Source organism: Dromiciops gliroides, chromosome 6 (assembly GCF_019393635.1).
Source record: "Dromiciops gliroides isolate mDroGli1 chromosome 6, mDroGli1.pri, whole genome shotgun sequence".
Taxonomy (NCBI): Eukaryota; Metazoa; Chordata; class Mammalia; order Microbiotheria; family Microbiotheriidae; genus Dromiciops; species Dromiciops gliroides.
The window spans coordinates 276051622-276560549 of NC_057866.1; the positions used below are offsets into that span (position 1 = coordinate 276051622).

Below are 508928 nucleotides of genomic sequence, written 5' to 3' on the forward strand. Positions count from 1 at the left end.
GCAAGGGAGGGGGAGGGGAGAGAAGTGGAGAAGGCCTGGAGTGCGTGGAGTTGTGTGGGGCCCAGAGAGTCCAGAGGCAACACATAGGCACAGTGTCACGAATCCTTGAGCCTAGACGGAACAGACTTAAACAAAAAATTAAAACTGACCAGAGCAAAAGGAAAAGGGACTTTATCAGATCAGGAGTCAAGTGGGACCTTTTTGCAGGACAGGGTGTGGCCTGCTTTACAGGAGGGAGTTCAAGCCTAATTCTGTGATAGGCAGTGTCTGTCTACATTAAGGGTCCTTTTATCCCATCCCCACTTTGTGCCTTGATTGTATGCTAGGACCTGAACCAGAGAGTAAGACAGAGGTCGCCCCAAAACCATTCCTAGGCTTGCCTCCTATATCCAGCTTGGCCATAGGCCTGACACGATGCTGGTCAGGAGAGCAAGCTGCAGAGCCCTGGATTTTTGCTAAGCCGATCTCTCGGGTGCTGCCCTGGGGACAAAGAGGTAGGAGAGCTGACCTCACCTTCGTGCGGCGTCCCCCACTTCTGTGTTCCGGTTTACTGCAGCTGCCAGAATCTCGGCCAGCCAGAGTTCTGCTGGTAGCAGATGTGGTGATGGCTGCTGCTATTATATGAGCTTGGTCTATGGAGCGGGCACGAGCCATCTTTTCTCTCTCTTTGGCTACGGCAAGGTCCCTGTTATTAAAAATCTTAAAAGCAATGTCAAGGAGTTGTGAGGATGGGATCCGGGGACTCCAGTCTAACTTCTGGAGCTCTCTCCTAATGTCAGGAGCAGACTGGCTGATAAAATGAATATTGAGGACAGTAATTCCTACATCTCTTTGGGGGTCTAGGTTAGTATATTTCTTCAGAGAGTCTGCTAAGCGGCTCATGAAGACAGCAGGATTTTCATCAGACCCCTGTGTTATCTCCCTCACCTTTCCATAATTGACCTGTTTCTTAACCCCCCTTCTCATTCCCTCAACTAGGCAGGTGATCATGTGATTTCTACGAGCTCTGTCTTCCCTGTTATCATAGTTCCATCTCGGTTCTATGACCGGGACAGCTGTAAAACCAGGGACCCCAACCCAATTTCCAACCTGCGAGTGTTCATCCCCAACTTGTACCGCCAGGTCCCAAATCTGTTTTTTCTCATCAGGGGTACAACAGCTGGCAAGAATAATTTGCAAATCAGTCCAGGAAAGGTCGAACTCCAGTGTCACAGACTTAAAGCCATCTATGAACTTTGTGGGGTTCTCTGAGTAGCTCCCCAATTTCTCTTTAATCTGAGATAACCTGCTTATAGAAAAAGGGGCATGCCTTACTGTTGTGCCCTTCCCAATGGGAAATTCCCTTAATGGAAGCAGGGAAGTAGTGGGAGACGCTGGTAAGGACCTGGGTTGGGGAGATAGCTCAGGTGGAGACAGAGGATTGGGCGCAGGGCCCAGTGGGGGAGGGGTGACAGCCTTTGGCTGTGGAGTAGGTGGGGGAGGGGAAACAGTCTTTGGCTGCAGCATGGGTGGAGATGGGGAAAGGGAGATAGCCGTAGGTAACTGCAGATTAGGTAAAGCAGATGGGGTTGGCTGAATGGAAAAAACAGGAGAAATGGGAACATATTGGAGTTCCCCCCGATTGTAAATGGGGTAGAGCAGGATAGAAGGAGACTGATATCCACTCCCCGTGTGGCACAGGGAATTGGTTCTGAGATCAGCCGGTGGGCAAGGAGAGGTCTCAGTCATAGAGTGATATGACTGTGGTTGACCCATAGGTACGGAAGCAGGCGGAGAAGGAGTGGAATGAGAAACAGGTAGGGAATGAGTTTGAGGAGGAGGGGAGGCTGAGGTCTCAGAGTAGGTGCCCAAAGAGTTAGCGAATTGCTTGGGCTTGTGGTGATTCTCAACCGGCAAGGGGACCTCATCCTTTCCCTTTGACTTCTGGCTCAAACTCATAAAAGCCGATATGTATGGAATCTCTGTCCATCTCCCTTCACGCTTGCAAAACCTGTCCAATTGCAAGATGGTATTATAATTAAGGGTGCCGTGTACAGGCCAATTTCCTTCACTTCCTAGAGGATAATGTGGCCATAAATTGTTACAAAAATGTATCATGCACCTCTTTCTCAGGTTTTTAAGTTCCAATTTAGTCCAACCTCTTAGAATGCACCCCAGAGGTGAATTTTTCGGAACACTCCCTTTCTGTCCCATAACTACTGTCTAAGGAGAATAGTCTGAACCAAGAGCAGAGAGCTGGTAAGGGATAGACACATAAGCATAAATGTTCTTACCCAGAAACGTGTAGTCTGAGAGTCCGAGCGTGGTTCGGACATCTAGGAGTCCCAGGCTGCTCTCTGCTGTCGTGCAGACGCCGACCGTCTCTACCTCTCTGTGACTCAAACGGGAGGTTGAGTCAGGCGGGAGAGGGAGAAAGGAAACCCAGAAGGGAGGTTCCCACCCCCCAGTTTGTGTGCTAAGAGGAAAGAGGAAAATCCCACGTCCCTTCGTGGTCGCCAGATGATATAGTGGGAAACCACGTCCCTACAACGTTCGGGCGCCAGATGATATAGTGGAAATTGGGTACGGGTTGGGGTTGGGGTTCTTGGGAATTCCTCTTTAAAGAATTACACCCTCTTGCACACAAAACTTAGTTAGAACAAGGTGATAGTTTATTTAGGAGCAAGGGAAGGGAAGGGTGGGGGGAGGGAAACCATGAAAGAAATCCTTAGACTTTTCATGGGGAGATTTGGCATAAAGCACATGGCTCAGAGGTACCAAATCTCCTCGAACAGGAGACCGGAAGGTACTTTTATAGAGGACTGATGGGGGTGGACCATCTGCCCATGAAAAGTTCCTTTAGTGAGAGAGGACCATCCCCCACTGGTGGTAGCTGGGGGAATTGGGTGAGCAGTGGAGGACCATCCCCCACTGGTAGTGACTAAAGGAATTGGGTGAGGGGTGGCTACGGATCCCTCTTCAGGACACAAAGGCCGAAGCCACACCCAAACTTATCTCCCCAGGATAAGGGAGACCGGAATGAAGGGTAGGAATCCCAAGCTAGCTCAGTCCGATTTGGTTCCTCTAGGCCTTATCGGTCCTCTGGTTTAGTTTCTCAAGGAGAAGATTCCTCGGTGTGCCCCAGAGAAATTCTGGGGTGCTCTGCGCCCCATGACATTTAGAAGCAGCCAAGGGGCATCTTCTTGTCAGCAAGCCCACTGTCTGTGGCCAGGGCTGACCACCTCACCCCGAAGGCCCCGGTGCCTGGCGTGCCCAGCTACAGCATCCGGGTCCCTGGCTGGCCCCTTCCCTCTGATGGGTGGCATGTTCCAGAGCCTGGGAGCAGACCCATCCTCCCTGGCCTGTCCGTTTCAAGGGCTGTTCTCTGGGAGTTAGTGACTCTGTCTCTGCTGGCTCGGCCCGTTGCTCCCTTGTCCGTCTGCCGCCTGTCACTAAGCACACACGTCTTCCTTCACCCAGGGGGTGCTCCTTGCAGATGCACAATGGGCACCTCCCAAAATGATTCAGCATAAGGATGCTGCCCAGAGGAGGTGTAGACAGGGCCCCTCAATGCTCACTTCTCTTAACCGACCCAGACTCTGAGAAGCCCCAGTGGTGAGTCCTGACCTCTAGGGTCCTCAGGGATCCTGTGACACACCCGACCGAGTTAGGCTGCTAAGAAGCCTGGGGCAAAGCCCCCTCGCCCCGTTTGGTCTGTGAGTTGGGTTCTCTCTGGCTCGGGAGTGGCCAGGGCCCTGGTCCAGAAGGGAGACTCCTCAGGCCTCCGGGGCCTTGGAGAAGCCCGTGCCCGTCAGAGGCCCACTTTGAGAGTGTCTCACTGTGTGCCCTCCCCCCCATCAGGGACTGGAGGGCAATTAGGGAGAATCACTGGTAAAAGTTTTGTGCAGATGGAAGAGTACTTATTCCCCATCCCCTCATTGAGAGTTTGGGCTCCGAGGTCCCTTGAAACTCGGGGAGCACCCTGATGATTGCTAATCAGCCATTATGCCTCGGATTTTCCCTGATGTCTTTGGAAAGTCTCAGAGCCCTAATAGATTCACTGGGCATCTTTCCCGGGCCCTTTTCCAATCCCTAGACTCCCGTATTCTGTCTGCAGACTCAGGGGCTGTGGATGTTGGCCCACGGCCTCTCTATCATCTAGTGGGGAATTACAGAACCCTGGGGTAGAGGGGGCTGAACAGAAGCCCCCTCATCTTCCAGCCTTTGGGGTTTTGGGGGGGTTTTGTTTGCTTTTTGCTGGGCAGTGAGGGTTAAGTGACTTGCCCAGGGTCACACATCTAGTAAGTGTCAGGTGTCTGAGGCTTCATTTGAACTCAGGTCCTCCTGAATCCAGGGCCGGTGGTCTATCCACTGTACCACCTAGCTGCCCCCATCTTTTTGTGAGGTGACCTCCAGGGAGGGCAAGGGGAGAGAGAGCTCCACCTCCAGGGTCAGCCTGTTCCACTTAGGGACAGGCCTCCTGGTTATGTGAAGCCTTAACCCTCCTGTTGGCATCTTCTGTCTAACCTACCAGCTCTTCTGTCTTCATCCTGCGCTCAGCAGCCACAAGTCTCCGGGCCACTCCCCTGCTCAGCAAACTGCAGTGGCTCCCTGGTGCCCTCTGTTTGGCATTGAATGCTCTGTCCCCCCTCCAGGCTTTTCCCCCTCTGCTGTCCCACATACAAGGCGTCTGCACTGACCTCTTTAAAGCCCCAGAGTGACAGATTCCCATCTCCCATCTCCACACCTTTGTACCAGCTGTTCCCCACACCTGGAATGCCCTCCCCCCTCACGTTCCCATCCTCGGCAGGAGGCCTTTCTAGGTGTCCCCAGATCCTAGGCCTTCTTGCCATCTACCACCGTGTGTATCTCCTATAGACAGAGCTCTTGGTCTGTTGTCTCCCCATTACACTGAGATCTGTATCACAGGTGCTTTGCAGAGTGCTCGGCATACAGTAGGTGCCTAATCAATGGTCTTCCTTTTGGGGTAAACAGGCATTCAAAGGCCCAGTCTAGGTGGCCCACTCCTGGCTGCCTCCTCCAGACGACCCCCAGCATTTAAGGGTCCCTCCTAATATGGGATGGAATGTTGATGTCGTCCAGCCAGGGGGACAGTGGTGGCCGCTTTGAAGCCTCTTTTGGCTGGGGGGAGCCCCTCTAAGGATTGACTCCCTCACAATTCATCTGAAGATCGCGCCGCTTAAGTGTCTGAGACTGGATTTGAACTCAGGTACTCCTGAATCCTGGGCTGGTGCTTTATCCACTGTGGCACCTAGCTGCCCCTCCCATCATGGACTTTTGAAGGTGGTTTTCAGCAGTTATTTTTTACTAGCTCTATAAAGGAATCCTTGATAGATGGATTGATGTGGCACTGAATAAATAAATCAATTTAGGTAGTATTGTCATTTCGTTATACTGGTCCAGCCTATCCATGAGCAATGACTGTTTCCCCAATTATTGACCCCCCTCTTCTTTTCTGTACAGAGTATTCTGTAATTCTCTCCATATAGTTTGTGTGTGTGTGTGTTGGCAGATAGAATTTCTCTTTCTATCTTGTGATATTTTTCTAATTTCAATTGAAGGACTTTATGTTTATCCCTCTTAAATTTTGTTTTTCTCAGCCCTTCATTCATTCTAGCCTCTTGGGGCCTTTTAAGAGACTGACCGTGTCCTCTGAGGGGGTGGCCGTCCCTCTAGCTGGGTGTCGTCCTACAGCTGGACAAGTATTCTAATAAGGCCCATATGTGGTATGGCCAGTAGAGGGATAGACTTGTGTACTACAGGCACATCTACCTTTAGAGAGACTCACTCACTCCATACGCCTTGAAGCACTATAGAAATGTTCCTTACTGTTCTTGTTTTCCTGCCGCCTCTTTCTTTCTAGAAGGTCCCACCCCAGGGCCTCTAGAGGCACAAGAGGCCTGTGAGGTTTCCTGTCCAGCTTAACAGGCTGAGGACCTGGAGACAGAACAAAAACTAAGGGGGCGAGGCCCCTGTCTCTCAGCCTTGGTGTCTTCATTGTAGCACCCCCTTCCCAGGGTTGGTGAATATCCAGTGTATTGATTGATCAATTGGGCTGATTTTTTCCCTCTTTTTCTTTTGTCTTTCAAAACTCTTTGTTATATGGGATGACTCCTCTGGAAGGGATGAGGGGAGGGACACTGGGGAAAACCACAAGGGTGTAGGGAATGAAAGATGCCAAAGAAAACGGATCCATGTGATCCCTCCGCGGCCTCAGATGGGAAGGTGGGGCCGGGCCCTCGGGCAGAGCCCAAGTCCTCTTGGTCTGTTGTGGGCACCGGGCCTGGTGGCACTCACCTTGACCCTGGGGCAGACCAGGCTTTCGGATGAATGCCGGCCACGGCCTCGCTTGGCTGTGTCAGGTCAGGCTCTGTGACTGTGATGCCACCCCTGGGCACGGTGGTCATTGATCCAGGGCTCAGAGTCTCCAGAATGGCAGTGGGAGGGGCTGGCCTTCGGTGTATAGCCTATGTATGTAGATTATATAGTACATATTTAATGTATAATCCCATCAGTCTGTGGGCTTCAGAGCTCTCCTGCTCTGGGCTCCTCTGGCTTTCTCCAGCCACCTTTTCATGGGTTTCCGAGAATGATCATAACAAGGAGGGGGCAGAGGATCATGGTGAGCATGGCGATTGTGATGGTGGCACTGAGTATGACGATTGTGATGGTGGCACTGAGCACGGCGATTGTGATGGCGGCACTGAGGATGGCGATTGTGATGGCGGCACTGAGCATGGCGATTGTGACTCAGATGGCGATTGTGATGGCGGCACCGAGCATGGCGATTGTGACTCAGATGGCGATTGTGATGGCGGCACCGAGCATGGCGATTGTGACTCAGATGGCGATTGTGATGGCGGCACCGAGCATGGCGATTGTGACTCAGATGGCGATTGTGATGGCGGCACCGAGCATGGCGATTGTGACTCAGATGGCGATTGTGATGGCGGCACCGAGCATGGCGATTGTGACTCAGATGGTGATTGTGATGGAGGCACCGAGCATGGCGATTGTGACTCAGATGGTGATTGTGATGGCGGCACTGAGCACGGCGATTGTGATGGCGGCACTGAGCATGGCGATTGTGACTCAGATGGTGATTGTGATGGCGGCACTGAGCACGGCAATTGTGATGGCGGCACTGAGCATGGCGATTGTGACTCAGATGGTGATTGTGATGGCGGCACCGAGCATGGCGATTGTGACTCAGATGGTGATTGTGATGGCGGCACTGAGCACGGCGATTGTGATGGCGGCACTGAGCATGGCGATTGTGACTCAGATGGTGATTGTGATGGCGACACTGAGCATGGCGATTGTGATGGCGGCACCGAGCATGGCGATTGTGACTCAGATGGCGATTGTGATGGCGGCACCGAGCATGGCGATTGTGACTCAGATGGTGATTGTGATGGCGGCACTGAGCATGGTGATTGTGACTCAGATGGCGATTGTGATGGTGGCACTGAGCATGGCGATTGTGACTCAGATGGCGATTGTGATGGCGGCACTAAGCATGGCGATTGTGACTCAGATGGCGATTGTGATGGCGGTGTTTGTGATGGTGGCGATGATAAGGCAACCAGCAGCTATTAAGGGTGCTGAGTGGTAGGGGATACAAAGAAAGGCCAAACCCTGGTCTCTGCCTTCAGGCCCCCCCAGACCAGGGCTGGCAGCATGCAGATGCTCAGGCCGGCAGAGACAGGTAGGGAATGATGGGAGTTGGTTCACGAGCAGCAGGCAGTGTGGCAGAGGGGGAGCGTTCCGGCGAGTGCTGAGGGGCAGTCAGGGCCAAGGCCCGGAGGTTGGAGATGTGTGGAGAGCTTGGAGGGCAGCAGGAGAAAGCGGAGCCCATCCCCTAGCACAGCCTGGCAGAGCCGGGGAGGCAGAGCCTCCCAGGGGGTTCAAGGCCAATCTGGCTGCCCCTGGGCTCTGGCCTTAGCTTTGGGAAAGAAGGCCTGCCTGGGAGACCCCTGGGAAGAGAGAAATGGGTAGATGGGGAGAGTTGGGGGGCAGAGGGGGAGGGGCAAGGAAATACGGGAGTGTGGGGAGGTAGGCCTCGATGGGGTGGAGGACAGCGGCTGTTTGGCCATAGGTCTGGCCTCTGTGATATTCTTGGCAGGCTCCTGCTCCCTGCCTCCTCTCCCTGCTCACTGAGGAGGTACACTTGTTACCCGTGGTGATGAGAAAGTCACTGCCCATGATGGGCTCAAATGCCTTGCCAGGCCCACCGGGCCTCAGGTGCCCCAGGCCCTACAGGGCTGGCACGGGTGTGCCCACCAGGCATTTTGAGACCTTGAGGGACCCCTGCTCTGGGGGGGCCTCATGCCAGGGGCTTGTGGCCAGGCTCATAGACCTATGCTTGGGGGATCAGGTACGGGGTTCTGGGCCTAGAGCCAGAGAGATACCTCGGGCTGCTCTCAGCTGTGTGACCCTGAGCAAGTCATTTCACCTCTGACTCAGTTTTCTTGGCTGTAAAAGGAGGATATAAAAAGCACCAGCCTCTGAAAGGGTTTATTGATCATCGTCATTATCATTAGTATTCCTCAGCCAAGCACCGACCAGGCCTGCCCCTAGAGGCAGCTGGGGAGCCCGAGCACCAGAGCTGGGGCCTGTGGAGTCCTGTCTGTGGCCTCTGGGCCTTCTTAGGGCCATGGGGCGGGAGGGGCAGAGCCCCAGACCATCGGCATCTGCCTGCCCCCCTCCCTGGACTGCCCTCTCCAGCCCTTCCCTTCTCTAAGACAGCTCCCTGGTTTTCTCCGTTGGACAGGGGGCCCCCCAAAGCCCCATCACTGCGCCCATCACATGGTCTTGCGCCTTGCTGCCGTCTAGCTTGGGGTCTTATCCATTTGTCCAGTGCCACCCTGGCAGAGCCTCTCAAAGGTCATCCCTTGGGGGGGGTCATCCAGCACAGACCGGAAGAACGCCCACCCTTTGGAAGCAGGGATGGGGCTGCTTCTGGTCCCTCTAAGAGTCCTCCCAGGCCTATCCTAGGGGTTTAATAAAGGCTTCTTGATTCGTTGAGCCTGGGGCAAGAGGAGCATCAAATGTTGCCTGGGCTGCTCTGCTGCCCCTCGTTGGTGGGTCTTCTGTATGGGAGCCCCCTCCTCCTCATGCTGAGTGAGTGGCTCCACCTGGGTTGGAGGCTGGGAGAAAGGCAGAGGGGCCGAGTCTGGGGGCAGGGCCTTCTCACAAAGCCAGGCTCCTTGCTCCTTCATCCCGTGGCCTAATGAGGCCAGCACGAGTCCTCCCAGCTCCCAGGGAGGCTCCTGGGACTCTTGTGTGTCTCCCCCGCCCCCCCCCCCCCGGGGCCTTCTTAAAGAACTGTTAATTGAGCCTTTTGGAAAAACAGGCTTCATTTCCCAGTGACTCTCCTGTAATAGGAGCCACCCCACACCTGTGGCCTACCACTTCTCAGCTGAGATGGGGAGGGAGGGAGGGAGAGAATAGAGCTCTAGACTTAAAATGAGGACGACCTGCATGCAGACCCTGCCTGGGTCACCTCTTGGCTGTGCCACCTTGGGCAGTCCCTTCCTGTCCCTGAGCCTCAGTTTACTTTTCTGTTAAATAGCAATAACAATAGTCCTCACCTCACAGGGTCCTTGGGAAGGTCACCCAAGAATACGAGCTATTATTGACCATTGGCAGCCCTCTGAGGTCAGTTAGTCCACAAGAGCACTGGGCCTGGAGTCAGTTCAAATTCTGCCCCACATACGTATTAGCTGTGTGACCCTGGACAAGCCACTTGACCTTTGTCTGCCTCAGTTTCCTCACTTCTCCATCGGGAACAATCATAGCATTGACCGCCAAGGATAGAACAGCTGAGAGCCTCCTGTGCCTACCCTTGAGGCCCACACTAACTCACAGATTGTCTGAGTGGGGAAGAGGACCTTAGACGTCCCCCTCTTCAGAAAAGGAAACTGAGGCACAGCGACCAGATGACTAACCCATGGGCCATAGGGTCAGTAACTAGGGCAGCCAGGATTTGTACCCAAAGCCTGGTCCCTCACCCTTTCTCCCCCTTCTTCTTTCTCTACTCCCTTTTCCTTTCCATTGGCTACAGCAGGGGAAAAAGACCCCCCCAAGTGCTTTTGGGGCCTAGCCCCTCCCCCCAAAAAAACTCCAGCCAACAAAACCATGGCTGGCTCTTCCTGCTACTTCACGGATGCCTGCGTCAGAGCAGATTCCTGGGGCAGCTGAAGTCTGGGGTGGGGGGGCAGGGGGAGGCCGGCAGTGATGATGAGGTTTGGCCCCATTTTTTAGAATGAGATTATTTAGTTTCCAATTCATTTTCAGTCTGTCTTTCCATGGCTCTTTATTACATATAATTTTATTGCATCACGATCTGAGGAGGATGCATTTACTATTTCTGCCTTTCTACATTTAACTATGAGGTTTTTGTTCCCTAATACGTGGTCAGTTTTTGTGTATATGCCATGTACCGCTGAGGAAAAGGTATATTCCTTTCCCCATTCTCCAGAGGTCTATCATATCTAATTTTTCTCAAATTCTATTCACCTCTTTAACTTCTTATTTATTTGAGGCAGTTGGGGTTAAGTGACTTGCCCAGGGTCACACAGCTAGTAAGTGTTAAGTGTCTGAGGCCGGATTTGAACTCAGGTATGCCTGACTCCAGGGCTGGTGCTCTATCCACTGTGCCACCTAGCTGCCCCACTTCTTATTTATTTTGTGGTTAGATTTATCTAGTTCTGAGAGGGGAAGGTTAAGATTCCCTCCCTAGTATAGTTTTGCTGTTTCTTTTTTTAACTCATTTAACTTCTCCTCTAAGAATCTGGATGCTATACCACTTGGTGCATATATGTTTAGTATTGATATTACTTCATTGTCTATGGAACCTTTTAGCAAGATTTAGTTTCCTTTCTTATCCCTTCTAATTAGATCTATTTTTGCCTTTGCTTTGTCTGAGATAAGGATCGCCACCCCTGCTTTTCTGACTTCAACTGAAGCATAATATATTCTATTCCAACCTTTTACTTTTACTCTGTGTGTATCTCATTGCTTCAAATGTGTTTGTTGTAAACAGCATATTGTAGGATTCTGGTTTTTAATCCACTCTGCTATTTGCTTCTGTGTTTTGTGTTTTTTTTTAATTTTTGCAGGGCAATGAGGGTTAAGTGACTTGTCCAGGGTCACACAGCTAGTAAGTGTCAAGTGTCTGAGTCTGGATTTGAACTCATGTCCTCCTGAATCCAGGGCCAGCACTTTATCCACTGTGCTACCTAGCTGCCCCCATTTGCTTCTGTTTTATGGGAGAGTTCATCCCATTCACATTCACAGTTATGATTACTAACTGTCTAATTCCCTCCATTCTATTCTCCCCTTTGTTTGTACTTTTTTTCCTTCTTTCACCCTATTTTTCCTCACTAGCATTTTGCTTCTGATCCCTGCTCCCCCAATTTGCCCTCCCTTTTATCAGACCCCCTCCCTTTTCTTTACCTTTTCCTCCCCTGCTTCTGCCCTCCCTTTTCCCCTTACCCTTTTACTTCCCTAAAGGGTAAGCTAAATTTCTTTATCCAAATGAGTGTATGTGTTATTCCCTCTTTAGACCAAATCTGATGAGAATAAGGTTGAAACAATGCTCACCCCTCCCTTCTTTCCTTCTATTATAATAGTTTTTTTGTGCCTCTTTATATGATGTAATTAACCCAATTCTACCTCCCCTTTCCTCTTCTCCCTGTATACTCCTTTTTTTCTACCCCTTAATTTTCTTTATATTGTTAGAAACACAGCTAACCCCTCAAATAGTGTCGTACAACTCTAGTGTTAGCAGGCCTAGCGTTGCAGCTCAAGTGTTGGCAGCTCTAGTGTTGCTAGCAGGTCGCTGCTCAAAGAATCCAAGCAGGCAGTAGTCAGTGGGTGAAGGCTTCTTTATTCATCTTCAGGAAGATGGGCACTCTTCTGAATGTGCTGGAGAGTGCACCGAACTGAGGTCCTTTACCTCTATTTATACCCCTCAAGGGTCCCTCTGGACCAATCACATTACAGTTTCCATTTCCATACAGCATTACAAAAACAACCAATCACAGCATATAGTACCAACCTCCCATATATGGTAACTAAGGACCAATCAGATTGTATCAGTTGACCAATCACACTGCCTCATTAACAGTCAATCAGATTGTACCAGTTGACCAATCAGATTATGGCACTAGGCTATAACCTTATTCTGGGCAAGAATGTCCCCATTCCTCCCTAGAACAGTGCTGTGTTAACACATATAACCAAACATAACTTGTCAAGAAACAAAACTTAAGTCAGGGTTACATGGGGATCACCTCGGGTGCCTCAAGGTGAACTCCCAGCTTAGCTTGGCTCCCACAAAACACAGGCCTCAGCCTTGCTTGGGCCTAAGGCCCAGGAGCTTTGGGTCCTCAGAGCCTCCTGTGCCAGGTGGCCCCCTGCTGGGAGATTTGAGCAACAAAATGGTAGGGCCTGAACCCAGACTCAGTATCTGCCTTTAGGGCTCTGAGAAGAGTCCAGATATAGTCTTTTCTCTCAATAGCATCACATCAAAGACAATTTATACCTATACCCTCTATGTATACTCCTTCTATCTGCCGAAACAGAGATATGGTTCTCAAGAGTTATAAATATCATCTTCCCATGTAGGGATGAGCAGTTTAATCTCATTGAATAACTTTCCTTTTCCTGTTTACCTTTTTTTTTTTTTTTTTTTTTTTTTTTTTTAGTGAGGCAATTGGGGTTAAATGACTTGCCCAGGGTCACACAGCTAGTTAAGTGTCAAGTGTCTGAGGCCGGATTTGAACTCGGGTCCTCCTGAATCCAGGGCCAGTGCTCTATCCACTGCGCCACCTAGCTGCCTCCTGTTTACCTTTTTATACTTCTCTCTCTTTTTTTTAATAACTCTTTTTTTTTTTTTAAAGTGAGGCAATTGGGGTTAAGTGACTTGCCCAGGGTCACACAGCTAGTAAGTGTTAAGTGTCTGAGGCCGGATTTGAACTCAGGTATGCCTGACTCCAGGGCCGGTGCTCTATCCACTGTGCCACCTAGCTGCCCTTTTATACTTCTCTTGAGTCTTGTATTTGAAGATCAGATTTTTACTTCAGTTCTGGTCTTTTTATCAAGAAACCTTGAAAGTCTCCTATTTCATTGAATGTCCATCCTTCCTTCCAGAATATCATATTCCAAACCTTCAGATACTGTAAAATGTTGAAGCTGCCACATCCTGTGCACTCCTGACTGTGGCTCCATGATATTTATTTATTCATTTACTCATTCATTTGTTTATTTTTTGCAGGATAATGAGGGTTAAGTGATTTGCCCAGGGTCACACAGCTAATAAGTGTCAAGTGTCTGAGGCTGGATTATAACTCAGTTCCTCCTGAATCTAGGGCGGGTGTTTTATCCACTGTGCCACCTAGCTGCCCCCCGCTACAATATTTCTTGGAATTTTCCTTTTGGGGTCTCTTTCAGGAGGTTATAGGTGGAATCTTTCAATGACTGTTTTATCCTCTGAGTCGCCTTGATAATTTCTTAGAATATGGTGTCTAGACTCCTTCTGATCATGGCTTGCAGGTAGTCCGATAATTCTCAAATTGTCTCTCCTGAATCTATTTTCCAAGTCAGTTGTCTTTCTGATGAAGTATTTCACATTTTCTTCTATTTTTTCATTCTTTTGATTCTGTTTGACTGATTTCTGTCTCATGGAGTCATTAGCTTCCATATGCTCAATTCTAATTTTTAAGGCATTATTGTCTTCGGTAAGCTTTTGTACCTCCTTTTCCATTTGACCAATTATTTTCCCCATTTGGCCAGTTGTATTTTTTAAGGAATTGTTTTCTTCAGGCAATTTTTCTGCTTCCTTTTCCAAGCTGTTGATTTTTTTTTTTCATAATTTTCTTGCGTACCTTTCATTTCTCTCATTTCTTTTCCCATTTTTTCTTCTACCTCTCTCATTTGATTTTTTTTTTTAAGTGAGGCAATTGGGGTTAAGTGACTTGCCCAGGGTCACACAGCTAATAAGTGTTAAGTGTCTGAGGCTGGATTTGAACTCAGGTCCTCCTGAATCCAGGGCCGGTGCTCTATTCACTACACCACCTAGCTGCCTCGTCTCATTTGATTTTTAAAATCCTTTTTCAGCTCTTCTAAGAAGGCTTTTTGGTCTTGGGACCAATTCATCTTCTACCTCAAGGCTTCACATGTAGGCATTTTGAGGGTATTGTCCTCATTGGAGTTTGTGTTTTAGTCTTCCCTGTCGCCATAGAAACTGTCATTGGTAAGGGCCCTTTTCTGTTTCTTACTCTTTTGTGGCTTATATTTTTTTACCTTTAAAGTTGAGGTCTCCTGGGGCATAGGGGCCCCTGTGCAAGCTTCTTGTGCTGGGGGATCGGGCCTTGGTCGCTGGCTTTCTGCTCGGAGGCCTCTGGGGCTTGTGGATTCCTTGCCTCCCTGTGTTTGCTCGCTGCACTGGGGTGGCTTGGCCTAGTTATGCCTGTACTGTGGGTGGTTTTCTAGCTGGCAGTTTGCCCTCTCAGCCAATGCCGGCAGGTCTCACCACTGGCCTGCTGAGCCAGGACTGAGGGGCCTCAGGGGCTGATCTGTGCTGTGGTCAGCCTCCCGCTGACTTGCCACACCCCCTCCATGAAGCGCTGAGCTGGGCTGCGCTCCCCCTTCGCCCAAGTGAGACTGACCTTTCCTGAAGTCTTCTAAATTATCTCCAGTTGGCAGATTGTGTCCCTCTGTCTTTTTGTCAGGTCTGTTGTTCCAGAATCCGTTCAGAGGCTTGATTTAATGTTGTTTTGAGGGAAACTCGGGAGAGCTCAGGCAGCTTCCTGGCTTCTCTCTGCCATCTTGGCTCGGCCCAGTAAGTGTTAAAGAAAGGAGAGATTGAGCATTTATGAAGCACCTGCTGTATACCAGGCATTGTGCAAATCACTGGAGATACAAAGAGGCACAGACAGCTCCTGCCCTCGGGGAGCTCCCAGGCTCATGGGGCAGCAGCAAGCAGATCCATCTAGACAAGGTGTGGAGTGTGGAGTGGGAGGTGATGTCAGGGGGAGGCACAGGAAGGGGGGAGGGGGGAGGAAAGGTCTCTGGGGAGGGGCCTGAGTGAGTCAGAGGAGGCCACAGCTGGTCTGGGTCCCCGGTGGGGCCCGTATTCTGCCCTCCTGATAACCCCCCAGATAACTGACCAGTACGGTCAGAGCCATTGTGCCCTTGGCTTTGAGAGGGAAAGATGCTGGGCAGAGTGACAGGAAGACCACATGTTTCTGAAGACCCCCGGGGAGGCGGTGGCCCAGAGATGGTGGCCAGAGGTCCTTGGAGCCCCCGGGAAGCCAGCCAGCCTCACCCATGGGATGATGGAGGGGGAGCCTGTGGAGACCAGGAGAGGGTCCCTGGACGTGGCCGGGCTCTGGGGCGCCCCTCCCCCACTGTAGCCCAGGGGCACAGCGTAAACAGCTTGGTGAATTTAGGTGGCCAGATTCTTTGGCTCTTCCCCGGAGGCTGGAAGGGGACTTCTCTGGAGGCCGGTGTTGTGGGTCTGCAGGCCTGGGACCATGGGGGCCCGGAAGGAAAGGCTGCCCAATGTGGGACCCCATAGGGCCTCCCCCAGGACTGTGCGGCTGCCTGGGAGGGCCCAGAGCCCCAGAAGAGGGACTTGGATTGTTTGGTCTTGCAGTGCCTTGGGTGGGGCCCCTTTCCGTTTGTTGGGAGTTTTTGAGGCACTTCAGCGGAGCCTCCCCCCATTTGGTGGCTGACGCCCATATCCTGATGCTCCCAGGGGAGATCCTGCCCAGGGTTTGGACCAGAGAAGGCGACGTTTGGGGTGCTGCCCTCCAGGGTGCACCCGGGGCCTGTCTCCCCACTCTCCCAGGGCCCTGCCTCCTGCTGAGTTGTGCTTCTCCTCCTTCCCGGATCCAGGCTGGCATCACTGGCATCTGACCCATCTTTCCCGCTCTGATCCCTGGGCTCCTGTCTTCTGGGGGCCCACCTTGTGTCACAAACCCAGCACTAGCCTGGCTGTCCACAGGAGCCCTCCTCCACGCCCTCTGGCCCGCCAGTGTAAAATTGGGTCGAACCGATGGGCCTGAGCCTCAGACCCGAGGCATAACCGGGCTCCCCTGTGCCCTGTGCCGTGTGCCCCATGCAGGGCTTTTTCTGAAAAATGCAGCTGTGCTTGGCTAAAGCCTCTCGTTCCTTGCACCCGGGGGTCCCCAGAGGCCTGGGATGTGGGAGCAGGAGACTGGCCCAATCCTCAATGTGCAGAGGCCTAGGGGTCATGACCTTGTTCAAGGTCACCCAGGGAAAGGGGCACAGAGCTGAGATTCAAATCCAGATCACCTGATTCAGAACCCAGATCACCTGATTCAGAATCCAGGTGTTACAAACTGCTGCCTCCTCCCAGGTGAAGAAAGTGTTAAAGTTGGAGGGGAGGGGCGGTGAGAAACATCACTATGAAAGCCTCCAGGTATGAAGTGCATCAGAGACAAACAGGTGGTATGAAGGAGGGAGAACTACATCTGGAGTCAGGAAGACCTGAGTTCAAATCCTGCTTCACACATCTCCCCGCTGGGTGAGTCACTTAACCTCCCCCTTACTCAGTTTCGTAGTGTGTAAGGCAGGGCTAACAGAACCACCCTCCCAAGGTTGTGGTGAGGATCAAGTGAGATATTTGAAGGGTGATTCAGACAACGCATAGTAGGTGCTTAATCCAGGCTTCCTTCCACTGACAAACATTTATCACCCATCTTATATTCTACCTCACTGGCCTGTGTGCCTGGTTCCTCTGTGAGGATGTGAGCAGGAAGCCTTCTGGGGGGATGACGGCCTTCCTGCAGCCGCCCCCTTCACTGCCTCCCCGTCTCCAGAGTCTGGGTCGCGTGGGTCTTCCGCTGCTCCCCGACAACTGGGCCCTGAAAGGAGCCTCCCTGCTCACAGTCTCTGCCTGGCAGGAGGACTCTCGTCATTTAGCCGGGCTGCATCTGCCATCTTGTACCCCTGAACCAAACTTGGCAGGAACAGGAGAGACCCCAGGGGCCAAGGGCCAGGCCCAAAGAGCCGGGATGGGGGGAGGCGGTCTGTGTGCCCCATCAGATTGGGGATCTCCTCGATGCCGGCATTCCTTCCAGTGACGCAGGTAGCCACACCTCCCAGGCCTGCCCATCTAGTGGGATGCTTGCCCTTGGCTTCCCACGCGTCCATCACGGAGTCCACCCAGTGCATCTTCTTCTCCCCTTTATGATGTCATAGTGGGGCTTTATGATGGTCCTTGTGAGCTCTGTGACCCATCTCATTTTTGTAGCATACATTTTTTTCTTTTGAATATGTTTATTTTGTTAAATATTTCCTAATTATATATAAAAGTTTTTCACATTCATCTTTTAAAAGTTTGAGTTCCGAATTCTCTCCCTCCTGCCTGCACCTCCCTGCTGTGAGAAGGCAATTTGATATCAATTATACGTGTGAAGTCACACAAAATACATTTCCATATTTACCATGTTAAAAAAGAAAACAGACCAAAAAACCCGAGGAAAACAAAGCTATAGGGATTAAGACTGTCCAAGCTACAATAAAAGAGACTGAGGCAGAGCTCTGAGCCAGTGGCACTTTATTAAAGGGTTCATGGCCCCCTCTGATGAAGTGGACCCTATATCTTCCTCATGATCTGAGATCCGCCCCTTCTTCCAGGGCCTTATTTTTATAGGGTTTGATACCCATATATGCAAAAGAAGTGTGGTGAAATGCAGAATCTCATGGTTGATAGATCTTTCTCTTGAGGGACAAAAATGACATTTTAGCAGGGGTATCTCAGGTTGGGCAAAGCATGGGGCATCTCCACTGACTGAGTGGTCATGAGATGGTCACCTGCTCATATTGGATGAGAGAGAGAGATCTAGAGGCACAAAATTAAGTTGAGGGACTTTCCAAAGCATCAGGGCATCCCACCCGCTCTGGGTTTGGACATAGAGTTTGAGCAAAACAGGATAGAGAGATCTCTGTTGGCATTCTTGTGGTTGGCAAGCTAGCCTCCTAACTTGGTAAGCCAGTAGTGGGCATCTCATTAAAGTCTGAGGCCTCTCTATCCCTCGATTTATGTAGAACATCAGACTGATTCATGCTGATTGGAATAGAGTAGGGGTCCAAATGCAGTATTTTCCCCTTTGATCCACAGAAGGACCCAGTCTTTCTTTGGATGGGTATGATATAAATGCACAGAGGGCAAGCCTCCTTGGGCACCACAAAACCAGAAAGGGAATTCCATCCCCTTACTGAGATGCAGAGGTGACATGAGGGAAATGGGCCCAACTTATAGCATCCTGAGGATGTTCCATTTGATTAAACATTAGGTCACACTGTGTTGAATGTCTGCGGTGACTCTCTCTCTAACCAGGAACCACGGGGGATGGTTAGGTCTTAGTAAAACGTGCCCTACAGCATGTGTGAGTCGGGGCACCAGCAGGCATGGTCAGTTTGCCCTACACACGGGTTCTGGAAATCTTTTGAATTTATGAAAACGATTCAGGCAGTTTTGAGAACCAGCCACCCTGTTGCGGTGATGAGAGGCAACCTCCCTTCGGATGACACAAACAGCCCTAGATGTCTGTAACATGGGGGTGGAGGGGAATAGGGGATAGGCCGAGTTCCATGATCAAAAGACTCATCAGTGATTGCTGTGGGTGATGAGCAAAAAGCCCAAGTGGGAGACTGGAAAGGTAGGTCCAAGTCCCAAGTTCAGGGACAGGAGCAGAAGACAGGATGGTAGAGGGTTGGAGTCAAGAACTCATTAACATTTCATGACACTGCAGAAGGTGCATGCCCGGAGGTTGGCACTTTTTCAGCTGATATGCAGCCCAACTGAGGAGAGTAGCAAGAGTTATCGTTGAAGCAGGGGCTGTGTGACTTCCTTGAAGCACTCTTTTTTGGGGGGGGGATGTTTATTTTTTAATTTTTTGGTTTTTAGGTTTTTGGTTTTTTTTTTTAGTGAGGCAATTGGGGTTAAGTGACTTGCCCAAGGTCACACAGCTAGTAAGTGTTAAGTGTCTGAGGCCGGATTTGAACTCAGGTACTCCTGACTCCAGGGCCGGTGTTCTATCCACTGTGCCACCTAGCTGCCCCTATTTTTTAATTTTTAAAAAAATTATACAAGTATTTTATTATTTTCCACTTACATGTAGAGATAGTTTTCAACATTTGTTTTTATAAGATTTCTAGTTTCACATTTTTTCCCTCCCTCCCCCCTCCCCAAGACAGCAAGCAATCTGATGTAGGTTATATATGTACAATAACATTAAACATATTTCTGCATTAGTCATGTTATAAGAGAAGAATCAGAGCAAAAAGGAAAAACCTCAAAAAAGAAAAACGACAGCATCAAAACTAAAAGAAATAGCATGGTTCAATCCACATCCATCTTCCACAGTTTGTTTTTTTTCTGGATTTGGAGCCTTTTCCATCATGAGTCCTTTGGAACCATCTTGTATTGCTGAGAAGAATCACATCTGTCACAGCCGATCAACACTCAATGTTGATGATCCTGTGTACAATGTTCTCCTGGTTCTGCTCATCTCACTCAGCATCAGTTCATGCGAGTCCTTCCAGGTTTCTCTGAACTCCTCCTGCTCATCTTTTCTTACAGCACGATAGAATTCCATTCCATTCATGTACCACAACTTGTTTAGGCATTCCCCGATGGATGGGCATTCCTTTGATTTCCAATTCTTAGCCACCACAAAAAGAGCTGCTAGAAATATTTTTGTACAAATAGGTCTTTTTCTCTTTTTTGGTGTGTCAGAGTTGTTTTAATTTGCATTTCTCTAACAGTGATTTAGAACATTTTTTCATATGATAAGCCAATTTTGTTGGCTTAAAAGGTGAGATATTTTCCATGTAGGAGGAAATGTAATGTTGGGGAAATCAAGTCAGGAGAGGTCTACCTCAGGCTATTCCAGGAGTCATTCTCCCAGCTTTCCCCATGAGAACTCCACATGTAATTCATGGATATTGACCCCATAGGGTTACTGGCCTGGTAAGATTCCTTGATGACCATCCCTGGAATCAGATTCAGAATAATACCAACTATAGTCGGGTGAGATCTAACAGCAAGTTTCAGTAATCATAGCTTCAGGTGCATTCAATTGTTAAGAATCACATTTCCTTGGGGGCAGCTAGGTGGCGCAGTGGATAAAGCACCGGCCCTGGATTCAGGAGGACCTGAGTTCAAATCCGGCCTCAGACACTGGACACTTACTAGCTGTGTGACCCTGGGCAAGTCACTTAACCCCCATTGCCCTACAAAAAACAAAAAAACAAAAACAAGAATCACATTTCCTTGATGTGGATAAAAAAAGTCCATGATTTTATATCTCTAGAACAAGCCACCTTCTTAGGTCAGCTTTAAAGAAGCTTCTTCCTTCTAGATCTGGTTTCATAACACAAACACCGTATAAAATAGAGCTATGAGAAAAATCATGATTCACACGAAACCTGAGAGAATTTCAGCTGTTGAATCTTCAGGCCTTGGAAAATGAGTCTTTGTCTCTCAGTATCATTAGACAGATGGTTCAAACAGTTTTTGTAAGTAAAATCTTACTCTAATTTTATAAGTAAAATTCTTAATCCAATTTTGAAAATTGTGTCACATTTTTCACTAAGTGGCATCTCCCACTCATTGTATTATCACAGTGAAAGAATTTGGGGGGGGGGAGCAAAGAGAGTTAAATAACTTGCCCAGGGTCATACAGCTAGTGAATATTAAGTGTCTGAGGTCGGATTTGAACTCAGGTCCTCTTGAATCCAGGACTGATGCTTTAATCCACTGTGCCACCTAGCTGCCCTTCAGTGAAAGAATGTTTGAGGGTGATTTTTATAAACTGAAGAACTGAGGGGCAGCTAGGTGGTACAGTGGCATAGTCACTTAACCCCTATTGCCCTGCAAAAAAAAAAAAGGAACCCACCAGTTGTAATGTTTGATGGTCTCTATTATTTATGATTCAAATGATGATTCAGAATGATCCCTCACTATACTGGCTTGTATAACTTAATCAAAAATCACCGATAGGGGGGCAGCTAGGTGGCGCAGTGGGTAAAGCACCAGCCCTGGAGTCAGGAGGACCTGAGTTCAAATCCGACCTCAGACACTTGACACTTACTAGCTGTGTGACCCTGGGCAAGTCACTTAACACCCATTGCCCTGCAAAAAAAAAAAAAATCCCAATAGGGCTCATCTTCTTTTTTTGTACACTTCCCCTTATCAATGGAATTTGCCACGAGAGGAGAAAGCCAGGGACCGCACACCATTGGCTCTATCTGATTCCAGGTATAGGCCACCAGTTGTAAGACAGGATGTCACAGCCAGGCCTGGGTGGGAAACGATCTCGTTTGCCAAGATGGGGATCAGCCAAGGAAACACTCCCTTCACTTCGCAAGGTCATTCTCTCAGCGTTCCCAGGGACAGACACCTGTGGCAGCCCTCAGGCTTCAGGAACGCATGGCGTTTCCTTGTGAATGAGGGATCAGCAGCTTTAAGAGGCGTCAGACCCTTCCACCTGTATTCAAGACTTAGGCTCGCAGCAAGTTAACATCCCCAGAGACTCTTCCTCAAAAAGCAAAATTTACTCATTTCAGCTTTAGGGCTAGATAAGTGTTATTTTTCTCCTATATTAGAATTTTTTAACTATTCACAAATTTCATCTATTCACAACCGTCACCCCCCTCCTTAGTCTGCCAAAGGGAGAGCATCAGACCATTTCTAGAATACAGTGAGATGAGCCACCCATCAGAGTCCATGAAGACAAGCGGGTCCTATCTGCGCAGTTTCCTTGGTGGAAGCTACAGTATTACAGAGAGCCTTGGCTTAAGAACTGGGGAATACTTCAGCCCTGGTCAAGGACTGACTTGAGCACAGTAAACCATCTTTTTCTGTAAGTGCTCCAAGAGGGGTGGGAGCCAGTGGATGTGACAAGCTGATTAAAAGCTACACAAGTGGCCAAGTGTGACTCAGGCAAGCTGCTACTGGGGTGGTATCCGGAGTGACCCACTCTCGCTCAGCTAAATCAATTATCTATTATGTGCCACGGCGACCGCCCTGCCCCCATGAACTGCAAAAGTCTACCTGGGGAGACGCAGCTTCCCTGCCTCAGTCACCCGTGCCCAAGAGCCCTGCTGAGCCTTGCGCTGCCGTTTTCTCTTCTTCACCACAAGTTCAGATCCTGTAAATAGTCAGTTCAAAGAACAGCATTAAAAGATACAATGGCATGAGTTTCCAAATGACACCTACTCATTACTCAGAAGTTTCATTTCTGAACTTTGGGTGGAGTTCTTCAAACACAGTGATGCAGTTTCACGGTACCTTGCCAGTGGGGCTTCTCCCAAGGAAACTTAGACAAAGCTCTCCCAAGAGGATTTTACCATGCCTCTCTCCCAACAGTAAGGCATTATTATTATCATTATTATTTTCTAGTTTTTTAAAAGAAAATATACTCTAATAATCATATATAAGATATATTTACAGTGTAACAATATTCAAATCGAAAAGAAGAAAAAAACTTGCATTGACAGCTTTTCTTAGCCTTTCTGTATTTAAAACAATCACCAGTCAGGGGATACCTTAAATTCCTTTCAAACATCACTTCACAGAAAGTCATTTATCTTATTACGCCTGGTATCTTCATGCTAATCAAAGGAGTTCATGTAGTACCAGCCACAGGCCAGGCTTTTTCTTTGTCTTGAAAATTGCTTAAGCCTGTTTTTAGTCCTACTTTAAAATGTCTAGTCTATAATTTCTCAGCTTGTTAACATTCCATGCCAGTTAGCAAAAGTACCTGTCAATGGAATAGCATTTTGTTCAGTTGTATTCTTACAAGGTCCAAATGCTATAGTGCTCATCCCTTGCACAAGCCAGGCACTTTACAATTATGCATTTCTCCCAACAACTCTGGGAGACAGGTGTAAATATTATCTCCTTTGTACATATGAGGACTGATTAGATTATCTAATATACTACCATTACAATATTTTCAACTCAGTCAGTTTCAATTTATAATGACTAGTAGCAAGAACTAAACTTATATTTTGCACAGGGTTTATTATTATTATTATTATTGAGGTAATTGGGGTTAAGTGACTTGCCAGGGTCACACAGCTAGTAAGTGTCAAGTGTCTGAGGCTGGATTTGAACTCAGGTCCTCCTGACTTCAAGGCCGGTACTCTATCCACTGCACCACCTAGCTGCCCCAGGGCTCCATTATTTTTAGTTGACTTATATTTTTAAAAAATCACAGTGACAGTCCCAACTTCCCATTGCTTCTTCTTTACTTCTTTGAGTTACCCAAAGAGTCAAACCATTTCCTTTAAATTTTCCAAATTACTCATCTTTTAGCATAACTATTTAAACCAGAGCACAGAGATAATCCTTTCTCTATCGATCAATTAATCACTGTGCATTTTATGAAACTTACTTTGTATTCTTACATAGACTGGGGAAGGAAGACAAGCAGCAACTGTCAGAGGGCCATTGCCTTAAAAAAAATTCCTAAATCTTTTCTATTTCAGTGGGATTAAGGCTCTCTCTGAAATCTCCTTTTCAAAATTCTAAAACCCTTTTCCTTTCAAAGCCTGAATTTAGTCAGTGCAAACAGACTCCATCTTTTTATACACTTCTACTCATTGTTCACTTTTCTTATTTCCTTTTGCAACACTTCTCTCTCTCTCTCTCTCTCCCTCTCTCTCTCCCTCTCTCTCTCTCTCTCTCTCTCTCTCTCTCTCTCTCTCTCTCTCTCTCTCTCTCTCTCTCTCTCTCTCTCTCTCTCTCTCTCTCTCTCTCTCTCCTCCATACCTCCCTCCCTTCCTTTCTGTCTTCTACTTAATTCCTCTAGTCAACCCCTCTGTGGTTCTTCAGTGATTATAGATGCACAGTTAATACTGATTTCTTTCAGGGCTTTTGGATGGTCAGAATTAGTTACAATCACATCATTTTTTGTAAGTGATAGGTAGATAGACTCAAGAACTACTCAGCACAAGTTCATCATTTTAGGGTGTCAGATTTCAGTGAGCAGGATGACTTTAGAGAAGAAACCATTTTTAATGCCAGAAAAGCATTCATCCAGCTATTTTGGCTGTGCCCAAGGGGATTGGCCAAAGCCCAGCTGTTTCACAGGAATGGCACAGATGTTGGTTGGCACCCTAAAAGGTTCTCTGCTGTTCTCATGATAGTTACTATTGTTACTCTTCTTTATTATTTACTCTTATTGAAACAGTGGTTTTCTCAATGGCAGCTTCCCTTTTGTGCTTGTTGAGTTTCCTGATCCCTAATTGCTTCTTTCTTTTAAAGTTTTGATCATTTCCCAAACTGTAGTTTCCATGTTAGGAATGTTATGTTTGCCTCTCATCAAAAGAGAAGCTAATTTCCTGATGCTTACAAATGAACAGAAATCCTTATTGCACTAATTTAACTGAATTCACCTAAATGAAATATATATAGTTCAATAATTTGAAAATAGTAATTTCCACAAAGGACATCAAATGCCAAGATTTCAAATTTCCAGGTCCAATATTATCAATATGTTCCTGCTTTAATATATATTTGACAATGATTTGGATTAGAAAGATCCTTTTATTTGAAGTATAACAATTTCTTGATTTAAGGTTTCTTTTTTATCAAAATCATTTTGACTTTATATAGAGTTAACAGAAATTACACTACTTAAAACTATCTGGTTGAAATTGTACTTTTCTGAAGGGTATAACTTTTTCCCTATTTCCAAATTAAGTCTATTTTGTTTTGTTTTGTTTTTTAACCTTATTGTTAGGTATCATTTAGTAGAGATTCCAAATTACTCTTTTATGACTTTTCAAGCTTCCAACTGGTAAGAATTTCTTTTATATTGTGAGTTTTCTTATTTCATCCTACAAAATGTTTATTCTGAAATATTCTGCAAGTTCTTCTTTTCCCTCTCAAAATTTCATTATTTTATAGTTTTATAAGGCATATGCTCATTTCAATTTGATCTCTTGTAATGTGATCACTTTTGATCACTTATAGCTTTCAAAACCGCTATCATTGTGGGCTGTTAAAATGACCTTGGTGTGGCTGTAATCAGCCCCAGTAGCATGAAAGCTATTAGGACCTGTCTGTCCTTTTAAAGGGTTACTGGGCTCCACCACCAGCCCCACTCACTGCAGCTGGAACGCAGTTCCCTGCTCCTCCAGTCACAGGTGTGGCTCAGCAGCATTGCCCTTTCCTCTTTTCCTTTCTTTATGTAAACTAAATCCTTCCCTATATTTTTAGAGTTTGGGAAATGGGGGTCCCTTTCCTGAAGAGTCACATGGTTCAATCCCCTTCAGCCTTTAAGAGAGGCTTCCAGAGAGTGAGTCCCAGACTTGGTGTCCAGGCTCCCAAGACCAAGAGACCCCCAAAGAGGCCCTAACTGGTGGTACCCTCTCTTAGATGTGCATGCACTTCATTTATTCCTGTATCTTTTTTATATTCCTGTTTAATTCTATGTTTTGGGGGGGTTTTTTTGCAGGGCAATGAGGGTCAAGTGACTTGCCCAGGGTCACACAGCTAGTAAATGTCAAGTGTCTGAGGCCGAATTTGAATTCAGGTCCTCCTGACTCCAGGGCTGGTGCTCTATCCACTGCGCCACCTAGCTGCCCCTGTTTAATTCTGTCTTCAGTAATTCTTTCCCTAACTCATTATAGCCTTATTTATACAATTTGCATTTATTTCACTAATGAGTTGATTTCAACACAAGTTTTACTGTTTCTAATTTACCTAAACAATTGATTTAAACTGTAGTAGTATAATTGAATTTCACTTACCTTCGGTTGCTTTCTGATTTCAAAACACTTTGGGATTCACCTTCAGTCAGGAGTCACAATCAGGATTTGCTTAGTGCCCTCAGCTTGGTTGTTTAAAAGCAGTAAACAACAGAAGGGTAAATGCATTCAAATTCTGCCCACTTTTATTCTTTTCTAGAGATGGTCTAAGATTTCTTTGTTCTGCCTCCTAATAACAAAAATTCCTTCTTGTGATATCCCACCTTTAAGTATGCTGCAGAAAAATTAAAACCTGTTTCACAGATTGATACCCCCAAACTTCAGACTTAGAGATTGGCTAGCTGAAACTTCTTTAGGCTTATTAGCAAATGTATTTCCTTTAAAAATTCTGAGTTGTGGAATTATTTAAGCTCAGAAGAGTTTTGTTTATTTATTAATTTATTTACTTAGTTTTGTTTATTTGTTTAATTTTTTTTGCCTGGCAATGAGGGTTGAGTGACTTGCCCAGGGTCACACAGCTAGGAAGTGTCAAGTGTCTGAGGCTGGATTTGAACTCAGGTCCTCCTGAATCCAGGGCCTGTGTTTTATCCACTGTGCCATCTAGCTGCCCCTCTCCTGTCTCTTTTCAGTGCTTCAGTGATGCCCTTCCTTCCCTGCTAACAACCAACCCTAATTTCCAGTGGCAGTGAGCCGGTTGAGGGTCCTTTGACCACACCTACTTACCACCTTACCCTATGACTGAGGTCAGATCCCTGACAAAGCTTGGGGTATAAAACAAGGTAGAACCTCATCCTGCTGTACATCTTTTCTCTCTTTTGGGGGTAGGGGGAGGGAGCTAGATAAAAGTGCAAGAAAATCACAGATATTTTATGCACTGATAGAATGTTGTGTAAAGGTGATGTTACAATTAATTTTTGTAGTTTATCAGCTAAGGAAACATGGGGGTGGTTCATGTTGTGTTTTTATTTCACTTCGTTTATTTTCTGGAGAGTGAAAGAGGAAGTTTGATGTCAAAGATCATGAGTCTCTCCTACCCAAAGCCACACCCATCAGGTGACTTCCTCCACAACTTCCTGGCATTTCTTTGAGAGGCCTGTTTATCGGCTCTGTGGCTGGCTTACCTCCTTGCCTAAACATTTGTTTTCAGTAAGATAATTTAGGGGCAGCCAGGTGGCGCAGTGGACCTGAGTTCAAATCCAGCCTCAGACACTTGACACTTACCAGCTGTGTGATCCTGGGCAAATCACTTAACCCTCATTGCCCCACAAAAACAAACAAAACAGACAAAAAATTGAGGCTGATAAAGCACTGGTCCTGGATTCAGGAGGACCTGAGTTCAAATGTGGCCTCAGACACTTGACACTTAGTAGCTGTGTGACCCTGGGCAAATCACTTAACCCAATTGCCTCACCAAAAAAAATTTAAAAATAAGATAATTCTGAAAATTCTTATGTTGACACCAAATAAAATGAGCATTTCCCCAGATGTAGCAGAATGGGAAAAGAGGGAAGTGTGTGAAACTGTGAATCTGTTCTGTACAACTCTCTTAAAGAAATTAAATATTTAACCTTCAGAGCTATTCTGTTTGTCTGTTACTCTTTCTGGCCTTCCTTTTGGTCTCTTCTGTACATTTGAAAACACTTAGGTGATTTTTTTTTGACTAAGTACTTTGTAGTTCCCCCTCCACGCCTCCCAGTGGGAAAAAAGCAAAACTTCTGTAACAAATATACATAGTGAAACTGCCCCCTACACACACACACACATTGACTGCATCTAAAAATGGAGGTCTTACTCTGCCTCTGTAAGCAGGTAGGGAGCGTGCGCCCTCATCTGGAATCACTGGTGGTCAGTGGTTTGCTCATAGGGCTTGTCTTTACAATAGTGTTGCTTTTAGGGGGGAGGAAGTTGGGGTTAAATGACTTGCCCAGGGTCACACAGCTAGTAAATGTTAAGTGTCTGAGGCCAGATTTGAACTCAGGTCTTCCTGACTCCAGGGTCCGTGCTCTATCCACTGCACCACCCAGCTGCCCTTATTCTTCTCTGGGTTCTGCTCACTTCCCCCTGCATCAGTCCATACAAATCTTCCCAGGCTCCTCTGAAACTTGTCACTTTTGTCATTTCTTACGGAATAATGTTCTCCTTTATCCATATGCAGAACTGCTCCAGCCATTCCCCAGTTGATGGGCACTGCCTTACGCTCCAGTTCTTTGCTACTGCCAAAGCTATTGCTGTAGTTTGGTAGATATGGGGTCTTTCTCCTCCTTCTGTGCTGTCTTTGGATTACAGACTCTGTACTGGTCAGATTTTATACACTACCGGGGGCCTTTCTGGGGGACACTATTCCGAATGGCCTTCCAGAGCAACAGTGCCTCAGTGTGCCCGTTTTGCCCTTTCTGTATTTGTGATTTCCCCTTTTTGGTGGGGGTCATCTTTGCGAATCTGACAAGGGTCAGGAAGAACCTCAGAGTTGTTTCATCTTTCATTTCTCTAATTATCAGTGATTCGGAGCAATTTTTCATGTGGTTGTTGATGGCTTGTATTTTTTTTCCTTTCAAGATTGCCTGTGTGTATCTTTTGAATATTTCACTCCTAGGGAATGACTCTTGTTCTTAAACATTTGAATCAGTCCCTTATACATCTTGGATATGAGACTTTTCTCAAAGGAACTTGGCTACAAAGACTTTTTCTTCCCAGTTAACTGTGTCCTTCTCAATTGCACTGGTTTTAGTTTCTGCAGAAAACTTCGATTTATGTCGTCAAAATTGTTTATTTTATCTCCTGTGTTTCTCTCCATCCTGTTTGGACTTAAGCCCTTTCTCTATCCACAGTTGTGAAAGATGTGCTCTTCCCCGTCCCTCTAACTTGTCGGCAACGTGACCTTTTGTCTCTTCAGTCCTATCCCTATTTGGGTCTCATCTTGGTACATGGTGTGAGGTGCCGCTCTAAACCTAATTTCTTCCATATTTCTATCCAGAAGTTTGGGTAGGGAGCCACTGGGCTCGTTGCCTCTATTATATCGTCTTCGTGATGTGTTCCACTGATAGACCTTTTCTTAATCAGCATCAAATAGTCTTGATCCTAATTGCAAATCATGGGACAAAACAATATTCTGTAAGGTCTTCAGGGAAGATAGGTGAAACCCAGGAGACAGGGGAGGGAAGGAAGCATGAACTTCTGTGAACCTCAGGAAATAACCGGATTTCTGGAAAGACAGAAAAAAGGGGGGGAGCTTTTATTGAGGATGAACAATGGTTTGTCATTGGTTTCAGAACCCAGGGACCCGAGCTCGAAGAGTCAGCAGATTGCTGCTTATGTAGTCCATTATCTTTGGGGGGGGGTGCGGTGGATGCTGTGATCCCAGGGTGCATGCTGGTGTAGCCAGGCCAGTGCTGAGCCCCTTTGCGCTTGGGTAGGCTAGCCTCAGACCCCTCATACATCCAGCGGCGGTCACTGGGCCTGAGCTGCTGAAGCTCTGTCCATCAAGCTCTGAGAACGAGAATCCTCAGCTCCTCCCTCTCATGCAGGGTGGTCCTTGCCGTGCCCAGGAAGCACACCGGAACAAATTGTCTGAAAGCGAAAAAGACCTGTCCCCTTTTCAGGTGGGACCATCACTCCCTCCAGCAGCCAGCCTGTTTGCTAGAGGTGGCTCAGAATCTGAGGGTTTGGGGCAGACGTCAGCCGGCCTCCGTTCCAGCTCCCTCCCAGAGTGGAAGGGCTGTCTTGGGACATGGCCAACCTCTCCTATTGAGGCGGAAGGACATGCTGTTGGGCACCACTGGTGGGGGCTCCTTTTAGGAGGAGAGAGTTGAATTTTGGGGGTTTTTTGGGTTTTTTTGCAAGGCAGTGAGGGTTAAGTGACTTTCCCAGGGTCACACAGCTAGTAAGTGTCAAGTGTCTGAGGCTGTATTTGAACTCAGGTCCTCCTGAATCCAGGGCCGGTGCTTTATCCACTGTGCCACCTAGCTGCCCCCGAGAGTTGAATTTTGATCATGACCAAGGCCAGGCACACTGTTTCACGAATTGACCCTGCAGGCCACTAACCTGCTTGCAGATCTTATTTTTGTATGAACTGGTGTCTCTGTGCCTTCCCACCATGTGGTCACCTGATGATGAGGAAGGCAGATGAGCAAGGAGTTATTGTGATGACCTTAAGTCAGATGTTTCTCTTTGCCTACAGTCCAAGCAGTGACTTGGACTTGGGTCCTCATTCTCCTGCATTTCACGCCATTGACCTAGAGAGAATCTCTGTGGGGGAATGGGAATTTCATCCATTCCTGTCTTCTTTTAAAATGGTGGAAATAGGGGGCAGCTAGGTAGCACAGTGGATAAAGCACCAGCCCTGGATTCAGGAGGCCCTGAGTTCAAATCTGGCCTTAGACACTTGACACTTACTAGCTGTGTGACCTTGGGCAAGTTACTTAACCCTCATTGCCCTGCAAAAAAAAATCTCTAGCAACATTTTTTGAAGTGGCAAAGCATAGAATCCGAAGGGTGCCCATCGCTTGGGGAATGGCTGAACAAGTTATGGTCTAAATGTGACGAGCCACTTTTGTGGAGAAGGTTGCAGACAAACTTGGGAAGTTGTGTATGAGTGGATTCAAAGGGAAACAAGCAGAAGCCATTTACACGAAGACAACAATGTGATAGAGGCAAACAATTTTGAAATGTGTAGAACCGTGATCACCGCAGTGCCCCGCCGCGACTCCGAGGACCAAAGACGAAACAGGCTGTCCACCTTCTGAGATGTGAGGGCCTTCACGCAGAGTGGGACAAAAACAATTTGGACGTGGCCAGTGGGAACGTTTGTTTCGGTGGATGACACCCGTGGCTACTGGGTTTTGTTTTCCTTTCGTTCTCAGTGGGTGCTGAGGCTGAGGGCGGGAGAGGATGAGGAGGTGGGTTTTTGCTGAGTGAAGTAAATGCAGTCCAATTTAAGATGATGGGAAATTGTTTTCTTTGCCCACCCCAGTTTCCACGGAAATAGCCAAGGACTGTTGTCGGTCACCGGGCTCCCTGGAGGGAATTTCAGTTGCTGGGTTCTAGTTCTACCTTCCGTTTCCATGGGAATAGCCCCTGGACCAGCACAGGTAAGTGTTTTGAAATCCTATTTCTTGTCAAATGTCCTCTTGCCATCAAATGGAGAGCTTTGGTTGGGGTGGAGAGCAGTTACCTGAGGGGATGGGATGCTGCTCCTAGAAGCGGGCAAAGACAAAAGGGATGCTGGAAGTTGGTGGGCATAAAAGCTGGTGTAGGATGCCTTTAGGATGGGCACTGCCCAGCAGTGCCTTGGGTCTGCGATGAGAATGACCCTGGAGAAGAGAACAATGACAGGCAATGTCCTCTGTTGGGCCTTCCATCTGGTGACGGTGTGACCTCTTTTTCCCATATGGGCCATCACTGAGATGATGCTGGCACACAGGTGCTCTGTCTTATGCCAGCCTCTGGGGACTGTGGCTCTCTGGGGGCTGTTTCTGTGCAGTTCAGCTGGAACAAATCACCTCTTTACACGTCTAGCGCCAAGTCAAAGCACTCTGGGTCTACCTGGGCTGGCGGCCCAAAACTCACTTCTTTCCCCGAGTTTGTAGACTCAGAGTTGGAGGGCACTGACCTTAGGAGGCCTCTGGTCCAGCCTGTCTCTGAACAGGAATTCTCTGTCCAGACCTCTGGGTGTTGCTGGACACTCTGACAGGCTCTGCTGAGGCCTCTTTGGCACTCCTTACCTCCCTATATATAGCCAGTCTGTACCAAATGCCATCCTTCTGCTTTCACAGTGGGCCACCTCCCTGGTGAAGGCCCTCATCACTTCACACATGGATTGGGTTTTTTAAATGTTTAATTAAATTTTATAGTTTGCAATCATGGAAAATCTGCCTTCTCTCCTCCCCACCCTCACCCCCATCCATTAAGAAATAAAAGTAAAACCCGTTACAAACATGTATAGTCAAGTAAAGTAGATTCTCACATTGGCCATGTCCACACCCATCCACCCATCTATCTCTGTCTACCCATCCCTGCATCTGTCTCTTATCTACCCATCTATCCACCCCTCCATCTTTATCTATTTATTCATCCATCTGACTCCATCTATCCATCCTTATCTACCTATGCCTGCATCCATCTTTCTTGATCTCCCTATCTGTCCGTCCATTCTTATCTGTCTCTCTCTCTCCATCTCTCTCACATAAACGCTCATCCTTATCTGTCAGGAGTCCTGAGCTTCCTAAAGTGCAGGTCGAAGCCTTCCCCCCTCCCCCATTTTCCCTCCCCTCCGCCCGCCAGCATAAACTCCTGATCCCCCTCCCATGCAATAACAGCCCCCTGGTTCAAAGCCCTTCCTACCTTGCCTTCACTCTCCCTTTGCAGTCTTTGCACCGTCTCCTTCCCCACCCTCCTCCAGCTCAGCCGGCTGTTCTTCACACAGGACCATCTCCAGACTCCCAGCTTTGCTCCGGCCATGCCCCGTGCCTGGGGCACTGAGCCTTCCCGTCTCCTCCTGCTGTCCCTCCTGGCTCCTTGCAGGTCCCAGCTCCCCACCCCCGCTTCTGGGGTCCTCCCTGAGGCCCCGCCCATCTCTACTGTAATCCCCTTGTGTGCACCTGGTTGTTCCCCTGTTGTCTCCCCCCATTCGACTGTGAGATCCTTGAGGGCTGTGACTGGTTTTTGCCTCTCTTTGTATCCCTGGCCCTTAACAGGGCACCAGACACTCTCTTCCCTCCTTCCTCCCCCTCCTTTCTTCTTTCCTTTCCTCCTTCCCTCCTTCCGTCCTCCATCCCTCCCTTCATTCCACACCCGCACTGGGGGCCGGTACCAGTCCCCCTACCGGGTCTCTGAAAGGTCTCTTTCTGCCCCTCCCCGAGGGCCGTGCACACCCAGCCCCGCTTGATGTGCGGGTGACACAACTTCTGCAGAGCCACCGTGTCCTGTCGGGGCTCAGCCTCCGAGCAATCTGGACCGTGACATCTCCCGGCCCAGCCAGGGGGGTGAGGCCCGTGTGTGCTCGGCTGTACCAGGTTTCAGCCGCAGTCACCGTGTGAACCCTGCCTCTGTGAGCACTGTGAGATCATAGAAGGCTGGGTCGGCCGTGCCAGCCACTCCAGAGTGGGCTTGCAAAGCCAGGGTGCTCTTGCGGTCAGTCATAGTCGTCCCAGCCAGGCAGGTCTCCACCTCCACAGCAGATCAAAGGACAGAGTCAGCCTCTTGTCCCATCTGCCTGGGGAGGAGGGGCCCTTGCTCTGCTGCACACGAGGTCAGAGGCCTATGGCTGAGAATGGCCCTGCCTGGGCTAGAGGCCTCCTGCATATCCAGCCATTGCCTCTCTAGGGGTCCCTCACCCCACACTCCTGACTGCTTCCTGCCTCCCGGGCCAAGCAGAGCAGAGCTAGCCCCCTCCCACCCAGTTGGTTTTTTGTTTTTTGTTTTTGTTTTTGTGGGGCAATGGGGGTTAAGTGACTTGCCCAGGGTCACACAGCTAGTAAGTGTCAAGTGTCTGAGGCTGGATTTGAACTCAGGTCCTCCTGAATCCAGGGCCGGTGCTTATCCACTGCACCACCTAGCTGCCCCCCCAGTTGGCTTTTTCAAGTAAACCTTCCCACCACCCCCTCCCATGCCCTCCTGCCACACCACATATTGCCAACTCCCCCACAGTGCAGTTGTAGCCTCCCAAACCCAACCTCCAGAGACTGCCCTGGCTGCCCAGATCTGCCATCCCAGGCTCATCCAACCTCCTCGCCACCTGCCCGTTTGCCCCATTTTCTTCCGTGCTTTGTACACCAGCCCCTCCCCAGCAACACGGCCACTGACTGGCCGGGGCTTGCCAGGGCTTGCCAGTGACTGCCCTTGGATCTGTTGAAGATAAAGTCCTTGAGGGTGGGACCGAGTCTCCATTCGGTGCCTGGCACACAGTGGTGCTTAATGGATACCTTTGATGTTCCTTCACTGTGCTTGTCCTATTTGTCCAGATGACCTCTATTAACATTTGGTTTGGGGGTCAGCGGCCTCTTTGGACCCCGCTCACTGGACAAGGAAGCTAAGGGCTCTCTGACTTAGAGAGAGGATGGGCCCGTTCTGGGCTGAAGCTGATTAATGCCTTTGCCGGCTCCAGAATGGAGTGTAGCCCCTCTGCTGGGGGTTCAGGCGCCTGCGGCATTATTCAGGCCCAAAGTCTCAGTGATTGGAGCCGTCCCTGGCCCTGGACACAGGGTGCCCCAGGAAGGGAGGGCAGGGCTCTTCCTGCCACTGGCCCAGCCTCCTTCTCTCTTACATCAGTCACTTAGATTGACCATAGCCAGGTTCCAGTCTCACCTTCCTCAGCTCCTATAGTCCTGCTCCTGGCTGGGGGTCCCACACTTAGAGGGGTGTAGTGAGGAGAGGGCATGTGTCTGCCAAGCTCCATCAGGGATGAGCGGGGCAATCCCTCTGCTCCATTTCCCCCTTACAGTCTATCCCAGAGAGAGTGTGGGCTCTCCTTGGCACACAAATGACACATGGCAGGCCATTGTCACTAGGCTCAATTCAGAAGCACCTACTAAGTGTTGGGGATACACGGAAAGGCAAAAGACAATCTTTGCTCTCAAGGATCTCGCAGGGGAAAACAACATGCAAACAGCTATAGACAGACAGGATGTACTGGGGGAGGGGGGACTGTGACGGAATGACAGAGGGGAGGCGCTAGGAATTAAGGGGGCTCACGGAAGGTTTCCTAGTGAAGGAGGGAATTTAGCTGAGAACTGAAGGGAGTCGGGGAAGCCGGAGGCAGAGGGGAGGAGGGGGAGCGCTCCAGGCAGGGGCACGGCTGGAGGAAATGCCCTGAGTCTGAAGGGGACTGCAAGGATCCCTGAGTGAAGGGGAGGCTGTGGGTAGGAGGGGGCTGGATTATGAAAGGCCCTGAATGCCAGAGGGAGGATAGCCTGGAATGGGGACCCGCTCCTCCTGCCCTGGTCCAGGTCAGAGATGATAAGGCTTGCCCAGGGGGTGGGGGCTGTAAAAATTATTTTTACTGACTTGGGGGGACTAATCTATGGATGACTGACTGGCTGTCTGACTGCTATTAATTTAATATGGGCCAGTTAAAAATTCTCCACACTTGCTCGCTCCCAAGTTGATAAGCAAAAGATTAAGAAGCCTCTTCATTAATCAAAGCAGAATTTATTTATAAAAATCAATGTAAACGATAAAGGTGAAGAAATGCAAATTATACAATCTGCTTTTAATATGATAAGGGCCTGTGCGCCTCTTGCCTTAGGGCACGCTCAGGCTTTCTCCAACTTTCACTCTTTTTCTCCTTCACGCCATCTTTCACTTTATCCACCCCCCCCCAACTTTCACTTTATCCACCCCCCCCAGCTGAAGCGGAGGGGGAGGGCCCCAGCTCCTCTTACACAGAAAAAACCCCTGAGGGCCTAAGGCTTTTTCATCTCAGTCCAAAGGCAGGGTCCCCAAATCAAAATCCATTTCCACAAGGCACTGGCAGAGGAGAATGCCACAGAGGCCACATTGCGACAGAGAGAGGGAGGAGTGCCCAGTGAGTCCCTGATGACCCTCTTATTGGGAGCCTGAGGCACAGGGAGGCGGGTGGTAAGTTAGGAAGAGGGCAGGGTTTAGGGGGCAAGAGAAGGAGTTCGGTTTTGCACCCGTTGGGTTGAAGATGTCCGCCCGTCATGCTGTTCTAGGTGCCCAGTTGTCCATTGGAGACGGGAGGCTGGAGGAGAGAGGTTAGGCTGGACAAGGTGTTCTAGGACTCATCTCCATAGAGACAACAATTGAAACCAAGGGAACGGATGAGATCACCCAGTACACAGGGAGGACAGGAGGGGGCCTGGGCAGAGCCCCGGCGACACCCCTCACACCCCCAAGAGCACCGTGGGTGTCACCAGTATTCAGTCTTTATTGCCAGCATGGAAAGATTAGCACAGTGTAGTGGACAGAGCCTGCCTGGGCATCCCAAAGCCCTGGGCTCGTGTCTCCCCCTTCCCAGACTGGCTGTGGCACCAAGGCAAGTGATGCGCCCTCTCCGTCCCTCCGGAGCCATTTGGAGAAGGCGGACAAGCCATGCGGTCAAGGTCCTTGGCATCAGGGAGTGACATTTGCTCATGGGTGCTGTCTATCAAGGCTACCAGCCAATCAACTTGAGGAGCCTCCCATTTCTGGGAGGAGGACACGAAGTAGGAGGTGGACGCCGGCAGAGGGTTTTTTCCTCTTTTGGTTCCTGACCTCACCATGGTGGGTCGGATGATGGGGTCTCTTAGAAACAGTTAGATTTTTACCTTTCTCTCTGATCCTAATGCTCTTTAATAAATACTTAAACACTTAAATACTCTTGCTAAAGCTTATAATTTATTGGCGACCACTCATTAGATTTTAGATAGCAGAGCTAGAATTTTAGCCCCCTACACTGTCTTGGTGGGACCCTCGCCTTAGGTTCACATCCTCAGATGTGGACCGGGCGGGCCTTTGGCAGAACAGGATTCCAACAGGGAAGACTCCCTTCTCTTTTCCCTGAGGGTCCCCTGGAGCAGGGTGTTCTTGTACTAACAACACCCCCCCTCCCCGGGCAGCCACTGTGCTGGGCTCCGGGGACACTCATGCGGAGGGTGACACATTGCCCTTCCTTCTAGAAGGGGACAAAGCAAGGACAAGACGACGCTGTCCAGCATGAACAAGGAGGGAATAAATGCACATAGAGAGATGTTAGCCGCCAAGGGGAAGGGGAGGAACTAGCATTTAGATATTCTGAGGGTCTTCATAAACCTTCAAGTGCTAGATAACTGCTAGCTGTTAACAGTATATTCTGCTGGGGACAGGGCGCAAAAAGCACTTGTTAATCACCTTCTGTGTACCCGGCACTGAGCTGAGTTCTTTACAGTCATCTCGTTTAAGCCTCACAATATTATCCCCATTTTACAGACAAGGAAACTGAGGCAGGCGGAGGTTAAGTGCCTTCAATTTCCATTTAAAGAGGAACTGAAGGAGCACTGGAGCTGGGTGTCCCTGACTCTTAAGCCTAGCGGTCTGTCCGCTGAGGGGATCGGAACATGCTTTTTACAGATGGGGAAACTGAGGCAAGCAGAAGTTAGATGACTGTCCCAGGAAGTGTCTGAGGCTGGATTTGAACGCAGGCCTTGTTGACACACTGCCCGTGGCCTCCAGAATAGTCTTTCTCTGTTTGGTCCTGGGGTATCCCATAATGCCTCCTCAGGGGCGGGCATTCATACTTGGGCTTAACATTCGAGGCCACTGCTCTCCCTTCCCAAACTGATGTTCCTCCCCTTTTCACCTTGGCTGAGCCGGACTCCCCTCTGCTTCCCAAATATTCATCATTCTACTGCAGGCACTGGACCTTCGGTCACATCTGCACTGTGTCTGCCTCCCTCCATCTCGGTTCACTCGATTCACCCACTTCCTTCCGGGCCCGGCACAGTTTCCCCCCTCCTCCAGGAAGCCCCCCCTGATTGCCAGGTTCTAACCTCCTCCTCTCTGGGTTGGTCCTCTGGCCTCGGGACACTGCCTCAGCTGCTCTATGCACATGAAAAGTGCCCAGGCATTGGCTATGGAGTCCCTTGGCGGGTTCTTGGCCAGAATTCCTCCAAATGCCCACTGGAAGGGTCCCAGCAGGTCTTGGGTCTAGGGGTGGGCATTAAAGAGGCAACTCTCGGGGGCAGCTAGGTGGCGCAGTGGATAGAGCACTGGCCTGGGAGTCAGGAGTACCTGAGTTCAAATCCAGCCTCAGACACTTAACACTTACTAGCTGTGTGACCTTGGGCAAGTCACTTAACCCTAATTGCCTCACTAAATAAAAAAAATTTAAAAAAAAAAAAAAAAAAAAAAGAGGCAACTCTCAGGGACCCAGATGAGCGCCAAGGCACCAGGGCGCCCAAGTTCACCGAATCCTTTATTTAGAAAAGCCAGATTTCACCTCTTGGCTTCCTGTCTGGGCAACCCCTTCTCTGTACAAAGAAATGCATGTTTGCTGGCATTTGTCAAGGTCAGAATTTCAAAAGATAAAATTAAATGAACCTCACTCAAACAGAGATAGGGGGAAGGAGGAGAGAGAAAAGAAGGGGAGGGAGAGGGAAGAGAGAGGAAAGGGGGAGAGAGAATGAGGAAAGGGGAGCTGGGATACAGGAAGGAAAGTGAGGGAGAAAGAAGGAAGGGGAAGAGATAAAGGAGAGGAAAAGGGGTAGGGGGAGAGAAGAAATGGGAAGAGGGAAACAGGAAGGAAATATAGGGGGAGAGAGGGAAGAAGGGAGAGAAAGGAGAGAAAAGAAAGGGGAAGAGAGAAGAAGGGGATGGGTGAGGGAGAAAGAGGAGGGAGGCAGGAAGAGGAGAGAGGGAAAGAGAGGAAAGAAGAGAAGGGGGAGGGGGAGAAAGAATGGGGAGGGGAAAAGAAAGAAGAAAGGAGAAAAAATGAGTAGAGAGAGAGGGGAGAAAGCCTTGCTCGAGGGGCACCTGCCTTCCCCCTGGGGTCCTCCTGTGTCTGCTGGGAGCCCCTGCCTGATCCCAGAGTTCTGGTGACTGCTAGGTAGCGCACCTTTCACTCCCTAGCTCACACAGGAGGGTGCTTATGATATCATAGGCATGGAGAACATACCAGTTGGGAGGGTCAGCTCGGGTCATGAGTGACTGTGTGTCAGAAGGAAGAACTCTAGGGGATTGAGTCAGACCCTCTCATTCTGAGGGTGAGGAGGCTGCTGAGAGTGTGAGAGGGGACAGACCTGTCCAGGGTCCCCCAGATCTCAGATATCCCTCACTCTGTTTACCCTATCTTGCCCCATCCCAGTGAGGGGCTGGCATTGCATGTGACTGGGAAGGAGTGTTATTAAATTTGTTTTCTCTTCAGTTTAATCAACCGATATTAGGCACCTGTTGTATACCATTACGCACTGTGATAGGATGGGACTAGGAGGCAGTGGCCATATGGTTGGTGAAGTATGGGAGAGATGGCAGGAGGGAAACAGAGGGATGATGGGGCCAGAGAGAATGCTGGCAGCTGACCATTCTTTCTCTTCCTAGGGGTGAGTGGGGTTCTCCGAGCCAGGCCACCAGACAAGACCAGGCAGGTAAGCTGTTTCCTTATGTCATGTCCTTGATTCATATAGAGTCGTGTGGATTCCCTGCTCTTTTGTTCTCTAACCAGAACACAGGGACTTTAATGGGCCAGTGTTCCCTGGGCAGTGCCCTGGCTGACCCTCGTTCTGGGCTGAAGCCCAAGTGGGCTGTCTGCCCAGGTGAGGTGAAGGGTCAGGATGAGCTTCCTGCAGAAGTGGTCTTTCCTGCTCTTTTCTCCCAGGCTTTCAGAGGGTACATAATAATAACAATAGAATTAATGACATCATTTTAATTGAAGTAACATTTTATTAGTTCTATTAGTATAATAGTTAGCCTTTCCTTTAAGGCTTATAAAGTGCTTTACAAATATCTCACCTACCTTCTCTCCCCTTTTCTGAGGCCTCAGAGACTGACTTTCTCTGCTTAGCCAAGACCCCACCCCCACCCCCCAGCAGGGGGTGCCATCTTTGACTGAAAAAGTACAGTCTCTGTTTTTTCAGTTTTACTCTGGACTTCGAGATGGCTTTTCAAAGAAAATTCAAAAGAAAGTCTCAATTCCATCAACAATGAATGTGCACTGATGTTAACAATGTGTCTCATTGTTTTTCCTGCTTTTTGAAAGTTTGATGATGTGTTGTACCCCAGTGCCATTTTAATTCGCATCCCTTTGATTAGCAATGATTAAAATGCATTTGCCCTCTGTTGTACATAGTGTGTACACTTGTCCTCTGGAAACTGGATATAAATTTTAATGTATTCTTTATATTTTTAAGGTTGTTTTCTTATCTGCCCTGTTTGCCCAGAATGGATATACCAACACAGACATAGATGTAGATATAGATACAGACATAGACATAGAAAAAGATATAGACATAGATAAAAGACACAGATGTAGACATAGATATAGACATAGACACAGATGCAGATGCAGACACACAGACATAGAATAGACACACTAGACCTAGACACACACAGACATAGACATAGACTAGACCTAGATCTAGACCAGGACGTAGACATAGACCAAGATGTAGACACAGACACAGACATGACAGACATAGACATAGACACACATAGACACAGAAACAGGCGTAGACACACACAGACATAGACTAGACCTAGACACAGACACAGACAGATATAGACGTACACATACACATACACATACACATACACACAGACCAGGACATAGACATAGACATAGACCTAGACACAGATGTAGACCAAGACACAGACATAGACATAGACATAGACTAGACCTAGACACAGACAGATATAGACACAGACACAAACAGAAAGAGATGTAGACACACATAGACATAGAAATAGATATACACATAGACATAGATATAGACACAGACATAGACATAGATTAGACCTAGATCTAGACCAAGGTCTAGGTCTAGACGTAGACCAAGATGTAGACACAGACATAGCCATAGACATAGACACATAGACTAGACCAAGACAGAGACATTGACACACACAGACACAGAAAAAGACGTAGACACACTCAGATATAGACGTACACATACACATACACATACACATACACATACACATACACATACACATACACATACACATACACATACACATACACATACACATACACATACACATACACATACACATACACACAGACCAGGACATAGACATAGACATAGACCTAGACACAGATGTAGACCAAGACACAGACGTAGACATAGACATAGACTAGACCTAGACACAGACACAGAAATAAACAGAAACAGAAGTAGACACAGACATAGACACACACACACACAGACCGAGATGGAGACATACACATAGACATAAATATACACAGACATAGACTAGACCTAGACACAGACACAGACACAAAAAGAAACAGAAACAGACGTAGCCACACACACAGAGAGACAGAGATGGAGACATACACATAGACAAAGATATACACAGACATAGATTAGACCTAGACCTAGATCAACACATAGACATAGACCAAGACACAGACACAGACTAGACCAAGACACAGACATAGGCGCACACACACACACACACACACACACACACACACACACAGACCCAGACTCAGACACAGTCACAGACACAGAAACAGACGTTGACACAGATGTAGACACACAGAGAGACTTAGACATGTAGACATAGATATAGACTCAGACATAGACAGAGATTAGACCTAGACCAACACCTAGACATAGACCAAGACACAGCCATAGAAACAGACACAGACTAGACCAAGACACAGACACAGACACAGACACAGACATAGATCAAGACCTAGACCTAGACTTAGACACAGACACAGACACAGACACAGACACAGACACAGACAGAGATCAAGACCTAGACCTAGACCTAGACACAGACACAGACACAGACACAGACACAGGCACACACAAATAGACTAGACACACACACACACAGACATATACACAGGCACACACAAATAGACTAGACACACACACAGACATGACTAGACATAGACATTTCTCAGTGTTTGTTACTGTTTTCCTCTATTAAATTGTTCATGGCCATTGATTCTCTGTTGCGTTATCCGAAGGTTCTACATAGATGCCGCTCAATGTGCTGTCCAGTGCACTTGGGCCCAATGTTTATTAAGCACACACCACCTGAGAGGCACTAAGCTAGGTGTGGGGGATACAGAGATAAAAATCAAAAACAGGCCTGGCTCTTGTAGGTTTTTCATTCTGCCAGGAGACCGAACCTTTGGACAGATGGGAACTTAGAGGATAATTTCTAGTAGACAGAGGGAGCATTCATGCTGGGGGCTTCCCATGGGATGCGTGACATGAGCAGAGCCTCGGAGGGGCCCAGGAATTCTGAGCGGTGGTGGTGTGTCAAGGAGAGGCATTCCAGACCAGTTGAAAGGGCTGGAAATTGGACGGAATGCCCCGTAAAGGACATTCCGGCCAGTAGGGTCAGTGAGGCTGGAACAGAGGTGACCTCACAGGGCATAGTCTGGTGAAAGAGCTGCATGGGTCAACTGGTGAAGGGCTTCAGTAGCCCAACTGAAGGGTTTTCTTTGGTCCTAGAGGCAAAGGGGGCTTGTGAAGCTGAGTATTGACATAGTCACACTTGGGTTCTCATCACATACGGGATGGCAATGACCAGCTAGGGATGACTGTTTTCAGTCTTTTTGGGGGGGGCGGGGTTTAGCTCCTCTTATTTCCCAGGGCATCCCTCCTCCTTCTTCCTCCCCCTTTCTAAAACGTTTGATGATTATGGGGTGGGAGAAGGCAGTGTTTGGCACCTTGGTGGGTTGCTGCAGCCCGCCCTAAGCCAGGAATGCCTGAGCCCTTCATCTCCCATGTCCCAGAATGCCAGAATCCCACAGGTCAGTAGAAACACTGTTGGAGAGATCTACTGAAGCAGGCGGAGGTGACGTGACCTACCCAGGGTCCCACAGCTCGGAAGTGCCGTGGCTGGACTTGGCCTCAGGTCTCTGACTGCAGAGCTCTGTCCACTGCCTCGCCCCCAGCTGCCTCAGGCCAGGCATCCCTCACTGGCCATTGATGAGCAAGAGCATCACTAGAAGACCGATGCCATTTCTTAAAAGTGTCACTTGAAGGAACCAAGCGAGGTGGAAGGTGAGGGCCCCGGCCCGGGACGCCACAGTGGACAGAGTGTCTGGCTGTGAGTCAGGAAGCCATGAGTTCAGATACTGCCTCATACACTGAGTGACCCTAGGCAAGTCCCAAGAGCGCCTCCCTCCCAGGCCGTTGTGAGGATGTGTGAAATAATAGGTGTCTAGTGCTTCCTGAACCATCAGACTCTCACTATTCCCCGCGAGTCGTGGACTTTGGGATTGGGGACAGTGGGGCTCTGCAGGCAGCAGGCGTGCCCTCTGCCCTCTGCCCTCGTGTCACCTTCCTAGAATGAGTGCAACGACACTGACCACTTCAGAGCGCTTTACTGCAGCGTCTCCCTTGATCCTCACCTGGGCCCTGGGAGGGGGCTGCCGGTGGGATCCCATTTTACAGGGCAGGAAATGGAGGCTCACTGAGGTTCAGTGACCTATCCAGGATCCCGCAGCTACTACTCGGGTCTTCCCAGGTCACTCCCTCAGTGATGCTGCCCCGAGTCAGCTCTCGGTGGCCTTGGTTTCCCCTGAGCTCAGCGTCGTGCCTGGCTTACAGGAGGTGCTTAATAAATGCTTGCTGATAAATATCCACGAGCTGATTGTGCTCCTGTGGTCCCCTCCACAGCATTCACGAGTCTTCTCCCTTTGATTCTCTTGCCCATTCCCGCAAGATGACTTCACTGGCAGTCTAGAACTTCCCCTTCCTCCTTTCTCCTTTCCTCCTTTCCTCTTTCCTTCCTTCCCTCCCTTCCTCCCTCCTCCCTCCCTCCCTTCTTCCCTCCCTTCCTCCTTCCCTCTCTCCTTCCTTCCCTTCTCCCCTCCCTTTCCTCATCTCTCTCTCCTTTCCTCCCTCCCTTCTTCCTTCTCTCCTGTCCTCCCTCCCTTCCTCCTCCCTCCCTTTCCTCATCCCTCTTTCCTTCCCTCCCTTCCTCCCTCCCTCCCTCTTTTCTTCCTTCTCTCCTTCCTTCCCTTCCTCCCTGCTTCCTTCCTTCTTCAGCTCCAGTGCCAGACCCCCACACACCTTCAGCCTCTCCTGGTTGCCGGTAAAGTGGACAAGGCTTTTCAATATTATCCCATTGATCTTCACAAATACCCCAGGAGGCAGATCCCATTATTATCATTCCCCTTTTATAGATGAGACAGCTGAGGTGGAGAGGTTATTAGTGACTTGCCCAGGGTCACCCAGTTGGTCAGTGTCCGGCACAGGATTTGAACTCGGGTCTCCCTGTCTCCAAAGCCGGCACTCGCCATTGCACCCCCAAGCTGGGGCATGCTTTGTCGTGTGACCGTAGCCATGAGAACCTGCTGCTCCTTGCTGTCCAGCCCCAGGATTTAACCCGGACTCTCTCGTGTGGCTCTTTCCGAGGAGGGCTGGTTGTCAGCGGGCTCTTCTCACTGCCCCTTAGGTCAGCACCAGAATGGAAGCCAAAGAAAGCAAGCGCGGCAAGTCTGTGAGCCATCGCGGTGCCCCCTGCCGCGACTCTGTGGCCCCTCGGTCCAGCTCTGGCCTCGAGGCCCACTCTCTGAAGAACTTTACCATCCCCAAGATCCGAAGGACAGCTGAGAAAGGTAGTGGCCCGTCCGTCCTCTTGCCCCACCTCGTCCCCAGTCTTATTCTCCCCCATTCAATCTCTAAGTTCAGACTCGAGAGATGGGGCCGGCTCCCCGGCCTCCCTGGTCCCCAGGGCCCGGCCCACCTATGACACCTCTGAGCTATCACCTTTGTTTGCTCGTGGCTGGCCAGCCAGTAAGGGGGCAGGAGGGGCCTTTTCCCACCAGAAGGCCCGGGCCCACTGGCTTATCATGGCTCCTGGCCATGGCTGTCTCACCCCAGTCCCTGGGCTGGCCGCTCTAGACATGCAGAGCAGAATCTCTGGGGAGCTTCCCATCTGCCAGGATGGATGGCCCAGGCACCGGACTTTCCCTCAGCCCACACTGTCCCTCATCTGCCAGGGTGCCCAAAGCCCCCTTCTCAGAGGAGTGTCCCAGCAGGATGGTACGTAGTGCCTCCCCATCCTTCTGGACACACAGTGCTCTGCTGGGCCTCAGCCTCCCCCGGCCAAGTGGCACGGGCCCCGTAAGTGGGTGCTTGGTGTTGTAGGGGAACCTGGGTGACTCCCAAGAGCAGGCGTCGAGGGGAGCGCCCCTGGAGCCCAGTCCCAACTTAGATGGGCCTGCTGGCCATGTCTACACCTGATGGTGCCCCCTGAGTGACTTTGCCAAACTGGTCCCTTCCCCCTTCTCTGGTGGGGCTTGGCAATTCCAGGGGGCCTTTCTTGCTCTCAAGCCTGTGGCGCTGGGACCTTTTGGACTTGGGGATCTCAAGCCATAGGCCCAGGTCTCAGAGCTGGAGGGAGGCTCAGAAGCCACCCAGCTGAACCCACCTCTGGCTTAGCCAAGGCTTTGCCTGAAGGCTCCCTGCCTCCCCGGGCAGCCCAGGCTGCTTCAAGTTCTTAGGAAGGTTGTTTTTACATCACGCTGAAGGCATGAAGGAGTGAGTGGAAGGCATGAAGGAGTGAAGGAGTGATGGAAGGAAAGGAGGGAGGGAAGAAGGAAGGAAGGAGCAAATAAGTGAAGGAGTGAATGAAGGAGTGAGTGAAGGAGTGATGGAAGGAAGGGAGGGAAGAAGGAAGGAAGGAGTGAAGGAGTGATGGAAGGAAGGGAGGGAGGGAAGAAGGAAGGAAGGAGCAAATAAGTGAAGGAGTGAATGAAGGAGTGAGTGAAGGAGTGATGGAAGGAAGGGAGGGAAGAAGGAAGGAAGGAGTGAATAAGTGAAAGAATGAGTGAATGAATGAGTAGAGTGAATAAAGAAGTGAAGGAGTAAGTGAATGATTGAAGGAGTGAGTGAAGAAGTAAATGAAGGAGTGAATGAAGAAGTGATAAAGGAAGGAAGGAGTGAAGGAGTGAGTGAAGGAGTGATGGAAGGAAGGGAGGGAGGGAAGAAGGAAGGAAGGAACAAATAAGTGAAGGAGTGAATGAAGGAGTGAGTGAAGGAGTGATGGAAGGAAGGGAGGAAGGAAGGAGTGAAGGAGTGAATAAGTGAAAGAGTGAGTGAATGAATGAGTAGAGTGAATAAAGAAGTGAAGGAGTAAGTGAATGATTGAAGGAGTGAGTGAAGAAGTAAATGAAGGAGTGAATGAAGAAGTGATAAAGGAAGGAAGGAGTGAAGGAGTGAGTGAAGGAGTGATGGAAGGAAGGGAGGGAGGGAAGAAGGAAGGAAGGAGCAAATAAGTGAAGGAGTGAATGAAGGAGTGAGTGAAGGAGTGATGGAAGGAAGGGAGGAAGGAAGGAGTGAAGGAGTGAATAAGTGAAAGAGTGAGTGAATGAATGAGTAGAGTGAATAAAGAAGTGAAGGAGTAAGTGAATGATTGAAGGAGTGAGTGAAGAAGTAAATGAAGGAGTGAATGAAGAAGTGAAGGAGTGAGTGAATGAAGGAAGCAGTGATTGATTAAGTGAAGCTGAATTGTGATAGCTGTTTCTGTGCTCAGAGAGAGCACTGAGCTCTAAGGTGAGGAAGGGAAGGCCTAGTTTGTGACCTCATAGAGCTCACAATTGAGTCGAGCAGGGAGACTGTTCCATGAATGACTCTTGGCTAGCAGGGGCTGCGAGGAGCCGTCTCGGTGGCTCACGGCTCTCCTCCGTTTCTCTCTGGCTTGCGCAGTGTACTTGTCATCTTGCCACACCAATCAGAGGGAGTACAGTTCCATCAGCCATACCCTTTCCCAGTGCAGACTTGACCTGAGCTGTGAGCTGCCGTCATCCTGGCAATTTGGGGAAACAAAATTGATTCACAATGAATATCTGGAGAAGAAGTTTGCTTCCAAGAGGTGAGTTCCATCAACGTGAGGAGTGGGCTTTTGAGACACGGCTGAGCCGTCACAGGTCACCACTGTCTCCACGCTGGCCTGTTTCTGCCACTGGGACTGTGGGTGACCTTGCACATGGTCTTTTCTAAGGCACCTGTCACTGGGTTGATCTTTCAGAGGCCCTGGCCTTGGCAGACATCTAACATCCCCGTCCCCGCTAAGCCCGGCGAGCTGTTATCGAGAGGCCTGATTCTCCCAAGGATGGCACATCCTCGGTGACCTTGGGCCATAGGGCCTAGTCTCAGATGAGGCAGCCCAGCCATTCTACACGCTAACAGTGGCTTCTGAGAATGACCTTGGAACAAGCCGTCTCCTTCCCTTTTTTGTAACTCGGCAAACGTGGAAATTTGCCAATAGTAGCATTTAGGCAGTGCTCGGAGACACAGGCTGTCTTCTTACAGAAGCTGGGAAAGGAACGAGAAATTGTGACCCTTTAATGGGCCAGTGTGAGCACTCCAAAGAAGGCCCACACCGTGTCCTAGACTTACCAGACCTGATCACTTCCCCCTCTGCGCCAGTGAGGTGGGTGGGCCACGAGAGGGGCTGGCCAGTGCAGTGACTGCCCCAGACAAAGTCCTAGGAAAAAGCTGGGAATGACCATCAGAGAGGGGGTTCTTCAGAAAATAACCCCCCATACAACCCACTCTCAGGAGATCCTCCCTTTGTTTTCATCTGTGAAAAACCTTTGGACCCCATCCGGGAGGAAAAGGAAACACAAATGATGCTCCCCCGTTTGTAAAATGCTTTGCAGACCTTGAGATGCTGCGGAAATGCTGGCTATTGAAAATAATGACATGTACCTGTAGTCATTGATGACTAGCATTTCTGGAGCCCCTTTGAGGAAATGAATTCCCATACTTCCTGGCTCTTGCCGGCTGCAGGCCCAGCCTCCTAGCAGGGCCCCTGCTGGTGCCCAGAGCCTTCCGGCCTGCCCTGACTCACCTCGGTGCTGGGCCGCCGGCGATCCCAGAGCTCTCCGGAGGTTGTCCATTTAGCGGGGGTGCTGCTGGTGCTGTCACTCTCCTCCCCTTGCAGGCTCAGCAGCTGTCCCATGCCCTCCGGGGCCTCCTCTGTCTCCACATCACATTGTGTACATTTTCCATTTCCTTTTATCTGTGAACATGCTGTTCCCCCTAGAAAGTGTAACGCTGGGCGGTCACTCTGGTACAGCTGGTGACCGCGTCCCCTCCTCCTCCCCTTGCCAAGGCTCAGGGGGTGAAGTGGGGCGTGGGGGTGCCAGCGGGTCAGCCCCGAGAGTCAGGCTGGGGAATCTTAGAGAGGGAGAGGTTGCCCAATCCCCCTTTGAAGTTGTATGTGCAAGGAAACGGGGGTCAGTGGTTCATGATACCAGCCCCTGGTTAGAAGAGCTGAGACCCACCCGCTGCCATGCACGGACGTCTGCCATCCGATTGCCTCTCTTTCTTCAAGATGGCCAGTGGCCTCCCTGCTCAGGTCTCAGGCCTGCCCTCTCCTCCTCCTCCTCTTGAACCCCAACCCTGTCACCCCAGAGCTCCCCAGGACCCTGTCTGCCTCCCGGTGGGCCGCCTTCCTGTTTTGTTTCTGCCTCTCCCTTGGGCCCTTTGCAGGATTTCCCTTCTCCCTTGTGTGGAGTATCCCTGAGAGGATCTTTGAATCCCCGCCTGCCTTGGCTTGGGGTGTCCACCTCCACCCAGTGGGTCTCCAGGCCTGACTTCTCACCTGTTTTGGGCTTATGGACCATCTTTACCCGCAGCCCTGCCTGTGGGCCCAGATTAGTTGCTCTGAGACATTGGCAGATTTCATCTCTCGGTCAGGGACCATGAAGGAGACTGATGGAGTGCTTGCTACCTGATGGGGGCCAATGGGTCTGACCCCTTCATTTTATAAGGGAGGGGGCTGAGGCCCTGGAGCAGAGGAGGCTGAGGGTCCTGGGGCCCTCTGGGCCACCCTCGAGGACCAGAGGAGTCTAGTGAGAGGCCGGATGAACGTGCCAGAGTGGGAATGGGGGTGGTGGGCATTCTCTGGTTGTGGGCTTCCTGGTTCCTGGCCTGGCCAGGGCTCCTCCGAGATTTGCCATCTGCCCCCAAGGCCAGCGGCCCGGCTCCCACTGACCCTCACCCTCGGCGGTTCCTTGCAGATCGGAGATGCGGGAATGCGGCCGGCGAGGCCGCGAGCTGGAGGAACGTTACTGTTTCTTGGCCGTGTCCCAAAGCGCCGGGTCCCGGATGTACCAGAATGGGGTGTGCGTCCGGGAGTCCACCCTGAAGGCGCTCGGCAACCCCCTGCTGGGTGTCTACTTGTTCAGGCACGCTGACGTCGCCTTGAGCTATGCACGCAGTCGGAAGCGCCATGTGGACAACCTCGTGATCTTTAAGGTGAGCACGCAGGTGGCCGTGCCAGCATTTATTGAGCACCTTCTGAGTACCGGGCACCCGACGACAGGGCAGGGGGCGGGGGAGGGTTGTTGCCCTCAGAGAGCTTCCATGCCAAAAGTTGACAGAATAAATCATGAATTCTCCAGGTGGGGAGGTGCACTCCAGGTGCACTAAGCACTGGGGGCATCAGGAAAGCCCTCATGGAGGGGGGAGGGGAGAGGGTGCATACACGTGTGGAGGGGAGAGCCCCCAGGGGAGGGAGCACAGCACCTGCAGTGGACCCTCACCACCAGCCCTCCTCCAGGAGTCTGCCAGGCCCAGTCACTGGGTGTGGTCGCTCCTGCCATGACAGTCATGCCCTTCCCTGCCCATAGCTGTGGTCCTGGTGCTTGGGCAGGGGCCACCATCTGACGCTTTCTCTCTCCCTCCTTCAGGTTCTCTATGGGAAGGTGAAGAAGATCCAGCCCATGGTGGACAAGAACAAAGAGGGCCTGGACCCTTCCCCCAACTTCGACTGCCACATGTCGCGCCTCGTCCCCAGCCCCAGAGACCCCATTGAGCAGCAGGCCAGCGGCTCTGCCGTACGTGCTCCTTTTCCTCTCCTTCCCTTGCTTGTCAGGGTCTGGGGCTGCTTCCGGGGTAGGGTCACCTCATCAGCCGTGACGGTAGCCACAACAATAAATAACCGTTCACACGGAGAGGATCCTGCGCCTTAAAGTTGGCCATGCCTCATACACATATCCTCAGTCTGATGCCCACAACACCCCTCCTTTAAAGAGGAGGAAACTGAGGCAGAGTGTGGAGCTTGCTAGGAAGTGTCCGAGGCTGAATTTGAATTCGAGACCTCCTGACTCCAAGGCCTGAGCTGTGTTCACCTCTACCAAGAGGCTTTGATTTACTTGAATTATTCCCACTGAAGTCAGAGGTGGGACAGCTGGGGAGGCCAGTTCAGTACAGCCTGTCATTTTACCTAATTTAAACAAAACAAAACAAAACAAAAAAAAACTAATGAACTGTAAAGTAGGGAAACTGAGGCCCCCAAAGGGAAGAGGGCACCCCAGCACACAGAGTGCTGGGCCTGGAATCACAAGTTCAAATCCAGCCTCAGACACTTCCTAGCTGGGGCCCCTAGTCCTTCCCCCCAGTCTGCCTCAGTTTCCTCCTCTGTAGAACGGGGATTGTAACAGTCGCCCCTCCTCACAGAGTTGTGGTGAGGTTCCCGATGGCACCTAACAAATGTCAGTGGTCATCATCCTTTTTAATCCCTTGCCAATGCTCCGACAACTAGTGAAAACCAGAGCTAGAATGCCCAGCTCTGGGGCAGAGCCCGGGGTCGGTCACAGAAGCTTCGGGTTCGAGCTGGGCCTCTCCTGACCCCGCTCTTCAGAACTCCCTCCTGGTTCTCCAAGCCCAGGGATTTTAATTGAGGTTTGAGAGACCACATCCCGCGTGTCCTGTGGAACAAAAAGCGTGGCCGCCTCTTTCCTCCCTTCAGCCGGCTTGCTGGAAATGGGCCTGTAAGGACAGAGACCCTGGTTCTGTGGATTCTGCCTGACCACAGGCTCTGTGGGCTTGCTCGTGGCCTGGCAGCCTCTGACCTGGAGGCCCACAGCACGTAGGCTTGTGAAACGGTCAGGGCTTCCGTGATTCAGATTGTTGGCGATTGTAGAGGTCCGCCCCCTCCCAACTGCCCCTCGCTTGGCTGGCTCTAGGCTATTCTGATCTCTGGCCTGGGGAAAACACCGGCTGTCCTTGGTGAGCAAGGACAGAGATGCGTCTTTGCCCTGCCTGGTCTTTGGCTTGCGAGATCCTCTAGGACTCCTTTCTGAAATGTAGTCTGATAGAGGAGGGTGGCGTGTGGTGAGGAGGAAATACAGCTAGGCCGGGAGCATTCAAATCTGGCCCCTCCTACACAGTGGCTGTGCACCCCTGGTCGAGTCACCAGACCTCTCTGCGAGCCTGGAAACTCGGGGACTGAGTCGTGCACAAGCTGCCACTGTGCCTCGATAGGAGGGAATGTGCGTGCTGGGAGACTTTACTCTAATGAAGAAAAAGCCTCGTCCGAGCAGACCTGGACTCCACCCCCTTGTTGGATCAGCAAGCATAGATGAAGCCCCTACTGTGTGCTGGGGATACAAAGATAGTGTCTGCCCCCAGGAGTTGCTGTTCTAACGGGGAAGCCCTACAAGCCGGGGGTGTTGGCAGTGGGCACATTCCCAGCTTCATTGGTTAGGCAGCAGCGCACACCGGGAGGTCTGAAGGTCAATGGACACTCTTGGCTTCACTAACCAAAGCGCCGCGCCTCTGTTTTCTCGGCTTCGTGGATTTGCTCTTCTCCTGTCCTGGGCTGCAGGGATGAAGATATTCTCATGCTCTGCCTGCTGTCTGTCTCATGCTCTGCCTGTGTGAGCTGCACATAGCAGTGTGGTCACATTTACCTTGTCCCATCTTGGTCCCCCGATACATGCTGAACAGTGCTCCCCCAACAATGGCTCCCTGCGAGGATTCCTAAGTGTTCTCAGCGAGGGTACGATAGACCCCTGTTCGAAGAGAACTTTCAGCACTTCCACAGGATCCGCAGATAATGGATCTATGGGCACCCGGCTCTCCCAGAATGTTTCATTCATCGTGGGACAGTTAATATGTGGCTTGCTGCAGCGTATTGTTTGAGAAAGCTTGCTTGCTTCCTGTTGGGATCTTCAAGGACACCTTTGATGTTTATGTCGACATCAGTGACTCTGTTTGTCTCTGTGCTGTCTTTCTCTATAGGTGGGTGGCTGATGGATGCATGGATGGGTGCGTGGGTAGATGGATGGATGGATAAATGATGAGCTCTATCACAGACAGATGAATGAGCACTCTGTGCGTGTGCATGTGTGTGCTGCTATCACGTTTTAGGAAGGGTGTTGAGTTGAGAGCATTCAGAAGAGAGAAATGAGGATGTTACAAGGCCTCCAGATGATGCTATATGCGAATCATTTAGAGGAAGCTGGAGCCCTGCAAGAGAAGACTGGCAGGCAGGGGGTCGCCGTGTCTCTTTGCTCGTTCTCGAAGAGCCATCCCATGGAAGAAGGATTCAGTTTGTATTTCGTGGCCCACGTGGGCAGAGCCTGAAAAAGGGGAAGGACTAGAAAAAAGGAGACGACTCAGGAGGCCACTGTGGTCATTGCGCAGGAAATGTCAGCGTCAGTGTCAGCGTCAGCTGGGGCCTTTATGAAGTTGGAGCTGAGAGATGACAAGCACATGGTCAAAAGCCAGGACATTGGTCATGTCCTAGACAGACCACAGTAACCAGGACAGGGAGCGCCATTAGAATGTGTCCGTGGGGGCAGCTAGGTGGCGCAGTGGATAGAGCACCGGCCCTGGAGTCAGGAGGACCTGAGTTCAAATCCGGCCTCAGACACTTAACGCTTACTAGCTGTGTGACCCTGGGCAAGTCACTTAACTCTAATTGCCTCACTGAAAAAAAAAAAAAAAGAATGTGTCCAAGTCATTGGAGACCTCAGCAGGGCCCCTGGAATGTGGGGAATCAGAGAAAGAAGGACAGATGGTCTGGGAGAGAGGACTCAAGGAGTGAGGTGACGTCCCTGACCCCGTGGGATGCAGCTGCAGCTCTTCTCAAGGGGAGCATTCTTTCTCTGCAGATATGCATGGACAAATCTTAGCATGTAGGTTTTTTTCTTTTTAAGAATTATTTTGTTTTGTTAAATATTTCCCAATTACATGTAAAAAATTAGAAATCTTTTTAAAATTTTTGTGTCTCCCTCCTTCCTACCCCCGCCCCCCCTTTAGAAGGCCAGCAGTTTGATTTTGATTATACGTGTGTGTTCAGACCATGTAGTCTTAACAGCCAGAAAGCAACTGATCAGCCCAAAAGGACCAAGAAAAGGGAATTGTGAATATTCAAGAAACCCTAGATGAAGTGGAAAATGAGAAGATGTTAGGACTTACTCAGAAGCCTCCCAGCTGCATCTTTGAAGGCTGCCAACACTGAGGAACATCAAGCTCATCGGCTCCCCAAAATAGGGTGGAAATCACAGGACCAATAGGGAATGGAGCAGGCACTATCACCACGTGGGAGGCGTCAGAAGCATCATGATGACCGGCTCTCCAGCACCAGACATGGAGTCACCAGAAGCCTGCATTCAAATCCTACCACCTCGGTTGTGGACTGAGTGAGTGGCCCTCACCTGTTTCATCAGCATCCTCACAAAGCGTTTTGCAAACCTTCAAAGTCTTATAGAAATGCATGTTCTTATTGTTGTTAAGCCAGCAGTCATGTAAACTTTCAATTGTTTTTGACTCTTTGTGACCTCATTTAGGGGCTTTCTTGGCCTAAGATACTAGAGTGGTTTGCCATTTCCTTTTCTAGCTCATTTTACAGATGAGGAATTTGAAGCAGACAGGGTTAATTTGGCCACAGTCACACAGCTAGTGTCTGAGACTGGATTTGAACTCAGGTCCTCCTGATTCCAGATGTAGCGCTGCCCCATTAGCCTGCAAAACCAAGAAAACTAATCCTCCATTTTTTTTTCATTAGCCAGAAATCCAAGAATTAAAGTGGAAGATTATTTACAAAAATCATTTTAGATGCCAATTAATATGAAATGGAGACTTTCTAAAGAGTTTTATTCAGGAAGTGACATTTTGGTATAAAAGTCGGACAGAGCAAGAGGATTAATTGTGCGTGAGATGGCATGTCTCTGCTTGTGCAGGCTGGTTGGTCCTTTTAAGGAGAGAATCGGCCTGAGGTTTTGAGAGGCTCCTGCTTGTCAGGGATTCCTTTGGCCCTTGATTCTCTTCTCTGCATTAGAAAAAGGAAGGTATCAGTGCCCCCTTTCCTTTGAGCATGCTCCCAATAGCCATGTTCCCACCCGCCCTGGGAACAGACAGACATCATCAAGCAAAGCAGATCCCTGCGTTGGACATGCTGAGCGGTGTCTCGTTCTGGTGCCCAGGCCCATCACAGCTCTGTTAGGAGAGGGGCAGCCTGCTCCGTCAGGGGACTCCCCGCTGGTCTGGTGGTGATCTCTCTCGTCCAGCAGCAAAACAGGACCTCAGCCTTCTCCAGGTCAGTCCTGGCTGGGGCTGGTGAAGCAGTGGGTTTCTCAGTGCCTGGAATAGATACAGAGGAGTGAGAATGAAGCCCGTTACTCTGCATAATAAAAACAGCAGATTCAGGCCCCCCTCACCCCAGCTGAAGGAGCCGTTGGGGGAAAAACTCATCCAGACCAATCAATGGGTGAATTCTGTGAAGTGTTTAAAGCTGGACAGAAGTCCAAACGAGGGGTGGAAATGGGGCAGCGTCTGTGTGCAGGAGGAGACTGGAGTGGATGCTCGAGATGGGCACACACATACATTTGTGTGTGCATAGATACATACATACATACATACCTATGTGTGTGTATGGGGGGAGTTATAGCTGTGCCCCCTGTGCAGCCTCTCTCTAGCCACAGAGAGCAGCCCAGAGCCCAGGGAAGTGAGACATGAGGGGCCAGAGACCCCGTGCTCCAAGACCCGGATGTGCTTTGCTCCCCACTGCCTCCGGGCATCTCCCACAGGTGGTGTTCTCTGTGGCCGCCTGCGTCAGGAGCAGGCAAGGCACCGTCATTTCCTAGGTAACCAGAAGCAGGCCGAGTGAAACCTCTGCAGGGGCTCTGTCGACCGTCTCCTTTCGGCATCCGCCGATGCTGTGGCTGACATTAGGGAGACATAAATGAGACAGCAACGAGGCCTAACGAGGACACTGGTGTATGTGGAAGGGGTCCTAGAAGCTTCGAGGTTTTTTAAATTGGGGGTTGAAGTGGGGATCTGGGGAGGCAACGAAGCAGATGCTACTTGAGAGTCTACACAGGGAAAGAGGGAAGGAAGATGGTTGGTTCAGCGGATAATGGAATGGTGGTCCTGGCATCGGCAAGATCTGAGTTCAGATCTTACCCAACACGGACTGACTGGCTGTGTGGCTCTGGGCACATCACTCTCCCTCAGTTTCCTCACCCAGAAAAGGGGGATAATGATGGCCCCTCCCTCTCTTTGTCAAGGGCTTTGCCAACCTTAAAGCTGCAGAGCGCTGCTTTTTATTCTTGTGGATCCCGGCGGGTGGGAGGAGGCTTGGGCACCAGCCTTCATTTTTCTCTGCTTGTCTCTTGCAGGTTTATCTCTACGAATACAACACACTCTCCAAGCCTGTGGACCGACCCCGGCAGTGTCTTCCATTTGCCACCCTGACAGTCAGATTCCTCGGTCAGAAAGCAGAAAGCGGGCCGACTATCACATCCTTGCGGTTTCTCTCCGCGGGATTTCCCAAGTGGCCTGGTAAGCACGGGGACTCACTGCTTGGCTTTCCCCTCTCCGTGGCTTGTTGGGAGACTGAGGGGCAGGAGCGCAAAGGAGGCATTCTTCCTGAGTCAGATCCTGTTTAAAAATAACAAAATATGTAAAGCCGGGGATCTCATCTCTACTAAGCCCAGTGGTGTGCTGGTAAAATGTCTAACATCCGGGTCTGGGGCAGGGGGAGGGGGCTACTCCCATGATGCACTTTGAGGTTCATTCTGCATCATTGGTGGTCTTCCATCACTTTGGGAAGTCCTGACAATCAACAGGACATAAGTGCCGGCTTGACTTGTGGCCCGTGCCCGTTTCCAGGGTTTGAGCTGCCTCCAGGCCTGCCTGAGCCTGAGTTGGTTGGGGTACAGTCTTCCCAGGGCCTCCGAGGAGTCAGGGTAGCGCATCCTGTAAAGGCTTTGGAGGGAGGAGATTGGGATCCCTGGGTCCATCCTGCCCTCTCTTTGTGGAGCACCTTGGGGCTGCCTCCGGGGGTCCTTCTCAGGTTGCTCACTCCAGGATACCTATTTCTCCCAGAGCGGTCTTTAGTTATTGAGGTAAAGGAAAGAACCCCAACCTTGAGCGCCTGGCCCTGACTCCTTCCCCGGCCTGAGCCTCACAGCGTGTCCTCAGGCAGTGTCTGTTTAGCACCGCCCCCCCCCCTCCCCAGATCCCGCCTGGGACCGAGAGCTTGACCATGGGCAAGTCACTTCAGCTCCACAAGCCTGCGTCCTCATCCTTGACCTGACAGGCTCATCGGCGCTGCTGCTGGGTCGGTCCAACACGTGCCTGTCCCCTGGAGCGTCACTTTTACTTCCCTCCCACGTTGCCTTGGATAGGGAAGTGGCCGCCGGGCCTTTGTGCCCCCTGCCCGACCTGCCCTCCCTCTTCTTCCTTTTGGAATCTCTCGCTCCCTTTGAGGCTCAGCTTGGAGGGACGTCTGGTTCCCCCACCATAGTGGCCTTTCTCCCCTACTGATCACTCCGTCCTTCTCTATTTTTCACTCTGTCATTGGCATACACCTTGATCTCCCTTAAGGGTGGGGCCTCTTTTTGTCTCTGTGTCTGCAGTGCCTGGCACTGTGAACGGATGTTTGTCGATTGACTGATTGATTCCTCAGGAGCTCATTTAGACCTTGGGTTGGGGGGTGGGGTGGGAAGAGGCGCTTCTTCCCTCCTGGGCATTTACTGCTTTGACTCTTCCTCAGTGGCACCATTTGAAAGCAGGGGAGGCCTCTTCAGGCCTAATCCAACCACTCCCCACAAGGAATCTCCAATGTGATAGAGCTGATAGACGGGGTTCTTGCAGCCTCTGCTGGAGCCGGCCACAGAGGGAGGAGCCCATCCCCTCTCCCGGGGGCCTGAGAGGAGGTGGAGAGGGGGGAATCTGTATCCAAACAGGACCAGTGGAGTCTCTTCTGGGGCTTGACCACAGCTCACATGTTCTCCCTGAGGCTGAACAAGCCCTGTTCCTTCCACTGAGCCTCCTGTGGTTTGGACCCGGGAACTTCCCCACTCTGCTTGCCCTCCTTTCAGGAACTCTCTTGTTTTCCAGTGTCCTCCTTAAACTGGGGTGCCCAGGATGGGGCCAGGACTCTGGATGGAGTCTCACTGGGGTAGAGGACAGTGGAACAGCCTTTCTTGGTGGCCACACTGCCCACTGCTGCTGAGCTTGCAGTCCCCTAAGAACCCCTGATCCTTTTCTGACCAGCCATCATCTAATTATGTCTCCCACCCTTTAAGACTTTGAAATTGATTTTTTGTAGCTAAATGTAAGACTTTACATTTGTCACTATTGAATATCAGCTTCAAAGTTTCAGCCCCATGTTCTAGCCTGTCTCCCTCTTCCTGCTTCTTGAGTCTGTCCCCTGCTTGTTGGCTGCCCCTTCCTGCTGTGTCCCTCGCAGATTTGATGAACATACAATCTGTGCCTTTCTGGAAGTCCTTGGTCCAAGGGTTTGGTAACCCAAGGCCACGCACAGATCCCCGGGGTGCTCCACTGGAGACCTGCTGGCTCACCAACAAGGAACCACTCAAAGCTGCTCTGAGGCTTGCCATCCCACTTGATCTGAATCTGTCTGGCATGTGGCCCCCTGGCACCCCATCTTGGTAGCATCACCGTACTCTTTAAGAAGCTTTAGTCAAAGAGAACGTTAGCCTGAAGCCCTCCCACCCAGGGAAGTTATGTTAGCCTGGCATGACCTGTTATGGATAAGGCCAGGTTGACTCCCCATGACCCTGTGTGGGTTTTTTGGGCAAAGACACTGGAGTGGTTCACCATTGCCTTCTCCAGTGGATTAAGGCTAACAGAGGTTAAGTGACTTGCCCAGGGTCACACAGCCAGTGGGTATTTGAGGGCAGATTTGAACTCAGGTTTTCCAGTGCTCTACCCACTGAGTCACCTCACTACCATGAGGCCAGGTTAGCTCTTTGTAATCCCTGATTGACTTTTCAGGTGAACACTCTATCTCTTTAATGAGAGTACCAAGCTTTGCAGGTAGGTAGGTGGAATCAATTCACTCCTCAAACCTTCAGGCAACTCCACACACGGGGATATGGGTATAGGGAACGTCTGGTGGGAACACTCCTTCCTCCTGCCAATGCAGAGCAGTGGCTTACCATCTTAGAAAGTTTCCAAGGACGGTGACAGGCCAGGTAACTTGCCCAGAGTCACACAGGTAGTCTGTGTGAAATGTGGGACTTGAACCCAGATCTTCCTGTTTTTGAGGGTCACTCATTAACCACTGGCTCAGGCATCTCTACGCTTATCATCTCTCCTCAGGGGTATGTCATCCCTACCCAAGAGACCACCCTTGCTGAACTGCAAGCCAAAGCTTCTAATTGTACATTCTTAATATTCATGATACTACATCAGGCACACTTTTGTGTGTATATCATCCTTTTCCCCCTGGCCTTGCTGCGCTAGAAAATCACTTAAAGTTTCTCTACAATATCCTTCACCACTTAAGATTTAACACTGGACATTCAGTCAGTACTCCTTCATCAAGCACTAACTTCGCCCCAGGCATTGTGTACAAGAAAAGCAAAAAGATACTTCCCTGTTTTCAGAGTTCCCATTCTGAAGAGTGCCAGCAATATATATATATATATATATATATATATATATATACACATATATATATATACACATATATATACACATACACACACACACACATACATACACATATATATATATAATATTTGCAAGTATATGTATATATTCAGACACATACAGAGAGAAAAGATAAAGAGTTGATGGAAGGTATTCTCAGAGTGAAGTCTCTAGCAGGTGGGAGGAAGGGAAAAGGTGCCCCCTTCAATAGGAGGAGGTTTTTGAAATGAGTCTTGAATGTCGCTAGGGGCAAGCTAGGTGGCTCAGTGGATAAAGCACTGGCTCTGGAGTCATACAGGAGGACCTGGGTTCAAATCTCACCTCAGACACTTACTAGCTGTGTGACCCTGGGCAAGTCACTTAGTTCCACTTGCCTTAAACATTCGAGGCCATTTCTGATGTTTAAGTTGCCACTGGGCCCAAATGGCTCTGGAGGAGTGACCTTACACAGCCCTCCCTCACTCATATGCAATTCACTGCAAGGCATGACATCACCTCTCGGTATCATGGACAGACCACAACCAAATGTCACTAGGGGGAGCTAAGAGCTAGAGATGAGGAGCAAGAAGATTCTAGGCCTAGGGAGACGGCTAGTGGAAGTGCCTAGAGCTAAGAGAGTTGTATGGGAAGGGTCGAATGAGAAACTGTCAGATAAAATATCACGTCATCTCTAACCGCGAGGGGTTGGAGTAGATGACTGCCGCGATTCTTTCCAGCCTTCAGAACTTGCTTTCGTTCTCAGATCTCCTCCTGATTTCATGCCTATCAGTTATAGGGAGACCATTTTCACCCACATGTTCTTTTTTCTAACTCTTGACAGAAAAAAGAGGCTCCTTGAATAACTGCACCATTGCCAAAAGAATCGGGAAGGGGAAAGATGCTACTGTCATCTATGAGCATTTCCCGAAGCCTGCAGAGTCCTCAGCCCCGGACAGCTGCTCCTGTAACGCAGAGATGAATCCCGTGGCCCCTGATGTGGCCTCTCCCTGTGGAAGTGCTCAGAGTACCAGCTTCTTTTCCGTAGGCACCGTTGATGGCCAGACAGAGCGTAATTTAGCAGACAGCCACAACCTATCTCAAGCACAAACCACTGAGGCTAACCCACCCCTCCCACCTGGTGTGGATGCTGCTCAGAATGTGAATGATGACCTGTTGCTGAGCTTTAATTACCTTGAAAAATTCCTCAGCACCCTTTCCGCTGCAATTGCTCTTCCTAACAACACTGGTATCAGCACTGTGACGACCTCCAGGCTTATCAAGGACCCTCGGCTGTTGAGAAGAGGAGGATCCTGTGACCAAGCCAGCCCCGAGACAGGCTGCGCAGAGACTTTGCCGATGGAGAGCAGGGAAGAATACCCTGATTCAGAAGTGAATGCCTCACCATCCATGCCCACGGATGCTGCCCAACTCTCCGGAGCTGTCCCTAGTGAGCCCATGGTGCTCAATCAAGACCCCCCTTGTCCCGAGGGTCTGCCCAGTGACACTGCTTTGAAAGGCGTGTTGTATCAGAATGGTGACTATGGAGCCACCCATAAAGTAACCATGGATGATACAAAAGAAGGCCAACATCATGCTGATTTTCAGGTTGTTTTTTCATATGCTTCCAAAGAAGCCGTTGCAGAACATGAGAACAAGGAATGTGGTGATAAAGAAATGCAAGGCTCAAGCCTGAAGGACAGGATCCTTCTTCCAATTAAAAAACAATTCAGGAGAAAGTACATCTCGGAGGCGACTCACTTTCCGAGAAAGGGCATGTCAGTGGATGCCAGTCCAGAGGGTAACCCTACAACCCAAGAATTACAGCCTGCTGACTTCAAAATTGTACGTGAAGAACTTCAGCCTCCTTCTCCTCCAGAACCTCTTCAGGCTCAGCGAGAAACCAGAAATAAATTCATTCCAGACACTCAACATGTGAAAAATCTGAACACCAACACAGATAACCATTCCAAAAAAGCAAAAAATAAACACCCCAAGAAAAAAGATAGTCATGACTCTACTCGTGGAGAAAAGAAGAGTAGCTCAAGAGATTTTTATCATCCCCACAAAAAGTACGAGACTTTGATTTTATCCCACCAAAATGGTCATGATCATAAGAAGCCTCAGAACCAGGGGTCGGCCATTCCGGTGCAACCTTTCCCATCACCTCCAGAGCAAGGAGGAAAGTCAAACCCCAAATACGTACCTTGTACGTCAGAAGATAGTTACCCTCCGGTAAGTGCACACGAGTCTTCCAATAATTACCTGAAAGAGTGGCTGAGATATGAAAGAATGTGCATTGAAGAATATTTGGCCAAATTTCCTGAAGTAACAGAATTGAAAAGGGAAAGTCTGCACCTGATACCCACTGGTAGAAAGCCCGACGCTTCCCAGGAAATGGAAGTCATTGTTCAGACCAAAGAAAAGCCTAATGATTCGATTAATTTGCCACTTGACGCTAAAGTGCCCCATTTCAAGGTGATCCGAGATGGGAGCGGGAACTACCCAGGTGTTCATGGGGAAAATGGAAATGGGCCAATGTCCCCAGCTGTTGCACATAAAGATGGTAGATTGAATGCTTGTCTTGCTGGAGAGGGAGACAGAAGTCAGGATTGCTCTAAGTTCTGTGACCCAATGTCTGGGGCCGATGATACCTCTCTTCCTGCTGTAAATGTTCATTTTCAAGAAGAGGAATGTAGGAGTGAAGAAACTGATGACCCACATCCTGAAAGTGAAGGTAGACAAAGTCCTTCTGGGGAAGAAAATAGAATGGACGATATTTATGTAGATGAGAAGCAAGCCGTTTATATGAACAAAAACCACACCGTGATTGTCAGTGACGAGAGAGAGATTAAGAACTTGGGCAGGTCAGAAGTGATGTACTCTGAAAAGTTTTCTTCTACTTTTAACTTAGCCTGGAAGAAAAGCCGCCTGTCTATAGATACTACCTTGGCTGAAAACAAAAGTGGAGTTGCCCCTGGGAATCAAGGGGGGACACTTGTCAGTGGTGAAAGGAAGCTGGTGCTGCTGGCTTCCACAGCCATGCCACCAGAAGACACGGCTTCCTGCGCAGTCCATGCGCACAACAGCTGTGGCACCAACACGCCCATCCCTGATGCTCTGATGCCAGGGGTCAGTGGCGAGTATGAAGACAAGCAAGGGAACTTCCTAGATAGAGCGCAGGCTGTCCAGAGCCCCAGTTTTGGAGCATGGGGGAGAAATGTATTTGGGGAGCATGAAGATGATATGGACTACAGCAGACCCAGTGAAGCCTGTGAGGATCTGAAGATCCTATTTCCTCAGGACCTGCACTATGACAATGAGATAGAAGTGGAATTTGAGCCATGTGAAGACTCTTTGCTGCAACAAGACACAGCTCTCCTTGGAAATCTGCCTGCTGATGACATGAGCTCTGTGTACCAGCTCCTGGAATCTCGTATAGACTGGGAAGGTCTCTTTGGCAGCAGTGCTTGGAAGCCCTCAGAAGGTGCCACAAGCACTTTACCACAGGAGGATGAAAGCCAGTGCTTCCTGAGGGAGAAAAGTTGTATTTATTCTCATACTCAGAAGACCCACGGAGACCTCCTGAGTCCAGTGGTGGTTCCCGATTTACAAATTCAAATCACAAATGTCATTCACTCGGAATTTGCCCTTTCTCAGGAGTCAGTGGTGATGCCAGACGAGGTGCCGATGTGTGTCCCACCGGAGCCTGCCGAGGTAGAAATGAGCGACGTGTGGCAAGAGTTAGAACCTGTGACCAGTGATTCCCATTTTACCTGTGAAAGCAGAGACCCTTCTGATAAAGATGAGCTTGGTCTGAAGGTGTGTCCAGAGGCATCAGAACTGATGAGCAATTTGTTCATGACCCCACCTCCCACCTCATCAGTTCACAAGGCAGTCGAATACCCCCTGGCCCTGTGTCCTCAACCTGCTGCTACTTCCCCAACCACGAAGGATGAGAGTAGCTGCCCGTCGACAAAGCCGAGAGATGCCCATAGCAAATCTCCAAGGGTAAAGGACACAGAATCTAAAAATGGCAAAGGGAAGCAACCAGCCTCCTTCAAGAACAGAATCATGCCAAGTAGGAACTTCAGGGATCCCAGCCCTTGTGGAATGACCAGAAAGACGGCTCGGCACCAGTCGTCTGAACAGTTTTCTTCTTTATCTGAGGGACGTATCAAGACCTTCTCACAGTCGGAAAGGCACATCAGAAATGTCCTGAATGCCCTCTACAGTGAAGCGTCCTTGTGCAAGAGCAAACGTCTGTCCAGAAAACTGGACCGGGCTGTTCTTCATTTAAAGAAAGCTCACAGGGGAGTGCATCGATCCTTGCAGCTGATCACTAAAGTAGGGGAGAAGAGGAGAAATGGCCCCTTGCCCAAGTCCTATGAGGTCATACGCAACAGCTTATGGGAATGTTGTGACTTGGAAGGTTATAACTTTCTGACGGAAAGAAGGTGTTACTCGAGGCATTATTGGCAGAAGAGAAAAGATGACAAACGGGATGAGAAGAGAGCTTCAGGAATGCAAGTGGTCAGGTCTCGGACCCCTGCCCCACACCACCAGGGTTGTGGCGGTGGCAGCAGCAGGGACCAGGGTTTCCAGAGGCCACTCTCCATAGAAGGTCCATCCATTGAGGCCTCTGTAAGTCACGTGAGCATCCCAAAGAGCCCCAGTCCTGACGGACCGCATCACTCTGAGTCTCAGGGCTTAGCACCGAGCAGGGGCAATGTGAAAGATCCAAGAGGAAGGGCTGACCACCAGGACCCTGATGAACAGCCAAAAGCTTTCCCCTCTCATCACTCCGAAGGAGAAAGGGGTTTGGACTTTATCCTCTTGTCTAGCATTCACACTGAAGAAGGAAGGGAGAGGCCCTCGAGTGATGTCAACTCTAAGAAGGCTTCCTCAGCTCCAGCTAGAATGGAAAGAAATGGGAAGTTTTTCAGTGGCCTTGGGGAAAACAGCCTTCCCCTAGATACCAGTAAACCAAATGTAGAAGATGACAGTGAGACTACCTCCAGAGAGAATCCTGACATTGTCATTTCTGTCTTAAAGTCAAGCACAGGACACTTTTCCAATGCTGACGTCTCTCAAACAGATCTGAAGATACCTAGAGATACCCCCAAATTGGAAGGTCGTCTTCCTGCGGAAAAGTCCCTACAACTCACAGTGAGCTCAAGACCAAACACTGGGTCAGAACACTTAGTTATCGACTCAGGTGGCGTGGCTCCCTGGACAAGCCAAGAGGGAGAGAATGAGCTTCAGAATTCGTCCAGCATCTCTGTTAAAAATAATGTGACTGAATGGGAGACACCCCACGCTGAGAGTCTGCCAGCTGTTGGGAGTCTTGCAACCCACACTTCATCTCTACAGCAGGAGAAGCCGCAGCTTCAAAATGAGGGAGAGGATGCTGTGGATGCAATCTGGGGACCTTGCAAAACCTCCCCTCAGGGAGGGGAGAGGAAGGAAGGAAGTGGTCCAGACAGTGCCCCGGTGGGGCCTGCACCACTTAAGAAAAATAAAAATGGTCAGAAAAATGCTGTTGAGGCCCTTCTTTTGAGTACCTCTCTGGGAAAGACCAGGAGTTCTTCATCACAAAAATCCAGACTAAAGAAAAAAGACAAAAAAAGACAGAGAAGACCAGTTGAAAGGAAACAATTGTCAGAAAAGCCCCTAGGAGAATCAAGGGAGAAGGCTCCTATTCAGAGAAAAGGCCAAGGTAAACAGGGTCAGGTCTTGGACACTTCTTCTGTGGTGGCTGCCCCTTGGAGTAAAAAGACTCCCAGTCACCTGGCTAGGAGCAAGGAAGAGGAGGGCAGAATGGAAGTGGAGGATGTGCTGACCCTCTGCTCCAGTGCACCTCCAGCTGCAATGATGGGCGATCCTGCCCCCAGGAGGAAAGAAGTCCCCCCGACATGTGCTGTGCCAATGCACTTGAGGATGCCTGAGGGCAACCCTGCCCAGAAGCCCACTCCCACAAGTGAATTAGAGGAGGGCCAACCTTCAGAGGACCCTACGACACTCGTTGTGAAACTCTCAAAAATTCTGCAAAAGGCAGACACAGCATCCACTATGAAGAGTTTACAGGAACAGATCAAAATGTGTCAAAGCTTCCTTCCTTTATTTATTGAAGCTTTTGAAAGAAAGCAGAAATGTTCCTTTAAACATGTGCTGATTTCCCGGCAGCTGCTGGTGGAAGGGAACATGTGGAGTAACTGCAGGCACCGCCTGCGCCCGAGGGCTGTGGATTCTCTAGTAGAACTCCAGATGATGATGGAAACCATGCAGTTCATTGAGAACAAGAAGGGTCTCTTGGGCAGCAAGCCCACGTTCCGCAGCTTTCTGTGGTATGATGCTTCACTGTATGGTGAGCTACTCCGGGGGAATAGAGGCTACCAGCAGCAGGCCTGTCTCTACCCGGCTTTCCAAGACCGACTCAGGTATAATGCCTTCAGTGAACTACAGCACTACCACCGTCAGTTAGTCAGACTGTTAGAAGAAGCCAGGAAGAAGAACAAATCCTACTATGCCATCTTGAAATACAAGCGGCAGATCGAGGAGTGCAAAGACATCATGAAACACTGCTCCGATTGCTTTGATTTTACCCTTTCGGCACCGCTCACCTGTGGGGTTAATTTTGGAGATAATTTAGAAGACCTAGAAAGGTTAAGAAAAAGCACTTTGGAGCTGATCAGTAACCAGGACCATTTCCCTAAAATTCAGTCTTGTCCTGAAAAAGAAGACCATCTCTGGATCATCATGGAAATGGTCTCTTCCAAGATGCACTTCATAAAGAACTCTGAATCAATTAGCATGAAGATATCCCTCTACGGCCTGGAACACATCTTCTTCGATGCCGCTAAAAGTCTCGTTTGGAAAGAGAGAGGCCTGTCCAGCAAAAACCACTCCCCCGAGAAGACAGACAAAGAGCTAATCAGATTTAACCGATGCGCCTTTAAGAAGCTTCAGCAGATCTATGAGACTCTGGAGGCTTGCGGGAAAGCGGAATGTGCTTCCAAGGGTTGGCTTGAGGACACTGTTGGAAATCCTCCCAGTAAGTGCTGCAACTATTTAAAGAGAGAGGGGCTTAGCAGGGGAAGCTGCAGGTTGAGTGATACTTTCTTCTCTCTCCCAGATATCTGCTGTGTTGGAGAAATAATAGACCAAGCAGAATCTGCTGACCTAAGACAATTGGAGGAGCTTAGAGAGAAATGCACAGACCACCTGGAGACCCTAAAGAAGTGTTTCCAGATTCTGCAGGAGGCCCCCGTGGACAGTCTTTTGATCACAGAAGAGAATGTGCTGGACGTGGTCAAGAAGCATAGCCATCAGGGGGTCATCCTGAAGCCGGAAGCTGTGGAAATGTACATTGAAATGGTCATGCTTACCGAAACAATTCACTTCCTAAAAAACGTCACGGCCAAAAAACTGGACAAACCGAGGTTTCGGGGCATGCTGTGGTTTGATTTGTCTCTCCTCCCGGAGCTGATAGAAAACCAAGAAAAAATCGCTTGCTTCTTGCTTCCCAAAGAGGACACAGAAGCCTGCCTGTGGGAGACGGTGGAAAAGGCCATCTTACAACTGAAGGGCGAGGCTGCCGTCACCTCTGAGTACCCCGAAGGGGTCAACTCCTCCTATGCGCTCCAGCTGCTGTCCAGAGAACTCGCAGAACTCTCCGAAATAAGGACACTCCTTGAAAAGGCCGCCCCGCCTCTCACCACCTATGCGGACCTGGTGCCTTACACCATGTCCGTAAATTATGGCACGACCCTTTCTGAGCTGGAACACAATTACAACCAGTTTGCTGCATTGTTGAAAAACCTAACTCTGGCTTCCCAGAAAGACCTGGGGAAGATGGCCCAGGTCATGAAAATCATGAAGACCATAGAGCACCTCAAGGCTTCCTGTGCCAAAGCGGGAAGCCACGGTGGCTCCCTTCTCACCTGTCAGATGCTGTGCAATGCGGAGAAGGCCCACCGGCAGGAGAGGCAGACCAGGGCCATCCGTAAGACGAAACCCAGAATGGCTGGCAGGAAACTGGGGTCCTCCTGCAGGGAGTCACCCCACAGAGATCCGGCTGTCTCCAAGAAAAGACCCTTCACCTCAACTCCTTGTGAAAGCAGCCACGAGCAGCCTCAGAGCCCTGCTCTGCCAAGTTGCAAGAAACCGAAGGTAAGGATAGCTTAATGTCTCAAGAGGCGCCTGCCGTCCTCACCTCCCCCGAAGTTCCTGCCTCTGCCCCTCCTTGCTTTTGCTGGGTCTCTCCTTTGCACCCCCCTCTCGCTGTCCCTCGTCTCTCCATCATTTAGGTTCCCCTCTCTCCCCGATGTTAGAGCAACACCTGCCTGTTTGCCTGGTTTTGAAGTGCCCAGCCCAAGATCATGTGCTGAAGCGCTTCATTGGCAGCTGCTGTAAATTGAAAATGCCATCTGGCTGTCATTCTTTTTCACCCTCTCAGTAAAGTTCCCCTTTAAGTGAAGTTAGTGCTGGCTGCCTCCTGCTGCTGCCCCAGAGCCTAAGGAGGATGGGGGAGGGGGAGCTCTTGGCTTTTGCTTGAAAAAACCGAATTACTGGTCCCGCCGGCTAATGCTTCCTGGATCTGAAGTCACCCCTCTCATTTGTCTAAGAGCCAGGGTGATATTCTGGGAACCATAAAAAATGAGGTCAAAGGACCAGGCTCGCGGTTCCGCCGGGTGACCTTAGTGACCTTAGTCAAGTCCCTTGTCATCCCTGCACCTCCCTGTCATCAAATGTGAGATGAGGAACTTGGCCTTGATGCCTTCTCTTCAAGTTAAATCTGTGATGCCGTCACAGATGTGCAGCCGTGTCCACTGTGGCATCACATCAGCTGCTTCATAAGCATCAGAGTGACACAAAATAGAAATGATTAAAGTGTGTGTTTTTTTTTTTTAGTGAGGCAATTGGGGTTAAGTGACTTGCCCAGGGTCACACGGCTAGTAAGTGTTATGTGTCCGAGGCCGCATTTGAACTCAGGTCCTCCTGACTCCAGGGCCGGTGCTCTATCCACTGTGCCACCTAGCCGCCCCCTAAAGTGTTTTAAAAAAGGAAGTAACCCCCAAACTCGGTGCCTGTCAGACAGGGTGACTGATGGGGCCGCAGAGAGTGACACGGAGATCAGAGAAGTTCCTGGCTTGGATGGTCAGGCCCTAAGCTTCCCATAAGCGCCACACAAGTTGAATTAGAGTTGGTGGCGGGTTATCCCCATGTCTGTAACCGTGTTCCTATGGGAAAGTGTGCCCGCTGCGGGCCATTGGCCAAGAAGCGTGCATAGGCAAAGTGACCGGTCCTCCCACAGGGGCTTACCACTGATAACAGGAGCCTGGGCTGCTCTGCTAGGCCACAAGGTGCCAGGGAGGCTTCCCAGGAAGGATGTGTTCCTGCCAGAGAGATGGCGTGAGGCGAAGGTAGCTAGTGAGGGGCTGGTGTGTGCCTGCAGCACAAGTGTTGAGGCTTGATTCTGCTGTGACCAGAGATGGTGGTTTAGGATGGCCCTAGAATTCAAGCCAGAAGCGATCCCAGGGGCCCTTCAGAGTCTTAGTCGGGGATGTTGTGTTTCTAGAATGAGTTTTCTTTGTAGTCCTCTCTATCGTGTTTTGTGCATTTAAGACCGTGACTCTGAGGAGGGGTCCATACCATTGGCTTCACCAGACTTAGTGGGAGGGAGGTGGTGACCCCGTCAGTCAGCAGACTTGTATTTAGTGCCAGGCACTGCGCTGAGTGCTGGGGGCAGGGCGGTGCAAAGAATAGCCCTGCCCTCAAGAAATCTGTTTTGTGAGAGGGAGCCATGAATATTTGGGATGTACAAAAGACACATCAGAGTAGATGTTGGTGATGAGGACAGGAAGGGTGGCCTGAGTCTTGGTGGAAGCCAGGAAGCCGTGAGGTGGAGGGGATGCTGGTGCAGGGCGGGGCAAAGGCCTGGTGACAGGAGATGGAGGGCCATATGCCATGCTCAGGAAGCTGCCGTTAGACTGGAGTACACAGAGGGAATCGAGTTTCACAACCAAGAATGTTGGAGCCACCCGGGGGAGAGGTTCGGTGGGCAAAGAGAAGAATTTGGTTTTGATGCTGGAGTTGATAGAGACCCCTGGACCTCCTCAAGTGCTCCAGATGAGTCACTATGGTGGCCGAGTGAGAACAGACTGCAGGGGAGAGAGGTGACTGAGTGGAGGCCAGAGATCACCAGGCTCCAGCTCAGGGGGCAGGGGTGCCCTTGTGTGGGAGACAGTAGGGAGGTGAGAATGACAAGGCAGCCCTCTCCATGCCGGGGTGATGGGTGCGGGGAGGGAACCGCTGGTGGGCACAAATCTGTGTACAGGGGCAGCGGGATGCAGGGGTGTCATCGGCTGATAGGAAAACAGCGGTTGCCAAAAGGTCTTGGACATTGTAATCAGGTTTGGTTTGGCCGGTCTCCCCACAGATGGACGATCTTCTCATGACAGAGGTCAAGAAAACCCGGGAGCCAAAGGGGCCCCTCCAGGATGAAAGGTATGCACGTAAAAGCAGACTTTTCTAAAGACGACGCACCCCAGACTTTCTCAGATCTGAGTGTCCAAGGGACCCCCAGGGTCTTCTAATCCAGCTTCCCTTTGCCATGCCTGCAAGAGTGGGTATGTCTCTACCCATCCTAGAAGCCAGAGGTACCACGTTCCCCGTGGCTATCTTGGGCTATAGTGCCCCACTGGCTTAAATGACAGTTATGTAACGTGCTTTCAAATGCTCCTTGGCATTCTTGCCTCCCCCGGGGAACGGATTCTCATTTGTGTCTGCCTAAAGCGTGCCACCCAGAGCTGTGCCCATTCCTGTGGAAGAGGTTTTGGATTTGATGTTGGGGGCCTGGGGTCAGCACCTGGGTCTCCTCCATTCTTTTGTGGGGGCATCTGGGGAAGTCACATCAGCCCCCTTTACCCCAGTTTCCTCATTTGTAACCACCCTAACTGTGCCATCCCCACTGGTGACCAGTAGAGCAGATGTCACAGCCCTTTGCATTTGGGGTGACATGGGTTTTGTAGGCATGGGACAGGCTGCACCCTCCACTCTCAGTCACATTACGGGATATGTCTTCAGACCCACCCCTCCTCCAGACTGGCGAGGAATCCCCCAGGTGCTCAGCATGTGTGTGTGTGTGTGTGGGGGGGGTTATGTGTGTGAAGGGGTGTGGTGTGTGTGTAGGGTGACACCTGGTGAATCCAAGGAATCCCTGTGCTTCCAGTCCCCCAGGCTCTCAGTTGTGTGGGGGTGGGGGGTGTCGTGTGGGGGTGGATGTGTATGGTATGCGTATATAGCATAAGTATATGGTGTATATGTATACATTGTACACAGTATGTGTGTATAGCATGAGTATATATATAGTGTATATGTGTACATATGGGGGTGCATAGTGTGAGTATACAGTGTATGCATATCCATGTGTACATAGTGTGTGTGGGGGTGTATAGCATGAGTGTATAGTGTATGCGCATGTATGTGTACATAGTGTGTGTGTGTGGGGGTGTATAGCATGAGTGTATAGTGTATGCGTATGTATGTGTACATAGTGCGTGTGTGTGCCGGGGCGTATAGCATGAGTGTATAGTGTATGCGTATGTATGTGTACATAGTGCGTGTGGGGGGGGTGTATAGCATGAGTGTATAGTGTATGCGCATGTATGTGTACATAGTGTGTGTGTGTGTGCGGGGGTGTATAGCATGAGTGTATAGTGTATGCATATGTATGTGTACATAGTGTGTGGGGGGGGTGTATAGCATGAGTGTATAGTGTATGCGCATGTATGTGTACATAATGTGTGTGTGTGTGTGTGTGTGCGGGGGCGTATAGCATGAGTGTATAGTGTATGCATATGTATGTGTACATAGTATGTTTGGGGGGTGTATAGCATGAGTGTATAGTGTATGCGTATGTATGTGTACATAGTGCGTGTGTGTGGGGGTATAGCATGAGTGTATAGTGTATGCGCATGTATGTGTACATAGTGCGTGTGTGTGTGCAGGGGCGTATAGCATGAGTGTATAGTGTATGCGTATGTATGTGTACATAGTGTGTGTGTGTGGGGGGTGTATAGCATGAGTGTATAGTGTATGCGTATGTATGTGTACATAGTGCGTGCGTGTGTGGGGGGGTGTATAGCATGAGTGTATAGTGTATGCGTATGTATGTGTACATAGTGCGTGTGTGTGTGGGGGGAGTGTATAGCATGAGTGTATAGTGTATGCGTATGTATGTGTACATAGTGCGTGTGTGTGTGGGGGAGTGTATAGCATGAGTGTATAGTGTATGCGTATGTATGTGTACATAGTGCGTGTGTGTGTGTGCAGGGGTGTATAGCATGAGTGTATAGTGTATGCGTATGTATGTGTACATAGTGTGTGTGTGTGTGTGCAGGGGTGTATAGCATGAGTGTATAGTGTATGCGTATGTATGTGTACATAGTGCGTGTGTGTGTGTGTGTGTGTGTGCAGGGGTGTATAGCATGAGTGTATGGTGTATGCGTATGCATGTGTACATAGTGTGTGTGGGGGGGAGTGTATAGCATGAGTATATAGTGTATGCGTATGTATGTGTACATAGTGCGTGCATGTGTGTGTGTGTGGGTGTATAGCATGAGTGTATAGTGTATGCGTATGTATGTGTACATAGTGCGTGTGTGGGGGGGGGGAGTGTATAGCATGAGTGTATAGTGTATGCGTATGTATGTGTACATAGTGCATGTGGGGGGGGGAGTGTATAGCATGAGTGTATAGTGTATGCGTATGTATGTGTACATAGTGCCTGTGTGTGTGCGGGGGCGTATAGCATGAGTGTATAGTGTATGCGCATGTATGTGTACATAGTGTGTATGTGTGTGTGTGTGTGCAGGGGCGTATAGCATGAGTGTATAGTGTATGCGCATGTATGTGTACATAGTGCGTGTGTGTGTGTGTGTGTGTGCAGGGGTGTATAGCATGAGTATATAGTGTATGCGTATGCATGTGTACATAGTGTGTGTGGGGGGGAGTGTATAGCATGAGTGTATAGTGTATGCGCATGTATGTGTACATAGTGTGTGTGTGTGTGTGTGTGTGCAGGGGCGTATAGCGTGAGTGTATAGTGTATGCGCATGTATGTGTACATAGTGTGTGTGTGTGTGTGCAGGGGCGTATAGCATGAGTGTATAGTGTATGCGCATGTATGTGTACATAGTGTGTGTATGTGTGTGTGCAGGGGCGTATAGCATGAGTGTATAGTGTATGCGCATGTATGTGTGTATGGGGGGCGTATAGCGTGAGTATATACTGTATGTGTATGCGTGTGTACACAGTGTGTCGTATGCGTGTATGGGTGTCTGTGTGTAGGGTGACGCCCGGTGAGTCCCTGTGGCTCAGTCTCCCTCTCCTCTGCCCAGGGAGAAGATGGCGGATGCGGGAAGCGCCCCGGCAATCATCCCCGCTCCCTGTCCGAACCAGAGCAGGACAAGGTCTCCAGATGTTTCTGGGCAGGGGTCTTCCGGGCCCAGCTGCCTGTCCCTGTGGCAGGGTCCCACCAAGGACAGCCCCGCAGCTGCCAAAGGCCCGCTCAGGAGCCTGAGGAAGAGAAGCCGGTCGGAGGGGACCCTCCCTGGTAGTCCAGGCCTCGCTTCCCAGAACCCGAAAGCCTCTCTGGCTTCCCCCCTGAGGCCAGGAGCAGACGCACTTCGGGCCACTCCCTGTGCGGTAGGTGCCGCCTTCCATAGTGAAGCTGACCTCCACTCTGCTTCCACCACAGCAGAGGACTTGACCGCCATCTGTCCAGACCACGAGATGCCCTCAGAGGGCACTGAGGGCATCCAGCTCCTGACCACGACCCCGCCGGCCCACGTGGCTCTTGTCATCCATCCCGGTTGCCCCGGCACCTCTGAGCTGCTAACCACCCCCAGCAGAGCTCCCGGCCCCCCGGGGCCCCTCCAGCCAGGTCAAAGGCCTGAGCCCCCAAACCAGCTGGCCTCTGGGCCCCCCGGGGTGTGCCCCTTCTCGCAGCAGCAGCCGCAGCAGCAGCCTGAGAACATGCCGGGGGGCTCCGTGCAAGGCTGCTGGAGTAAGCACCCCCAGAGCGCTCCCCAGGCTTGGAGCCACTCTTGCAGTTGCTTCTACCCTTACTACTCGTGGTGTGTCTACCACTACTGCAGCAGCAATGGCAGCTCCGTCACCCAGACCTACCAGGGGATAATGTCCTACGAGGGCCAGCCCCCCCCCACTTTGGCCCCCATCTACCACGGGCCCGTGAATCTGCTCAGCTGCCCCGGCCCTGGCTGTGTTCAGCCTCTGCTGCCGGTGCAGGGACTCTGCGCCTCTCACGGCCCCCTCCCATGTCTCACTCCAGGACCACCCATCGCCGCCAGCCCCTGTGCGTCCGGCCAGGCTCCGCCCCACGTGCCCTACCCCTGCCCTCCTTGCCCAGGCATGTTTCCAGGAGTGACCGCATGTGGTGAGTACTGTGCCGGGCGGGGCTCAGGACTCTCCTTGGGGCTTGGCCAGCCAGGCTCCATCTCCGTGAGCAGAGGGATTGTGGGGGGCGTTCGGGGAATGTTCCCCGGGAGCATCCTCTTTGCCACTGGGTAGATGCACATTGGCCAGCCCCAGCGCGGGCTTCTGTCCCAAAGTCCTCGTTCAGGACCAGGGCTGGGGCGAGTTGAAAGGCAGAACTAACAGGACCAAGGCCTTCTTCTTGCCCCCGGGCCTAGACCAGGAAGACCTGCGTTTGTGTGACCCTCACCCCCACCTGTCCCCATTTCCTCATCTTTAAAATGGGTATAATAATGGGGGGGGTGTAGGGACAAAAGAAGAGGTGACATACACGTGTATGCATGTCAGCCCGCCCGGGGGCCACTCCAGAGCAGATGGGGGGTGGCAGACGGACCCCAGCACGGCCTCTCAGAGCCTCTGGCTTGTTGGTTTTCTTTGTCATTTGCCTCTGTTCTTTTAGGCCTTTTTAAAAATGTCTCCTTTTCACATCCTGGGAACCCTCTCCCTTCCCCCCCCACCATTGAAGGAAGAAAGAACAGGCTCTGTTATTGGATAAGCACAGACCAGACTGCCCCCGCCCACATCTGCCAGCTCCCCTGCACTTTGGGTCAGAAGGTGACCGTGTGGCCGCCCTTACATCCATCCGTAGGTCAGCCCTGTCGCTGGCTTTGTAGAAATGCTGCCACCCCCTTCTGCAGGGGTCCGGTCATCACAGTCTCCCCAAGTAGGTCTGAGATCACTGCCCCTCTTGTCCTCTCTTACGGCACACAAGAGGACTCCGCCCCAATCATACGGCACCTGTGGTCGGCCGTCCCTCTGATGGGCACCCCTCGGTGTCCGGCTCTTTGCCATCACGAAAACACCAGCTGGGCTTTTAAAAACCAGTCACCAGGGGACAGCTAGGTGGCGCAGTGGATAAAAGCACCAGCCCTGGATTCAGGAGTACCTGAGTTCAAATCTGACCTCAGACACTTGACATTTACGAGCCGTGTGACCCTGGACAGGTCACTTAACCCCCATAGCCCTGCAAACAAAAAACAAAAACCAGTCACCAGCTTTGTGGTGCTTGTTGTCCTCTCAGCCAGCCTGACTCGGGACCTCCCTTGGCTCTGAGAGAAGTCGAGGGGATCTTAGGGGAGTGGCACGTCCTGGGGAGCACTCAGTAGGATGGGACGGGACCCACGCCAGCAACAAGACTGTATCAGTGACACCTTCTACATAAAGCATAGGTGACAAACACGGCGGCCATCTCAGAGCATGCAATCTCAAGATGATGCACATCTGCATAGGAAGCCACGGACCGGCCGGGGAGACTTGGCAGGGAGCCTTGTGTCAGGGCAGAGAGAGGAACGGAAGGTGGGGGAGTATCAGCCTGTGTGGTCACGTGGAAGGAACCGATGGTGCCATCCTTCCTCCTCTGGGCAGCAAGGTCCCCAAAGAGGCACATTGACATCAGCCGTCAAGCCTGCTCTCCTCCATCTCTCTTTCTGCCTCTCCCTCTTCTCATCCCCCTCCTCTTTTCCTCTCTTCTCTCGCCTCTCCTCCCTTCCCCTCCCCTCCCCTTTTCTCTCCCCTTCTCTCTCCCCTCTGTCCCCTCTCCCTCCTCCTCCTCCTCTCTCCATCTCTGTATCTGTCCCTCTTTCTCTCCTGTCTCCACCTTTGTCTCTCCTACCTTTCTCTTTCTCCCTCTTTCTCTGTCTCTCCTTTTCTGTCTCTCCCTCCTCTCTGTATTTGTCTTTCTCTCTCTCCTCTGTCTTTGTCTCTCTCCCTCTTTCTCCCTCCCTGTCTCTCAGTGTGTCTCTTTTTCTATCTTTCTGTCACTGTCTTCATTTCTCCTCTTCTCACTCTTTCTCTCTCTGTCTCCGTCTCTTTCTCTGTCAGTTTCTGGCTCTCTGTTCCTGTCTGACCCACGTGTGTGTGTGTGTGTGTGTGTGTCTCACTGTCTGCCCGTCTGTGTCTCTCCTCAATTTTTTATTTCCCTTGCTGATACTCTAAAGAAGGCAGAGGATACCCCTCATCCCTGATTCTAGCCTTAAGAACTAGTGTATAGGGGCAGCTAGGTGGCACAGTGGATAGAGCACCGGCCCTGGAGTCAGGAGTACCTGAGTTCAAATCCAACACTCAGACACTTGACACTTACTAGCTGTGTGACCCTGGGCAAGTCACTTAACCCCAATTGCCTCACTAAAAAAAAAAGGACTAGTGGATAGGGGCAGCTAGGTGGCGCAGTGGATGAAGCACTAGCCCTGGATTCAGGAGGACCTGAGTTCAAATCCAACACTCAGACACTTGACACTTACTAGCTGTGTGACCCTGGGCAAGTCACTTAACCCTCGTTGCCGTGCAAAAAAAAAGAAAAGAAAAGAACTAGTGGATAAAGTGGAAGCTGTGGGAACCCTGGGAAACTGACCACACCCTGTGGGAAGAGTTTCGTGAAGGTAAATACATGGGTGTCAGGCAGGAGGGCAGATAGCAATAGGCCCAAGCTGAAGGCAGAACATCTCATGCTTCTGAGGGTTAAAAAGCTCAAAGATTCCGTTCCTGCTGTTATGTTTGAGTCCACTGAAGGACAAAAGGAAAAGGCAGTTGTGGAGGCTGGTGTGGCTATGAAAGGATCGCCCAGCTCTTGGGGCAGATGCCCCTGTGCTGGTCACATGGACAGTGGTGCACAGCTCTCTGGTGATTTGAGATTTACAAGCGATTTGCCATCTACACCTGTGATGGCAGCACTAGCGTGATTATCATTATTGTGATTACCCCTCCTGCTTTTTCAGAGGACCTCTTTGAAGCTCAGAGAGGGTGTGATTAGCCCATAGTCACACAGAAAGTGTATGCAAAAGGTGGGATTTAAAACCAGGGTCCTGACACCCAAATTCAATTTTCTTCTCTGTACTGTGGCTTTTGTCATCATTGGCAGCAATCCTTAAACCCCTAGAAAGTTGAGGGTACTGAAACCTTAAATATGTGAAGAGATGGTAAACAAGTTCCTGGCTGCTCTTGATGATTTTAACACTGGATGACACCCGTCCTTGAAAGAACAGCAGAATTTGCTCCTGAGCCGTCTTCACTTACGTTTGAGAAATTATGGAGGACACCACAGTTGGCATAAGACCAGAGCCGATACTATCATCTCAACTGTCGAGAGAGGGATGGAGGTGGATTCTCTACTCGGGTGGCCTCGTGGCCGTTCCTGACCTCCTCCTATAACAAATCACTACAAACCTGTTATGAGTGTTCAGAAGATGCCACACTTGGTCACTGCGTTTCCTGTTGAACAGCCTTCCCCTATTAAAGCATTGTTGGCAGTGTATTACTCCATTCCTAGCCCCCCCATCCATCTTTGTAGATGAGATGGAAAGGTGTGGACTGGACCTAGAACTGAATGAATAAGCACACCCAATGATCTGTTCTGGGCGGACTAGTTATGGAGCGTGTCTGGCAGAGTGCCTGACTATCTGGTGCTGGGTCTGGGGCGCTTAACCCTATCATCCGTGGGCTTGGAGATAAAGGCAAAGTAACCAACTCCATACACTGAACGATTCCAGAACTGCGGCTAATACTTGCCAGACGCCATTCAGGCAAGCCCTGCCCTTGATTGCTGCTCAGCGGCCTCGCATAAGGGAGCGTTGCTGTCTTCTGCCCTCCGGGTCATACCTGCCTGCGGCAGAGGATCCATTTCTAGCCCACCATGACAAGCTAGATAATTTTCCAAAGGAAGATGAGGAAGGAGACCTGAGGTGGTCTCCGGGACCCTCCCAACTGTGGGATTCTGTGATTTTCTGCAGATTGCCGCTCCCTCGGGGGGTGCCTCGAGTCATTAGGGATAAACTGGGGCAAGAGAGAGGACCCGGTGACTTTGTAATAATGCCTGGGTCAGTTGTGCCACTGCCCATGTCAGACTTACCTGGAGAAGCCCTTATTTCTGGGCAGGGGCGTCGCTGATGCTGTGTGACATCCCTGCCATGATGACTGGCCACCCTGTACCCAGGCTGCTGGCTGACCTGAGGCTCCTGCTGATGCTCAGTGCCCTCCTCTATACGATGAGGGGGTTGGGACAAGATAACCCCGGGGGTCCCTCCCCACCTTGGACCTAAGATGACACTGATACTGATCTGGCTTGCAGGGAGGGAAACACAGTTAGGCTCAACCCCCCCTCTTTATTCCGGCAGAACTCGACTAACTGGAGACCTTAACTGACAGTAACAGAATCTCAGGGCCCACCGCCTGCTGGCCGCCTGCCTCTGGGACTGGATCAAAGGTGTGGGTGGGTGGAATCTTCTCAAGTCCACACATGACCCCCAGCTGGGGGAGACCCAGAGTCAGGCTTCAAAAGTGTCTGCTCTGCCCAAAGCAGCAGTTCCCAAGGTGTGTGCCCGGCTCCCCACGGCTCTCTCAGGTCTATGCAAAGTCAAAACTTTTCATCCTAATTTCTAATATCGTCATTATCGATAGCCGTGACCTCCAGCAGCTCGTTGTGAGTGTCGGGGGGTCCTGAGACACAAGAGATTGAAAATTGCTGGGCTAGAGTGACCAGTCAACATTGATTAAGCACCTACTCTGTGCCAGGCACTGGGCATCGGGCTGAAGATAAGACAGCATTCAGTAGGAATAAAGGTTCAAATATGAGGTTTGTCTGGAAAAAAGCCTGAGGCAGCCTGTGTGGGCTTTGAACACTCTGGATGAGTGACTGGCGTGAGATAGGACCCACCGCAGCCTACAGGACCAGGAGATGGCGGCCCCCTGCACTAGGCACTGGGCATGTCCCCTCCGCAGGGCAGGGCTCACTTTGGGAAACGCATTGGTCTGTGAGGTAGAGAAAACCCCGAGGAAGGCAGCCGAGGTGACCCTCTGTCGAAGGAGCTGAGGTTGTCTGTCCCAGAGGAGAGAAGACCCTGGGAGGAGGTGAAGACTGTCTTCAAGAACATGGAGAGGGGTGCCATGGACTGAATCTGCTCTGTTTGGTGGCAGGGTCAGGAGCTGTGGGCAAGGCTTGAAGGCAGGAGAAGGGCTCGATGACAATCAAACCTCATCATAAATAACATGGGTTGGGGGGGCAGCTAGGTGGCTGAGTGGATAGAACACAGGCCCTGGATTCTGGAGGACCTGAGTTCAAATCTAGCCTCAGACACTTGACACTTACTAGCTCTGTGACCCTGGGCAAGTCACTTAACCCTCACTGCCCTGCAAAAAAATTAAAATAAATGACACGGGTGGTGTTAGGAGGCCTTGAGGCAAAGGCTGGCTAGCCCCTTGTCGCGGGTCCTGCCGTATGGCGAGGTTCTTTTCCAGGTAACGGTTGGATGAAGTGGTTGCTGAGGTTCCTTTCAACTCTGAAGTTTTATGGTTCTGTGAATGGGAGGGTTATTCCTTGTACATGGATAGGACAACCCAATTTCATAAAGGTGGCAGTATTCCCTAAATTCAGACTCAGTGCATCATTGATCAAAATGTGAAGTGACTCGTTTTACAGAGGAGGGAGGGGAGAACAAGAGGGAGGAGAAGCCTCTTGCCCTGGCTTGCTCACATCTCACATTTTGTTTTCTTGTTTCTGTTTCTTTTTCCCCCCTTAGCTCCCTGGCGATCAGGATCTTTTCAGAATGGACACTGAAAATCCTCCGTGGTCTGTCCACAGGAACAGAGGAGACTTCATACAGGGTTTGGGGGCTGGGGGGCGGGGGTATGGTGGGGCTGTTGGCCAGTTTGTTTTGTCTTTGATTGAATGACTCAATGTGTTTTTCAATTTATGTCAGTTTGGTTTTAAATTTAGAAGCCATACATAGAGCACTTTAAGTCCAAGAATTTCACCCATTAAGCAGGAAGAAAATCCATTTTCTTGAACATCTCCCAAAGCCAAGTTCCCTTCCATGTACCTTTTCCACTGAACTTGATCAGGCTGTCTCATTTGTGAGCCCCTGTAGCTAAGGGGGAGGGGGCGGCTTCATTTTTGTAAATGGTTCTTAGTCACATAAAAACATTCTTGCTTCCATTCTGTCAGGCAAGAGAAAAGCCAGTGCACTCTTTCGGTATGATTCGGAGTCTCTTCCATAGTCTTGCTTTATTCCCCTTCATATTCAAAAAAGGGGGGTTGCTTTCTGTTTTCAGAACAAATGCCAAAAAGGGTCCGGTGGGCTCTTCCTGAATCTTCACATTGTTTTTCCATCAAGGTCATCAAAACTTTGAAAGTTTCTTACATGCCTGGGTCACCAAATAGGTATTTTTGTATTCACCGTCCCTGGCCTTGACTGTTTTCTTTGATTATAAGACCACCTTGGGTCTTTATACTTATGACATGTTTAAATGTTATTCTAGAGACCCTGATTTGTGTGTTTTCAATATTTCTAGGAGCAGAGATTTATTTTTATAACTTTGTAGGTTTGAAGCATTTTCTACTGCTCTCATTTTTCTAAAGACAAGCCCTGGCTTTTCCAGGGCAAACTGACTCAATGCGCTATTTCTCAGTCATTGATTTGGGGCCTTTTGACAACTTTTATAGCAAATACTAGAGAAAAAAAGGAGAGAAAAGAGTTACAGTTAAGGGCAAGGGAAGGCATTTCCACAACATTACCCCTTGCCGGAGCCATGTTTATCCACTGGATGCTATTTTCAGTTTCAGAAACATCTTTTTTACAGTTTTAAAGATCACAAGCCATCAAAGCCTGCCTGCCCTCTCCTTGTAATGATAGTCTGTGTGGCTATTCTGGTCATTGAGCCCTCAGAGGGCCTCTCCCTTCTCTCCTAGCCCAGGTCATCCCCATTTCCTCATAATGGAACAAATGGGGTCATCCCCTACTTCCAAAATTCATAAAGTATAGCAGGAACCTGTCCCTTTTTTCCCCTTTGCCTGAACCTATCCTGTGCTTTCATAGCAGGGTAGCTAGGAGCCTTTCCTTGCCCCGCTCCTTTGCTTGAACCTGACCCCGTGCTCTCATAGCTTCAAGTGCATCCTCACAGTCACATTTTGGCATCTTTTGTGCCATAAGAGAAAACTAGTCCTGAGAGCTGGTGAGGAAGGGGACTCTGTTTAGAAGTCCTGGCCCCTCCTCCCCCAGCGTCTGTTCCCAGCAGATTCACATCTGAAGGGAAGCCGTACCTTCCAGGACAAAACAGTAATGAAACATTAAAGCGGGGTCAGGCTCCTTGGTTAGAATAATTAATCATTGAATAGCCACTTCCCAGACTATGAGCTAGTCAGGGAAACAGGGACAAAATGGTTTTATAAGCTGACCTCTTAAGAGGCCATAGAAAACCCTTTTTGCCTAATGTTTTACAAAACGGACTCCATTTCCCAATGGCTGTTTTATTGAGATTTATCGGGCCTGTGATTTGTAACACCTCTTCAGCCCAGAGAAAGGAGCCTGAGCAGGCCTTTCCACTCCATAAAGGTGCGTGGTGATGTTAACCATCTGAGTCACATAAAAATGTGCTGGCTTCCATTTGATTGTGTGATAAAGACATGGAGGTCACAGGTCAGTGTGTGACTGAGAATACAGAGTCTCCTGATTTTTGGTTATTTTTCCCCCTTCAGAATCAAAAGAGGGTTTTGCTTCTCTATGTTTTTAGAACAAACACGCCCTCATAAAACAATTTGAAGGGGCATGCCCAGAGTCAGGTGGTTCGTGTGCGGCTGGATGGATAGTGGCACATGCGCTCTCTTCTATTCCTTGGGAGGAAGAACTCTCCCATCAAGCTTCCCCTCCCATCAGAGGCTCTGCCAAGAGTCCCATGCTTTCGTATTCTCATCTCATTTGTCTTATTTTTGTCATTGCCCTGATTCAGATGCATGGTGTGCGACTTAGAGTCCCTCTGTCCAAGTTAAGTGTGTGATGTCTGTTCTCTTCCCCATCCACTTCATGCTTCTCGTTCTACAGAGTGAAAATAAAACAAAATTAAGTTTGGCTGGAAAGTGTAATGAGCAAGAGAAAATGCCCATTGGGAAACACTTTAGAATCCAGGGGAAAAAAAGAAACAAAAAAACAATAAACTGGAGGAAACTTGTCTGTCTGTGGTTCTTTGTCTGCTTTCTGGAGTCCTTGGAAGGCAGTGAGGGTTCCTTGCCGGCCTGCTTGCTTCCCTTCCCCTTCCTCCTCCTCCCCCTCCACTCCAGCTCCCCTGCATTGCCCCCACCAGCCTCAGACCCACTGGTCCTTCTTCGTCTGGGCCATTGTCCCCTCCATGATCCCCTGGGAGGACTTCATTACGGGAGCTGTAAAGGCTAAAATTCTGGCTAGTCTGTCTAAAATCTCATGAGTGGTCACCAATAAATTAGAAGCTTTAGCAAGAGTTAGACTTTTAAGCATTTATTAAGGAGAATAAGAATTTGGTAAAGAGAGAAAGGCCTAGATTCCTCTATCTATTAAAGGGAGAGAACATTCCTAGCTCCGCTCTCCACCAGAGTCCACAGGAAAGAGAGCGAGTCAGAGCCCCAGCCTCCCCCTTCTTCCTCCCACAAGCAAACGTCACTTCCTGACACCAGAGAAAAGACCCATGGTCTTGCCCTCAGAGACCTTCACCTCATGGCGGAGCTTTTCTACAGTAAGTCTCCAGCAGGTGGCTCATTCCAATCATTACAGAGCCAAGCCTGGGGGCAGGATCCCAAGCTGAAAGAGTCCATCGAGCTGATTCCCTTCTTTGACAAAGAAGGAAATAGAGGTCCAGAAAGGGTCATTGCCTGGCCCAAGGTTTTAGAGGGGTTACTGGTGCTCGAACTCAGCAGTCTCTCACTGATTGTCCTGTTTTCTATTGGAACATTTTCACCTTTATCATTTTGTTGGTTGTCTAGACTTACGAAAGAAAAGGTTATGGGTGCAGATAAAACTGTCGTGTGCCCATTTTCTGGAGAGCTGGTTGTTAAACATTTACTAGGACACCCTTGGTTATAAAGCTAGTAAGGGTCTGAGGTAGGACTTGAACCAAGGCCTTCCTGAGTCCAGGTCTGGCCCCCTAGCATTGCACCTCACCCTCCTGTACCCTTTCTGCCCCCTGGCTACAGAGGCAGTATGGCTCCCCATCATGACTTCTGCTTCTCCTGCTTGGGTTCTTAGGCATCTCTTTCCTGCTGGCTTCATCCTTGAAGCTCCCTCTCACCCCCAAAGCTTTATTCCCTCAATCCGGATGACTCCCAAGTCTCCGACTCCAGGCTCCAAAGGCAAATCCAACTCAGCTTGCCCAAAACTAACTCAGCCCCCACCAAGTCCACCCCTTCCCAGTTCAGCCCCTCCACTTCCCAAGTACTTGGGTACATTCTCTCCACACACACCCCATCCAAATTCTTTGGTCTCTGGCCTCAGCCCTCATTCTAATGAGGAATGACAACCTTTAGAGGGAAGCAGGATGGTAGGACTGGCGTGAGGAGAGAGAGGTCAGCCCTGTTCTGGATAAAATAAGGTGAAAGATCAGCTATCAGAGCCAGGGGACTCAGGAGATTCTATAGTACCTATAGGGAAGGAGTAGGGAGGATCATTGCTGACAGCAGACTTTGGAGATGGCTGGCCAGTGTCATGGGGAATTAGGTTGAGAGAAAGCCAAGTACAGCAGAGAAAGGATTGATTAGGGAGCTTCATGCTATGTGATGGGGCAAGCCACTTGAACCTCTTTGTGCCTCAGTTTCCTCAACTTTAAAATGTGGATAATAACAGTACCTGCTTCCCAGAGTCATTATTAGGGTCAAGTGAGATCATCTATGTGAAGGGCCTGGCATTACAGTAGGCATTTAAGAAATGCTCAGGGCAGCTAGGTGGCGCAGTGGATAGAGCACTGGCCCTGGATTCAGGAGGACCTGAGTTCAAATCCGGCCTCAGACACTTAACACTTACTAGCTGTGTGACCCTGAGCAAGTCACTCAACCCCAATTGCCTCACCAAAAAGAAAAGAAAAGAAAAGAAAAGAAATGCTCAGTTTACTTTTTATGACCTCAACATGTAAACAATTGATATCCTATTGCTTGCCTTCTCAAGGGCTGGAGAAGGGGTGAGAGGGGAGGAGAATTTGGAATCAAAATTTAAAAAAATGAATGTCGAAAATGTTCACGTGTATTTGGGAAGTATTTAACAAAATAAAAATATATGGAGTTATCCTGTTCCACCACCACCAAAAATACCTATTTCCTTCCTTCCTCCACTGACTCAAAAGTGTTCAGTGCTTTGCAGTTATCTGGAATAAAGACAAGGGAAATGCACATTAAAACTATTCAGAGGTACTACCTCACACCTATCCAATTGGCTAATACGACAAAAAAAGGAAAATAATAAATGTTGGAGAAGCTGCGGAAAAACTGGAACACTAATGCATTGCTGGTGGAGTTGTGAACTGATCCAACTATTCTGGAGAGCAATTTGGTACCATGCCCGAAGGGCTATAAAACTGTGCATACCTTTTGACCCAACAATACCACTACTAGGTCTATAGGTCTATGGGTTTTATGATCTAAAAAGGGAAATGGACCCACATGTACAAAAATATTTATAGCATCTCTCTTTGTGGTGACAAAGAATTGGAAATTGAGGGGATGCCCATCAATTGGGGAATGGCTGAACAAGTTATGGTATATGAATGAAATGGAGTACTATAGTGCTGTAAGAAATGATGAACAAACAGGCAGATTTCAGAAAAACCTGGAAAGACTTAAGTGGACTGATGCTGAATGAAGTGAGCAGAACCAGGAGAACATTGTACACAGTAACAGCACATTATGTGATGATCAACTGTGATAGACTTAGCTCTTCTCAGCAATAGAATGATCCAAGAAAATTCCAAAAGAATCATGATCTAAAATGCTCTCCACATTCATAAAAAACCATAGAGTCTGAATGCAAATCAAAACATACTATTTTTACTTTTGTTGTTGTTCTTTTTATTTTGTTTCTTCTCTCATGGTTTTTCCCTTTTGTTCTGTTTCTTTCTCTAATGACTAATGTGAAAATATGTTTAACATAATTGTAATGTACAACCTATATCAGATTGTTTTCAGGCTTTGGAACTCAAAATATTTTTAAAAATGAATATTGAAAAGTATCTTTACGGGGCAGCTAGGTGGCACAGTGGATAAAGCACCGGCCCTGGAGTCAGGAGTACCTGAGTTCAAATCCGGCCTCAGACACTTAACACACACTTACTAGCTGTGTGACCCTGGGCAAGTCACTTAACCCCAATTGCCTCACTAAAAAAAAAAAAAAAGAAAAGAAAAGTATCTTTACATGTAATTGGAAAAAATAAAATACTATTAACAAGCAACAACAACAAAAAAGTTGAATAGTAAATTTGACTTTCAAATACAAGACTTAAGAGAAGCATAAAAAGGTAAACAGGAAAAGGAATTCCTAAGGAATGTAATAAGGTTAAATTTTTTACATTCCTACATGGGACGATGATACTTGTAATTCTTTAACTTTTTTTTGGGGGGGCGGGGAGGGGATATTTGTAATTCTTAAGAACTTTCTCATTGTTAGGGCAGTTGAAAGGAATATGTGTAGACAGAAGGCACAGATGTGAGTTGAATATGAAGGGATGATATCTAAAAAAAGTAAAATTAAGGGGTGAGCAAGGAATGCACAGGGAGAAAGGGAGAGGTAGAGTGGGGGTAAATTATTACATAAAGAGGGAAGAAAAACTTATACAGTGGAAGAGTAGATGGAAAAGGTGAAGGAGAATGAGTGAACCTTACTCTCATCAGAATTGACTCAAAGAGGGAATAACGTGCACATGCCATTGGGTGTAGAAATCTATCTTACCTTGGAGAAAGGTAGGAGGGGAAAGGGATAAGAGAAGCGGGGGGTGGGGGGGTGGGGGGGTGGGGGGGGTGATAGAAGGGAAGGACACATTGAGGAGGGAGTAGTCAGAAGCAAAACACATTTGAGGAGGGACTGGATGAAAGGAGAGAGAAAATAGAATAAATGGGTGGGGAATAGGATGGAGGGAAATATAGTTAGCAATAGTAACTGAAAAAAAAATTGAAGCAAGTTTCTCTAATAAAGACCTTATTTCTCAAACATATGACTGAACAAATGTGATTATGATGGAATACTATTGTGCTATAAGACATATTAAACAGGATGCTCTCAGAAAAACCTGGAAAGACTTACATGAGTGAAATGTACTGTGTACAAAGTAACAGCAATATTGTAAGATGATCATTTGTGAATGTCTTTGCTATTCTCAGCAATACAGTAATCTAAGAAGGATTTATGATGAAAAATGCTACCCATCTCCAGAAAAAGAACTGATGGTTTCTGAATACAGATTGAAACATACTTTTTGAGGGTTTTTTTTTTGGTCTGTTTTCTTTCACTACATGGCTAATACAGAAATGTTTTGCATGACTACACATGTATGACCTATATTGAATTGCTTGCCTACTCAATGGGGGTGGGGGGGAGAGGAAGGGAGAGAATTTGGAACTCAAAGTTTTTTAAATGAATATTTTAAATCATTTTTTACATGTAACTGGGGAAAGATAAATGACTAAATTTTTTTAAAAAGAAAGCTGAGAAAATAAAATAGCAATCTTTCTATGGGGTGGGGGTATGGAGCAATCTAGCAGAGGCAAGCTCTAAGTTAAACCCCTGAAAGGGGATTGCTCTTGGAAGGGGGGGAGAAAAAAACAAAAACCACTCTCTCTTCTGATTGACTATGTCATCAGAGGACCAGCAGCATCTAGTATCTCTAGCTAGAGGGACTATCTGAGATCAGTAGGAAATAGCACTTCCCATAGAAGACTGATAGATAAAGGACAAATGGATATTGAAAGACAATTACCTAAGGAGGGAACCAGCTTAAAGGAGTGTGACCCGTTGTATCAAATAGAAAGGTCTTTTAGGCTATAAAGCACCAGAAGGGTGAGTTAGTTGTGACTACCATTGTGATCTAAGTTTGAGCCCACCCTTCCCTGGTTGTATTTATGGGAGAATGTTCCTTCCCCAGGCTTTTGAGCATGGGAGACAATATATTTTGCTGGCCTTTCTTACTGTACCCTTTGAGTACATACCTGTTAAAAGTTAACTAAGTCTGGGGCAGCTAGGTGGCGCAGTGGATAAAGCACCAGCCCAGGAGTCAGGAGGACCTGAGTTCAAATCCAGCCTCAGACACTTAACACTTACTAGCTGTGTGACCCTGGGCAAGTCACTTAACCCCAATTGCCTCACCAAAAAAAAAAAAAAGTTAACTAAGTCTATTGGTTGATTGTTAAAGGAAAGCACACTACTGGAGACTTGTGAGTGGCACTGTTAGAAGCACAGCCTCTTGGGGTTACTTTTAGATTCTTGAGAGTAGTAGTAGCTACCCTCATACGTACTGATCTATTTAATTCAATTCAACTCAACAAATATTTTTCAAGCACCTACCATGTGCCAGTTTGCCAAGAAAAACTCATGGACGGTATTAGCGTACTGCAGTCCACAGGGTCATAAAGCGTTGGACACCAATGAATGACTGTGTGCCAGGCATTGTCCCAGACAGTAGAGATTCAAAGATAAAAATGAAATAGTTGGGGCAGCTAGGTGGCGCAGTGGATAGAGCACTGGCCCTGGAGTCAGGAGTACCTGGGTTCAAATCCAGCCTCAGACACTTAACACTTACTAGCTGTGTGACCCTGGGCAAGTCACTTAACCCCAATTGCCTCACTAAAAAAAAAAAAAAAGTCTCTGCTCTAAAGGAACTTACATTCTACATTTTATGGGGGAAGGCTTAGACTCTACAGATAAGATTTTGTACATGTGTGTGTATATATGTATATATACATATTGTTCTATGTATATACATATAAAATTATATAATAAAAAGGAACTTTCAGGTGTGAACAGTAACCTCTCCCCAAAAGTACAAGGAAGGGCTCCTAAGGGAGGTAGCTCCTGAGATGTGCTTTGAAATACACTTAGAATTTTATATGGGAAATATCAGAATTCTTGGTATGCATCGGACAGCCTGTGCAAAGACATGGAGGGAAGAGATCAAATGGTCTGTAGGGGAAACAACAAGGAGGACAATTTGGCTGGAGCACAGACTTTGTATAGGGGAATATCAGTCTCAAAAGAAAGCTTGGGCAGTTTTCAGAAAAAGAAATCCAAATTATCTAGTGTGTTGTTTAAAATCTATATTGTGTGTTCTAATCTGTCCCCCATCCAGTCTTGAGGGGAAGCTGGCTAAAATCACTGATAAATTCAGCAAGAGTTTAGGCTTTTAAAGATTTATTAAAATATACATTATAAGTTAGTGAAGAGAGAGAGATTGAGAAGAGATTCCTTATAGCATGGAAATCCTAGCTCAGATCTAATTCTGTATAGCTAGAGAGAAAGCAGTTTCCTTTCCTAGCAGCCCATGTGAAATCTCTCACCACCAAGCCGGTGTCAGAACAACTAAGAGGGCCCTGCCCTATTCTCCATCTGCCCACTGGTTCCTCCTCACCAAAAAGTTCTATGAGTGAGCGTCCACTTCCTAGTTCCTCTCTCCCCTCCTCAAAGGGGAGGTCCTTCAAGCTGGTTGGTTGAGAGTGGTCTCTTGCTAACATCAGTAGTACTAAGCCAGATGTGGCCTCCATCCAATCATCCTTAAGTATGTACTTAGTTTCTCCTTCTCACCCAATTCAAACAATACTAAATCAATTAGGTGGGGCCCCTGGGCAGTCTGCCAAATTCCATTATTTTATCACATTCCCTACCCCCCCCACCCCCTTCGTTAAGAAACAATTGTTTCCTTATTGAAGCAATAACATTAGATACTTATGACTAACAAAGTAAAGGGAATGAAAAGAGAGACAATAAATTTGAATGACAAAGGCTAAAGGGGGCACTCCCCATTAGCAGGTAGACATCACAAACAGAAAAACTAGAGGGGGCACTCCCTTTTAGTAAGTGGACATTATAAACAGTGTATACAATGTGGAAAAGGAAACAGGAAAATGTCCATTTAAGTCTTTGGAAGACTTTTCTCAGATGATTCTTGAGATGTCCTCTGGGTGTAGTCCTGGAATGGAAGTCTTTTCAGGTATTTCAAATGTGTAGATGCTAGTGATCAGCAAGGAAAATTTCCTACAAAATTGAGCTTAACAAAACTTTAAATAGTTTTGCTAATAATCAAATCAAACATTGAGAGTTCTCAAAAATATGTCTAAGGAAATACAGAATCTTAGTTGTTACTCATGAAACATAGTAAGAACAACAAAAAAAATTGAAACATTTTCTAAAACTTAATAGTACTACACTCTCCCCTGTGGAGGATAAATTGAAAAGACAATTGCGATATTAAGAAAAAAAATGTTTTAATCTTCATTTCATCACTTTTTTGTATCATCTGTCTAATTATCCTCATGCCATTATGAGACATTAAAGAATCTAATATAACTGGTAACCAATATCAAGGGCAAATCCAACACTGTGTCCATCATGACATCTGAGATAATTATGGGGGTTACCATAAAAGAATAGAGAAGTGGGGCAGCTAGGTGGCACAGTGGATAGAGCCCAAGCCCTGGAGTCAGGAGGACCTGAGTTCAAATCTGGCCTCAGACACTTGACACTTACTAGCTGTGCGACCTTGGCCAAGTCACTTAACCCCAATTGCCTCACCAAAAAAAATAAAATAAAATAGAGAAGTCATGATAGATGTGCATCCCCACACTTGAGCAATATATACAGCCCATGTACCATGCCAGGCTTGAAATAGATGGATGGGATATATGTCCATGCCACCCAACATATTGGAGGAAACTGAGTCAGGCTTAATCAGATGCATCGAATTGAGACATCCATGGCATCAGGCATATTGGAGGGGAAATAGAAGCCAGGTGTAGAATGAGATGGGTGGGATGAAAACTTCCAGCCATCTGTACAATACTGTGGGGAAATGGAGCCAAAAGAAGCCAACCTCAGCTCTTGCCAATAGCCATTCTCTCCGCCTTTCCCAAGTGAGTGCAGTACCTGGACTTCATGTGTGCCTCCCCTTCTGTAAAACATGCTCTAAATCACCAATAATTAGAGAAATACAAATTAAATCAACTTTAAGGACATTCCACCTCTTACTTTTCAGTATCCCTTTGTCAGTGTGGTAAAATTTAGAGGCAGGTAGGTGGGGTAGTGACAGTGGGGATCTTGGAGTCAGGAAAAGCTCAGTTCAAATCTGTCCTCAGATGGTTACTAGTCATATACTCTACCCTGGGAAAAAATCACTTCACCTTTATGCTTGTTTCCTTATCTGTAAAATGGGGAGAATAACACCTACCTTCAGGGTTGTTTGTGAGGATCAAGTGAGATAATCTATGTACTGTGACTTATAGATCTTAAAGCACTATATACATGTTAGCTATCAGCTATTATTCTTTGGGGGGGGGGGGAGGTAAGGCATGATTTGCCCAGGGTCACACAGCTAGTAAGTGTTAAGGGTCTGAGACCAGATTTGAACTCAGGTACTCCTGACTCCAGGGCAGGTGCTCTATCCACTGTGGCCACCTAGCTGCACCTATCAGCTATTATTCATAATAAATTTGGGGGTTTGAAAATCACTAAACATTCTGAATTTGTATGTGTGTGCCTATGTAAGCACTTGGTCACATCACTACTGCACCATTTGAAAGGTGTCTTTTGATTGCTAAATATAATGCTAGCTTGTCTGGAACCCACTTTAATGAATTTCTCATTTTTACTATCACGTTTTGAACTGTCCGGCAGAAAATGAGTCAGGTCCTCTGAATAATTACTAATTCAGCAGTGATGGCACAAATTCTCTGGATGTTTCTGTGTTGTTTTGAGAGAGAGAGAGAGAGAGAGAGAGAATGAATGAGAATGAATCTGCAGGTGTATTCTAAAAGCATAAGCAGGAGTACCCACTTTCCATGTCAGAATGTATGCGTGTATGTGTGTGGTGTAAATTTTGCTGCTGTATACTCCAATGCACACATCAGGAGAACCTCCTTCTACTGATCAAAGGACCCTGATGAACGTCTATACACCTGAAATATATCAGAAAAACTGAAGCATCAGACTAGCGAGGAACTTGACACATAAATTCCAACTCTTCATACTCTCCTCTCTTTAAAAAAACAAACAAACAGTGGAGAGGAAAACCAAGGGCACAGGAAGCTTGACCAGACCACGGTATCCCTAGTCTCTGGATGCAGCTGCTTCTCACTCTTTCCAGGTCGACAGTAGTTCTGGGGTCATAGTCTGGTTGATTCAGCTCCCATTAAGAGTCTTTCACCACGTCAAACCTTAATTCTAATTCTGTCTCTAAGGCTGAATTCAAAGACTGATGAGAAGGAGGGAACTGAACCCGCTATTATCCACTCTCCCACCAGGTCCCCTCCACAGGAGTGGTCCAGAGCATGCTCATCTCAGCTCCTAGTTGACCAGTGTCCCAAGAGAGTAAAGCCATGCGGGAGAATGCCCTGCTCAGTCACTGCTTCCGGGCATGGGCTGGGCGGTCCCTGGGTGGACTCTGGGGGTCTTTGAACCAGGATGGGCACAAACTGATCTATTTATTTTCGCCGAACCTCGACCTACAAATGAGCATTTTTTTTAAGTGAGGCAATTGGGGTTAAGTGACTTGCCCAGGGTCACACAGCTAGTAAGTGTTAAGTGTCTGAGTCCGGATTTGAACTCAGGTCCTCCTGACTCCAGGGCCAGTGCTCTATCCACTGCGCCATCTAGCTGCCCCGAGCATTTGCTTTTAACGTGAGTGTAGACGGACGAGCTGGGTGGAGACGTCTCAGGACTTTGTCCAAGTGCGGGAGGTTCTGCGGACCCACGAGACGTCCATGAAGAGGAAAGGGGGCGCCTGGCACAGCATGGAGGGAAAGCGGATGAGCTGTTGGGGGAAGGGCCAGGAGATGAGAGAGGCTCGCGGAGGAGGTTCCTGGCACCCCGGACGTGACCCTCTCGTCCCACGGGCGCTGGCCTGGAAGTGGGGGGCCCGGTCTGCGCCGCCACCCGCCCCCACGGGCCTGGCGTGCGCCAGAGCAGCAGCATGCAGTTAACTGCTCGCCCGGCTCCCTTCCTGCCGGCAGCCGCACCGGCCCCGACGGCCAACTGGCTGGCCTGGCCTCACTCCGGCCCTCTTGACCGCCACTCCGGTCACCTATGTGTGCTGGGGGAGGGGTGACTGGGCCTTGACTGGTTCTGGAGAACCAGCAGCTAGTTGCTCCCTATTTCAGAGAGGCAGACCCTGAGGCACGCGCACACAACTATAGAGCCGGGGCAGGGCTCCTCTTGTGGGGCTGCAATTCCTCCGGGCCAGCAGGCGGCGCTGCCGCACCTAGGGCAAGTCAACACCGGCCGCGACGTGAGAGGGCAACGTTGAGGCCTAAGAGTCACGGCGGAGACGTGAAGGGGCGGCGCGGCGGCGCGGGTGCAAGGGGCAGGTCACGCGGTGACGTAAGGGGTCAGAGCTAGCAAAGGGGTGGAAAGGGGAGGGGCTTCATCGCCGCCACCGCCTCCTCCTCTTCCCGGCCACGCGGTGGTGCTGTGGCGCGGGGGCACCTCCTCGTACTCTTCCTCCTCCTCCGCTCACCGCCCCCCACCCCGACTCCTTCCGGCGGAAGTGCCCCGTGATGACGGGCCCCGACGGGCAGGGAACGTGAGGAGGGTTGCGGGCGAGGGCGGAGTCGGCCCGGGCGGACATCAGCGAGGCAGGCAGGCAGGCGGCCCGGCGGCGCCGGTAGGCCCCCCCCCCCCCTCCAGCTCGGCCGCCGCCGCCGCCCTCGGCCCCGCCCGGAGGCCCCCGGGAGCGGCTGTGCGCGCCGCGGAGGGGGCGGGGCGACGCGCGCGCGCGCAGGAGGGGTTGGTGGCCGGCGGGCGCGTCCCCGCGGGCCAGTGCGCGGCCCCGTTGCCGCTTCTCGCCCGGGCACGTCTGCGCGCCCGCGCCGTCCCGGCTCGCGCCCCTCTGAGGGCGGGGCGGGGGCGGGGCCTGCGTGGCGGGGCGGAGCTCGACGGCGGGCGGGACCGGCGCCGGGGCGGGGCGGGGGCGGGGCCAGGGCCCGGGCCCGGCGGGTCCAGCACGATCCCCCTCGGCCGCCGCCGCCGCCGCTGCCGCCGCCACAGCCGCCGCCATCATGGAGGACAAGGTGTTCACCAAGGAGCTGGATCAGTGGGTGGAGCAGCTGAACGAGTGCAAGCAGCTGAACGAGAACCAAGTGCGCACGCTCTGCGAGAAGGTGCGGCCCGGGGGGAAACTGAGGCAGGGCGGGGGCGGGGAAGGGAGCGGGGGCGCGCTCTGCCGCCCGGGCCTCTCCTTCCGCGCCGCGCGTGGGCGGGACGCCGGCCCCTCCCCCCGGGAGCCCCGCCCGGACCGCCGCCGGCGGCGGGGCGGCCTCTCCTGGCTCCCGGGAGAGCGGGCGGCGGGGCGGGGCGGGGCGGGGCGGAGGCCGGCCCTCCGGGGGTGCGGGGCCGAAGCGCGGCCCGGTGGGGCCGGCCCGGACCCGGGCTCGTGGCGCCCCGGGGGCCTTAAGCGCCAGCCCCGCCGCCGCTGGGCAGGAGGCCTTTCCCGGCCCGGCCCGAGCCGCCCTGGCCCCTCCCCGGCTGGGTTACGGGCCCCGCTCCGGGCCGGGAAAGGACCCTCGGGGGGCGGGGCCGGACCGCCCGCTCAGCCCCCCCTTGGCGGCCCCCCGCTGGGGCCCGGCGCCCCGTGTGACCTGCAGCGCCGGCGGGTGGGCAGCCCCGCCCCCGGCCCCCCAATGCCCCTGGCCCCCTTGGCTCCCACGCGGGTCTTTCGCGTGGAGGAATGGAGCGCGATCAGAGCGGAGCACCTGCTGCCTCGGAGACCCTCTGGGGAGCCCCGATGGGGGGCAGGGAGAGACCCCCGAGCAGAGAGAGCATAGTTGGCATCGGGAGGCAGGATCACAGACCCAGGTGCCGGCAGGGTCCCAGCTCCGGATGGGTTTGGGTCACGCCGACTCGGGGACCCGGACTGCCCCCCTGGGGAGCCCGGGGCCTCCATACCGGTGAAAGCAGAGGAAAGCCCGGGCAGGGGGCAGGGACTCCGGCCGCCCAGAGCAGGCGTCCCTTGGGCTCCCGGGCGAGCTCTGCCCGGTGCTTGCTTGGCCGCCAGCTTGAGATGCTGCCCGGCTTCTTCGGGGCCAGGGAAGTTTACCGAAAGGCCGATTGGGCCCGAGCCCGACGGCCGCCCGGCCTTGAGGGGCCGTTTTGTCATGTGGCCACCTCGGCCGCCCCTGCAGCGCCCCCTTTCAGTGCCGTCTCCTTGGGTTCAGCCTAGCGTTTTAGCCCGTTTGAGAGCGGACTGCACCCTGACTGTCACTGAGGCATGATGGGAGCTCTCCCAGCGTCCTGTCACGTGCAGATTGGATAACCTTGGCGGAAATGTTGCACTGAACCCTCTTTTAATGATCTCAAAATTCTGGGATCAAGTTTTGTTTGTTTCCATTTGAAATTGCTGATACAAAAACTAAAACCACCGTCTAACACTTTGTCCACAGGTTTCTTTTGTCCTCCAGTTTTTACTAGTCTTTTCCCATTAAATGTAAATGGGCAGGGGCAGCCAGGTGGTGCAGTGGATAGAGCGCTGGCCCTGGATTCAGGAGGACCTGACACTTAGTAGCTGTGTGACCCTGGGCAAGTCACTTAACCCTCATTGCCCTGCAAAAAAAAAATGTAAATGGTCAGTTGAGAAGAACAGCTGTGAGACCATCCTTCACAGCTGATGGAGACTTGGGAGGCAGGCAGTGTACCGAATATTCAGCGAGTTTTCTGGGCAGCTTGTGTGACCATGGCCCCTCTAGTGGCTGCCCCGTCCGCCTCCTTGATGTGGCCAGCTGCAGGCAGGCTCTGTTTCATACCAGGAACGCCACAACCGCCCAGAGGATAATGTGAGAAGCTCTCCACTCCCCTCACTTGCCTGGGACCATGCCAACGGTGGCAGCGTCGCCGGCTCTCAGGAGGGTAGGGCTGGACCAGCTTCCAGCTTCTCACCAGAGTGAATGTCAGACTGTCCTTCAGGCCGACAGAGTGGAGAGCAGTGAGGCCTTCCTGAACAGGTGCGCAGCCAGCCAGCCAGCCTGGGGGTGGAACCAGAGGCGGCCCATCCATTGGCCCCGTTACTGTGGGGCAGACGTCTTTGCCACGATGATCTGATAGCTGTAATTGGCCAGAATTGGAATGACCCCCGAGGCCTTCTTGCTCTGAACTTCTAGTGCATTTATTTCCTCAGACTTTGTTCTGCTGTGAGGGCCCCTGGAGCAGACATCATCTCCCCCCCACCCACCCACCCCATTTGGTTTCAGAACATTAGCACTTACACGGCCTGTTGGTACACTACCAGCTTCACCAGTCCTGTGTCAAATGTCTTGGCAGGGTCGACCAGGTGCTTGTGGGTTGGACGAGCTGGTGACGAGATGCAGTCTGAAGCAGAAGCGTGCCTTTAGCATTGCCTTCCTTCAGGATAACTTCCCCTCCTTTGAATGAGGCTCTTTGAGCCTGAGTCAATCGTGCTGTCCCTGTTCTAACCCAAAACTGGCACAAAAGCTCCTGGGCCCGGGGGTGGGGGGGGGCATCTAAGTACCGCCTTCCTTGACCATTTCTCCCTGTAGCTTGTCGTTACAGCACAGTGGATCCATTTTGTTGACACCAGCAATCAATTGTTTCACACTCAGGGTGTAGACTAGGTGGGAGGCTTGGGAATCTGCCCCTTCTTTGAGATACAACTTGAGGTCCACTGACACCCCCAGCTCAGTCATCAGAGACAGGCCTGTAATCATGTTCTTGATCAAGTCCCAGTGCCACAGGGCATGAATGGGAGGCCTCTCCTAGCCAATTTTGTTTAGGTTTGGCCATGTTTTCACCATACTTGTGATCTGCCCACAATGCCAAGCAGAAGTTGCTATACTGCATGCCCTTTGACCCAGCAATACCACTACTGGGCCCATCCATACCAAAAGGAAATCAAACTGGAAAAGGACCCACATGTACAAAATGTGTATGTGTCTATATCCTTATACTGTATGTGTAGATGGAGAGAGAGAGAAAGCAGGTCTTTTTTCCATAGCCAAGAAATGGAAACTAAAGGGGTGCCCATCAACTGGGAAATGGCTAAACAAAAATATGGCATATGAATGCAAGAGAACATTGTTGTGTTGCAAGGAATGACAGAAAGGATAGCTCAGAGAATCCTGGGAATACTTGTAGAAACTCGTGTCAGTTGAAGTGAGCAACCACCTTGTGAAGTCAGACCACTGTGAAAGAGGTTTAAGAATTCCCATCAGGGTGGTGACCCACTGTGATTCTAGAGAAGTGATGATAAAGCCTATGGCTCAGCACCTGATGGAGGTGACTTCATGATCACTTACAGTAGTAAGACTCTTTTGGACCTAGCCATTGTAGGGGTTTTTGCTTTTGATTCTCCCATTTATATTTATTGATAAAATTATTTTTTTTACTCAGCAAAACTCTACCTTTCCCCTCCATTAAGAACAAAAGAAAAACAAAAACTCTTATAAATGTGTAATGTCAAGGAAAGCAAATTTCCATATTGGTCATGGAGTGTTTTTTTTTTTTAAAGCTTGTCTTGGGGCAGCTAGGTGGCGCTATAGTAGAGCACTGGCCCTGGATTCAGGAGGACCTGAGTTCATATTCCGCCTCAGACACTTGAAACTAGCTGTGTGACCCTGGGCAAGTCACTAAACCCCAACTGCCTAACTGCCCCCACCTCCCCCTCCCCCCAAAAAAAGTATGTCTCATTCTGTGCTCTGATAGCCTTGACCTCTCTGTAAGGACATGGACAAGCTGTTTCATAATTAACCCTCTGGAATTGTGGTCAAACATCACAGTGATCAGAGTTCCTAAATATTTAGAAGTTATATTTACTGTTTTGTTGTCATTGTATAAAATGTTCTCCTGATGCTGTTCACTTTATTCTGCAACACTTCATACAAGTTTTCCCAGGTCTCTGAAACCATCCCCTTCATTTCTTTTTCTTTTTTCTTTTTTTTCTTTCTTTTTTTTGTGGGGCAATGGGGGTTAAGTGACTTGCCCAGGGTCACACAGCTAGCAAGTATCAAGTGTCTGAGGTTAGATTTGAACTCAGGTCCTCCTGACTCCAAGTCCAGTGCTTTATCCACTGCACCACCTAGCTGCCCCCCTTCATTTCTTTACAGCACAATACTTTCTATCACAGTTTTGTGCTGTAGCCTGTTAAACATTCCCCAATTTATGGGCATCCCCTCAGATTCCCAACCTTTGCCATGTCATAAACAGCTGCCATAAATATTTGTGTACATGTGTAGCTAAGGCTTATTTTATATGTAATATAAGGCTTGTTTTGCTCAGGACTAATCACTTCCTTAACCTGGCTTCCTTTAATTCCTCCTTCCCTTTCATCTTCCCATTTCTTTACATTTTGGGTGAAATCTATTTCTCTATTCAGAGGGTGTGTGTGTGTGTGTGTGTGTGTGTGTGTGTGTGTAGGTAGGTAGGTGGGGGAAGGTTCAAGTATCAGCTGCTCTCCCTACCCCCTTGCCTTCTAGATTTGTATACCCCAATTACATATGGTAATTTTCTCTAACCTTCCTTTCCCTTTCCCTTATGGTATGTTCCCCTCTTTCCATTCTACTTTTAAAATCACCAAGACACAACTCAACCACTCTGAGGACTCTAGTCCAATGAGATGACCTCTGATAATGACAGGCATCAGAGGGAACCCATGTATCATTTCATATTTGAATTTAAGCAGTTTATCCTTGTTTAGTCCCTTATAATTGTTTCTTTGTGGTTACCTTTTTGTTTCTCTTCACTCATGTGTTTGAACTTCAGTTTCTATGTAGCGCTGGTCTTTTTATTAGGAATGCTTGCAGGTCTTCTATTTCATCAAAGATCCATTTCCCCCCTGTAGGATTATATTCAGTTTTGCTGGGCAAGTTATGCTTGGCTGTAAGCCCATATTGATTTCCTTCTGGAATATCCTATGCTCAGCTCTCTGCTCCTTTATTATTAGTACTTGAATTCTGTCTTTTTGGTTACTTAGAGTATTTTTTCTTTGCCCTGGGAAGCTCTAAATTTTGGCTGAAACATTCCTAGAAGTTTTCTTTTTGGGGTTTCTCTTAGAAGGTGACTAGTGGATTCTTCCTCTTTCTACTTTGTCCTGTGGTGAGTCTTAAGTCTTTCCAAACTGTTTGTCTCTACCATATTGTTGTGCTAGAATGCTATACCCCCTTGTCGGTGTCCTCAGACTTCTCTGTCTCTCGTGCCAACCTGGCCTGGAAAAGTGATTCACTTTGACTTTTTTTTTTTAATTTCCCCGTTAGGATTCGGTCTGATGTGTTCGGAGTAATGGGGAGGGAGAGCCTGGTGGACTTCCTGATGCTCCATCATGTGGGTTCAGGTCTCTACCCTAATTTTTTTTACAAGAATTTTCTTTTTTTCTTTTTTTTTTCTTAAGGGCAGGGAGGGAAGGGTAGGAGTATCAGGGAGATTAGAGCTAGGATAGTCCCCCAAAAACAAAGAAAAAAGAGCCACTGAGGCATTTAAAATGTACAGAAGATAACAAAAGGGTTCCACTGTAGTAAGAGCAATGACCAAGACATCTGTGAAAGATGCATGTTGAATTTGTTGTATATTTTAAAAGAAAATTAAGCTATATTTCTTAGTCAGCCCTCTTTTTGTGTTCCACTTTGAACTGCTCGTTTTATTTGGTGTTTTTTAAGTTCAGAATTCTTTTAAAAACCACACACATACATTTAAAAAGTAAATATGAAATAACCCTGGACCAAGGACCAGGTCCCTAAGGCATTCCACCAAGGACCTTCTTTATTGACCCTTTAAATGGCTCCTTCGGGGATCTGGTCATTCAAGTCTAACTGCTGTCTCCCACCCTGCATCTCTTCTTCATCTTGTCCACAAGGATAGGATGAGAGCATTTTGTTAAATGCTCTGCAGAAATCCAGGTGAACTCTATTTGAACTGAACATTTCCCTGTCAAACAAGAGGGAAAGGATAGTCTGGTATGACCTACTTACACTGCCTTTCAGTCATCATTTTTTCCTTTTCAGAAACCATCCCCTTAAAAATACAGGCTCAGGGGGCAGCTAGGTGGCGTAGTGGATAAAACACTGGCCCTGGATTCAGGAGTACCTGAGTTCAAATCCAGCCTCAGACACTTGACACTTGCTAGCTCTGTGACCCTGGGCAAGTCACTTAACCCCCACTGCCCCACAAAAAAAACCCCCAAAAAACCCCCCAAAAAACCAAAAATACAGGCTCAAATTTTGCCAGGAACTTAAGTGAAGTTTATTGGCACACAGTAACAGAATCATACAAATCTTTGAGTTGTCAGAAGCATAGAAGGCAAGTGACTGGAAAATATGTTAGGTGTCCACAGCCCAGACTTTCCATTGAAAATCCTAAGCCACACTTTTCAGTTCAATAGAAACAGAGGTGGCAGGTTCATTAAGGATAGGGTGCCCTATAGCAGAGTGCCCTAGTCTAGGCAGACGTGAAACAGCATCAAGCAGCATGGAGCTCCTCCCCACTTTGGTCAGAGCCACGCTTCAGGATGGCAATCCTTGTCCTTTCCGGGCCAGCATTGTCAAAAAGAGCACTCGGCCTTGCTTTGTTTGCAATGAACCCTATTGAAATTAAACTAATGGTGACCTCATCTTTGGGGAAGGGAGGGTCTTTTCTTAAGCTTTAGATGAGTGTGGCTGGGGTGGAAGTGGTGTTATTCTGATGAGCACTTGAAGAAATGTGGTGTCATTCTGAAAGAATTGAATTTTTCCAAATGCCGCTTTTGAAACAAATATAGCAACTGCTTATTAATCAGCCAGTGACTCACCCCTCCTATATACTCTGTTGTCAGATTTCGTCATTTCTGCCTTCATAACATGCCATGTAAGCCTCCTCTCTCTTCACAACACAGCTACCCCCTTAATATAGGTCCTCACTGAGGGCAGCTAGGTGGCACAGTGGATAAAGTGTCGGCCTGGGATTCAGGAGGACCTGAGTTCAAATCCAGCCTCAGACACTTGACACTTATTAGCAGTGTGACCCTGGGCAAGTTACTTAACCCCCATTGCCTCAGCAAAAAAAAAAAAAGAAAGAAAGAAATACCCATGTTAAAAAAAAAAGAAAAAAGAATTACCCAAGTGTAGAAGTTGAAAGTTTCCTGTTTTTATGTTGCAAAATCATGGCACATTTATTTATTTATTTTGTGATGAGCATTTTTATTTAAAGTTTTGAGTTCCAAATGCTATCCCTCCTTCATGGTACTTTTAAAGCTGCAAAGGAAGCCACAAGATCTTGTGTTCATTCATTTTACTGGGGAAGAAACTAAGGCCCAGAGAAAGGGAATGATGTGTCAGGCCCTTGTGAGCTCCAGAGTTCTGTGGTTCAGCCCTCTTCCCACAGCCACCAAGGTGGACCACAGCACCCCCTCTCCTTTGTACTAACATTCTGCTGCCTTTTCTGCTGGTCTTCACCGTCATGCTTTTTGGGGAAGACTTGTTTATATTCCCTCCAGCTGTGTGATAGAGGAGGGAGAAGAGTGGTGTTAGAGCATCAAAGCATTGTCTTCCAGTCACTTAGGCTAGGTTTATAGTCCATCCTTCACCAAAGCTGTGAGGAAGATGTGGCTGGCCACTTGCTTGGGAGCTGAGGAGCTTTCTCTACCACTTTCCTTTTCTCCTAGAGAGAGAAGCCTGGGGACTTGTGGCTGTCACCCTGTGCTGGGCATTCCCTGTCACAGCCTCCACTGAGGTCAACAGCCCTGCGGGTTGCCTTCCAGGAGTGTCCTGGACTTGACCCTCTTGCCTTAAGCTTTCAGTCTCTTTTTTTCTGCATTCCAAGCTCTTGTAGACAGCCTTCCATTGGAGGTGATAATGGGCAGCTTCCTTTAGGGGCACAGAAAAATGTGCTGGATGCAGGGTCCCAGCATCTGACTTCCTTTCTGCCCTTGGAGCAGTCATTTCACTTCTGGGCCTCCATCTCTGCTTTTGAAGAACAAGGGCACTGGACTGGATGACTGGACATGGGCTTCTTCCACTTTAAGTCATTGATTCCATGATTCTTGGGATAAGGCAGCTTCCCCATAAGCCTCTGCACACTCTAAACTTCTTCTCTAAGGTCAGAAGAAACCCTTAACTGGGGTTCAGATTCTATTCAATAAGCCAAGACAATGATAGCAAAGAACTCGGAAGGGACCCTGTAGAAATATGGGTTGATACCGACAATTCCCATGGCCACCACCTTTGTCTAGACCCTCACTTGTATTACTTGTAGGAGTCTCCTCCCTGGTTTCCCTGCTTTCAGTATCCCTTTTCCCCTCTCCAGTCAGAGACTTGAGTAAGTCCTGTGACTTCCATATAGTTTCTTCATCTGTAAAATGAGCAGGATAGAGCTTGATTTCACGGGTCTCTTCCAGCTCAGGCTCTATGCTGTAGCACTCTAGAGCTCCTCCCATGTCCTTCCCATAGATCAAAGGTCCTAGCCACAGATGTGGGAGCTTTAGAGCTGAAAGGAGTCAGTCGCCTCATTTTCTAAATGAAGAAGCTGAGATTCAGAAGCAAATTGATTCCCCAGTGTCTCACAGTGACTGTGTGACAGAGATGAAGCCAGACAGGTCTTCTGCCTCTCACCCTACTCCACCCTACTTCTCTAGGCCCATTCATGAAAGCAGGCCCAAGAAAGAGCTGGGAGATTATAGAGAAGTTGGAGAATTTAGTACTCACCTGACCATCAGTGTGTCATCTGTGCCTTAGATATTAATTTGAATGATTATTTCCAGGAAACATCTTGAGTTTTACTTTGCTTTTGTAGGTAAATGTGTGAGAAAGAAGGTCGTCTAGCAGTACCCGATCTTAAACTGTATTTTAAAGCGGCAATTATCAAAATAGTCTGGGACTGGCTAAGAAGTAGAGAGGTGGATCAGTGGAATAGAATAGGTACACATGACACTATAGTAAATAACTGTAGTAATCTGGCATATGATAAACTCAAAGAGCCAAGCTTTTGGAACAAAAGCTCATCATTGGACAAAAAACTGCTGGGAAAAGTGGAAAGCGGTATGGCAGAAACTAAGTAGGGAACCATGCCCAGAGAAACCGGCCCTCTACTGTCCAGCAGATGCAGCATTTCCCTGCTGGTTTTGACCCAGTGCTGTTGAGAATGGTTTTCAGTTGAAAGGACTCCTGAAATCATCCATTGGACTGTGCCAGTGTTGGTGCCGTGGCATAGGGCGGGCCAGGCTGGCATCTGGAGTCCAGGGCAGGCTGTCTCTTCCCCTGGTGACTTTGAGCCGAGTTGCCTAACCTTTGGGGCCCACAGTTTTTTCATCAGCAAAATTAGGGACTTAATTGGATTTTTTGATTTGGCCCAGACTAAGGATTTCACTGCTGTGGGGACCTGCAAGTGAGGAAACACAATTATTGGCAGTTCTTAGTTTGCGGGTGGTCCCTGGGGCATTGAGGCTTGCATACTTAACCTTCGAAGAATGTTAGGCTTGGAAGGAACCTTCTGTAGACTCACTTTGGGAGAGGAATCCCAGCTGTAACACACCTGACCCAGATAGCCATGCAGCCTCTTCCATTCTGGGCTAGCTGTGTCCTTCTAGCCAGCCTACATTGGCGTCTTTCCAGCTCTTCTGAGACTTGAACCCAGCTGCTTTGTTCCCTGCTCTTCTCCAGGCTAAATATATTTACTTCCTTCAGCTGGCCCTCATGGCATTGGCTCCAAGCCCTTGGCCCTCCTGTGAAGGCTCTCTACTTAATCAGTGCCTTTGCCAGGGCACTCCCGCCTTCCCATTCTCTTCTGGACTTGCAGTGAGCAGGCAGTTCACTAAGACCCCCCAGATCTTTTTCTGAAGACCCTGCCATTTTCCCACGCCCACCCACTCCATCTCGTACTGACCAAGTCTAATAAGGCTGTCTATCCCTACTGAATTTCATCTCACCAGATTCAACCCAAGTTTTCAGCCTCAGCGACTTCATGATACATGATAACTTCCAGGTTGCTTCAGCTGGTCTTCTATGCCTTGATCCCAGCAGCCGATGTGAAATGGTACACGGGACAGACCAAGGACAAGTCCCTGGGGCCTGCCACTGGTGCCTTCTTGACAAGCTGACACTGAATCTTGAGTCCATTCAGGGGTTACAAAGCCAGTTTGTGGGGTAGGACCTGAACCCAGACCTTCCTGATTCCAGGCTCAGCTCTCCCTTTATCAGACTACCCTGCCTAAATGTGGGCTTCATTTGTCCCTCTAAACTGACCATTGCATAAAGTCACTGGTTACTAGAGTTATTGCCTGAATGGAGAGGCTGTAGTTTGCTGCTGAGCTGATGTAGGGATTATCTGGAGAACGTTGGCTGAGATTCCCTGGAAAATGGGCTTTTTGATGCTAGGTTTTTGTTTGTTTGTTTTTGCCATTCCTGTGTCTGCCCAAGAACTACTCCCCTCCCTCCCCATAGAACCTTCCCTTGTGACAAGAACAGATCACTACATACAAAATATATACAATGTTAATTTCAAATAATTTTTGAGTGAGAGCACAAATAACCAGGGGAACCCAGAAAGGCCCCATGCTAGGAGGGAGCTGGCAGAGATGTCTGGTGTCTTTGTTTCTCTGGAGTCCAGATTGGGCCTTGCAGTAAATCTGAATCCTGAGGTCTCTTAGGATGGTTTTTATTTACATCGATGCATCTTGTTCTCTTGGTAAGCTTCCTTCTGCATCCTCAGATTACGTTTTTTTTTTTTTAAGTGAGGCAATTGGGGTTAAGTGACTTGCCCAGGGTCACACAGCTAGTAAGTGTCTGAGGCTGGATTTGAACTCAGGTACTCCTGACTCCAGGGCCGGTGCTCTATCCACTGTGCCACTGAGCTGCCCCTCAGATTACATTTTAAAAGAAAAATAAAAGAATGTTTTCCTTCCCTGGCAATATTCGCCAGTCTGACTTTCCTGAATGTTATTGAGATCATGTGATAGTTACATTGGCAGATTTCCTGAATTCAGGGAAACAGAGAAATACATTTTAATTTCTCCAGGGTATATTGTTTTATTTTCGGCTTTTAAGTGACCTGGGTTGACTTAGACCGAAATAGAAATGCAAATGTATAGAGTTTCTTATCTGACATGTTTTGTGTTTGAAACCATATCTCAAAGTGAATAAAAAGAGGTTGTGGAAAACTTGATGTTTTTATGAGCTTGTCTGAAATTTATAATCTAAAACCTCAGATATATAGAACCCTAGAGGTCGAGTCCTGAAGTTTCTTAACCTGTGGACCTGAGGACTTTTTATTAAAAAGATTCTGATCATTAAAAAAAAAAGATCTTGATAACTGAATTTCAATATAATTTATTTCCTTTGTAATCGCTAGAGGAGGGGTCCGTCACACTCTGTCTCACTCACACACACACACACACACAGAGTTAAAAATCTCCGATCTAATCCAAGCCCCATGTTTCTCAGATGGGGAAATGAGACCCTCTACTCAGTGACTTGTCTAGGGTTGTTTAGGGTTGTCTGGGTAACAAGTGACGACGGGATTCAAATCCAGGTCCTCTTATGCCAAATATAGTGTGCGACCTTGGTAATACCAAGCCAGGGAATGAGTTTTTCTGGATAGTTGAAGGCTTTTCCACAGAAAACTTGCTACATTTGAATAGTTTGGGATGGAAGTCTTCAAAATTCGTTTACATAAATGTGTGTATGTATGTTTAGTGGTTTCAGTTGTGTCCTACTCCTTGGTGACCTCATTTGGGGTTTTCTTGGCAAAGATACTGGAGTGGCTTGCCATTTCCTTCTCCAGCTCATTTTATAGATGAGGAAACTGAGGCAAACAGAGTTAAGTGATTTGCCCAGGGTCACACAGCTAATAAGTGTCTTAAGCCCCTGGGGCTTTATCCATTGCACCAATTAGCTGCCCTTTACATAAATAAATAAGTTAGTTAAATAAAACTATATTTCAAAGACAAACAATTAGCACATTGTATCTTTAATAAAAAGATCATATTTAATCTTATTACTTTTAAAATAACTCATGGTCACTGTCATGAATACTAATTATTTTAATAAACATTTTTTATTTAACGTTTTGAATTCTAAATTCTATCTTTCCCTCCCCTTCTACCTCCTTGAGTCAGTAAGCAATCAGATACAGGTTACACATGTGAAGTTCTGTAGAACATTACTATGTTAGCAATTTTGTATAAGGAGACTTGAATAAAAAAAAAGTTGAAAGAAAGGTGAAAAATAGCTTCAGTCTGTGTCCAATCAATATCAGTTCTTTCTTTGGAGGCGGATAGCCTGCTTCATCATTAGTTCTTTGGGATTGTCTCGGATCACTGCATTGCTGAAAATAGTTAAGTCATTCCCAGTTCTTCATTAAACAATGTAGCTGTCAGTGTGTACAGCGTTTTCCTGGTTCAGCTCACTTCACTCTACATCAGTTTATATAAGTCTTTCCAGGTCTTTTATTTGTTATTTCATAGAACACCATCATAGTTCATCACCATCATACACCACAGCTTGTCTCGCCAGTCCCCAGTGATGGGCATGCCTTTGATTTCCAGTTCTTAGCCACCACAAAGAGAGCTGCTATAGATGTTTTTGTACAAACAGGTCTTTTTCTCTCTTTGGGGATGTCTGGGATATAAGCCTAGCAGTGGTATCGCTGGGCCAAAGAGCATACGCGGTTCTATAGCCCTTTGGGCATAAATGGACGTTAATCATTGACCAGCTGCAGACTTTTTGGATGTGACCAGTGTGACCATTTGTTTTGCATATTTATATATGTATATTTGTTGCAAGAGTTTTCTTTTTCTTCTCCAGGGGCGGGAAGGAAAATGGGAGGAAAAGAACATAAATGCTTTTTAATTGAAAAAAATGGTTCTGTTGTATTGTCTGACTTGGTGCTTTTTTTTTTTTTTTTAGTGAGGCAATTGGGGCTAAGTGACTTGCCCAGGGTCACACAGCTAATAAGTGTTAAGTGTCTGAGGCCGGATTTGAACTCAGGTCCTCCTGAATCCAGGGCTGGTGCTCTATCCACTGCGCCACCTAGCTGCCCCATTGACCCAATTCTTTCTTTTTTTTTTTTTTTTTGCAGGCAATGGGGGTTAAGTGACTTGCCCAGGGTCACACAGCTAGTAAGTGTCAAGTGTCTGAGGCCGGATTTGAACTCAGGTTCTCCTGAATCCAGGACCGGTGCTCTATCCATTGTGCCACCTAGCTGCCCCTGACTTGCTTTTTGAGTTGAGATTTCTATATATGCTCCTTCTTCTAGTGATTTTTCCAAGTCAGACAGACTGTGTGAGAGTGGAAAGAATATTGGACTTCCGATTTGGAAACTTGGGTTCAAATCCCTGTTCTGCCATTTACTTTGTGTGGCCTCAGTTCTTTCATTTTTAAAATGTGGGAGTGGGACTAGGTGCGTCAGAACCTGTGATCCAGTGGACTGTTCTTTAGTCAGCGTGCCTGCAGCTGTCTCCCCCACTTCCTTTTCCCAATTGTTGGTCTTGGTCTTTTCCTAGGGAAACCTGCTAAGTCCTGTGGCCTTTTGCATAAAAGGAGACCCCATGGGGTTCTAAGTGGGGGCCTTGCTGAGGGCTCCTTGTGAGCTTTGATGGGGGAGGGGTGGATGTTCTGACACAGGAGGTGATATTGACTTGGAATAAGACTGTGCATTTAGTTCATCTCCATTGAATTTGTGAAACAGTTACAGAAATTCATTGAATAAAGATGAAAGGCAGCCCAAGACTCATGAAGTAGAGTGATAATTGGAACAGAGAGGTGGAAGGCGGCAACTTTAAGAAGTATTACTCTGAAGAGGGGCCTGTCACCACACGTGCAGGATTAGCAAGCATTTATTAAGTGCTTACTGTATGCCAGGAATTGTGCTGAGTACCAGGGACGCTGTCCATTTCCATCCAGTTTTGTTATGTTTTGGAAGAGCCTGTTCCCAGGGCCCCTCTCCTCTCCCTCCTCCACCATAGTCAAGTGTTTGGAGAATCCCCAAATTGCCTTTTGGTGGGAGAGGGCTGGCGCCCCTTCTGGCTAAGAAGGCTTTTCTCTTGGATGATGCTTTGCATTTTTCTAACAGGCTAAGGAGATCCTCACAAAAGAATCCAACGTGCAAGAGGTTCGATGCCCCGTCACTGTCTGCGGTGATGTCCACGGCCAATTTCATGACCTGATGGAACTCTTTAGAATCGGCGGGAAGTCGCCAGACACAAACTATCTGTTTATGGGCGACTATGTGGACAGAGGTTATTACTCAGTGGAGACCGTGACCCTTCTTGTATCATTAAAGGTACAGTGTTTTTTATTTTTATTTTAACTAATGGAAAGTCATTGCACTTTTTTCTTATCTTAATTGAATGTTAAGTCAAGGAAAACGTTGATGAGTTTGCTGTTATATTCAGGATAATGTTGCGTTTTATGGTCCACTCAGGCCAACCGGAGTCCTGGCTCTGTTTTGACCTGCCCCTTTTTTTCAATCCCCTGCCTCCAGTCTGTCACCTAGTCTCTGTTTTCTATGAAATCCCTCCCCCATCTGTCCCTTTGCATTCTCTTCCATGCCAGTTGTAGCCCAGAACCTCTTGACAGCCCCTGAATTACTGCTCTAGCTTCCTAGTGAATTACTCTGCTCATGGCTCACCTTCCTTGATCCGTCCTTTCCATCAGCCGCAGGTTAGACACCGTCAGTGATTTCTACCTCCAGAGGAGAATTCAAACTCGATTGTCCTGGCGTTTTGGAAAGAACATTCAATTAGGAGCCAAAGGGCTTGGGTTCAAATTCTGCCTCTCTGCTTACTTCCTTTGTGACCTTGGGTAAGACGCTTCCCTTGGGTCACACTCTCATCCTCCTTGTTTGAACTCAGCTATTTCTGAGATGCTTTCAGGCTTACAGTTTAGGGCCCTTGTCCTGTTGTTTCAGACCCTTTCTGGGTTGTTCTGCACTCTCTTGTCACCCCAGTCTTTATCACTATCCACTCCTTGTCCCTCTGCTCACTTCCACCTCCAGGCCTTCCCTCTGACTGCCATCCTCCTCCCAGTGTTTGTGGGCCCTGAACGAGAAGTGAAAACTGTCCCTTTCTCACCACGTGCCAGAGTGTGAGCAGTGACCCCTTCAGAGAAGGAGCGCGTCTCAGTGGTTTGGTAGAGCCATAAGCCCGTGAGCAGTGAACCGTTCTACACAGGGCAGCGACGGCTTTAACTGCAATCCCAAGGCAGTCCCAGAGTCATTTATTGGGGCATCAGGACATGGGTGTTTGCGGGGTCTGGTCGCATTACCTGAGCGCACACAATTAAACACGTGCTTGGTGGGCATTTAACTAACTATGGTGGAGTCTTCACAGTTTAGCTCCCTGAGAGAGACATTTCCCTTCCTATTCAGTAAATGTGTGCGAGGCGAGCAGGAGATGGAAGGGCACAACCTCCCTTATTTTAGTCTCCAAGAAAAGGAGGGGAGAAGCCCCTTGACTGAGAGCCTGCTCTATGCCAGGCCCTGGGGCTAAGCCCTTTACAAATGTTATCTCACTTGATCCTCCCAGCAACCACCAATGGTGCTGTGACCCCCTTTTTACAGTTAAGGAAACTGAGGCAGGTAGAGTCACTCAGCCAGTAAGTATGTAAAGGCTGGATTTGAACTGGGGTCTTACTGACTGTGGACTGGGAGGTGCTCTCTTCATTGAGGCACCTCAGCTCCCAGGAGCATCTGGTCACATCTTGTCATGTGAAACAGGGTGAGTCTAGAACCTCTTCCTCTTCCTCAGAAGAAATGAGATGCCCCTCTGCATTGTGGTTAGAGTCTGTACTCTTCCCCCCCATCTCCATCTTTCCGTCTCCCTCCCTCCCTCCCTCCCTCTTTTCTGGCTGTTTCTGTCTCTCTGTCTCTTCTTTTTCTCTGTTCTCTGTCTTTGTACCTCTCTCTGTCTCTGTCTCTCCTCCCTTCCTTAAAAGTAATTTCTTTTTTCTTTCTTTCCTTTTTTTTTGGGGGGGAGCAGGGCATTGAGGGTTAAGTGACTTGCCCAGGGTCACACAGCTAGCAAGTATCAAGTGTCTGAGGTCTGATTTGAACTCAGGTCCTCCTGAATCCAGAGCCGGTGCTTTATCCACTGCGCCACCTAGCTGCCCCCTAAAAGTAATTTCTAACTCACATTTATAGTAATTGTGAAACAAAGGATGGAGAAATTCTACAACAATGCAAAAAAGTACAGAAATCTGCATTTCTCAGTTTGGGTTTTATAATATTTGACAAAAGCAAAATGAGAGGGTCCTGACAGAATCAGAGGAAAAACCTGGTGTGTTTCATGCTGAGGGAGCACTTTTGGGAATATCTGATTCATAATGCTGGTCCTTCTGGAGACCCAGGCCCGCCTCCAGCCTTGCCCTTGTTCTAGCCCTCTCCTCCCCTCCTCGGGAGGCCTCAGACAGGGTGAGGGGCCAGCCGATCTTGGTGCCCTGAGAGTGAGCCCAGGGCCCCTCGCTCTGGAGTCTCCATCTGTGGCCCTTCTCCTGGCAGGGGTCTTAGAGGTGCTCCAGGCCAATCCCTCATCTTCAGAAGCACGGGGTCTCAGGTCAGACTGCCGCATCACTCAGTGGCAGGACTCTTGACTGTAGTTGGTTCGATATAAAGAGGCAGGACAGGGTGTTGTACTTCAGTAAAGCAGATGCCGTGAAAACATCCAGTAGAATGACCCCCCTTTTCCCATTGTCAGCATGGTAAACAAGTGGAGATGGGGCCAAGGCCTTGTCTTGGGGGGAGGGAGGGCAGGCCCCTCAAACACGTTTCTTTGAAGTCGGCCTTGTAGTGCCCGGAAAGCCGTCTGGGCTCAGGGTGGTCCAGCTAAAGGGTGTCAGAGGCTTAAAAGTGGCTTTCCTCCCCTGCTCAGTGTAGGGATTCTAAATGGACATTGAATGTTTTGTACAGAGGGCACAGAACTTGGCCTTTGACCTGTAATAACTCTCACGCAAAGAGGGCCCTTCCCGTTCCTTGTCCAGTCCAACACAACTTATCGCGCTCCCTTGGAGCAAATCACTGAAAAGAGACAAAGTCATGCCGGTCATGAAGCTGGCCCGGTGCCTGGCAGCACGTGGCTGCTGGGCGGGCTCCTCGCCCACGGGGCCTGCGTTGGGCCTCCCCCCTTTGGTTTCTGGAGCTCAGAGCCAGCACGTGTCTTGGAGCCACTCTGTTCAGGGGGCCAGCATTTGCTCAGCATCTCGCTTTCTTGGGGGCACAGTGGGTGGGCTGCTGCTTCCCTGCCCTTAAATTGTGCTGCCTCTGGCCCAAGGAGGCAGCTAGCTTTAGTTTCTCCCTTTCCCATCGACTCCGGCTTTCTTGCCCATTCATACTGTTTGTGTTCATTCAACTGATGGTCCTGCCGTGTCTACACATGTGGTCCATGGGACCCAAATGGTGACCACTTCCTTGCATGGGCATGACTGGTATTGAATACCGATGTCCCTGCCTTGCTAAGGGCCCATCAGGGGTGAAACGGTCTGATTTTGAGGCACAGCCTCCCATTTTGCCACATAAGTCATTGTCCTCATTTGACTTCTTACTTAAGAACCTGTGACTTTCCGGTGCCTTCTCATCTTCCTTTCTTTTAGATGCTCAGACAGGACAGCTAGAACTAACTGTACTCTGGCACAGTTTGTTAAACACTTAAATTCAGCGCCATGATTCAGACTGGATCACGTGGGCAAGCAGAATTCTCCCCATTAAAAACCAACTATTTATTCCCTTTCCCCAGCTTTCCAAAGTTGGAAGAGGACAAAGAAAAGTGAACAGGACAGGTGCCCTGGGGCCACTCTTCTAAACACAGAGTCTAAGGCCTCTCTGTTCCTGGAAACAGAAGCCGCTCTGGTTTCCAGACTTTTATCTCTTCTAAGCAGCAGCCAAACAACTTTAAAAACTCAGAGTGAAGATCAGCTGTTAGCTGGTGATTGGAATGAACTGTGAACTGGTTAACTTTAACATCTTCCAGTGAGGGGGCAGCTAGGTGGCGCAGTGGATAGAGCACTGGCCCTGGATTCAGGAGGACCTGAGTTCAAATCCGGCCTCAGACACTTGACACTTACTAGCTGTGTGGCCCTGGGCAAGTCGCTTAACCCTCATTGCCCCACAAAAAAAACCCAAAACAAAACAAAAAACCCTTCTAGTGAGAAATCATACTTTAAACACTGATTTGCTATTCAGGTAAAACAAGGCAGTACAATAATGTGGTTTTTGAGCCTAGTCCACAGAAAGCGGAGACCCACTGAAGACACACCTGCATGAATGCATTCCCCTCTCACAGGAGCCTAGGCAGGTTGGGAGAGAATCTGAGGGAACCCCTATACCCCGACAATCTCTGTCCCTGTGATTATTGTTGGGGGAGGGGAGAGGAGGGAAGAAGGCTGCTTGGTAAGGGTTAAATCGCTTAATGATCAGTTTAACAACCTATGGGCGCTGAAAGGTCAAGGCTAATGGTGCTTCTAGCACTATGTGCAAATGGTTGCACCTGATGGTGGCTTTTTGTGTTGTTTCTTGAGGAAGGCTTGTCCCTTCTGCACTTGTCTTTGTTGTTGCTGTTCTTCACCCCTAGGTGGTCAGACCAAGAGGAGAGAGGAAGGAAGCGGGGGTGGGAGTGGGGAAGAAGGGAGGATTTATTAAGCACCCACTAATATAGATAGAAAAGGCAGACAGCCTCTTCTCTCCCAGAGCTGGCTCTTCCTTCCTCTATCCTCCCTCCCTCCCTCCCTCCCTCCTTCTTTTTTTTTTTTTTTTTTGGGTGGGGCAATTCGGGTTAAATGACTTGCCCAGGGTCACACAGCTAGTAAGTGTCAAGTGTCTGAGGCCGGATTTGAACTCAGGTCCTCCTGAATCCAGGGTGATGCTTTATCCACTTTGCCACTTAGCTGCCCTACCCCCCTTTCTTTTTAAAAGTATTTTATCTTTCCCAATTACATGTAAAGACAATTTTTGATATTCATATAAAAATTGTTGAGTTGCCAATTTTCTCCCTCCCTCCCCCCCTCAGAAAGGCGGGAATTTTAATTAGAGCACATACATGCAATTGTGTAAAACCTATTCAGGAGCTCACTTTCTAGTGGGGAAACAACCCATGGAAAGCTTTCGGCTGCAGGTCAGCTCCAGTCAGATAATTCGGGGAGGCTCCTTTGCTGAAGCAAACAAAAACAGAACCCTGTTTCTTTTCTTTTCCAAGTGCCCCCAATCTGGTCAGAGGCTATTCTCCCCGCTTCACTGAACAGATGAACACAAAGGAGATCCAAGAGAAAGATCCCCCAGCCACAGCGCCGGCTTCTCCACCCACCAGAACCAGACAGCTTGTAACTGCTGGCTCTCTGCAGTGGACACGGCTCCTGCTCCAGAGTGGAGCTCCCTTTTCCTGGAGGGAGGCCCAGGGAAGGGAGGCTCAGCCAGGGCAAGGGACTAGCCCAAGGTCACATAGGTCATAAGCCTGAGAGCTAGGATTTGAACCCTCATCCTTTGAGTCAGTGTGCCGTGCTGTCTCCCCTAAACTTAGACCTTTCTCTTATGCTGGAGGTACCACTGAATTTTGATTCAGCTTAAACACTGATTAATCAGAGGATACAAAAACAGGCCTTGCCCTCTTTGAGCTTACAATCTAACAGGGGAGACAGCCTGCAGACCAGTGTTTGTATAGGACACTTGTGGTTCAAGGAAGTGACCTGGAGGTGATCCAGCCAAGGAGACAGAGAAGGAGCTGTCAGATGGGTGGGAGAACGAGGAGAGAAGGGAGGATCCAGGAGGAGTGATGAACAGTGTCCAAGGCTGCAGAGTGAGGGCAGAGAAAAGGCCACTGGGTTTGGTAGCCAAGGGACCATTGGTCATTTTGGAGCCAGTTGGTGAGTGACTAAGGAGAGAGTGGAGGCACTGACTGTAGAAGGCCTCTTTCAGGACTTGAGTGACAAGAGGTGGAAGAGACTGAGAAAGGTCAAGTGAGGGTGTTTTGTTTTGCAGGATGAGGGAGACAAGGGCCTGTTTATAGGCAGGAGGGAAGGAGCCAGCAGACGGGGAGAGATTGAAAAGAGGTGAGGGACAGGGGGCTGAGAACACGTTCTCTGCACACTAACAAACCACCAGCAAACTGTAGGGGATGGAGAATGCCAGGTTTGCTGGGTGGGAACCCTGGACAGAGACCGCCTGACCTTTAGAATCCTTGGAAGAACTGTTTGCAGCCACGCATTTGAGGTCACATCTGCACCCAGTGTTAGGGGCACGTGGAGAGTTTCTGTTACTGTTCTTGGGGCATCTCCACAGAGGGCAACTGAAGATAGCATAGTCCCAGATATGGTTGGTCAGTGACTTAAAGATGTCGGAGAAAGGCTTGTACTGGTGGCTTGGCTCGCCTGCCTGGGAGAAGTCAGACCCTTGGAGGTTTCAGTGTCCCACACAAGGGGGACTCCAGGCAAGGACACACCCCCACGTGCACCAGAAGAACCCCTCGCTGTGTTGGACAGCTTGAGTCGTCACGTGGCGAGAGCCCTAGCAAAGAGCCAAGCCCTTGTCCAGAGGTCTCCAAAGATCAAAGTTCCTGATTAACAGCTTGTCTGGGGGCTTTGATAAAAGAAGATCAGCATTGCATTGTTTCCGTAGTGACCATCTCAGATCTGCCTCTTTTCTCTGGGGCTGCCTCCTTTAAAGTTATCTGGGAGTTTTTCTAGCCACAGTCATCTCGGGACAGGACACTGTACTTGATGTGCCTTTTCTGGGCTTTTCCGGAGTCATTGTGACCAGAGAGATTTGCCGCCTGCTTTCCACCGACGTGGCCTCGGCTTGTTCCTTAAACACTTAGGAGTCGGTCTTCAGGAATTGCTGATGTCCAAACCCTCCGCTCAGCCCATGACCTTCCTGCTGCCCAGCTCTCCTGCCCGGAGTTTGGCTGGCCCTAGATGAGACATCCAGACCATTCCTTGTTTTCCTCCTCAAAGCTGGAAAGGTCACTGCTTAGTAACGCTTGTCAGAGACTGACCCCTGCTGGCACGGCTTGTGGGTGACTCAGGGGTCCCTGCAGCACCACCAACCCCAGAGGGCATTGGAGACGGGAAGATCACTGCACACAGTCCCTGCCCTCCGAGACGTCTGTTCTCCTGGGGGGTGGAGCTGGGGGAGCACCCCTGGAGAAGACCCGCACTGACTGCTTGGTTGTGTCAGGCAACATTCAGGAAAAGAGAACCCTTAAGGAAGCCGTTTCCCTCCCTTGTTTTGTGCCTGCACACATGTGTGACTCTTGATGAGAGCCTTTGAGCCTTCCCTGAAACTTGACAGCTGTGAAGTTTGTGGATTTATTCAGAAGGTGTCTCTTCTGGCCTGGCACCCTCCCCATACATGGTGTGCTTGGCAGCTGCCCTTCTGTAGAACTGGTCAGGTGTGTCCTTGGGAAGCCTTTTGTCACAGCCTGCCCACATTCAGAAATGCCACTTTCCACGTGCCACTCACCTGCCTCTGACTCTTAGGTAGAAGTCTCCGTTGTGCTGGAACACTTCCTGCAGAAAAGTCCAGGTCACTTCACTGAACAGTTCTTAGCTGCCTGGCATGAGTGCTGGCCTGTGTTGGCAATGGCCCACACGCTGCTGCTCTTTAAGAGCTCACTGTCTAGGCCATGCCCAAGCTGTAGAGAGGAGAATGGGGTCGGAGCCTTGAGGAAAGTTCGAAGTGTCAAAAGAGTAGAGGAAGCAGGAGGGGGTGCACAGGAGACCCAGAAGAGACCCAGGAGAGTGTCATGGGCACAGCTTTCCAGGAGGACACAGAGGTCAGCAGGCAACTTCCTCAGGCTGTCAGGCAAAGGAAAATTGAGAGCTGTTTCATTGGAGTGTGATGACCGAAAGAAGATTGGGCTCCAGGAGTGAGATGGGAAGAAGAGGCCATGGCAAGTAGAGGCAACAATGAGTAGAAACGTGGGGACGGCAAGAAATAAAATGGCAGCGTGGGCCAGGACCGCAGGGTCAAGGAAAGGTGTGTTCTTTTAGGATAAGAGTCAGTTGAGATGGGGGGAGATGCACTAGTGGAGTCAGGAAGGTTGGCAAGTAGACAGATGGGCCAGGGGCCAGAGGTATTAGAGGCCATGCTGGGCGGGGTCTGTGCTGGCTGGGGTCAGTCTCCCAAAAGTAGAAGGAGGTGGTGGCTTTTGCTTAACTTGACTTCTTTGTTGGGGTTGGGGGAGATGATTGGAAAATGGCAGCAATTTGTAAAATACCAGTTAAACTTGCTTAAAGAAGAGGTTTAGAACAGCCACCAAGAATGGGAGTGAATCCACAATGGAGGATTAAAAAGATGGTGTTAGCCCGGAGGGCATGATGTGAGGTTGTCCCTGCATCCAGCTCAGTCTTGGTGCCTGCCTCGCTATGGATTAGCACACTTTGCTAGGACCCAACAAGTGCTGAGAGACATGGGTTGGATTGGGCTGAAGTGCACATTTGCCAGCTGCTGCTGTTGCTGTTTGGTTTTGTTTTTAAATCAGTCCTGGATCTGACCTGTTCCTGGGTGTTTCTGTTCGTACACCTCTGATTCACTGAATGGTAAAGTGGTTCTCATCTCCTTAGAAGCAGATAAAAGTAACAGTGACCATTAGTAGGTTTTCCATTCATCAATCCACCATTCTTTGTCGAGGTGTTCTAACAGATATAGTTTTTCAGCAAATATTGATTGAGAGCCAGTTCTGGTAGGGGAGTAGAAAAGAGAAGTTCTCACAAGTTGGAACTTGGAATATAAAGATGCAAAACTAGGACCTTGATCCTTTGGGGTTTGGGGGCAAAATGATGGAAGTGATGTTTAAGAAAGGTGGAGAGGCTCTCGGCCTTGTGAGTGACAGACTGGTGGGCGACAAGGCCTGGAAGGGGTATTTTTGTAGCCCTTGAGTAGTAGGGTGATGAGGGCCCTGAGCCAGGGCTAGTAGTGCTTGCTATGTGAAGGGTAAACACAAACCCAAGAGATATTCTGAAGCTAGAATTGTTGGGATTTTGAAAAAGATTGTATACAGGAAATGAGATTTTCTTGACTCTCATAAAATAAGTTGAGAGAAAAACAGTGACTGAAAGAATTGGCCTGGAAGTCGATCTGTTCGATAATCTAAATCCTTCTTCTAGGTGCGCTATCCCGAGCGGATCACGATCCTGAGAGGAAACCACGAGAGCCGGCAGATCACACAAGTGTACGGCTTTTACGACGAATGCCTGCGGAAGTACGGCAATGCCAATGTTTGGAAGTACTTCACTGACCTGTTTGATTATCTCCCACTCACAGCTTTAGTAGATGGACAGGTGTGTACGGACACTGGCGAGGGTAGCTTCTGTGTGTTAGTTGGGAGGGAAGCACAGCTCTGTCACAGAGCTCTGTCTGTCCTTCTGCAGAGCTGGCACCTGGAACAATAAGGGAGAGATGGAGCATTTCCATAGAGCCTACTATGCGCCAGGTGCTACGCTAAGAGCTTTCCAGTGTCACCTCATTTAATCATCACAACAACCCTGGGAGATAGATACTTTTATCCCTATTTTGCAGATAAGGAAACTCAGACCCAGAAGAGTTAAGTGACTTGCCCAGGGTCACTCACCTAGGAAGTGTTTGAGGCTGGATGTGAACTCGGGTCTTCCTTACTCCAGGCCCCACTGTACCATCTAACTGCCTCAGGAACTAAAAGGCAAATAGTATTCACCATCCTAACAATAACTGGCACTTAAAGGGAGAGGGAGAAGGACTGGATCTGGGACTTCATTGGTCCAGGGACCTCTCAGGTAAGGCAGCTTGGCCCCTTCTCTGCAGCTCAGAGACTTGGCGAGCTGCCTGGGACCCTGAGTGGTCAAAGGGGTCCCTCCAGGGTCACTGGCTCAGAGGCAGGCTTAGACACTGGCCTCAGTCAACCCTCCATCCCGCTCTGTGCTGCCTCTCTCCTCTAGCGTCTGAACACTGGCTAGATGCTCAGCATGTATCATCTGCTTTGTACCCTGGGATGATGCTGTGAGTTAGGGAGCAGCTCCCCATTTCACAGGTCAGGAAACTGAAGCTCTGGGTCAGGTGGGATCAGGCCACTGTCACCGCACTGGGCCCTGCCTTCAGGCAGCTTCTGTTCCTTGGGTTGGGAACAAGGAAAGAGTATTGTTGAGCAGCACCCAGCTGTCCCACATGTGCACGGTCCCTCCCCTGCTAGGTGCTTCACTCCTCTGGGAGCCCTGAGCTCCAAGAAGTGAAAGGAAGAGCTCGCCAATTGGCCGAAGGGCATCATGGTGGGGGAAGCATGTCTCCCCAGGTGCTGCTTCTGGCCCATCCCTGCCTCCTGTAGACACAGGCCAGTAACAGGGAGGGAAGCCTAAAGGCAGTGCCAGCCACCCCATCCTTGGATTATGGAGAGCATGGGTGGAGCTGTGCCAACCCTTTACCAGCATCGGTGTGCTCTCTGGGCAGCTCCACACATTCCAGGCCGCTTACAAAAAATGGTCTGGTAAAACAGTAGAAACAAAGTCAGCATTGTTGTAGCAGTCCTTAAAGGCTTGCAGAGCACTTCCCATAGATCACCAACCTGATGAGGCAGGTGCTCTCTTTCCCATTTTTCAGATGAAGTAACTGAGGCACAGAGAGGGTAAGAGAATTCCAGGGTCATACAGCTAGGGGTTGTCCTACACAAGATCTGAACTCATCCTGACTCCGAGTCCTGCATTCTAGCCACTGTATCACCTGGCTGCCTGGTGATTGAACACTAATTAGTCTTTATGTAAATGAGAATTTTAAAAGTCAGTGACACAAGTTTGCCAAAGCAAATCTATAAGAAATTAATTTTACTTAGATTTAACTTGAAAAAAGAATTGATGGAATTAAATAGTTTATACTTAGTCATTAAATAAATTTATTTTCTTGTAGATTAGATTTTTGGAAATCAGAAAATTTTGAATTGATTTAAAAGGTGAAAACTGATGGTCGTACACCTTGTTTCAATGATTTTGGTACTTTTTATCAGATTTTGGCAAAAAATGAGCTAAAAAATTGTGCATCTCCCTCTCCCCTCACCCCTCCCTTTTTTAAAGATATTTTGCCTCCATGGTGGCCTTTCTCCATCCATTGATACACTGGATCATATCCGAGCCCTTGATCGTCTGCAAGAAGTTCCACACGAGGTAAAGTTAGTTTTCCCCAGAGGTGGGAGGGTGGAGGTGGGAGGGGCTTTCCACCCATGTCATGTACTCTGCCATGAAAGCAGGCAAGTTCTCTTTCTCTAGACCCAGAGCCCCCATGCCCTTGGGTGGAGGCCCCAAATCACTGTGCAGCCACCAGAGGATTGGTCTGGCCTGTCTGAGCCAGGAATCCCTCCAGCCTCACTTTTTGAGGTCATCAGGAGCAGGTTCCTTTGTCAGGCTCAAAAACTGAAGCTCATTCTCCTTCCCCTTCGCTGGTATCTTGGGCTTCAGCCCAGACAAACTCTCCAAAGGGGATTGAGCTTAGCAGGCTGGAGCCAAAAGAGCTGAGTTCTGACCTGATTACATGTCTTTGTGAAGGTGGGTTTAGGAGAGGAAGCCTGTTTAAGTCAAGGAGCCCTCTGAGATGAAGTCAGAAAGCTTCTAGTTACTTGCAGACTAATCATGTATTTGCACAGACCACCAAGGGACGTTAGTAACAGCTTTCCAGTTCGGAGACCCCTGAGAAGACCCAAAGGCAGGTAGCCACAGTCAGTCTCAGGAGGCCCTTTCTCTGCTGCTTCCACCACCATTTGTCATTAACCTCTCACGCAGGGTCAGAGTTAGTTGCTCTTGGCTTCCCTGGTTGGTTACAAGGGAAGATCCTTTGGGGGGAATCCTTGGGAAGTGACAGAGAGATTCAAAAAGGAACAGAAAAGTGAGCACTACAACAGGTTAGAAAATAGAATAAAGGAGGAGTCTTGTTTTGGGGGAGAGCTCTCCAGCTTCCAAGAAAGGCTCCGTGCTCCCTACCAGCTCCCATCCAGGGCCCTGCAGTCCTCAAGGATAACTGTGGAGGGCTTGAATAAATGTTGTTCATTTACTACATAGTCAGCAGAAGAGCTTAGAAATTGTAGCAGCGCTGTACTCCTCACTCATTCCTGGCATCAGCGATAGTGTGGCCCCTCACGCACTGTGGCATCGTTGTTTTTCCTTGACAGGGCCCGATGTGTGACCTGTTGTGGTCCGATCCCGATGACCGTGGTGGATGGGGTATTTCTCCACGAGGGGCTGGTTACACATTTGGACAAGACATTTCTGAAACATTTAACCACGCCAATGGCCTCACCCTGGTTTCCCGTGCTCACCAACTTGTGATGGAGGTATGCAGATTTGTACACAGGGTGCTTTCTTCCCCCTCAGTGGGTGATGGGCCCTGGCATGTTCTCTGGCACTAGAGTAGTCCTCTGTGTTAGCTGAGAGAGTGGAGAGAGCCACTAGTGTGCTCTGGTAAAATGGATTACGTTGAAGGATGTGTTGCTTTGGAGCGCTTTAGTCCGATGTGTTTACAGGGGATAGAATTAATAATAATAAGAGATTTTACATCTGCTCTAAGTCAGAAAGAAACAACACGTTTGTGATTCAGCTCTCCCTTGGGTGGAGGAGGAACCCACCCTGCTGGTTCTGGGAGTTGAGTGTGTCAAAGTCAGCAGAACCATCCGCTCCAACACGTATCACATCTTTTTGATAGATTGGTTGGTGTTTGGTTTGACAAACTTCCTGACAAATCCCCTAGAAAGTACCTTTCTGGAGGAAGTTCCCTTGTAGGTCGCTGGCCACAAGAAGGCACGGTTTACTGGGCCCTTCAGTCTTGACCTCATTTGGGCGATGGTGGTCCCTGAGCACCCTGTTCTTTCGGCTCCACGTCTTCAGCCTTTCCAGGCTCCTCCTCCATCTTTGCCTACACTCTTATGGCAATGCTGCCAGTTCCCACGGACCCAGCCACCCCTCCTGGGGAGAGAGCTTCATTCCTGCATCGCCCATTCTTGTGTCTGATGGCTTGTGGCACAGGGGTCTGTCTCAAAGGTAGTTTTCATAGCTTACTCTGGACTTGGGAATACAGAGTCACCAAGACGCTTACACTCTTGTTTGGTTCTATTAGAACCTCCTTTTTAGTTATTTTTTGCTTGATTCTTTTTTTGTTTTGCTTTGGTTTTTTGGTTTGTTTATTTGGTTTTTTTAGTGAGGCAATTGGGGTTAAGTGACTTGCCCAGGGTCACACAGCTAGTAAGTGTTAAGTGTCTGAGGCCGGATTTGAACTCAGGTACTCCTGACTGCAGGGCCGGTGCTCTATCCACTGTGCCACCTAGCCACCGCCTGCTTGATTCTTTTTTAAAAATGAGATGGCATTGATGGCTTCTCTTTTTCACATCATCCTGGCTTTCCCCGGTAGCACTCCCAGAAGATCATCTCATACAACAAGCAGTGTTTTTTTAAGTAGTATTTTTTAAAGACCAAAAAAAAAGGAAGAAAAAGAGGATAAAAAGTCAGCACGGCTGACCCACTTGTTGAGAAAGCCCCAGCCCTGGGGCATGTGTCACCGTAATGGGTCTCCCACATCTCTGGTTTGGGGGGAGGGGGTGGCGGCTGTGGGCTGTCCTCTGATCCCTCTTCATTTGTGTCCTGCTGGGTCCTTATCACTTTGTTACATTCTCTTTGTATCTTTCTATCGTTGCAGTCATTGTGGCTTGTTTTCTTGACTCTCCTGACTTCACTTTGTATCTGGTCCTGTAGACATTTCTGGGTCATTTGTTTTTGCTGTGATACTTTACATTTTCTTCTATTTTTTTTTTTTTTTTGCCTTTTGACTCTGTTTTAATATTTCTTGTTGTTTTATGGCATTGTTGGCTTCTATTTGGTCCACTCTAATTTCCAGACAGTTTGTTGCTTGGGCAGGTTTTGTACCCCTTGTGCTAAGTTCTCTGTTCCTTTTTCAGACAGTCTTCTGGGTCTAGAAGCCTCCCTTTTCAAGAATCTCTGCCTGTCTCAGCATCCTTATCTTGTTCAAGGATCAGCCCCAGGGAAACCTTTGCTTGACCCATGCCCTCCCCTTCTCAGGTTACCTTGTGTGAATAAGAGGTAGCTGTTATCATGGGCAGTGACAGACTTTGTGTCCAGGGCACTGGGTGTAGCTGGGTGGGCATGACCCAGCCCCAGTTTCTCCGTCTGTCAAATGGACATAATGATTACCCTGGCTTCCCACAACCCTTGTAAGGCGCCATTCAGATCACATATATGACGCTTTCCACAGACCCTAAAGGGTCATTGATGTTGTTTTGTCATATCCTTTGTCCAATAGAATGTTAGCCCCTTGAGGTCACAGTAGCCAGTGACAGCAGCAGGATTTAAACCCAGGCCTTGCTGACTCCAGGATTCTCTTGTCTGGTCAGTTCACACACTCAAGTGAGCCTTCTGAGACATAGGTTTCTGAGTGTGGCACCCATATCACATGGGAAGCCTCTTCCCTTTCCCTTGATGACCCAGGATGCTGGTGCATCTCTCTGGCTATCTTTTTGTCACCTCTGCCTGACCGGTCCACCATGGTAAAAGCAATTTGTGAGGATCTTTGCAGATCAATTCCATTTTCTGTTTGTTTTCCTTCCATTTTTGTTCTTAAATTACTTTGAGATGGCTTTCCTTCCTTGGGTCTTTATTGGTCTTTCATTAGGCTGGTTTTACCCTCCATTCTTCTCTGCCTTATGAGACAACCCTCCCTTCCTGCCCCCACCCCTTCTCCTCCTCCATTGTCCTTCACAACAATTTTCAAATGACTTCATAGGCTAAACATGTCTCATCCTTGGTCACCCTTTCTATGCCTCACAAATAAAGCAAATATTTGCCAATTGATGCATTGTCAGGACTTCTTTGGTCTTCCTGTGGCAGTTGTCTTTCCTTGGTCATACGATGCCACTTCTGTCATCCATTTCTCATTATTAATTACTTGATTAAATAGTTCAGCATTAAGTTATACCATTTGTATTCCATTTATTTTCTCATTATACTTTCAGTTGGCTTTTTATTCATTCCTATCTTTGTTCCGACAAGTAACTTCTACATACACAGTGAACCTTTTCTTGAATGTTAAAATACAACTATTTTCGGGGCGGCTAGGTGGCGCAGTGGATAAAGCACCGGCCCTGGATTCAGGAGTTCCTGAGTTCAAATCCGGCCTCAGACACTTGACACTTACTAGCTGTGTGACCCTGGGCAAGTCACTTAACCCCCATTGCCCTGCAAAAAAAAACCAAAAAAACCAAAAAAAACAACTATTTTCATTTGACAGGGATAAGTTAAATATGTTCTTTCCAGGAAACTGCTTGGTATGTCAGGAGAACACCATTATCTTTAGGAATTAAATGTAGATCTCTTATCAAGGGACTTCTACAAGTTAATTTGGTTTGCCATAAGATTGAAATAAGATGTAGATCTTCACACTTTGAAACACAGCCGTGTCATTTAAAACTGCTTCTGGGAGCTTGCCTTGGTGAATTGTGGACTCTGGTCTGACATCTTCCAGGCTCCTGGCCTCAGGGGCTCCCAGCACCTCCCTTCCTCTCATTTTCCTTTTGTGTTATTCAAAGAATTCATGACAATAACCCAGATGCTGTTTGTTAAATGTTCCAGGGGTACAACTGGTGTCATGATCGGAACGTGGTGACCATTTTCAGCGCACCCAATTACTGCTACCGTTGTGGGAACCAGGCTGCTATCATGGAACTAGATGACACTTTGAAATATTCCTTGTAAGTGTTGTGTAATTTATAAAGAAGATAGTGATGGAGATACAAGAATTAAGAGTCACACAGGGGGCAGCTAGGTGGTGCAGTGGATAAAGCACCAGCCCTGGATTCAGGAGGACCTGAGTTCAAATCCATCCTCAGACACTTGACACTTACTAGCTGTGTGACCCTGGGCAAGTCACTTAACTCTCATTGCCCCACAAAAAAAAACCAAAAAAAGAAAAGAAGAGAGTCACATATTAGAACAGAAGTTAATGTTTTCACATTTCTTTCACATGTGAAAAGGGAAAAAAGGCAAAAGAAATTTACACTTACTTTTTAATTCAGTTTAATAAACATTTCTTGAATTGATGTAGTTGAATATATTTTTTGGCCGATGTGATTGCTTTGAAAGAACCTAGAGAGGTAGAATTAGCGACCAAAGACTAGAGGAAGGCAGGTGTTGCCCTGATTTTCAGTCGATGGAAAAGAATAGAAAGTGCAAACTGTAGGCCAGTGAACCTAACTTGCTTCCTGGGAAATCCCAGATTCCATCCTTAAAGAGATGGTCAGTGACTATCTAGCAAAATAGCTGTGCTTTCAAAGAGCCAGTCAGTTTCCATCCAGAGTGGGGCGTTCCAGACTAACTTGTGGCTAGTGAAATCTCTGACCCACTGTCTGGTCAAGGGAATGCTGTATAGATTTCAGATATAGGTTGGGGGAGACTTTGGTTTGGTTTGAAGAAATGTGGTTTTAGTGCTCCGTGAGCTTCCAGCGAGCTGGTGCTGTCATGTCAGTCAAAAAGGCTAATGCAGTGCGAAGCTCTCTTAAGTAAGAAGAGGCTTCTGGGAGCAGAGGTGTTTGTCCTGCTGTGCTCTGCTCCCCTCAGACCAGATCCACGTTTTAGGAAGGACATAGATAAGCTAGAGACCCAGCAGCACTGGGCTACCAGATTCCCTCGGCTCATGAACTCTGAGGATCCACGGAGGGATGTGCAGAAGAGCAGGTGCTCACTGTCTCCACGTGATTGGCGAGCCATCACGTGGAAGGGTCCCGGGGCCAGGAGGAGGAGAAGATTTTGGCAAACTCTTCACTATTAGACGTGGCCAGTTACATTCAAGAAAACAGTTGGAAATACAGTGAAAGGCTCCCCCTGCATCTTGGAGAAATGGTGGCAAGGACCAAACACAGTGTGGCTGCGGGATGGCCCCTGAGGCTCTCCTTCATTAGTCATGATGACAGAGTGGATCAAAACCCTGGGGTTCCACACCTAAGTAGATCCTGATAACACTGTCCATGGATGGGAAGATTGTTGTGCAGGCGCTCTGTTCTGTTCAGGACAATTGAGAAGGGGCCTGATAGCTAGTGGTACTCCTTAGCTCTTACTTGGGGTGTTCAAGTGATTGTAATGTTATGAAAACACATACCTTTCTTCCCTACCCCATTGATGCCATGCCCCTAAGGAAAGTATCCGACCTTGGGGCCAGGGCCTGCTGCTGAGTTGTCCCCTTTCTTTGTCAGCTTGTCCACTCCATCTGTTTTCTAAAGGGGTGGGAGGTAGGGAAACTCAATGAGCCCATTGTTTTCTTCAGATTCTGTTTCTGGTAGTAACAGTGATGCTTGTAAGGACATCCCCCTGAGTCATTTTTTGGATTTCTCTTTGTGCAGCTTGCAGTTTGACCCTGCACCTCGTCGTGGAGAGCCCCATGTCACGCGGCGCACCCCAGACTACTTCCTATAAACAGCTTTGGAGAAAACCTATGAAAAATACCTGGAAGTATACCTGGCATCTTTTTTACAAAGTGATGAGAATAGATGTGTTTGTGTAACAAATTGGGATCTGTGTCTGCATCAGTGCCCATCATGGACCAAACTGTGCCGTAGTGCGCTCAGCACCGAGCAAGCCCACTGAGGGTGAAACCCACCCCCACCCCTGTCTTAGGTCGATCAGTCAGTCAGTCAGCCTGCCTGCCATATTTGGAGTCCCTGTTTTCTTCTGGACTGTTCAAACAGAAAAGGTAACTAATACCTCCATCTCCTTTTGCGCTTATTAATATGTAAATTTTAGTTTTAGTGTTTTAACTGGCATGGATTATAGAATTTGGAGTTTATTTTTGAAGAAAATGCACAAACTAACTTTGACATAACTCATCACCCTTTATTTTATTAAAATGTATGATTAACTTAACTGGAGAAAGGTGAAGATTCCCTTTGGGAGTGCGTTGTCATAACATTTAGAGAGATTTCCCTTCATTTAAGCTAAATGACTGTTCTGTGTTGATCTCCTTTTTTTCTGTATATTTGTCACAGAAGTGCTTGCATCTTCTTGGGTGTATTGGAACAATAAACTTTGAGTTGTAAACCATACTGTCCTGAATTGCCGTGGGGTACATGAGTAGGAAATTTCTTGTGGGGAATGCCTGCTGTGGGGGTCATCACTTGGCCCAGACAGAAGCTGGAAATGAACTCATTTAAAATGATGACTTTTATTTGATCTATTATATAGAAAATATAAGAGACACTCGCTGACAGTTAATCAGAGCAAGACAAGAACATGGCCATTTTTCGTTTTGATTTTCGTAGGTGACCTGTATTAAAGTAATGCAGAATATTTGCATTTAATGTGCAATTTTTAAAGTTGGGTTGTAAGCCAAAATAGAGGATGAACAAATGAATTCCAAAGAACCACAGTAATGTGCAGTCAAGACAGCTTTTAAAAAAATTTTTTTTTAAAGTGTGTCCTGGGATGGTATATGTTATGTCCATCTCAGCTTTATTAAGAGTTCTGAGTCAAGAGACTTGGAATCATTTGGTTTTTCTAGTCCCATAATTACGTAGGATTCATGGGCAAATGTTGAAGTAATGTATTCCTTCATGGAAGTGTGATTCGGACATTTGGGATGGAAAAAAACATCACTGTTGAATGAATATGGCAAATTCTACCTGTCTACTGAGATAGATTGATTTAGACAATAAAGATTCCAGCTTTTCACATCTTTAAAAACTTTCACTGCCCAATATGGCCTCCTTTGCTACAATTATTTGTCCTCCATGACAAATCACAAGATTTTCACATGCAACCTTTAATTCTCCTTGAAGCCACCCTTCTGTTAAGCACGCCTTTGATGATCTGTCCATTTTTCCAAGTCTCACCTCACCTTGATTTGAGCCCTTTGGTTTTTAGTGGTATGTAAGTCTGGCCTTAAAACATACTTCTCTCTATTTCGGAGAACAGTTTCTTAATTTTTCAGGATATGAGGGATAGTGCAAGACGATATTGCAATATCCTATCTCCATTTGGAAATCTGTGTCCTTCCAGTACACTTCTGCCCTTCAGGATATAAATGTATTTATCAGGGTTCTTCATTCAGTGGGGACAAGACTGCCAGGTTCACTGAAAGTAAAAAAGGGATCCCCAAACTATCCTTCCCCAGCCCTCCCCTCCCCTCCTCCTCCCTTTCCCCTTACTCTCAGGGGAGGGCATTTCCACCCTTCCAGTGCCTCAGGCTCCCAAGCTGGATGGAATCATCCTCGCTTCCTCACTCTTGCTCCCTCCCCCCATTCAGTAGAGCACCAAGGCCCGTCCATTTCTCTTGTCAGTTACCTCCAGTCTCTCCTCTGACCCTGCCCCCAGCCTAGCGCAGGTGCTCATCACATCCTGTGTGGACTGTTGGAATCCCTGCTGGGAGGTCTGCCTGCCTCAGGTCTCTCCCTGCTCCAGTTAGCCATCAGGCGCGCAGGATCTACGATGTCAGGCCCCTACTCAGGAGCCTCCTGTAGCTCCCTATCGCCTCCAGGATCAGATACAAAATGCAGCTTTTGGCAGCCCTTCATGACCTCTTCACTCATCCCTTTCCAGTCTCCTTACCCCTTACTCCCTGACAACCCAGTGACATTGGCCTCCTGGCTGTTCCTTCCACAAGACCCTCCTGCTTTCAGCTCTCGCCACTCGCCCAGCTGGTCTGCAATGTCGTCCCTCCTCTGCTCAGACTCCTGACCTTCCTGGCTTCTTCTAAGTCCCAACTAAAATCCTACCTTCTATAGGAAGCTTTCCCCAACCCCTCCTGATCTAGTGCCTTCCCTCTCCCAATTACTTCTTATTTGTCCTCTCCATTACCTGTTTTGTCCATATTAGTTTGCATGTTGTCTTTTCCATTAGACGGCAAGGACCTTGAGGGCAGGGACCGTGTTTTTACCTTCCTTTGTGTCCCCAGTACTTCACTAAGTGCCAGGCACATAGTAGGCATTTAATAAAAGTTTATTGACTAAATGTTTTACAGTCTGATGATGATGCCCATTCCACTTGACAGTGGTTTTTGATAAAGCCTTGAATATGAACATTTCTTTAGTTAAAACTACCTTTTTTCCCAATTTTTAGTATTTCAGTCTTTGTATTGTCTTGCCTGTGGCAAACATTTTTTCTTCATAGCAGAGGTTAGTATGTTGTTTATTTATTTATTTATTTTAGTGAGGCAATTGGGGTTAAGTGAGTTGCCCAGGGTCACACAGCTAGTAAGTGTTAAGTGTCTGAGGCCGGATTTGAACTCAGGTACTCCTGACTCCAGGGCCAGTGCTTTATCCACTGTGCCACCTAGCTGCCCAGTATGTTGTTTTATTAATGACCATAGAGGAATCAAGAACGACCCTTCCAGTCGCCAGGGCCTTCTGAAGGTCTTTGCTTTCAGAGGATTAATTAAGCCTATCTCGTTGTGAGCTTGAGTGATCCCTGAAATGCTTGACTTCCCACCCCAGCCACTGCTTTGTCTTTGACAAGTCATCTGAGGTGTGCCCGAGAGCTACAACTTAGGTGTGTTTCCTTAGAGCAGAGGTTCTTTCTCTGTGTTGTGCCTGTCAGCCTGGTGAAACCAGTGGCACCTCTTCTCAGAATGATGTTTTTAAATGCAAAAAAAGGCATTGAATTACAAAGGAAGCCAAAGATTAGTAAAAATAAAGAGGCAGTTCTTTGCTCTTCCTTGCAGGCCTGTGAACCCCAGGTTGGGAATCCCTCACTGCTATAATACCCATTCTTGAAAGCCACAGAATTAAAACTACAACAAGAGAAATGTGTGTGGTATAAAGGGGAAGGGGAACTAGCTCTAGCCTGGGTTCTTGGAATCAGCCTCGCTGGGGTCAGCCGGGGCAGATCCCTGACCCCTTGCATGTTCTTACAGAACGAGAGCCGTCACTTGCCTGCCGAGTCACTCAGCACCGCACCTCCCACTTTGCAAGGGAAAATTCAGGCCATCATTCAGGACCATACGGCTCTCTCTTCCTCTACACCACTCACTGTCTGTCCTTTCTCTTCCTGTTGGTCTCCAAAGAAGACTTGCCTGGAGCTTCTGCTTACCCACATGGACCCTGCTTTCTGGAATCCCCCGCCACCACAGTCTTGCTTTGCCACTTAGCCTATTTCTCCCATAGAGATTCCTGAAGAACAAAAACTGACTCAGCGTTGACCCTGCCAGCCTCACAGCCAACTTCTCTGCCCTTCCTTTCATGGCCAGACTTCTAGAAATAGCAACCTGCCCACTCGGCCAGGGCATTGCACTCTCAGCGTCAAGCATCTCTGCAATGCTTGTCCCTCTCATCTTTGCCGGCAGGCGCCCCCTCCTCCTCCCATTCCTTCTTCCTCCCCCTCCTCCCTCTCCTCCCCTTCTTCCCTGTCCTCCCCCTCTTCTCCCTCCTCCCTCTCCCCCTTCTGAATCCTCTTCTCGGCCCTTGGGTGATCTTGTCCGGCCCTGTGTCTTCTAGCCTTACCTCTCTGCCTCCAATCCCGATTGTCCCGAGAATCGTCCCGAGAATCCCAGGCCACCCGCATGCTCTGGCCTCCTTGACGTTACCACCTGATCAATTCCGCTTACCCCAAAGAATTCCTTTTTCCCCTCAGCCCACTCTTCCTCTTCATGTTACTGCTCCTTTTGGTGGCCACATCGCCGTCCCTTCTGTTCCTCCAGGTTTTCTAACTGTAAGAGTTCCTTTTGACCTTGGTCCTTCACCCCAGCGTCGCATCAGGTCAGCACCAGCTTTCACATCCTGCCCTCCTTTTCACTCATACTGATCTACCTCAGAAAGGACCCAGGTTCAAACCCTGCCTCAGACACTTAGTAGCCATGAAGAGCTCAGGGCCATGGAGGGAAAACGGTACCAAAAGGACGGGGTTCAGGGTGGCGAGATCAAGACCTGGTGGGTCGAGGAAACCACTACAGGGGGAAACAGTGGGGAGTGAGGTGCCAAAGGGAGTCCAGAATTTACCCAGGAGGTGGCTGGCTGGGAGCACCCCAGGGGAGCAAGCCACATGGTCACAGTTACGTCCCTGGCAGCCGTGGAGAGGAGGAGGCGGGCAGGAATGAGGGCACGGGGAAGTGTGGAAGAGGGGTGACCTTGAGGAGAAGGCGGAGGGGCTGTTGGGGAAGGCCCAGGACAGCCAATCAGAAACGTCTCAGTCACCACGCAGCATTCATTAAGGGCTTAGCAGGGCCCTCTGCGGTGCTAGACTGGTCCCAAAGAGCTACGCTCTATAAATAAGTACATACAAAATAAGGAGGGGGAAGAAGGGCACGTTTATCTGGTGCCCCCAGTGCCAGGCACCAGAGCACAATGCACTCCCTTGTGGGGAGGCGCTACTGTATCCCCATCTTACAGTCAAGGAAACTGAGGCAAAGGGAATCGAAGTGACCTGCCCAGGGTTACACAGCTAGTACGCATATGAGGCTGGATTTGAACTCGGTGAGCCACCAGCTGCCTCAAGGTAATTTGGGGAGGGAGGACGCTGCTCACTGGGGGTTGGGCATTGGGATGGAGTCAAGCACAGGCTTCATTAGCAGATGAGTCTTGACAGAAATGGGATCCTCAGAGAGCATTCGATGCACGGGAGAAAGGAGATGGAGCAGTCCTGGGTGAGAAGTCAGCCTGGCTGCAGCGTTGCACTTGTGAAAGGGCGTGATGAAGGCCTGAAGGCGGCTGGGCCCCTGCCGCCCTCCCTTGTGGTCGGGCAAGTCATGAGTACAGAAGGGACATGGTCGCTTCTGTAGCAGAGGATGAAATGGAGAGGGGAGAGACTCGAGTGGGGAGAACAACGAGGAGACCCCAGTGGTTATCACAGCAGCGCTGAGGGCCTGTGCCAGGGGCATGCCAGGCAAAAGTGGGCAAGAAGTGAGAGAGGAAGAAGCGGAGGCTGCTTGGGCAGCCTCCTTTTTCAAGGTGTCTAGAGCCATGGACTCTAGAGTAGAACCCGTGGGACAAGCCCAGAGTCACAGGGTGGGATGTGGCTTCTGAGCCAACAAAGCCCAGAGCAGCGAGTGTCAACATTTTACCTGGTTCAGTAACAACCGAAGGGATCTGAAGCACACACCATGCTGGTAGAGACACGGAGCCCAACCCATACTTTTCTCAGGTCTCCCTTGTGGCCGGCCTAGAACAGCATCATTGGGTCATCACAACCATGCGTGGATTTGTTTCCCTCCCAAGACTCCTTGTCTGAGAGAGGACGCCCCCCCCCCCCAGGGGAGTGTTAGCTTCAGTCCATAAATAACAAACTTCCAGGCCTTCAGCTGATGAGACTTCAAGAAGAATGGGGGCTGGGAAGGCTGCCCATGGGCTAGGAGCTAGAAACCGGGAAGAATTGTTCTTTAAAAGAAGGCAGAAGGGGCAGCTAGGTGGCGCAGTGGATAGAGCACCGGCCCTGGAGTCAGGAGTACCTGAGTTCAAATCCGGCCTCAGACACTTAACACTTACTAGCTGTGTGACCTTGGGCAAGTCACTTAACCCCCATTGCCTCACTAAAAAAAAAAAAAAGAAGGCAGAGCCTCTGCCGCTCCGACAGACGGTGGAGCCCTGAACCCCCAAACCTCCATGGACCCATTTCCCAGGGGGATCTCCTTAACCAGCCCGTGGCCCTTCCTTTGGACTGTTGGACTTCTCCATCAGGTCCCTCCCCCTCACTGGCAGCCGGCTCTGTCTTCTCCCAGGGATCCTGGAGGGCAGGGACCGTCTTTTTCTCATGTTTTTGTCGCCAGTGCTTACACACTTCCTGGCACACAGTGAGTGCCTAGTAAATGTTTACAGACTGAAAATAACCCTGATAGAACATCTACACGGTGCTTTTACTATCTGATTGCTCTAAGTTTTGTGAAGCACTTTACAAACATCTGACACAACCACTGTGACAAGTAGGTGCTGTCATTATTCCCATTTTACAGGTGAGGAAACTGAGGCAGAAAGGTGACTGACTTGGCCCGGGGGCACAGCTAGCAAGTGTCTGGGGCTGGATTTGATTCCAGACACGGCCTTTATCCACTGGGCCAGTCAGCTGATAAGATATGATAAGACCTAAGGTAACTAGGTGCCAGCTGGGGATTGGCTAAACAGACTGTGGTGCTGTAAGAAGTGATGAGTACAGAGAAGTGTGGGGAGATCTACATGAACTGAGGCCAAGTGAAGTCAGCAGAGCCAAGAAACCAACGTGCAAATAACCACGATTGTAAAGTACGGCCGGCTGATGTAACAAAACTACAAAGACCCAGCGGGACGTGAAGGAGGAGAGATGAGAAGCCACCCCCAACAGCCCCGTGGGCCCACGGGCAGTCCACCCAGCATGTTCTCAATGTATCCATCGGCTGGGCTTGGGTTTTTCCTCCTCTCTAAAAATACTCTTTGTCGCGTGCAGTGGCTCTTGGGGAGGGGAAGGGGGAAGGCTCTCCAACATACTGTGATGCTGGAAGAAACAAAGTATCAAAAACATTTTGAAATTTTGAAATAAGAGATCGGGTTGGAAAAGTATAGGCTGCCTAAGGGTTGACAGTTGAGGCAGAATTTTGGAGCCCAGCCCAACCCCCCAAAGAATGCCTTTGACAGACAACCTTGCTGACAAGTGACGGGGAGCTCCTCGGCTCTCCAGGCAGCCCACTGCCCTTTGGGTCAGCTCTCCAGGCAGCCCTCCCTAACAGAAGCGAACTCTGCCTCGGAAACCTCGACTTGGCTTGGGGCCCCATCCCGTCTCCCCTTCTGCAGGCTGACCGTGCCTGGCTCTGCCAGTCCGCAGAGACTCCAAGCCCTTTGACATCCCAGAGTGGCCTTGAGCATGCTCCCCGGCGTATCAGCTCCTGCCCAGCTGGCCCCCAGTGGGGGCTGACATAGCACCAGCGCTTTGAACTCCCTAACAAGACAATGGGAGCTGCCTTCAGCAGAGCAGTGTGCGCCATCCTTGCAGGGGTGTCACTGAGCGCCCTGAGGATGCTGCATTCCCGCTCACACCAAGGCCATCCTGCGTGCAGTGAAGGGGAAGTGGTGACACTAACACTACTGGGGCGGCTCTCTGGAGCAGCTGCCGTGCAGCTCTGTGACTACAGAGGGGCAGAAAGCCCAAGCAGGCAGCCCAAATCCCGCCTTCCACAGGAGGCCGCAGTTCCTGCCTTCACACTCCATAAATAATCTTGCACGTGGTCTTCCTCATTTAGCGTGAGCCCCTGGAGAGCCTCCATTTGTGTCTTTCTCCACATCCCCACAGTGAACAGTGGCTTGATGGTGAGGTGGGTCCCATGGAACCACCCCAGGTTTGGGCCACTCCCTTCAAGCTCAGCACCAGCTGACCATCCAAAGAGCGAGCCTTCCGGTGAGGTGAGGTCGAGCCTGTTCCTGGGAGGGGCCAGGGCCTGGGATGTGGATTTTGTGAGCACAGAAAATGCCCCCTGAATGACCATAGGAGGCAGTGAATCATTTATTCTCGAGGTCCCCACTTGACCAGTGGATCCATTTATAAACAAGGGCATCAACCTCGGGCAACGTGTTTGCCTGTGAAAAAAAGGCCCATTTACCATTTAGCTTGATTGTTGCGTGAAGCCCCATGCTGCTTACAGCCAGGGCTTGTCGATCATCTTCTGATTGGTCCCCCAGTCCCCACTTCATGGTGAGGGGCAGGGCTCTTTCTCTTCCACATTCAGCACAGTGTCCGTGGTCAGGCCAGTGTCTTCTAGCGTCTGGTCTTCTCCCACTTCCAAAGGTCTTCTGGGATAGGAATTGGAGAGGGTGTAGATGGAGCTGTGATACCCCACCTTCATCATCCAGTCCAACAATACCTAGAAGACAAAGAGACTGGTGACCACCAGTCACTAATGGAATCCTCTGGCTCCCTAGGATGTCTTAGTTGTACTGCCGAGTCCTCAGGAAAACACAAAGAATCATCTTTCAGAGAACCCAGTGGGCTTCCAGAAATCACCAGTGGGGCGAGCCAGAAGCCAACTAAGAGACCCTCTGGCCTAGGGACTCAAGCTGGAGTCCATGAACTTGTTCCTTAAATCTTTCAATAACATTTTCAATAGAATCCTAAGTATTTTATTGGCTGAATTTACCACTATCAACCCACTGGCTGCCTAAAGGGGATATGGCACAAACAAGGTGAAGAACCCCTGGTATCATCCCACCTGCCTGTCAGTCTATCCTGTGGGCAACCACACAAGCTGAGAAGAAGCTAGGGCAGTTTTTATTCTCCAGCAGACCTGGGGACCAGTGGTCCCTAATACTGATCGACAATTATGCAGACCCCCAGGGGACAAGTTAAAAATGAAGCCTGGGGGGCAGCTAGATGATGCAGTGGATAGAGCACCAGGACCTGAGTTCAAATTTGGCCTCGGACACTTAACACTTACTGGCTGTGTGACCCTGGGCAAGTCACTTAACCCCAATTGCCTCACCAAAAAAAAAAAAAGAAGCCTGGCACACCCATGGGGGGTGTGGGGGTGTAAGGAGGAGGGTGAGGGCTGGCTGGCCCTTGGGGGCCAAGCTGGGACTGAGAGAAGGCAGAAGTACTGGTCCCATCCCATCTCCCACAATCCCTAGCAATAACCACAGGCGTTATTAACAAGAACGGTGTTCATGTTGCTTGTGCCCATTTCGCCAAGAAGCCTATATAAGGAGGCAGCTAGGTGGCAAAGTGGATGAAGCACCGGCCCTCGATTCAGGAGGCCCTGAGTTCAAATCCGACCTCAGACACTTGACACTTAGTAGCTGTGTGACCCTGGGCAAGTCACTTAACCTCCATAGCCCTGTCCCCCCCCCAAAAAAAAAGCCTATATAAGCCGCGTGTGGCCCTCTGGGTCTTAGAGATGGGAGCCAGGGGTGGGAGGGGGCTGCACCCCCCAGGCGCGTGGGGCTCGGCCAGGGGCAACTCTCTCCCCTCCCTGCGACCGGCAGTGTGTCTGTAGGGTCTGTCCTCACCCGCTCTAAAAGCCTGGTCGGACTCACCTGGGCGCTACACGATTTGTAAAACCTCCTTCGGAACATTCGTCCGTCAGGACAGCGGAGAGCGACCGCCACCACCTGAGGAGGAGAAAGAACGGGTCACCCAGTCGCCGAGCCTTTGGACCCCTTCTCGGCCCTCCCTCCTCACCTCGGCCGGCCTCTCAGCCCGCTTCACCTCCTGCGCAGCCTTCGCCCAATCCCCCGCAAGGCGAGGGTGCGTGTCCCCGAAATCCTGCGGGACGGTCTGGAATCCTCCGTGCGGCTGATGTCCCCCCCTCCCCCCGCGGAATGTCAGCGCCCGAGGCCAAAGGAAGCGGGATGTCAGCCTCCCTGCCTCCAGCACCGGGAAGGCCGCTAAGTAAAGGCTCGGTCCTCTGGCCCGCAAGGAACGTTAGTTTACCAGCCAAACGGCGGGCTTGGGGAGAGCTTTCTGCTAGCAAGAACTACGCGGGCCCTGTGCCCGTGAGGCAAGCAGGAGCCCTGTGGCCTCCCAGGGGAGCGGGGCTCACCTCCCTAGCGCCCGGCGTCCCTGCCCCCCTTCCGGTGCCAGACGCCTCTTCTCTCCCCGCCCGATCCCGGATCCCGGCGGTGGAGGCTCACGCCCGGCTCCCCCAGCCTCTCCAGGCCCTCCCTCTGCGCCGTCCCTCTCCTGCGGAGGGTCATTCTATGCAGACCCGTCCTCTGATCCTGAGCCCCTGAGCGCCGCGCGGCATTCTCCTTCCTCCCTCAAGGCTAGTGCCTGGCTCAGTCTCTCTCCTGTCCTCGGACCAGAGGACTCCATATTAAGCGCCTCTTCTGTGCCAGGCACTACACTAGGCACTTATTAAGCACTATGTGCCAGTCATCGTGCCAAAGGGCTGCAAGGATCCGAGAGCTCCTGTTCCACCAGTGCGCGGGCAGAATACAGACACTGAATAGGAGGTAAGGCAGGGAGAGAGAGCAGGCACACCAGCGGAGGAGGAGGGGGACGCCCCAGGCCTAGGTGACTGTATAAGAATGCATACAGAGCAGCGCCAGGCTTCCAGCCCCAGCCCCCGGGGAGATGCAGCCCCGCCACTGGCCCCACAGGAGCTGCGGACACAGCTACCGGAGACCCCAAAGGAGAGTTCTGGCTACCAGCACCCTCACCGTCAAGGCCGTCAAGTGGTTCGCCTCAGTCACAGGACAGGACTTTATCAGTGTTGTGAGGCAGGACCAGCTCATTGCTCCTCAAGGAAAGGGTGGGGGTGGGGGGTTCCCATCTGACTCACAGCTGAAACCTTGCCTCGCTGTTGTCTCTCCTCCATTGGAATAGGGGCTTCCTGGAGCTCCGACTGTCTGACTTTTAGGTTTGTACCCCCAGGGATTTGTAAATGCTTAATAAAGTCTCCATCTGTCCATCTATCCATCTATTCATGTAGAAAGTGGCACTTGAGTTTGGAAAGAAACAGGGGATTCTAGAAGGTGGAAATGAGGAAGAGTGTACCAGGCAGAGGGGGCAGCCAGTGCAAATGCTTGGAGATGGGAGATGGAGGATTGTGTGTGAGGAACAGCAAGGTCAGTTTGGCTGGAGTACTCTACACAAAGGTGAGGTGTTGAAGGGATGTGGTGACACACAGGAGTTTCTGACTGACTGAGGAGGCAACAAGGGACTATTGGAAGTTGCTGAGTGTGTGAGTGTGTGTTTGTGGTCAGACCTGTGCTTTGTGTGGAGGACCAAAAGAGGGCAGATGTATTCAGAGATGACTGCAGTGGGCCCAGCCTGAACCAGAGTGGCTACATGAGTGAAGAGGAAGGTAGGATGTGCGAGATGCAGACGTCTGAATGCCAGGTCTTGGCACAGGTGGGATGAACAGTGGGAGAGAAACCAAAGGACTGAGAAGGGCCCTGTGGAGTTGGGCCTGGGTGACTGTGCATGGGGATGTCCTCGACACTAGGAGGCTCAGAAAAGGGGTCTCCACCCTCCCCTCTTCTCTTAGGCCCCTGCCCCAGCAATTGGGGGGATGGGGCTACACCCCAGGGCAGGAGCTGCTGGATAAGACTCCAACCCGCCCCCCCCCCCCCGCTTTGTTTTCACTGCCACTGAGTGTCACTAGATGGGCAAGTGTGGATGAGGTCTGCTCTGCATCACAGATCTCGTGATGTCACCTTCTTCCCTAAACCCACGTGTATGTGCATGCGAGTGTATGCTTGAGCATGTGCGAGCGAGCGCGGCGCACACACACACACACACACACACACACACACACACACACACACACACCCCTTCCCCACTGCTAGAGAGGGGACCACCATCCTCCCCTCCCAGTCCCTCATTCTCCACTTTTCACTCTCTCACCCCTCCCCCATCCAAGATGGCGCCAAGGCCTGTCCAGTTCACCTTTGCAGCATCTTTCCTCTGATCCTGCCCCCAGCTGGGTGAAGACCCTCCTCACCTCCCGCCAGGGCTACTTTGATAGCTGCTGGTGGGTCTGCCTGCCAAGCCTCTCCCCTCTTGTACTTCCTCCATTCACTGATTTCCCTAAAGTTCATATCTGACCCTGTCACTGTCCTTCTCAAAGGTCAGTTGCTAACCAGGCTGCCTGCCCCTGAGGCCAGCCTCCTTGCCCCTGGGATCCTTCCTCCCTCCCTTCCCTTTCTAGTTCCCGCTTCCCTCTTTAGAAAGTAAGCTATTTAGGGGGGCAGCTAGGTGGCGAAGTAGATAGAGCACCGGCCCTGGATTCAGGAGTACCTGAGTTCAAATCCGGCCTCAGACACTAGACACTTACTAGCTGTGTGACCTTGGGCAAGTCACTTAACCCCCATTGCCCCGCAAAAAAAAAAAAAAAAAAGTAAGCTATTTGAGGGCAGGGGGCTGTCTTGCTCTCTTGTGTCCCAAGCACTAAGTACATGAAGGAATGAATGAGCCAATGAAAGCATGCATTTAGTGTACGGTGGTGGCGCCCTAATTATTATCTGAGCTTTATCTCCTTCTTCACTTGTTTCCATACCAGTACTGTGGGGCGTGCCTATCATTTGTTTGTTTGTTTGTTTGTTTGTTTTTTGGTAAGGGAATTGGGGTTAAGTGACTTGCCCAGGGTCACACAGGTAGTAAGTGTCAAGGGTCTGAAGCCGGATTTGAACTCAGGTTCTCTTGAATCCAAGGCCGGTGCTCTATCCACTGCGCCACATAGCTGCCCCGTGCCTATCATTTTTAAGTAAGTACACACAGGTCAGGTGTACACAATCAGCAGGTTGTTCTGCTGAGACATGGCGCCAGTAATTCTGCTGACACTGGCCCAGAGAACCAGGCCTCTACACCCACTTCAGAGAAGGAAATACAAAGCTTACTTCTGCAGCTGTCTCAGGAGGTTCTTCAGGTAAAGCCAGGACCTACGGGAAGAAGAAAGGATTCTGTTTCTTTTTTTTTTTTAGTGAGGCAATTGGGGTTAAGTGACTTGCCCAGGGTCACACAGCTAGTAAGTGTTAAGTGTCTGAGGCCGGATTTGAACTCAGGTACTCCTGATTCCAGGGCCGGTGCTCTATCCACTGCGCCACCTAGCTGCCCCAAGGATTCTGTTTCAAAGGAGAACATGACGCTCCACCAGGCGTCCCCACAGCCCCCCTCAGCTGCGTCCTGCCTTCCATCCGGAGACTCTCCAACCAGGAGGACAGGGATGTGCTAAGGCAGGGCCAGAGTCACTCCAGAAGCTCAGTAAGCTACGGTACACAATGATGTGTTGGGAAAAGGCCGCCTTGGGCCGGTTCCCTGCTCACTCAGGTTGGGTACAGGGGCTAAAGGAATCAGCACAGAAGGCTCAGCTCGCACAGGGACAGATGACGTGGAGGAGGGGGTCACTGGCCGCCCCGGGAAGGGCCTGCTCAGGCTCTCAGACTCAGGACGATGCCAGTCACCACAGCTTTAGTCCTGGGAGCCTTGGGCCTCCCAGCTCTGAACAGGGCCTGTCCCCTTCCTCCCTGTGACCACAGCAAGGCCCTGGCCTTCTCTGGGCGGCTTTGGCTTCCTGCGCCAAAGGAGGTGGGCTTCACTGTTGCTAGACAACACGCAAGGTCAAGGGACCGGTTTTCTTGGGGTGGAAAAGACCCGGCCACATCTAGGCAGAAATGAAGGGCCTTCAGAGGCAGCCCAGGCTCCGTGAGAGGACGAGGATGGATGCCCCGAAGACAGTGGGAGGGAAGAGAGAAGGGGAGAAACGGAGCACTTGGGCTCCTTCCTCCACTTCAGCCCACCTCCCAGGCCTCCAGGGTGCCTTCCCTTCAAAGGCAATGGAACAGGGGCTTTCATAGTGATTGACAGGCCTTCTGACTGGCTAGAGAGAAGGAACCTCGGACATGACATCACTTGGACCTCTCCTTCTGAAACCCCCTTCACCATAAACAAGACCAAAGGGATTCTGGGAATGGGGGAACAGCTACAACAGCTGTTTGAGGCCACTAGGTGGCGCTGCACATAGAGCACTGGCCCTGGAGTCAGGAAGACCTGTGTTCAGATCTGCCCTGACTCGCTGTGTGACCCTGGGTGAGTCACCTAACCTCTGTTTGCCTTAATTCACTAGAAAAGAAAATGACAAACTGCTGCTGTATCTTGGGCAAGTAAACCCATGGCCCGCACTGGTGTGCTGTGGCCCACAGGGTCATGAAGAGTTGGGCAGAACTGAAGAACACTGCCTTTGAATCAGCTCAACAATGAGGTTTTCTCTGGAATGTGGGTGGTGGGTGAAGTCACACGGCTGGAGGTACAAATCAAGATAAGGGTGGAGGGGCAAGAGCTGAAGGTAACCTGGATCGTGGGAACAGACGATCCCAACAGCCTGGTCCACAGAGGGGCCAGGAGGAGTGGCGGGGCCACAGAGAAGAGGGAAAAAGGGCCGCTCTGCCTTCACTGCAGAGGCGGGGGGCCTGGGGCCCGGAGCACGGCGTGTCTGCCAGGCACAATCCCTGCAGTGTTGGCCCCACTGAGCCACTGCTTTGTCTACTTTCTTTTCTAGTCTTTGATACCGGGCAGAGGGAGGGATCGCTCAGTAAATGATGTGAGAGCAAGTCAGGTGAAATCTGCAGACCTTCAGTGGGGCAAGGACCCAACAGGCACGGGAAAGGGGTGGGAAGCCGAGGGTCCAGGGCCCACTGCCGGGTCAGGGAAGAACCCACGTGGTTAGGCCAGTGAGGGAATTAGGCCCAAGACCCCTCCTCAGAGGTACTGAGAAGACAAACAATGCTTCGAGGCTGTTGGGGATCTGGAGCCAGGCTGATGGCTGGACCAGATCCTTTTCCCCTAGGGAGCCCTCCTTGGTCCTCTTTCAGTGCAGGGTCACTTTGTTAATATAATACAGTGTGGGTCTGGGATGTCAGTCTGGAGGGCCCTGGCTGCCTCCCCTTCCCCATTCCCCACCCAGGGCTGATGCATGACCTGAGATCCTTTACATTCTGTGAGTCCCTATGATCCTAATAAATCAATTTAAATTGCCACTTAAGATTTAGGTCAGTGTTCAGCATGCTGGGGCAAAGCTTGGCCTACCGGACTACCCCAGCCTCCCTGCTGGACTGCTGTAGTCGTGATACCCTCACCCTGCTTTGCTTCTCAGCTGGAATCTCCTCTCTGTCCAAGTTGAATGCTTTCTCCCTGGAATCCTGCTCTGCTGCCCTCACTGGCCAAGGATGCCTGGGTGGCCCTGCTGCTCCTGCAGTGCCAGGAGGAGGCTGGGCAGCCGTCACCAAGGCTTGGGGCGCCTCTCACTGTTGGCCTGAGCACCATTCTAACAGGGACTCCTGGGGGACACCCTGCTTCTGTCCTTGCCTGGCTATTCCCTGTGTCTGTCTGGGGTGTGGGCCAATCCTGGTCACAGGAGGTGGCGGGGAGCTCTCCCATGCTGGGAGGGAGGCTGCCCCAGGGCTCTCCCCACGGAGGTTCCCCAAAGCATTTCCATTTAGGCTCAGGAGCCTTCTGCCAAGCCTGGCAAATGAGGGGCCCGATGCTTCCGGCTCTCAGACCCGGCCCTCGGCAGCCCCAGGAACACTACCTTCTTTGCTCGAGGCTGCTCAGGAGATGCTGAAACACGGCTCGCGGGTTCGGGCAGCTTCCGTCTCCTGGAGGCCTTTCTGCTCGGGGTGTCCCCGGGCGCTCCATCTTCACCCGCAAGCCCTGGCTCTTCAGGGCCCTGGTCGGGGAAACAGAGAATGATGAAGAGAGCGCTTCTTCCACACTGTTCTCTGTCTTTCATCCCCCGGGAGCTCTCTCTTCCTTTTCTGCCTGTCCCCAGCTTCAGCAGTCCTGAAGCACTGAATTTTATTCATTCACTCATTTGTTCATTGGTCCATCCGTCTGTCCATCCATCCATCCATTCACTCACTCAGTCATTCCATCCATGCGAGGAGCTCCAATATAAAATGTAGAGGAGGGGGCAGCTAGGTGGTACAGTGGATAGAGCACCAGCCCTAGATTCAAGAGGACCTGAGTTCAAATCTGGCCTCAGACACTTGACACTTACTAGCTGTGTGACCTTGGGCAAGTCACTTAACCCTCATTGCCCTACCAAAAAAAAAAAAAAGAAAAAGAAAGAAAGAAAGAAAAATGTAGAGGAGGCCTTCTGAGAAAAAGGAGAATATAGCCCTGGGCTGAAGGCCCAGGCTCCCTTCTACCAGCCCACAGCCACATAGGGGGTTACTTGTGTGTCTAAAGGGGCACTGAGTAGGGTGGCAGTTACAGCCCACCCTCTACTTCAGAGCCAAGGTTCCCTTGTCACCTCCACACAAAAGCCTCACTGGTATCCCCCAGTGTAGAAGTACTGCACTGAGCAGAGGCTCCCTTCTCCCTCTCTAAGCATTAAATCCTTTTTTGGCGATGCGCCTCCCACTAACCCCCCCAGCGGAAGCCAGAGCCTAACTGGGGGGGAAGGCACAGACACAGCAGCTACTGGTGCCACGGGCCGGCCCAAATCTGCCACCCACTGGCCGGGGCCTTCCCAGGAGGAGCTGTGCCCCTTCTCAAGCCTTCGGGATCCCCTGGTGGCTCTGCTCCCACTCTGAGATCCCCCGGCTCCTCAGCTAGTCTAGACGGGGCTCCAGCATTGCGGGCCTGGGTTCCAGGCACTTGTCACCAGCCCAGGGGGTCAAAGCAGCCTCGTATTTTTGTTTTGTTTTTTTGTTTTTTGCAGGCAATTGGGGCTAAGTGACTTGCCCAGGGTCACACAGCTAGTAAGTGTCAAGTGTCTGAGGCTGGATTTGAACTCAGGTACTCCTGAATCCAGGGCCGGTGCTCTATCCACTGCGCCATATAGCTGCCCCAGCCTCACATTTTTCATTCGTTCATTCATTCATTTCTCCCTTCCTTCTCTTTCTTTCCTTCCTTCCTTCCTTCCTTCCCTCCCTCCCTTCCTTCCCTCCCTCCCTCAGCCACTCATCCACGGGGCTACGGAGTACACTGAATTGGTGCCTGAAGGGTTAGGGAAGGCTCAGCAGGAAGAGCTTTGCCAGGCTGTTTGCAGCCTGGGCCCAAGGAATGGGCTTGGACATTCTGACAGGAATTTTTACTTAGCAATCAAGGCTCTGATCTGGCCACTCCCTAGGCAGCCTGACTGAAGGGCCTGATGGCAGGTGGTGCTGTGCGGACCTGCTCCAGGTGTGACCACTGATCCACCTGCATGTTCTAAAAGGTATTAATGACAATAATATAATAACAAAAGAAACAATTTGTGACCCTATTGATGAAGCAACTGAATTTATGGTTTTTTTTTTGTTTGTTTTTTGCACGGTACAATGGGGGTTAAGTGACTTGCCCAGGGTCACACAGCTAGTAAGTGTCAAGTGTCTGAGACCGAATTTGAACTCAGGTCCTCCTGACTCCAGGGTCGGTGCGTTATCCACTGTGCCACCAAGCTGCCCCGAAGCAACTGAATTTAAAAGAAACCAAGTTACAAAAAAAGAATTAAATAGAAAAACAACAACCATGGACAATTTCAACTCCCCACCAACAGAACAAGATGGGGGAGAGGAATAACATGCAAACAGGTATGTCAAAAGCAACTTAGAGATAGAATAAATAGAAAATAATGAACAAAGGGAAGGTGGCACTAGAATTAAGAGGTGGTAGAGAAGGCTTCTTGCAGAGGGTGGGATTTTAGTTGGGACTTAGAGGAAGCGGGGGGGGGGGGGGCACAGTCAGACTGAAGAAGGGGGACAGTGAGAGGACACACCATGAGCCAAGAGATGGAGGGTCTTGGGAGCACAGCCAGGAAGCCAGTGTCCCTGGGTCAGAGGATGTGTTGGGGATAAGGTGTCAGAAGGCAGGAAAGGGAAGAGGGGGCAGTGATGACAGCATTCTGATCTTGGAGGCTACTGAACAGGCGAATGATGTGGTCAAACTTGTGTTTTAGGAAAATCCCTTTGGTAGTCGATGCATGGAGAAGGGACTGGAGGCTGGCAGATTCACCAGTGGCTACTGAAATAGGCCAGGTGGGAGGTGATGAGGGTCTGCACCAGGGTGGGGGCAGGGTCGGAGGAGAGGAGAGGGGATATCGGGAGATGTCCTTGGATATGGGGATGAGAGATGCTGAGGAGTGAAGGATGACTCCTCAGTAGTAAGCCTAGGGCACTGGGAGGGTGGTGTTGGCCCCTAGAATAATAGGTAAGGTGGGAGGTAGGGAGAGTTTAGAGGGAAAAATGATGAGCTCTATTTTAGACAAACTGAATTTCAGATGCCAACTGGTCATCCAGTATGAGACGTCCGAAAGGCAGTTGGAGATGAGAGATTGGAGGTCAGCAGAGAGACTGAAGCAAGAAAAGTAGATTTGAGAATCAAATGGTCATTAAAACTGTGGTATATAGGACAGCCAGATGGCGCAGTGGATAGAGCACTGGCCCTGGAGTCAGGAGGACCTGAGTTCAAATCCAGCCTCAAACATTTGACACTTACTAGCTGTGTGACCCTGGGCAAGTCACTTAACCCCAATTGCCTCAAAAAACAAAACAAACAAACAAACAAAAAAACCCCTGTGGTACAGAAGGAGAAAAGGGCCTAGGACAGAACCCCAAGGGACACCCACAGTTATAGGGTGTGTGTGATGTGGGGGAGGGTCCAACAAAGGAGACAGAGAAGGTCAGAGGAGAAGGAGGGGGACCCGGAGAAAACCCCGAGAGATCATCCCAGAGGAGTGTGATCAGCAGCGTCCAAGGCTGCAGAGAGTCAAGGAGGGTGAGGGCTGAGAAAAAGACCACTGGATTTGGTAACTTTGGAGAGAGCAGTTTTTGTGGAATGCTGACATCCCAAGGCGGATGGGAAAGGGATAAGGAGAGAGTGGGAGGAAAGCGGAGGCACCTACTGTAGACGACCTCTTCAGGGGCAGAGGAGACACAGGGATGGGAGGGTGGGAGGTTTCCAGGGTGGGGGAGGCATGGAGGAAATGAATAGAGTGAAAGAATGGTGTTGGCAGAGGGGGCAATCTGCTAGGGGACGGGATGGAATGGGACCCTTTGAACAAGCAGAGGGCTTGGCTTTGGGAAGGAGCAAGGCCACCTCATCGTGTGAGATAAGGGTGAAGGAGGAGAGGGGATGACAGGCAGCTCGTGACTGGCCTGAACTTCTCCTGTAAAAGACGGGGCAGGGAGCCAGGGGAGGCTGGAGGAGGGATGAGGTCTGAAAGAGCCCTGGTGAAGAGCGGAACATAAGCTGATAAGGGAGGTGCAGGTGGCGTGCCCAGCAGAGCTTGGGCAACATACATTTGTGAGGTAAGTGGGTGGTGCAATGGGCAGAGCGCCGGGCCTGGAGTCAGGGAGACTCCTCTTCCCGATTTCAAATCTCGCCTCAGACACTTCCTAGCTGAGTGACCCTGAGCAAGTCACCTAACCCTGTTGGCCTGTTTCCTCATATGTCAAATGAGAAAGAAATGGCCAACCCCTCCATTGTCTTTGCCAGGAAAACCCCAAACGGGGTCACAGAGAGTCTGACACGGCTGAAACAACAAATCACAAGAAACGTGAATCGGTCGTGGCCCCAGTTGGGATGGCTGCCTCCACCTTCATTCAGCAATGAGCGGTGGCAGTGTCCAAGGCTGAGACTTGGCCAGGTATAATGGGTGATATCGTATGATTTCATATGACCAGGGGGCTGAGATTTGAGAGAAGAGCAGTGTGGAGGTGAACGGGTTCACCAAGGAGTCAAGATGGGGAGAAGATGAGGGAGTGGCCAACGCAGGGGAGATGGTCAGGGAGAGGGCTGAGGGGTCAAGGGGCTGGAGGTCACATTGTGGATGAAGATGGCGGCCGGACAAGGGGATTGCAGAGTTCCTGAACATGGACATGGTGCATCTGTGGGTGATGCAAGGTTCAGGGCATGCCCATCCTTGTGTGTGGCTGAGGTGGGGGTACAGATCATGGGAGGTGAGGATGCTGAGGAGCTGAGTGGTCAGGCCGTTTGAGAGTCAGTGGATGTGTTCAAGTCCCCCAGGATGAGGGCAGGAGTTGGGGATGAGAGGAAGTCTGCACCTCCCCATTGTACCTAACTCACTGAGGAAGGAAGGGCAGGGGCCCGGGGTCCACAGACAACAGCTCTGAGGACTGTGACTGCGGGTAGAGATGATAGCATGGAGCTCCAATGAGGAGAGGTCCCCGAGTGACCGACAGTGGGCAAGGACCTACTAAGAGCCAGCAGCTGTCTAGGGATGGCCACGGGGACACGCAGAAGAGACGAGCTCAGGCCTCACGGGCGAGGAGCGGCAGAGCCCAAATGCGCAAAGGAGGGCGTTCTCTCACCCCAAGCTTGCAGCCCTCAAGTAATCTCCAGGATTCGCCCGTCATTCGGCAGAAACGTTCTTCCTGTTTTCTCAGTTTCATTTCCTGCCGAGGTTTCAACACATTCTCCAGGTATCCACTGCTCTGTTCGTAAAAAGCAATGACGGGGGGTGAGCCCAGCCTGGTGTTCCTGGACCCGCAGGCCCTCCACGGGGTCTCCCCGACTCCTTACTCAGGACAACGGCTCCGTGCCCAGGGAGGCTGGGGCTTTCTGCATGTTCCACTGTGCTCCATGTTCACCTGACCCTCCTGGGCAGAGAGAAGCCTTGACTTGCCTTCTCCCCTGGCACCTGCGCTCGGGACAGTGGGAAGGCTCTGCTTAGTGGGTGACCCGCAGGCCAGGGGGTTGGAGGAGCGAGACAACAGGGCGGCTTACTCGGGATTACAGAGGGGCAGGGTTAGAGATGTACCTGGGGGCTTCATGGGGGTCATTTGGCCCATTCCTGAAACCTCGTCCTCCTCCTTTCCCAGGCCCATAAGCAACAGTAACACGGGGGCCAAGGACAGAGTCGGAGGACGAAGAATGGGGCCCCAAGCTGTTGGTTTAAGCATTTTTTTTTTTTGGAGGGCAATGAGGCTTAAGTGACTTGCCCAGGGTCACGCAGCTAATAAGTGTCAAGTGGCTGAGGCCGAATTTGAACTCAGGTCCTCCTGAATCCAGGGCCGGTGCTCTATCCACTGCACCACCCAGCTGCCCGCCCCCCCCCCCCCCAACTGTAAGAAGGAAGAGAACGGGAAGTGTGAGGCCCTCACTGTGGGAAGGGCCCAGTGCCGAGTGAGGCACAAATCCAGCACAGAGAACACCAGTCCAGGCCTCTGAGCAGTCAATGTTCTAATGCAGGAACCCAGGGCCCAAGAGGGCGCTGGAGAGCAAGGGGTGGGCATGGGGGGATGAGCATGGGGGGCCTGCACCAGGGCCCAACTTTGGTCTGGAAGTCAGGAATAGGAGGGCAATGAAGGCCGTGGCCCACACAGGAGCCTCGCCCATTGAGGACACTCAACATAAGGGGGTTTTCAGCAAAATGAACAGATGAGGGACATTAAACCGACTTTATCCCATTTTCTCCTCTTTTAAAATGAAAACTATTCCCCAAAGAAGCAAGTTTGGTGAGTGTCTGTGATGGGCCCAAAGTACCCCAGAAGTTTTCTGGGGTAAATCAAAAGAACCTTCTCCTTGAGAAACTAAACCAAAGGACAGACACACCTAAAGAGATAAGTGGAACCAGACTGGACTGAGCTAACGGGACCCCCACCCTTCATTCCAGTCTCCCCCACCCCTTGGGGAGATAATTTTGGGTGTGGCTGCTGCCTTTGTGGCCTGAGGAGCAGAGAGATGGCTTGAGAGATCCGCAGCCACCCCTCACCCAACTCTCCCAGCCACCACCAGTAGGGGATGGTCTTCCCCAACAAGGGAACTTTCCACAGTCAGATGATCACCCCATCAGACCACCACCATCTTCCTTCTATAAAAGTACCTGCCTGTCTCCTGCTCAGGGAGATAGGTATCTCAGAGCCACGCTCTGTGCCATGCCTTCTCCCCATGAGAAGAAGTCCAAGGATTTCTCTCTTGGTTTCCTTTCCCTAGCACCCTAAATAAACTATGATTTTATTATAATTGGATTTGTGTGCAAGAGGGTGTAATTCTTTAAAGAGGAATTCCTAAGAACCCCTATTCCAAACCCCCCACCTATTTCCCTATAACAGTGTCCAAAACATGGAGGGCCCTTTGATTGCTCTGTGGAAAGACTGCCGATTGTCCCCACACAGGGTCTTAGGGAGGGGTGGCTATCTGGCAGATGAACTGCCTGAGGGCAGGGACTCTCCAGGTGAGCTGTGTTCACTGGGCTCTCGCCCCTGTGTGCCATCCCATGCCCGGGAGCATCCCCCAAAGTGAGGGGCAGGCCTGCCTCTTAGGGGAAGGAGGGCTTACCTTGCTGCTCAAGGTCTCCTGCTGCTCTTCTCTTACCCGTTTCTGCCTTCTTTTGTTCTCATCCTCGGTTACTAAGACAAAATGCAGGAGGGTCTTTTTATTCCCTAACTGCCTAGTGAGAAATCCAGCCCCCGAAAGACATCCCCCACCCCAAAAGCAGGGAGCCTGTGGCCTCGGCTTTGAATTCCTTCTCAGTCAGCAAAGCCAGGTCACAGTGCAGGGGTGAGCCTTCCCCACTTCCACCAGGAGCGCAGGGATCCTCCTGGAGGCCCCATTTCGGTGAGCCTGCGTCTGCTGGGCTGGTCCCAGGACATGTCAGACGCAAGGGACCTCACAGACGCCCAGCCCAGCCCCCACACTACAGAATAAATGGGCGTCAGGAGAAATAACTTGTCCAAGGTCACATCATTACCAAGTGGTGAGACTGGGCACTGGGATCTGCCCGGGGCTTCGGGCACTACGGCCCTGCCCCAGGGGAGTTTTTCCCTTATCCCGAAGGGGCCCACCCAGGAGTCCAGCCCACTTCCCCCTCCCTGCCCACCCTCATTCCCCCCATTCTAGGCACAAACTTGAAGATCTCCAAGAGAACTGAACGAGTAAGCAGGAAGGCCAGAAAGCTTGGGGGGCCGGGAGGGGTAAGGAGCTGAGAGAGGATAACAGCTGGGCATGCCAGCAGCAGCCAAGGGGGATGGAGCCCGTCTGGATGCAGCCAAGGGGAGCTCAGCCTTCCTGCCCCCCTCATCTGCTCCTCCCTCGGCCTTCCTGTACCAGTCTGCTTTCCCCAGGGGGCTTCCCTCCTGGGAGGAGGTGGAACAGACCCAGAGTGCCCAGATGGACAAGGGCTCTGGGGTCTGGCATCCTAGGGCCCATTCCCCTCACTATGGAGACCCCAATCCCACAGCTCCAAAGCAACAAGCGGGCAGCTGGGCTCACAGGATGGAGATGAAGGCTGAGGAAGCAACAGGTCCCGAGTTCTAATCCGCCCCTAATCCCAGTGGGCCGAGTGAGAGGCAAGGCCAAGCAAGGCACTTTATTTCTCTAGTTCCAAAGCAGGTGGGGCAGTGAGGCCATGATGGAGCAGAGGAAGGGGAGAGCCTAAGGCTAAGAGGGCCACTGCACAGCTGTGATGAAAGGGACCAGGCCAGGGGCAGCTAGGTGGCGCAGTGGAGTCAGGAGGACCTAAGTTCAAGTCTGGCCTCAGACACTTAACACTTGCTAGCTGTGTGACCCTGGGCAAGTCACTTAACCCCAATTGCCTCACTAAAAAAAAAAAAAAAAAGGGACCAGGCCAAAAGCCCGGCAGCCCGGAACGCCTTCTGCTGGCTAAGCAAAGAGCAGGGGGTTCTGGAGTCCCCTTGACTTTATTTCTGTACATTTCTCATGTTTATTCAGAACCTCCACACCAAGTAAAACAGAACAGAAAACTATGGATCCCTGCTGGGCGCCGGGAATCTTCCACGGTTGGGTGACATCTCAATCACCTATTGCTGGCAACAAAAGGAGTGCGTCTGGTTTCTGAAAGCTGGGTGTGCTTGGCACTTCTCTGGAGGGCCCTGGGGCCAATGTCAAGCTGGCGCTGGTTAGCTGCCAATGGAATGGAATGGGGCCACTCCTTGGGCATAGAGCACGCTGCCTGACGACCAGGAAAGCATCGTACCTGAAGGGTGTGGTGTAGTAGGAGTTCCGCTGGACCTGGAGCCTGTGGTCCTGGGGTCACATCTTCTCTCTGCCAGGTGCGGCACCTGTGCAGCAGCAGGAAGAAGGAATGATGGGTGACCACAGTCTGAGGCTAGGTGTGGCTGTGTTGGAGCCAGGCCAAGGGCCTCCACTTTGGAGACAACTGCACCACTGGATCCTTCCCAGCTGGGGGTTATGGGCCAGATATGTGTGCTTCTATCCAAGTCACAGATGAAAATGCTTGGGCCACCAGCAGGCTCCTGGGCCCCTCTAACTGAGACCTCCCACCATTTTGGCACTGAGTCATTCATTACTGACCACTCTGAATCTGGTCAATTGGTTACTTCCTAATCCATCATTATCTGGTCCACATCCCCAACTCTTCCACTAGAACAGAATGAGATTCTGCATCCAAGAATGCTTTGTAGAAGGAAGGTCAGAAGCGCAGGGGGCAGGAAAGCTCTGCAAATGATCAACTAATTGATTACAGATGCGAAAAGAAGCCCCATGCTATACAGATGGAGACCCACAGTTTTATGTACAATTCTCTTTTTCTGCTTTATTTACATGGAAATGCCAGTTTTATTGGGTGTTTGAGTAGAAAATAATGTAAATTCAAATAAATAAACCCCTGCAAACTTTGTCCATAGCATTTCTTGCACGCTCTACCTTAGTAAGCCAGAAATAAGGTGAGTATAGCACGACAAGGTCTTGAAGAAGCCCTAGTGACTTTCCAAAATGATAACTAACTCTGACGGCCATACTCTCCGACGTTCCCGGAATCAAAGACAAGTGTAGTGGCCCATGGTTTTCAGGCTTTGTTCCTTTCCTCCACGGTTATGGCCTCTCCCGTTTCCTGTCAAGGACAGTGGCCCTCCACTCCACCTGCCCACCCATTCAAGTGTGAGGGCTGTCATTCCCAAGCCAGAGGCTCTCTGACTATATTGTCTCTGGCATTTTCATTCTTCCACGCACGCCCAGTCCAAAGACCATTCTCCTTGGCCGAGAAAACCAAAGGGAAATAAGGATGGAGCAGCCGTTGAGCTTCTCTTTCTGTCGGCAGAGCTGAAGGGACCCCCTCAGCTCCTCCTGTCTCAGCATCCCTGACACCATGCTTACAGGGCCGTCTGCCCAGGCCTCAAGCATCTCTTTCCTTTGAAATCTAAGCTAGTTACCTAGCATCTTAGAAAAGTGGTCAGTTAATCAGCATTTGGGGAGGGTCCTGTTGTTTATTTTTCCTTGTGAACTTAACCAAGACCTTCACAAACATTTTAATATACAAACAACAAAGAAAAAGAGGTTTTAAAAAGAGATTAGCCCCTTTTGGCAACCAACAAGTACAAACAAACAAGGTCTCATGTCAGCTCAGCAACTGCTCTTTGCTACCAAAAAGGAGGCACTCAAAATAGCTGAAATTTCATTTCAGAAGGAAAGCAGCCCCCACCTCTCAAGGGCTGACTTCCTCCCACAGAATTTTAGTCCATGGGATCCCTCTAAACAAGCCCCTGGCATCTTCAATAGGAAATCGTAAAGACATGGCTGACTATGCCAGCCTTCCTCTGCCACTGACTCCCACTCCAGTGGGAGTGGGTGGGGGGAGACAGAGAGAGAGGGAGAGGGGGAGAGACAAAGAGAGAATCAATCCAGCAGCAGAGGTCTGGATAACTGAAGTTTCTCTTCACAACCACATTGACTCCAAATCAGACTCATGACCTCTGTCCTGAACTCATCTGCTTCTTTCTGTCCATGCAGTTGCAATACTTGCCGGTGTTGACATTGTTTCTGTTTCTTCGTGTTCCCCGCTCTGGGTCCTGAATCTCCTTACAGGAGCAGCTTCCCTCCTTCCCCTACAATTGGGCACTGCAGACCTGGTAGGGACAGCTCAGGCACATTTCTGCCCCACGCTGGTCTCCACAAGGCCAGACTCGCCCCCTCAGCAGTAGACCCTCTAGGTCTTGCGCGCTGTTTAAACTTTGAGCGTCTGGGTGCAGACGCTTGAAGTCAAGGTCTGGCTCTTGGCACCATTTTTGGCTTTTGTATCCAGCGGACCTCCAGGTGTTCTGACCACTCTCCTTTGCTGTTATCGTTATGCTGGTTTAGGCCACAGAGTGGGGCTGCCATTTTTCATCTCCCCAGCACTCAGCACAAGTGCCTTGCATACAGCAGGTGCTTAATCAATGCTTGCTGACTTCTCTTGACTTCATCGATTCCCTGTGACACCTGGCTTAGCCGTCTTCTCCTCCACTCTCTTCTTTTTGGTTTCAAGGCCTTCTCATGACACTGTCCAGACAACAGCCAACACATTCTCCCCTGCCCTGGATAAGGGCCTTCTTTCCCTGACCAGGAGTTGGTCATCCCTGCACTTTAGGCGAGGTCCAGAAGCAAATCCCCTTCTCAGACACCACTTTCTCAACACCGGTTACTTCCCGAATCCATGTTCCTCTTCTGCATTACTTGCCCTCCACCGGCAACAGTGAGGAAACACAACCTGTTCTGTTCCTCCCCTGCCCCTGAGATTTCATCTTCATTTTCTTGCCCAAGACTTCACAACCATTGACCATACCCTAAAGACGCCTTCTTAGTCACATGAGCCCAGATGAATCACCAGAAGTGGACAGCAGTCACCTGCCAGGCTCAGGAAGAGGCTTTGCTGGGTTTTCTATACCTTCCCTAGGAAGTAGGTAATCATCCCCACTCACCCACTTCCCTCTGATCCTCAGGGAGTCACTGGGGCTCTTTGGAGGACATGCCACCAGCAAGACGCAAGTCTCCAGGGACACTCAAGCCCAATCCTTTCCTGTGTTTTCCCTATTCCAAGCCCTTGTTCCTTTAATGCAGGCGCTGCTAAATCTTGTGTTACCTTGGCTGTGGCTCCAGGATGCTTGAACTGTTTCTTTCTGGCTGCTTGCAATGCTCTTTCCTTGACCTGGAACGCTGGAATTAAGCTATATGTATCACCAGGAGGTTTCACTTGGGGATATCTTTCAGGAGGTGAGTGACAGATTCTTTCAATGTCTATTTCACCCTCTGGTTGCAGAATATCAGGGCAGTTTTCCTTGATAATTCCTAGAAAGATAATGGCTAGGCTCTTTTTTTTTTTTGATCTTGGCTTTCAAGCAGTCCGATAATCTCTAAATTATCTCTCCTGGATCTATTTTCCATGTCAGTTGTTTTTCCAATGAGGCATTTCACATTGTCTTCTATTTTTTTCCTGTCCTTGCCAGCAGACTGCACCTGCTATTTCTCTCTGCCTCTCTAATTCGAGATTATTAAACTAGGATCTGTGAATTTGCTTTTACATTCTGATCACTGTAGTTCAATAAAATTGGTTTCCTTGAAATCCTTTGTATTTTACTTCACACATTTAAAAACATAATCCTGAGAAGGGTTCCTAGGCTTCATCAGATGAGGACACAAAAACAGTGAAGAGCCTTTCCTTTCTTGCAAGCTTCCAACATATATGAGTTTCCTGCATCCTAAAAAAACCCCACTTCATCAAACCCTGCCTTTACTATCAGCTGTTGTCCTGTATATCTGCTCAAGAGAATCCATGGGAAAAGCCACCTATAAAACACCACTGAAAGACTTACCATGTCTGATCAACACAATGACCCACAATTCAGGAAGACAACAATGAAGGAGGACACCTGCCTCCTGACAGGGCTGGCTGATGGACTCAGGGGAAACAAGTACACATTTTTGGGGGGACCATCACCAAGGGGGAGAATTTGTTTCAAGCATCTTCAAAAATATTTCATTGTCTCCACTTGCCCTCAGCCCATGGACTTCTGCACCCTCTGTCATCTGGCTTCTGAGCTCATCATCCCACAGAACCTGCTCTCAGCATCTCTTAATCACCTGATCCAGCGACTTCTCAGGGCCCTCTTGGTGCATGGCCCGTGATGGGCCACGGCTAAGCCCACCCAGAGACACACGCTCCACTCAGTGCTTCCTCCTGACTGCTGGACCATCCTCATCAAAGTCCTGCTTCTTCACAAACGTGGGGGTGCTTCAAGGCTCTCTTCTCACTATTCTTCTTCACAGTCTCTTGCTTGGCATCTCATTAGCTTCCATCCTGGGCTCAAATCCAGTCTCTACATTGACCAGCGGGTGACCCTGGACATGTCACTTCACCACTCTCTGCCTCAGTTTCCCCATCTGTAATGTGGGGATCATCATCTCACCTCCCTCCCAGTGGTTCTGAGGATTAAACAAGATAATAACTGTAAGCGCTTGGCACCGTATCTAGGAGTTGTAAGCGCTCCATCAGTGTGAGTCGTCACCGTTATCCCCCTCGTTTCCTCTCCTGATTGCCAACCACACAGTGGGCACCGGGAGGTGGAAGTTCCAGGGACCATCAAACAGCCTGTTCAGAAGGGAGCTCATCCTCTTCCCCCTCCCTCCACTCAATCCAAAGCTCGGTGTCAGCTTCAAACTCACATCTTCAATCCATTCCTGAACCTTGCCATTTATCCCTCTGTGACATCTCTCACGTCAGCCCCTTCTCCCTGTTCACACAGCCTGTTGTGAAGCTGCGGAATAGGTGGTGCAGTGAGACTCCAGTTTAAATGTGGCCTCAGATACTTACTAGATGGGTGACCCTGGGCAAGTCACTTGAATACTGCCTCAGTTTCCCCATCTGTAAAAAGGGGAACCTAATAGGAGGATCACGCCTCCTGGAGAGGTGTGAGGACCAAATAAAGTAACTTCCATAAAGTACTCTGCAAAGCTTAAAGCGCCTCTCTACGTTACCATTATGAGACGTGAATGATGATAAAGCCAAGGAGGTCGAGGAGGAGGGGTCAGAGAAGGAGGGGAGCAGGAAGGAGAGTGTCCCAGAAGCCCAGAGAGGAGGGGGGTGGGATCGGTCAGGCCAAGGGGGGCAGAGAACTCAATGAGTAGGCGCACAGAACAAGGGGGGCCCTGGGCTGGGCCATGAAGAGAAGAGACTGCAGACAGGGGCAGATATCCCGGCAGTCGGGGCTGGGCCAAGGTGGGCCCAGCTGCTCCTGTCTTCCCCCGTGGGGAGGCGCTTCCACCTGGCTAGAGATGGGCAAGCCAAGGAGAGAGAGCTGCTCGCTGAAAAGCAACAACACAAAGGGCTTCCCAGAGAGGATCCCAGGGGCTGCTCTGGCCCAGCCCCTCTTTGCATAGGCCCTGCACCAGAAAGCATTTGAGCTCCCTTCTGTCTCAGGGAGTCTGCCAGGATGTTTCCTGGGGCTGGCCCCTGGGGCACAGGGGAGCAGCTGTGGGAGCCAGCTCCCCTCCACAGATGCACCAGGAATGAGGGGAATCTCTGGGATTCCACAGTGCCCAATGGAGGCTGAGGGGGCACAAGGAAGCCTGAGGCTGGCCTCATCCCAATGTAACTACTCCCCAACGGGCCCAGTGGAAAGTGGCGATGCTTCACGCATCCGAAGGCTAGAATGGGGAGGGAGGAGACAACCCCACCCATGCCTCTCTCAAGATGAAGAAGTGACAGCTCAGAGAGCTTCAGCCAATTACTGCCTTCGGAGACCGATTGGCAAACAAGCCAGGCAAAGCATGTACCAGGGAAGACAGAGTTGGAAATCCTAAATGAATGACCATTTGGCATTAGCTTACCTGTTGAACACACTTTGGATGGAGCTCGAGATGTAAGCCACGGGGCAGTCATCGAAATAATGAAAGTCAGGATAGCAAGAAACAGCAAACCCCGGCCACCCAGCAAAAAGATATCCTTCCATCCTGATGGGGAACAAAGGGAAGAGAAGTGAGCAAAGGCTTTGGGGTCTGGCCAGTATGACGTCACGGATAACCTTGGGGAAGGCAGCTTCAGTGCACGGCTGAGGACAAAGCCGGGTGGCAACAGGTGGAAAATGAGTGTGAAATGGGATAACATGGAGAGGACGGGTTCTGTCCTGGGAGTCCTGCTTGAGAGCTGGACGGTGGCTAGAGGGCGTGGTCGGCAGACTGCCTCTGGGTCAGCCTGTATCCACAATTAGGAGATTGCTAGCCTTCTACACAGGCATCTTCGCATCTGCAACGTGAGGGAGATCTCCCTATGGTCCAAGTTCTTGCTGGAGGCCACAAGAGGATCCATTTTTTTACTACCACCACCTCTCAGAGATTGCCTACTGGATGAAAAAAGAGCAGCAATCTCTGTCTGTGGGGGGAAGCTCCCGTCAATGGGATTACGGCTCCTGGGACCATGCTCGGATCTCCAGTTCCAGGAAGGGGCTGGGCCCAACTGGGGTGGGGGGGGGCAGTCATGGTGCCGGCATGGCTGCTGGGGGTGAGTCTTACCTTTCTAGACTGACTCTCAAAAAACAGCAGAGGCATCAGTCTGAGAGGGCTGCCCCCTGCCCTCAGTGGCTACGAGATATTCAGCCTACACTACTCTAGGACGCACTGTGCAAACTGTCAGGATTTCATAGTGAGTCCTCATTGTGCTTCAGCAGGACTAATTTACTGCCTGCAAGATCTGGACAAGTTTAGAACATTAAGTCATCACTGTCTTCCTCAGCTCTATTATTTCCTCTGGGCTTTGAATCTGACATGTCACCTAACCTGTTGCTTCATTTCCAAAGCATTTCCTGATTTCATTACCTTTCTTTTCCTTCTGATAGCTCCTTTCCTTTTACTTGCTTCTGTGGAGTCTTTTCATTGCTCATCAGCCCTTTCTTCTTCTGTTTGTACTAATTTCCCTTATTGGACTTTGACCTTTTCCAGGCTATTTGCTGCAGTTTTTAAAAGCAACAGAGAGAAGTTGTATGAAATGACCTCCATCTCTGGCAGAAGTCTCACTTCCTCTGCCCCATGTGCAGCAGTCAGGGGTCACTTTTTCCTTGCTCCTCTCCAATGCCACTCAGTCCTAGTCTGGGAGGACCTTTAGGCCTTGCTAAGTACTGGTAAAACAGCTGTTAGCACTCATCAGCATAGGTCCCTACCAAGTCACATTGGCCCTCTCTATCCTCAGGTTTGGGAATTCTCAACCTGCAATCTGTCAGCCTGATTTTCTAATATTTTGACAAACGTATTTCAATACAATTCTTTTCTTTTGTAGGTACTTTATTTCATGGACTTCAAAACCCTGTTATGAGAAGGGGTCCATAAGCTTCACCAAAAGGGGTCCAGGACCCCAAAAAGATGAAAAACCCCTGTTCTAGACCAGAGGTGCTATTGGAAAACCAAATGAAGAAATTATCCAAATCATTACTAATTAGAAAAATGCCAATCTAAACAACCCAGGGTTTCACCTCACACTGGGAAAGATAACAAAATATATGGCAAGATTCCCCGTTGGAGGGGCACACTGATACATTGTTGGTGGAGCTGATGCAAATGAAATGACTGACACATCCACAGGACTCTGGGTTTACCCCCAGGAAGCCATCGTGGATAAGAACAGAGTCCCCAACCCCCCCCCCCCCAATATTTAGAGCAGCCCTTTTTGTGAAAGCCGAGGATCGCAAACAACGTAGGTGCCCACCAACTGGGGAATGGCCAAACCAGTAAGCAGTGGAGCATGAAGGTCATAGAATGTTACTGCGCCAGGATGACTGTGACGCAGAGAGAGAGAGAAGCACAGAGACACCACATGAACTGATGCAGTTATCAGAGAGGTGCTGGGGACAACTCCGCCCCCTTCCTTCCCAGCATGCCTTGCCGCGCGAGCAGGGCATGCTGGGAACTGTAGTCCCCACGAGGACGGACCGCCGGACTCCAAGGGCCTGAAGGGAAAAGGCAAAGGGACACCAGAAGAGAAAGGGAAGGGGCCTTACCTAGGTTGAGGCCCGCGCTCCGTAGCTGCTGATAGAGCAGGGGCACGGCCGGGACAGCCAACAGCAGCCACACCGCGCGGGCCGCCATGGCACCTCAGGCCGTGCCCGGAGCGCAGGCGCGGCCCCGCCCCTGAGACCCCACCTCCCTCCTGCTCCCAGGCACCTCCCACCTCCCCCCGGCCCGCTGCCGCGGTTGCTACCATCTGGAGTAAGGGGGGACCCTCGCAGAAGGGGCATTCCAGGATAACAAACTTTAAAGCCACAATACAGAGGGACGTCTGGAAATGAGTGGACATTTAGGGTTTAAAGCTATGTTGCCGTATTAACTTTAATTTCCGGAAAGATTTCAATTACCCGAACGCACTTAGGCTATGGTTTCGCCCCGAGCGAGAAAGGCGCGAGGACGGGGAGGAGGCGGGAGGGGGGAGGGGGAGATGGGAGGAGGCAGAGGAGGCGGGAGGGGGAAGGAGAAGGAGAGGTGGGAGGAGGCAGCAGGGGGAGGGGTAGTTATTGGAGGGTGTCCCCTACGGGCCCTCCCGCCTCCCAGCCCAGACAGCGGGGTCTCTGATGAGCTGTGGCTCCCTCCCAAGCCTGGCTCCAGCCCATCCCTTGGGGCCGGTGTCCCTGGCGTAGCACGCCATCACTGTCCCCGGCCAGGGCCCAGGGCCCTCGGCTTTTGTCCTCGAGCGGGGCCTTGCACACAGTAGGGGCTCGCACCCGGGCAAAGCAGGCTGTGGCTGGACCCCTGACGGCCCCGGAATACGGGAGATGGGGGAGCGGCTGGCGGGGCTAGGACGGAGGCTGCCCCCGCGGGCCGCGGCCGCAGCGCCCGCACCTCGGGCATTTCCAGCCCGGGGAAAGTCGGGGTCGGGGGAGCCCCTAGCCTCGCCCGCCCCGCTTGCACACTGGAGGGGATGCCCCGGAGAGCGGGCTGTCCCCCGCCCCCCTCCTCGTGCGCCCCGCCCCCCGGCTCAGAAGCCCCGCCCCCCGGCCTCAGTTTCCCCCCCGCGGGAGGCGCCTGCTGAGTCACGCTGAGGCTGCAGCGCCCGCGGGCCCTTTGCCCGCTTCCGCGTCCCGGCCCCGCCCCGCCCCGCCCCGGCCCAGCCCGGCCCAGCCCGGCCCTCCCGGGAGCGGCCCGAGCCCAGAGCGGGCAGCAGCGGCGCGGCCTCGGCGTGGCGGCCGGCGTGGCGCGGCGCGGGCCCCGGCTGCTGCGCGCTGCCCTCGAGTGCGGGCGCCGCCGGCCCGACGCCGGCCTCATGGAGCGCGCGGCCGGCCCGGGCTCCGGCCCCGGCTGCCAGCCCGCAACCACCTACGACTTCCTGGTCATCGGCGGCGGCTCGGGCGGCCTGGCCAGCGCCCGGCGTGCGGCCGAGCTCGGAGCCCGCGCCGCCGTGGTGGAGAGCCACAAGCTGGGCGGCACCTGCGTGAGTACGGGCCGGGGGGCCGGGGGGCCGGAGAGGCGGGGCCTGTGTGCGCCGCGGGGGCCCTGACACCCCCCCTCCGGGTGTGCGCCCCTCCGGGTGTGCGCGTGGGGGCCCTGACACCCCCCCTCCGGGTGTGCGCGCGGGGACCCTGACACCCCCCCCTCCGGGTGTGCGCGCGGGGGCCCTGACACCCCCCCTCCGGGTGTGCGCGCGGGGGCCCTGACACCCCCCCTCCGGGTGTGCGCCCCTCCGGGTGTGCGCGCGGGGGCCCTGACACCCCCCCTCCGGGTGTGCGCGCGGGGGCCCTGACACCCCCCCTCCGGGTGTGCGCGCGGGGGCCCTGACACCCCCCCTCCGGGTGTGCGCGCGGGGGCCCTGACACCCCCCCTCCGGGTGTGCGCGCGGGGGCCCTGACACCCCCCCTCCGGGTGTGCGCGCGGGGGCCCTGACACCCCCCCTCCGGGTGTGCGCGCGGGGGCCCTGACACCCCCCCTCCGGGTGTGCGCGCGGGGGCCCTGACACCCCCCCTCCGGGTGTGCGCGCGGGGGCCCTGACACCCCCCCTCCGGGTGTGCGCGCGGGGGCCCTGACACCCCCCCTCCGGGTGTGCGCGCGGGGGCCCTGACACCCCCCCTCCGGGTGTGCGCGCGGGGGCCCTGACACCCCCCCTCCGGGTGTGCGCGCGGGGGCCCTGACAGCTGTGCAGCCCCCATCTTCTGGGCAGCCCTGAGCCCATCCCGTGTTGGGGGGAGCCCCATGTGCCCAGCGAGCCCCCCACCTTCTAGCCCCAGTGCTAATCCCGGGTAGTCACCTAGATCTCTCCCCTCGTTGGCTCTGCCTGCCAGTCTGAAACCCCCGGGAGGTCCAGGCCGGGGTCGGGGTGCGCGGGCCGTGCTGCCTCCCGGGCTCCATCGGCTCATCTCCCGGCTACTGTCCCGTTTCACAGACAAGGGCTCGAGGCTCTGGGAGCTGAGACGCTCAGGGAGACTGAAGGGGGGAGGGCTCCCTGCCTGGGGTCTGCCCTTTTGGTCCGGGCTGGCACAGATGGGTCAAATGGGGGGGGGGCTCTACCAGTGGGAGGCGAGCCTTTCGCATTCTGAGAAAGCCCTGGAACCGGGCCTGGGGTGAGGGGAGGACTCCAACGCATTGGAGGGTAGAGGGCCCAAGCAAATGCTTTCAGGATCCTGCAGCCCAGGCTGGATGGGCCTCAGAGGCCCTGAGGGCCAGTCCCCAAGGTTACACAAGGGCTGGTGTCAGAGCCTAGATTTGAACCCAGGTCCTCTGACCCAGAGCCAGGGCTACCACTGGGCTACCCTGTCTCCATCTTGGCCTTAGCAGTGGAAGAAAGGTGCTGCCCTACAGATCACCCTCCCCCCCCTCCAATGGGCCCCCATTTTACAGGGGAGTAAACAGAGGCGGAGCCATGAAGTGACTTAGTCAGGGTCCCGAGGAGTGGTCACAGAATTGGATTGACCAGGGTAGGAAGGGAGGGCCTGTAGGGCTCATCTCCAGGGCAGCATTCTCCTTCCGTGGTTGAGGAACCAGAGTTGCTTTGTGCCCTCCCTCCCACCCAGGCCACACTGGCTCCCTATCACCTCCAGAAGTCAATACAGAACACTCTGGTTGGTGCTCAAAGCCTCTCACCCCTGCCCCCTCCTACCCTTCCTGAGCTCCGGGCCGCCCCTCCAGCTCTGGCTCCAGGTCTTCTCTCTGGCCTCTGCTCTGACAACCTGCTTCCCAACTAAAACCTCCCCCCCCCCCATTCTAGTGCCTCCCCACCGTCAGTTTTGTTGGTGTTCAGTTGTGTCTGATTCTTGGTCACCCCTTTTAGGCTTTCTTGGTAGAGATCCTGGAGGGGTTTGTCATTTCCTTTTCCAGCTCATTTTGCAGATGGGGAAACTGAGGCAAACTGGGTGAAGTGACTTGCCAGGGTCATGTAGCTAGTTAGTGCCTGAGGCTCAGTACTCTTCCACCTAGCTGCTGTTAGTTATCTCTTGTTTATCTAGTCTATGTATATGTGTGCTCTGTGTCTGCCTATAGCACATAGTAGGTGCTTAATAAATGTTTATTGCCTCACCCATTTGAACTTGGGCCTAATGTCACTAAACCCAGGCTTGTTTGTACCACATGACTCCATGCCCTGGTTCCCCCCCCATTAATTTACTTTTGATCCACAAGAATGATTTTCTCTCCTTGCCACCTCCCCTCCTGAAGGGGGGGCGGGGCAGGAAGAAGGAATCTGTTGTAACATATATGTATCATCTGTGAAAGGCCACTCCCAGTTTCCAGCCCCAGTCCTTGATGACCACCTTGGCCAGGGCTTCTGGGCTCTCCTGTCCCGGGGCATCTTTTGTGCTCCTGCAGTGAGCTTGAGATGCGGACCATTCCTAGTCCATCAGACCCAGAGCCTCTCTTTGTGTCTCCTGCGCTTGGCACCCGCGCCTGGTCTGCAACGGGGGCCTTAATAAATGCTTCATCAAAGCCAGCAGACTGAGGGTGTTCAGGGTTTGGTCACTACTCCCCAAAGCATCAGCCCTGTTATTTTGTTTTGTTTGTTTTTTGGTGAGGCAATTGGGGTTAAGTGACTTGCCCAAGGTCACACAGCTGGTAGGTGTTAAGTGTCTGAGGTCAGATTTCAACTCAGGTCCTCCTGACTCCAGGGCCAGTGCTCTATTCACTGCGCCACCTAGCTGCCCCACCAGCCGTGTTTTTAAAGGCTCCCCAGGGACATTTCCAAAGCCCTGGCCCATCCCGGCCCCGAGTTACAACACTGAACCACAATGCACCAACTGTCATCTCAATTCACGCTCCCCCTCCTCCCTTGTGGACCTGGCCCCATCTGCAGAGTGAGACTGAATGGTCTTAGAATGTTGCTCTCCTTGCCCTCGGTGGGATCAGAGGAACCTCAAAGATGACTGCGCCCAACGGCACGTTTTGTTGTTGTTCGCTCGCCTGACCCCATTTGGGGTTTTCTTGGCAGAGACGCTGGAACAACTGGCCATTTCCTTCCGCAGCTCAGGTGACAGAAGGAAACTGAGGCACAGAGGGCTAAGTGACTTGCCCGGGGCCACTCAGCTGGGGCTGGATTTGAGCTCAGGCCTTCCTGACTCCATCTAAGCCTCTTGGCTGCAAGCTCATGTGACAGATGAGCAAACCGAGGCCTGGAGGGGGAGTGTAGGATGTGGATTGTCGCGTCCAGTGGAAAGAGGGCTGAGCCTGCAGAGAAGGTCTGGGTTTGCCCGATGGATGTGTGACCTTGGGTGGGTCCCTGCCCCTCCTTGGGACTGTTTCCTCCTCTAAAACTAGAGGGCTTGAACGACATGGTCTCCGAGGTCCCTTCCAGCTCTAGCCAGATCTGAGAGTCTGCCCGGGACCTTGGGCAAAGGGTGCCCCTCCCTGGTGGGGGGGGGGTGTCTCTGCAGAGGGCCCGCAGCTAGGAGGCAAGAAGGACGAAGGCATTCTGGAGGGAAAGGACCCGGGGCCGAGGTGGAGCCACGCTGGTGGGGAGGAAGGGATGTAGAATGGGTGGCAGGAGGGAGGAAGGATGGGCATGGGGCACACAGCAGCCGCGCCATGTTGGGATGGCTTCAGAGAGAGCCGGCTTCCAGGAAGAGGGAGGTGACCGTCCCTATGGACTCTGCCCCGACCTGCAGCACTGCGGGCTCCTGCTTTGAGAAGGACGTTCATCAGCCCGAGAGTATTCACACGGGGCAGTTGGGATGGGATAGGGCCGGATCAGGAAAGGTTGAAGGAAGTGGGGGTGTGGATCCCAAGAGGGGAGATCTCAGCAGGGACCCGAGAGCTTTCTTCACATGCCTGAAGGGCAGTCATGCGAAGGAGGGAGCAGCCTTTGCCTGCTTGGTCTTCTGAGCCAGGACCGGGGCAGCCGTGGGCCAAAGTCGGCCAGATGTCAGGAAGAACCTTTGGACTAGGCCACGACTGCACAGATCTGCACAGATCTCCTCGGGCTTCTCTGAAACCTTTCCCGGCATCATTTCTTCACAACATTTCATTTTTTCCAAGACAATTCTATCAAATTTGGAGTCCCAGGTTTTCTCCCTCCCTGCCCAGGGGCTCCCTAAGACGGCAGGGGATTGGACGGGGTCAAGTCTGTGAAGTCCTGTGAAGCCCATCTCCACAGGGGCCGTGTTGTGAAAGAAGCTGTTCCTGCATCATTTCTTACAACACAGGGGTATTCCATGACAGCCATCGCCCCTCTGAGGGGCATCCCCTCCACTTCCAGGTCTTTGCTGCCACTACGAGAGCTGCTGGAAATGTCTTTGTACACGGGTCCTTTCCCTCTCTCTGCTCTCTCTGAGGCATAGGCCTAGCTGTGGCATCTCCAGGTCCAAGGGCACACACTTTTGGCACAGCTCTGAGTTGTTTTCTGGAATGGCCGATCCCTCCCAGCCCTATAACAAAGTCCAGGACACCCTCTGTACGTGCTTGAGGAAGGTAGATTCACATAGGCGCAGGTTCTCCTGTGCCTTCTCATCCTAAGGGATCTTGGGCCGTAGCCTCTCTTGCCATCCTGGTAGATGGTCCCTGCTGCTTCCATCCCTGCATGGTTGGCTCCCTTGCCTCAGATCTTTGTGGGCCGACCGTGGCTTGACTCTCACCTGCCCTTGACCGGCCTTCTCCGGGCCCCAGTGCCTTGTTATGTTCAGCCGAAAGCCTGCTGTGGGCCCCTTAGCTTTTGCTGTGCATTTGAGGCCTTGCCATTGGGAGGAGGCTTTCCCTGATTCACAGCCCGGTACCCCCAGGAAAAGCCAGGCCAGGGCCCTGTGGAAGGGACTCCCCTAGATTTATAGTGCAGACCCCCTGACACCCAGAAGAGATGGGATGGAGTCTTGAGAGGGGGGACAGGCCAGGTCGACAAGACAAGAGTGCTTGGGTATGGAGGGAAGAAAGAGCGAGGAGCTGAGGGGACAGCACAGATTTTGAGCCTAGGTGGAGCGGGGCTGGTGGTGCCCTCACCAGAATTGAAGTTCATAAGAGGGTTTTGAGGGTAAGGCAATGTGATAAGATCTAGGAGGCTGATAAAAGCCCTTCCTTGCTTGCCTATCCCGAGTGTGTGACTCACTTGTCCCACCCAAGATGAAAAATGAGGGTGTGAGGCTTTTCTTTTCCTGGGAGGGAAGAGGCGGCTGTCCTGGGCACCCACACGGCTGCCGCCTTGGGTGCCAGAGCCGGGGTTAGGTGGGGATCGGGGTGTGGGTTGGGGGAGGCACCCTCCCCCCCCCCCCACTCCAGGTAGAGGAAGGAGAGATGTGACAGGAGGAATGCTTCATGGCCTCGTGGTCGCTGTGTGTCTGGAGAGACAAGCCAGAGTCTTGGGCGGCCTGTCATACACACATTGCTTGTTCTTACCCAAAAGCTGCCTCTCTCCCTGGTCTGTCCTCTTCTCCTGGGGACCCTATGTGGTGATGGTCACTGTTAGCCCTGGGTCAGCTGTCCCCAGGCGTGTCCCCAGAGCTCTGGTCCCTGGGACTCCCAGGGCAACCTGGGACACGCCTTTGTGCATAGCACTCCATGGGTTACTGAACATGCCCCCATGCCCGGGGTGTCTTTTGTTCATTATAATTCTTGTACTGTTGTATTTGGGTATAAGAGCATGCAGGATGGGTGCAAAGAATGAGACAAAGATGAGCCAAACTATTTTATTTTATTTTTTGTTTGTTTTTTGTTTTTTAGTGAGGCAATTGGGGTTAAGTGACTTGCCTAGGGTCACACAGCTAGTAATTGTTAAGTGTCTGAGGCCGGATTTGAACTCAGGTCCTCCTGAATCCAGGGCCAGTGCTCTATCCACTGCGCCACCTAACTGCTCCAGAGCCAAACTATTTTAAAGTGAACGTGGTTGTCAGGCCTTAAGCCGGGTGCTGGGTGATGCAGTCCTGCCCTCTGAGAGCCTCTGTGGCAGGAGCCCACTGCTGTGGCCACCTCCTTACCCTCTGTCTGGGCAGGTGCCCGTGTTGTGATGCTGTCGGTGGCATTGGGGAGTGATGTGATGATGGGGAGGGGGTTGGCAGCCCCCTGCAAGGATGGTGAAGAGAGACTGGGGTGAGCAGAGACCCAGGGAGGGTGTGGTCTGGGGCGAGGGCAGGAAAACTGGAAAAGCCGAGGCTACGAGCATTTATTAGGCACCCACTGTGTGTCAGATGCGGTGCTAAGCTCTGGGGAATCCAAGACAGGTGAACCCCCCTCCCCCCAAGAGCTTACGGTCTAATGGGGGAGACAGTACAGCAACAGCGAGGTAGAAACACGCTACTCACAGGGCAAATGGGAGATAAAGAGGGAAAGCCCTGGAACTGAGGGCTGGGGGGCCTCCTGGAGAAAGCGGGGCCTCAGCTAAGGCTTGGGGGAAGCCGAGAGGAGGAGGGAGAGCGTCCCCAGCATGGGGGACGGCCAGAGGCGGCACCCGGAGTCTGGGGATGGAGGGACTAGTTTGAAGTGAAATGGGGGCAGCTGTATGGGGTGTGTCTTTTTCTAATTAAAGGGGACTGGCAGAGGAAGGAGGCTTTGGGTCTGTTGAGCCTGAACTCCGTGAGGAGGCAGCTGGCATTTGATCTCCAGCTTAGGGGAAGGGTTAATTTTCTTAGGGCAGATGAAGCCCTGTGGAGTTCGACACGGAGGACCAGGTTCAAATTCTGGCTCTTGCCCTTCCCCGCTGTGTCACTTGGGGCAAATCCCATTCCCTCCTTGGCCCTCAGTTTCCCCATCTGTCAAGTGAGGGGTTCCGTGACCTCTAAGGCTCCTTCTGGCTGTAAACCAGGAGGATTTTTCCTTCTGAATTTTGAGACCCTCAAACTAGGAGAAATGAAGGATAGCTTGGGGAGACCTTGGAAAGCGGATGATTTTATTCTCCAGGTCACTCAGGTTCCCATTGTTATGTGATAGGAAGCATTCATCATTAGACTTCATAGATGAATTATCCCAGGTGATGGCACCTTCTAATTATGGAGAGTTGAGTCTTTGTTTCCCAGAACTTTGTCCAAACCAGATCATCACCCTCCTTTTTTTTCTCTGGGAGAAACAGAAGATTGCTACCGGATGGCCCTGGGGTGGAGAAGACCCTCTCTGGGGGCTTGGGGAGGGGGCGTCTGGGGAGCGGGGCCTGGTTCTTTGTCCTAAAACTGTTCATTTTCCTTTTTCAGGTGAATGTCGGATGCGTGCCCAAAAAGGTATTCTTCCTTTGTCTGCAAATGGGGGTAGGGGGTGGTCTTGCCTTGGAGAAGGATCACTGCCTCTCAGAAGCCTGGATCAGACATAGTGTGGTATAGCAGGACTCAGGGTACTTAGGTTCGAATCCTGCTTTCTGCTTGAGTGACCCCAGGCAACTCACATTACCTCCCTGGGCCTCATCTGTCAGATAAAGAGAGTGGTCCTCTGAGGCCCCTTTCAGCTCTACAGCCAGGATCCTGTGTGAGACCTTTAACTAGTCTTATTCCCTGCATGGGCCTCACTTTCCTTGCCTGTCCAATGAGGAGGGTGGAGTCATTGGCTTCTGAGGCCTCTTCTGGACACTTGGATCCTTGGGCTGGGTTCAGAGGCACCCCTGGGTCTGTATAAGTTCCTTTTACCCCCCAAGTGTCCCAGGGTGTGGACCCCAACAAGGTCTTTTTGTACAAGTTTTCTCAAGTGAAAAGCTTGCCTTGCCCCCTGGGTTTGTCCCATGAGCGGCTATCCCTGTGTGGTCAGTGAGCCCGTTTTGTGCAATTTCCTGGTTTGTGGTAGCCCCCGGCTCAGCCTTCAGGTTGGCATTGTCTCAGACCTGGGGCCACAATCAATTCCGGTGAGCTGGCATTATCCTCAAGAGAGCCAGGTCTGTCTACCAAGCAGAATGCAGACTTGACTGTTCACTGGGGGTGGGGGGTAGGGAGCGAGGCATCTCCTGGGGGCCTCTACTTCTTAGCCCCTTGGCCTGGCCGACCTTTGCGGTGGCTTCTAGCACAGACGCTCTAGAATTCTCTAGACTCAGTCGTGACCGCAGGAGCCCCCAGGCAGTCTGCTGTAACCTCGGAGCAGGAAGGCCTGGCTTCCGGGCCTGTGTCTCTGGGCAGGTCCCTGGTGCCCTCGGCAACTTGCTAAGACTATAATTTGCAGAGAAGGTGTGGAATGAGGGCGCACCCCTTTTCCTTGGGTGGGTCTGAAGGGAATCCCATGCCTGGATACGGAGACCCATGAGGAACAGAATGTGCCCGTGCATGGCCCGCAGGGCTGCATTCTGCATTCTCTCCCACCCCCCAGGTTGCCCATAAGGAAGGGCTTGCTTTGCCCTCTCTTCCACTTACAGGGACGCCCATCTGGATGGGAGCCATGCGGGCAGCAGGGCCCACCTGACGCTGACTTGAGCATAAGCTTGGGAGTTGGCAGCTTCCTGGTATTAGGGTGTCGGGGAGGTTGAACCTCCCCTGGGACTTTTCCCTGAACAGTTAATCCCAATCCTGGGGTGTGGGCTGAAAAACCAAACTAAAAATCCTCCTGTGATAGGGAGTGGCCTGCCTTCCTCCTGATTAACTCCTTCATTTTGTGCAAGAGGAAAGTGAGGCCTGGAGAGGGTTCACTCCGGACACTGACTCCAGATCCTGGAGAGCCTCGGGTTTGGGGGCTTGGCTTCCTGGCCACTGATTGTAATATCTGCTGAGTGTTCTGGAAGAAAAAATATATGGATTAGGAAAATCTTTTTTCTTTTTTTTTTTGGCGGGCCATGAGGGTTAAGTGACTTGCCCAGGGTCACACAGCTAGTAATTGTCAAGTGTCTGAGGCCGAGACTGGGCAAATCTCGTAAGGGCTTCTTAATTACTGTGGTCCATGCTCAAAGTCTAGGGCCCTGGGGCTTCCCGAGGGCAGGTGCCACCTCATTTTACAAATGAGGAAACTGAAGCAGGTAAGGGACTTGTCCAGGGTCACACTGATAGCATGTTTCAGAAGCAAAGCCTCATCCTGCACACAGTTCGTCTGAGGCATCCTTGTTTTTGGTTTTTTTGGGGGGGGCTTTTGGTGCTGGGCAATGAGGGTTAAGTGACTTGCCCAGGGTCACACAGCTACTAAGTTAAGTGTCTGAGGCCTTCTGAATCCAGGGCTGGTGCTCTCTCCACTGTGTCACCTAGCTGTTTCAGGCATCCTTGTACTGCTGAGAAATGACTGGACCATGTTGGAATTAATCAAGCCCTCATGCTAATTGGAGCCTTCTTGACACTGCTGCTTCCCTACCACCAGTGTGCCTTGGGGCAGTTCCTGAGCTGGGCCTCGGTTTCCCGCTCTGTACAAGGAGAGGGTTGCACGGTGTGGTGTCTTGGCTCCTAACTGTCGGGCCCCTGAGCCATCGGCAGATGATCGTCATGGAGCTCAGCACTGCAGGTAGTCGTGAAGTCTCTGCCAATAGGTGTCCCAAGGCTTTCACCTCTCTTTGGCCTCTCACTCACTCAGACTCTTTCCCCAAAGAGCTGGTGCTTTGTCCATGAAGTGGGCTCCCTCACTGACTCTGCCGGGCTTCCGGTGCCTCTCTTCCAGGTCATGTGGAACACTGCGGTCCACTCCGAGTTCATTCACGACCAGGAGGATTACGGTTTCCAGAGCTGTGGTGCTAAATTCAATTGGCGGTGAGTGCGGTGGTATGTAGGAAGTGGTCTAGAAGCCAGTGTAGACACTGAGGAGGTCTGGGGGTGGTGACTGCCACGAATGTTTGGTAGCGTGAACACACGGCGACTTCTCCTCCTGGACGCTGAGCTCCAGGGCTGTGTGCTGGAGAGGCAAGGGGAAAGGCAGTGTAGATCCTGCCCTCTGGCAGTATACACGCTAAGGAGGGGCTAAGTAGGGCTTGGCTACCTGGCCGGGGCCAGGCTGGAGCTTCCATGGTTGGGCATCTCCTACGAGGAGGAAGTCGGGGCTCTTTTCCCTGTTCACTTGGGTGGGCTCTCCTTGCCGGGGGGGATGGGAAGAGCAGCTTGCCCTGCCCACGATGAGCCATGGCACCATATTGGAGGTTTTTGGAGCAATCGTGTAGTGAATTCTGAGAGCTTACTCCATGGCACCATTTTGGCTGTTGACTGAGTGATTCCAATCTCATTGCAGGGTTATCAAGGAGAAGCGGGATGCCTACGTAAGCCGGCTGAACGCCATCTATCAAAACAACCTCACCAAGGTCTGTCTGCCGGGATATCTAGCCTTTGGAGTTCAAAGTTTTTTAAATTGATGTGTTCATATTTTTAGACTTGTCTCCCTGTCCTGCCCAGCCTAGAAGTATGTGCGGGCTATTCATGGGTCCAGTCCAGTACTGACCAATGTGGGAGCTTTATCCTGCTCTGCTTCTGACTTGGCCAGTCACCCTCCTGAGGCAACCTGATGCCCTGCCCCTCCCCCCCATACCTACCTCCAGGGAGATCTTGGGTGTGAGAGACCCTCCCAGCCATCCTGGCTTACTTCCCTTCTGAGCCCCAAGCCACAGCCCCACCAGCATTCGCCTTCCTGGTAGCTGGGAGGATGGGAGGGCCCATGCCCAGCAGGTTCAAGGTTCTGAGGGTGCTCTCTCTCAGCCAGGTCTTGTTACATTATCTGATTTATCAGCTCAGGGTACACTCTGCCCTGTGCGGAACCTGGGAGGGCTTTTTGTGCATGCGTACAGACAGGCCCCTTCCAGCACTCCAGACAGTCACTAAGTCCCTACCAACAGTGGCCCTCCGAGGCTTTCACTGCCCCTTGACTTCTCACTCACTCACTCACTCACTCACTCACTCACTCACTCAGCCCAAACTCCTGCAGCCGAACTCCAACTACAAAATCATCTTTGTTGCTGAAATGTCAATCATGTTCCTTGGTCATCGGAATCCAGGATTCCTCTCTGTTGGTGTTCTGCAGATTCTGATGTATAGAATTCTTCTCCCCCCCCCCCCCCCCGTGTGTGTGTGTGTGTGTGTGTGTGTGTGTGTGTGTGTGTGTGTGTGTGTGTGTGTGTGTGTGTGTGTGTGTAGGGTCTGTGCATCATCACTTAACTTTGGCACAGATTCCTGAGAAAGGACGCCGGGCCTTGGAGTCATCAGAGCAGGGTTTGAATGCCAGCTCTTGGCCTTACTACTTGTGTGACCCTGGGCAAGTCCCTTGCCCTTAAAACTGAGATGGGGGTACCTGCTCTCTCTCTTACATATTGGCACATAGTAGGTGCTTAATAAATGTTTATTGACTGACTGTTGCAAGGGTCAAATGAGAAAGTGAAAGAAATAGTATTTATTAAGCACTGTGGATACGTATAAAAGTGAGTATTTATTAAATAGTATTTATTAAGCACTGTGGATACGTATAAAAGTGAGACAGCTCTTGCTTTCAAGGTGCTTACATTTAATGGGAGGGACAGCCCACAGAGGGAAGGTGGCCTGGGCTGTCTCGGGGATGGTGAGGGGAGTAAGAGGACAGGAGTCAATGCCTGTGAAGTACTCTGTCATGCTCAGCGTGCCATATGCTATGAGCTGTTGTTGACTGAATGCCCAAGTATGGCTCTGCCTTTCCCTGGATGGATGATCCGGGGGTCTTCTCTTTTTTTTCCAGTCCCAAATAGAAATCATTCGGGGCCATGCAGCCTTCACAAGTGACCCTGAGCCCACTGTGGAGGTGAACGGGAAGAAATACCGCGCTCCCCACATCCTGATCGCCACAGGGGGTGTCCCATCCCTTCCCAGTGAAGACCAGATCCCTGGTGAGTGTTTGGAGGCCCCAGTGCCCCAGGCTGGCCCAGGCTTGTGGGCCCCCTGCCTGCACCAGACCCTCATGCATACAACAGTGGTGGATTCTTTAGCCACCTTCCTTGAGCTGGGGAGGCCGGCCAGCTAGCTTGTGGCCATGGTGGGTCTTCTCCAGACCCGTGGTCATTCTTGAACTGAAGAGTTGCTTGCCCTTGGCTTCACAAGGGGACCAAGGGAGAGGTCATACTTGCAGCCCCAAGCACCAGACACCCAGGCAGCATGTCAGGGGAGTCCACTTCATTTGTGACACTGTCTGGCAGGAATGGGCAGGAGGCCGGCCTCGACGGTCAGGAGGTCTGAGTGTGAATTCCCACTTGATTCTAGTCCAGCCCAAGGGCCGCTTCCTCATCTGTAAGGGGGCATGACCGTGCTGGCACAAGGGGCCCAGTTGGGCTCGAAGGGAGGGGAGCTGCAGGGATGTCCAGAGCCGCGTTTGAGCAGAAGAATTGCCGTTAGAACTCTTTAATTGTACCTCACAACTTGGCACTGTTCCCTGGTGCCTGGGGCTTGTCAGGTACAATCACAGACCCTTAGAGGTTATCGGTCCAGTCCCTTCACTGTCACAAAGAAACAATTCTGATGGGAAGGGGGTGGCATGCAGGTGTCTAAGGAGATGGGTGTGGACGCACAGGGAGCTCTTAGACCAGCTTGGATTGGGGGGGGGGGGGTGAGGCAGTGGGGGTTAAGTGACTTGCCCAGGGTCACACAGCTAGTAATTGTTAAGTGTCTGAGGCCAGATTTGAACTCAGGTCTTCCTGAATCCAGGGCCGGTGCTCTGTCAACTGTGCCACCTAGCTTCCCCCAGCTTGGATTTTAAAAGAGACGTGTTCAGAAGATGGAATCAAGGACTGCTGATGGGGGATAGATATGTACATGTGGGACAGCCTGTGAGAGGGTTGGGAGGAGCCAAGCCACCTGAGGGGGGAAAGTGGAAGGGCCAGGCCCTCTGCCCAGCATGAGCGGGGTGAGCAGGATTCGTAGCCGTTGGCGTTCCTTCAGTCGATTGGGGCTTCTGTATGAGATAGAGCAGTGCTCACGGGCCTGGAAAGGACGTTGGAACCCAAGATAAGCAGGGGGTGTTTAAGCATCCTGCTGCCTGTGGTGAGCTCAGATGCTCAGGCCCAGACACGCTCTGTCCCAGGGCACTGGATGAACTGGGTGGTGTTGGGAGTGAGAGAGACTGGGGCGGGGGAAAGCACTCAGGGACGAAAAGCATGAGAGATCTAGTTTCTGATTCCCCTTCTGATACTTGTCGGTTCTGTGACTGTAGACAAAGCCTGGAACCTCTCTGGGACTCACTTTTGGGCATATTAAAAACAACAGCCCACTATCTCCCAGAATTACCGTGAGAAAGACATTAGTGTTTGCAAACCTTAAAGTGTTATAAGCTGCCAGTGTTATTGTAAATAACAATAGCGGTGAGTTAAGTGAGGCCCCAGCTGATTGTCCGACTATCTGACTGTCAGAGCGGCTGAGAGACAAGACCTGCAGAGGGACTGGACGGGGGCCATGTCCTGATTTCTTCCAGATCAGGCAGTCACCCAATCAGTGAGCGTCCTGCCCATTGTAGGTGGTCAAATCTTCCTCACAGAGAGGACTATCTCCAGGCAGAATGGCCTGCTCTGGGATGGGGCGCTCTGCCCCTCAGGGACGGGGTGGTGGGAATCCATCTGTAGCCACTGGCTTGTCTGGGTGCCATTGACAGCACTGAGATGTTGTGGCGTGTTGAATTTGGTGGCTCATGGTTCTGTGTGGCTGCTAGAACAACAATAAAAATAATGGTCACGATGACCTAGAGCTTTTTAAGGTTTGCAATTGTGCAGGCTCTTCCCCACCACCTGTGAAGTAGGTGCGTCCCCATTTCACAGAGGAGGAAATTGAGGCTCAGCAGTACACTGAATTTCCATACTCACACAGCTCCTAAGGGGCACATTTGTAGGATCACTATGGGAGGGTGGTTAGAGGTTGTGTCACCCACCTCCCCCTTATATACAGAGGAGGAACAGAGGCCCAGATACAGGAAGGAACATTACTCAGGTTCCAAGGGGAAGAAGTGATGGAGCTGAGATTGGGACCCAAGGCTTCCGATGCCTCCTCGTAGTTCTCTGGGCAGCCTCTCACCAAAATAAGAGTTATCTTGGCTTTATTTCTCCCCAAACGTTATTTTAAGAGGAACAAAATATTCCAGGTTCTCTAAGCTTTTTTCTTTTTTTTTTTTGGTGGGGCAATGAGTCAAAGCATTTTTAAAAGAAGTATCAGCGGGGTCTCCTATTTACAGCACAGTCCCTTCCCAATATGCCTGCCCTCTCCCACCTCAGTCCCTCCCACTGAACCCTCTTTCATCACACAGAGAAGCATTTGAGCAAGCCTGACCAAGCCAGCCAGTGAGAGGTATATAGTGTGCCACCCTAACAGGCCCACACCTCTCTATTTTACATTCCTTTGGGCTACCGGTGGCATTTAGGAATCCTCAGCCTTGCCTCTCGCCTGTGGACTCATGAGAAATTATTCTTTACTTCCCAGGTGCCAGCTTGGGAATGACCAGTGATGGCTTCTTCCAGCTGGAAGATTTACCCAGGTGAGCCTGAATGAGGACCCCACTCTGGGTGGGCATGGGTGGGTGCAGCAAACTGTCTTACCCTGATCCCTCGTGAGCTAGGGACCCTGGCCCCAGCTGGCTGGTGGGGTGCTGCTGTGACCCTCCCGTCTGTAGGACTTCACAGTCTATCTTTATATATTGCCCCCATTTCACAGATGAAGAAGCTGAAGCCCAGGGAGGTCCCGGGATCCTAGATCAAAGATGGAGGGACCTCTGAGGACAATTCCTTCATTTTACAAAAGAAAATGAGGGAGGGCAGTGACTCTCCATGGTGCCATAGCTAGGATAGTGACCAGAGGCCACGTTTGATTGGAGGTCCATCTTGCTGATCATCCAGACTTGAGAAAGTGATGGAGAAAATGCTAATAATGAAGGCTAAACTTTAAAGTATGTCATAGGTGCATTTTGTTTCTGGAGAGCCTGGCTGTTAAACACTTACCAGCACCCCCCCCCCCCCGGCGTGGTACATGCCCTGAAACTGCCCCATGACAGCTTCAAGAAACATCTTGTGCAGACCAAGATAATAGGGAGTCATATAAACGGTGTTGGGGAAGACCTTGGCCTGGGCTGGGGTGGGGGCACCTGGCTCCTTCAGTTGTGGCGGAGCAAGGCCATGGAGGCCTAGAGGCTGCCGGCCTTTCTGTGACCTGAGTGTAGAAGCCCAGGGCAGCTTGGTGACTTTAGCTCTGTGGCTCCCTCTTTATTCTTCGAGCAGTTCCTGTCTCTTCCTTCTCAGCTGTCGTCGTCCTGTAGTTAACTTGGTAAGGAGAGCAAAGAGAGTTTTTGTTCGTTTGCAATCATAATGATAGTAAAGGATAGCAGTACTAAGAATTCCTTATGGGTTACCTAGTGCTTTCTTCCCAGCACCCTGTGAAATTGGCAGCATGATGCGCTGGACCTGCTCTATAACTAAAGAAACTGAGGCTCAGTAGGTCTGCAAGTTACTTGGGAGCACCCAAGCTCTGAAATCCTAGGTTAACTCTCAGAATGAGTTACAGCAAAGCTAAAGACCAGAAAAAGGTGAAAAGGTGTTTCCTTTTGTTTTGTTTTTTCTGGTTTGGGCTGTGCTGGGGGGGGGGGGGAGGAATATCACAGAACCAGAACTGGTCAGACTGGTGTGGGAGGTGGAGGGTCAAGGGTTACTGAGGATAGAGAACAGTCTTCTTTGGCCTCTTTTAACCTTTGGACAAGAACGTCTTGGAGGAAGTTGAAACCTGAGATAAGTGGGGCAATTATAAGAGAACCACCCTGGATGAATTTAAAGCCCTCTGGCCCTGCAGGGCAACATTCCAGGCTTCCGAAAGAACTGGCAGATGGGATTGTTTTGCAGTGTCAATGGTATTGCAAAGACAGTGGAGCCCTAGACAAGTATCATGGGCTAATATTGTCCTGATTTTTAAAAAAGGGAAACAAATGAGTCTGGAAATGATAGGCCAGTGAACTAACTCCACTTGGATTCTTGGGAAAATCCTATCATGAAATGTGGATGAGAAGGTTAGTGAACATTTAGAAAAGGCCTGCCTGGTGTCATCAAGCACAGGTTCTGCTAGACTCCCTTTGTCTCCTCTGATGTTAGGCTTCCCAGTCTGGTAGGTTAGGGGAACGCCATCAAGTCAGCTTACTAAGTCTTGGCAAAGCGTTTGATGAAGCCTCATGCTGTTCTTGCGCAGTTGGGTGGATTTGGCATGGGCTGAACTCCTTGTAAGGGGCCCCCTCAGCTGCCCCAGCCACCTTCCTAGCTCAGAGGTCTGAGCACCTCACTCCCCTCCTTTGGGAAACCTCCCCGGCAACTCCCAGGGGTGCCCGGAAGGACGGAGGCCCTCTGAATGTTCTTTACATTCTGGAAATGGACACTCTGGAGTGGAAGTTCTGGAGGGCAGGAACTGCTTCCCTTTTGTCTTGGTGTCTACAGTGCCTGGCGCCTAGCCGGCACGCCAAAAACTTGGTTCTGTCAGAGTGCATTTCTACCTCTCCTGCCTGAAGGCCATTTTTTAGCATCAATGGGTACGGTGCGTTTCTTCCCATCCGGATCACAGAGGGTCTGCTGGTTTTGTTTTGGTCTTTATGTCTACAATGAGCCCCCTGCCACCTCCTCTTTAGGCGCAGTGTGATCGTGGGCGCTGGGTACATTGCTGTGGAGATAGCTGGCATCCTATCGGCCCTTGGCTCCCAGACATCACTGATGATCCGTCATGACAAGGTGAGGAATAGCAATAATAAAATGATAGTTGGCGTTAATGTACAAACTATTTTACAAAGCGCTATATGACTCATTTGGAGGTCACAGGACTCCCTCTGTCCTCATTCTTTTTTGTTTGAGAGACCAGTGTCAGAATGGGGGCTTCCTGGGTGGTAGTGAGCTTCTTGTCCTAGGAGGGATTCAGGCACTGGCTGGGTGGCAGCTTATTGGGAGTGATAGAGAAGGGGCAGTACAGTTTGGTCTCTGAGGTCGCTGTAATATGTTCTTTTTTGTTTGGGGCGGGGGGAGACAATTGGGGTTAAATGACTTGCCCAGAGTCACACAGCTAATAAGTGTCACAGTCAGATTTGAACTCAGGTCCTCCTGACTCCAGGGCCAGTGCCACGTAGCTGCCCTTGCTGTGTAATATGTTAAACATTGGGACCCTGTCTTCTTATTTGCTCCATTGAGCCAAGCCTGCATCATGGGCTGGCACACACATGGGGTTCTGGACCAGTTTCATCCTCTGCTTCCAGCAGCCATCTGTGTGTGGCCACTGGCCCCTCCCTCCACCCTAGACAGAGGGCAGGGGTTCTTGACCTTTGGCTGTCATGGACCCTTTTCAGAATGTTAGAGGGTTACGAAGCAGATCCATTCTACTGAAATGCAATCATCAAATGAGTTTTACATTACTGAATTATTGAAAAAAACAAATCATGAAACATATTTGCGGACGCCAGGTGAGGAACCCGCTGCTCCCAAGTCAGGCTCAGCCTGACTTGTCTGACCCACCTTGAATGTGGACGTGTTGAGGGTTGGGGCAGCTGTGTGGCCGCTACAAGGAGAGAATGCTACCCCCCCTCAGCGGGTAGCCTGCCTTTCTGCTGCACTGGGAGGACGAGCTCCCATCCAGCCTCCCCTGGAGAACAGTCTGAACTTCCTGAAGATTCAGGATTTCCTGGTGTGTGGACGTGGTGAATCTGGGACTTGTGTCTGCCTCTTGCTCCAGCCTCCTCCCTGGAAAGTGAGGCCTGCACTGCCCTTAACCAAGGGGATGCTCTCACAGGACCTAGAGCTGGGAGGGGCCTCCGAGGCTGGCCACCCCAGCTCCCTCATTTACAGAGGTGCAGGGTGGGTCAGAGTCACATAGGTAGTAATCAGTGAAACTGCATTTGGAGTCAAAGGCCCTGGGTTCAAATCCCTGCCTTATCATTTGTTCTCTGTGCGGCAGGTAACAAGGTCGGGGCTGGGGTCTCTCCCAGCTCCGGATCCCAAGTCACTGGTAGTAGAGCCTGGCCTTTAGTCTTCTGAGCGCACGCTCTGTTGGGGGACAGGTGTTGTTCTCCCACAAGCTCCGCCCCCCTCCCTCTCTCCCTCCTTCAGGTGCTTCGGACTTTCGATGCGCTGATCAGCTCCAACTGCACCGAGGAACTGGAGAATTCAGGCATTGAGGTGCTCAAGTACTCCCAGGTACGGCCGAGCGCTGCCCAGGTGGGGTTCCCCCCGGCAGACCTGTCTGGTGCAGGCCCAGGGAGGGGCAGTGAGGCCGGCCTTCATAGCTCTCTTCCTCCTGTCCCTCTGCCCCTCTCCCTGTGGCCAGGTCAAAGAAGTGAAGAAGACCTCCTCGGGCTTGGAGCTGACCGTGGTGACGGTCGAGCCCAATAGAAAACCCGCCGTCTGCACCATCCCCGATGTGGACTGTCTATTGTGGGCCATTGGGCGCACCCCGAACGTCGAGGGCTTGAACCTGAGCAAGCTGGTGAGGCTCCTCCCTGTCAGGTGGGAGGCGGGGGCACGGCTGAGAGCAACACTGGTGCCCCTGCCCCGGGCTCCATCTCTGCCTCACACCTCCCCTTCGTCCCACAAACAGCCCGTCACTCCTGGTGCGCCCGGAGGAAAAGACCCTGTTCCTGCCCTCTTGCAGTCAGTATCCCTCCCTGTTCTCCAGACGAGATGATTTACCTATTAGTAAAAGTGTGGGCACAGCGCCTGGCACACAGGAGGCGCTAAATAAGTGCTTGCTCCCTTCCCTCTCCCTCCTTTCCCCAGCGTCCATTGCCCACAGAGACGCCAAGGCTGGCAGAAGCCCCAGCATCCCTGAGTTAGAAAACGCTCGGCCTCCGCTCCGCCCGGGGCTCCCCGCCTCTACCACACACTTTCACATGTGTCTGTTCCTTCGGTCCCCTGGGTCCTTTCTGAGTGTCATTTGTGGCTGTTTCTATGGTGCCTCGAGAGGCAGAGGATTCACCTCCGAGTCAGGAAGTCCCGGGTCCAAGGCCTGCGTTGTGGGAGACGCCCTGGCTGAGGGCGAGGCCACTCTCAGGCTGCGTGCAGACAAGCCGTGGGCCTGTCTCAGAGAGGGAGGCCTCCGCACTCGGCATCCCCAGGCCGCTCTGGGCCAAACAGGATGAAAATGGGGCAGGCCAGGAGCTATGGACAGACCCCAGGGGAGGCACACGGAGCGTGACGCGCCAGCACAGAAAGTGCCCAGGGCCTCGACGTCCCTCAGCAAGGGACTCGGGACAAAGAACCATCACCAGCCTCTCCGGCGCTTTGGGTCTCACAAAGCGCTTTACAAAGATGGTTTCACTCGATCCTCAGCTCCCCGGGGAGGGAGGAGGCCTGTTAGGATGCCCCTTTTACACATGAGGAAACTGAGGTAGACGGGCGAGGTGACTTGGCCAGGGCACAGTGAGGGTCTGAGGCTGGGTTGGGCCGGGGCCAGGATCCATCCACCGGGGCACACAGCTGCCACTGTCCCCTCTGGGACCACGTTCTGTGCTGGGGGTGCTTCCCTTTGTAATCACACGTGTTGCCATTGCAGGGTATTCAGACCGACGACAAAGGGCACATCCTGGTCGATGAATTTCAGAACACCAACAGAGAGGGCGTCTACGCTGTGGGGGATGTGTGTGGGAAAGCTCTTCTTACTCCAGGTAGCCTTCCTCCCCTTCCTCCTCCTCTCCCCCCCCCCTCCTCCTCCTCTCCCCTCTTCTCCGAGCCCCCATTAGCTGGGCAGGCTCCACTCCTGAGCATCCCAGTGGCTCCCTGCTCCCAGGGCCTTGCCATCCTGGTGCCAGACTTCACACGGAGCCCTGCTAGGCTTCAGTGCATCTGTGGGGCAGCTCTCTTGAGCTGCAGCCATTCCCCCCCCCCCCCCCCCCCCCCCCGCAGCCTCAGCTCCCCAGTAGCAGGGACCAAAGAGCCTCTGAGGGCTGGTGGGTGGCAGTGGAAGGATGTGAGAGAGGGAGGGGCCATCTCCTGGGCTGGCTCCTTTGGCTACAGGACTTCCTTGGCCTCTCTGGGCCTCCATTTCCTCCAGAGGTCAGACTTGTCCTGGGTCCCTTGGACTGCTACATCTGAAATACTCTACTTAATCACCGGCCTGGAGAGGGCCAGTGTTGGTGGGTGCTAAGCAGTTCTGCCTGGGGCCCCCACCCCTCGGGAGCACAGGTTTGCTTGCTCAGGCACATTTCCTACAAACGTTTTGTTTTTCTTTTCTGTTTGACAAGAGGTGAGGAGCCAGAGGGGAGGGCTATAGAAGGATGCCCAGGCAAAGGCAGAGGAAGAAGGAGAGCTGGGAAGGAGGCATTTTTCCAAATGGGGGGAAGAGGAGGGCAGCCCTCCGAGTGATCTGGGGCCTGGGTGACAAGCTGTAATCTCAGGGAGAGGTACCACCTCAGGGCACTCAGCCTTCTGCCCAAGTGCCTGCTGTCTGGTGCTCCTACAGATGCGCTGTTAAATAGGACCTGGGCAGCTACATGGCACAGTGGATAAAGCACTGGCCCTGGATTCAGGAGGACCCGAGTTCAAATCTGGCCTCAAACACTTGACACTAGCTGTGTGACCCTGGGCAAATCATTTAACCCTCGTTGCCCTGGGAAAAAAACCAAGAACAATAGGATCAGCTGTCCCAGGAGCTGCGCACGACAGCCACGAACACCTGCCTCTCCCTTGCCGAGGCCCACCCCGCCCCACTGCCCATAGACCCTCCGTCTCCATGGAAGCATTTGAGTGAGAAAAATGAAAATCAAGTATCGCATTTCTTGAAGGCTTGAACCCATTTCATCCTCACAACTATCCTGGGAGGGAAAAAGAAGGTGTCATTCATCTCATTTCACAGATGAGAAAACTGAGGCAGATGGAGGTGAAGCATCTTGATTAGGGTTATTCAGCTACAAAGGGTCTGAAGTTGGATTTGAACTCAGGTCCAGGCTTAGTGCTCTGTGTGCTCTGATGCCACCTAGCTGCTGATGGTAGGTGGTGCGCAAGGGTGGTGAAGCAAAACAGATTTAAACCCACTCCTGAGGTCTTTTGGCTTCTATGTGAATGGTCAATGTCCTGACGACCCAGATGCCCCGGTGGCTGTGCTGCGCTCACACGTCTCCTGGCTCTTCTGATCGGTTTTTGTGGCTTTACTCCGACAAGCTCCCGTTTATACTGTGTGCTCACACGGCGGGCTAGAAAAGATGATCTGAGATTCTTTTGATACGGGGCACTGGGCATTCAGATTGCTGTCTGGGGATAGTGACTGCTCTTAAATGAAGAGCTTGATGATTCATTTCTTCATCATTAAACTGATGAAGAGGAAATACACTGAGGGGCTTCCCCCAGTGCCTGATAGGAGCGGCTTAGGGCCCTCACCTAGAAACCAGAGCCTGCGAAGAAAAAAGCCATGGTATGTGAAGAGTGCGAGGTCAACAGACCAGAAGGGGCCAACAACGCAGAGTTAGTGCTAGTCACTTCAGGAGCAAGCCCAAAGGTCATGATGGAATCAGACCTAGAGATTAATGGGGTCTCAAGGCAGTACCAGATGAGGGGCAGGAGGGTGGGTAGGAGAGGATTCCAAGATGAGCAGGGCTGGTGTGTCCACATCCCCACCCATCCTGGGAGGGGCACTGCCCCGTCACACCCCTTGGTGTCACCATCTTTGACTGTTGGATGGCTGGACCGGCTGGAAAGCAGACTCAGCTACTTGATGCCAAAGTGGAGCTCTTCAGGCTCATGAAATGGTTAATATTTTGATATGACGAATCTGGAGGCATGTGTAAATCTTGAGATTTTTCTTCCTATGCTTCCTTTGTCTTCTTGAGACGGCCTCGCCCTCTCTTCTTCTCTGCCCTGTGAGTCAGAGTGCCCCCATCTTCTCGTCTTACCCCACCCACTGCCCTTTCACAGCCCCAAACTTAAGGGTCCGTATGCTCTTCAGAATGTTTGGTTTCTTTGTTTTGGCAAAGACTTCTAAGACACCAGTACAATAGTCTGGAAAACTTGCCCACCATCATTAAGACTGTTTAAGCTGGCAGTGGTGTGGGCCTGTGCTGTGGACTGAGGGTGAATGCCATGGGACCGCCCAGGTTCACAGCATCTACCCTAGCAGACAGCTGCCTTGACACCCATATAGTGGGCTCATCCCATCAGCACCCTCCTTGCCCATGTCTCAGTGGCATCAGGCACAGACACCCACTGGCAGGGGGACAAGGGAGCTGAGGAATTTAAATCTCAAGCATGAGTCCTGCACTAATGCCCATCTTATACCTCTAGTTGCAATTGCTGCTGGAAGGAAACTTGCCCACAGACTGTTTGAATGCAAACTGGACTCCAAGCTAGACTATGAAAACATCCCAACTGTCGTCTTCAGCCATCCACCCATTGGGACAGTGGGACTCACAGAAGGTAGGCGCCCGACCACCATTTTGTGGACCATCCCCTTGGTTGTCTCTCTGGGTACCATGGGTGGTGGTCAGGCTGATCAGTGGGCCTTGCTTTCAGGGGTGCCCTGCCCCTCTTCCCTTGGCCTCATTGGAAGCGCCAGATGGGAAGCCATTATAAATCTGCCTTTCAGATGAAGCCATTTCTAAATATGGGAATGAAAATGTGAAGACCTATCTGACTACCTTTACCCCTATGTACCACGCGGTGACTAGAAGGAAAACCAAGTGTGTGATGAAGATGGTGTGTGCCCTCAAGGAAGAGAAGGTAGGGCTGTGCTCTCTACTGGGAATGTGGGGTGGTCTCCTGGGGTTTTCTTGGGACCGGGATGGAATGGGAGGGTCTGACATGTCACCACAAGCAAGTCACGTCCCAGAATCACAGACAACTCAAAGCCACCTTGTACTTGAACAGGATCCTCCCACAACATCCTCCCCAAATAGTCCCCCAGCCGCTGCTCGAGGTCCTCTGGGGATGGGGATCCTGCCCCTTAGAGGAGAAGGAATTCCCCGGAAATGCCTTCTTTTCTCACGCCTAAATCTGGCTCCTTCATCTCTCCCCCTTGGTCACCTCCTAGAGGCTCAGCTTGTAAATCTTAATGCCTGGTAAAAATGCCAGTTGTTGTTATTAGCCCATTCTTCATAATAAGAAATGAAAAGAGCAGTCCTGGAAGTTCTTGCTGAAGGGACCTTGGAACCAATGCTTTTTTTAGTGTTTAGAACATTTCCTTGGTATGATACTACGGAAGAGGAGCCCTTCCTGATCAGTAGTGTAGACACACGGTGTGCAGTCTCATGGTGGAAGGTGCCCACAATGACTGTCGGTTAAGGTCTGATGAACTCTGCCTTGTAGGTGGTGGGGATCCACATGCAAGGAATCGGGTGTGATGAGATGCTGCAAGGCTTTGCGGTGGCTGTGAAGATGGGAGCCAGAAAGGCCGACTTTGACAATACCGTGGCCATCCACCCAACCTCTTCTGAAGAGCTGGTCACACTCCGCTGAGAGGGAGAGTCTTGGGGACCACTGCCAGATGTCTCTTGTCTTGTTCCTGTTTTGCAGACTGTCAATTCCAGTCGTGTTCCTTTATGGTCAGATGATTTTCAGTAAATAGCAGACATGATTTCTCTATCTGGGTGTATGTCTCTTCTTCAGTCCCCGCTCACTTGGCCGTCCCGATTCTTCTGGTTGGATACTGAGAGTCGGAACAGCAAATTGTGGGAATTGAGTGACCCACACTGATCCATCTTGGGGCTCAGTTCTGCAGCTAGTCAGTTCCCTTTCCATTCAATTATGGGTCTAGTCCAACTTCACTTAAGCACCTACTGTGTGCAGAGTCATGTTTGTCTCCCTGGTGCCAGGCTGGGGTGGGGAAGGAAGGTACATGCCTTAGGAAAGAAGATAAAACCGTATGCTAGAGGGGCAGCTTGGTGGTACAGTGGATATAGCACTGGCCCTGGATTCAGGAGGACCTGAGTGCAAATCCAGCCTCAGACACTTGACATTAGCTGTGTGACCTTGGGCAAGTCACTTAACCCTCACTGACCCACAAAAAAAACCCATGTCAGGACCTGGGCTAAGAGCTTTAGAAATCCCCGTGGACCCTCACCACCACCCTGCCCGTTATGACGGTTACGATCAGGTGCTGGGGAAACTGAGGCAGGCGGCTTGTCTTCACTATCTTGCCCAGGGTCGCGCAGTGCTGCGACTAATCAGAAGCAGGATTTGATCTTCTTGCCTTTAGGAACTGCGCTCTTTGCACTGTGGCACCCTCTAGCGGCCGCAGTCATCGGCGCCTCAATTCTCCGGCACCCGCGTCCCGCTTTTGTGTGGGAGCCGGCGGTTCCTGAGAGGACTTACATCACATCCTTCTTCCGTGATCACCTGACACTCCCTAGTACCTCCCCTCCCTGCCGCCGCAGGGTCATCTGGCTCCGGGGAAAAGCGGGCGACCCAGAGGTCTTTGCGCCATAACGCAAGCCCGGAGCTATGGCAACGGAAAACGACGCGCCCCTCTCCTTTTACGCTCCGCCTTAGCGCATGCGGTGACGTCATGACGCCGGCAGCAGCGGCGGCTGCGCAGGCGCACCGGGCCGCCGGCCTCTTCCCCTGACTCTGGAGTAGGAAGCGACTTCGGAGCCCAGGGTTTGGGTCGTTGTTTCCGCCGTCTGAACCGAGACCCCGAGGCAGAGGTCCGCGGCGGATGGCCGAGCGAGCGGGCGAGTGTGGGTGCTGACGAGACGCGAAGGGCCGGGCCGGCCAGGGCGGAGTGGAGCGGCGGCGGCGGCGGCGGCGGCGGCGGCCGGGCGAGGACGAGGCGGCTCCTGCCCCTCCCCCCTCCCTTAGCGCAGGTGGGTGCGCGTCCCTCCCCTGACCCGCTCTCAGTGCGCGTGCGCCCTTCCCGGCCGGCCTAGTGCGCGTGTGCCGTCCCCTTTCCCGGCCCCGGTGCGCGTGCGTGGCCCCCACGTGGAGCCCGGCCCCCGAGCCTCCCCCCCCCCCTCCTCCGGACGCGGGGACGCTGGGATGTCTCCCGGGCCTCTCGTTCAGGTTACGGCCTGGAGAAAGCGGCCGCCAAGCCCCCGAGGCTGAGCGGGACCCCCTCCGTGCTGGGGGCCGCGCGGGGCTCTGGGCGGGTCAAGCCTTTATGTAGCACCTGCAGCTGGCCGGGCCGGCCCGGGGGGGGGGGGGGCACGAGGGTCGTGGGCGGCTGGGCGCCCCAGAGTCCGCGGGGACCGCTCCTGGAGCAGGGCTCCCCGAACTTCCCTCTCACGGCCCCGGCCGGCCGTGTAGGCGCCTGAAATCGCCCCCCTTCCCTTGGATCCTGTCTCATCCTCCCTCCTTCGGAGCTGACGCGCGTGTGCGAGTACAGAGGGACGAGGAGTCCGTGAATGGACAGGAGTGGGGGTGCCTAGGCCTGTGGCCCCACCGGCCCCGAAGCCACCCGTGTCCGCTTTCGTGAAATGAAAAGCAGAATCCGAGGGCCCAGCCCCGGGCCCTGGTCATCCCCGCCCGCTGTCTTTGTGCTGGCGTGCGGCAGGGGGGCAGCACCTCGTGGGGACCTCCCCGGGGGGAGCAGCACCTCGTGGGGACCTGCTCGGGGGGCTGAGGCGGAGGTGGCGGAAGGGGACGCATCTTAGGTCAATAAACACTTGTTCATCGCCCACCGCGCGCCGAGTGTACGTGCTTATGCCTCCCTCCTCTTCATCCTCAGTGCGCCTGGGAGGAGGGGTGGCTTCCTTCTTGTCGGGATTCCTGGTTCCCCCGGCCCACTTCAGTCAGGCCTTGTGGGACGCTGGCCCTTACAGGGCCTTGGGAAGGGTGTGGAGGAGTGGAGGGGACCAGAGGGCCTTAGGAAGATTGATGTCCATCCAGTGCTCTAGGGCCCAGTCCTTGCCCTAAGTACCGGCTGTGGGAGTGAGCGAGCCTCGGCAGCCAGACCCCAAGTGAGAGGGGGAGAGCTGGCTGGTAGGAAGGTGCTGGGGTGCCTGCTCCAGAAGCCGGGTGGTCTTCCATCTCTAGGAGGACAGAAGGCGCGACTCCCATCCAGCTCCTTGGCTTGGGCGCCAGAGGGGATGAGGCCGATGGTGCCTGATGCTGGAGGACTTGGCAGCCGGCTGGATATGGGTGGAGAGGAGCCGAGCTTGCTCCCAGCGCTTGGACGCAGGCTGTGGGCTAGTTCTGGCCGAGCCCATTCCGAATTGTGGCCAGGGTCAAGTAAGGCTGTCCATGGGTGAAGAACGGCTAGGAAAATGAAGTCGCTTTAAAGTAGACTGGAGAACAGCTGGGACGATCCCCAACAACTCCAGGAGGGGCATTCCTTTGTTCTGTTCTAGGCAGGATGAGGAACACGGCAACCCTTCAAAATGGTGACAATACAGCCAATTACGTAGGGCTTTAAGGTTTGCAAAGTGCTTTCAGACAAACATTTCGTGCCCACAGTAACCCCGAGGGAGATGCTGTTAACATCTCTGTTTCACAGCTGAGAAAACTGCGGCAGAGGTAAGGTAACGTGTTTAGGGTCACCCAGCTCCTAAGTGTCTAAGGCTGGATTTGCACTCAGGTTTTCCTGGCTCCAGGCTTGCAGATTGCCTCTGTAGTGTTTCTGGTATATAGTGACACGTTGATCCCTCCCTTAGGCCTTCTCAGCCCAAGGTAAATAGCTTGTTGGGTCAGGAAGACCTGGGTTCAGTTCCCACCTCGGCCCTTGTTGGTTGTGGGAGCTGGGGGCAGTCAGCCTCTCAGAGCCTTCCCTTGCTCATTTACAGAGTGGGGGTGATCATGGGAACAGCGCCAGCTCCCTGGGGTTCTTGGGAAGAACTAAGTTTAACATGCTCCCCACGGGCGCTCCTGCCGTCACCATGGTGTGGCTAGAGTCTCTAACCTTGAGATCCCCCAGCCTCTGTGCAGAGCCAGCTTGCTGCTGTGTATATAGCATCAGTACTTACCTTGGGGTCTCAGGCAGGAAATACAGCAACAGCGGTGTGGGGGGCCATGGGACCCCCCCCCAAAGACTGTGTGTGGAAACTGGTCCTTCTGGGACAGCCTTGTTTCTTTCGTGTGGCTAATGAGTGGGTTATCATCTTAAATAGCTTGGCCACATCCAGGCTGCTAAGAGTGTTGGGGTTAATTAAAACCCAAGGCTTGGTGGTGGTGGTTTTGGTTTTGTGTTCACACCAACCACTGCTGAGTCAGGTCTTTTCCAGTTTCTACTTAGTGCTTTGGCAGGTGGGGCTCGTTGCCTTAACACGCCATGGGGAAGGAACCCTGATTTTAAACCTCCACTGCCTTGCGGCTATACCCACATATGGGAAAGGCTTCCGGAGTTAACCCTGAGGAATAATCAGGAGCCGGAGTCCCTTAGGCAGTTGGATGTTGGACATCACATCCTTCTGGCAACTCCTGCGGTGGCGGCACTGGTGCCAAACTGTATTGGCTCTGCCTCTCCTTTGGATCCACCAATGTCTTGGAGAGGGAAAACCTACTGCATGGGCAACCGCTTGTTTTCCATATTGATCTGCCCAAGCCAGCACCCTGGAGAGGACACTCCAGTTACTCCTTATGGGGTAGATACAACACGGGATGTGGCAGTTATAAGTCACTCAGGAGCTGTGGCTCCCACATCAGACTGCACAGCCACACTGTGGCCTGTGGCTCTTCAAGGTGCTGATCCATGGTCATCCTTGACTGGTGGAGGCCTACTACTGCTACTTAGCATTGAGTGTTTGAATCACATTGCAGGACTTTGGAGGCTCCTGAATGTGGGGACGGTCCTGCTTGTCGCCATTTATGTCCCTATTTCTTAGTGCATGGCCTAGGGTAAAGACCTGGGCAGTCAGGCTTCCTTTGACTCTCATTCTCTCTCTGCCGTGTTAAATGTTCTTTATTTCGGCTCATTTTTATTTTTATTTTTTTTTGGCAGGGCAGTGGGGGGTTAAGTGGCTCGCCCAGGGTCACACAGCTAGTAAGTGTCAAGTGTCTGAGGCCAGATTTGAACTTAGGTCCTCCTGAATCCAGGGCTGGTGCTTTATCCACATGAGCCACCTAGCTGCCCCCATTTTTTGCAGCTTGTTGAAATACTTTTTCTTCATTTTTCTTCATTCTGCTCGTATTATGCACATAGGCATTGGGTTTTTATTTAAATTGTTGATAAAGTTACTGAAGAAGACTGGGTCAGTTTGTCTCAGACTCCCTCTTCACTTGGCAGAGGGTAAACACAGTTTGAGGGGGCTGTTGATTTATATAATTGCAGCTGATTTTTTTCCAAATCAGCTTCTCCTGTCCACTTGAGAACCTTCTTGGCTGTTTTCTTTCATCATCGTTTTAATTTTTACAGCAATATGGATCCGAGCTTATTGAAGGAACGGGAGCTGTTCAAGAAACGAGCCCTCTCCAATCCATCTGTGGAGAAACGTCCAGCGCTTTCTGAGTCACCCTCATCATCCAAGAAGAAGAAAGCCAAGGTCGAGCAGGGAGGGTCATCAGGCTCCAAACATAACTCAGGTTAGTCAGAGCGGCTCCTTGGGGCCTCCCTTTGGGGCTGAGGCGTGATCTGTTGTCACCCAAAGACAGCTGTGCCCTTTGGCCTTTCAGAACAAGGCAGAGATGGCCCCTGGGCGTAGGTTTGGGAGTGTGACTGGTTCTTGTCAGCGGAGGCCTCTGTCCAAGGGAATAGCACACCCTCTGGGAGTCACCTCTCCCCCTTTTCCCTGGGGTTTCTGTTGGCCGCCTTGGCCTCAGACTTCAGAACCTTTGAGGACCAGAGGAGAGGATGGACAGGCAAGATTCTGACTTCTGCTTGCTGCCCTTCACACCTGCATCCTGCTTGTCAGGAGGCAGCTTTGGTTGCCTTAGGATGGCCCTGGGTGAGGGCCTGGCAGCACTTCTGCTCCGGGCACCCTCGGGTTGGAGGGGGAGACCCAGGGACAGCCTGTGAGCGCAGCTGCTCTTCTGTTCTGGGCCTAGGCGCGTCACTGCGACTCTGACCCTGGACCTGGGGGTGTTCCCACTTGTACTGGGAGTGTTCTCAGAGCCGCTGGTCTAGCCCAGGGGCTCTTCACTTGGCTTCTGGAAGCTGAGTTTTGTCATTTGGAGCGTGGCATTTCAGTATTGCTGGCTTCCTGGGTAATCCTCAGAATCCACATGGTTCAGTGAAGGGGTCCCTAGGCTTCCCCCGACTAAGGGCTTGCCTGTCCAAGGGGTCTGTGACCCCCCCCAGCGGCCCCTCTTGCTCTGGTCCCAGATGTGTTGGCTCCGTCTAGCTGTTGTGTTGTTGGCTTCTGGCATCCTGCCTCAGGGACATCCACTGGGGGTCTCGTGAACCCAAGGTCAGGCAGTCCTGGCCTGGGCCTGAGTTTAGCTCCTTCTACATTAATTCCTATGAATGCTTCTGAGCTTCCAGAAGGGATTTCCTCATTGTCATTTCTCAGCATGAGGTACGCCACCATCCCCCTCACACCCCATGTTCTGGGCTGCTGCTCCCTAGTCCGTGGGTGGCCCCCACCAAACATGCTGTGAACCAGGGGGCCCTTCTTTCTTGCCCTAGGCCTCCTGGGGTTCAGACCTTCCTTTTCACATGTGTGTGTTGGAGCATCTTTTTACCTCAGTACCTTTTAGGAGCCTTAGAAAGATAGTAGACTTGTGATTTCCTACACTAATAGAAGCAGAAAAGTAGGTTGTTGTTTCTCCTTTAACTTGAAGGATCCTGGCTCAGCTGATGAGGCAAGGGGTGTGGGAGCAGGGAACAGGGTCCTTCTGGGCCTGGGAAGTCAGTAGAGCAGTTACTTGGTTGGTAAGCTGAGAGAACAATTAGAAGTGAGACTGTCGGGGAATTAAAGTAGACTTCACCCCATTTGAGAGTTGTTTTTATTACAAACATGTCAGTATGGAGAGAACAGAAGGGAGACCAATATGTGAGACCAAGACTTGCTGTCATGACTGTTTTTTCAGAAGTGTCTGAGGTTTTCCAGGCTGGTAACAGCATTACCCTGCTCGTCCGTGACCCTTCTGCGCTGTCCTGCGGCACTTTTCTGTGGTTTGGTTTCTCATGTTTCCTTGCTCCTGGTCTAGTTCTCAGCCATCTTTGTTAAGCAACAAACATTTATTTTATTTTCCATTTACATGTAAGGGTAGTTTTCAACATTCATTTTCATAAGATTTAGAGTTCCAAATTTTTCTCCCTCCCTCCCTCTCTTTCCTCCCCCCTCCACAAGATTGTAATCAGGTTATATATGTACAATCCACAAGTGTTCTTTTTATCAGTTCTTTCTATAGGGGTGCATAGTGAGCTTCCTCATTAGTCCCTTGGGATTGTCTTGGATCATTGCACTGCTGAGAGTAGTTAAGTCATTCACAATTGCTCATTGAACAATGCTGCTGTCACTACGCACAATGTCCTCTCACTTCACCATACATCGATGTTCATTAGTCTTTCCAGGTTTTTCAGGGATCATCCTGTTTGTCATTTCCTGTAGCACAAGACCATTCCACCACAATCATATAACACAGCTTTTCCCATCATTCCTCAATTGATGGACATTCCCTTGATTCTCAATTCTTAGCCTCCACCAAGAGTTGCTATAAATATTTTTTGTACAATTTTTCCCCCTTTTCTCTTTTTCATGATTACTACTGTTAACTGTTTCCCTTCCATCCTAGTCCCTTCCCCATGATATTTATTCTATTATCCATCTTCTTTCATCCTATCACTCTTCAAAAAGGATTTGCTTCTGTCTGTCCCCTCCCCCACTCTGCCCTTCTTTCTTTTGCCCTTCTCTCTTTATCCCCTTCCCCTCCTATTTTCCTTCAGGGTTAGAGAGATTACTCCACCCAATTGAGTGTGTACATTAGTCCCTCCTTGAGCCAATTCTAATGAGATTCAGGTCTTTGAGCCAATTTTGATGAGTGTTAGGCTCATTTACTGCCCAGATTAAATAGATTACTCCACCCAGTTGGGTGTGTCTATTAGTCTCTCCTTGAGGCAGCTCTGATGAGGTTAATGTCTGAGCCTTTTCTGATGAGTGTAAAAATCATTTACTGCCCTGCTCCTCTCCCATCTCTTCCCCTACTCCATAAGCCCCTTCCTGCTTCTTTCTTGTAGGACTTCACCTCTGCCCCTCCCCCAGAGAATTCCCCTCACCCCTCAGTCCAACCCCAAAGATGTTGTCACCTAGCTAAGTGACACAGTGGACAAAGCATCACCCCTGGACCCAGGGGGATCCCAGCCAAAACCCAACCTCAGACACAAGACAGTTGCCCACTGTACGACCCCCAAGTATGCCCCCCAGCTCCAATTTTTTTTTATGGTTCTCTAGGGTCTTGTATTTGAAAGTCAAATTTGCCATTCAGTTCAGGTCTTTTCATCACAAATATCTGAAAGTCTTCTTTTTCATTAAAGTTCCATTTTTTCCTCTGAAAGATAATGCTGAGTTTTTCTGGGTAGGTGATTCTTGGTTGTAATCCCATTTCCTTTGCCCTTTGGAATATCATATTCCATGCCCTCCAGTACTTTAATGTAGAAGCTGCTAGATCTTGTGCTGTCCTAACTGGGGCTCCACAGTACTTGAATTCTCTCTTTTTGGCAGCTTGCAATATTTTCTCCTTGACCTGAGAGCTCTGGAATTTGGCTATAATATTCCTAGGAGTTTTCCTTTTGGGATCTCTTTCTGGAGGTGATCGGTGGATTCTTTCCATTTCTATTTTAGCTTCTGCTTCTAGAATTTCAGGGCAATTTTCCCTGAGAATATCTTGGAAGATGATGTCTAAGCTCTTTCCTTGATCATGGTTTTCAGGTAGACTAATAATTTTCAAATGATCTCTCCTGGACCTATTTTCCAGGTCAGCAGTTTTTCCCAGAAGCTATTTCACATTGCCCTCTATTTTATTCATTTGGATTTGCTTTATTGTGTCTTGGTTTCTCATAAAGTCACTGGCTTGCATTTTTTCAATCCTAATTCTTAGGCAATTATTTTTATCAGAGAGCTTTTGTACCTCCTTTTCCATTTGACTTTTCAAGCTGTTGACTTTTTTCTCATGTCTTTCCTGCATCCCCCTCATTTCTCTTTCCATTTTTTCCTCTACCTCTCTAACTTTATCTTCAAAGTCCTTTTTGAGCACCTCTATGGCCTGAGACCAATTCGTATTTTTCTTGGAAGCTTTAGATATAGGGGCCCTGACATTGACATCTTCCTCTGAGGGTGCCCCTTGGTCTTCCTTGTTACTGAAGAAACTTTCTATGGTCCTCACCTTTCTCTGTCGGCTCATCTTGTCTTTCTTTTACTAGACTTTTAGCTCCTTAAAGTGGGGCACTGTTTCCAGGCTGCAGTATCCCAAGCTTCAGAAGTCCCAGGTGGTATGATTTAAGGAGGATCAGGTTCTTCCCTCACCCGGCCTGTTCCCCGGTCTGGAGATGATCCCAGACCAACTTGCCAATCAACCAGCTTTGTGTGTTGTGGTTGTTAGCTCTGATGAGCCTGTGCCCCTTCCCCACCTGGGCCACTGCTACTCGAGCCTACCTCCTGGTTCTCAGCAGGGGTGAAAAATCCAAGTTCTGCCTTAGCACCAGCGTAGACCCCTGTAGTCTCCCCCCTGCCCAGGGCTCAGCCCTCTCACCAGACTGTGAGAGAACTGACAAACTCACTCTGTGAGAACCAGCATCTCATTAGTCTGGAAAAACCACCCAAGAGCTCTGCTGTTGCCAAGGCTGGGCGCCTCCCAGCGGCTCTGGGCCCTGGCCCTGCCTCTTCTACCCCTCTCCCCTCAGCTTCCCTGCCTTCCTTCCGGGAGGCCCAGTTCAAATCCTGCCTCTGTCCTCCCCTCTGGGATAGCGACAGTCTTGTTGGTACATGTGGTCTCCCCCAGATCTGGTGCTTGCTTTTCTTGGTATTCCTGGAATTTAGCACAAAGCCTGCCACTGAGTGATGCCTTTATTCTGTTTTATCATTCCGAAGCCAAAGTTTCTAACCTCGTTTGTTTACTGACCCCTTGGCTGCAGCTCAACTGACACTTCAGGACCCCTTCTCAGAATCGTGGTCTTAGATGCATGATACAGGACCTCCAAAGGGAACCGGTCATTGTGCAATGTGGCTATCACAGCATTTTGTTTTGTTTTGTTTTGTGGGGCAGTGAGGGTTAAGTGACTTGCCCAGGGTCACACAACTAGTAAGTGTCACGTGTCTGAGGCTGGATTTGAACTCAGGTCCTCCTGAATCCAGGGCCGGTGCTTTATCCACTGCGCCATCTAGCTTCCCCCTATCACAGCATTTTAAAGGCAAGTTCCAAGACCCCAGCTGAACACCCTCGCCTCGAGGGTGTTTGGCTGTTCAAGGGAAAATGTGTAATGAGAGCTGCGAGCTGCCACTTTGTGGAGTTTTAAAATCGTCCCCTCTCAGCAGCCCTCCAACATACCCATCCCAAGTGTCAAGTGACTTGCCCAAGCTCACATAGCCAGCAAGAGTGGTATTTTAACTCCTTTCCTCATGGGGCTATTGAGAACAAAGGGCTGTGTTTACCCTAAAGTGCTCTAGAAATTGGCACTATCAATTCAGCATTGGTTAAAACCCCTACTATGTGCTGGGTACTGCTCTAAGCACTGGGTATACGAAAAGAGGCCAAAGACGGTCCTTGCCCTAAAGGAGCTCAGAGTCCGATGGAGGTGACCACAGGCAAACAGCCCTAGACAAAACAAGCTGTCCACAGGGTGGATGGGAAAGAACCACTAGAATTAACAGTATTTTCATTAGGTCTGAAAAGGCTGTGGAGAAGCACCTGGACTCTGCCGGCTGAGGTTCTGGGGCGGTTTTGCCCAGATGCCCTCATCTACTCTTACTTCCTCTGCTGTGAATGAGGGGTTGGGTCAGTCTTTTCACTCGGATGCCTGGTCAGCAGTCCGCCTGTCCGGGGTCTTCCTGCCCCTCGCTCCCTCCCCACGACTGAGGTGCTCTGCCTCCCATCCCAGTGGGGTCATTTTACAGGACAGTGACCTCGCTTGCCCAGGGTCCGCGTGGCAGAGGCCTTCGTCTGGAGCGCCAGGGCACTCTGCACAGAGTGTGGCCGTTCCCACAGTCACTCTATGAGACATTCACAAGACATGGGGAAACGTGACGGATTTTGTGGTGTTGGGGCTTTGTAGAGGGTATCCTGCGGTGCCGGCGGGCACGTGGAGACCTCGGATTGCTCATCCTGCAGCTCCTTTAGGGCAGGTGACGTTTCCGCTCTGCTCCTGGCCTCCATCTGCTGTACCTGGCACAGGGCCCAGTTCAGAGTAGGCGCCCGGTACACCAACTCACTCGTGTATTAAGTGCCTGCTCTATGCCGGGCACCTCACTGATGCCAGGGATACACCTACAAAGGGTGCAAGAGACCCTGAGAGCTTTCAAGTTGGCCTGGAGGACACTTGGAAGGGAGTGCCCAGCTCTGCACGCGTACCTCCTTACAAGATGGCAGCGTTCTGCAAGTCCCTGCCGGCACCCTGGATGCCCTTCTCGTGGGAGAAGTGGGGGCAGGCGTGGCTGCTTTTCCTCTTACTGAACCCTTACTGCCCAATGGACCCCAGGCTCTGCCACTGGCAGGATGGGGAGGCAAGGGAGGAGTGGGGATTTTCTGTCAGCTGGACAGAGTTCTGCCTGCTTGGAAATGCAGGGGCTTTGGTAGCCATCATTCCTTTGGTGTAGGCTCCAGGGGCCCTGGTGGGAGGGGTCTCTGTTCTTTCTGTGACTGACGGGGTGAGGGGCAGGTTCTTCACCCAAGAGCCAGCCCCCCGCGGTAATGATGCAGCCTCACCTTAGACCGAAGCACTGGTGTTCATAGAACATTTCCAGGTTGGCCAAGGGCTTTACCAAGGGATCTCTTTTGAGCCTAACAACAGCCCTCTCTAGGGAGGGTGGCGCTATTATCAGCCTCTTACCAATGGGATAACTGAGGCAGGCAAAAGTTTGCACCAAGGCTAGTTTTTGTCTGGTGCTGGATTTGAACTCAGGTCTTCTTGACTCCCAGTCTTGCTCTCTATCTACTGGGCCACCTTGATGACACTTTATGCTTTTGCTTGATGTGATCATGGCTTTTAGAGCTTTAAAAACAACCAAGACACCTCAGCAGGCTTGCTCTTATACACTGTCATTTTATGGCTTTGGAGGGGGTAGTTTGAATCCGTGGACTCGAGGGGGTTTGAATTCTTTTTTTAAAAAACTGCATCACAAATCAGCTGAGGCTGTGATCCATTTCCCCTTGTCTGTAGAAGCACGTTAGCTTGGTCACATGTTTCCAAAGTGGAACTAGAACACATTCCAATTTGTTCCAGTAATTATTTTGGAAGCCTTTTCCTTAGAAGTTTGTTGGCAGGCTACCCTCTCGTTAAGCTGCTTGTTTGGGTCATTCGAAGGTGTCAGACACAGGCCTCTTCTTGTGCCTCGGGGCTGAGGTAGAAGCCTGAAGCACACCTTGGATGCTGTTTTTGTTTTGTTTTTTATTGGGGGGGGGGGATGTGAGGCAGTTGAGGTCAAGTGACTTGCCCAGGGTCACACAGCCAGTAAGTGAAGTGTCTGAGGCCGGATTTGAACTCAGGGCCTCCTTGGATACTTTTTTACAAGCACACGATCTGGCTTTTGCTCCCTTGTAGGTGTCAAGTGCAAAGGTAACTGACCTTTTGTCTGTTGAGCATTATTTTATCATGGAGTTCTTAGTACCAGCCACCATTGGTAATTCAGTACCTATGAACGTCCCTGTCTCTGAATGCTTCACACTGATGGCCGGGAAGTCTTTGTGCCTCCCAGGCCTGTGTGTTGGGATTTGGACTATGCTGAAAAACTAAATTGAGTCTACTTATATACCCTTTGCTCCAGGGTGTCACTGCTAGGCCTATACCCCATAGAGGTCAAAGACAGGGGAATAGGATTCTTACGCACAAAAATATTTCCAGCAGCAATTTTTGTTGTAGCAGAGAACTGGAAGCAAACAAGGCATCCCATCAGTCCGGGGTTGGCTAAGCAAGTTAGGGCATATTAATATGATGGAATAGAATTGTGCTGCAAGAAGTACTGAAAGGGACAGATTCAGAGGAGCCTGAGAAGACTGGCGTAACTGATTCAGACCGAAGTCAGCAGGAGAACAGCCTATTCCATGACTGCGGTATGGTCAAGAGAGCCAACTTTGAACGCCTCATGGACGCTGATCAGCATGGGTACCTGCCGGAGTCCCAGAGGAGCCACACTGAGGCCTGCTTCCCCCGCCCCCAGAGAAAGAGGGTGGATTCAGGTGCGTGGTCAGTGGGTGTTCCTTTTTGGCCTTGCTGTGGAGAAGGGAAGGCCTTTAAGAGGGAGAATTAGGGAGGAAAGGAGAGCGATGCCATGTTACAGGTACCTCAGAAATGTCAATACGCCATTTAGAAAATACACAAAGGGGACACAAAGAAGGTTAAGAGACAGAGACACACAGGACAACTTTGCAGTCACCGTGCTAAATTTATGATATACTTTAAAAAATAACCTACCCAACCTTTACTTGGTGACACTTCTGGCTTCCGGGTGCCATTCTCTTTTTCTCTTCTTTGATGTCGATACCGATTTTCCTGTTTGTCAGGTTCATAGTTACAGGGAAATGGACTGGACCTGGACTTTATTTTATTTTTTCTGTTTTATTTTAGTTTTGATGTTGTTGTCATTTGTTGCTTGACAAAAATTTCAGGGAAAACTGGAAAAAGAGTTTGATAGAAATTAAGTTCAGACCGGCATCTTCTACCACAGTAAGCTTCAAGTGGCTAGGTTACATCATAAAAAAAAAATCCATACGGAATGAAAGGAGACATGTTTCATAACCATGGCAAACCAAGTGAAAGAATTGACCAAACATAAGATCAAGGACTGTACTCAACTAGATAAATACTCCATTTAAGTTTTCCAAAGGAGTGAAAACTATGAATCATCATGGAAAAATGTTCCAAAATCTAATAATTCTAAATGAAGACTCCTGAAGTTTCATCCCAGACCCAGGAAATTGTCATGGAAGACAAAGATGGAAGCAGTTACCGTGGAAGGGTCTGTGGGAAGACTGGCACCTGAGTGCATTGTCAGTGAAATGGAGAATTGGCCTAATCAGTTTGTAAATCGTCTTGGAATTATGTGAGAAAAGTAACTGAGCTAGTCATGCTTTGACCAAGACAACCCACAGCTGGGGCAGATATGCCTTAAAGACAGAGGGAAAGGTGCGTTCATATCAAAAATTCATGGCTTTGTTGTTGCCACAAAGAATTAGAAACAAGACTGTAGTTGGGAAAAGTTTGCTTAAACTGTGGCTTATTGGTGTAATGGCATATTCCTTTATAAGAAATGAATCTGAGGAATTCAGAGAATGGAATAGTAGAACTGAGAGAACATGCTTTTTGGCTACAGTAATATAAATGAAAAGCGATCATAGGAAGGAAGAAAGCCTTTGTTAAGCACCCAGTACACACCAGGGCCTGTGCCAAGCTCCAGGGGCACAGCTGGAAGCATGCTGGGCATTCCCTAGGCACTAAGGTTCTAATGGAAGAAGACAGCATAGGAACAGGAACTGGAAAGCACCCGAGGAGGGTTTACACTTGGCTAGAGCTCTCCGGAAGTGTCACGGAGACCTGGGGACCAAGCAGGGACAAGGCCCGAGCTGGCCCTGATGGAGATGGAGCATTGGCGTGAGGTCACATGTGGCCCTCCCTCATGGCTCCCAGGGGCCAGCCTTCTGTGTGCTCTGCCCTGCTGCCTCTTAAGAAGAGGAAGAAACCCAGCTTGCCAAGTGCTAAGTAGACCCTCCTCCAGGATGAGGAGGCCACACGTGAGCCCAGCCTCTGCTTGAGCACTAATGAAGAGAGGCGCTTCAGCTGTCCCCGACAGAGGCAGGGTTTGAGGCTGAGACAGTCCAGGGGTCCAGTGAGGCCAGAGGGCGGGAAGGCTCTGCAGTGGGTTCAGCCTCTGGTCCTGACTCCTGTGTGCTGGACGCAGCTGGCTGTGTGACTGTGGGACAACGCAGGGGCTCTTTGTGTCCCTCCTGGAACGTGAGCCTCCTCGAGAGCTTGAGGGGGCATTGTGCAGAGGGAAAGGGCCGGGAGGGAGCCAGCGACCGGCCGCCTGAGCCCAGTGACCCAGCTCATGGTGCAGGCTTCTTCAGGAGGGTCAGAGAGTGTTGTGCCCCCAGGAGCACTGTACGGTTTTTTTTGGTTGTTTTTGGTTTTGTTTTTATTTTAATTAATAAAGTATTTTTTTTCTGTTACATGTAAAGATAGTTCTCAACTTTTGTTTATACAAGCTTTACAATTTTAGATTTTTCTCCCTCCCTCCCCCCTCCCCTAGACAGCAGGTAATCTGATATAGGTTATATATATAGACACATAATAACATTAAACATATTTCTGCATTAGTCATGTTATAAGAGAAAAAATCAGAGCAATAATGAAAAACCTCAAAATAGAAAAAAACAATAGCATCAAAAACAAAAGAAATAGTATGTTTCATTCAGCATCTATACTCCACAGTTCTTTTTTTTTTTTTTTTCCTCTTCCATCACAAGTTCCCTGGAACTCTTCTGTACTATTGCATTGGTGAGAATCTAGTCCATCACAGTAGATCAACACTCAGTGTTGATGATACTGTGTACAATGTTCTTCTGGTTCTGCTCATCTCACTCATCATCAGCTCACAAAAGACCCTCCAGGGCATTTTAAATAAAATTCAGACTCCACATAGTCTGGTCACATTTACTCTTTGACCTGTGCCCTGAGCTAACAGCAGGTAAGCTGGCCTTGCTAACGGGACCGAGTACAGAAAGCATTTCCAAATTGGGGCAGTGGTGAGTGTCCTTGTTCTTGAGTGATACTGAAGAAGATTCAGCCTAAGGCTGGCTGGTCACATAGCCTGGCACGCCTTCAGAGCAGTCGAGTATGCAAGCGAGGTTCCCGAAGGGCTTTACCCCAATAGTGTGACTTCCCCTCCCCACCCCTGTCCCCCAAACCCCAAACAAAAATCAACCCGTAAGTGTGGAGGGTTTGGTGTGTATCCAAACTGTGGTTCTCACTGGGTAGGAAAGTGTTTCAGACTGCTGTATTTAGCCATCTCAGATGTGGAGTTTCTCAGAATAGCTCTCCATTACTAACGTGTTCTATAAACATTGACTTATTAAGCTTCACAACACTCCTTTGAGGGTTAGATTGTTTAATAGTGTCTGTTCCTGCTCTTTTAGAGAAATAGAAAGATGGGAAACAAAATCAGATGGACATGGAAGATAACTTAAATTGTCATCTTTTGGGACCGACTGTGTATAAGGCTTTCACTCTTTTTGTAGGTCCCCATTTATGAAGTTGAGTCTGGAATTGAGATGTGTTTTCCCCCTTTACCCTGGTGGCATCTGTTAGCGTGTCCACGGCACGTTGGTGCCCACTCCTATACACTGGAGGTGTCATACAGGCAGCTGCAAACAAGATTAAGATGTAATCGGGAAATGTTTAACAAAATAAATGAAATTATAATACAACACAGATAATGTCGATTTATGGGTTTTTTTCTCAGTCAGGACGAGGTCTGCTCTGAGGGTGACACCACTGCTATCCACATTCCCCATTTTTCTTGACCTTAGACCTTTCTACCATCCAGGAATTCAGGGGTCCTCTCATGTCCTGGTCTGTTGTTGTGTGAGAACTGGGCATGGGAACTGTAGATTCTCTGAGGATGGGATCTGGACGTAGTATTGGAAGCAGAAGAGCTGAGCCTCAGTCATAAAGCTATTGTAAAGATAAAATCAGATGACCCAAAGACGTTGGAACCAAATGCCAACATAACTTGGAGGCTGATACTTCTGTCTCCCCCCTGGGTCTGCCTCCAGAGAAGCCCTGCCCGTCCAGCTTCCAGATTGGAGCCAGAGGAGAGCCTTGGAGAGCCTTCATCGGTTCCCAGAAAGACATTTGCTCCGCCTTAGTAGGAAAAGGCTTTGCCACAAGGAAAGGTGTCGAGCACCCTTGAGTGTTCAGCTGCCTGAAGCTCCTTTGCTTGAGATGCCTCCGTGCTCCGGGATTTCCCCATCAATGCTTTGTGCTCATCTCTGAGCTAGCCAGCCGAGCCTCAGATGGTCTTGGTACCTTTAAGGAAAAGTCTGGGCCTGCAGTCAGGAAGACTCATCTTCCTGAGTCCAGGTCTGGCCCAGACACTTGCTAGCTAGCTATGTGACCCTGGGTGAGTCACGTCACCTTGTCTGTCTCAGTTTCCTCATTTGTCAAATGAGCTGGAGAAGGAAATGCAAACCACCTCAGGATCTCAAGCCAAGAAAACCCCAAGTGGGGTCCCAGAGAGTCAGATACAGCTGAACAATCCCATAACACCTAACCCAGCTTGCACGGGAGGAGGGGTTGGCGTATTCCACCACCCTTCCCTTTTGGAGGAGTTTGCAGGCAAGGGAAGGAGGTGGTTTTCCTCAGGAGGTTGGGCTTTCCAGGCTCTAGAAATCTCACTGGAGGGCCGGTGCTAGCCTCACCCTGCTGGAAGGTGAGTCACCGGTCTCAATTCACGGGAACCAAAGAGGTGACTCTGTTGTGAAACCTTCCCGGGTACAGCCAGGGCCTGCTGGGAGATCCGTGGGGACGAGTTAGCTTTGGGGGTTTTATTTTGGCCTCCGTTTCCCAGTTTGGGGGCCTCGGCCACGTGGATAAAGTAGAGACTGAACAGGAGGACTGTTGGTTTCCTGGCTGGACCGGCTAGGGAGGTGCTGGAGATCATTGACACCCAGTGTTTTGTAAATATCCTGAAGGTTCAGTGCCTGGAGACCTTGGGAGCGCCTGGAGCGCCTGCAGAGTCTGTGTCTTTTCCTTGCATCCGAGGCTGCAGGCTGGCTCCTTTCTGCTCTGGCCGGCTCCCCATGGCTGCCATGCCTGCCCCTCCGCTCCCACCTCTGGGCTTTCCTGGCTTCCTTTAATTGCCTTTCCAGCTCCCTCCTCCCTGCGGCATGTCGGCTCCCTGTTGGATTGTGCACTCCTTCAGGGAGGGGACCATGTTTTTGTTTTCTCTGCACCCCCAGGACTCAGCATCACCAAGATAAAACAAACCAAGTCAGGCCCACAGGTTTCCTCCATGCGGATTTGGAAATGCCTGGTTAGAGCAATAGCCTGGAATGTTCTTGGCTCGGCCTTGGCCTCCCGAAACTGCCTGGTGCTCCTTTTTCTATCCGGTCTTTATTTACACATGTGAACTTTACTGATCAGAAATCTTGAATTGAATCCATTGTGTGATCATCAGTTGTTACCTGCTGGGTGGAGGATCGTGCCTTGGTCCAGGTGTTTCTGAGATCTTTTTATAACACCAGCAGCTCACTTACAGGCAGCTTTAGCTTTTGCAGGTCTCATTATATCCATTGTCATTTGATCTTTGTGGTGACCTTTGAAGTAGATGCCATCTTTGTGCAGATGACAAAGCAGAGCCTCCCAGGACTTGAGTCTCCCACCCAGGGGCACCCAGCTAGGGAGTGCCTGAGGCTGGCTTGTCCCCTGGGACTTCCTACTGGAGCCAGTGCAGCTCGGACAGGATTCAGACTCTGCCAAGTCCCCTGTTCTACGGGCCAGTGCTGTCCATGGCTGGCGTGCTCCAAGGGGAAAGCTGAAGTAGCAGTGCCCTCTTTTTTTACTTAATAATATATTTTTTCCAATTACATGTAAAGATAGTTTTCAACATTTTTTTTTTTTTTGGTGAGGCAGTTGGGGTTAAGTGACTTGCCCAGGGTCACACAGCTAGTAAGTGTTAAGTGTCTGAGGCCAGATTTGAACTCAGGTACTCCTGAATCCAGGGCTGGTGCTCTATCCACTGCGCCACCTAGCTGCCCCAACATTCATTTTTATAAGATTTGAGTTCGAAATCCTCCCCCCTCCTCCCTAAGTCAGAAAGCAATCTGACAAAGGTTATATATGTACAGTAACATTAAGCATATTTCTGCATTAGTCACGTTATAAGAGAAGAATCAGCAAAGAGGAAAAACCTCAAAAAAGAAAAACAACAGCACCAAATACCAAAAGAAATAGTATGGTTCAATCTGCATCCGTATTCCACAGTTCTTTTTTTTCTGGATTTGGAGAGTATTTTCCATGATGAGTCCTTTGAAACTATCTTGGACTGTTGTATTGCTGAGAAGAATCCAGTCTTTCACAGTTGATCAACCCATAATGTTGATACTGTGCACAATGTTCTCCTGGTTCTGCTCATCTCACTCATCATCAGCTCATGCAAGTCCTGCCAGGTTTCTCTGAACTCCTCCTGCTCATCGTTTCTTACAGCACAGTAGAATTCCATTACATTCATGTACCACAACTTGTTCAGCCATTCCCCGATTGATGGGCATCCCCTCATATCCAATTCTTTGCCACCACAAAGCAGCTATAAATATTTTTGTACATGGGGGTCCTTTTCCCTTTTTTATGATCTCTTTGGGAAGGAGACCTAATAGTGGTCAAAGGGTATGCACAGCTTTATATCCAGTGACATTTTAATCTGGTTAGGGCTGACATGGAGTGTGGCAGGCAGGCTGCTTGTGTGACACCTCTGTGGTAAGACCTACATGCGCAGACTTCCTTGTCTGGAGGGATGGACATTGTGAATAGACGAGAGGGTGTGATAGGAATGTGGGTTGGGAAAACGACATTTCCCAGAAGACTTGTGGAGGAGGGAGGATGAGGACTCTCTCTGTCATGAGGCTGTGTGCCCATGTTGGTGGGCTGGAGACCCAGGAGTGTAGGAAGGAGAAAGGAGCATGTGGGAGAGCAGGGGTGGCACTGATGTGCAGGAACCCTGGAGTTCTCCATGTAGGCCTCACTGAGAGCAGGGACAAGAGCCGCCTAGCCTTGCTGGAAGTGCTGAGACAGGCGGGCATCTCAGCAGAATCAAGCGCGCTTCCTTATTGGTGCTCTTTCCTCTCTTAAATTGATATTGCCGTCTCTTCCTAGCGATTCCATTGCCACCCCCAGGAAATCTACCCAAAAAATCCCTCTGTTGGCCAGGACTGAAAGCGTCTGTAGCCTCGTTGTGCCCCTCAAATCTGTCGCCCTGTTTGCCCATCAGCCTTTTGCTAAAACGATGGCCCAGAGACCTGGCCCAAGCCTTCCCAGGCATTCTGGGGTTTAGAAGGGAGTTGGGGACCCTAGCTTCTGGAGGAAAGGCACTGGGGTCCTTTTTACTGTGCCTTTCTCTTCGGTATGAATGTCCCGATTCCTACCCAGGGTCTTTTAGTGTGCGCCCTGAGGAGAGCTCGGTGGAGAAGAACATGCCTTTTACTACTACAGCCTGGCATTGAGTGTCCGGGCTGTTGGACATATGTGTGGGGCCGGCACTGCAAGTGGGCAGGGGGCCCGGCAGGGGAGGATGGAGCCCATCTCCAAGGACGATGACCCCGGGAAGGAGTCCAAGGGCTGTCATGGAGGAGGAGGTGTTAGGCTCCCGCTGCTTACCCCCTTCCTGGGTGATCTGGGGCAGGTCACTTGGCTCCTCTGAGTCTCTCTCCTTTGCCAACCTTGGGGTAAAAGGGTGGGTTTCTTCTCTAGCCTAATGATGCAGAGCTGTGTCGGGGGTGTTAACACAGGGACAGGTACAAGTAGGAAAGGAGCTGTGCCGGCATTAAGGTTTGGACTCTGTGACCCGGACACGAGGGCTGGTGGTGTGTGGCTACGTGGGGCTCTGGAAGGACACATAGAAGGGACGTTCAGCACCGGGAGAGGAGAAGTGATCTCTGTTGCTTGATGAGATCCCAGGGCTCCTGACGCACTGATGGAAAGGGGGGTAGCTCCCATTCCTGCCCTTTCACAAGGTTAGGCTGTTGTAGGCCTCAGCAGGAGGGAATGGGAGGGTAGAAGTGAGCTGGGGGGAGGTCTGGCCCCCACACACTTGGGGCTCTGAGCACTTTGCTCAGCAAGGATTGTACTCGAATTGCCGCGTGCTGTTATTTAAACGGGTGCCTAGGCGCCTTCTGGCTGTGTCTGTCAGGTGAGGGTTTGAGAAGGAGCTTTGGGAATGCCCCTTTTGGGAACTACATTTATTGGGACCATCCTCTAACCCAGTGGGTCAGACTCCAGTAGAAACCTGGCCTCCCTGCCAGGACTGACTTAGAAATCCCCCTCCTCCTGTTACCGGGGTTCTCTAGTGGCTTTGTTTGTTTCCCTGATCTGGGTGGTGGGCGGGCCCCCTTTGTTTTATTTTCCCCTCCTCTCTCCTGGCCCTCCATTTGCTGGATCAGATTTCATCTCCTTATCTCCTTGGGAGATAAAGGCACAGGACACCTGTGACAGTTTGCTTCATTCTGGGGTCCTGCTTCTCAGCCCTGGGGCCTCGAGCTGAGCCCCGGGACTCAGAATCTGTGGTGTCATGCCTTCTCAAGAGAGACTGGCAGCTGGTTTAGATCAGCTGTGCTTGTGCTCAGACCTGGCAAAGTCAGCGTCCTTTGGTTGTCTTCTCACGGCCTTTTCAGGGGGCTAACTTTGGGAAGGTCGTCAAGTGTTCACAGATGGCCCTTAGGAACAAAGAAATGTTGTGTATTTGAAGGATAAAAAGGAAAAATTAATAGGGGAAGAGATTTCAGCATAAGTAACCGCAGTGTGGAAATGGAGTCAAGTATTGGCCTTTTATTGTTAGCATTTGCTTTTTTTTCTGCTTCAGTCCATTTTTTTATTGGTAAAATGTGGTATTTAGACTAATTAGACGATCTCTGAAGTCTTTTCCAGTTCCAGAATTCAGTCGCTCTCTTTTCCTTGTCTTTTTTGCTGTAGTGACACTTAAAAAGCAAACATTTCATAACTTACAAAAGAGTCGAAGCAAGTATAACTCTTTGAATCAGTTCATTACATTCTGAAATGTGTTCATTTGCAGGGCCTATTTGGGTTTTTTAGTACATTAACGGATTATTCCTCTCCTCTGATTTGTGCAGCATCATTCTGTCTTTGGAATCATGTTTAATATAGATACACTTTTGACCTTCCTCTATTTTCTAAATGGCTAATATCCCTAGAATACAGTCGTTATCACAGGGGATATTAGCCATTTATTATTACTTTTAAATTTTATCTATTTTTTAAAAAATCACTGTCATTTTCAAATCTGTTTCTCCGCAGAGAACTTTTATTTGTTTAAAACAAAACAAAAAAGAGGATGAAGCACTTGAGAGAAACTAACCAGCCCATCAACTGAGTCTGATGGGTTGCCTCCAGAGTGTTCTGTGCCTGTGGCCGTGGGCTTCCTAATGAAAGGGAAGGCATACATTTTCTCCTCTCTTTTCTAGCTAACCATTCGCTACTGATCCCTTCAAGGGGTATTCAGTGTTGTTGAATTTACCATATCAATCCTCTGTAAAGGTCAGAGCTTTAAAAATAATTTAGAAAGTTAGAAAGTGGTGTTTTTGGTGTTTTTTTTTTTTTTAAAGAAGGAGTAGGAAGTAGGAGACTGATTTTAGTGGGATCTATTTAATTTTAAATTTGAATTTTTGGGGGGGGCAGGACAATGAGGGTTAAGTCACTTCAGACTTGCCCAAGGTCACACAGCTAGTGTCAGGTGTATGAGGTCGGATTTGAACTCAGGTCCTCCTGAATCCAGGGCTGGTATTTTATCCACTGTGACACCTAGCTGCCCCGATGATCTATTTAGTTTTGGATGCAGGTGAGCATTCAGACACTTTAACTGCTGACAGAAATGTGGAAGCGGATGGCGCTTCTGTAGTCCTGTGAATTATTAGGACAGGATTAGGGTTCTGTGTATTTTTTGGTTCTGATTTGCTGCTCACTGTTAGATCATCGAGACACTGAACGACAGGCAGTGCAGAGGAACGGAAGGGCTGAGAGCTTTGGCTGCTGTGGTTTCAGATTCTGACCTCGATGCTGTTAGGGCCAAATGATGAAGCAAAGCTGGGGTTAGAAAAACTCCAAATCACAATTAATTGCTTACACTGCCTGTGTCTGACCTTGGGCAAGGTCTCTTGGGTAACTGTCACTAAGATGGGAGTTTGGGGGAAGACCATGACAAACCCACATTGAATTTTCAAACTTGTATTTATAAGGACTTTACCATGGAGACATACAGTGAAACCCACTCAAAAGGGGACATATTTAAACTTGCACTGCCACATCTTCTCATGAAAGGATAACTGAAGAGTTGATGATGGGAGGACTTGGGGAGCCCCTGGGGTTCCCATCGTGCTTGGCTGGGGGTCAGGACCTCCGGACTCCTCTCTCTCTCTCTCTCCCTTCCACCCTCAGCGGAGGTCAGAGGCCTTGGGCCAACGTTCTGGCTTGGGTCTGTCTGGCATCCCCCCGAGGGCACTAGACCACTTCCGTGTCCTGCCTTCTCATGTTGTCCATCATGGTTCGCAGAGGGCTCGGCTCGCTCTCCAAGTCGCTCAGGGTTTTGTCTTTGGCACAGCAGCAGCAGTCCAGGACCTCATAAATGAAGGCCAGGAGCATCAGAGAGACGACTGTAAATATAAATAACAGCATGATGATGAAGCAGGCCGTGTTCCAGTTGTCATGGAAAGGGTAAACCTTTTGGACTTGAAAGCCAATGTACTGGTAGGCCGACGTGGTGGTAGGTAGGCGGGGAGTGCTGGTGGTCTCGTTCCAGAGAGTGGCATTTAGAGTGGCCATGCTTAGCGATTCCATTGCCCGTGATTGCTCCAAAAGAGGTTCTAAAGAGAAAAAAAGAACAGAAAAATTTATGAAGCTAACACCGATGTGATGCATACTAATGGGTGCAATATGAGGGTTTCCACAAATCCCTGGAAAATGTGTGTGTGGTGCATACATCTCACGCCATGCCTCTCTGCATCTTGGAACGAGTGCTTCAGTGTGTGGAGTGGGTCTTTTGGAATGCAGGCTAATCTAGGTTGTAAACCACATTCTATGACTTCTAATGAACTCTAATTAGCAGATTGATTATACGTGTGTATATATAATTGCGTGTGTGTCTCTCTCTCTCCCCCTCCCTCCCTCTCCCCCTCCCTCCCTCCCTCCCTCCCTCCCTCCCTCTCTCCCCCCCTCTCCCTCCTGATCAAAGACATGATAGTCACAGGCAGAACTTAATTGTTTTTTTTTTTTGTTTGTTTTTTTTTCTTCTCATGAGAAGGAGGCACCCTAGTATGCAGCTAGTGGGTGCCCATAAAGGGTGCTCGAAGACCCTGTTTTATACTCTAGTCCCTAATGCAAATGTACCCTCCCCTTTTTCATCAATGGTCCAATTACTCAAGGGTTACAATCTATGCGCAAAAACTAGCTAATCAGAACGCAGTATTCCCACCCCTCTTCCTTGTACGGGCATGACTCAGGAGTGGACCTTATACTTCCTTATATGGACACAACTCTGGAGAGGACCTAATTGAGACCAGGGCTCCTTGAACCATGTGACCTTGCTAACCTGAGGGGGAGGAGGGGATCTGAGACCTTTGTCCTACAAACCGGTCAGGGGGAGTATGACTGACTGTTATATCCACATTGAGAGGAGACAACTACCCATTTCTCACAATCCCTCCTCTTTATCTCCTCTCATTCCATTTATTGAATATCTCCTCTGCCTTTTGGTGAATCCTATGCTATCTAGGCAGACTAGAGTGTCAGATGACCCTTTTTGCCCCTCTGGGCTATGTTTCTTTCTTGATTTAGACTCAGATTTGGAGAAATGCTCAGATGCCATGGTAAAGGGGGTGGCCAGCCGCACCAACCCATAAGTTCCAGCCCAGTTACGGGGTAAGGTTGATCTTCCACCACAATACCACCATAGGTTGGCTTGGGGGAGGATCAGGGATGAAAAATCTACTGAGTGGTTCTCCATTACCTCCCATGTTTGGACACAACTCATATTACCCAAGACCAGAAAACCTCTCACCCATCTGGAGAGACAGGCGGGATGGTTTCCTAAGTGGGTATGATCTTTTCTGCTGTCCTTTTTATTACAGGGAAGAGTAGCTCTAAATCCCTGCGACTCTCTCACCCTTTGCCAGCCCGTCCTGGTATAATTGAAGGAGACACCGGAGCCCCTCCAGGCTAAAATGTGGAATATGGGCCCCTGGTCTTCCCAAAGACCTGACATTCCATCCGAACATTTGAAATCTCCAAACCCGGTGTCTCTCTCACCTCCTTAACTTCACTGGCCTGTAACTCAGGAGTTTCAGGGTTTCCTAATCTCCCCTATGGACTTAGAGAAGTTATTTCTGGAGTCTTAAAAAGCTAGGGGGATGGGGGCGGCTAGGTGGTGCAGTGGATAGAGCACTGGCCCTGAAGTCAGGAGTACCTGAGTTCAAATCCGGCCTCAGACACTTAACACTTACTAGCTGTGTGACCCTGGGCAAGTCACTTAACCCCAATTGCCTCACTTTAAAAAAAAAAAAAAGCTCTAGGGGGATGTAGGATCCATGAGATTTCCAAAGGATATTCCTATTCTTCCTATGGGATCAGTTCCTCCTTTAGATGCCCATATACCAAAATCCTTTTTGCTCCTCCACTACTTGTTTACCTGAGCAACTCCCACTACCCCAAAATGTTACCTCCCTTCCCCCTTTTTGTACCAGGCTTGGTATATTATACATTAAAGTCTTTTTAAACTTCACCCTCGGTCAGTCATATTCCTTATTCACAGTCCACTGCTCATGTTTTGGCTCTGGTTTTTCTTTTGGAAAAGGTGCCCCTTTTACTTGAGAAGAACTTAATTGTTAATGAAAAGAAAAGGCAGCTGAATTAGTAATGAACAGCGGTGAAGGAGCCATGACTGAGAAAATTTACCATTTTAAAAACCTGGTGCCCTTGGGGAAAGCCTAGTGAGGCTTCCTGTGCCCCTTCCCACTTGGCTTTCGCTCCTGCTAGTTACCTCTTTTACGTGCCTCTGGGACTCCGGCTTTCTCTGTCCCCAACGCTACTGGGTCATAGGATGTGGGTCAGGAGGACAGTGGTTGAGAGGTAAAAAATAGAAAAAATCAGCAGCGGCAGCAGCAGCGATGGCCTTCTGCAGGGATGACTGAAGCCGTGCTGGTCAGTGACTGTCGCCGTCAGTCTCTATCAGCAAAGTTCACTAGCTGATGTGTAGGTTTTAGGTGATCATGGTGCTTGGAAAAACCCGAGGAAGCACCTTTCAAGAGGGACAAACCCGGGTCCCCACAGGTCTCATTTGTTTCATTTATGACTCCTCTTCCAGAATACTAACTGATCTCTAACGTCTAAAAGGATTAGGCATGGGGCAGCTCGGTGGCGCAGTGGATAGAGCACCGGCCCTGGAGTCAGGAGGACCTGAATTCAAATCCGGCCTCAGACACTTAACACTTAGTAGCTGTGTGACCCTGGGCAAGTCACTCAACCCCAATTGCCTCACTAAAAGCCAAACAAAAACCCCCCAAGAATTAGGCCCTCCCTGTTCTGGCCAGCTTCTGCCTTGGAGCCCCCGGATGCTGTCTTCTCAGGCCTTTGGCAGGGACAGACTTGGTATTTTGGGGACTCACAACCCGAATACTCCAAGATAACTTCCAAATTTGACTTGCCCGATGCACAAAGGCAGAACAGTTTAGGTCACAGTGGACAGTGGGACAGAATTGCTAAGCGACACATATGCCCTGTCAGCTTTTAATACCCAAGTTCTTGTGGTGTCGAGGACATGTCTGTTGTATTTAAACAAAGTATATAAATAAACCCATTTTTTTCCCTGTCTCTTGTGATCGAGTGAAACTCCTTTGTTTAATGAAGCACTTTTTCCTACATGATTTGGGACTCCCTTCTGGGCCCACCTCTGACATGTCAACCCAAAGCAGACATTTTGTTTTGGCTTACTTCCTTTGTGAGCGGTCAGTAATCTTTGAGATTTCCTGTTTGTGTGGTACGTGTTGGGTGACACTGCTCTCTCCTTGTTCTCCCCTACTTCTCCGTTGGTAGATCTTTTGCCAGGTCATGTCCCCTAACTGTATGTGTCTGGATTCTCCTTTTTTCTACCCTTTGTCTTATTTAACTTGGTCTCATGGATTCAGGTATCATCTCCCTGCAGATGTGCAGATGAATCTCGGAGCTCTTTGTCCAGCCTTAGAGTCTCTGCCCACTTCCACTTTTGCATCCCTCCCTGTTAGACATCTGAACTGGATGTCCCATAGACATCTTAGATTCCACACGTCCAAAACAGAACTCCCTGTTGTCTTCCCCCTCCGAACTCCCCCACTTCCAAGCTTCCCTTTTGGTGTCAAGGACACCACCCTCCTTCCAGTCCCCAAGTTTGGAACCTGCGTGCCATCTTCCACTCCTTAGCCCCTCTTGCTCCCTATATCTACTCTGTTGCCAAGTCCTGGTGAATCTGCCTTCACACCATCATTTGACTATGCCCCCTCCTTCCCTTCTCCTCTGACTCTGCCCCATCCCACCAGAGTTGGCTGGCTCCCTGGTGCCTCTAGGATCAAAGAAAAAATTTTCTGTTTGGCATTCAGAGACATCACCTTGCAACAAAGTCTGTAGAGTCAAACCCATGGCTTTTCCAGTAGCAATGTATGGCTGTGAGAGCCCCCAGGATCGACACAATTGTGGAGCCGCACAGGCCCGGAGAGTCCCTGGCACAGCAAGGAGATCAGATCAGTCAGTACCCAAAGAAATGAATTCAGGCTCTTCACTGGAAGGTCAGATACTGAGGCTGGAGCTTAAATCCTTTGGCCACAGAATGAAAAGATGGGACTTACTGGGAGAGACTGTTGGGAAAGACTGAAGGCAAAAGAAGGAGAAGGAGATGGATGCAGAGTGTCATGGGAACAGCAGATACAAACTTGGATAGATTTGGGGCGGGGGGGGGGGTGTCATGAAGAGTCGGGGGACTGAAGACTGAGCAGCCCAACCACAAGCCTTTGGTTGGGCCTCTCCCCTCCCCATGTTCTCAGGCTTCCCTGCACAGATTCTCTGACCTCCTGGGCAGTCCTTTCACAAGCACTGTCTGCACCTCCCAGCACTTGCCTCTTGGCTAAAACACCACCTTCTACGTTCAGCCTTTCTGATCCCCCTAAATTCTGGTGCCTTCCCTCTGAGACTGCCTCCAGTTTCCTCCATATCGCTCTCATGCAGACAGTTGTTTGTATACTGTCTCCCCCATTAGACTGTTTTGGCCTTTGTTTGTATCCCCAGCACTTAGCCCAGAGCCTGGCACATGGTAGGTGCTTCATCATTGCTGTCGACTGACTGAAGACTCCTAGGAGGGAGTTCCCCTCCTGGCCGGTCCTAGTCTCCCATTGGAGCCTAACCTCAGCCCTAGGGTGCTGATCTCTGGCAGGGGAGCTTTGGCCTTAGCTTGCCTGGACTCAGGCCTGGCCTCTTCTAAACTGTGCCCTCTTGTTCACCATCCTTCCTCAGTCCCCATCAGAATGTCTGGAACAGTCTTGTTGGCGTGTATGCGGATCCTGGCACATAGTAGGGCTGCAACAAATGCTTTTTTATTCATTTCTTTTTTTGTTGTTTTTTTTCCATTCATTTCCTTACCAGCTCCCCCTGCGCATGTCTCTCCCCCCCCCCCCCCCCGACTTCTGCTACTGCCTGCCTCAGACCCATTGTAAGAGCTTCCTTCTGTGAGATTTTTTTGTTCCTGGTCCCCATTCAGGTGTCCTTATTGGGTGGTGCTAGAGGTTATAATTCAGGCCTTTAGCTTAATTTGTCCCATCCAGTATGTTTACACCATCCTGTGGTGGCCACCCGGGCACAAGAAGATGGCTTAGCCCTTCGAGAATCTTGGGGGGGTTATGGTGTGTGTACAAACGAGCACACAGCAGAGGATGAGAAGGCAGAGAGGGAGGCCCCTGGGAGGGGGGCTTCAGGGAAGGCTTCCTGGAGGTGCTGTGGCATATCTGGAGGGAAGAGAAGGACTCCCAGCAGCAAGACAGGAGGAAGCATGTGCCCTCTGCTGTGCAGTGGTGGAAGTGACCCCCAAGGAGCCGGGAAAGCCCCTTAGCTTGGCTGGATTGGGCACCGGGGTACAGCTGGCTGCTGGAAACGCCTTCAGACCAGGGCTAAGGACCTTGGAGGCAGTGAGAAACTCTACATGGCTTCTGCAAGGACAGGAGGGACGTGCTTAGAGGGGCTCCTCAGAGAGAGTTTGGCACCTCCAAGAAGGATGCCTGGGAGGGGCTGTGTCTGGAGAGGGGAGGCTCTGGGTGGTGCGAGTGGAGAGGAAGGGCCCAGTATGGAGGTAGATGCAGCCCGAGGGCTGTGCAGGTGGCACAGGAGAGTTCCAAAGCAGAGAACTGGTTCTGTCAAGCCTGAGGGGCTGGCACTTTGGGCAGCTGGGGTACCAGTGGGCTAGATCAGGTGCCCAGCAGGCGGGCAGCATACGTGGAGGTGCAGAGTGGGACTTGATGAAGCCGAGGAGGGAGATAAAAGGATCTGGGGGGGAAGGGACTTGGGCCTCTATGCTTTAATTCTGCCTAGATCGCCCCTGTCTGCGCCTGGAAGCTTCCCAGAATCCCCCCAAATCTGTGCAGCTTTCCTCCCTGGTGATTCTGGAAGGTCATGTGCCTCCAAACTGGAGACAAGGGGTTCTGGGTTCTTTGGGAGATGGAAATGGGGGAAATGAGGGTAAACTACCCAGACCCCAATTGAATCCAGAGCCATTCTCTCTGCCTGCCTTCAGAGATGGTCAGAACTCTAAGGGGATCTTACCACTTCCTTCCGGGTGTGGGGGGGTGCAGGATGAGGCCTGCCCACGGTCACAGGTTAATGTCCATAGCAGGGCGAGCTTGGGGAGACTTAGCCCAGGGCCATTGGCTTTCTGCCCCTGCTTTGGGGGTGGGAGGGGAGGCAGCCCAGTGGTGGTGCTTTGGACTGGTCAGATGTTTTCCCTTTTGAAAATAAGGTTAGAAAGGCTTTTGGTTTATTTGAGAGGTGGCCAGTGAGAAATGAACACAGGTGGGCGCCGCTCTGGGGGCTTTGCCTTGTTGTTGAGACCCACTAAGGGCTGCTTCCTAGCCTGCTGACCCGGCCTGGCTCTTGCCTCTTTCCCTTCATTCTCCCAAGCCTCCAATCAGTGGCCCCTGATCGCTCTCTGTATCAAATTAAAACTTCAGGCTTCAATGAAGTTAACAGCTATTGAGTGCCCGTAGAGGGTAGATCTGAAAGCACAAAAACACGCTCAGAGCCAAATAGGAATTGACTTTTGGACGACCATTTTGGGCCATTTATATTTGTGTTCCCCTCCATTAATGCTGGTAATTGAGTTTATTATATTGGAATTTTATCACATCAAATACTGTTTGAGGTAAGTGGGCCATGGGCTGTGGCTTAAAATCTGTGATGTGGGTGTTTTCATGATAATGGAAGCCTGCTTATTGGGTAGAGAGAAAATCTGGGTTCCAGCATCTGGTTTCTGACCCTTCGTGCCCACGTCTGTGGGACCCTGGGCAAGCCACTTGGCTTCAGGAAGCTGCTGGTAGGAATACTTGTCAGTCTGGTGGAGCTGCTGAAATAACTCTTCTTCCCATCCCCCCAGAAGAAGAAAAAGGGCTGATTTTGTTTTTTGTTTTTGTTTTTCCCAGAAAAGACTTGATGAGTGTCTTGTCTCTCTACCTTTTTAATGTCCAGTTATTTCCTATTTCTGTTCAGTTTGGCTTTATGCCTTGAGAATTGAGATTAGGCTAGTTAGGACTGAGTCGCAGTGGACAGATAGAATCCCTAGGCACTAGGGAGCTATGTTTGCCCCTTAGGAAGGGTTTGCGAGGATGGCTCTGGTTTCTGGGAGGGGCACCTGTGGCTGGGAGGGGTAAGCATGGACTCTGAGAGGGGAGGCCTGGAGTAGCATCGACATTCACTCTTGGCTCCTGGCAGCTTTCAGAGTATTGGGAAAAAAGAATCCTGGTAACAATGGAACATGCAGGGCATCACCTCCTTAAAATGAGATCTCTTTGAAAGGAAAACACATTAAGGAAGGAACCTTGATCAGAAGACGTGTTTACGTTTTCTGCATCTGATTGGATAGATGGAGGCTGGCCAGTCTGTTAGTTTCAAACCTAGATGCGTGTGATGTCGATGATGCAGACATACAGACACACACAGCCCTCATAAATGTACTTAGATACTGTGTGCCCAAGGCTTAGGGCACAGCTTGAAGCTGCTTGAGACGCCCTGGGGGGCGGCGACTACTCTATTCGGGAGATCCAAATTCAGACCCTTTTCCATCTGAAGTTGTTAAATTGTGGCTGGAAAGATTTTCTGGAAGGATTGTTCAGGCTCTTAAACATTTTTGCGGGCTTTAAATTACTACAAAATACATTATGTGAGATACTTTTTGTGGTTAGAACATACTTTGTCCATGTACCCTGAACCACGAATTGTGTTTGTTAGAAAGGGGATGGGGTAATTAGTGGTTTGATTTAATTTCATATTTCTTAATGGACTCTTACAAGTTGGATTAAAGGAATAACTTCCAGGATAAGAGTTGAGAGATATTTTAAAGAATTGCTACTTGTACCTTATACATTTCTCCGATATTTAGAAAATTATATAAGGATAAGTTTTGAAGAATCATTTTTGATGACTAGTGGCAATTTAATATTTTGAAATACTTAATTTTCTTCTGCTGGACTTGGTAAAATCTGGCAGGCAAAACAGAATTGTATCATTAGAAGTTTTTCATTTTCATTTCTCAAAGTAAAATTTGAATGTGATACGTTTAAAATAAACACTGTGAAAAGTAGTCTTTAAATTTTTTAAAACCAACAATTCTTTAATAGCCTTTCCAGTCTCCTTTTGGGCCTGGTGAGTGTAGGAGAATCACAACTGATGCTATGGTTTCCCCTCCTCCTTTGAACCTAGTTCTAGTGCTTAAAAATTCTGGCTGGGGCAGCTAGGTAGTTGCAGTGGATAGAGCACTGGCCCTGGAGTCGGGAGGACCTGAGTTCAAATGTGGCCTCAGACACTTGACACTAGCTGTGTGACTCTGGGCAAGTCACTTAACCCCAATCGCTTTATACACACACACACACACACACACACACACACACACAAAATCTCTCTCACTCACTCACTCTTCCCTGGCAGAATATTTCTATAGGGAGGGTAGAGTTATCACACAATGGTTGGGACACACAAGCTCTTGAATAGAAAACAGTTGAGCTGAATTTCCTTTGCATTTAAGGAAAACACTTTACATTTATCTTATTTCATTTTTTCAGCTATCTTTATTTTTTTCTCCCCACCTCCCTTTCCCCTGGGGGGGGGGGGTTGTGGAGGTGGGGCAGAAAAACAAAACCAAAAGCCTCACAACACCAAAAGCAAAACAAATTTCCACATCGGCCGTGTCCAAAAACCTGTGTCTTACTCTGTGTGTGGCCCACAGCTCTCTGGCAAGAGGTGGGCTTCCCCTGGGTCATGACAGATTGAATGTGGATGAGACTTCTTCAGTCTGCTAACATTGTCCTTGTTAACAGTGTGGGTGATGTTACAGTAGAAATTGTTCTGGTTCTAGTTACTTCCTTCTGCATCTGTCCTTAGAAATCTTCCAGATTTCTCTGAAACCATGTCTTTTGTCACTTTCCTGTATCCTAATTGGTTCAGCCTTTTCCCCATTAAAGGGCAGTCTCTTTGTTTCCATTGTTTTGCCTCCACCACAAAAAGAGCTGCTGTCTGAGATGTCTCTGAAAAATAATCGATCAAGGGGGCAGTGCTGCAGGCTTTGGTGAAAGGAAGATTGGAGCTGATTAAACTGACTCACTTCATCATTTGGGGGCAGGGGGAAACTTATTTACCATCTCTTACCTATATTTCGGGAGATATTGGATGGCAAAATGAATCTTTAGCTGGTCTTGATTTTTTTTCTGTTTGTTTATAATCCCTTTTGTTCTCCTAAGCTTCCTGTGTATTGGGTGAGAGAGTTTCATGTTTTATTGGGGACCTTTTTGGATCCATTGCCCTAATTGTTTTGTGATTGGCAAGAGTGCTTGATGGGGACTTTAACCCTGCTGCTGGACTGAACCCTGAAAAGAGAGCTCTGGTTTTGAGATCCAGTTACTTGACAGAGCAGCTGAATAAATACCTTTGTTCCTTGGAGGGAAAAGTAGCTGCAGAAATGTCCTTTTTAAATCATTTAGCAATGACATGCAACTGGGTTCCAATTAGTACACACACTGAATGCCGTAATGTTTGCATAGATTCAGGTCCACACTATGGGAAGTTATCATTATGTAAAATATTATCATTAGTTCCACCCCCATGGAAATATGCAGTATGGATCGCAAGCACGCGACCCCTTCGTGGGATCCAGTCTTATTTGCACTAATTGAGCCCTAGCTGTAGATTTACTGGGGAAGGGAAGGCGAGGCAGTGGCTGGCTTGGGTCATTCGTTTTATTTTTTTTAATACTGTCCTGAAGCTATAGTGTCTGCTAAACAAAGATGATTTTCATGCTCCACTAAAATGGAATTAGAGCTTTTCTCAGTTATCATCAGTAATTGGAATCCGTCCTCCAGTCAGGCGCCATCTTCCTAAAACTCAGTTCTGACGGTTATCCCCAGCCTCCGGCACCCCCGCCCCCAATTCCAAAATCACCAGTGGCTCCCTCCCTGTCACCTCCAGGACCAAATATCAAATACCTTCGCTTTGGCTTGTAAAGCCCTGTATAACCCAGCCCCTGCCTTTCTTCTTCCTTTCCAGTCTTCTCCTGCCTTGCTCTCCTCCATGTACTCTGTCCCCTGGCTGCTCCTGCTCATGCCCTCCTCTCCCACCCCTCTACCCCCACCCCCACCCCCACCCGGGGCAGGCAGTGCTCTCCTCCTCACTTCCGCCTCCTGCCTTCTCTGCCTTTCCTTTGGACTCCACTTAAATACCACCTTCTGCAAACCCCAACCCCCTCCCCAGCTGCTAGTCCCTTCCTTCCTTCTGAGGTGACCTCCCATCTCCCCATTCTTCTGTCTCTTACATGTGCCTGTTCACTGGCATGGTGTCTCTCCCGTTAGGCTGGGAGCTCCGAGAAGACAAGGACTGTGTTTTTCCTTTCTCTGTATCCCCAGCCCATAGCACCCTCCTTGGCACACAGCCTTCCTGATTGCTTGAGCATTACTGCAGCACCGGGAAGGGTGCTGACCCTTTTGAAGACATTTTTCATTTTTAAAGGTAGTTTTCTTTTTATTCAAATGGTCCCATCCATCCCTGCACCCACACGATGTGATGGCTGTAAAATGACTGACCGGCTCTCTTCCCCCGTAATAAAAATATACAGGCGAGGTTTTCATTTACCAGTAATCTCAGACTTGGATTATACAGTTAGAAGCAAAAGTATTTTAGTTAAATGACAGAAGAGTCTGAAGCTTTTAGGTCTGGTCACATTATAATGCACCTCTCAGCTCTTTTGTCTGTATTATGCTCAGAGATGGATTGTATTTTCATAGTAATCTTCCTATTTTATTTTTTGACATTTCCTACAGGGAGTATACTTTGGGGTGTTTTTTCCAGCATAATATAATCTGTACATATCAGAAAGCATCTTTCACCAGTATTTGCTTTTAGTTTAGATTTTTCTTCAAGGAGTTCCTTTGTCAGGACAGATAATGCTGCTGAAATGAAATATCTTGCCGAAGGTGAAATTGGCAAGCAGCTGGGAAGCATCTGATGCCTTTCAGTTGACTGACCAAGGGCTGGGAGGATTAGATTTCCCATACAGTGGCATGGTCATCAATTTTCTATTAAGGCACAGACGATGAGAGAGTCCATGCTAAACCGACAACCTTGGTATTTATTTGTAGAATAAAAGCCTGTCTTTCAGGGTAAGAAATTCAGAGCTAAAAACATATACATTAAGAAGAATGCTTTTCCCGGTTTCTTAATAAAATGTTTTTCAGTTCTATCTGGTGCTTAATTTCTCCATAATAAAAATGAAAAAGACCTACCTGTTCTCGGCGGATGCTGATGGAGCGCTGGTCTGCTCTGTTGGTAATGCAGTCTGGTGCACAGTCAAGATGGAGCTGGGCTGCTATTGGTCAAATGATAATGCAGCTGACAATTGCCTTCTTGTTCATTTGCATTTAGCCTTACCCCTCACAGGAGGAAGTCATTCACAAACTTCAATGATACTGTCTGGTGTACCCAGTTTTATCCCAATTTTTACCTCCCTGCTTTTTGTTTTTGGGTTTTTTTGTCATTGAGCTTGAAGAGTGGGCCGTGTTTTTTGCCTGCTTAAGATCAGAACACACAAAACCCCCAGGCCCTCCCTGCCTTTTAGGATGTTAGGGTTGGCTTTCCTTTACCGTAGAAAGATGGAAAAAATAAAGGACTAAATCGATGATTAGATAAGTTGTTCTGACTGCAAAATAGACCTCCCTTGAGACCAGAGGAACCCTCAGGCTAAGAAAGATGCCAAGGTTGAGTCCCGGAAACCAGCACACACAGCTAAGTGACTGAATCTGCAGGTATGTGAATAAATAAATGAAGCTTGTTTTATCCATGTGCCTGGCACAGAGACCAGCCTACTCTGCGGAATAAGAGGCCCAGGTAACGAGGCTGGTGGCCGTGCGTTGGAGGGCTTGGGAGGGGGCTGCTGCTGGGGGCAGGGCCTGAAGGAAAGCTTTGCCAGGCCTGACCAAGTCAGAAGTGAAGCAGAAAGTCTAAAATTGGATATATTTACATTCTGATAGAGGAGCAGATAAAGCCAAACACCGATTTTGGCCTTTCACTTTCTGCTGTGGTCCGTCTGGTGACTCCTAAAGTTCTCTGGAGGATTGAAAAAAGTAATTTGTTGTCGGTGATTACATGCAGGTGTTAATTAGTTTCTTGTAATTCTTTGTTTGCCAAATTTTTCATTTTTGTCAGAAATTCATTTTATATCTTTTTCTTCAGTCTTTTTAAAAATGTATTTTGGATATACCACTTTGATTGTGTAAAATTTGTTTTTATACAATTGTCTCAGTCTGTTGTAGCCACTTTGGGACTTAAAAGAATTCACTGGCCAGTGAATACTGGTGCTCTGAGGTCTTTTATTAGGCATACATTTTTATTTATACCAAGGGTGAGAGAGAGCAGAGCTTTTGGAGAGTAGATAGAGCAGAGGGTGAGTTCCTTCTGGTGCAGCCAGTGCTCCTGGCCTTCCTCCCTGAGAGAGCCACTCCCACACGGGTAGGTCTCCATCCCAGGCCGCTTACATTCTGACACCAGGGGAACATGGCTGTGCTTTGGAAGTCACCAGCTGCCCATTCCTAGGCTTGTGGTGCCTCTCCTTAAGAGAAGGTGAGGCCCCCGAGGGCAGGGGCCAGTTTGGTTTTTCTCTTCAGATCATAAATGCTTCTCTTGTGCACAACCCCCTCCTCTGAGAAGCACAGAGTAGAGGACTTTTCAGCCTGGAAGTTTGTAACAATGGAGAATTCCAGAATGGAACAGGGCAGGGGAAAGTGGGCCCCTCTCTTTATGTTCCAACATTAGGCTACCAGGTGCTTGAGGGATTTCTACATTTCTTTCTTTTTTTTTTTTTTTAGTGAGGCAATTGGGGTTAAGTGACTTGCCCAGGGTCACACAGCTAGTAAGTGTTAAGTGTCTGAGGGCAGACTTGAACTCAGGTCCTCCTGACTCCAGGGCCAATGCTCTATCCACTGCGCCACCAAGCTTGCCCCAATCATGAATTTTTTAAAGTACAAAGAGCAAATAAAGAAGGTTGACTATCAAACTAAACTTCCTCAAAAGTGTTTTTCTAAAAATGTGTATTGAATTTAAGGTTGTAACTAAGTTACCCTGTTATTTTGTGTTTTGGACTTTATGATTTTCTCTTGAATATTTTTTAATGTATTATTGCTACTTTTTTCCTTCTCTTCTTTCACAAACAACCCTCCCCTCCTTCCCCGGATTCCCTTCCCTTGTAACTAATAAATTTTGTGAAACCAAACATGAACACATTGACCATGTCTGAACATGTATGTCCCATTCTACACTGTCTAGTCCAGAGATGTCAGACAAACACACACACTGTGGTTGGGATGTGTTTATCAAGAAGTAAAAAAGCACAATGTAGATGGTGCTAAGTCAGTGTGAGGCCGGCAGCTTGAGTTCTGACCACTGCTCTAGTCCGTTACTTCTTGGTGGTTGTTGGTCATTGCATGAATCAGATTTTGGAAGTCTTTCAGAAGTGTTTTCCTTTACATTGCTATGGTCACAGTGTAAATTATTTTCCCCTTTCTGCTGAGAGACTGCTCACAATGTCAGAGTGGCGTGTAAAGAAGAATTTTAAAAAGGAGTAGGGAGAAGGGGGCACCAAATCAAGAAATAATCAAGAAGTCCAAACTAAAGCTAGTGTATTTTGCCATCTACACATCCTCAGTCATGAGCCTCTAGACACCAGGAAGGATCCAGGCAGAAAAGGCCCACCCTGGAGCCCCAGAGGAGAGCCAGGGAAGCGCGAAGCTTTCTGACTCATGGAAACCCAGACCAGAGTCTGGAGTGTGCATCTGCTTCACTCAGACCCCACGCCAAGGTCAGAAGCCTTTGGGGCTCAGAGGGCAGTGCTGCCTAGACTACCTACCACAGGGGATTCCTGTCCTTCTTGTTGTCCAGACCCACCCCAGGTAATATAAAGTAGTTGACAAAGAAGGCCTCACTTAGCCTTTCCAGAAGGGCAGGGAGCCTGAAGTTTGTTCAGGAAGTTAGGCTGGACAGCTGAGTAATCAAAAATGACACAGATGGTAAAGAAATAGTGTGGATTGGGGGCAGCTAGGTGGCGGAGTGGATAAAGCACCGGCCCTGGATTTAGGAGGACCTGAGTTCAAATCTGACCTCAGACCCTTGACACTTACTATCTGTGTGACCCTGGGCAAGTCACTTAATCCTCATTGCCCTACAAAAAAACAAAAACAAACAAAAAAAGAAATGTGTGGATCATGGGATACTTTGGATGCAAACCTAGACTTTAAGCAAAGCGTCAAAGGAAGTCACAGATGTGCCACAAGCCTCTGCTAGGTCATCCTGGAAGAGATGAAGCAAGAATGAAAACAAGAATGAGAACTCTAGAGGAAAGAAGGATGCACAGCTTAATCTTGGAAGGAAAAGACCCTACTCAAGGATTAGACAGAAATCAGTGACTCTACTGGCACTAAGAAGGGTTAGAACAAAATCAAAAGACTGAAGAAATGACAGAAAATGTAAAGGAGCTCATAAAAAAACATCTTACCTGGAAGAGAGATCAAGGGGAGATCATCTAAGAACCTTTTTTCTACCTGAAAGCCTGAAGTATAAATATAGCCAGCACACCGTAATTTAACTCATAAATGAGAGGGCAAAGTGAAAATAGAAACTATCCAGTGCTCCCTTCCTGAAAGAAACCCCAAAATGGAAATCCCTGGGAATGTCAGGGCCAAAGTCCAGAGCTTCTAGGTTGTGGCAGGAGCAGAATTCTCGTTTCCCTTCAAGAGATTAATTTTCCTTAAAAGGCTCCTGCTTCTCATTGCTTCCTGGTTTTCTGAGGGTAATCAGGTCATGGTCACCGCATGGAGTGTTCACCACATGGGACCCTCTGACTTGGTGGCTATTCGAAGACCCCCTCAGGTCACTAACACCTGCCCTGCTGACCAGAAGACCTCTCCATTTGGGGAGGAGGGCTACCTCCCAGCCAGAGAACCTAGTTTCTTTGGGTCTGTCATGGGGAAGGGTGGGAGTCCTTAGGTATTCCTCAAAAAAAGAATTACTCTCTTGCACACAGTCCAGTTAGAATTAAAGTGGTTTTTTATTTGGTGCTAGAGAAAGTGACAGAGGTGTAAGTCAAAGATTTCAACGCCCAGGGGAGAAGGGCTTAGAAACATCCTCCTCACAGAACAGAAGGAAGGCAAAGGCTTTTATAGAGATAGATGGGGTGTCCACTCTGAAAACTAAAGAGTTCCTTTGGGGGTGGGGCGGGGAAAGCTTGGATGCTTGTCATATTTCTGAGAGTAGAGGGGGATTTTTTGAAATGATGGTCCTGACCTTTGGGGTTATCTGTCTCCTAGCTCAGGTAGTAGCCATGCCTAACTGACTTATCTGCTATAGAATTTTCTCTCTCTTTACCCCTTCTGTGTATCCATCCTGATATCTAGTTGGCCAATCTAAACAGTCCCTTGATTCTTCCACATGTGTGTCCTGTTATCTGGTCATCCTGGTTTTGCTTCTCACAGGAGAAACTTCTGATTTATCCTGAGCCCCCCATGTCAGGGCTTTACTGCATTGTGGCAAGCAAGATAAACCTTCTCTTGCCAGCTGGTATTCAGGCACGTTGTTTCATCCCATTATGAAACATTTACAAACAGGGCTGGTGTTAGGGCAGAGAAAAAAGACCACTAGTGTCATTTTTTGTTTTTTTATGCCTGTCTCTTACCAAAAAATTTAAAAAAACCACAAAACAGATTAGAGAACATAATGTCTCCTGCAGGAAAAACCAGATCAGAGACAGTCAGGAAAATCGTAGTACCAGTTTATTTGTCCCAAGAACAAGCAAACATGAATCATGTGGAAACCCCTTTCAAAGGAGGAGCTCAAATACTCCCTCCTTCTAAGGGCATAGAAGATTTCTTTGCTCACTGGTTACAGGGTGAAATCAACCCAAAAGCAAATACTGTAACAAGAATGGATGTCATGCAAAGCAGTTTTAACAATTTCATTTATAACAAGTATGTAGGGAATACAGTAACACTGTGATAAGATGGCATGATTCCAAAAAGGAGTGGCGAGGATGAGGACACCCAGATGGCCCCACAAGATAGGGATTTACTGTCCTGGAGAAAGAAGTCAGCTGATAGAGGCTTATCAGCCAGCTCTCTGGGTTCAGTTTGGAGTTCGAAGGGCATTTTGTTCCTATTAATCCAGGGTTTCATCAAATACTTTTGGATAATAAGGCAGGTCCATCAAATCCAGGTGGTCCATACATCCTTTTTTTTGCTTGTTTGGTTTGTGTTTGTTTGTTTGTTTGTTTTTGGTGAGGCAATTGGGGTTAAGTGAAGTCACACAGCTAGTAAGTGTTAAGTGTCTGAGGCTGGATTTGAACTCAGGTCCTCCTGACTCCAGGGGCCGGTGCTCTACCCACTGCACCACCCAGCTGCCCCCATACATTCTTATCAACACTAGTATACCAGCAGTCAGGAAACAAAAAGAGTTCAGGTACTGCTTAGCCACAGTCTTAATGTTTAGAGAGTCATCGGGGCCCTACAGATAAGGCAGAGGGCCTGGAAGTGGTTTTGGTGATAGTCTCAAGATTTTAAGGAAAAAAAGGAGAGGGACAGGAATTCTCTAGGGACTAAAAGGGAGGAAGTAGGTAGAACTTACTATTTCCTTAGGGTGTGTAAGAAGATTCATACCATCATGGAAGGAGGGGAGGTGGGGGAGTGGACACACTACATGGGAACCTTACTTTGATCTCATCTGGACAAAGGAGCATTTTAGCACACACACACAATGGGAGAGGAGGGGGGAAATTGCTTTAAGAGGGAGAATAAATTGGCAGAAAGGATGACAGAGGCAATATGCCCTCCATTTTCAGAGGGTGGAGTGTGAGGGCTTGAATAAAAAGAGGCAGAAATGGTAAAATCCTTGTATTAGGCCAGAGGCAGAAAAGTGTTACACAGAAGCAGATTATGATCCATCATGATACCTGGTACATAGTAGGTGTCTTAATAAATGCCTCTTTGTAAAGAGATTTGTGGGGGCAGAGGATAGCCGGAGGTGTACAAAAGAGAGTTGAAATCTCAGCTATACAACTAGGGAGGGCAGGGCGAGACTGAGAACACAGTCCATCCTTATGGCTCATCCCATTCCCTGCCTTTATCTGTTTCCCCCTTTCCACATCCTCCCCTAACTCCTCCCGCTCTGGGTCTTTGTTCCCCTCTCTTCCCTTTTCTCTCCTCTCCTCCCCTCCTCTTTTTCCTGTCTGTCTCCTGCCATCCTCTGTTGCAGCCCCTTTCAGAGAGCTGCCCATGGGTGACGCTGCTGCAGCAGCATTGTTCTCAGGAACATCAGCTGGGCTTGGGCTGCGCATTTGTGGGGCTCCTTTCAAGTGTGTAGAGTCTCAGAGCACATTCTCCTGGCAGAGGGGCCTTGGAAAGACCCAGGATCGTTCAGCATGTTTAAAATTTCAAAAAGGAGTTAACCGGGAGCTACCAGGTAGCCTAGCACAGATTCCAGCCCTGTAAAAAGGGAAAGGCATTAGGGAGAGTCTGAGCCGCGCAGTGGGCACCAGAAATGTGAGACCAAGGCAGTCAGGCAAGCCTGGGCCAAGGTGAGGTCCCTTCATGAAACCGGCTGCTAGTCTGAAACTAGCAAGAACAGCTACCTCACCCACGGCAGCACATATACTTCCAAGGTTTTGTGAAACGGAATTAGAAGCGAAATGGGTAACTAGGAAATAAGCTTTGTATCAGGTTTCTCTCTTAAAGGTTCTATTTTCATGTTATATGAGGTACTACTTCAAAATAGAGACTAAGAGCCATTTCCTAATTGAGAAATGGTTCAGAGCATATGAACAGGCAGGGTTTTTGCCTTTATTTTTAACTTTAAGTTTGTTTTGGAGAGGTTTCCAATCTCTCCCTCCAGCCCCTCCTATGCCCATTGAGAAGAAAGCAATTATAATAACATTATATATGAAGTCATGTAAAACATTCCCATATTAATCATGTTACCCCAAAAACAAACAGGTAGTTTCAAAAGGAAGAAATTGAAGCTGTCAGCCAACAAGCCATCTGAAAAAAATGCTGCAAATTATTAATAATTAAAGCAAACTCTGAATCTCCACCTCACACCTATCAGCCTGGCAAAGTTCAAAAATTAAAATGACAGCTGTTGGGAGAACTGCAGAAAACTAGATGATTAACGTGCTTTTGGGTTGGAATTGTGAATTTGGTCCAATCTTCTGAGTCTGCCCCAATAAAGTCACTAAAGTGTGTCTATTCAACACTGCTAACCCTGTGTGCCCTAAAGCCATCAGAGAGGATGGGGCCTATACATACAAATATCTATAGCAGCTGTTTTTGAATCCCTAGAAAACTAGAGAGATGCTGTTTGTGAATTTGGGAAGAACTCAACAAATTATAGTTCATGACTGAATGGAGTAATGTGTGATGCGATTAATGCCAAAAAGGAGAGCTTTCGGAGAGCTGGAAAGGTGTGTGTGAGCTGAGGCGAACTGGGAGAATTACTCCAATGTGGGGCACCAACATTGTAAAGACTGACCACTTGAGAAGACTGCAGACTCTAATCAGTGCCTGAACCAGCCAGGATTTCCTCAGCCTGAGGAGAAAGCATGCTGTGAACCTCTTCACAGAGAAGTTGAGGGACTCAGGGTAGAATGAGGTATGCATTTTTGGTGAGAGGGGGCATTTGTTTCAATTGATTGATGTATCTTTGTTACAGGATAGTTTTACTTTTTTTTCCCATTGGGGGTTTAAAGAGTTAGAAATGGAAGGGAATACATGCTATTAGTTAAAACAATTAAATAAAGTGCTGCTATAATCTTTTCATGTGTGTCCCTTTGTCTTTGATCTCTTTGTGGGATATAATGATGATGCTGGGTTAAAGTATATGTATAGTTTAGCAATCAGCTGTATTTTACTGTAGGGAAAAATGCTCCAAAGACTTAATAAAAGAAATGTACGTTAAAACAACTGAAAGCTGTTTATTCGTATCCTTTGACTACTTAGGTGTTAGGGAATGGCATTTGGTCACATTTCTATTTAGTTTTCTACATGTCTTGGATCACCAAACTTTTTCAGGAGATATTTGATAACAAAGATTTTTTTCTTTTTCTGAATTCATTGCTTTCTTTATTCTAGATGCGTTAAATTTGTACAACAAACTTTTTCAGTTTCCTGAATTAAACTTCTCTTGTCATTTGTAACTTGCCTTTCTCCCTGTTTGGGCCCAAGAATCTATTTTCTGTCCTACCAACTGTCAAGACGTTTACTGCTGTGTTTCTCTTCTGACTTTTTTTATTTCAGTGCATACGGTGATGGATAAGAAACGGATGAGCAAAAAAGTTCTCAAAAGACATGCCAAAGTATTCACAACCTCCAAACTACTAGGTAAAAACGAAGCGGGTGCCACTCAGATCCATCCTGCAGTTATCACCTCCATACCCAGAAATCTGGCAAGGAGTAGTCCATATTGGAGGGGGCTGTGCAAAAAAACACGGCACATTAATGGATTGTTTTAGACTCTGTGAATGGGTACCCTCATTTAAGCAAAGGTTTGGAACTGTGTAAATAAAATGGTTTTCATGTCTGTACCAGAGAATCACATGGTATTTGCTAAAAAGAAAGACTCTATATACACCAGAACATTTAGCGCTTCACTTTTGTGGTAGTGGAAGGATTGGTAACAAGGTGGGCACCCACAATTGGTGAATAGCTGAACAAGTAGCAGTCCATGAATGTAATGGAATATTCCTCTGTGGGAAGAAATGGTGAACATAGATGGAGATGGGTAGAAAGACGTGTATGAACTGATGTAAAATGAAACAAGAAGAGCCAGCAAACCATATGCATAGTCACTACACTGAAAATGGAAAGTAATAACCCTCACCAACTAATCTAAACTGAATATTGCAGAATCACTAAGAATAAATTTTACTCCAAAGAAGAGAGATGAGAAGGCACCTCCACTTACTCCTTTGCATTGGTTGAGGTACACAGGGAACATTGCATTTTTTTTCCCAATGTATTGAAAATACAGTTTGGCTGATTTTTAAAAAATTATTCCTCTTTCTTTTTGTTTTTGTTTTTGTTATTCTTAGTGAGGCAATTGGGGTTAAGTGACTTGCCCAGGGTCACACAGCTAATAAGTGTTAAGTGTCTGAGGCCGGATTTGAACTCAGGTACTCCTGACTCCAGGGCCAGTGCTCTATCCCCTCTTTCTTTTAAAAAAAAAAATATTTGTCTTAAAGGGTAGCTCTTTGGGAGGCAGGAAAAGGAGAAGGAGGGAGAGATCCAGATGGTCACGTAGAAACAAACTATTAACAAAAACAATTTTGAATTTCCATCTCACATTCATAGAAGTGGGATGAGGTAATATGAAAATGACATTTGTTGGGGGGGTCTGTAGCATGACAGGCACACTAATATGCTCTTGGTGGTGCTGTGAGTTGGTCTAGCTGTTCTGGGAAATAATGTGAAACTATTTAAAATGTTCCAAGAGTGTATATGCCCTTCTTTGGTTTCTGTGACAATCTCCTCTCCTGTTCCTTTTCCTCCCCTTTGCTTGATCTCCAGCTTCCCTCTCTCTGAACAGGAACGTCCCCCAGAGCTCATCATTAGCCACCTTCTCTGACGATGATTTAGTTATCTCATCCACTGTGTCTGTGTATACAAACACGCACACGTACACACATCTCCCATCTCCTGACCTCCATTCCCACACCTCCTCTCTATCTTCACCTGTGTTTCATCAGCACTTCCAACTTAACCTGTTGAAAACTAGAGTTGTAATCTTCCCCCAAACCTGCCCTTCTTCTAAGGCTTCACAGTCCTTTCAGTCACTGAGACTTAGAAGCTTTTGAGTTACTTTCAAGTGTTTCTTCTCCCCCATATCTGGTCAGGTGCCAGCCCTTGTCAGTTCAGTTGCAAACTGCCTCCCCTTCTCCCTTTGCTAAACCATCCTTCACACAGCTGCCTAAACAATCTTCCTGTGACATAAGTCTCACTATGTCAAGTTTCCCCCTGGTCTAGAAGCCTTTAGTAACTCCCTGTTACATAGGATTCCGTGCACACTCTTTAATCTTTCAATTACAATTCTGTACAATCTGACTCCAACCTACCTTTGGTGATGCAGCAGATAAAGTGCCAGGCCAGGAGTTAGGAAGACTGGAGTTCAAATCCAGCTCATACGCTTCCTAGTTATGTGACCCGCCTGGGCAAGTCACTTTAACTGCTTTTTGCCCCAGCTCCTCAACTTAAAAATAGAGTGATAGGGGCAGCTAGGTGGCACAGTGGATAGAGCACCGGCCCTGGAGTCCGGAGGACCTGAGTTCAAATCCCTGCCTCAGACACTAACACTTACTAGCTGTGTGACCTTGGGCAAGTCACTTAACCCCAATTGCCTCACTTAAAAAAAAATAGAGTAATAGTAACTTCTGTCTCTCAGGGTTGCTGTGAGGATCAAATGAGAGAGAATTGTGTTGTTTTTTCTGATAAAAGTATTTTAATTTTTTTTTCTAGTTACATGTAAAGATAATTTTCAACATTTGTTTATACAAGCTTTCCAATTTCAGATTTTTCTCCCTCCCTCTCCTCCCCCCCTCCCCTAGACAGCAGGTAATCTGATACAGGTTATAATAACATATACAATAACATTAAACATTTCTGCATTAGTCATGTGATAAGAGAAAAATCAGAGCAATGACGAAAAGCCTCAAAATAGAAAAACAACAGCACCAAAGACAAAAGAAATAGTGTGGTTCATTCAGCATCTATACTCCACAGTTTTGTTTTCTTTTCCTGGATTTGGAGATCCTCTTCTATCATGAGTTGCCTGGAACTCTTCTGTACCATTGCATTGGTGAGAAGAATATAGTCCATCACAGTAGATCAACACAATGTTGATGATGCTGTGTACAATGTTCTTCTGGTTCTGCTCATCTCACTCATCATCAGCCCATGCAAGACCCTCCAGGTTTCTCTGAACTCCTCCTGCTCATCCTTTCTTACAGCACAATAGTATTCCATTGTATTCATATACCACAACTTGTCCAGCCATTCCCCAATTGATGGGCAACCCCTCAACTTCCAATTCCTTGCCACCACATAAAGAACAGCTATAAATATTTTTGTACATGTGGGTCCTTTTCCAGGATCTCTTTGGGGAAAAGACCCAAAAGTGGTATTGCTGGGTCAAAAGGTATGCACAGCTTTATAGCCCTTTGGGCATAATTCCAAATTGCTCTCCAGAATGGTTGGATCAGTTCACAGCTCCACCAACAATGCATTCGTGTTCCAATTTTCCCACGGCTTCTCCAACAACATTGATTATTTTCCTTTTGTTGTCATTTTAGCCACTCTGATAGGTGTCAGGTGGTACCTCAGAGTTGTTTTTATTTGCATCTCTCTAATCATTAGAGATTTAGAGCATTTTTTCATATGGGAATAGATAGCTTTGGTTTCTTCATCAGAAAACTGCCTGTTCATATCCTTTGACCATTTCTCAATTGGGGAATGACTTGGATTCTTATAAATTTGATTTAGTTTCTGATAAATTTTAGAAATGAGGCCTTTAGCAGAAATACTGGCTATAAAAATTGTTGCCCAGCTTTCTGCCTCCCTTCTAATTTTGGATGCATTGCTTCTGTTTGTACAGAAACTTTTTAATTTAGTGTAATCAAAATCACCCATTTTGCATTTCGTAATATTCTCTGTCTCTTGTTTGGTCATAAACTGTTCTCCTTTCCAAAGATCTGAAAGGTAGACTATTCCTTCCAAATGAGAGAATAATTGTGAAGCGCTTAGCTTAGTGCCTGACACAGAGTAGGTACCGTATAAATGATCACTGTTATTACAGGCACCTAGGTAGTACAGTGGATAAAGCACCAGGTCTGGAATCAGGAAAACCTGAGTTCAAATCCAGCCTCAGACACTTACTAGCTGTGTGTCCCAGGCAAGTCATCTAACCCTAGTTGCCTCAGTTTCCTCAACTGTAAAATGACAGTCGTTATGGGGATCAGATGAGATCGTGTCTGTAAAGCCAGTACCTGGCACTATGTTAGAAACGTTAGCAGCCATCTCTCCCCCCGCCCCCTTGTGACCCTATATTCCAGCCAGACTGGCCTCCCCGCTGGTTGGGGTGCCCAGCAGTCTACCCTCCTGGCTCACTCTGGGCTTTTGCAGGTACTCCCTTCTCATCTGCCTTAACATATGTTTCCACAAGGCTTAGCTTGCCTTGTCACCTCCTCTTGGAAGCCTTCCATTATGTCACCCTTCTTTCCTTTAGCAGGTACCCCATAAGTACTTTGCTTCATCTCTCCTCTCCCAGTCACCCCCTGCCTCGCCTTATGATGGTTCAGCCATTATATGTCGTGTGCCCCCTCCCTGCCCCTGCAATATTAAGTCTCTGGAAGACAGGGTTGTTTCTGTTTGTTTCTTGGAATTCCCCTAGCAATTTTGTAGGGGGCCAGATGTCCAGTTGTTATTTTTTTGAGTCATCATGGGAAGCCAGACTCCTATGGGATGTCTTTACCTTCTTCTTGAAAGTTCTGGAGGTGATTGTTTAGGTTGAGGTGGGGGTGGGAGGAAGGCTTAGAAGTAATACTTATGTTAAAACTGAGAAGAGAGAAGGTTTGGGACTCAGAGATCCCAGAAGAACTTGGTGCATATTTAGGGCTGGACCATTTATATATGTGGCATGGTGGGTTACCAGTTAAACCCAACTGGAACAACTCACTTTTCCTTTCCTCTCAAAGACAGATCACATTCTTCAGTTAGGAGATACTGCTGAGAGCCGCTACTTGGGCTGGAGAGTAGTATTTTTTATAGACAGTTTGTTACAGTTAGAGTTAGTGGAAATACAGTTTCTGTGGGCCATCCGGAGAAACATCAAAATAATTTTGAGATTACTTAGGAGCCTTTTTGGTGATTGGATTATTTGTAATTATTGTGATTTGACAACGTGATTAAATAAAATTCCATCATAGCAATGATTTGGATATGTGCTTTCTTTTAGGAAGTGTTTTATCTGTTACTCAGCCACACCAAAGTTTGAAGAGAGGAATTCTGAGTGTTGCCTTTGTCACTGTTAAACCAGATTTCTTGGCTCTTAGAAAATGCACATTATCCCATGTGCCCATTTTTGTTTCAGCCAGAGTTCAGACTGATTTAAGGTTTAAAGCAGGAGAGAAAACCCCCAAATAATCGCTAGAATGAGAGAGAGCGTGTGTGTGTGTGTGTGTGTGTGTGTGTGTGTGTGCACGTGTGTGTATGTGTTTGTGCACATGTGTGTGGGGGGGGTTTAAAAAATTTCTGAGGCTCTAGGGGTTTGTTGGAGGACTAAGGGTTTCCTTTTGTTTCTATTTTCTTCCTTAATCAATAGAAATAATCCTGTTGAATCAGTGAATGAATGATTGATGAGGAAGCTGAAAGACCAGCAAAGCCTTGAGCATTAGCCAAGAAAGGGAAGAAGCTGCTGCCACAGTCTGTTTAGGGTCAGCTCTTTCCCTCTTGAGTGGTTTATTTTTTAATTTTTGCCTTTCTGTGTATCCCCAGGGCTTAGCACAATGCCTGGCACCTAGTAGGCACTGACTTGAACAGTGCTGCATGACTTGGCTTGATTATAGTGGGAGCTGGGTATAGAGAGCTGATGTTGGTATCTGGGCCCTAATCCTACCTTAGACACTGTCAGGGTGACCCAGAAGAAGTCACTTAAGCTCTATAGGTATCAGGCATATCCTCATTTGTAAAGTAAGGGGGTTTGGAGTTAGTGACTTCAGTTACCTTGTGATAGAACACGCCCCAGGACTGGATTGAATGGCTGAAATAGAATCCCCCTAGTCACTAAAGAGCTTGTCGCTCCCTGGGAGTCCTTTTTTCTCTGACTTAATTATGGTACATTGGTTAGGGGATGGCATTTTCCTCCCCAGTGTCCTCCCATAGTGCTTGTGTGTAAGGAGTTAACGCCTCTGGTTGATGCTGAAGGGCAGAGGCCAGCGGTCTTGGGCACTGGAGGTGAGTGCCCTTGTGTCCTGACGCCCTGGGCCCCTGGGCTTCCTGGGGTGGCTGCTCGATCCTGCGGTTGCTGATGGCCTTTGGTTTTGGTGAGCTCTGAGGTGTGTGGCTAAGCAGACAGGTTTGGGTCTAGAAAGTAGGCATGCTGTGTTTTGTACATCAAGCATTTTCTTACCTCTCTCACAGTCCTGCTGGGTTCATGCAGGTATGGCTTCGTGCTCTGTGCTCCTTTTCTCTAGCTCTGTACAGAGGTTCTGTGCGTGTTGTCGTCACATTTTTGTCTCTGTCGGAGAAGGGGGGGCTGCGGGTGCCGTGCTAGCTTTTATTGAAATGGCGGGGGATGGCCCCGCTCCCTCTCAGAGCTGAGCTGCATCTCTACAAAAGCCCACTCAACCCACTCCGGGTGAAATCTCAGCTCGTGCCAACTGCGCTCTCCTCCTGTCTACTTCGTCTTTTCATGTTTCCATTTGGACTTGTGCCCTTGTGTTCCCTGTGATTACAGTATTCTTAGGAATCGGGTGACAAATGGGTTGGTGTCTTTCTTTTCATGAGCCCCCACTCTACAGTGACTAGAAGATGCACTTTGATTAGCAGTTACGAATTCTTTCCCCACCACCTTCCTGTAGTCAGTATGGGAGGTTAGCACTGTGTTGTGTAAGCGTGTGTGAGTGGGATGTGTACTTCGACTAGCAGTTATGAATTTCCTCCCCCAGTCTTTTCCCACATCCATCACTATGTGAGGTGAGTATGGTAGCGTGTGGGAGGCTGACAAAGTGTAGGGACAGCTAAGGCAGAGGGATCATCCATCCAGCTACTCCTTGTTCGCTGTGGACTCCTGGGGAGGACTATTTTGATAGGCTTCCTTAGAGACAAGCACTGTGACACAGTGGCAGCAGCCGTGCCTGGCCTCCCCGTGAGGAGAGAAATGGCCTTAAAAGCAGGAAGACCTAGCTTGGGTCGGATCACTCCTGACCCATGATGTTGGCTGTGGGTGTGGTCCTAGGCAAGTCTCTTCACCCCACGGGGCCCCATTAACTCTCCGGTGATTAAGTATGGAGTCTGCAGATGCTGGTCTTACTTCAGAGGTTCCTCGCTGGTATTCCCCAGTGGAAGGCCCTCCTTCCAAAAGAAAGCAATAGCAGAAACCTCCCCTTGGGGAGAAAAACCCAGTCTGAATGAGGGGACTGCTTTGTTATAGGAGTATTATAGAATATTTTCAAGAAGAAACCAAATGTACTGCCTGTTTGGAAATCTAATTTTGCTTCTTACTTTATTGGGGAAAGGTTTTGTTACCAGCATTTTCTAGACTGGATCCAGTGACGAACCAACACTCAAATAAAAATATTGTACTGGTGGGGTGGGGAAGGAGGTTCAGGTCATATACAGAATTTAAAACATGACCCATTATGAAAGTGTTTAGAAAATGTCTTTTCTTTTTTTCCCCCTACAGATCACAGTAATGGATCCTTTAACTTCAAAGCTCTTTCTGGAGGCTCAGGATACAAATTTGGAGTTCTGGCAAAGATTGTAAATTACATGAAGGTACTAAACGTTTGCCTTAGATAATAACATATGGTGTTATACCCAATGTATCTTATGTGGTTTTTGGGAAAGCCATACTCATGGTTGGGTTTGTTGTGGGTTGGGTAGGGGGGTTACTTCTAGTCTTGAGAACATTATCCTAAACTGATAGTAACTGATTTTTAAGCTGAGGATTTCCCCTTATAGTTAAGTTGGAGCTTTTAACTCCTCCAAATCCGTCATTCAACAAGCAAAATGCTGACACTGCAGACAGTAGGCACTGGGTGGGTGCAGGGGATGCAGAACCAAAGATGCTCGTGTCATTTTGAGTTAGCTGGACTAGCTTTTATCTTAGCCCTGGAAAAGAGCTGAAAGTATACTTGCTCTGTTTAAGAACTGAGATTGCTGAGGAGTTGATTCCACATGCCTGAGGTTGGCAGGGGTACTCTGAGGTGGATACTGCAAAGGAGAGAATGTCGAGTCTGCATTGCAGTTCTGCCACTAGCCACCAGCATCTCTTAAGTGGCAACCTAATGTTGCTTTTTCTCAGTCCTCAGCCTTCTCTTTTTTGCTTCCAGAAAACACTTTTAAAATTACAAATTTAAGCCTTAATAAAGAGTATTTCCATATACGCGTACACACAGCAGAGCACAAAAAGAATTATACATGAAAGTGTGGATGTCCCACGTCACACCGTTTGCTATAAAAAATCGTATATGATAAAGTCTGCTTATAACTTTCAAAACTGTCCTGCTTGTTTGTGCTTCCTTCATGTCTCTTCTTTGCATTTCAGAAAATGTTACAGTAGTCTTATTTTTTTGGCATCACCATTGCTAAAATAAAACCAAGAGGGAAAAAAAGACCCCATGCAAAAATGGCTGTGTACAAATGAGACTTTCTCTCTCTCTCTCTCTCTCTCTCATATATATATATATATCCCTATGGGTGTACATATCTATATGTATATAACTACATAACACGATAACTTGAAAGTAACTGCAGAGGGAAGACACTGACATTAAGGAGATCTAGAAAAGGCGGCTTCTTTTTGGTGAGGCGATTAGAGTTAAGTGACTTGCCCAGGATCACACAGCTAGTAAGTGTCAAGTGTCTGAGGTCAAATTTGAACTCAGGTCCTCCTGAATCCAGGGCCGGTGTTTTATCCACTGTGCCAGCTAGCTGCACCTTAGGAAAGGCTTCTTGCAGAAAGTGGGGTTTTACCAGATACTTGAAGGAAGCCAAGAAAAGAAGGAAGGAGGCAGGGGTCGACCAGAGAATTCAGGAGATAAGATGTCTGAGGGACAGCATGGTGGCCACAGTATAAGTGCCGTGGCACCCTCCTCTCCCTCCTCCCCTTGCTCTGCTCTTGCTGCCTCTGGACACAGCTTCACAGGCTGTTCCTGTCTTTAGTCACCCTGATGCTCACTGTGCTTTGAGGTCCCCTTCCCTGTTGTCCATGGACTTCTGGCTGACTTGTGGGCACTTAGTGTGGTTCTCACTCTGTAGATCATTATTTGGTCTGGAGCCTGTGGAGGGAGCCAGCCATGACACTGTTGGTCACCCTTTCCTCTGGGTTTTCATGATACTGTTCTCTCTTGCTTCACCTGCTGGCTCCTTGACTGTCTTATTTGGTTGTTCATCTTCCATGTCCTGTGCCATTCCTATCTTTTACCCCCATTCTCTCTCTCTCTCTCTCTCTTGGTGATCTCAGCACTTCCAAAGGGTTCAGTTACAATCTCTATGCAGATGATTCAGTCAGGGAGTGAGGGGGGAGGAGAGAACAGAAATCAGAATCCTTTAACCACCTCTTGATTAACTAACAGTGTGGAAATCCCCTAACCAGCTGGTGGCCCAATATTGAGAGCCAATATTGGAAGGGAAAGAAAATCTGACAAAATAGGCAGGGATGTACAGTGGCAATGACTGTTCGCTGTCCTTGGATAAGAAATACCTGCAGATTTATCTAAATGAACTTCTTTAGAAGGTAATTGTAAAGGTATTTGGTTGCCCCCCTTGGCGCCTGTCATTGAAAAGAGAATATCTTCCCATTTTGATACAAACCCTGCCAGTTGCTTGGCAGATATCCTCCCATAAATCCCCTCTTTTCCCTTGGCTGAGTCTCCCTTCCTTTTCTCCATCCTCCCCTGTGAAATTCTTTACTTATCGATCCTAAGTTGACACAGAATGCTGTGTACCCTGGGAAGTTGAAGCTGCTATCATATCAGCAGGACAATGAAACAGTCCTTTGCTTTCAGTTTGACCTCCTCCTGCCTTTGATCCGCAATGCTCAGACTCTGCCCTGAGATTTTCCTAATATTTAATCAATCATGAATTCCTGGTATAAATCCAGCCTGGTCATTGTGTGTGATCTTTGTGATATGTCGCTGTAATCTCCTTACTACTATTTTATTTAAAAATTTTACATCAGTGTTCATTAGGGAGATTGGTCTGTAGTTTTCTTTCTGTTTTGACTTTCCGTGGTTTAGGTATCAACACTATATTTTTACTATAAAAGGTATTTGGGCAGACTGCTTTACCTGTTTTTTAAAACAGTTTACATAGAATTGGAATTAAAGTATTCTTATTTCCTGTTCTATTAATCTGGGCAATTTATATTTTTGTAAATAGTTATCTATTTCATTTAGATTGTGAGTTTTATTGGCATATAGTTGGGTAAAATAGTTCCTCATAATTGTTTTTATTTCCTCTTCATTGGTTGTGAATTCACCTTTTTCATTTTTGATACTAGTAATTTGGTTTTCTTCTTTTTAAATCAAATTACCGAATAGTTTATCTCTTATTGGTTTTGGTTCATTCATTTTTTTTTAACTTTCAGTTTTGTTTACCTCTCCTTTGACTTTCAGTATTTCTATTTTGGTGTTTAATTGGGGTCTTTTAATTTGTTTGTTTTTCTAGGGTTTGTTTTTTTTAGTTGCATGCCCAATTCATTAATCTACTTGCTCTCTCTTTTATTAATGTAAGCATTTAATGATATAAATTTTCTTTTTAAGTACTGCTTTGGCTGCATCCCACAGAATTTGGTATGTTTTTCGTTACTATTATTAGTGAAATTATTGTTTTGTATTTATTTTTGTACCTAACTATTCTTTAGAATTAAATTATTTAGTTTCCAGTTAATTTTTAATCTTTGTTTCAAAGCCCCTTTTTAAATATAATTGTTATTGCATTGTGTTCAGAAAAAAGATGCATTTAATATTTCTGCTTTCCTGCATTTATTGTAAGATTTTTATGCCTTAATATATGGTCAGTTTTTGTGAAGAAGCCTTGTACAGCTGAGAAATATATATATGCTTCTTTAATAAGAATGAATACGATGCCATTTAGTTAATATATTCAATATTGATATTGGTCATTGTTCATAGTATATTTTAGCAAAATGTCGTTCCCCTGTTTATCTCTTTTAATTAGGTCTGTTTTTGCTTTAGTTTTATCTGAAATTATGATTGCCTTTCCTACCTATTTTATTTCAGTTGAAGCGTAATAGATTCTACTCTGCTCCCTTCTTCTAACTCAATGTGTATCTTTCTATTCCACATCAGTTTCTTATAACAACATTCTGGATTGTAGTTTCTAATCCATTCTGGTAGCTTTTTCTGTTTTATGGGTGAGTTCATCCATTCACATTTACAGGAATGATTGCTGAGTATTCCCCTCTGTCCTATTCTATTCTATTCATCCTTTTCTTTCTAACCTTTCCCCTTCACAAGAGTCTGTTTTGCTTCTGACCCCTGCCTCCCTTAATCTGCTCTCCCTCTTATTCCTGTGAAGGCCCCCCATTTCTTTTAATCCTTTCCTTCCTACTTCCCTTTTGGGTAAGATGAATTTTGGTACTCAGCTGTGTATGTATGTATGTGTATTTGTCTGTCCTCACACCAGTTCTGATGAGAGTGATGTTCAAGTATTGCCTGTTCCCCTGACTTTTTCCTCCATTTTATAAACTTTCTTACTTGCCCTCTGCCTCCCAGTTTATCCTCTTCTCACCCATTTTTTGAGATCATCTCAATATCATAGACTCACTCCCAAGTCCTCTATCCAAGTAGATGCCCTCTAAGGGCCATTCTAGGCCCTTTGTTCCTTTAATGGGGAAACTGCTAAATTTTGTGTGATCCTGACTGTGGCTTCACAATATCTCTCTTTCTGGCTGCTTGCAGTATTTTCTCTTTGACTTGGGAGCTCTGAATTTTGATGCTGATATTCCCGGGAGTTTTCATTTTGGAGTTTCTGGAAGTGACTGGTAGATTCTTTCAACTCCTAATTTGCCCTCTGATTGTAAGATTTGGGGACAGCTTTCTCTTGTAATTTCTTGAAATATGAGGTCAAGGCTTCTTTTTTGCTCATAACTTTCAGGTTGTGCAAAGAATCCTCAGTCTGTTTTTGAGGTCTGGCTCAGGAGTCCTCTGGGATCTTTTTCTTCCTTGCTGCTTCTTGCCCTGGTGTTCAGTCTCAGCTTCTTACCCTCCCCGGCAGCTAGAATGTTCCCCACCACTGTGCTCTGTTCCTCGCCCCTCTCCACTGTACATAGACCTCTCTCTCTCTGTCTTCCTAAAAGTTGCCCTGGGCTGGAAAAATGACTCCCTATGATTTTTTTCTTCATTTTCCCAAGCAGAATTTAGTCTGATACATTTTCTGGGTTCTTGTGGAAAAGGTATGCTGGTTGAACATGGCAAAAATGCCACCATCTTGACTCCACCCCTCTATCTTGCCTTTTTATATTGAAGGTTGTTAAAATGATTTTTTCTATCCTGCACGAATCAGGTTCATCATTATGAACCATAATTTACTGTTTACTGAATTTTGACTTGCAGTTACAATGGCAACACGAAAGGTTATAGAGGAGCCCTGCTCTCCTACATGTGAGCCAGCAAAGAGCTTCAGAAGGCACCAGGTGAAACCATGATGAAGAAGTCCAAATAAAGCAGAAGCAGTCAGCCTTCATCCAGCCTAAGACTGCCCAGAGAGACAGCCAGAAGCCTGTGGGTGTTGAGAGGGGGGTGGCCCGTCAGCATGTCAGCATGAACATCAGTAAGAAGAGCTCAGGTAACTCACCCAGAAGCCAACGGGCTGGAGATGCTCCCACAGGACCTGGAGCCTGCAGCAGTCTGACCGGGAATACTCCAATGCTCTGACCAAAGCCCTCTGGGGGACCAAGGCCTGAGATACTCAGACTGAGGATGCTCAGGGGGCTCCTGAAGACCTTGGTGATCTCGGGCAAGTGCTGCAACCTGCCGGCTCTCTGAGTGAGTCCAGACAGAAGAGGGGGATTGTGGGCTAAGGGCAGCACCCCTGGGTCCCATCCAAGATAGCAGGCGGGTAAGGAACCAGTCCTTGGCACAGTCTCAGAACAAACCAAGGTGAGAAATACGAGTGCTGGGAGAAGACACCAAGGAACACAATGAAGAAATGTTGCGGGTGAAGAGAGGCCTGAGAGTTACACCCAGAGACAGCACAACATGTGAAAAATCATTTCAGCCACAAGGTCTACTTGAGGGCTGGAAGAAATGAAGCGGGAGAGTAAGAATGAGTTATAAGTGAAATAAGACCTAGGGTAGAAAGAATCGGAAGGAAAAGAGCTTGGCACAGAAGGTAGAAAACAGCTAAGCAGAATGCACATTCCTTGAGAATGAAGCAAACAACTTTGTAAACTCCATAAGACAGTGAGAAATAGTAGAACAAAATCTAAAGACTGAAGAACAAAAGAAATGTAAGGTATCAGTAACAATTGATCTAGAAAGCTGGTACTGGGGGGAGAATTTAAAATTCATTGGATTCCCTGAAAATCATGACCAAATAAAAAAGCCTGACGAGAAGTCAAGAAATCCTAAAGGCAGATGAGTCCGATCTGTTGGGTTAAGAGGGCAGTGTCAGATAGAAAGAGTGTACCAGTGTACCGGGAACATCATAGCCAGAGCCAAGCAGCCAGGAGAAGCAGAGTCAGGATCCCTGCCACCCGGCAGAGCCTGGTATTCCAGACAGCAAAGGAGGGCTGAAAACCAAGGCCAAGTGTCATCCCACAGGGGAAAATGGCATCATCAACAGCTTAAAGGACTTGGAGGCTTACCTGAGGAGTAACTGAAGGCTGCACACAAGAGTCAAGGAGACCTGCAAAGGTCACTGTGTCTGAGCAGCCCGTGGCGCTCAAGAGGAGCCAGTGAGTATATTCCATAAGGGAGTTGCAAAGAGAAGTGTCCCAACCCATTCTCATGCCTTCAGGGGCTGCAGAGGAACACTTTTGATTGGTTTTGATGGATGGTTTTAAGGGAGGAAAGAAAGAAAAGAGAAAAGGCATATAGTAAGGGAGAAATTAGCAAAAATGGAGGGGAGGGGCAGGATAAGTTAGTATTTTTCCTAATTGGGTTTATGGGAAAACAAAAGCATAGAATCACAGAGCAAAGAGTGAGGGATGGGCCTCACGAGCCTCACTCTTATGTGAACCTGGCACAGGAGCACTGAGCACAGAATTTGGGGTAGTATTACATTAAAAATCCCTTGGAACAAGACAGAGGGGAGGGGAGAGTCACAGGCCAAACAAGCTTGAGCTTCTGAGGATGGATCCTCAATAGGGAGAGATCACTGGGAATGTTGGGAAATCAGAGAACGATGATCCTTGTGTGACTGGGGCAGGGGTGGGATGGGCTAGAAGAAGCCTGCCAGGAGGGCAGAGAGAAGCAAAAGTAGAAGAGGAGAAGTAGCATAGAAGGAACTTCACAATTAAGTCAATGGGGCACATGAATAGGGCGAGCTTACCTTAAAGAAAGGCAGAGATGGCTGTTTACACATCTGAAACTAAGACATTACACAGAATTAAGATGAGGACTGGAGCAGAATTTATTATGTTCCGGATGAACTCAAAGCAGCAGAGTAACTGTGTGAGCAACAGGAAAAAGAGTTGTGCAGGGTGCCCAAAGGCAACAGATGGTGAAATAATAGGAGTACTCAGTGTAGATGCCTCCAAGTACCTTAAGGAAAAGCTTACCAAATTCCAGGGAGAAATAGTAGACCCATCATTTCATACAGTTGACTCTTGGCTCACCTAAGATTTCATCTTTATCTCATCTTTTAAAAATGTGTTTGTGGCTGACCCTAGATTCAGGAGTACCTGAGTTCAAATCCGACTTCAGACACTTGACACTTACTAGCTGTGTGGCCCTGGGCAAGTCACTTAACCCCCGTTGCCCCACCAAAAAAAAAAATGTGTTTGTGGGGGCAGCTAGGTGGTGCAGTGGATAGAGCACCGGCCCTGGAGTCAGGAGTACCTGAGTTCAAATCTGGCCTCAGACACTTAACACTTACTAGCTGTGTGACCTTGGGCAAGTCACTTAACCCCAATTGCCTCACTCAAAACAAAACAAAACAAATAAAAATGTATTTGTACGTAATGATTAGTAGAATAGCATGTGCATATAAGTTATAAGTAAATATACACACACTGGAGGAAAGTGCTCAAAGTTTTTTTTTTTTTTTCCTGATAGGGGCCAATACATAATCCCAGAAGCATAAAGACCACAAGATGACAATTTTCAGAAAAGGACAAGGGGCAGATTTGGTTTGCCTGGTTATGATTTTTGTTTACAGGGCTTTAGAGTAGGAATATAGAGGGGAGTGCCGCCCCGCCCCCCTCCCCCCCCCAAAAAAAAGAAAAGTAGAGAAAAGCATATTCATGGAAGGTTTTTGTTGTTGTTGTTGCTGGGCAATGAGGGTTAAGTGACTTGCCCAGGGTCACACAGCAAGTGTCAAGTGTCTGAGGTTGAATTTGAACTCAAGTCCTCCTGAATCCAGGGCCCGCGCTTTATCCACTGTGCCACCTAGCTGCCCCCAGTGGAGGTTTTCTTAATGCGCAGAATAGAACAAAAGAAGTTCTGAGTGGGAGCTTTGGGACTGATAAAGTTGAATTTGTTACACATTTGAAAACAGGCTATGTGTGATGGGGATTTGAAGTTTCATATGTTTTTCTTTTTCTGTTCTTTTTATTGGGAAGTGTTCATTTTTGTTGGTTGGTTAAATTTAAAGTTAAAATTCTGAAGAAATAAACCAGAAATGTAGTTGAATCTAGGGATACATAGGGATAAAAGGTTTACCTAAGTCTTTTTACAACAGAATAATAAATATGTATTCTCTGTGGTGAGAGGGACAGATTTTTTCCCCCCATTCAACAAATAGAAGGAATCATTAGGAATAGAGTTTAAATTACTTTGATTAGAATAAAAAATTCTCAGGGGCAGCTAGGTGGCGCAGTAGATAAAGTACTGACCCTGGATTCAGAAGGACCTGAGTTCAAATGTGGCCTCAGACCCTTGACACTTACTAGCTGTGTGACCCTGGGCAAGTCACTTAACCCTCATTGCCCAGCAAAAAAAAGAAAAAATCTTTGCAGAAAAAAACAACAACACTTTAACAGTATAACGGAAGAAAAAGTAATAGATGGGACGTTTTAATGGCAATTTTTGGTAACTTACTTGCCATCTAAAAACATATAAGAACTTTTAAAACTAACCCTAACCAAACTCAAGCCCATAATTTTCAAGAAGAGTATCCATTATGGGGGCAGCTAGGTGGTACAGTGGATAGAGCACTGGCCCTGGAGTCAGGAGTACCTGAGTTCAAATCTGGCCTCAGTCACTTAACACACACTTACTAGCTGTGTGACCCTGGGCAAGTCACCTAACCCCAATTGCCCTCACTAAAAAATATATATATATATATATATATCCATTATGAAGGTTCTCTCTGCAAAATGCAAAGTGCTGATCCTCTCTGGTCATCAAAGGAATGCAAACTAAAGTAGTTCAGGGCCCCCAAATGATGTCTTTGAGGTGTCTGGCCGCTTCTGTTATTCCATTGTCCAAACGGCTGCCAAATGTATCTCCCTAAAACCCAGAACTTCCTGTGTCTACGGCGCTCTTTTCTCACCTCTCAGGTAGAACAGCGTTTTCCACTTGCCAGTGGAGGACCCTGCATTCCAGTCCTGTCCGCCATGACAGTCTTATTTTCATGTTAACCACCCTCCCCACGCTCAGCATCGTCGTCATGTGCTCGCTGGCTGTTCCCTAGGACACAGCACCTCTTCTGCCTTCTCTCTCTGTGTACTCGTCAGTCTTTGTGCACAGAATGAGCGGCACAGTGCTGAGGATACAAAAGAAGTCACAAACGGGAGGTGCTCCCTCCCACTCTGACTCGGGGGACCACATGTAAATCTCTAGGTACAGACCAGATACAGAGGGGGTGGAAGGGAGTCGGAGAGGGGGACACCAGCAAAGGCCTCTTGTAGAAAGAAGGGGAGATTGTAGCCGAGTCTCTAAGGAATCCAGAAGAGGCGAGTGTTTGAGGAAGTGGGAACAGCCAGCATCGCTGAATCGTAGTCTAGTGGGGCCAGGGCAGGGTTGGGGGTGCCATGTAAGAGGAGTGGAAAGGGAGGAAGGGGCTGCGGTATAAAGGCTTTTGAACCCCAAACAACATTTTATATTTGACCCTGGAGGTAATAAGGAGCCCCCTGGATTTATTGAGCAGAAGGGTGTTGTAGCCTGATCATTTTCATGGGGGGATGGAGGGGAGACTGCAGTAGGGAGGGACTTGAGGCAGCAGACCCACCAGTGGGTTATTCTGATAGTTCAGAGGTGAGGTGACGAGGGCCTGTGTCAGAGGAGAGAGAGAAGGGGAAGCATCTATATAGCACCTTCTGTGTGGAAGCCACACAACAGCCCTGGGAGGCTGGAGCTGGCATTATCCTGGTTTGACAGTTGGGGAAACTGAGGCAAGCAGGGTGATGCGGCGTGGTCACTATGTATCTGAACTCAGGTCTTCTGGACTCCTGGCCAAGTGTTACTCACTGTGAGTGTTGTGAAGGTAGAAATGACAGGGCTTAAGAGTTCGCCGGACACGGGGAGGTTGGGATTTTGAGGGAAAGGCAGTGAGTTCAGTGTGGGATGTGTTGATTGTAAGACGGCTGTAGAGTATCCAGTTTGGTAAGTGAGGCTGAAGTTCAGGAGAGAAGTTGGGCATAGAGACAGACGATGACTGAATCATGGAGCTGATGAGCCTCCGAGTGAGAGCGCATGGCCAGAGGGGGCCCATTCAGAGCTCTGCAGGATAGGACCTCAGATAAAGATCCAGGGGGTGAAGGCGGAGGGGCGCCCGGTCCCTCCTCTGCCTTGTGATGCCCTTAGCTTCCTTCATTCGGCCCTCCCCTGCTCTCTTGCCTCGCTGAAGTCAGTCTACATTCTCTTCATGTTGCTTCCCCAGTAGACTCTTGAGTAATACCTCCAGGGCAGGGCCCATCCCCGTGCTTAATCAATGCCTGTTGATTGATTGGCTGACTGACTGACTGCTCTCTTAGCTCAGTGCTGGCTTGTCATACGTATTGAATGAGTGCTTGCTGACTGGGATTGAATTCAGCGTCATCTCAACTCACCAAATTCATAAGAACAGTTGAAAGCCACTTAGTCTTAAAGTCTTAAAGAAAACGTGCTGGTGGACAAGTCACATTATTAAAATCCTATTCTTAGGGCTGTCCCTTCAAGGTTTTGTCAGAAACAGCAGCCGCCAGCTAGTTTCACAGTGGTGCTCTTTACACTGCAACCCGTTGGAAGCAGCCTGAATGTTGTCATGAGAGACACACAGGGGTGCATTAGTTATGCTGCATTCATGTAGTAAGAGGGCGATGAGCCACTCTAGAACGACTTCATGAAATCATCCAGGAGGAAAAAAGCGGAGCTGGAACAGGACGCACCCCTTATGATATTAGAGAGCACTGGAGGCGACCTTATTTGCACACTGGAAAAGTTCATCAAAACATTTTCAGTCACGTATTGTTCTTGCTGTCCTTAGTTTTGTTCTAGGCCCTTTCCCCTATATTTGCTTTTTGCGTTGCTTTAATTTCCAGATATCCACCTCTCCTTCCCGCCTCAGGCGGCCACTCCTTCTGTGACCTCTCATTTGCTCTTTGCACGCTCCTTAATAATAAGAACAAGGAGGACGTGTTTATCCAACATTACGGTTTTCAAAGTGCAGTACAAATATCACATTCTAAAAACAACTCTGGAAGGTAAGTGTTGTGACCCTCTTTTTATGGATGAGGAAACTGGGGCAGAGTGAGGTTCAGTGACTTACCCAGGGTCAGTGAGTGTCTGAGGCTGGATTTGAACTTCGGTCTTCCTGGTCCCGGGATCAGGACTCTATTCTCTGCACCATCTAACTGCCCTAGCGGAACTCAATGATCATCTCTACGTTGGTGACTTCCAGGGCTAGATATCCTGTTGTTTGTTCTAAATAGGATCGAGATACTGGCTTTCTTCTGCACACCAGACTCAGTGGCTTCTTAGAAACTTTTTTTCAGGAATTTAATTGTTGGTTTTTGTCATTCTGAACTTAGCTGACATGAATGAACCCAAACGTTCCCATATACAAATATTACAAGAGAATCAGACCTGAAGCCGCAAATCCGTTAGTACAGCTTGGAGGGTTGGGGCGGGTACTCAGTTCCACGTGCTACTTTCAAAGCTGTCCTGCTTACCTCCCTCCCTCTGAACCTTCTTCTGTTCTGCACATTTGAAAAAAGGAGGGTGCTCTTCTGGGGGAGCATCATTATCTCTTTTCTACTTCCCCCCAAACCCCAAACAAACCAACAGCCCTCCCTTGTAACAAGCTGCCGCCTGCATATTTCAGATTCTATTTCCCCCATGTACATGAGGCTCAACATCTGAAACTGAGCCTGTCTTTCATCCTAAATCCTGTCCCTATATTCACCAAGTTGATCGTCTTTCTTCTGGTCATCTGGTTGGTAACCTGAGTCACCGCACAGACCTGGTCCATAGTCTAGTCTCCCTTCACAGCATCTCCACCATGTATTCACTTACTTCTCGTAGGGCCAACTCCCTCATTCATCCCTCCCTGGGACAGCTGCCAGTGTGATTTTTTTTCCTCAGTCGTGTATCTCTGCTCAAGACACCCCAAGTTCTCTCAAGAGCACTGAAAGCCCTGCGCAGCCTGGACCCAGTCTTCCTTTCCTGCTCAGTTATTCACTTTCCCTCCCTCTAGGGTCCATTCTTGCTGTTCCTCACCCCTGTCCCCCAAGTCCTTCCTTACCCAGGCAAGCACTGCTTCTGTGGGAGGCCTTTCTTATCCTTCTCCCTGGAGGGGCCTCCACAAACAGCCTTGGGTATTCTGCACATGCCTCTTTGTTGTTGAGGAAACAGTACTAATATTGTGTCTTGCCTTTTAGGCGCCAGTCTGGAGAAGCATTCTGTTTACCTTTTTAAACTTCTCTTGAGTCTTCTATGTTAAGATCGAATTTTCTATTCAGTTCTGGTCTTTTTCATCAGAAAACATTGAGTCCCAATGTCATTGAATGTCCATCTTTTCCCCTGAAAGAGAATGCACATTTTTGCTGGGTAATAGATTCTCGGCTGCAATCCAAGCTCCTTTTCCTTCTGGAATATCATATTCCAAGCCTCATGGTCCTTTAATGTTGAAGCTGCCAGGTCCTGAGCAATTCTGGCTGTGGCTCCTTGATATTTAAATTGCTTCTTTCTGGCTGCTTGGAGTATTTTCTCCTTCACCTGATAATTCTGGCATTTGGCTACAATATTCCTTGCAGTTTTCCTTTTGGGGTCTCTTTCAGGAGGTGATCGGTGGATTCTTTCAATGATGATTTTATCTTCTGATTCTATGATATCAGGGCAGTTCTCCTTAATAATTTCCTGGAATATGGTTTCTAGATTCTTTTTCCGGTCATGGCTTTCAGGCAGTCCAATGATTCTCAAATTGTCTCTCCTGGATCAATTTTCCAGATCATTTGTCTTTCCAATGAGGTATTTCACATTTTCTTCTATTTTTTCATTCTTTTGATTCTGCTTGACTGATTCCTGGTGTCTCATGGATTCCTTATCTTCCACCTGTCCAATTTTAATTTTTAAGGCATTGTTTTCTTCAGTGAGATTATGCACCTTTTTTTCCATTTGGCTAGATGAATTTTTTAAGGCATTGTTTTCTTCAATCTTCATGCTTCCTTTTCCAAGCTGCTGATTCTTTTTTCATAGTTTTCTTGTTTTGCTTTCATTTCTCTCCCCATTTTTTCTTCTACCTCTCTCAATTGATTTTTAAAATCCTTTTTGAGCTCTTTCAGGAAGGCTTTTTGTTCTTGAGACCAATTCACCTTCCCTCTTGAGGCTTCACATGTAGGCAATTTGAGGGTATTGTCCTCATCTGAATTTGTGTTTGCCTCTTTCCTGTTGATACAGAAGCTCTCAATAGAGAGGGCTCTTTTTTGCTTCTTACTCATTACTGTAGCTTATTTATTTATTTTTTAAGTTGAGGTCTGCTCTGGGGGCACCAGGGTCCCTGTTTTGAGCTTCTTGTGCAGGGGTATAGGTGTTGTGTGACCAGCTTTTTACACTGAGGCCTTTATGGTGTGTGCATTTCCCCTGCCCTGCACTTCCTGTCTGAGCGCGCTAGGATCAGTGGGCCTAGTTGCGCCTGTCCTGTTCGTGGCCCTCCAGCTGGCAATTTGCCCTCTTGGCTGGTGCAGGTAGGTTTTTCCACTGTCCTTCTTGGCCACCAGATTTTTGAGCCAGGATCCAGGGGCCTCAGTTGTTCGGCTGTGGCCCGCAGCTTCCTGCTGACTTGCCCCGACCCCCTGGGTTGCTGCGCTGCACCACGCCTCCCTTTTGCCCGAGTCAGACTGACCTTTCCTGAAGTCTTCTAAATTATCTCTGGTTGGAAGACTGTGTCTCTCTGTCTCTTTACAGGTTCTGTAGTTCCAGAATCCGTCCAGAGGCTTGATTTAATGTTCTTTTTGAGGGAACAGAAGGAGAACTCAGGCAGCTCGCTGCTTCCTCTCCGCCATCTTGGCTCCACCCTGAAGAAGCATTCTGAAAGCACACATTTCTAGCTTAGAGTGAGGAATATCCATCGCAGCATCGCGTTCTCCAGTCTCCCCCACCCGAGTCTCTCTTCCCCACCATCTCAGGTCCCATCTATAAAAATCTTGTACAAGGGAAAGGTTACACTGCGTGTTGCAAAGCAAGCTGAAATCCCTCCACCTGCAGGTTTGAAAGAGCTTCTTCCTGTGTCCTACACTGATCTTTGTGAATGGGGAAGAGCTCGCAGCCCCTAGGGGAGAGCTCTCTGTCTCCTGGGCATCAGGGCTAAGTTGGGGGTGCTGTGAGTGTCCTGGGTCTTCATTTGGTGCTCTTCACCTTCAAAACTCTTTGCAAAAGGAGGAAATCTGGAAGATATTTTGGGGTGAAATGTTCATTCTTAATCTTTTCACTTGAACGAAAAAAGAGTTTTTAATACGCCTGCACAGTGTGTTTATCTCCCGTGTTGTCTCCCCCGACGAGCCGTTCGCTTCTTGAGAGCTAGACCAGTTTGATTCTTTATAGCTGGATGCCTAAGCTTATCACATGGTAGGCACTGAATCAACGTGGCTGGGCTGTAACAGAGAGGATAAAAGTTGAGGCAGGAGAGTAGTTTAGCCAAGCCAGGCAGAGATTGGCAGTGTATGCAGTGCCACACTGATGCTCTTTTCTGAGGCAACATTCCAAAAAGGACTGACTTTTGATTTCGGTTTTATTTTACTTATTTATTTATTTTTAACTACTTTATTTATTTATTTGTTTGTTTGTTTGTTTATTTATTTATTTTTGTGGGGCAGTGGGGGTACTTGCCCAGGGTCACACAGCTAGTAAGTGTCAAGTGTCTGAGGCCCGATTTGAACTCAGGAACTCCTGAATCCAGGGCCGGTGCTCTATCCACTGCGCCACCTAGCTGCCCCGGTTTTAGTTTTTTTAATTAAAAATCTCTCCCTCATTAATGCACATCCAGTTTCTCTCCCATCTGTCTGTCCTGCCCCCACTGAAAAAGAGAGAGGACCAAAACTCCTATAACAAAACAGCTGCTGTCTCAGTCTGCACCCCAAGTCTGCCACCTGCCTCTGTCAGGAGAGTGGCTATCCAGAAGGGATGTAGGAAGGACCCATTCTGTGCCTGGCGCTGGGCTAGACATTGGGGACAAAAAGACAAACACTTTACTGGTCCCTACCCTTAGAGAGCTTATGTATTAATGAGATTAAATATAAGTAGGAAGAAACAAAACAGATTTTGATTAGCTTTATTGAAATTTGATATCAAGGTTATTAAATCATTACAATTTGTAGTTCTCAAGGTAAGAGAAAAGGGCATCAATAGAATTGTCTTTATAAAATGCTAAAAAGATCCCTGGAATTCGTGTAATCTTTTATCTTCAATTTCAGTGAAGAAAACACTCAGTGTCCTGCTTTTAGAAGGGGATCATGGGCCTTAGAATCACTGGAGTTGTCTTCTTGGATGGGAAAACATCTCCATCTTGTGGAATTTTAGGCTTGGTGTGAAGGCCACTTTATAAAATCCCAGTCCTTTGGACATTCATTCTTTGTCCCTTCAGTGCTACAGACACCTGACCACTGATGGCCTATTTCCTTCTCATTGGCTGGCTTGGTTTCTCTAAATAAATGGGGTTTCTTGTTTGGTTTTCGTTTAACTATCATCACCCTTGGAGTCAGCAGAGACCCGGGTAGTATTCTGACTGTGATTCGCTAACTATAGAACCATGAACAAGTCCTATACCTATCCCCACCTCCACAGAGAGTTGTGGGGTTCAAATGAGGTTTTGTGTGGAAAGAACTTTATAAATGATATAACACAACATAAATGTCTGTTATTATTAGTGAAAAGACATATGTATGAGGATCATGGAGATGCAGATCTGGAAAGGCTGTTAGAAGTGATTGAGGTAGCAAGGTAGAGGAGTGGGCAAAAATACTGGTGTTGGAGTCCGGAAGACCTAAATAAATTAAAAATAAATAAATAGATAGATAGATAGATAGATAGATAAATAAATAAATTAGATAGATAGATAGATAGATAGATAGATAGATAGATAGATAGATAGATAGATAGATAGATAGATAGATGCCTGCTCCAGTGGCAGTAACTTTCTCTGCTGATTGAATGCACTTGGCTGTGTGGTGCAGTGGACAGTCCCTGTCTTGGGATTCCAGAGCCCTGGCTCTATGTAGCTTAAATTCAGTGCACCACACGCTTCCTGGTGTGTGCAGAGAGCTCGGCATGGCTCTGGTTGGAGATGCAAAGGTTGGTGAAGACTTGGTTAAAGATGATAAAAGGTCCTCAGGGAAAAGGACTGTGGCATTACATTTCTTTGTGCTCCCAGGGCCTGGGACAGAAAAGAGCTTTCATAAATGTATGGCTTTGGGGTGATTAGGTGGCTCAGTGGATAAGCACCGGCCCTGGATGCAGGAGGACCTGAGTTCAAATCCAGCCTCAGACACTTGACACTTACTAGCTGTGTGACCCTGGGCAAGTCACTTAACCCCCATTGCCTCACTAAAAAAAAAATGTATGGCTTTGTGGATTAGCTCTGTGTGTGTGTGTGTGTGTGTGTGTGTGTGTGTGTGTGTGTTTCACATCCACACCTATATCTATATGTATGTGTGTACATATACATATACACTATTTAGAACACATGTGTATACATGTATGTATATATGTAAAGACAGAGTATAGTTATATACACATTTATAAAATATGTATTAGAGTTATATGCATATCTAGTGTGTACACAATATCTACCAGCAGATGTTCCTGGAGACCATGACTTCTGTTCTGCTGCTCAGGGAGATTTAAAAATCATTCCCAATATTTCAGCCTGACTTTCCAGGCTGATTTTTTATCCCCTTGTCCACCACTTCCTTTGGGTACAATAATTAAGTCATTACTACCAGTGTGACCTTTTGGAAAGATCCTATGGGTTACTCCTCAGGTCTTTTATCATTCCTGGACTTAGCAGAACAAGGCACCCTTCCTTGGCCCCCCTCCCCAAGGTGTCTTGTTTCCTTCCTTTAGAATGTAAGCTTCTAAAGGGCAGGAAATAGATTTTGTGCCCCCAGAACTTAGCATCTAGCCTGGCATACAGAAGGTGCTCGGTGGCATTGTGATTGATAGAAATGTGGTTTTCTTTCATTCTGTTTCCATCATTATTCCTGTCCTTGATTCTCTCAGCCTCTCTGTGTTAGTAAAACTTCTCCCCTTATTGCTCCCAGGATTCAAGAATAATGCCTTGGCTAAATAGCCAGCCCTAATTTAATCCGAATATCTTCGACCTCAGATCCACACTCATTCCATTTTTCTCATTCACATAATTGATTTTTAGAGCCCAGGTGTTGGAGTCTTTCACTCCTTGCTCAGAGTGCGTAGTTGAGTTTTTCCTGGGTCTCTTGTCTTCTGGTTTTGTTTTTGTTTTTTAATTTTTGCCACCTCATTGCTCACTTCCATTAGGCAGACCTCCCTCATGGCTATGATATGGGCATGGGTATTCAGTAAATCTACGATGTGTTAGATTAATAAAGGAAATCCATCGTTTTTGAGTTGGTGGAAAGGAAAACTCTAGTAGATGGCTGTTGTTGAGCACATCGAGTACTTAAAGGCTGGTGGTTTTTCTCTCTTTCCCTTTAGACCCGACACCAGAGAGGGGACACGCATCCATTGACTTTAGAAGAAATTTTGGATGAAACCCAGCACCTGGATATAGGGCTCAAGCAGAAACAATGGCTGATGTCTGAGGTGTGTAGAACCGGCTTAGGTGAAAATAAGTCAGAAACGTAAAAGGGAAATCCTTGACATAAACAAGTAGATGACTTTTAGGCAAATTTATGCTTTTTTCTGGAAACAAATGTTGCAGGTTTTTCTGTTGGTGCATTTCAGAAGTTATTGGCTTATAGGTAAATAAATTTTGAAGTTGTCCTCAGTTCTCACATAATCTTTTTTGTTTTAAATGCTGAGCTATAATGCTATAATAAAAAGTATATATGCTATAACCTGATATATAGTACTGTATAATAAAGACTTAAGAGAAAAGATGAGAAAAAGTTACTAGATCTCCATCTGATAAATGAGCTACTAGAGTGAGTTAACAAAACACAAACCCTACCATAAAGAGCTATTATGATTACAGGTAAACTCAAGATACTCAAAAAACTCTATATGCAGAGCCTCAGAGAAAAAGATGCAGCTTGAACACAAGTGCAATAAGAATTTCCAGGAGAATTTCTGAAGAAACCAAAAACTGATTTTAAAAGCTAAATGAGAGCAGTAGAAAAAAGAAAGGGAAAAAAAGGCAAGAGGTAGGGAACAAAATCACAAAAGAGAACTAGTAGCTTGGAAAAAGAGAGAAAAGTCTTACTGAAGAAAATAACTTCTTCAAGGTTAGAATTGGCCATATGGAAGCTAATGATTCCACAGGACATCTAAGAATAATAAAACAAAGTCCAAAGACTGAAAAAAAATGGAACAGAATGTGAACTATCTCATAGGAAAAAACAACTGACCTGGAAAACATGTTGAGAAGAGATAGTTTAAGAGTCACTGGGGGACAGCTAGGTGGTGCAGTGGAAAAAGCACTGGCCCTGGATTCAGGAGGAGCTGAGTTCAAATTTGGCCTCAGACACTTGACACTCTTAACCCCTCATTGTCCTGCCAAAAAAAAAAAAAAAGGAAAAGGAAAAGAAAACTGCCTAGATCTCTTAGAACCAGAGGACAAAGTAGAAATCGAAAGAATCCACCAGCCACCCTTGAAACAAACCACATATGAAAATTCCCAGAAGTAAAACCCAAATCTAGAGCTCCTAGGTCAAGGAAAAATGCACCAAGCATCCGAGAAGAAAGAATTCAAGTATTGAGGAACCACAATCAAGGTCACATAAGGTTTAGCAGCCACCAGAGTAGAGAGGTTAGACTGTGATATACCAGAAAGCATAGGATCTAGGCTTATATAACCAGTAATGACCCAGAAAAACTGATCATCTTACAGAGAGGTGATGGATATTTAGGGAAATGCAGGACTTTCAGATATTCCTGATGAAGAGACCCTTGCTGAATAGAAAATTTGTCATTCAAACATGAGACTCAAGAGAAGTGTAAAGAGATAAACATGAGGGAGAAATCACAAGGGACTAAACAAGGCTAAACTTCTTACTTTCTTATATGTGGAGATGATTCGTGTAACTACTCAGACCTTCTTATCACCAGGGATCATAGAATGAGTCTAATTAAAGATATGGGGATGATTTTGTTGTGTTTGGGTGATCTCAGAAGAAAAAAGTAATGGGTCAGGGAAAGGAATGCGCTAAGAGGGGGGGGGCAAGGATCACTGTGCACATAATTGGGGTGTGCAGTGAGAAATATGTACAAAAAGGAGATGCTTAAACCTCATTCTTGTCTGAACTGATTAAGGAAGGAAGACTATATTATAGACACAGCTGGATACAGAAATACATCTTACCCAGCAAGGAAATGGGAAGGAAAGAGGTAAAGGGAAAAGGGGGGCAGATAAAGGGAGACAATAGTCAGAAATAAAGCAGACTCTTAAAGAGGGGACAGGGAAAAAGGAGGAAAAATATAAGCAAATAGGAGGGAGGGAATATAGTTAACGATTATAACTGTAAATATGTTTAACTCACCCATAAAATGGAAGAGAAAGGAAGGCATCAGAAATCAGAAGAGATGCAGAGTTAAGACAAGGAGCTGGAGCAGAATCCATTATGCTTCAGTTGAGATAAAAACTGGTAGGGACAGCAATCATGGTCTCAAACAAAGCAAAAAGATAAACAGGATAACTACATTTTACTAAAATGTACCATTGACAGTGATTAAGATCCATGCTGAACACATGCACCAAATGGCAAAGTATATAAATTCTTAGAGCAAAACTTCAATGAGTCACAGGAACACTGAACAGTAAAACTATATTAATGGGGAACCTTAGTTTATCTCTCTCAGATGTAGATAAATGTGACCATAAAAATAAACAAGAAAGAAGAGATAAATACAGTTTTAGAAAAGTTAATTGTGTACCTATTTCTCAGCTAAGCACAACACCTTCCTATAGATCACATATGAGGGCTTAAAAACCATGTTTAAAAAGTGAAAAAGTAGAAATATTGAATGTCTATCTCCAGACCACAATGCAATAAAAATTATATTCCATTAAGTGTCTTTGAAGCAAATATTAAAAATTAATTGGAAACTAAATAACTTAATCCTAAAGAGTAGATAAGCCCAAAATCAAATCAAAGAAATAATAATTTCATTAAAGATAATAATGAATAAACAACTCAAAATTTGTAGGATGCAGCCAAAGTAGTGCTTAGAGGAAAAGTTATATTTCTAAATGTTTACATCAACAAGAGAGAAAAAGCAGATAAGTGAACTGGGTATGCAACCAAAAATATTTGGAAAACAGTGAAATTAAGATGCCCCCAATTAAGCACCAAAATAGAAAGTCCTGAAAAATCAAAGAAAGAAGAAAAGCAAATTACTATTATCAAAAATGAAAAACACATATTCATAACAAATGAGCAAGTAATTATTATGAATTATTTTGCCAAGCTATATGCCAGTATATAACTGACAATCTAAATGAATTAGATGAATATTGACAGAAATGTAAAAAGTGCCCAGGGTAATGGAACAAGAAATAGAATAATCCTATCTTAGAAAAAGAAATTAAGACATAAGTGAACTCCCTACCAAAACAAAGTATAACTCAGGATCAGATGGATTTAAAGGTGAATTTTACCAAACATTAAAAAAAACAATTCTAATAAAACTGTTAAAAACACTAGAAAGCACAGGAATGGAGAAAGCTTTCTTTAAAATGTTAAGTAAGCAAACCATGGGAATAAACTAAAAACTTTAAAATTAAGATCAAGGGTGATGCAAAGATGTCCATTACACCATTATTATTCGATATTATAGTAGAAATTATGTATGTAAGATGTATATGTGTGTATATATGTATATATACACACCCTTAACTGTCTAGCTAGACATATGTGTATACACATGTGCACATAAATACACACATGTATATGTGTGTGTGTACTTAGAGAGAGGAATGCACTGAGCCTGAGTTTCTGTTTATTACCAACAAAACCCAGCAAGAGGGCAGCTAGGTGGCGCAGTGGATAGAGCACCGGCCCTGGAGTCAGGAGTACCTGAGTTCAAATCCGGCCTCAGACACTTAACACTTACTAGCTGTGTGACCCTGGGCAAGTCACTTAACCCCAATTGCCTCACTAAAAAACAAAAAACAAACCCACAAAACCCAGCAAGAAGAGATAGAAAGAGAAATTCCATTTTAAATAACTGCAGGAAGTGTAAAACACTTATAAGTCTACCTAACAAGATGTACACAAGAACTATATAAACACAGTTACAACACTCTCCATACAGATAAAGATGCATTTAAATAATTGGAGAAATAGTCATTGTGGGTAAGCCAAGCCAGTATGATAAAAATGACAGTATTCCCTAAATTAATTTACTTACTCGGGGGCATACCACTACAAAGAATTACTTTTTAGAACTAGAAAAATGAATAACAAAATTCATCTGGAAGAACAAAAGATCAACACTATCAAGAGAATCTATGACAAGAAATGGACAAGAATGGGGCTTAGCAGTGCTAGATCTCAAACTATGTTATAGAGCAGCAATAATTGAAATAATTTGGCTCTGGATAGGAAAAAAGAGTGGTGACCACTGGAGCAGATTAGGTACAGAATATATAGAAATAAATAACCACGGTAACCTAGTGTTTGATAAACCCAAAGATCTCAGCTTTGGGGGCAAGAATTCACAATTTAGCAAAAAACTGCTGAGAAAACTGGAAAACAGGCTGGCAGAAACGAGGTATAGACCAATATTTCACACTGTATGTACAAGATAAACTCAAAATGGGTATATGACATAAGGGGTAATATCATAAGCAGATTAGTGGAGCAGAGAAGAAATTGCCTGTCAAATCTATGGAAAAATAAAGAGTTTGTGATCAAGGAAGAGGTAGAAAGGTTCACAGGATATAAAATTAGAAAAATTTTGTATAAACAAAACTAGTACATCTAAAATTAGAAGAAAAGAAGGAAACGGGGAAATCTTTTGCAGTAAGTTTCTCTGATAATGATCTTATTTCAGAGATTTATACAGAACAGATTCAAATTTATGAGACAATGGGCCATTTCACAGTTGATAAATGGTCAAAAGATATAAATAGGTAGTTTTTAGAGGAAGAAATCAAAGCTCTCAGTAGTTATATTTTTTAAAATGCTCTAAATCACATAAATTAGCCAAATTAAAACAACTCTGAAGTCCTACCTGACCTCTATCAGATTGGCTAAGATGACAGAAAAGGAGAATGACGAATATTAGAGGAGATGATGGAAAATAGGGACACTGAAGCATTGATGAGAGAGCTGCGAACTGGTCCAGCCATTCTGGGTTTTTTTGTTTTTTTTTAAAGTGAGGCAATTGGGGTTAAGTGACTTGCCCAGGGTCACACAGCTAGTTAAGTATTAAGTGTCTGAGGCCGGATTTGAACTCAGGTACTCCTGACTCCAGGGCCAGTGCTCTATCCACTGCGCCATATAGCTGCCCCATGGTCCAGCCATTTTGGAGAATAATTTGGAGCTATGCATCCCCCTTGACCCAGCAATACCTCTGCTAGGTCTATATCCCAAAGAGATCAAAAAAAGAAGAGATGGAGGAGAATTGGGAAATGTCTGAACAAGTTGTGTATAAACGGGACCAAAAAACTGATGGAAGGGCATTGTTTCAGAGAAACCTGGAAAGCAGAACCGGGAGAGCAGTAACAGCAACATCATAAAGAGAATGAGCTTTGGAAAGGCTTGGTAACTGATCAACACAATGACCCACCCTAACTCTAAAGGTCTCACATAATATTAAATGCCACCCACATCCAGAGAGAGAGCTGATGAACTAGTGTAGCCTAAAGCATCTTTTCTTTTTTACATAATTTTATTTATTTATTAAATATTTCCCAATTACACAAATATTTGGGGGGGTGTTAATAATTTTTATTAATATGGCTGGTGGGTTATTTAGTTATTTTCTGGTTACATATTACATATAAGGATAGTTTTCAACATTTGTTTACACTGGATTTTTAGTTCCAGATTTTTCTTTTCTCCCCCTCCCCTTTCCTTCCCTCTTCCCCAAGATGGAAAGCCGTCTGATATAGGTTGTATATGTACAGTCACATCAAACATATTTCTGCATTAGTCATCTTGTGAAAGAAGAATCAGAGCACAAAGGAAAAACCTCAAACGAAAAAACAGTCCAAAAATAGAAACAGTATGATTAATCAGCATTCATAATCCACAGTTCTTTTTCTGGATCTTGAGATTATTTTCTATCAGGAGTTCTTTGAAACTGTTTTGGATCGTTACACTGCTGAGAAGAGGCAAGTCTATCTCCATTGTTCATCATACGATGTTGCTGTTAACTGTGTACAATGTTGTCCTGGTTCTGCTCCTCTCAGTCAGCATCAGTTCATATAAGTCCTTCCAGTTTTCTCTGAACTCCTCCTGCTCATCGTTTCTTACAGCACAATAGTATTCCATTACATTCATATACCACAACTTGTTTAGCCATTTCCCTATTGATAGGCATTCCCTCGATTTCCAATTCTTTGCCACCACAAAGAGAACTGCTATAAATATTTTTGTACATGTGGGTCCTTTTCCCTTTTCTATGGTCTCTTTGGGATACAGACCTAGCAGTGGTACTACGGGGCAAAGGGTATGAATAGTCCCATAGGCCTTTGGGCATAGTTCCAAATGAAGCATCTTTTCTCCTCTCTCTCTTTTTTTTTCTTTTTTTTTTTTTTCTTTTTTTTTTTTTTTTTTTTGCAGGGGGGTGGTAGTGGGATGCAGGAGTTTGTTTTGCCTGACCATACATATGTGTAAATGACTTGATATTTCTTGCCTTCTTTTGGGGAGGGAGGGGAGAATCTGGAATGGAAAACAAAATAAAATTGAATTTTTAAAAATCTGATCCAGGATTGGGAGAGGAGCTCCAAGAACAGGTGCTAGAGCTCTCCAAAGACTACTTCCTACCTGCTGACTCTCAAAGGGCTGCTCTCAGAAGAACAAATTCCCAAGATACTAATTTTGCATCAAACTAGGACACGGCCTTAAAAAAGAGTCTAGTGTCTAGGGGCGGCTAGGTGGCGCAGTGGATAAAGCACTGGCCTTGGATTCAGGAGTACCTGAGTTCAAATCCGGCCTCAGACACTTAACACTTATTAGCTGTGTGACCCTGGGCAAGTCACTTAACCCCCATTGCCCAGCAAAAAAAAAGAAAAAAGAGTCTAGTGTCTAGCGACAGTACTGGGCTCCAGGGACTAAACTTTACATTTATTCACTGGTAAACTAGAAGATGAGGTTGGTTTGTGATCTGCTCTGTGGGAGATAGTGTCCCCATCAGGGAGATCCTGGTAGCTCTACTCTTCTCGGGTTTTTCCATAGCTTCAGGTACCAGTTGACACCAACTGGGTTAGACTGACTGCCCCTTTATGCATCCCCGGTCCACAGGACATCAGCATCATACTTTGTGGGTAAGGGGGGCAGGGTGAGAAACATTTCCCTTTGACCCATGATTTTGAATCTCAGTCTTCCACAATGAATATGGACGAGGGCAACTGCCCCACAGCGATGGTGGTGGGCTGGTCCCCTAGCGATATGTGCCAGGCGGTCTGCCATTCAGTGGTCAGGTACTGCTTGGGTCAGCATGTTGTTCTGAAGAATCCGTGTGTACATTGCACACCACTCATGCTCTGTCACGGTTACAGGCGCTGGTCAACAACCCCAAGATTGAAGTCGTAGATGGGAAGTACGCCTTCAAGCCCAAGTACAACCTGAAAGATAAAAAGGCTTTGCTTCGGCTCCTCGATAAGCATGACCAGAGGGGCTTAGGAGGGATCCTCCTAGAGGACATCGAGGAGGGGCTGCCTAATGCCCAGAGAGCCATCAAGGTGCCCGCCCCCGGGCCTGCACGACTGGGACGGTCATGTCGCATGCTTTGGGCTCTGTGATCTCAAGCTCTCTTCCGTGGCAGGGGCTGGGGGGAGGGGCACTCTAGTGCAGTGCTGTATGCCAGACACCCCGGCGGCTTCTTGACATGCGGCCTTTGGGCCTGGGCTGGGGGGCGCTCGGCTCCCAGGAGAGTTGCCTCCTGCCCTAGGCTGCCCGCCTGTGCTGCTGGTTAGAATGAGAGCTCTGGGTTCTCAGGGTGGGGGCCAGCCCTCTTGGGGAAGCTGGAGGGGAGGGCCACCTTGGGCCCTGATCCAGCGAGGTACCATCTGCAGGCCGTCTAACCGAGGCCACTGTTGTCATTGCTGCGAGCGACAGGAGTCGAGTCTGTGCAAGTCCCTCGACGTCCTCAGGCTCACCTTCCTTCTTTGTACAAGGGGCTTCTAGACTCCTGGGGCTTCCTTCTTCACGGGGTTCTTCCCACTGGATCCCCGCAGTACGTGTGTCAGTTTTACACACACACACAGACCTGGGGGGAGGACATGGGGGGCAGGGGTGGGGGCGATGGAGATTGCTCACATCTTCCTAGATCTGAGCCAGTGGCACTGGGATTTGAAGCGCATTGTTGCTCACCCTGACTGCTGTGTGTGCACAAGAGAATCACTTCTCTTTGTATTTTTACACTGAAGGCCTTAGGGGACCAGATCATCTTTGTCACTCGTCCTGACAAAAAGAAGATCCTTTTTTTCAATGATAAGAGCTGTCAGTTCACCGTGGATGAAGGTGAGTCCACACTGTGGAAGGGATGCAGGGGGTGGGGGGTGGGCTTTGTGCACCACACTGGGGGGATCGCTGGTCTTTCTTTACTGTCATCTTCATTGTCACAGACATACGTGGCTCCAGCTACGGGGCACTGCTCATTTGTCGGGATTTCACTCCCGGGTGATTACATCCACATTTGTAGTCATGTCACCTGCCTGAGAGAGAGGGGTCAGGTTGGAGATCTCCTAGGAGGGGCCTCACACAGAGGAGCTCACATACACACACCCCTGGCCACCTCCCTCTCTACACAGTCCCATCTACCTGTCTTAGGGTGTCATCCTTACAAGGTAGATGGACAGGCTGAGATCCTGTGGGGGTCAGCAGGTATCAGGAGAGGGACTCAAGCCCACATCTCTCCACCTCCATCTCTCTTTCCCTGCCTTTTGTCACAAGGGACTTTCCTTTTAGTGGTCTGATTACAAGAAAAATGGCAAAACTCTGACATGGGAAGGAAAAAGAACAGAAAATGAGATTGCTGGCTGGTATGCAGGAATAATAGGTTCTGTGGTGAGGGCAGGACTTACAAGGAACATTAAGACTGCCCCCCCAGAACCATGGTCAGTAGTTCTTTCTCACCCCTGTTGTGACAGTTGAAGAGACACTGCAAGGTGCATTGCCAGATCTTCAGATGGATGAGGGCTTCAGGCTCCTTGGGGTGCTCACATTGATATTGTGGGGTTATGTGTTCTGCCTGTGTACTTCTCATTCAAAGTTAGACAGCTGGGGTCCTTATTGTTATTTGAAATCCTTCATATAATGATGCTGAGGGGCTTTGGAGGGGAAGGGAGGGATCCTGCTATGCAAGTAGAGTCTGTCATTCACAAATACCACCGTAACGGTTCTAAAGAGCCCACTTGTGACTGATCAGGAGGCAAAAAGAAATTCCTGCACCGAGAAATCTATCATATGCATTCCGCCAAATATACTCTTTTTGTTCCTGACACAGCATTTTGAAAAGCAAATCAAATTTTATTAGCAATAACTTGATCTTTCATGCAAAGACGGTAACAACAGACAGGCAGGGCAGTATTCAGCCTTTCAATCTACATAAAATGTCAAAAAGCATTTCCCCTTTACAGAATATCCCCACCTATTCATCTCCATTTTATTATTTGCAGTAGAACATGCATCCAGCTTTTTTTAAAAATAAAAAACAGGGCAGCTAGGTGACACAGTGGATAAAGCACTGACCCGGGATTCAGAAGGACCTGAGTTCAAATCCGGCCTCAGACACTTGATACTTGCTAGCTGTGTGACCCTGGGCAGGTCACTTAACCCCCATTGCCCCACAAAAAAAACCCAAAACAAACAAAAAATAAAAATAAACAACAAATGTGTTTTCCTTTCTGTATAACATAGCAATAGTTTACATTTTTAATAGTGAATTTTTATTGGAATTTTTGTTTTTACATTTCCCAAATTTCTCCCAGTGTTCCTCTCCTTTCTCCCCAGATGGCCAACTGATATAACAAAGAATATTTTTAAGATAAAGAGGAAAGGAAAAAAAACTAGCAAAATTGATCAATACACATAGACAAAATCTGAAAATATATGCAATGGTCAATGCTTGTGGACCCCTCATCTCTGTATAGAAGAGTGTTGGGAAAATTTCTCAGTTGCAGTGTTAGATGAAGAAAAAAACACACAGAGTCTCCAAGCCAAAAGAAAATAGGTTTATTGAGAGAGGGATCCTGTCTCACAATAAACCCGGTCTCAGGTCTAGGACCCAAAGACCCCGAGCCTCAGGATCCACGGATATTTATACACCATGATTCCTCTCACAATTTAACACAATCCAAGTGGTACATATGCTATAAGTATGGAATAGAGAGAAAGAAACCACCAGATTGATATCAGCATAGTCACTTGCCATCTTGTATGCTTTACTTAAAATATCCCTGTTACTAAGTAACAGGGATAGTAACACTATTGGAGTGCTTCTTTGCCCTCTCTGACAAAACCTCTCTCACTCCCTTCCTCTTGAGTTGTTTCCTCTTGCCAAGGCTTCCCACCATATTGCTTTAAGCGGGACTTTCCAACTTCTTGGCAGCGCTGATGGGTAGTTGTACCTGACCACAATAGGATTCAAGGGAATGGTATCATAGACAGATTGACAATATAGCATATGCACTGGCTCCTGCCAATATCTCTCTTACTTCATTATCATTTGCTTAAGCTACTAAAGAATAGCTGAATGTTTTGAAACCACAGTTTGTAGTCTATAAACTGGTTAGTGCCAGTGTTAAATCCCTTGTATCTAAGGGGTGGGGAAAATCTCACTCACAAGAGGGAGGATGTGTTTGCTTATTACATCTCTTATATTCTGCATCTTCTCTTTTCATTGTTGCGTGGCTGCTGTAGGAATTGTTTCCAGTCGTCATACACTGTTTTCTTGGCACTGCGGACTTTGCTCTGCATCTATTCATGTAGATATTTTCTGTGCACTTCAAAAGTATCATTTCTTATGCTACAGTAGCATTCCAAATCACTTCTATTGTAATGAGATTGTATGTGTATGTCTCCTTTTGAATGGGCTTTATGCAAATTTTAAAATAGTTCAATGAGTTTCTCCCTCTGTAAAATGAAGGCATTGGCTTGATCACCAAGCTCACTCCTAAGTATAAGGAACTCTGTGTTCCTAAGTAGAGAGAAACACGTCATCATTGCCATTCTTGTGAGGTATTTGTCGAGCCAGCACGGATGTATTTGCCCATGCTATGTTCACCAACACACAGTTCAGTCCTGGGCGCTGGGAAGGTGGGCATCCTCGTAGCTGAGCTCCAGAGCAGCCGGGCAGGTGTGGGCACGTTTCTGACCTGCAGGTGGCAGCATCATCTTTCCTATAAGGAGCCTGGGTGGATGGGAAGGAAATGAGAGGGAGGGGGAGGCACCTCATCTGGAGCCCTAGGGATCTTTTTTTACAGTAGTGAATGTCCGTCATCCAACATGTGCCAGCCGCAGGCCAGCTTCCGATGTCTCGCCTGGCAGCCCTATGATGGGGGTGCCGGCCGCCTGCCTCTCTGCTGCATCCTAGCCCCCTTGCAGGCATCTTAAATATTCTCATTTTTTAGTGTCTGAAAGTGAGGAACAGTTTCAGAGAGTGATTCGTCCATGATCACCCAGTTTCTGATACTTAGATCAGTGTTTTCTATCTCCTTTGCTGTGCTGTCTCTCTGAAAGGACATACATGAAAATGTTTAAAAAGATTTAATTAATATTCTTTGTTTTAACATCAGTTTCAGGGGCAGCTAGGTGGCGCAGTGGATAGAGCACTGGCCCTGGAGTCAGGAGGACCTGAGTTCAAATCCGGCCTCAGACACTTAACACTAGTTGTGTGACCCTGGGCAAGTCACTTAACCCCAATTGCCTCACTAAAAAACAAACAAACAAACATCAGTTTCATTTTCAAATCTCTCTCTTTCTCTCCTCCCTCCCTCCCTCCCTCTCTCTCTCTCCCTTCCCCCCTCCCCCACCCCCACTCCAGAGTCATTCCTGGTAACAAAGAAAAAAACAATTCAGAAAAATTCACCAGACTCTCAGCTGTGTCTGACAAGTACACTCAGTATCCCACACCCTTAGGCCCTGATGTTAGAAAGAAGAAAGGACGTGCATCTTCTCAGTTCTTTTTGGGGTCAAGTTGGTTCATTATAATCTCATAGCTTTCTGTTTTGATTGATTGTTCTTTCCATTTACACTGTTGTAGTCACTGTGTGTATTTCCCTAGTTCTACTTAGCTTCACTTTTGCATCATGTCCTGTGTCTTCCCATGATTCTCTGTATTCATCTTCTCTGTTCTTTATAGTACAGTAGTGTTCCATGCCAGAATTACCAAAGAATCAGCAAATAATAACTCCAGTAAGATCTCAGGATACAAAGCGAACCAAGAAATCCGTAGCTTTTCTATACAGCAATAACAATCCCAGAGAGCATGATGGGAAAAGGAATTCCCGTTCATGGGCATGACAAAAGGCATCCAATATCTGAGAGTTAGTCTAGGAGGGCATGCTTAAGACCTGTCCAGAGGGTTACAAAATACTTCTTCAAGGAAAGAAGAAAAACCAAGTAACTAAGAGAGTCACTCAGGGTGTGGCCCGTGCCAGCATGATAAAAATGGCCGAGCTGCCCAAGTGACTTCACAGACTAACACTGTGCCAGGGAATACTCTGCAAAGTCAGAGAAAAGATTCATTTGGAAGATAAAAGGATCTGGATGACCCAGGAAGGCAGCAAAACCAGGTGGTATGAAGGGAGAACGACTCCAGACCAGCCTCCAGTCTGGTTTCTGTTAAAAACCAGACAAGACAGTGAAACAAACCAGGAAAGGAAGACTCAGAAATAACCTGATCTGGCTCTTATCGGTGCACATGACAGAGTCCCTCCCGCTGCTGTTGTGGACGGGATGGAGAGATGTGGGCAAGACCCAAGTGAGCCGGCCGGACGTTGCTTGTCAGCTTTGAGGGACCTTCCTTTGAAGGGCTCCAGAAAGCTTTGCTAGTTAACCGCTACCTGTAGGGAACGGCTAGATCGATTTGGACCTGGCTTTGTGTCTTCTACCTACTACTGTTTCCCTTGGGTATGTTGTGCTGTGTTTTAGGATCTCAGGGTCAGTTCAGGATGGGAACCTGGAAGCTTTTTGCTCAGAACAGTCTGATCCAGGCAAAGTGTGAGTGCTGCCCTTCTGGCATGAATGCTGCAAGGTCCTAACCTGCATCTGGGTCTAGGCAACATTGCCATGAGCTTGCCCTTGATTGGAGCTCTGGTAGACAACTGGAGGCTTCCCTTTTATCTGAAACTGCTTCCCTTTCTGGGCTGGGTCTGCTATCCCACTGCCCTCCCAGGGTCAGGAACCATTGCTGCATGTTGCCCTTGAGCACCGCCTGTAGCTGCAGGTCTCCTCCTTTATTTAGTCCACGCAGGATTTGTGCCCCAGCATTGGGTGGTGAGCAGCAGAGCTGTCAGTGGCCACCTGTTCGCCCTCCAGCACAGGCTCCTTGGGATTTTGCTTAACCTCTTCTCACTCAGTACTGTAAGGGTCCACATGTGTTCCTGGGTAGGCCCCATCTCCTGCTAACTCGGGCTGGAAGAAGGACTCACTGAGGGGGTTTTCCCTCTCCCTTCTCTGCTGCCATCTTGGATGGTCTCCTCTTTCCAGAGAACCAAGACTGTCCTTTCCCTGCACTGGCTCTTTTCTACTCAGGTGTCCCAACTTGTAGATGTGCCTCAGGACATCAATATTTTCTTTCACATTCAACTCTGAAGTGAATGATTACATCTGAGTCTCAATTATCACCATGCACTTAATTCAGGTTTCAGTCCTTGGATGTAAAGTGATGCTTATTTTGTTCATGCAGAATTTCAAAAGCTTTGGAGGAGCATCACTGTGGATTCGATGGATGAGGAGAAAATTGAAGAGTATCTGAAGCGACAGGGGATTTCTTCTATGCAGGAGTCTGGACCAAAGAAGGTGGTATGTATGATCCAGAAGTGGTGTTTCAGTAACACCAAATTGGGGGCGGGGGGAGGTTTTGGAAAGGAATCGGTGAAAATGGCCAGTTCATGGACTCCATGGGGTATTTTTAAATGCTTTCTGGAGAAAATAATGGAGAGATGCATGACAAGCTGTTTTTTAGCTCCCTGGGGCCTCTCCATGTCTGACCTCGTTGTTCAGTACCCACCCAGGAGTGGAATGACTAGGTCACAGGTTCATTGAATTTCTTCCTTGGTCTTAGATTGTTTTCCAGAATAATGGAGCCAGTTCACACCTCTACTAACAATAGATTAGTCAGCCTTGTAGCATCACTGAAAGAATATTGTTGTTAAAAAAGATGGGCCCTTGTTTTAAGGACAGCCTTACCACATTTCAGAAGTGCTGGTCAGTGTCCCAAATGCCACCCAGTCCACTTCCCCTTCCCCCAGCTTCTTTTGCTTGGGGCCCAGATGATCGTCCGTTGGACTGAGAGATGAGCTCATGAACCTTCTTCCAGCCTTTTTGTTCATTACTTGTTTGTTTACAAGAAAGCGATTCTGCCGAGTAATAAGCCAGAGAGAAGAAAAACAAAAGCTAGGTCCGACCCACGTGAGCATTGAGTCTTTCCATGTCTGTCAACGGGGGATCCGTTTCCTTGTTTGCTATTTGCTGTTCCACAGCGTCTCCGTGATGTGGCCTCTCATCTCTTAACCCTGAGCATGTTTTCCAGAACCGTTTTCACTTGCCTCCTCATTCCCATTGATTGTGAGGGCATTGACATGCACCTGTGTCTGGTGGTCTGATTGGGGGGGCCTTTCCTAACCAGTGCCACCACGGACCCCTCATCTTCCAGGGCAAGTCTCTTCACCAGAGCATGCCTGACTTGGGGCACTGCCCAGGACCAGTCCACTGAGCTCCACCAAGAGCATCTCTAGTGTGGGAGAGCCCGAGTTCACAGCACCTGAGCTTCAGGAATCCAGAGTTGTCTCTGCACCACAGTGAAGCATCAGAGCAGAACATGGGAGGCTCTCCCATGCATTTATGTGCTAGATTGAATGGCTGATGGGGCTGGAGAGAGGTGGAGACATGTGAGCTCTGATCGCTGGACACATCTTTACAAACACCAAACCTCCTTGGGGACCCTGAGGTGGGGGTGGAGGAAGAAGACTGTCTGGACCACCCACACTGTCCAGAGTGAAGGACCATCCTTCATGACTCCCACAGGGCACCCGGCTGAGCATGGTAGCCTGTCAGCTTCATTAATGTGTATTTCCTGGGGAGTTAGCTGGCCTGGAATTGCATAGCAAGAGAAATCAGACTGGATTACAGTTGGGAAGTTGTACAGGGCTCTCAGGATTCCTAAATACTTGTTGAAAACCAGTGTTCCCCCTGTCTGGGTCATGATATGGCTCCTCCACAATCCCAAAGAATCAAGGTCACACCAAGGACATTGGGGAGATGTGTGATGGGCATGGGTAGACTGCAGTATGGTAGGGATGCTTATGTGCTCGAGAAGTGGGGTTTAAAATGACAGCACAAGGAGAGGGGCTTGGGGCAGCTAGGTGGCACAGTGGATAAAGCAAGAGAGAGAGAGGGACTCATCCTCACGTGAGAATGAGTGACCATGAGTGGATCTCTCCAGGGATGTAGCAGGACCCCTATGATAGTAAAAGGACTAGAGAGAGGCCACACGGCTTATGGGAGTATCTATGAGCCAGAAATATATCGACAGGGAGGGAAGAGGAGGTCCCTGCAACCATACAGTCGCACAGACCCTTCAGGTACCAAGGGCCAAATGATTCATGGTTTAGTTAGTGTTGGAAAACGAGATGTCCTGATCGGCCCTTCCTCCACTTCTCTGGATATTGTCAGTTTACTGCAGAGACCTCTTGTACCCGTTATACCGAATGGGCTAGTCTGTCTTTACGTCAAGAGATCCTGTTTTCAAAGACTATGCCCCTGCTCCAGCCCAGGGACTTTGTGAGGGATGGTGAGATGGGGCACCTGGGCAGACTACACTGCACCCCCACCCCCAGTAGCCTGCATGCCAATGAACACTAATGACAATTTGATTTTTCCCACAGGCTCCCATTCAGCGGAGGAAGAAACCAGTCTCACAAAAGAAGCGAAGGTTCAAGACTCAAAACGAGCACATGGCCGGGGTCTTGAAGGATTACTCTGACATTGCTCAGGGAAAACAGTGAGTGGTTTCCCTTCCGATCAGCCGCACTCACCGAAGATCTCACTGAGGATGCCCCGGCTGGTGTCGCTAGAGGGCAGTCCCTCCCGTTTACAGAACAAGTATGAGGCGCTGGCCTTCTCTGACCTTGCTTCAATTGATTGACTGCGAGGTCATTCCCCTGGGTTTGTTCACCTTGTGAAAGGTGTGCCCGATGGCGTCGTCATCCGATGTTTAAGTCTGCTTCTGCTCCTGCTTCCATTTCCCCCTTTTGTTATTAGAACAAGTTTGCAGATAGAACTGAATGCCATACGTGTTTATTCTCAGAGAACCTATTTATAATAAAATCCTTGAGGAAACACCTTCAAGGGACTAGTGAATTCTGTTTGTTTTCTCTCTCCTGAGCAGCATTAGGTAAACCCTAGGATGGGTGCCTACTTGTGGGGACACACAGCCCTGGCAAAGCCTGGATTGTCCAGTGCACTTTGAACAGGACAGCGGCCTAAGCGCTGCCTCTTGTTGGACAGTTAAAATGAGAAAGACAACTCGAATGCATTGCTGAAACACTCAGGACCACGGCTCACTCCACAGCTTCGGGCTCAGGAAGTCATGGTCTGAAGCGGCGTTCCAAAATCCAGAGCACATTGTCTGGTCCCTCATCTGTCTGTCCTCCCCGTGGGCCACGACGGGCCCGTCTTGTATCTTCCCTATCTAAACGGAGCGGCGCCTGTTGGCTGGGTGGCGCACCCACCCTTGGGCCAGCTCAGGGACACCTTCTGCCTTTCGTCTTGGCCTCGATGTTCATGTTTTCCTTCTGGACTCTTCTTTGGACTTGCTCCTCAGCCTCTGCTCCACCGTCAGTGGCCACGTGTACAGGACTATGCAGGAAGCTCTGTGTGCAGCAATGCTCTTTGGGCTGCTTAAGGATGTACAAAGGGATGACTGAAGGGGGGGGGCATTGGTGGGAAGACTGGGGTTCTGTGACCCCTTGTTCAAAAGCCACTCCTCAGTGCTCTGCACCTCAGGGCTATGGTGATAGGGTATGACCAGAGGGATGGCAGCAGCCGCATCCACCTTCTGAAGGCCCACGCTGGTGCAAATTGTTCCTGTGTTTGGGAGAAAGTGGAAACATGGTGGGCAAGTGATCCTTGTGCTCATGTGGATGCAGAGAAAACCTTTTCTGGACTAAACAAAAGCAGGAACACTGAGTTAGTTAACCACATTGTCTATGGAAATAGTGTGGTGTAATGGAGAAGGCACCCCAGCCTTTGGAGTCATCCGACGTGAATTATTCCCACCTGAAGCATGTCGCTGAGGGTCACGTAGGTTGTGGGTGACGGAGGCAGCATTCAAACTCAGATCCTTGAACTCTCAATCTCTGCCATACCATGCTGATTTTTCTTAGTTCAGAAGGCCCAATCCTTCAAGGGAAGTGAGGATATTTTGTATTTGTGTATATTTTTCTTGGGTTTCTATTTTTAAATTTTAATGATTAAATTCTAAGTTTATCAAACTCCAAACCATGAAAACAAAGGCTATGAGCATCTCTGTATACAAAGCAGAACACAGAAAGAGGATTGTCTGTGAAACTGTGAACTTCTGCATTCCGGGCGCTTTTTAAAATGCATATAATAAATTCAACATGCTCCTTTGAAAACTGTCCTTGTCTGTTCTTTCTCCCGAACTTCCTTCTGTTCTCGGGGCCCTCTTGAAAAGGTTTCAACAGCTCCCTCTTTTTTTTTTTCAAAGGAGGAGGGAGATTGTCACTAACCTGCCTTGCCCCCAACAACTTCTCTCCCAATTAAAAACAAACATATTCCAGCACAACCGATCCAGGCAATGAGAAGTGTGGGTTTTTCTCCCACTGTGAGCTCTCTGTTAAGACTGGGGACCGTGCTTCGTCCTGGGACTTCTGGAGATGCAGTTGGACATGGTTTTGATCAGATTTGTTTGTGCCCATTTTTAAAAATCAAAATATCCTTGCAAATGAATGACGGCGAAGGCTTCACTATGAAAGGACTTATCTGCATCCAATGAGTCTGACAGCTCTTCTCCTTGAAAAGGGGAAGCATCTCCTTGTTCGGGTCGGCCCCAGGGACGCTCTGCCAGCTCCCCGTGGGAGCTCTCACAGGACAACGGCACCCATCCTGTGCTCAGACGGTGTCTGTCTTGTGTAAAAAACCTACCAGTGAAGATGAGCCAGTTGAACCAGTTTTAGAGAAAAGGAAGGAGACTCAGAGATTAGAGGGACCACCTACCATTGCTGAGGTCATTAAGGAAGAGCTGGGGTTCACCTGGGCATCCCCCAACCTGCTGCTCCCCCTTCCCAATGATCTCTTTGTACACCCTGTGGCTTTTGTCCTTTTCTCTCAAACCTCACAGCCAAGTCTAAGCTTAGAGTTGTGTAGAATTGGTGACACGCCTGAGGTTCTTTCTAAGGTGTTAGGTGGAAACTCACTATTCATCTCCATGGAGACCCCTTATCTCTGCCACCTTGTTCCGAGTCTGCTTCTCAAAGGCATCATCTCCCTTTGCACAGGCTCACACCTCCGAGTCCTGCCATCCAAGCAGCAGCAGTGTGGGGGGTGGAGTCAGAGGGAAACAGCCGGGAGGGGGTCCTCAGGTGGGCAGATTGTAGGGAGCTTGCCCGAGGTCACTTAAGCCGACTGGGGGCTCCTGACACCACGTCTGTGGTGCGGGTTAGATTGGAGTGCACTATCTGGGTTGCCAAGGCCTCGGTGTCTCTCAACTATGGTCTGCCCATGAGCAAGCGGGCACACCATGTATGCACACATACACACACGCACACACCCCTGAAGCCTGGTTGTGCAGCTGTATTCTGGGGATGAAATTAAAGAGACGAGGGCCTCCTCCGACAGTCCCGCTGGAACCTGTAGCCACCAAAAGCTGCTGCCAAACTGTCCCTAATCTCTGCAGCCATTTGAAGTGTGGCCGGCTGGAAGACTGAGCCCGAGCGCATCTTTGTGAGCTGGATCAATAATTCATCATGGCTGTTGCAGATTTTCATGAGGGAGAATGTGGTTGAGCCGGACACACGGGGCTGCCGTAGCTGTCGCTTCTTGTCAGTGCAGCCAAGTGGTGGTGGGGGCACAGGGGAGAGCAGGGCATCCCACACCTGCTGAGGAAGTGCTCTTAAAAGGCTGGTAAGAGGGGGGCACCAGCAGCCCATTACCCTCAGCTTTGCTGCTCAGAATCAGGTCACTGGCGTTTGTTTCCCTCAAGGGGGTGAGCTATGCAGAGAGAGCAGAGCCCACTGGCTGGCTCTTTTCAACTAGCTCTAGTCTTCCAGGCCGACGAAAGACCACCCCTCAGGCAGGTGCTTCAGAATGGTGCACCCCCAATTTTCAGGATGGAACACTTGGAGGAGGCAGCATTTCCTCAGCCCCTGGCTTGCCAAGGCTCCAACAAATGTCCTCGTGCATGCTATGAGCATTAGTCCACCTTGTGTCATCTGCCCGACTGAGAGGAAGAGTGCTGATCTCAAGGACATGGGGCTTGGGCAAGGGCACCATGCCACTTGGAGGGGACAGATCCTGCCGGGCAGGGCCAGGTGCTTGGCTTCCAGGATGCAAAAGTGAAGAGTATTCCTCGGGCTCACACAGCGTTCCTTCTCCTGGGGTCTACGCTGTAGAATCATTAAGTAAGCACGGGGCAGTTTGAGGATTCCAGAGAGAGACTGTAGGAAGGAGAGGCCTCCAGGCACTGGGAAAAGCCCCAAGGTGGGGGATGAGACAGCAGATTCAGCAGATGAGCGGGTTAGGCTGGTATCCTTTCACTTAATCCTTCCTAGGCAGGGCAATGCAGCCTCAAATGTCCTTAAAAGAAGGGAGAGGGAAGAGGGAGCCACTGCACGTTTCTTGAGCAGGGCAAGCGTAGCTTAAGATCTTTACTTTACAACGATTATTTTAGTAGCTGTTAAGCAGAGAAATGGACCGGTGAAGAGACTCGATGCAGGCAGGTCTGTTAAGCCACTTGCAAGTGGGTTTATCCTCCTAACAGTTTTCAGCTCACCTTAAAAACTGGTTTCCCTGCCCTGATTAGCTGCTGACTGATAGTGGAGGGAGGCTACTGAGAACCCTGTGAGGAGGAAGCCAGACTTCCATTCACAGACCACGGGCTGATCATTGGACTGCAGGGTATAGATCCTGCCAGAATCATTTCTTTTCAGATGTCCTCCTGCCTTGTGACTCAGGATGACGTGGTCAGGAAGACCGACTCACCCCAGCCTCCTGGAGGGAAGTCCATCAGGGACTGGACCAAAAGCAAGCTATAGACCTCAGAATCCCAGGACTCAGAGGACACCTGGGGAATTGGCCCCATAGAGCAATTACCTGGAGTCTGTTTTGTTTTTTGTTTTTTTGGTGAGGCAGTTGGGGTTAATTGACTTGCCTAGGGTCACACAGCTAGTAAGTGTTAAGTGTCTGAATCTGGATTTGAACTCAGGTCCTCCTGACTCCAGGGCCAGTACTCTATCCATTGTACCACCTACCTGCCCCTGTAGTCTGTTGACAAGTGCTTGTCTAGCCCTCACAGACACATCTGGAGAGGGAGAGCCCCCTCCCATGCATTTTTTGGATTGCCTAATTATTAGTGAAACAAATCTGTCTCTTTGCAACTGCCCACCCTGTCCACTGTGGCCAGCCAGCAGAGCCAATCTAACTGCCTTCTATACCACAGCCCTCCAGATGTGGGGGAATAGGAGGACCTGGCTAAGAATGACTTCTGTCACCTATTATCACCCCTGTGATCTTAAACAAGACACTAAGTCATCTTCCTTCTCTGGGCCTCAATGTCCTTATTTTCCAAATGAGGTGGCTAATTACATCACTTCTTTAGGTCCTATCTGCCTCTAAATCTATGGTCTGTGATTATTATGTCACATAAGTCCTTGAAGATATCATGCCTCCCTCCTTTTAAAAAAAAAATGTTTTTATTGAGATATATGTGTGTGTGTGTAGCAATGAGAGTTAAGTGACTTACCCAAGGTCACACAGGTAGTACGTGTCAAGTGTCTGAGGCTGGATTTGAACTCAGGTCCTCCTGAATCCAGGGCCGGTGCTTTATCCACTGTACCACCTAGCTGCCCCCTATTGCTATATTTTTATATTTTGACATCACCAACATTTTCCCCAGTATCCCTCCTCTTTTCAGAGAACCACTCCATACATATAACAATGAAATTTCTTAAAAAATGAGGAAGAAAGAATAATCAGTGGAACTGATTAACACACCCCCAAAGTCTGAAATGCTGTAGTTTAGTATTCCACACTGGTGGGCTTCCCACCTCTGCAGAGACATGGCCGGGTGGTTGTCTTCTGTCTCTTTGGGAGCCATGCTTGTTTTTTTGTAATTTTGACCCATTCACTCGTGAGGTGAGGTCATGCAAGTAGACTTATTTGATCAATTCTAAAGGCCTGGGTAAATGAAGGATATTTTGATCTCGGCTTCTTGCCTGCTGACCTCCCTCTCCTCTGTCCTGTGGGCTTCCGTTGCATACGGAAGGGGCAGCCAGATTTTCTTGCATTCAGTAGTTACCTTTATAACCCAACAGGACAGGTGACCACTTCTTAGCTGGAGAAAATGCTTGGAGTACTTCAGCTGCAGTGTTTTTCTTTGGACCACTTAAAACCTAATGAGTCCCAAAGTGCCACTGGTTTTCTCAGATCTCGCATTTCTGAACCACTGGTGAGAAACCAGCATCTTTCAACAAACAAGTCAGAGAATTTCCCCAGCAGTGTTGGAATTTGGGCTGCACAGGGCCCTACAGTCCTGGGGTAGCAAGATTTGAAAACATTGGACGCCAAAGAGCAGCAGGACAAGCACTATGGTAGAAGAGGGGAAGCCAGTGAGGGAGGAGGCCCAGACCAAGATTGCCTTTCTTCCTCTTCCAACCTTCCCTTCTCACCCTTATTGATTTCTTCCAGTCATCCTTGTATCTTCCCTTTCCCTCACATCTCATTGGTTGCCATGTGTCACCAGCTCTCCCTTCAGGGCATCTCCATCTGTATCCTTCTCTCTGCTCCCATGGTTACCAGGCTCATGTCATTGCTCTCTACTCTGTTACTGCCATAGGCTCCCGGCTGATCTCCCTGCCTCCAGTCTCTCTGCATTCAGTCATCAAACTGATATTTGTCATATGCAGGTCTGATCATATCACCCAGTCATTGTTGCTGCTCAGTCATTCAGTTGTGTCTGACTCTTCATGACCCCATGGACCACAGCATGCCAGGGCCTTCTATCCTCCATTCTCTCAAAATCTACCCAAGCTCATTCATTGTTTCCATGACACTCTCCATCCATCTCATCCTCTCCCATCTCCTTCTCCTTTTGCCTTCAATCTTTCCCAACATCAGGGTCTCTTCCAATGAGTCCTATCTTCTCATTATGTGGCCAAAGTATTTAAGTTTCAGCTTCAGTATTTGACCTTCCAGTGAATAGAGCCTGAGTTCATTTCTTTAACGACTGACTGATTTGATCCACTTGTGTCCAAGGGACTCTCAAGTCTTCTCCAGCGTCATAATTCAAAGGTGTTGATTCTGCCGCGCTCAGCTTTTCTTGTAGTCCATTTCTCACAGTCATGGAAAAACCATAGCTTTGTCTATACAGACTTTGTTGGCAAGGTGACGTCTCTGCTTTTCAGCACACTGTCCAGATTTGCCATAGCTTTCCTTCCAAGGAGCAAGCATCTTTTCATTTCATGGCTGCACTCACCGTCTGCAGTGATCTTAGAGCCCCAGAACATAAAATCTTCCATTTCTTCTCTCTCTATTTGCCAGGAAGTGACGGGACCAGTTGCCAAGATGTTAGTTTTTTTTTTTTTATGTTAAGCTTCAATCGAGCTTTTACCCTCTTTCACCTTCATCAAGGGGCTTCTTAATTGCTCTTCCCTTTCTGCCATCAGAGTGGTAGCATCTGCATATCTGAGATTGTTGATATTTCTCCCAGCAGCCTCATTTCTGGCTTTTGAGTCATCCAGGCTGGCGTATCCCATGTTATACTCTGCATATTAGTTAAATAAATAAGGTCACAATATGCAGCCTCATCATATTCCTTTTCCAATCTTAAACCAATGAGTTGTTCCATGTTCTGTTCTAATTCTTGCTTCTTGGCTCATATGCAGGTTTCTCATGAGAAAGGTAAGATGATCTGGTCCTCCCATCTCTTGGAGGACTTGGCCCATTTTTTTTTCTTTTTTCTTTTCTTTTCTTTTTTTTAGTGAGGCAGTTGGGGTTAAGTGACTTGCCCAGGGTCACACAGCTAGTAAGTGTTAAGTGTCTGAGACCAGATTTGAACTCAGGTACTCCTGACTCCAGGGTCGGTGCTCTATCCACTGCGCCACCTAGCTGCCCCAGGACTTGGCCCATTTTGTTGTGATCCACACAGTTACAGGCTTTAGTGGAGTCAATGAAGCAGAAGTGGATATTTTTCTAGAACTCCCTTGCTTTCTCCATAATCCGGTGAATGATGGCAATTTGGTCTCCAGTCCCCTGTCTCTCTGAAAACCAGCCTGTTCTTCTGGGAATTCTTGGTTCACATGTTGCTGAAGCCCAGCTTTCAGGATCGTAAGCATAACTTTGGCAGCCTGTGCGATGAGCACAACTCTTCGGTAATTTGAACATTCCTTGGCATTGCCCTTCTTTAGGATTGGCATGCAAACTCATATTTTCATTCCAGTGGCCACTGTTGGGTTTTCCAAACTTGCTGGCACACTGAGTGCAGCACTTGAACAGCATCATCCTTTAGGGGTTTAAATAGCTTAGCTGGGGGGGAAGCTAGGCGGCCCAGTGGATAGAGCACCAGCCCTGGAGTCAGGAGGACCTGAGTTCAAATCCTGTCTCAGACACTTAACACTTACTAGCTGTGTGACCCTGGGCAAGTCACTTAACCCCAATTGCTTCACTAAAACAAACAAACAAAAACAACAAAACAACAACAACAAAAAAGCAAACAACAAAAAAATAAATAGCTCAGCTGGAATTCTATCACCTCCACTAGCCTAATTGTCAGCAATACTTCCTAAGGTCTACTTGACTTCATTCTCCAGGATGTCTGGCCCAGGATCAGTAAGCACACTGTTGTGGTTGTCAGGGATGTTAAGATCTTCCCTGTATAGTTCTTTTGTGTATTCTTACTGCCTTTTCTTAATCTCTCCTGCTTCTGTTAAGTCCCTACCATTTTTGTCTCTTCCCATTTTCCCATGAAACATTCCCTTGATATCTCTAATTTTCTTGTAGAGATCACTTGTCTTTCCCATTCTATTGCTTTCTTTTATTTCTTTGCATTGCTCATTTAAGAAAACCCTCTTCTCTCTCCTGGCCATTGCATTCAGTCGAGTTTATCTTTCCCTTTCTCCTTTGCTTCTTTTCTCAGCTATCTGTAGTCACACAGCTTGGTGGATTTGAACTCACAAAGATGAGTCTTCCTGACTCTAGGCCCTGGCGTTCTGTTCATTGCAGCCCAGCCTTGCTGCCCCTCTTGTCAGTCTACTCAATTCATAAGCTTCAATGGCTCCCTATTATCTCCACACTCAGATAAAGTCCTCTTTCCCAACCAGGCTCCATCCCACCATTCCAAGCTTTTGTCGTGCATTATAACTTTTTTGGGGGAGAGGGGGGAAATGAGGGTTAAGTGACTTGCCCAGGGTCACACAGCTAGTAAGTGTTAAGTGTCTGAGGCTGGATTTGAACTCAGGTCCTCCTGAATCCAGGGCCAGTGCTTTATCCACTGCCCCACCTAGCTGCCCAACTCTTCTTAATATATGGAGTCCAGAAGATGAGTCTGCTCCTGCTGCTCCCACACATCTCATTGCCTTTGCCCAGGCTGTGCCCTCTGCCTGCAATGCCCTCCTTCCTCATCTCAAGCTCTTAGCATCCTGGCTTTCTTCAGTGCTTAGATCAGACACTACCTCTTGTTCCAAGCTCATCCCATTCCTCTCAACTGCTACTGCCTCCCCTTGGAAATTATCTTGTCAGTGCTTTGTGTTTACTTTTCCGTATACATATTGTTTCTTCCTGTTAGAATACAGGCTCCCTGAGAGCAGGGACTGTTTTGTTTTTGTCTATCGCCAGCACGTGATGCAGGGAAGTTTGTGAGATGTTTGTTGAACTGACCTGATGGATTAGAAGCACAGGGCGTGAGATGTGTGAGACGGTTTTCTCAGTTGGGAATTCGGTGCTCTGGGAGGCAACCAGTGTCTGCTTTGCCTCCACTAGTACGTGAGTCCTGGTCCTAACAAACATTTATTAAGCACCAACTAAGTGCCAGGAGTGCTGTGCTAAGCACTGAGGAAGGGAAACTAAGCACAGGGGAATCTGAGGGTGCAGAGGAGGAAGGAGAGTGTTCTGGGCTTGGGGGACATCATTTCAAAAAGTAGAGGGGCCGCTAGGTGGCGTAATGCTTATCCACTGGCCCCAGATTCAGGTGGACCTAAGTTCAAATTCGGCCTCAGACACTTGACACTAGCTGTATAAGCCTGGGCAAGTCACTTAACCCTCATCACCCCACAATAAAATAAATAAATAAATGAAAATAAAATAAAAGTGGAGAGATGGAGTGCCCTATGTGAGTAATACAGCGGGGTCAGTGTAAGAAAATGAGATGCAGGAAGGGACCAAGTTAGGAAGAGACGCTTTGAAAGCCCAAAGGACTATTTTCTAGTTGATCTGAGAGGGCTATTGGAGTGTATTGAGTGAGGGGACAAGAGAGGGAGAAGTCGGGGAGCACAGTCGGGTGGTAAGCCTGGGTGACTGACAGGATGGTGTGTCCCGTTGGGAAAAGATAGCGGGTCGGTTTTTGTACACGCGGACTAGAACATGCGCACTCTGGAGGTAACAGGGTCTTCTATGATGTGAAATGGAAAAGCTCCAGTTAGACTCCCACTGTGTGCCAGGCAATGGGGACGGACAAGAGCGAGTCTCTGGCTTCACGAGCCGACGTCCTGCGACCGGGACGACCTGTGGGGACTGGCGGTCATGGAAGGCGAGCCGTCTGTGCGAGAAGGTGTCTCGGAACGGTGATTGGAGCCCCGGGGCAGACCGATGTCCTGACCATCCTAGAAGCCATAATGGCAGGATTGGAGCTGTTCAGGAAGGAGAGGGGTGCGCGCAGCAGCAGGGTGGCTGGCAAAGCATCCCAGATGTCCAGGGAGGACGGATGCCAACCATGGGGTGCATCCAGCGTGGTGCAGTCCTTCAATCCCAGCTGGCCACGCCAGGGCAGATGGGCCTTTGCCAGAGTGCTCTTGGAATCCTGGTGTCACAAAGACGGCTTCGTGTCGTCTTACGTTACCTTCCAGTTTTCCTACAAAGTATCAGTTAAGGCAGACGGAGACTGCCCGAAATCAGCCCAGTGTGCTGCTTGGGCTTGCTGCCCCGTCTTCCTTCTGTCAGAGCTCATTTATCCCTAATTTGGTGTACTCGGGAGACCCGCTCCTCTGGCACTCACTTTGGTCTGTGGCCCAGGTCATTTAACTATTCTTTTTTTTTTTTTTGGGTGCAGGGCAATTGGAGTTAAGTGACTTGCCCAGGGTCACACAGCTAGTAAGTGTTAAGTGTCTGAGGCCAGATTTGAATTCAGGTCCTCCTGAATCCAGGGCCAGTGCTCTATCCACTGTGTCACCTAGCTGCTCCCCAATTTAACTATTCTTCATCCAAATGGGAATTATCATTTCATGTACCACTTGAGCTGGGTGGTACATAGATAGCACGCTGGGCCTAGAGTCAGAAAGACCTGAGTTCAAATCTGCCCTCAGACATTTACTAGCCATGTGACCCTGGGCAAGTCACTTAACTGTTTGCCTCCATTTCTTCATCTGAAGATGAACCGGAGAAGGAAATGGCCAATCCCTCCAGTATCTCTACCAAGAAAATCCCAAAAGGGGTCAAGAAGGGTTAGACAAGACTGAAACGACTGAACAACAAACTACTTCATGGGATTGTTATGAGGAAGGCATTTTGACCATTTCAAAGCACTATCGAAATATGAACTATTAGCTTCAGTAATAATGGCTAGCACTTCTATAGCACTTTAAGGTTGGCAAAGCACTTCACAAATGTCATCTCGTTTGATCCTTGTATCTACTATATCCCCTTTTTACAATTGGGGAAACTGAGGCAAACAGCAGTTAAGTTACTTGCCCAGAAAGTGTCTAAGGCTGGATTTGAACCTGAGTCTTCCCAACTCCAAGTCCATCACTGCACTGAGGAATTGATCTGGGCTGTCTTAAAAAGCTCCTTCTACTTCTAACATTCTGCAGTTTGGTGAAACTGTTGAATCTCTTGGCTTATGGTGGGACACAAAGAGATTGGTGCTCATTCAAAAGTCCGAAATGGGTTTGCTAATTAAGAACTCCTTTATTTTGGGTTTTTAATTTATAATTTCATCACATCACATACAGCATGTGTATATGCTGCATATATACACTTACAGAGAGAGAAGAAATAAAGAAAAATGCTTTTCACAAAGTTATTAAAACACCCGACCCCCTGGTGACTCTTGGCCCCGCCTACATTGTCGACACCTCCTGGGAATGAATCTTATCATCCGGGACCTGGAGTTTGTTGTCTGCATCAGGATGAAGACTCCCGCTGCCAAGCTTAACTTGAGCAGCCTGTCGGCAGTGCTGCTGGGGCTTAGGGCCCCAGATAAGGGTTGTCGAGGGCTTAGGGAGAACAGGGAGCAGGCGAGTCAACAAACTGAGCACAGGGAATACAAAAATAGCGACGAAGCACCCCTTCTTCCTCAGGACTCCCAGCCTGACGGAAGAGACTGGGAAGGGCCCCCTAAAGCAGAGGCAGTACTGAGCACCCGCCCCCCCATACCCACGCACTGCTCTGCTTGCATAAAGAGCAGAAATGCCAGAGAAACTACAAGGAAATTTGTCCTGGATCGGAGTTGGGAAGCTCTGCCGCACTTTCAGGGATCCCGAGGTGCGGGTGCTCTGACACCAGACTTCTCTTCATGCCAACGTCCCCTCAGCCAGTGAGCTGACTAGGAAGCATGGAGCGCCACCGAATGACGGGAGCCTGTGGGCCAGAGCCACACGGAGAGCACGGGCCACATGCAGGACGTGTCCCAGAAAGCATCTCCCCGGGAACACGTGATCAGAGGAGGAGGAGGGCCTGAGGCCTCTGCCCTGCGACGACCCCTCATGGAGGCCTGATTCCTGCCAGGATGTGGGACCCAGCATGGCAGAGGATGTGTGGATGGGCTGCAGCCCGCTCCGAGGAAGGTCATCACGGAGCCTTCAGAGGACTCCGTGAAAGGCCCCTGATTCCAGGTGAGAAGGGACATTACCGGGGATCAATAAGGCTGCTTTGCCATTTAGTGGTGCCCGTGCTCGGTGGCTTTTGGGCTGGAGAACTAGGGCATGTGGGCAGCATGCCACCGGCCTCCCTTCTTGGCCCACGTTCCAGACGGACCACTTTCCCCCCCCCCCCCCATGGCAGTTCAGGAGTCATCTGGTTCCCACCCAGACCAGACTGACTGGCTCTGGCTGTGGGAGGTGTGTGATAAGGTTAGAGAACACAGGCTGCTAGAGCTGGGAGGGGCTTTCCTTGGAGGGGCTTTCCTTAGACGGTCACTCAGGGATCACCCCCTAATAGGAGTCCTTCCTGATTACCCTGCCCCCCCACCTCAGCTTCTGATGCAGGGGGTCTTGACCTCCTCTGTGCCCCAGATCCCTTGGGCATCACTCTGGTGAAGCCAACAGACCCCTTCTAGGATCATGTTGTTTTGTTGTTGTTTTTGGCAGGGCAATGAGGATTAAGTGATTTGCCCAGGGTCACACAGCTAGTAAGTGTCATGTCTGAGGCCAGATTTGAACTCAGGTCCTCCTGAATCCAGGGCCAGTGCTTTATCCATGGCGCCACCTAGCTACCCCCTGGATCATGTTGTTTTAATGCATAAAATACATGGGATTACAAAATTATATATTGAAATAGTTGAAAATTTAAGGAAAAAAAAAGTTCACAGACCATAGGTTGCTAATGCTTGTTCTCTCCTCCAATGATAACACATTTCCTTTTTAAAAATACTGTATCCTCCAGTAGACCATAACTGCTTGAGGGCTGGGACAGTCTTTAGTTTGTCTTTGTGTCCCCAACACTAGCCCAAGGTCCTGTATGAACTCAGAGGTCACATAAGCCAGCCCCTGCACTTCGTAGGTCAGGGACACAGGGTGGCTCAGGGAGGATCAAGTCACACTGGCTGGTATGCCAATCCAGGGCCTGCAGCGTCAGGCCTTCTTCTCCTTTGCCACCTGCACCACCTCCTAACGTAATGGCTTCCCCTCTGTCCATGCACTCCTCACTTGCCCCAAGCACCCATTACACGATGACCCCGGCCCCATGCATTCCTCCTGGTGATAGATCTGGGAAGATGCACCATAGGCTTGTGTGCACTCTGGCTACATACAGCTCAGGGGAAAAGCTTTCATTCTGATGTTCTCTGTGCTGACGCCGTGCAAGGCCGTGAACGGATGGGGAACACACGGATAGCGGATGTGGCTGGGTGGTTCCGCTGTGGGGACAGGATGGGCCCTGGGCCACCAGGACTGGCTCGTGTGAGCCAAGCAGGACCCGGTGTGGCAGGCTGGTCTCAGCCACGCCCACATGCCCAGAGAACATCTGGCCTGGGCCCAGAGGTCAGGGCAAACATCTGGAGTGGGAAGCACCTGGTCCAAGAGTAAACCGAGCCTAGTGCCTGCAGACCCTGTTTGCAGTGAGTGACCTTCACCAAAACAATGGGTGCCAAGGCCTTAAAACCCCTTCTATAATCCGGCCTCAGACACTTAACACTTACTAGCTGTGTGACCTTGGGCAAGTCACTTAAACCCCAACTGCCTCACCAAAAAAACCAAAACCAAAACAAACAAACAAACAAAATCTATAAAAGGAAGAGAGTCGAACATCTATATCCCCAAGTGGAATTTCTTCAGATGTCTGTAAACCAGTGGAAGAGGTTGGCAAGACATGCCGAGGGAGGCATCTCACCCAGCAGTGGGATGTCTCTTGGCTTCTGATGGCCTCGCTGGCGATCCTCTCACTTTCAGAGAGCGGGTAAGGTAGGGATGAACCTTTTCTGTCATGGACCCCCGATGAGCTCTGGCACACACAGTGCCCTTCTCGCAATAATGTTTGTTAAATGTGCAAAACTGTAAATGGGGTCACAAAGCAAGCCAGCGATGCCGAGATGCTCATCCAAATCATTTTTTTAAAAGTTCACAGATCCCAGGTTAGGAACCCTGCTCTACAGCAAAAGAAGCGATAGACTCATGGGCTGGGCTTCACTTGCCCCTGCCTGCATTTTCTCCTCTGTGAAAAGGCACTAACCCTCATCCTACCCAGCTGCCAGCTGTCTGAAGGATCGGCTGAGATGGAGCATGAGAGGTGACAGGTAAGCTCTAACACTTAACACAGAGGGAAATCCCAAGTTCCGTTTTGTCCCCCAACTGTGCTTGACGGGCCCCTCGGCATACCCAACCCTCCCTTAGAGCAGGGTGGCTTGCAGTGTCCTCCTATGGAAAAAGAATGTGCCAAGGCAACTGTATTGACAGCCAGAAGCAAACTTTTATTTCCTGGTCCTTCAAACATTCTAGAATAGCTCCATTTTCCTATTAAGGCCTAAAAGCCTTCCTAAGGAGGCAGACCCACGACTTATGAGCCCTTGATTCACCCATGAAGGTCCCAGCAGGTTTTTCCAGAGCAGTATGATGTGTGAGTTTTTCCTTTAACAATAGGAAGGGCACCTTCCACCTCATTGCCCTTCACCATTGTGCTTTTTGTGACTTTATAAAGCTTGGATTTCTTGATTTTGTTATTATTCTTATAATTCCCCACCCTTCCTTCCAGAACTGCTTAAAAAACAAAAAGACACCACCACTAACAAACAAGTATGAACACACCTAAGATAAAATGGTGAACATGTTTATTAGCCTCTAAAGTATCAGACAAGCGGCTCAAACAAACTCAGGACCAAAAGAAGTCATGGCTGGTTCTGAGGAGGTCTCTCTTGACAAGAGGCGTGAAGACACGGAGCTCCACGTGTTCGCACCAGATGTGAACTTGTGCTGGGTTGCATCTCCTCATGAAAAGAAAACAAGATTACATTTGGCTAGGGGCTGCCAAAGATCCAGAAACCTAGCCTAACTTTTGCAGAACCCCTTTGCAGTGTTGTGAAACCTGGTGCAGGAGACTGAGGGGCTGGGTCAGCTTCTCTCAAACCCTGAACCAAGGTTTCTGATCACAAGGGAACCAAGAGCTCTTCCCTTCCCCAGGTGCTCCTCCCTAAGGGGTATGATAACAAATGGAAGAGCAAGGCGCTTCCTCTCCCCCCACATCAACCACCCCCGTCCACCCAATGTGGTATGGCCCTGTTACTGGCACAATTTCCTACCTATGGGACCTAGACCCAGAAAACCTCAGCCCATTAGCTGTGAACAGACCAAGAAAAGAAGCTTCCCTGGCCAAGGATCCAGACATTTTTGCCTAAATATGCTAGCAGAACTGGGAGTTAAAGCTAACTCCATGACTGTACATCTTTGTGTCTGACATGCACACCATGTATAGCCTTCCCCGAGACTCAAGCCAGAACAACAAAAATACATAAACTTACAATACAAAAGAGCTGATAAGATTTTTAAAAATTCCCCAAACATGCAGCTTAAGAGGGGAACAAAACAGAAATACTGATTCTAAGCATTCAAAAGTCAAAACAAAAACCGTGATTCAACCCAGTGTACAATCACCCAGGCATCCTTACAATGTTCAGCATAAAAAACACTCTCTCCATTGGCGTGTTTACATGATGTTTAAAATGTCATTCACAGTCTACAGCGATGGGCAGCAGACCACGCATTCACAGAAACAGATTTCTTACATTATACAGTGTAAAAGAGAAAAAACCATTTTTATTTATTATTATACTTTTTCTTCGATAAGTACAGATGTGTGATAGAGGCTGTGGCAAAGTCTTGGAGGAATCAAAACCAGGTGATGCTTCGTTCAAGCCTGAAAGAGAAAGGCAAGAACCAGGTTAAGAGGAGGCCACAGGTCCCCAAGAGTTGCCTGCCTGTCTGTTCACCCTCCCTTGTGCTACGTTCTTGGTCTGTCTCATGGTGAAGGCCGACGGTATCATTATCCCCACGGGGCTGACAAGTTTGTCCAGCCACAACCCAGATTCAACCCTAGTTGGGAAGAAAACAAGATTGGAATGATTAAGGGTGGATGACCCCTCTTGGGGATGTTATAGTGGGTTCTCCTTGGGGGTATGGGCTAGTCGCTGAGGTCCCCTCTAACTCTCAAATTCTGCCATTTTGTCACAACCATGAAGGATTCAGAGGGTTAAGGGAAGAGCTGAGCCAAACCACGCAGGGAGCAGAGCAGCAAGTGACAACGCACACTGTGACTACGACACCCTTGTTTCCTTGTGATGGCCCACCAGAGAGAACATCCACCTCTCTGCTCTTTCCTTGAAGCAATGGGGGGGCGACTGGCACATGGCACACCCTTTTAGAGGGTCAATGTGTCAATCGTTTCTTTACTGAAAATCTTTTTTAAAAATCTTGTTAAAAGGGAAGGCTCTGTAGAGGGGAATGTGATGTACGAGACATCGACAAAGACTTTAAAATTAGAAAACGCACAGCAACCAGTTAGTTTCCTTCCACAGAGACGGAGGCCCTGGCTGGAAATGACAACAGCAAGTTCCAGGTGGATGTGGATGAGCTGTGGGGCCAGGTGTCCCTCCAACCCGGCTGCCAGAGGCTGGGAAGCAAAGGGGAAGAAACCCTGGGCTCCGTGCTTGGCCATCCCAAGCCCCTGGGGCTGGGCTGGGTCACTGTGGACCACACTAGAGAGATGGAGATGACCTGCTTCCTGCATCCTTCCTTCCTGGTGTTGTGTGATCAGAAAACATGCTAAGTGAGAAACCGAGAAAAACCTGTCCCACATAGGATAGGGCAATGGGCAAGGTAGGAGTCAGGAAGACCTGAATCCAGGTCCTGGCTTAGACACTGTGTGATCTGGACAAGTCATAGCCTCAGTGTCCTCATCTGTAAAATGGGGGTGACCATGGCATCTACTCCCCAGGCTTGTTGTGAGGATCCAGTGGAAAAATATTTGTAAAGCTCTTTTTTTGCAAACCTTAAAGCACTATATAAATGCTGACTATGAGAAATGTTAGCTCTTATTATTGAGCAATGTTTGGGACAAACAAAAAATGGCCAGAAGAATAACAAATTGTAGCGATGACAAAATAAATACATCAAATGATATGGTAGCAGCCAAAACGGTTATTAGAGGCAAATTTATGTCAGTCATTAAAGAAATTCAGAGATTAATGCATTAACATATCTAAACAATCATCAAAACAAAGGAAAAAAAGAAAATAAAAATAATAGAGCCACGCAGCCAATTAAGTGTTTGAAATTGATTTGAACTGAGGTCTTCCTGACTCCTGATCCAGCACGCCACCCACCGTGACACCCAGCTGCCAGTACAGAATCAGGAGATCAGCCGCTACAATTGGTCAGTCAGTTAATAGATATTTAAGTGCCTACTATTCGCCAGGCACTGTGCTAAACGCTAGGGAAGCAAAGGCTCTGAGGGTCCCTTCTCTCCAAAAGCTCACAGTCTAATGGGGAAGACAGATGCAGGCTCTTGTAACGATTGGAATGGCGCCACCTGATGGAGACTTACTGTAGAAAAGCTCCGCCATGAAGTGAAGGTCTCTGAGGGCAAGACCAGGAGTCTTTTCTTTGGCGTCAGGAAGTGATGCTTGCTAGTGGGAGGAAGAAGGGGTAGCCTGCTGCTCTGACTCGCTCTTTTCCTGAGAACGCTGGCGGAGAGCGGAGCGAGAAATGCACTCTCCCTTTAATAGCTAGATGAATGTAGGCCTTTTCTTCTCTCTTTACCAAATTCTCATTCTCCTTAATAAATGCTTAAAAGTCTAACTCTTGCTAAAGCTTATACTTTATTGGTGACCACTCATGAGATATTTTAGACAGACTAGCTAGAATTTTAGCCCTTAACACTCTGAACAGGGAAGATCCACACAGTGACAGCCGTGATTGTTGTCCTTTGTGCTCCAAGGGACCAACATGACATCACTATGTTGGGGCCAGGGTTCAGTGTGTCTGACTGTTTGGTCAGACCAGCACGAGCTTGAAGGCTCTACCATAGATTGGGCACATGAACATTTGGAGGGGAGATGTCGCTACACTTGTACAACTCATGTTTCTTTGGAGCTACCTCGGTTCTGCTTTCCTCCTAGAACACAGCACCATGCAGATGCACCATGCTGGGCGGTCCTGTGCCAGTGTCTCCCATGTCTCACAATTGATTCCAAAGTTCTTCAGAGACATTATGGGTGTCCTTGTGTCGCTTCTGACCTCCATGTGAGTGCTTGCCTTGTGTGAGTTCTCCATAAAATAGTCTTTTAGGCAAATGTACATTTGGCAATCAAACCACATGGCTGGCCCATTGCACTCTCTGCAACAAAGTTTGAGTGTTTGGCAGTTTAGCTAGAGGAAGGACCTCAGTGTCCAGTCCCTTATCCTGCTAGGTGATTTTCAGAATCTTTCCAAGACAACTCAAATGGACTTTATTCAGCTTCCTGGCATGGTGCTGGTATGCTGTCCAGGTTTCATGGCCATACAACAATGAGGTCTGCACAACAGCTCTGTAGACCTTCAGTTTGGTGGTCAGTCTAATACCTCTTCTTTCCCACACTTTCCTTTGGAGCCTCCTAAACACTGAGCCAGCTCTAGCAATGCATGGGTCAACCTCATCATCCATGTGGACATCCCTGGAAAGTATACCGCCAAGGTAAGTGAGCTTATCACAGCATTCAGTATTTCTCCCATTTGCTGCAAATGACGGTGCCCCACATAGATGGGGTGGTGGTGGCTGGTGGAAAGCCTGTGTTTTCTGGGTGTTAATTGTTAGGCCAAAATTAGCACAGGCAGCAGAGAACGGACCCATATTTTGTCGCATCTCAGCTTCAGAGGCTGCTTTGAGTGCATAATCACCTGTAAATAAAAAGTCGGGGACCAACTCTCCCTCTGCACTTTCTTTTTTTTTTTTCCTTTTTTAGTGAGGCAATTGGGGTTAAGTGACTTGCTCAGGGTCACACAGCTAGTAAGTGTTAAGTGCCTGAGGTCGGATTTGAACTCAGGTACTCCTGACTCCAGGGCCAGTGCTCTACCTACTACACCACCTAGCTGCCCCCTCCCTCTGCACTTTCTAAGCTTTGCCTTCCACTTCTTTTTTTTAAGTGGGGCAATGAGAGTTAAGTGACTTGCCCAGGGTCATACAGCTAGTAAGTGTCAAGTGTCTGAGGCCGGATTTGAACTCAGGTCTTCCTGAATCCCGGGATGGTGCTTTATCCACTGTGCCACCTAGATGCCCCCTGTACTTTACTTTTGATGGAGTTAAGTGCTGCCTTCTTAGAGATGAATTAGCTGTCCAGCTGGTAAACCCTGTGGAGTTCTCACTTTTCATTTAACAGCTTCTGAATTTCCCCATCATTTTCATCAAACCAATCTTTTTTTTGGGGTGGGGCAATGAGGTTTAAGTGACTTACCCAGGGTCACACAGCTAGTAAGTGTCAAGTGTCTGAGCCCGGATTTGAACTCAGATCCTCCTGAATCCAGGGTCAGTGCTTTATCCACTTCGACACCTAGCTGCCCCCATCAAACCAGTCTTGATGTTTGCAAGTGTTCTGACTGAGATGAGTAAATGCAGTGCTGTACACCAGATCTCTGAAAGCTACCCAGTCCTTTTCTGCTCCACTATTGCCAACTGTGTGTTGGTTCAGCTTTCCCTCCAAGTTAGCAGTGAACTGTTCCTGCTCAGTGAAGTGCTCTGATCTGCTGACATTAAGTTTTAGGGTAGACTTTGCCTTGGGGTCACCCCTTTTGTTGAATGTGAATATTTAGCTTGGCGAGGATGTCTAAGGCTAGCACTCTGCGCCACACATCACCTTCATCACTCACACCCTGCATGTCTCTTCTCCTTATAATGGCATAGTCTATTAAATGCCAATGTTTGCTGTGGGGGTTTATCCATGACATTTTGTTATGTTTTGTTTTTGTGGAGCAATGAGGGTTAAGTGACTTGCCCAGGGTCATACTAAGTGTCAAGTGTCTGAGGTCAGATTTGAACTCAGGTCCTCTTGAATCCAGGGCCAGTGCTTTATCCACTGCACCACCCAGCTGCCCCCCATCCATGATGTCTTATTGCATTTAGGTCAATGGAAGACAGTGTTGGTGATGAGAACATCATGGGATGCACAAGTCTTCGGTAGTAAGTGACAGCTGCTGTTGCTGTTTCCAACTCCACTGCTCCCAAGGACACCCTGCTATGTCTGGTAGTCTGAGCCTACTCTAGCATTAAAGGCATCCAGAAAGACAAACGTTCTCTTTTGGCATTGGTGATGAGGGTCTCCAGGTCTTCATAAAGTTTTTCTTTGACCTCCTCAGGGTCTGTCAAGGTGAGAGCATGGGCATGGATGATGGTGGTGTGGCAGTTTCCTCCAAGTATCAGTGGCATTGTCATGAGCCTGTCATTCACTCCTTTGGGAGGCACACAAGTTTGCTGACTAAATTAGTTTTGATTGTAAAACGTATACCAGCTTCATGGCGCTCCTCTTCACTGTGGCCACTCCAGAAAAACATGGATCCTGCTCAGACTTCAGTGAGCTGGCCTTCATTTGCCAGCCTTGTATCACTCAGGGCTGCTACTAGGATAGGATACCTGCCGAGTTCTCTTTCAATAAGAGCTGTTTGTATTTCAGGTCTACTGGATTTCATGTTGTCTACAAGCATGGGAATATTCCATGAACCAATGGTGAGTGGAATCATCTTTGCAAAACTTTTTGTACATCTTTTTTGGTTTTGACTGCAGGGTGGGGTCTCCACCCGCTTCGGTAAAGCAGGCCAGGTTTGGGTGAAGCAAACAGTATTGGGACACCTTTTCTATCCCCTTCCTCACATGAGGATGTGGTCCTTAAAAAGGCTGCTCAGGCATACCCTTTGACGCAGTAATGCCACTACTAGGTCTGTATCCCAAAGAGATCACAGAAAAGGAAAAAGGGCCCACATGTACAAAAATATTTATAGCTGCTCTTTTTATGGTGGCAAAAAACTGGAAACTGAGGGGATGCCCATCAACTGGGGAATGGCTGAACAAGTTGTAGTACATGAATGTAATGGAATACTATTGTGCTGTAAGAAATGATGGGCAGGCAGATTTCAGAAAAACCTGGAAAGACTTGAGTGAACTGATGCTGAGTGAAGTGAGCAGAATCAGGAGGACATTGTACACAGTAATAGCAACATTGTGTGATGATCAGCTGTGATAGACTTGCCTCTTCTCAGCAGTACAATGATCCAAGACAATCCCAAAGAACTCATGATGAAAAAATGTTCTCCACATCCAGAAAAAAAGAACTGTGGATTCTGAATGCAGATTGAACCACACTGTTTCTACTTAATTTTTCTTTACTGAGGTTTCCCCCTTGTGTTCTGATTCTTCTTTCACAACACGACTCATGTAAAAATATTGAATGTGATTGTACATGTATAACCTATATTGGATTGCTTTTTGTCTTGGGGAGGGAGGAGGATGGAAGAAAAATTTGAAACTAGAAATCTTATGAAAACAAATGTTGAAAATTGTCTTTACATGTAACTGGAAAATAATAAAAACTTTTATGATAAAAAAAAGGCTGCTCAGACACCCCAGGGGCTGCTGAATCCTACTGCTGCTCCCGGGGAGAAGATGACCCTGGGCCCTGGGCCCCCAGTGTGTAGGGTTGTGACCACAGCTCCCAGTGCATCCACAACCTGCTGCTTCATTACATGCACAGCAAAGTTGCCACAGGACTTTGAGGTAGGTACAAATGACATGGATGATGTCTTTGGTTTGCACATCAGTTGGATTTGTGAGGCAGAGTTGTATGAGATTTTAGCTGGAACTTGATGGATGACAGGAAGGCCTGAGAGGAGGAGGAAGAACATTCCCAGCACTGGGGACAGCCAGTGAAAATGCTCAGAGTTGGAAGATGGATGATCTTGTTCCAGACACAGCAAGCAGAGGGGTGAGGCAGAAGTGCACTAATGAGGCTGGGAGGGAGACTGAGGGCAGCTTATGAAGGGCTCCGAATGGTGAAAAGAGAATTTTCTATTTGATCCTGGAGGTGACAGACGTCTAACAGTTGGAGACATGAGACTGGACATCAGGAGAGAATCTAGGGTTAGATGAGTAGATTCGAGAATTCTCATCATAGAATTAACTGAATCCATGGGAGCCGATGAGATCACCAATTGAGTAAGATGGAGCGCCCAGGACTGAACCCTATGGAATACCCACAGTCCAACTGTGGCGAATGGCAACGAATCGTTTCCTGGAGAGCCAATAAGGAAATTAATCCTCCTCCTCCCAGTAGAGAGAAGTGGGGACCAAGGATGGGGAATATGACATACACTGTCAGACACTGTACCTACATTGATTGGGGGGTAGGAGTTTACAAATATAAAAGTCAACAAGAAAACTAAACACAAATAAACAAAAAAACCCCAACCCCCCCCCCCAAAAAAAAACCAAGTCAGTGAATGAAGTCCCTCTGTAGCACATGGGTTTCTTAAGAAAATTCTCCCCCTTTTCTTCATTCATCACTGGAATTATTTCTCTTTTTGTCTCTGGACTTTCATTCTTCAGGGCTTCTGACCTTCCAGAATAGCTCTCTCCGGGGCAGCTAGATGGCGCAGTGGTTAAAGCACCGGCCCTGGATTCAGGAGTATCTGAGTTCAAATCCGGCCTCAGACACTTAACACTTACTAGCTGTGTGACTCTGGGCAAGTCACTTAACCCCCGTTGCCCCGCAAAAACAAAAACAAAAAAACAAAAAAACAGAATAGCTCTCTCCGGGGCAGCTAGGTGGCGCAGTGGATAGAGCACTGGCCCTGGATTCAGGAGGACCCAAGTTCAAATCCAGCCTCAGACACTTGACACTTACTAGCTGTGTGACCCTGGGCAAGTCACTTAACCCCCATTGCCTCACCAAAAAAAAAAAAAAAGAAAAAAAAAAGAGTACACAGGCACAATAAGCCATCTGCTATCCACGATCTGAGAAAGAATAGGATGGATGGGAGATGTAGCACACACCCGGAGTGTGGCTTCTGACCCTATTTAGTCAACCAAGTCAGGCCAAGCACGGGGGCCACACTCAGGCAAGACTGGCCTCGCTTCCATCTCGGACAGGGCAAATATGCCAGCGGATCAGCAAGATGCTGTAGAGAACCCTTTAATTAAATTGCTAGTAAAGAGCTAAACAGAGCCTGAGAAGGATGAAGCCTGAACACAGTGCAGTTGGGTGTATTTGGACCTGACTGAATGTTTGGACCCAAAGAGCTGTTAGTGATGACCCCGTGACACAGCTTCGGGGGGTGGGGGGTCTCCAGTGGAGTGCCCCAGGGATCTCTGCTGTTTGACACAGTTCATCCAATCATTTGGATGAAGGCACCGATGGACTGCTCATCAAACTGGCAGAGCCACCTGCTGCTGGGAGGGAGAGCCGATGTTGGATAGCACAGTCAGGATCCAAAAAGACAGCGATGGGCCGCAGTTCTGAGCGGAACCGAAGATGAAAAGCTACCAGCTGTGTGACCCTGAGCAAATCCCTTACCACTCTCTGCCTCGGGATTCCTGACCTGCAAAAACGGGGATGATCCCAGTCCCAATCCCTCAGTGTGGTGCTGAGGCTCAAAGGAGAGATTGTGGAGATCTGGCCGCCAGGAGCCCCTTGGCTGTGGCGAGCAAGGTGCAGCTGTCCTTGTGATGGGAAAAGCCCAGGATGCTCACCATGGCACGCTAGGGAGCTGCCCTCTCCGTGGTGCAGTCAGGGACGAGGCCTGATCACCGGTCTATCAGATAAATGTTTACCGCCAGTGCAACCTCATTGCAGCTGAACCTCACAAGGAGGAAACAGACTGAGAGGAGACAAATGATTTACCCAGGGTCATACTGCTAGTAAGTGTCTAAGGCGGGATCCACACTTTACAATAATAACAACAGCTAGCATTTATGTATCACTTTAATGTTAGCAAAGAACTTACAAATATAATCTCATTTTAGCCTCACAAATGTAAGAGGAAAGCGCAATGACGATCCCCATTTTTCAGATAGGATACTGAGGCTGAACAGCTGTGGTGCTGTGTGTGAAGGGAGTCAGTGAATGGTCTGGCTGGTCCCTCTGTGTACTCACCAGTAAGCTGCAGTCTTACAAAACAGCTCACGAAACCAGCAGCCACTGCCGAAGATTGTATCAATACCCACAAGACAAAGTGTAGCCGCCATCACACACCTGGTACCTGGGAAGGAGGAAGAGAGGCGCCTGTGAACACGAGTCACCAGGGCCAGCAGCCCTCTCCAGGGGGCACCACAAGAGCCCCTGCCCAGAACCATGGAGGGTTAGCCCTGGGAGGGGATGAGAACGTGCCTGAAGAACTGGGAAAGCACTTGGTGTCTGCTGTCGTCAGAGGACCAGAGTCTGAATCCCAGTTTGGCCAGTGAGGACTTGTGTGCCCATCTAGGCCTGACTACAAGGTCACTTATTTGATGGATGAGTCTACAGAATGTATGTCTCTAAGCAAACAACTGGATCCAAGTCCCTTAGCTCCAAGACTAGCTCTTTCCACTGCATAGAAAAATCATTTATTAAGTCTCTCTTGTGTGCCAAGCACTGTGCTAGGCCTTGGGAAACAACAAAAATGAAGCATTCCCTGCCTTCAAGGAGTTTACACGCTACTCTGGAGAGATAACAAGGACACAGAGAATTTGAGAAATATGAGAGTCCTGAACCACAGGCTGTCGGTTGAGAGGAAGAAGAGAAGTCATCTCAAAAAAGGTGAGAATATAAGAAAACTATAACAATGGAGGGTCTCACCACTTGTATCCCTTTTAGACCCACACAAGTCTAACCAAAAGATAAGTAAGAAAGGCATTAAGGAACTGAACAGAATTCTCCAAGTTCCATATGACAGGCCTCTGGTAATTACTGAATGGGAATAGAAAGGAGCACACATTTTTTAGACATACGTGGCACTTTAACAAAAACTGACCATCTAGTAGGGCATAGAAACCTTACAAACAATTGAAGAAAAGCATGGCGCAGTGGATAAAGCACTGGCCCTGGATTCAGGAGTTACCTGAGTTCAAATCCAGCCTCGGACACTTGACACTTACTAGCTGTGTGACCCTGGGCAAGTCACTTAACCCCCATTGCCCCACCAAAAAAACAACAAAACAAAACAAAACAATGGAAGAAAAGCAGCAGTATTAAAGACATTCCTAACGGACCACAGTGCAATAAAATTGAATGCAGTGTTCTACCCCAAGAGTCTGCCATCTCTGCAAAGGAAGGAGGGAAGTATATGAGGCGCTATGTTATGTCTCTTTGGGGACTAAGCTTGGTTATTATAATCACACTGCTTCCAGTTCCTTCTTGTTGTTCATCTCTCTAGTTATAGGGTTGGTGTTGCTGTGTCTATTTTTTTCCTTCTCCCACTTCCCTCGCTCTGCATCAATTCATATCCATCTTCCTTTGCTTCTCTGAGTAATCAATATTCGTTAAGTCTTATAACAATGATATTCCATTACAGTGCCTTGCCACTTTTTTTTTTTGTGAGGCAACTGGGGTTAAGTGACTTGCCCAGGGTCACACAGCTAGTAAGTGTCAAGTGTCTGAAGCCAGATTTGAACTCAGGTCCTCCTGAATCCAGGGCTGCTGCTTTATCCACTGTGCCATCTAGCTGCCCTCACCTTGCCACTTTTGATAGAATTATTCTTGGATGGATTTTTTAGATTAAAAAAATTTATTTTCAGCTCCAAATTCTTTCTCTCTCATTACCACTTCCCTTCCCCCTCGAGGAGGCATGAAATACCATAGCCATTATACACATGAAATAGTGCAAAACACATTTCTGCATTAGCCATATTGCATAAAAAAGCAAAAAAAAGTAAAGTAAAAAATGTGCGTTAATCTTCACTCAGAGTTCACTTTGATTTTGTTTGGAAAACTAAATAAATTTTGAAAAAAATAGTAGTGCTTAGAATTTAATACAATAATTTATATGTGGTCTAATCAAGGGAAAAGGTGGTGGGGGCAATCATATCCCTCCTTCTGGACCTCTTTTAACGCAACTTAAAAGTACATCAGTTAGGGGCAGCTAGGTAGCACAGTGGATAAAGCACTGACCCTGGATTCGGGAGGACCTGAGTTCAAATTCAACCTCAGACACTTGACGCTTCCTAGCTGTGTGACTCTGGGCAAGTCACTTAACCCTCATTGTCCCCCCTCCCCCTGAAAAAAGTACATCAGTTTGCAGTCATTCAATACACGCAGATCAATAATTCATATAATCAATCAATCAATCAACTCATGTGAATTGTTATCTGACCACACTTTTCCCACCCTATATTTTACTCAGTGCCTTAAGGCTCAGGAAAACCATATAAAATCACAGTAGCAAATATGATCTCCGAATCATGTAGTGAACAGGCCTTTCTCCCTATGTCTTTTTCACTCCTGGGATTTTTGACTTCTGGGGAAATGGATATTCCGGAGACCGTTTCAGTCACAAGTCATGTTGTTTCTGCTTCCACATCTCTTGCATCTACCTGTCCCCCTCCCCTCACGCCATCACCACCCCAGTTCAGGTACAGTGCACTTCTTAATGGACTATAAGCGATTGCTTCCTGCCCGGTTTTCTTGCTTCTAATCTCTTCCGTCTCCAATCCACCCTCCACTCAGCCGCCAAGGTGATCTTGCTGAAGCACTGGTCTGACCGCGTCACTTACCAGCTCAACAGACACTAGAGGTTCCCTACAGCTCTGAGATCAAATAGAAACTCCTCTCCTGGGCATTTAAAGACCTTCACAACCCAGCTCCAACCCAGTTCCTGTCTCGGTTCCTTTGCAATGAATTCTCTCCTTCCTCGGAGAAACCCTGGTTTCTTTCAAATGAGGCCCATCCTGCCTGAGGCCACCAGGCTCAGAAAAGGACAAGGATGGAGGAAATAGGCCTCATGTAGGTCTTTTTGACTACAGAACTAAAGTTCTACCCACTGCTCTACCGACCTGCCCCTAGCAATGGAGAATGTGAGTGGTCTTGGGAGTGTGTTTGCTTGGTCTTTCTCTCTCTGGTTCTCTTGATTACTTTCAATCGTGAGAACTTGTAAGAAGAGAGAATACAGTTCTGGGACGGGTTTCCTCCTCTAGGGAGCTGGCCACATCTCCATTCACAGATGGACCTTTTCTGAAATTATCACGAGGAGGGGGCAGGCCACATGGAACAGATAAAGGGATGCTCATGGGAAGGAAGCCCCTTGGCCTCAGAGGAGGGGGCAGCTAGGTGGCACAGTGGATAAAGCGCTGGCCCTGGATTCAAGAGGACCTGAGTTCAAGTCTGGCCTCAGACACTTGACACTTTACTAGCTGTGTGACCCTGGGCAAGTCACTTAACCCCCACTGCCCTGCAAAAAAATAAAAACCAAACCCCAAAAAACCCGACACAATACAGAGGAGGAAGCTGAGGCCTAAAGAGGTTAGGGGACTTGCTCAAGGTCACACAGCTTTGCTGAGATTCAAACCTAGGTCTTAGACTCCAACTCCAATATCCTTTCCATGGCTTTAGGCTTGGGACAAGGAGAATCAGGACAGCTCTCAAGTCACCAAGAGTAAAGGGCCCAACTCATCCTCCCAACTCCGAACTTTTCTCCAGAGTATTTGTGGGTTTTTGAATTGACAAATTTTGTTTTCCCATAGTGGATAACCCTAAACAAACCCTCCAGAAAACCTGTCAGCAGAACAAGTGCCAGGATCTGGGAGTGAGTTAGTGCAGGCCACTTCTGCAGGTCAGTGCTGGCTGTGGGCTGTGACTCCCACAAGGTGCTGTGGACCCCAGGGCAGACACAACTTCCTCCCTCTGCTTTGCTCTCTCAGGGCACACAAGCCTTTCCATCTTCCTCTGAACCTCTCTTGTTGGTCACTCCTCTCCGTGCTGTAAGATTCCATTCTATTCCCTTGCCCCAGTCAGTTCAGTGCTTTCCCAATGGTCAGTCACGTAGCTTCTCTCCCAGTGAACAGCTTGTCAAGGTATTTGCACAGATGGGCCCTTTCTTCCTGCCAGTAAGCTCCCTGGGTCATAAACCCATTAGTTGGATCACGGGGTCAAACTGGAGGATGCGATTTGGTAACTTTTCTTGAATAATTCCATATTGCTTTTCAAAATAGTTGGATGGACCTATTCACAGCCGTGACTTAGCATGCCTGTCTTCCCACAGCCCCACCAGAATATTTATGTTTCAGCTGCAGTTACTAAATTAGATTTGTGAAAGAGAAACTCTATCCCCCATGGGAAAGGAACTCGGATCGGAGGCAGCCAAATTGAAAAACCTGATACCATCTTCTTCCTCACTAAGCCACCTCCTGTTTCTGTTCAGGGTACCACAATCCTGCCCATCCCACAGGTTCACAACTTCACTATAACTCATCCTTCATATCCTCTCCCCTCTATCCAATCAGGTACCAAGTCTTGTGGATTCAACCTTCTCCCCATGTCTTGTATCCAGCCTTCTCTTTCCACTCACATGGTCACCATCGTATCTCTTTTCTCCTGGAGTACTAGAATAGCTTCTTTAAAAAAATATAGATAGCTAGATATACACACACGTGTGTGTGTGTGTGTGTGTATATATATATATATATGTATATGTATGTATGTATATAGATGTGTGTATACATAGCTACATGTATATACATACCCATATATTCATACATATATATGGATAGAGATAATGTATCTTTTGTTTTTTATTGCCTAGATTCCCTGTATCTCCTCCTTCCCCCTCTCAGAGGCATCCCCAATAACAGAATTTTTTTCAAAGAAAAAAGGGAAGAAGAGAAAAAACAATCAGCAAAACTGATGAATACTGTGTAATTTAAGATTCTAAATGTGGATTCTAATCTGTTCCCCCAGTTTTGGGGGAAACTGACTAAAATCACTGATAAAATGAGTTTAGGTTTTTAAGGGTTTATTGAAAAATAGAGAAAGATTGAGAACAGAATTCCAACAGCCTGGCATTCCTATCTTTCCTCAAATTTCCTGTGAAGTCCTCTGCCACCACCACCACCATCAAGTCAGGAACCCAAAAAGCCCCAGAGCTCTCCATGCAGGCTCCCTTTCCTCCTTCCTGTCTCCTCCCAGAAAATAGGAGGCTCCTCAAGTTGATTGGCTGGTAGCCTTGATAGACAGCACCCATGAGCAAACGTCACTTCCTAACGCCAAGGAAAAGCCACATGGCCTTGCCCTCTGAGGCATTTTCCTCATGGCGGAGCTTTCCCACAGCAAGTCTCCAGTAGGTGGCGTCATTCCAATCATTACAATACATGGGAACAATGTGAGAATCCATGCAGTGTTCTCTCACCGCTGTAAAGGAGTTGGGGGATGAAGGGTGTAGAGCCTCCCTGACTCCAACCTCTCCCTTCTCTATCTTCTTACCTGCGTAGCTGCTGAAATTCCTTGTACCTTCAGCTGCCCCCTATTGACTCTAGCACAAATTACAAACTCCCCAGCCTTGGGTTTACAGTCCTTCCCTGCCTATCTCCCACCTACCTCTTCAAATGGACCTCATTATCCTGCCCTTCATGGAGCAGCTCCAGCTAAACTGGACTACTTGTTTCCTCCTGTCTCAGTGTCCATTCCTAGGGTCCCCTGCTTGTAGGTATATGTGCCCTCTTCTGACCTAAAAACTATACCCCCACCCCCACTTTGCCCATTCCCTACTGAATTCCTGCCTTTTCTTTAAATCCCAATTCAAATGAAATGTGATCCTCACATGGGATAAGTCAACTCTAACTCTGGTTGATAATGTCCAAATGTGTACTTCTCTCAGACATGACACATTCAGTATACAATAGTCTCATAGTCCCAAAATGGTGCTTTGAGTCAGTGTTTCTCAACCAAAAACTTCCAGAGACTGAAAACAGTCATGGATAAAGGAGCTTCTGGGAAACAAGGCCCTGCAGTCACATTTCCCATCAGAAGTAAGTACTCTTGCCTCTCCCCGGGGCCTGCTGAGTGAAAACTCTAGTCTGGTCCTCCCAGAACCACTGCGGGTTAATGATCTTGGAATCATGGCTGACTCTTTCTCCGGCCTTACCTCTCCTAGCTATTGCCAGGTCTTCCTGACTGGATCATCTGCAGGGCCAGATGAGCGGCCTGGGAGGGGAGCCCTGAGCGATCTCTTTGGGGTGATGGCTAATACTTGCAAAGACGCTTAATAATGAAGCCCTAGGGGCAGCTAGGTGGTGCAGTGGATAAAGCACCGGCCCTGGATTCAGGAGTACTTGAGTTCAAATCCAGCCTCAGACACTTGACTTACTAGCTGTGTGACCCTGGGCAAGTCACTTAACCCCAATTGCCTCACCAAAAAACCCCAAGACCCCCAAAACTGGATGGAGAGCTGTCTGAAACCTCTTCAAGGTCGCCCATGGTTCTTTGGGACACCTGGGCTGACTGGGATGCCTTGGTCTTCCCCCTCTGCAGGACACCTGAGGTAAACATGCTGTTTACAAGATGACCTGGCCTCACCTGAAAGCTGTCCCTTGGCCTACCCAAAGCTGCATTCATGAGCGCCCACCCACACCCTTCAGATGAGGAGGGCGTCGCTTTCCCCAGGTTCCTCTGCTGCTGGCAAAGAGACAAGATGGCCAGAGGCAGGCCGGCCGGCCGGCCCGGGGAGAAAGGCACTACTTACACAGTATTCAGCAGAACTGACGGGACTTCCAGCCCTGAGAAGTAGCCTCGGAGGGAGGGAGCCAGCGCATCTAAAGGGGCAGAGGGAGAGAGCGAAGATGAGCCAGGCTGTGCTACCTTTTAGGGAGCTCCTGAGTCCCTGAGAGGGTGGGAAGGGGAGACAGAAACTGGGGCCCAGACAGGTGACGTGACTCCCTCCTAGCTACATGGAGCCACAAGTCAGAGGAACGACTGGGACCCCAGATTCTTGGCTGCTGTCCCTCCAATTCCAGGATGCCACCTCAGGCAGACCAAGGGCAACGGTGGGGAGGGGACTTCTTCAGCTGTCCCCCCTGCCCCTTTCCAGACTGATGGACCTGGGCCATTCTCCAGAGACAGTGTGATAAAGTGTCTGTCAGACACCGCAGAATACTATCTGCTTCCTGTCCTGGAAAAGTGGGGACAGCTGACTGAGCTGCTTGCTTGCAGACAGAAAGGGAATCACCCCATTCCTGAGTCACTGACCCTGAAGGCCTAAGAGGAGCCCGTGTGAACCATTCCCCAAAGTGATGCAGGAATGAAAGACCCTGGCAAGGAACCAGGGGGCTGCCTGTTTGGGGGAGGGGTGGGTGGATTTCTGCAAGCAGGATGTTGCTTTATCATGCAAAAATGCGTCGACTTTGATAAGCAAGGGCTTCTCGGAAGGGACCCAAATGAGTAATTGGGAAAGGCACCAGCAAAGGCAGGGGGCAGCCCGCTGGGGAGGAGCCAGAGGACCTTCTGAAGGTCTGCTACTGTCCTTCTCCCTGACCCCAGCCCCCAGCTCCTGGGCCATTGGTTCTCTGAAGAGGAAGCAGTTCCTGCCATCGGCAGGGTCTCCACTCCTTCCACCCACTGAGGTCGGCAGCCAGCCGTCCCACTGGGTTTGAAAGGAACATATTCTTAAAGACGGGCAGCAGACAGCTGGCTCGGGCCAGGAACCTGGAGCAAGCTGGTCGGAGCTATCTTTTCAAGAGAGTGGTCCTAGGACTCAGAAGGACAAAATGTCAGAGCAGGGAGGGACTTTAGAATGTGGAAAGGATCTTAGCACAGGGAAGGTCAGAGCTGGGAGGCATCTTAGAACATGAAAGGGATCTTAGCAAAGGGAAGGTCAGAGCAGGGAGGGATCTTAGGACAGGGAAGGTCAGAGCAGGGAGGGATCTTAGCACAGGGAAGGTCAGAGCAGGGAGGGATCTTAGCACAGGGAAGGTCAGAGCTGGGAGGGATCTTAGAACATGAAAGGGATCTTAGTACAGGGAAGGTCAGAGCTGGGAGGGATCTTAGAACATGAAAGGGATCTTAGCACAAGGAAGGTCAGAGTAGGGAGGGATCTTAGGACAGGGAATGTCGGAGTTGGGCGGCCCCAACCTAAGCCACCCCCCCCCCTTCTGAGTCAAGACTGGAGGCCCTTTCTCATCTGGGGCAGAGAAGAGCCTCTGGGCTCCTGCTGTGGTTCAGCACTCCAGGGAAACCTCAGTAGGACCACCAAGGATGGCGGGAAACCAGCGCGGCAGAGAGTCCATGGCCAGCCTTTCTTTACCTTGGGTGTCTCCCGTAGACACCCATTTAACACCGTCATGGACACGCTGACACGTGTCTGCAGAGTACACCCGTAGGAACCAGTCCAAGCTTCCCGTGTAGGTGAAAAAGAAAGAAAGCGAGTGAATACGTACCCGTGGTTCACAGCTTTGTGCGTCTGAATCCATTTGCTCATTAAGCAAAGAGCAGAGCCGGAGGGGCCTTCCTGAGCCAGGTGGTGAAGGAAGGGGAGAGGGGACAGACCCCCTGCCGCAGGTGGGGGCCAGGGGACCTAGAGGTGACACACAGGAGAATAGGGGCGGGGTTCTTTGTGCATCGGAGGTCGGGATCGGTGCAGGGCTAGTGACAACTGGTGCCTCCCTGGGGATGGACCGAGGTGCTCGGCCCCTGAGGTGATCAAGGCATCAGAGACAGAAAGGAGGGCTGATGGGGGGAAGGAGGGGAGGAAGGAGGAAAGGAAGAAGAGACTCTGATTTCTGTGGAGGGGAGGGGGATCTGGGGAGGCCTGCCTTCCATCGAGCACCCTGCCTGACCGTCCCCTCCCTGGCCACCACTCACACGAGCCTAACGCCAACACATGCACCCTTTGGGGATGTTCTCTGCCTCCCTCTCTGCCCCAAGCCTCGGGGATGGCAGGGACAGCATACCCTATGGCTCCCGCAAGCCTGGTCTAGGCCACATGGCACTTGGTCTAGGTAAAATGGAAGCACATTGAAAGCAGGCGCTGGTTTTCCTTGTCTGGTGACTCACACAGTAGGTGATTTAGAAATGCTGGTTGGACTGGAGCGCGTGAACAAGGATCCCTGGCAGGGCAGCCAATGAGCAGCCCTCCAACAAGAAAGGACTCGGCTCCAGGGGAGTCTGGAGTCGGTCAGCTGGCAATGGAAGCCATGACCCACTGGGGTTGAACCAGCAGGCCCCTTCCCGGCATCCTTGGCTTCTGAAAGCTTGCCACAAGGTGTCCTGGCATCCCGAGGCCAATGGAACACAGGAATGAGATGAGAACAAGAAATCGCCCGTTTCTTCGAGACTGCATGGTATCTACAGGCTGCTGTGGGAGGACGATAGGACATTTGGGGCTAGGGAGAAGGCGGGGTATTTGGGGTCAGATGAGTCCTACTGTGTGACTCGACACCGTCTCTTCTGCTGTCTGGGCTGGGAGGAGATGATCTGTGAGTCGGCTCCACAGCAAGATCCCATGAGGGACCCAAGATGAAAGATGGTCTCTAAGGTGTCTCCCAGTTCTGAATCATAAAATACCTCAGAGCAACAGGTGGGATTTGGGGGCGTGGATTCTAGCTGCCCAACATTTAGCACCTGCTGCCTGTCCATGGGCAGAATGGGCTTTCTTGGGGAGGAGGCGCTCCAAGCATTGTGTGGCTGAGGAGGGGGCGCCACTCAGGTTGGGGCTGCTTGACGGAGGGACCAGAGCATCGTAGAAGGGACCTTAGACCCTTTCAGGAAGAAGGAAGCCGACTTGCACAGGGTGCCCAGGACCCCTTGCACCCTGCTTTGGGGGCGTGTGAACCAAGGACACTTGCACCCTAGATCTATCAGGCAGGATCCAGTGTCTGACACAACGCACACCTGTAATCTCACCGGTGTGCCCCAGGGGGCTAACGGAAGACGAGGCAACATTAGACCCATTTCACAGATTTTTCTGAATGGTTCCTAGACAGGACTAGGAGCACTGAGTGGAGGCTGCGGTGGGGGAGAGCTTGGCTCAAGCCACAGAGGGTTTTCCAACACTGGAGCGGGCGTTCTTGAGAGAGAGTGAGTTCTCCGTCGTCAGAGGTCTTCAAGGAGGGGCGGAACAATAAGTGTTTCGGCAGACACGTGGCAGAAGGTGTTGGTGCTTCATAGAAACCTAGTGACCTTGAAGGTGCCTTTCATCCTAGGATTCTGTGAGGTTCTGACGGGTCCCAGATGGGCTCCTATGGCTGACCAACCTCGGCCCCTCCGGTGTCCAGTCTCCTGCCTTCTCCAGCCCTCACGAACAGGAAACCAGCTTCCACGGGATGCATGGGAGACTGGCGTGCTTGCGGACTGTTGGGCTGTTCTCGCGATGTTGTCCGCTCTGCTCCCACCGAGAGGTCCCTCGACCCGATCACAAGCCTCGTCGTTCTGCCTCAAGCCACTTGCCTGCGCACAGACAGTGCTTCTCAAAGCAGTCCTCGATATTCTTGGGAAGGCCATGGGCTGCTCCGGGCACACACGGCAGCAGAGAGTCTCAGGACTCCCGGGCACTACACAAAGACACCCAGCCTACCCTCGGTCCCAAAGCTTTGATGACAGGCTTCCTTTAAGGAGCAAGCTACATGGACAGCTTTGGGACTGTGGGCAGGCTGGGTGTCACCCCTGGCCCCTCCCCACCAGGCCCCACCCTGGTGGGACCTCACTGCAGTGGGGGAAGGAAGGAAACAGACATTTATTAAGCACCTACTATGTGCCAAACACTGTGCCATGCCAAGAGCTTTTCAGTGATGACCTCATTTGATCTTCACAACACCCCTGGGAGGGAGGGACCATGATGATCCCATTTTACAGTTGAAGAAGCTGAGGCAGGCAGAAGTTAGGTGACTTGTCCAGAGTCATACGGCTGCTAAGTGTGTGGGGCTGGATTGGAATTCAGGTCTTCCAGGCTCCAGGCTCAGTGCTCTGTCTACTGCTCACCAGCTGCTCTAGGCAGCCCCGTCTTTACAAGTGGCCAGATCTAAGGGAAAGGATGCTATGGGCCCGGGGTTCTCTGACTAACTCAGCAAGGAACCCCAGTGGTAAGTGTTGGAAACCACTATTACCAGCAGCATGCCGGTCCTCTCTCTAAGTGATCCACGTGACACCGGCATGGTTTCCTGCCAATCCCAAAGATCCCCTCCTGTCTCCACGTCTCTGCTAACACTGTCCCCGAGCCCTAGATTCCCCCCTTCCCATCTGTTGACGGCCTCATGAAAGGCCCCCATTGGCCACCTGTTCCTTGAAGTCTTCCCTGCATTCCCTGGCAGAAAGAGCTTGCCCCCATTCTCCCTTTCCCCAGAGATCTCGGGGACAAGTTGCTGAAGGCTAACTTTAAGTGTGCTCTCCCACCAGTATCTGAACCAAGAAATGTGACAGATATTGCAGCTCCCTCCCCACCCCTGGTAGCCTCTGAACTGATGCCTTGCACCCACCAGGCCCTGCATAAATGCCTGTTGGCTTGGCTAGGTAGTACCGGGTCAGTCTCCAGCTTTGCACATCCAGTGCTAAGCACAAGGCTGGACAAACAGAAGGTGCTTCATAAATGCTCGCTGGATTGAACGGAATCTTTGCTGCTCCTCTGGAGCAGTCACGCTGATTTTCAAGCTCCAAACACTCCATTTCTAGCAAGAAGCCCAGACTTCATTCTCTGCGCCATCCTCAACTCCAGAGATGAGGACGTGAGGAGAGGCTGTGATTCTTCCATCCCTGATGGTGGATTCCTGGCTCCACACAGATCCAAGCAGGCAGTGTGGCGCAGTGGTGAGGGCACTGGCCGTAGAGTCTGAGGCTTTGGGCTGGACCCATCCCTCTGCAAGCCCCCTTCTCTCCCTCTCTGTAAAATGAGGGCCTGGGCCAGGAGATCCCATCCAATTCTCAGCCTGGGCCCTTCTGAAGGCCTGCCACCTCACGGCACATCCTGACCGGACATGCTGACCCGGCAGCAGCAGGGACCCTGAGTGCAACTCGCACAGAAGGGGATGAAATACATGAGGACGTGACAGAGACCCAGTAACGAGGCGTGCCGGGTGAGCGCGCCCAAGCGTGTAAGCCCTTGTGGCACACGGAGGCCGTGCTCAGTGCTGGTCATCCATATTTCATATTTGCCTTGGTTAATTTTTAACTATGTTTGCTGTCCAGAGCCATTAGCGGGCCTGGAGCCGGGCTCAGTGAGCAGGAAAGAAGTGCCTGGTAGCAAGCAGCCCCGGCAGCCACTGCAGCCTCGCACTCGGGAGGCCCGCTGCTCGGCTCTCGGCGCTGGTGCGCACGGCTGGATGGCACCTGCAGCTGAATAAAACATGATTCCGTCGGCAGGGAATCTGTCTTTTCCACCCCGTCACCATCACTCTTCTTCAAAGGCAAGTTCACGGCCTCCTTTCGTTTCCCCCAAGCTCCCATTTCCAAAAGTTTCAAAAAGACTTCAGGAACTTCTGGCTTGTGTGCCCATGGATGGAGGCCAACAGAACCCACTGGGATGCCAGAAAAAGAATGTGGTGCAAAGGAGAGATGAGGCTGGACCAAGTGTTCATCCACAGAACGGGCTGTCTCTGGTCAAGGTCCAATCGAGGCAGTGTAGCGTGCGGTAGAACACACAGGATTTGGGAGTTAGGAAGACAGTCTAAACCCCAGCTCTGACCTTACCGGCTGTGTGACACTGGGCCAGTCACCTCAGGGCAATACGACACACTAATATACTACTCTTTACAATCATTTACTAATGAAGACGCCCTTCAAGATTTGTTAGCATGAATTCTTTAGATCTGAGTCTAGACAAAAGGTGAGAAAGGCTTAACCTGGGCTGGGTGAGTGGGGAGCTGGTGCAGAGGGAGAATTAAAAGAAATTGGGGGGGGCAGCTAGGGGGCACAATGGATGAAGTGCCAGTCCTGGAGTCAGGAGGTGCTGAGCTCAAATCCGGCCTCAGACACTTGACTCTTGTTAGCTGTGTGACCCTGGTCAAGTCACTTGACCCTCATTGCCTCGCAAAAAAAGAAAAGGAAAAAGGAAAAAAAGAAACTTGGAGAAAGGCAGACTGAAGAATCAATGACAGTACCCCCAAGCACATGAACTTGGGTGAGTGGGAGGACAATGGTGCATTTAGAGATAGCAGCAGGGGAGTCTGGAACAGGGTGGGCTGGGTTTAGTGAGGGAGATAAGGAGTGTGTCCTACTGAGATCCCTGAAGGGGAGTGTGCTCCCTCAGAACTCTCCCTCCTCCCTCTTTATCTCCAGATGGGCGAGCCAATCATCTCCCCAAATCTGATCTTTTGTGACCCGAGGGATGAGGCTGCCCCAGGGGATCCTATAAAGAGAAGAGCAGAGTGAGGACAGTTACCTGGAGTGCAGAAGTGGTGGGGGGGAGCAGGGAGGGGGAGACAATGATGTCGGGTGGCGGGGAGACCGAGTGCGTAAGGACAGGAGAGGCCATGGGGGCCACGGTAACCCTGGGGGAAGCAGCCTGGCGACCACAAAAGCCAGAATATAAAGACTGTACCTGTGATTACAATGATAAAGGCAGCTACTATATATGTTGTTGTTCAGGTGATTTTCAGTTGAATCTGATTTTTTAATGACCCCATTTGGGGTTTTCTTTCCTCTTTCTTTTTCACCTCATTTTACAGATGAGGAAATTGAGACAAACAGGGTTGGGTGGCTTGCCCAGGGTCACACAGCTGATAAGTATCTGAGGCCAGATTTGCAATCATGAAGATGAGTCTTCTGGGACCCTATTCATGTGCCACCTAGTTGTTCTAACTACCATACTTCCCTCCCTCCATATAAATGCATGTATGTATGTATATATGTATACATAAACACACATACATATATATATATAAATACATATAGCATATATTGGTATATTCACTACCAATGCAGGTTGATATTTATAACTTAGTGAATTGCCTAGAAACTGAGAATTTAAGTGATTTGTCCAAGGTAATACAACCAGTATATTTCAGAAGTGGGGCTTGAATCAGAGTTTGCTTGTTTCTGAGGATAGCTCTCTATCTTACATGCCATATTACCTGGGACAGAGTAAGCATTAAATATAAACAAACAAATAAAAATGAATAAACAGATAAACATATGAATGAATGAATAAATATATGCATATGTATATATGTCTGTATCTACGCATATGTATACATATATGTAAAATTATAGTTTATTATATATTATATGTTTATATATAATAAAATATATCAATTATTTTTTTAAAAGCCAGAATAGAAGCATGGAGAGGAGTCGTGGCAGCGTCATTTCTAGAGCCCTCTAAGGTACATGATCTGTCATTCGAGCCTCATACTAATCTGAAGAAGGGAGAGGCCAGAGGGATTATTACCCTCTCCCATTTGAGGGTGGTGGTGGTAAATGACTTGCCCAGGGTCACACAGCTAGTAAGTGTCAAGTGTCTGAGGCAGGATTTGAACTCAGGTCCTCCTGAATCCAGGGCCAGTGCTTTATCCACTGCAGCGCCACTGAGCTGCCCCCAGCTCTCCCATTTTACCGAGGAGGAAACTGAGGCTCAGAGAGGTTGGGTCACTCACACAGCTTAGACAGGCTTCCAGGACTCTTCAAGGCTGCCTTTTGGCATCGAGATAAATGGCACAAGAGGATATTTCAGGTGATGGCGTCCTCTGTGCTATAATTAATGAGGAGAGAAGATGACTTCAAGAAGACCCAGAGAGACTTGTAGGCACTGCTGCCAAATGGAGGGGCAGAACCAGGAGAACAATGCCTGCCACAGCAGCATTACACAGATGAGGAATTCTGAAGACTTAGGGGAACTGATGAAGAATGAAAGGGGCAGAACCAGGAGAGCAGCTGATACCATTTCAAGCAAACAACCGGGAAAGCTGTCGAGAACTGCTCGACACACTGGCCCCCCATGATTCCGAAGGGTTGACCATGAAACATGCTAGCCTCCTCCCCGCACAGAGGAGACAGCATCGAGGGAATTGCTCTAGCCGGCCTGTGCTTATAAATTAAACAAGGAATTTGTTTTTCTTCTTCTTTTTCCAGTGAGGTGGGAGGGAGGGCAGATAGATTTCTGCTAATTAAAGAAAATACTTAAGAAATGGAAAGTGGGCAGGGGCTGGGGTGAGACAGGTGTTGTATGCACTTTCAGAGGAGGGCAGAGTATTATTAGTTGTTGCCTAATTGGTTTACTCTGTTACAAGAGAGCTCTCGGGGAATGTGGGTAATGTTCGTAATGCAAAAACAAAGCAGAGAACATGGAAAACTTCTCCAAAATAAGGAGTATGGACGGGCACTTCTTCCGAGGTGTTTGGCAGCAGATGAGAGGGGGGACATTCAAGCAGCATGAGGGAAGGGGGGATGATGGATGGAGCAATGTCATGGAGGAGGGGGAGAGATCGACGTATAGATGGAGGGTTCTCTCCCCCGATCCTGGGGCGAAAGGAAGAGAAAGTACGGAAACAAGGGAAGTGGAAGAGGGCTGGGCCAAGTGGGGAGGGGTCATCTGCAGAGAGGGCGGGCCTTCTGGGAGACAGGTGCAGGGCCTGGGTCCAAAAGGAACAAGATGCTCCTCCGATACCTGTATCAGGCCTCTTAGCATAAGCGGCAGCTTCCAACCCAGAGGCGCAGGACTCTCGTCAGTACCCAATGCCATGATCTATTCAGAGATGGAAAAGTCAGAACCCAGAGAGGTGCCAGGTTTGGCCTGGTTTGAATTAACTGGAGTCCCCAGCCAAACAAGAAGGGGGCCTCGCAGCCTCTCCTCATCGCTCCTTCCCAAGACGTCTCTCCTGGGCGCGGTCAGGGAGGTCGCCGTTTGCCGCTTAGTCCATGGGCTGTGCCTCTGAGGCCCCAGGAGCCTCCCGGTGGCTCTGGGGGAGCCAGTCCAGCCCCTGACTCACTTGACAGGCCGGGCCAGGCCGGGCCCCAGAAGCTGCTGTGTATGTTTCCAGTCCAAATTAGGATTTTTCATTCAAAGCCTTCCCACCATCCCTGGAGACTGACGAGCCATGGTTGGAGGCAGAGCTCACAGGCCTCTGCGAGGCTCCTTTGCTCACTGGCAGCCCCTTCCTCTCTAGGAGACAGGGTCACTCACATCAGCCTTCTGTCACTGGGGGGTCGTGGGGCCCAGGGAGCCGTGGAGGGGCTGAGCCCGGAGCCAGAGACCTGGCTTTCCTGTCTGGGTGACCGGGCCTGTTTCCTCATTTGTAAAATGCAGGCGGGAACTTGAGAGCCAGGATTGTGTGAGTCAGTGATCTGTAGGAGCCGGCCCCAAGTCACCCCACTAAGGACAAAGAGCAGGTGGGACAGGTCTAAGAGGAAAGAAGGAAGGGCACAGAAGACAGAGCCCCGCAGCCACTGACTCTCTGACCCTCTGAGCACTTCCCCGAGGCCGTCAGCAGACCGCAGGAGGCAGGGCCGGATGAGCTCCGGGTCTGAAGTCTGGCTCACCTCAATCTACCTGCATGACCTTGGAAAGCCCTTTCCCCTCCTGGGACGCCAGTGGTCTCATCTGGGAAATGAGGGGAAGCGAAGGCCCCGAGTTCTCTCAGAGGGAGGGGACAGGGGACTTGATGAGACATGAGAGCCCTAGATGGGCTATTTCTACAGGAGACAGAGACTGGGAAGGACGCCTTCCCAGAGCGTGGGCTCTGACAGTGCAGCCCTGGGAAGACGCGCCTCAGTATCTCAGGACAGCTGTGACAACCGGCCCCGAGGGGCCACCCCCAAATCCTGCCTTTCTCCATCTCAATAACCCTGGAAATGTGCTGGGATGAGAACTGACCTTCTGCACACTCTACAGACACTGCCCCTGTGCAGGTGCGGGCGCCACCTGGTCCTGGGGACAGCCTCTAGCTCCCTGGAAGCTCCCTTGCCTGGCCCAGCCCCTCAGGTGAGATGAAGGTGAGATCATTAGGGAGAAAAAGGTGTTGGAAACTCTCAGGCAGTGGGTGACAGACATCCCTTCTGTGGGTGGTGCCTCCCAGGCCTGGGAGGGGGATGGCTTCAGGGCCAGGCCATCAGTCATCTCTCCAAGGTGGGTCGGTTAGCGGGACAGGGGTTAGTTGTACTGTGCACTCGAGGGAGGCGAGTTTGAAAGGACGAGTGGTGGAGTGAGTCGGGTCGTGGCGCTGGGTCTGAATTACCTGGGCATGCAGTGAAGCGGGATAGGTGAAAGCAGGAGGGGGTAGAGCAGGCGCCAACTCCGCTGGGTACAGAGGGTACGGGGCCCACACTTCGGGGGTGCTGGGATAAAGTGCAGGCACTGTGAGCTCATCTGCAAGAGAAGAAGAAGGAGGACAGGGTTAGACAGTGCCCGTCGGGGGCGAGGGTCCAAAGAAGGGCCTCCTCCCCAGCCCGTGCCAACCCACCCATAGCCCCGGGAAGCCAGACCGGCCGCCGCTGCCAGCCCGGGCAGCCTCGGGCTCTCAGGCACCCCTCCTCCCATCTCCCCAGGCAGGGCAGGAAAGGGAGACAGAGCCTGCCCTCTAGGGGCGCACAGTCTAGCGGGGAGAAAATACACTTCTTAAAAGGTACTGACAAATGAACAGAGGGGAGGCCCCGGCAGGCAGGAGGGTGGGGAAGGCTTCCTGCAGAGGGCGGGGTTTTAGTAGGGACTCAGAGGAAGCCAGGAGCTCAGCACTTCCCAGCGGCCCGGGGCGGGCAGAGAGAATGGCCCAGCCCAGAGATGGAGGGCCTTTCACGGGAGTGAAGTAATCCAGGCCCTAGCTTTACTGATGGAGGAGCTGGGGACACAAGGGAGGCAGGGAGGAAGTGGCCAAGCCACCAGGATAAGATGCCAGCCAGCATCTATATGCTACTTGAAGCCTCCAAAGCCCTGTACAAGTATAATCCCACTTGACTCCACAAGAACCTGGGAGGAAAATGCTGTTCTTATCCCCATTGGACAGATGAACAAACTGAGGCAGGCAGAAGTTAAGTGATGTGTCATTTCAATTCAGTGGCAAGAGCCTACTGCGTCCTAGGGGCCCAAAGCACCTCATTTCTCCTCTGGCTGCATGACCTTGGCACCAGCCCCCTCCTCCCCCCAGATACCTCCCTCCCACTTTCCAGCTTTCTTGGATGTGTTAGCCCCGCCCCCATTAGATTATAAACTATAAAACCATCTTTTTTCAAATGTGTGTCCTCGGTGCCTGGCACATAGTAGGTGCTTAACAAATGTCTACTGGTTACTGACTAAACATTTATTAAGTACCTGTTGTATGTACCAGGCAGTGCAGACTTGAAGTAAAGGCTAAGGAATTTGAGGGAGAGGGCAGGGACCAGGAGCTGAGCTGTGAAGGGAGAAGGATCTGAAAAGAGGCGATGCACTGGGGGAGACAGGAAATAGAAGGGGGTGCACTGGACAAGTAAGCCAATCTGGCCAAAACACAAGAGTGCAGGAAATGACGAGAGGAGAAATCGGGTGGGCCACAGGGGCTGGAGGAAGGTGGTCGGGCCTCCAGCGAACAAGTGAGCCGGTAGGTCCCATAAGAAAGGGGAGAGCCACTGACCGGCAGCCGCTGCTGAGCTGGGCACGTCACAGTGAGTGATGACACCAGGCCCGATGCCACCTGCCTGGTGTGGTGTGGGCCTGCCCCACAAAGGCCCAAGGCTCTGGTGCTGATCAGGGGCTAGAGGAAGGTAGGGGGCACGTGAGTACAGCGCTGATCTGAATTCAGATCCAGTCTCAGACGCTTCCTAGCAGTGTGACCCTGGGCGAGTCAATTTACCTCACCAGGTGGTTATGATCAACTGCGGTCAGACATGTAATGCACTCAGCACAGCATCTGAGGTGTAGGTCTTCTATAAATGTTAGTTATTACTATTGTTATTACTGCTGTGGTTGTGACGTCATCATCGTCGTTATCTGAGCCGTACCCTCCAATGGGACTGAGCCCCAAGGGCCGATGGAGGCCGGTCCGTGGTTCTGACCCGGGGGCTTCTGGGGCAGAGATGGCCACTGACTGCCGGTTCCCTGTCCGCTCCCAGCTTCAACAAGAGAGACCAGGCAGGTTTGCAGAAGTGGGGTGAGTTGAGCCCTAAGTGACTCTGTCCCTGAGGACTTCACGGGGTCACTCCCCAAGGTCAACAGAGTCCTCCACCTTCCAGGGACTGAAGGATCCCCCAGGCCTCATTCCAGCCTGGAACTGCTTGCCGTAAGCAGGATTTTCAATGAGGGGACCAAGATGGAAACAATTAAGTGGCTGGGCGTATGACGGGGAGGATGGAGCCTGGAGGGCTGAGCAGCCAGGTCACTGAATGAGGGAGGCGAAGGCGGCCGCTGATTCAGCAGAAGCCACCACTGTGGGCCACGTTCTTTGCGCAGGAAGTGACGGCCTTGCTGGGGCGGGGCTCGCTGGAAAGTGGGGGGACGTGACAAAAATCTGGGGAGGCAGAGGCCCACATGGGGTTTCTACAGAAACTGAGTCTGGCAGGGAGAGCCGACCCACGTGCAGATGACAACAGGGCCGGCCCCTTTTACTATGAAAGGGCCATCAACGAGTGGAGGCTGGAGGAGGCCGGGAGGGAGGCCCCTCTGAGGCCGGCCGGCCAGCCAGCACTGATCTCTCCCCGAAAGCAGCCCAGGCTACTCAGGAACAGGCCCCATTGACTGCTCTGGGGAGTCCAGCGAGGCCCAGGACTAAGCAGGGGCCGAGAACTGGCCACCCACCTTCGTCTGTGGGCCAGAACGGCAGCGCGTGAGCGTGCACGTCAGGAAGACGGAGCGCCCGCCTCACTGAAGTCCCGAGGGGCGCTGCCATCCGTGCCCAGCCGGGGACACCCAGCTTGGACCAGAGCATCGCTTGCCCCTGTGGAGGGGGCTGGGCCAGTGCCCAGGACACCGTGTTCCCGGTCACGGTCCCACACAGGCAGCCACCCCTGGCAGGGCAGGCGCCTCCCGGGGGAGCTGCGTCCAGTGGAAAAGAAGCTGGGGAGAGCCAAGTCTCGGGCTTCTAAAAACAAAGATATCGCAGCTGTTTGGCAGAGTGGGAGTTCGGTCCATGATAATAACAATGAGTTGTCATCCCGCATATCATTCAGTTTAGCAGCCAGCTATTTTAAGGTATTCCGTCTATATTGAGAAATCAAGAGCCCCAGGGACCAGGAAGCAAGTCTTTAACCCACCCCTGGCCAGCTCTTCGTCCCCTTCGGAAAAGTCCTTTCGCCCCTCAGAGGACAAGTAGGTAGTGGATGGCACTTCGGTGTCAGATGTCCCTCCTCCCACAGGCTACGGGGACAACCTGTGGCCCCAGCCTTGCTTTCTGCCCCTCGACACCTTGCAACCTCACACAATCCAGTGTTTCTCCCCCGGCCACTTCTTCACATAGAAGACAAGGCTTCACGAATCACCCCCCAAACATTCCAGGTGCTGTCAAGGTGACTTTGGTCTCCCCAAATCGGCCTCCCTGAGGGTGTTCAGGAGTTTCAGTGGGTGCCAATCTAGCTCTGTAATTGTCCAATGTATATTCACTCCACCACCATGACAAGAGGATATACAGAGATCAGAGGAAGGCCTCGTTTGCCACCTCCACACCTTTGCTCACACTGTGCCCTCTGCCTTTCTCTTCACCTCCTCCCTTCAAGTCCAACTTAAAGGCCACCTCCTCCAGGTGATCCTCCCAGATCCAGCCCCTTTCTGCCCTCAGACCCCCCCCCTCCCCGACCCAGTTCTCTCTCCTTTATCCCTCCAGTGCACTTAGAAGAGAATCCTGGGCATCACAGCTCTGTTTGTGGCTTACCCCAAGAGGGTAGGGGTTCTTGGCCCACCCTCATCACTCACCCCTGCCTTGTCTCAGCACACTAATAATAATAATAGCCCAGCATGACCCAATGCAGGTTACGGTGGGAGAGACAACGGCTTGGTACCTTCCACTGTGTGGAAGCCACAGCAGTGGAGACACCATCATGTGAGCCTTTGGCACAAGCCACTTTTGTGATCCACAGGAAAAGAGTAAGGGAAGAGCATCAGGTGTGGACTCAGGACACCTAGTACCAGGCTCTGTCATTCAGTAGCAGCGTGACTTTGGGTAAGTCACTTCCCTTTTCTGGGCCTCAGTTTCCTCCTATGAGCAATGGCCCTAGGAACCTCTGTCCTACCTGCACATCACAGGCCTGAGGTGCTGATAAAATAAGACTGCAAGGTAGGTGGAAATATTTTGTAAAATACTTTCCAAAAGCCAACCTAGTGTTCCCGAAGACAGGAGGGCGCGTGAAGGCAGCCACAGAAGGACGGAGAGAAAAACCTAGCCGGAAACAGTAATAGCCACACTTGAGAGAGCCTAGGCCTGATGAAAAATTCCATTCCAATTATTTTTTAATGAAAAAAGAATCCATTGTAAAATTAGAAAAACAAAGGGGCCTCTTGGTCAGGGGAGGGTGTCCCCTTGGAGGCCTCCCCTAGCAGGGAGCTGCTCCAGGCCCCCCTGAACAAGGCCTCAGAAAAGGCTAGATGGGGCCTGGGCCCAATCACGTGATCTCTTTGGGGGCATGGATGGACTACAAGATCCAAGGAGCTGGAGCTGGAAGGGCCCACCCCCTCATTTTACACAGAAGGAAAGTGAGGCCCAGGAAGGGAAATGATCTCCCCAAGGTCACACCAGTTGTGGGCCTCCACTGAGTGTGAGTGCAGCAAGAGTGTGAATGCACAGCCTGCAAAAAAGAATTGATATGTGAAAAGTCCAGGGAATCCTGCCATGCAACTCCCAACTGTCTGGGCCTTAGGAGAGAGGTCCTTGGGCAGCTGGGTGAAACAGTGGATGGAGTGTCCGGCCTGTAGTCAGGAGGATCCGAGTTCAAATCCAACCTCAGACTCTTCCTAGCTGTGTGACCCTGGGCAAGTCACTTCACCCTGTTTGCCTCAGTTCTTCATCTGTAAAATGAGCTGAAGAAGGATATAGCAAACCAGTCCAGTATCTCTGCCAAGAAAACCCCAAATGGGGTCACAAAGAATCAAACATGACTGCAAAACGACTGAACAACAACAACAATAAACTAACTGAAAAGGGACCAATGGCAGCCCTTGATTCACTGATACATATGAGGACAACAGAAAGGCCAATGATTGTCTTTCATCACATTAGAAATATTTAAAATCATAACTGAAAATACTCCAGAAATTTGCATCTGCCCATGGAAAACAATAGCTTCATCTTAGAAAAAACTGGCCATGCAATTACATTGTTGGTGGAGCTGCATATTGCTGCAATTTGCTCAGAAAGCAATCTGGTTATGCTCCAGGGCAGTGAAAAAAATTGATCATACCCTTTAACCCGGTGTTCTCCTTACCTGCACTAGAGCCTGAGGACATTATTAAAGGGGAAAGGCCTGCCTGCAGAGTGCATCCCTAGTAACTGGCTGATAATTCAAGGCAGGAAATAGAGCATGTGCTCAAACCCAGGTGGGACTGTTGTGCCCGGCTCCCCCCTCCAAGCTTCTCTGATTCTAGTGGGAATCCGTTTCCAGTTCACTACTCAGATGGCAATGCCAACAGTGGGGATCCCAGCTTCGAGTGTTAATCTCTATTTTATTAGACACTTTTCTTTCTTCCTTTTTCTTTTTTCTTTTTTTTTTTTGGTGAGGCAATTGGGGTTAAGTGACTTGCCTAGGGTCACACAGCTAGTAAGTGTTAAGTGTCTGAGGCTGGATTTGAACTCAGGTCTTCCTGACTCCAGGGCCAGTGCTCTATCCACTGCGCCACCGAGTGCCCCAGATTAGACACTTTTGATAAAGGAGATTAAGATTATTTTAGTGCTTGGGGCAGCCTGATGTCCTTGGTACAGGGCACCTACTGTACCAATGCAGAAGGGTGACTAAGCCAGGGTCTGGACTTGAACCCAGACCCTTGTGCCTCCAAAGCCCATTGCTTCTAGTAGGTTGACAGAATTTTTTTGGTAAAAGTGTTTTAAATAAACTGGAAAGAGAATCTGTTGTGCATAGAATACCTGCTGCGGGGAGGATGGGGATGACTCACCACCTGTGCAGGGTGAGCTGATGGTCCAAAGCAATCCCCTTTGTTCCCTTTCATGCCCACATGGTGCTCATACTGGCCTGGGCCCTCTGAGAGGCGGGCTGGGGGACACACTAGGCGCTCAGTCTGCTCTCAGGAACCTGGGAAATGTGTCGCTATCATCAAACTCCCAGAGGTGAGGGGACACCTCCAGGGACAAGAGGTCACGCGGGGGTGGGAGGGTGGAGGTCAGAACGCCGGAGCTTGGCAGCCTGGCCCATCCACCACCCACTCAAGTCTGCCCAGGGCCAGGTCGAGGGTTCTGGGAATGTGGAGAATGGCTTGGTTGGTCTGTTTCTGTAAACAACTGCCCAGTCCCCGGAGAGCTGGGATGAGGGCCCACTGCCTCCCTATCAACATGGGGGGGGGTGATGGGGGAGGGGGAAGGGGAGGGGCTGCAAAGAGGGAACTGGTCCAGTGGCTCCTGGGAGAAAGGGGCCCAGCAGGGCATGACTGACCTACAGCACGAAGGCCCTCTCTAGCCTTGCTTGTCACCGTGTTTTCTTCTTCTGGGTCACTCCCTGGGCTTCAGGTTCTCCATTTCTAAAAAGGGGTGGGGGCTGGGGGGAAGTTTATGGTTCCTACTGAAAACTGGAAAGGGCACAGCCCCAAGAAAGGAACAGGCAACAAAAGCCATCAACTGTCCAAGATGGATTTAGAAAACCATTACCCAGAAGATGAGCTTCTTTTAGCTTCAATGGAAAGAAGGGCAAGGACCCCTGCTCTGAGGAACAGGAGCATGGGAATGGATCTCACCAGCGAGAAGGCAGAACTACTCAACCCCTGATTCTGCTTCTATTTTCTCTGAGAAGGATGATTTCTCTTGGACTGGAAAGGAACATACAGAAATGGCGAACAGGGGGCTGACACCCAATATAGGGAGAGAGGGAAGGAGGGAGAAGGAGAGGAAGGGAAGGAGGAAGGAAGAGAAGGAAGGAGGGAGGGAAGTAAGAGGGACCCGACTTGCTCCTGTGGAGAAGAGAACAGAAGACAGGACAGCTTTGAAAGTTGCATGTTGATTAGAAAAGGGAAAAGGACCCACATGTTCAAAAATATTTATAGCTGCTCTTTTTGTGGTGGCAAGGAATTGGAAATTGAGGGGTTGCCCATCAGTTGGGGAATAGCTGAACAAGTTGTGGTATATGAATGTAATGGAATTCTATTGTGCTGCGAGAAACCAGGAGCAGAAGTTCAGAGAAACCTGGAAGGACTTGCATGAACTGATGATGAGTGAGATGAGCAGAGCCAGGAGAACATTATACACAGTATCAACAACATTATGGGTTGATCAACTGTGAAAGACTGGATTCTTCTCACCAATACAATGTTACAAGAAAGTTCCAGGAGACTCGTGATCGAAAAGGCTCTCCAAATCCAGAAAAAAAAAAAAAAAGAAACTGTGGAATATGGATGCTGATTGAACCATACTATTTCTTTTGGTTTTGGTGCTGTTGTTTCTCTATTTTGAGGTTTTTCCTTATTGCTCTGAATCCTCTCTTATAGCATGACTGATGCAGAAATATGTTTAATGTTGTTATGTATGTGTATATATATATATATATATATATATATATATATATATATATATATATATATATAAAACTATATAGGATTGCTTGCTGTCTGAGGGAGGGGAGGGAGGGAGAAAATTTTGAAATTGGAAATCTTATGTAAACAAATGCTGAAAGCTATCTTTACATGTAACTGGAAAATAATAAAATACTTTTATTTAAAAAAAAAAAAAAGAAAGTTGGGGCAGCTAGGTGGTGCAGTGGATAGAGCACCGGCCCTGGAATCAGGAGTACCTGAGTTCAAATCCGGCCTCAGACACTTAACACTTACTAGCTGTGTGACCTTGGGCAAATCACTTAACCCCAAATGCCTCACTAAAAAAAAAGAAAAAAAAAGAAAAAAAAAGAAAAAGAAAGTTGTAGGGCATCTAGGTGGTGCAGTGGATAGAGCACCGGCCCTGGAGTCAGGAGGACCCGAGTTCAAATCCGGCCTCAGACACTTAACACTTACTAGCTGTGTGACCCTGGGCAAGTCACTTAACCCCAATTGCCTCCCTAAAAAAAAAAGAGAGTTACATGTTGAAATTATTATATACCTAAAAAAGAAAAGCGACCTCCGCACAAAAGAGAGTCTCAGTTTTGTGTGTTGTTCTGTCCTGCTCTATGTATATAGATGCTTTATCTAGTGCTCTTATTTATACATGTATATAGAGATGCTTATTTTAGTTGGTGTTTGTTAAGTTCAGAGTAAAAAGAAAACAAGATGGAAAAAAAGGAAGGAAGGAAGGAAGGAAGGAAGGAAGGAAGGAAGGAAGGAAGGAAGGAAGGAAGGAAGGAAGGAAGGAAGGAGGGAGGGAGGGAGGGAGGGAGGGAGGAAGGAAGGAAGGAGGGAGGAAGGGAAGGAAGGAAGGAGGGAGGGAGAGAGGAAGGGAAGAAAGGAAGGAAGGAAGGAAGGGAAGGAAGGAGGGAGGGAGGAGGGAGGGAGGAAGGAAGGAAGGAGGGAGGAAGGGAAGGAAGGAAGGAGGGAGGGAGAGAGGAAGGGAAGAAAGGAAGGAAGGAAGGAAGGGAAGGAAGGAGGGAGGGAGGAAGGGAAGGAAGGAGGGAGGAAGGATGGAAGGAAGGAAGGAAAGAGCATGCCGTAGAAAGCCCACTTACAGGAGCTGGGAAGAGAAGATGCACTTGTTGCTCTTGGCCTCAGAGAAGGAGAGGCCTGGGGAGGTCAGAGGACAGAGATAAGACAGAGGCTCTCTCAGAGTGGCATGGGTCCAATTGGGAGAGGCAGTGTCTATCAGTGGCCGCTCGGGGGTGCCATGGATAGAGTGTTGGGCCTGGACTCTGGAAGAGCAGAATTCAAATACAGCCTGGAGATATTTCCTCACTGAGTGACCCTGGGCAAATCACTTCACCTCTGCCTGTCTTGGTCTTGTCATATATAAAATGAAGACAGTAACAGCTCCTAGCTCCCAGGGTGGTTGTGAGAATCAAATGAGTCAATGTTTGTAAAGCACTTTGTAAATCTCCAATGCTAGCTAGGCCTCGTCATTAATGTGATTTCACCAGGAGAGGGTTTTGGTGAGGGAAGAGGCCCCTTGTTGGCTCCATCATGGGGGAATTTTTCTTTGGGGGCCGGCTGACCTGAAGGCCCCTGAGTTTCTGTGAAGGACTTACTCAGGAGGCCTGGAGTCTCACTGGAATCACTCAGAAGATTAATAGGTTGCCCCGCTAACTCTGTAGTTAGATAAACAGTGAAGGCTTGGCAGGGCCGGCCAACATCCACAACCCCCCAGCCTGGCCCGGCTCCCACCCCCCGGATTCCTGAAGCCAGCGCTCATCCAGGCCTCCTGGGAGAGCGGGGCCTCCTCACCAGGGCTCGGCCCCAGCCCTCTCAGCCCCAGCAATGACTCATAAATCCATCCCATCGTGGGGGGCTCTCAGGCTGCCTGGAGGGGGCTTGGGATGGCATACTCACTGCATACTTCCTCATTTACCCATCAACAACGGTACTCCTCGGACCCAGGGATCTGGGTTAAGCTGAAGTTAGCATGGCTAACCCACACCCGACCTCCTTCTTAGGCACCGTGGGGAGGCCTCTGGGTGTCCTCCGTCCCACCTGGTACCACCCTAGGGTGAACCCCACAGCGACAAGAGCTCAGGTGACTCAACGGGTGAGGGCTGGAGCCTGGCCTGGGATGCCGGGAGCTCACCTTCTCCCGCAGCTCCTCAGACCCCACCAGGGAGGCCAGGCAGCTCCGGATGAGCTGGGGAGGTGAGGACATGATGCTATATAAGGTCCTAACTCTCATTTGCTTATTCATCTGACCATGGGGATGCCGGGGCCCAGAGGAGAGACAGAACGAGAGCAGGGGGAGGGGAAGGAGAGCCCGAGCCTTTTCTTCATTCACTTCCTATCTAGTCAAGCCCATGACATGCCTCCAAACACCCTGCACCGCAGTGAGCCTTTAGAAAGTCCCAGTGATGAGATCCTGGCCTTGGGCCTGGAAAGGACATTGGCGACCCTCTGGTCCATCCCCTCATCCTACAGAGGATGAAACTGAGGCTCAGATAGGCTGACTTGCCCCACACTGCACTGGTAGCATATGAGAAACCAGAATCCGAACCCAGGGCCCTCCCCCTGCATGATGGGGACCTAGGATGGGACTGGGTTCTGTACTCTGGGGAGCACTGAAATGTGACCCCCGAGTCTGATCTGGGCTGGAGTGACTGTGAAGCCATCTACTACAGTCTCAGGAAGGTAGAGCAGCCCCCTCCATGTACAAGGTCACTCTCTCCATGGCTATAGGAGGCCTACGGTGCCCTTCCTGCTGTGTCCCAGAGCCCCACTACCACGTGGGGGTCATTGTGCCGGCGGCTGGAGGAGAAAGGGGTGTGCATGCTGGCAGCGGGGGCTCACGTGTGTGAGTATGAGTGTGTGTGTGTGTGTGTGTGTGTGTGAGTGTGTAGGGGGTCATTCCCATGCCCAGACACAGACAGTAATAGGAGAGAACACACCCAGAGAGTTTCCCCAAAGCCTATTGGGCTGGCCAAACTTCAACAGATATACTGGGGAGCTCAGTTCTGGGGGTCAAACAGAAATGGACATGAATTGGCAAAGTGGGAAACTGAGAAGATTCCAGATATTCTCCGGATTCTCCCCACCATTTTCATACCACTTTATTAAAGCCTGGGCAACCAGCAATACCAGTACTAGGTCTGTATCCTAAAGAGATCATTGAAAAGGAAAAGGACCCACATGTACAAAAATACTGATAGCTGCTCTCTTTGTGGTGGCAAAGAATTGGAAATCGAGGGAATGCCCATCCACTGGGGAATGGCTGAACAAGCTGTGGTATATGAATGTAATAGAATACTATTGTGCTGTAAGAAATGATGAGCAGGTGGATTTCGGAAAAACCTGGAAAGACTTCAGTGGACTGATGCTGAGTGAAGTGAGCAGAACCAGGAGAACACTCTACACAGTGACAGCAACATTGTGTGATGATCATCTGTAACAGACTTAATACAAGGCAATGCCACAAGTCTTAGGGTGGAAAATGCTCTCCACATTCAGAAAAAGACCTGTGGAGTCTGAATGCAGATTGAAGTAGACTACTTTCATTTTTGTTGTGGCTTTGTTGTTATCGTTCTTGTTTATTCTTCCTTGTGTTTTTTTTCCCTTTTTGTTCTGATCCTTCTCTCACAACATGACTAATGTAGAAATATGTTTAACATGATTGTCATGTATAACCTATATCAGATTGCTTGCTGGCCTCAGGAGGGGAGAGGGAAGGGAGGGTGGGAGAAAATTTGGAACTCAAAAAAAAACCAAACTTTATATGTAATTGGAAAAAATTAAAAATAAAATTAAAAACAAAAAAACTGGGCAACTCAAGAGAAAACTGGCCCCCGGGGAGCCGTCACTTTCCCGGCTCAGCCCATTATTCCTCACTCACACCCCACATGAGTCTGACCGTTCCTGTGAGCTGTTCAAAACTGAAATAGATTCAAGGAATTAGAGTAACGCGCCGAGCAGATCCAAATAAAATGGGCTTCGTAAAGGAGGTTGTGCTCATTTCAGCCTAAGAACAGTCACCAAGTCAGGGACACCAGGGTATCATTGGGTTCATGGCCAAACCACGGAGGAAGAACTAGGGGAGGAGGGGATGTCAATGCGATGAGCAATGCCCCATTGACTGTTTTTATCCGGGCTGGGCTCTGGGTACTTCTACACAACTCTTAATGATGTCTGCTCAAGCCATGGAGCTGCTTCCCCATCCTCATCCTCATGTCTGTGGCTATGGATGTCACTGCTCACTAGCTGCCCCGTGAGCCCCCAGCATCATGAGGGGCCACACGGAGAGGGACAGGGCTAGAACACTCGGGGCTGTGAACTTGTCTTAAAAATATCTGGACTGCATTTCGATAGAACCGCTTTCCTTTGTAATCTATGTATTTTATGAATTTACAAATGATTCTGAGAAGAGGCCCATGGGCTTCATTCGGTTGGCTGCCAAAGGCAGAGGGGAGGGGGGATGGATGGGCAGGTCCCCAGTCAGCCTTCAATCTTATCTTCAATCTGGGGGGTTCTGGCCAATGGTCCTCAATGGACACTCTCTCTGCAAGCTCAGCATGCTGGCTGCCTTCACTGTAATGGGACGCGTGTGAGCTCCATGAATGGAGCCATTCTGGATGGGAAACGAGGATGCTCCATCGTATTTCCCAGTGCAAAAGTGGTTCCAGGCCTCTGAAAACCAGCATAAAAGCCAATGAGCAGCAGCTAGCTAGGTCCTGCTGGCTTCTCTGGTGTCGGAGGCCCTGAATTCAAATCCTTGCCATGCTAACAACAAAGAGGAAGGAACTCCTTGGGTAGCATGGGACAGCTCTGCGATCTAGGTCCTAATCACTTGTCTGACCTTAATTAACCTTATAATTCTTCCCCAGCTACACCGGTCACTCTCCAGTAGTCTGCTGAGCTGTTCCCATTATGATCCGGCCCCCACGACCAAGCTCAAGGGAGGAGTCGCCTCTGAGTTCCTCTTGTTGAAATGACCCCACAGCTGCAGGGACTTTTGGGGGCTTCCCCAGCGCCTGCAGGCCTCAGGGTTGGCCGGCTCACCCTCTGCTGTGGATTACAGATAGCTTGTCCCTCTTCCTTGCTCACCCCGCCTCCCACTCAACCGTCCCCGGGACTAGGGGCTCAGGACATGACCCTGATACAAAGGGGGACAGCCCAGGAGGACGCACAGTCCAGTGGAAAGGACGCGGGCTCTGGGGTCTACAGCGGCTTGCAGCCTTGCCTGGGTGGCCCCTCTCTGGGCCTCAGTGTCCTGATCTGTAAAATGAAGTCCCTTTCAGCTATAAAAGCCCCCGACCCTCACGCCATTTCCTGCCAATGGCTATAAAGGGCTTGGCAAGGCGGATTCCCAACGACCTCCTTGGGAAAACAAATGAGGCGGCAGAGACTTGATCCCGTCATCCCCCCTCAAGAGGCTGCTTGGATAGCAAGCTGATCTAGAGCCCGCCTCTGGATGGGTCCTTCCCCGCAGGCCGCCTTGCAGACTGGGGGTTTAATAGGACGAATTTATTCATTTCCTAAGAACGTGGACTTGAAAAGAAAAATCCCAGCCTTGGGCAGCTTGCCCCCATCCATGAGCCCTTTGACAAACATCCCCAACATGTGGCCATCCAGCCTCGGCTTGGAGACCTCCGGCGCAGGGGAGCTCACCCCCTGCAGGGCAGCCCATGTGACTAACCTCAAGTCTGCAGACAACTTCAGTTTTCCCTAAAACAAGTGATGAAATGGCAACAAGAGGGTCAGACAATCTGCTTCTGGTGTCCTGCGGTGTGAGTGGAAGTAGGGGTGGAGTTTAGAATGGGAAGAATTTCAAAGGAAGCTTTTCCTGACCTGCCGCTTCATTTGGCCTTTCTGCCAGCCCCCTCCTCCACGCCCTCTTCCTTCTGGTCCTAGTTTTGCCCTGGGGGGGGGGAGGGGGGCAAGTGAAATCAAGTTAATCCTCCTCTACTGGCTCAAACTCCACACCGGACTGTGGCAGGAGCCTGGATTTCCCCTGCCCAATATAGAGGCCCGGGCGGGGCGGGGCAGGGCAGGGCAATGGGTGGAGATGCACTTTTCACTAGACCAAGATGGCAATCCAAGATGCTCACTGTCATCTCTGTCTGCTCCTTGAGGAAAGAGGCTGCTCATGAGGACCCACGGAGAAGAAGCATTTAGAGCAATCAATGAGGACGTCTGCTCTTCCAAATCTGAAGCCCACCTTGAGAACGGCACTGCTAACAACTGACCAGTCCATCCGCATCTGCCTCGCAGGCCTCTCCAAGCGGATCCCCAGCGACATCCCAAACTCCACGTGTCCCAACAGAACTCGCCTTCTTTCCCCCAAACCTCCCCACCTCCTCCTGCCTCACTCACCCACACATCCTCTTCCATCCGGTGACCCGGCCTCCTGGCTGTCCCACGAACAAGGCCCTCCCTCTCTCAGCTCTGGCCATCCTCTGTCCTCTGTCCCGCCCACTGGCCTCCTTGATGTCCTCTAAGTCTCCAGTGAAATCATCCCTCCTGCAGGCTCTTGATCCCACCTCTTCCCTCTTGGTCCCTATTCATCTAGCTCATCAGTCTACATTTGCTTAGATTTTGACTTTCTCACGAGATTGTAAACTCTCTGAGAGCAGAGACTGTCTTCTGTCTCCTGTTGTACTCTCAGTGCTCACTTAGCATGACACCTGGCATACAGCAGGTACTTAATAAATGCTTATTAACTGGCTGCTAGAAGGGCCCTTGTGGATCCATCACCTAGTCCAACTCATTCCTTCTCCAGATGAGGACACAGATGCCAACACAGGTTAAGTGACTTGTGTAGAGGTTCTGAGGAAGTCCATGACCCAGGCGAGACCCGAACCTCAATCCTCTCACTCTAAGCCCCGTCCAATGCCCTCAGTATCATCATTTCTCCTGTTTTATGGCTGTCGGCATATTCTTTTCCTTATTCTGCTCACTTCACGCTGCCCCAGTTCACAGACTTCTTCCTAGGCATCTCGGCAGCCCCCACTTCTTACAGATAGTAAAATTCCATGACATGCCTATGCCACAATTTGTTTAGCCCTTCCCCAACGGATGGGAGTGTCAGCCGCTACCAAAAGTGTTACTATTATATTTTAGTGTATATTATTTCTGTCTCAGCTCCCCTTGAAAGACAACGGCCACTTGGAACACACCACTGCCGTATGCCTTGCAGTAAAATCAAAGTGTATGAACAGCTCAATCACTTTTCCTGAATAATTGTCAGGAGTGGCTAGACCCCAATGGAAAAGTGTGCCTGTCTGATGTCTACCTTTTGTTGTCTTGGCCCATTTGCTGGGTTTGAAGTGAAACCCCGGAGTTGTTTAGATGCGCATTTTTCTTTTAAGAGGTGAATTGGAGCCATCTTCCCAATGGTTGTTAACAGTTTATAATTCTCCCTTTGAGAAGTGCTCTTTCATATCCTGTGACAACTTATGCAGCCCTCAGGGACCATTTCAAGGGCTGTTCCCATTAATAAAAGCAAAACTTGAGCTTCAAGTGTTCTCAATAACTTGCCTCTTTCTTTGATGATCACAGCCATACAGGGAAGGACAGCAAGAAAGAAGAAAGGAAGAAAATTACAACAAAAAGATCAATGGTTTCCACATTCTCCAGATATTCTCTGGCCTAGCTGCCAGTGAGGAAGAAAAATGCTTGTGCTTTTGGGTTGGTTTGGCTTTTTAAAATTCTTTTTTAGTTCTTATTTATTTATTTATTCATTCATTTATTTATTCATTCATTCATTTATTCATTCATTCAATTATTGATTGATTGATTGATTGATTGATTGATTGATTGATTGGTGAGTCAATTGGGGTTAAGTGCTCCAATTGCCCAGGGTCACACAGCTAGTAAGTGTTAAGTGTCTGGGGGCGGATTTGAACTCAGGTCCTCCTGAATCCTGGGCCGGTGCTCTATCCACTGCTCCACCTAGCTGCACCCAGTTTGGCTTTTTTAAGGAGGAAATTGAGTTCATTTCTTGCTCAGGGTCACCCAGGTTATAAGGCTCATGAGGCTGGATTTGAACTTGGGTTTTTCCAAGTCCAGGCCCAGCATTCTCTCCACTGAGCAAATCCACCTCTTCCTGACTCAGCTCCTCAACTATAAAATAGGAACAATAAATACTAGCCCCTACTCCCCAGGGGTGCTTCTCCATTCCCCATGTGTCTATGTCCTCTGGGGAAGGTGCACCACACACCAGCTTGGGTGACTCCTGGCCCTGCCAACACCTGCCCCCTAAAGGGGTAGACCATCGCCCTGGGCTGGATCCCCCTCTCCATGACTCAATGCTGTGAGTGTGGCCACAGGACCAGCAACATCTGCCCCAGGCCTGCCCTGAGGAAGTGTTGGCCAGCCTGGAGGCTCCTACTCCCTCTAAAGCTGGAAGGACCTCAGAGGCTGGCTAGTTCAACTTCCTTGTTTTACAGACGAGGAACCTGAAGCCCACCAATGGTGTGGGGATTCACCCAGGGTCACAAGGGTGGGAACTGACAGAGGTGGGATGGGGCAGCTTGGGTCAGGAGCATCCCTGCCAATCGCGGGGGGCTGCCCAGTATGACCCCACGTATTCAGTAATAGGCCCGACTTCTTAGACTGCTAGGCTGGAGTCCTGTCCAAAGTCCACCTTCCCCTTGACCCTGGCCCCACCATTCTCTTCTTCTGAAGATTGTGGGCACCAGGAGAGGGCACAGGGCCCCATCCCTCCCTGGCCATCACAGAGGTCTATGTCCATCACAGCAAGCTTAGCTCTGATGGACCACTCAACATTTAGCGTGTCTGTCCTCTGAGTTCCAGGCCTTCATGCCAGCCAGGAGAGAGCAGCACCGGACAAATGGGTAAAGCCAAGCACACTGGAAGCAAACAAGGAGATGATTTCAGGTTTCCTTTAGGACGCTGCATGCTCAGAGAGAATCAAAGACTCTTTTGGGGGGACAGAACAAGCATTTTACTTCCAGTAGGTAGATGGGGTTGGGGGTGGTAGATAGAAGCTCACTCATTTGTCCCCTTTGTCTGAAGAACTGGTCCTTAATTCCTTTTCCTGTATTGCCCCACCACCATGGCTAGGGCCACGGACCAGTGCTCCCTCTGGTCATCCTTCCAGAACTCCCCCAAGGGGCTAGCTGCTCAGTCCTACAGAGGTCAGTGAAGCACAAACAGGAGGGGATAAGTTTGACAAAGACAAATCTTTACTTCTGTTGTGTTCTAGGTACAGTTTTTCTTTCTGCAGCTGCACTTTGACTTTCCTTTCTATTGTCTAGGTACCCATCCTCCTGATGCAGGAGGATGACAGATAAAAGTGTCTCACCCCTCCTATGAGGTAGGCTCCATTTCTGTGTCTTCCTGAAAGGAGGCTTCTGTCAGCAATGCTTGCTGTAGCATTTCCCCATTGTTGCAGCAGTTTCATTCATCAGAGTGCACGGGGTCATCAGAGCCTCACAGATTTAGGATCCAGTCCTGCCATTTTGCAGATGAGGAAGGTTAACTGACTTGGGTAGGATCCCTTGCCTGAGAGTTGGTGTCTGAGACACTATTCAAACCCAGTTCTTCTTGGGTCCAAGTTTAACCTTTTATCATGCCACCTAGCAGCCCAAAATTTACCATTTTTTTTTTTTTTGTGAGGCAATGGGGGTTAAGTGACTTGCCCAAGGTCACACAGCTAGTAAGTGTCAAGCGTCTGAGGCCGGATTTGAACTTGGGTCCTCCTGACTCCAGGGCAAGTGCTCTCTATCCACTGTACCACCTAGCTGCCCCCAGCCCAAAATTTAGACTGTAACTAAGAGGAAGAGTTAACAGGACCCACCTGCTCTGGAAATCAAGGGATGTAGAAAAGACTAGAGGAAGGTCTCAAGTGTGCGGGGTAGATTCACACTGCGGGGTTTCTAGGACATGCACAAAAATGGCAAAGCATGAGCAGACATGGATGACCCACAATCTAACTGGGGTGAGGGGAGTGATGGGATGCTCAGAGGAGATCCAGGTAAACGCCAAAGAAGCCAATTCTGAAATCATGGCATGGTCTATCTCCGTGAATTCTGTGTTTGTAGCATTTTCCTAAGGCCTCAAATAACACACTTTCCCATTCCCCTGGATACTGAACTAGCTTGATGGGAGGATGTGGCCAAGTGACATTTCCTGTGCCTTCTAAAACATTAGATGATTTTCTTTTAATTATTGAAGTTACTGGAAAGAAGTATAAACCTCCTCAGTGGGAAAACGTTAGAATTCTAAATAACGCTTATCCCAACCCAGCATTCCTAATGGGGGAGTCATTCAGAAAATAAACTTTCCATTTGGGCATCTGACTGCAGGTGGAGAAAGATAAATGCATTTTGGTGCCGTTGCTAATCTATTATGCCTGCCCCCGGCAAACTTCAAATCTACCAAAACCCCCTTTTAAAAAATATGCTGGGGCAGCTAGGTGGCGCAGTAGATAAAGCCCCGGCCCTGGAGTCAGGAGGACCTGAGTTCAAATCCGGCCTCAGACACTTGACACTTACTAGCTGTGTGACCCTGGGCAAGTCACTTAACCCTCATTGACCTGCAAAAAAAAAAAAAAATGCTGATTTGAGGCTGCACAATGGGGGAGGAGTGTGTGTGGAGGGGGGGAGGGAGGGAAAGGCTGGACTTTGATGGAATAGTCTTGGGTTTGAACCCTGTCTTAGAGATCATCTGGGCCAACTCTCTCATTTCACTTTTAGGAAAACTGAGGCCCAAGGGATTGGACCCATGTTCTTTGACTCCAAACCTAATGCTCTCGCCTCTGTGCCTAACCAAGTTCAGCACCATGATTCCTGGAGAAAGTTGACAAAGGACAACAGTGGAAGGACATTATTGGTCAGCATGTGTTTTCTGTTATGGAGTCTAAGAACAAAAACCTTGGGCCTCCTTCCGGACATGCCCTGCAGGACTGCACACTGGCCTGTCTCTATCCTGCCCAACCTCTAGGGGCTGGGGTGAGGCCTCTCCTGGGTGGGAACCCAATGCCTAGAGCTGCTTCTAGCTGAGAAGGCTCAGGAGTTGTCCAAGGTTCTGAGCACCTCCCTGAAAGACACTGGGGAAAGACACAACGGGGTGTCCTCCTGCTGGACTGAAGAGATGGGCCCAAGGACTCCTCAAACACTGACCATCCATTCTTAGAGCCTTGGAGGCAGGCCAGGCCAGCTTCTGGCCTTGGCTCTCTCTGATTATGGGCCTTTCAGCCCCAGTTTCTTCCGGGACACTTGGCAAAGAGCACACTAGGTGTCCTCACGTCGAGTCCTTGGCTCTACCAGCATCCCTGCAGTCCATGAGCAGTTCAGTGGTTGGCAGCTCTGCTGTGCCCGCTCTGAGAGGCTGGGTCTGCCATATTCATTCCCTCTGGGACAGCAGCATTCAGGAGAATCTTGGTGGTGCCGGCTGAATCCCAGAGGAGATAGGTCTGGAGACCAGGGAATTCTATCGTGCCAAGGGGGAAAGAGTTCGGGGTGGGGCCAGCTCATCTCCCCTGTCCCTGTGCATGGATCCTTTCTCCAGCACCCTGGCTAAGTGATTGGCCAGCCTTGGATGACTCTCCCTGGCAGGAAGGATTCCCCACCATGGGAGCGGCAATCTCCTTGGCTGCCATTCCCTCCATGGCCACTCCTGATTCTGGGAAGGTTTTCAGAAGCCACCGACTCTAAGCCAGAGCGCTCAAATCCTGCCACTGAGGCCTGCTCACTGTGAGACCCCGGGCAGCTCACACAGCCCCTGGGGCTTCAGTTCCTAATATATCAAATAAAGGGGTTTGATGAGATCAGGGCTTCTCAAACTTTTTCCACTCACGACCCCTTTCCATCTGAGGAATTTTTGCATGATCCTGGGTATCTAGGCACACGAAACAGGCACACAGAACCTTTTTACTATTGCCACATTTTTGTGGCCTCCACATTCGGCTACACGACCCCTTATGGAGCTTCAACCCACAGTTTAAGAAGCTTTCGACTAGATGGCATCGGAGGGCGCCGGAGGCGTGATATCTGTGATCAAGGAGAGCAGAAGAAAGGAGGAGGAATGGAAACAAACATTTATTGAGCCCCCTACTACATGCCGGGCACTGCGACAGACTTTAAAAGTCTCTCACTTGACAGTATATCTGACCCAATCTATAAGCAAACAAGGGAGACTGCCCCAACAAAGTGGTAATGTTCAAGGACAATAATAATGTCCGGTTAAGTTCCCTCTTCTCTGGGCTCAACGTGGCCACATCCTTGACCCACTTCTCAGACTGCAGACTTGGGGACCCTGGCCTGTGGATGGTCTCCTGAGACCCAGTGTCTTCCCTCATCCCATCGGCCCTGAAAGTGAAGATCCAGGGAAGCCTGAGGCTTCATGCCCACCCCCTGCCATTCAGTCTGGGAGGGGCTGAGCTCTCTCTTCCTTACACCAACACAAATGGAACCTTACTGCACCCTACAGCATATGCTTGACCGGGACCCCAGGCAGGGCAGCCACAGAGGAAGGCTCCACACCAGCTGAGGTAAGAGTACTCATCTGCTACAGATGCAGCCCCAGGAGAGGGCAGCACGTGGGCAGAGGGCATGGCAGGCACTCCCCACAGCAAACCCCCTGGGTGGCCACCCCTTGCAGGGTGGATGTGAGGAGCCCAGGCATAAGAGAGCCAACAACAGCCCAACTATCTGCCAGGGGCGGCTACTCTTCTCCATCTTCAAAGGAATGTTGGGGTTTGGAGGCCCTTGGCACCATCTTGCCCCTCACCCTCACTGTGCAGAAAGAAGGCCTTCCAAACCCATTCTAGGGATGCTGGCAGCGGGCAGGCTGGAGGAGGAGGAGGAGGAAGAAGAGGTGGAAGGAGGAGGAAGGAGAAGAGACAAAGAAATAAGAACAGGAGGGAATCATCTGGGTCCCAGTTCCAAAGTCTGGCCACTGAGAGAAGCTGTTAGGACCAATTGGAAGGAAGGTCTCAGTGGGAAAGAGAAATGTCACCAGCAGTCCCATTATGCCAATCTAGACTGGAAGCAGTAAGCATATTTCTCCCCATGACGACTTGGAATCGTGTGATTTCAAAGCTGTGTGACCACTTACCGGGATTCCTCATTTGTACCAGTGGGGACCTAGCTGAACTCAAAAGCTGTGCTACTATACAAGATAAGAGAACACAATGGCACAGGGCCCTTCCTGTCCCGACATCCCAGGGGATGAGCTGGACAGGGAAAGCGGACGAGGCATGTTGAGACTCGGGTTCTGACGCTTGAGATCAGTGGCTCAACTCCTCTGAGCATCAGTTTGCCCGTCTGAATGGGGATGACAGAGCCTGAACATTGGATCTCGCAAGGAGGTTGGGAGGACCAATTCCCATCGCCTTCACAAAGTCCCCATAAGCACCCCCCTCCCCGGTCAGCATTGGCTCTTGTTGTCCATGACAAGGGCACCTGCTTTGGATGCTACAGGGGAGACATTATGGAGGGTTCTGGGATCCCTCACCACCTCCCTCATGGTGGGCATCCCTTCTGGAAGCCCCTGCATCCATTTCTCCCATGCTTGGGAGCCGCAGTAACTATTTTCAGAGAAAGGACCCTTCTCTGTAAGACAATCCCCATTTGGTCTAAACCCAAGGGCAGCTAGGTGACGCAGTGGATAGAGCACCCGCCCTGGATTCAGGAGTACCTGAGTTCAAATCTGGCCTCAGACATTTAACACTTACTAGCTGTGTGACCCTGGGCAAGTCACTTAACCCCAATTGCCTCCCTTAAAAAAAAATACACGGCATAGTCTAAACCCAAGCATGCCCTGAGCTGGTAAAACCAGTGGTCTAATATCCACCCCCAAATGGAGGCGGGGGGGGGGGGGCATACTGACAATCAGCTTTGCTGCCCAGGGGCTATGGAACAAAACCGTTTCTATGGATGGCTACAAGGGGCCAGCCTCCAAGGACATGGACCACCTTCACAGGGTTTGTGGGTGGCCAAGAGAGAGTTCATTTTCATGCTCCTTGTCAAGTCACCTGCCAATGCCTCTGTACACGACATCTGGAAATCCCTCCCACAGGCTCTGCCCCCACTCTCCCCACCCCAGGGTCGGCTCCACAACAGGACAACACTGAATGATTCACTACTCGACATGCCACCCAGTCCTAACACAGTTAAGTGTGCGTGTATATGCGTGCCTGGTAACTTACATGGCTCCCTGGCGATGAACTGAGGGGCGGTACTGGGCAGAGGAGTGCTGGGGTTTGGGGTCCCGACGAGTTTGTTCTTTGCCATCTTTGTGTTTGCCTTGGCAAACTCTAGTCGCAGCGTCTGGGGAATTTCAGGATCGAAGCGAATGCCCTGTGGGAAGAGAGAACAAATGAGAGGTGTTTTCACTGTCTTAGAATCCAACCTAAAAAGCGAAAAAACAAGCACACAAGCCAGAAGACAGTCCTGCATGGCACACTCTCAATGACCCACGACCCATGGCAGGTCAACTCCCAGAGAACCCAAGCAATGCTATCACCATCTCCCTTTCGGGGCCATTTCATGAACACAGGTTTGATTGTTTCTTCAAATGCCATTTGAATACTTGAGCGCTTAGGGGAAGATTTCAGATGGGATTTAAAAAAATAAACGACTGCGCTTTGTTCTGATATACTAGACCATTCCCAACAAAGACCCAAACAAACCCTCCTAGCAACCTCTGGAAAAGTAAGCCTGTGATTGCTAGCAGAAAGTTGTGCTAGCCTCTAACTCTCCAGGCCTGGCTGGTCCCACTGTGGGGCCCCACTCTGAGGGCTGCTTTCATGTGTTTGCCCTGTAATACCACCAGGCTATGGGTGTCTTTGGCTAGGTTTCTTTCCCTTGGCATCTTCCCAGACACATCTTCCCTGCATTCTTCACATTGGTCATTTCTAGCAGAGTACAATCATGGTGCCTTCCATTCAGACACCATGTTTTCCTGGGGGGGGGGGTCCCCCAATCTCTGCACACTACAGATGGATTTTTTTTTTTTTGCAGGGCAATGAGGGTTAAGTGACTTGCTCAGGGTCACACAGCTAGTAAATGTCAAATGTCTGAGGCTGGATTCGAACTTAGGTCCTCTTGAATCCAGGGCCAATGCTTTATCCACTGCATCACCTAGCTGCCCCTACTGCAGATGGATTTTACATTGATCCTTGAAAAAGGATTTCTAAGAAGACTCCTAAGAACTGAGGTGGAGTGAAACAAACCAAAGAACGAGTTTATACAATGATTTCTACACTGTCCATAAAACAACCTAGAGTTCTATGACTTCAATTAAAGAAAAATAAAACTTGAAAAGATTTCAGAATTAGGACTGATTCTAGAAGTCCAAGGACAAAACCATGTTACCTCCTCTGGGCAGAGGCAATGGTCTCTTACTTCAGAATGGGACACACATTTTTAAGCACAGCCAATATCACTCAAACCTCATTTGCTTGCCTATAACATATCGGTTACAGGGGATGGCTTTTCTCTGGGGGAGAGGGTGGTAGTGATACCCCGAATTAAGACAAATACCAACAAAACAGCTATGAAAATATAGATGAGAAAAAAGGAAGTTCAGAAGGGAAGAGAGTCAAGCAGGGCAGTGCAGGGACTAATGTGTTAAGAAAAACGGCACTGTACTTGGTAGATGTATGGACTTACACACATTGCTTTTTCCCATATCCTCCATACATAGAAAAGTAAATTTGTTGATGACTGTTCAAGGCCATATGGAGAAAAATATTTGTTTAAAAAAAGTATTTCAAAACTTCCCCTTACATCCAGGGCAACAGAGGAAAGGGTCACATCTTCCAAGTGGAGGCTGGTGACGTCTGAGCTGCAGAGAGCAGCTACTGGAGAGTTAGGACAAGAATGATGAGCAAGGAAAGGGAAAGAGGAATGAGCATTTATCCTCCTTTACCTAAGACTACTCTGTGCCAGAAACTATGCTGAGGGCTTTATAATTGTTATTTCATTTGATCCTCACAACAATCCTCAGAGACAGAGGCTAGCAGGATCTCCATTTTACAGTTGAGGAAACTAAGCCAGGCTGAGGTAAGTGTAGTCACTTAAAAAGGCTGGATTTGACTTTAAAAGGTCTTTCCTGACTCCAGGCCCAGTGTTCCATCCACTGCTCCACCAGCTGTCTCAAGTTTGCAAGGCTAACTCATGCATGTGAAATAAAAAACCTTAGAAAGGGAGACCGTGTCCTTCAATATCCCCTTACATTTGACAGGTGAAGAATGTGATGTACAGAAAGGTATGGTGACTCGGCAAGGGTCACACAGCGAGGGTGCACCAGAAAGGGTAGGGATTTTCTGCCATACTGTGCATCCATGCACACCGAGCACGCACCCAAGGGCTTCAGGCCAACCAGGAGGCAGGCACTACCAGCAGAACTTCATCAAAGGGGAGGGTTAGTTTCTGGTACTGAGCTCAGAGCCTCCCAGAATCTTGTGACTCTCCTCTGCATCCCTCCTGACTAAGTACCCAGCTCCTTAGCTTGGCATCAAAGGCTTTCTACAGTGTGCCCTCAGTGTACTTTTCCAGTCTCATTTCATGTGATTCTCCCTCTGTCCATTCCAGAGTCCAGCCAAACTGGATTATTCACGTCCCCAAGGTCTTATCCCATTCTCTTCATTTTTTTGGGGGTGGGGGGCAATGAGGGCTAAGCGACTTGCCCAGGGTCACACAGCTAGTAAGGCCGGATTTGAACTCAGGTCCTCCTGAATCCAGGGCTAGTGCTTTATCCACTGTGCCACCTAGCTGCCCCCCATTCTCTTTACTTTTGCTAATAGACTCCCCTCCCTCTTTGTGCCCACCTAATGAAATCCTTCAATGCCCATCTCAGGTACAAGGATCCCTGGGGTCAGAAGCATTCAGATGTCTCACAGACTCTGTTCACCTATAATATAATCTATGTACAGATTATTATTAATGATATTAATTCTTATATTAATGTTCTATTAATATGTCAATAATATAAAAGTCCTCTATATTATAGATTATATTATAGAATCCAGCACCTGTCCCCCTTCTCTCCACTCCCATGGCCACACCCTAGCCCAGACCTTCATCACCTCTCACCAGGATGACTACAAGAGCCTTCTAATTAGTTATCCTCCTTTCTCTTCCCTCCTCTATCAATCCTCCAAATAGTGCCCAAATTGGTGTTTCTAAGGCATGGATCTGACCGTGCCACTCACCTGCTCCAGAAGCATCAGTGGCTCCCTGTAGTCTCTAGAACACTTCTGTTTGTTATTTAATGTCCTTCGGGGTCTGGCTCTAGCTTATCTTTACACCCTTTTCACATTTCTTCTCATTTGTCACTCCCCAACATTCTACTTCTGATCACATTATGTTACACAGTCTCAAATCAGCTAATACAATAACACTGCATTAAGTGTCAGGCAGAGCTCACAGTCTGACCGCAGCACAACAGTCCTGTCAGACCCCCTGACTGGACTCCCTCTCCCACTCTCCACAGCTGTTTTCTAAGCCTTGCCATCCCTCCTTAAGCCTCCCACGCTCCCAGCTAAGAATGCTGCCAGTCACCCAGAGCTTCCCTTCTCTCCTCTTCCTCCGTTGTTGTTCCCCAGGTGCGTTTTGCCCTCCTGTCCTCCTTCACCTCGTCTCCCAAGTGGCTCCGTACATCCCCCATCATCCCATTCCCTCACGCCTCCCCAATCTCTCCTGGCTCCCCGGCCCCTCCCTACTGCCCACTCTCATGCCCAGCTCCCCTCTCCCGATTTCTGGCTGGCTGCCAATCTGCATATCCTCCTTTTCATGGGCACATTCCTCGAGGAGGCCGTCTACACTGGGGGCCTCCACTTCCTCTCCTCTGACGCTCTTCATTCCGCTGAAAGTGCTCTCCAAGATGACCCGCTATCTCTTCAGTGTCTAACGCAAAGGCCTTTTCTCAGGTCCTCGCGCTCCTTGACCTCCCTGCAGCCCTTGGCACTGATGACTGCTCTCTCTTCCTGGGCCTTCTCTGGGCTTTTGGGACCCTCTCTCCTGGTTCTCCTCCTCCTGAACACTCCTGTGTGGGACCTTCAACCAGGCTATGCCTGCTAACTCTGCCCTGGGCCCTCTTCTCCCTCTGTACTACCTCACTTAACGCTCAAGGATTTAATTCCCATCTCTAGTAGACAACTCTGGGATCTCTTTGTCCAACCCTAATCTCCCCACTGGCCTCCAGCATCACACCTTGGAACTGGATGTGCTACAGTCATTTCCCCACAAGCCCTGCCCTGTCCTCACCTTCCCCTCCCAGCCTCCCAACCTTGGTGTCATCCTCCTCTCCTCACTACCTCGTACCTCTGTCCCCCATAGTCAATCTGTGGCCAAGGCCTAGTGATTACACACCTGCAACATCTCTCGAATCCATCCCCTTCTCTCCTCTGACACTGACCTCACCCGCTTATCACCTCATACCTGGACTACTGCTATAGCTGCTGGGGGGTGGGGTGTCTTCCTGCCTTGAGTCTCTCCCCACACCCATCCACCTTCCATTTGGCCACCAAGCTCAGGTCACCCATGACATTGATCATATCACTGCCGTTCTCCCCCCCCCCCAAACTCCAGGGACTCTCACTTCCAGGATCAAATACAAAATTCCGTTTGGCATTCGATGCCCTGCCTCCCCCACCCCCCAGTCTTTTTATGCCTCCCACCTCGGCTCCCCCACCACGGACGCTTTGATCCAGCACCGTTAGCCTCTTGGCTGCTTCTCTCACAAGTCACCAAGATCTCCCAAGGCCCTGGCCTGTTCTTTGGCTGTCCCCAGGCCTGGAACGCTCTCCCTGCCCGTGTCCCCTCCTGCTGGCTGCCAGCACCTCCTTCAAGGGCCAGCTAAAAGCCCCCTTCTTCGGAGGCCTGTCCCAACCCCTCTTAACTCCAGTGCCTTCTGTCCAATATTATAAATCTCGTTCAGTCGTCCATAACCTGTTTGGACCCTGTTGTTTGCATGTTCTCTCCTCTTTAGATCGTAAGCTCCTCCAGGGCAGGGCCCATCTTTGGCCTTTCTTTGGGTCCCCAGCACTTCACACTGTGCCTGGCACATAGTTGGTGCTTGAAGCTTTGCTGATTTCTGGCATCTTGAGGACAGAGATTATGACTTCTTGTATTTCTCTTCCAATGCCAGCCTAAGGCTCTTCCCTCTTAACTGAATCCAGGTAGTCCTACTTGGCTCTATCCTGAAGAGGTACAGAGGCAGCCCCATCTGGGCCCTTACCCTCTGAACACGGAGCACCGGAAACCCCCAAAAGGCCTTATACAATTCTGTCTCTAATATCTTGGCCTCTGGCCAGGATAGTGTGAGAATGTGATCATCTCCTGGCCTTGTCTTTTCATCTCCTCAGCCCAGGTGGACACAGAGCCGGCCTGGCCCTGAGAGTGGGGGGTGGGGAGAAGGGAAAGGACGGCCCCTCAATGCCCCTTTTTTCATTCCTCCTTTCCCCTTGGGCAGCCAAGTGGTGCAGTGCATATAGCACTGGCCCTGAAGTCGGGAGGGCATGAGTTTAAACCTCACCACTTACTAGCTGTGTGACCCTGGGCAAGTCACTACTTAACCCCAATTGCCTTAAACACCAGGGGCCATCTTCAGTTATTCTGAGATATGTATGTATGTATGTATGTATGTATGTACATATATGTATATGTGTGTATATGTATTGTACATGTGTCTATATGTATGCACACACATATATTGCCACTGGCCCTGACCCTGCACACCCCTCCCTCACTTTAATATGATTCACTGCAAGTCATGACATCACCCCAATGTCAGGGTCCTCTTTGAGAATGAAGGACAGGGCAGCTAGGTGGCTCAGTGGATAGAGCACCAGCCCTGGATTCAGGAGGACCTGAGTTCAAATCCGGCCTCAGAAATTTGACACTTAATAGCTGTGTGACCCTGGGCAAGTCACTTAATTGCCTCACCAAAAAAAAAAGAAGAGAGAATGAAGGACAAACAACAAACCTTACCCTAAAGCTTCTTTCCCTCCATAGGATATGAACACAAAACCTCATATCTTTCCAAAGGAATTGACTCACTTGTTGCTGGGTTTAGACTAGGGCTTATTTAATCTGGTGTCTGTGAATTTAAAAACAATTTCTTTATCACTATATTAAAAAAAAATAGTTTCCTTTGTGATTTTAGGTATTTAAAAACATAATTCTGTGAAAGGGTCTGGTTTCACCAGAACGATTGCCCAAGGGGTCCTTAACACAAAAAAGGCTGAGCCCCTGGACTAGTCCAGTGTGGGTAGAAATGCCTGGATTTTGGCCTCTGAATGATGGGAAGACTCATACCTCCATGAGACCAGCAATGAGAAGAAACTGGGGGTAGGGGATGGGCACAAGTGCTGGCATCACACCCTTGGTAGGAGGTGGGGAAGGACAGGCTGAGACACTGATAGGAGGATCTGACAAGAAGGGCAGGGGGTGAAAGAACCTTGCCCAGGGCCCCAGCTGAGGCAGACAGAGGGGGGCTGCCTTGTGGGCACAAAGTCTGGACCCCAGCTATTCTGTCTCAGAGAAGCCCTGGTTGGGCAGGCCTCCTGGGGATGCAGGATGGTGGCCCCCCCGACCTCAGCACCTTAGACCAGTGTCCCAAGCCTGTGAGGGTTCACAGGGTCAGGTCCTAGGAAGCTGAGCAGCCCCAGCACTGCACGGCAATGAAGACACTGCCCTGGTGTCATGTGCCAGGGCCGCCACCCTATCCTTGCTTCTGCCTGACTCCTCTCACTAACGGGGGGCTGCCCCTTCCCCAGTGTGAGTCAGCTGCTCGTCTCCCAACCCTCAGCATCTCTCGTGCCTGCCCTCTTCTCTCAGTATTCATACCAACCGCCTGAATTCTGGGCCTCACCCCTTCTCACGGTGTGGGCTGGTAGAGAGATCACCCCACTTCTGGAAGACTTGGGAAACTCAAGCCAAGTCGCCCCTCCCCTTCCCCAGGCCTCAGTGTCTCCATCTGTAATAGTTGGCGCCAGACTGAATGACCTCCGAGTTTCTTCTCAGTTCTAGAGCCCCACCAGCTCTAAGCCTAAGGACCTATGACATTCTTCCAGACACATGCCAGCCAAACTGGACAACTCTTGATTCCCCACAATTCCTCAGTGTTGACCTTTCTTTCTCTCCCCTCCTGGGATTTCTCCAGTCACTCCTCCGGTCCCAAGTGGTCTCCCTCCTTCCCTGCTTGTCAGAATGATGCTCCGCAAAGTCTGCCCTGATGCCCCAACTGATCAATCAACCGGCATTTCCTAAGCACCTACTAGGTGCAGGGCACCAGAGGCACAAAGAAAGAGCAAAAAACCATCCCTGTTCTCATCCTAATGGACTCAGAGGGTCCTCTCCCTTTCTCCTCATTGTCTCCCAGAAGCACCGGATCTGATTCTCTCCTTCGTCCTGATTACACGCCAAGGGGATCATGGGAAGTGGTGTGGGATTGTGGACAGAGAGCCAGTCTCAGAGCCAAGAAGACCTGGGGGCTCGAGGCCCAACTCTGACACCCACTGACTGTGTCAACAAATCCTTCCCTTGTCAGTCTCCAGAGGGACTCTCTAAGACCATAAGCTGCCCAGCACTGGTGAAGGAAGTTTCCTCTTGCGGGAGTACCAGAGGGTCCCCCGACTTTCTGAAGCAGCCACCCCAGACTCCCAGGAGGTCGTCAGCTCTTCAAAGGCAAGGGTGCAGCAGCAGCTGTCCTCCATCACTGCACCCCCAGCTCCCAGTCTGGGCCTTGAGCCCAGTGGGTACTTAGCCTGATTGCCTCTGCAGGGCCCCACACCTCTCCCCCACCTCTCTCTCTGCCTGTTTTAGCAACCCGCCATTGTGTTCCTCATCCAGTCTCCAACATCCTTTTAAAAAAAGCTCCTTCATTGAAATGACCTAATTTGCTTGGCAGCCTAGGCAGGGGCCGGAGGCTCAGAACCCAGTCACATTCCACTCCCTCTTCAGCAGCAAAGCCTTATTTGGCAATCAATATCCTGCCTTCGGGATTAGCCAAGCCCCAAACTGTGTAGATGTACAGCCTGCAGAGGAGGCCGGGGAGGAAGCCAGAAAGGGAAGAGAGGAAGAGAGATGGGGAAGGTAGAGAAAGGATTAGAAATGGAATTTGCTGGGGCTTCTAATGGGACCCTAACCATGTATCTCAGTGTTCCAGGGATTTCCCATCTAGTGTGGTTAGAGGGAGACTATAAATGAGACCACAGCCCTGGAGTCACAAGAGGCCTTAGAGACCACCTGAAAGAAAAGGAAACCCAGGCCCAGAGGACCTAATGACTTCCCCAGGGTCACTCCCAACAATCAGCAAGGATTCCAGTTTTCAAAATCCATTTTTTCTCAGTTGATCTGTTACTGAACTGCCCCCTGCCACCGCTAGCTCCTCCCTCCCTCCCCTCTCCTCCCAGATCCAGGGGGCCTTGCAAGTGGGTCCTTCCTTGGGCAAGGTCATGTTGTCTCCTCCATTATCAGTCAACCAATCAATCTTTATGAAGAGCCTACTTTGTTCCAGGCACTGTGTTAAGAGCTGGAGATGAATAAAAGGGGGTGGGGGTGGGCGAAAGACAGTCCCTGCCCTCTGAGAGCTTACCATCTAACAGGGAAGAAAAGCAACCAGATAGATACAAAGTGTATACAAGATAAATAGCAAATAATGGAGAGGGAAGGCCCTGGAATTAAGAGGGTTGAGGAAGGGGGGCAGCTAGGTGGCGCAGTGGATAGAGCACTGGCCCTGGAGTCAGGAGGACCTGAGTTCAAATATGACCTCAGACACTTAACACTTACTAGCTGTGTGACCCTGGGCAAGTCACTTAACCCCAATTGCCTCACTAAAAAATAAATAAATAAATAAATGCTTGTTGAGTGACTGAGACTAAGATCCCTCCATCCAGCCAGAACCCGTAAGAGAGGCTGCTTTCGATTTGTGAGTCACACCATCACAGACTTAGATCGGGCAAGGAGCTCATTGTACAGACGAGGAAATGGAGGCACTGATAGTCCTTGATATTTGTAAAAAGCATTTAGCACAGTACTTGGCATATAGCAAGCAGGTGCTTAGTAAATGCTTATCCCCTTTCCCTTTTCCCACCGGATTCTCTTTTCCCAAAGTCTTCAAACTATTACCAGGAAGTTTTTTGAGAAGCAAAAATGGCTAAACCATCTGCTGGAGAATGATTGAAACCAGTGAAATGCCAATGAGAGCATTCCAAGGGGCAGCCCCCAATGCCAACATTGGCCCCCACAGTGGCAATGTCAGAGCCACATGTTGGTGGGCACCAGGTATGAAGCCACTACTTCATGGGCGAACACTGGAGCAATCAGCAATGCAAGATTCTGAGCCGCTCTGCCCACCAGAGCAAAGCCCTGGGAGTGCTGGGAGCGCTCCAGCCCCTGGTGAAGGGCTGAGGACACCATGGAATGATCGGGGACACAAGGTGCTCTTGTCCCAGGAATGTGGTAGCCACCAAGACAGCCTCTAACATGGAGATGGGAAGGGGAGAGCCACCACCAGACACCCTGGCCATGGCTTTCCAGCCAATAATGAGAGGACCCAGGCCCAGTCAGGGGTCACTTCTGGTAGTCTGTGAAGTCCACAGCTTTCTCTTTGTTTGGGTAACCATTTGGAGCTCAGTGCCTTTTATTTTTTTATTTTTGAGGCAATCGGGGTTAAGTGACTTGCCCAGGGTCACACAGCTAGTGTCTGAGGTTAGATTTGAATTCACGTGGCCCCGCTGGCTAGTATTCCATTATTCCCCACTCCACATTATGCTAGTCCATCCCTCCGCTAGGAGGGCGTGACCTTCCTATTTCAGCCTTCAGAAAGCCTCCCAAGGCAGCAGCTAGGGCGACCTATGAATTACCCCCGAGCCCTTTGTCCCTGTCCCCCTCTGCCCATCACAACTGGCCTCTTGAATACCTCCAACGATGAGGAGCTCAACCCTTCTGGGCACAGGCTCTTCGGAGGCAGAGGCCGTCATTTTTCAGCTCTGAACCCCCAGCCCGGGTCACCCTCCCATGCTGGGCATGCATAGACTGTGAGAACCAGGAAGAGGCCCAGCTCTGCTAGGGCAGGCATCCTTCCACTGGAGATGCCCCAGGTGAGGCGGAATCCTTGAGAGCCGGCCCTGGGACCCTGCTGCACATGTGTGTGTTCTGTTCCATCTATATCACTCAGAAATGGAGGCTGACTGAGAGTGCAGCAGCAAAGGATGGAACAAAACGCACACACACATACACACGCATGCACACGCGCACACATGCACATACACACGTGCGCACACACACCACGCACATGTGTGCCCATAAACACAGATGCACGCACGCACGCGCGCGCGCACACACACACACACACACGGCTTCATTCTTTGCCTAAATAAGGACAGAGCTCCTGCAGCAGCAGGAGGACTATTAATACAAATGCCCCGATTCTTGGATGGCTGCCCGCGGAGGGAGGAGGTACCCCGAGCCGAGAATGCTCTATGGCCTCCCACTTAAGCCAGCCCAAGGGCAGACAGTACTCTTACCTGGGAGGACAGGATCTCCTCAGCCTCCCCTCCCTGCTAGATAAGGGAAGAATCCCGTCAGGGAGGGCCCGTGGAGGTCGCCTGCTTCATCCCTCATCATACAGGCCAGAAAGGGGAGGGCAGCCCCAGCTCAAGTGTGAGGGTCCCTCCACTGAAAGAAGTGGGGAGGCATAGAGGGTGAAAGAAAAGTCAGGGGTGGGGGAAAGGAGGGGGGCTGTTTGCGGGGACAGGGGTGTGACCTCCTGCCTTGTTTGCTTGGCCCCAGAGGGCAGAGCCAGCGGCAGCAATGCCACGGGAACCAGACACTCAAGCTCCCCCCAAATTCACCGTGCCACAGTGGGATGGGCCTCTCTGGCACCTCTGAACGCCCTTCAGATAGCCTGACAAAAGCCCCTGACTTCTCTGCATACACGTGCCCAACAGACCGCTGGAGCCTCGTGGCCTCTGGCCTCGACTCTCCTGAGAGCCTCCCAGTCCAACCTAAGGATGTTCCCGCAGTGCAGGTGAGAGCACCTGCTCACCTGTTCCCGGCCCTGCTGCTGCTGCTGTTGGGGCGCAGTACTGGCCTGCACCCCAGGGCATTCACCTCCTTTCGGCCCAAGCTCCACTTGTGTCTCTTCTCCAGCCCAGTCTTCCCGTGGGTCTCTACGGACGCCTTAGCTACGTCTGCCGTGCAGAGGATGGGCTGTAAGGTAACCTCAGGCCTTTGAAGAGGCCATCAATCCCCATTCCTAGCTGTCCTGAGGGTGAGGGGTCAGAACAGTTTATGTTACAGGAGGGGGCTGAACTTGGCCACGACGTTCTCAGACCCGTCAGGAAGGGAAGATGAAAGAGCCATGCCCGAGCTGCGCCAGGGACGCCCTGTCTCCAGGCCAAGCGAGGTCAGTGCACTCCATTCCAGCCATATTTCGTGGTGATGCCTGAGCGGGAGGTGTCAGTGCCCAGAAGAGGGAGAGAGCCCAGCTCCCCTGGCCCGCACTGCTCCACAGTCAGGTCACTGCTCTGCCTTAGAAGCCGGGCAGAAGCCAGGCAGCCGCCGCAGACGTCTCTAGAATACCCGATATCCTCGCCCAAAGCCCTTTGGCACAGCCAGCTCCTCATTCACCGGGAATCCCAGAGGCCCCCAGACTCATTTCATGAAGTGGCAGCCACTTCCTTGGGTGGCCTCGTGGACAGAGCACTAGACCTCCAGATTCAGCAAGCCTGGGGCTGGCTCACCTAAAGCTGAGTGACCCCGGGGGAGTCACTTATCCCCCTGAGCCTCTAGAACCCCTAAGAGCCACGGCTGCCATCCCAGAACTCATCAGGGGCAGCATCTAGAGGTCAAGAGCCCCCGGGGGCTGTTGAGCCCAGCTACGCCCTCAACAGAATCACTGATATATGGGACATGGAGTGGGAGGAAGAAAGGATTTTTAGTGCTTGCCATGGGCCAGGTACTGTGCTGGGCCCTGTAAAAGTATGATCTCATTGGTCCTCATGACAACCCTATTATTATCCTATTGTACAGATGGGGAAACTGAGGCAGGCGGGGCTTAACTAACCTGCCCAGGTCACACAGCTAGTAAGGGCCAGAGGCTGGATTTGAACTCACGGCATCCTGACTCCAGGCTCGGCTCTCTATCCCCTGTGCCACCTCCCTGCCTGGGGGATGAGGTCAGACGCTGGACTGCAGAAGAGAAAGCTCTGCTCAAGCCTGGGCCTGCTGCCAGGCTCCAGACTCTGGGCATGGGAGGGTGGGGAGAGGGAGGAAAAGAGGCAGGGGACACGGGTCACTCTGGGGGAAAATATTCAGAGCCCCCACTCCGCCTGGATGGTCCTGCCTGGCACTGGCCAGAGGCCCAGCGTTGTACCCTCCCCCTACCAGAGAACGTCCTGATGTGCCTGGTGACCCTGGAAATGGGGTCAGCCCTCGGGCACAGAGACGTGGTCTCCGCCTTTTGAGAGAAATGGAGGCATTCACAGAGAGCTCCCTCTCCTCGTCTCCTCTCCCCTCCCCTCCCCTCCTTGTCCTCACTGGCCCCCTCTCAGACGCCTTAGCCCTCTCTCTCCTCCCTCACCACCTCACATGAAGAGACGACCTCTCTCCTTGAACAGGCAAACCCTTCTGTGCACTAGTGTCCCCACACATCCAGGCTCCTCCCTGAGCACTGGGCTCTCTCATTTACCTTCAGTCTCTCCCGGCTGCTTCCCTGTTACCTACAAACAGGCCCGTGTCTCCCCCAGCCTCAAACAGCACTCACGTGACCCTTCCCTCCCCACCGGCGACCCTCCCATGTTTCTGCTCCCTCCTAGAACTGTGCTCCTTGGGTGGGGGGCTCCACAGCAGCTTCCTCTCACCTCCTGCTCTCTTAGCTTTCTGCCGTCCGGCATCTGACATCATCTCCCCAAAGTTACCAGTGATTTGTCAAACCCAGTGTCCTTTCTTCTCAACCCTCGAGCCTCCTTGACTTCTCTGCAGCTTCTGACACTGTTGATCACCCTCCCTGCCCGGAAGAGACTTCTCTCAGGGTTTTCCGGACCCCCCTCCCCACACCCCTGCCCCAGGGCTCTCCTCCTCTGGCCCCTCTGCCGGCCCCTCCTCCCGATCACGCCTCTAGCCTAGGTGAACCTCAGGCTCTGTCCCAGCCTTCTTCTCTTGTCTCTCTCTTGTCCTTCACTTGGGGGGGGTCTCTAAGCTGAGGATTCTCAGATCTACTTGTCCGACCCTGACCTCCCTGCTGACCTCATCTCTCACCTCCGGCTGCCAGAGGGATTATCTCAAGCTGGTTATCCCGGAGCCATCCTGAACTCACCGACTGTCCCTGCAAGGTCCAGTTACTGCTGAGGGCACCACCATCTTCCCAGTCACCGAGGCTCCCAGTCCTTCACTTCTCCCCCCACAGCCAGTCACTGCCACAGCCTGGTGCTTGTACCTCTGGGGCACCTTCTCTCCTCTGACGCTGTCACCCCCAGCGCAGGCCCTGCTGGTGGGCAATTCTATGTCGAGCCTCCTAAAGTACAGGCCTGACCTTGTCATCCCCCGCCCCCAACATGAAATTCTCTGATGTTCCGAGTCCTTCATAATGGTATCTTCCATCCAGTGACACTGGCCTTCTGACTTTCCTTACACAGCACCCTCCATCTCCCACCTCCAGGCATTTCCCCTGGTTGTCCCCCACGTCTGGGATGCTCCTCCTCCTCCTCTGCTTTGCCCGCCCTGCCCCGGTTTCTTTCCAGCTGCAGCTAAAGCCCCACTTTCTATAGGAAGCCTCTCCCAACCCATTTCAGCACCTCGCCTCTGTTCATTGTTTCTAGCTTCTATAGTTTGTCTGCACACAGTTGTTGGAGTTTTGTCTACCCCACCAGTCTTTACTTTTCCTTTCATTCCCAGTGGTTAGCACAGGGCCTGGCAAAGAGTAAGTGCTTAATCAATGCTTACTGACTGAAATAGTTGGCATTTAATAAATGATTATGATTTAAAGTTAAGGGAAAACATGTTGGAAGTGAAGTAAAAACAGACCTGGGAGACCCGGGTTCAAATCTCACCTCCAGCACTTCATAGCTGTGTGAACCTGGACAAGGTCCCTCCATTTTCTCTGACCCTCATGGGTTTGTTCTAGGGCGATGACATCAGGGCATCCAAAGTGCTCTGCAAACACTTGGGATCCTCAGCTGCTGAACATCTGTACTAAGGCCTGGGATCCCTACATTTCAGCCTCAGGCTCATCCGGGCAATCCTTGGCTTACCTCGAGGGCTCTGAACCTCATTCTCTGGGGCCCACGGGCCAAGAAATCGGAGGAACCAGGGCTCCATGCCGCCCCCAGTGTCTCCAGAACCATTTGGAGAAGGTGGCCAGGATATAGACAGGTCCTCTTGGACCCAGCTGCCCTGGCATGTGTGTGTGTGTGTGTGTGTGTGTGTGTGTGTGTGTGTGTGTGTGTGTGTGTGTGTACCCCAGAATGACAGGATTTATATGGTCACATCCCTCTCCATGCACACCCTGCATGAAGTCACTCATGGCGGTAGAGGTGGTGACATTGGCACCAAGGAAGGAGCCCTTGATAAAAGAGCAATGCCCGGGCACCGGTGCTGCCCTGTAACCCGTTGGCACGCCCTGGGTCCTGAAGATGCCTGCCTCTCACAAGCACTCTGGTTTCTGGCACTAACAATACAAGCTCTCTGTATTAACTACCTCACTACAGGCCAGCCCCCTCAGTCACTGCCCACCCTCTCCCCCCAGGGAGGGCCCCCACTAAGATTCTGGGAGAAGGAGGAAGAGGCCAGGAAAAAGCCAGGAAAAGAGGATCTTTCTGAATCTGATTTGAAGATGCCCAGCCTAGAGCCAGAGGCCCCGGCCAGACTTCCCATCTGAGTCCCTGGCCACTGGGGGTCAGCTAGGGAGAGCGCAGAGGTCAGGTGCGGAGCAGACCCTCCACTGGGAGGTCAGAAAGCCCTTCTGGGTGCCCTAACGTGAGGCACCTCCGCTTTAACTTACTCCATGAACACCGGTGTCTGTCCCCAGGCAGCCCTGCTCTGTGAGATAACACTTGGCTTCCCCGGAATGTCAGGCTGTGTGCACGGCATTGTACACACAGAGTGGGGAAGGATGTTAGGGGCCACCAAACAGAGGCACTTTATTTCACAGAGAAGGAAACTGAGGCACATAATGGATAAGTGACTGCCTAAGATCCCACATTGGATCATGCATTTAAAGCTGGAAGGGTCCTTAGAAACTGTCAAAAAGAACCTCTGCATCTTGCTGGTGGAGAGAGACAAGTGACTTTCCCAGGGTCACAGATAGTGTCTGAGTGTGAGAAATGGGTAGTTGTCTCCTCTCAATGTGGATATAACAAGTCAGTCATACTCCCCTGACCTGTTTGTAGGACAAAGGTCTCAGATCCCCTCCTCCCCCTCAGGTTAGCAAGGTCACATGGTTCAAGGAGCCCTGGCCTCAATTAGGTCCTCTCCAGAGTTCTGTCCATATAAGGAAGTATAAGGTCCACTCCTGAGTTATGCCCATACAAGGAAGAGGGGTGGGAATACTGCGTTCTGATTAGCTAGTTTTTGCGTGTAGATTGTAACCCCGACCAGTGATGAAAAAGGGGAAGGTCCATTCGCGTTAGGGGCTAGGGTATAAAACAGGGCCTGCGAGACCCCTTTCTGGGCACCCACTAGCTGCCCACTAGGGTGCCTCCTTCTCAAGAGAAGAAAATAAAGCCTTTGTCACCTTGCTGTTGAGTTCCTGAGAATTATTGAGAAGAGGATGGATTTTTTCCCTCACACTGAGGAAGGATAGAGACAGGGGCTTCTCCACTCCAAGTCTTTGCTTCGATATGCTTTATCCCGTGGCTTCAGCTGCCTCTCTAATAACCCAGGTCATTTCTCTTCTTGGGGATGGGGATGGAGGATGCTGAGCCTTGGGGTAAGCAGAGAGGGGAAAGTAGACGGCTTGTTTCCTTTGAATTCTTCCCAGTGAAAGCTATCCCCTCCCTGATCCAGTCTGAGTTAGCCCGAGGACTTCCAGGGTACCTGGGGACTTTTTCACTCGGCAGATCTGTGGAGACCCAGAGAGGAGGGATCTCAGATTTTCCCAGAGTAATCTCCAGGTGAGGGCAAAATGAGTCAGAGGCAGTGATTTTTCTGGGCAGCCTCCTCCAGGCCTACAAATATGGAAGCCCAGAGCTTGGTGAGCCCAGCCTGGGTTCTACCAGGATCTGGGCAGCCAGCAACGTCGGCACCTGGTACCCGGGTACCCTCCTCTGGGGGCAGGAGGGATTTTCAAAGGAAAGGGTCTTTTCTTTCTTCCTTTTTTTTTAAACCACCAATTCCCCTGCAGACCATAGACTTGCTTGCTGCTTCCTCCCTGGGGCTGCTATTCTTATCTCCTTATTATTCAGGAGATAAGGCCACAGGATTTCCAGGAGCTTCCCTCAGATAATCCTGCAAAGCCTTACTTACCCTTTCCTCCTTACAGACCACCAACACCCCAATACCACCTCACTGGACACCGACCACCATGAATGGAGACCCTGCATTCAGGTGTCTGGGGCATGACGTCCAAACGCATTCACTTTCTGCACAAAGTGGGTCTGGGAAGCCCCTCTGCCCCTGGTGCCACCTTCCAGAGGCTGTCGGGACTCAGAGCTGCAACAGAACTTACAGATCATCTGGTCCAGACTTCTTCAACTTTTTCTACTCGCAGTCCCTTTTCACCCAAGAAATGTTTATGCAACCCCGGATATATAGGTATATAAAATAAGTATACACAACCTTTTATTATTGCCACATTTTTCATGACCCACAGTTTGAGAAGCTAGGATCTGGTCCAACCCTTTTATTTTACAAAGAGGGAAACCGAGGCCTGGGTCATCAGGAGTACCTGAGTTCAAATCCGGCCTCAAACACTTAACACTTACTAGCTGTGTGACCCTGGGCAAGTCACTTAACCCCTCCGCCTGCCCCGCTCCCTCCCGCCTCCCTTCCTGGGGACCACACTATTTCTAACACAGAAGCAAGCGGCGTGGCTGCCAGCCCTATGAAGCCCAGTATCCTGAAGGTGGCATGAGGACATCCCTCTTCTCCTTCATCCCACCCCGTGTTCCTGGACGGAAATCTGCCCAGCCGGTCAAACACGTCCCACTGCAGGCTTCCAGTTTCTCCTGGAAAAGCTCCATGTCCTGTCTGATCATTCATCTTCTCCAGGAATCCATCGCGGACCTGGCTGCTTGCCCGGGCTATGCCCAAGGAGAGGGGCTCTGGAAGATCATCTGTGTATTAAAAATGGATTGGCATGGGGGCAGCTAGGTGGCGTACTGGATAAAGCACCGGCCCTGGATTCAGGAGTACCTGAGTTCAAATCCGGCCTCAGACACTTGACACTAGCTGTGTGAACCTGAGCAAGTCACTTAACTCCCATTGCCCCGCAAAAAAGAAAAGAAAAAGGAAAATTCGATTAAGTTCAACAAAAATGGATTGGCATGACAACAGCCCAACTTTTAAGCTTGAGGGGCATACCATGACCAGATGGCTGAGTCTGCTGGGCTAAAAGCTCTGGTTTAAAATGCCACCCTGTATATCGGAAGGTTTCTATGATAATAAAATAGTAAATCCTTGCATTAACAACAGTGATGTATTTATTTTATTTTTTTTTTTTTTTTGTGGGACAAGGAGGGTTAAGTGACTTGCCCAGGGTCACACGGCTATTAAGTGTCAAGTGTTTAAGATCAGATTTGAACTCAGGTCTTCCTGAATCCAGGGTGGGTGCTTTATCCACTGCGCCACCTAGCTGCCCCCAACAGCGATGTATTTCTGCGTATTTCTACAGCCAGTGAACCCATGGGAGCTAGGTGACATCCTGTACAAAGAGCTAACCTTGAACCAGGAATATGTGGCTTCCAGTCTCAAATCTAACCCAGAATTGGCCACGTGACCGCTGGAAAGAGAAGGTGCCAACCTGCATTGGTGGAAGGAGTTTTCTCCTCTAGGACTTCCCTATACCAATGATAACATAGGACTAGCTTCTGTCCTCCCTCTTCCTCCATTCCTCCCTCTCTCTGCCTCTCCCTCCGTCTCCCCTTCTCTCCGCATGTACATGTGATCCTCTTGGTCTAGGAATACGAAGCTTCCCACGTATAGGATTCTTTATTTATGGTACCCAACAACGTCCCTCCTTCCCATGCTGCCTGAGTGGCCCCAGGGACTCTTCAAACCGACAGCACTGGCCTTGCTGGGGTTCCTGGGCATTCCCTCTGACCATGCCCAGGCTGTTCTTCCTCCTCATCTCTGCTTCCTGACTCTTTCAAGTCCCAGTCAAAACTCCACTTTCTACAAGAAGCCTTCCCCAATATCCCTCAATTGCCACCTTCACTTTATATTTATATCCTGTGAACAGTGTAAAGGGGTGAGCTGCAGTCTACACTGGCCAGGACCTTTAGAAGGGCAGAGTAGGAGCAGCTAGGTGGCACGGTGGATAGAGCACAGGCCCTGGAATCAGGAGTACCTGAGTTCAAACCCGGCCTCAGACACTTAACACTTACTAGCTGTGTGACCCTGGGCAAGTCACTTAACCCCAATTGCCTCACTAAAAAAATTAAAAAAAATAAAAATAGAAGGGCAGAGTGTTTGCAGTGGTTGGTTCAGGACTGCTGGGAGCGGGCAGAGAGAGAGAAGGTGGGTGAGCAGGCATCTCATAAGCCAGAACAGCCTTGGCTGTCATGATCACAGCAGCTTTGGGGAGCTCCCGATGCCCAAACCGCCCATTTCTTACTACGGCGCCCATGCTGTATTAAAGGTAGGCCAGACCCCCACCCGCACCACTGCTTCTGCTCCAGCTCCTGGTCTCACACAGGAACCCCAGCCTCGGGTGCTAATGGTTCGTTATTTTCATCTGACCGCGTGTTATCTCTGTTCCACAATGATCACTGGCCATGCCTATAAAACCGGAGGAAAAGCCTGTGCGCTCACACGGGAGGGCGGGGAAGGAAACGGCCTCACCCCGTTCACATGGGGGAGGATCAAGGACAATAATCAACAGATGTTCTGCTGAAATATTCAAGCCCACTTTTTTTTTTAACTTCTAGAAAATGTTCCTGGTTGCTTGATTTCAAATGAAAAACAAAGGGCTTGGGTTTCCTCGGCCCAGATTCTGATCCACAGGGATGATCTACAACAGGGAGGGGGCCATGAGGGGCCCCCAGGCTACAGGGTCCAGGAGGGGTTGTCTCCTATCAGACAGCAGCTGAAAGAACACACCTTCCCCAGTGGAGGCTGCATGGCCCCTAAACTCTGTGTGTGTGTGTGCGTGCGTGCGCGCTCGTATGCAAGCATGTGCGCTAGCAAGGGAGGCCTGCAGATAACAAGGCTCCCAAATGTTCAGCACTCTGCACAGCCCTCCCAAACACACACACACACTATTGGGGCCCGTGGCAGGACTTAAAGGTCTCAAGTCTCCAGAGGCTGTGGTGGGATGCAGAGTCTTCCTGAGGAGCCTCCAGATTAAGGTTCAATTCCCAGCAGGGTCTCTTAATGAGGAGTGACCTTGGCTGGGCAGGTCCTTCCCCTCGCCAGGCCTGTGTCTGACTGTAAAGAGTATGTCAGGACACTGCCACCCTCTCAGCTCCAACATCCCATGAGCCCCGGAGGAAGGAGTAGCCCAAACCAATCTTTCTTTTTTTGTTTTGTTTTGTGGGGCAATGAGGGTTAAGTGACTTGCCCAGGGTCACACAGCCAGGAAGTGTCTAGTGTCTGAGGCTGGATTTGAACTCAGGTCCTCCTGAATCCAGGGCCAGTGCTTTATCCACTGCCCCACCTAGCTGCCCCTCAAACCAATCTTTCTAATCTTGCCAATCCAGAGAAGGCTGTCACTTAGTAGGCACTTAAGGAGAAGCAGGGAGGTAGTTAGTCTATAGAGCCTTGCACTTGGGAACCAGAAAGAGGTAATGACACTGCCTCAGACACTTAAAGGCTGTGTGACCCTGGGCAAATCACATCATCTCTCAGCCTCAGTTTCCCCATCTGCCAAAAAACGGTAGATAGCAGCACCAACCTTGCCATTAGGCTCAAATGAGATAATGTAGGTAAAGTGAAATGGGAGCTATCTTGAATATTTGCATGATCTTGCTCAGTTTTGTTCTGGGAACACACTTTTAAAATCTTAACATGTTCTACAAGTAGCAGTTATTATTGTTACTTTTATTTTATGGAGGACTTGGGAGAACTGAAGTCTGAAGTGGCAAGTCCACCAGAGACTGCCTTAAGCCCCCATCTCTCCCAGAGGGTTTTATGTGGGACTGGTCCACACTGAGATGCAATTAGGAAAAACAACCCTAACAAGAGCTGACATTTTTATGACATCTTGAGGCTTGAAATTTTTTGTTTGATTTTTTAATGATATCCTTAATTTTCCTATAACCTCACTTCCAAATATCTCCCTCCCCAGTTGGTAAGTTCCTTGGGAACAAAGAATAATCAAGAAAAATAAAAGGCAATTCAGTAAAACTAACCAACATGCTCACTGAATCTGCCTGTCCATACTGTATTCTCCCCCTAGGAACACCCACCCGAACACACCTCTGCAAAGAAGAGGCAGGTAGAGAAGCACATCTCCTCATCTTTTCTCAGGGGCCAGGGCTAGCTATTATAATCCCACACGGTTCATATGTGTTTTCCTTGCATAGATCCTTCTGTTTACATTGTTGTAGTCACTGTGTATCTTGTTTAACCCGGCTCTGCTTCCTACACCTTGCATCAGTTCATGTAAGTCATCTCATGTTTCTCTGTACTCTTCCTCTTGGCCTTCTAGCTAAGAGTCGTGTTCTAGCACAGCAACATTCTGTTACATTTATGGATTGAAACTCGTTCAGCTTTTCCCCATTCAGTGGGCGTCTGCTTTATTTCCAATTCTCTACCACAACAAAAAGTGCTACTCTGGCTGTTTCTGTCTATATGGGACCTTTCTTTGGGTTCCCTGTGGTGAAGGCTCTGGTCATTTCAGACACCTCTTTGTGTCCCAAGTCCAAATTCCTCTCCTGAGTGGTCAAACCAATTCACAGTCCCACCCACAGGGTGCTGTGTGCCTGTTTTTCCATGCCTCTCCAACAATGGCTATTTTCATCTCTCTAAGACTGTTTGCTGGGAGGGAGGTAAGAGCTCTGGATTGTTGGGATTCTCATTTCTCTTACTATTAATGAGGTGGAGCATTTTTTTGCATGATCATTAATGGTTATGTGAACTGTTTGTTCCTATCCTCTGACAACTTATCTATTGAGGAATAGTACTTGGTCTATTAAGGGGACTGGATGCAAAGATTCCCTCTCCCAATCAACAGCTTTCCTTCTTACCTGAGTTGCATTAATTTTACTTGACCAAAAGATTTCCAATTTCATATAACTGAGATGATCTATTCTGCAGAATGCTCTAAAGATCACAAAGTGATTTACATCCATTTAATTCCCACAATAACCCTAGAAGACAGAAGTTAGATGTTATTCTCATTTTACTGAGGATACTCAGTGGTGAAGTGACTTGCCTAGGGTCATAGCTAGTATGTGTCTGAAGCTGGTTTTGAACCTACATTGTCCAATTCCGGAATCAAGGCCCGAACCAAGAGTGAACTGCTTTGTTGCTGTGACAAAGAAAGGGAAGAATACCAAGAAGAATGGCAAGGCATACCAAATGACGCAAACCACATTAAATGGAACCAAGAAAACAATATATGCGAGACTTACAACGATATGAGTAGAGAGACAAAGTGACGAGGAATGTTGTATGTGACAATTAAGCTTTGGTGCAGAGAAGAGATGGAAACACGAATCTCCTTCCTTTCTTGCAGAGGTGGGAGGACTATGGGTCCGGAGCACCCTACCCACCAACAAGTATGGTTGATGTGTTAATTTGCTAATTTTTCTGGTCCTTTTTGTTACAAGGAGTGGCTCAGTGGGGGGAGAGGATGACATATTAATAAATGAAGGTGATAAATAAGCCTCAGTCTTGGATCATTCCCACCACCTGTCTTCTTTGTTCCTACTGAAGGGAGATGGAGGAAATCATACGGCGATACTGTGGCCACCACAGATTCGGTTTCTATAATCTCAGCAGGGCCCTCCCTGCTGCACGGCAATTCTATGACACCTCCTTTATTGGTGAATTACCCCACTCACTCTTCCAAACCTCTCATGGCTCCCCTCAATCCCTCAGCTGAGAACCTTGCCTCATATTTCACTGAAAAAGTGGATGCCATTTGCTGTGAGCTCCCTCTTCTCTCCCATCATATCCCTTAGATGCCTTCTGCCCCCTCTCCTCCTTCATGCATTTCACACAAAGAAACGGCCCTTCTCCTCGACAGCTCCCCTCTCTGCATGTACTCTGGCACGTTTCCCCCTCTTGGCATCTCTATCCTCACTTCTCTCCAGTGTCCTGGATGCTATTCTACCATCTACACACACGCTTATGCCTTTACCATCCTCAAAAGCCCCTAATTTGATCCATCCATCCCATTAGCTCTTGTCACAAACGTCTCCTCTCTTTTGTGACTGAATATTGCCTGCTCGAGAAGGTGTCTACAACAGGTGCCTCTACTTCTTCTCTGCCTCCTCTCCTCCTCTCCCTCTGGTCTGGCTTCTGACCTCATCATTCTACTGAAGGAGCTCTGTCCAAAACTACTAATGGTTCTTCTTCATCCACCTCTTGGCAGCCTTGGACACTGCTGATCACCCTCCTGCCCGCTATAGTCTTCTCTCAAGGTTCTGCTATGGTAGTCAATCCTGGTCCTTCTCCACTTATCTGACAGCCTTCTCAGTCTCCTCTGTTGGATCTTCATCCAGGTCACTCCTGCTAACTGTAGGTGTCCTCTTCTCTCTTCCTTCCGTACTATTTTGCTTGATCTCCGCAGAGCTCATGGATTATCATGTCTATGCTAATGATTCTCAAACCTATTAATCCAGATTTAACCACCACAGACTTTCAATCTTGCATTTCCAATTGCCTATTGGAATTGTATGTCCCATAGGCTTCTTAAACTTGACATGTTTGAAACTATACTCATCTTTTCCCACAAACCTCCTCGTCTTAATTTCTCTATTACTATTTTTATTCATTTGTTTGTTTGGAGTTTTGAGTTCCAAATTCTATCCCTCTCTCCTTACCCTCCCCCCTTCTTGAGGTGGCAAGCAACCAGATATAGGTTATACACATGCAATTATGTAAACATTACAATATTAGTCATTTTATACAAAAAACAAGTTAAAAAAGCGCAAAATAGCATGCGTCAGTCTGCACTCAATCACTGTCAGTTCTTTCTCTGGAGGTGGATAATATGCTTCACCATTAGTCCTTTGAGATTGTCTTGGATCATTGCACTGCTGAGAGTAGTTAAGTCATTCACAATTGCTCCTAGAACAATACTGCTGTCACTGTGTACAATGTCCTGGTTCTGCTCATTTCACTATGCATCAGTAAATATGAGTCTTTCCATGTTTTTCTGAAATCATCCTGCTTGTCATTTCTTATAGCACAATAATATTCCATTACCATCATATACCACAGCTTGTTCAGTCATTCCCCAGTTGATGGGCATTCCTTCGATTTCCAATTCTTAGCCACCACAAAGATTGGCTATAAATATTTTGTACATTTTCCCCCTTTTCTCTTTTTCACAGTTACTATTGCTGTTTCCCTCCTCCTATATTCCCTTCCCATGACATTTACTCTATTATCTATCTTTTTTCACCCCATCCCTCCTCAAAAGGGATTTGCTTCTGACTGCCCCTTCCCCCAATCTGCCCTCCCTTCTTTCACCCCTCTCTCCTTATCCCCTTCCCTTCCTTGAGGGCAGGGACTATCTCTGGCCTTTCCTTGTGTTCCAGTGCTCAGCTCCGAGCTTGGCACGTAGTAGGTGCTTCACAAATGTCCACTGACTAACTAGAAAGGACTATTTTCTGCCACCAAAGCCATATTAGGGAGCCCAGATACAAAGCATGGTCTCTCATGTCTGTAACAGGGGACCCTAAAAATAGATCTAACATAAACTCTTATTTCTGAAGCCCCTTTTAGCATTGACAAAACACCTTTCTCACAATCCTGAAAAAGACGCATTTCATGCCATCTTCTTCCCATTTTACAGATGGGGAAACTAAGGCCCCGAGAGTTAAAAGGTGCTCCTGTGCCCACAGCCAATAAATACGATAGCCCCAAACCAAACCTACATTCAGGTCACCACTGAAGTAACATTAGGAAAGCTTCCATTTGCCGAAGGAAGAGCTTATGTTTTGTCACATGCCTTCTCCCTGAAAGCCCTTCTAAGCCAGAACGTGTATGAGTGTGTGTGTGAGAGTGTGTGTGAACCTCTGCCACTTCCTGCCCTTCCCCTTGGAAGGACGGAGGTCGACATTTTTGGCCATTTAGGTTCTTTGTCTTTGCTCCCTGTTTCCTTTCCATAGTCACATTTTCCAGGTTCCAGAGCTGACGTGCCAGATGGATGGAACATTTCTCTGCCCCTTCTCTGATCTCTGAGTCCTGACAACGCTCTCTACGAGGAACTGAAGAAAGAGGCAGGCTTTCCTCGGAAGGACCTGCCATCTGTGGGCTCTGGGGCCTAGGGAGAAGTGAGGGCCAATGCATCTATGGAGAGGCAAGGGCATTCAAGAATCTCAGAGCCCTTAGAAAGCAGAAATCAGAGGACAATGGACTGAGAGCTGCAAGGAACCTCAGAGGCCTCCTAGTTCCTCTTTTTTTTTTTTTTTTTTTGCGGGGCAATGAGGGTTAAGTGACTTGCCCAGGGTCACACAGCTAGTAAGTGTCAAGTGTCTGAGGCTGGATTTGAACTCAGGTACTCCTGAATCCAGGGCCAGTGCTTTATCCACTGTACCACCTAGCTGCCCCCCTAGTTCCTCCTTTTACAGAAGAGGGAACCAAGGATGAGGGTGACCAAGTGACTTGCCCATTGGAACCCTGGACATCTTCATTTTCTAGATAGGAAGCTGAGGTCCCGCTTGGGGAAGAGACTTCCGGGTGAGTCCTGGTCCAGTGTCCTTTCAAGTGCCTCAGGCTGGGCACCGTTGAGAGTTCCCATTCCAGACCGCCCTGAACAACCATTTATAAGAACACGAGAGCTTTTAGAGGGAAGAGAATCTGGAACTTCGAGGTTCAAAGGTTTTAGAGCTCAAGGGGACCTGCCATCCTCTAGTTCAGCTCTCTCATTTGAAAGTGAGGGGAAAAAAGAAAAAAAAAGTGAGAAAACTGAGGCCCAGAGAGGTTCAGTAACTTGCCCAAAGTTGCACAGCTAGGCCTGAAGCCCAGCTCCCTAGCTCCTTCCCCAGGGCAGGGCCTGGAGCTCAGTTCTGCAGCCCCACAGAGGAGCCCCAAGAGCCATGTCCTAGTGAAGCGTCACTGGCACGGGTTCAAGCATCGAGTTAGTGACGTCCAGTTACTGCATAGTCCCTTTCAAGTCGAAAGTCAGCATTTATAAACAGATTTAAGGGATAAACCCGAGATTGGGAGGATGAGCTCCATCCGGCAGGGCTTCCTGCCAAGAGCCCCAGCTGAATCACGCTAGCTGGGTCCTCTTCAAGTCCTCGGGATCTTAGACCCCAAGAGGAACTTGGGGAGAAAAGAGATGACAGTGATAAGGTCGGCCTGAGCCTGGCAGCCTCCAAGAGAGGCTGAGATGAGCCTTCTGGACTCCAAATTGGTGAGCTACGGCCTGCCGACGAGGTTAGGAGTGCCAAGCTGGCAAAACCAGGCCGCGGGATTTGGGAACCAGGCAAAGGCAGTGGGAGGTCCTGATCTCTGCTGAGCCAAAGCTAGGCGCCATCGGCACAACCGCGACAAGCCGGCTCCTCGTCATCCCGCCCTGCCTCAGGGGCGACGACCAGGATCGGTGCAGGGGCTGAGCAGGGGGGTTGCCCCTCCACCTGACGATATGGAGGCCCAGCTGGGCAATCACATGGGGCTGTGTGCATGCGTGTGTGCGTGGGTGTCGTAGCATTGTGCAATCTTTTCAAGAGTCACTAGCTTCTCAAAGATTTACGTGGGTGACTGGCTAACTCTCTTCACTTCCCCCCTCAGTTTTCTCCTCTGACCCCTATAATCCCTTCTTGGACACTCCGCATCTCCAGGTTCCTCCTAGCTCTGACACCCATGGCATTCAGGTCTCCCCTGAATCTGACGACATCTGTTCTAAGGACCCTCCCAACCGGGGCATTTCGTGTTCTCACTGGCCAGGGCTCAGGAGAGAGCAGGGAAGTGGCAGGTTCAAAGAGGGAACTAGAATAAGGAGTGTCCTGATCACACCGTGCCCCGCCCTGAGGGTTCCCCTGGGGGCCACTTTCTATCCAAGGCCTTTCCCCATTCTTCAGCCACCTCTTTGTGGTTCTCCTATTGCAGAATCACAGAACCTCAGACTTGGGGTGCCCCTCAGAGGTCACATTCCAGTGACCCTTCCAGCATCCTCAGAGAGTGCTCAACCAGTCTCTGCTAAAGACCTCCAGGGAGGCCGAGCCTGCCTGCTATCCCCTCAAGCAAGCCAAAAAAACCTGTCCCTAACACCAAGCTTAGTTTTCCTCTTTAGATCATCTCCCTATTTTTTGTTCCTCTCTCCCCCCACCAATCCCCCCCTCCTCCTGCCCCCTCCTTCCTCACGTCTCTGGTCTCTTCCTCTTTTCCATCCATGTATCTCCTCTCCTTGTCCGTACCTCTCTCCTACTAAAGCGTCTGTCTGCCATCTTCCCTTCCTCCCCAATCCCTTTCTCACACACCTCTTGCGTCACACACACTGGGCTATGAAAAACAACACTTGGACTATGTGGGGCCTGCACTAGGGGGAGATGGGGGTGTTGGCTTCAGCACCAGAGGTGTGGCTGCTATCTGTCAGTGACATTGGCTGCATCCCTGAGGAAGGAGGTTCTGGCTTCTGTCAAAAGGGCCAAAGGCTTTGGGGCAGCTAGATGGCGCAGTGGATAGAGCACCGGCCCTGGAGTCAGGAGTACCTGAGTTCAAATCCGGCCTCAGACACTTAACACTTACTAGCTGTGTGACCCTGGGCAAGTCACTTAACCCCAATTGCCTCACTAAAAAAAAAAAAAAAAAAGGGCCAAAGGCCCAAGTCCCTGAGGATTCTCCGGGAGCTTGGGGAGTTGGGGGAGCAACAAAAGTCAGCAGAAAAATTCATTAACGTCACTTGAAATCCTTCATCTAAGACCCACTGGCCTGGGGAATGGGGCCAGGGCGGGGGGTGTTCCAGATTAAGGAAGGGTCACAAGAGCCCAGTTTTCCAAACTGGAAGATTCAGGGTCAAATCTCAGTTCTGCCTGAATTTCCTTTCCCAAGGCCTTGCCCACCCACTCTGGCCTCAGCTTTCATCTGTAAAATGGGAGATGGGCTAGAAGTCTGATCTCCAAGGTCCCTTCCAGCTCCAACAGCTCGAGGCCCGGCCCCTGTCCTCAAATGGACTTCCAGTCTCATGAAAGAGGAAAAGGGAAGAGAGAAAAATGACACGATCTTTGACAAAAAATGTGACTGTGGGCTCAGCCACACCTGGAAGGCTCCGTCTGCACGGGCTTCATCATAACCTGATGCTGATTAATGGAAGCCAGCTGGACTGGGGGGAAACACGCCAGGCATGCCCATGCAAACAGGAGAAAAGTAACAGGAACAGTGATGGTGGGTGAAGAGCTTCCTCCATCAATAAGACCTGCAAAGCACTTTCTGTTATTGCTTTTGATCCTCACAATAACTCGGTAAGATATATGCTATTTCTGTAATCTCATTTTTTTAAATTTTTAATTGAATTTAATATTTTATTTTATTTGTGGGCAATGAGGGTTAAGTGATTTGCCGAGGGTGTAATCTCATTTTAAAGGGTTAACTGAGGGTGAAACAGGGTTAAGTGACTTGGCCAGGGTCACAGGGATTTGAACTCAGGTCTTTCTGACCTCAGCCAAGTACTATGCCCACTGAGTCACCTAGAGTTCTACAAAACCTCGTTCAATGGTATCTACCTCCTAGGGTAGTTATGAGATTAAATAAGACAATATTTGGTTAAGTCCATAGCAAATGGCTGGTGCATAGTAGGTGCTTAATAAATATTTGCTGTCTCCTCACCCCATTATTCTCTCCTAGAAAACGTAAGCCAAATCTAAGTCCCAGATCACAGCACCACTGTTGGAAGGAGGCTCAGGGATCATCCTTGGCCTGAACTCAGCAAGAGGGCCGTCCACCAGCATCCCCAAGGAGCGGTTCTCCCGCTTTGGCTCAACAACCTTCAGGCAGCCAATGGGAAGCCCACCATCGGCTCTGATTATGGTGAATGCCGGGGTGAGCGAGTGCTGTTGCCTGCCTTGATCAAGCCACGATCCGCCCGCCCACCTCTAACCTGCAAGGACTTAGTGGCATCATGGTTCTGGCTCCTGAAACATGGCTTTTGCCAACATCTGGCCACCTTTCAATGGGGGTGGCTTCTTCTCTTCCCCCATTCAGAGAAGAATCTTTTCCCCACAGTGGGAAACATGGAGGTTTTCCTGGACTTTACTGGGTGAAAGGCCGTCATCTATCAAAGACAGCCAGAAGGGCCCGAACTGGGCTGTGTCCACGCATCTGGTGGTGGGGCCCAGGCTGGCTAAGTGATGGATCCATCCAGGGCAAAGGAGAGATCGTGGGCCTGCAGTCATGTGCTGAAGCTCTGACCCTTGGCCAGCTGTCAACGGCCAAGGGTGGACCAAGCCAAGAAGCACGGGGGGGGGGGGGTCAGTCAAGGGCAGCATTGGGTCAAGCAGGGAAATGGTGACAATGCCCACCCCCGCTCTGCCACCCTCTGCTATCTCTGCTCTCACATACAGTACACACGTGCACTACACCCCCACAGAATGCATGAAAGTTTCCAAGCTTAGAAATAAGATGAATGGCATCAGTCTGGTACTAAAGGTCTGAAAGCGCTTGCCACTCTAGGGCAGGGCCCTCATCACCTGGCCTATTAATAGCTGCTGGGGTCGGGAGGGGGGCTGCTGCCTCAAGTCTCTCCCTGCTCCAGTCCACCCCCCATAACTCCGATGGCTCCCTATCGCCGCCAGGATCAAATACGAAATGTGCAGGTGGCATTCCAAGCCCTTCCCAACCTGCCCTTCTGCCTTTCCAGTCTTCTCACCCCTTGCCCCCCAACACATCCCCTGGATCCATAACCTTGGCCTCCCGGCTGCCCCACAAGCCGACCCCTCCATCTCTCTGCTCTGGCCAGATGCTCTGCCTGGAGCACTCTCCCTCCGCCACTCTGACCACTGACCTCCCCGACTTCCTTGAAGTCCTGACTACCGACCCCCCCCCACCTCCTAGAAGCCTTTCCCATTGCTGCTGCCTTCTCCCTGGTCTCTCTGCCTTGGGTGTCTCACTACCTTGTCCTAAGCTTCAGATCTGACCAAGACATGCCCCTCCCCAATAAGCTACAGTAGCTCCCCACTACTGCCAGGATCGGCTGGGAGCTCCCCCTCCTGCAGGTCCCCCTCTCGGGTGACTCTATTCATCATCTTGCCCAAGCCTCAGTGGCAGGAATCTCTCCTTAAAGGTCTGAACATGGCATTTAAAACCCTTCACAACCGGACTCTGATCGACCTTTCCCTCTTCACAGACTGAGTCTGGTCAAACCAACCTTGTGTCCTCCCGCTTCCCACCTCCATTCCTTTGCCCAGACGGCGCCCCCTCCTACCTGGAATGTTCCCACTCCTCACCTCCACCTCTTAGAATCCTTAATTCCCTTCCAGGGGCAGTTCCAGAGCCCCCCTCCCTCCATGAGGCCTTTCCTGACCCTGCTCCAGCTGTGAAAGCTCCCCTACAAAATCACTCATCTATGTCTGTGTTGTCTCTCCTGCTTGAGGGCAGGCTTCCGGAGGGCAGGCGCGGTTGGGTTTTACTTCCGAATCCCCAGTACCTACAAGAAGAGGCCCTGGACCTGAATGTCATTCCAGTCTAGGGACTCCCAGGTCAAGAAATTCCCTCCACCAATGCAGGCTGGCACGTTCTCAGCCGCACAGACAATAGAGTCACTAAGGGCCGGAGGTGGGACCAGGTGGAACGAGGTCTTCCTGGTCCACTAGCTCCCACGCCACACAAGCACCTGATAAATGCTTGCTGACTGACTCCCCAACCCCGTGAGCAGCAATGCCTCCCATCTCCAGCAATCCCATTTCTTCCTCTTCTGTCATCTGGCTCCCAGCTGCTGCTCTGGCTAAGCGCCCTGGCCTTGAGTCACTCCCCGAACTCCAGAGCCACCTGGAGGCAGAGGGCCTGGGTTCAAATCCTGACCCTGCCACTTACTGACTGTGTGATCCTGGGCAAGTCACTGAGCATGTCTGGACCTTGGTTCCTCATCTGTCGAACCAGAGGGTTGGACTATTTGTTTGCTTGTTGTTTCCCCCATTCGATGATAAGCTCCTTAGGAGCAGGGACTGTCTTTTGTCTCTTTTTGTATTCCCAGCACTTAGCACATTGCCTGGCACATAGTAGGGGCTTAATAAATGTTTATGGATTAATTAGCCAGATAGATTTCAAAAGGTTGCTTCATGGTCTTCTGGCTCTCAGCAGCAACATAATCATGGGGAAGTAAATTCACTCCAAGCCTCCATTTCCTAATATGTAAATTGGTGATAGTACCTTTCGGAGGCCTAAAAGCATGACACCAACCAACCAACCAATAAGCTTGGACTAAGCACCTACTATGTGCCGGGGGTACAAAGATAACTTAGGCAGTCCCTGTCCTCCAAAGAACCAAGATTCGCTTGGCATTTTAGAACTCTCTCTCACGCTGGCCACCCAAGAAGGATGGACCGAAGAGGCAGGGAGACCAGGGAGGAAGCTATTGCAGTCATCTGGCGCAGGGGGGGCGGGGGGTGATAGGGGCCTGCCCAGAGTAGTGCGTGGCTCTGCGAGTGGAGAAGGGGTGGATGGGAGACGGCTTTATCCACTCCCCTCCTAGCTGTTCTCGCCTTACACCGACACCCAGGAAGGCCGGGGCTCTCTCACCGTTTACAGTGGGATGCCATGGGGCGACGGCTCAAGGAAGCCACACGGACAGAGAAAGAAAGCCCAGGTGTTCACACATGAGGAAACAGGAAGACACAAGTACTGGGAAGACAACAACTGCCTGGGGTCCCTGCTTGTAGGGGCAGACAGGCCTCCGCTGCAGAGGAGCCTGAGTCACTGGTCAAAGGGCCTCTGGATAATAGAGTCAGGAAGGGCTTCCAAAGGCAAGGGAGGGGGCACGCCTGTGGAGGCAAGGGAAGGCCTCCATGCCTAAAAACGCAAAGTTCAGTGCCCAAAATTCACTTCTCTGGAAAGGACTTTAGCCATCATCCTGCCCGACATGACTGAGGAAAACTCAGGCCCACAAAGGGCGCAATGGGCCTCAGGTCATCCTAGCACATGAAGAACTGCGGCTCACACCCAACTGAAATTCTTGGGGTGGAATATCGGAGGGGCCCCCTCCACAACCCCAGGCCCAGTCCTCAGCTCCTCCCATTCATCAAAAGAAAAAGAACGCTCAGTTTCTAAAAGCATATGGTGGGTGAAAGGCAGGCATGCCCTCTCAACCAGATTTCTGTGTGGTGGAAGAAATCATGAGCCTGGGGTGGAAAATTCCCTAAATGGGAAGATAGATTCTTGGCCTTTCTGTCTCTGCTATAATGATGCCATTCCCTTCATTCAATCAACACTTATTCAGCACCTAATGTTTACAAAATCCCTGTGCTCAAGCTGGGAGCAAACATACGTTTAGCTAGGGCCCCAGGGTCCCTGCCCTCAGGAAGTGAAAGGTCCCTCCGAGCTTGCCAGAGAACATTACCCAGCATCAAAATGGTACCCAACAGACCACTTCAGGTGGAAGAGACACTGAGTCCTGTTAGACCCAAATGGGCCTGAGCCCTTGAGAACCCAGGAAGTCCCTCCTGACCCTCAGGAGGAAGAATATGCAGCTGTGTGACCTGAGCCCACCCTGCCATGACCAGTTCCCAGCAAAGCCCCAACTGGGCCATCCATTGGGTACTTACATTCAGCGCGTTCTTAGCAGCTTCTGCTTCTGACCGACTATCGAAACTGACAAAGCCGACGGGCTGAGAGAATGAGAATAGAGAGGAGGCAGAGTCAGAGCCGGTGGGCTTGAGGACGGCAGGGGCCAGGGGCCGGCAGAACTGGAAGGGAGGGGCTGGAGGGTGGAAGAAGAAGCACTGCCCACCTCCAGGCTGTCACTGGGCAAGACATGCTTCCTTCGCTGGGCTAAGTTTCTCGTTCAGTTTGTTAAAAATATACTGATTTTAGACAACATTTGAGTTCTTTCCCAACCATTCTCCCCGCTCCTCCTCCGCACAGACCCCTCCCCTGCGACAAAGAAATACAGATAAGCAAAAAAGACTTGGCCCCATGCGAGGTGTGTGGCACATTCAGAACTCGGGACAGCACCCCCTCCCCCCCACTTTGTTCCCAGATGATGGGAGGGATGACCCACATCAGTCCTCCCAAATCACACTTAGTCATTCAATTCAGTGAGTGCTTGGCCAAGTCTTCCCATCACTTAAAGCTGTTTCCTTCTCTATAAAACCAGAGGATTGGACTTGATGAGTATCTAAGAGCTCTCCCAGCTGTAAAGAAAATAGGGATGATTCCAAGACAGTTTTCTAGTGGCTGCTAATGCATGAAGCATTCGCTGTGCACAGGATGGGCATGCAGGGGTGACTCGGCATCTCTTCCAGAAGTCGGGAGCTGGTTTGTGCTAGGACAACTGAGAAATGAGCCAGCCACTCCCCTAACATTCTGCCCTCTGTCCCTCTGTTGGGCTTGTCTCCTACCCCACCTCTGGCCAAGGCCTCAATTTGTGTGGAAGGAGGGGAGGCCAGAGCTACCACAATGCCTTTAAGCCTTACAATGACCCCAGGAGGCAGATGGGAAGAGGATTCACTGGATTCTGCAGCTCAGAGGTGTCTAGGGACTTGCCCAGGGTCACAAAGCATTTAAATATTAGAGCCGGTATTCAGACTGATGTCTTCCATGGCCCCCGCCTCCACACGGACAGATGGGATCATGGATGGTGTCTTGGCTGAGAGGAAGCCAACCCCTTCCTTTTACCTGGGAGGAAACTGAGGGAGAGCCAGGAGATATGACCTGCCCGGGTCATGGAGTAAGTTGTTGGGATAAGAACCCAGGTGTCCAGGGGTCGAGTCCTTGCTCTTTCTAAGCCACAGCAACAGTCAGGGGCTCACCTTGAAACAAGCCTGCAGCCTCTTCACAGGACTGGGGGGATTCACGATTTATAAGAATGACCGATCATCCCCCCTAAACACGGGAAAGTGTGACGACAATCATGAGCTTCACTGAAATGAGGGGCTGGACCCTCTGGCTCTCGGGGATCCTCAGTCTCCCTGGACCTCAGTTTCCCCCACTGTAAAATGGGGGGATGGGGGTGTTGGACCCACTGGCTTCTGAGGCTCAAGATCTCAGATCTTTTGACTGGTGTTTACAGAGAAGGCATTGCTTGATAGCTGTCCCCTACCCTGAGTCTGATGGCCACCATCGCATGAACCCTAATGGCAGAACTCAAACCCCAGGTCTCGGGGTGCTTTCTCCCCTGCCCTGCACCCATCTGCTGGCCCGATGCTGCAGGCCTGAGAGGAGGGGAGGGAAGGGAAGGGATTCACTCTCCAGCTTCTTTTTGGCAGCTGATCCATCCTATCCCCAGTGAGGAAGACCTGCCCCCTAATTCCCAGGTGTATTCTGGGGAAGCCTCAGAGCCCAAATGGGGTGCATGGGTAGCTGCTGTCTCAAGCCAGATGAGACTGAGGGGTCTTACCTGCTTTGATGTCAGCTTTATTAGGGAGCCTTCGTAGCCCTGAAAAGAGAGGAGAAAGAGGTGTCAGGTCAGTGACAGATGACTGCCAGTCCTGCCCTTCAGTCGGACAGAGGAGGAAACCAAGGCAGGGAGGGCCTGTCCAAGGTCCCCTGGCCGGGCAGTGGAAGAGCCCCAGCTCAAACCCAGGCATCCTGGGCCAGCACCAGTCCAGTGCCCTTCCAACATCTGACCAGTCACTCCTTCCTCAAAGCCCCCAGGAACAGCTGCATGTGGCCCCGGGGTAGGCTGACATTTTTCCTTACTTTTTTTTTAAACAAAAAACTTTACTTTTTTATTACGAATTTGAAAGTCATTGAGAACCCAACATTTCTAGATATGAAGAACAGAGGAGGAGGAAAGCATCTGACCGGCCTCTGTGTTCATTCTCTCTGGGGAGGGAAGGGTGGAAGGACTCGGGGACATCTCACGTTGGAAGGGACCTCGGAGGCCCTCTAGTAGCCCAATCCACTCATTTTACAGATAGAGAAACTGAGGCCCAAGTTGGTTAAATCCAAGGTAAAAGTGTCCTTCCCACTGGTCCTGGGGTGAGATAGGGCCCAAGCAACGCCGAGGAATTCATAGAGAGGACAGGTTGTCGTGGGGAGGGATAATCAGGCCGGTCCTGCTGAGCTTGGGACGGTGTAGTGGGGCCTTCAAGAGCCTTCCCTGGTTGAAGAGACAATCTGGGGTGGCAGCAAGAGGACCTGTGTCACCTCCTGCCAAGGGAAGTCTAAGACAAACTGAGGAACGGCCGCAGGGCTGCATGGGGGTGGGGTGGGGGACGGAGTCTCCACCCTGGGAACGGCCCCACCTCAGGAAATCTCATGTAGGCCTCTCTCCTATACCCACAAGAAAGTGTGTCCCCCCCCCAGGCCCCTCCCCTCCAGCAATGACCTAGACCAGACCCAAAGATCCTACCCAGCCCAAAGGTATTCTTCCCAAACTTTGACAAGAGAGCAGACACACCTGCTCTGCCAAGAGCCTTCCCATGGGTGGAACCCCAGGCCAAAGGAACCCTGGGCACCCCTCCCTCCCTCCCACCCTCTGGCTAGCCAGCCTCTCCTGCTCTTGATTCCTGGGACACTGAATTCCCACCTATCTCAGACTTCCCAATCTCTCACCCCCCTCCCCCTCAGCCCTACCTAAAATTCCTGTGTCTGAGTCCAGCTCGGCCACCTTTTCTTGGTCTCCAGGCCTCAAGCTTCCCTATGTGTAAGATGAGGCAGCTGTTAAGATGCCCTCACTTCCCCCCTTGCCTCAGTTTCCCCTATGTAAAAGGAGGGGGCTGTGTTAGAAGTCCTTTCCAGCTCTAAGATCCTCTGCCCTCCTTATACCTCAGTTTCCCCCTCTGTAAAGGGAGGTCAGACTTGATGGCTTATGGGGTCCCCCAGCTCCAGACGGGTTCCTATAATGCTGGCTGACCCCTGGCCCTGGCTCCACCCTTCCCCTAGGGTCCACAGGAGCCTCTTTGAGCCTGAAATACAGTGGGGATAAGATGATTCTGAGTGTACCACACCACCAGCACCTTGTTTATGAGGACAATGCTAGAAGCATGTTCTCTCCCCTATTCCCTTCCTGCAGGCTGGGAGAGATCCTAGAGCCTCCCTTCTTCGGAAGCAGAAGCAAGGCAGAAACCCCTGGGCTCTGGCATCTTGTTGACTCAGTCCCTCCATGTGCAAGATAGATGTCCTTTCTAGGACAACCATCCCTCTCCCAGCCCCAACTTGGGAGGGCACAGAGAGCCTCAGAACTTTACAGGATCACGTGGGAGAAAGGAGGGGAGAGAATTCTCATCCAACCCCCTCTTGTACATGCAGAAAAACGGAGGCCCAGAGAGGGAAAGTGATTTGCCCAGGGTCACACAGATAGTAAGTGACAGAGTTGGGGCCTCCTAGAGCAGGAGGAATAGCAGAGTTGGGGGGGGGCAGCCCATCCCATCTACAAGGGTAGCTCAGGAAGCAGAGGAACACCCCATACGTACCTTAAACGGTCTGAAGAGCAGATAAAGTTCCCGAGGCTTGATGTCCAGAGGGAGACCACTGACAAAGAGGGTCCGGACCTGGGGGAGAGAGGAGAGGTTGTCAAGCTGAGGCTGAAAAACCAAAGACAAAACCCACCCTGGGCAAAAAGCTTCTCCCAGCTTGGGGCAGATCAGGTTCCCTGATCTGTAAAATAAAGTGGTTGGACTGGATGACCACTGAGATCTTTCCTAGGTCCTGAGTCTATGATCTGATACATCCTCAGGTACACACACCCACGGGTGCGCTCAATAACTGACGACCTAATTGTGATCATCGGGGGATTTAAAGTTCCTCTTCTAGCTAGCAACCTTTTCTCCTTCTTCCCTCCCCTCATTCTCCCTTTTTTTCCCCTTGCCATGAACAGGTATCTATGAAAACCAATTTCACTTTTTTTTTTTAAATTTTTTTTTAGTAAGGCAATTGGGGCTAAGTGACTTGCCCAGGGTCACACGGCTAGTAAGTGTTAAGTGTCTGAGGCCGGATCTGAACTCAGGTACTTCTGAATCCAGGGCCAGTGCTCTATCCACTGTGCCATCTAGCTGCCCCCAATTTCACTTTTTAAAAAACATTTTAATTTACTCTTTATTTATTAGCATTCTTTTCTTTTTAGATTGAGTTCCAAATTCTCTCCCTCCCTTCAACCCATACCCACTAAGAAGGCAAGCAATATGATCTCAAAATCATGCAAAACAGATTTCCATTATCAGCCATATTCTTTTTAAAAAGCAAGAAAAATAAAGAGAGTGAGAAAATTATATTTCACTCTAAACTCAGAGTTTGTCAGTTCCCTCTCTAGAGGTGAACAGCATTTTCCATCATGAGTCCTTTGTCTTGGATCACGGCATTGCTGAGAAGAGCTAAGTCATTCACAGATGATCGTCATACACCAGGGCTATTCCTGTACACAATGATATCCTGGTTCTTCTCACTTCACTTTGCACCAGTTCATATAGGTCTCTCCATGTTTTGCTAAAAGCATCTTGCTCGTCTTTTCTCATAGCACATCACAAATATATAACTTGTTCAGCCATTCCCCAATGGATGGACATCCCCTTGATTTTGAGTTCTTTGCTTATACAGACCAATTTTAATAACTAACCTAAGCAAAAGAGAACAAGGGAATTAATCTGCTATGTATAAAGGACCTAATCTGCTGTTTGAGATAGTTTATGTCATCCATTATCGCAAATGACACTAGACTCCATCGTCCAGTACGCTTCCCACCACACCAGACTAAGGAGCCATTCCCAGGGTGGGGATCTGGGTGGGGTGAAGGGCTTCCCAAGGACAATGAGAACTATTGATAAACGGAATGTATGAGGAACTAGCTTAGATGGACAGAAGCAAAGGGGTACTGCTGGAGAGAAGCACCTGGCTGGTGAAGGCCTTCAATCACAGCTGAAGGAATTTGAACTTTGTTTTAAATTTATCAAGAGAGCCAAAAAGGAGCTGAAGGAGCCTTCAGAGAGCGTAAAAGCATGACATCCAGGTTCTGTCCCCAGGGGTCAAGCAGAGGAGGTCCAGTCCCTCCCCCATAGCACAGACCTTTCTTAGCTGAAGCTGGCTAAATGGTTTCTGAAGCGTCTTCTTCTCCAAACTAAATACCCAGTTCATTTCCCCGACCCTTGTACGGCGTGGATGCCAGGCCCTTCTCCATGCTGGCATCTCTCCTAAGAGCACAGAAAGCTCCTACAGTCTGGTGCAGGCAGGTCACCACCACCCTGGCCTGTATTCCTCACAACAGACAGGCAGACTCTTGCCTGGATGGAGAAAGACAAGCCCCCAACTGGGTTTGACTCACCAAGGTTCTGGAGTGGAGGAGGATCCTGGCACTCCTTCCCCAAGGGACTTCAGCAGACCTCTGGGCTAGGGGCTGTTCCCATCCTCCTCTCCACCCAGAGAGGATGCTTCCTTGGCCAATATTTATTTGTCAGTCCTACATCACAGATACCCCTCACTCTACCACCAGGAACTCACTGGGGTCAGGTTTGACATTGGTCCATGGAGATGTTTGCTAGCAGGAGATTAGAAAGTCTCCCCCATGTACTCTGGGGTCCAAGGGCTCTTTGAGGCTCAGATCAGCTCTAGAGCAGAGATACTGGCTCAAGGGCCACAGAAGCCTAGACTGAAAAGGGCCCAGTCTTGCGTGGGCTGATAATGAGTGAGATGAGCAGAACTAGAAGAACATTGTACACAGTATCATCAACATTGAGTGTTGATCTCCTGTGATGGACTATATTCTTCTCACCAATGCAATGGTACAGAAGAGTTCCAGGGAACTCATGATGGAAGAGGATCTCCAAATCCAAGAAAAAAAAAAAAAGAACTGTGGAGTATAGATGCTGAATGAACCATACTATTTCTTTTGTTTTTGGTGCTGTTGTTTTTTCTATTTTGAGGTTTTTCATCATTGCTCTGATTTTTCTCTTATAACATGACTAATGCAGAAATATGTTTAATGTTATTTATATATATATATAAAACACCTATATCAGATTACCTGCTGTCTAGGGGAGGGGGGAGGGAGGGAGAAAAATCTGAAATTGGAAAGCCTGTATAAACAAAAGTTGAGAACTATCTTTACATGTAACGGGGAAAAAAATAAAATACTTTATTAATTAAAAAAAAAGATATTGACAAGGAATTGAATTGCTAAGCTACCTTATCAGTAACCTTTAATACAATATTTCCTAACAGCTCTGAGCTTCAAAGACCAATTAGATAAAAGGAGCTGTAATGGGTTAGACACTTTGACACCAGGGTAATTCACTTTTGATGGTGCTTGGGGTGGGGAGGAGAGAAATAACTATATAAAAATATAGCATACAAAATATAATAAATGTCTGTAAAATCAGAAAGAAAGAAAGAAAGAAAGAAAGAAAGAAAGAAAGAAAGAAAGAAAGAAAGAAAGAAAGAAAGAAAGAAAGAAAGAAAGAAAGAAAGAAAGAAAGAAAGAAAAGGGCCCAGGGCATCATGGGAGCATCGAGCATTGTCACTCTGGCTTTGATTTCCCTTCACTAAGTGACCTGAATGATAGGCTGGGTCACAGTCTTCATATCACTGGTGCTTGGCATCTGAGCTCTGGGTCCTTATGAATTTTCTCAAATCCATGGGTACTAAAAACGTACCTACTATCATGTGAAAACCAAGAAATGTTCTGATATTTAAACGGCACAGTAAATGGCCATAGTAATGAGTCAGAACAACACAGTGACCAGTCTGGAATCAGAAGACTGACCAGGTGGTGGCCGGGGGGCCGAATGGGGCATGCTTTGTCAGAAATGGCCAAGAAATGGCTTTGTCTTTTTTTTTTTGTTTTTTTTTGTTTTTTTGGTTTTTTAGTGAGGCAATTGGGGTTAAGTGACTTGCCCAGGGTCACACAGCTAGTGTTATGTGTCTGAGGCCGGATTTGAACTCAGGTACTCCTGACTCCAGGGCCGGTGCTCTATCCACTGTGCCACCTAGCTGCCCCCAGGCTTTGTCCTTTGTAACAAGAAAGGGCTGTTGGGGGCAGGGAGTTGTGGGCAAATGACATCTATGTTTTAAAGAAGGGTATCAGAAACATTTTTTAAATGAAAAAGGGGAAGTCCCTCCCATGATCAAAAGGTTAGGGACAAGTACCCTAGAGCAGAGCCCAAGCTTTCAAATTCACCTGCTCTCAAGCTCGAAATTCCTTTCCCGGGGCCCACTGGACTGGTTTTGCTGCATTCCAGCCTGAGCTGACTAGGAATGTAGCAGATAATATCCAAGGGTTACAATGAGTCCGAGGGAAGGGGCACCAGGCGCCCATGTTAGCATGAGTCATCTCACAGTGGCCTGACCCCCACTCTCCCCCTCAGGAGTCTCCTTGACCCCAGTTGTGGCCCATCTGGAGGGAGGTCCAGCATCATCCTCGGAGGACACCTGTTTGTCCACCTCCCCTTACCCCACTGGGCAGCTTTCAGGTTCCTTCATCCCCTCCTTGACCCCCCCAATGGCCTCCTTTTGTTGTCCTCCCAGCTGGGTCCAAAAGGGGGGGCGGGGCAGAGCTCTGATGACCCTCCTGGGGAAGCCTGCAATTGAGAAGCCAGGACTCCTTCAAAGTGTTAACTTCATTTTTCTTTTCTCAGTAAGTATTTTGCTGCCTGGACCAAAAGTTGGCCCTGAATCTCCATGAAGGTCCCCTGGCTTTCCAGGAGCCAGGAGGGTCTGGCATAGTCACGGTTCTTTGTGGACATACTGAGAACACCTGGACTCTGTTGCACACACAAAGCTCAGCTCCCTACACTGAGGAGGGTGCCCCAGACCATGGCGGAGGACACCCAGGGGAGGAAAGGCCCCTGCCCTACATGCATGGCTATCAGTCAGTCAGTCAGTCAGTCAATGAGCAATTAAGGGCTTTCTGGAGATCCCCAATCTGGTCACTCGGGGAGCTCCTGACCAAGGGGAAGCAGGCAGGAGAACAGGGCAGGCAGGAGGAGCCCTCCTCCCCTGGGATGCCTTCTCTTCCCAGCAAGCTCCTCTCTGGCCCTGTAACAATGCCTTTCACCCAAGCTAGTGGGAGACTGCTAGATTGCCCCTTCTTCCTGGCTGATGAGCCAGGTATTGGGGTTCACCTCTCCCCCTTTTCATCACAGGCACCAGGATAAGGAAAATGGAGATTTTATTAGGACAGGGAATGCCCACCTAAGGAAATTCCCTCTCTCGGACCCTCCTCTATAACTCACACAGAACCTTTCAAGGAAGAAGCACGGCCAGGGGGCCACGTGAGCCATTAGAGGAACAGGAAGACTCGGCAGCCAGTTACCACAGCCCCCACCTGCCCTCTGGACCAGTTACAGTGACTGAGATCACCCAGGATAACTCCATGCCACCCAACCTCACCCAAGCTCCTTGCAAGTTACAACCCGACAGCAGCAGCCGGTCCTATGCCCTGCCCTCCCAGCCAGCAGAGCATGTAGGGGCTGTCCAAGTCCAAGGCCTGAGGACCTGTCAGAACAGCTAAGTAACAGGGAGCTCCAGGGGGGCCTCATCTGCCTGGATGCCAAGGCAAATTCTACCCCCAAAGGCTGCCACTCCTTGGAGCTGACTCTGACTCTTTCCCCAGGGGGCAGTCAGGCTTACAGAGAAGGGTCACCCACGCACTGGGAAGGCATTGGCTGACCAAGAATAACAGCTGACACTTTTCTAATGCTATACCTGCAGGAACCCCTTCGAAGCACGGACCATCACAATTTCTAACTGTGTGTACTAAGGGTACAAGGCAGTCGCCTCTTAGCCGAGGCAACCTGCCCGAGATGACCGGTTATTTTGTCCACTAAGGGTGTCCTCCACAAAGCTGAGGAGAAGGTTACAGAGCAATAACAAGGCATAACCAATGGACAGCTCCCGGGGTGCACCAGTGCTCACCGAAGAGCTGTGGACCTCGGAGACGGCACCAGCCATTTGGGGAGGTCGGCGCTGGCCGGGCTTCTGGCCCAAACATCAACAGAAGTGGGCAAGAGAGATGGTTCTCAGAAGGGAATACAGGAAGTTCCTTTTTGGACAAATGGAGTTTGAGATACACAAGGGGCATCCACAAAGACACATCGACCAAGATGGGGCTGGAATTCAGAGGTCAAGTGAGGGACTCTTGGAGAGAAAGGATTCAGTCCAGGGCCACAGTTGACCCACAGACTCCAAGAGGCTCAGCAATCAATCAGTCAGTCAGTCAACAAGTATATCTATGGTTGTATATGTACAGATGTTTGTGTGCATGTGCGTGTGCGTGTGTGTGTGTGTGTGTGTGTGTGTGTGTGTGTGTGTGTGTGTGAAGCTGGCAGGCAGAGAATGGGGGTGACAGAGGAGAGAGAAGAGCAGTCTCTGGAAGGGAGAAGAGATGGGATCAAGGACACAAGGTGGGAGGCCGGCCTTGGCAAAGAAGAAGGGGACCCCTGAGTCTGAGGTAAAGGGGGAGCAGAGGGGTGAGGATGCGATGGATTCTCGAGGTCAGAAGAAGGAATGGTGAGGGGATTCGTGACGAATGGCCATGGCCGTCTGCTTAGAGAGAGGACAAGGTTCAGAACGGCCCCTGTGGGGAGAAGGAAGGAATAAAGAGAGAAGAATCCAAGTGCTGCCAAGAAGCAGCCAGGGCTTGGCTGAGCTCGTTAGACCCGAACTAGTGTCAGAGTAGCTGGCACCATCCTATGACTGACTGGGGGCAGGAACAGAGAGGGCAGGCGGTGAGGGCGACTCACTGCAGGATAAAGAAGAGCTGTAGGTTGGGACAACTCTACTGGAGGTCAAGACTGAAGGAAAGAAAGGGAGACCAGAGGAGGGGTAAGGACCTGGGAGAAGAAGATGAAGAAAGGCAGATAGGAGGGAGGAGAAGAGAGGGGGAAGACAGGTGGCCATGATCAGAGGGAGGAATTTCAGGGTAACGGGTGATGGTGACCTCCCCTAAAACGTGGCCAAGGTGGAAGGTAGATATAGGCCACAGGCGTTGAGGTGGGCACTAACCTGAGAGAGTATGGTATTCCAAAGGGCACCATCATGGACTGAGAGCAGGTATGGGGCGCAGAAGACCATAAGTGTATCACTAAATTCCAAGGAAAGAGGACAATGGCTGGCAGATTTCAACGGGGCCTCTCTGACCCAGTGTCTCTTCCTTGCCATACCCTTTCCTCTCTTATGCCTATGGTACTCAGCACCACCCTCCTCTGTCTCTGCCCTAGGTCAACACAGCTCAGTTAATTCCCCTTTAGGCTCTCCCTTCCTTGGGTATAGAGAGATCTTCTTTTCTCCTTTTTTTCAGATTTTCCCCAGAAAGCTCCCTCCTTATCCCTCTCTTTATTCCATTTGTGAAGCAAAGAATAACCCTTAATAGGACTGCCAGGCACAGGATGGAACTGAGAAGAAGGAAAGCCCACTGAATTCTAGAACCATGGTGGATTCAAAATGGTGGTCAACCCAAAGCTGACAGTGAGCAGCAGTGACACCCCCAAGAGAGAAAGAGACAAAGACATTGCTGCTGTTCGGTCATTTCAGTCATGTCCAACTCTCTGAGACCTCATTTGGGGTTTTCTTGGCAAACAGACTGGAGTGGCTTGCCATTTCCTTCTCCAGCTCATTTTATAGATGAGGAAACTGGCAAACAGGGTTAAGTAACTCGTCCAAAGTCACACAGCTAATAAGTGTCTGAGGCTGGATTTGAACTCAAGAAGAAGACTGTTCCTGACTCCAGGCTGAGCACTCTATCCATAGCACTACTCAGACATTTATCAGTGGAAAAGAAGAGGGAGGTGGACCAGTCACACGGGGGTGAATTCTCTAGAGAGGATTCCTGGAAAAATATAGGTGAGAATCACAAAGGATGGGACAGAGCAATAGGTCCCATCTGCATCATGGGACAGAGTACCCACACTGATGAGCTCACCATCCACGTAAGTATTCAACTCTGGTCCTCCTCTGTTCCTTGCAGTGTATACAGTAGCCCTGTTGGCTATAAGCCTTTAACAAATTTGAGGGGCTAAGAGGAGAGAGGAGCAGAAGAAACTAACCACCATTTAGCAAACTGCCTCCAACCAGGTCATTCATCCATTTGTTCCATAAATATTTACTGCATTAAGCTTAGTTGAGCATATGCTTTTGGAGCCCAAACCTTTTGTACGTCAGGGACTTCCTGCGACACAAAATTGCACATATTTGCTATAAACACTGAAAAGCCAAGTACGGAGAAGTGGAGACTTCCAGTATGGAGTAAACATGCATTAAGAACCTTAGACTCAAATAAATCCACACAAATCATCAGCATTTCTATACATGACCAACAAAGTCCAGCAGCAAGAGATAGAAAGAGAAATTCCATTTAAAGTAATGGTAGAGGGGCAGCTAGATGGCGCAGTGGATAGAGCACCGGCCCTGGAGTCAGGAGTACCTGAGTTCAAATTCGGCCTCAGACACTTAACACTTACTAGCTGTGTGACCCTGGGCAAGTCACTTAACCCCAATTGCCCCGCAAAAAAAAATAAATAAAAATAAAGTAATGGTAGACAATGTAAAATATTTGGGAGTCTACTTGCCAAGACAAACCCATGAACTCTATGAACAGAATTACAAAACACTTTTCACACAAATCAAATCAGATCTAAATAATTGGAAAAATATCAATTTCTCATGGATAGGCTGAGCTAATATAATAAAAATGACAATTCTACCTAAATTAATTTACTTATTCAGTGCCATACCAATCAAACTACCTAAAATTATTTTATAAAGCTAGAAAAAATAATAACAAAATTCATCTGGAAGAACAAAAGGTCAACAATATCAAGGGAACTAATGAAAAAAAATGCAGAGGAAGGTGGGCTAGCTGTACCAAATCTGAAGCTTTACTATAAAGAGGCAGTCATCAAAACTAGTTGGTACTAGCTAAGAAACAGAGTGGTGGATCAATGGAATAGGTTAGGTACAGGAGACACAGTAGTAAATAACTTTAGTAATGTACTATTTGATAAATCCAAAGACTCCAGCTTCTGGGATAAGAACTCTGTATTTGACAAAAACTGCCGGGAAAACAAAGATAGTATGGCAGAAACTAGGCATAGACCAACATCTTACACATACTAAAATAAAGTCAAAATGAGTACATGATTTAGACAGAAAAGGTGATACCATAGGTAAATTTGGAGAGGAAGGAATAATTTACCTCTCAGATCTTTGGAAAGGAAAACAGTTTATGACCAAACAAGAGATAGAAAATATTATGAAATGCAAAATGGATGATTTTGACTACACTAAATTAAAAAGTTTTTGCACAAACAGAAGCAATGCATCCAAATTAGAAGGGAGACAGAAAGTTGGGAAACAATTTTTATAGCCAGTGTTTCTGATAAAGGCCTCATTTCTAAAATTTATCGAGAACGAAATCAAATTTATAAGAATCCAAGTCATTCCCCAATTGAGAAATGGTCAAAGGATATGAACAGGCAGTTTTCTGACGAAGAAACCAAAGCTATCTATTCCCATATGAAAAAATGCTCTAAATCACTATGGATTAGAGAGGTGCACATTAAAACTTCTCTGAGAGGGGCAGCTAGGTGGCTCAGTGGATAGAGCACAGGTCCTGGAGTCAGGAGTACCTGAGTTCAAATCCAGCCTCAGACACTTAACACTTACTAGCTGTGTGACCCTGGGCAAGTCACTTAACCCCAACTGCCTCACTAAAAAAAACCAAACAAACAAACAAAAAAACTGCTCTGAGGTACCACCTGACACGTATCAGATTGGCTAATATGACAAAAAAGGAAAATAAAAAATTTTGGAGAAGTTGTGGAAAAACAGGAACACTAATGCATTGTTGGTGGAGCTGTGAACTGATCCAACCATTCTGAAGAGCAATTTGGAACTATCCCCAAAGGGCTATAAAACTGTGCATACCCTTTGACCCAGCAATACTACTATTAGGTCTTTTTCCCAGGGAGATCATGGAAAAGGGAAAAGGACCCACATGTACAAAAATATTTATAGCTGCTTTTTTTGTGGTGGCAATGAATTGGAAATTGAGGGGTTGCCCATCAATTGGGGAATGGCTGAACAAGTTGTGATATATGAAAGTAATGGAATACTATTGTTCTGTAAGAAACGATGAACAGGCAGATTTCAGAGAAACCTGGAAGGACTTGCATGAACTGATGATGAGTGAGATAAACAGAACCAGGAGAACCTTGTACACAGTATCAACAACATTATGTGTTGATCAACTGTGATAGACTTGATTCTTCTCAGCAATACAATGGTCTAAGATAATTCCAAAGGACTCATGATGGAAAATGCTCTCTAAATACAGGAAAAAAAAGAACTGTGGAATCTAGATGCAGATTGAACCATACTATTTCTACTTTGTTTTTCTTTCCTGAGGTTTTTCCCTTTTGCTCTGATTCTTCTTTCACGGCATGACTAATGCAGAAATATGTTTAATGTGATTGTACATATATAACCTATATCAGATTACTTGCTGTCTTGGTGATGTGATGAAATAATGGGATTTAGCAGATACTCAAAGACCCACCTGGAGATTAATCTAGACTGATTGAGAGTGATTGACTGCTGATTAGCCTACTTCAAGTTAACTGGATTGTAATCACACCTGGCTATGCCTTATGGTGTTATTCTCAGAAGCTAGACTGGGAACTCAACTTGAGAACACCTTCAACACCAATGGATTTGGATGATGCCAACCAATCAGCTTGAAGCAGTGTGTAAGGACCGCCTCTGTTCCAGACCTATAAAATGCTTCCACAATCAGTTTGCTAAGAGAGTTCCTGATTGAAGCAGGCTCATGGAGGACTTGAGGAAGAACCAGACCAGGCTGGAACTCTAGGCCTTTTCTTAACCTTCTGAACTCCGTGTGAATACCTGTATGCTTTAATAAATGCTTAATGCCCAAAGACTGGTGCTGAAACTTCTAATTAATTGTTTCTAATTAATTAATTGTGACCACAATATAGATTTTAAACATCACAGAGAGGAGTGAGAAAAATCTGAAACTGGAAGTCTTAGGAAAACAAATGTTGAAAACTCTCTCTACAGGTAACTGGAAAATAATAAAATACTTTTTTTATATTTTTAGAAAAGAACCTTAGACTCCCTCGGGCCTCCAGGAGCTGATGTGAGCCTCACCAAGAGAGGCCTCCTTCCCTCTCCACTGAGGCGGCATTAATGACATGGCGCAGTGGTAGTGCATGTCCAAAGCCCTGAATGTTGGCCACGTAACCCTCCTCTCTCAGCCTGTTTCCTAAAATAACTCAAAAACATGCCTGTAAGATGGGGATAATAATCATGGCACTTGCCTCCCAAATGAGATAGCGCATGTAAGTGCTCCATAAACTGTAAAAGGCTGTAGAAATGGTAGCTGTTGTTAGCACTAGAGTGAGGTGAACCTGTCTTGTCTTCATTTCACATCTTCCCAGCTGCTGGTACAGTACACTGCACCAGCAGGCATTTAATAATAAATGAACGAATCAACAAATGAACAAATGAATAAATGGGGGGACTAATGATAGCTTGGGTTTACAAGCACTTAGCTGTTCACAAAGTGCCTTTTCACCAAATGCTACCAGAGAAGAAAGATCATCATTGACAAAAGTCCAGTTGTGGAGAAAACTGAGCCTCAGAAACCTGCCTGCTTTGTGCAAGGTCACAGGTCTAGCAAATGGCAGCTCCCTGGGAATCAGAGCCCTTCTTCCCATTGCACCTCCCTGCCTGCTCAGCAGTAGTGATGGAGCAGAGACCCAAGGCTCTTAAGGCACGCAGCATTAAAGGTGAAGGCGTGCTTGTCCTCCTGGTAGTAATTCACAGAGGATATGATATCTTGGGCCTCCCGGTGAAGGGCTGCGGCCCAGAATGGCCCAGTTACCCTCTCGGGTGGCCCAATCACCAGCCTCTTCTGCCGACTCGATCTATCAGGCCCAACTGCTTCTTTGTCCTCCTGGCCTGCTGTCGCTGACCTCTCAGTGTCCATCCTTCCACTTCTGGAGAATTAGGAGTTCCCCTGCCAGGGAAGCCCTCATAGCTCCCCAAAGAATTAAAAATAAAAGGGGGTCTCACCAACCACTGGAAATTATTGACTCTGAAGCTGATAATTCAATGGGATGGGGGCTAGACTCCTGAGCTGACTGCTCCAGAGAACTCTGGAGGGAGAACCCCCCTCTACCAATCTCAGCATGTTAGAGTCTAATTAGGGTGCTGGCCGGGGCACTGGGGGCTTAGGTGACTTGCTTGGGGTCACAAGATCAGCCCCTGTCAGAGGCAGGACCCAAACCCAAGCCCCAACATTGTAGATGACTGAGCCCAGAAGAGCACAAAGGGAGCACATTTGCAAAAGTGTCTCTACTCTAGACACAAGAACCCCTTCTTCTTAACATCAGCAGGATAGCTCTGGTCATGCTCCGGGGAGGCGAAGCCTAGGAGGGCTACAGTCTCGGAAGAACCAAAGGCACAGGTCACCCAACAAGCAAGTAGTGCAGGAGCACCAAGCAGGAGACAGCAAGCCCACTGCCGTCAGCAGGGCAGGGCAGGGCAGGGCAGGGCAGGGAAGGCAAGACAGAAGACTTTAGAGAAATATGTGGTCAGAAAAGGCCCCAAGTTTAAGGCCTCCTGCACAGAGCTGACAGTTTGCAGCTGAGCAGGGGAAAGATGGTGGGCTGGACATCTCAGAAGATGAAGGGACAGCCCTGGGGCTCAGCCATTAGCCACACGGCAGCAAGGGAGCTACAGGACTCAGTCCTTGGGAATGATTTCAGGGAGGTCCTGGCTCCCTGTAATCTGCACTACTGGTGGGAGCACCCATCAATGGGATGGCCAATGAAGCGTCCAGAGGGGGAGGAATGAACCTTCTTCAGGGCAGCTGAGAGGTGGCCAGGCTGTGAATTGTATGCGGCTCAGGAAACGTGAGCTGGAATGATTACGACAGTCCAACCCATTCTGCAGAAGGCCACAAAATGCTCTCTGAGGATTACCCAGTTCAAGAGAACACTGGATCCCGCATCACCTCACACTCAGTGCCGACATGAGGAAAAGAGCTGTTGGTGTTCATGAAACTGGAAACAGGTTCAATTTTTATAAATTCCAAATACCTTGGGCCATTTTCAGAAGTGATCCCCTCCCTCCCTCCCCTAAAGAAATCATGAAGAGAAAGAGTCTTTAGAAATGGCCAAGGGTCTCCTTCCCAACTAGGTGCACCAGCCTCTCCCAGCTCCCAGTGGGGGCTAGGGCTACCTCAGGCTGGCATGGCTAAGACCAATCCCAAAGCAACTGGGTGTCCAAAAATGACATGCAAGAAGTCTTGTTCTAACGTACCTTCTCATTCATCTTCTTGTTCTCATTTTGAAACGAATAGCTATTTAAAAATTTTTATGTAGTATTTTATTTTTCCCCAAGTACATGTAAAAACAATTGTCAGCACTCGTTCTTAAAATGTTGAGTTCCAAATTCTCTCTCTCCTTCCCCACTCTCCTCACTGAAAGGCTATCCAATGATCTTGCTCATCTAGAAGAGCCAGGAAGACTCTTCAAGGCTATCACTGACAATCCCTGGGCTCAACATGTTGGAAGGGCCCTCAGAGGTTATTTAGTCCCCTCCCTTTGCCAAAACAGGAAACCCCAAGACACAATCTTTGACAAGTAGATGTGCAACCTTCCTGATCCTCGGTTGTCCTCATGTGCCCCCCTGCCTTGTCACTCAGTTGTAATGAAGATTGCTAAGTATCCAAGTGCTATCTGTGACTTTGGGAGGGGGAGTGTAGGACACTCAGAAAGTCACAGGTCAGGGAGAAGGTCCTGAAACAGCAGCTTTTTCCATGACAAGTAGTCATGTGCTCCGTGATTTTCCTTCATCCAAGGTAAACACACACAGAGCTTCTTCATTCAAGCCTTTCTTTACACATTCTTCAGTCTCTTTGCCATCTTGGGTTACATGTCATCTAGTCAATGGGGCAGCTAGGTGGCACAGTGGATAGAGAACTGGCCCTGAAGTCAAAAGGACCTGAGTTCAAATCTAGCCTCAGACGCTCACTAGCTGTGTGACCCTGCTATCTTAAACATCTGAGGCCATCTCCAATCATCATGATACATATCTTGCCACTGGACCCAGATGGCTGTGGAGGAGAGAGTGAGGTTAGTGACCTTGCACAGCCCTCCCTCACTTAAATCCAATTCATGCAAGTCATGGCATCACCTCCGGATGTCATAGTCTTCTTCAAGAATGAAGGAGAAGTTGGGGGCAGCTAGGTGGCGCAGTGGATAGAGCACCGGCCCTGGAGTTAGGAGGACCTGAGTTCAAATCCAACCTCAGACATTTGACGCGTACTAGCTGTGTGACCTTGGGCAAGTCACTTAACCCTCATTGCCCAACCAAAAAATTAAAAAAAAAAAAAAAGAATGAAGGAGAAGCAGCATTTAGTCTGTGTTGGCTGAGGCTTCTGAGACCTTGACCAGAAATCCTGCCTCCAGTATTAATAAGCATAACCAGAAGCGTGACGTCGTTTCCTCGTGAAGGTTGGACAACATGATTTCTAAGGTCCCTTTCAGATTGAAATCTGTGAACCTGTCAGCTCATTCCGAATTCTAGCTGTGCTGCCCACCACTGGCTACCCCAGGGAGAACCACTTCTTGTTCTTGTCGAGCGGTCTCAGTCGTGTCCGACTCTCCATGACCTCGTTTCGGGTTTTCTTGGCGGTGATATGGGAGTGATTTGCCATTTCCTTCTTCTGACAGGAGGAACCTAGGCCAACAGGATGAAGTGACTTGCCCAGGGTTACACAGCTAATAAGAGTCTGAGGTCAGATTTGAACTCAGGAAGATGAGTCTTCCTGACTCCAAGCCCAGTACTTTATCCACTGTACCATGCAGCTGCCCCCCCTCCCCACCCAAATCACTTACCCTCTGAACCTCAGTTCCCTCATCCCTGAAGGGCACTCAGAACCCCCTTTTAGAAGCCCTAACCCTAAAACCTATGCTCCTAAAAGAACTTCAAGGCTTCTTTGGGACCATTCTTCCTCCTCCACCATCACTCATCAACTTCCCTTCCCCTGAGAATCACACTGTCCAAATGAAACACGGGATCCAGACCCGGGGCTAGCCAATATTTCCTGACTTGCCAGGACACTCGACTTCCATCCACAATGAGTTCATTGCCTGGCTCATGGTCATTCCCTCCTCCCTCAATCCTGATTTCATTTCATTATTGGGAGACTTCAAGATACAGCTTGCTACTCCCTCCCATACCCCAATTTCCCTAATCCCCTCAGTTCCCATGACCTCCTCCATGACCTCAGCGACATGCCGTGCCCCCTGACCGTACCCCGAGGGCTCCCTTCCATCTTCACCAATTCACAAAGCCCTCTGCCTGATCAGAATCTTGTATCATTACCTCCTAACCCCATTCTCTTCCTCACCAAGACCCCTAGCCTGAGAAAGAACTGAGGCATGGAGCAATCACTCTTGAACTGGCTGGAGCCTCTTCCCTTCTTTATTGGGACTCCTTGGTAAAGCAGCTCCAGTTCATCCCTCTGCCGTCCTCTACTCTCCCCAATCCCTTGCCCCTTTGCTTGATAACCAAACACAACTGGCCACACCCCAAACCTGGCTTGCTCCCACCATCCATCTCCTTTGCTCCCATGTCACCTGCTGCTGAATGGAACTGAAGGGAGCCACTCAACTGTGATGATGGAGGCCAACAGATTTGTGTGCCCTGATCTCAGTGGGGCCCTCAGGGCAACAAGGCAGCTACTCCTCCCTCCTCGAGCCACTAACCCAGGATGTCTTAAACTTTTTCCACTCGTGACCCTTCTTCACTTGAGGATTTTTTTTACACAACCCTAGGTATGTAGGTATACAAAACAGGCCTATATAACCTTCTACTGTTGCCAAATTTTTCACAACCCCCACATACACAACCCCATAAAGGATCATGACCCACAGTTTAAGAAGGTGGACACTAGCCCCATGGCAGGTGCTCCAAATATTCTCATCTCCTCGAGCCTCCCCATCACCTCAATAGAGAAGTCTGCCTTCTCATATTGCACACACACAAAATGGAGGCCAGTCTCTCTTTCCCCTTCCCCTTCCCCTTCCTCCTCCACATCTCCCAGCACTCAGGTGTCTTCTCCCACTATCTCCCGCTCCATCCCAGCTTCACTGGAGGATGTGGCCCTTCTGGTCAAGGCAAACTTCAATACACCCGGAATCTATCACACTGCATCCTGTCTTGTCCGGCAGTCTCCCTGTAGTCCCCCCTCCCTCTTCATCTGCTGGCTCCTTCCCTGCTGCCTACAAACGTGCATCTGTGTCTTCCCAATTCTCAAAAAGCCTTCACTTGATCCGACCATCTCTGCAAGCTATAGGCCCATATCCCCTCTCTCTTTCATGCCAAACACCTTGAATAGCAGGCTCTAGTAAACATCTCCACTTCCCTTCTTCTCACTCTCTCAATCTTCTACAATCTGGATTCTGATCTCAGCATTCAGCTCAAACGGGCTCTCTCAGAAGTTACCAAATATCTCCTAATTACTCAATCTAGTGGCTCTCTTGCAATTCTCTCTTTTTTAAAAATTGTTTTGTTTAATTTTTTATTGTTTTGGGTTTTGGGGGGTGGGGCAATGAGTGTTAAGTGACTTGCCCAGGGTCACACAGTAAGTGTCATGTGTCTGAGGCCGCATTTGAACTCAGGTCCTCCTGAATCCAAGGCCAGTGCTTTATCTGCTGCACCACCCAGCTGCCCCTTTAATTGATTTTTTGAATCCTTTTTGACCCTCTTCTCCTAGATACTCTTGTCTCTAGGTTTTTATTATATCGCTCCTCCTGGTTCTCTTTCTAACAGCTCCTCAGCTGTTTCCTTCATCCAAACCACACCCACTCATGTGGGTGTCAGACTCTGCCCTGAGCCCTCCTCTCTTCTCCCTCTATACTATTCCACTTATGATCTCATCGAATCCCCTGGATTCAATTATCATCTCTAACAGATGATACCCAGATCTATTTATCCAGATATAAAATCTCTCCTGACCTGCCGGCTCTTCACCAACTGCCTCTTGGACATCTGGAACCCAAGGACCCATAGACATCTCAGACTAAAACAAGCCCACAACCAAATTCATGATCTTTCTCCCCAAACCCTCCCCTCGAACTATTGAGGGCACCACCTCCCAGTCACCCAGGCTCACAACCCAGGGGCCAGCTTCGACCCTTTGCCCACACTCTCCCCATGGATCCAATCTCTTGCCGGGTCTCCGTCATTTCTACATCCAGAATCTCTCTCACATGTTCAGCCCCTTAACGCTTCCACTTAGACCTGGGTTCTTAACCTGGGGGCTCATTCCTATTTTGATAAATTTCATTATTTGATACTTCAATAATCGGTTTCTTTTGTAATCCCATTCATTTTACTTTGTACATTTAAAAATATTATTCTGAGAAGTTCATAGTTTTCACCAGACACCGCAGAAGGGGGTGAGGAGACCCCAGACCTCATTCAAATCCCTCCTCAAATCTCGCCAAACCACAGGTCTGACCCATCACTCCACCATCTGTCCCACTCAGTAAACTCCAGGGGCTCCCCACTTCCTCCAGGATCTTCTGTCGAGCACTGAGCACTTCCTCCCCTTCTTGTCTTACCTTCGACGCTCTTCCATACCCTCTGTCTCACACACTCCGTACCCCATTCTGGGCTTTTCCACAGGTTCTAGAACACTCCCCCTCCTGTATCCACCTCTCAGCCTCGCAGGCTTCTTTTGAGCCTCAGCTCCGATCCCACTGACGGGGGCTGTGCTTCTGAGAGGTGTAGCTGGAGGGATACCAGTGTACCCCCAGTGCTCAGCGCAGCGCCTGACTCAGCTCTTAAACAAAGGAAAAAGAACCCTTCTTTCTCACCCCAAAACAAGCTCCCTCAGGACGTCATGCAAGAACCTTCGACAGTTACAAGGAGTGTCCTTCAGGTTCTTAAAACCAAAGAAAGAAAATGGGGGGGGGGGCGCGGAGAAAATGACTGCACAACGAATTGTGTTATTGTCCTGTCCATCAACAATCTCACCGGCTAAACCTGATGGCTTTTGTTCATCAAACACCCCCCTCAGATTTTCACACACACATGTACACTCACACCCATTTACACACACACACCCTTCAGATTTGCACACACCCACTCACCCATAGATTTGCACATATACCCCTCAGATTTTCTTACACACCCACCCTCTGACTTGTGCACACCCACACTCATGTAGACACGCCTCAGATTTTATCCTAAGTGAAATTAGCGCAACCAGGAAAACAACTCCCACGAGGACATCAACCACAGAACAGGAAAGAACAAGATACAATGAGACTGGACGCCGTGGGACTAGAATAACCGACCTTAGTCTCAGGGAAAAGATGAGAAAATGCGGGGGGGGGGGGGGCGGGCTATGGGTATGAAATATATTGTTAGACTCTGCTGATGTGTAGGGTTGGTTGCTTGGTTTGTTTTTTGTCACAAAAGGATGTCTCCTGAGATGAGGAAAAGGGTATATTTGAAAATTAAGGTAACCTCTAAAATTAAAATCTATCAATAAAAGTTCAAAAATTTTTAAAGCCAGGACCATGAAATAATATCTCTCACAACAGGAGACAAAGGATAAACTCATAGCCAGCAGGACTCACCAGAGATTCTGAGACAAGACTGGTGATTTGAATATATAAAAGAAATCAAGCTTTTTTTTTTTGCACTGCAAAAAAACAATGCCCCCCCCCATAAGAAACCAACTGTAGGGAAATATCTTTGTGTCAAACACCTTTTATAAAGTCTGCCAATGTTTATGAAATTGACCTCAAAGGTATCAGGGCAAAGGGGCTATTGATTGTTTCTTCAGGAGATAAAGGGGCCAAAGAGATAAGTACAGGCAGCTCTCCAAAGAGCAATGCAGCCCAGAGGGAAAAACAAACCAAGAATTCCAAGAACCCTCAGGAAGAGAGTGATAACCAGAGAAAATAAACATGCGACAGCCATTGGAATTAAGGCATAACCAAGCCCCAAGACTCAAGCTAAATACAACAGACAACAATGGGTCGACTTTGCCCAACTTGAAGCGTAAGGGACCAGTTTGTGGGTTTTTTTTTAAATCAACAAATTTTAAAAGCTTATTGGTTGCATACAGTATTAGTTCTAAACACTCTTAGGGATTGTTTTGCTTAATGATTTTCAGGAATTATACTTTTTTGTTTTATGTTTATCAGCTTGTTTGACATGTTTATGATTTAAAAAAGAGGAAGAAATAGGAATTACCCACATAAAATTTTCTTGGAATCTTTAATCAGAGGAATTCAGATTAAGAGAATCTTGAGATCCCACACATTGGCACCCAGAAAATTGGCAAATTTGATGACGCTGATGCAGCTGTGGTTAAAGAAAAATGGCTCATAGTGGTGGAGTCGAGTATTGGTTCAAGTTTTCCAGAAAACAGCGTGAAGTAATAAAAATCTGCATACCCTTTGACCTGATGGTCCCAATAGCATCATTACCCAAGAAGGCCTTTGACAAGGAAAAAAATGTACCAAGATGCAGCCAGCAACACTTTCTTAAAGAATAAAACTCTTTTTTTCTTTTTGAGGCAATCGGGGTTAAGTGTCATGGATTATTGTCTTGATCAGAGTTGTTAATCTTTCACAAATGATCATGGTATAATATTTTTTAAACTTTTTTTTTTTTGGTGAGGCAATTGGGGTTAAGTGACTTGCCCAGGGTCACACAGCTAGTAAGTGTTAAGTGTCTGAGGTCGGATTTGAACTCAGGTACTCCTGAATCCAGGGCCGGTGCTCTATCCACTGTGCCACCTAGCTGCCCCAAGAATAAAACTCTTAAAGTAAATTAGGGGCCCAAACTATTAGCAAGTGAACGGCTGAACAAATGATGCTATAGGAATGGAATGTAACTTTGCAAGGTCATAAGAAGCAATAAACGTGAAGAATTTGGATGAATCTTTTAGGTGATACAGAGTGAAGAAACCAGAAGCAAAGGACATTACACACACTGACAGGAAGAAATCTAAGGCAAATATATAAAAAAGAATGTCTTTAGGTGGTGGTAAAGAATTGGACATCATGGGGATGCCCATCAGTGGGGGAATGGCTGAATAAGCTGCAGTGTATGATTGTGAGGGGAGCACTACTGTGCTGTAAGAAATGGATGAAACAGGCAGATCTCAGAAAAACCTGGAACGACTTATATGAACTGATGCAGAATGAAGTGAGCAGCAGAATCAGGAGAACATTGTTCACAGTAACAGCAATATTATACCATGGTGGGGGCACTGGCCCTGGATTCAGGAGTACCTGAGTTCAAATCCGGCTCAGACACTTAACCTATTAGCTGTGTGACCCTGGGCAAGTCACTTAACCCCAATTGCCTCACCAAAAAAAAAAAAAAAGTTAAAAAAATATTATACCATGATCATTTGTGAAAGATTAACAACTCTGATCAAGACAATAATCCATGACAATTCTAAAGGATTCATGATGAAAAAGCCATCCACCTAGAGGAACAGCGAATTCTGGATGCAAACTGAAGCATAATTTTTCACTTTATTTTTTTTGCCTTTTTTTGCAACATGATTAACATGGAAATATGTTTTTGATGATTTTTACATGTATAATTGATATCATATTGGGTGAGGGAGGGGTTGGAGGGGAGAAAATTTGGAACTCAACAAAATTTTTAATGAATATTAAAAAATAAATAATCATTGGGGGAAGATGGAAAGAAAAAACAGAAAGGGCAGTAGAAACACAAACCATGCAGTTATCTCTGTAATCAAGTACATATACAAATCTTTTTGGTTATGATTAAAGATACTGCAGTTGAAGTTTACACACATGTGGAAAAATTCCCAATTTAATTTTTCCAAGTTTTTTTTCCCCCTTCACATATCTGAATCCATGTATCTGTCAAGGAAAATCTAAATATACGATATTAAAAAGTATGTGTGGGGGGCAGCTAGGTGGCGCAGTGGATAGAGCACCGGCCCTGGAATCAGGAGTACCTGAGTTCAAATCCAGTCTCAGACACTTAATACTTACTAGCTGTGTGACCCTGGGCAAGTCACTTAACCCTAATTGCCTCACTTAAAAAAAAAAGTATAAAAAGTATGTGTGAGTGTGTTGAGAACTGTCAATAGCTCTGCGCCCTACCACATGAACTCTCAATGCTTTGGCCTGGCTTCTGTAATGTCTTCCACAATGTGGGATCACAGAACGTCTTTCAGCAGACCATCGGATTCGCCCTCTCCTCCCAAGCACAAGCTGATCCTTCATCAGTCAGGTCTCCAAACTGTGCTGCAAACATCCTGAGCTCATTCTCGGCCTATATCCTAGTGAGATAACCGCCACTATAAACAGTGGTCATTCGAAGGGGCCCAGCTCAAAGCGGTCACTTCCTTTATGAGATCATTCTTCAGTCTCTCCCTGACCTTCCACAGTCTCTGAAGCCGGTAACATCTGGGTTAGCATGTCAAATATTGTCCACTATGACTCATATCCTGATATGGAAGTGACCCTGGTGATTCAAAGGGGACCACAGGAGGTCCAGACTCTGTGGCATGGGAGGAATGACGACGGATGGTTTGTTTCCTGTGGAAGGCCCAGCCTGTCCGAGTCTGAGGTGGAATGGCATCACAAGGTTGGATGCTATACAGCTGGCTCATGAATCTCACCTCAAGAAGACCCTGAGCCTTCTATGACATAAAGAGGCAGAATGGATGAAAGCAGAGATCTCCTGATCAATGAAGTCAGTTCTCTTTTTCATAAGCTTCATTCATCTTAGTCTCCCCAACCAGACCCTGAGGCAGAGTGACAATGTTTTACCCATCCTGTATCTCTCTGACCATGCCTGGCACAGTGGTGAACACTCAACCACTACTTAATAAACTCCTTGCTACTTAAAGCATGGGAAACCTGTATCATAAACCAAGAAAAGACCAACACTGTGTATCTCTGCCATGTCCATTATTACAATCTGCAAAAGAAATATTTTACTGACGGGTGGTGCATCTGATGACTGACCAACCAACCTCATCAAGCTACACAAATACACACCTGGTCCTCTTCTGGGAATCCTGAATGTGGCCGGAGGGAGAAGGGTGACCTGGGAAAGGCTAGTGTAATAAACACCACTGGAAGAGCACATCAATGGGCCCTAGACCAGCAAACCCCCTTCTGACCCCAGATCCCTATCCCTTGATTTTGATTCAATGGCTTGGCTCATTCTTGGAGAAGAGAAAAGATGCTTCACTGGCAACAACTTTGCAAAAGAAGCACAAAATTCCTTGAAGTCTGCTATATACATTTCGAACAGCAGAAAGCACAATGTTAACCTTAAGGGACTGTGATGAAGCAGGAGGAATATGTAGAGTAGAGAAGAGAAGAAGGAGACCAGACAGTTGTCAGAAAGTTGGAAGAATAGAACTAGTCCATGTGGAAGGAGGGCTAAGTTCTCACTTGGCCCCAAAAGGCACAATGGGGACACGTTACAGGTCTGCAGATATCAAATGCTGGCTTCTATATGGAACTACCCGAATCATGGTTCTTAAGTTGGGGTCTGGGGAATCTGATAACAGTATCTCAGCATAACTGCTTTCCTTTGTAATCTCAGATATTTTATATTATGCTTTAAAACATGATTGTGGGAAGGGGTTGCAGGGACACACAAAAGGGAGAAGAGTCCCTGCTCTAAATAATGCCTACCTGCCCTTGGTCACCCAAGCCCATCTTTGTTGAAATCAGTTACCCCTATCCAAACTTCACAATCAGTTCTTTTGAGATTTAAAAATCATTCTCTGTTGTTTTGTGATCTTAAATTGATCCATTTCTAGTATGCCTTCATGTGCTACTAATATGCCTTTGGCATTGGTTCTAGATAATCTAATGGCTTCAATGATTTTGAGTACTGAGTATCAAACAGTTTATAATAATTACTGCTTTACTGTTTCATTTTAAAGCTCACTTTCTCCTTATTCTTTTTTCATAATCACCGCTGAATTCTCAACTGTTTCTCTGCTATAAACACTGTTTTATTTTTATTACAAATGAGCTAATAGTTGCCAATGTGATGGATACTGCTGTGCCTGTGAAACACAGTGGCACTTAATAAATGCTTGCTTGTTCCCTTCCCTGACCTTCTCATTGTATCCAGTTTTTAAACTCTGTCATTAATATTTTGATTAATGTTACATTTGGCTATAAATTAAACCTAGTATTGCCATCTTCAAATTGAGTCCAACCTAGGTCATGCACACTGAAGCTCTCTCCTAATATTTCTTGATTCACTTTCTTTCAGAATTAATGAGTCATTTTATTCCTAATACTGATGTCAACACGATCTGCTCGTTTCCCAAAGCCACGTTCCTTAAATAACACTGCAGCGTGAGTGGCATAGAGAGCTGTATACAAATCAAGGGGGTTCACTGGCTTCATTGGTGCAAAATGTCCTTAAAAGGTATTGAAACCGCCTGGAAGATTTGATTATTCAAGGCAAATCTGACAAGATATTTGTTCTGTGGACATTAATAACTTCCCAGTTGACTGATACAAAACAAACTCGAGGAAGCTCACGGAGTTCACTCCAAGGCTTGGTTGTCAGACCACAAAAGGCAACTCAGAGTAAGGGGAGTTATGCTCAACGGAACCAACCAGAGATGGCCTGGACGCTCACCCACGTTTGGATGTCACTGTCTGCCTACAGCTAATAAACCTTCTTCTAGCTGCGGAATGACCTGGGAGCGTCTCATTTTGTTCCAACATTGAACACTTACTACCCGGGAGTTTGGAAAACTCAAAAAGATTGGCCCTTGGTATTCTCAACCCATTCATTTAATCTTATATCAGCCCTCAGTTTCCTCAGCCATCAAATGGGGAGAGCACCTATTTCCGGGTTGACCAAAACAGATGACACATAAATGATTATCTTAGGATAATAATAACATTACATTATAATGTAAATTGACATTATATTATTAACATTATTATTATAGCATCTGTAACTCTTGAAGGTTTGTAAAACACTCCTCTGATCTTCACAACTCTGGGAAGGAGGTGCTACATGATTATCTTCATTTTACAAATGAGGGACCAGGGGGGGGGGTTAAGTAAACTTGCCCACGGCCTGAGGCAGGATTTGAATCCAGGCCTTCCTAACTCCAGGTCCGGCACTCTATCCACTGCACCACCCAGCTAGATGGCTTGGGGGTAGGCAGCAGAGGTGTGTTTCAAGCCCAGATACTTTTCTCCAAGTGTACAGGTTTGTTGCTATCCTATGCTGCTACAAAACTTACAATCACAATAGGCTAAGAATTCAAACAAGCAACGTCAGATTTCTGACCACTTCTTACTGACTCCCACCTTAAAAGATCAAGCATTCTTACCCAGCATGCACGCACACCCCCAAGGTGATTCCCCCTTCACTGGACCCTCCCCTGTATTAACTAACAAGGGCTATCTTACGTCACTGCTATCTGCAATGTGGAAGCAGGCAGTGTTCATACCGCCAGGGCTTGGAGATCTTGGAGACTTGGATGTGATTTGCTTTACAGGAATAAGAAACGAGGAATGTCAGATAAATCATGCCTGTGGACTAAGAAAAGGAGCCTCCACCTCCCCCAAACACACTCCTCCGCTGGGTAACACACCTCTTTGCCTCCTTGGCATTGGAGGTCTGTCTGGGAAATGGTAATAACTGGTACTATCTTCCTGAAGAAGTCATCCCTCTCACACACCCAGACTGAGGCAGCCCGCTGCTCTGGCCATCTGAAGCCTCCAGGGCACTGGCTACACCAAGGCCCCATAGCCATTCAACTCCAGCGAAAACCTCTAGATACATCCTCAAGTTTCCTCCGTTCTGTCCTGAAGTTGGTGTGTCAATGAAGCGTTTGGCTGCTCACAAGACAAGCCTCCCAAGGGAGGTCCTCCATGGATGGAGATGGCCCTGGGCCCACCCAAGCAAGACAGGCCCGATGTGACAGGTGTGCATGCCAGACATGGGGCATGTCCAGGTGTGCTCAGAAACAATGCTCCGTACCACCAGGGTTCTCCCAGGCCCCAGCACAGGGGCCAGCAGAGAAGGACCTCAACAGCTGCACCCTGATTGGTCGGTCTGGAGGGGGGTGTTCAGGCATCTCCACCGTGTCTGACTCTTCATGACCCCATCTGGGGTGTTCTTGGCAGAGATCCTGGAGGGGTTGGCCAGCTCATTTGACAGACGAAGAAACTAAGGCACACAGGGCGAAGGGTCACCCAGCTAGTGTCTAAGGCTGGATTTGAAGTCAGGTTTTCCTGATTCCAGGTCCAGCACTTTATCCACTGAGCCACCGAGCCACCAAGCTACTCAGTTGGTAGGGAAAGGAGCTGTTGTGAAATGTAGGGGATAGAAAAAGCAACTATATTAATAACTATGTGTTTAAAATAAAATTTAAAAAACGTATTTTTAAATGTATCAAATGAAAATTAAAATTGGTCCCTGGATGATTTTTTTTTCTTGCTATAAAACTTCCACTCAGCGTTACTGTGAAGACCAAATGAGATTAATGCCGGGAACTTAGTTGGCACTTAATAAATGTTCATTTCCCTCCCCCCCCCATCCAATCCAGCAAGCATTTATTAAGCCCCTGGTATGTGCCTAGCACTGTGCCTGGGACACAAAGACAAAAACGAATGTCCCTGACCTGGAGACCTTAGATTCTGCTGGAGGTGGGGGGAAGAGACCCAGTGCATGCTGTGAGATGCAACCAGGGGTTCTCAGAGGCAAAAGTGACACCCTCCATCTGCGTTCTGTGGTTTTGAGGAAAAGACACAGAGTTTGGGGATGAGTTTCAACTGCTGGCAGCTTCCGTCCCTTAGCCCAGAATATTCCGGTGTGAAGCAGTCAGTCCCCACAAGAAGAACATGTCAATGCCAATGGTTTCCGATACTGTCTCAGGACCTAGAACCGCAGCTAAGGATCCTCTGCCCCCAACCCTCGACCATCTTTTACCACCAATAACGTCAGTGGTAGAGAGGAACTGAGTCTAACCTTAACTTTATCATCCCTCAATGGCCAAATACGGTTCTAGAGTGAAAGTGTCACGCCACATCCCATTCAGCCAACTCAATGGCTCCCTATCACCTAGGGGACTCTACAATTAAACCCTGGGATTAGCTGGGATTAGCTAGCCTGGGGCCTCCTAGCCCGGCCTTTCCTCCCCTTCTCACCTTTTGCCCCCACCCTTGAGTTGCGGTGGAGCCTCCCAGCTTCTCAGAGAAGCCCACAAGCCCCACCACCTCCATGGACCGCATTCTCCCGGGCTGACTCCCGGGACTGGAATGCTCTCCTTCCACCTCTCGCCTCCTCTCGGCTTCAGCTTACAACTCTCCACCTGTGCAGGAAACCCCCTCCCAGCACCTGTTAATGTCAGGGCTTCGCTCTGAGACGGCGCTTCCTCAATCTTATTTGTACACAGGTAAGGTTGCATGTCCTCTCCCATGAGGCTGTGAGCGAGCACCTTTAGAGAAGGTGCTGATATTTGGCTTTTCCACCCTCAGCACGGTACCTGGCACATAGTAGGCGGTCAGTAAAATGTTTGTTACCTGGATGTGAAGGGGCTTTGTAAAGGACAGCTGTTGCACTGGGATTCTCAAGCTCCTCCCCTGCTCACCAACCTTCAGGGGCTCCCTACCACTGCTAGGACAACCAGACTCTTCTTCCTGGTAACACGAGCCCTTCACAGCTGGCTCCAGTCCCCTTCCCGGCCCCGTCAACACATCCCACTGCCCACCCACACTCCTGATCTCCTGGCCTACCAAACTGCTTTCCCACCCACCCCCAGGGCATTACTCAGATTCCCATTATGGCTGGAAGGGGGCTTCTCATCACTGCCACCTCTTAGAACTTCCCCTTCGAGGGGCAGCTAGGTGGCACAGTGGATAGAGCACCGGCCCTGGAGTCAGGAGTACCTGAGTTCAAATCCCTGCCTCAGACACTTAAACACTTACTAGCTGTGTGACCCTGGGCAAGTCACTTAACCCCAATTGCCTCACTAAAAAAAAAAAAAGAATTTCCCCTTCGAGGCTCAGCTCAGGGGCTCATTTTCCATGGGGCCCTAGCTGGTACCTTCACTACCCCACCTCCATCTACTCTGAATCTACCTGTGTACAGGTTCTATGTAGGCCCCAGGAAAATGGAAACTCCTTCAAGACGATGGGGCCCTTTCAACTATCTCTGTCCATCTAGCACTCAAAGCCCCTCATGGGTAGAGATGTACTATGCATATTCAGACTCTGCTTCCCCCTGAGGCAGGCCAGGTGCCAGGTAGGGCCAGGAGGAGAGCCTGGGCTCTCAGAGGCCAGGCCGGAGGAGTATAAGCACCAACAGGTGAAGCAGCAATAAGGCCCCGTTGGGGCAGCGGATAGAGCACTGGGCCTTAGTTCAAATTCAGCCTCAGACACTGACTAGCTGTGTGACCCTGGGCAGGTCACTTAACCTCTGCCAGCCTCTGTTTCCCCATCTGGTAAAATGGGGGAAAAAATACCAGAACTTGCTTCCCAGGATTGTTGTGAGAATCAACTGAGAGAATACATGTAAAGCATTTTGCAAACCTTAAAAGTTCTACATAAATGTGAGCTACTACTATTAATAATAAAATTGTTATTCTATCCCAGACCCAGTTTGACACCCCCCCCCACCCCAGGTATGGATTTGTTTAGCCACAGGCAGCTCGCAAAGGAACGTGTGTGCACGTGTGTGTGTGTGTGTGTGTGTGTGTGTGTGTGTGTGCACGCGCGCGCGTGGGAAGAGGGCTCCTGGCCTCAGGGAGCCCTTTCAGAGACAACAGAAAAGCACTCAGAGAGTGGGGAGATGTTCATCAGTTCCTAATCTGGTCAGAGGGCTCTATCCATCAACCTCCAGCCAGAGCATCATCTGTTTGGAGCCTGCAGGATGTCAGAGGCGCTTGGTTTGATGTCCTCCATTTCACAATGTAGACACAACAGTCTAGAGGTGAAGTGACTCGTCTGGGGTCCCACAGCAGGACAGTGGCAGCACCAGCTTGAACCCGGAACAAAAGGCCCCTTCCGCCCGACCTTGCTGTGATTCACACTCTCTGAGGGCCCCAGCGGGGCGGGGAGGGCTCCCAGGGCCAGCTTCCCATCTCCTCCAGAGAGGACGTGAGGGGCCTGGGCTCGGACCATCAAATGCCTCTGGAGCCCTCCTAGGAGGGAGGCAGAAGAAAAATGGGATGAGTCCAAGTCAGTGCCTGCCCTAGAGAGCTGGCGGCCAGTCAGTAACAATGGCAACTCCCGCCCCTCCAGATTCCTTCAGGAAATCCCGCTCTCTGAAGCAATCTCCCAAAGCGGGCTTCCTTTTTCTCCTCTTCATCTGTCTCTGTCTGTATTTCTCCGAGTCAGGCCGAGGAAACACTGGGGAACAGACACCCAGAGACTGAGCAGCCCCTCTGCGGAGGCTCTGAATACTGGGCATTCTCCCAGCATGCCTGGCCAAGAGAAAACTTCCCAGCCGCATCGGCTATCTCTGCAGCACCGTGGTGCCTTTGAGCAGGGGCTGGGAGGTCAGGCTAAGATGAGGACAGGTGAGGGCAGAGATATTGGGGGGGAGGGAGGAGGAGCCTAGAACCACCCTCAAGTGAAATCTGGTCTAGCCACGGGAAAGAACCCGGCACCAAGAACTCGAGAGAAAGGGGCTGGCACTTCGTTCACTGGAGGGGTACTGTGAGGGAAAGGGGGGAGACATCCCACCCCCACTTCTGCTCATCTGGTCTAAAATGACTCAAAATCCTATTTCAGGTAAAAAACAACCCATATCTAATTTTGGAGTATGGAAAAATAGGCAAGTGTAATCTTTCATTAGCATCAGGTTCAGAATCTAAGAGCTCAGGTTTTGATAAGCAGTCATGCTAGAAGCAAGGAGGCCAAAGGCCATCCCTCCCCATCCCCTACCCCCAGTCTCTCTCTCTCTCTCTCTCTCTCTCTCTCTCTCTCTCTCTCTCTCTCGGTCTCTCTGTCTCTCTGTCTCTCTCTCTCGTCTCTCTGTCTCTCTCTGTCTCTCTCTGTCTGTCTCTCTCTCTCTCACACACACACACACACCAGCAAGGGACCTAAAACTGAACTGGAGACACCCTTCTTCATGATCACAGGGAACCATCTGGACTTGCTAGGGTGAGGTCTACAAATAATCTGCCATCTCCTGGCCAAGTCCCTCCATTTTCCCTTCCGTAAAAAGAACAGGTTGGACTTAATTACCTATCTGTAATGTTTTGCAGCCCTAAAGCCTATGAATCTATGAGTTTTCTATAAGAACCCACACTTTGTGGCCAAGGAAGTAAAATGTAACCAGCAGGCATGGATGGGCTGCGATCTACACCATCGATAAAGTCACAAAGCATTAGAGCGTAGGAAAGCTTACTATCTGCTCACGGCAGAGAAGAGGAAAGGTGTCAGACAAGGAAGAGAGAAGTGGATCCCAATGAATGGCTAGCACCCTCTGTGAGATGCTCATCGCCCCTAGAGAGGAAAGAAATCCCCAGCAGCCAGAAGCCCCACGGCCTCAGGACAATCTTCGGATTCCCCTACAAAATGCTCCACATTCTCAGCAGGAGAATGAAGTCAATGAGCAGATAACTCGGACTTCGAAGGGGCCTCAGTAAAATTCTAGGTCAACCTCCTCATTTGAAAGACTGAGGTCTAGAGCGGGGAAGAGACATACCCACAGTCACACGAGTAGCTGAGTAATGGCCAACTGTCTTGCTCATCAATTATACAGCCCCTTGACATTCAATGCAACCATTATATATTTATTTAATACCTCCTATGTATGAGGAGAGAGGCAGCCTGGGTATAGTCAACAGAGAGAGCCAGGTTCAGTTAGGAAGACCTGAATTCAAGGGCTACCAATGCCACATATCGGTTGGCTGTGTGACCCTGGGCAAGTCAGTTTTCCTCAGACAACTCTCTAAGACATTACATTTGGAAGCAGCAGCTGATGTCCACCGCTCCTCCATTCTCTCAACACAAGCTCTGTGACTACAGTAACTATAGCAGTGAAATCATATATCTAGTGCTAAGAGCTAGGAATACAAAGCAAAACTGGAAACTGCTCTGACCTTAAAGAGCTTATACTCTGTTGGAGGGATATAACATGTATCCAAGTAAGTAAATACAAAGCACACTCACATGAAGAGTCTGGTAGAAACCCAGGGAATTGGGAAGGGGAATTAGGAAGGAGCACCTGAGCTGTGCTCTGAAAGAAGCAAGGAAGAGGTAAGTATACGAGTGTGCTACAGACACAGGGACCACACATACAAAAGCCTGGGGGTGGGAGATGGGATATGTGTATGAACAGTAACAGACCAATCAGATTGGAATGGAAATTACCCCCAATATGAAGAATAAAAGACAACTGGAAACATCAGTGAAAGCCAGATTATATAGGACTTCAAATGCAACGTTTAGACTTGCATTCCATCCTAGAGGCGAGGGATGCCATTGAAGATGTCTGAGGGGAGAGAAGGGGGGGGAGGGAAAGAGAGGGAGAGAGAGAGAGACAGAGAGACAGAGATCTGTGTTCTAAGAATACCAATTAAATTAAGAAGCTATATAGGGGATAGACTAGAAAAGGAGAAACAGGAGGCAGGGAGCTATTGGTGAGAAGACGACAAATGTCAGAGTTGTTTTAATGGCAGAATCAATAGGACTTGGAAACTGATTAAATATTAGGGTGGGGGAGGCACTTGAGGGAGAGAAAGAGTGAAAGATGACTCGGGGGTGTGGAATGTACATGATTGGGAGACTGGCAGTGTCTTCAACAGAAATCAGGAAAATAAAAGGAGAAGTAAGTTTATAGGCAAGATAATAAATTCTGTTTAATACCTGTACAACTTCTGACATGTGTGTCATTGGGCAAGTCATTTCCCCCTCCCTGGATCTCAGTTTCCTCACTTGTAAAATGAGGGTAGATTGCTAATTGATGAAATAAGGGAACAGGACCACAAAGGGGTCCCTCTGGGTGGCTGGGGGTGGGGAAGGGAAGCAGGCACACCTGGTTCTTTGGATACTCACCAGGAAGGCCCATGATGGCAGCAAGCAAGGAATTAAGGCTTCAATCACACTTTTTTTTTTTTTTTGGTGAGGCAATTGGGGTTAGGTGACTTGCCCAGGGTCACACAGCCAGTAAGTGTCAAGTGTCTGAGGCTGGATTTGAACTCAGGTCCTCCTGACTCCAGGGCTGGTGCTCTATCCACTGCACCACCTAGCTGCCCCTCAATCACACTTTAATAAGGCACAGAGAGAACCTTGGGGAGAACCCCCACTTCCCTCTGCAAAAATGCCATTAACACCTATCCATAAGACACACTGAAGACAAAGATGAGTTCTTCACTCTATGTATGTCAAGTCAAGACAACATTTATTAAACACCTGCTATGTGCCGAGTACCATACTTAATGCAAGGAGAAGGAAGACAAAGTTTAGATGGGACACAATTCTTTCCTTCATGCAGCTCAGTCTAGCAGAGCAGAAAAACAAAGAATTATGGCAAAGAAAATTACACACATGTGCATTAAGATGCTCAGTGAGCTCCGAGGGAGGCAGTTGGTCATTAGCTGTGGGAGAACGGAAAAGGGTTCATGGAGGAGGTAGCATTTACACTGGACATTCAAAAGCTGGCAGGAATGTAACAAGCTGGGAGAAAAAGGTTGAGTGTTCGGGGGCAGCTAGGTGGCACAGTGAATAAAGCACCGACCCTGGATTCAGGAGTACCTGAGTTCAAATCCAGCCTCAGACACTTGACACTTACTAGCTGTGTGACCCTGGGCAAGTCACTTAACCCTCATTGCCCCGAAAAAAAAAAGGGGGGGGGGAGTGTGTTCCAACCAAAAGAAAAAACACAAGGAAAGTCAGAGATGGGAACTCACAGGGGATGTTAAAGGGACCGAGAGTCATCATGTGTGGCTGAATTGTAAAGGAGTCTAATGAAGTTAGGGAAGGGCCATGGGATCATGGATCTTATGTTGGGAGAGACCATCCTAGTCCAACCCTTTTATTTTACTGAGAAGGAAACTGAGGCCTACAGGGGGAGTGATTTACCCCTGGTCTCACAAGTAGTACATGACAGCTGGAATTCGAACTCAGGTCCTGAGACTACTGTGTTCAGCAGATGATGAAAGACCCTGGATACCAAGAAATGAATGGATGGAACTTTACTTGATAGGCAGTGGGACAGCACTGAATATTTCTGAACAGAAGAGACGTGGCCACATCTAATCAGAAGGAAGCTACATCCATTGGGAGGGTGAGGGATGAAGTGGAGGGGGACAGAAGGGAAGATGGATGTCCAGGGGGTAGTGAGTGAGGCCCTGAAGGGTGGCAATAACTCTGGGAAGACCAGAAAGTGTAGATGTGAGTGTAGTCACACGGACAGGGTGAAGAAAAACCAAGAGGTGGAAGGGTCAAGGGTCACCCCAAGGTTTGACAAGTGAGACAGGACTAATGGCAGTGCCACAGATGGAAAGGGGATGTCAGGAGAATGGGAGGGGAGGGAGAGCTTATCTGGAGTTGGTGGAGCCTTGAGCACAGTAAACAAAGGAACACATGGTCCGGACAAGCAGCAGAAGGGATGGTGCACCCAACAGCTGGAGACAGGCCGGAGTTAAAGAATGCCATGGGAACGAAACAGAAAAACACAGCGTTGTAAGCAATGACCGATGGGAGGAGAGCAAGTTGTCCACAGACTATGGTGAGTCAAAGAAAGCCAACCCGAGAGGCAACGAAGCTTGGCTCAGTCACGTTCCAGGATCTGTATCGCTACCATGCTACCAGTTAAAGACCTAACTTTTCAGTAAGGATCAATGAGCAACGGAAGAGGAGTGTGGCACGCGGACCATCTGTCCCAATCAAGCCCTCAGGCAGTTGTGCAAAACTGTTTTCTGGGAACAGACTTATAAGGAGTGGGTCTGGGTGTTTACAGGGAAGTGTCTGCTGGGTTGAAACCAAACACATCCATCAATTCCTTAAAAAGAAGGTGGTGAAAATGTACCAAAATATTTCTAGCAGCCCATGTTGTTGTAGCAAAGAACTAGAAACAAAGCAGATGCCAGTGACTGGGGAATGGCTAAACAAGCTGAGGGGCATGAATGTGAGGGAATACTGCCGTGCTGTAAGAAATGATGACAAGGAGGAGCACAGAGAAGCATTGAAAGATATACCTGAACTGAGGGAAGGGAAAGGAAGCAGGGCCAGGAAAACAATGGACCCAGTGGCTGCAACAAAACCAGTGGAAAGAATCACAGTCACGCATGTGACTGTTTGCAACCTGTAAAAGCTGCGAAATGACTGAGAACAAGCTTCCTGATGCTATGAATGAAGCTGCTGACCTTCCGACTCTAAGTACAAAAGACAAGGTGTGACTCCAATTGGCTCACAGGCACCATATTCTTAAGCTGCTGAGACTACAGATGAAGAGTAATTTGTTCTGTTTTCAGGGGGGAAAACCCCAAAACATGTGTTTCTTTTTTCTTCTTCTTTTTTTTTTTTTTTTTGTGAGGCAATTGGGGTTAAGCGACTTGCCCAGGGTCACACAGCTAGTAAGTGTTAAGTGTCTGAGGCCGGATTTGAACTCAGGTCCTCCTGACTCCAGGGCCAGTGCTCTATCCACTGCACCACCTAGCTGCCCCAACACGTGTTTCAATTCTCCTTCATTTCCATGGCCGTCATGTTGTCCACAACCTCAAACGGAGATGGGAGAAAGGAAATATTTTTGAAAGCATAGAATGTGAGACCCCGTATTTGGCTTACCTACACTGTTGAAAAACATTCTCAGAAAGAAGAGATATGGGAAGGCACCTCCCCAGTCTCCTCTGAGGAGGCTGAGATGCACAGGGATGGAAAACCACAGAGAATCTCAGAGTTTTTCAATGTGTTGGTCAGGTTTTTGCTGAATTTTTTTTCTCTTTTAAAAACTTTTTTGTTGCCTTCTCAGGGAGGGGGAAGAGGCAGGAAGGAAGGTAAGAGTTTGGAACTCAACATTCCCATTAGGAGACCAGGAAAAGGGCAAGGAGCAGTGTACAAGTTTCAGTGCTTGGAGAAATAAGCCTGCTGAATCCAAAGGGAGAAAGGCTAGACATGGGATGGAATGGGAAGTAGTGTCCAGTGCTGCAAAGAGGCGAAAGTGGAGGAGGACTAACAAAAGAGGGTAGGCTTTGACCATGAGAAAGGGCAGATTCAGCAGAATACTAGAAGGGTGGAAAAGACAGTGGGGACTGAGGGAAAGGGGGCAGCAGGTATATTCAGCTTTTTCAAGAAGTCTAGCAATGAAGAGGTGGAGAGTAGATGGCACAAAGTTAGGACCAGATGCCCTAGAGGAGATCTTCCCCTGGCCCCCAACTAAGGAGATCTGAGCACATCTGTGGTCAGATGCAAGGGAGTCATTGGGAAGAGAGAGAGAGAGAGAGAGACTTGAAGGCTAGAGGACAGTTCAGGGGCAAGGTATTTGAGGAAGTGGGAAGGACTGGGGTCAAGGGAACATGGAAAGGGGGAGGAAGTGGCTAAGAATACTGAGAAGCCTTAAGCAATCAGGGAAGATACCAAGGGAGCTCCCATTGGCTCTCCTTCATCTTCTCAAGGAGGTAGAGAGAAGGAGATTTGAGGAAAGTTAAGGAAAAATGCTCCACTTCCCCCCCAATAATATCAATTTTTATTCCAGGACAGAACTATTTCCAAGCTTTTGAGTTCATCATTTAGGCAGAAATTCCAGAAAAATCCAATCTAACAAATAAGACAGCCCGGTCAAGATGACATTTTCCCCAAATGGCCTAAGATATTTTAATTTTGTTTTATTGTTTCTTGATATCTCACAGAGTCTTTTTTTTTTTTTTTTTTTTGCAGGGCAATGAGGGTTAAGTGACTTGCCCAGGGTCACACAGCTAGTAAGTGTCAAGTGTCTGAGGCTGGATTTGAACCCAGGTACTCCTGAATCCAGGGCCGGTGCTTTACCACTGCGCCATCTAGCTGCCCCCCCAAATGGCCTAACATATTGCCAGCCTAAACCCTCAGCCACTTTGACAATCTGACTCAACACGATTGTTTCTACTTACAGAAGGCTCCCCAAGCACCTGAGATCCCCTTGTGGGAGCCATCTCAGCACTAAGGCAGACCCCCAAACCCATCCCCTCTCCCTTTGATAAGTCATCTCAACCAGAAAATGCATCCCTCCACCCAGTGCCCAGAGGGCCTCCAGTCTATCTGGCTTTCAGACCTAATCCCATACTACTCCTATCAGAAAAGACCTTCTGAGCTTCCTTTGGTGTCTGTGATTCTGGCCATTTTAATGAGATGGGCAACAATGGTCGAGGGAAGAAGTCTTTCAGGAGGGGCTCCAGAATTCTAAGGTCATAGGATCACACTTAGAGCTGAAAGAGACCTGAGAAGCCACTTAGTCCTATCCCTCACTTTATAGATGAGTGAACAGAGGCCCGGAGAAGAAAGGAGGTCAATTCTAAGGTCTTGCACATAAAATGTTTTCAGGTCGAGGGCAATCGTCCTCTCAGCTCCCAAACAAGCCCACAGGCCAAAGGGACTACCTTGTCTATCTATAAAGGCAGCTTTATCTACAAGGAAACTCCAAGGTCTGAAGAACCTCAGGGGTGATCCAATTCTAGAACAGATCCAGAAACCCAGAAGGGCAAGTTATTGATGTCCTTGGCTGCCAGAAAGTCATAAGGGGGAAACCACAAGAAGAGGAAAAGGGAGCTGAAACCTGTCTGTCAGCATTCCAAGAAAAGCCCGTCATTCCTTCCAGTTGTCTTGTTGAAGTCACACAGTTGGCCAAGCCCTCAGGTATGACTCAGGTCACCGGCCATACTGTGGGCATCCGCTGTGATCCACTACCGCTTTCTCTCTGCTCTTTTCCACCCGATTCCCACTCTGACATGTAAGAACACTTCCAGCTCTCCCATTCAATGATTCCTCCCAGAAACCGTACCAAGAAATCCCACCAAAGCCCACGTCAAGCTCTTCACTGTTCTACTCCACCTTTGATCAGGAATCAGATTTGGCAGCAACAAGCTATTTCAACACACAAGCCGGTTCAGCACCTATGAATGAAGTTGGTAACTTTCTAACCACAATGACAAAAAAATAAGAATGCAAGCAGCTTCCAAGGTCCATATTCTTATGCTGCTGAGACTATGGAGGACTAGTGATGTGTCCTGTTTTCAGGGGAAAATAAACACAACGCTTGTTCCAACTGTCCTTCATTTCCAAGTCCATCATGTTGTCCACACCTCGAACTGGGACGGAGGAAGGAAATATTCTCGAATATATAAATTACACCACAATTGTTAGTATCACTGTGGACACCTAGGCATCTAGGACACTTCTGCATCTGTCCAGTCCTCTTGAGATCCGGAAGAACCTTCTACTAAACCTTCCCTGTAGCCCAAGTCTGACACCCCAGCTACCCAGTTCTTCCCACCCCCACCCCACCAAGGAAGGAGAGAGTTGAAAGTCCCTTACTGGCATTCTCTGCTCGCTCTGCCCTCCCCCTTCTGTCCTAGGCCTTGCTGCTCCATGCTCAGATAACACGGACACCCTGAAGCAAACGGTTCTTTCCTTTCCCCACTAGTGTTACAGCCGCAGTCCCAGGCATGCAGGACAGATAGGCAGTTAGACTGTACACATCATCCCAACTTCTGCTTGGCGCTGACCAGCACACACAGATCTTCACCCCAGAGCATGCATCTGTCAGAGGAAAAAGAAAGAAAACTGAAGTGAGGACCTGCCCAAAACAGGTGGGCCTGTAAGCCAAGCAGGAAGACTGCAGGTGAGCGGGCAGGGGCAGCATCATCCACGTAAAAAGGCCCAAAAGACTGGTGAGAAACCACACAGGTTCAGAGAAACAGAGGAAGGCAGAGCTGCGCTCAAGGGAAGGTGGTGCAGGAGGGGTGATGGAGAAGAATGGAGAGCTGATTGGAGAAACACTCCCCACCATGCAGACAGACCGCAGAGGAAATGGGGGCACAATGAGGAAAGACGAGGCTCTGCTCCACTGGACCAAACCGGGGATCATGAGAAATGCTGACGACTCACTGCCCTCATCACTGCAGGAGCTCTAGGGACCCTCGAGCCGGGCACCCAGCAATGGAATGGGTACACTCCAACTCGGGTCTTCCTGATGCCAAGTGCTGTGCTCTGACCATGAGGCTACCCTGCCCCCTCTTAGCCTCTGACAAACTCTGTACCAGGAGCCGTGGGATGAGGTGCCCGACACATATACCTGTGTGACCTCAGGCAGGTCCCCATGCCTTTCTGGGCTTAAGATGAGGGTTCTAATGAGTAAGTAAAGTAAACATAACCATTGCTTTCTCACTGTGGGAACTGCTCACTGTGGCCTCAGCTCTCTGGGCCTCCATTTCTTCTTTATAAAATGGGAATGATAATGAGAACATGGGGAAAGGTTGAGCTCATTACTTACAAACCAGGTGACCTCAGGTAAGTCACCAACCTCTCTGGGGCTTCCTGACCCCACTTGTAAAACAGGGGAAGTCACAATGGCCTTGCCGTTGTCCAGCTGTGGGGAGAGGGGCCAAAGCCCCGGGACCACAGCTCAGAAAGTAAGGCTGTCCTTGCTCTCAATTCTGATTGGAGGAGATAACGGGGTGGGAGTGGGGCCCTCCACTGCTGGGGGATGATAATGAAGGAAGTCTCCATCTCGGGTTCTCGTGAGCCAGCAAAGGAGAGTTGTCGAAACCCACTCCGTTTATTTCCTCTTTTTCCCTTTTGGCCTAGATTAGAAGGAATTTTTCCCCATTGTGAATGATGCTCTGAAATGCTGAGGGCTGACATGGTATGTTCATGCTGTTCCCTGGATTTCTGGGAAACCCCAAGTGGCCTCCCAGATCTAGACCACTCTTCCTTTTGCAGAAGATGCTCAGGCCCACTATCCCAGATGCCCAGATCCAAGGCCATCCAGCAGCTCAGCATCAAGCTTTTCCACAGAGAGAGTCAGGACCTCAAGAGTCACAAGGTCCTCATTTTACAGGGGAAGAATTAAGGCCCAAAGACATAAAATGACTAGTCTAAGGTCACCCAGCTAGTAAGTGTCTGAGGCTGGATTTGAACTCAGGTCCTCCTGACTCCAGGGCCAGCATTCTAACTCACTAGCCTACCGCCCACTACCTCCTCGAGAGTACCCATTACTCCTTGGGCTTTCTGGCAGGACCAAGAGAACTCTCCGGCCCTTGGCACCGCACCGGTTATGACTACCAGCAGTCACTGAAGACAACAACAAACTTAGCACGTTGAGTCTGGAGGCTCCCAGGGTATAGCAGGGTCCAAGAACTAGAACAGAGCTTTGGAATATGTAGCTCTCCACACACAGCTCTGGACATTCCCAGCTGCAGGTCTCTCCCAGGCCAATGAAGGCAGGGACCACATGGAAACAGCCTGGAGCGTGCTGCCAACCCAGACAACAAGCTACCGTCGCAGCATTGGAGGGCCAGAGAAGGAGGTGGCCACCGAGGATGAGGGCAACAAAGCAAGCTGCCTTCGTCCCCCACCGCTGCTCACCTAACGGAAGAAGGGGACATAGAGAAAAAAGGCCCCAGCTGCATTGGGTTCATGTCCTCTGGGGACTGATAGAGAGACAAGGGCAAGAGGGGAATAGGATGGGCAGGTGAAGACGGCTGGCATCTGTGCCAGAGGAGGAGGAGCCCGCATAGGTGGGAGAGTACACTGAAATACAGCAACACCCCCACTGGCTCAGACTGAAAGTGTAGCCTGCTACAACCTTATTCCCTGGGTGCCAATGTGCCGGCTAGCACAGGACCAGTGAGACCCTCTCTCCCTCTTCCCTCCCACCGCATGGACCACCTACTGTAGACTCAACCATCAAGATGGGATGGGGGCGTGGACAAGCTAGGTGGCACAGTGGATAGAGCACCGGCCCTGGAGTCAGCAGTACCTGAGTTCAAATCCGGCCTCAGACACTTAACACTTACTAGCCGTGTGACCCTGGGCAAGTCACTTAACCCCAATTGCCTCACTAAAAAAAAAAAAAAAAAGATGGGATCAGCAGGCTCCCAGGTTCAGAGGTGTTAGGGACCTTCAAGGTCTTGCAGGTGAGGAAACCAAGGCCCAGAGAGGTTGCATCATCTGCCCAAGGTCACCCAGGTGGTCGGTAACAGAGCTAGGATTTGAGCCCAAAGCCTCAGACCCCGAAGTCAACGCTCTTTCCATTACAAGAAGCTTGTTGTGCACTGAAGAGGGTGCCGGGCCTGGAGTCAGGAAGACCCAAGTCTGATTCTGACCTCAGATACTACAGGGCTATGCGGCCCTGGGCCAGGCACTTAACCAGTGTGTGCCCTGGTTTCCTCGCCTGTAAGTGGGGATAGTGCCAGCACTGAGCTGGCAGGGCTGGTGTGAGGACCACATGAGACGGTATTCCCAAAGTGCTTACCACAGCTGCGGTGGGTGTGGCACAGGGCGGGTGCTCTGGAAACGCCAACCCCCTCCCCCTTCCGCTGAAGCACTCACTTGGCTCAAACAGTATGGGTTCTAAACATGAATGTCTTGACCAGAAACATCTAAGGATTAAGCAGAGGAGGCCAGTATCAGGTCAAGAATTCACGCCTCTGAAGTGCAAACACCAACCGGGGACCGGTGCTGGCTCCCACCTCTAGAGGTTTCCTTATGTCCTTTGCTCTTTCACTATGTGTGATCTACAGTATTGGGATGATTGGCCCCAATGTATAGACGGGAACTTGGCCCAAGTCGAATGACTAATGCGCAGAGCCTGAACTCAGACCCAAGTGTCCAGACTCCAATTCCAGCCCTCCTCCTCCTCCTCCTCCTCTGTTCTTTCCAAGGGGTGGAAATCATTTTACAAACATTATCTCATTTGATCCTCGCAGCAACTTTGGGAGGTGAGTGCTATTATTATTCCCGTTTTAAGAGGAGGGATGGGGGCTGAGGTGACTTGTCTTGCCCAGAGTCACACCGTCTGAGGCAGAATTCAAACTCAGGTCTTTCTGACTCCAAGCCTGGTGCTCTGTGGAAGTTCCTAGCCACCCACTGTGATATCGACTGTTGTGAGTGTCCCCTGAGAATATATTTTCCCTCAGAATCATCCAAGAATATAATTCTCGGTCCCCATCCTTCACTCTATCCACACCACAGTGCCCCCTGCCCCCTGCCTCTGTTTACTCTCAGTCACTCCCATTGTGCTGATGAGGGGGGAAAGACTGAAAGGATTTAGAGGAAGCAAACATTTCCATGACCCGACCCCTTCATTACCCAGAGCACAAGCCAGGCTCAGAGCACCAGAGAAGTGACTTGTCCAAGGTCCGGCCAGCAGTGAGCAGCAGGGCTGGGAGCATTATCCCTCAAAGGGTCCCCACAGTTGATCAGTTCTTCCATAGGGCCACAGAACTTAGAGAAGGAAGGACCGCCGAGGTCAAGCCTCATTGACACAAAAGTAAACTGAGGCTCAGAGGGTCAGTGGCCCATCCAAGCGCATACAGGGAATAAAGGCAGAGTCTGGTTTGAACCCAAGTCCCATGACTCTGAAAGCATTGGATTCTTTCCACCACACTACAAATTAGATGAATTCAGCAGAACAAATATTTATTAAGCTATTATTGTGGACGCTCTACTGGGCTAATCTTGGAAGGCTTTTATCAGCATCAGAAATGCCAGGAGAGAGGGATCAAAGGAGAGGGCAAGTTCCTGGCGTGGTACTCGACATACCTTCCCTATGGGCTCATTCACATAAACAGGATCTAAAATGAGCCTCACTGTTTAACTTTCCCATCTAACAGAAACCCCCACAAGCGCTTGCCCTATCCAGTCTTCCCGTTAGGAAGGCGGTATCCCCAGGTGGGCGAGGGCCCTGGAATCCACTCGAGAGCAGAGTGCCAAGCAAACAGAAGACACCAAACACACACTTCGTCACCCCCCACCCCGTGCCCCGACTCCTTCTGGGATCTCCTCTGGGACTCACCCAGATCACAGCATTCCATCAGGAGATGGCAGGAGGCAGCCCCCCCAGGGCACCAGAGGCAAGTGCTGAAGCAAATCGTGCCTGAGGCAAGTGCCACAATGTGCCCACAACCACACAGGTAGCTAAGAAGCGCCAGGAGCAGGGTTGGAACTGGCCTTCTCACCTCCAAAGGCGGCAGGACTCCATCTGACACCCCACGCAGCCTCTAGGAGCAGAGCCTTTCGAAACCACTATGGGCTGTTATTTTTGCAACAACCTTGTCAGGCAGGATGGGGCAGTGACTCCACCATTATGTCCGCTGACATATAGATGAGGAAACTGAGATGTGTGACCTGCTCAAGGCCACGCAGCTAGTGGCAGAATCAGCCCCTTAGAGACATACTTGCTCTTGGGAGTGTGTAGCAGAGGAGAGAGAGAAGAGAGGGGAAGACAGAGATAAAGTGGCTCTGCTTTGCTGCTTCTGGCCAGTTTGTGATTAAAGAAAAAAAATCCTGGATCCTGGAAGGAACGAGCAAGGATGTTGGTCAGCAGGTACTGGGGGGAGACAACCGTATGTGTGGCAGAGCTCATCTGTTATGATTGAAGTACATTTCAGACATGCCAACCCCTCATCCACATGTGGACAGGATACATAGCTGTGTATGCACACGTGCATGTCTATCTAGATGGTAGATAAAGGGAGACTGTTCACATTGCAAATAAATGTAAATTTTTCCTTTAATTAAGGGATGGGGTTGGGCTTGCATCAGGAGCTGTGTTTTTATGGTACGGGGAGCTTCCAGATGAGGACGACATCTATAGCTATAGCCTGGCAAGGTAAAGGACCTGCCCAGGGTCACACAACCTATACATCTGGGTTGGAGAGGGGGCATCAGACCCAGGTTATCCTGGCTCCAAGGCTGGCTCTCTATTGCCCGTGTCTCCCTTACAATAAGACAAAGAATTAGAAAAAGGCAGAGTATGTTGGATGTGGGTCAGGAGACAAGCTCGTGCCAGTTCTGAAATTTATGAGCTGCGTGATTAACAGCAAGTCTCTGGGCCTCAGCTCCCTCTTCTGTCAAATGAGAGGATGCCTGAGGGTCTTCTCAAGAGTTCTCAACCCTGTGAACCACAGACCCCTCAGCTCTGCAGTGATTCACCACATCCCAGCCCTTCGGTTAGGGGGCAGGATGGGACAAATTACAGCCAACTCAGTGTCCACAGTACAGAAAGAGTAAGGTAAGTTGTTGCGGGGTTTTGATCCATTACAACGGATTTTTGCAAAGGAAAATGCAGCCAGGCTCCTTGGATGTGGTTTATCTTGTTTCCCAATAGATGACCCTTTTTGTGTTCTAGTTCTGAAAAGTCATTTTCAGTTGGGCCCGGGGAAAAAAAGAGGGCACCTTCCTTAGTGATGGCTCTTGTTTCCTTTAAAAGTTCATGTTTGGGTCAGCCAAGTTGCAACAGGGAAAATCCTAGCCCAGCCTAAGCCGTCTCTGCTCCACTGTTAGGCAAGGCTCTTCGCGAGGGGGCTTTGTGGCCAGGGTGGTGACTGCCTCCTCTACTCACAGCTTCTCAGCTGGATGGAAGAAGAAGCCTCCATCTGTGTGTCTGCTCTGTCTATCTCAGGGCTTCCAACTTAGCCTCCCAGTTATTTCATGAAAGCAAGAATCACAAACCATTATCACAGAAAACCCCGGGCTACGGAATCGGAAAAGAAAAAGGCAGAGTAGAATGACGGCACACAACTGGAGACCCTTGTCCCTTGGGGGAAATGCTTCCCTCCAGGAAGGAGCCCACTAGCACTTGGTAAAGGCAAACCCAGGCACCCCTCTGTCTGTTACTGTTACTGAGTCCCAGGAAGGGGCAGCCGCTTCAGACTTCCTGCCAAACTAGGTGAGGTAAGATTTAGATAGGATGGGATTGGATAGAATAGCTTGGGATAAAGGTAGGATCCAATGGGATGAGCTACGATGCAATGGGATAGGAAAAGGATGGAATACAGTGGGAGTTCATGGAATGAGATGAGATAGTTGGGGGTAGAATCCTATGGTATGGGGGTGGGCTACAGCGGAATGGGAGCTTATGGGATAAGATGCGGTGGGGTGGGTTAGTATCCCATGGGATGGGGTGGGAAGAGATGTGATAGGATCCCAACAACTCTCAAACACACACGTTCCCCCTTTAGGGGAGAGCTCCTGTGAACTGCCACGCTGCCTGAAGGCCTCCCTGGGCACTGGGATCCAAGTTTCAAAGACCTGATTTGCCATCAAGCAATCACCAACCACAGCCTTTGTCTGCTGCAGCCTCTGCCTTTCATTTCTCAGAGTTCCAGAGGCCTGGCTGGGCATTACTGAAATTCACCAGCACAGGCCGGCCCTCGGTGCCAGGAGGGGAGGGAGGGCACAGAGAGCCCCACATCTTTTGATCTCCATGGCGACAGTGAACTTCATCATCACTGACCAAGCCAAGCTGATGAGCCACGCCTCCTGTTCTCCAAGCCTCGGGGGCACACCGGTGTAGACCTCCAACCTGGGTGATGGAGCATCTAACAAGACACTGCCCACCCAGTCCTCACCTGGCAAATGTTGTGAGTGTCCCTGTGGCCCCGAGACACCAGACTCTTCACTGAAGCACCTTTTGTGAGAGAAGAGAACTCTAGACAAAGGTGAGCAGCTAAATGAACTGCGATGATGAGGGATGGTCACGAAATGTTGCCAGGGGGTCAGAAACCACCAAGTGAAGAGAGAAGCCTAAGAAGACCCCTGTCAACTGGTGCAGGGGAAACCATGTGCTAAATGACTGGCACAAAGTAAACAGAAAGAACCACAAACAATTAAAAAAAACAACTGCCTTTTTAAAAAAAAAAAAGGAGAGGAAGGATTTAAAATACTAAGTTATATGTACTAGAATATATCTGGGTATATCTAAATGTAACAACACAGAATATACATTATATCTATGTTTGATATATGTATAAAACTTAGTTATATAATCACAAATTTTAAAAAAAGAAAGTATACTAACCACATCTGGCTCCAAAGGAGAGATGGGAGAAGGAACCTCCCTTCCCCTTTCTTTGCAGAGGTGGGGAACTATGGGTGAGAAATGCTGCACATAATGTCACTTTTTTGATAAGTTGCCCAGTTTAGCTGGACTAGAATTTTTCCCCCTCCCTCATTTTTATTCTTTGTTATAAGGGATGGCTCTGTGAGAGAGACAGAGAAGGGATACATTGGGAAAGAGATGATGCACCAAAAAAAAAAATCAGTAACAATTTTTAAAACTATAAAATGGCCTTCAATGTTGTTTGCTTGCTTTGCCTGGCTACCGGAGATGTTTTGTGGCCCAATGCTTTTCAGCTGCAGAGGCTGCCCCCAAAAGCCCTCCCTGATTTCCCCAGCATAAGGACCTTCACCCCCAGAGCTCGCTGAGCCGTCCTTTGGTGACCTCAGTTCTGAGGGCCTCACTACCTGAGCCTGGGGGCTGTGTTTGGGTCAACCTCTACCCCAGTTCTGCTGGGAGGCCTCATCATGGTGTGGGCTTGAGCACAGGGAGTGGAACCCTTCTGGGCCACCGTGGCCAAGTCCCACCAAACGGGTCAGCATGAAAGGGCGGCTCCTCACCAGGCTGCCCAAGGGGCTGGATTGTCCAAACTCAGCAAAAAGCCACTCGGTGAGACGTCTGCCCCCTGCCAAACCTGGGAGCCCCCAAACTCTAATGAGGATGTCACAGTTTCTCTGTTCTGTGTGAGGAGGAAAGAGCTCCTAATGGGAAGTTGGAGGACTGTGGTAGCAGCCCTGCCCCCTCCTAAGGATGTGACCTTGCTTGGACCACTCTTTGTCTCCTGGCCTCAGCTCCTTCCCCTGTGAAGGCTGGCCTGGGTCCCCCCACCCCCAGCCCCCTCCAGTCCTAAACGCTGCCCAGTAGACTGTAAGCTTGAAGAGGGGAAGGCTGTGTCTCAGCTGAACTCTGAGAAATGAGTCAACTTCTCCATGGATTCACACACAAGTGGAGGGGGAGGGGAGGTCCTGACCCCAGGCTTTCCAGTTGGCTTGGAGTGTGGAGGGGCCAGGATCCAAATCCTCCTTCTGGTGCTGACTCACCGTGTGGCCCCTTCCCAGTCCCTCGGGAGGTCTGACCCTCTATGTTCTCCTCTGTGAAATGGGGGAAACCGTCTCTGCAGTGGACTCAGTGCTCAGGAGGACTGGGGGTGTATTTGAGGGAGTCAAAGGTCGAGGTCAGTCAGCAACCACCACCTTCGGCTCACCCCGCCTGGAGCTCTGCACAGAGAAGGCGCTTAGCAGAGGCCCCGAGTCACAGCATCTTTGGGTCCCAAATATTCTAAGAACCCTGGGCTGGTGCCCTCATGATCTGCCATCCAACGGAGAAGACCCTTCCAGAGCTTTGTCAGCCTTCCCCAGACCACGGCCTGCAGGAGCCCTCCCCCAACCCGGCCGGCTGATCCATGGGGGCTGGGGCCCCTGGGAGAAGCCAAGAAGGGGACATGCCGAATCAGGACGGTCTGAGGTCAGCTGCTCCTGGCGATTGTCTGTGAGTGTTCTGGGAGGTCCAGAAAGCTCAGGCTTCCCTGGTTCTCACCCGCACACATGCACACACACACACACACACATCACTGAGCCCAGGCCTCAGGAGGGGCTGCCTCCAGTCCCGTGCTGGCCCAGTCCCAGGCTGCTACCTGCCCTGCCCTCCCCAGGCCTTCCTGGAGGCTTATAAGGCAAAGGAAGAAGAGGAAGAGAAGAGGGAGGAAGAAGAGGTTGAAATGTCACAGGATTCTCATTCAAGAGCTGGGAGGGCCTCAGGGTCTCATGTAACAGCTGGGGAGACTGAGGTCCAGAGAAAGTGTCTTGCCCGAGGCCCAACAAGTGGGAGAGCCAGGATTTGAACCCAAGTCCTGTGCAGAAGTCCAGGCCTCTTTTAAGGGTACCTGGCTGCCAGGGGTGGGTCGGAGCAGCCAGTCCTGCCTCGGGGAGTGGGGCCTGGGTCCAAGGAGAAGTTGAGGTTGCAATTTTGTGCAGCCTGGCAGCGCCGGTCCTGTGGGGATAGCAGAGGAGTCCTCTAGTCCCCATTCCCCACCACGCACAGGCATGGGCACAGGCATGGGCACGGGCACACACACCCCATGCACCTTCTGCCCCCTGCCCCCGAGCATTTCCTTGAACTGAGACAGGCACTTGGGCCAGGCCCCGCTCCACAGGCATGTAAGATGGCAGATAGCTGAGTTTGCCCGGCTCCACTGAGGTCAGATTACAGCTGGCTGCCTGGTCCCCCGTGTTTTCGATGGCAGATAAGCTGGGGGGATGGGGGAAGGGTGTGCACCCCTAGGGTGGCACCCAATTCTCCCCAGAAAACTGTCCCTCTCACTAAGTACCCACAAGATGTGAGCTGCCCCCATCAGAGGTCATCTTCCCTGCTCCGGACCAGCCTGGAAGGGGTTGTGCCTTCAATCTTCTGTCTCTGGATTACAAGGCTGACTGATTCCCCTAAGGAGCAGGCCCAGGTCAGAGATCAGCCCTGGGCCTCCCCGGCCTCCCCAGGACTGGGGTAGCTGCCCCTACTGCTCACACTACAACAAGCGGCAGAAGTCCTCTGGGCCCTCGGGACAGCCCCAGGAGCCGCCCTGCCCCCATCTGACAGCTGGGGCCCCTGGGGCCCCTCCCCATTAAATGCTGGCTGTTGTTATCCATTAGGCCTGAGTGCCTGTCCTTGAGGTTTGGAGGGGAGCTCCTGCCACACCCACGTGGGCCCCTCTCTCCTTACTTGGCTCCTCCCTGGACCTTCTGGTGGAGCATGATGTAGTCCCCCAATCCAGCCCACCCTCCCTTCCAGGAGCCGGGAGGTGACTTGTGCTGGGTACATGGCCAGCAGAGGTGAAGCTGGAGCCCAGTGCTTCTCCAGCCCCGCCGAGTGTAAGAGCTTGGCGCTAGCTCAGCGTGGGGCCTGGCCCCGCTATTATCCTGACCTATCTATTCCTGCTCCTCTACACTGTCAGTGGGGGGAGGCAAGGCCAGCACCCACGACCTAGAACAGTCACGTGACAGGTGAGTCTTCTCTTCCCGTGGATTTAAAGCATTCCATCCCTTTCCCACATTCTTTGACATCCTCTAAACCCAAAGACAAGACCCCAGGGGAACCGCCCAGGCTTGCTGCCATTCTTCCAGATGAGAAGAACAACTGTGCCCCCCCCCAAGTCTTCTCGGGATTCCAGAGCTCTGGCGGTGGGAACAGGACCCCCGGTTCAAAGCAGGCCTCTGCTATTCACTCCCTCCCCGTGGGACCCTTGGCAAGATGCTTGGCTCTCTTTGGACCTCAGTTTCTCCAGCTGAGAAAGCAGGGTGTTGGGCTGATGAGACAGCTCAGTCAGTTACTACTTGTGTGACTTTGGGTTAACCTCAACTTCTTTGTGCCTCAGTTTCCTCATCTGTAAAATGAGGGGGTTGGCCCGGAGGAACTCTAAGGCCAATTCCAACTTTCAGTCCCATGGTTTGTCACAGCCCCTTCCTCCAAGGCACAAGTGAGAGGCTACTCGCTACCAAGAAGCCTTTTATGACCCCCATAAAAGCTCATGCCCTCTCCCCTCAAATGATCCTGAAGAGGGTCGGTAAGACAGATTTCAAAGAGGGCATGGGGAATTTGAAAAAAAATCTTTGCACCAAATATGACTGAGAGGCTGATAGCCAAGAGGCACAGGGAACTGGCATAAACCAGAGAGTAGTGATGCCCATTGGGGCAGCTGGGCAGCAGCTGGTACAGGGAAGAAGCTGACCTTCCTCTCCACAAGGATTTCTCCCCTCAACAATGGTGAGGGGGCCTGGGCTGGGAGCAAGTCTAGTGGGGGGGTTGTTTTTTTTGGTGGTGGGGGGGCAACAATTGCTTTTCCTAAAGCTCTTGGGTTTGGGGCCACCTTCTCAGGAAAGAGAGGCGGGGGACTACTGAGTCAAGGTGTTGTATACATTGTCAGACACCCTAATGGATGTTTTTGCTCTTACCGTCACAAGGGAAGGTTTTTGTTTCATCCCAGAAGTGACATAAAATATAAGGATAAAATGCACTTAATTTTTTTTTAATAACCATGTATATACATTATTGATTTCTGGTACCCACCTGGTGTCCAATGCTGGTGCTATTTTAGAATTAACAAGTCTTTTCCTGTGGCAAAAGCGACTTCTAGCACCTAGGCTTGTGTAATGTTACCCATCTTGTCCCCTCACCTTCACCAAAAAGTCTCTAAGCAAGAAACAGAGGGCAGCCACGTAAGAAGGTAAGCTCTGGAAGAGCAGGGCCTGGGGTTCTGCTATTTCATTGTCTCTCTATCCTACCTCGCAGGAGGCCTTGAGCTAAGGAGGATTTGTAAAGAAAGCACTGTCGCACCCCAGAGAGAGCTCACCATTTTCAGAAAAGGAAGAGAATGGCGTCTCCAAACTAAAGGCTAATGAGTTTAACCTGGTGGTTGTTCGGTGGTTTTGGTCTCATCCAATTCTCCGTGACCCCATCTGGGGTTCCCCTGGCACAGACACTGGAGTGCTTTGCCATGTCCTTCTGCAGCTCAGTTTGTAGATGAGGAAAATGAGGCAAACAGGGTCAAGTGACTTGCCCGGGGTCACACAGCTAGTAAGGGTCTGAGGTCACATTTGAACTCAGGTCTTCCTGACTCCAGACAGGATGCTCTTTCTACTACACCACCTAGCTGCCCCAGCTTAACTTTGGTTCACAGATAAATTCTAGACACTGGTTAGCCAACACCTACGAAAGGAAGTGGCTATCACCAAGACCCAGCCAGGCCTCATCAAGAATTAGGTGTGCCGGGGCAGCTAGGTGGCCCAGTGGATAGAGCACCAGCCCTGGATTCAGGAGGACCCGAGTTCAAATCCAGCCTCAGACATTTGACACTTACTAGCTGTGTGACCCTGGGCAAGTCACTTAACCCCCATTGCCCCACAAAAAAGAAAGAAAAAATAATAAGCCAATCCTCCAAGGACAAGGATGTGGCAAATGTGCCTAGACTGTAGTTCATCACAGAAGATCTGAGGTCAATCAATGACTCACCACTAATCCAAAGGTCTCATGATATAAGAAGCTACCCACCTCCAGAGGGAGAACTGATGGACTCAATTTTTTTTTCTTTTCCTTTATTCTGTAATGTAGCTAATGTGGAAATGTTTTGCATGACTGTATATATGTAATAGGAATTGTATTTCTTGCCTTCTGGATGGGTGGGGAGGGAGGAGAGGAAGAAAGAGAATGTGGAACTAAAAATAAAAACCCCCAAACAAGCAAAAAGGATCTGAGGGTTTTAATGGACCACAAGCTCAACGAGGCAGCAATGTGATAAAGTCAAAAAAGCCAATGCATTGGTGTATGGCTTCCAGAATTAAAGAGGGGCCAGCCCCACTCAACCAGGTGTCCTGGTCAGACTACATGAGGAATATTATGTTCAGCTCTGGGTGCCGTATTTTAGGTCTTTGAATACGGAGCTTTACATACATTTATCTCCCTTAAGCCTCAGGACATCCCTGGGTGATAGCTACCAGTGCATTATTGTATCCTTTTAAAAGATGCCAAAACTGAGGTCCAGAAAAGCAAGGTGACTTGCTCAAGGTCACACACAGGCAGTCAGTGGAAGAGGTGGGACTGGAACCCAAGTCCTCTGACTCTAGTGCCCTTGCCACTGTGGGATCCTGCCATGTGTTTTGGTAAAGGTGGCAAAGAAGTTTGTGGGTGACTGAATCATCTGGGCCTCTGTGTCTCCCCTGCATTTGGGTGGGGTAGGGGGAACCTGGATCTTATCAGTCATGGAAAGGGTCCCTGTATACCTGAATGTGAACACCTGGCTGACCTCCAGTGCCTCAGAAAGGAGAACCATCTGGAATGGGAAACTGATCACATCCTGAGGCAAACGAAATCCCCCCAAATTCAGAGAGGAGTCACTAGAAATCTCTGCTTTCTGTAGTCATTATGCCCCCCTCCCCCATCCAGCATCTTCCCTAAGACCCCTTCTAGGTCTCTGCTCGGGCCTAGGAAAGCAAATATATAAGGGACTCGATTGTGTAGAAAGGAAAAGTCACTAGGTTCTGAATTAAGAGAAGGTGACTACTCTAGGAAAGACTGTTGAATTAAAGCTGGACTACATCTCTGAGGCCCCCTCCAGTTCTTAGAGTTGTGAAGCTCTAGTGAGGCTTTGAAGGGGTGCATCATGTAAGGTTATAATGACAGCCATCAATATCTGCAAAGCATACTGCAGACATTACCTCATCTGGACCAACCCTGTAAGGTAGGTGCTAGAGGGATTATGAAACCTATTTTACACATAGGGAAACTGAGGCACTGAGCACACAGCAAGTAAGTGATGGAGGCCGGACTCAGATCCAGGTCTTCCTGACTCCAACTTTAAAGCTCTTATCAACTATATTAAGTGGCCACAGCAGTTTCTGGCCTAATAATTTCGTTTGGCCACAAAGAGCGGTTACTTGGCCCACCTGGGCAATAAGTCCTTGGAACTCTGAATATAAAGGACTGATGTATCAGGATGCTGACGTCCCAGGACTGTTTCCATGGAACCCCATTGAAAGGAGAACAAGATGACGACATATTATTATTATTATTATTACTTCTCCATTATGGTAGAGAGGAATTTGTTGTTGTTGTTATTGGGTCGTTTTCAGTCATGTCTAAGTCTTTGTGACCCCTTTTAGGGGTGTTCTTGGCAGAGACACTGGACTGGTTTGCAGTTGCCTTCTCCATTTAATTTTACAGGTGAGAAAGCTGGGGCAAAGAGGGTGAAGTGACCTGCCCAGGGTCAGACAACTAAGAAGTGTCTGAGGCCAGATCTGAACTTAGGAAAATGAGGCCCAGAATTCTATCCACTACACCAGCTAGCTTCCCCAGAGATGATTAGGGTTAGACAAGATGGCGGGAGCCGTGACTTCTATCCAGAACATCAGCAAAAGCCGTGATCCCCTCAAAATCATTCTTTCAAACTGCTTGGAAACCTCCATTTTTCTTGCCTTAAAAAAAAAAAAAAAAAGAGTTCCTTGGTTGGAGAAGATCAGAGAAGCAGGACAGGCAGGGCCCCTGAACAAATGCCAGGCCTGCGGCCCATCCATCTTGTCCACCCTGGGCTTCTCCCTGATTTGGGAGCCACGGGGGAGGCCGGGCTGCCCAACCTCATTTTCTACCCAGCAGCCCAAGTCAACTGCTATTTTTAAAGCTGTCCTCATGACCTTGGCTTTGCATTTAACAGCATCTCTGTATTTGGACAGGAGAAATGCATTGTGGGCCACAGCTCATGACGCCATCTCTCGGGGCAGGGAGCCTTAACCTTTTCTGTGTCACAGCCCTCTCCAGAAGTCCCACGGCTCTCACGCACAGACGTCCCCTCACAATTACACCCTCAAACTGGATGCAATCAAATCCACAGGACTGCCAAGGAAACCAATTATACTGAAATTTCTTTTTAAGTTCTTAGATGCCGATGTAAGACCCCTTGGTCGAGGGCATGAGGGGCCACGATCTGCACTGGTGAAGGAACTACCTACATTGGGAAATCCTCAAAGTGCTGATTTATTTGGGGTTTAAGGGTAGTTTATTCTGTCTGGCTGGAGCAGGGAACAAACAGAATTTCTTATTTGGTCTTAGAGGAGCGGGGTTAAAATCCCTGTATTTACATACCCTCTACCTGCCTGAACCTGAGACACCCATTTAACACCTCTCTCTGTGGTCCTCAGTTTCCTCATTTGTAAAATGTAAAACTAAGGGGGCCCAGACCTTTTCTAAGATACATCAGGCTCCTTTTAGAGCTAAATCCTAAGAGGGGGCCAGGGTTTGAATGCTCTAAGTGACTTATTTACTGTGATCTTGGAATCAGCCACTTACGTTCTCTCTCAGCCTGTTACCTCATGTGTCAAATGTAAGGGCATCAGAATGCCTGCTCTCTAAGGGTCCCAGTGAGCCTCTGGCCACCCCACTGATTCACCCCCTGAAGTGCCCCTGACACAAGACTGGGAAGGGGAGTGAAGACAGAGCCACATCTGCCTCACTTCCAATGTCCTCTGAGTCACTGCTCCAGGAACCAGCACTCCTAGCTCTTAAAATACATCCCAGTCCCCCTTTCCCATCCCCCCATCCAGGACCTCACACTTGGGGAGACAAGGCCAGCTAGCTGCCCCGAAAGCCCTTCTCTTACCCAAAGAGCCAGGTTTTGGACTGAGAGCTGTCCCATTCGGTTTATGAGTCAAAAACCAACAACAATGTTTAGGGTGACTGGGAGGGGGGTGGGGTCCCTCTGGGCTTCTTTTAACTCACAACAGCAACCCCCAACAACGGCCCTGTGAGGTAGGTGGAAACTACCCCCACCTTACCGATGTGTAAACTGAGGCTCAAAAGGGAAGCTCACGAAGCTAGGAAGGGTTACAGGTCCAGAGCTCCAGGCCCCAAGTGCATCCCTCACCTGCAGCATCCTGCCCTCTGGGCAAAGCTGCATGAGAGGTGACGAAGGGCTGTGAGGAGGAGCCAAGGGGCATGACTGTGTGTGTCTGTGACACCCACACAATCACACTGGGGCAGGGAGAGACAAACTTCCCCTACCTGTAAAACAAAGGGGATTCTGCGGCCTCTTAGGTCCCTATGGCTGGGTGATCTTCATGATTCCCTTCAGCTCTCAAACCACAATCCTGTGAAATGTTGTAGCGCCACACACACACACACACACACACACACACACACACACACACACACACACACACACACACACACGAAATCGACAGAGATGGGTTTACAAATCATGAAGTAAAAGTGAGTAGTGTTGGTCAGATGCCGAGGAGGCACGAATGCATTGTAGAGCTGGGAATCGTACAACCGTTCTGGAAAGTTGCTTGGAATTCTGCAAATCAAGCTGCTGAAATGTTCATATCCTTTGACCTAGAGATGATTCTACCAGGAGCTATGTATCCATATGAGAAGAATAAGAAAAATGTCCCCAGATAAACCAAAATATTTACAGGAGCACTTTTGGTGGCAGCAAAAGACCTGGACACAAAGTAGACATCGTCTCTCAACTGGTGAAGAGCTGAACAAACTCTGATTCAGGAATGGACCAGATGATTACTGGTCTGTAAGGAATGATGAGCCCAGAGAACCACAAAGAACCCTACTGATGCAAAGGGAAGCAGACAGCACCAGGAAATCAACACACAGCTTGACCACACAACAAATGTAGAAATAGAAAGAAACAACCTCGGCTTCAAAGAGGAGGGATGAGAAGACCCCTCCTCGCCTCACACCTCTGCAAAGGTCAGAAGTCACAGACCCAAATGCTGCTTGTAACATTAGAGCTGGTAGATGTGTTGGGCCCTGATGGCTGGAGTTTCTTTCTCGCCTTCCCCTTTCTCTTTTTCACAAAATGCATCTCTTATAAGAAATGGTTCTCCGAGAGAAGAGAGGGGAGGGATACAGAGAAAAATATAGGTGATGTATATCGAAAAGATAGCAATAAAAATATTTTGTTTTTTAAAGTTGAGATGATTTTCTATGGAATGCCAAGCATCCCTGCCAATTGTTGAATTCATGCATGGCGTATAAGACACCATGCTAGGTGTCAAGGCACCAATCTCTTCATTTTCTTCCAAAATGTCATATCTTAGCCCAGTCAGACAGAAAAATCTGTTTCCATGTCATAAAGAAGATACAAGATGATAAAGCTTGCTCCCTTCTCCCAACTTCTTCCAAGAACAAACTTCTCCAACCAAAGGAAAAGGGTAACAGAGATGAGCCCCCAACCCCCATCACTAGAGGAAGGAGAAGGCAGCAAATGCTGAGAGCAGAAAACATGTTTGGCCTTACAAATGACTGACACAATTATAAAATACCAAAGCAGGATTGGTCATCCTCTGTGACATGGTGGTGTCTTCTGCTACGCCAGGGGGAAAAACCAAACTCAGAGAGAAGCTGGGGAGACCACCAACCCAATAACAGCTACTCCAGCCTAGTTAATTGCCTTTGGTACCCACCAACATTCCCCCTTTCACCCAATTTTCACAGCCAAGGGTCTCCAAATTCTACCTTTCTGCACTTCATGGGCACAAATGTTACCCCTGAGCTTCACTTACTACACTAAAAAAGGTGCCACCAACCAATGTGGAATGACATGGGCACCCAAGTTGACTATGAACCTTCATGAGGCCCATTTAAAAAAAAAAAGTTTCCTTATCATTTCAATGTCCTCCTGAACACCTCCTGACAACACTGACAAAAAAAATTCTCAGGGTCCTGTGAACCACAGACACTCCGAGAGACTGTTCAAACAGTCAAATATGTCAACAACATTAAAAAGGCACCTACTGTGTATGAGGTCTAGTGATAGGGATGCAGATCTTATGTTGGAGAGGTGGCAGGACAGACAAGGAAACACCACCTGTGCAAGATAGCCGAGGGGTCAGGCATCCAAGGGAGCCCAGAGACGAGTAAAAGCCAGGAGGGAGACTTAGGAGAGCCAAGGTCTGGCCCAGCCATCCTGTGGGACAAATGAGAAAACTGAAGCTCAGGGAAACAACTACTCTTCTACAGGGTAGACAGGACAGCTACCTTTCAATATTTGTGTGGCTGTCCCAGGGAGGGTGGCTTATTCTTGGTCGGCTTGGCCCCAGAGGGCAGGACCAGAAAACTGAGGCCCAGAGAGATGCAGTAAATCTTATGGGGGCTCCAAGGTGGACAAGACGGCCTAACCTGGCTTTGGTTGGCCCGAGAAGGCAGGACCGGCTAGAACATGCAAAGACAACGATTTAGGCTGCGTATTAGGAACAACTTCCCCAAAGCTAAGAGTGGAACAGAACACCTCATTTCCTCTCATGGCTGGGGGCTGGGGGCTGGGGGGCCAGGGGGCCATAAGTGAAAGCCAATGCTCACTCAGCTCCCTGGAAAGACAGCGGCTGATGGACGACCCATCAGAGACTCTAGGAGCCCTGCCTGAGCCACTGGGCTGTCTCATCTCAGCCTAGAAGAATGAATGAGTTAATTCTGGTCAGGACGCTGGAAATGTGAAGTGCTTGGCCCTGTTGTTATCTTCTCTGCATGGTCCACAGCCTTATATGGTGAGCAGCCTGGGCCCTGGGCGTCCTTCTGGGAGGGAGGGAAGGAGGGGCTCCACACGAGGATTCATTCCACTGTCCCTGGGGCAGCCTCTGATCTACTGTTACTGGAGTCATTTTTATTTGGTGTGTGTCTCTCTCTGGGGCCTGGCGCTCGCTCGCTCGCTCGCTCTCTCTCTCTCTCTCTCTCTCTCTCTCTCTCTCTCTCTCTCTCTCTCTCTCTCCCTCCCTTTCTGACCCATCCTTTTCCATGACTCTAATCTTCACAAAAGTTCCTCTTCCTAATTAATTGTATTAAAGAGCCAGGGGTTCAGTCACGTGCACACAAAGATGCCATCGCCTTTCAGAAAGAAGGTGGCCACCTCTTGGGCCTGGGCATTGAGGTGCCCCCAGTTCCTACCAGCCACTTAGTAGCTGCACCCTTCTCATGGGCAGTGCCAGGCCTCCTGGGATCTTTTAGCCCTGGTCTGTGCAGACCCAACCGGGCTAAGCCTAAGCTCCAGAGAATGGGGTTTAATGGGGACCATCAGAATATAGACTACAGATGGGCACATGTGCTCACTGAGGATAGCCAGGGATCCCTAGCTCAGCAAGGAGGAAATGGACAGAGAGAGAATGCTGGACCCGGAGGCAGGGAGACCCGTGTTCAAATCCTGCCAAGGCCACTTGGCAGCCTGTGAGACTAAGGATGTCATTCAATTTCTCCAAGCCTCAGTTTCCCTATCTGTAAAACAAAGGGGTTGGACCTCATGATCCCATGATTGCTCTGAGCTCTTATTCCATATTTAGTCATTTGATGCTCACAGCAACCCTGGGAGGCGTGTGCTATTATTAGACCCATTTTACATAAAAAGAACAAGATGCAAAGAGGTCCAGGGACTTGCCCAGAGTCATACAGCTAGTACACGACCCCTGAGGTCCCTGCAATTGCTGACCCTCTGGGATTTCTCAAGGACCTAAGGCAAGGGGATGACTCCCTGGCCTCCCTGTTAGTGGAGGGGCCGAGAGGGGCAAGCCTCAGGGCCCGTGGCCAGCTCCACCTCTGCGTAGGACACAGCAAAGACCCCCTTTACATGAGTCCCAGGACAAAAGAGCCACGGCGAGAACTCCCGAGGGCTCTGGGAACAGTGGGAGGAGTGGTCTGAGACAGGAAAGAGAGTTGCGGGGGCAGCTTCTCGGCTGCACGGAGAATTCAGTGTAGCAATGTGGAGCTGCACCTTCCACACGCCTGGGAGGGAGGTCATGGCTGGGGCGGAAGGGCTGGAAATCAGACCTCTGCAAGCACTGGAGAAACAGTGAGGAAGAGCTCTCTCAACACAGTGAGTGAGGGCAGCTCGGCCCCTCGAGACCACTTAGGAGATGCTTCACAAGCTGCCGTGGGCCGAACAAGCCAGGGATCTCTCCGAGCTCAGTCGGGCAGTCCAAAGTGTCAGATCGACACACTGCCTGAGTTCAAACCCAGCCTCAATTTCTCGATAGATGTGTGACCTTGGACAAGTACCACAACCTCTCCAGGCCTCAGTTTTCCCATGTGCAGAATGAGTAGAATAACAGCTCAAAGGGTTGTTGTTAGGATCGATAGAGATGACACAAAAAAAGTTAGCTGTTATTATTATGTCACCAGTTTGGTGCCCTCGACCCTGGCCGGCTCTGGGGCACCAAAAAATCCACTTACCTTTGCTTCCATCTTCATCCCCTACAAAATCAAGGCAACATTTGCTCACTGCCTTCAGAGAAAATGGAGAAAAGGCAAGGAAAATCCAGAGAGAGAGAGAGAGAGAGAGAGAGAGAGTGTATGACCCAGCACATGAGCCACTTCCAGGAGCGAGCAAGGACCCACTGGGACAACTCCAGAAGAACAAAAGGAAGGACCCTGGAGTTTGTTAGAAAGGGATACAGTCTCAATTCTATACAATGAAAACCTGGCTAATTCACAGAGCTGCTGGTCGGGGGGTGTCACTGGCCAATGAATACATCTGGAAGGCCAGATTCTTCAGACTGGAAAACCCAACCAAGGAGCCAAGGGTCCGGCGACCTTTGGCCTGGAAGGAAGACGTGTTTGGTGGCTTATTTCTAGAGAGCAGTTGGGATTCTTTCAAAAGCCCTACAAGGAAGTAGTGCAAGTATCCTGAGCTTCCTTTTACAGAGAGGTGAAAGCATCCTAGATTGAGAGGGAGAAGAGGCCTTAGAGGTGACTGAGGTCAAGGATTTTCAAAGTGGAGCCTGGGAATAATTCTTGGGGGTCCCCAAGATTCTGTGAGGTCAAAATGATTTAATAAGAAGAAGGCATTTTAATTTCTCTTACAGTAAACACCAATAAATATATAACCCGTATACACCCAAGCTCTTTGGGGGGGGTGTCCTCAAAACCTGATTATAATGGGGGCCTGAGACCACGGTTCTCGTACGGCCGATCCAGACCAACCTCTTGATTTTACAAATGAGAGGTTAAGTGAATCGTCCAAGGTCACAAAGGGAGTAAATGTCAAAGCTGGGGTTTAATCTTAGGTTGTCTGAGTTCAAATCCATCACTTATCTCCAGCCCCAAGTCCAGCCACAGCTATCTCTGCTATCACCTGCTGTAAAATTTCTTGAAAAAATTGGGAGGGGGGAAGGTGCGCGATGGGAGATGCCTACTGCTGCCTTTCCCCCTCTTCCTCCCTTGCTCCTTTTGCTTCTCCCCCTCCTCCTCTTCCATGTTCAGAAAAACCTGGAAAGGCAGAACTGCATGTACCAGTCGTCTGAGAGTTCTGGAATGTTCACAAGACCTCCCAATTTGCAGGTTTCTCCATCCCCCACCGAGGCATCTCTGCTCCCCTCCCCCACTCACAAGTAGACACACACACACACACACACACACACACACACACATCCCGCAGCTATGTCCACGAACCGCAGCTTAGTGAGCGGATCTTACTAAGCTGATCGTTCCCTCTACTTCCCCCTCCTCAACCTTACTCCATGATTTCATCTATATTCCAGCCAGATGGGCCTATTGGCTGTTTCCTGTAGAGGATGCTAGAGCAGCTAGGCTGTGCACTGGTTAGAGCCCCGAGCCTGGAGTTGGGAAGACCAAAGTTCAAATCCAGCCTCAGACACTAGCTATGTGACCCTGGGGAAGTCACTTCACCCAGTTTCCATCATCTGTACAATGAGTTGGAGAAAAAAATGGCAAACCACTCCTGTGTCTCTGCCAAGAAAACCCCAAACGGAGCCATGAAGAAGTCAGACACGACCAAAACAACTGAGCAACAGCCACCTCTGGGCCTCGGTACAGGGTGTTCCCTGTCCCCTCTACCTCTAGGTCACAATACCCACATTCCCAATTGTTGGCACTCCCCTCACCCCTTCAGCTAGGTAGCCCAGTGTATAGGGCGCTAGGCCTGAAGCCAAAAAGACTGGAGTTTAGATCTGCCCTTTGATGCCTACCAGCTGTGTGACTCTGGGCAAGTCACTTAACCACTGCCTGCTTCAGTTTCCTCAGCTATAAAACGGGGATGATTATAGCAGACATCTAAATGATTCCTCTTCTTACTGCCTCCTGCACCTGGATCCAAAGGAGAGGCTGGGCGATCCCTGGATGCTCAGGACATCACATGCAGAGGAGGTTCTAGCCCAGCTCACCTCCCAGGCCCCTTTCAGCATCCAAGATGCCAGCCTTCTTTTCACAGGGGCAGCTTGGGGCCACCGAGGGGCATAGAGTGCTGGGCCTGGAGTAAGGAAGACCTGAGTTCGAATCTGAGCTCAGACACTCCCCAGTTAATTGATCCTGGACAAGTCACGTAACTGCTGACTGCCTCCATTTCCTTAACTGTAAGATGGGAGATAATGGCCCCTACATCCAAGGACTTTATTGAGAATCAAATGAGATCATTTAAAGCACTTAGCACAGTGCCTGGCGCGTAGTATGGAGGTGCTTAATAAATGCTTGCCCCCCCACGCCCCCTTGCAGAAAACCAGAGGCAGGAAACAGGTAGCCAGGGAAAGGCAGAGCCCGGCTTGGATGAGACGAGAGCTCAGGCAAAGAACCAACCCTTCCAGGCCGGATGCTGACCGCTCAGAAGCTTGACCCTTTGGGGAAAGAGCTCTGCCCCCAAATCAGCCCCACGGACATCACCCTCTCCTTAAGAACCTGGAGAGATCCCCACCATGTCTCCCTGCCTAGAGGGGCTGAAGGAGCCCAGGGTTCCACTCTTGCCTGAGGGCCCCGGATGCTCTTTACAAGTTACTCTGTCAGCAGAACCTCACAGACAGTGAGGGGGGGGGGGGGGGGGGTCCACCATTATCCCCATTTCTCAGTTAAGAAAATTGAGGCCGGGTAAGGGATGGGGGGTTGGGGTGGGATAGTTAAGTGGTTTGCCCAGCTTCACACAATCATTGTCTGAGGTAGGCCACTGGGACATCTTGGTCTAACCACTTCATTTCTCTGGTCCATATTCAGAGTTTGAACAGGTCTTTCCTGTATTTAAAGGGCCTTCCCAGGGAGCCTGAGGTAAGGCTCATTCAAAGCTGTGGCTCATGCTGAGCTCACCCCTGGCCCATCAAAACCCATGGATCTTTTCTCTGCACAATCCCATCCAGCCACGCCCCCCCTCCCCGGTTTTACACTCAAGAATTTTCTTTTTGAAAAAGAAACTGGGGGGTGGGGGGCAGCTAGGTGGTGCAGTGGATAGAGCACTGGCCCCGGAGTCAGAAGTAACCTGAGTTCAAATCTGGCCTCAGACACTTAACTTACCAGCTGTGTGGCCCTGGGCAAGTCACTTAACCCCAACTGCCTCACTTCAAAAAAAAAAAAAAAAGAACATTGATAAATAATTAAAAAAAAAAACTGGGGCAGTTAGGTGGCGCAGTAGATAGAGCACTGGCCCGGCCCTGGAGTCAGGAGTACCTGAGTTCAAATCCAGCCTCAAACACTTAACACTTACTGGCTGTGTGACCCTGGGCAAGTCACTTAACCCCAACTGCCCCACTTAAAAAAAAAAAAAAAACCTGTAAGGCCTTATCTCTTCTCAAATTTCAATTTATTAACTAAGTCCAAAGACCAAGCCCATGGAGATCTTCCCGGACCCTGACTCTCAGTGCGTGAAGCAGGGACAAGGAAGAGCCCATGACGATAAAATGGTGGACTCCTGGGGTCAGCTATCTCCATCTGTCCAGGTTTCTTTGCCCTTGAACTCCATCATTTCATGGCCTTTTTAGAAGCAGATGGGGCACTGATCACGACTGGATTAGAATCCGTAGCACGGCATCAGTGACACGGAGACACGTCTGACAGCCTTCTCGGTGGGGCATTCCAAAGGACGCAGGCATTCTCGACGAGAAGGATTTCATGCCTGAGCCTTGGGATTCTGTACAGCCAAAGCTAGCTTCTCCTTCCCGGCCCAACTCCCAGATCCTCAGAGCCCTGGGCTAGGGCTTCTGAGAGTCATCCTTGGAATTCCATAGCTCAGCCTGTGCCCCACCCTCAACCCATCAGCGCGACTTCCTTACAAAACAAAATCAAATATATGGACGGCCTTCACTCTGCTGTTATATACATGAGATCTAAAAATAGGGAGCTGGCAAATAACTTCTGTTTCTATATTTGACCCAGGCATGTTTTCTTCATTGTTACCAGTCATACCCCTGAAAGCCATTCTCCACCAATAGGACCATGTTTCTAATTATCAGAGAGGAGACTGCTGTTCCTACGGATAGGCCTGGCTTCCTTGCAAAAGGAGAGGTTCACAGCGGTCAAGCAGCAAAGCTCGTGGCACCTCTATCAACTGGAGCAGAAGTTAATGAAGAAATCCAGGGAGCTTTGCAGAGAGGGAAAACCTCAACTCGGCATCAGGAGATCGGGATAGGGATCTGGCCTCAACACCCTCTCAAGAGCTATGTGGCCTTAAGCAAGTCCCTTGGGGGGGTGGGGAGGGGTGGGGGCTGAGAGCAGAGAAGGAAGTGGAAGAGAACCATAATCCTAATAGTATTAGAACAAGCCCAGCCCCAAAGAAGGGATTCTACTGCCTTGCAGAGGGAGAAGGCTCATGGATGGGCACACTGCAGATTTTTTACTTTTTCAATAGGTTGATAAAATGGGGTTTTGTTTTCTTTTTTTCCATATATATCCACATACACACACATCCTTTGTTGTATGGAATGGTTGGAGAGATCCAGAGGAGGAGAAGAAATATTGGTGGTGTAAAAAAGGGAAAAGAAATCAAGAAAATATGTTTAAAAAAGAATAGCGAGGGCAGCTAGGTGGCACAGTGGATAAAGCACTGGCCCTGGATTCAGGAGGATCTGAGTTCAAATCTGACCTCAGACACTTGATACTTACTAGCTGTGTGACCCTGGGCAAGTCACTTAACCCCCATTGCCCCGCAAAATTTAAAAAAATTTAATTTTAATTTAATTTAAAAAAAAAGAATAGCTAGTAGTGTTATCTGATCCTCCCAACAGCTGGGTGAGGGAGGTGCAACTATTCTCCCCCTTTCACTGATCAGGAAACTGAGGTAGAGAGATAGCAAGCCCTAAAGCCAAACCTCTGCTCTCCTACCAAGACCAAGCAGCTCAAAAGGACTGAGGCCGAGGCAGGATGTTCAGCCCCAGCCCCACGACTACCACAGGGTCTCTGAAGTCTGTGAGCAAAGAGGAGATGCCCCTCCCATGCTTCCTTCCAGGCTACTTCTGACCAGGAAATTCAATAGTAATTGGCCACCAAGCACTTAACTGGGAAGTTCGCAGCACCCCCAGGATTTTCAAGGGGTACACGGACAAGAAAAACAAGCTCTGACCTCAAGAAGGTTTTGTTCTACCGGCCGAACGACAAGCATTTATTAAGCACTGGCTGCATACAGGACATGAGACTAGAACTAGAGAGGAAGCTGCTCTGGGCCCTGCAGCGCGCAAGGAGCCTCCTTCTTCAGGGGTGACTGAGGGAGAGACCAGCCCCATGAGTCAGTCCCACAGCGGGGAGAGTGGCTGCTTCCAAACAGGAAAGGGAAATCTCTCCTTTTGCATAGTTCCCGAGGCCCAGGAGATGCCTCACCCTACAGGTAGGAAGGTCAAGACAGAGGCAGGAAGCAGGCGGGCTGAAAACAGGCCGCCCCGAGGCAGCCAATTGTGGAGAGAGCGCAAGGCCCAGGGCAGCCCAGGGCTGCGCAAAGGGACCCCGAGGGGAAACGCTCACTTTCTCTCCAGACCGTGTGGTAACCCCCCGGGCACAATCAAACAATGTATGAGCCGAGGGCCCACAGCCCATAGCCCACAGCCGGGCAGCTCAGGCCAATCCACTTGTGATCCCTTTCTCTGAATATTTTTGATGGTAAAGGTTAAAAGGTAAAAATAAAGTAGGAAATGCGACCTAGCCCCCTTCCCCATTTACTCTGATGCAGCTTTGTTTTTGTAATTAGAAAGAACGTTTTGTTATCCTTTGAGTTTTCCCTGGTTTAGAAGTAGGAGCCTCCAGGGGCACAAGGCAGGGAGGCCTACAGCCTCACCCAGGGTCTCACAGGAGCCTGCCTGAGAGCTGGGCCCCCAATGCAGTGACCCTGGGGGGGGGGGCGTCTTCCCTGGCACATCTTGGGATGTGCCTTTCCCTATGCATGCCACACAGTACCTTCCTTTTCCACCAGTACAGGCAGCCTTCCCCTCTGCCAGGATGAGGCTGTAGGAGATACCGCTCACGGGGCCCAAAGACTATAGCATTGGGGCCATGTCCCCCCAAATGACCTAACGATCTATTCCATTTCAACAGCACTGATTAAGTACTAAGTGTGCGCCAGGCCTTTAGAAGGGGTGCTAGGGAGACAGGAACAGAGAGGGTGGACGCACTCCTGGGAAATAATCCATAGGCCACCCGGGAGCCCACCACAGCCCACTTTGTTCTCTCAACCCTCACTTGGCTTGGTCCATTGATTTAAAAAGCATTGATGGGAAGAAATAAAATGAAGGGATGGTGAGAGGCACCTGTGTGGGGCCTACCTGTGTGAGGCACCAGAAGGCCTGAGTTAGGGTTCCTGCTTTTTATTTGACACTTGATGCCTTGTGTGACCCAGGACAAGGACTCGGTGGGCCTCAGTTTCCTAGGCTGGAAAGTAAGCATCTTGGTTATGATGATCTCCCCAAAATGGGTGATTTAGCCAGAAAATTAAAAAAAAAGAAAAGCCACCGCTCAGCTCAGCTACATGTAGAGGCGGTGCCATGGGTGCCACCACTCAGCTCAGCTCAGCTACATGTAGAGGCAGTGCCACGGGTGCCACTGCTCAGCTCAGCTCCATATAGAGGCAGTGCCACGGGTGCTCCGCAGAGCCCCAGAAAACGCCCAAACTGGGTCTGTCTGTGTGGCTGTCTCCAAGAACGATCCAAAGTGTTGCCCAACGGCCCAAACGGGCTGGACCTAGGAGAGACTAGAAACCTCAGCAGAAGGACGTTCAAGGGCCTGACTGCTGACGTCTGACTTCACTCAATAGCTTCAATCCTGTGATCGGGGATTTTTGTGCCCTTAATGGGCATGGAAGTAGCGCCGGCAGAGATGGCATGCCCACAGCCTCACAGCTGAGACCTCTTTCAGTGATCTTATGCCCAGCTGAAGGAGGGAGAAGGGAGGGTGCCTCCCCTTCCCCTTCCCCTCCACTCCTTCCAAAAGCCCAGGGGGCAGGGGCTTGCTTTCACTCCAGGCTGGGGGTTATCTACATAGGGCCTCATCCAACACAAAGGGATCAGGTATTCAGCGGGAGGATGAAGGAGTCCTTCTTTTGTCCCCTCCCCGGGCCCATTTCCGGCAATTAACTACATCCCTGAACCTTCCCCCTCCCCAACTTCTTAAGGTTCATCATTAGTTTTTCTAAGAGAAATCAACCGGCTTTGCAGGGAGGAAGTTCCCTGGCTTCCGGGAGGCCAAAGGCAGGGGCTTCCCAAGGCCCACCGCTTTAGAAAACTGTCTAACACTCCCCTCCTAAGTAGTACTAGGTGCTATCATTATACCCATTTTTTAAATGAGGAAACTGAGGCAGAGGGTGGCAAACTGATTTGACCTGACTGGAAACTGTTGCTAGATACTCATGGCAACACTATTTGTATTGCCCAACGCTGGAAGTCCTAGATGCGAGCGGCGGGAGGGAACAAGCCTTCTAAGGCAGCGATGGCCAGAGGGACCGAAAAGCCGAGATGATGAGGAGCTCAGAGGAAAGAGGAAATGTGGGGAGAGGTGATGGGACAAAAGCGGCATCAAAGTATACAGGAGAGGGGCAGCTAGGTGGAGCAGTAGTTAGAGCACCAGCCCTGGATTCAGGAGTACCTGAGTTCAAATCCGGCCTCAGACACTTGACACTTACTAGCTGTGTGACCCTGGGCAAGTCACTTAACCCCCATTGCCCCACAAAAAAAAAAAAAAAAAAAAAAAAAAAAGTATACAGGAGAGGGGCTACAAAGAGACTGGCACCCTCAGAGGGAGGGAAATATACACTGGGAGGAATCTCTGTATTTGATGGGAAGGAGTTACAAAGATAGTTAAGCGGTTTATAATGGTGTGTAGTATGTGATTTATAATCAAGCATTAAAATAATAGCAAATATAGGCCAAAGCTGGTGCAATAAGAAATAAATGAGAGGTGTATGATGGGATGCCGTGAGGTGGGCAGACCCAGGAGAAGGGCACAGAGGGCAAGCTCATCACTGAGACTGCTGTCGTTGCTCCGATTAAAGCCACGTCCAGTTCCGACCGTGGTGGATGGATCCACTGTCTCTGGGCAGAGATGGTGGATAACGGGGGTGGCAGAAAAGGGGAATCTCTTGATGTTTTGACTCAACTGCACCTATTTGATCCAAGGAAGGGTTAGGGGATTTTTAGGAATTGACTTTGATGGGGGGGAAATAGAAAGAATCAATAGTCTCCCCGCAAAGAATGCAGCTTCTTGGGAACAGGATGGTCCCATTTTTTGTCTCTAGTTCCTAGCACAATGTAAAGAAAAACAACGCAGAAAGGCTTAACGATTTGCACAAATGGTTACCCCCAATCCAGAGAACCAGGGATGGAGCGGGCACCCACCTTCTGACAGAAGCGTGTCGGAGCCAACACGACAAAGGAGACACGCTCTGGGGACAGAGCCCACGTGTGGCTCCCTTCTGCTTGACTGTTTATGAGTTACACGAAAGACATTTTTAACCTTTTTCTTGGGTGGTGATGATGGACGGAGGGGGCAATGAGCAAGAATGATGCCTTCCAAACAGAAATAAGAGAGTCAGTGAGGCAGCCTTCAAAATGCCCAGCTGGGAAGGGAAGGAGTGCAGAGGGAAGCGCCCCACAAGACAAGAAGGCCAGCCCGAGGTAACATGTTGGATGGATTAGAATACTTTGTAAAAGAGTAAGCTGGATATAGTAGAGGTTTGCGGCGTCACATAGAATTCTCCTTTGTATGTGGAACGTCCTTTCTTTTTTGGTATTCACTAGCTTTGGAAGAAAAAGGATTAAAAATAAAACATGGTCTTTGATTGACTGAATAAAGCATTTTTAAGGAAGAAAATAAAATGAGGGGATGGGACTAGGTAACAAGCCCCCTTCCCTCTCGGGCTCAGAGGGGGAATGGGGGAGAGGGGCCCAAATCTGAGCTCTCTCACTGTCTGGTGGAGTGACCTTGGCCTGGTCTTTACTTTGCCGGCCTCTGCTTCTTTGTCTGAAAAGCCAAGGGATTCTCTGTTCTCTTTCTTCTACAAATACTGTATCTGAGAAGCAGAGGGGATTGAGGGCCAACAAGGAGAGTGACAGGCGTGCCAAGAGAGTGAGTGGGAGAGAGGACGGAGAGTCATTAAGCCCCTATGGCTCACCAGGGTCACAGAGCAGGGAGGGCTAATGCTGCCTGTTGGTGAGAAACATGACTCCCTCCTGGGCTCCCTGAAGATCTATGGAACCAAAAGTGGAACTAGTTTCCAACAGCAATAGATTGGGCATCCAAGGACCTGGGTTCAAATCCCACTTCTGATGTTTAGTCCACGTGACTCTAGGCAAGTCACTTACCCTCTCTGTGCCTCAGTCTCCTCATCTGTCAAATGAGGAGTTAGGCTAGGGAAGGAATAGTTATCCCCATGTTGGAGCTCACCCCTCCAAGGAAGGGCAGGGACTTGTTCTGCAACAAGTCAGTGGGCTCACACCCAAGACTCCTGACTTCATACACTGCACCCTCTTTACAACGTCCAGCTTTAAAGAGTTGTCTGGGGGCTCTGAGAGCTTCAGAAATTGGCCCAGGGTCACACAGCCAGTATGGGTCAGAAGCAGGTCTTGAACCTGGGTGTTCCTAGCTCAGAGGCCAGCCATCTCACAATCCACTCCTCTAGGGATCTGGGCTGTACCTCGAAGGAACCCTAAAAACATTGAGGACCCAGAACCAGGCAAAGGAGGGGATTGGGAACAGAGAAGGCTTCCCATGGGGGAACGATGAGATCGGTGAGAGAAGCAGCCCTGAGTAAGCACCCTGCGCTGGCCTTGAGCCATCTGGCAATAGGGAGCCATCGAAGGTTTTTGAGAAGGAGTATGCCACATGTAAAGATGGCTTTAAGAAGGCCTGGCATGGGGTAGTGGGAAGAATGACAGATATGGTGTCCAAAGAACTGGGTTCCAATCCTGACACTATCCTCCTTAGCAACTGCCTGAATGAAGACAAGATGTTTCCCCTTCCTGTGCCTCAGTTTCCTTCTCTGCACAGTGACTGGGTGGAGCCATATGATTTCTAAAGTGAGAGTAAGGAGGATGGAGAGAGGCGGAGAGCCAGGGAGGTGAGACAAGGCCTCAGGAAGCATGGTGGCAATAGTAAAGATGCAAATAAAAATCATTGCAACAGCACTGATTTAGCGCTGGAAGGTTTGCAAAGCACTTGTTATCTCACTTAATCCTCCAACAAAGCTGTGAAGTAGGTATTGTTATTATCATCCCTATTTTTCATACAGATGAGGAAGCTAAATGAGACTTGCCCAAGGTCATGTTGTGTCTGCTGCAGAATTTTTTTTTTTTTTAGTGAGGCAATTGGGGTTAAGTGACATGCCCAGGGTCACACAGCTAGTAAGTGTTAAGTGTCTGAGGCCGGATTTGAACTCAGGTACTCCTGACTCCAGGGCCGGTGCTCCCTAGCTGCCCCTCTGCTGCAGAATTTGAACTCTGGTCTTCCTAACTTCAGCTCTAGTCCTCTATTACCCAGCTGCCTAATGAACAGTAAAAGACAAAGGGGGACAAGGCTATCCCTGGACCCTCTGGGTGCAGGCTGTTCCACTGTTCTGAAACCACATGGGGTCAACAGAGAGATCCCAAGCTAATTCCTTCTCCCTGGGCAAGCTGCCCCCTGGTGTTCACACAAGCTCCATGTCTGGCACGGCTGGCATCAGTGAGAAGCCAGCACATTCATCATGAGAGCCAGAGATGCCCACTGTGAGCCTGTCTTAACTCTAGCCAGTCATCCCCCAAATAAGGCCCTTGTCCCCAGAGGGCTGGGATTGATAGTGTCTCTATAGAGGTCTGAGAAAAATCTTTCAGCTCTCCTGGAACCCACTGGGGAAGCCTTCTGGCAGAATGAGGGGGATACTGAGTCAGGTTCTCCTCCAATTCCCCAGCCTCAATAGCTGCCAAGCAGCCTGTGATTTGAGGTGCACTTCACCAGCCCGTTAGGAGACAAAAACATCGTGGTTTCCCACGTTTGTGGTTTGTCTAATTCGTCCAGGCTGAGAGCCCGAAGTTCAGAACAGCTCAGGGAAGCAGGTGTGCCTGTGGTGTCTTGCTTGGGACCCAGAAGCCCAAGCATCCTTGCAAACACTCCCAAAAGCCAACTTCTTAAGGAGAACTGAGCATTGGGAACCCATATCTGCCATGAAGAACAACTGACCCTCACCGGGAGGAGCACCAGAGACTTTGCCCCTGTGGCCTAATTTTTTCTGAACCACACAATTAACTCTAAATTACCCAGGGTCAAAACAGTCTTCTAATTTAACAGCAGTGATAAAGACATAAATCACAATTGAGAAATATCTGTCTTACGACATTCCAGAAAAAACAACAACAATCAATTACCCTACCTTTATTGTGGGCTTTATTGGCTGACTTGGAAACGGAATGAATGGCTTCCAGCCCAGGCCCTGAACTAGCAGAGAACAGGGCTTCTGACCCTGTTCTGTGTTTGGGAGCCCTTTGGAAGCAAGCTAGAGAAACCCCTTCTCAGAACAGTGTTTAGAAATGCACAAAATGATGCGTATTATAATTAGATCATAATAATATAACATAGTAATCACATTATAACTATATAAGGTGTAATAATTATAACAGCATAATCTGTAATATATTACAACAATAGATGGATTTGATTGCAGAAGACTGAAATAAATTTTGTAACATAAATATATGTACATATACATTACATACATGTATGTGTATGTATGTATGTATGCATGCATGTATAATAGTTCCCAGCCCATAAGTTAAGAACTCTTGGCTTTAATAAAGGCCACTGGCTCAGTGAGACTTGGGTGACTTACTTGGTACTTTTATACCATTAACAAACTTCAAGATTCCATCTTTGGTCTGATAAAAATGAAGAACTGAGGTAGCCATTTTCAGGGGCATTTTGCTGCCCTTTGAAAAAACAAGAGGCAAAGTCAAAGAATTTCCACAAATAGTTTATAGCAGCTTCAAAGAAGATTTTGCACACACTTGTATTTAACTCATTACTGAAGATAAACCAAATTTGTTTGGGATCTTGGTGTCACAGACCTAGACACACACACACACACACACACACACTCCTCCCTCCTGCCTGTCCTCTGGGCTATTGGTGCCCAAGAGATTCACAGCTTCTCCCTCATCTTGTACAGTGAGCAGGCCAAGTCTTAAAATAAAATGAATTCTTTCTCCTTGGAATTTGAGCACAACCTCCAAAGTAAAATACAACCTGGGCTGGTGCAAGCTGTGGGAAACCTCAGACCCTCAAAGCAGCAAGCCCTGAGTAGTTGTTTCAATACTCCTGAGACCTGGTAAATTTCCCAGCATTCTTGTTTCTCAATCCCCATCCAATGGTTCGGAATTCCCAAAAAGTACATGAACTCGAGGTCATGGCAAAAGTGGCATGAAAAACCTGGGTTCTTTTCTACAGTAAGACATCATTAATTCCACCGCTGCCCCCCTCCCCATGCAAAGACACTGGTGCCCTCCCAAAAGCAGCTGGGGTAGGAAACAGCAGCGGTACCAGCAGGTCTCGGCTGGAACCCACAGTATCCCTAGGAAGTCTCATTTCTGTAGGTTTGTTTGTCCTTACAGGAAGGAGACCATGCTGCTGATTTGCTAAGAGTTATTCAGTCCCCAAATCCCCATGGGATTTGATAACCTTTAGAACTTCCTCAGGTTAGTGTGTGTGTGTGTGTGTGTGTGTGTGTGTGTGTGTGTGTGTGTGTGTCTTGCCTCCCCCCCCCCCATTGGCATAAGTCTAGGGAAGCCTATGGATTCTTTCTCAGAGTAATGGTTCAAAACGAATAAACTATAACAGGTAGGACGTCAAATGAACCTAATTATACTGAAATTCAATTATCAAAATTTAATAAAAAAAAGTTCATGATCCCTAGACTCAGGAGCCATGCTTGGTCAAGCCACTGACTGGAAGGCGGCTTCTTTGATTTTGTGGTGCTGAATGGGACTTGTGTTGAACAAACATTTAGTCCTAAGTAGAGAAGACTGGATAAACACATCCATCCATTTACTTAGTAAAGGTTTATTAACATCCCACCCCCACTCTAGCCCCCTGGTAGTGTTCATGCTGGGTGATGGGGACAGATGCATTATTGAGGATGAGGGGCCAGTTTCCCTCACCTTTCTGAAGGGCTAAAATTCATCTCTGGGTTTATAGTTCAAGGCAGAGGAGGGAATAAAAATCCCTTTCCCCAATAAATATCATTAAAGGACTTGGGTTTTCAGGACAATCGAATGCTGATTTTTTTCCCCCCAAAGGCCTGCCCAAAAGAATTCATCTCAGCCCTCCCCCCCCCCTTCTGGCCTGGTCATTTTCCTTCTCCCTGACAAGCGCCTTCCGACCACTGGTTTGCCTCTAATTAGACCAGGCGGTTTTTCGGCTGGGGTCCACGGACCAGCAAGGGGTAGCTAGAGGAATTTGAGGGAGTCCATAAACTTTCTTTTCACTAACCTTCACTTTCCATTGTAATCCTCTTTTATTCTGTGAATTCCAACACCTAATTCTGAGGAGTCCACAGGTTTCATCAGACGGCCCATGGGGTCCGGTCTGACAAAAAAAGGGCTAAGAGACCCTGACCCGGTTCAATTCTTTCTTAGACCCGACCCAGCTGCCAGCTTCAGGGGGACTGAGTAGACCAAGAAGGGAGGGTGGTATTTGTCACCCATGGGGGGGGGAATTTTGTGTCAAGGTGGCATATATTTCGGGTTTGGAGAAAAGGGTTATTCAAGTAACTACTGGTAGAGAAAGAAACAGCTGGGGGCCGTTGGGAAGGGGTTTGATCTCCTAGCCCGAGGTGGGGAAGGGTCACCCACCAGCCTCCCCCACCCCCAACAGAAAGAAACCTCAGGTCAAGGTGTAGATGCAGGGGAAGAGGGGGAGAGACGGGTGGGGGTTGGGTCATGCAGACCAGGGGGTTGAAGTTATCCCTGGGGAAGACACAGAAATCAAAACCACTCACTCTAAGCGGAGAAGGCGAGGGTGAGGGAAGTTCTCGCCCAGGAAGTCTGACCCACAAGCCCGAGTGGGGAAGGCAAAGGCCGGCTGCCCTTAACTCTCGGAGACTGGCTCTTTAACGGGTCTACCCAGATCCCCTCCCAAAGAAAAATCTGACTCCGGGGCCAGACTGCCCCTTTCCGAAGGTGACCCATCATTCTCTCGGGATCTCCAAGCACAACTTAACCTCCCGGGAGCCGAGGATCTCGGACTTTAGTCTGAGTGGGGAGATAGAGTTCACATTTTACCACCCAAGCCTCACACACGGCCCTGAGTTCTTCCGGTGTGGAATCAGTCCCAGTGGATCCCCTTTGCTAAAAGTATAGTCTGACTCAGTACAGTCTATTCGTCTGCAGCTACAAGCATTAATTTAGCGCCTTCTGGACGCAAGGTTCTGCGTCGGTGTGAGGAGGCACCAGGACACTAAGCGGAAGGCACCTAGCTTCCCCAGGCTAAGCCTGCCCACAAGATAAGAGGTAGGGGCTCTAGGGCCACACACGGTGCTCCTGGCTTGCTCTCCCCCCTCCCCCCCAGTGCCCAGATCCGCGTGCCTGGCCCTGCGGCACAGCCGGGCGGCCCCGGGTCGGCTCTCGGAGCACCGAAGGGCAGGCAGTCAGTGGGGAGTTGGCGGCGGTGCTTGCGTACAAGTTACACTGTTTCCAAGTTACCGGGAAAGTGCCGGCTCCGGCCTCGGGTCAGAGCTTTCCCGCGAGCGGCGTCCCGCTGCCCAGCCCGCACCGGCCCAGCGCCTGCACTTTCTCAGGCCCCGGGCCCAGGAGCCTGAGCAGCGACCCAGAGGAATGCGCCTAATGAGTTATCTATTAATCTCCAAGTACGGTTGGGGGGAAGGAGGGACGCTCAGTCCCAAGCTCAGTCCGCCCGCCCGCCCGCCCGGACCTCGCCAGTGATCCGCCAGGCAGACAGCCCGACGGAAATGCTCCTGGGTGGTCGGGATCGCCGCTCGTTCGAGCTGGTCAACCAAGAACTGGGAGGGACGGTGACCGGGACGATCTCCCCCTGCCCCGGACCGGCCGGGTTTGGGGGACCCGCCCGTCAGGGCGTGCGTCGTAGCCATGGAGAGCCCTGGCCCCGACTCCCTGCAGTGCCCGTCCCATAGGGCCCGTGCGCCCTGTCCAATAGGTCCACTCCCGGCACGTCCCGTCCGGTCCGTGGCAGCTCCAAGGAGCCCCAGGCGTCCGGGTAGTAGAGGAGAGCCCCGGGCCTCTTCCCACCCCCCACCCCGACCCGTCAGTCCGGCTCGATCCCCCCCCCCCCCGTCAGTGCAGGGGCGCGCTCGCGTCCGCCCGCCCGTACCTCTTCCTCCGGGAGGCCGCCGTCGCTCGGGCTGGGCTCCTTGTCGCTGCTGCCTCCTCCACCACCGCCTCCGCCGCCGCCTTTGGCGCTGCTGCTGTTCATGGTCCCGGGGGGCCCCGGCCGGCCAGCCGTGCGCGCGGGCGTCTGGGTGCGGGGCCCGGAGCTCGCCCCGCGACGGCAGTCCCCGCTCGCCTGGTCCCGTCTGGCTCGCTGGCCGGCCGCCCGACCGTCAGTCCGCCGGCCCGCGCACCCCGAGGGGTCGCCGCGGAGCCCGGACCAGGATGCGGGGCGAGAGGAAGGGAAAGAGGGCCGGGGTCCCGGAGGTGCGCGCCCCGCAGGGCCGGTGGGGGCCGGCGGGGGCCGGTGGCCGTGGCCCCGAAGGCTGGGAGGGACGCCGTGCGGGGTTCCGGGCACTGGCCCAGCCGCTGCTGCCGCTGCCGCTGCCGCAGCCGGGACAGGGAGAGGCGGCTGTGGCCGGCCCGTGTGCGCCAGCCCCGGGAAGTGGGAGAGTGAGAGCCTCCCGCCCCCCAGGCCGCCGCCGCCGCCGCTGCGGCCGCGTCCGCGTCGTCGCGTCCCACCCCCAGCCAGCGCCCCTCCCCCTCCCCGGCAGCCCCTCCCCCTCCCGCCCTCCGGGGCTGCGGCCCGAGGGGAAAGGACCGGAAAGTCCGAGGCCCGGCCCCCGCGGCCGCCCAGAAAAGGAGGGGCCTCGGGGCCTGGGATCAGAGTGCCCCGGCCCAGAGGCCCACCCCGCGGGATCCACGAGGACGCGACCGAGCCAAAGTCACTTGGGCGCCCTCTTCGAGCTTGAACCCCAGACCTGGCACTCCCGGGCCAGTGCGGACCTGAGCTGGCACGACCCGAGTACGTTCGGCCCAATTCAGCCCGTACTTAGGGGCTCGATTCGGCCCCGTACTGAGGGGGTGTGGGCCGCCTGGGTTCGAGATGGCCCAGTGCCAGGCTCCGGGGTAAGGGCCTTACACTCCCCTGGGACTGTATTTGCAGCTGAGGCCCCATAAGCAGTCAGTCAGTAGTCAGCCGAGCATCTCTTAAGCGCCTACTAAGCGCTGGGGATAGCAAAGCAAGGACGAAAGCCAGCCCCTGCCCTCGTGTAGTGCTCAGTCTAAAGGGGAAGAAGAGGGCCCAGTAGCTAAAAACTGTAGACAGAGCCGATGGATTGGAGATAACCCACACTACAAATAAGGCGAGCCCGCAGCCCAAAGCCTCTACAAAGGAAACTGAAAGTAGTGGGGGGGTGGGGGGGGAGGGAGGCTGGGAAAACTTTTGGGGGGGGGTAGTTGGGCTGAGCCTAGAACGCTGCTCCTCCTTCTCCTCCTCCCCCACCACAGCTGGGGTCCTCCGAGTGCTCACAAGGATAAGTTCCGGGCCCCCTAAGCATCCCATGATTCCTCAGGAAGTCACCTTCCCCCTACCTCCGGAACTGGACTCAACTCCGGACCGGGTGAAACACAGGAGGATCTGGTGATCTCAAAGGCCCCTTCCTCAGTCCGCCAGTAAATAATCATTTATTAATTGTCTGTTTTGTGCCGGGCACTGTGCTAACCCTTCGGGCTCTGAATGGCGTGATCTGGGGATTCAAAGTATCCAGAAGCAGGGTTTGGGGATGGGGGAGGGGCCTCAGCTTTGTGCTGAAGGAGCCCACATTCAATTCAACAAACTTCTCTCTGGGTTAGGTGGTCACAGCCATCCTCTGAATACTCCAGGACACCCATAATTGGGATCCACAGGTGTCCCAAGGTCTCTGCCCAACAATCCACTCAGGAAAACCCAAGTGGATGAAGAATGCCTACTGCGCCTATGGTGTAATAATAACAGTAAGAGGACTATGGCTAGCATTTAGATATCCCTGTAAGGTTTACATAGCACCCTGCATGTATTACCTCATTTGATCCTCACCACACCCATGGGAGGTAGGTCCCTATTCATATCCCCATTTTGAAGATGAGAAAACAGGTTGAGAGCAGGTAAGTGACTGGCCCAGGGTCACACAGCTAGTGTTGTCTAAGGCAGGATTTGTCTTTAACATTCCTTCCACTCCTTCCCCCAGCGGCCTGAGTACAATTCCTCAGATGGTGCTACTGGACGGTAAAGATAAACCTAAAATTAGACAGTGGGCCTGGACTGCTCTGGCACTTCCACTGGCCCCTAGCTGCTCCTTTGACCCAAAAGCCCACCCATATTCTTCTGGGAATGCTTTATCCCCCAGAGACAAAGAACACTGCAACAGTCAAAGAATCAAAATCAGAGCCTCGACAAAGGTCAGAGAGAGATGCCTGGTGGGTACAAGCAGATGTAGAATGTTTCCAATGGTGATTTGTGTGTCATAGAAAAGCTCTTATCCAGGAAATTTAAAAAAAGAAATAAAGAAACGCTGGTCGTGTTGTGGAAGCACCCAGGCAGACAGTCCAGGGACCCCAGAAGTCACAGGATACTAAAAGACCAATGGCACATGGATGGGTTGGGCCCCTGAGGAAGATCTAGGGTCAAGGGCCAGAGTCCTGGAGGAGGAGGTGATGCAGGCAGGTTGTGATCGCTCCTTGGCAGGAGCTTCACCAGAACCAAGGAAGACAGGCTCTGCCAGGCCGTCTCAATTGAAAGCACCAGCACTTTCCGCAGCTCTCTCAGGACATACCAACCCTCACGCCCAGCCATTGACCAGCAACGTTTTAGGGATAAGGAGATGGTGTCAAGGGGGAACCTTCCCAGCTTTTTTCCTCAAAGCGCAGCCCCTCTTTTCCTTTCCAAGGAGCTAGCTGTTCCAGCATCTTGAGTGGAAAAGGCTTTTCATAATAATAGCTAGTATTTATATGGCACTTTAAGTTTGGCAAAGTAGTCTCGTTTAACCCTCACACCAGCCCTGGGAGTAAAGTGCTATTATTATTGCCCCCACTTTATAAATGAGGAAACTGAGGCTGAGAGAGATGATGCAACTTGCCCAGGATCTTCTAGCTAGTAAGTAGCAGAGGCAGGATTTGAACTCAGGCCTTCTTGACTCTCAAATTTAACATTCTCTCTACTGTACCACCCAGGTGCCCTTAGTCTCTAACCAGTGAATCTTTGCCCCAGACTAAATCTCTTCAGAGCATCACTCCTAGCTAAATAGGCAATGCCTTCAGGCTCAAGAATACCTTTTGAGCTGGTGGTGTTTTAACTTTAAGACTGATTTTTTTTCATTATTGGGCCCATTTCTCTGGGGGAAACTACTCTAGCTTAAGGTGGGCATTACATATGTCTCCCTGTTTTATTGCATCTCGTCTGCACCTCCTCTCTCCACTGCCCTTCTAGCAAACACTGAGCTTCCCATTCAGAAACCTTCTGCTCTCTCCTGCAGATAAAGAGGGGGAGGGGGAGGGGAATGGACCTGGTTGTTATCTTCCTCCTGCCTTGCCTAGCCACATTCCTGGCTTTATGATGTTTATGTGGCCAGCTAAAGCTCCCAGAGCTTTGGGTTCCCCCACCTTTCTCTTTCCGGTTTGGGAATCCCCTTTCCATTGCCCTTAGGCAATGCAAGGATTATTGTGTCCATTTTACAAGTGAAGAAACTGAGTCTTCTCCGAGAGATTAAATAACAATCACATCTGGAGGAAGCCAAAGAAATGGGCCTGGAAGCCCCGTGGTCCGACACCTCTCCTAGGGCTCTATTGTGCCGCCTAAATAAAGAGCCCATAGCTCGGCTCCTTTCTTAGATAGCTTTCGAGGGAGCTCTGGGATCAGTAACTCTTAGAAATGAATAGTGACCTTGAGCTCCCATCCCGAATCAAGCCAATTTACTCTACCCCTCTCTTTGATCACAAGTGACAATTAATTGGTGGGGTTCTCAAAGAAAGAAAGACATTGCCTGGGGTGAAGAGAGCTCAGAGGGGACTCTGAGGGCTGACCTCATGAATAGGCAGCATAGGAAACTGCCCTTAAGACTCCCCCCTCCCCCCCAGATTACCTCTTCCTGAAATTATTCAGTACTTAAAATAATGTTTGCACCTCTCCTGTGGACTTGGTGTAGTTTTGTGTATTGTGATTGTGTACATATTCCCCTACTAGACTTTTAACTCCATCCTTGCACATAGTTATTGTTTGTCCTTCATTCTCAAGGAGGACCAAGTCATCAGGCTATGTCATGACTTGCACTGAATTGGGTTGAAGTGAGGGACGGCTGTGCAAGGTCACCAACCTCACTCTCTCCTCCAGAGACATTTGGGTCCAGTGGCAAGGTATACACCAGGACTACTGGAGAGAACCCCAGATGTTTAAGGCAATTGGGAGTGACTTGCCCAGGGTCACACACCTAGTAAGTGTCTGAGGTGAGATTTGAACTGAGATACTCTCAATTTCAAGGCTAGCACTCTCCACGGTGTCACCTAGCTGCTGCTTGCACACAGTAGGCTTGAGTTTATTAAATCTGAATTCTTTTGACTCCAGGCAATCCAGGACTTTGTCTCCAAACAACACATTCTATCAATCATTAATACATTAGTGTGAATGAATTTATCAGAGGACAAGCCCTGAAGGGGGAAATTAAAAAATGTAGGACACTTAGAGCCCAGAGGGGAGCCACAGAGTAAGAGAAAGCAGCTGAGAAAGGAGAATCCAGAATCTTGGTTGTTGTTTGCCCTTCATTCTCCAAGAGGACCATGACATTGGGAGGTGATGTCATGACTTGCACTGAATTTGATTTAAGTAAGGGAGGGCTGTGGGAAGTCACCAACCTCATTCTCTGCTCCAGAGCCATTTGGGTCCAGTGGCATGATATACATCAGGACGACTGGAGAGGACCCCAGATGTTTAAGGCAATTGGGGTTAAGTGACTTTCCCAGGGTCACACAGCTAGTAAGGGTCTGAGGGGAGATTTGAACTCAGATCCTCTTGACTTGCAGGGCTAGAGCTCTATCCACTTTGCAACCTAGCTGCCCCCAGGCTAACCTTACCAACCAAGTTTACCAAGATTCTGGACAGTTAGGTGGTGCAGTCTATAGAACACTGGCTCTGCAGTCAAGAGGGCCTGAGTTCAAATCTCGCCTCAGACCCTTTCTAGCTATGTGACCCTGGGAAAGTCACTTAACCCCAATTGCCTCAAACATCTGGAGTCCTCTCTAGTTGCCACTGGCCCCAGATGGCTCTGGAGGAGAGAGTGAGGCTGGTGACCTTGCACAGCCCTACCTCACATCTAATTCACTGCAAATCCTGACATCACCTCCTGAAGTCATGGTCCTCTCTGAGAATGAAGGACAAACAACAACAGCGTTAGCCTAAACTGGCAGCTATGCTTGGACAGGATTCGGCATATTTATATGGTCTTTAAAGTTGGCACAGGCCTTACAGACACTTCATTAGAGCCCTAGACAGTTCTGTGAGTGTGTGTGTTACAGGCATCGTTGTCTCCCTTCTACAGAGGAGCAAACCGCCTCAGAGAGGCCCGGCCACTTGTGTAGAGTCACACAGCTGGTGTCCTGGGCGGGACTGAAATCCAAGTCTCACTGACTCCATCCCTGTCCATCACTCTACCCACAACCCCGGCTGCTTTTCCGAAACAGAGAATGTGGTTGCGAGGGAAAACAAAGGAGACCACAGACTGGTCAAGCTGGGAGGGCCCTGAGAAGTTGTCAAATAAGCTTTATTTTACACTGACCATGTGCCAGGCTATGTTCTCAGCAACAGCCCTGGGAGTTAGGTTCTAACATCCTCATTTTGTAGATGAGGAAACTGAGGCAGGCAGGTTGGATGACTTGCCCAGGACAACACAGCTAGTGAGGGTCTGAGGTTGGATTTGAACTCAGGTCTTCCAGCATTCCATTTACTGTGTCATCTTGGACAGCTGCTACTTCTCTTCTCAGGGTTCTAGGAGACCCTAAATGACTGGGGAGTGGTTTTCTAAAGCTTTATTTTAAGAACTTCAACTATTGTGCTTCTCCTCAATGATTATCAATTGATATCTATTAATCAGCCAGCCTTAGGTCACTCCTAGCAAGAGACATTTACTAAAGTGGTATCATAAGTGCAGTTGGTTCAAAACCTTGGCCCCAGATGCCTGGGGCACCCTCTACCGTGGGCACATACAGAGTCCAGGGGCAAAGGTGGTGGTCTCCAGCTTGGAAAGCCCAGGACCCCAAGGGAGTGCTCACACCTTCTGGTTTCCAGAAGCTCTTTCTCCTCTTTCTGTAAGGTCTTCATGAAGCTCTCCTTAGACCCTGGTGCAATGTTCTGTCGGGCCCCTGGACAGGCCCTGAAGCTGCCTTTCCGAAGGCAGGGTGGCTACTCAGTTTCCAAAACAGATTCTGTCATCACCCTTCTGGGGATGCTGCTACGACGTCCAAATGCTCCAGCCCTCCAACGTTCACAAGGTCTTCCCAGCAATCTGGAGCGGGGAGGGAGTGGGGAGGAGAAGACACAGAGGCTCTCCTTCCTATCTTCCTTGTCACCCCCCCCCAACAACTCTCAGGGGCTCTAGGACTGCCATGTGCCCAATGTGACTTGCTTTATACACAACCCAAGGGGAATGACTGAATTTCCTCAACCAATCTCAACACATTTCCTGTGGATTCTCTATTTGCTATAATGTCTTTCAAGAACAGCTTTGACCTACTTTAATGCCTTTGGTTGGTTGATTGATTGATCCATAGAGCAGTTATCACTTCATTAAGGCGGCTATTTTAAGGGGAGAGGGATGAGGCAACTGAAAGGTTGATTCAATGGCTCCTCCTCCCACCCTTAGGATAAAAATGAAAGAACCCCTGCCTTCACAGAACTTACCTTCTTTTTGGGAGGTAGGGAGGGAGGGAATACAGCACGAAAACAGATACATGTGTGGAAAGTATGTAGAGAACAACCCATTCAGAGGTTGGTGTCTGTCTGTATGTTTTCCGACATGTTTCTCTTCATTCTTACAGTCATCATTTCTTATTATTCAGTAATATTCCATCGCATCCAGGTGCCACACTTTATTTAGCCATGTTCCAACTCAATAAGAATCGACTGTTCCCAGGGTTTTGCTACCATGAAAAGTGCTGTTACAAACATTTGGGAGTGGGTGGTCAATGGAACCTTTCTTTCTAACACTGACTTTCTCAGAGTCCAGTTCTAGTACTGGGGATTCTAGGTCAAAGCTTATGGGCATTTGAGCCCAAATTATATGAGAATGGGTTGAAAGAAAAGGGGATCTCTAGCTAATTCCATACTTCCCAGGCTGAAGGTCATTTTTCCGGGGTAGAGAAAGCAGAAGCAAAATAGAATGTTATTGGGGGCAGCTGGGTGGCGAAGTGGATAAAACACTGGCCCTGGATTCAGGAGGACCTGAGTTCAAATTCGGCCTCAGACACTTGACACTTACTAGCTGTGTGACCCTGGGCAACCCTCATTGCCCTGAAAAAAAAAATAGAATGCTATTCCTTCTGCCTTCTCTCCCCAAGCTTCAGTCTTCTCACCCTCCCAATCTGCCTGAACAAGGGTCACATCCCCGCTTTGAATCTGTCTCTACCTCTTTCCCCCTCTGTTCCAATGCCCTTTCACCTGCGTGCATCTCCTTATCCCAGGTTCAACTTCTGGGTCAATCTGCCATATTGAAACAGCAGAATGACCAAAGGAAGTCTCCAAATAGGCAAATAGATCCTCTGTAAACATTAACAGGCTCAAATGAAATGTGGTATAGGTAGAGGTTGACCGAGATGCATGACCGCACTGCATGAAATCGACAATTCCAAGAGCCGGGGCCTATCTGATTGGTCCTCACTTTGGAATATCAAATCAGGGCAGGTTAGAGAGAGTAGGGTGCTTAAAGGTGAGCAAAGCTGACCCAGAGGCCCCAAGAGAGGGAGAGTTATTTGGCCAAGGTCTCACTGTGAATCGGGGGCAGAGCTGGGAGCAGGAACAAAGAAAATGAACATTTATGAAGAGCAAACTGTGTGCCAGTCACTGTATGGCTCGCTTCACAATGTGATTTCCTTCGGTCTTACAGCTGCCCTGGGAGGTGGTTGCTATTAGCATCCACCATTTTATCATTAAGAAAACTGAGCAGACAGGTTTACCCCCGGGGGAGAGGAGGTCACACAGCTGGTAGAAGTCTGAGATGGGATTTGAACTCAGGTCTTCCTGATGCTAGGCTCAGAACTCCATCCACTGTGCCTCCTAACTGTCCCTAGACCAAGATATAATGTCTCCTGACTCTTGTCAGGTGTTCTTTCTTGATGATACAGTGTTTAGGGAAGAGTGACCTCCCAGTCAATCAGGGACATATCTCCTAGACTCAGCACTGAGCAGTGACTTGGGATGATTCTTCTAGGTGTTCCTTGAAGCCTAGGTGGCAAGCCTTAATAGTTATTATCAAGTTGAACCCTATGCCATCTTCCTCACTCTGGTACTTCCTGGCTAAGTCTCTTGGCCTCCCTGTCTTGTCTAGGGGACACATTTTCTCCTTGACGACTACATCTCCCAAAAGCCTGTGTGGGGGTCAGTAGATGGTGAGCAGACTCCCTTGTGGACCCTGGTTGGATAAGAACCTTTGCAGGTACAAACTCTCGTGAGAAAGCTAGGATACAGGAAGCTTTGAGAAAGTAGAGAAGAGAGAGAAGAGGAGGTCATGGAGACAGGAAGGACTAACAGAGGGTTTTCTTTCTGTCTGCTGGGAAGCAGTAGCTACAGGGGTCTTCTTAGTCGTGGTTTCCAGCCTGAAGAGACAAAGCCTCTGTTAGCGTCAGGACTTCTTCAGAGCACCGAGCTACCCAGCATTCCTCGTCCCTTCTGGATCTGCTGACAAGTCTGCCTGCATCCTGGCTCTGGTCACTGGTTTGCAACAAGCTTCCCATCAGGGGTGTGGCCAGTTCTCAACATCATGCATCAAGCAACACCATCGCTTCCAAGGTAACATCGTCTGCTGTGAATCCTGACGAGGTTGTGGGGAATGTGTCTCCTGAAGAAGCTTGCCTCGCTCCATGTAAAATGGGCAAACCGCTGCTCGCACTCCCTTCCTCACAGTGTTGCAAAGCGACTGGCACATAACAGGTGCTTAATAACTGCACCTTGGTGGATCGATTGAAATATTAAAGTGCTCTAGGAAATCGTCGTTGTTCATCTTGTAGCTCCAAGTATGGGTTCAAGGATCTTTATTCCACAGTAAGGGCTGCTTCTTCTGTGATGATCTCACCCCGGGCTGAAGTTCACTTGTGTAAACATGAGAAGTTTGCTTGTGTAAATACAACACACCTCAGAGCCGGCATCACTGGGGCCTGGACCTCAGTGATTTCTCAGTGCTTGGAAGTAGAAGTGACTTCAAGAGAAGACAGAAGAGGAGGAGGAGGAGAAAAGAGTGAGTGAACAAAAGGAATCCAGGAGATGGGTGGCTGTTAGGAGACCGTTTCTGAGGGTGCCTCCAACCCTGACGATTGTGAGCAATTGAGAGAGCCCTCAGATGTCTTCATTCCCATGTCAGCTCTGACCCCGCTGGGGACTTTCCTCTTCTAAGGGGCTGCAGGCACTGCTGGGTACAGCTTGTGACCCACCTCTGGCAACTTTGCCACAGCTCGGAGGGAACAGGTATGGAAAACGAAGTACATCTCACCCAATAGTATCCTACGGAGGTTAGCCCATCGGATTCCCTGGCCTCTTTTTTTTTCCCTGGCCTCTTTTTAATGGGTAACTCTGTTAAACATTTCTGGCAATGATTAGTTTGTTCATTTTTAATCCCATGCTATCCCAGAGCCTGAGGGTGTTTTTCCCCTTTTTCTATCTTTGCCATTGTGCTTCTTGCCTCATTAACCTATGTAGCTTCCCTGATAAGGTCACTCTCCCAACTTACACTAACCCATTGGGTTTCCAAAGGATGGTTGACTGCTTTTCCCTTCCAGGTTGCAGAGATAACCATGAGGGCTGGGATTTACGCTACTGTCACTCACAAGCCCCCATGGGGTGGTCTTCCCATTATCAATCAACCAATAGAACTCTACAGAAAACAGTCACCCAGGGCACGCTCTCCCCTTGCACATATAATGTCCTTGGGAGAGCGGGCTCGCACTTAAAATACAATGGGGGAATCGGGGTGGCACAGTGGATAGAGTGCAGGACCTGGGGTCAGGAAGATATCTTCCTGACGTCAAATCTGGCCTCAGATACTTACTAGCTGTGTGAACCCGAGCAAGTCACTGCATCTTGTTGCCTCAGTTCCTCATCTGTAAAATGAACTGGAGAAGGAAATGGCAAACCACTCTGGTATCTTTGCCAAGAAATCCCTAAATAAGGTTACAGAGTTAGATATGACTGAGGAAAGACCGAACATCACCAAACAGTGAGGGACATGTGAAGAGAATACCTGTAGCTACCAACTTAAAGTCTCCCCACAGAGTCCCCAGCAAGTCGGCTTTGGGATGTGTCACCCATGATGGATAAGTTGTTCCTTTGCTCAAGAGAGCTGGCTCTTGTCAGAGCATGACACCTCCACTGGGGGCTTCCCTTTAGATATTCTTGCTCCTTGTGCACTTTCCTTCAGAGACTCCTGGCAATGTTGCTGTGGCAATCACAACCCTGTCTGACTCCTCAGACCCGATTCTGCTCTCTCCCCTCGTGTGACCCCTGATGGACCTCAGGAGATCCCGCACTGCTTGGTGACCTGGGCAGTCCCCTTTCACTATACTCCAAAGATCCCAGACAGCATGGATGTCAGGATCTCTTCTCCTCTCACTCTCCTTACCAAGGTTACTCTTAGGCAGATGGAGGTCTTCCCTCATCTGCCCACTTACCTAGCACATGGACAAGTAGCCATGGTGGGAACCAATCAGCTGCAAGTCTTTTCTCTTGCTATTTGGTACATCTGTGGTGTGGGCTAAAGGGCAGTTAGCTTCATATTTCTTCCCAGTAAATATATCAATACCAACCAGGTGAACCTTGGCTCCGAGCTGTGGCAAAGTTGCCAGAGGTGGGTCACAAGCTGTACCCAGCAGTGCCTGCAGCCCCTTAGAAGAGGAAAGTCCCCAGCAGGGTCAGAGCTGACATGGGAATGAAGGCATCTGAGGGCTCTCTCAATTGCTCTCTAGGCTTGCTGGTGCCTTGTGGTAAGACAATTGAGACTGCATTTCCCATCTCGACTCTTTTACGGGGATGGCCTTTGAGCCCCACAAAGCAATTCTCATACAAGGCAGACACTGCATTAAAAGGGTAGCTGGGGCCCCTGTTTCCTCCACCCACCTCAAAGTCCAGGTCATTTGCCATTTGGAAAAATTTCCATTCCAATGGCTGGCCACCCCTTTTGCCCACCTCAAGGTCAGTTGCCAGCACCAAGCCCCTAGCTATGGATGGGGCTCTGATTGCGGGAATTACTTCCCAGGCAGAATCCTAGAGTCACAGAATCTCAGATCTGGAAGAAATACACTTCATCTCCAGGTCCTCCACTGCCAGCCCCATAGCTGTATTCCTGTATTGTAAAACCTTCCTTGTGGGATTGTTGTGGAGCTTGTCCAACTGGAGAAGTGTAAGCTCTTCAAAACTGTCTGCATTAGGACTGGAACCCTACCCAGGCTCAGGAAAGGGATTTCCCCTTCTCTGGATGTTCCTCCCATTTCTGAGTGGAAGAGATAGAAATGCTTCTTCTTCTGATGCTGTTGAGACTTTAGCATCTTCCTTCACTCCAAGTGTTCCTGCCTACAGAACTTATTCAAGAGGGATGAGGGCATGATGCTCTTGGATCCTGGAGCATCACTCTGAAGGTGGACCCCAAGGTCTATCTATAGGACTCATTCCTTCTTTCCTTCCTTCCTTCATTTATTCACCAAGTATTTGTTAAGCACCTGAAAGGTGGGGCAGCATAGTGGAAAGAAAGGTGGCACTGGAGACATACTGATGCATCCTGTAACCCTTCAGTGCAAGCAAGCATTTATTAAGCACCTCCCAAATGCTAGACATTTTGTTAGGTACTGTATATACAATGACAAAAACAGAAATATCTCTGCCCTTAAGGAATATGCATTCTGATGTGGGAGAAAACATGCACTTAGAGACAAGGATAGGGACTGGAATTGTGATTTCACCTGGGAACAATCAGATGGGGAAACTCCTACTAATGTAAGTCTCTAGGGGGCAAAAGACAAGTGACCCTTTAGAATCCCATTGTCTCAAAGCGTCACAGTCGATATGTTGGAATAGTTGGGACTTAAATACCACATTGCCATTAGATGAAGATATAAAACAATGGGAGGGAAGGAGGCACTAGAATTTGAGAAAGCAGGAAAGGCCTGACGAGGAAGGCACAATCCGAGTCTTCATAAATACCAAGGATTCCCAGGAGGCAGCGATGAAGAGAGATGGCATTGCAGCCATAGGGCGTAGCCAGTGCAAATGATGGATGGAAAATAATGGAAAAGGTAGTGGAGAAGACCAAGCTGGCCACTCTGTCTGAATCATAGAGTACATGGAGGGAGTAATAATTACCTGCTGGGCTTGGAAAGCTAAGATGGAGCCAGGTTGTGAATTAATTAACATTATACATGTATATGTATGCATGTGTATAGGCTTATATGTGTACATGTGTGTATGATGTTAATTACATGCACATGTATAGATCTGTTTATATACACACATGTATAATGTTAATCACACGTGTGTCTTATACACATGTGTATACATATACAAGTATACTGTTACTTATATGTACACGTTTGTGTGCACATTCGTACACATACACGTATACACAGAGAGGGGGCAGGGAAGTAATCCATAACATGGCCCTTCTCAGGTGAACAGCTTGGAAGGCAGCAGCATCTTCATCAGTGAAGAGAAGACCACAGCAGCTCTTTGGCAGGAGGCAGTGAACCGCAGGATTCTGAGCAGGGACACCATGTGTAGCCTACCAGCTCTCTGAGCTCAGATACACAAGAGGAGGTGAAATCTAACCTCAGTGGCCCAGAAAATGGAAGTCAAGACAAACTGATAGCTGACCAAGCATCAAAGAGTGTGGGAGGAGACAGAGCCCAGCACTAGCAAAGTTCCAGATCAGGAAGTAATGCTGGAGCTGGTAGTAAACAGAAGAAGACACTGACCGCCACGAAGCAGTATTACGTGTCAAGAGCCAGCCAGAACCAAAAGCCAGAAGAGAGTAATTCCACCTAAAGTATAAACAGAGCCCCAGGAAAAGTAAATGGTTGGGCCAAAAGGACCACCAGAGTGCCTGGAGTCAATGAAACAAGAGATAAAAAATGAAGTAAGAGCTGGGGGGGGGGGAGGGGAAGTGGAAGGAGAGTAAATAACTTAGAATAGAAGGTGAAGACCCTTACCTGAGAAACGGACTTCAACGTCTTCCTCTTCAGCGTCTTCCAGGGTACGGGAGTTACTGAAAACACAATGAGACTCTCAAAGCAGCTGTAGAGTCCTCCCTGATCTGCCCACTTTCCACCTTTTGTCTGCCCAGGGCATGGGAAGAAGGATCAGGGAAGTGATCGAAGGCTCAGAATCGGTAAGTACTTGGAGAAATCAAGGGGGAGGCACCAGGGTTTGGTACCGCTTCTCATTGGTCTCACCACTGCAGAGGTGTTTTGTGTAATCGTGCGTTGGTAAATGTTTAACAACTAGCTCATGTGTGTGGGGGGGGGAGTACATTTGCCATACTCTTAAACCTCATCTGTATCATGAATGTTTTCTCCATCACTTTAAGTCTAGACAATCAACAACACAATAAATCAAGCCCTGATTTGAAGTGTTTGCTGAGTTCTAAGGTGTAAATGCTCTACCCTTTGACCCAGCAATACCACTTTGGGGTCTTTTTCCCAAAGAGATCATGGAAAGGGGGAAAGGGACCCACATGTACAAAAATATTGATAGCTGCTCTTTATGTGGTGGCAAGGAATTGGAAGTTGAGGGGGTGCCCATCAATTGGGGAATGGCTGGACAAGTTGTGGTAAATGAATACAATGGAATACTATTGTGCTGTAAGAAATGATGAGCAGAAGGAGTTCAGAGAAACCTGGAGGGTCTTACGTGAGCTGATGATGAGTGAGATGAGCAGAACCAGGAGAACATTGTACACAGTATCATCAACATTGAGTGTTGATCTACTGTGATGGACTATATCCTTCTCACCAATGCAATGGTACAGAAGAGTTCCAGGGAACTCATGATAGAAGAGGATCTCCAAATCCAAAAAAAAAAAAAAAAATGAACTGCGGAGTATAGATGCTGAATGAACCATTTCTTTCAACTATTTCTTTTGTTTTTGGTGCTGTTTTTTTTTTCCTATTTTGAGGTTTTTCATCATTGCTCTGATTTTTTCTCTTATAACAGGACTAATGCAGAAATAGGATTAATGTTATGTGTATATATATATATATATATGTGTGTGTGTATAGATATATATCTATGTATATAGATATATAGATGTATAGATTACCTGCTGTCTAGGGGAGGGGAGGGAGGGAGAAAAATCTGAAATTGTAAAGCTTGTATAAACAAAAGTTGAGAACTATCTTCACATGTAACAGAAAAAAATAAAATACCTTATATGTAAAAAAAAAAGAAAATAAATAAGGTGTAAATGCTCACAGTGAAAATTTAACAATCAGCTTTCAGAAACTGGTCAAGCTGGCTCCAGCATGCTCCTGGTTAAGGCCAACTCGTCAAACATATTATTCATAGAAATCAGGACCAAAAGAGACCATAGAGATCTAGTTCTCATTCACCAGCAGAAGAAACTGAGGATTATTATGTGCCTTAACCACATAGGTAGTAAGAAATAGGGGCCACTGGGTGGTGCAGTGAATAGAGTTCTGGGCCTGGAGTCAGGAAGACCTGAGTTCATTTCAGACCTCAGACACTTACTGGCTGTATGACCCTGGCCAAGTCACTTAACCCTGTCTGCCTCAGTTTCCTCATCTGTAAAATGAACCAGGGAAGGAAATGACAAACCACTCCAGTATCCTGGCCAAGAAAACTCCAAATGGAGCCATAAAGAGTTGGACAAGACTGAACTGGATGAACAACAAAAAATAAGAAGTAGAGCTGGGGATTCAGACTCAGAAACCCTGGTTAATACAGGTTATATGCCTGCTAGTACAGGCACAGATGTGAAGCTAGGAACTACTCTCCAGAATCGACCCTAAGCAGAGAAATTGTAGTCTGGGGTAGTAGAGTTTATATTTCTGTAAGGGCTAAATTGTCAGGTCGTTGCAGTGGGAGAGGCAGAAAAGTCCCCCTTTTCTAATTGGGGCAGAGATCACCATGTTCTAGGACTGTGGAAAGCAAGGCCTGGTTAGAAAGGATTCCAGTGTGTTCGTGCATGCCGTTGATCACAAGAGTAATGTTATGATAGGAGAACACTGGTTCTAGGATATCCTGGGCTTCAGGGCATATGGGCAAAGCTGAGGATGAGGGACCTCTATAGGGGAGTGGAGGGATTTCTGGAAGGCAGAAGCCAGATGGAGCTTTTGCAAGTCCCTATGATAGGGACTCAGCTGCTGAGTATTGTTGCTGAGGAAGTCCTGAGCTAGCACTGGGAGCTTCTGGGCTGGGCTATAAGGTGGCACTGAGGAGTCCGAATAAAGACAGCAGATGTGGGGATGATGTAAGCGAGCAGATCCCCTTGGGCCAGCAGCTGGACATGAATGGGTACTACCTGTGTCAATATGTCCAACTCCATCAATGTTCCCAAGCCTTTCCCTCTTGGTAGTACAGGTTTTGTGTATTCCTGGGGGGAGAAGGGACTGGTCTTACTTCCTCATTATACAGAGTTGGGTGATTTGTAGTACGGCAGTGGTAAGGAAGCCAGTCCCAAAGCCAGGAAGACTGGGCTTGTGACCCACCTCTGCTACCCATTGGCTGTGTCACATCTCCCAGAGTTCTAAACAGTTCTCTAAGACGGATGCTGAAGAGAATGCACCTGCCTGCACTGGTCAGGAAGGGAGATTTCCTCATGGGTGAGCTTTAGATAGCAGTGAAATCACAGGTGGGGTCACTGGCCCCCAAGATTAAATGTCTGCTGATAGTCTTTGTTGACTAACAATAGTTGGATCCTAGGGTAGAGCTATAACTGAGCCAAATCCTGCTGTTCCCAGCGATGACACATGGACTAATTTCACTGTTTCCGAAGATTGAAACTGCCAAGAGAAGAGGAATCCAGGAACCTGACTTGACACACAGAGTATAGTAAGAGTAATTATATATCCATCCAGATGTTACAGTAGCCATTCCAACCCCAAGAGAACCCTTTTCTCTTTGCTGAACGTTTTCTTTGCATAGTTTGCATTTGAAATTGTGCCCTTTTAAAATAAAACTGATTTATTTGTAATTTCTTTTTAACATTCATTTTAAAAAATTTCGAGTTCCAAATTCTCTTCCTCTCTCCAGCCCCTCCCCCACACCCACTGAAGGGCAAGCAATATGATACCAATTATACATGTAAATCATGCCAAACAGATTTCCATATTAGCCGTGTTAACACCCCCCCCACCCAAAGCAAGAACAACAAAGAAAGTGAAAACCATAAACTTCAGCCTGCATTCAGAGTTCATCAGTTCTCTCTTTGGAGGTGGATACCAATTTTTTCATCATAAATTCTTCAGAATTGTCTTAGATCGGGGCAGCTGGGTGGCGCAGTGGATAGAGCACCAGCCCTGGAGTCAGGAGGACCTGAGTTCAAATCTGGCCTCAGACACTTAACACTTATTAGCTGTGTGACCCTGGGCAAGTCACTTAACCCCCATTGCCTCACCAAAACAAAAACAAAAACAGAATTGTCTTAGATTGCTGAGAATAACTAATTCAGTCACAATTGGTCATCATACAACCGTGCTGTTACTATGTACTAATGTTCTCCTGGTTCTGTTCACTTCACTTTGCATCAGTTCATATTAAGTCTTCCCAGGTTTTTCTGAAACCATCCTGCTTGTCATTTCTTATAGTACAATGCTATTTCATCACAATCATATATCATTACCTCTGGCATGTACTTTGCGGGCTCTGTCTCTACTTCCACTAAGTCAGGTGTGGGGTGGAGGTGAGCAAAGACATTCCCCAATTGATAGTCATCTTCTCGATGGCCAATTCTTTGCCACCACAGAGATGCTATAAATATGTTTGCATATATGAGTCCTTTTCCTTTTTATTTGTCTCTTTGGGATACAGACCTTGTAGCAGTATTGCTGGGTCAGAGGATATGTACAGTTTCTAGCCCTTTGGTCATAGTCCAAATTGTTCTCCAGAATTGTTGGACTAGTTCACAGTTCTACCAACAATGTATTAGTGTTTTTGCTTTTCCACATCCCCTCCATCATTTGTCATTTCCCTTTTCTGCCACATTAGCCAATCTGTTGGGTGTGAGCTACTGCCTCTGAATTGTTTTAATTTGCATCACTCTAATTATTAGTGATTTAAAGTGTTTTTTCATAGAGCTATTGATAGCTTTGATTTATTCCTTGGAAAGCTGCCTGTTCATATCTTTTGACCATTTATCAATTGGGGAACAGTTCTTATTTTTATAAATTTGGCTCAGTTCCCTATACATATTTGAAAAATGAGGTCTTTATCAGAGACACTTGCTATAAATTTTTTCTCCAGTTTCCTACTTTCCTTTTAATTTTGGCTGCATTGGATTTGGTTGTGTAAAAAAAAACTTTTAAATTTCATGTGATCGAAATTATCCATTTTATCTCCTATGATCCTATCTCTTGTTTGGTCATGAACTTTTCCCTTAGATGTAGATCTGACAGATAAATTTTTCCATGGTCCACTAATTTACTTATGATATCACCTTTTATGTCTAAACCACATATCCATTTTGAGTTTATCTTACTATATGGTGTGAGATGTTGAGCTATGCCTAGTTTCTGCCAAACTGCTTTCCAGTTTTGCCAGCAGAAATTGCTCCTTTTCATTTAAGGTCAGAATGAAATTAGTTTCTTTTTCCTTCTCCTTTGTGCTTTGGAAAGTTTCCTTAAAATCCATCTGGTTGTTTTTGATCAGTTTGGATAAGGGGGAAACTGTTTTCTTCACAACAAATACTTATTTTACATCAAGATCATGTCCAAGCAGCTCTGTTTTGCAACTTGGCATGTGCTGCAAATGGTCTTGGAGGGTGAAAGACTAGGGTCTTTCCCTTATTTGAATAACATGGATTTAAAAATAGCACAGCTTTAGGCGTGTTAAGATTGCATTCTGCACAGTCTCACTCCGGTGTCAGACTTCTCTTTGATGGTTACAGTCTGTTTATCTGGGAGAGGGTTTTTTTGTTTTGTTTTGTTTTTTAAAGAAAAGCAGGAAAAATGAAAGGAAGGAAGAAGGAAGAGGAGGGAAGGAGGGAGAGAAGAGGGGAAGGAGAGAAAAGGAACAAAGGAAGGAAAGAAGAGAGAAGAATGAGGAGAGGGAGGAAAGAAGGAAGGAAAGGAAAGAAGGAGGGAGGAAAGAGTGAGGAAGGGTTAGAGAGGAAGGGAAGGAGGTTAGGAAGGAAAGAAGGAAGTGATAGAGGAAGGAAGGGAGGAAGGAAAGAAGAAGGAAAAATAGGAGGGAGAAAAGGAGGAAAGGAGGAAAGAAAGAAGAAAGAAGTGAGAGAAAGAGGAAGGAAAGAAAGGAGGAAGAGAAGAGGGGGAAAGAAGGAAGGAAAAAGAAAAGGAAGGGAGAGAAGGAGGGAGGAAGAAAAGAATGAGAGAGGGATAGGGAGGAAGGGAGATTAGGAAAGGAGGAAGAAAAGATAGGAGGGAGAGAGGGAGGGAAGGAGGAAGGAAGAGAAAGAAGGAGGGACAGAAGGAAGGAAAGAGAGAGGAAGGAAAGAAAGATTTATTTCTGGAAAGTGACTTAGTCCAAATGAAATTACTCAAAATGCTGTGGTTTTTCTTTTTTTTAAATTAGTTGTATTCCTACCCTTCCTCTCCATCTCTGTTATTCCCACCACCCATACTCACTACAGTGAGCTATGTATGGTGAGTGTCACTTGGACTAATGAGGGAGAGGAAGAAAGGTCCTTTTGAATCCAGGAAGAATCTGAATTATAGGAGACCATGTTCCCAATACAACATGACTGACAGTGAATTGTTCGGGGTTGCCATTTTCAAGTATACACAGCAAACTTCACCTTCCAGTTGACAAAGCATTGCTAAGCACCCACTGGTCCTCAGCTACCTCTGGCATGTACTTTGCGGGCTCTGTCTCTACTTCCATTGTCAGGTGTGGGGTTGAGGTGGCTCTGGCCTCTTAAAGGCTTGGCCAGTGGAGCTCTTGTTCCAGCAGGAGCTCCCAAGCTGGGGAGGCTTCAAGTCTAAGTCCAGTGACAGAGCACATGGAAACCAGGATGGAACTTTGAACATTAGGCGACGAAGGTTTTTAGCCATCTCCGCTCAACGATTAAGGCATAACAGTTCTCAGCTGTAGCCAGACTCACCCAAATACCTGAGAGGCTTCCCTGGTAGTGAAAGAACACCACCCCCAAAGCTGAAATCACGAACTTCTTACAACTTGTGAAGAAATGGAAAGAACGTATTCTTTTGATCACTTTTGTGAGTATTGCTTGAATTGTAGCAGCCCATGTTTCCACATATTCCCTTTTCAAATCTGACATGATCATTAACTGAAGGAGACATCCAGAACCAGGGGAAAATGGGAACCCTTACGGGCCTCAAAAGCTCATCACAATTAACCCAAAGTGGGGACCTGCTGAAGAAGTTCAGGCTGTCTAAAAGCTGACCTAATGAAGAGTCTCTCCTCTTTCTAAAGCACTCTCTATCAAATCTAGCAGAAACATCTGTGCACAAACGAGGCTACTTAAACGAGTGTGCAGAAGTGTTTCTGCTACATTTTTAGGGCCTTCCTACATTTGGGGTCTCTGAATGAGCAATTCCATTTTGCCTTAAAAGTGGCAAGCTGAAGCAATATCCGCATAGTCCAAAAATAAAATTTTCATATTAGCTGACTTGTTGTAAAGTTGAATTTTATATCATATATGTAGCTCATTAAAGTATTCATGATTTTTTTTTTTGCAAAAAACAAACAAAAAAATGAAACAATTAAGGCTGCAATCTATAGTAGTGGAGAGTTCTGTGCTGGTTGGAGACTGCACAGCCCAAATCAAAGGCTATAGAGCAATCCCAAGGTGAAATAGGATACTAGCTAGTGGGTTCCCCGTCACCTGAGGTCTCCTCAAGACTGTTCTGATTATTCTTGGTCAGGTAGATGTCTGGTTTAATGACCTCTGAGCCCCACTTCAGCTCTGCTGTGATATTACCTACCCTAGATTCCTTCTGAGTCAAAATATTCAAGTGATAATAACACATATAAAGTGTTTTGTAGTTTTTGCAGACATTAGCTATTATTATTAGGTACATACATCATTGAAACAGAGGAGAGATGTCCACGGTTGTGAGCAGGCTATACCTGCTCATTGCCAACAAAGCCCTGTGTTCCAGGAGAAGTAAGGAAAAGGGTGTCATCAGAGAGATGTGGGACCAGAAAAGATGGGTCAGTCATATAGGGAGCAAAATGTATAACTAAGAAGAGAAACTCCCATGATTCAGTGGCCTCCATACAATGTCAAGAAGTCCACAGAGATGTCCAGCAAGCACAATGGATGGAACCAAGAGCATGCTGGAACCAATTCATGAGCCAAGTGTTAAATCTTCAGTGTGACCATTCACACCTTGAACATTAGGAAATGCCACAAATCAGGGCTAGGTTTGTCGATGGTCTTAAGAAAGTGCTGTAGGGGCGGCTAGGTGGTGCAGTGGATAGAGCACTGGCCCTGGAGTCAGGAGTACCTGAGTTCAAATACGGCCTCAGACATTTGACACTTACTAGCTGTGTGACCCTGGGCAAGTCACTTAACGCCAATTGCCTCACAAAAAAAAAAAAAAAGAAAGAAAAAGAAAGTGCTGTAGAAAACGCTAACAGTACAGATGAAATATAAAAGTGTGTCAAACATTGTGTGTGTATGTGTCTATTTGGAAATCCTGCTGTTAGACATTACCAGCATACCACTGGGTGGCTTCCTATGGAGGGTAAACAGGAAGTCATGGCCAAGAGTAGTACAGGATGAAAATCTGTGCACCAGCAGATGACACGATCTCTGGAGGGAAAGCTGACATGAATTAACTCATAGCCATCCAAGTGTCCAAGCACAGAGAAAACCCAATAATCAGAGCTATCTTACAGGACAACTGTCTGTTTTAAGAATTGATATTTTCCAACACTCAGGATGTTCTGGGAAAGCCTAGATAATTAATTATCATAGAAGACATGCCCTGTAAATTTGGACTGGATGACCACCCAGCTTCCTCTTTGCTCTGAGAGTCCAGGACTAGGAAGGTTATTCAATCTGTCCCACTCCCCAAAACTCCTTAAGTCAGGGATTCTTAATATGGGGTCTGTGGTTTCTGATTTCAGGGGATCTATTAATTTGGATGAGGGAAAAAATAACTTCTTTATGTAATATGGGAGCATCATCGTGTGGTTCAAAGGGGACAGAATAGACATCATTAGCCTCTTCCACCCACCCCCTTCTCTAAGGGAGACTATTTTTTGCCAGGAGGGGAAACAGGAGGTTGAGACCAGAAGCTTGGCCACTCTGCTCTCCCCAGAGAGAAGGGGCACCAGGCCAGAATATATCTTTCTGATCCCTTCGATATTGTTAGTCCAGGGGATGTAGTTTTTAGGTTCAGGCTAAATTCCCGATCACTACTTATTAATGGGGAAAGATGGACCCAAAGTTTATAGCCAAGACTTGACTCCTTTCCCACCAAATACCAGTTCCCCTGACCCTGTTCCAATGACTATTACAGAGCAAGTACCGGAGAAACCTATCCATCCAAGAAATCAGAGAAAGAATACATAGAGGAAAATGTCAGGCAACACAGAACAAAAGCGCTCTCCTGGGGGTGGGGAGAAGATAATCCAGTTCATTCAAGAACCCTAGATCTCACCCAAGGGAAAATTCCCCAAAGTCTCTAGTGTAACGAGCTGGAGACAGGGACCTGGGGGATGCTGCCTTTGTTGGCAATGAGTAGGTGCAGCCTACTCACATCCGCTGTATATAGAGCTCCTCCCATGTCAACTTCTTCCCCAGTCTTCTTCAGCGACCTGGAGTCAGCTTCATTCATATTCTCTCTTGAAGCTGGAAACCAGAAGTGCTGAAAAGGGACTCCAAAGCCGGAAACAACCCCAGAGCAGGGAGACTTAAGGACTTGAAGAGACTTGAAGAGATTGAACCTCTCCTCACTCTCGCTCTCGCTCTCCTCCGCTTGCCCCTCCTGTAGGTGAGCAATGAGGAAACAACCTCGTAACAATGGGCTTTGGGACTTGGGTTACATTCATGTTCACCAACCCCTAACTGAAATGTAGCCTTTCTTTCAACAACAGGCAACAAACATGACCCTGAGAAGGGGTCCTTGGGCTTCAGATTGTCCAAGGGGTTGGGGCATTTAGAGAACCTTTGCTTTAGGGTGATCTAGGGTTCTATTTGTGTATTTTCTCATTAACTGGTTAAATTTCAACATGTCTCTCAATCAACTGAACTCAGATCCTCACCTCAGTTATTATTTCTTTAATAAACCTCGTTCTCAGTGGTTGATACTCTAATTCAGGGAGGTGCTAGAGCTAGCTCTAGCCATGAGAGTTACTCATTGAATTTTCAGTGTGAGTATTTACACCTCAGAAATGCTACAAACCAGAGTGTGATTTATGGTTTTGTTGGTAAAGAATGTGATAGAGAAAATGATAATAATGCAGATAAAATTTAAAAGTGTCATGTGTATATCATTTTCTGGAGAGTTAGTTGTTAAACATTTACCAGTACACCCCTGCTCATATCTTTCTCTATATTAAATCCTAAGATAAATAAATATTAAAGTTACTGAATAAATAATTTATTAACAGTGAGATCAATAATTAAACAAAGATATGGGTAATTATTTACAATATCCCAGCTGTGAGAATGGGCACATTGAAAGGTCGCTTTAAACTTCATTCTAACTGCAGATGAATTTTCTTTACTTCTGAGAACACACTGTCCCACAGCATTTGGTTCATTCAGGATAACAGGTAAAATATTTCACAAGGATCATCTTCATCCCCATTTTCTGTCCCTAGATCAGTTGCACTCTGGCTGTAACATGAAAAAAGATTCTTTACCAATTTTACCAACTGCCATTGAATGGTAGTTACAATCATTATTCTCCTAGTATCTCTGCTCTTTAGAAGACAGTAACCATTTCTATCATCTATAGTAGAAGTTTTTGAAACCGAGGATCTCTCTATATGTATTTATATGTATATTATACATATATGCAAACATATCTTTTGGAAATAGGTTACATATAGATCATCATTATATCGCATGTGTACATATACAAACATGCTATATATGCCGATATGGTTTGCCATGTAGGTACATGTGCATGTCTATGTATACACATACAAATATAGATAGATACAGATACTGATTTTGATATTGATATATGTCACAAGGGTTTGCAGCTTGAAAACTGACTTTCATCCTGGCATTTGCAGTTCAGAGGGACAAAGATTCATTCCTCTCTTAACTTTGAGAACAGTTTGGGACTGTTGGAGCTGCAAGGCAGGCTTGAGTCATGCACAGGAATTCTTAAAGGTATATACACAGTCTGGGAGATGGCTGAGAGGAAGGAGAAGGGACTTCAAAGCCACAGCGGCAGCAGCAATCTGAATTGTTGAAATTAATGAGCCGAAAAGCATTTATTAAGTGCCTACCATATACCGGGCACTGGGGATGCCAATATAAAAGAGAGACAGCCTCTGTCCTCAAGGGGCTTCCATTCCAGTACAGGGATAGGACGCAGACAGAGGAGGGGTGGCCAAGGAAGGGGACATGGCTTCCAATTCCAGCTTCCCCACCTGCCACCTACCTTATTTGGGGTAGGTTTCCTCCCTTCTCTGCTTCTCAGTTTCCTCATGTGTAAAAGGATATTTGCAGTGGGCAGTGGGCAATAATTAATTATTCCTCTGGATGGGTCTTGCCTGGTTTGGAAGTGACCTGGGGTCCTAGTCTGACTCTCGAGGAACAACCCTTGGCGCCCAAAGGAGCTGTTTGTACACATGCGTCCTTTTCCTTTTTCTTTGATCTCCTCAGGGTACAGACCTCCTAGTGGAATTGCTGGGTCAAAGAGTACGCACAGTTTATAGCCCTTTGGGCATAGCTCCAAGTGAAAAAGACAAGACTCTTAAATTCCAAGCCGGGGAGTTTGGAATGGTTTTGTAAGTCTTTGAGCGAGCAGTGACTCGGGAAAAACTGTGCCTTTGTTCTGTTCTGAAGGAAGAAATAAGGGGACAGGCTGGCTGTGGGGTCCATGGGTGAAGGGGACCCTGCAATATTGCAAGAGGAGGGAGAACAGGGGAGCCTTTTTATTTTTAATTGAACCTTTGGGAACTGATGAAATCATGAGGATGAGTATAGAGACAAAAGAGAAGGAAGGCTGAGGATCGAATCCTCCACACCTACCCACCCCTACCCCACCCCACCCACAAGTTGGCACATGGATGATGACTCTGCAAAGGAGACAGAGGAGGATTAATCAAAAAAGTGGGGGGATGAGACAGGAAAGAGCCCCGTGTAGTTAGTTACAATATCAATTGATCCACCTTTCATTAAGCACCTACTATGTAGCAAGCACTGGCCCCTAGCCCCAGGCACACAAAGGAAAAGTGGAAACAGTCCTCCCTGCCCTCAAAGAGCTTACATTCTATTGAGGGATACCACATCCAGAGACATAAAGTTTATTCAAATTCATACAATGTCATTTTGAGATAGGGTGGAGGGAGCCATGAGCAGCTTGGGGGAAGCAGGAAAGATTTCCTGGAGCAGGTCACACTTGAGTTGAGTTGAACTGCTGTCGATGTGCATATTCATTTTGTGTTGACACCAGCCCCCAGGAGTTTAGAATTCTCTCTAAAACACCAAGGGACAGTAGTGGCAAAGGAAGGTTCGACATCTGTACTTGGGTCCTTCATCTTGGTGATGACCAGTGAGCAAGTGATTTCCAGCATCTGGAACGATAGCAGCTCCACAGAGCTCATGTGACTCCCACCCAATCCCGTGGTGCCTTGCTTGCAGGGGCAGAGGGCTCGGCAGCTGCCCCTCCCCAGCCAAACCCACCCCAGGCTCTTTCTCCTCCATGCATCCTCCTGGTTCTGCAGGGGGGTGTGCAGTGAGTGGAACTGGGAGATGCGCCCTCCACCACAGCCCAGAGGTTTCGGTGGGGCTCCCTGAGCAGGCTGCCCACACATCTGGATTCTGTTAAAACGCAGTCATTGCTTATCTTATTGACTTAAGCATCGCCCTTCCTTACATTCCTCATCCCACTTAGCAAGACAGAAATGGACAGAACGGGATTCCCACATCACTTTGCAGTATCACTCCAGCCAATCAGCCTTGGGCTGGGTCAGGCCTTCATCAGGCCCCCAGAGCTGACAAAGAGTCCAGAGCAGACTTTGTGAAGTGAGACAAAGCAGGTGCCTGCACTTTGGGGCAGGATTGGGCGGCAAAAAGCAAAGGCCAAATAGTCTTGTCTATTTTGGGGCCATGTGGGTGATGGCATTCTCCCATCCATCATCGGTGGATGCATTCCAGGGAGCCAGGTTCAACTGCTGGTGATTTCACATTGTAGAGCTTTGACGAGTGACCTTGGGCTGATCTCTTGACCTCTCTGGGTCTCTGGTTTTGTTGGATTGCTATGGTCTCTCTAACATCCCAGCTAGCCTGAGTGTAGATCTTATATATACATAGTAGCTTGTATACTGTCTCCTCCTTTAGACCGTGAGCTCCTGGAAAGCAGAGGCTGGCTTTTGCCTTTCATTGCGTGTCTTTCTTCGGGGCATTTGGAGTGTTTAGTGAGGAGTGGCAACTCTAGCATGTAGGCTGTCCATCTTCGCCAAACCTCCCGTCTTGTACTTCTGGAATCAATTTCTTGAACCCAAGTGTAAGACTTTATATTGATTTCAAGTTAACTTTACCTTAATCAGTTCAGTCCAAAGTGCCAATCTTTTAGGACATTGCCTCCACCATCCAGTGTTCCCAGTTGCTCCAATATCATTCTTTTTTTTTCTTTTTTTTTTTTAGTGAGGCAGTTGGGGTTAAGTGACTTGCCCAGGATCACACAGCTAGTAAGTGTTAAGTGTCTGAGGCTGGATTTGAACTCAGGTACTCTTGACTCCAGGGCCGATGCTCTGTCCACTGCGCCATCTAGCTGCCCCTCCCAATATCATTCTAATCCACTACACCAATGTACTCTTACCTCCAGTTTATTCTTGGTTTTTCCCATTTTCTTTGCCTTGCCTACCTTCTCTTCTTTTCTTTTTTGTTCCAGTCCTCTTGCATTGTTCTTTTCAGCTCTCAACTCCTTAGTGGTTTTTGTTTTGGTTTTGTGGGACAATGAGGGCTAAATGACTTGCCCAGGGTCACACAGCTAGTAAGTCAGGTCCTCCTGAATCCAGGGCCAGTGCTTTCTCCACTTTTCTACCTACTGCCCCTTCCTTAATCATTTTTGATCCTGATGTTTCTTCTCTCACAGAAGCCAGAAGTAGAACCTTGAGATAGAGGTTGCTTTTCATGGTGTACTGGATAGCAACTTGGAACTAGAGTCAGGAAGATCTAAGTTAAAATCATGTTTCAGATACTAGCTGTGTGACCCTGGACAAGTCATTTAATTTCTGTGAGCCTCAGTTTCATCACAGGTAAATGGGGTTTTGTAAATAGCAACTCCCATTCCCATTTGTGAGAATCAAATGAAATGTCATATGTAAAGTGCTTTGAAAACCTTAAAGCAGTATAAAATATGGGCTTTTGGGGCAGCTAGGTGGCACAGTGGGTAGAGCACCGGCCCTGGACTCAGGAGTACCTGAGTTCAAATCCAGCCTCAGACACTTAACACTTACTAGCTGTGTGACCCTGGGCAAGTCACTTAACCCCAACTGCCTCACCAAAAAAAAAAATTGGCTTTTATTATTATTATTATTTCTCAATTTATCCACATTTATCATTCCAGATTCAGTCCAAATCTCTCCAAATCACCTACACCATTTTTTTCCTTTTTTGTTTTTTGTTTTTAGTGAGGCAGTTGGGGTTAAGTGACTTGCCCAGGGTCACACAGCTAGTAAGTGTTAAGTGACTGAGACCGGATTTGAACTCAGGTACTCCTGAGTCCAGGGCCAGTGCTCTACCCACTGTGCCACCCACCTGCCCCTATTTTTTTCCTTTTTACTCACCTCAAGTTTTTTTCTTTCCTCCCGTCCCTCTTCCACAATTGTTTCCCATGAAAGTTGAAGAAAGCCGAAGATCTCCACTGCTGGTTCCCCAACAGTCCTTCAGTATCTGGATGGCATTTTCGGAGAGATCTCAAATCCAGCTGGCCAGCAGCTGGAGCTCAGGTACCTAAGTGTGTTGAGAGATCTGCCATTTCATACAAAGAAGGCAGTGATGCTGTAGTGCTGACCCCTGCTTGGCACACATGTGGCTGATGGTTTTCCCTTCTGGCAGTCATACTTTAGGAAGGATGTTGACAACCTGGAGTGTTTCTAGAGGAGCATGGCATGAAGGGCAAAAAGACTAGAGAACAACTTGCTCTAAAGAATAGGTTGGAGGAAGTGATGATATTTAGGTTGGAGAAGGGATAGCCTTCATCCAGTATTCGAAGAGCTGTCCTGTGGAAGACAGATTGGATTTGCTCTGTTTGTCCCCAGTAAGAGCAAAGGGAGAACGTGGCAAAGAAGAAGGCATGCTTTAAGGGAAAAGGGGACGTATCCAAGGAAGAGGACTACATTTCCCATGAAGCTCTGGGCTACAGGGGCAAGCCTAATGGAGCTTCTAAGGAATCCAGTTCCCAGAACTAGTGACTTGTTATATAGGGTGATTACATCAGAGATGGTGAGGAGAAGAAAATAGAAACAAAGTCACATGGTGGAGTAGTGTGCAGTCCCGAGTCATGTAGCTGGCCAGGAATAGAGCTGTGGATGAGATACATGGGTAAGCTCCTAGTGAGCTAGGAGGAGATGAGCCAGCACACCCATGCCAGCCAACTGCCAGGGTCATCTGAGCTCCCAATGGTGGCTATTAAAGACTGCCAATATAGACCCTCTTTCCACCAGCTTACAGGTGGGTCCACAGAGTAGAAAAATTTCTTTCCTGGACTATATGGAAGGAAGGGGAATGGGAAGGTACTGATTTGAGGATTGGGTGCTGAGGAAAGTTCTATTGTTTTATGTTTTCCTTTCATTCCAGTTAAATGCTGTACCCAATTCCATACTGTTGCTTGTGTATGCTTCTGTTAGCATGGTAGCAAAATAGACAGAGAACTAGAAAGGAGAGCCATATTTTATTTCCTAGTTTCTTTTGGGGGTGAGGGCTTGAGCCAGAGGTTCTGGCTTTAACAGAGGATCTTGTGGCAGCAGGAAGTCTGGTCTGCTAGGGGCTTGTGCTGGCTGTTGTGTGGGTCACCCAATGAAAACTGAGCAAACTGGAAGTAGAATGGGGTACTTTGAGTGAGTGGGGTCCCCTTGCCAGACTTTTTCAAACAATATGTATGATTCACATTTTTTCCTGTTGAATTATATCCTGTTAGACTTGGCCCATGTTTCTAGCCCATTGAGATCTTTCTCCAAACAGATTCAATCATCCAATGTGTTAGCTAGCCCTCCAAGCTTCATCTCATCTTTAAAAGCCATGAGTAATCCATCTAGGTCATCCAGTATCATTGCTTTATTGACTTCACGACTTATCCCTTGTGTGGCTCTCCCTTTACTCCCAAGATAGCTTTTTTCTTTTAAAAATATTTTTATTGTCCTTAGTGTTCATGTCTAGTCTAAACTCACTTTTTAGTTTGTGTTCTTAACATTGTTCTCATAGTACTGGGATCCTTTTAAAATATACCAACCACTTAACAATAATTTCTTAAGCACTTGTTGTATGCCAGGCACCATGCTAGGTACTGGGGGGAGGTGTAACAAAGACAAAGATGAAATAGCCCTGCCCTCAACGAGATTATATTCTAAAATGGCATGGTTCTTAATCCGGAGTCCGAAGACCAGTAAAGGGTCAGTGCATAGATTTCAGAGGGTCCTTGAACTTGGATGGGAAATAATTAGATAGTTTTCACTAACTGAAAACTGAAATTTAACCTTCCCTTCAGTTATACAGTTTGAAAAAAAAGAACAACATGATTCTGAGAAGGGGTTTCTAGGCCTTACTAAATTGTCTGTCAAAGGGGTCCAGGACACTAAGGAGGAGATTGAGATCCCCTTTACTAGGGAAATATTCACAAATAAATAATACAAAATATTACAAGGTGATTTCGAGAGAGTGACAATAACTGAGTAGATCATGAGAGATCAATCAATTAATCGATAAGCAATTATTGAGTAGTATATACCAAGCATTCTGCTAGGCCCTGGGGAAGGGCTTCAAACGGTCAACAACAGGTGTTGCTGCTTGCTCCAATGCCTCTGTGTTACAATCATCTTTAACTCTTTGGAGGAGGTAGTGTCTCACATCTTACTGCCATATAACAGCAGGAGTAAAGTATCGGTTTGGGATTTTATGGGAAGAAGCCATGGGGTAATAAAGGAACTTGGCAATTTCCCCAAAACAATCCAGCCTATTCTTCTATGCCTGCTAAAGTCCATGCCCACCTCATGTGAGCACAGAGGTCCATCTGAATTGTCTGTCCTAGATACACACACTGTAGGACAAACTCCAACAGTTTGTCCTCCCAGAGGCATGTGGAAATCTGGGCAGCAGACATTTTTCATCCACTTGGTTTTGTATAGATGTGCAGACCAGACTTGTCTGACATTACAAATCTCTTCCAGGAGTTACAGCAATATTCTGGGGGTTGACTGGTGCAAAAGTAAGCATAACAAAGAAATGTCAATGGAGGTGGATGGGTGGAAATCAGTAAAGACCTGTGGAGGAGGTGGCACCCACAATGTGCTTTGAAGGATTCTAGGAAGCAGTGTGAAGGAGGGAGCGCAGTCTAGGCAAGAGTCACGGTGTGTGCCAAGTCACAGAGGTGAGCGATAAAAAGACATGTGGAAGAAACAATCATATCTGCCAGAAGGGAAGAGATATGAAAGAAGACTGGAAAGGAAGGGGGAGTCATATCGTGGAGCATTTTAAATGCTAAACAGTTAATCAAGTACAAACAAGAGGTTTGTACTTTGATCCCAGAAGTAACCGGGAGCCACTGAGTTTGTGGAGTACAGCAGTGATATAGTCAGTCCTAGGCTTGAGGAAGGTCACTTTGGCTATTGTATGGAGGATGGAATGGAATGGGGAGAGGTTTGAGATAGGGAGACCAGGCAGGAGGCTGCAGCGATGATCTAGGTGAGGGTTTGAGCCAGGGTGGCTGCTGTGTGAGTGGAGAGAAGCCAACACAAAGGAGAGATGTCACGTAGGTGGAAATGGTAAGACTGAGCAGCTGATTGGATGTGGGGGATGAGTCAGAGCAAGGAGTCCAGGATGACACTGGGAGGATAGCAGTGACCTCAACAGTGATAGGGAAGTCCAGAAAAGCCAGGGTTGGGGGCGGGGAAGATCATGAGCTCTGTTTTGAACTCATGTTGAGTGAGATGTGTATGGGACATCGAGTTCTATATGCCTCAGAAGCAATTGTCTGATCTGGGGCTAGGGCTCAGTAGAGAGACTAGGAGTGGATTCTCAATCTGGAAATCATCTGCATAGCGATTGTAATTGGACCCAGGGGAACTGATGAGATCAGAGAGAGAGAGAGAGAGAGAGAGAGAGAGAGAGAGAGAGAGAGAGAGAGAGAGAGAGAGAGAGAGAATGGATGGTTGAGTACAGAGCCTTGGGAAACACCCACACTTAGGGGGTGGGACACGGGTGAGGGACCAGCCAGGGAGACTGAGAAGGAGCAGTCAGACAGGTAGGAGGACAGTCGGGAGAGAGCTGAATCCCCAAAAGCCAGAGAGAAGAGGGTGGTGCACAATGGCAGATGCTGCAGAGGGGTCAAGAATGAGGAGCACCAAGAAGAGGTGTTTAAGATCTGCCCATTAATGAGAGCTTTGGAGAGAACAGTTTCAGTGGAATGATGAGGTGGGAAGCCAGAGGGCAGGGAGTTAATAGGAGAGGAAGCGAACACCAAGTTCAAGGAGCTTGGCTGAGAACCGGTGGAGAGATGCAGACGGTATTTGGATGATAACTGATAATGAGAGCAGACACTCACGCAGGGCTCTCACATTTACAAAGCGCCTTACTTTGAACTCTTTTATATTCTATCTTTGATGTCCATTTTTACTTTTGATCTCATTTGGTCCTATGAGGTAGGCATGACAGGAATTATTATTGCCATTTTACAGAGGACGAAGCTGAGGTCCATGGATGGATAGGGACTTGTCCAAAATCCCACGGGTAGGTCCTCTGACAGGAGGATACATGCCTCATTTTAGGGGAAGAGGAGGAATACAAGGGGAAATCTGGGCACCATAAAAACAAAATATGAAAATAAACACCTATCTTTTAAAAAAGAAATAGTGACACTGTCCTGGAGACTTAATCGGCGGAGGTGACTGAGGCTTGGAAGACTGATATAACAGAAGCCAGCTCATGAAGAATCAGAGCCCTTCCCTGGACCTTGGCCAAAGTTGACTGAGACTCCACTGTGGCCAATACAGAGACAGGGAGGCCCGCCCGCCTTCTGCCGTGCTGAATCCTTGCTGAGCATCCTTTCCTCACCAAGGATAAGTGAGCTACCTTTGGTTAAGTAGGTGAGCTCTATGTGCTTGTGCACACAAATGGGGACATGGCAATGCAGAGGGAACTCTTGGGTGAGGTTAAGGATGTGGGGTCAGAGCCTCATAGGGCCACGACAGTCATCTAGTCCCACTCTCTTGTTTTACTGATGGGGAAACTGAGACCCAGAGAGGTTACATAAGTTACCTAAGGTCATATGGGTGGTTAAATTCAGGGGCAGGATTTGAACCCAGGTCCTTTGACTCCATTCTTTTCACTGTACTGCACCGCCTCCTAATGGAGGATGTGGGCTCAGATCCTGGTTCAGTTCCTTACTGCTTGTCTAACTTTTGTCTCTTCAGTCTTCCCTTTCCTCCTCTGTAAAAATGAGGGGGTTACACCTGAGGGCAGCAGGTGTCTCTGCAGCAGATAGAGCACTGGGCTTGGAATCAGGAAGAGTCCATCTTTGTGAGTTCAAATCCTGCTTTATTTGGTATTTCCATTGTAGGAAACTGAGGCAGGCAGCAAAGAAGTGTCTTGCCAGAGTCACACAGCTAGTAAATATCTGAGGCTGGATTTGAACTCGGTTCTTCCTGACTCCAGGCCCAGCACTCTATCCACAAGACCACACTGCCTCTCCCTTTTCTTCGTCTCCCATTCATCTGTGTGTTTGCCCTTCTCCCAAGCTACCAACTATGCGTTGAGGTGGATAGAGCGCCGGGCTTTGGGTCAGGAAGTGCTGATGTCACATCTGGCCTTAGATATGTTCTAGCTGTGTGACCCTGGGCAAGTCATTGAACTTCTCTGTGCCTTGGTTTCCCCAACTGTAAAATAGAGTTAATAATAGGGTTGCTGGGAGGATCAGCGTCCAGCACTTAGTGTAGTGAGGAATGAAAAAATGCTTGTTACCTTCCTCCCTCCATAGTAAGCCCTCAGAAAAATGGCCATTCATGGACGGATCCTCAGAGCTTTGAACAGTAGGAGATGCACGAAGGCCTGTTTTGTAGAAGGCTTTGGCACCAGGGGGCCAGTGCCCAAACACCTTGCTGTGAGGAGAAGCATGACCCAGGGAACATGGCTGGTGGGGGGCTCCGGGGGAACAGGGACAATGCCCGACAGAGGCATCAGAACCAAGCTCAGAGGAGCCCGGATGGCGAGGACCTGTCTCCCTCCTGCCTTCTGCTCTAAATCCAAAGCCCAAAGGGAAAGATGGTGGGTAGTGGAAAGAGAACAGGCCTTGGGGGGCTGGAAACCCTGGCTTCCAGAGCCCCAAGCCTGTGTGACCCTGCTCAGGTCACATCACTCCTCAGCGCCACAGGTAGCTCTCTATGCAGTGGGAGAGGGAGCTTCCTCACTGGCCATTCCCTGTACCAAGGACACCCCAGGTCTGGTCCCTTGGCTTGAAGGCTACCTTCCATATGTTGAAGTGCTTGGCCAGCCTTGAGCCCCATCAAGACATCTGCTCTTTTTTCTTGTATATTCTATAAGCTGCTTATTCAAACTTCCATGGGGTCTGAGCTTGGTGCCCTCATTGGCCCGTTGCTCTTTTGGCCTTATCAGGGCACATGCCTGAGAACTGACTCTGAATGCCAGCTCAGCCAGACCCTGACAAGTTGTGTGGACTAGGGTCTCCTGCTTCAGTTTACATGCCCTCTAAATCCTGGGCTTGGCCCTGGGCCCCTGGGGAAGGGTCTAGAGGTAGGCCGGTAGCAGGTTGCTCTCTTGGCAGAGCCAGGAATAGCCCGCACTCATGCCCATGTCCAGCGGGCCGGCTGCCTCCCAGAGGTGTGGCCAGCCAGGGCTCTGACTGCCTGAGACCTGGCAGAGAATAAAGAGTAGGCTGAAGAACAAGGCTTCCCCCTCCCCCCAGAGCTTTCTGGGTTTCCTCAACATGCCCCAAGCAATTCTTGGCTGTAGAACGGCTCCCAAGGACAGCCGGGTGAACCACGGACCCAGGAGAGGGCAATGGGGCTGATGAGGATCCTGGAAGGATCTAAAGATCTGACACCTGGGAGAGGGATTGGCCCTGAGCGAGCCCAGAGTGCAGAGGCAGACTCCAGCTCCATAAAAGGGAAGACTTTCCAACTCCTGGAGCTGGCCTCGAGCTGGAGTTCCTGAGCTCCGGACACTGGAGGGCCACTTGTCAAGGCCGGGGCAGGTGGGGCCTCCTGCTCACACCCAGTGGACCTGAGGGTCCTGAGCACGCTCACCCAGCCCTGGGGGAAATCCTGCTGCAGCGGTGGGTCAGCTGCCCGGACAGGAGGGGGAAAGGAGACCCCAGAGGGAGAGATGTTTTCTCCTTTTGTCTGGCAGGGTCTGAGTTAGAGTCATCCTGGAGGGAGGGAGGGATTGGCAGCCCTTCTCTGGGCTCATGCCCAGCCAGTGCCTGGGGCTGGGCTGGCACACACGGATGGGGAGGCACTCTTCCTCAATTCCAGCCTTGCTGTGTCCCAGACCTGGGCTTGCCATTCCCTCAGGATCTCTGTACCCATCTCTTTTACTTCTCTTTAATTATTTGTTGATGTCCTTGGCTTTCACCTGCTATTCATTCATAAATACCTCCCTCCTCCTCTTCCACCCAGAGAGCCATTCCTAGTAACAAAGAAGAAAGAACCAGTTCAGCAAAACCAACCAGAACATTAACCATATGTGCCAGGGTATGCCCTATTCTTCACCCATAGATCCCCTCTGCTTTTGGGGGCGGGGAGGGGGGGAAGGGAAGAGAAAGAGACACATTTTCTGTACCAGTTTGGTCAGGGTTCTATGAACCAGGCCCTGTGCTAAGCGCTTCACATATCTGTCGCCATTTTCAATAGCTCCAAGGCTCCTCCTACCACATCAGGCAGCTTTGGAAGAAGAGCCTGGTGTCAGGGTGGTGAGCCTTCCATTCTTTGGTTAGGGAGCATGATCAGCTTGTCGATGCTCAGTTCCCCTTAAGGTTCGAGGCAGTCTGGTATGGTGGAAAGAATGTACACTGCAGCACCAGCCCTGGACTCAGAAGTACCTGAGTTCAAATCTGGCCTCAGACACTTAACACTTACTAGCTGTGTGACCCTGGGCAAGTCACTTAACCCTAATTGACTCATTAAAAAAAAAAGAAAAAAAAAAAAAAAGAATGTGCATTGCAGACAGGAGACCTGAGTTTGAATCCCAGCTGTGATACTGTCTGTCTAATAGATTCATTCATTCATTCATTCATTCATTTATCTATCTATCTATCTATCTATCTATCTATCTATCTATCTATCTATCTATCTATCTATCTATCTATCTATCTATCTATTGTGGGGCAATGAGAGTTAAGTGACTTGCCCAGGGTCACACAGCTAGTAAATGTCAAATGTCTGAGGCTGAATTTGAACTCAGGTCCTCCTGAATCTAGGGCCAGTGTTTTATCCTCTGTGTCACCTAGCTGCCCCCATTTACTGTCTGTCTAAACTTGGACAATCAGTTTGCCCCCCTGTGCCTCAGTTTGCTGACCTACAAAATGGGGATAAACTGATTTCTGAGTCTGTGGTCCTCCCCTCCTTTCCAAAAGCCGCTGCAGGGCAGGGTATCTTCTCAGTCTCTGGTCCATCTCCCTCCTGACAAGCTTGGCCTGGGCAAGCCTGGAATTGCTAAATGTTCCTGTAGTCAAATTGAAATAAAGTGAAGTGAATTGGAACCAGGAGGCCGGGCTTGCATTCCACGTCTGCCTCTGTGACCCTGGGCCAGGGGTCTTCCCTTTCAGGGCTGGCCCAGGTGCTCTAAGGTCTCCCCCATCCTTCTTCTCTGTGATTCTGGGGGGCATGATGGAAAATCACTGATCCTAGAGTCAGGGGACCTGGGTTCCAATCCCACCTTTAACTCTCCTTGGGCAAATCCCTTCACCTCCTTGGGCCTGCTTCCTCTTCTGTAAAATGAGAGGACTGGACTAGATCATCCCTTCCAGCTATGATCTTATCAGCTCAGGAATGGAGAATCAAGTCTTTTTGAAAATTAATTTAATTGATGTCTTTTTTTAATGTCACCTTTATTTTTATATTGGGAAATTCCAATATAACTGTCCCTCTCTGCCCAGAGAGCCAGCTCTTATGACAAAGAAGAAAAAATAAAGGGGTGGGGGGAAGGCAGTTCAGTCAAACTAATCGACCTGTTCCTTGTGCCTGATAGTGTGTTCACTGATCCATCCCCAGAGCCCCCACCCCTGCAAAGAAAGGAGCGGGGTGCCTGGAGAATGAGCTGATGAAGGGCCTTGGGGAGCTATGGGACACCCTGAGAGGAGGGTCACCCCAGGAGTTGTCTCCTCTCCCTCAGGCTGGGACCCTCATGGAATGACTCTTCCGGTGCCTGACTTGCCTGGAGCTCCTGTCCTCCCCTGCCTCAGGAAGGGGGGGGAGGAGGGCATGGGCAGCGGGTGCCCTCCGCACTCCCAGAGCTTAGCCAAGGACCTGGCATGGGAACCTGCCTGACTTCAGCAGGGGCAGGTTGGGGTCAGCTGCTTTTGCCAACATCTGTGGATGAGCTCTGGTGCAGGGGAAGCCTGCAGCGGCGGGCAGCACCCCAGGGAGCAGCACTGCTTGGGCGGCCAAGGTGATTGTTTCCCACGAAGGGGTTTGGCCACCCTTGGATGGGCCCAGAGCCGGCTGGCTGACTGTTCCGGGCAGAGGGGACAGCGAGCAGACAGGCCAGGGCCAGGGCAGGAAGGTGAACAAAGAAGACACTCAGAGGACAGGCCCTGGCACAGGGATAGGGAGAGGGGGCCCTGGAGCAGACAGGGAGCTCAGGGCCCTGGGGCTCAGAGCCTAGCCTTGGAACATGAGGAGGAGGAGGAGGAGGGGAAGCCCAGGTACACTGAGGAGCTTTTGTTAGGGGCTGAGGATGCGGGCCAAGGGGCATGGCTGTAAGAGGGCCCAAGGCTCCTGGGGCAGTGGGCCAGGAGCTGCCAGGTATTGCCTAGGCCTTTGAGAGCAGAGCAGAAAGTCCCCTTGGGGTGAGGGAAGGTCATCAGGGTCACTGGAATCAGAGACGCAGAGCACCCAGGGCAAGGGCAGTGACAGGCCCCTTGCACTTGGCCCTGGCCCAACCACCCCTGGAGCACCATGCCCAATTCTGGGGCCAGAATTTAAGCACGATGTTGATCCCCTTGACAGTGTCTGGAGCAGGACAAGCAGGACAGGGAAGGGCTTGGAGTGTACTGCAGCAGCAGCAGCAGCAGCAGCAGGGTAAGAAGGCAGACGCGCACAGCTCAGGGGAATCAGTGTGGCACCGTGGAAAGAGCTTTGATGGCAGAGGCAGAGGACCTGGGTGTGAACTCCAGCCCTGCTTCTTCCTGACTCTTAATACCTCTCTGGGCCTCCACGCCCTCATCTGTAGAATGGGTCGTCTCTGACAAGTGCGGAGCTTCCTCACTCTGAGTCTGTGCTCTGGTAGAGTGAATGCAGTTGTGCATTTTAGAGGGAAAGGAGAGAGAGAAAGAAGGGGCAAATGACAATGGAGGAGAGAGGAGAAGAGGAATAGAAGGGAAAAGAGAGAAAAGGAGAGAGATAGAGGAGAGGAGAAAGAGGTGGAATAGGAGGGAAAGAAACAGGGACAAAGGAAGAGGAGGGAAAAAAGAGAAAGGGGGGAGGGAAGAGAAGACAACTCTAATTCTGAGAACAATTCTTAAAACAAACTACTGGGGCGGCTAGGTGGCATAGTGGATAAAGCACCGGCCCTGGATTCAGGAGGACCTGAGTTCAAATCTGGCCTCAGACACTTGACACTTACTAGCTGTGTGACCCTGGGCAAGTCATTTAACCCTCATTACCCCACCAAAAAAACCCCAAACAAACAAACAAACAACCATTCCTAGAAAGGATGTGCCCACATCAGTCTATTGCCCTGTGTCTCTAATTACCCTCCCTCCCCACCCCCCTACCCTGGCCATCACTGCCTTAAATGTAGTTTCCCACTAATAGAATGTGAACCCCTCCAAGGCAAAGACTGCCTTGATTTTCTGTTTATATCTCCAGAGCCCAACAAAGGACCTGTCACATGGTAAAGGATTAATGAACGCTTTGTCATCCATCCATCCTTCCATCCATCCATCCATCCATCCAGCCATCCAGCCAGCCAGCCATCCAACCAGCCATCCATTTGTTCTAGAGTTATTTTCACTGACATAGTTGTAGTTATTGTGTCTAACATTTTTCCAAGGGACTGAAGAGGTGAGTATGCCCCAGTTTATGCTTTGGTCCTTTCTCTATCTTTCCTATATAAAAGCTAAAAGATGTCAATTATTTGCCGATGATATTGAGAAGACACCAATGGAGTAAATTCTACTGGGGAGAAAGATACTAGCTGGCTGGCTGATAATAGTGGGGGGAAACCAGGATGGGGGCTTTAGCAGTGTAACTGTAATGATTGGAATGACGCCACAGTTCCACCCATAAAGCGAAGGTCTTTGAGGGCAAGACCAGGAGTCTTTTCTTTGGCGTCAGGAAGTGACGCGGGCTAGTGGGAGGAGGAAGGAAGAGACTGGCGCTCGCTCTGACTTTTTTTCCTTGGGACTCTGGTGGAGAGCGGAGCTAGAAATGTGCTCTCCCTTTAATAGATAGATGAATGTAGGCCTTTCTCTCTCTTTACCAAATTCTTATTCTCCTTAATAAATGCTTAAAAGTCTAACTCTTGCTAAAGCTTATAATTTATTGGCGACCACTCATTAGATATTTTGGACAGTTTAGCTAGAATTTTAGCCCTTAACAGCAGATAGCATTAGAATAGCCCTACCACCTTTCAGGAAACCCTCCTAGAACTCTGAGCTGAGAGATGCAGCCAATCATGCTTTGACCACTTGACCTGCTAATGGGGGGGTGGGGTGGGGAGTGGTGATGGGGGAGAAAGTCAGAAGAGAAGGTTCCCAGTCTTGCTACACGATTCCATTCCCTTCACATATACCACAGTTGGCTTTCAGTCAATGGGCACGCACTTTATTTCTAGGGTTTTTCCTACCACAAAGAACATTACTATGAATATTGTAGTAGACATGGGAACTTTTTCTCATTGACCTCCTTGGGGAGTAGTGGGATCACTGGGTCAAAGGACATGAATAGTTTGTTGTTTGTTGTTTATTTGTTTCAGTCGTGTCCAACTCTTTTTGACCCCATTTGGGGTTTTCTTGGTGAAGATACTGGAGTAGTGTGCGATTTCCTTCTCCGGCTCATTTTACAGATAAGGAAACTGAGGCAAACTGGGCCAAGTGATTTGCTCAGGATCACACAGATAGTAAGTATCTGAGGCCAAATTTTTAACTCAGGAACATGAGTGTTCCTGATTTCAGGTTTTACACTCTATCTACTGCACCACTGAGTTACCCACGAATAGTTTAGTGACAAAAAAACAAAAACAAAAACAAACCCACCCTACCAAATTATGCCTTTTTAAAGTCTTTTACATTTCTGGTGAATTCCTCCCTTCATCCTTTAACTATCCCTCACAACAACAACAACAACAAGAAGTTTAATAAAATCAACATATTGAAAAAGTCTGATTTATGGTCCCCCTTTTGTCATGCCCCGCCCCAGCCTGAAGCCATAGGCTATTATTTCTACAAAGCGAGGTGGGAAGTGCCTTCTCGGGTCTCTTCTCTGAGGCTGAGCTTGTCTAGAGACTTTTATTGCAAACCCCCCCCCCTTCAAGAAATCTGATATTTTTGACACCCTTTGTTTTTACATCATCTTCGTTTCTAAATATGTTGCTCAACAATCCTCCCCCTACCCACCCCCATTCCGAAGCCAGTCATCCCTTGTAACAAGGAATAAAAAGAAAGAGGAAAAAAAACAGTTCAGTAGAATCAACCGATCCCTCAACTATGTCTGACAGTGTCTGTATAAACATTCCACACCCATGGTGCCCCACCTCTGCAAAGGGTGGGAAGGTACATTTTCTCAGCTCTTCTTAGAGTCCAAGCCCAGGGATTCTTTTTAAAAAATGCATTTTCATGTTTCATTAAATATTTCCAAAATACACTTTTAAAAACTTTAACATTAATTAAAAAAAATTGAGTTCCATATTCCCTCCCTCCCTTCCACCACCCCTTGTGAAGGCAAACAATATGATATCGATTATTCATATGAAGTCATGCAAAACATTTCCATAGTAGCCATGTTGCAAAAGAACACACACACACAGAGTAAAACGAATATGCTTCAATCTGCATTCAGAATTCATCAATTCTCTCTCTGAAAGTGGACAGCATCTTTATTGTGAGTCTTTTTGACTTGTCATGGATCACTGTATTGATCAGAGTAGCTAAGTCTTTCACAGTGGATCGTTATAATCTCGCTGTTATGATGTTATCTTGGTTCTGCTTACTTCACTTTGCATCAGCTCATATAGGTCTCCCCAGGTTTTTCTGAAAACACCCCCTCATCATTTCTCATAGCACCATAATATTCCATCATGCCCCACAACTTGCTCAGCCATTCCCCAGATGAGGGGCATCCCTTTGATTTCCAGTTCTTGCCACCACAAAAAGAGTTGCTATAGCCAAGTGCAGCCATTCTTGATGGCCAGGGTGGATCAGCCATATCAGCCATAGGTACACCAGAAACACTATTAACATCCACAAATATCCTCTGTACAGGGCTCTGTACCTAGGTTTGTGGATACAAGACGACTGAGGAAACCCTCCATGCCTTTAAAGCTCAGACTCCCGAACTCAAAGATTCAAGAGTGTTTGAAATTTAAAATAGCTAGCAAACATCCTTTCACAAAGTAGATGAATTCTAAACATTCAATGATTTTTGTTCGCTAGAGTGAACACCGAGCATAAGCTGATTTTTGAGAAGTCTTTGAAGTCTGTATTTCATAGAATCTAGTGCCACAGGGGACCTTAGATGTTATCTGGTCTAGTCCCTTCCTTTTACAGAGGAGGAAACTGAGGTCTGGAGGGGAAGTGCCCATGGACACACAAGGATGCCCATGGTCCTGGGAAAGGTCCAGCTCTTTCTACTGAGCAGCTGAATCATTGTGGGACCCAAGACATGTCTATAGTGTAGAGTTTCCCCTCCAGTTTTGAAGGCTCACTCATAACCTTGGAAGGGAGGTGGATTCCATATGTTTCTGATTCATTTACCACTTAACTCATCAGAATGTTATGTTATAATGGCAACATGATGTGTCAGAATTCTTTTTATGAGCCTTTTCAGAAACATCAATCTGCTTCATCCTAAGTAGTTGGGATAGCAATCCCCCAACATCTTCTATTTGTGTTCACGAATCACAGCATTCCAGGATCCGAGGGGAGAAGGGACGTCAGTGTCATCTGGTCCAACTTGCCCCTTATCTCCTCTATGACATCTCCACAAGGGATCATCTGGCTTCTACTTACAGACCTCCACTGATGGGGAATTCACTACCTCCCAAGGCATGAGGTTACTCCTTTAGGCGGCTCTTCTGGTTAGAAGGTTTTTCCTAATTGCAGCTGCAATCTACCTTCCCACAACTTCCCTCCCCAATCTCACTGCGTTGCTCCTGGGGCCAAGCAGAAGGAGGCTGGGCCTTCTTTCATAAGTCAGTCATTCAAAAACTTCAACAAAGCCATAGTACCCTCCTGTCCCAATCCAGCCCTTGATTATTGACTCTTTAATTTTTGTTTCCTTGCTTCATGCATCAAAGTCTTATTAGATTTTGGGGTAAAATTCAATTCATTTTCATAACACATATTGGCAACTGGGTGACTCTGTGGTTAGAGCCCTGGGCTTAGACTCAGGAAAAGCTGAATTCAAATCAAGTCTCAGATACTTGCTAGCTGTATGACCTTGGGCAAGTCATTACTTAGCCTCCATCTGGTTCAATTTCCTTACCTGCAAAATGGCACAATAATAACATCTCCCTCCCATGGTTGTCTGAAGATCAAACCAGATGCTATTTATAAAGTACTCAGCAATACTTAAAGCACTATGTAAACACTAGCTAATATTGACTATCATGTTGAGTGACTTATAATAACACTCCCACCCTGGTATAGCAGCCCCTTCCCGCTGAACTTCAAGCCATCTTTGGCTGGAAAATGATCTCAGCCTGTGTTTTTGTGGGTTCTGCTGCTCCAGGAATTGTCTTATGGCATTATTTGGAGTTTTTTGGAGCGGTTGTGTCAGGAGCTCTGAGAACTTACTGCATTTCCTCCACCATCTTGGCTCTGCCTCCTGGCCGTACTCTTGAAACGCAGTCTCCTGTGTGGCTGCTGAGCGCCACTCTTTTCATCTGTCAATTGTGTCCCATCTCCCAGGCCTCGCTCTTTCATTTGGAATCAACAAACATTGGGCTTGAAGAGACCTTTGACATCATTTTGCCTGGCTCCCCTTCTGCTTTAGCGACACCTAGAACAGTGAAATGGTTTGCCTGGGGCCCCACAGCTGGTGTGCAGCCGAGCCAGGGTCTGGGCCTCAAAATCCCACCACACCACAGTGGGCTTCTCCACCCACCCCATGGGAGCACAAGTCTGTCTCCTAATCAATCCTATTTAATGCATCGATTAAGCGTCTCCTCTGTGCACAGTCCTATGTGAGATACAAGTTGAGATAAGACACAACCCCTGCCCTCTTGGAGTTTGCAGTTTGGGGGGTGGGGGTGGGACTTAGGGAAGGAGACACAAGGAAGAACTGATTCTTTATTGGGCCACGGCCAGTGAGGGCCAATCACAGGCTCTCTGAAGTCTGACAGGGAGGTCCCAGGCATCCTGATCAGCTGACAGACCTCCTCCCTCACTCTGTCAATCAGATGCATGGGGAGGGGGGCAGGGGACAGACAGCGGGCTGGGCTCTGGAAGACCTGAATTCAAAACTAGTCTCAGATATTACTAGCCGCATGACCTCGGACTTCACCTCCCTCCGACTGTTTCTTCATCTGTAAATTGGAGATCATAAGAGCACCCGCCTCCCAGGTGAGAATCAAGTGAGGCAGTGATTATAAAATGCTTTGCAGCCACTGAAGCGCTTGCCCTCGATCTGAGAGAGGCATTCTTCCTGCCGGGGAGTGCCCAAGAAGACCCTCCCTGGGATCTCCACACCAGAGGGCAGGGCCAGAGAATAGCCGTGGTGCTCAGACGTCATCGGCCGGGTCCTCAGGCTCATCAGGTTGGGGCCAAGGCCTGGAGCCACATCTGAGAGCATTCTGTCCAGGCTTCTCTTTTTAAAGAAAGAGTAGACAATTAAAAATAATAAATTGTTTCTGATTTCTTTTGGTTTTGCACCTCCTACATCTTCTAATACTTCTCTCCTTCTCCCAGGCGGTCAGCATCTGATAGATGTTCTGTCTAGAGCGTGTATTGAGTGCTTGCTGCGTGCCAGGTACCTGGCTAAGCTCTGGGGACCAAAGAGAAACAAGTGAGATGGTTTCTGCCCTCAATGAGCTTCCATCCAGTGGGGGGAGGGCTAGAAAGCAGGAGGAGGGGACGGCTCATGAGCAAGGCTGGTGACAGTCGGTGAGGAGTCGGTCAACAAACAACCAAAGCACCTGCTATGTGCCAGGCAGAGTGCAAGTAGTGGGGATACAAAAAGAGACAAAAGGCACTCCCTGCCCTCAGGGAGCTTACAATCCAATGCCCACAAATGTGAACAGATAAGCTCCACCCAGGAGAAATCAGAAATAATGAACAGAGGGAAGGCACCAGAATCAGGAGGGCCCAGAGAAGGCTCCCTGTGGAAGGTGATGCTGTAGTGAGACTTGAAGGAGGTCAGGGAGCTCACCCTTGTGTTGTTCCTCGGGGGAAAACGGGCCAGAGAAAATTCCTGGGATGGGCAGATGGAGCGTCCTGTTCACGGAACAGCGGAGGTCACTGCAGCAGAGAGCAGGTGTTGGGAAGGAAGGAGGGGGACGGCTTATGAAGACTTCGAATGCCAAGCAGAACAGTTTGTATTGGATCCCTGAGCAATAGGGAGCCACCAGAGGTTATTCAGTGTGGGGGAGGAGGGATGTGATGAGAACTGTGTTTAGGAAGATCGCTTCGGTGGCTGAATAGAGGATGGAGTTAAAATAAATAAAATAGCTAACATTTAATAGCACACAGTAGGTGCCGCTTTATTTGCAAAACTAAACAAGAGAACAAAAAGTAGATGTTCTGGGCAGTATTCTTCAGTGGTCACACTCTGCTGGGGGAGACATCAGCAAGGCCGATATCTGGAGGGGAGAAAAATGAGACGCTGAAATGTAATGCGAAAAGGTTCTCCTTTTCAAAATAAGCCTTCTTCCAGACACTTGACACTTACTAGCTGTGTGACCCTGGGCAAGTCACTTAACCCCCATTGCCCCACCAAAAAAATAAGCCTTCTGCATCATAGAAAGGGTCTGAGGCAGCAGGGGCTCACCCACACGTGAGGAGGCCAGCAAAAAGAATGAACTTGCTTCTAGGCACAGGCTGCATTGCTACCCTTGTCCTCAGCCTCTGCCTAGGACCCCAGGAGGAGTCTGGGAAGCGTGCCTGGCTAGATTGGCTCTACTGGAGGCTTTGAACCCAGAAAGGTCATTGCCTAGGAGCCAGGCCTCTGCCACCTCCTGCCCGGAGGGGTCTGAGAAGAGAGCTTCTGCTGGGCCAGGGGAGGGGTCCCTGCTACCCTCACTGAAAGAGCACCATGGTATTCTAGCTGAAAAGGGCCCTGGGACACTCCCGCTAAAGAGGGTGCAGCAGCCCGAGCCGGGGCAGAGGGCGATAGAACAGGCCCAGGGAGGCTGGCAGAGATGCCACGCCCTGAGAGGGGCCCTGGAGCTGAGCCACCTGCCTCGCCCAGTGCAGTGGCAGCTATCCAGCCCCACAGCGGCCGGCTCTTCCTAGTCAGGAAGCCAAGGAGCGTGCCTGTCTGGCTCTGCCATAGACGAGAAGCCTGCATGAGCCAGCTCAGCAGCGCCCTGGCCTGTGCAGCCCAGACCATGCCCTGTGAGGAGCTCAGGGGAGCATCAGTGACTTGTCCATCGTGGAGATGATGTTCTGTCTCACCGTGAACTGCCACAGGACCCTCTGGAGAAAGAAAGGACTCTGGGAGCTTGGCTGCCGGCTGCCTCTCTTTAACTTCATGTTCACCCCTCCCCCAGTGGACTCTGCATAGATCTGTTGGAGAGTTTGCCCCTGGTTTGCAGGGAAATGAAAGATAGGTACTATCCTTGCTATAGCATCTGAGTAAATACTTTTGCTAAAGAACTGAGTCTGGGGGCAGCTAGGTGGCGCAGTGGATAGAGCACCGGCCCTGGATTCAGGCAGACCTGAGTTCAAATCCGGCCTCAGACACTTGACACTTACTAGCTGTGTGACCCTGGGCAAGTCACTTAACCCTCATTGCCCTGCCCCCCCCAAAAAAGAACTGAGTCTGCTAGGTAATTAGGGAGAAGTACCTGGATGGGGTTCATGAGCTAATGTTAGGAGGTTAGCCACTCACAGTTACCCCTAGAACCCTAGGAAGAGTGGCAGGCACTCCTCTGGGTCCCAGCCTGTCAGTGCTGCTGTGCACTGGGGGAGTAAGCCCAGGGGCAGCTTTTAGAACAGCTCTGGTCATCTTTGCCAATTGGCTGGGCATTAAACGAGAGCTCTGGCTTATTTTGATTTATAATCCTCTAACTGTTAGTGACCTGGTGCATTCTTCCATATAGTTGTTCAGTTTGGGGATTCTTCTTTGGAGAAATGTTTGGTTCCCATCTGTTGACCACCAATCTCTTAGGGGACGCCAGGCCTACCATTTTACTAGCAGGACACTGAGACCCGCAGGTGGGAAGGGCTCCTATTTTCAGGATACTCCCTGGAAGTCAGCCCATAATGGATAAGGGCGTATGATCAATCATGGACGCTACACATTCTGCAAAGTAAAATGCTCGCCTGTGCCACCCTCCTGGGCACAGTGAGAATCAACAATCTCACAGTGCTTGAGAGAGAATACTTTAAATGGAAAGACGCAGCCCCCCGAACGAATGTTGTTGATTTATTGATCGAGTGTTCAGCAAGCTGGGAGCTTGGAGGATGCCTCTGGCCAGGGTTCCAGGGATGAGATGGGCTCCGAGGTTGCTCCCAGCTCTAACATTTGGTGCTCCTATGGTCTGAATGCGATAGATGTCTCTGTCTCTGCGATGGAGCCCTCCCATGTCCTGTGGGTTACAGGCTATCCCTATGACGGAGGGCTCTTCCAGCTGCTTCTATTTGCTGTTGACATTGTGCTGGTGGTGTTGGGTCCCCTAGTCCTGCCAATTGTCCTCGGGGAGGTTCACAGACCCATATAGCAGATATTGGCCTCTCCATCCACATGGGGAAACCTGTTGTTTCTGCCCTTCCTGGCCCACAACATACAGTCGCACGGGTGGCCGTCTCAGAGTTCGTGCATCAGTGCTCATGTGGGAAGGACTTGGGCATGAATCACTGAGGATGAGGGGTCGGGGTGAGCCGAGGCCATGTGCGCCCACACTGATGGGATGATGATGGTTCCCTTGGTGTAAAGCAGGCTGATGAACAGCCCACCTCGTGAGCTGTGAGCCTGCCTGGTCTCTGACTGCAAGAATGCCTTAATGAGCAGCTTCAGGCCTCCTACAAAGCCAGCCAGAACCCCTGGAGCACATTCTCAAAGCTCTGGGTAACGTGACCCTCTGCCACGGGCAACCCTGCCTGGTGTTGGCACACCAAAGAATGATACCTGACATTTCTACTCCTTCTTTGCACAATCTTAGGTAAGCTCTCTGTTCTTATATTATAATAAGACCCTTCCCAGGGAAGGGGAGGGTCTTATTAGAGTTATGTTTGGATCATATCATACCTTATATATCTTATATTATATATCATAGTACCTTGTGAGAGTACTAATCAGGCCCTCCTTTGACCTGCGGAGAGACTTAGTGGAACATATTCCAATGCATTCAGATACCTTGGACTCCTCTTTGGAAAACCCCTTTACCACAGACATGTGGAGTTGGGGTGTGCTTTAACCAGGGGAGGCTAGGCACCCCTATTAACAAGGAAGCCCTGCCAGGGTTAAGATAGCATGTGGACTACTGACCAGAGAAATGCAAATTAAAACAACTCTGAGGTATCACCTCATACCTATCAGAGTGGCAAATAGAACAGAAACAGAAAACACTGGATGTTGGAGGGGATGTGGGAAAGCTGGGATGCTAATCCACTGTTGGTGGAGTTGTGAACAGATCCAGTCATTCTGGAGAGCAATTTGGAACTATGCCCAAAGGGCTATAGAACTGTGTATGCCCTTTGATCCAGCAACACCACTGCTAGGTTTATATCTCAAAGATATCCCCAAATGAGAAGAAGACCTATTTATATAAAAATATTTATAGCAGCTCTTTTTGTGGTGGCTAAGAATTGGAAATCAAAGGAATGCCCATCAATAGAGGAATGGCTAAACAAGCTGTGGTATATGATGGTGATGGAATATTATTGTGCTATAAGAAATGACAAGCCAGAGGATTTCAGAAAGATCTGGAAAGACTTATATGAACTGATGTATAGTGAAGTGAGCAGAACCAAGAGAACATTGTGCACAGAGACAGCAATATTGTTGGATGAAGAACTGTGAATGACCTAACTATTCTCAACAATGATCCAAGAAAATCCCAAAGGACTATAGATGAAACATACTATTCACCTCCAAAGAAAGAACTGATATTGATGGAGCACAGACTGAAGCATGCTATTTTTCACTTTCTTTCATTTTTTTCTTTTATTCAAGTTTTCTTATACAAAATGACTAATATGCTAATGTTTTACATAATTGTACATGTATAACCTATATCTGATTGCTTACCACCTCAGGGAAGGGAGGGGAAGGAGGGATAAAAATTGGAACTCAAAACTTTAAATAAAAATGTTTATTACTGAAAAAAGATAATGTGTGGATAGATATGCTTTCACTTTTGCATAGGGCAAAGTGGCATGGTGCCTGACGCCAGAGAGGACATGTTTTTCCAGAGATATCTTGGGCCTGACCTCTTCAGAAGCTAGGCTGGTCTCCACAGAAGCCTGGTTCACACAGCCCAGAGATCTAGACAAAAATCTTGGTTCACCCCAGGTGTGGAGCCTAGGAAGGACCACTTCACTCTCTGCCTCGATTTCCTCCTCTGTCAAACAAGAGGGTTGAAAATGGAAAGTGCTCTCATAGACAGTGAAAGCTTTTCCCAGCATGCTTTAAGTTTTCTTGTTATGGTTGTGAGTATTTCTTCATTCTCCCCTGTTCTCCCTTCATCTCACTCACTCACTTAAAATACCTCTAGGACTGCTCTATCAGAAATAGGCAAAGACCTGAGCCACTAGCTCACAGGTCCAAGGCCTGCTTCTTGGGGCAGAGGTTGCTGAGCCCTGGGGCTAAGGTTCCCTAGGTCCTGGGATGGGTGTCCCACAGCTCTTTCTATGTCCAAAAGAATCCCCCAGCTTGGCTCTTTCCAGATAACTATGGCCATGAGGAGGTTGTGTCCTCTTTGGTCCCTCCCAGAGGCCAGAACTGGGAGCAAGAGAGAGGGAGAGGTCTTCTTTTTTAAATTATACTTTGAATACTTTCTTTTTTTTTAATTATTTACTTTATTTTTCCAGTTACATGTAAAGATATTTTTTTTGAGTTCCAGATTTTCCTCCCCCCTCCCTTCCCTTCCCTCTCCCAAGGACAAGGTTATACATTGCAATCATGTTAAACATATTTCTACATTAGGCATGTTATAAGAAAAGAATCAGAACAAAAGAAAAAATGCAAGAAAGAATAACCAAGAATAATAACAAAAGTAAAAATAGTAGACTTCAATCTGCATTTAGACTCCCTAGTTCTTTTTCTGAATGTGAAGAGCATTTTCCACCATAAGTCTTTTGGCATTGTCTTGGATCATTGTATTGCTGAGAAGAGCCAAGTCTATCACAGTTGATCATCACAAAATGTTGATACTGTGTACAATCTTCTCTTGGTTCTGCTCATCTCACTCAGCATCAATTCATATAAATCTTTCCAGGTTTTTCTGAAATCTGCCTGCTCATCATTTCTTACAGAAAACGAGTACTCCATTCCATTCATATACCACAAGTTGTTTAGCCATTCCCCAATTGATGGGCATCCCCTCAATTTCCAATTCTTTGCCACCACAAAGAAGAGCAGATAAAAATATTTTTATACATGTGGGCCCTTTTCCTTTTTTTAATGATCTCTTTGGGATATAGACCAAGTAGTGGTATTGCTGGGTCAAAAGGTATGCACAGTTTTATAGCTCTTTGGGCATGGTTCCAAATTGCTCTCCAGAATGGTTGGATCAGTTCACAGCTCCACCAACAATGCATTAGTGTTCCAATTTCCCCACAGCTTCTCCAACATTTATCATTTCCCTTTTTTGTCATATTAGCCAATTGGATAGGTGTGAGATGGTACCTCTGAATAGTTTTAATGTGCATTTCTCTAATCAGTAGTGATTGAGAACATTTTTTCATATGGCTGTAGATAGCTTTAATTTCATCATCTGAAAACTGCCTGTTCATATCCACTGACCAGGAGCAGCTAGGTGGCACAGTGGATAGAGCACTGGCCCTGGATTCTGGAGGACCCGAGTTCAAATCCAGCCTCAGACCCTTGACACTTAATAGCTGTGTGACCCTGGGCAAGTCACTTAACCCCAATTGCCTCACAAAATCATAATCATATCCACTATTATATATTTGATTCATTTCTCTATATATTTTAGATATGAGGCCTTTATCAGAAACACTGTAAAATTGTTTCCCATCTTTCTGCTTTCCTTCTAATCTTGTTTGCATTGGTTTTTTTGGTGCAAAAACTTTCTAATTTGATGTAGTCAAAATGATCCACACTACATTTTGTGATGTTCTTATCTCATCTTTGTTCATAAATTACTTTGAATACTTTTGTGTAAATAATGACCCCCCATATTTATATAACATTGTATTATTTTAAAAAATGTTTTGCTGAAATCCTCTGTCTTTTATCGCAGTCATTTGAGTCTTTCCTTGTGGCAATGAAGAAGAATTAAGCAAAACCAATTGGTGCCGTGATGGCATCTAAGGTACAAATAAGCCATCCTGGCAGAACCCCCAATTCTAGGCAGGTTTGGTCTTGACTGAAGAAAGGAAAAACTTCCTCTAGTGAGAGCTCTCCCAGACTGAAAAGTTAGGGAGGTAGTGAGCTCCCCATCTTTGAAAGCAAAGACTGAATAATCCCCTGTTGGTTGTCATAGGCAGCCAGTGTCACAGTGGAAAGAGGCCTGAGCCTGGAGTCAGGAAGACCTGAGTTCAAATCCAGCCTCAGGCACTTAATAACTGTGTGACTTTGAGCAAGTCACTTAACTTCTGTTTGCCTTAGTGACACAATGTATAGAGCCTGTGTTCTGGGTGGTCTTCTGGCCATCACTAAAGCCAGGGAATGAGCGCTCATCCAGCACCCACTCCCCAACTGTAAAGTGGAAATATAATAGCACCCACCTCTCAGTGTCATTGTGAGGATCAAATGAGATAAATGTGTAAAGTACTTAGCACAGTGCCTGGCACATAGTATATCTGTATAATGAACTGGATATACTATTCTCTCCTTCTGCCCCCCACCCCGCCCTTATTCATCCCATTAATCCACAGAATCCCATCCCCCAAGGGGACGCTGGGCAGACATCAGTCCAGTTTCTCAGTCTGTCTTCTATCAGTTTGGGCATGAGCAGCCCCCAGGACGTGTGGGGAACCCATGCAAAGGGATCTGCCCCCAGGGCCCAGAGCCTGAGACAGAGACCAAAAAAGACCAGCAAGCAAAGGTCATGTTGACCATGGACCCAAACTGAAGCTGCGAGGACCTAGAATAGACTGCAGTGCAAGCTTGTTATCTGGGAGCTCGAGGGGAAGCGTATTTTTGTGGTGGAGAGCGTGGGAACAACACACCCTGGGCAGAGTCACAGTGGGGATGGGAGGCGCAGCTCGGCCACTTACCCTGTGCTTTCTGCTACCGGGAAGAATCATTCCTGAAATCTGCAGCTGAAAATATGCAAGGCGACATTCGGGCTGGGTTGGTCTACACAAAATATACAGAATGAAGCAAAAAAAAAAATCAGCCATTTATCAGATCACTGGCTATGAGAGCGGGAATGGTCCACGGACGTCAGATGATCCTGGGTCCAGACCTGGAAGAAATCTCTGAGGTCATTCAGTCCAATCCCCTCAAATGGCACAGGTGGCGTCAGAGGCAAGATCTGGCCTCAGGATACAACTCCCCTCCCCTCCCTCCCACCCCAGTTCTGTCCTCTGCAGCCGAGCAGAACCAAACTAAGTCCTCGTGTCCTCCGAGGAGGACGCTTGAGGACAGCCGCCGCACTGTCACTCCCCAAGCTTCCTCTTCTCCACCTTAAACAACCCCAGTGCCTTCAGTAGGCGGCGGCACGGCCTGGTCTCCAGCACCTCCGCCCTCCTGGTCACATCCTCCTCGGAACACTCCCCTCGTCAGTGACCTTCCAAAATGCGGCTCCGGAACACAGAGCCCCAGAAATGAGTGCCCTGGGAGGACGCCTGTGTTCTGGGCGGTCTTCTGGCCATCACTAAAGCCAGGGAACGAGCACTCGTCCAGCACCCACTCCTGCGCTAAGCCCTCCATAGGAATCTTCTCTTTTGATCCTCAGAAAGCCCTGGGCGCAGGTGCTCTTATCATCCCCTGTTACAGTTGAGGGAAGTGAGGTCAGTGGGGCCAAAGAAGTTAAGTGACTTGCCCAGGGTCACTGAATGTGAGCGGTTGCATTTGAACTCAGGTCTTCTTGATTCCAGGTCCAGTGCTCTATACATTGTGTCACTAGCTGCCTCTTATAATTAGTATTTATTAAATACCTATGATAAGTGGGCCCTGTGCTAAGTACTAGGGATACCTTGCAAGGAAGGCAAAAGTCAGTCCTTTTCCTGAAGTGGCTGAGAGTCTAACTGGGGAAACAAGGTACAGATAACCATGTAACAGAGATGATACAGACAGGATGGATCGGAAATAATCAGGAGAGGGAGGGGCAGCTAGGTGGCACAGTGGATAGAGCACCAGCCCCGGAGTCAGGAGGACCTGAGTTCAAACCCAGTCTCAGATACTTTTCTTTTTTTCTTTTTTTTGGTGAGGCAATTGGGGTTAAGTGACTTGCCCAGGGTCACACAGCTAGTAAGTGTCAAGTGTCTGAGGCTGGATTTGAACTCAGGTCCTCCTGACTCCAGGGCCGGTGCTCTATCCACTGCTCCACCTAGCTGCCCCCAGCCTCAGATACTTGACACTTACTAGCTATGTGACCCTGGGCAAGTCACTTAACCCCAATTGCCGCACAAAAAAAAACAAAACAAAGAGAGGGGGGGGGGAGAGCGCCGGCTTTGGGAAAGGTTTACTGCAGAAGCTGGGATTTTAGTTGGGATGTAAAGAAAGCTGGGGAAGGCAGTGGGTGGGAGAGCATTCCAGGCATGGAGGAAAGGCAGAAAAAGTGCCGCATTTGGATGAAGATGAAATATATTTTCTTTCCTTCTCTCTTTGGCCTGCCTAGGAGTGAGTCTACAACAGTACTTGGGTATTTCCTATCAGAATGAAACCTTTTGGGCTTCCTGAAGCATATGGAACAAGTCTTCTGGGCTACTCTTGCAACTAATGGGTTCCCCCAAGGATGGCTCCTGCCCTCAACTTCTCACTGTAGGCCATGAGTCCCCCACAGTGTGCTGCCCATTAACAACCAACCAGTAGATTCAATGAGTTCTCAGCAAAGGCATTTACTAAAATGGTATGTTAAGAATAGTTGGCACAGCGTGTCTAACATCAAATTGCTTACCATCTCAGAGATGGGGGAAGATGAGAGGGAGGGAAAGAATCTGGAACTCAAAATTTTAAAAAATGAATGTTAAAAATTGTTTTTACATGTAATTGGGAAAAATATTATTAAAAAAGAATAGTTGGCACAAACTATTTGGAATCTCACTGGGTGTGATCTGGATAAGAGGTGCCAAGAGGACCACTGGACACAGAGGTATTCCTGGATATTTTGGCCTTCAAGGTCTAGTAGATGGGGGAGACATGAAGTAGAGTGATCTCAGGAAGATACCTCAACCCTTGGGAGAGAAGGTCTTGTTTGGAGAGACAGATACGTAGAGACAATGGCTAATACTAAGACAAGGCTGATTCTGGGAGGGAGCAGATGGGTTAAGCCTAAAAAGAGCTCATTCAGAGTAACATTGAAGCCTGCTTTGGGAGAGAAGCAGAGTGTGTAGCTTTCTATTTTAAGTAGGTATACTTACTGACCATGTGCTGAGAAACGGTGTAGTATAGTGGATAGAGAGCTGATCTCAGAATTAGGAAGACATGGGTTCCAGTCCTGCCCTGATGCATATTGGTTGTGTGACCTTGGGCAAGTCATTTAACCATTCATTGCCAGAGGCAACTTAAAATAAGTTGCAGAGATCTCCTTTGGTAGAGAAAATTCCTTACTTGGAGCTCTCCACTGAAAAACCCACAGTTTCAATCAAAAGCAAAACAAGGGGCAGCTAGGTGGTACAGTGGATAAAGCACTGGCCCTGGATTCAGGAGGACCTGAGTTCAAATTCAGCCTCAGACACTTGACACTTGACAGTAGCTGTGTAACCCTGGGGCAAGTCACTTAACCCTCATTGCCCTGTTAGAAAAAACAACACCAAAAACAAAATTAAGGCTAAGCTGAGGTTTTATTTTTGTTTTTGTCGTTGTTGTTGCTTGCTTGCTTGTTTGTTTGTTTTTTGCTGGGCAATAAGGGTTAAGTGACTTGCCAAGAGTCACAAAACTACTGTTAAGTGTCAAGTGTTGGATTTGAACTCAGGTCCTCCTGAGTCCAGGGCTGGCCTAATTGTCCACGCTGAGTTGTTTCTATCATCACCTCCTACCTTTGGGCATCTGAGAACAAAGCTCCAGGTGCTCTCCTAGTTGTGATGCTGTCTAAGGTCGGGGTTTTTGACTTTCTGTGTCTTGGAATCATGTTGTCTGATGAAGTCCAGGGACTCCTCAGAATAAGGCTTGTAAATGTATAAAAGAAAGTCCAGGGGACTATAAAGGAATCCAATTATATAAAAGATCAGATTCACAGACATCCTGAAATCTATCCTTGGTTCCTTGGGCATTTTGGGACCCTTAGAACCCCAGGTTAGGAATGCTTGATCTAGATAGTCAATGCCCTGGGTATAAATTAGCTCCTAAATCCAGACATGAGAAAGCCTGCTTGTCCTTTGCTGGCTCACCATGCTGGACAGACCCATTATTTAGGTTTAGAAGGAATGCTAATCTTCATGGTCTGGATCAAGTTCTAGTAATGACCATTCTCATTTCCACAGCAAGTTAAAGTCTTCAAAGGGCTCTCCTCACAAATTCCCTGTATGAAGGGATCTGCCAGGATGGATGACTTGTCCACATTTTACAGGGAAGGAAATTGAGTCACTGAAAGATTAAGTGACTCATCCAAGGTCATTCGAATAGTAAATGTTTAGGCTGGGATTTGAACCCACATCTTCTGACTTTAAGCCAAGCCCTCTGGAGGGAAAAATTTGCCCAAGGTTATACAATAAAGCTCCTTGAAATTCTTGAACCTGGATATTGAGTGCTTCCCTCTTGAGTCTTACCTTCTTCAAGTTAAACACCTCCAGTCTTGTCAACTGATATTCAAGACCACCAGTCCTCTAACTATAGGAATATAAAATGCAAATAGATACAGCTATATGTATGTATACACAAATATGGACTTCAGCGGTCGTCTTGCTCAAAACTTTCATCGTACAACTGAAGAAACTGAAGCCTAAGAGAGGAAGTGCCCTGTTGAAGGTCACGCAGTGATAAAGGCGAAATTTGAACCCAGGTCTTCAGTCTCCAATTCCAAGCACTACACTGCTTGGGGGCAGCTAGGTGGTGCAGTGGATGGAGCACAGGCCCTGGATTCAGGAGGACCTGAGTTCAAATCTGGCCTCAGACACTTGACACTTACTAGCTGTGTGACCCTGGGCAAGTCACTTAACCCCAATTGCCTCACTACAAAACAACAACCAACCAAACAAAAAACAACAACCCTCCATCTCTTGGCCCTGGGCATTTTTTCTGGCTGCCCCCTATGCCTGTGACACTTTCCCTTTTCTCTTCTAACTACTAACCTTCCTGGGTTTCTTTAAATCCCAACTAAAATCCCACCTTCTACAGGAAGTCTTCCCCATCCCTCTCAATGCTTGTGTCTTCTCTCTGATTATTTCTTATTTATCCTGTATATAGCTTGTTTGTACGGAATCATTTGCTTGTTGTCTCTTCCATTAGATAGTAAGCCACTTGAGGTCACACACTGTCTTTTGCCTCTTTTTGTATCCCTATGTGCCTGGCACATAGTAGGTGCTTAGTAAATATTTTTTTATCTATTGATTGGAGGGAAAATATACCCACAACATGCTTTTATGTTTAATATGCATTAACATTTTATCCACCACTTTCTTCATTCTAGATCAAACTTCTTAAACTGTAGGTAAGCAATACTGAATGTGGGGGGGTCTCGAAAAATCTAGCGACAGTAAAAGGTTATGTATACCTATTTTATATGCCCGGGATTAGGTAAAAAATTCTTGGACGAAAAGGGATGGCAAGTGGAAAAAATTTAAGAAGCTCTGTTCTAGACAATCAAAAAATAACAACAGATCAAGCCCTGGTTTCTAGTCTTTGCTGATCTTTGAGGTGTAACACCTACACTGAAAATATAACAATCAGCTGCTAAGCATGTACCAGCTGACTCCTAGCACCACTGGGCCCTCTCAGTTATCATCCAGTGCCAGATGGTGATCTTCACCATCTTGAAAAGCCGGGGTGGCGAAGTGGATAAAGCACCAGCTCTGGATTCAGGAGGACCTGAGTTCAATTCCAGCCTCAGACACTTGACACTTACTAGCTGTGTGACCCTGGGCAAGTCACATAACCCCCATTGCCCCGCAAAAAAATAAATAAATAAATGCATGAAAAACATCTGGGTCCGAGGCACTGTGGAGTCGTCTGCTCCCTAGATGCTGCGTCTTCTCTGGAGCTGCTAGTTGCTTGGTTTCTTCTGAGCTTCTACCCAGTGAAGACCCTCCCCGCCCCCCCCTCTGCCAATGAGAACATTTGGAGGCTGGGTCTCCATGGTTTGGAGCCCACAATTCCTGGGGGTGCCCATCCAGCAGCATTTCTTCCTTTGTTTTAGGGCTGGGGTTTCCCTGGATTTGGGTCCAAGGACTTCAGAGGCCAGGTGACTTACCACTCCTCTCTGGATCTGCTCATTGAACCCTTATATCTTTGGAGGGGGAGGGCACTGCTGACACATCCTCCTCCACTCCTCCCTCACCAAAAGTACAACGGAAAATTCCTGTTCTGAGATCAAAGAGCTGATTGGTTTCCAAGTCTGAAAAGGGAGTCGAAGCCAACAGGACATGTGAAAGAAACCGCACGATGCCATCTCTTTCATCTGCTTCTCCTCATGCGGTCCGGCTTATATTTATTTCGCCACATTAACCCAAAGACAGTAATTTATAAAGTGGTCCGTCATTATGAGGACTAGTCCTGTCAGCTGCCTTGGTTTCTCCTCTCATTTCACGTCATCCCCGCTTCAGGTTTTTCAGCATTGATTAGAGTTTCTGCCGATCAAACATCAGCCGCCCGGACCGGTCCCCTCCTTCACAGGGGGATGCGGAGCAGGCTGTCCAAGGCCGCCCCACAAGTGCGCAGTGTCCCAGAAGCCTAGCCCTGCACACTTCTCGGGGCTCTTCAAAGACGCCGGGGGCTCTGCGGGGACATCTGGGTCAGTGAGGCGCTTTTCATCTCTCAGGTGGAAGGAAGCCCCTTTTCTCCCTTCCTGCAGCTCATCTGCAGGGGCTGAGAAGGGGACCCTGAGAGGGGGCCGAGAGGAGGTTCGCAGCCCTCTCAGGGAGCTTAGTGACGCCTGCTACTGAGATTCCAGATTCCGAACTCCTCGCCTGTTTTTATTCAAGCCCCACAGGGCATGACCGACGCTCCTCAGCCCAACCAGAAGGCATTTCCCCTGTGGCATCATTCACATTTCAGCACCTCTGTTATCAAAGCAGAAAGTGCATCCTGCCCTAGGCCGCCCCTGGGCCCGTCCTCTCCCCTCCCCACGGAGCACTCACTGCACTTCTCCCCTTTCTGTTCTCATTCATTCTCCCTGGTACATTAAAAAAAAAATGAGTGTGTCCCTCTGTTATGTGATCATTGGGGGAACACTGGAGACAGGAAAGGAGCTGGACCGTAACAAGTCCAAGAGAATGTCTCAACACTTGGTTTTGCACAGAGGCCAGGGGCCATGGAACAATGTAGTCACACTGGAACTCACCAGGTCAAGCCTACAGGCATTTATTAAGCACGCTAGGACTGTGCAGGGCTAGCAGAGGCCACCTTCTAACGTTTAGAGTCTAAATGTTTTTATCTAATAATTTAGAATCAAAACCATTTAAGATTGTAAGCAAGCAGGGATGTGCTGGTAAATGTTTAACAAGAAACTCTCAAAAAATAGTGCGATATGCTGTAAGAAACCTGGAAGGACTTGCAGGAACTGATGATAAGTGAGATGATGATCAGAACCAGGAGAACATTGTACACAGTATCATCAGCGCTAGGTGTTGATCAACTGTGATAGACTTCATTCTTCTCAGCAATACAACGGTGCAAGATAGCTCCAAAGGACTCATGATGGAAAAGGCTCCAAACGCAGAAAAAAAAAGAACTGTGGAATATGGATGCAGATCGAACCATACTATTTCTCTTGTTTTTGGTGCTGTTGTTTTTTCTTTTTTTGAGGTTTTTCCTTTTTACTCTGATTCTTCTCTTATAACATGACTAATGCAGAAATATGTTTAATGTTATTGTATATATATAACCTATATCAGATTACTTGCTGTCTTGGGGAGGGGGGAAGGGAGGGGAGGGAGGGAAAAAATTTGAAACTAGAAATATTATAAAAACAAATATTGAAAACTATCTCTATGTAACTGGAAATAATAAAATATTTTCATAATTTTAAAAAAGTACAATATACTTTATTTTGGGGGGTTGTTTTTTGTTTGTCTTTGTTTTTTTGTTTTGTTTGTTAGGTCAGCGAGGGTTAAGTGACTTGCCCAGGGTCACACAGCTAGTAAGTGTCAAGTGTCTGAGGTCGGATTTGAACTCAGATTCTCCTGAATCTAGGGCCGGTACTTTATCCACCTCGCCACCCAACCGCCCCCATACAGTATACTTTAAAGTTAATTATGTGCAGAAATATGTTGAAAGTGATTGTACATATATATAACCTATATCAGATTGCTTTCTTTCTTGGGGAGGGGGTGAGGGAAGGGAGAAAAATTTGGAACTAAAAATCTTATGAAAACATATGTTGAAATCGGTCTTTACATGTAACTGGAAAATAATAACATACTTTTATGATTTAAAAAAATAAAGCTAATTCTGCACGATTAACTACTGCATTTCATCACTTTCTTAAATCTAGACAATCAACAAAACAACATATCAAACTTTTATTTGTAGCAAGCATTTGCCAGTTTCCAAGACGCAAATGCTCACATTGAAAATTTAACAATCAGAAGCCCCAGCTAGCTCCAGTATACACCTGCAATAAAAGAGAGGGAGACACACACACACACATACAGAGAGAGAGAGAGAGAGAGAGAGAGAGAGAGAGAGAGAGAGAGAGAGAGAGAGAGAGAGAGAGAGAGAGGCAGACAGACAGAGAGACAGAAAGAGAGAGAAGAGAAATTTAACCTGAACTTGAATTCCTTCCCTAATATACACGCATTTTTATCTTTATTGGCCCAGTAATCAAGGACAAAAAAAGGGATAGAGAAGAGGCAGCATACTTCTGGGACCTTCCTAACAATAATGCTAGCTGGCATTTACAAAGACTTTAAGCTTTTATTTGATCTTCACAACAACCCTGTGAGGTGGGTGTTATTCCCACTTTCCAGATGGGGAAACCGGGGTTAATTGACTTGTCTGGAGACACACAGCTAGTAAGCATCTAAGGCAAGTGAAAATTCCAAGTCAGTAGTTGGAATAATGTATTGTAGGTAAACAAGGAAGTTGATGTCACTGGATGATAGAGTACATGGAGAGGGAGGAAGCCAGGCAAGGTGGGAGGGGGCAGGTTGAAAAAGGCTTTGAATGCTAGAGGATTTTATATTTGGTCCTGGAGTTAATAGGGAGTTACTTGAGTTTATTGAATAGGAAGATGGCATGGTCAGACCCGAGCTCAGGTAGATCAGTTTGACAGTTGTTTGGAATGGGGAGAAGCTTGAGGCAAGGAGACCAGCCAGCAGTGCTGGTATGAGGTAATGAGGTGGGGAGGGGCACATACAAGAGGTGTTATTTAGGTACAAACGATGGGACATGGCAAGTAATTGGATATGGGAGGGGAGTGAGGAGCTGAGGATGACACCGAGGTCATGAGCTTGGGTGATAGGACTGCTTCTCTGCAAATATCTGTTTTGCAGCTCATATCTGCTTTAGACAATTGGTAGTTGGTCTCTTTTGCTCTGCATCCACCAAGTGAGCATTCATCATTTCTCTCCACTTGCTCATTGGAAAGGCCAACCAATTCTCCTAGGAACAATAGGTGGTTATGGTGAGTCTTGCCCTTTCCACTCTTGGGAGTATTCTGCAAATAGGCAAGTTACCCAGTCTCTCAGCTTTGTATGGGTTACCTTTCCAATGGTCAGCTAACTTGAGTCTTTTGCACCCCAACATTTCTCAAAAGAACTGTCTCCTTGCGGAAGGTCTTGACAACATTCCCTTAGGTCGTAACATCATCTTCTGAACTGAGGTTGAGACTCATTGGTAGCTTCTGAGAGATGTTCTGATTATAAATATTTTCCTTCATCTGAAACGTAAAAACTTTAGGCAAAAGGCAGGTGGGGCTCTCATCTAAACCACACAAAATATGGTGGAAAGCCCCGTCCCATTATGCTTGTACTAGAAGCGACACAAGTTGACTCCACGGAGATTTTCATTAGAGTCTTCAAGTTCTTGACAGTGAATAATGTGCAGGTGCAGTCATTAAGCAAGCAGAATCAACAAGCATTTAGTAATCAAGCTCAGCGTCAAGTACTAAGGATAGAAATACTGGCAGAAAGAAGAATCCTTGCCCTCAAGGGTTTACATTCTAATGGGGAAAGACAACACAGAAAAGGAAACAATAAAATGTAAGTGAGGGGGTGGGGTAAATCCTAGACTTACTCTCAAAGTCTCTACTTTGGTCAGAGGGGATCCTGACAAAGAACCCATATACAGAGAAAACACTTTAGCCATGATGGATGAATGCCTTCCGGTTTCTAGTTAGCTATGCTTGTGCATACCTGGGGAAATGGCTAGTCACCACTATGGTATGACATATTTCTACTATCTCCTTCCAGATTAAAAAGTCAATACAGACAAATTCCAAAGGTTCATTGGTGCCTATATTCTTTCAATGTGCAACACGAGTTGGCGATGCTTTTTGGGGGGCACATTGGGCTCAGTTTCACATTTTTCAGTGATATCTCCAGTCATCTGGGGTCAGTACAATCTATTTCTTCCTAGCTCTAGGATCCCTTCTTGACCCATGTCCAAAGTCATCATGTGGAGCTTTCGTGGCCAGAGAGCAAACTGCTTCCTGGTTCCATGTGTGGGATCAGTCAGAGTCTAGTACAGTCTCCATTGAATAGATCCAACTTGGTCTCAATAGAAAAATGTTTTCTGATGACCAGAATTTGAATCTTCTAACAACACTTCTAGCAAGCCTTCTGGCTCCTATCATTTCCTTAGTCCTTCATCAGCATTCTGTCTTTGATGCCTCTCAGTTCATTAAAACAAGCTTCATAGATACACTTGACCGGTCTTCTGTTAGAAGAACCAAGCTCTGGGGGCAGCTAGGTGGTACAGTGGATAAAGCACCAGCCCTGGATTCAAGAGGACCTGAGTTCAAATCCAGTCTCAAACACTTGACACTTACTAGCTGTGTGACCCTGGGCAAGTCACTTAACCCTCATTGCTCTGAAAAAAAAAAGGAAAAAAAAAGAAGAACCAAGCTCTCAGATACACCTTCACTTGATTATAGTCCCCTGACTACCAAATGGAGCTCTTCCCTACCATTCTCGTGTCATGGTCTTTGGGATGAGACATTTGTACCTGCTTCTTCTCTTCCCAGTAGTATATGCTGAAGCTTCCATCTCTGGCATGTGGCATCCAACTTGGCACTGGTGAGACCATGTCGATGGATTGTTGTCATTCCATATTGGGAGGCCTCTGAACTTTTCAGGGACAGTCTACGTCAAAGCAAAGAACTTAAGCTTTTGAATGGCATAATGAGTGTCACTGTCATTCAGCCCTCTGCTGGGGAATACATTTGGTCTCTGGTGACCATCACTAGCTTGCTAGAGGACAGCTCCCATAGCTTCCTGGCTGACATTGGTGTGACTGAAAAAAGTATGCTGCCCTTCTAGGGCACTGGGCTGAAGCTACTAGGATGACATTCAATGGGGATAAATGTCAAGTCTTTCACTTGGGGGCAAAAAGTAAATGTCACAAGTATGAGATGAGGAAGGCATGGGAAGGTGGTTGCCATTGTGAAATATATTTAAGGCTGTGAATGAATTCCCTTTGAGTCTGCTGGGGTGTGTGGCTGATGCCATGTTGGGCTTCATCAGCAGGGGCAAGGCAATGATGACCCCGCCATCCTCTGCCCTTGGCAGACCTCAGCTGGAGGAATAGCTTAAGAAGGACAGTGCAAAGTTGGGGAATGCCCAGAGGAGGGCAGCCAGGACTGGTGAAGGTCCTGGAGGACATGCTACAAGAGGTTTAGTTGGAGGAAAGAAGCCTTGGCCCCAGAGGATGGAGCCAGGAGCAATGGGGATCCCTTTATGAGTGGAGGCTGAGGCTGGGTGGCTGTCCAGGTCCCTCCCCACTCTCTGATTCTGGGATCTGGGACCCCACCACACACTGTCATACTCACAGAACTGCACTAGGCAGCTGTAAATATCCCGGGGTGGCCTGTGTCATCTTTGCAAATGGGGCCAGTTTCTCTAGGAAGGCTAATGAGTTTGGGTTGGATTAAATAAATGAAAGGAGACAGAGACAGAGACAGAGACAGAGACAAGAGACAGAGACACAGAGACAGAGACAGAGAGAGACAGAGACAGAGAAAGAGACAGATACAGGGAGACACAGAGAGAGATGGGGGGGAAAGAGAGAGAGAGAGAGAGAGAGAGAGAGAGAGAGAGAGAGAGAGGAGGTAAAGGAATAAGGCTTCCAGATTCTGAATCCATTCATTGGGCACAGCCAAGGAGGGACAAATGGCTTCCTCTTCCCCATCACCCCTTTCCCGTCACAGAAGTAGGGGAAACAGGAAGTCAATGGGGGGGACAGGTAAGTGGAGGGAGGCCTCTCTGCTCCACCACTGGTGCCATGGCTGAGATTGGGGCATTTCACTGACTGTTACACACATGTTTTGGCCCAGTCTGCTCTCAGGGCCTGGCTCCAGGCCCAGCCTTCTTGGGCCTCACCCACATCTGATCTCCTGCTCTTCGCTAGTCTTGGTCTCTCCTGTGCCCTAATCTTGTCCTTTGGGTGAATGATGGATGCTGCCCACTGTCCACCTTTAGGCTCTGTTTGTCCAGAGCAGGGTCCTCAATGGTTCATCTTGTCCCTCTCAGAATTTGGGTCAGAGTTAGCTCTGTCCTGTGTGGCCACCTGTGCATCTCTATAGCAGAAAATGCAGCAGCTGGAGTGACCCATGCCCCCTGCCTCAGGCCACTACATCCTCCTGTCCTCTGGAGCTATGCCCCAGTGCCTCCGGCAACTCTCTAAGCCTATAAGAGGCAGACTTTTGAAGACCTGCATTGGTAGAAGGCATTTTCTCACTTGGGAGTTCCCCATAGCAATGACATACTCTACCCCCAAATAAAGTTGCAATAAAATTCTACCTGCCCTTTGCCTCTAGTTCTTTCTCTCTCTGATCCTGCCTTCCCACTGCTAAAACTATTCCTAAAACACATTTCTGACTCAGTCCTGACTGTTTCAGAAGCTTTGATGCTCCCCACCTCCACCCAAATAGACATTATTTATCTATTTTTCTATCTATTTATTTATTTGCTTGCTTGCTCATTTATTTATTTGTTTGTTTGTTTGTTTGTTTATGTATTTATTTTTGGTGAGGCAATTGGGGTTAAGTGACTTGCCCAGGGTCACACAGCTAGTAAGTGTCAAGTGTCTGAGACTGGATTTGAACTTAGGTCCTCCTGAATCCAGGGCCGGTGCTCTAATCCACTGCACTACCCAGCTGCCCCGTAGACACTATTTATTGAAGAAAATCAAAACTCCTTAGCCCAGCATTGAAGACCTTCTACAACCTGACCCCTATCTGCCTTCCCAACTTGATATCTTTCTCTGACCCCACTGAACTTCTAGAAAACTGGATAACTTGATATTCTTGCAGCATAGACATTTGCTTTGGTTATTAGGTCGTCCTGGGACCTGGAACTTGATGACCTTGAAGTTCCCATCCAGCTCTACAAGCCAATGAAATTCTCCCCATCCTTCAAGGCCCACCTCCAATGTTATATCTATGCTATCTCTCCCCTGACTGCCTCTGTCCATTAGGGATCTCTCCCTTCTTGGGTCATATGGAAGATTGACAGCTGAAGGGACCTCAGAGGCATCTAACCCAACCTCATCATGTTACATATTAGGAAATGGAAGCTGTGAGAGGTGAATTGATTTACTGAAGGTCCTACAAGAGTGAGGGTCATGGGACACCAGAACCAGGGCTGTGTTTGCAGTGACATGCCTCCTCCTAGGTGAAGGTTCACTGAAGGCAGAGCTGCCACTTCTGGTGGGAGAAATGATGAGCAGCAACAGAAGATGGTTATAAGAAGATTGTCCTCCAGTCACGGAGCTGTCCAAGTAAGTCCAACAGGGACTTGAGCCAGAAGCCCGCTTGTAGCAGCCCATAGATGACCACCCAGCCTCTGCCTGAAGCCCCATGATGGTGGGGTGCTCCCTACCTGCTGAGGCGGCCCATTTCATTTTTTTTGGTTTTGGTGAGGCAATTGGGGTTAAGTGACTTGCCTAGGGTCACACAGCTAGTAAGTGTTAGTATCTGAGGTCAGATTTGAACTCAGGTCCTCCTGACTCCAGGGGTAGTGCTCTATCTACTGCACCACATAGCTGCCCCCCCCATTTCATTTTTGACAGTTGTAATTGGTAGGAAATTTTTCCTCACATTGAGCTAAAGTTGGAGTCAGCTGTGTCTCTCTGCTCTTCCTGGCTCCTCCCTCTTCTTCATTGCAGCCCATAAGAAAATGAAAGCAACTCTCATTTTCCCTTCTCCTCTATGCTAACTATGCTCAGTTCTTTTTAACAACGCCCCCCCCCCCCAACAGCATGGTGTCCAATCCTTTCCCATCCCGGTGGCCCATTCCTGGGCCCAGCCTGGTTTTTGTATTTTCTTCCTAAGTAACACTGCTCAAAATTTAAAACACTCTCCCTGATGTGCTCTGACTAGGACACCACACGGGACCTATCAGAAATCAAAATTCAGCTGATGCTACATAATCCAGGGTTTGAGGGTCTTTCTAGACCTTGGTGATCCTGGGTGAGGACCACAGAATTAAAAGACTTTCAGAATTGAGAGAAAGGAGTGGCTGCCTTTAGTAGGGAAGGCTTAAATCACACAGAGCCTGTGGAATTTAAGCGGGGCCTTGAAGGATGAGTGGAATGTCTGATGGGCAGAAAAGTGGGTCTGGGATATTTATAGTGGGCACAGTAAAGAGATGATGATTTCATTGCTTGTTTGAGGGACATCGAGCAACCCAGTTTGAATGGAGGGATTGGGGAGGAAAGGAGGTAGACTAGTTCAACCCCTTTATTTTACAAAGGAGGAAACTGAGGTCCAGAGAGGGGCTATGATTATCCAGGGTCACACAAGAAGCAAGGGGTTCTTTCCAGTCTGTCTAAGGCACCCCTAGACTCGGGTTGTCCCTGCTGTGCTTGGGAGTCAGTGGAAGGAGGGAGTCCCAGCTGGGACCTTGGACAAGGCCCAAGATGCAGGGGAAAGCAAGCCTTCAGGAAAGCTTGGCCCAGGGACCACCATTTAAACTTTCCACTGTAATGGGTGCAGAGGCTCCTGGCATGAGTTTTTGTAATGACAGGGGAGACACTGGCATTCCTCCTAGTGTAAATTGGCACACTTGAAAAATGTTCTTTAAAAAAACCACAATTGTCTTCTTTACCCATATAAGACAAGCTGGCCCAGAGGAAGCTGTGCCCCATCTGTGCCCCAGACTGCCCCGGGGGGGGGGTGTTCCCAGGAGAGCCCTCACCGCCTTTCACATGCTTGAGCGAGTGCCCGAGGCTGAGGGGAGGTGGGCCAGGTGACAGCCAAGGACTGTTGAGCTAGGCTGGGGCATCCTTGAGGACAATGACCTTTGTGCCAACATGAGGCCAGGCCCCACTCTGAGACTCTCAGGCTGCCTTTATAACCAGAGGATGCCCTTCCTATGTGGAGCCAGGCAGGAAGAGCAGCAGACAATGATCAAGCTCCTTCTGTGGGCAGAGCTCAGGGCTCAGCGGTGGGAGAGCTCCCAAGGTTAGTTGAGACACAGTCCCCTTAGGGCATGAAGGCGCAGATACATATAAACTTGGAGAAATAGCAACAAAATCATAAATGACATGGGCAGAGGCAGTGGGGTGCAGAGGGATGGGTCAGGGCCTTTGGCTCGATCCTTGGCTCAGTGAATTGCTACCTGTGTGACCTTGGACGAGTCAATCTCTGGATCACAGTTTCTTTCTCTGTAAAATGAAGGAGTTGAAATAGGGGCCTGAAAGGATCCCTTTCAGATCAAAATCTGTAATTCTATGATCCCATCATACCTCAGAGGCAGTCAGTGAGTCAGTGAACAAATATTTATTAAGCATTTACTATGTGCAATATGTGGGGAAGCTAGGAGGCACAATGGATAGAGTGATGGACCTGGAGTCAGGAAGACTTGAGTTCAAATTTGACCTCAGACACTTAATAGCTGTGTGATTCTGGGCAAGTCACTTAACCTTGTTTGCCTTGGTTTCATCATCTGTAAAATGAGCTGGAGAAGGAAATGGCAAATTGCTTCAGTATCTTTGCCCCAAAAAAACTCCAAATGAGGTCACGAAGAGCCAGACACAACTGAAATGACTAAACAACACAGGCAGTATAATGTAAAAAGGGAGAGAGCTAAGCACGGAGCAGGTTCACATTTCGCCTCAGACCCTTACTAACTGTGTAACCACAGGGCAAGTCATCATTTAATCTCCTGAGACTCAGTCTGCTCATCTATAAAAATGAGAATAATAATATCTGCAATGCCTCTCATATGCGCTGGCCAGAGCATCAAATGAAATAAGCCTTGAATGCCAAACAAAGGCACTGGAGTTTAATCCAGGGGTAATAAGCAAAGGAGAGACACAATCAGATCTCTGCATCAAGAGGGACTTTTGTAGCCATGGTGGAGAGCAAACTCACTTGAAAGAGAACTAAAGGTGGGCAAAGGTAGCTGGGCACCCCTCCCCTTGTGGTGCCAGGCCACTGGGCAGGGTTTCTCTGCATACTGTGCCCTGTCATTTGACCTGCCAGTGTGGTGGAGTCCTCCCTTCTGCCTCATCCAGCAAGCACACAGGGACTTAGAGCATACAAATGGAACTCTTGGTGCCTCTCTTTGCCAAGGACAAATGCCCTCCAGGGATCAAAAGCTGCTGGCTTGGGATGGAAGTCTTTGACTTGTCTCAGTAAACAGAGTAAAGAGGGAAAGAAGGTGAGACTTAAGGAAGCAGGAGGGTTTTTTCTCTTGCCCTGAAGAGTGGAGATCTCTGGACTTTGAGAAATGAGCAAGGATGTGGGTGGACCTGTGTCCTGAGCTCTCTTGCAGTGGCATGGGCATTCTGCCCCCTGTTCAGTTGGTCTTGGAGGGAGGGAGATGAAAAGAGGCTCCAGCTGCTACTGGCTCTACGACTGTACAATGCACTCCACAATGATGGAGTGAAGTAGGGAAGGAGTGGCTTAACCATGTGGATGCCATTAGAACTGAGAGAGACAGAGATTGGAAGAGGAGAGAGCGACTGACAGACAGAGATGGAGGGAGAGAGAGATAGGGACAAAGAAAGATAGGAGGGGGAGAGAGAGAAAGAGACAGTGACAGAGAAGTGGGGAGAGACAGAGAAAGAAAAGGGGGGAGAGAAATAGACAGAGAGGCAGAGACAGAGAAGGGGAGAAGAGAGAAACAGACTGAGAGAGGAGAGAGTGACAGAGACAGAGAGATGGAGGGAGAGAAAGAGAGATAGAGAAAGATAGGAGGGGGAGAAAGTGTGACAGAAGTGGGGGACAGGAAAAGACAGTGACAGAGAAGGGGGTAGAGAAACAGAGAAATAAGAGGGGGAGAAAGATAGAATGGCAGAGACAGAGATGGGGAAAGAGAGACAGAAACAGATGGAGGGAGAGAAAGAGATAGAGACAGAGAAAGATAGGAGGGGAGAGAGAGAAAGAGACAATGACAGTGAAGGGGGAGAGAAAGAGACAGTGACAGAGAAGGGGGTAGAGAAAGAAACAGAGAAAGAAGAGGGGGAGAGAGATAGAATGGCAGAGACAGAGATGGGGGAAAGAGAGAGACAGAAACAGAGATGGAGGGAGAGAAAGAGATAGAGACAGAGAAAGATAGGAGGGGGAGAGAGAGAAAGAGACAATGACAATGAAGGGAGAGAAAAAGAGACAGTAAGAGAGAAGGGGAAGAGAGAGACAGACAGACAGAGAGGGAGGGAAAGAGAAAGGTGCAGAGCCAGAGAGCCAGAGACCAGCGCTGTCAGGGTTGGGAAGAAGGATGATTGTGCTATTCCCCCCTCGCCCCCTTCTCATCTACTCCCATTTCCCCCTCCTCACTTACTCTTTCTTACTTCCTGCTCCCAGGGAGAGTGCTTTGCCCTCCCCAAACTTATCTCTGGTCTTAAAAGACGACCTTCATGCTGTTTTTGTTTAATTAGTTCTGAATGCTGGCTTGATAAGGTGATGGATCCCAGCTGCCCCTGATGGGAGGGCGTCATTATTGTGAAGCCCCAGAGAACGGGGGAGGGGCTGATGGCCAGACTGGGGATTCAGAGACTGAAAAGAAGGGGGCAGAAAACAGGGGTTCTGCCTGAAATGTCAGGGGAAGGAGTGACTCTCCCTGGCTCGGGGCTCCTGAGCTGCGTGTATGGGGACAAGGCATTGTCATAGTTGACAGGTTTCCCAAAATGAGGTCAAGGATGCGTGGCTCTGGTCCTCTTCCTGCCCCCACCCCCCACAGAACGAGTGTAAAAAACGCCCCGTGTGGCGGGGACGCAGTTTTGTCGTGGGGGGGGTGGGGATCTGTCGGCCTTCACTCCCTTGTTTTCCACAATTGGCAGAGAGATGCCTGCGTAGGAGGGGAACAGCGAGGGGCTAGTAGCGAGCAGGCTGTGATTGGAGGGAGAGGGAAGAAGGGGTGTGGCTGGACAAGGCAGAGGATGACCAGTCCCGCATTAAGCTTCCCCCTTGTGCAAACAATTCTCAGACACCTGGTTGCACTTTGCTAACTGATCTTTGGAATTTTTTTCCCATTTTAATTGAAAGTTTTGAGTTCCACATTCTACCCCTCCTCCGCTTCCTCCTTTCTCTCTTGTGTGTTCTGACTGCTTCACTGGCTGGCCATTGTCCCATCTCTCCCACTCTCCTTGGGCCCCCCATCTCCCGAGACAGCAAAATTGAAGGATATTCCATAAACCTAGCTGATGAAGCCGGGGCCAGCTTTGAGAAGCTTAACTCCAATCATGAAAGACATTCTACTGGGGTCAAATGCTATCAAACAGCATTGCAGGCGACTCAGAAATCTTTCCTGAAAGGAATCGATGCGGCATTGTATCTTATTTTAAGAAATTGCCGCAGCCACTCCAACCTTCAGTGACCACTACCACCCTGATGGGTCAGCAACCATGAACGGGAGGCGAAGACCCTCCACCAGCAAAAATTACCACTCAATTTAGGCTCAGATGATGGTTGGCATTTTTAGCAATAAAGTATTTTTACTTTTTTATCTTCATTCATTTATTTTAATAAAGTAAAGTGCTTTGAGGCATCCTTGCTATGGATGAACTCTTCAAGCAACGACTGGGAGAGGGGCAGGAATCTGCCACTGGCAATAAGGGTTACACCCCTTCTGTGACTCACCACTGAGCCCCGGATGTCTCTGCCACCAGGTCTTAGTAGAGAGAAGGGGGACCCCCTAGGATGGCCTCCTGGGCTCAGCATGAGTGCGGTTCTCCCTGGCGATATTTCTGTTGTGGGGTCAGTACCCAAAGGAGGAGGCTGGGCCCTCAAGGCAGTAGAGGACAGGGGATGAGAGACGGAATGGAGAAATGAAGGAACAGTCCCAGGTTATGTAGAGCTAGAAGATGATCCAGAGCAAGCCTCTGGAGGCCCAGAGAAGGGCAGGGATTTGCCCAGGGCCACACAGCTCGAAGTCACGGAGTCAGGATTCAAGCCTCCGTCTTCTGGCTCTAAACCCAGAGTGCCCTTGTTATCTCAGCCCCCATCTCCCTGCCCACACAATTTTGCCCCAAACTGGTCTGGAACAATTTGGTGGTTGCAAACCCTGGGCCAATCCCTACCCGGGACCCAGGGTTATAGAGCGGGAGGCTGTGCTACCCTCACCCCTACCCCCACCCCCAGGGCAGCTAGGCAGCCCCATTCAGCCTGGAAGGCTAAGTGGGGCCAAGGGCAGCAGCGGAGGCCAGCCACCCGTGAGGACCCGTCAGGAGAGGGAGGCTGAGCGAAGGTTCAAGGAGTCATGGGCTGGTTCTTGGACTTCAATACTTGTTTTTCCCATCATACTTCAGATGAGGCTGCAGGCAGGGCTGAGGAAAGGCTGGGGTGTTGGGGGAAAGGGTCTGGACAAAAGATGCTCCTTTTGCGTCTTGAGTCATTTACCAATCATTACTGTGGAAACCTGGTGGGTCTGAAGTATCAGCCCTCAACTAGGGGGCACAGGATGTAGAATGTTAGATTTGGTATCCTAGAAGACATGAATTCAAATCCTGCCTCGGACAATTCCCAGCTATATGACACTGGGTAAGTCACTTAACCTCTCTTTGCCTCTCTTTCATCATTAGTACAGTAGGGATAATAACAGCACCTACCTCTCAGGGTTGTTGTGAGGATCAAATGAGATGATAAAGGGAATGCTTTGTTAACTTTATTTATTTGTTAACTTTATTTATTTGTTAACTTTATTAACTTTGTTAATAACTATCAGAATGTTAGCTGAGTTAACAATACCGCTCTACCTCTTGGGCCTTTTGACTTTGAAAAGTTTCTTCAAAGAAATGGAGGCTGGTAGAGGGAGAATAAAGTCAGTGAAGAAAGAAGGACCACTGTTTAACATCCATTTGAATCCATCCTGGGAAGCTGATAGTTAAAATTTCAGTTTGAGCATTTATTCCTTGGAAATTGGCAAATGTGACAAATTAAGAGTTTGATCCATTGATTTCTGGATCGTTTAGCTTTATGAAAGTAATGGAGAGGGCAGCTAGGTGGCGAAGTGGGTAGAGCACTGGCCTTGGATTCAGGAGGACCTGAGTTCAAATCCAGCCTCAAACACTTGACACTAGCTGTGTGATCCTGGGCAAGTCACTTAACCCCCATTGCCTCACCAAAAAGAAAAAAAAGTAATGGAGAAAAGGTTTGTAATGCAGATTAAACTTTAAACTGTTCAGTGGGTACACTTACATTTTTGGAGAGCTGGTCGTTAAACATATACCAGCGGGGCAGCTAGGTGGTGCAGTGGATAGAGCACTGGCCTTGGATTCAGGAGGATCTGAGTTCAAATCCGGCATCAAACACTTGACACTTACTAGCTGTGTGACCCTGGGCAAGTCACTTAACCCCAATTGCCTCACCCCCCCAAAAAAAAACATATACCAGCACATAATAGCTGGGACCCCTCCATGATCATCAGGATAGCTGGTGGGGAGGAACACAGAATGGAGGAGACCAGGCTGGACCTGGAGATCTGACAATCGCTGGCCAAGAAGCTGGGAACAAGACCACCTGGCAGACTGAGTGAAAATGATGAGCCCAGTGGCCTGGGGAGTCCAGCTCAGCCCAGTTGCCTCTTTCCTGGGCAGCCTTCTACACTGTCCCTCTTGGGAGTGGGGAGCTATTGCCTGGTTACCCTTCACTTAGTCCCTTCCCATTTTTGCCTCCAATATGGTAGAGGGGGTGGGAGACAGAAACATTTGCTCATCCCTTCTCAGGTACAGGCATCTGGCAGCTTTATTTCCTGGCTTATTTTCAGTTCTATGCCATTTAAACTTTCTTTTTAGCATTTTTTTCCTCAATTAGATGCAGAAATAATTTTTAACATTTGTTTTTTAAAAATGAGTTCCAATGAACTGATGCTGACTGAGAGGAGCAGAACCAGGAGAACATTGTACACAATAACAGCAACATTATGTGATGATCAACTGTGATAGACTTGGCTCGTCTCAGCAGTGCAATGATCCAAAACAATTTCAAAGAACTCATGATAGAAAATGTTCTCAACATCCAGAAAAAAGAACTGTGGATTCTGAACGCAGATTGAACCATACTGTTTCTACTCTGGGGCTGTTTTTCCCCCTTCTTTTTTGAGTTTTTTCCCTTGTGCTCTGATTCTTCTTTCACAATATGACTAATGCAGAAAAAAAAATGAGTTCCAAATTCTCTTCCTCCCTTCCCTCCCCCCTCACTGAAAAGGCAAACAATTTGACATAGGTTATAAATGTGCAGTCACACAACACGTATTGCCATATTAGTTGTGTTGTGAAACACAGACCTCCCCACCAACACACACACACACAAGAAAAATAAAGTCAAAACAAGTATGCTTTGATCTTCATTCAGACTCCATCAGTTCCTTCTCTGGAGGCAGATAACATCTGAGTTCTTTGGAATATATCGGATCATTGTATTGCTGAGAATAGTTAAGTTATTCATAGCTGATCATCATATACTATTCTGCTAGTGTCAAGTGTCTGAGGCTGGATTTGAACTCAGGTCCTCCTGAATCCAGGGCCAGTGCTTTATCCACTGTGCCACCTAGCTGCTTCTGCTGTAAATATTTTTGTATATATAGGTTCTTTTCCTTTTTGTTTTTGTTTTTGTGATACATACCTCATGGTGGTACTGCTGGGTCAAAAGGTATGTTTGGCTTTATAACCCTTTGGGGCTATAAACTGCTCTACCAAATATTACAAATTGCTCACAACTCCAGCAACAGGACATTAGTGTATCAATTTTCCCACATCCCTGCCAACATTTGTCATTTTCCTTTTCTGTCATATTAGTCAATCTGATAGGTGTAGGGTGGTACCTCAGAGTTGTTTTTATTTGCATATCTCTAATCAATAGTGATTTAGAAGATTTTTTTCATATGACTATAGATAACTGATTACTCCATCTAAAAACTGCCTGTTCATAGCCTTTGACCACTTATCAATTGGAGAATGGCTCTTATTTTTATAAATATGTCTCACTTCTCTATATGTTTGAGAAATAAGGCCTTAATTAGAGAGATTTGCTGTAAAATGTTTTCGGAGTTATAATTACTAACTGTATTTCCTCTATCCTATTTTCTCCATTTATTCTACTCTCTCATTCTTTTCACTCTGAAATGTGTTTTGCTTCTGACTACTGTCTCCCCCAATCCTTCTTCCCTTCTATTAGCACCACCCCCCCACACACACTTTCCTGTAGGGTAAAATAGATTTCTATATCCAATTGAGTGTGTATGTTATTCCCTCTTTGAGCCAATTCCACTGAGAGTAAGGTTTAAGCAGTACCCCCTCTCTATCTCTTCCATCTTCCCCTCCTTAAAAGCTGTTTTGTGACCCTTTTATGTGAGATAATTTACCCCATTCTATTTCTCCATTTCCTCTTCTCCCAGTGCATCCCTCTTTCTCACCCCTTACTTTTATTTTTTAGATATCATTCCATAATATTCGACTCACACCTGCACCCTCTCTCTGTGTACTACTTCTAACTGCCCTAATAACAAGAAAGTTCTTATGAATTACAAGTATCATTTTTCCATGTAGGAATATAAACAGCTTGACATTATTAAATCCCTTATGGTTTCTCTTTCCTATTTACCTTTTTATGCTACTCTTGAGTTTTGTATACGAAATTCAAATTTTCTATTTAGCTTAGGTCTTTTCATCAGGAATGCTTGAAAGTCCTCTATTTCATTGAATATTCATTTGCCCCCCTGAAGATTTATACTCTGTTTTGCTAGATAGGTAATTTTTGGTTGTAATCCCAGTTCCTTTGCCCTCCAGAATATCATATTCCAAGCCCTCCGATCTTTTGCTATAGAATCTGCTAGATCTTGTGTTATCCTGATTGTGGCTCCATGATATTTGAATTGTTTCTTTCTGGCTGCTTGTAATATTTCCTCCTTGATGTGGGAGCTCTGGAATTTGACTATAATATTCCTGGGAGTTTTCATTTTGGGATCTCTTTCAGAAGGTGATGGTGGATTCATTCAGTTTCTATTTTACAGTCTGATTCTAGAATATCAGATCAGTTTTCCTTGATAATTTCCATGGAGTCATTAGCTTCTACTTGCCCAATTCAAATTTTTAAGGAATTATTTTCTCCATTGAACTTTTGTACCTCCTTTTCCATTTGTCCAGTTTTACTTTTTAAGGAGTTCTTCTCTTCAGTGAATTTTTGTACATCTTTTTCCTGCCAAATTCTGCTTTTAAGGAATTCTCTTCATTGGATTTTGGTGGCTGTTTTGCCATTTGGCCCATTCTGTTTTTTTAAAGTGTTACTTTCTTTATTATTTTTTGTGTCTCCTTAACCAAGTTGTTGACTTTTTTTCATGATTTTCTTGCATCATTCTAATTTCTTTTCCCAATTTTTCTTCTCTCTCTCTTATTTGATTTTTAAAATCCTTTTTGACCTCTTCTGTGGCCTGGGACCAGTTCACATTATTCTTTGAGGTTTTAGATGTATAGCAGTTTTGATTTTGTCATCTTCTGAGTTTGTGTTTTGATCTTCCCTCTCACCATAGTAGATGTCTATGGTTAGGATCTTTTTTGTTGTTGTTTTCTCATTTTTCCAATCTATTTTTTGACTTTTAACTTTATACTAAAGTTGGGATCTTGTCCTATGGTGAAGGGGTTACTGTCCCAAGCTTCAGTTTTTTATACAGCTCTTTTCAGAACTAGTTCTGGGGGTCTGTAAGCCTTCAGTTCTCCCAAAGTAGTATGTTATAAGGAGAGGTGTGTTTACTACTCTCCTAGACTGTGCTCTGGTCTGTGAGTGACCACAACTACACTTTTCTATCCTGGAACTGTGACCAGGATCCCCACTCCCCTGTAGCCACAAGCTCTGGTGTTGTAGTGCTCCTTCTTGCCCTGGGAATGTGACCCAGGTCCAAGTATGGGCAATGCAAAACTCCTACACCTAGTGCCAGCAAAAGGACTCCTTTAATCAACTTCTGACCAGCTGTCCATCCCCCTTACTGTCTGTAGACTGAGAGCTCTGAAAGCTGCCACTGCTGCTACTAATTCGGTCACTCCAGGGCCTGCTCCTGGTTTACTGGGTCACCTTCTGTACTCCACTCTCACCCTGGTGCAATGGACCTTTCCTGCCAATCTTCTAAGTTGTCTTAGGCTGGAAATTTTTTTCACTTTGTCCAGCCACTCCAGAATTTGTTTTGAGGCATTTTGAAAAGTTGTTTGGAAAGGAATTTGGGAGAGCTCAGACAAGTCCCTGCTTTTCTCCACCATCCTGACTCTGCCCCCTTTAAAACTCTTTTTAAGAACCTCAATGGCTATCCAACATGAGTCTTATCTATGCAATAGTATAATTGAGGCGGGGAAGCCAAAACCCAGGGGCAGCTAGGTAGCACAGTGGATAGAATGCTAGACTTGGAGTCAGGAAGAATCTTGCATAACACTCAGCAAGTCATTTCTCCTACCTAGCTCTCAGTTTCCTCATCTCTAAAATGGGATACTGGAATCAATGGCCTCTAAGGTCCCTTTGAACTCTGTATTTATGATCATAGGAGTATATGGGCTGTTCAAGGAGAACTAACACCTTTGGCATGAGGCTTTGCCAAGCCCTTTTTAGGGCTGCTTATTCACCTTTGGTGTCTGCTTGACACTTGGCTCTCACCTGTGGCTCCAAGAAACAGCTATACTCAGGTAAACCGTCTTGTCAGATGGGCTAACCCAGGTTGAGGGCAACCAACTGGCCTCAAACCCATCTGTGAATTGGGGGGGGGTCTACCCCAAACATGTGAAGACTTTCCCCTGTTCCAATGGTCACAAAGGCAGCCGAGGTACTCAGACCTTCGTCAGACATTGCAGATGCCAAAGTCATCCGCTGCACCCAGGACTATCGCCAGTCATCTTGACTTTTGTCTTGCCCCTGGACTTTGGTGACTCTGGGAGAGTAAGGCTGACTCCTGTGTGCAACTCTGCCTCACTTCAATCCAATTCGCAAACAAGTCAAGGCACGTCATTGATCCTCTTTGAAAACGAAGGACAAACACAATATGATCCTAATGTTTGGAAAGATCGGTTGGATGCTCTCACTTTTATAAATGGGGATACTGAGGCCCAGAGAGGGGGTACATAGCTATGAGGGGGCAGAGCTGGAATTTGAACTCAGGGTCTCTGATTCTACTGCTCTTTATAACACACTGGAGCTACTTCCTGTAATCTGGTCTCAAGATATTTTGAAGAGGAAGAAAGGGGCTGTAGTCTGGGTTTCAGAAAGCAGGATCTCAAGAGCCTTTAATAATCAAGTTTAATCCAATCCAGTCCAATCCAATCAGTTCAAGTCAGGTCAGGTCAGTTCTGCTGGGTAGATGCCAGGTAACTAGTGATCTTTTATGAGTCTTCACTAAGATCCTAGTTACAAACCAGCCCCCTGGTGCCCTCTTGTGGCCCATCAGGCATCCTGCATGGGGGATACTTCAGCCCCCTGGTGCCTTCTTGTGGCCGATCAGGCATCCTGCATGGGGGATACTTCAGCCCCCTGGTGCCCTCTTGTGGTCCATTAGCCATCCCGCATGTGGGATGCTTCAGCCCACTTGTGGTCCATCAGACATGCTGCATGGAAGATGATCCAGACAGACTTGTTTACAGGAGTGGACTCCTGATTTTTATGCAGGGCAGGGATGTGCACTAAGATTCATCAAAGTATTTCCATCTAGTCGGAGAGCTGTGACCATGTTGCCACTGCCAGAACCAAGAAAGGTTGATAGTTATAGAAAAAATGACCCATTACCTCCCCACGAGTACTTGACATTGGGGTTCTGTAATGGCAGAGTTTGGGGGAACTCCCTGATCTGCTGGCCTGTGGCACATCCCATGGAGCTCTGGCCTCTTGTCCCCTGAAAGTTAGGAGCTAGGAAGAAAGAGAAAAAGGGGGGCGGGAATCAGTGGGAAGGATCAGTGGCATGGCCATGAGCTCTGTTACTGGGACCCTGGGCTCTTTATCAGTTTGATTGAGAAAAGCTGGACTTGAAATCAGAGACCCTGGGTTCGAATCCCAGCTCTGACATTTATTGCCTTTGTTGGCAAGTCATTTCCCCAACTCAGTTGATTCATCTATAAAATGTAGGGGTTGACTTGGTTTATCTCTAAGCTTTCTTTTGGCTGTAAATCCCTTTGTGGAAGAGCACTCAATTTTCTCTGAGGGTTGGAGAGGCCAGTGAGCCTGTTTCCCTAGTCTAGTGACTGGATGGGTTTCCCAGAGCTGCCGACCATGCACCCTTCCACTTGCTAAAAGCGAGGAGCCGAGACAGAGCTTCTGGGGCAGCGGCTCCACAGACACTCAGGAGGCTGATGGGCGCTGGCCAGTCCATCTCAGGAGAAGTGACTTGATTTTAGAGAGAGAGTTTTCTAAACCCCAACTCAAGCAGCACGTTTGTTGTTGGCTTCTCAGAATAACCCACTCAGATGGGCAGGGCAGTAGTATGATT

General features: G+C 48.9%; 7 protein-coding genes across 11 annotated transcripts; 4 read left to right on the forward strand and 3 right to left on the reverse strand.

Annotated features, from left to right (window-relative positions):
- Window positions 1-35404: 35404 nt before the first annotated feature.
- TEX15 (testis expressed 15, meiosis and synapsis associated) lies at window positions 35405-72641 on the forward strand. The gene is made up of 15 exons (XM_043972384.1): window positions 35405-35471; window positions 38770-38816; window positions 38894-38984; window positions 42006-42166; window positions 42707-42793; window positions 43819-43981; window positions 46074-46239; window positions 48395-48632; window positions 49067-49213; window positions 54785-54947; window positions 58891-62865; window positions 62908-65100; window positions 65182-66218; window positions 68488-68555; window positions 71450-72641. The coding sequence occupies exons 1-15, from the start codon at window positions 35405-35407 to the stop codon at window positions 72639-72641; spliced, it is 9795 nt and encodes a 3264-aa protein (XP_043828319.1).
- Window positions 72642-91480: 18839 nt separating this feature from the next.
- PPP2CB (protein phosphatase 2 catalytic subunit beta) lies at window positions 91481-123509 on the forward strand. Its single transcript, XM_043971259.1, has 7 exons — window positions 91481-91677; window positions 105554-105763; window positions 114568-114741; window positions 116497-116586; window positions 117585-117746; window positions 121048-121166; window positions 122811-123509. Exons 1-7 carry the CDS (start codon window positions 91576-91578, stop codon window positions 122881-122883), a joined length of 930 nt encoding a protein of 309 aa, XP_043827194.1. The 5' UTR covers window positions 91481-91575; the 3' UTR covers window positions 122884-123509.
- A 7330-nt stretch (window positions 123510-130839) lies between these two features.
- UBXN8 (UBX domain protein 8) lies at window positions 130840-157099 on the reverse strand. 4 transcript variants are annotated; one of them, XM_043969876.1, is made up of 8 exons: window positions 156710-157063; window positions 152350-152472; window positions 145069-145139; window positions 143100-143222; window positions 138374-138511; window positions 135687-135728; window positions 132381-132455; window positions 130840-131215 (listed from the first exon to the last, which is right to left on the reverse strand). In XM_043969876.1, exons 1-8 carry the CDS (start codon window positions 156849-156851, stop codon window positions 131042-131044), a joined length of 888 nt encoding a protein of 295 aa, XP_043825811.1. In that variant the 5' UTR covers window positions 156852-157063; the 3' UTR covers window positions 130840-131041. The 4 variants fall into 4 exon arrangements, with proteins under 4 accessions (XP_043825811.1, XP_043825812.1, XP_043825813.1 ...); XM_043969877.1 differs by having other exon boundaries at window positions 156743-157058; XM_043969878.1 differs by lacking the exon at window positions 156710-157063 and adding an exon at window positions 154509-154637.
- GSR (glutathione-disulfide reductase) lies at window positions 155673-179284 on the forward strand. Its single transcript, XM_043969875.1, has 13 exons — window positions 155673-155932; window positions 163086-163112; window positions 165445-165533; window positions 166006-166075; window positions 167473-167620; window positions 170190-170244; window positions 172366-172465; window positions 173828-173914; window positions 174045-174203; window positions 175269-175380; window positions 177989-178120; window positions 178290-178423; window positions 179009-179284. Exons 1-13 carry the CDS (start codon window positions 155765-155767, stop codon window positions 179156-179158), a joined length of 1431 nt encoding a protein of 476 aa, XP_043825810.1. The 5' UTR covers window positions 155673-155764; the 3' UTR covers window positions 179159-179284.
- Window positions 179285-180240: 956 nt separating this feature from the next.
- On the forward strand, window positions 180241-263776 carry GTF2E2 (general transcription factor IIE subunit 2). The gene is made up of 8 exons (XM_043971114.1): window positions 180241-180504; window positions 183987-184153; window positions 228687-228778; window positions 246280-246387; window positions 253472-253654; window positions 254342-254435; window positions 259825-259940; window positions 262025-263776. Exons 2-8 carry the CDS (start codon window positions 183991-183993, stop codon window positions 262142-262144), a joined length of 876 nt encoding a protein of 291 aa, XP_043827049.1. The 5' UTR covers window positions 180241-180504; window positions 183987-183990; the 3' UTR covers window positions 262145-263776.
- Window positions 201653-213596, reverse strand: SMIM18 (small integral membrane protein 18). Its single transcript, XM_043971115.1, has 2 exons — window positions 213488-213596; window positions 201653-202303 (listed from the first exon to the last, which is right to left on the reverse strand). The coding sequence occupies exon 2, from the start codon at window positions 202275-202277 to the stop codon at window positions 201942-201944; it is 336 nt and encodes a 111-aa protein (XP_043827050.1). The 5' UTR covers window positions 202278-202303; window positions 213488-213596; the 3' UTR covers window positions 201653-201941.
- A 14251-nt stretch (window positions 263777-278027) lies between the features above and the next one.
- RBPMS (RNA binding protein, mRNA processing factor) lies at window positions 278028-432764 on the reverse strand. Of its 2 annotated transcripts, XR_006353516.1 has the most exons (9): window positions 432256-432764; window positions 360615-360692; window positions 358595-358633; window positions 356802-356864; window positions 324969-325119; window positions 303366-303496; window positions 292955-293024; window positions 286402-286507; window positions 278028-278147 (listed from the first exon to the last, which is right to left on the reverse strand). XR_006353516.1 is itself a non-coding variant. In XM_043969665.1 (8 exons), exons 1-7 carry the CDS (start codon window positions 432355-432357, stop codon window positions 292962-292964), a joined length of 627 nt encoding a protein of 208 aa, XP_043825600.1. In that variant the 5' UTR covers window positions 432358-432764; the 3' UTR covers window positions 278028-278147; window positions 292955-292961. The 2 variants fall into 2 exon arrangements, 1 of the variants encoding a protein (XP_043825600.1); XM_043969665.1 differs by lacking the exon at window positions 286402-286507.
- Between the last annotated feature and the right edge of the window lie 76164 nt (window positions 432765-508928).

Excerpts from the sequence above, each read along its gene's own strand:
- TEX15 (XM_043972384.1), top strand. The coding sequence starts at position 35,405 with ATGTCCGCCCGTCATGCTGTTCTAGGTGCCCAGTTGTCCATTGGAGAC. Across the intron at positions 38,817-38,893 it reads CACCAGACAAGACCAGGCAG|AACACAGGGACTTTAATGGG; the intron begins GTAAGCTGTTTC and ends TTCTCTAACCAG. Across the intron at positions 54,948-58,890 it reads GGGATTTCCCAAGTGGCCTG|AAAAAAGAGGCTCCTTGAAT; the intron begins GTAAGCACGGGG and ends AACTCTTGACAG.
- PPP2CB (XM_043971259.1), top strand. The coding sequence starts at position 91,576 with ATGGAGGACAAGGTGTTCACCAAGGAGCTGGATCAGTGGGTGGAGCAG. Across the intron at positions 116,587-117,584 it reads TGCAAGAAGTTCCACACGAG|GGCCCGATGTGTGACCTGTT; the intron begins GTAAAGTTAGTT and ends TTTCCTTGACAG. Across the intron at positions 121,167-122,810 it reads GACACTTTGAAATATTCCTT|CTTGCAGTTTGACCCTGCAC; the intron begins GTAAGTGTTGTG and ends CTCTTTGTGCAG.
- GSR (XM_043969875.1), top strand. The coding sequence starts at position 155,765 with ATGGAGCGCGCGGCCGGCCCGGGCTCCGGCCCCGGCTGCCAGCCCGCA. Across the intron at positions 155,933-163,085 it reads ACAAGCTGGGCGGCACCTGC|GTGAATGTCGGATGCGTGCC; the intron begins GTGAGTACGGGC and ends TTCCTTTTTCAG. Across the intron at positions 166,076-167,472 it reads ATCAAAACAACCTCACCAAG|TCCCAAATAGAAATCATTCG; the intron begins GTCTGTCTGCCG and ends TTTTTTTTCCAG.
- UBXN8 (XM_043969876.1), bottom strand. The coding sequence starts at position 156,851 with ATGAGCCGATGGAGCCCGGGAGGCAGCACGGCCCGCGCACCCCGACCC. Across the intron at positions 138,512-143,099 it reads TTGAGGGCTGCAAGCTTGGG|GGCCCTGAAGAGCCAGGGCT; the intron begins GTGAGAGAACGC and ends TTCCCCGACCAG. Across the intron at positions 132,456-135,686 it reads CTCCTGAGACAGCTGCAGAA|GTGGTGGCGGTCGCTCTCCG; the intron begins GTAAGCTTTGTA and ends TCTCCTCCTCAG.
- GTF2E2 (XM_043971114.1), top strand. The coding sequence starts at position 183,991 with ATGGATCCGAGCTTATTGAAGGAACGGGAGCTGTTCAAGAAACGAGCC. Across the intron at positions 253,655-254,341 it reads ATGCCCAGAGAGCCATCAAG|GCCTTAGGGGACCAGATCAT; the intron begins GTGCCCGCCCCC and ends TTTACACTGAAG. Across the intron at positions 259,941-262,024 it reads AGTCTGGACCAAAGAAGGTG|GCTCCCATTCAGCGGAGGAA; the intron begins GTATGTATGATC and ends TTTTTCCCACAG.
- SMIM18 (XM_043971115.1), bottom strand. The coding sequence starts at position 202,277 with ATGGAATCGCTAAGCATGGCCACTCTAAATGCCACTCTCTGGAACGAG.
- RBPMS (XM_043969665.1), bottom strand. The coding sequence starts at position 432,357 with ATGAACAGCAGCAGCGCCAAAGGCGGCGGCGGAGGCGGTGGTGGAGGA. Across the intron at positions 325,120-356,801 it reads CTGCTAAGAACGCGCTGAAT|GGCATTCGCTTCGATCCTGA; the intron begins GTAAGTACCCAA and ends CTCTTCCCACAG. Across the intron at positions 293,025-303,365 it reads CCGCTTCACTGCATGCCCAG|ATGCGCTGGCTCCCTCCCTC; the intron begins GTAATTCAGACC and ends CTGCCCCTTTAG.